Source organism: Rhinolophus sinicus, linkage group LG03 (assembly GCF_036562045.2).
Source record: "Rhinolophus sinicus isolate RSC01 linkage group LG03, ASM3656204v1, whole genome shotgun sequence".
NCBI lineage: Eukaryota > Metazoa > Chordata > Mammalia > Chiroptera > Rhinolophidae > Rhinolophus > Rhinolophus sinicus.
In genome coordinates this window covers 47,507,327-48,084,042 of record NC_133753.1, presented here as the reverse complement: position 1 = coordinate 48,084,042, position 576,716 = coordinate 47,507,327, and the positions used below count along the sequence as shown (strand labels likewise).

Below are 576,716 nucleotides of genomic sequence, written 5' to 3'. Positions count from 1 at the left end.
GTTGGCAGGATTTGTTGTATTCTGAGGTCTCTCTCCTTGGCTTATAGATGGCTCACTACTCCCTGTGTCTGCACACCATCTTCCCTCTGTATACGTCTGTCTCCTAATGTCCCCTTTGGATAAGGACACCAGTCAGTCATATTGCATTAGGACCCACCATAGTGGCTTCACTTTAACGTGATTGCCTTTTTAAAGACCCTACCTCTGAATATAGCCACGTACTGAGGTATTAGGGGTTATGACTTCAACATATGAATTTTAGGGGACACAATTCAGCCAATAACAGGCAGGTAGGGTGTCCTCCAGCCAAAGCTGCCCATCAGAAGAGTCCTGTATCTCACAGCAGTGAGACTCCATGAGTATCCTCACTGCGTTCTGTCGGCGGGAAGCAGCCCACAGGAAGCGTGGCCTTGTACAAACACAGTGGTGGATGGATCCAAGGAGACCACAGCTGGTGCTGTCAGTTAATTATCCTCCTGCCAGCAGGAGATCTGAGTGGCACATTTCCATGGTCACTGCACATTCATTCTTCATTTACTAAATTGCTCAAGAAAAATAAACTGACCACCTATTAGGTAGTAGGTAAATGAATTAAATGAATCTCAACCCTGATTAGATTACAACAAAATTACCATTGGAGATTTTGTTTTTTAGTGCCTTTTTCTTGGTCCCATCTCTGCACGGGCTGTGCCAGGTGCTGGGGGTGGGTAGGGTGCTGAATGGGGCAGCCTCTGCCCACCAGGACGTGGCATCTTCAAAGCCTCGTGTATGGAATAACAGCCACATAACATTACCACACCCTGGTTAAATCAGTAACTAGAATGAGCTGGATGCAGGAAAGAGTTGTTGTGACTGTAATCAATCAGTAACAAATGGTAAGCTCCCTGAGGATAAGTTTCCAGACTCAGACTCCTCCGGTGCCCTCCTTCAGTTCTTCCTTCCCAGCAGCTTCATCTACGCTTCTTCAGGCGAAAACAAGGAGATGTGACTCAGCTCTGTTGCAGTCTGATTCCTTTCAAAGGCCAAACCTCAGTACTAACAAGATCAGACGTACAGTACTGCCCTGCTGCTTCCAGTTTCTTCTGGAGGCTCTCCATCTTGGCTGTGAGCACAAACCTCAAGTGTCATGGCACAATCTCCTTCGAGTTATAGCAAAAGGAAGACACAGGGCCATAGGTTCCTACCTCTGCCCTAATGTGGAACGTGAAGCGAAGACCAGGTGTGTAACCCCCATGGGCCTTTTACCCGGCAGACAGATCACTTAGATTGAATTATTTAATTTCTCAACAGCTCAGTTTCCTCATTTGTAATTTGGAAATGATAGTAACTACCTTGCAAACTTATGAAAATGTCCCCTAGCACAGTAAGTTCATAGTTGGTCCTTTCTAAATGCGGAGCCCCCACCCCGATCACCAGGAAATCAGAAAACTCCAGTTTCCATTGTCCTTGAAGTCCCCTTTTCCTACTCCACTTTTGTACCCACAGCCTCCACAGCAGCCAACACCGACTCCCTGGGAAGGTTCTAATGTCAATCTTTCCCAACTCATGTGAACTTCTACTTCTCTGAACATTTCTTCCAAAAGCGTAGTGTGATAGCTGTTCAGCCTCATCATATAAAAGGAAGGCTTTACCTCTTGGTAGAGAAAACCATATCAACAGCAGGGACCCTTCTGGTGGCCCCAAATCACACCAAATAAGTGTGCCCCTTTTACAGGGGTGGCCTTAGTTGGAACGGCAGTAGAAGTAGGAAGGCCCATGCTCCCAGGGGACTGCAAACAATTTTAGCAGGAAATATCACCCCACATTAAAACTAATTCTTACCTTGGATCCTGATATTTGTACAACAGATACATATGCCATTTTATTAATATAAATTTATTTTAATTCAAACTTATAGTTTGTGCTCATGATAACCTGACAAAGTATCAACAAGAGACTCTTTTGAAATTGGGACATTAGATGAAAGTTACATTTCCTATCATCTTCAATAACTTGTTTTGGTTGCTCAGTTTCAAGAAAACCCTGCCTCACAGGTAAGTAACTGTTAATGGTTCCAGTCTTTTAACAGCTCTTCTGTCAATCTTAGGAGACATTTTGATACAACTACCCTGAAAGCTTGAAGATTATATATATGTGGAAAGAAACACCCAGAAACCACAATTGCTTAATTATCTGTAACATAATATTTTCACATTGCAACATGTTTGGCACCCACTAATTATTGCACAAATGAGAATAACTTTGTAATGAGAGTGTGGGCCAGGCAGATACATCTGAGCTTGGCGTAGCCTTGAATCCAGGGTGGCCCACAGAAGCTCCACTAACGCACATGCACAGCCCTGATTTTAAGATAAGACCGATGAGGACTGGCTACCTTCCAGGTCACTACACATCTACAAGGTATTTAAATATCTTCATAGGGCTGATGTCCAGGCAAGATTTTTTCCAAGGCTACAGAGTAAGTTCACATGAAAACACAAATTAATGTGTTCCTATCTCCTATGGTTAAAATTAAAATACAATATTTGATTATTCTTGCTGTCTTAGTGCTGTTTAAAGACACTCTAATAGTTTAATGAGTTTGCAGATCCCTTGAGACATCATTGCAGGGTGATTTGAAAGTCCCTGATCTCTGCCCAACCCCAGCCCAATACAGATAGAGACACAAGGCCCAGAGAAGCACAAGTTCTGGCCCAGCTCACACAGCCCATTAGTGGCAGAACCACATGAGAACCTTAACCTTCGGCCTCCTTGGTCAGTGCTCTTACCACTACCCCAACCGTGCCAGGAGGCTCCCCACAGTAAGGGCAGAGGCAGACATCAGCCTGCAGCCAAGCATGAAATCCTTCCCCACATGGGAGAGAAAAGTCCTGAAATGACCGAGGGCCTGTAGGACTCAGCCTGTGCTGTGGAGCGTGAAAAAATAATGGTTTGTTTGGTTTGGTTTGGTGTTTGAGAAAGAGAGAAGCCAAGATACGTGACGACCAGGAGTGGAGGTGCTGGGTCTGCACTCGGGAAGCCCCTCAGCACATGCGGAGAAAGGATGATGCCTGCTGTGGGCTGGGGTGGAAGGTGGTGGGTTGGGGGCCAGGCTTGAGTCTGGGCCAACAGAAGAAGGGCGAGCCCCAGAGGCCTCTGGCAACAACCCATCTGCCAAAGAGTTGCAATGGCTATTCTAAGCACTGGCCAAAGGCCAGCCTTTATTGATTTCAGCAATAAAATGACCTGTTCCAAAGCTTATGTGTTTTGGACCACAAATAACAAAAAGAGCTATTACAGAATGCCAGATTCATCCCTCTGTTTGGGATAATGTGCTCTGTATTAATATGTGTTTGGTCTTTACAGATGATTCATTGGGGGCAGCAGAATTACTGTCAGTGTCAGAATACTCTACTCACATTTCTCTCATCATTACTGTATGTTCTTCTCTGGTAGAGCCAAACACTATTCATGTTTCCCATTGTACATGTTAATTTTAAAGTCAGCGATGAGCTCTGTTTTCTTTCTGCTGGGCTCAGACATGGTAAACATGAGAATAAAATACAATGCATTTCCAATGATGGTTGTGAAGCCCTGTTTTCAAAGGATAAGCCCACGTTTTCTAATCATGGAACAAAGGAGATTTGAATTAAAAAATCAATTCCACTTCTGTCCGCACCTTAACTAAAATTCCTTTCTAGTGCTGCCTCAGCGAAACCAATTTCCTTCCTACCCACAGACACCTTTTCCCTGCCCTGGGCTCAGGAAGGAACTGTGCATCTTCCTCTTTGCTCAGTCTCCCCGTCCTTCAGGCAAATGCTGTCATTATATCCCTGTGTGATATAAAGGTCTTAACCAGGGAAAAAAGAGAAACCCTCTCTAAGTAGCTCAACAGAAAATGGGACATATTGGAAGGAAACTGGAATATCCCTTAAGAAGCTGAGTTCATGAGGAGACAGGACATACCCGGGGGGAGTCAGGTGCATATCCAGCAATTTAAGGAGACATGTTAGTAGAAGGTTATTCAGCTTCTGTTGGAAAGTCAGAGGAAGAAGTGTGATACAGGAGTCACTGTGTCTAACAACTGACACACCAATGATCAGATCTGTGATCTGCAGAGAGGGTGGTGACATAGTGGCATGCAGTATACTAGGTCTGTCAATTAAGTTCGGGAACTCATCCCAGAAAAAGCGCTACAGACCTCACTGCTGAATATCACTACAGTCACCTTCGAAGGACTCCCCTTGGGAAGCTATGCACCAATGCCAGCGCCTACTATACCTTTCAAAGCAATCTTGGAACTCTTTTTCTGGATTGGCCATCAGAGCTCTCATCGTATTACCCTTGATGTCCTGAATGTCATCAAAATGTTTTCCTTTCAATATACCCTTTATTGTTGGGTAAAGAAAGAAGTCATTGGGGGCCAGATCAGGTGAGTAGGGAGGGTGTTCCAATACAGTTATTTGTTTACTGGCTAAAAACTCCCTCACAGACAGTGCTGTATAAGCTGTTGCATTGTCGTGATGCAAGAGCCGTGAATTGTTGGCGAGAAGTTCAGGTCATCTAACTTTTTCATGCAGCCCTTCAGCACTTCCAAATAGTAAACTTGCTTAACTGTTTGTCCAGTTCGTACAAATTCGTAATGGATAATCCCTCTGGTATCAAAAAAGGTTAGCAACATCGTTGCAACAAGTTCACGAACTTAATTGTCAGCCTTACTATATACATCCACCCACCAGTACTTCAGGTAGTGCCCTCAGCCATGCCCCAACCTCACTGTCACACACTCAGGGTCAGGCTTATTGATATGCTGATGCTTCTCAGGATGAGATTGTGGCTACCCTCTTGGCTCTAGGACCTCCCAAACTAGAATCTAGTTAGCTTCTCTTTGCTTTGCTAAATTATTTCTTAAAAGCTTGCCATGTTCTAATCATTGTTGGGGGGTGATTTTATGACTTCATGTACAAGTAGTCTTGCTCTATATTGCCCTGCAAAATGGAAAACCTAAAGATTGTATAGGATGGGAAGGAAGCTTTCCATCATTAAGGCAGTGCATACTAGCGGCTGTGGGTGTTTCCTCATAATGAGAGGATTGACCTCTGCACACACACTTGATTTAAGGTTTTGTTTCTTCATCTTTTCAAAAGCATGCTTATTTATCTTATTGATTTTGAAAAGGTGTGTATATTTTTCCAAGACATTCCTAAAAATGTAAACCAAGAATGTTCATGAATGGAGGAAAATAGAATAGATTCCTGGCTGTCTACTGGACAAGGGATATGGGGACAGTCTGAGAAGAAAGGAGACATGGGAAAGGCAAGAAAGTTGGCTTACATAGTTGTTACCAAGAGAAAGATGGTTAGTGTCTAGAGACACCCTGCCCTGTGAATAGGAAAGACAGACAAATCTCATTTGAACTAATTTCCTTGAGCTCCAGGTAGTTCTTTTTGATGGGTAGGAGGTTCTTAGATACAACCACCACGTTGCTGGAGACTGCATTCCATCTCTTGGACAAGGGGATAGTCTATTGAAATAATGGCCCTGGAAGGACAGATGGTGGCCATGACCTTCCAGCCACAGAGCTGTCAAACTTGACCCTGCCTTCTTTGTCAGATTTTCCTATAGGAGTATTTGTCGCTGACCCTATTTAGACATGGGGCATTGCATCCAGCTTCAGCCAGCCTATCACAGTTGAGAAAATAAATGAGAAAGAAGAAAAGAGAACATAGACGCAAGGCACTGAGCATCTGTTGCTCCTCCTGACAGAGAGTCTTATTATCGTTCCCATCACACGAGAGAGGAAATAGAGGCTCAAGGAGCGAAATAACTTGCCTGAGGACACATAATTGACTAGTGAACGTGCCAGGACTTAAATCTGAGTCACTCAGACCTCAGAGCTTGTGAGCACTAGTCACTGTCTCCACTCCCATGGATTATCTCATTTCTCTTGTCTATCAAGTATTAATTGACTTGCAACTCCCTCATGTCTCATTCTTTCAATTACCGTCCCCCCCACACAATAACATAGATCAAGCCCTGCTATCTCTTGGTCAACAACATCCTCTCCCTATAGATGTCTGCCCCACTATTGGCCCGTTAGTCCAGCACATTATCGGTGCATCCTACCCATTCAGCCCATAGGTGGCCTAGGCTGTACCCAAGACCCTCTCCTGCTCCTACCAACTTTTGCTGTGGTCCCATCTCCACTGGATTCCCAACTCTTGGCTCTATGGCTTGTACCACAACCCCTTGCCCCCATTCCCTCCAGACTTGGTGGTTATACTAAACTCCCTGGAGTTCAGATCTAGTTCTTCTCCAGAAGAACCAACTTCAGTTTGGTCCGTGCCTCTGGTCCTCAAGTCCTTGTTGCCATGAAACCTGGTCTTATCACAGTTGCCTGGCCAGCTCCCTACCCAACGAAGAGTAATGCTGCTCAGCTGGGGATTCCTTTTGTCTCAAGCAAGTTCTCCCTTCCCTGACCCTTATTGCTGCCTTTTTACTTCAGGGAGCAATAGGTCCAAGAATAGAGAGACAACTGGAATGAAAGGCCAGAGGAGTCAAGGAGGCCAAATTTCCCACTGATGGCCAAAGAATACAGCTTCAGGAACAAGAGATATAAAGTGAGCAGAGACATTAGCCCCCTAGAAATCTGTGGCAATTAAGGGGCAAGCCCACAGCAGGCTGGAGTATAGCCCCTGCAGGGAGGAGAGGGCCCTGAAGACTTGTAGTCTGCCTTCCCAGCCTTGCTCTGCTGCCTTCTTCCCCAGGGCTGGTGCCAGCTCAGCCCATTCTCAGTGTGGGAGAGGACCACACATCTACAGAACCTGACACTGGGAGCCTCTTAGAAGCTACCGAGTACAGCCTGTATGCAGTGCATGACATCACTTTGCCACGTCCTCTATAAAGGGTTCTTCAGCCTTATTTATCTGATAGCTCCAGTGACAGGGAGCTTATTACATCTTTCCATTTCCACACAGCTCTTTCCATAAGAACGACCACACTGACCTTCTCACTCACCTCTAGTCCTGACCTTCTTACTCAGATTCATGAAAATGTCTCTCATTTTCCCATAGGTCTTCTCCTTTAGCAGCTGAACCTTCCCAGGACCTTCAATACTTCCCCACAGTTTGCATTCAGGGCCCCATGTGATGTGCTAGTTTCAGTCTTAGAGATAACCTCCAGGGTATAAAGTCCCTTTTAGCTGCAGCACTAAAACTGAACCCAACCCAATGTTGTCTGCCCTGCAAAATGAAGGCTAGAATATTTTTAATTCAGATACCGTACTCCTAGTTTTTTAATGTCATTTATTATTTCCTGATAATTGGATACTAATACTTCCAACAAGATTCTGAGGTTTAAGTTGACACAACATACTGTTGGCTCTTACAGAGCAAGTTATCAATCAGACCCTTAACTCACTTGTACGAGGATTGCTCTTGGGCTTCGTGTCTCCCATCCTCTACTAGGACAGTTAATGTTTAAAAGCTAAATGCAAGGCTTCACATTTATATCCACGACATTCTATTTTGTTGAAATCAGGTCATGTTCCACCTTGCTGAAATTATTTTGGGTCCTAATTCTATCATCAAACTCATATCATTCATCTTTATATAAAATTCAAATTTGATAAGACATACAGTGTGCATCCAAATCATTTATATGAACATCGAATATGACTGTTCAAGATCAATGCTCTGTGAAATGCGTCTAAAAATCTTCTAGTCTATCATCCATTCTTCTATCAATAATGTTTTTAGGTTCCATCTTTCAAAATGTTAATGGATTAATCTAACTCTAATCCAATCAACAGGTCTGTCCCAAAATTATCATGAAAGAGTCTGTTTAATGCCTTCTTACAATCAGAGACACCATGTCTATTACATACCCCTGATCTGACATGCCCATAGTTTTATTTATAAGAGAAATAAAGAGCACTGGGCATGAGTTCAAGTGAACCACTGCTGGCTCTTGGTGAATTGGTACTCGCTGGACTAAGTTCATAAAACATCTGTTTAACAATTAGTTGTAGGGTTTCTAGACTTCACCTTCTTTCCTTTTTTGACAATTAGGGCAGTGTTTTTCTGTCTCCAATCTTATAGTACTTTCCTCAAAGATGACTGACAGGCATTCTAGTTCATTTACATGTAATTTGCCTGAACCAGAATATAAACTAATTCCAAACAGTTAGGTGCTTTTTTCCTATCCTTCTCCCTATTTTGGGCTTCCATTTCCTGGTCCCCTTGTTTTTCATTCTTCAGGTACTACCAAGTTAATCTTGATAGAACAGTAAAGTTAAAAAACAGTTGTGTTTTCTCTTTATCACATGTAAACATTACATCATCTGCCCCAAACAATAGGCTCATGCTTTTGCAGTTCTTCCTGCTCTGAACCAAATAAAAACAGCAGTCACGCTATAGTTCTTCAAGCCTAAGTTCATCCTGCACTTTAGTCATCCTGACTCGATCTTTACAAATTTATTTTTCATTCATCCATGGGAAAAACTTTTCTTAGGAAATCTACAATGAACCAGGCCCTGCACTGGAAATACAGAGCTGGATAAATTATAGCCCTGTTCTCAAAGGACAGGAAGATAGATTCTTACATTTAATGTGCTCATAATTCAATCAGCATTTCTCCATCTTGTCCCCAATTAAGAGAATTAAGGTAATTATACCCTAGTGATGCATTCTCCTTTTACCAAATTTTGGGACTTGCATATTTGCTTCTACATATTTTCTCACCAACCAGAGAATCATATATCACTATTCTGGATATAATTAGGAAAAACAAAAGTGTTGCTGGAGAATAAAGGACAGTAGCCCATATGGCAGGGCAGGAACAAAGGTATTTACAAAGCATCCTATGGAGAGATAAAAAATGACAAGGAAAAGTAAACCCTGGCATTATAACTACACCCCCCCTTTGTGAGAAGGAAGAGAGTCAAGGTATGCATTGAAGTGGGTTTCTGGGACAAGATGGATGCTGATGATAAGAGTTACCAGCTTCAAATCATAAAATCAGAAAAAGGAAACAAAAACCTCTAGGTATGCATAAATAAATAAATAAATAAATAAATAAATAAATAAATATATATATATATATGTATATGTATATGTATATGTATATGTATATGTATATATGACTATCATTGAAACTGCAACGGAGGCAGATTCTAAAACATTTTTAAGGAATTATTACTTAATGTGTGCAAAAATATTACTGATGTTTTAGTAATGGTACAGTTCTTATTTTATTTTAGTTAAGTGTAAACGTAAAAATAAGGTTGTCTTGTCCATCGGTGACCTCAATGTCTCCAATTCTCTGTTTCTCATAAAGCCATAAGTTATTTAACTGCAGATTTCTCCCATCCCGGGGCATCAGTCACCTAGACTGTGGGCTTAAGGAGTGACTGATGCATCTACGACTAGGAGCTGTGTGGTTCGGTGGCTGGAGGAGGTAAGGAGGGCTGGGTGAATGAAGAAGCTTCTCCAGCTGGCAGTATTTGAAATAAACCTTCAAGGATATGTGGAGATGATGGGTTAGGGGAAAGGGCAATCTCAGCGGAGGCCCTGGCTTGTGCTAAGGCACATAGGGTAGCATGTATGGCACATGAATAAGAAGGCTGAGAACTGACCAAGGGAAGGAGCTGCAGAAGGGAGACCAGGCAGTGAAATGGGCCAGTCTCTGAAGTGCCTTGACCTCAGAGCAGGGAGCCTGGAATTTCTTCCGAAAGGAGAGAGGATCTAATAGGGTTAGTTAGCAGCGTAGTGTGTCATGAGCCTGCTTGCTATTTCAAAAGACAAGGCAGGAGACAATTTGCAACATGGGCTCTGAGAAGCAGCTCTGGGAGGCTCCATGTGTTGCTGTTGTGTACCTCTTTCGTATATTATCTTTGAGACAACATTGGCAGCCAATTAAGCTAGACATAAAACAGGAATTTCTTCAGTTCTGTTTCTAAGAAGCCATGAATCACTCTTTCTGGTTTCAGTTTCTCCATCTGTTAAAAGAGGCCATAATACCTCCTCCCTCTAGCTACCTCACAGCCTAGAAGAGCTACCATATTTTTGACATCTTACTGTGTGCAAGCGGTGTGCACACACAGTATCTCATTCAATCCTCATAACAACCTTAACTGGAGAACACTATTAATATCCCCACTATAAAGATGAGGAAACTGAGGTTCAGGGAGAGGATGTGACTTCCCTTAGGTCTTACAGGTACAGGTGGCATCACCAGGAGATTCCTTGGCGGAATTTTCCAGTAATTCCAGGGGTGATGGTTGTGAGGCTCCACCCTCCATTGGGTTGTAGGTATACTGTGGTTGCAGACAGCAGTGAGAAGACCCTTTTATCCTCCCAACAGAAGTTTCGCCTTCAGCACAATGTGCTTTCCTTCTCTCTATCAAGCGGATTCTGCCGTGTTGTGTTTAGAATATGGGGTTGCAGATTTTAATCGCATCCCATCCCAGGCCTCTCCAGAATTCAACAGTTTGGGAAATATAATTCAGCTCTCACCTTTATCAGTACTGCGATCTCAGTTGCATCATCACAACAATGATTCAGAAACATGTTGTCCTTATAGTAATTCACACTTGTGCTATTGTGTACAGGCGTTGGCTCTGACTTCCTGTTATGCAATGCTCTTATTTTTACCTGAACTGGGATTACGTGACTGAGCCTATAATAAAAGTGGAACCAAAAGTCCCTGGAACTCTTGGTTTTGAATTTACAGTGTTTTCATTGGATGGAAAGTAAGGTAACATAATAACAGCAGTAAGAGGTGGCGATGGTGTGATGGGAAGAATGTAAGAGCTGAAGTGAGATGACCAAATCTCCTCCCCACTTTCTGCTGAATTTGGAATTGTTTTTGTTAATTGAGATCTAATTCACATACCATAAAAATTCACCCTTGAAAAGGGTACAGTTCAATGGTTTTTATACATTCACAAAATTGTGCAACCATCACCACTCTCTATTTCCAGAACATTTTCATCGCCCCCCGAAAAGTAACTCCATGCTCATTAGCAGTCACTCCTTATGCTCCTTTATTTTGTGTTTCAACCCCACCTAGATTTGTTGGCTCTTCCTCACCTTTCTCTCCTTTCCCTGTGAACCCCCTAGCTGTTACTAGACAGGTTACCAGAGAGGAAGTTCCTCTGGATGAACACAAGACCAGGTCATTGTCATTTCACTAACCATAAGGATGGCTCTGCCATCCAGCTCAATGTCCCCCCTGACAGAGAAGCCCCATCACATTGCTACAACTAATACCCCAAGTCAACAGGTATGTAAGCAGTCGGAGGGGTGGAAAGCCCTGAGTGTGAGCTGCACCTAACTGCTGGCATGGTTCTCTGCGGCCCAACCATGCTCATGAAATGGGCTCTCCAGGGTGTACAAGGTCAGCCTGAGGGATTTGGATCACCACAGTGCCCTTCACTTCGGGCACGTGTGTCACCCTCTGATCTCGCCCACACTTCCTGCCTCCTGCATTGCTCCCGTTGAAGGGAATACTTATTCCCAAGCCCTAGTTTTCACAGAGAGTAAGGAATTCATGCTGTAAGCCTAAGAAGCCAGTGTGCAAGGGACACCTCTCTCTGGCCACTCGTTCCCTTCTGCCTAGAGAGCCTTAGCAGCACCTTAAAAACATGTAAGTACTCATATATGATACGATACAATGTATTGTATAGTATATACTATAATATATAATACATAATATATAGTATACACTTACGTCTTTGTTTTTATCTGCTTCCTCCACCAGCACATATTGTCCAAGAGAGCAGAGAGTTGGCTTATCCTCCTCACTGTCCCACCTCCAGTGCTTAGAATTGTGCCTGAAACAGAGTGGATGCTCAGTAAATATGTGTTGAATAAATGAAGGAGAGAGGATCAGGAAAGCAGAAAAGTGGCACGAAGTCAAAGGCCAAAATTCAACCCAGAAGAGTTTGTCACTAATGTGAGAAGCTCTGAATGTCACTAATGTGAGAATGTCACATTTCTTTAAAAATTATATTTTTATCATGTTTTTTTGTTTGTTTGTTTGTTTGTTTGTTTTTTACATTAGGGGAATATTGGGGAACTGTGTTTTTCCAGGACCCATCAGCTCCATGTTGAGTTGTTTCAACCTAGTTGTGGAGCGCACAGCTCAGCTCCAAATCAAGTCGTTGTTTTCAATCTAGTTGTGGAGGGCGCAGCTCACTGACCCATGTGGGAATTGAACCAGTGACCTTGGTGTTATGAGCACCGTGCTCTAACCACTGAAATAACCGGCTTCCCTTTATCATGTTTTAAAATTTTGTACCTCACAGGCACTTAGCACAATAGGACCATCATTTGATGTGCCCAGCCCTGCAGCCAACGTAGGCTGCTTCAACTTCCTGGCCACTTTTCTGTTCTTAGGACTCTGCTTTCAGCCTTGCCCACTCATGCTCAGCTGGACCTCTGACCCCTCAGAGAACCCTCTGGCAGCTGAGCCAGCACGCAGACTCAGAGAAGGCCTCCTGACTTTTCTTCTTTGGCATTACAGCTTCTCCCCTCAGCACAGTAAGGTTCTCCCCCGCTCCATACTGTATCCCACAATACACCATTCCTCCTAATGCATCTTAACTTCTAGTCTTGCCCCTAACCACATGGTGGTTTCAGGCACTAAGAGCAATGATAGGCCAGCCAGTTGTCCCCCCATGGAAGCCTCTATAAGGGGCACTGAAGCCCCACCAGAAGTACAATGATGTGGAGAACATCAGAGTTACTGCAACTCCTCTCAGTACTGTGTGTAGTTATAATCTGCTTGATGGAGGGTGTAAAACCCAAAGGGCTGTGCTCTGGTAATAATAGATAATAAATACCTCAGCTGCCTTCAGAACTTTGCTTGCTGAGTGAGGTCTACAAGTCTGGATCCAGAGCTGAAGTTTCCAGACCAGAGAGGGGAGGGTCTTGGTGGTAACAGACCCACTTCACTTCTCTTCTCCCAGGCAGGCAGTTTCTTTAAATGAATGTTCAAAAACTCTTCGAAAGGGCCTAAACTGTTACCCTGCCCGGTGTGCCCATGCACATCAGTCCACTCCTGCCCCCTCCTCTATTCTGCATCCCACAATGCACCATTCCTCTTAATCCATTTTCACTTCTAGTCTTGCCCTCAACCCCATGGTGGTTTCAGGCATTAAGGGCTACCACTGGGTAAAATGACATTTGTTTTAGCCAAATTTTCTCAAAACAGAAAAAGAGTCCAATCTACATCTGATACCATCCAAGAGTATCCCAGGCTCAGCTTGAAATTTCATTTCAAGGATTCCTAATGGAGCAATTGGGCAATTCACACCAAGTCAATGGGATTTCTGTCTCTTAGCTTCTGCAGTAACCCAGGCAACTCCAATGTAAAAGAGAAAGTAAAGGCCACGTGGAAACTGGATCAACATCTCTTAATGGTGTTGATTCAGCACAGAATCTAGGTCAATGGCACTTTGTCATGGCCCACATTGGGGTAAATCCTTTAATTAGACATAGAGCTCAAGGCAGGCTTGAATGTCTTGACCTTTCTAAATGAACACATTTCCCTTCATCCCTGCCAAAGAGAGTGGAAAAACACTTTAAGAAATCAGTCTACCAACATTAGCCTTAACAAGTTGGGCAACCTCCTTGACACTAGGTTTTATTGCCCACAAGTTGCCCAAGGGCATTTGAACGGTTGATCAGCAGCCACTGTGAGATTATTTATTAGCCAGGGTTTTTGGAATAGAGGCTCTTTATCTTTACCTAAACAGCAGAACAATAACCAGAGTTTTTTTAACAACAAAAGAATGAGGGTAAGCAAATTTGATTTTAAGGCCATGACGTCAAACAGAGTTTGGTCTTGTGTTTGGTTTCATGCAGATTTGAGCCATATGTGGTTCACCTAATGTCAGACTGTGAACTCCCTGACGTCAGCCCTACAGACACATAAGGAGAGCCTTTTAGACTAGGAAGTACATTTGCCCCTCATGCAAATGTACAAAATAATCTGCTCCTGAAAATGTGATTGTGGCAAACATTGCTTTGTGCCATTTGTCTCATAGCAGGCAGCAGCAGTTAACTATGGCCTTCCCTTAACAAAACTATACAGACTCTTAAGAACAATTTTTAACAGTAAATTCAAGTTCACAAATATTTCATCATCCAAAAACGCAACTTCTCATTTGCCAATAATGGTTACTAACATTTTCCAGAATCTCTTGGTTATGAGGTTACTTTCCCTCTGAAGATGTAGGTAAAGCCAACTTCCTGATTCCTATCCACCTGAGCAGAACCGACACTTTGTTCTCCCTGTACCTGCCTTTATTGAAGTGCACACTGCTGATGTACCCAGTTTTGTCAATGTCTGTCTCCCCTATTGTTTTTTGAGGTTACTGAGAGTCAGGTCATATTTTGATCATCTTATTTTCTCAGTGCTTAGTATAGTGCCTGGTACAAAGTTGGCACCAAACATACAGGTTCTGACAATTAAATTCACGAACTTGTTGCAATGACATTGCTAAACTTCTTTGATATAAGAGGGATTATTCATTATAAATTTGTACCAACTGGACAGTTAACCAAGTTTACTATTTGGAAGTGCTAAAAAGGCTGCATGAAAAAGTTAGATGACCTGAACTTTTTGCCAACAATTCATGGCTCTTGCATCACGACAATTCACCAGCTGATACTAATCAACGTGGCACTGTCTGAGAGGGAGTTTTTAGCCAGTAAACAAATAACTATATTGTAGCACCCTCCCTACTTACCTGATCTGGCCCTCAATTGCTTCTTTCTTTACCTGAAGATAAAGGAAATATTGAAAGGAAGACATTTTGATGGCATTCAGGACATCAAGTGTAATACGACGAAAGCTCTGATGGCCATTCCAGAAAAAGAGTTCCAAAATTGCTTTGAAGGGTGGACTAGGTACTGGCATTGGTGCATAGCTTCCCAAAGGGAGTACTTCGAAGATGACCATAGTGATATTCAGCAATGAGGTATGTAGCACTTTTTCTAGGATGAGTTTGTGATCTTAATTGTCCAACTTCGTATGTCTCTTGGAATGGTGCAGAATGTATGGTTTCTGCAGTCTGCTTCATTTCATCCATAAGTGAAACCATAACAAATAATCAAGATTGAAAGAGTTAAAATGCAGACAACAATAACTTCCCATTTTCTTTACTTGCAAATTTTTCTGCCAAATACCCGTTTCCTTTAAAGTACATTTATTTTTTGATCCTTTTAAGAGTTCATATTGTATAAAGCTATAAATTACAAAGCAATTGGTATAGTCAGTCTCTGATACTAATCAACAGTGTCACATTAGGAAAGAATTCTGGAATTAATTAGTGATGTTTGTCATGGATGATAATGAAAAAGAATGATGCAAAATAGGTCAGATATTTGCCATCCTGGTATAAATAATCTCAAGCATCCCTTTCAAGCTGTAAACTTCTGATTTATTTCTTTAGTAGTTCATGGACTTTTAACATTTATATTATACATGTTGTGTATGGCCAGAATGCATTCAGTGTTAACTAGATCCTGGCACCTCACAAAGTTATTTTGCATAGATTGTCTCATTTCATCCTCACAAAATTGCTATGGGGCCTATAATACTATTATGCACATTATACAGGATGAGGAAAAACTGAGACCCAAGGAAGCTGAATGGCTTACAAGGTCACACTGAGTTTTCTCCAGAAACTGTGTTCTTAATCAGTATGTTGAGGTGGTTGTTGTACTTTGGCTTCTTTCTCAACAAAAAGACAAAGATAAAGTCTGCAACAGAATCAAAATAAACATATTCAGGGGTTAGGAAACTGTATTTTACTGACAAACAATGATTTGCAACCTTAAGTACCACATGGCAGTCCAAATACTGCCTGTTCCTGGATTACTAATATTGCAGGCAAGCTATTTGAAATGCGTGCATCCCTGGGAAAATTCAGACCTATAATCATTTTTCAGTAGTACTAATGAGTTAAAGAAGTTATGAAATTTTAGATAAAATGAAACAGGAAATCGTGCCTTATCTTCCTTTTATATATGGAGAGAATGGTTAAGAACTTCAGTTGGGGGCCTCGATGTAAATAGACCGTTCTTTTAGGTAGCTGGTAACTTCTCCTATGACACACCATCCTCAGCCCCTCTCTGTTCCACACTCCCTGACACTCAACAGATGATCTCCTCTCTAATGTGTCCATTCTGTTCCTAGTCCTTTAGGCCAAGTAGACTCACCCATGTCATCAAGGCAAGTCTCACCTGCCAGCAGATTTTCTAGGCTCAGATCAGAAGCGTCGCAGAATTCAGCATGGCTGAATAGGACCAGGTCCACAAATTCAGCTATCAATGAGTGGGGCATGGGAACTGGTCACACTTCCTTTGACTGAAGCCTGAGAAGTACCCTTCCCCCTGCCCGCAATCTGCAAAGGTTAGAAAAAGGCCTTACCATCGATGCCCAGCCGATGAAAGGATGTGCCAGCTACTTCACAGAGGAGGATGTTATCTTTTGTGCATTAATTTTCTTGTGTCATGATTACCCCTTCACTTCTTCCCACACAAGATTAGTCCTTATGTCATCTATGCTCTGTACTTCACCCTTTAAAAGAACTTGGTTCCCTCCTATGCTGGGGACCATAGTTTTAAATTAATTTCCAATTACTCATTCCCTTCACTAATGGATTCTCTGTTTAAGAAATTAAGATAAAGCTAAAGTCCAGTAGGTAGCTGGAAATACGGATCTTGAAGGAAAGGTCTGGAAATAGCAGCTTAAGTGGTAACTGAAGTCGTGGTCATCAAAGAGACTTTGGAGAGAATTTTCTCCCCTAAATTAAACCCTTTGCATAAATAGCCTCAAATCACTCTCATCTTCAGAAACAAAAATGAAACCCCTTCCTTTTTCCTAATCCCCCTCTAGTTATCACTTGTTTCTTTTCCTCCTCTCCTCCTATTCACTCCTCCCAAGTCTGCAGTTTCACTACAATGTATTTTGTTTTCATTTATGTTCGGTTAAACCTAATGACAAAGAGCGTGCACTTAGAGTTTCAATAAAAACCCAAGCGTACTTGATTGCTGGCTTTTACTGTCTTTGATTCAGAGAGCTGGGAGTAGGGAAGCCAGAAGGTGTCGGCCCAATTATACCCATCCAGCTGTATTCTCAGCTAGACCTACTGCAGGCCCCCTACAGGTAAGGAATAGCTTCTTCTCATTAGGGGACAGAGAACATTTGCATGTGGAGTTCCCAGCATTGGCAGCACTCAACTGAGCACTTAGCACAGCTGGAGAGCTGATCATTGCTAAGGTAAGCACTTCCTTTGTGGAGAGCTTATCTGAGTGTCACTGTGATTATTACCAGAAGCGCAAGTGCATAGCAAGCTCCCTTCTCTGCCTCGTTCCAGTCAATCAATCATACTTATGTGTTCACTCTTGCAATCGTGTAACATGTAAACATAACATTGTTTATATTTTTAAGCCTACAATCCTTCTAACTTATTCTGGTGATCTCTAAAAGGAGTCTCAATGCATGAGTGTTAAGCCAGGAGCGCTGAGAAGACCTCAAAGTACCTCTGGGTCACAAATGAGAAAACCAATGGGCTTAGGAAAGGGGAAGCCTCTGTCAAGCAGGGGCAAAGCGATGGAGACTTAAAGGGGCGCCTGCAAGTTCAGGAAATGGTGGAGAGGGAAAGGCTTGTGGCCAATAGGATGGGTGTGAGGTTGCAAGAGGGTAAGAGAGGGCTGGCTCACAGGCAACTTTGACCCTGCACTGGCGAGCCAGTCAGCAAGAAGGGTACAGAGTCTGTGTCTAGGAATTCACCTTGAAGCCTTGGGGCCACAGTAAACCCTTGCTGGGCGCCTGCTTAGCTATCGCTGCTAGTTCACTGCAGACCAGAGAGGGGAACATGCCTCTACCCTGACACCTTCAGGGCCTCCCCCTCTCCAGTTTTACCTCAGCAAATGCCCAACAGAACTGACAGGGCCTCTGCAGCACCCCTGTGACCTCCTCAAGTGGGTACAACCTGGCCTGAGAGCTTGTTCCCTCTGCAGACTTTAGCACTATTGCAGTAATCAGGAGACTTGGGGGATTTTCCTCTGTGCTTAAAAACACTTCAGTTTCTCTTAGTGCCAGCACTTGCCAGGTCTCAAAGTCTAGAGCCATCCACAAACAAGGTCCGTTCAGATAACTGCCATAAGCCCCTGCCCCCCTTAAACTAACAAAAACACTTTTATCTCCCAGCCAAAAAAGAAAAAAATCCCCATCATGGTCCAAATGTACCAACTTCCTATTTTTCCTGGCCTGCTGCCCCTTCTTCATTGCCTCCTCTTTGTTTCCCAGCAGCCGCCAACATCCGCTGCAACTTGAGCAGCCGGGCAGGCAGGTTCTGCCCAGGTGGGCGGAGGACACACAGTGTGGGAGGAGACGCTGTGCTTCCCCTGAGTTGTCCGAGAGCCAGAGGCATTTACAAGGCTGGCCTGGGGAGTGAGCCTCTAATCAACACTCGGAACCTTGGCTGGAGTCATTGCAAGTCACATGTGTTCAACCCTTCAGGGTTTACAAAGCTATTTTCATATCTATTACCTCTCTTCATCCCCACAACAACCTCATGAGGCAGGATCTGACTTTTGCTTCAAAGATGAGGAAAACAAAACTCAGAATTTAAATGGCTTTCCGTGGATCACCTGGCAGAGTCTGAAACGGAATTTACCACTTATAACTAAATCCTATGTGCTTGGCCCGACACTTGGCATCACAGACAGGGAAAATGGCTCTCAGAAACCCCAGGAGATGTGTGTGAGTGCCAACGCGCACACGCCATGGTGCCTATTCCACTTTCAGCTCATATTGAATGAACCAAAGCCCTGAGCACAGTGCCTAACACCATACAATGCCCCACCTGGGGAGGAGACCACCTTAAGATCACCATCAGTTTCTAGGAATGAACTTGACAGCAGTTTATCACACTGAATGGCAATTATTTGTTTATAAGTCTGCTCCCCTCACCAGACTGTGAGCTACTCGGGTCTACACAATGTTTATTAGAGGCTCACCACTGATCTTTAAAACACATGGAAAAAAATGAATATTAGAGACATGAGGACAGATGAACTGCCCCTTTAATCACCTTGTTCAGACTATTATGCTTATATTAATTGTACTCACTTAATAGTATGCTCACAACCTCAAAAACCAGGCCCGGGAGGATGTGGGTACGTGAAGCAGGTGGGCAGGGACAGCGTGAGGTGCAGCAGGTGGTGGGGGCACTAGGTACCACGTAGATAGAGATACAAAGGCAATAATGAAACAGGAGGTGCCTTACAGAGAGCCGGGGAGAGGCCCACACCGAAAAATGATGGAGCTGATGGGCTAAGAAGGCAGTGGTGTGACAACCCCTGGCCGAGGTGGCCTGCCCCAGTTCACTAAGTTTAATGGGGGCCCTTCCATCTTTCTGCTCATCATCTTGAAGGTGTCTGCTCCATCCAGCCCATAGCTCTGAGAACAAGTGTGCGTGTGTGATGAAGATACTAGGTGGAAAAAGAGACTGGGATAAAGAGAAAAGATACTATGGCTCTTGATACTTCCTTCAAATTGCCTTTTGTATTATGGCCTGTCCTATCCCTTATTGAAGTTGTGGCAGCAACAAGTGAGTGGGAAACTAAGCCTTTTTTTCAAAGGGCCAATCCGGAGCAAAGTAAAATAGAAATCAGTGCCACCTTGCTAGGTAACTAGGAAATTCATTATTTTCTTCATCTCCATTTTAAGAAAACATGCCTCTGCTAGTTGCTTGGATAATGAGACAGCATGGAGGCATTTGTAATAAGCACCTGAGACAAAGGCTTTTTATCAGATCCCAGGGCCCAGCAGAGCACAGCCACTGAGAACTTCCCACTGCGCACCCAGGGAGGCTCCACCTGGTGAGCAGGTGTGCTATTCATCTGGCACAGCGCAGGCAAATGTTGGCAATGGAAGAGAAGCGAGGCTGCTCATGAGAGACTGTTAGGGCCTCCCAAACAGTGAGTGGATCCCGGGGACAAATGGAGGCTCAAGTTCGAGACAGGCAGATGAAGTCTCCCCTTGAGTTCTGGGGAAAAGTCCCTTGAGGAGAACAGAGTACTGTGCAGTGTACTAGAAGAGAGTTTTTGGTACAGAATCCAAGGTCAATGCTTAGTGATAAGAACAGGGCATATGGGAAGGGGGAGGGCATTTTCTCAGCAAGGGGATCTCAATGCCCAGGACATGACTGAAGCTCGGTGAAAATCCCGTCTCTGTTTGGATCGGACCAGATGATTGGTGAGATGAGTTCTGAGTATATGAATTAAGTGATCCACAGCTATGGAAGGGGAAGGAACTACAGAGGCTGGAACCCAGGTAGGACCTGACTCTATTGGATAATAGTTTCCACTGAGCTAAAACTCGTTTGTAAAATGAGGTTAGTGCTCACTCAACTTTTCTTCCCAGAATTAAACTTCTCCCATGGGGGTACACAGGATGGAATTTTAGAGACACAGACAATTACTTCCCACAGCCTCCTTCTCTGAGGTCACCTAAGGGAACTGGAGGCATTAATGACAACACCTTCCATGGTGCCCGGAGAGATGAAAGTCTAAACACAGTTAGACTGGGAAGAGAAACTCGGGTGCTTTAAGTCTACAATAGCCAGGAGACCAAAGTGTGGTAGAAAATGGACTGACTTCAGATTAGCCCACTTTGACTCCCAGTCTTGTACCTGACTTGTGGTCCAGGAGTGACAATGGAATGATGTCAGTCTCTGTTTTGGCTCAGACTCCAAGACAATAGGTGCCCATCATTCCCACATTCCATAGTGAAACACCAAGCAGCCTATGCAGGATTTGAGAAAAGAAGATTCAGACACAAAAGCATCTAGGAAAGAAAAGTTTACCTTTAAAGAAGTTCAAGGGAGTAAGACTTCAGAAGGACCGGCTGGCAAAAATAAAAAATAAAATCCATGATAGGCATTTAAAGGAAAAAAAATCCCTCAGTATTAGCAAGGTTACCTAGTTTACATTTGCCAGTCATGGTAGTGTTACGGATACTAGAACTGGAAAGAACCCAAGCGGCACTCAGAGAGTTAGGAGAGTCAGCTTTATTATGCCAGCAGGCTCAGTGGGAACCTTCCCAAAGACTGAGCCCCTAGCACGGTTTTGAGCAGGTTTTTATGGGTTGGGGACTTCCTTGAATTGGGGTAGGGGTAGGTGTCCTCTGGTGATTGGCTTGGGGTGTGGCTTGGAGGGGGTTATGCGGAAGTGGGCTGGGGCTTAGGCTGGGGACTTCTCTCTCCACTTGGGCCAACATTTTAGGTAAGTTCCACGTGGCAGGGAACCATTTTAGGTCAGTTTCTCCATCAGTAGAAAAGCAGTGACTTTCTCACATCATTATTATATCATCAAAGTCGTAACACATGGTCAGATGTCAGCACTGCAAAAGTCAGGGTAGAGTTGTTGGCAGAGTCAGGAAAAAGTCAAATGGCAGCCTGTCGTGTGGTGCGGCCTGCGGGGCCTCTGGTCCCGCTCCCCACATAAGAACTCAGGATATGGTGAGGCCATAAAGGAACACCCACGGAGCCATAGATAGGGGAGTCATACCACTATCCTCTTGCTGGCAGCTGGGTTGGAGACACAGAAAGCAGGAGCCACACTGTTCGCAACCCTCACTACGCTGCTTGCAGGCTCAGCCACCATCCTCTTGCTAGCCCCCATTTTTCTGCTAGCATAGCCACGGTAGTTATGTTAGTGGCCAATGGCTCACTGGTTACAGCTGATGGCCAATTAGCCACAGCTGATGGCCATCCAATCACAGTTGATGGCCATTTACTACCTGAGCCAGCACCTTTCCAAGTGAGGCCGAGCCTGGAAACTGTTCTTTGGGGCTCTGTCCCCACACAACCCCACCCCCAATGGGAGAGAAAGGGATTAGAGATTGGAAACCTGTCTTTACTAGAGAAGGTCAAGGCTTTGTTTATTTAGGGGACCTATCAATTGTTTTCAAAGGAGGTGGCTGAAACCCTGTTACCACTTGCAAACTTAAGAGTTGAAGTCAGGGAGTTGGAGGGAACTTGGAGATGGGAGCATCTCTTTAAAGAACGGCCAGTGTGCTGAGTCCAAGCCTTCACTCCGAAGAGGAAGGGATGTGTGTGTGTATGGGGGTGGTGGTGGTAGTGGTAGTTCTTCTCCCCTCAAGCCTCATCAGGTGCATGAAGAGCTTATTCAGAGGGCTTCATTTTGGGGGCAGACAGCTAAAGAGGAGAGGCTGGTGGACAGCCTGGGGCAGCAACAGCAGAGTGGGCCGCACTGTTAGTATAACTGCACTCATAAAGGTCCAAGGTTGTATTGGTGTTTGGCCAGGACCAAAGGGAGCTTGAAGAAAGCTGGCTGGGCAACTTTGATATTCCGCCCCAGGGAGTTGTGTTGGATAAATGAGGGCTGAAGTTGCACTGAGAGACAGGGAGATGGAGGGAGGAGCTAAGTGACTGACCAGAAAATCCATATTCACTCCCAACAAGGAAATGGCAGGAAAAGGATTTTCAGCATCTCCAAGAAATTCACAACAGAGGAAATAGTCCTTAAACATTTGCCAGGTTAAAGGAAACTGAAATCAGATAAATGCTGGTCAAATGAGATCTTTCTGTCTTTTGTCTTTCCTTCCCCTCTCCATTGCAACGCTTAAATTTTTAATATGCCTCGGTGTAGCTCTTAACAATGGGTACCTAGTAGGTGTTGAATTAGAAAGTTGAGGCTATGACTTTATATATTTGGCTCCCAAGCAGAATGTGGAAACAATTTTTCATTAGATTAAGAAGCAATTTGGGGAAGACAAGAATTCCTAGGGGGGAGAGAAAGCTGCCAAAGAATTGCTAAATAGAGCACAAAAGCTTTGCTGTTGGTAGAATTATAACCCTTCCTAAGCAGAGTCTTAAAAATTAATACTTGCTATAACCAACGAGGTTGTCTTACTTCTAAAGGACAAGCAGCCTTCCATGTACATTTTACCCTGAGCTTTGCTTTTTCACTTGGCAATATACATACCGAATTTTTAAATTAAAATAAAGAGCTAAGGAAAACTTTTTTTTTTAAGATGAAGAAGTCTGAATATGTTTGTGGGACAAGGAGAATAAACCAGTGAAGAAAGCCAACAACAAAATATATCCTTTAAAACTATAATTATAAACCCTGTGACAATGTGAAAATGTATAACATTATATGAAGAGTACAAGTGTAATTTCGAAAAGTAAGCAAATAGACAAAGATCGAAGGGAATATGAAAGGATTCTAACTGTTGTAGTAAGGTGGTAGGTAGAATTGTGGCAGATATCTCCTCTTGATTTTGAAGTTTCTGAAATGTTATCACAGTCTTCAAATTAAAATAATTTATTTTTGATAAAGCAATACAGATAAAGGCATATTAATTACATTTGGAGACCCTAAAACTTCTGATTTCATTTCTCAAGCTTTTCTGCTAGGCCTCATTCCCACTGTTGCTTTCTTAATTCTTAACACGTTGCGTAGGGATCACGAGAATCTTCGTTTTTTTCTGAGCCATGCGTTAAGGACGGATAACGAGAATTTCAAAAGATTGGGCAGAGCAGTGAGAGGCCGAGACAGGGAGGTGAGATGAGTGGCGACAGGGAACCAGCTGTGAACGTGCCTGCGCAGCGGGCCCCCAAGGAAGACAATCCGGCCAGGCTCTCAGGAGATTTGGCCACGCATCATCTGGAGCCCATAGTGGAAAGAGGAAAGAAAAAATATCACACACGGGTGTGTAAAGTGTGCGCATCAAAAAAAGTGAGAAGTGAAACTCGGTACATATGCATTTTTTGCCGTGTCCCACTGCACAAAGGAAGCTGCTTTCTGCAGTATCACACCAGGAGGGATTACTAACATCATAGGTGAGTAAATCCTAAAAAATTCCATAGAAAAATAATAAATGACATAGAAGCATTTATGCTTTAAAGAGAAGAGTGCATTTTAAAGTAGTTTCTTTTAAAAACCTGCCAGAACAGAGGGGTATGAGGGATTTAAACCCCGCCGTACGCAACGTGTTAAAAAATTGACTAAGATTCCTGGTGCTTTTATCAGATCTCCCCCTGATGTAACACTTAAAATTTTTTCTTATTCAGGTTTACCCATCTCTGTAAGAACTATTTTTAATTAGCAGACATCTTTTACTCTCTTTAGCATTTTGACAGTTTTTGATTAAGTTCCTGAAGCCCCAAATCCATCACAAATCCCAACTTTGATACAGGTCCACACTGTTAGCACTGGCTGCATACCTATGCCATCAGAATTCTTTGAAACCTTTGTAGTTTAAAGAGACTGTTTATGAAATACTAAAAGGAGGTGGAATTGTAATAAGGATTATCAAGATAATTAGCAAAAATCAATAGCAACCAGTAGCAACAGAAACTTTGTTCCTCTGGGCAAGCAGAAAGATAGTTGGTTAAGAAATGTGATTCAAGTAGCCTGTTATCAAGACCTGGAAAGTCTTTTTTCTGTTGAGTCACGTGTTCATTAATATCCAGTGGAAATGTAAATATCTAATCAGGAGACTGGGTTCTGCTCAGTCTATCAGACATTTCATTGATGTCTTCCCTTTACCTTTTACAACTTGGCCTCAGAGGCCTTACTGTTTTCAAACACAAAAAGAAAAACCAAACAACATGTGAAATAAATTTAGAACTTCAGTGTTTTGTACATGTTGTCGATGCATAACAACCCCTCCAAATCCACATTTTTTCCATAGCTGGGGAAATAAATAATTATAATTCTTTCTCTTATAATGGTTTTGACCCTTGAGCTTAAGAAAAATCTTTATTTACTTTATTTCATCTAATTCTCACATTTCATTGATAGCATTGTTATGGTCCTATTTTATAGATTAAAGTAGACCGAGGCTCAGAGGGATAAGTGGCTTTATGGTGAAGAGGCCAGGCCCTTGAATACTGAATAGCACTCTCCACATTGCCACACTGGGTATAGATAGATATTACCATGGCAACAACATGGAAGCTACAAACAGTAAAAGAGTCAATGCAGGGGTAAATCTAAACTATTGTTTCAGATTCTACACTGGAATTTTCACATAGGTTCTTTCTATCTTCTAAGGACAGAACTATTTCAAAAGTGAACCATGATCTTCTCAGAGCTTTGGTGTCTCTCTGGACCTTCTGCATTTGATGAAGCTAACTCACCCGACCTCAGGCACTCTATAACCCGCACCCATTCTCTGATTCCTTCTGCCTCCAGAAACACTTTGGTGCTTATCAGCTCCCCTGGAATTCCCCACCTGAGGTCTGACATTTATGGCGGTGCCCCCCTCCAGGGGTTTCAGAGGGGAGGCCAGCACTAAATTCTTTGGCTGTCCCAGGCCTGAATGGACAATCTCTACATCTCTCTCATTGTCTCTGACTCATGACAAGCCAAAGTCTAGATCTCCTTACAATGACAATCGTGGGGCATTAAGGATTCCTGGGCCTTGTCCTAGGCACTCAACCTGGTAGGATTCAGAAGTTCATGTGATGAGGGGAGTCCTTGCTCATGGGGTTTCTGGAAGATAGGGGACATGGGGTCTTTGGTGAGCAAAACCTAAAATGAAAGCACATGTGCCATGTCTATAAATGTTGGAGACTTGAGAAGTAGGGCAGAGCCTAGAGTCTGGCACTGTCTTTGGATCCAGCTTCCATAGGAATGCAGACCCATGAGGGTCCGTGGCAGGGAAGAGTAAGCATCTCCACAGTGCCCCTCATGCTTTCTGACTTGACCATGAACCACCCTGTCTCATATACCTCTCTTCCCCAGGGAGACCTCCTAGACCTGGCTTCCAACTCCAAGATCATCATTTGACATGCAGGAAACCAGGAAAATAAATTCTTTTTATATAGCAAACTATCTAGAAGGTGATTTTTCAATCTTTTTATAACTTGAAGGAAACAAGACCCACCACACCATAGCAGCATACATCAACTGAGCATCAACCAAAAGATGAGTGGTGTGCTTAATGGAGAGAAGTATGCTACATGGTCCCTGCTCTCCAGTCTTGGGGCAATAGAACATTGCTACCACTTTGTTACATTGCAATTCGAGGCAGCAGATCCTAGTACAGACTCTCGGACCCAGCCTGTTCCCCAGCCAAGGCTGCCAGATCTGTACCAGCAGGGTCACCCTTGATCCCCGCTCCTGGGCCCTATTTTAATCAAATGCAAAAGAGATTTAACTAGACTATCCACTCATTATGGAGTTTAGCATCAAGTCCTCTTAGCAGCTGGTTTAGCTCCAGGTCTGATAAATGGGTTACTTCTGGTGTCAAGCAATTCCCCTTCGGAATACCCCAATTCTGGCTCAGGTCTCATTTCTTGTATATTTCCTAATCAATTCTGAGATCTAGAAGTTTCCTCTGTCCCTAGCCTCCTATTTATGCCACGCAGTTGTCCTCCTGACCTCTGAATGTCCTCAAACCCAGACTCCCAGTTGACATGTTTTGCCTATGGCTGAAAAACGCATCTTGTGTTGCTCTTGTGGAAAAGCAAGAGCAACAAAATGATAAGATACAGCAGCCCCTGAGACCCAGGGGTCACATATCATCCACACGAGCATCACAAACCTGCTTAAGTGATACCTGCAGCAGTTGCATTCTTTCATTGCTTTCAAAGTCACAATACCCCATTGAAAACAGAGCCAGACACAGGCTTATGTAACCCAATCCAAGATTTTCACCTCAGCCACCTGCTTCTCTAGAAACTGCCAACTCCGACCAAAGTTCAACCTGGTTATAATTCTAACAAGCAGCTGCATTTCTGATAAATAATTAGTTATCAAATTAACTGTGACCTTGGCATCTGCCAGGTCAAGCCAATTCACAAGATTTTTAGAGAGGAATATTTTAAGCTTTTGTTACCCATGTTATTTTTGAAATCACATGATTTTAAACACTTGACTTTAGATATCATAAAAACTTTTTGTCTGGCAATATTCCTGCATATAGTGCATGTATATGTGTATTACATTTAAGGTAACTCAGTAATTCCATATTTAAACATGGTGAATTCAGAGTTAACACTCAGTTCAAGATTTTCCACATTTTGGATTCTTCTGGTCAAGATGGTAGAGTAGGTAAACACTGTGACCACCTCTCAGGACCACATCAATTACAACTAAACCACAAAACACCCATTTTTGAGAACCACCTGATGTCTAGCTGAACCGAAGCTCTACAACTACGGACATACACAAGAAGCAACCATGAGAGTGGTAGAAGGGGCAGAGACTCGGAATGGGCTGGTCCCACACCTGCATGTGACCATTAAAAATCAGGAGGAATATGTCAGCTACAGAGTTCCCCACCAGAGGGGCAAGGGGTCCCAGCCCCTCTCCAGCTCAGGGTTCCAGTGCTGGGGAGAGAAGTTCCCATAACTTCTGATTGTGAAAACCAGTAGAGATTGTGGCTGAGAGACTAGGGCACAGCAGCTCAAAAGGTGTCAGGGATGTACAGGGAGGAAGTGAATTGTCTGGCTTCCACGGGTGGGCTGGATGGGCAGCTTTCTCCTAGACGGAGGAGCTGGCAGAAGCCATTTTTTCTATGTTGAGCCCTCCCTATCCCGGTGTGTAGACACAGGCAGACACCATATCTGAGTCTCCATCAAATTGGCTATCACTTTTCATCTGCCCCGCCCTAGTGATTCCGAGACCACGCCCCACTTAAATTGTGGGCACACCCAAGCCACTTCCAGTGGCTTTTCTGTATAAACAACTGCCTTGGCTCATGCTGCAGAATTTCCTAAAATCTCTCCAAGTTTCACAAAACACGAACAAGCAGCATCTGGCTTCGGTATGTCACATACATATGGCTAAGCAGCCCTAAGCCTGGTACTAGTGACAGCGGCCTTCGTTGTGGCTTGGCCTCTCAAGGTGCCTCCAAGCACAGCACAGGTGGTGCCATTTCTGGATTGCTCTGTGGCTCATGCCAGTTGGCCCTAGGAAGGGCACATATTTCGGCTGAACTTGTCCTGCAGCAGGTCCCCTCCCAGGAAGCCCTAGGGCTGGCAGGACCAGTGGTCAGCTTCAGACTGGGCCATAGCATCACCCAGTCACCTTCAAGGATGACACACCCAAAGGGCAGACTGGGCAGGCACCAGAGCCCGGCTAAAGTGAACCCTGCTCTGTAGGGGCAGCCCCTGCACAAGAGCTCCTCCACTGTAGTCATGACCTGTCCACACAACCAATCAGCCTGAGGAGAAATCTCTCCCACTGATGTGAAAAGAGCAATCAAATCTCAACTACAGCAGGGGGGCACACACAATCCACACAAGGGACACACCTGAAACCCCCAGCTCTGGTGACCAGGGAGACTGCACTACTGGTCCCACAGGACACATACTATATCAGGTCATTCTGCTAACACAGGGAGGGATAGCAGCCCTACATAGAAACAAACACAGAAAGGCAGGCAAAATGGGGAGATAAAGAAACACTTCCAAAAAACAAAACAAAACAAAACAATGCTCCAGAAAAAGAACTAAACAAAATGGAGACAAGCTATCTACCAGATGCAGATTTCCAAACACTGGTTGTAAGGATGTTCAGTGATCTCAGGGAGAACTTCAACAAAGAGATAGGAAACATAAAAAGGGAGATAGAAAACACGATAAAGAACTAGTCAGTAATACAGAATACAATAATGGAAATGAAGAATGCATTAAAGGGAATCAACAATAGATTAGATGAAACAGAGGACTGAATCAGTGATTTACAAAATAAGGTAGCAGAAAACACCCAATCAGAACAGCAAAAAGAAAAAAGTATCCAAACAATTGAGGAGAGTTTAAGGGGCCTCTAGGACAACCTCAAGTGTACCAACATTTGCATTATAGGAGTACCAAACGGAGAAGAGAGACAGCTAGGACTCGAAAACCTATTTGAAGAAATAATGACTGAAAATTTCCCTAACCTGGTGAAGGAAATAGATATACAAGCCTGTGAAGCACATAGAGTCCCAAACAAGATGAACCCAAACAGGCTGACACCAAGGCACATTATAATTAAAATGTCAAAGGGTAAAGACAAAAAAGTAATCTTAAAAGCAGCAAGAGAAAGGCAGTTAGTTACCTACAAGGGAGCTTCCATAAGACTATCAGCTGATTCCTCAACAGAAATTTTGTAGGCCAGGAGGGATTGGCATGAAATATTCAAAGTGATGTAGGCAGAGCCTACAACCAAGATTACTCTACCCAGCAAAGCTAGCACTTAGAATCGAAAGACAGATAAAGAGCTTTCCAGACAAGAAAAAGCTAACGAAGTTCATCACCATCAAACCAGTATTACAAGAAATGTTAGAGGGACTTCTTTAAGACAAAGGGGAAAAAATCAAATCTATGAATAATAAAATGGCAATAACTACATATCTATCAACAATTACTTTAAATGTGAATGGATTAAAGGCTCCAATCAAAAGATAGGGTGGCTGAATGGATAAGAAAACACATATGCTGCCAACAGAGACTCAATTTAGATCAAAAGAGACACACAGACTGAAAGTAAATGGATGAAAAAAAAGATATTTCATGAAAATGGAAACAAACAAGAAAGCTGGAGTATACCAGGCAAAATAGACTTTAAAACAAAGGCTATAAGAAGTGACACAAAAGAACCCAGTAATCCCACTTCTGGGTAATTAGCTGAAGAAACCCACAATGTTACATCCAAGCGACATATGCATCTATATGTTCATTGCAGCATTGTTTACAAAGGCCAAGATGTGGAGGCAGCCTGGGTGTCTGATGATGGAAGAATGAATAAAAAGGAGGTGGTACAATATTTCTGAAAAGAGTGATACCTTCTCTAAAAAGAGCCTCAGGCAGGTCCTTCAAGTGGTATTCCAGAAGAAGGCATTGTTACCAAGGGAGATGACAGCTCCATGCATCTGATTGCCCCTGGAAACCTTCCAGTGGGATAAGATGGAAAGTGGGATAGGTGGAAAACAGTGGTACTGACTATCTTAACCCTGTGTAGGCCTAGGCTAATGTGTATGTTTGTGCCTAAGTTTTTAACAAAAATGCTTTAAAAAGTAAACAAAACAAACAAACAAACAAAAAAAACAAAGAAAAAAGCTTCTAAAATAGAATATAAAGAAAATATTTTTGTATAGCTATACAATGTGTTTGTGTTTTATACTATTACAGAAGAGTTGAAATGTTAAACAAATTTAAAAGTTTACAAAGCAAAAGAGTTACAGTAAGTTAAGGTTGATTTATTAGTGAGGAAGAAAATTATTTTTATAAGTTTAGTGTAGTGTAAGTGTACAATGTTTATAAAGTCTACAGTAGTGTCCAGTATATCCTAGGCTTTTATATTTACTCAGCACTCACTCACTGACTCACCCAGAGCAACTTCCAGTCCTGCAAGCTCCATCCATGCTACGTGCCTTATACAGGTGTTCCACTTATTTATCTTTATACTATATTTTTACTGTAACTTTTCTATGGTTAGACATGTTTAGATACACACATACTTACCATTGTGTTGCAATCGCTTTCAGTATTCAGTGCAGTAACATGCTGTACAGGCTTGTAGCCTGGGAGCAATTGGCTACACTATACACTATTGGTGTGTAGTGGATGGTACCATCTAGGTTTGTGTCAGTGCACTCTACGATGTTCACACAAGGAAGAAATTGCCTAATGGCACATTTCTCAGAACATATCCTCATCATTAAGTGGCTCACGACTATAAGCACATTATGAAATAAATTAAATATCTTGAGTGATAAATCTACAGTATCGATAACGTAAGAAATTATAGCCAGTGTACAAGGGTTGAAATGTGAGACACACTCCTGCATAGTAGTTGAGTACACAGACTCCAGATATAGATGGTCAGTAATCAAATCCCAGCTCAACAATTTTGGCTGTCTTTGGAAAAGTTACTCAGCCTTTCTTTCTTTTCTTTTTTCTCTTTTTTGATTAAAATTCATTGGGATGACAATTGTTAGTAAACTTAAATAGGTTTGTAGTGTACAGTTCTGTAGGGCATCATCTATATATCATATTGTGTGTTCACCACCCAGAGTCAGTTCTCCTTCCATCACCATATATTTGACCCCCTTTTCTTAGCCTTTCTGTGTTTTAGTTTCCTCCTCTGCAAAAAGACAACAAAATCTCTTATTTTAAAGCATTATTATAAGCATGTAGTAGTATCTGCAAATAATAGAAGACAAATTGGCACACATAACTTCCATTTAAATTTCCTCTACTACTATTGTTATATTTTCTTTGTCTTTAGAACTATGTTTATCCTTTAAAGAATAAATATTACATATTTAAGTGAAAAAAAAAAGGAGGTGGTACATACATACATTAGAATATTGCTCAGCCATGGAAGGCAATGGGTGCGCACCATCTCTGGCAGCATGGATGGACCTGAAGGGTATTGTGCTGAGTGGAGTATGTCAGATAGTGAAAGACAGATGCAATGTGATATCACTTATTTGTGTAATCTACAGAACAAAATAAACAAACAAAATAGATACAAACTCAGATACAGAGAACATTTTGCTGGTTGCCAGACAGGAGAGATGTTGGGAATAGGTGAAAAAGGGGAAGGGATTCAGAAGTACAAGTTGGTTGTTATACAGTAGTCATGGGGATGTAGGGTACAGCATAAGGAATATAGTCAATAATATTGTAATAACTATGTATGGTGTCAGATGGGCATTAGATTTATTGGGGTGATAGATGGGAGGCGGTTAGGGACAGGGTGACAAAGGTGAAGGCATTAAGAAGTACAAATTAGTAGTTATAAAATAATCACGGGGATGTAAAGTATAGGGAATATAGTCAATAATATAATAACTATGTATAATAACTATGTATTATGACTATACTAGTCATAACTATACCAGTATAGTCATAACATTATACTAGTACCAGGTGGGTACTAATCGGGGGATCACTTGTTAAATTACATGACTGTCTAACCATTATGCTGTACACCTGAAATTAATATAAATTCTAATTGAAAATTTTTTAAAGGTGGGGAAAGGTGAAGGGGAATAAGAGGTTCAAATTTTCAGATATAAAACAAACAAGTCATGGGGATGTAATGTACCGCATAGGAAATACAGTTATTAATATTGTAATAGTGTGGTACAGTGTCAGATGGTTGCTGGACTTATGGTGATCACTTCTTTAGGAATATAATCGTTGAATAACTATTGTGTACACCTGAAACTAATATTGTATGTTAGCTATATTTTAATAAAAATCTTTTAAAAAAAGATACTCCAACTTTCTCTACCTCTTTCCGATGGGAGGTGTTTGTACCAAGAGCCAGTGTCGGGGAGGCTGGCTTTGCTGAGCAGTAGCTTGGGGGTCCTTATCTGGTCCTTATCTTTATGAACGGGCCTCACTGCAGGTGGTCATATCTCACCATGGCCTCTGGCCCCTGGGCTCCCTCACTCTGCTTCTTCCTGGTTCTGATACCAGGCCTTTCTGCGTGGACCAGCTGGCTCTCAGCCACATCCAAGGCCCTGTTTGGGAGCCATGAGGGATTCTGTGATGCTTCCTTGTGCCTCCCAGAGCATGTCACACACAGTGAACTTTCCTCAAGTCCTCCGTCAGCCTCTGCTGTTCTCCCATGCAAGCCCAAGATAAGGTATGTATTTATCTATGCTTAGTGTGATTACCAGTGTTGTCAGAGATATAAAAAGAATGGCTATATAGATACATAGATATAGACACAGCTTTCCTTGCTTCCTTAAGCAGTTTACTGGAAATAATCTGACTATACATTTATTCATCAGGAAATACTTATTGAGTGCCTACTATGTGCCAGGTACTATTCTAGGTACTGGGTATACAGTAGTCAGCAAGGCAAGACACGAATCCTGACCTTGGGGAAATTGGATTCTAGGGTGTTGTCATGCAGGATGTCATGTGGGCCTCCAGTCCCGCTCCCCACGTAAGAACGCAGGACCTGGTGAGGCCAAAAAGCAACACCCACGGAGCCATAGGTAGGGGGGTCATACCCCTACAGTCGCGTTGGCGACTGGGTCGAAGACACAGGAAGCAGGAGCCACACGATCTGCCATCCACCGTCCACTTCTCTCTGCCAACCAACCTCACTTGCTAGCTGCAATCTGCCATGCTAACTGCAATCTGCCCTTGCTAGCTCAGCCACCATCTTCTTGCTAGCTCCCATCTGCTGCTAGCGTAGCCGTGGCAGTTATATTAGTCGCCAGTGGCTCACTGGTTACAGGTGATGGCCAGCTAGCCACAGCTGATGGCCATCCAATCACAGTTGATAGCCATTTAATACTAGAGCCAGCACCTTTCCACATGAGGCCAACAGCCTGGAAACTGCACTCCTGGCTCTGTCCCCACAGGTGTCAAGACAGACAATAAAAAAGATCTCATTTCACAGTGAAAACTGAGCTTATTTTGATACTTACATCCAAACAACCTATGAAATATTAAACTTCCCCCCAAACAGGACATTCTTGAAAGCTCTGTAAGTTCTGAGCAATTCTCACGAGGTAAGAGTTACCAGTTCCCAGGACTGTGCTGTGGGTTGTTTACCAGGGTGTTAAAAAGTACAGAAATGACCTGTTTTAAGACAACATAAATGGTTATCCATTACTGGGTGTTTATTATGTGCCAGGTGTTATGCCAGGGTCTTTGCATGTGTTATCTCTAACTTTTTGTGCAATCCTAAATTAGGTGGCTATTACTGTTTTTATTATCAACTCCACTTTGCAAGTGAGAAAACAGGCTGATATAATTTAAGTAACTTACCTGAGTGTTATGCAGGGTCTCAGCTCCCACTCCCTGCACAAGAACTCAGGTTATGGTGAGGCCAAAAAGGAACATCAACAGAGCCAGGGATAGGGGAGTCATACCACTATATTCTCACTGGCAGCTGGGTTGGAGACACAGGAAGCAGGAGCCACACGATCCGTAATCCGCCGTCTGCTTCTCTGCCAACCCACCAACCAACCAACCCCCTAACGTAGCCACGGCAGTTATATTAGTGACTAATGGCTAACCGGTAACAACTGATGGCCACGCAGCCACAGCGGATGGCCATCTGATTACAGCTGATGGCTATCTAATAACCGAGCCAGCACCTTCCCACGTGAGGCCGAGAGCCTGGAAACTGCTCTCTCTGGGACTCTGTTCCCACACTGAGGCCACACAGGTATTAAGTGGATGAGCCTAATGGGACTCCGATGGTCTGACATCACTCTTCCTCCCTACAAATAGCAGGGAAATCCATCAAAAGAAAAGCAAAATTATAGGTAGGATTTCTTGGAGTGTTCCTTTAAACAAAAACCTTGCCTTTACATTTAAGAGGAATTGGGGAAAGGTTGGCTTGGGGAAGAGAAGTTAAAATAGAGCAAGTTTGGGGCCAGCCTGGTGGCTCAGGCAGTTAGAGCTCCATGCTCCTAACTCGGAAGGCTGCCGGTTCGATTCCCACATGGGCCAGTGGGCTCTCAACCACAAGGTTGCTAGTTCGATTCCTCGACTCCCGCAAGGGATGGTGGGCTGCAGCAGCGCCCCCTGCAACTAAGATTGAACATGGCACCTTGAGCTGAGCTGTTGCTGAGCTCCCAGATGGCTCAGTTGATTGGAGTGCATCCTCTCAACCACAAGATTGCCGGTTGGACTCCCGCAAGGGATGGTGGGCTGCGCCCCCTGCAACTAGCAACTAGCAACGGCAACTGGCCTGGAGCTGAGCTGCTCCCTCCACAACTAAGACTGAAAGAACAACAACTTGACTTGGAAAAAAGTCCTGGAAGTACACACTGTTCCCCAATAAAGTCCTGTTCCCCTTCCCGAATAAAATCTTTAAAAAAATAAATAAATAAATAAAGCAAGTTAAAGCTAAAGTTCATGGAAACACAATGGAGCTCCAAGCAGAAATAATAAAACATCTCAGAAAGCATAACATAGGAAGGCATAAAAATAGAACCAATTTTATACATATTCAGTTCCCATATAAGCTTCTGGGAGCAGATTATGGGGAGGTGGGAGAGCAGATAGGGAAGCAGGCCTCGTGCTGTGGGCGTAGAGCCTGCAGTAGGCCTTCCCCAACCCTCTTCCTAGGCTCTCTTCCCTTGTTCCTCACAACCTGAAAATGAATGTGCCCTCTCCAGCCCTCAGCAAGCCAGCCTTCCTATAAGATGGCAACTTCTTTCCTCCCATCCTTGGTCTTGGCGCTGGGCCCAGCCTCCCAGGCACGAGCAGGTCATACGAGACAATTCTGTCAGTCCAGACCTCCCCGTGCCCTGAGCAGACCCAGACCTCTGGATGAACCTCGATGAAAATAAAATTCTCCACCTGTATCACCTTCCCTCATGGCGCCCCCAACATGCGCAGAAGGGAAGCACCTTGTGAACAGAGTTAAACCCCGTCAGGGCAAGTCCAGGTGCTGGGTTCCCACTCAGGGAGCCAGAAGGGACAAAGCAGAAGGTCAGGGCAGCAGATCAACCCAACCAGTCAGGTCGTCCTATAAAAGTCAGATCTAAGCAGCCTTCTTCATCTTCACATCTGCCTCTGTTAGATCCCTTCCACTTTGTCTTGCTTTGTAGACATGACTTCTTTTCCACAAGATTCTATGTTCCTTGAAGGCAGCACAGAGCAAGTGCTCCATAAACCTTCTCTAATGTTCCATACACACTCTTTCCTCTTTAGAAGAAGAGGAGCCCAACAGTAGCCTGTTGTAGAAGGAAAACACAGTACAGACCATAATGCACTTTGTGGTAAGCTGAGAGCATAGAAAACCTCCCCTCCTCTCCTCCCTCCACCCTCCCTTATTTTTCTCGCCTTTCCTTTTCTGTATTTTTATTCATTGGAACAAAACTGACCATGTGGCCATGACCACATTATGGTGAATGGAAACACAAAGAACAGAACTGATTAAACTGTTTGGAGTTTCCTGTCATGTGATTTACATGAAAACAAAACCACAACAGATGTTCCATTCAAGCCCTTAAAGTTTTTTATCCTCTGCTTCTGCTCGTTAGTTGTATTACTAATTATTGTTATTTGTCTCCTTTCAAAGAATGTATCTACTTTTTTGTTTTTTAAATATTTTATTGGGGGAGGGAAACAGGACTTTATTGGGGAATAGTGTGTACTTCCAGGACTTTTTTCCAAGTCAAGTTGTTGTCTTTTCAGTCTTAGTTGTGGAGGGCGCAGCTCAGCTCCAGGTCCGTTGCTAGTTGCAGGGGGCGCAGCCCACCATCCCTTGCAGGAGTTGAACCGGCAACTTTGTGGTTGAGAGCCCGCGCTCCAACCAACTGAGCCATCTGGAAGGCAGCTCAGCTCAAGGTGCCGTGTTCAATCTTAGTTGCAGGGAGCAGAGCCCACCTGCAGGACTCGAGGAGTAGAACCAGCAACCTTGTGGTTGAGAGCCCACTGGCCCATGTGGGAATCGAGCCGGCAGCCTTCGTAGTTAGGGGCTCCAACCGCCTGAGCCACTGGGCCAGCTCCTGTATCTACTTTTTTTATTTTTTAAAAGTGTCCTTAAAATATTCGTCTTCAGAAAAAACTTCTGGAAGGTGAACATACTTCTATGTTTGAGTCCTGGTGCAGTCATAGTACTAATATCTCACTGCGTTAGGATATTCTCTCTAAGCCTTGATTTGTGCTGTCCCTCAGCTCCCCAACCCACCTGTCCCAGCCTGCAGCAGGCACCCCAGCTCTCATATCTGGAGTCTTCTCCAGAGAGGAACTGGTGTGAGGAGCTTGATCTCTAATGTCAGCCTGCCTGGCTTCAAATCTAAGCTCTACACATTCCTGATCATGCGACCTTGGGCAAGTTATTAGATTTCACTGTTGCTCAGTTTGGTCTGCAATGTAGTAATAATAATAGGTTGCCATGATGGTGAAATATCTTAATAAATTTAAAGCATTAGAACAATGCGTTGTACTCCGAATGAACTGATAAATATTACTTTTTAAAATGAAACACACCACCCAGATCAAACCTCCAAAGACAGTGCCAATAATTGTCTATCTCAACAGAGTCCTAGCTTTCCACCCCTGAATACACTTTCCTTTCTTGTTCTTATCCCTTTCTCCAGTTACACTGTTCCACAGTTGCACTGAGACACAGCCACTCCCAGGTTCCTTCATTCTGCCTGTCAGCCCTCTTCTCTTCACCCTCCTGTCCACTTGTACCACCCACTCCTTTGCCAATGCCCTCGGCTCCCTTGCCCCTGGCCTTTCTTTGCTCCCAAGCAGCTCTGGGTGTGAGCTCCATGTACCAACTGCAGCTTGGCCTCCCCTGCCTGCCCCTCAGAAGCCTGCAGCCCATCCCCAAATGTTCCTACCACCTAAGGCCTTCAGCCCCAGGGGGATTTGACAAGACTTCCATATAGGCTTCCTACCTGGCCCACGAGAGTAAGACAAGCTGTAAACCTGATCCTCTGAAGCCAGGCTTGGTTCTGCTCTGGAATTCTGAGAGATACCCTGGCACTGCCCTTGTTCTCTTTCTTAGAGAACCTCACTTCCAGAAGCAAAAGCTTTGGCCTTTATCACATGGGACAGAATCCAAGCTTTCTTTGCTGAGATGTTGGGGAGAAACTAGCTCATGCCAGTGCATGAGTACCCCCATCACTGACTCTTCTCTCCTTGCTTTGAGAAGGGGTACAGCCCAGGATACCTCAAAGGGGCAAATGGTCTCTTATCTCTAAATCATACCCCTCCATAGATGAAAATTTGTCCCTCACCTGGCTTAGGGGTTGTCATGCGGGAGACCCTACTTGCTGCGCCATTTGTCGTGCTGGGCAGCCTGCGGGGTCTCTGGTCCCGCTCCCCTCATAACGCAGGATATGGTGAGGCCAAAAAGGAACACCCACGGAGCCATAGGTAGGGGAGTCATACCACTATATTCTCACTGGCGGCATTATACTCTCACTGGAGGCTGGATCCACACTGTCCGCAAACCGCCATCCAGGCTTGCCAGCCCAGCCGCCATCTTCTTGCTAGCCCCCATTCTTCTTCTCTTCTCTTTCTGCTAGCGTAGCCACAGCAGTTATATTAGTGGCCAATGGCTCACTGGTTACAGCTGACGGCCAACCAGCCACAGCTGATGGCCATACAATCACAGTTGATGGCCATTTACTACCTGAGCCAGCACCTGTCTATGTGAGGCCGAGAGCCTGGAAACTACTTTCTGGGGCTCTGCCCCCACAGGGGTTTTCTCCAGTAATAACCTCTCTTCTCCTAGCATTGCTCTCCATAACCTCAGCTCCTGAGGTACTGATACAAGCAGCTTGGGGAACCCACAGAGGTTCTGTTCTCACACTCACTCAGGTGATTGAGACCTGCCGTCCCTGGCACCCCAGGGCCAGGGGCTTGACAGGTACGCAGAATTAGTCTCAACATCTCCACAACAGGTGGGATCAGGCAGAGCAGGCCCAGAGTTACCTGGATCAGGGGATGGAAGTCAACATCGGGACAGGGTCAGGGGCCAGAACAGAACAGGGGCCAAGTCAGCCAGAAGAGCCAGGAATCTCAACTTCCAGCTAAGAATGAGGCCCCACTCTGGCTCTGGGTTCCTCAGATGTCCTTTCAACTCAGTCCTGGTGTGATGGGATCAACATAACCAGGTGCTTGATATCTGTATAAAGGCTTGGAACAGGCTAGTATTTTACACATTAATTGACACTCCTCACGAGAATTAAGTATTCTCCAAAGTCGATGACATAACATTTCTATTTCAAAATGAGGAAACCGAGGCACAGAGAAAAAAGGTAAATCTCTGAGAGTCACATAGCTCATAAGTAGAAGAGACACAGTTGGATTCCAGAAATCCATGCTCTTAACCATAACCTTGTATAGCCTGGGGTATAGGCCCAGCTCTGCAATTGCCTCACTTGAAAATCTCGGCTTTGATTTCTGAACCTTAGTTTTCTCTCTATGCCTACCTCATAGGTAGAGGATTGTTGTGAGAATGAAATAAATCTGTGCCTGTGAAGTCCTCAGCATGGTTTCTTAATAAGAAATACACAGTAAATGTTCATTATCAACAATGTCATCAGCCTCACTATTACTAAGTGCCAAATCCCCACAAACCCATGTTTGGCAGGCTTGCCTGCCTGTCACTCTTTTCCATGTCAGTTTCCTGCTCTAAGGAAAGCCCCTGACAGCTCATTGTTATTCCCAGGCTGCCTCCTCTTCAGTTTCCAGATGATTATTTTAAAGATCACCTCCTTTGATCTTTAAATAGTCTTGTAATGTAGGTAGAGCTGATGCTTATCCAGATTAAGTACTTTGCTCAAGGATGATTCCTGCAGGGTCTAAGACAGATCTCTGTAAAATCAACTATGGTGTTTTTGTTTTTTTTAAACTATAAACTCAACTTTGAAAAAATATTATGAGTCAAGAAATAGCACGATCCAATCCCACCATCCCAACACAGCAAGGATATTCACATTACGTGTTACTCACTAGGCTCTGTCCGTCTCTGCAGACACTGATTTTTTCCCTCCTTGGAGCTGCTATCAGCACTGCTCACCCCAGTGTTGGGATGGCCCTGAAATTTCCACTGAGGAATTTTAGAATGGCCATGGAATAAATTTAGAATGACTCCAATTTGACCCCAAGAGAAGAAAAATATAATCAAATGAGAATAGATAATGAGTCATGCAGGTGTCCCATTAGAGACAAATCAGTCTTTTTGACCTGTTTTTATTTTTTAAAGAAACATTTTAATTAATTTATTTTTTACAAATAAAAATTGTATATACTTAAGGTGTACAATGTGATGTTTTGATATATATACATTGTGAAATGACTACCATAATCAAACTAATTAACATATTCATCACTTCCATTGTTACTATTTTTTGTGCGTGTGGTGAGAACACAAGGTCTACTCTCTTAGCAGATTTCAAGTACGTAATATATTATTATTAACTACAGTCACTATGCTACACATTAGGTTTCCAGAACTTATTCATCTTATAACTGAAAGTTTATACTCCTTAATCAATATCTCTGAGCCATTAGTTTTTAGTCTAAACCACACTATATCCAAATTCTCTTCTGTGAACTAAAATTATGGACACATATTTTAATGGGGACACATACGGGAAGTTAGAGGAAGAATGGGGGAAGGAAGGTTAGTGCTGATAAAGCTCTGGTTTGCTTTGACTGTCCTCCCACTTCTCCCCAACTACCTGAAGCTCATAGGAGATTTATTAATTAAAAAGAGGAAAACAATAACTTCATAGTGGAGAAACCTGATAAACACCATTACTTTAATCACATCGTCAAAGTTAACATCACTAGTAATGAGACAAATTGATATGTGTGACTCTGATGATACATTGAGAAAACACATTACTTCTGTGCTATTTCTGCCAGAAATGCATAGCCTGGATCTAACTACAAGAGAGTATCAGACAAATCTAAACTTGGAAATGTGATACATACACACACACATTTATATATATATATAAACTGACCTGAACTTATAAAAATGTCAAGATCATGAAAGCCTGAGATGAAAGGTTAAAGTGACGTGCCAACTGAATGCAACTTGTGATCCAGGAATTTCTTTTCCTTAAAAAACAACCCAAAACATTATAGGCCAGTTAGAAAAATTTGAATAGGGTCTACAGATTACCAGTAGTATTGAATCAATATTAATTCCCCATTTTTTTATAAGGGAATTATAAAAGACAGTATCTTTATTTTTAGGAAATCTGTACTGAAGCATTTAAGAATAAAAGGGGCACATGTCTGCAACTTACTCCCAAATCTTTCAGGAAAAAAAAATAGATAGATGACAGAAAGATAGAGATAGACAGATAGACAGATAGATAGATAGATAGGTAGGTAGATAGATAGATAGATAGATAGATAGATAGATAGATAGATAGATAGATAAACAGACAGGTAGATAGATATAAATGAATAATGATAACAATATAAACAAATATGGCAAAACGTTAACATTTGGAGAATCTGGTGAAGAGCCTGAGGGAACTCATTGTACTGTTTTGGCAACTGTTCTGTAAACCTCAAATTATTAAAAGTAAAAAACTTGATCGTGGTGAAGAGGGCAGTGCAAACAGGGTGCGTAAAGGAGGAAGATATGGTGGCTCTGGTCCAGGTGACCAGGAGGAGGAAGTGACAAAGATCCAGATGCTGCATGGACAGTTCGGACAAATGAAGCACTGTCTCCTGACAGACAGAGACAGGAGACACTGTCTCTTTGTAAAATCAGGAACTGTTACCAATCTGGAAAATAAATCCTATACCTTTTGCCAAATAAAATAAAATAGGGATTTTCCCTGTCAGGATAAATACTAGTGTCTGGTCACATGAGGCTATCTTATCAAGGCCTGGATAGTCACAAATGATGAAAACTCATCAAAATGGTTGGATTTTAGAAGCACACATCAGCTGAGCTGTTGTTCCTCTCTGGAACATGGCAGATGGAGTCTAAAGTGTATAATCAGTGGAATAGAAAGATGTAATTCTTTATGTTTGTGTCATTTAGTGCAGTCACCCACACACGTTCCCAAGTAGACTAAGCCCTTTGTACAGACTCAAGACGAGAACTACAGATGTACATAAAGCCACTCAGCAAAATTATATTCATCCGCATGAGATAAAGAGGGGATGTTCAACTTATATTTGAAAATAAAATGCTGCCTGCCTCTGTTACTATGAATCTTATGTAACTAAATGCAATTATCTCATTTAACCCTTGGCATCTTCACACGTAATATTTCAGAAAAGACAAAACTGAGGTTCAAAGAAATGTTTGCTCAAAGATCACACAACTACCTGATAGCAGAGCCTATATTTGAAGCTGGGTCTTTTTGGCCTCAGACTTTCTGCTCTTTCTAATATTCCACCTCATTTCCCCTTTCTTATTTCCTAACAGGAAGAAGCATCTGGCTCAGTAGACACTGATCTTGCACTCAGCTACAGAGATAAGCCCTATATCTCTAAGACTAATACTTTTCCCCTTGCAGGGAGTGGTTCATGATTGAGAGTGCAACCCAATGTGGGCCACTAAAATATAGTGGTCCTCCCTTAACCACAGAGAGATATGTTCCAAGACCCCCAGTGGATGTCTGAAACTGTGGATAGTACCAACCCTCTATATACTATGTTTTTTCCTATACATACATACGTTTTCACTTAAAGAAAATACTTTACAGCCTCTCTTTGGCATATCTGAATTGCCAACATCAATACCCTGGACCTTTGGAGTCATTATTAAGTAAAACAAGTGTTACTTGGACACAAGCATGTGAAACTGTGACAGTAGATCTGATGACTAAGTGTCTAATGGGCAGGTAACACATACAGCATGTAGACGCTGGACGAAGGGATGCTTCATGTCCTGGGTGGTACGGAGCAGGACGATGGGAGATTTTATCATGCTCGTTGCTCAGAATGGTGTGCAATTTAAAACTCATGAATTGTTTATTTCTGGAAATTTCCATTTAATATTTTCAGACTATAGTTGACCACGGGTAACTAAAATGGCACAAAGTGAAACTGTGGATAAGGGAGGGGGGGCTACTGTACATAGAGAAATTTGCTGGGGCCTTCTGGGAAAGTTCTTTCTCAGTCCTATGGAAATGCTTGCAGAAACAAGGCCTTCTCTCCAGCCTGAACGCTAATGAGAAATCACGGGGTAGTCACAGCTGTTCTCAGCCAACATCCTACGACTACAAGTGGGTCCCACCTGAGGATGGAATGGTGCTGTGGGTGGCAGAGCAGAGATACAGAACAAGGTATGTATCAGGAACATGCGTTCTTGATCACAGCTTCTACCGATGTATGTTCTGGACACTCTTGCTTTTCCAGACTCTGCTCCAACAGTTATTGCTGGTTTTCTTTCTCTTCACTGATGATATCCCCCTCTATTCTGGATATTCCAAATGTGTTGGATTCTTTCACATTAAAACAAATCTCCTTTGACTCAGTATTCTCTTCCAGCTAGAGCACTTTTTCTCCTCTCCCCTTTTCCAAAACTTTCTGTACTTTTTCACCTTCCTTTCATGTTTTAACCCAGTCTAGTCTGCCTCGTCTTGTCACTACTCTCATGGAACTGCTCTAGTCAAATTGATTGCTAACCTTCATCTTGCCAATGCCAATAGCATTTCTCTATTCTCATTTTTCTTGAGTCCCTTGCAAGATTTAAATGAGTTGAACATCCCCTCCTTCTTGGAATACTTTCCTGTCTTGGCTTCCATGAATCCACATGCGTCCAGTCTTTCCCCTACCCCACTGGCTGCTGTTTCTCTTTCTCCTATACTGACTTCTCCCCATCTATTGAATTTACGAATGTTGGCTTGTGTCAAGGCTTGGTCTTAGGTCCTTTACTCTTCTCTATTGATTTCATCTCTTCCTATATTCATTCAACATTTAATCAGTATTTATTGAGTGTCTACTATGTGCCAGACTCTATTCTAGGCACTAGAAATAGAGCAATGCATAAACAAAGTTCCTGCCTTTATAAAGCACACGTTCTAGTGGAAGAGAAGGTAAACAACAAAAAAATGTATAATATGACGTCAGGTAGTAATAAGTGCTATGAAGAAGAATAAGCAGTGATAGTGCCAATGATACTCCCCCCACCTTTGTTAGATAGGATGGACAGGGGAGGGCGCTCTAAGGAGGAGGGACATTTACATCTGAGAAAACTGGAATATGAGAGAGAAAAGATAAGAATGATTCCAGACTCTTGGTTTGTGTGAAAGAAAGAATGATGGTGCCATTTATTGAAATAAAGAAGACTAAAAAAGAAAGAAGGCAGGAAGAAGGAAGGAGAGAGAGAGAGAGAGAAAGGAAAGAAAGAAAGAAGAAAGAAAAAAGAAAGGAAGACTAGGGGAGGAGGAGATTTGGGAGGGAAAAATCAAGAATTCTGGTTTGGATGTATTAAGGGGTCATATGGACACATTAAGAGGTAATTTGAATAGATTAAGTTTCTCTTGCAGATGATTCCTTCCTCAGGTTTTAGGGAGACCTTTTCTGACCACTCTAAGAAGAAGGAAGAGGGGGATGCCAGGAATGTCTATTCCCTACATGACCATCCATCCATTTTGGTTCCCCTTTCCTTAGCAATTTTTGGAGACTTGCCTTTCAACAGAATCCTGTCTTTCTCAATGGGAAAAGAATTCTTTCCCCACTAGGGTGTCCTTATTCTGATGCGCATGTGTGCACGAATGAAGATAGGAACCTGTGCCACATCAAATATGTAAAGCTGTACATATGCATATTAGCATTGGGCATGACTCTGAAGGAATAACTTTTCTTTTTAAACCATTTAGCATTAATATAAAGCAGGGAGGAAAAACAACGCAGATGGGGTGTAGTTCCTTTCTCTTCTAGTGACAAGCCAACTCTTTTTGCCTCTAAATTAAAAATGTCCTGGAAAAGGGGATTGGATGCTGTGAAGAGAGGAAGGGGTCCTTATTTTGTCCTTCCCTACCAATAAACGATGACAAAAGCAGACAGCTAAGAACTAAAATGTCAATAAAGCAAGATTATGAATAGAAAAATGAATAAATAATATTTAATTTGTACAAAGCGGCTGTCAGTGTCCGAGTGAGAGTCCCCAGTGAGCAGCGAGTCCCCACAGGCAGGGCCTGAGACCTGCGTGCCCTCAGAGCAGCAGGAGGGAGCCCAGCAGCAGCTCGCCCTGGCCCAGCAGGCGGCCCCGCTCCAGACCGCCGCCCGTGTTCTCCGCCTTGACGCGCACCTCCAGGCGGCGCACCTCGTCCTCCGAGAGCCCGTCGAAGCAAAAGTCCTGGTCGAAGACCGCCTTGCAGCTCCGGCGCACCACGGCGCTGCGCCGCTGGCGCGTCTTGCCCGGCGGCTGCAGGACGAAGCTGACGCGGCAGCCGACTGCGGGGAACTTAGCAGCTCCTCCCGCCGGGCCTTCGGCACCGAGCAGCCGGATGCGGAGGCGCCCGCTTGGCCGACTGTACTCGGCGGCCAGGCGCAGGGCGCCGCCGGCACCACCCAGAGTCACTGTGCCCTCTGCCTCCAGACATTCGGGCCGCGAGTTGGGAGGCTGCGGAGCAGATGTAAAGGGGTCCCGGACCGGGGACCCGGAGCCAGCGCCACGCTCCTCGTCCTCGTCCCCGCTGGAGACGGAGCGGGCGCGGGCCAGGCCACGACCCCTCCGAGCCCGCAGCGCGCGGTTCAGTAGCACTTCGGGGGCGCGCAGGAGGCGGCGGCCGCGGGACCGCGGGGCGAGCGCGTCCCGGGGCAGGCGGGGGCCGCCCGTGACCGTGGAGGTGCGGGAGGAGCCTCCGCCCGGTGATCCGATGGGGGCGTCTCCTCCGCTGCCGTAGGTGTTGGCCCGCGCGCGGAGCACGGGCCCGGCGGCGGGAGGGTGCAGGAACACGGAGGCGCTGGGGCACCCCAGGAAGAGCGACTCCTTCCGGCGGGTGTGCGGGCTCTCCAGAAGCGCGCAGAAGCCATAGGCGGTGCGCACGCGGGGCAGGTGCGGCAACGAGAGGGCGGCCTGCGAGCGCGGGTCCCAGTCCGTGCGCCCCGCGCCGTCGTCAGCTCCTCTGGGCCACAGGTCGGGCTCCGCTGCGCACCGCCGGGGCACAGCGGCGGCCGGGGGCTGCGATTCAGGCGCGCAGGGCACTGGCAGCCGCGGCGGGATGCAGAACTCAGGGATGCGACCCGGGGTGAGCACATTGGAGAAGGCGGGCTCCGGAGCAGCGCTGCCCGCGGTGGAGGCGCGGAGTTTCCCGAGGAGCCGCATCTTGCAAGACCGGGGCTAGGAGTGACGGGAAGAAGCGCTCCTGCGGGGAAGAGAAGCTGTTGAGTTTGGACGTCTGGGGGCCGCTTGAGACGTGGCTGGACCCCTCCCCTGGGCCGTCTGAGGGTACCAACGCGTTTACCTCCCGGTCAGTCTCAGCCGAGCTCTCTCGCACCCACAAACCCGCCCGGCCTTACGCTCATTAATACAAAATAAACGACAAAATAGAAATCAAACCTTTTCCTCTTCTTCAGTCACTCTGGATCAAGAGTTGCAAATTCAGTGCTCTTGCCTCCTGGTCACGGATGAGTCGCCAGCTTCAGCACTGTGGCCGGGACAGTGGCGCTCCTCTCTTATATTGGTAGCCTGAGTCCCGCCCCCTGGCCGGGAGCCCAATCCCTGGAGGCCCTGGACAGTCCGCCTTTCAGGCCACCCCTTCCCGCGGACGCTGGGCGTCCCTGCAGTTGGTGCCCAAGTGTGAGCAAAGCTGTCGCCGGAGCAGGCGCCCTCTGGTCAGCAGGCACCCTCTGGGATTTGCATCCGCTCTGCTTGCCCGAAGCCCCGTGTACAAGCCTGTGAAAAGTTGCAGGTGAAAAAAGGAAGCCTCATCGCCCTGCCAAGGGACAACTGGCAGCTGAAAATATTGGCGGCCTCTTGGAGAAAGTGAATTCCTTTTTGCTAGGAGCTAAATCCTGTCACCCTTCACATGACTCACACGCTTTGAGGACTTCTATTTTACTGCCCCCACGCACCTGCCATGTACTGACCAATATGGTTTCCATGGTACTCGTGTATTAGTTATTCCTGTGTACCTGTGCTGGACGCTGGCCTCCTTAACAGCACAGGGCCTGGCTCAGTCAATGCCATAAACACTGGTGACGTGGGTGAATTAATGTGTGCAAAAATTTCTGGATGACTTCAGGTTCTGCCTGTCATCTTGTCACAAAAGATGGGGCTTCTGGATCATGCCCTTAAAATAACATATTTCCCAAGCTACCGCTTTTCTCTCTGCTCCAGCATGGAGGTATCCAGTTATACAGTCTTACAGAAAATCTAGGTTGCATCTTTCCACCCCCAACCTTTATTTTCTAAGGTGAGAAAACTGGAAGCCCTGAGAGAGAAGGAAATTCCATAAAGGTTAAATAAGGCTAGTTAATGGCAGGACCTGGAACTAGCAATTTCCTGTTTATTTGGCTCTGCATGTGATGCTTCCTGTTATCTGAAATGCTTTCTCTGCTTTTTCTCTCTGTAGGACTCCTGTTTATTTTCCATAATTCAGCCAGACATCATGCGTTCAGGATCCTTTACCCAACAACCCCACCACAGTTCACCAGCGCCTCCTCATTCCCTCCATAAGCGGTCTATGTACTACTGCCGCGTTCAGCATGCTGCTTTGGGATTTTTGGTTTACAGGTTTGTCTCCCCTAATAAGCTGAATTTCTTGAGGGCAAGGACTGGGGCAATTCAACCAGAGTAGAGTTTGGGGGACCGATTATGAATATATGTAAAATACAAGTGCTTCAATGCATAACCTGGTCTGCCTTCATCCCAGTTGTCCTATCCAAGGACAAGCCTAGCTGTCTTATTCATCTCTTATCCAATTCCAGCACCTGGGGATACAATACCAGGCAAAGAATAAGTGCTCAGTAAATATTTGATGAGCATTCAATTATATTGTGTTGAATTGAACCTGATCTACAATCCAGGTCTTATGACTGTCAGGTGCTTTTAACCACATATCTCTCTAACTGTGGTATTCCATTTCTTTTTTTACAACAAACTAGTGAAGTGGACACTGCTTCTGTTAACCAGATGAGAAACTGAGACTCAGGTTAAGAGACTCATCTAGGGTCATTCAAACTATGAATAGCAGCCCACATATTGTGAATCCTAGCTTTTTTGTTCTCTCTCTCTCTCTCTCTCTCTCTGTCTGTCTCTCTCTCTCTCTATCTCTCTCTTTCTCTCTCTCTGTCTCTCTGTCTCTCTCTGTCTCTCTGTCTCTCTCTCTCTCTGTCTCTCTCTCTCTCTCTGCCTCCCTCCCTTCCTCCTTTCCTTCCTCCATTCACTCAGTTCATTATAATGCAGAGTCTGTTGTGTGTCAAGCATTGTGTGTGGGGCTTGTGTTGCATTTTACACCCAGAATATTAATTCTTAAAGCGACTCAGTCTACTAATAAGTGTTTCCCACTATCCTGACTTTAGAATAAGCACCATTATTTCCAAATCCTTAAAGGTAAGGAGAGTGAATGTTTTCTCTGGGTAGTAATTAATGCTTTCTTTCTTAATTGATCACTGTTCTCCTCTAATATATGCTTTTTGGGGGGCAGAGAGAGGTGGTGGAGCATGGATCAATATGCAGCCAGGGAGCAGTAACCATTCCTGCTGAAGCCACACTCGCAAGCAGAGTGCCCAAGGCTCTGACTGTATCATTTCTATTTGATTCGTCAGGTCAATCTACAAATTCCTAACTCAATGGTCTCTAAAACAGAGACCAACTGCGTTATGTCCTGTTGATATGTGCCAGCTCACTTCAAATTAGGCCTTAGTGAGTGAAATGGCTTTCACTCTCCTGAAGGCCTTTGTGATATGAACACAAACATTTTGTCAGTGGGTAAATGCCACTGAAAGCAGGACATGGGATATGAGTAATTGTGATACCAGTATTTCCATGTTCCCAGAACCACGTAAGTATGGCTATAAACACAATCTCTATCTAGAGGGTTTTCCCAAACCATTAGTTTTCCATGAATCAGTATTCTACAGAAGAGAAAGTAAGCTACAGAAAAATTAAATTACTTACCCAGGAATACACTCCAGTTATTCATTCACTTAAAACCATAGCTGCAGCTGTATCCACAGTTAGAGGCCTGGTTTCCTTCCTGATTCTGAAATCACGCGGGGAGAAAGTGAAAAACAACCCAACCCATCAGTGGAAACTGATCACTCCAGTTGTTTCATTGTTTTGTGCCTTGTGACCACATAAAGTTCACCATCATCTTGTATTCAAAGCTTTGAAATTGTTATTTCAAAGAAACTCTCCCAATAATAATATAACTTTTCCTGAACATTCACTATATACTGGGTCTTATTGAATTCCTAAATCATCTTCTATAGCTCGTAGAAGATAAACAACTTGTCCAAAATCGCACATCCATTAAGAGCAGAGCTGAACTCTCACCCAGATCCATCTGGCTTCTTATCCTGTGCGCTTTTAACCACTCAACGCTGTTTATCTTGAACCCATCTCCTCTCTAGGCAGCTAGATAAGAGAAAGAGACCCTTTTCCCCAGGCCTTGAGTTGCAACTATACACCTTGTTTACACCTAATCAATTAAAGCATGCAATTGGCATAAGCAGGAAGTCTAGGCACAGTAGTGCTGTACCTTTTGTAAACAGAATCCTTGTTCTCCCAGGAAGTGTATTCATTCTTTTTACCATACCTTGTTCCCAAACAGGATTTGAAGTGATTTACATAACAAAGACCCAGGAAATATATCAATGGCTAGAGGCTGACATAGTAAATATGGAAAAGACCTGTAATCCACTGAGAAAGAACCCTAAATAAACTAGACTTACGTTGGTGAGCATACTCTAGTGTGTACAGATATTCAATTCTAACTTTGTACACCTGAAACTTATATAATATTACAAACCAACATTGCCTCAATAAAAAAGAATTAATATGTGTCATACCTATGCCCCTGGAATGGGAAGAACAAAGCGTGAAGCCTGTTAAAGAGGCTCCAGTGGGAAGACTTGGGATAGTGAGAAGTCCTACAGAAGCCTCACGGTTCACTAGCTTTGGAAAACCAGCAAATAACCAGTCTAATGTCCAGAGGTGTGGGAATGGCCATTCCCCTTTACAGAAAAAAATACTCATGGAAAATCATCATCAAGAAGACTAGCAACATAGGAACATGTTTCTGATGGAGCATTCGATGAAACTAGCAATATACTCAATTATATATTCCTTAACATCATAATTGGATAAAGATATGATTTCCTAAAGCCCAAAACTGGAAGGGAATAAAAAATATCAAAACAACTTCCTTGCTGTGGGTATTGAAGTATTTATCGACGTATGCCCCGGTTCACGGATAGTTAGTTCATTGATAGTTGCACATACAAAAATACGTGCAGCGTGATCAGATAAAACAAAAAGAAGTAGGTGAATTGGAACAGAAGGCAAATAAAAGTAGGGAGAATATGATAAAACCAGAAATGAGGTTAGAATAGAAAACATGCAGTGAACATTTGTAACTGCCACAGCACTGCAGGAGCAGCACTACAGAATCTGGCATCAGAAAAAGTTGACTTTGAGCTCTAGTTCAGCAATTTACTTTTTCCGTGTCCTTGCACAAGTCATTGCATCTCCAATATGCCTTGTATTCTTCCCTAAGATGGGAAAGATGTTAATGCCTTCCTGAAGCGAGAATGGGAATTTTTGCATTAAAGTACTTTGTAAGTCATAAAGTGCAATCAGTCCTTTACTTGCTGTTCCCTGAAAGCATTATATTCCCTCACTTCCATAACTTTCACATCCTGCCCTCCACCAGAGTTCAAGACTCCTAATTCATCCTTCTAGGACAACGTTCAAACATCCCTTCCTCTTCAAAGCCCTCTGTGAGCACCCAGGCTGGGTCATGTGGCCTTTTTCTGTGCTCTTCAGAGTGAAGAAAAGACAGAGCAGTGATGGAGACTTCCAAACTTGGGTTCACAATCGATCTGCCACTTTCTATATGTGTGACCGTTGCGCCAAGTTATTAAAATGCTCTGAGCTCCAATGTTATCTACTAAGTGAGAGTAGCAGTACCTATTACCTTTATTTTGCGAGGATTAGAGATTAGATATAGAAAGCACAAGGTACATAATAGGCTTAGTAAATTTTGGTTATTACTAAAATAATTTCCTTGGATAAATTTCCCATGTTAAACTTTCAAAACTGCTCAGTTTGCTAAAGCACATTAAGTTTATATTTACATTTGAAGATACAGCTTTTGAAAAGTTTATGGAAAACATGAAACAACTTAAAACACACACACACACACACAGACACACAAACTAGTTCATAGTCCACATTGAAAGAGCGCAAAGAATTGCAGACTAATATTATTACAATTAAATGTTTATCAAGCTAAATGAAAATCAAGGTTAATCAAATCAATCTCTATTTTTTTTCCCTTAAGGAGTGTCTAGATTCTTCCTTTTTTTTTTTTTTTTTGGTTGTTGTTGTTTTATTGTATTGTTTCCTTCTCTTAAACACATATACACACATTGGACGTTACTTCTTGGTCATTTATAAGTGCTGTACATATCATCTCCCTGTGACTTATTTTTCATATTTTTGTGATGTCTTTTGAGAAACAGAAATGTAAATTTTTTTTAATGTAAGCAGATATATCTTTTTTTCTCTTGTGATTTTGCTTAAGAAATAATTCACTTCTCCAAGATCATAAATATGTTTTTCTCTACTTTCTTCTGATGTTTTAAAAGTTTTGCTTATTCACATGTAGGCCACTAATACACAAATAGGCAGGATTTTCTTTTTCTTTTTTAATTTATTGGGGTGACAATTGTTTAGTAAAATTACATAGATTTCAGGTGTATAATTCTGTATTACATCATCTATAAATCCCATTGTGTGTTCACCACCCAGAGTCAGTTCTCCTTCCATCACCATATATTTGATCCCCCTTACCCTCTGGTAACCACTAAACTATTGTCTGTGTCTATGAGTTTTTGTTTCTCATTTGTTTGTCTTGTTCTTTTGTTGTTTTTGGATTTTCAATCAGTGTTCTCTAAAGGTGAAAAAGACTTCTGTAAGAGGTGATATGTTCCCCATCTTTGGAGGTGTTCAAGTAGTTTGGACAATCATGAGGTAGGGATGTTCTAAGGAGGATTCAAAGACCATATGGGTGTATAAACCACATTGTCGGTTCATGCATCTGTTCATAGTAGTGCTAGAAAATAATTCAACAGTTCAGATCTGATCTCAGAGTTCTTGGTCATCTTCTGTTGGCTACACTGGACTCACTAATTCTTGTTTGAAAGCCACAACCAACTCTACCAAGTTATTTAAGGTTATGGACAAGTCAGCAAATGCTGTAAATTGACAAACTTTGTCACCTGTTGGTAACTATGAAGAATTAGACATAAACAGCCTATAGTTTCCTGCCTTGCAATATAACTGTGCTCTAATTTCATGGTGGATACTGGGGACTAAACATTACTCACTTATTCACATTAGTCATAGACGCTTTCTAGCTGTGTGAGTCTGGGCAAGTTTCTTAATTTATTTAAGCCTCAGTTTTTTTCACCTGCTTGTATTCCATGAAGTTAATAGTTGTAACTACATTCTAGGGTTACGCTGATTAGTAATCCATGTAAAGCCATTATGACACAGTATCTGGCATTTGCTTACTAAATCATCTATTTTTTGGTAGTAGTAATAAAGGTAACGGTACTATTTCGTTACTATACTCATTGCTACTATATCAGGTTAAAATTTTTAGACACAGGTGAGAACTTAAGGAAAAAAAGGAAGAAAGACAGTTAACTTCAGTGGGCACCTGTTCTGGGCCAAGCCCTTTACAAAAGATCCCTTATGTCATCTTTCATCAACCCTGCAAGATTGCAATTGACTTTTAAATACAAATTGTGGCTCAGAGAGTTTAAATAACTTCTAAAGTTGCGTACTTGGTCTGTAACCACAGAGCTAGAATCTAAATGCTGATGTAAAAGTCCGTGATGTTAACACTGCCTTCAGAAGTTACCTGAGGCTCATACTGATGGAGCGGTTCCCAACGCCTAATCACCCGGGTCTAGGCTGGCTGCAGCGAACTTACTTCACTTTGAAAGTCTCCCTTTCTTCGTAGAACTGCAGGCAGACATTTGTCTGGAGTCATATTTTCCTGCTCACAGCTGAAAGTTGACATCATTTGTATGTTTCAAACCAGGTGGGGACACGCTAGTTTAAAGAATCCCCTTCTTCCCCACTGTGTTTGATTGGATGACTAAGACTCAACAAGGCTCTAAGGATGAAATGTCTTAAATACAAGATGGATTCCAGATCCACTGGAATGATTGAGATTTCCATTTCAGATAGTGGCCGATATTATCACTCTACTCACATTTGGCATCCCCAAGGCAGAGGCACCTTGGAAAGGAGACAGCATCATGGTCCCAGGGGGACTCTATGTACCACACACGTTAACTAACTATTGAGAGCAGAAGGTGAGTGGAGCTGCAGGAGGTGTTGCATGAACTTAAAATTTTAGGGCCTGAAAAGGTGCATCTTCAAAGCAAACCAATATACTAAATAGCAAAGCTACCCACATCCCCATATCCGCTGATCCTTTTCTCAGAGTTCAGACTTGCGGTCCTGGTACAGTCTAAATAGTGAAAGACCCTCCAATGGTTAATATAGAATACTTCTTGCTGTTCTTTACAAGTAAGGGCTCCAAATAATATGACATTTTTTCATTCCAAGTAGTATGAAGAAATCCTTATCTACTACAAAAAGAACTCATAATATTCAGTTTGTATTGTCTTTGAAAGATATTTCATACAAATAAATGCTTTCTCAGTTCATAGGTCATCAAAAGTGCACTTAATTATAATACTCTAGTATCACTTTGAAGTACCTACATTGTGAGACAGAAGACACCTCAAGAAGGTTGTATACCTTGGTACTAGGTATATAATGGCACTATTTATTGCATGAGTGGAAATACACAATTTCAAACAAATCTCCACATTACAGAACCCGCCTATCTCACACTTGACCACAAAAGCACACTTGCCCTCCTCATTAAGAGACAGCCAAACACCATATCATGGGGTCCTTGTTCTCAGTGTCTCTAGTCGGTGTCCACTCCTCTTCTACACGAAAATCCTCCTGGAATGAGGCCTGCGGACAACATCAGATTTAATAAATTAAAGCACACCTTTGTGAGTGATCATTAAAATCGATGTTGTGGAAGAGTCTAAGTTCAGAAAAAATAAAAGAAACAAGTCTAAAAGGCAGGATTATACTAAGTGATCACATTTCTGGAAAAAAATGTATACTTGTAGATGACAAACACTGTGGGAATATCCATCAAAATGTTACCAGCAAGTTGAATCTAGATGATTGGATTACAGATGGTTATAATCTTTCTCTCCTTATCTATATTTTGTAGATTTACCAAAATGAAGATGTGTTACTTCTAAAGTAGAACACCTCTCCCTCAAGAAAGACACATCCAATGAGAGCTAGAATTAAAGCTACTTTAAGTAGATGATAAATTGGAGTAATCAATAGCTGAAGACACCAAGATAGAGCTTTTATATGGAGTATAAAAGTTGCCACTTGGAACCCGGGTACTTGGGGAAGGACAAATCTGGGTAAAAGAAAAAGGCTTTAGACATGACGTGCCCCACAGGGCACATGGCGAGTTCCCGGGAAGCTCAAGTAAAAGTGAAAGGCTGTAGCTGATAACTGTGTCGTTTTCCCTGGTGACCTTGTATGTCAAACAATGGGCCTCTTGCCAGGCAAAAAGAGACCCACACTACTTAACTGGTATATATGTAAAGCCATACAACTAGGGGTGTGATAAGGAAGTAACGCATTTATGTAGAAAGGGGAAAACTAAGAACCAGGAGCCTATGGGAGAACCAAGTCGTTGGAACTGGCCACAAGAGGGAGTCAGCAGTGTGGGTCTGTGTGGAACTGAGGGTGGGACAGACACAGACCTGCCCATTCCCTAGGAAGAAAGGCAGTGTCCCTGGTGATGTGCATATTAAATAAATCTGGGGAGGTAGTTTACAATGTCATTTGGATTTTGGTTATTTTGTTTCTTGACCTTTAAAAGCCGTCAGTGTCGATTAACATGCAGCTAATGGTTACCCTTGAGAAGTTCATTTGGAAAAACAGAAACTGGTTAAAGTTGATCCAAATGAAGCTCAAGTAGGGAAAGCTCTTGGACTACCTCCAAATTTCAAATCAGAGGAAAAGAAAAGGGTGGCAGGTTTCCTAATTCTTCGTTTCTTTAGTTTTATACTTCTTGTCTCTCTCTTCCTTTCTAAAACATTCTGGCCCACCTCACTCATAAAGTTTTGAATTCTTGAAGAGATCTTAAATCAAGATTTAAATGAAGATTAATAAAACATTGTTTTACATCGCAAATTAAAATTGAACACTGCTTAAAAAGTGCCATAAATCTTGTAGTTCACTAAAAGGGATGTCAAATGGGACTTTTCATTCACATCTCACTTCCATCAGTCATTGTGGCAACCTAGAAAACCTGGGGAAGACGACGAGATGGTAAAGGGAAGAAAGCTGAGAAAGGAGAACACAGTGTACTTAGGAAACAGCATGGTACAGACTGAAAAACCAGATTCTAGCTCCTCCAATCTATGAATGTGTTAGGTGGGTTACTTAACCACATGTAACCCTTTCAAGCAACCTTATGAAGAAGGTACTATTAGTATCATTATCATCCTCGTTTTATAGACAAAGAGATGGGCCCAGAGAATAAATCACTTAGCATAATACCAGGAATATAACTACTGCTATATAGTGTCAGTTAAATACACTTAGACGGGGGACTTAAAGATTACACCTAGCCAGTCAAGACTATACCTTGTCTATTCCCGAAGAATCAAGTCTCAGCCAGCACTGCTTCCAAACCAAGGAGCCAAGTCTTCCAGTCTCTGAGAAATTAAGCATAGTTACCATCAATTAATTTTGAGACTAATAATGAAATTGACATCCTCAGCTGCTTCTTCATACCACATGTTTTAATAATTATACTCTTTTCAAAAAAGCCCCCGTTTAGAGAGTATTACAATAGATGAGGAGAAGCTGCCATGCTTGGGTTAATTTAATCTTGGCCATATACAGTACATGAAAATGTAATGTTCCTTTTGAAGTATTTTGTAACAATATTCTAGAATAAGGCGCGGGGAATTTTTTTGTTGTTTTGTTTTGTTTGTTTTGTTATTTTTTAATTTATGTGGTTTTGGTAAAAGGCCAGTGATAGATAATTTGGACTTTGCTGGCCACATACATTTTTGTCGCTGCTGCTGCTGCTTCTTTTTACAACTATATAACCAACTCTAACAACATAAAAGCAATTTTTAGCTCAGGTGGCCAGACCAAAATTTTTGAGCGTAAGAATAGTTTATTATTTAAAGGAATGTTACGAAAAACAGAAGTGACACTCTGTGTCCTACAAAGCCTAAAATATTAACTATCTGAAATATTCACTGTAAAAAATGTATACTACAGAAAAAGTTTACTGAACCCTCTCTAGAGAATTACAAGTGTATTATTCTTAAAAATTTGACCATTTGTTCCCATTTTTTCTATTCCACTAAGCTAGTTTGTTTTTCAAAACAGAAACAACGACAATACATAATCATCTCAGAGGATGCAGAAAGGCATTTATCATTTGACAAAATCCAACATTCATTCCTGATTAAAAATTCTCAGCAAACTAGTAAGAGAAGAGACCCTCCTTAATCTGATAAAGGACATCTATAAAAATCTATAGCTAAAATCTTATTTAATTATGGAAGACTGAATGCATTCTTCCTTAGCTCAGGAAGAAGAAAAAAAAATCTGTTGCTTCTCACCATTTCCATGCAACACTGTATTGGAGTTTCTCACCAATGCAATAAGTCTAGAATAAAGAAAATGCATCCAGAATGAAAATAAAATAAAACCGTCTTTATTCACATATGATAGGATTGTCTATATCGAAAATCTGATGGAGTCTTCAAAAAATCTAGAACTAATAAGTGAGTTTAACAAATTTACAAGATACAAAACCAATATGCAAAAATCAATGGTATTTGTAAATACCAGCAACAAACAATTGGAAACTGAAATTAATATGATTTACAACTGCATTAGGATAAATCTGACAAAAGATATGAAAGTCCTGTAACTGAAACTACAAAACTGAAAAAAAATCTAACTACACAGAGAGCTAGTCATGGCCCATAGTTCAGAAGACTCAGTATTAAGATGGCAATTCTCTGAAAATTGAGCTATAGATTCAGTGTAATCCTAACAAAAATCCCAGCAAGGATTTTTGCAAAAATTGACAAACTTATTCCAAAATTCATATAGAAATGCAAAAAACCTAGAATAGGCAAAACAGCTTTGAAAAAGAAATCAGAAGACTAATATATAACCTGATTTCAAGAGATTAAAAAACCTCCATAAGCAAAATAGTGTGACACTGGCATAAAGAACAACAGATTAATAAAACAGATCAACAAAAAGTCCAAAAATAGAACCATACATATATGGACAAACAATCTTTGAAAGAGTTGCGAAGTAGTGAGGAAACAATAAATTGTGTTGGAACGATGGGATATCCATATGCAAAATAATTTAACTTTGAGCCGTACTTTGAAGTACCATATACAAATTTTTCTATCATATACAAAAATTAACCCAGAATGGATCATAGGCCTAAATGTAAAATCTAAAACTATAAAACTTCTGGATGAAAACAAGAGAAAAACTTTGTGACTTTGAGTTAGGCAATGATTTTTTTTTTTTTTTTTAGATAGCACACCAAAAACACAATCTGTAAAAGAACAAATTGATAAACTGGGTTTTACCAAAATTATAAATTTCTGCTCTTTAAAAAACACTATGAAATATAAAGATAAGTCATATACTGGGAAAAAATATTTGCATATGACATAGCTGATAAAGGGCTTAAATCTAGAATATAAAAAGAACTCTTAAAGCTCAATAATAAAAACTAGTGTGGGGGACAAGAGATTTGCACAGACCCTTTACCAAAGAAAATATGTGAATGACAAACAGAAGAAAAGATGCTTAGCATCACTAGTCAATAGAGAACTGTAAATTTAAACCATAATACGACATCTCTAAACCTATTAGAATGGCTAAAATTAAAAAGACTATGTCAAGTGTTGGTGAGAATAGAACACTCATCATACACTGCTAGTGGGAATGTAAAATAGTACCACCAATTTGGAGAGCAGTTTGGTAGTTTCTTTGGCAGTTAAATATGCACTTACCATATGATGTGCCAATCATTATACACACACACACAAATAGCCTCAACACAGTTTTTCAACAAACAAATAAAACCCCACAGTATCAAATCTTAATGTAAATTATGGACTTTAGTTAATGATAATGTATTAACAGTAGTTTTCTAAAAAAAAAAAAAAGATTTTATGCTTAAAATTCCTCATGTGGGGGGTGAAGATTCCAATCCACCCTAAAGTATAGATACGAAGTTCTCTTAACCTCTCCAAACAGCTTCATCATCCCTATGACTTACTTGTGTCTTGAGGCATTTGTAGGGCAGCATTTTCCTGAAGTAGCCAAACCATCTGTTGTGCGAAGTAGGAAGACTCCAGGCATTAGCTCCTGTGAGAACTGGAAGTTCTGTGAGTTCAGGGAAGGTGATATGTTCGCTCATTGAAGGACAGCTTGTGTCCTGGCAAGTCAGTCCCATGATGAAAGGCAGAGGTTGAGTCTCCTGTCTATTAGCGTCTTGGATCTTCAGAAGGAGCCCACCAGCTCTCTTCCAGCCCTGGCTCTTCACCTCAGCAGGCTGGAGTCTCTCACCTTTATCAAGGATGGAGCTCCTTGGATCCTTTGCCCCTCCTCCTCACTCTGACCCTCCCACTTTTAACTCCTACACAAAGCCTGGTTCATTTCTGCCACAATCGGATTCCGTCCAAGTCCAGCTTTGATTCCACTTTCCTAGAGAATTCAAACTAATAACTTTGGAAACCTTTAAGGTCAAATCCCTCACTTTACAAATAAGGTTACAGACTCCCAGGTAAGGTGGCTTTCATAGGGCCATAAAGTTAATGTTATACCCACACATTCATACTGTAGATTAGCACAATCTCAGGGTCACCGTGACCATACGTCCAAGATTTTCAGTCCCAATTTCACATGATCTGTACAATCATTGGGCCACATTAATAACGTTGCTATCTAAAAAACATTGCAACAACTACTCAAGGCATGTTAAGAGGGACCTTCTAGAAGCAATTCCTGTTACTGAATGCAACTTTCCAATTCTAAAGAACTGGGTTTTAACTTTTTAGGGTAATGAACTCCCTTTAGGAAACTGACGAAAGTTATAAACCTTCTTCACACAAAAATATTTGCATAAAAACAAGATTTTGCTCCAGCAATTTAACTGTGCTGGACATCACAGTGAAAACCCTTGATCTGATGGTAGAAATGTCAGCATATCTGCTATGTGACCAGGGAATATTTTAAAATAATTCTTAAATCATAACAAAAAATTGCAACTATTTATATAGTCTGACAGATTACAGAGCACATTTAATCCTCACAACAACACTGTGAGGTAGGTATTAATATCCCAGTTTTACCCATGAGGAAACCACAACCCAGAGAAATCTGGAGATTTGCCGAAGTTCACACGGCTAATAATGTCAGTGCTAGAACTAGAACACAGGGCTTTTGTTCCTTGTTCAAAGCATCTTCACATCTAATACTTTCAGTTTGGGTATCAGGGTCCTTGCTAGCTACCCAGGGGAAACTCAATGGCAAGCACTTTCAACAAGCAGTTCTCTTTAAAATTGAAAAACCAATGTGAGGAGACTATGAGAGACTAGAGAGATTGCAGCCCATCATGCTTTTTACGGTTGCACTCCCTAAGCATTGCTCCCAGGCGAGGACACCAGAAAGTATATCATTAGAGTTGTAGGCTTTGGGGTCTAGAAACTAGACACAATTTAAAGGAAAACAAAACCAAACCACATGCCCAAAATAGGAAGACACACAGGTTTTAAAAGTTTTGGTGTTTTTTTTTTTGTTTTCGTTTTTTCCACCATCAGTTGTGGATTATCTGGCCTTTTCCCAAAAAACAGCGGCAAGTTATTTGGGAAGACAGTCAAAAATATCTTAGAAAAGGCAGAACATAACCCAAAAGGGAAATACAAGAGCCAGAAAACAAACTTCAAAGCTTTATAAAAGATTAGGATGCTGGGAAATTTGCTAAATGATCGTGGAGAACACCTCCAGTCGGGGAAAGCAGGGTGAGAATCCCAAATCGATTGATAAGCCAGAGATTTCAGAACCTCCACAAAGTTTTTGATCATTGTCTTAATGACTCAGAGCTCCTCCCTTGGCCATCTGCTCAAAGAACAAACATGGGCAACTTCTGTGACTTCATGCCATCGTTGCCAAAGCAGCAGAACTGAGCTAGGTCAGTGGAAATTAAATGCTATCCAAGGACTGTGGCAATTTTGTAAAAGTTTTCAATGGCCCCAGGCAAATGAGAAAAATTGGTGGTGCTATTGTTTTAGTAAAGTTATCTATCCAATTTAAAGCACTGCCCATCATTACAGGACTTTGGTACACCATTCTTCAAAACGTTTGGTTAAAATAACAAAAATAGAGCCAATATCCTTTACCTTGCTTTGTCTCTACAGGTTAGAGTATCTCTCTCTAGCCAGTGACTCAGTCCCAGGTTCTTTTAAGCCCTCCCAATTACCCAATGCAACAGCAGTGAATACTTTAAAAACAGACCAGGTAGGAAAGAGTTCCCAGACCTAGTCCTAAACTATCAATCTTCCTCTCAAACTCTGGAAACTCACAGCTATTCTCCAATGCTTTACAACCCCAAACCTAAATATGTAACCAACTTGACTCTTTCAAAAGACCACATCCTGGGAACTCTATACCTTGCCCCTGCAAGGCTTTGGAAGTGTTTCAAGACCTTGCACAAAAGCACCTCCCCCAAAGTGCTTCTCTCACCAAAGGGTGAAAACCAAGGAGCTTTTTGTCCTGTCCCACGCTCAGCCTCAGCAAAGACCCTTCACCCACCCTTAAACACGGTCTCTTCTCCTATAAGAAGGGTATTTGTGCTCAGGTCCTGGGGCTTCCTGGACTTCAGGGACCCATACATTGGATACCAAAACGTTTTTCTTCAGTTCCTTTTTTGTTAATTTGGGATAAGGGTGTTTCTTCTTCTTCATTTTTTTATTTTCCAATTTCCCACAACTTCCACCCCTTTCCACATAGCTTGATGGCCGAGGGAAGAGCCCACAGCAACACAGGGGTACTTCAGGGAAGGGAGAAGTGATCACATGACCCCTCCACCGTGCCTGTGGGTGTGGCACTGGGGACACAGGAAGCACCCCCTCCCTGACTCAGTTCAGACCCCTGTCCAGTACCTGTACCACCACCCTCGTTACCACCCAAAGAGGAGCCATGAGGAAGGCTTGAATCCTTAGCCCACACACCTCAGCTGGTCTTCTACCCTTAGTCCAATAACACAAAGGTAACTTCAGAACCCATTCCGGGGGGTGTCTCCATTAACTCAGCCCCTTCCTTACACACAGAAAGGGCAGTGCTTGGAAACCCATTTCTCATCCCCACACCCTAGAGTCAGCCATAATATTACCTTCCCATTTACTTCTCCTACCTAGGAAGACATGAGTCTTGTTCATCTTTTATCCTCAGGACGTAGCTAGTACATGGCATGTATGAAGGAAGGAGGAAAGAAGAAAAGTAGAGAGAGGTTTAGTCTTTCCTGTTTTTGTCTTATAAGGTTTGCAGGTTTTCTTATAAGTTTCTGCCACTGCCTTCTCCCTCTTCTTAGCCTTGGCCCTTTTCTCAGTGTTCGTTTATCTTTTCTTTTTCAAAACCTAAATCTCCTATCTACCCTTTCTTTGCTGTTGTAGTCTTACTTCTCTAACATTTTTATTCTCTGCCTAGCATCTCATCTTGGTTTCTTCTTTGTTTACTCTAGTTTGTCTTCCCTTCTCTGCCTCATCCATTTTTTCCTTTAATGTCAGGATAAACAGACCTAAGATAAGTGAAAGGCAAAGCGACAACTAAGAAGAGTATCATCTGAAGACCAACAGAGGTATGGCCCACGGGTGCAGTACATAGAAGTACTTAGTTTCCTTTCCCCCTTGCCTTATCCTGAAGGATGAGAAATTTCCATTCATGTGTTTTCTAACCTATTATCTGGCTTCTTCAAAGTCACCTCAAAAGCTCTTCCAATTACCATCAACTTAGGAACTGACACTTTCCACAGTGTGTATCTTCATACAACCTGGAGACACCTAGTGCTTTGTGTTTCCGCACTCTGCTCCAAAGAGGCAGCTGCTCCAGCTTCTGTTTTGAGTGACAGCAAAGGCCCCACCTAGCACCCCAAGGCTGGGGAACAAATAGCTCATGCTAACTTTAGGCACTTTGGTGATGCTAAAATGGAGGGGAGAGCTAAGAGATAAAAGAAGCAAGTCACTAAAAGAGACTTTTCCATTTTAGAACTTGGATACATAACTGACGTTATACATCTAGCATCTTTCCTATTAGGAAGAGGATCTAAGCAGACCATGGAGATGCCATCTACCACGACCACCTGCCTAACAATAAATATCAACCAAAGACTCCTCTGCTCTGACACCACTCTCCAGACCTTGAATAATGAAGGGTATTCAATCTCAAGATTGGATGCCAAATTCTTAACAGCCCTTAAAATTACACTTGGACTGCTGTTTAGTTATCTCTGCAATATTGTTTCTATCTTCCAGGCCCACTTAACAGAGACAGCACTAATTCAGGTAAAAGAAAGAAGTTTCTCCTAATTCCACACATGTCCCTTACATCAGGAATGACCATTCAGTGATGTCCCACCCTCTTTTCCTTCAGGTCCCTAAAGAATGTGGTAAGTCTTCTCTAATTACTATTACCATGGATGTGAACGTTCATATATAGGCTTAATCTAATTTAAAAGAGCTGTTTTAGTGGTGTCCCCATCACAGGACCTTAAAGGCAGCTTTTCCTACCACCCCAGTTTGTCTCTATTTCATTGTAGAGGCTTTGGCTTTTGGAGAAACAGGCCCCCATTCCAACAATGCCCAGCAACTCTGGTAAGCACACACCCAGATTAAGTCTAATATCAATTCAGGGTTCCAACTTAGGACCATCCAAACGTTTGCCACGTTAACAAACTTTGGAGCCTTAAGCAGCTCCCTCATGCAGCCTAACGTATTAGCCAGAGGCCTGCCCTAATTAGAGAGCGAAGTGAACTCTCCCACTGGGGAGGAAACTCACTGAGAGCCATATTCTTTTGTTCAGTCCCTTGAAACAGCACACTTAACTGTTAAGTAACTTCTCCAATGACATCAAAGTGACTTAAAAGTCATTTTGGGAATTAGTTTTCCTCCTACCTAGTAAAAAGGGTGAAGGGGTACATTGTTGGATAATGAGAAGAGAGAATGAAAGGCTTTTGATAGGGAAAGGAAAGGAATAAAAAGAAAACAGTATGTCTTGGATGGTAGAAACACCTAGGCTTGTCTGGTGGTCACAGGAATCTGTGAGCAGGGAGCAGAAGCGGAGTCCGTGGAATGCTGATTGGTTGTAGAACTCGCTCAATTGATAACTTGGCTCCTAAGGAGATAACTCAAAGAGCAGGAAGCCGGTCTGCTCCCCCTTTTAATCAGAAAATCTGGCTAAAAATCCTTAGCCTTGAGTTAAAGTGAAGTTATCTGCCCAGTTGGCAGCTGTATATTGTATTAATGGGTGTAACTACAAATTTCACCCAGTTTAATATCCACTGTATATTCCCCCCTGCCTATAACAAGGTTTACATTTTTCTAGTGTCTCCTCAAAGGCCACTACATGGGCCAGTTGCATTATTACAGAAGGCTTGTGCTACTCAGACCTAATCATCCTGGAGACAGATTTTTTTTTTCCTAAGGCCACTGTCACCACAAGAATATATGGCTCTGCTACAGTTCAAGGCTTCAGCAACAGTGTAGGTTTTGGGGTCTTCAGCTCTACAAAGCCTCCCACTGGGCCTGCTGCAGTGTGAGGGCGCCTGGTCAACCTTGACTCCTGTCACCCCTGGCTGGGCAGCGAGCGTAACTGAAGGAAGCCAGGGTAGGGAGTGGCCAACGCCTTCTAACGGCAGTTAGGGGCCCTTCTGCGCGGGGTTTCCCTGAGCAACTGGGCAGGCGCGCTGCCGGGGGATGACAGCGCTTCCCGGCAGTGGCCGGGCCAATGACTGAGCCGACAGCCACCAACAACAGCTCTTTCCTTGCGGCCCCGCCTCCATTCACTTCTATGCCCATGGAATTCTGTGCACAGAGCCCTTCTCCTCGAGCTGCGCTACACAGTGCAGACGTTGGTGTGCCCTTCCTATGGAAGTTCAACTGCTTCGCAGCCAAGGGGCTCTGTCCCGCTGCGGTCATTGTCTTCCAACCGCAGCTTCCTACCCATCTCCCCACACAGTCACACTGCCCTGAGTAGGCTCCCCGGGGGCCAGATTAGCTCCAGACTGGACACAGGGACACAGACTTGTGCAGCCTTCTCCTACCCTCACCAGCCCTTCCAGCCTCATTTTCTTAATCTGAATTGATTGAACCATCGCAGCCTTTTCCGGATCTTTGCGGCAAGGCAGGCGCCCATGTATCACCTCTCAGTCTTCCCAGGAAATGAAATCTCTCCCTTCCCCTCCTCACTCCGTTCAGAGGCCCTCTTTCATGCTTATTCCTGCCCCTGTTCCCAGCCCTCATCTGGGGATAAGCAAAGGTGGCCTTCCTGCCACCTCCCCTTGTAGCCTCTTGTTTGAAGCATCCTGAGGCATCATATGTGTCTGGACCCTCCTAAGTCTTTCTGGCATTATCTATGTTGTCCCTTCATCTCCCTATCCCAGTTCTCCATCACTACATATCCTTTATGTTGCTGTTCCTTCAGGTCCAAAGGGCTTCTGCTCATGGAAAGCAGCGCTCACCACTCCGTATTGTCCTTTGTGCTTGGTTTATTGACTCATACATTAAATAAATACCATTCTAAAAAACATTCTTATTTGAGCACTTACTCATTGACTACGAGCTTAATTATTATATATCTCCTATATCACGTACATTGCAATCACAAGGTTAGCATGGTTGAGTCTTTTGAACACTTCAGTGGCTTAAACAGCAGACACAACTTAAGTTTCTTACCGAAACTCTAATAGTTTTATAACCACCACCGCTCCCACCCCCCACCCCCCTCACACACACACACCAAAGGCAACAATCAAGTTTTGTTTCTTACACTTATTCTTCCCCGAGGAAAAAGGAGAAAAAGATGCCAAAATGGGGACAGTGGTTACTTGTGAGGGATAGGATGAAACGTTTTCCATTTCCCTTTTTTACTATCTACATTTTCTAAAATGCAGATGATATATTTTCAAAAGTATTTTCACTTTAAAGAGGGCCAGAGACATGAAGAGACTGTGGGAACAGAGAAGAACAGACCAAGAAGCTCTTTGACAATCTAAGGGACATCTGTCTGCTCTATGGGGGACCTCCCCTCATACTCACAGGCCTTTCCCGCATAGCGTGGTTCTAACAGAAAGGAGAAAGAGGCATCAGCAGCTTAGGGCGGGGTGAGGGGAACTTAGGGCGGGATATGGAAAAGGTCAGGGGCGATTCTGACCATGGTTTGGGGGACAGAGGAACCTGAATGATTCATTGTACCTCCCAAGAGAGGGACCAGCCAACCCACCTTGCAAATTTGTGTGTGCGTCAGATGGAAAATGAACTGACTCTGGGTGGTGAACACACAATGTGATATATGGATGATGTATTATAGAATTGTATACCCAAAACCTATGTAATTTTACTAAACATTGTCACCCCAATAAATTTAATTAAAAAAAGAAAAAGAAGCATCAAAGTGAATTAGGAGCAGATAGAACGGTAACAAATTTTATTTCTTCAATTCTTGGGTGCTTCCACATTCACTGTTAAGTGTAAGGCCCGATTCCAAATTAAAGCTACCATAGTATTAAGAATAACAGGAGAGTCGAGAGGTTAAGATGTAGGCTTTGAAATCAGACAGGGCCAGATTTCATTTATGCCCTCCCACCTATTAGGTGTGTAAATCTGGACACACTATCTAAATACAGAGACTCTGACTTTTCATCCCTAAATGAGTGATAACAAGACTTGTTTTAAGAATTACCATACATTGTGGAGCCTGTCATATACGATGCTCACTAGTGAGAGCTAGCAGCCCTTTCCCTGCTTTCTCACTATTGTCTGACCCCAGAGCCAATGACCTCCTTTAGCATGTGTCTTACTCTCACCTGCGTCCCCCTTAGGGTAGACTCTGTATGAGATAGTGGAGCCAGGATGTTTTCCTGTTCAAAGAGCCCTTTGCAGACCCTGATGAAGGGTGCCTCCTGACCCTCACAGTCCATTAAGGTGTACTCTGGGGTCTAGTATCCTGGGTCTCTGGTGGAATCTCTCTATCTTCTCTGGGGCGGGGGACTGTGGTAGAGGATGTCACTTAGGATCTGGCCCAACCTCCTAAATGTGCAGCAGCCAGCTGAGGAGCAAAGGGACAAAGGGTCTGTCCATCCCAATACAAGGCTGACCTGACTACCCCAGTCCCTTCTTCACTGAGACAAAACACTTTAGCGGCAAGACCCAGGGATACAGTCCTCTCCTCCTTTGTCTAAATTCCACGTCTTCCAAAGCAGAAGGCCTAGTCATGGAGCCCAGTCTGTCCTGGACCTGTGCCTTGAACTCCTGCTTCCCCAGCAGGGCCCTGTCATCTACCCTCCGTGTCCACTGTACCCTCCACCATCGCCCCTTCCGCGACTGTGATCCCAAGGGGTACGCTTTCTCTTCTGCCTTTATACTCCTCTCCTTGTGAATGCCGCGGCCCACAGCACTCATTCTTCCCAGCGCCCCAACAGGCTTCCGTGTTGGGGAGCTTCTGTACCTGCCCGAAGAGATTCCTTTATCAGGCAGAGTGGCCCCTCAGTCAAGTACTATTCTCTCAACTTCCTTCAGCAAATTTCCCTGCTTCTTATATCCTCCTCTCTGGTGCTTTGGGGCAGCCATTTTATCTCCTCACTTCCAAATCCTTCCCTGGCCTGGTCTAAGGCGTTTGGATAACAGGCACATCAAGTCTGAAAAAGGCATCTTCTGCTTTAAAAGTGGGGTTTGGTGTATCAGTAACTGAGAACTGTCAGATCTAATCTGTCCAGGGAGACAGGGACTTGATGGGGTCTCCCTCTCAGGCTCAAGCCCACTTTGCTTACCTGCCCCTCACCCCAATTATTGTGAAATGTGGATTGTGGTCTGAATTTTCCTATTTAGAGACTATGTGATATAGGTGCTTAAAAAAAAACAAAAACAAAACAAAAATGGTATTGAACAAGAAATACACTTAAAATGCTTCCAAAAAGTTTGAAAATAAAGAAATGGACAAATGTAAATATACATATATATGGAAGCAGAAATAGCAGTATCACTATGCTAGGTTGAATAAATTGTCAAAAATTTATATACACCTAGTGATACAGTGGCTAAGTGTATCAAGTAAAAAAAAAATAAAACTACTACTTATGCAAGGAGAACTTGATTTTAAAAATACAATTATAGTGGGAGATTTAAAAATACCTCCTCATAAATCCTTTTGTTTGCTGCTTCAAAATTAGACAAGATGGAGTTAGAATTCATGTGGGAAAGGAAATGTCCAAAATAGCTAAGAAAATCCTGTAAAGGAATAAGGAATCTTAGCTCATGAGATGTGACATAAGTTCCTCAAGAGAGCTACTGAAAGCCAAGGCTTGAAGCACAGCAAGGTCTGTGGGACAACTCAGCCAGGGCCCTGCGGTGCCAGAATAGATGGCACTTTGAGCTCTCAGGTGCTGGAGAGGTGCTGTGGGACCAGCGGGGAGACCAGGGCAGAGTGGTCCTGCTTAAGCCCCTGGTTGGTGGTGAAGACAGCAATAGAGACTTCAAAGTATACCGTGGCTCCAGTTTCCCTTTCTGGGGTTGGGGAACATGCAAATAAACGAATGTGACTTGATTGGACGATGTTCAAACATTCATTCAATAAACCGATACTTATAGGCAGGGTATTGGAGTATCACTACTGCCAGGAAATGATGTCGTTTTTGTTGTTGTTGTTTTCGGGTTTTTTTGGCTATAGCTATGAGAGGAGACATTTTCCTTTATGAGAATATGTAAACTTCACAGCTCAGATTTGGAGGAATTCAGATCTGTTTTGGGTCCTCTCAGAACTCAGCCTTTCTCAGAATTTCTCAGATGCAGTCAGAAAAGTCAGAGAAGTCATAACCCCATCTCTATCCTATACATATATACATATATATACATACCCATATATATACAAATATACATATGAAACCTGTCTATGTATAAGGACTATCTATAGATACATCTAGATAATGTGTATACACACATATACCGACACACACATACACATATACACACATATATGAATGAAGCATTTCAACAACTGTGTTTTCAGGGAACTGGGAGAGGGAGGTAAAGGATGAGGATGGCACCTCCCTTGGAGGAATGCCCACGATTGGTACAGAACAGTGGGTAAGGGTTACTGATGTGATTGGTTTCATCTAGGTTTCCTCCCAATAAGTAGCACCACCAAGGTGGTTATCAAAAGGACTTCACAAAACCTCTCTCCAACCTCACTTTCTTCTGTGATTTATAAAAACAGAGGTTGACGCGAGAAGCCCCAGAAGAAACACCCCCAAGGGATCAAAGTCTCCTGAGATCTGAAGGAGGAACTAGATCCTGTAGCATCCCCAAGTTGAACAGAAATGAGCCAACATTTCAGAGGATGATGTGTGTCAGGAAGGATGCCAGAAGCAGCCTTTGTACTGTATTCTGTTGAAAGGAAGTCAGTTTGGAAGTAAATCTTTGCCTTCAAGGAGCTGAGTCTAATCGGGGAGACATGTAAACAAACAGGCTAATGCAATACACGTGCTCACTGAAGTACAGAGTGGAAGCCCTCAGAAGAGAGACACCCAGTCAGGAAATGCCTCCTAGAGGACGGAACATCTGAGGATTGAAGCATGAGTAGGAGGCAGCTTAACAGTGTGTTCAGGGTGGTCATGTCTTTCCAGCAGAGGTAATGGTGCCTGTGAAGGGTAGAGCATATTTAAGGAAAAAGTAAAGTTCTCTATGGCTGCACCACCATGTTGGAGGGCAGGAGTGACAAGAATTGAAATTGCAGCTGGAGACAGATGCAAAGGCCTGTAAATCATGTTAAAAGAGAATAGATTTTTTTTATCCTGGAGTAATGAGCTCCTGCTCTCCTCTTGGGCCCCCTGAAAGAAAAAAAAAAAATGGGCAATAGAAAACAGACACAGACACACGTTCAGTAAGAGACTCCAGAAAGAGTAAACTAAGGAAAAAATAGTCCAGAGATGAACATGTTGTAGAAAAAGGAAAACAAGACAGAGGAAAACAAATAAATAGAACAGCAAAAAGGTAGAAGTGGAAAAATGAGTGGGGGTGGGAAGACCAACAGACCATGAAAGTGATAGCAGAGAAAAGAGCAATGAAAGACAATATAATCAAAGAGTGAGAGGTGAGGGGAGAGGGTATCAGAGAGCCCTGCTCAGGAAGCCAAAGACATGGGCAGATTCAGGTAGAAAAGCTCAGGCACTGCTGACCACACATGGGCTTTCTGACCTTGTGGGTGGGCTTTCCTGTCCCACCAGACACTGCCTCAATTCTCAGCTCCAAGGCAAGGGAGAATCATGTTTGCAAGGCTTCAAGTTTGGGGAGGGAGAGGCAGAGTAAAGGCCAAGTAAGAATGGGGTTCACTGAATGGGCCAGAGATGGAAAAGTGGGAGAAAATTTTGTCCCAGAAGGATTGAGGGGACCAAGGGTGGTCTTCAGCAGCTAAATTAAAGCAATGGAAGAAAACTGAAAGGAAGAATAACTGATGGGACATAAGTCTTGTCAGAGAAATTCCCAGTTACCATGGAGAGGTGCAAGCGTTAGAGCGCAGAGTCTATAGCTAGACTGCCCGAGGTCAAGTCTTGCTCTTCTACCAACTGTGTGACGTTGGGAAAGTTACTTAAAATCTGTTTCTCAGTTTCCTCAACTGTAAAATGAGGATGAAATTATCTTACTTACCTCACAGGGATATTGGGAAGGTTCAATGAGTTCAATATATGTAAAATGCTTGTGCAATTAGCTGTTACATAGCTATCAATAGTGGCTGCTATTGTTATTCCTCTGGTGGGCAGGGTCTCTCCCAGCGATACACTGGTGCATTTTGTGATGTCATATACTTTCAAAGACCCCATCGGGGCTTTTCTGGTCAATTGGAGGGAAGAGATTAAAAAGGAGCAAAGAGGGGTGTCCCTGTGGGTTTAGGGCGTACCTGTACTAGATATTTCGAATGGACAGATGACCTCATACCCCACTGGAAGCCTGTATGAGACCTTCATCTTTCCCCTTTCTAAGGGTGTGTGCCCTGATTGTAGGTATCACCTCTCTACTTGCTTGGACCTTCTTTTCAGGGTTAGCCTGCAGACCAGCTATGGAATAGAGAAATTCATTGTGTGGCCTTTTCACACCCCTTCAAGCCTCCTCTTCCTCTCACGTGCCGGGTGAAATCTTGTTCTTTTTCTTCAAAATGTCAAAACCTGTTCTCACCTATCTTTATGACGGGAGCTGATCTCTCACAAGTGTGAAAAAGTCTGATGGGAGCGGGAAGTATTCTGGGGATTTTCATTTCAGGAGGGGTCAATCCCTTGACTAGAGGCATGAAGCTGGAATCTCAGCTGTATGGGAGAAGATCCTGACAGATTGGGCTTCCTCCCTGTAATGGTGTGTTTTATTAGAGAATATGCTCCTCCTTAGTTGTGGCTTGTGGAATCTATTCCTAGGAATAAATTTGAAAATGTAGTGGAAAGTATGGCTAATAATAGGACAACGGGAAGGTAGAGGGCAGTGGCCCTTTCAGAGTCTTGCTCTTTGAAGAGCCCTGTTATTGCCTCAGAGTACAGCCAAAGTAGTGCCGGAGAGCCCAAGAATCGTAGCTGGTGGGGTGACGGAGATTTGCTCTTCCAGTGCCCCTCCACAGGTGGTGGTAGTAAACTCTTTAAAAGAGCTTGGAACAAAACTGCTGACAGAGATGACACCAGTAGCTGCTCCCCAGCTATGGAACTAAAAGAGTAACCCTGAGCGGTTCAGCTTGGAAGGGAACCAAGGCTTTGTAGACGAGGAGCCCTGTGGGAGCTGAAGACATGAGTAGATGATGGCAGCGCCCACTAGGAAGAGGGTCTTAGGAGCAGCCATGCCTGTGAGCGCTTTGAGGTTCAGACTATGTGTCGTAAGTTTGACCCAGCTCAGTGCCTGGCCCATGGGACATGCTCTCTAAATGCTTGCTGAATGAATGAATGAATGAATGAAAGGGGGTGGCTGAGGAAAGCATAGGTTGATGGGCCCCTCTAGAAGCCTCCCTGGTGAATAACAATCAGCTATCCTCTGAGTCCTTGGAGACACTGCTGTGTGCCTCTGCCTGCAACTTCTAAATGGCCCACAGAATAAACTGCGGTCTCTGCCAAGGAGCCCTGTCACCTTTGACCCTTATAGTTCCTGCAAGGAATTCCTTGAAATTGTAACATAAAAACCTGAAACCTTGAAAAGGAAGTCTGGCAGCCCCTGTCTGAAATCTTTGGAAAGCCTATCAGGAAGTCTTGTCTGAAAGCCCTGGAAACACTGCCTGAGGCCCCAGGATGCATGTTGTTGTATTACCTCTGCCTTTGTAGCATCAATTAGAGTAGGAGATGAAAATGCAGGTGGTTATTGTTTTGTTTTAATACCAGTGGTTATGTCTCAGTCACCTAGACCCAAAGGGGCCAGTAAAAAGAAACCAGGATAGGGTATGGAGTTTCCTAGTGCTAGATCAAGGTAGTGGGCCTTTGCGGAAGTTGGCCCTTGTCATTGGTCAGGCACAGGGCTTGAAACCACTTCTTGATGATTTTGGTTGAAGGGTGGAGATCTTGGTCTGTGTGCTCTAGTGTGTTGGGTCAAGATGCAGATTCCCTAAAAATGTTCACTCTCCTTATAGAAAGTGGGAGAGCTTGCAGGCAGCCAGGTTGGGGCACAGATTTTGACAGAAGTGGGTACTATCTTGATAATCATTCTTGACCCCGTGGGGCCCAGCAGAGAAAAACAAGCTGGTCTTTGTTCACAAAGAGATGGTTCAAGTAGTTCTACTCATGTGCTCAGAGGTTTCTTTCTCTAGGCTTTCCTGGGGGAAAGAAAAAAACCAAAAAACTTCCTTGAAATGTATTTAGCTGTGAGAGAGGAAGACACACAAATGTTCAAGTAATGAGATTGTGTCAGAGATACAGTTTCCGGAACCAGTTCCAGAACAAACAAAAATGTAACTGGATACTATAGCAGATGGAAAGGGAAAAACAAATTTAAAAGAGGGAGGTTAAAGAAAAGAGGCAGTAAAGACTGAGAAATCAAGGCTCACAGTATCAGAAACCAAAATATAGGAAGGGCGCTGCTGTCAACTGGAAGATAGTCTCTAGAGCAAAAAACATACCCCAGGCAACCCTGTCATAGCTGGTGGGCTTCCTTAGAAAGAGTTTCTTTCTGTACTTCTGAGAGAAGGGGACATGAGAAAAGGTTAGTAGTTTCAGGGGTGTGTCTGAACGGAGCAGAAATGGAAAGGGACAAGGTGGGGGCACACACTGAGACTGAAGGATAGAACATTTTCTTTTCCCTTCTCCCTCCCCCCTCAAAAAAAGTGTTTTTAGGTATAAAACCTAATAGAATGAAATAAAAGAAGCACTAGGTGGTATATCAGGGGTCCCCGAGTCCAATCCCCGGGTTGATGAGTTGCTGGGAGGACTCCCAGCGTTATCAGGAAAACGACGTTGATAGCCTCGGCTCTTCATTTTCTTGAAGGAATGAATTCAATCAACAGACAGAAATTTGTGCAGGATGGGCAGCAGAAGTTTATTAGTACACTCCAAGACTTGGAGCGGGGTGACCCAAGAGAGGGAATCAGCCTGTCTTACATTGTGTGAAGGCTTTTATATCTATGGGTAGGATGGCCTCCCTTTCTCCCTTCTCGTATCGCTCTTTCTCCCCCGCGAGGGCCTGGTCATCTGGCATTTAGCAAAGCATTTCTTGGATTTATTCTAACAACATATCTCCTTGATTTATGTGTGAGTCTGGAGTCCAGCTGGGCAGCTGCCAGGGGCCTTGACCCAGATAGGAGTTGCAGCAAGTGGCTTTCTAATCAGAGCTAAATTTTTCCTTCTCCTGCTTATTTCTATCTACCTACCTACCCTATCACCAGGACTCAGCACATAATCATACTCGTGGCTGTGATTTATTACAGCAAAAGGATACAAAGCAAAACCAGCAAAAAGAAGAAGGTGTATAGGGCACAAAGTGCAGAGTCCTCTGTCAGTGGAGTCACACAGAACATGCTTAATTCCTCCAACAGTAAGTTATGACACCGCATGTGAAATGTTGTCTACCAGAGAAGCTCGTAGGAGACTCAGGGCCTAGGGTTTTTGTTGGGAGTTAGTCGTATAGACACCCTCAGCCTGCTGTGTACCAAAATCTCAGACTCACAAAAAGAAAGCAGATGTTCAGCACAAACCACTTTATCTGTACAAACAGTTTAGGCATCAGAAGCCACTCTTATCAGTTAGGGTGGTGGGAAACCTAAACCCAAGTTCTCAAAAATCCTAGGTCCTAGATGCCACCAAGGACCAACCTTGCACACAGGCCTTTCTATGATTATAGATGCAGGCCTGGTATGTTGCTTTAGATGAGTGTTAGCTGATGTACTCTGCACATGCCTTCCTCTCTCGCCAAACTAAAACCCTGAAATCTAGCCCTCACATTGGGCGCCATTTTGATAGGTGTTGCTGAGTGGCTCTGCTGTGGGGAACATGAGGCTTGGTGATTGTCAGGAATGTTTCTAACTAGGCTTAAAATAGAGAAAAGTCCTAGTGTCACCTCTGAAACCTGACACCCGTCCCCACATCCATGACCTGATTACAACAGACGTTGGACTTGGCTACCATAAAGAGGGCTTCCTCTGGTCCTTATTAGTGCCTGCCTGCCTCGCACGACTGGGGGCCTCCTCTTGGTATCATCAGCACAAGGATTGGAGAAATGAGGGACTTTATTCTTTCAGTGCCCTCCTGCTGGTTCCTTCAGCACCTTCTTCCCACTTCTTAGGTACACATGGCTATCCCTTTCCTCTACATCTCCATTCTCAGTCATCTGAAGGGATCTAAAAATCACACTGAGGTAGACAAGCTTGAAGACTGCATGAATAGCTTTTTTTTTTTTTTTTTTTTTTTAATACATACACTACTTTAGGGAGGGATTCCCAAATAACGAGCTCTGGAGGTGGCTTACCTCCTAAACATAGAACATAGGGATTCAGCCACTCCAGATTCCTACCTGAAGATCACACATGAGCGTGGGATCACTTTTGGTTTCCCCATCTCTCCCTGGAGGAATGAATGTGTATTTCCCTGGTTGATAGGGGCCGGGCAAAGATGGAGCCATTGTGGCATTTATCACTGACATCATCCTTGGGGTCAGATCCAATTGTTAGCAGAAAAATGGCTCACTCACCTAAAATTCAACAAGGAATGGCTGCCAATTAGGAGCTAAAGACAATTTCAAATAGGAAACCTTTATTGAAATGTGATCTCTCTGGTAGTTTTTACAGTTAATGTATTCAGTTTAGAGGTTAGTATTTCTCTGACAAGACAATCTTTTGAGAATTTGAGAGTTTCTGATGAGACCAAGATTAGGTGTTAGAAAAAAAAAAAAAAGGGACATGGATCCCTTATAGGAGTCAAATCTATGGGGGTGTAAATTGGGACCTAGGATTAGAGTCAGAAAATGACCCATTGATGGGTTTATGTTGAAAGGATTAGTACTTGCGGTGCCATTTAGGTGAGAATTTAGATTCTTGAAAATACTTTATCTTCCCTCCCCTGATGATGAAAACCAGGAAAGCCTTAGTGTAACTTAGCTGGGATCTGGAAACTGAATTGTTAGTCATGCTGAAGAGAGGGGTTTCTAGTATTCCTTCTGAAACTTGTGTCTCGTCACTTGTCCTGGACAAGTTGGAACATTTACTTTCTTTAAAGGGAACTCACACCCTGATTATAGAAGGCAACTTTATTGTCTTTTGGATCCTTTTCTCAGAATTCATCCTGGGCCCATTTGTACAATAGAGAAGTGTCTTTACAGATTTCCTAACTTACTCTTATGTGCAGTATCCTTCCTTTTCTTAGAATCTCTTCCTTTATACCCCTGGCTTTCCTGTTCTTTCTCCCCTTCTTCTCAGAACTTGTTTATGTACCTTTATAAAAGAGCTGATGTTTTACCTGTTGAGAGTTTTTAACTTCTAAGAAAGTTCAGTCCCTTCACGTAAGAAAATAAAGCTCCAGTGGTATACTCTAATGCATTATTAGCAGGGGTTGGTTTAGCTCTTTTAAGGAATGAGGCTTTCCCGATGCTTCTAAACTTCCCAAAATGCTGTCATGTAGACATGTTCTCTTTGGTCAAGAAGACTCCCGGAAGTCTGTATCAAGACCCTAAAGATGGTAGCTCTTCTCCTGATTCTTCTAGGGAAGAATCTTACAAGTTTCCAGGAAGATCAGCATTGTTGATCCACAAGGATTGGCCATGGGAAAGATGAACATTGTGACCTCACATTGACTTAAGTTAGTGGGTTCTGTCCCTATAATTGGTCAACTAGTGTCCTCCTCCATGAGTTCCTCTGCCCTCCATTGCTAATTTTGTTCTACACTGTCTGTGACAGTTAAATATAAGGGAAGTATTTTAGAAAATAATAGTAAAACATACAAGTAATAAAAGAGAAACAGAACAGTGACAGAAATGTGGAGAAACATGGATACAGAAATAATATACACACATACATCAGGAAATGAATAAGATAGGAAAAATAGATATGAGAAATAGAATAGCAAAGAGTAACAACATGATATAGGGATTTATCCCAGGAATGGCAAAGTTTTGTCAAAAAACAAAAATCAATGTAATATACCACATTAATCTAATGAAGGAGAAAACCAACACACAGTCATCTTAATTGATGCAGAAAAAGCATTTGATAAAATACAACACTCTTCAGTGATAAAAAAAAAAAAATCAGAAAACTAGGAATTGTAGAAGCAAATGTCCTCAATATAATAAAAGGAATTTATGAAAAACCCACAGCTAATATCACACACAATAGTAAAAAAATGGGAATATTTTCCCTAAAGATCAGGAAAAAGACAAGGATGCTTACTTTTACCACTATTATTCACCGTTTTAATGGAAGTTCTAGCCAGAGCAATTATGCAAGAAAAATAAATAAATAAATAAATAAAAGGCACCCAACGGAAAAAGAAGAAATAAAACTCTCTCTGCTCACAGATGACACTATTCTATATAGAGAAAATCCTAAAGAATCTATAAAAACAAAACTGTTAGAGATCATAAATAAATTAAGCAAAATTGCAGGGTACAAGATCAAAAATCAGTTGTATTTCTATACACTAGCAATTAACAATCTAAAGAGGAAACTAATTTTAAAATGTTATTTATAATAGTTTCAAGAATAGTAAAATACTTGGGAATAAATTTAACAAAGGTGGTACAAGATGTATACACAGAGTAAAACATTACCAAAAGAAATTAAAGAAGATATCAATAAATGGAAAGACATCTCATGTTCATGGATTTGAAGAATTAATGTTATTAAGACAGCAGTAATACCCAAAGCAATCCACAGATTCAATGCAATCCTTTTTAAAAACCCAATGATCTTTTTTGCAGGAATGAAAAAATTCATTCTAAAATTCATATGGAATTGCAAGGAGCCCCAAACAGCTAAAAAAATCTTGAAATAGAAGAACAAAGTTGGAGGGCTAATACTTACTTCCTGATTTCAAACCTTCCTACAAAGCTACAGTAATCAAAACAATGTGATACTGGAATAATATTGACAAATAGACCAATGGAACAGAATTGAGATTCCAGAAATATAGCCATAAATTTAAGGTCAATTGAGTTTTGACAAGGATGCCAAGACCATTCAATGGGGAAAGAATAGTCTTTCCAACAACTGGGTAGCCACATGAAAATGACATTTGACCCTTATCTCACACTATATATACACAAAAATTGACTCAAAATGTGTCAATGATCTAAACATGAGATAAAACCATAAAGAAACTCTCAGAATAGAAGATAGAGGTAAATATTCATGCCTTTATATTTGCCAATGATTTCTTAGATATGACACCAAAAGCACAAGCAATAAAAGAAAAAAAGATAAATTGGACTTCATCAAAAGTAAAACTTTTATGCATTAAATGACACAATCGAGAAAGTTAAAAGACAATCTACAGAATAGGGGAAATTTTAAACTCATATATCTGACAAGTGTCCATTACCCAAAATATGTAAAGAGCTCTTACAACTCAACAACAAAAAGACAAAAAAAATTGGGGCAAAGGTCTTGAATAGACATTTCTTCAAAGGAAATATACAAGTGGCCAAAAAACACATGAAAAGATGCTCAACATCATTAGTCATTAGGAAAATACAAATAAAAACCACAAGGGGGTACAATTTCACACTGATTATGATGGCTGTCATTAAAAAATGAAAAATAAGTTGGTGAGGATGTATAGAAATTGGAACCCTTACACACTGCTTACAGGATTGCACAATGTTGTAGCCACTGTGTAAAACAGTTCGGAAGACTCTCAGTAAGTTAAAGATAGAATTATAACTCAGCAATCTCACTCCTAGATTTAAACCTACAAGAATTGAAAAGAGGTGTTCAAACAAAAATTTGTCCACAAAAGTTCATAGCAGCACTATTCACAATATCCAAAAAGTGGAAATCCAAAGGTCCATCAATTGTTGAATGGATAAAATGTGATATATCCATACAATAGAAAACTAGTCACAAAAAATGAAGTACTGACAAATGCTATGTCACGGATGAACCTTGAAAACATCATGCTAACTGAAAGAAAATATGATAAAACATCATATTCAATGCAAGATTCAATTTTTAAGAAATATGTAGAATAAGAAAATTCATAAAGACAGAAAGCAGATTAGTGGTTTCAGGGGGTAGAGGGAGTGGGGAGAAGCAGGGGAGGATGGGGAATGATGATTTAATGAGAACTGTTTCCTTTTGGGGTGGTGAAAATGGTCTGGAATTAGACGGTGATAGTTGTACAACATTCTGAATGTACTGAATGTGACGGTAACTTTTACATTGTGTGTATTTTACCACAGTTTAATAAAGATAAAGGAATACAGGGCAGGTAGAAGTCAGTCAAGATAGAAGTTTGGGGTTGTTTGGAGAGGCAAGAAACGTAGACATTGTGAACTAAAGAAGAAACAGGTTTTGGAAAACCCCTCAGGCAGGAGAGAGCCCTGTGGGCGGCTACCAGGGAGGACTGTTAGCTCCATCACTTTGCCCTCTTCTAAGCCCACTGCCAAGCTCAGTGAGAAGCATGTTGAAGGTATTCCGATACATAACAAGCTTTATGAATGAAAAAGTGAACTCTTAGAGGGGTGGGGTTGTCCTTGCTAAATGAACCACCACTCCCAGAACCCCTGCCCAGAAGCCCAAACACCCTAATAGGAAAACTTGGTGACATCACTAGAATACTTTATGGCGCCTACCAGGAAACTTGTCAAGAAGCTGTGTCAACTCTGATCTCTGACCTTTTGTCAGACTTTAGGGAGTGGTGTCTTCTAGAAATGTCAGTATATGAATTTAGTTACATTTGGTGCAAGGGGATGGTAAAGATAGTTGACTTTTTGAAAGACCCCTATTGTGAAGGGGATTTCCCCCTAGAAGACTTCAAGTTGTAAACTCAAAAACCTTGGTAACTGAAAACTTGAACTATAACTGGGCCCACACTTTCCTGCGTAGGATGTGGCCTAAAAGGGAATCGGATCCTGGGGTGAGAAGAGTGTGAGTCGTGAGTCTATGAAGCCAGTTAACAGGGTCCGTGTGTGGTGGTCTTCAACCCCCAAACTCAAACGTTATTGCGGAAAAAAGAATTATGTGAAAGAAATTCAACTCGTAGAAACTACATGATTGAATTTAATAGACGTTAAATATAGCCCACAGGGAGGACAGATGGTTTGTATAATTCAATACTAAGGTAATCTACCCCCCTCCCACCAATAAGGAGCTCTTTTGACTATAGTTGTCGGGGGAAGATGTACTTCTTGTTCCTTTAAAGGGTCTCCAGGTCACAGATTTCTCCACTCCTAGATGGAGGTGGGGTCATCAAAATGAGCATCTGTGCCTAACTCACATTCTGCTGCAACCACAAGTATCTTCTGTCAGGAAGTCACCCTTCCCCCTTCTCTCCTCTCACTGTCTAACCAAATCCCACTCATTCTGTGCTTTGGATCACGCAGCACCAAACCTAGATAAAACACTATAGAAGGTGAACTTTGATTTGTTTTTTTCTTATGTATCTGGAGAAATCATTTCAATCAATTATGTAGAACTTACCATGTGCTGGGCTCATTGTGAGGCATTAGGAATAAAAGAATGGATGGCTTTTGGCCTCAAAAATTTCCTGTCTAGTGGAGCAACTAACTTGACTTTCTAATAGGATAAAGTATTTTGACCTTAGGGTTCATCTAGTATGAGAACTACATAACACTCTGAAGATTGTCTATTTTTAGGGCTAATATCTGATGTGGCCTTCAGAATATTTTATACAGTGCAATTGTTTTGCATTTGGGCAGGGTGTGGGAATCAGCAGAGATGTTAGTCTGCTAAAGTGGGGTTGGAGAGAAGGCTCCTGAAACAAGAATTGGGGTAGATGGCGTTGATCTGGGAGGAAGGAGAAAGGAATATGTGAAGATACCAGACTTTAAGTAGCTAGGGGTTATGTCAACCTTCTAGGATGAAACTGAACATTCCTTTTTGAGGGGCAGAAATGAAGGTTACATCTTCCAAAGATAGCAGAGCTTCCACGATGATGGGATTTGGAGGGGACCTGGAACCAGGTGGTGGGAGCTCAAAAGGAAATGAAGAAGGAGCGTCAGCTACAGAATCAATCCAGCTCAAAAGGACAGTTCATAAATTAGAAAGAACTTATTTCCTTCCTTGTGCTGTCCTTTATTCTTATAGGTGTTGGTCATGGCAAAGGTTGAGCGATCAAAGGAAAGACTGAGAATGAGCAAGGCAAACAGAGAAGGAAGGGAGTGTAAGTAATGATGAGAAGCATAAGAGAGGGTAAGGAATGGGTTGACACCAGAAGAGATGGTCAGAGCCACAGATAAGGTGAGAGACATGAAGAGAATAAAGATAGATGACAGAAATATGCCTAGAAGGAGCTGCTGACCAGGCCCTCTGTCTTCACTGGGCTGTTCCCCAGAGAGTCCTGCTTTGCAAACAGCTATAAGAGGGAGGGCAGTGGAGCAGAGACACGGAGCATGAGATGTGAGGTACGCTCTCACTTTCAGGGCACCCCTTTGTGTAACTACTGCTCTTCAGTCTTTTCATTTCCGCGTTTAGCCTCCAAACCTGCTCTTATTTGCCTTTTTGACCTTTTGTTCACTTTCAGCTAAAGGGCACTAGCTTAACCTTGGGAAATTAGAATAATGATGACATTTCAGTTACTCAGTCATAGCCCATTAAACTTAGAAGGCTTATTTTTTGGAAAGACAGAAATTTTGTTGCCCCCCACCCACCCAATAATGCACCATCAAAGCACATTCACATCCTCTCTAGTGTTAAAATTGGACAGACTCCCAAAAGCCAGGATCTAAGAAAAGGTCAGCCAAAGTTCTAGACTCCGCCAACTTGATAGGAGCTACTGACTAGAAAATAACCCCGGTGTGGCTAGACATAGTATCTCCATGTTGGAGTTCAGAGCCAAGAGCAAAATGACTGAAGAGTATAGATGTCTCTTTAAGACAGAAGCTAATATGAAGAGGATGGAAATACAAATCCCACTGAAATTTCAAGAATAAATGACGAGCTAAATCTCAAGGGTCAGAGCTGAAACTGAAGAAATGCTTATACAATAATTCCTCCCTACATCTGCAAGATTCTGTGGGGCTCGCCAAGCCCCAGGCCATGCTGAAAGGGAACTTAAAATCGGTGAAACCAACGTGTGACAGTCTCCTAATGCAAGAATTAAACCCATAAGCCTCATTTCAGAAATTCTCCTGGAAACAAAGCAGTTCAAGTTTCTTCATAGAGTTGGAAGAATTTGGACAGTATTGGAGATTAATTCTTTTCAAGGAAAAGAACCTGATCCTCATGAGTTATTGGTTAACAGTGTCAGACCAGGGGCGACAGTAGGTGGCATTTTGCACATCTGCTTGGATCCTCTTCCCAGACACAGACCCAGGGTTCTGAGAGAGGAAAGGCCCTTTTGAGCGCTTTCCTCCAGGTCAGATGCACAGGCCTTCCTAGGTACTCACTGATCGCAGTCTGAAAGTGTGCGGTCTAAGCCTGCAGACAAAGCCATGCCTTTTCTACCACCCAAGACTAATAGCCACAATCTCTGCCTTCCCTACCTCATTCTGTACAGGAAGCAGCTGCTCTTTCCTCAAACTTTTATGTGCGTTATAATGCTTTAGAAAAAGGAGCTTTAAGTTTTAATGCCTTTAGGGAAATTATTTTATTTTTCAAACAGAGAGAACCTGTGTTGGCGAGGCCCTCCCGATCATGCTGGGAATCAAAGATGAAGGAGATAGCCCCTGCCCTGGGAAGGCTCTTTGGAGTTGTTGTGCTGACCTTAGCGTGAAGCTAGACTTGGGAGTGGAACCTAGGATTTACCCTTTAATTAGGGGGAACCTCTATGTGTGTCCTACAAAGTTGCCTAGAAACTTCAAAACTAAGGCTAGACGTGGGCATGTGGAACTCTCAGATGTCAGCTTCTGGGGAAGCAGACTGTGGAAAAAAATGGAGTTGTCTTGGCTTTTGTAGAATATGGGTCTTGGTTGCCACTCAAGAATAGTGCATGGGACTGCCTCTTTGAGGTAGTGCAGTAGAGGACAGAAAGCTGGGTGGTGCCTGAAAGGGTTAGCTCCCTTGTTGATGGTAGCTGGTAGATCTGAAGGACAACAAAAAGCCCAGAGGGAGATGGGGTGAGACAACCCTTGAATGATCATTTCTGAGTCATTGGGACAAAGCAAGGGGAAGAGGATGAAGGGGCCATGCCTTTATGGGAAATTGTTAGATGACGCCCACCCTTTTCTTTGAGCTACCCTTTCACCCCCTTTGCTCTCCTGAGGACAGAAAAGGGTTATTAGATGATAGAATAAGGGACCAAACAGAAAAAAATATATAAGAGAAACAGACAAGATATGCAGAGAAAGAAAAAGAGAAAAGTAGAAATGTCTAGAAGGCAAAATAAGGCAACAACAGGAAGAGATTTACTGATAGCAAAAGTAAACAGAGAATTGGTCAATGGGAGAAGGAAAAAGACAAGAAATAAAAATGGGCTGGTGTCAGAAAGAATCCTTCAAGAGGAAAAAGTACTGGGCAATATCCTCACTCCCTTTTGTTGTTTAGACATAAGCATGTTTGCTCCCTCAGCTCCCTAACTGCCTCCGCTCTCTCTTTCTCCCTTCATTTCTTAATAAATATTGGGGGCCCGGTGATGCCCTGTAGTAGGCTAGAAACAAGGGAAGTAGATGAATGAAACCAGGTCTTGCTCTGAAATTCCCTGCTAGCGAACTATGAGATACCCTGCGAAGCGCAGGGGTAATGCTAGTGAACTTGCCCTTAGACTGTGGTTGGTAGCAAGGCTGGGTGGGACCCAGGCGTTCTGTATGTATACTGGGGAGAGATTGATTTCAATTACCCCAAATTTGGGTCCACAGCTGCCTTATTGGTTGAGATTCTGCTGGGACAGGGAGCCTATTGATGTGAGTAGTAGCTAAAGATTCAGAACCCTGAAGTTTCTGGTTCCCCTGAAAGTGTTAATTGGGTATTTTAAGACTGTTGGGCCAGTGGTTGCTGTATATTCACATATATTGCGGGAGAAATTATGTGATTTCCTCCACATTTCCTGAATCAGTATCTATTAAGGGGATTAAACAACACACACACACACACACACCTGTAGTTTGATAAGACATTTCAACACCAGATTATGGGTCCACATGCCATCTGTTTTGGAATTTGCTCGCTCTGCTGTATTTGGCACCACTAGGGCCTACATTGGAGCTTTTCCAGAGATGAGCCCCAGAGTCTATGAAGTTTGGGTTTGTATTTCAGCTCCTCCTCTGCCCCTTCTGATACTGTCAGCATTCTCCATAGCAGGCTCCTCTGCAGTGCCAAGTTTCTGGTTTACATAATCCCCCTGTCCACTAAGTTCGCAGCCATCCTTGGCAAGAGGCCACGTAACTCACAGTAAGTGAAATAGAACCCTTCCCCGTTGCTGCCTCGCCAAGCTGCTGCTCCAGAGGACCCAGAAACAAGGACAGAGGCCTGAGTCTACAAAGATGTGCCTTCCACTGCCTCGGGAGCGGGTAGCCGATGCTAATTCTCTGGTTTGTGGGAGGTTCTCATTCTGCCTGGTTTGGGACATGCTACCCTCTCCTGCTCCTGGAATCTTGGGCCACACATACAGAGGGGTCTTTTCTCTTGAGCTTCTGTGAAGTGTGGTTGTTTATTTCCTAGTTTTCCCATGTCCCTTTTCAATGCTGAGGCATTTTTAAGGCTTCCTTTTAGCCAACAAGTGCCTTCAGGACAAGTGTCCTCTTCCCTCATCAAAACCAAAAGTCAGGTATTCTTTGGCAAGAGACCAGATATATCACAACAAGGTGAGAAAAACCCACAGTTCCTCATTTTGACATTCAGCCTACTGCCCAAGGGAGAGTGCACTGGCCCACAGGAATGTCGCCCTGCTTTACACCCTCCTTTTCTATGGAGAGAGGGAATAGATGCATTTCTAAAATCTCTGAAATACAGATGGACTGTGCGTCCTCACCACACCTGCTTTGAGATAGGCCACACTATGTTCCCAGAGTAGAGTTAGAATCTTTCCCCAAGACTTGCCCTCAAGCTCTTTAAGAAATGTGCAAGGTTGTTTTTTGCTCTTTTCGCCTCCCCTGTGATCGCTCTTCCATTTTATTAGCTGCCTCCTTCCACAAGCCCAGTGCCTTGGTGTCAAGACGCTCAGCTCTAATCTGTCAAAGTCTACTTTAAGTTCTTTGGATAAATGGCCAGATAAGCAGCACCACAGTTAAGAGAGCCACGGGTTTCTATTTTTTTCTTGCAACCTGTGTCACAAGGGAGAGTTCTCTGGGAATTGGGAAGGTTGTGTGAGGTTCATGGCGATCTACATGTTGTCCCCTTTCTTAGAGAGGAGTAACTGGCATCACTGTTGAAACCACTGACTGATGAGTAGATTGTGGGTCCTCATCCCCTCTGCTCTGGCACCTGCTTTCTGTGGGGTGGTGTCCCTAATAACTTGTATTTGGAGCATTCCCCAGGGGCTGCTGTAGACATCTCTGAAGTTTGGGTTGTCTTCTGGCTTCCCCAACTCCCCTGCAGTTGATCTCTTTAAGATCTCCTCTTAGGCACCCAGAACCTTTATGTTCTGTCTCCTCCTCCCTTATTCAAACCAACCCTCGGTTACCCTTTGGGAGGCAGTCGTATAACTCTCACAAAGGTGAAAAATACAGCTTCTTCAGATTTTTTTGTTTTGACCAAGACTATGGCTGGATTTACGCCCCCATCGTAGGAGAGGGGTAATGTATAATTTCTCAACTCTCTGGCTTGTAGATGGCTTGGGACTAAATTAAGAGTATCTTTAGAGGGCAGGAGCTTTCTGAAGATGGCCTTATTTGTATCTCTGTGTTAGAGATGTAAGGACTGCAGACGTCGCACATCCAAGAATGAGGCCTAAGTTCCTCTTTCTAGGTGATATGTGTCTGGCAGGACACGAAATGATCCAGGTGTCAGTTGCAGTGTTAGACCTCTGAAGGTGCTGACATTCCCCTTGGGAATGATCAGGGTGACTTTGAGGCCTGTTGTGTAAGAGTCTGGAATGGGAGATTTGTGGTGGATGCCTCAAGCTCTCACTTTTATTTTTTTTAAAGATGTTATTGGGGAAGGGTAACAGGACTTTATTGGGGGAACAGTGTGTACTTCCAGGACTTTTTTCCAGGTCAAGTTGTTGTCCTTTCAGTCTTAGTTATGGAGGGCGCAGCCCACCATCCCTTGCGGGAGACGAGGAATTGAACTGGCAACCTTGTGGTTGAGAGCTCGTGCTCCAACCAACTGAGCCATCCAGGAGGCAGCTCAGCTCAAGATGCCGTGTTCAATCTTAGTTGCAGGGGGCAGAGCCCACCTGCAGGACTCGAAGAGTTCAACTGGCAACCTTGTGGTTGAGAGCCCACTGGCCCATGTGGGAATCGAACCGGCAGCCTTCAGAGTTAGGAGCACGGAGCTCCAACCACCTGAGCCACCGGGCTGGCCCAAGCTCTCACTTTTATATCGAAAGACAGACCAGGAGAGGGAAAGAAGCTACCTCCTTCCCTTTCCTGATTCTATGCCTCTCTGTTGGGGGTCCACAAAGACCTACCCCCACTCTGGCACCTTCTCTTTTGGCCATTCTATTGTCTGGTCTTTCCTGAATATAGAAGAATAGGGGACAGAAATTCTTAAAAACATGGTGAATACAAAAAAAGAAGAAAATAAAAATCAGTTTTAACCCCAAGTAATAGAAAGTGCTCTAATGAGGAAAAGAAGGGAATCTCTGTATCTCTCTCTATATATATTGAGTCCTATTTCCAGGCCCTTAAAACTCCTGAGGATATGTATGGACCCTTGGTCAAGAACCCTTGCTCTTGGAGGTTCTTGTATAGGGTTAGGAATACTCTATTAGGGTGGAAATTGTTAGTGGGTGAACAGTTTTCCCTGATTTCATCCCTCGTGAGAAAAGTTGTGGGGGTTGGGGTGCTATTGTGAGTTTTCCTTGAAGAACTCCACCAATTTCATGAAGTGGGTTGGGACTGAGTGAAGAAGGTGTTCATGCGAGTCAGTCTTCTGAGAAAGTCCAATTTTGTGTCATATGTGGGTTTGGAGTATAGATATAGGCCCCTGCGGAGGGTTGAGGGTGCCTAAAGGAGGCACTTTTGAGAAACACAGTTGTATAGTTGGGCATTCAGACCAGTAACTCTTTACTTCGCAATCTCTTGGCATGACCTGTTCCTGGCGATGGTATCTGAAGGCACCGTAGTGCCCTTAGCCTGGCTTGCGTGCCAGCACAGCTGGGAGTAGAGCACTCCCTGGATGGGCTCCTCAAACCCTGGAAACAAGTACAGGGAAGGATAGGATGGGTTCCCTTCTATATCAGGAAATCATTCCTTCTGGGCAGTCAGTGCCCTTCCCTTGGTTCCTGTTTCTTCTTATCTCAATCTCCTATTAGCCCACTGTCCCTCTGAAAGGAGAAAAATGTTAGGTAGCATCTGTCTACTTCAATATATTCACTGTGGATAGTGACATAGGGAAGATTTGGGGGAATAATTTAGAAACGAGGTACAATTCATTGTGGCAAGGGAGGGGAGGAAATGAGAATCTACTTCGGTGACACCCTAGAGGTCCGAAGGATCAGCAGATGTTTCCAAACCAATCCTGTGCCCAGAGAGGGTAACAACGTTTGCCACAGGAGGGCAACAAACAAAGAAAAGGGCAGATGTGGGGTGACATGGGAGAAGTTGTCAAGTGTTCCCTGCCCCCACTCAGCCCTTTTTTTGATATTACTTTAAAAGTCCACTGAGGATACTGTGGTCTAGCCTAGTTGCTCTCAGACTTAGAGTTCATTCAAGGACAAGTGAAATTTTAAAATTATAAAAAAGAATTAATATAAGCTTGACAACCTTTTATTTAACCAAAATTTACAAAACGAAGCAACTTTGTATCATCAGGTTGTTTTATAAAAAAACAACATTTTGACACCAAAAAAATAGGCAGGATGAACTGTCAGAACACAGAAAATGCCTTCAAAAGGAATCATTTGACTTTGGAATTCAGTACCTGGTTTGATCTTTCCTCCTTTTGCTTGAACGAGGGGAACCGTTTCCTGGCTCCCTATCAGTCTTTGGATGGGGTTTGGCCTCCTGTCTGCTAGTCTAGCTTTAGCTCCCACCTCAATTTCACACAGCACTCCATGTCTCTCCAAGCAATCTATAAGAAACAGAGGCTCAAACTCACAACAGGCTTACACAGATCTGCTGTTTCGCCTTTCTAGGGGGAAGGTAGGCGATGTCTCTTCAGAAACCTCTGACTTATAGAAGAAATGTGCTGTGTCCTCATCCTGCACTGCTGTGGGACTTGCCATCCTCTCCTATGGGAGGCATTTTGGGGGGTATCTGGATTCTTTTATCCCGCGACTTGCTCTAGACTTTGTTATGAAATACAGAAACCTGTTCTCTTGCTCTCCCATTACTGCTGGTGTACCACTTACTGCTTTCTTAGCAGTTACTTCCCAGGTGTCCATTCTCTTGCTATTCTCTCTCCTTCACCTGTGCAAACCCAACTCTGAGTTGTCATTTTTCTAAGAGGTCAGAGAATTCACTAAGGTGAAGACCACAGCTCCCTCCCTGATCCCACGCAATGTAAGTTGCTTCCTAAGGGAGAGAATAACCGGTTGGCAGAAATGTAGGCTGGGGCTCTTGGGGATCTGCACTTGTCTCTCATTCTTGGGGGGCAAGGGTTTCTGAAATAATCTGATTCATGAGTGAATTACAGGCTCTCGTCCTGCAACCTGAAAGCTATGCCATGTTCTCTCTAGGATCTAGGAGCTATCCTGCTGCCTGCTCCAGAGGTGTTGATGAGGTTTGACTGCTTGTTTTCCAGCTTCTCCCCCTCCCATTTTGATGCTGCATCTTCACTACCCTCTTTGAGGTGGCCAGGGCCGTCATGTTCTGTCTCCCACTCCTCTATCAAAATTCACTCTCATCTGTCCTCAGAGATAACTAAAGTGAAAAAGACCCTTAAAGTCACCCACCCCTTTTTTTCCCCCTCTTCCAAGCTGATGCCCATGGGAGAGTGCAGTCACCAGGGATCCAGCCTGACGTACACAGGAGTCTGTGCTTCCTCTTCCCTCAGGATGGGAGTCCATGGTGTCACTTCTGAAATGCCTGACGATGGATGGACCCTCTGGGACCTCATTGTTTATGCTTTGGGACATGCCACCCTCTGCAGGGAGGAAAATCTCTAGGTTTGTGCAGAACCTTATTCAGGGACTGCCCTGGATCTCTTTATGGAATAAGAAAACTTGTGTTTTTGATCTTCCACCTCCCCATAAAGCGCCGCTTACCATGTTTTTTCACTCTCCTTACAAGTGCTCTATACTATCTTGGTCTACTCGCTTCTTCCCAATAAAACTGGCTCTCAACTGTCCTTTGGCATAAGGCCAGAATAACTCACAGTAAGGTGAAAAAGACATGGAGCTCCCATTTTATCTATTCAAGCTGTTGTACAAGTGATGGGTCTAATGATTATATGCAGTGGGACCTGAAGTTTATAAGGGACTTGAACCTTTTCTACTTGCTTGGGGTGGGTGAGAAGTATTACAGAAGAGGTAACTGGTACCACTTTTGAAATCTTTGACTTATATATGGACTTTCTCTTGTCCCACTGTCCTGCTTTAGAATCCTTTTCCCTTACAAAATAATTAAAATGTGTTTTCTTGCTCTCCTCATGTTACCGAAGAACAAGAGTTGCATCGTCTCACAGGAGGGCATACTAGAACATACGAACAGGCCACGTGAACAAAGCCAAGCCAGCGGTGGATTTATGAAAAGAAATGATATAGGACTGCACACTCTCAAGATGGTGTGAGAGTGGGCAGGCCTAGAAGAAGAGCAACTCCACCTGAGCACAAAGAGGCTTAGGATGTTATGCAAAATATTCAAGTTTTAGTGGCGGTACTGTAGGCGTTCCCAAGGCGGGTCCCTGCTGTCCTTGCTGACCACTCCTTCCTGTGACAAGGTGGGAGTCCCTTGTTTTTACTTGGCTCTTGTTGGAACTGTCATGGAACACAGGGGGTGAAAATTTTTCCCTGTCCACAATGTTTATAGAATTATAATCTATTACAATTAGTTGAAGCTGCACTTTCCCTTGAGAGTAATCCACCTCTTCCTTTGTTTCCCACTTTCTCCTTCCCTTCCTGCCCCTTCTCTTCCTGCAGCCCTGTTCTTTCTGCCAGCGGTAACACTACCTCACCCCTTTGAGATTTTGGCAGGTGCTCTGTCTCCTCCCCACTTTTAAACGCATTTTTCATTTGTCCTTTGGGAAAGAGACTAGATAACTCAGAATAGGAGAGAAAATACCCATATATTTTTTTCTTTTGAAACAATGACTGTTGTTAGAACCAAAGTAATAAAGTCTTAATGACTGTACGTCAGGCATCATATTGTGGGTCTAAGGTTCTAGCAATTTAACAGTGTTGTCTGATTGCGAGATAGAATATTTGAAATGGAAACTATTACAGAAAATCTGTGACATGTGCTCACTGATATACTATGAACTGACTGCCTGCAGGAGGAAGGGGGCAAAGCAGCAATATCGCCTATGTTCCATTATTGTCAACATTACTGACACTGAGCAAGACCCTCCTCTCTCTGACCTTCAATGACCTCATCTGTAAAATGAAAGGATGAGCTCATGGTTTCCCAAAGTCCCTCAACAACTCTAAAATAATACATTCTCTTAGGAATGAGGATGAAAGCAGACCTAGATCCCTACAATAAATGACAAAGAATTGGGAGAAAAAGGTGCTTTGTGCCTATGGTTTCTAGATTCCAGGAACTTTGTCTCTGGCAATGATCTTAGAGTGGGTTTGCTACTCAGAGTAAAGGAAGTAGGAGGATTGCTCCAAAAAACTCTGATAAACCAGACGTTGGACTGCCCTCTCCCCCCCCACCCCCATTCCCAAGTCCAGGGTTGAATTGCCAGGGTTACTTCTCTGTAGGGCCTGGCTTTTCCTGCCTTGACTCATCTCCCACGTCATCATACACTCAGTATGACGCCGGGGCCAGAAGAAATTCCTGCTTGTGTCTTCAGACTTGCCGCATGAGGAACCAGCTGTGGTGTGTCAGCATCTCCCTGCAAACACCTCAGTACTCATGGACGTCTAAGAAGACTACCGAATACAACAGGCTGGGAGACTGGGGAGGAGAAAGCAGAGCACCTGTCCTTGTATTTCAGATTCTTCCTGGCAGGAACTGTCTAGCATCTCAACTCCCCGGGCTGGGGTAAAAGGAAAGCAGGAACCTCTGAGAAATATGCTGTCATATTGTATTGAGTCAGCTATATTTTCTAAGAGGAAGAATATTTTACCTACATTACTTCATTACTTACCTTTTAAAAATATTCATGGGTTGTTACTATCTATTTCTGAAAAAGCTTCGACATTGCCGTTGGTATATATCACTACCCATTTTCCCTTAATAAGGAATAATTTTTAAGGAAAAAGGATAAGGGCAGATAAATGCTAAGAGAAAGGGTAGGGGTAGATTTTAGCATAGTTTTTTTTTTTTTTTTAGGTATGTCACAAAAAACACTAGTAATAAAAAAAATGATAAATTAAACTTCATCAAAATTCAAAACCTTACCTGTCCAAAAGATACCATTCAGAAAGTAAAGATAAGGCACCAATTGGGAGAAATTATCTGCAAAACATAACATTCAACAAAATTCTTACACATGAACTATAAAACAGAATGTAAAACGGTCAATAAGACAATGCAATTTTAAAACTGGGCAAAGGTTTGAGCAGACACTTCATCAAGAAGATACATAAATGGTAACTAGGAGCTGTGGTAGAATTTGTCATGGCACCTGAAGGCCACAGGCAAAGGTTTGAACCACAGCCTATCTGAATCTTGGCATAATGACTCGTGATCCTCCTGTCACCAGAGAACAAGGGTTCTTGTACTGCCGCAGGAAGGAATTCCAGGATGTAGGAATAAGCAACGCAAACAAAGCCAAGAGAGGAGTGGATATATTAAAGGAAAGAACAAGAGTACACTCAAAATAATGGGCATGGGCAGGCCAGCAGGAGGGCAACTGCATGGAAGAACAGAGGCTTAGGATTTTATTCGAATGAGGGTGCAAAATATTCAAGTTCTAGGGGTGGAGTCTCAGACATTCCCAGGGTGGGTCCCCACTGACCATTCCTTCCCATTGGGAGGTGGGATTCCCTTGTTCTTATTTAGGCTTTGCCGGAACTGTCATGGTGACACATGGGGTGGAGATTTTTCTCTGCCCGTGATGTTAATAGTATTATGAATCTATTATAATTAGTCATAGCTGCACCTTTTCTTAAGAATGATCTCATCTCCTCCTTCCTTTGTTTCCTTCCCTTCCTTTGCCCTCTCTCCCTGCAGCCCTATTCTTTCTACCTACTGTAATACTCCCAAAATAGGAATGGATGGGAAGTTTCTGAGGAGCTAAGACAATCTCCCCTGGGAGGCTGTCATGAGACAGTCTCTCATCTCCTCCTGGGTTCGGATCAGGTATGGGCTTTCTGCCTTACCCCGCTCAAAACTGAGCTGCAGAACCTAAAAACCTCTTAGCCATAGTCTAGAACTGGCTCCTTAGCAATGGGGTTTCCCACATCTCAGGTTGCTGTCTCTGGCCCCTTTCGTCTCAGTATCATCCCTTTTGCTGTATGGGGCAAGGACCACGGGCAGCTGGCAGCTGGCACCTTCGGCTTACTCTCCTATTCACTGTCTACATAAATTATCTAAATCGAAAAGTGGCTTATTGTATCTTTACAAGTCAAATCATCCATGGCTTGGCTTTGTCTTGGGTATATGTGAGCTTGACAATAAGCACATGAGAAGATACTCAGCATCATTAGTTACCAGGGCAATACAAAGCAAAGCCATAGTGAGGGATCACTACACATCTATTAGAAAGGCTAGACTCAAAAAAGAATGACCACACCTAGTGTCAAAGAGGATGTAGAGTAAATGAAAAACTTAGACTCTTCAGGTGGAAATGTAAAGTAGTACAACTGTTTTGGAAAATATTTCACAATTTCTTTAAAAGTTAAACTTAAACAAACCACATGACCCAGCCATTTCAATCTTAGGCAATTTACTCAAGAGAAATGAAAGCATATGCCTACACAAAGATTTCTACATGAATGCTATAGCAGCTTTGTGTAATAGCTGAAAAATGGAAATAACCCAAATGGATAAATTATAGTATGTCCATATACAGGACTATTACTCAGCACTAAAAAGGAAGAAACTATTGATAACAGAATGGAATCATTAATCCGTAACAAAGATAGTGCATATTAAATGATTCAATTTATATAAAATTCTAGAAAATGCAAACTAGTGTACAGTGACAGAAAGCAGATTAGTGGTCACCTGGGAGTGGAACGTGAAGGAGGGGTGGATTGCAAAGGGTCATGAGGAAAATTTGGGTGTGATATGTTCATCATCTTGGCTTGTAATGGCTTCCTGGGTATATACATATATCAAAACGTATCGAATTATACACTTAAAAATGTGCAGGTTATTGTATGTCAACTATAACTCAATAAAGCCATGCAAACATGCAACCTGATCTGTTTTTTTAATCACTCTGGCTGCTGTGAAAAGGGGCTGCGAAGGATAAGAGTAGAAGATGGGAGTCCTTAGGAGGCTGGTGCAATGATCTGGGTGAGAGATGCTGGTGGCTGTTGAGACAGTGGAAGCGGAGAGGAGTAGACAGATGTGAGATCTATTTTGAGACCTAAACAACAATGTGCTAGCAGTTTGATGTCTCTTCTTCAGAGAATTCTCCCTTGCGTCCCTGGTCCAGGTCACATAAATGTAGGATATCATTTCTCATGGCTCTCTGTACTCACCTTCCATGCTCCATCAAAGTTTATAATTGTGTATATATCTGTAATTCTATGACTGCTTCTCTCTACCTCTAGACCACAAGTACCAGAAGGGCAGGGTTTGTATCACTCGCCACTCTGTCCCAAGTGCCTTGTCCAATGGTTGGCATGCAGAAAAGGTATGTGATGGTTTTAAAACATGTCTGCATATCATTTAATTTTTCTGCCATCAAGGAGTGTCATATATCTCCCAAGGCTGTCTGAAAGGTAATAGAACCCTGCTTTCTCTCTCTTTGGTTATTTACCCTCTTCACCTAGCCCCCCTGCTGTAAGGAAGCCTGGGCCACATATAGGGGTTCCAGCTGGCAACTCCAGCTGAGGTTCTGTTAATATCAATGGGTAAACATGACACTAAATGTTCAAGATGACTCCAGCCCCAGCCACAGTGTGACGACAACCACATGAGAAATCGTAAGAGAAAACCATCTAGCTGAGCCCAGTCACCAACAGAGCCATGAGAGATAAAAATAATTGTTCTTGTTGTAAGTCATTAAGTTTCAGGGTAGTTTGTCATGCACCAATAGATAATTGAAACAAATTTGGTAAATATTTTTTGAATGAATGAATGAGTGACGATAGAGCGAGGCTATTTCAGCTTTTTTCACGATGTGAATCTTAGCTGGCAAGTCTGTTTCACCTTCCTGACCACGTCCTGAAGATCCTGGAAGCCCTGATTCAGAAACGAAAGTCTGTGCTCTTCAGACTTATCAAAAGGAGACATGAAAACTCCCTACCCTCAACCCCACAGAGAACATGGCAAGGCCATCAAAAGTTAGCTCTGGCAGTGATCTCAAGGGAATAACTTGTCTGTGAATTCTTAATCTTGAGTCCATGAACAGCTTCAGGGGAACAAAAATGCATACATTTTATGTGTGTGCATATACATTCTCCTGGAAAGAGAGTCCCCAGGGTCTACCTTTCATCAGATTTTCAAGAGTCTGTCCCCAAAATGTTAGGACTGCAGGTGAAAAAGGGTTTCTATGGAAAGTAACCTCACAGGGTAATCTGATCATAAATACCTAACTGGACAGGTCATGGTGGATAGTCACCCAGGTATATAACTTTTTTAGTAAAAGGTTTATCTTTGCCTTAAGCAAGCCCTGTCCACTGTTTTTCTGCATCTTGGTTAACACACCTTTGAAATAAGCTAACCCCGCTCAAGAGAGCACACAATCTCATTAACCATGCTGTAATCCAATCTTCACCTTCACGTAGTCTTCCTTATATGCTCTACTTAATTTTAAATGCATAAGGAAACTGCAAAACTGTCATTCTTCATAGAATTTGACATCTTACTTCCTGGCAATTGTCATCAGTTTTGACTCAAACAAACTCAAAAAATTCTCGATTTCTGGTGAAGATGGCGCAGTAGGTAAACGCTGTGCTTACTTTCTCGCATGACCACATCAAAATTACAACTAAACTACAAAACAACCATCATTGAGAATCGCCTAAAATCTTGCTGAACTGAAGCCCTATAACTAAGGATGTGCAGAAGAAGCCACCGAGACCGGTAAGAGAGGTAGAGACCTGGAATGGGCTGGTTCCACACACACGTGACCATTAAAAATTGGGAGGGATACCTCGGCTGCAGAGGTCACCCCTGGAGGAGTGAGGGGTCCCAAGCCTCCCCCCCCAGCCCAGGGTCCCAGTGCTGGGGAGAGAAGTCCCCATAATTTCTGGCTGTGATAACCAGCGGAGATTGTGGCTGAGTGAGACTAGGGCAACTGCACTCCCAGGTGCTCCTCTTAAAGCGAAGATGAGGCAGGGATTTACCCACCAACAGAATTACTGGCTCTGTGCTCCAGCACTGGGGCAGCAGCTGGAGAGGCAGCAGGGACACATGGTGGGGAACCGAGTTGTCTGGCTTCAGGCCAGGGGCTGGACAGGCAGCTTTCTCCTGGATGGAGGAGCTGGCCGAAGCCATTATTTCTTTTTGAGCCCTCCCCTTTTCTGAGTGCAGATGCAGATGGATGCCATATCTGATCTCCGTCAAGCTGGCTAATGCCATTGGTTCCCATACCCTGGTGATTCAAGACCATGTCCCACCACGCCTAACTTTGGAGCACACCCAAGCTGCTTCCAGTGGCTTTTTCATACAAACTGCTGCCTTGGCTCATGCTGCAGACTCTCTTAGAGTCTCTCAAAGGTTTTTGAATCCCAGACAAGCAGCATCTAGCTTGAGCATGTCCTGTTACCTCTGGCTGAGCAGCCCTAAGCCTGGCACTAGAGGCAGCCGGCCTTGGTTGGCAGCTTGGCCTCTCAAGGCACTTCTGAGCACAGCACAGGGAGTAGCCATCTGTGGATTTCTTTGTGGCTCCTACCAGGTGGCCCCAGGTGGGGCACTGGCTGCAGCTGAACTTGATCTACAATGAGTCCCCTGCCAGATAGCCCTGGGGTGGGTACCCCCAGTGGCCAGCTTTGAAATGAGGACACTTTAAACCGCCTCTGGGACAACATCAAGTGTACCAACATTCACATTATAGGGGTACCAGAAGGAGAAGAGAGTGAGCAAGGGATTGAAAATCTATTTGAAGAAATAATGACCGAAAACGTCCCCTAACCTGGTGGAGGAAATAAATATACAAGCTCAAAAAGCACAGAGCATCCCAAACAAGATGAACTCAACAGGCCCACACCAAGGCACATTATAATTAAAATTTCAAAGATTAGGGGTGGCCAGTTATCTCAGTTGGTTAGAACACGATGCTCGCAACACCAGGGTTGCTGGTTCCATCTCACATGGACCAGTGTGAGCTGCGCCCTCCACAACTAGATTGAAACAACTATTTGACTTGGAGCTAATGGGTCCTGGAAAAACACACTTAAAAAATTTTTTGTTTTAAATTTTTTAAAAAGTCAAAGACTAAAGACAAAGAGAATCTTAAAAGCAGCAAGAGAAAAACAGTTACCTACAAGGGAGCTTCCATAAGACTATCAGCTGATTTCTCAACAGAAACTTTGCAGGCCAGAAGGGACTGGCAGAAAATATTCAAAGTTATGAAAAGGAAAGACCTACAACCAATATTACTCTATACAGCAAAGTTATCATTTAGAATCGAAGGACAGATAAAGAGCTTCCCAGACAATAAAAAGCTAAATTAGTGTATCATCACCAAATCAGTATTACAAAAAATGTTAGAGGGACTTCTTTAAGACAAAGGAGAAAAAAATAAAAAATATGAATAACAAAATGGCAATAACTACATATCTATCAACAATTACTTTAAATGTGAGTGGATTAAATGCTCCAATCAAAAGACAGAGGGTGGCTGAATGGATAAGAAAACAAGAACCTTACATATACTGCCTATAAGAGAATCACTTCAGATCAAAAGACACACAGAGCAAACTGTAAGTAAAGGGATGGAAAAAGATATTTCATGAAAATGGAAACAAACAACAAAAAAACACTGTGGTAGCAATACTTATACCAGACAAAATTGATTTTAAAACAAAGACTACAACAAAAGGAAAAGAAGGACCTAGTAATCCCTCATCTGGGTATTTATCTGAACAAACCCAAAATGTTACTTCGAGCGGACATGCTCATCCATATGTTCATTGCAACATTATTTACATGAGCCACAATATGAAGGCAAACCAGGTGTTTCTGAATAGAGGAATGGATAAAGAAGTAGTACCATGTTTCCCCGAAAATAAGACCTAGCCGAACAATCAGCTCTAATGCATCTTTTGGAGCCAAAATTACTACAAGATCCTATAGTCTTATTTTACTATAATATAAGACCGGGTCTTATATAATACATATAAGACCCGGTCTTATAATATATAACATATTATATTATATAATATGTTATATAATATAATATATAAAACCTGGTCTTATATTAATTTTTGCTCCAAAAGATGCATTAGAGCTGATTGCCCAGTGCATTAGAGCTATTTTTGGGGAAACAGGGTATGTACAATGGAATAGTACTCAGCCTTGGCAGAAATGTTGCCATACGTGTGGCTCAGGGGAAGAGTGCAGAATGTGTGATCCCCAGGGGAGTAGGAGAGAGCATAAGGAAGCCTGCACATTGGTTCTGCCACACTACACTGGAATCTTTCCCCCTTATAACCTGGCTATGTATCCTTACTATATCACTGTAATAAGATTTAGTAATAAATACAACTATGTACTGAGTCCCATGAGTTCTTTTAGCAAATTCCTGAGTGTGGGGTGGTCTTGTTATACCCCTGACACAGTTGCCATTCCATGGTGTTTCTTCAGTTGCCATTCCGTGGTGTTCTTCCTTGGTGTTCTCTAGTATTCAAATTCCCATTGGCTCTCTTTACAAAGGCAGTTGTGAGAATGTAGGTTTATTTGAAGCTCTGAAATAATAGCTAAATGCTGAAGAAAAGGATCCAATAATCCACTGAGTGAAGCCTACTTATTTCTTGTTCATAATTTTCAGTATCTCTTTAGCAATAGGATTATGCATGTTGAAAGAGCCAACAGTTTTATTACAGAACTCCATTGCTTAAAGGAATTTGTTGAATGCATTAAAGAAAATATTGGCAAAATATTTATCCCTTTAAGTGTCAAGGCTGTTCTTAAAAGGAACAACATTATCTATGAACAGGTAAAGAAATTCTTACTTGAAGTGGATAATTATTATGCCACTTGCAGTGATTATCTTTTGAAATGATTTCATCCTTTAAAGAATTTTGTTCTTCTACATGGTGTTACTAAGTACTCTTCCAACATGGGAGCAAGTGAAATTTTCATAAGGTATATTGAAAAATAAGGGAATAAAAGTTGATGACAACGCTCTTTTTCTGTCAGTGCACATCTTTTTTTTTTTTTAATGTGAATCAAGGTGCTCCCTTTTAAATGTGTAGATAAATCATGTAAATTATAGAAAAATTTAAGACAATTTTTTTAGAAATAAAAATTTTAGGTAGGCAACTGTAAGGAACATAATAGTCATGCATGCCAAGGCTACATGATTCTTCCACAGGCCCTAAGATGAGAGGTCGATGCCCTGGTTTATCAAGAATTCTTGGCCAGTACATATTACAAAAGTACAAGTATTATTTGCTGTTATACTTAGTCCTGGGCAGAAGTTCTGTCCCAAAAATACATTATGTGCAAAGCCGCGTAGCCATACCAAGGTATGCTGAAGTACTGGAGCCATGAAAGCCAAGGCACAATAGTTCTGAGATTGACCAACAGCCCTGAAAATATCCCCATAAACACAAAATAGATGGTCATGGAAAGTGTTGCTATGGATACCATACTCTGACCTGCTGTCGAGGCCAGTGCCATAAAAGTGGCCAAATAAGCCACCATCTTAAGAATAAACATCACAATGAAGAAGGGCTCTACCACTGGTTCAATTCTGACAAGAAGCATAGTATACAAGTAAATATAATACTTGGTAACATCCTCATGGGTAGTAAATCAAACAACAGTTTTGCAAAGAAATAAGATGACAACCCTGTAGTATCCATTGATATATCCATGGATAAAGAGCTTCTTCTTGACCACACAGAGCTCCATGGATGATATATTGCTGAAACACTGGTTGGTCGTCAGGAGAAGAGCACCCCACCTCTATTCTGGATTACTGTAGGGAGGGTCACTTTTTAGATAATAGGAAAAGGCACCTACAACCAGTCCCAGGAAGACCGTTACAATTATCTGAGCTATAGAGGACTGGTGATCATCTAGTAGGTTTTTGAATGAACACTTGGAAATCCATTTGAGTTGATGGCAAAAGGAGGTGGCATAGGTGATCTTAAAGGCTACACTCTTCTTCTTTTTCTGAACCCCTGAGAGTTGATCTAACTCAAATTTCATTTCTCTGAAGAAAGTGGAGTTGATATAAATGCTAATTTTTCTGAGCGGCTTACCTCTCTTTGAAGGCTCTTCCATCTCTTTGGCTTCTTCATCTTCATTCTCTCTGTTTAATATCACAGCAGAGGAGTCTTCATTAATGATATCCAGGAAGTCTGCAGGGTTATTATAGGGCTCACAGTGGTGACCAGCTGATGCAAAGTACCCCAAGGCCTCCTGAGCAAGACCATGCATGGAACATTACTCTTCCTGAGGCCAACAAGGTGAGGCTATCAAACAACTTGAAGATGGAAAAATGAGGGTTATAAATGGAGCAGATGATGGTTCATCCCTGTTTAGACATCTTCTTCAGGATCAAAAGGACAACATTTGCTAAGCTCGAGTCAAAGCTGGTTGTAGCCTCATTTAGGCACAAGATGGATGTATCAGTAAAAAGTTCCATTCCAGTACTAGTCCTTTTTCTTTCTCCTCCAGACACACCAAGGATAAACTGAGTTCCAACCTTGGAATCCTCCACTTTAGCCAGACCTAACTCTTGAACGACCATGTTTATCTGTTTGTTTTTTTTCATGATTCATCATAGTTGTTGGAAGCCAAAGAGCTGCTGAGAACTGTATATTTTCTCTCACTGTCAAGAGTTCTCATCACAACATCATCTTGTACCACATAACCTGAGTTACATTTGAAATTGGCAGGTTCAGGTGCTCCATGTATCAAAACATCTCCAGATAATCCCTGTGGATCTTTCCTTGCAGCTAAGACATCTAACAGTGATTTGCCTCCGCCTGTGGGTTTCAGAATGGCCTTGAGGCCAGGTCTTCCGATTCCATTAATATTCATTAGTATTTCTTTCTCAACTGTTTTTCAACCAAGTAGAAAGCCACTCTTCACTTTTACTCGATAGCAGATATTATGAAAACTTAACACAGCTCCTTAACACAGTAAATGTCTACAGGTCATTGGAGGTCATCCCAGGGAAGACCATTGGTGTTTGTTTGTGACACTGGGATAAAAACATGGTCATTACTGGAAGACATCAGGAGAGTTTCTGCCTTCACATGCTATGAACAGCCTGGGACTGCACAGGCCCGGGGTCGCAGTCACAGTCTGGACCGCAGACGGCAAGTGGGGCTTGGTGGATATTTTTAAAAGTCATCGATCAAAAGGTGCAATGCAATCCTGAAGAATGCAAAAACAACTTATACCACGAAAGATGGTATTATGTGTTTCAACAAATCAAATTTGAAGCGCAATCCTCAGAGGTGTTAACTTTATATACCAGTACATGCTCAAACTGAGCATGTACTCAACATAACACTAATGTTGAGTGTGTTTGCTCACTAATGGATGTTCAATAGACAAAAGAATGAAATGAGCTGAATGTGACCATTATAGAAGCTATGTTACAATGCAATGGAACTTAGACTGTTATTGTAAGGAATTTTATAAGCAAATTCTACAAAACAAGGATTCATTAAGGAGAGCCAAATCATCATGGAAATATAAAGAAGCATGTAACTTAGATACTTGATATTTCAGATAAATAATTTTTAAGTATGTTCTATGCAATATTTTTCTTTGATCTCAGTGTACATTGCATAGACAATTACTAATAATTTACATGTAACTAGGCATCTTGTATTTTTAATTGTTAAGTTTGGTAAACCTTGACACACGGGTTACTTGTGCAGAGATACAGCCCAAAAGGCCTTCTCCAAGGCACATTATATTAAAACTGTTAAAAATTAATGACAAGGAAAGGCAGCCAGAGAAAAGAAGACAGTAACCTATAAAGGAAATCCCATTAGATTATCATTGGATTTTTTCAGCAGAAACTCTACAAGCTAGAAGGGAGTGGAATTAAATATTCAAACTATTGAAAGAGAATAATTACCAGCCATAAACATAATTATAGTGGGGGACATAAATACCCCATTGACAGCTATGGATAGATCATCGAAACAGAAAATCAATAAAGAAATATCAGCTTTAAATGACACATTAGACCAAATGGACATAATCAACATTTACAGAGCCTTTCATCCAAGAGCACCAGACTACACATTCTTCTATAGTGCATATAGGACATTCTCAAGAATAGACCATATGTTGGGACACAAAACTAGCTTCAACAAATTTAAGAAGACTGAAATCATACCAACCATATCCTCTGACCATAATGCTTTGAAAATCAACTGCGAAAAGAAAGTGGGGAAAACCACAAGTATGTGGGGATTAAACAACATGGTAATAAAGGGTGACTGGGTCAAAGAAGAAATTAAAGAAGAGATCAAAAGATACATAGGGACAAATGAGAATGACAACACAACATATCCAAACTTTTGGGATGCAGCAAAAGTGGTAATAAGGGGGAAGTTTATATCATTACAGGCCTACCTCAAGAAACAGGAAAAATCCCAAACAAATAACCCAATATTACATTTTTAAAAAATTAGAAAAAGAAAAACAAACAAAGCCCAAAATCAGCAGGGGAAGGAATAAAACTTAAAGCAGAATTAAATGTAATGGAGAATGAAAAGGCAATAGAAAACTATTAATTCAACAAAGAGCTGGTTCTTTGAAAAGATTAGTAAAATTGACAAAGCCCCAGCTAGACTCACTAAGGAAAAAAGAGAAAAGACTCAAACAAAATCAGAAATGAAAGAGGAGAAGTTATGACAGACACTGCAGAAATACAAAGCATCAAACAAGATTACTATGAAAGACTATATGGTGCCAAATTTAATAACCTAGAAGAAATGGACAAGTTCTTAGAAACCTTCCAAGACTGAATCAAGAAGAATTGGAAAACCTAAATAGACAGTAAGGAAATTGAAACAGTCATCAAAAACCTCCCCAAAAGTAAAAGACCAGGACCAGATTCTTCCCTAGTGAATTCTATCAGACATTCAAAGATGATTTAATACCTATTCTTTTCAAACTCCTCCAAAAAGTTGAATTAGAGGCAATACTTCCTAACTTACCTTATGAGGCCAACATTACCCTGATACCAAAACCTGGCAAGAATAACACATAAAAAAGAAAACTATAGACCAATATCTCTGATAAATACAGATGCAAAAATCCTAAACAAAACATTAGCAAATCAAATACAACAATGTATTAAAAAGATTATACATCATGATCACTTGGGGTTCATTTCAGGGGTGCAAAGAGGTTCAACATGTGCAAATCAATCACTGTGATACACCACATAAACAAAATTAAGGATAAAAATCATATGATCATATCAATAGATGCAGAAAAAGCATTTGACAAGATATAACATCCATTTATGATTAAAACATTCAATAAAATGGGTATAGAAAGAAAGTATCTCAACATAATAAAGACCATATAACTACAAACCCTCAGCTAATAACATACTCCATGGTGAAAAATGGAAAACTTTTACTGTAAGATCAGGAACAAGACAAGGATACCCACTCTCACCACTATTATTCAACATAGTATTAGAAGTCCTAGACAGAGCAACGAAGCAAGAGAAAGAAATAAAAGGCATCTAAATTGGGAATGAGGAAGTAAAATGGTCATTTTTTGCAGATGACACGATTCTTTATATGGAAAACCCTAAAGACTCCACCAAAAAGACTATTAGAAACAACAAATAAATACAGTAAAGTTGCAGGATACAAAATCAATGTACAAAAATCCATTGTGTTCCTACATACTAATAATAAAATTTCAGAAAAAGAAATGAAAAAAAATCATTTTGCAATTGCAACAAATATAATAAAATACCTAGAAATAAACTTAACAAAGGATGTGAAGGACCTATACACTGAAAACTATGAGACATTATTAAAAGAAATTGAAGAAGACACAAAGAAATGGAAAGATATTCTGTGTTCATGGATTGGAAAAATCAACATAGTTAAAATGGCCATATTACCCAAAGCAATACACAGATTTAATACAATCCCCATCAAAATTCTGTCATTTTTTAAAGAAATAGAATAAAAAAATCACCATATTTGTATGGTACCACAAAAGACTCCTAATGTCCAAAGTAATACTAAGAGAAAAAGAACAAAGCCAGAGGTATCACACTCCCTGACTTCAAATTATATTACAAAGCAACAATAATCAAAATAGCATGGTATTGGCAGAAAAACAGACACACAGACCAATGGAACATAATTGGGAACTTAGGAATAAACCCACATATATGGGCAAATAATTTTTGACAAAGGAGCCAAAAACATATAATAAAGAAAACAAAACCTCTTCAATAAATGGTGGTGGGAAAATTGGAAAGCCACATGCAAAAGAATCAGACTAGATTGTTATTTGTCACCATACACAAAAATTAATTCAAAATGGATCGAAGACCTAAATATAAGACCTGAAACAATAAATTGCAGTGAAGAAACATAGATACTAAATTTATGAACGTTGGTCTTAGAGAGGATTTTATGAATTTGACCTCAAAGGCAAGGGAAGTAAAAACAAAAATAAATAAATGGGTCTATATCAAACTAAAAACTTCTGTACAGCAAAAGAAACCATCAACAAAACAAAGAGGCAACTAAATGAATAGAAGATATTTGCAAAACATACCTCTGATAAGGGACTAATATCCAAAATATATAAAGAACTCATACAACTCAACGACAACAATGAAACTATCCGATTGAAAAATGGGCAAAGGACCTGAACAGACAATTCTCCAAAGAAGACATACAAACAGCCAATAGATATATGAAAAGACGCTTAGCTTCACTAGCTATTTAGGGAAATGCAAATCAAAACCACAATGAGCCACCACCTCACACTTGTTAGAATGGCTCATATCAACAAGATAAGTAATAACAAGTATTGGAGAGATTGTGGGGAAAAGGAACCCTCATGTAGGAATGCTGGTGGGAATGTAAATTGGAACAGCTACTATGAAAACAGCATTGAGTTTTCTCAAAAAATTAAGAATAGAATTACCATATGACCCAGCAATTCCTCTTCTGGGTATCAACCCAAAAAACCTGAAAACATTTATCTGTAAAGATATATGTGCTCCAATGTTCACTGTAGCATTATTTATGGTGTCCAAGACATGGAAACCACCAAAGTGTCCTTTGATAGATGATTGGATAAAGAAAATGTGGTATATATACACAATGGAATACTATTCGGCGGTAAGAAAAGATAAAATGAAGTACTGTCATTTTGCAACAACATGGATGAATCTTGAGAATATCATATTAAGTGAAATAAAACAGATGGGAAAAGTAAAAAACCATATGATTTTACTCATATATAGGATATAAAACTGAAAGCAACAAATGAACAAGACAAACAAACAAAAACTCATAGACACAGACAACAGTAAGTATAGTGGTTACCAGAGGAAAAAGGGGGAAGGGGGAGGTAGAAAACGGTAAAGAGGGTCAAATATATGGTGATGGAAGAAGATTTGACTTCAGGTGGTGAACACACAATGCAATATACAGATGATGTACCACAGAATTTATACACTTGAAACCTATATAGTTTTATTAACCAATGTCACCTTAAATTTAATTTAAAAATAAATTTAAAAAAGAAACTGATAGGTTAACTGATAAGACTGACCTCATGGAAAATTGAGAGGTTGTTGGGAGATATTGGAAAATTAACCATAATATATATCTAAAAAAGCCTGAAAGTTGGGAGAAAGGCACTTACTAATTTCAAAAATAGGTTGTGCAATAAAGGAAAAAAATTATAGTAACCTTGCCTGGTTCAAGGAGAACAATATTTATATAGACATATTATGAAAAACACTGCATATTGATTTAACTAAATATTGCTATAAAAATATTTTAGAAGGATGAGGTGATGGCAGTACCATGTAAGAGAAGAAAATCCTCATTTACAATGATAAGGTATCATAGAATTTTGTATCAAATGAATAAAAAGATAATAATAAAGACATCTCTTTATTGCTATATGCTCTGAAACATGCCTGCCATTAACTACCTACTCCAAAGCAATGACTTCTCTTCCATTTTAATCATTTAGTTGCTTTCTGCTTGTCTCTAATCTGAGTGCTATGTTCTATTTTATATAATCCTGCATTCTGCTATTAGCATTGCTGCAGCATTAATTGTCAAATATATACAGAGTACCTATTATGAACCACACACTTTTAATTATATTCCCTTTGCCAGAAAACAATTAACTCCCTGATGGATCAGAGTGGAAACACAGTTTTCCTCCTCTTTCCATCCCTTGTCCACTCACCCCCCAATCATGCTTTTGGGGAGCAGGTGAAGAACAGTAATGGAAAATAGCCGCTGGGGGGTTTTCCACTGCCCTCTTCCCAGAGCTTCATGAGGGTGTCCCATACTCGGGCGCCAGTAGTTGAAAGCTGTCTTCTGGTAGGCCAACAACCCCATCATCCAGTATCAATTCTCAGTTTTGATGGAATACGGGGTACTCTTAAATTAGAGTCATTGTTTGTGAACCCCCACTAGCTGGGAAATCTCCTTACCTCCCCAACAGGAAGCACATTTACCTACAAAACAAACTCTAATCTCCTATTTCGGTTATACAGGGCTTTACTGTGCTCAAAGAATATTTATGTACAGAATTCAACAACTCTGCGAGGCATTTTACAGATGAGAAACAACCTCAAAAAGGTTATATGGAGACAGTATGGACTAGTGCAGTCATACTAGTTGATAAAACACTGAAATAATTCTAAACCAAGTAGTAAATAGCTATTGCCCCAAGCCACCTAAGTTCTCCTCTTGCCCCACCTATCCTAGACGCCCCACCAGGACTCCTGGATATCATCACAATCTGCCGAGTAAGGATGAATGTTTAGCACAGCAGGAAGCTTGGGGACCATCCTTTGATGGCTCAGAGCCTGCCTCATATCATTTAAACATTATTTGAATATCATCTCTGGTTATATGGCTGACCAAGATTACTTGGTTAAATAAGAAAAAATGTCAGGAAATTTAGATTGAGATAAAAGTTGCAAAGCTCTCAATTCAAGGAGGCAGAGATATAGAATAAAATCTGCCTTGGCCAGTGTTTACTTTCCATTAGTGTCCCTTTTACAACATGCTTTTTTTAAATTAAAGTTTATTGGGGTGACAATTGTTAGTAAAGTTACATCGATTTCAGGTATACAATTCTGTATTACATCATCTATAAATCCTATTGTGTATTTACCAACCATAGTAAGTTCTCCTTCCATCACCATATATTTGTTCCTTTTACAACATTCTAACATTATGTGCATACAAAGCATCTGATAACAATCCACATTCTTTTAAAAATCTTGTAGCTAAAATAGTCATACGCTTCCTTTGTAATTAATGGCATAGTTCAAAAGTTAGAGCTGGGCTCGGTTACCTTTACCCTAACTGAGTTAAAGCCTTTGTAATTCCAATATTTATCTTATCAATTGATGCAAAACTTAGGAAGACACCTACATATTTAGCAATTATCCCAGAAGTCAAGATTTCAGGAGCTACCAGTTACAGTCATCGGCATTTCCAGTGTCATAGGGGCAGGTATGTGTGATAAATCATATGTACTCGCAAGAAGAAAATATCAAATGAAAAAAACAAACAAACAAACAAACAAACAAAAAAATCAAATGAGACCTGAAAGAACATATATGTCTGAATTGGGGATGCAGGTCACCTCCCGGCTTCACTCTCAGCAATGTCTCCTTGCTTATTATTGTGTGTGGGTTATTATGATGGAAGGGGGAATTTTTTTTTTTTAAGGAGAGCACAGCTCACAGTGGCCCATGTGGGGATTGCACCCACAACCTTGGTGCTACCAGCACCACACTCTAACCAACTGAGCTAACCAGCCACCTGGAAGGGGGAATTTAACCAGGATGAGATTGGGAGAAGTATTCAATATGGCACATAGGCTTTTGGTTACAGTAAGCCTGTGACTCATTTGAGTGAGGCTAGCCACATAGTGAACCATGCAGCTAATGTTTCCTAGGCTGTTATGAGCTGAACCGATCTGAGAACGCATTATGAAACCCCAACAATTGTGCAGACCCCACAACTAGTAAAGTGGATGTGGGATGGGCTCTGAAAACTACCAGACGTGACCAGCAGAACCATGGCTAGAACTCAGAATAAAAAGTGCACGAATCCAAAGCTGCAGTGGAAATGACAGCTGAGGAAAGTTGTCAATAATGTTTTAGAGGGCCAGCCCGGTGGCTCAGGCAGTTAGAGCTCCATGCTCCTAATTCCGAAGGCTGCTGGTTCGATTCCCACATGGGCCAGTGGGCTCTCAACCACAAGGTTGCCAGTTCAATTCCTCGAGTCCCGCAAGGGATGGTGGGCTGTGCCCCCTGCAACTAGCAATGGCAACTGGACCTGGAGCTGAGCTGCGCCCTCTGCAACTAAGACTGAAAGGACAACAACTTGAAGCTGAACCGCACCCTCCACAACTAAGATTGAAAGGATAACAACTTGACTTAGAAAAAAAGTCCTGGAAGTACACACTGTTCCCCAATAAAGTCCTGTTCCTCTTCCCCAATAAAATCTTTAAAAAAAAATAATGTTTTAGATGTTAGAAATTGGACAAGTGACAACGAATTTGGCAGACCTGACAAAGTAGAAAGCTAAAGAAACCTGTAAGAGACAAGGCAATTTTGGTCCTAGACCCTTCAAATTGGGTGCACTGGATATCTCTAAACACAGGGCTGTAGGTCAGGGTTGACGGGGAGAATAGCTTGACTAAAAACCTTTTTTTCTTTTTACTTTATCAAAGTATAATTTACATTATAAAATTCACCTATTTAAGTGTAGACTTCAATAATTTTTACCAAGTTGTATAACCATTGCCATAATCCAGTTTTAGAATATTTTTATCACCTCAATTAAATCCTTTGTATCTGTTTATAGTTAATCTCCATTCCTACCCCAGCCCCAGGCAATTACTAATCTATTTTCTGTCTCTATAGATTTGCCTACTCTGAACATTTCATATAAATGAAATAATGCAAGATGCAGTCTTTTGTGTTTAGTTTCTTTTACTTAGCACAATGTCGTTGAAGTTCATCCATGTTGTAGCATGTACCAATACAATGCATGGGGTTTAACTGGTTCTTACTCTGAAGGGAAGCATCTTTAAAAGACATTTTGGGAACACATACAGAGAGAGATAGAGCAAACATGGCAAAATGTTGGCAACCGTTGAATCTTGGTGTTGACGAAATGCATATTCTTTGTACTATAATATGCATAAAAATTTTTACTAATAAAAATATTGGAATAAAATGCCATTTGGAAAAAGGTAAAATATTTCTATATCAAATATTATATCCTGCTGGGCAGAAACATCAAGGAAACACCTTTGGCCAACCAATATAGCAGCCTACGCTTCATTCACTTACACTGCCCATGTCCTCTTCAGGTATTATTACTGGCTTGGCATCCTTCTTGGAGCCTCGGGGATAAACAGTGACATAACCACTTAAAAAAGAACAGCGTGGGCAACAGAAAAGCCTGATATAAAGAGATATAGTGATTTTTCTGAAGATATCTGACGGTATCATCTAATGAACACAGAGCTTCTCAGAATTGGCAACCATAAGGATGCTGAGATCCCTTAGAAATAATTAACCCTTCTTGCCCACCCACAGCACACCTCGCAGGAGCTCGTTCAACTCAGTGAGAAATATCCCTTCCTTAGCCTTCAGGACAATAATTATTTTTCCCATTTATTAAAAATGCATATACCTGCAAAAAATTAATTCTTTGAAAAATGCTGCAATCAGGGTTGAAGCACCATTGAATTGCTCCTCCTGCTGCTAATTCAAGTGAACTCAGCAGCACTGAGGATTAAGCCCAGTGGTTAGGATGTAAAAGAGCTCAGTGCCAACAACTCTGATTTACTGCTTCAACCTCCTTTTGTTTTCAAAGGTCTGAAAGGAAATGAAACTATGATTGGTTAGAAACAGTGGCTTTGCAGGAAAAGTCTCTTCCCAGATTGCATGTGTCTCATCCTTCACTGATCCGGAAGAAATTTATCCTCAAAATGGAAAATTGGAAGGGACAACCAGAAAACCCCGGCCTTTACAACATTCTTCCGAAAACTTCACCCGAGTCAGGTGATATTTCTAAATTAACTCGTGCACACCCCAGTTTTCCTGAGTCCCGACCACCTTTTGTTTCGGTTTGTAGCACAGACCGAAATCCTCCCTTGCTGGCAGGGTTTGGAAAGCGCCCGCAGCCTTGTTTTGTAAGACAAGCAGAGCCATCTTGTGGTTCATTTGAGAAATTGTGTTTGAGGCTGCAGTCTTGCAGAAACAGCATTAAATGAGGATGACCTCAGAGAGTGGAGACAGAAAAAAGAAGGAAAGCAGGAACCTTGGAAGAAAAGACACTATGTTAAAAAAAAAAAAAAAAGTAGTATTTCATTGGCAACTAAGTTTAGGAAATGCTGAGTTAAAACAACTTTCTTCTCACACTCTCTAATACGTCCAGATTGTGAATCTGGCAGAGTGGTGTATTAGGCAGTATTTTAAAAACTGATTTATCAGGGAGCCCTTTTTATATGAAGGATCTCAAGGCTTGGTGTTCTGTGTTCTAAATTTGATAAACAGTTTAGAGACACTTGGTGAATGACAAAGAAATCACATCTGTCGACATGTGGAAATAGTCCTTCAATATTAGAGAAATTCAATTATTAAAAAACAACGTTTGTTCTTTAATGACAACACTAAGCCCAAGGATTAGGGTGTGGAATCAGTTGGACAGTTCCTTCGTGTACATTTGGAATAACTCAAAGCAGGGCATTTCCCTCTAACATTCCTAAAAGATGGTCGGTCACAGCTAGTATTTGACAAATGCCATGGACCTCACCATGTTTGGAGCTCACCAGTTTGAGGTGAGAAAATATTTTCTTAGAGTTGAACAGAAAGTATTTCCTTACACTGGGCTAAAGTTAGACTTTATACTTTACATAAATCGGTTTTAGCTCTGATATTTGAAGCCCCACAGAATGACTGATCTTTTTTCTCCATGTCTCACAAATTTGAAGAGTTGTTATTTCTTCCCAAAATCTTCTCCAAGAGAAGTTTGCCCAGTACATTCCATCATCTGGTATTTTGATGTGGTTTTCAGACCCCTCAGGCTCATGGTCATCCTCCTAAACACCCTTCCTTTGTATCAATGTCCTGCTTGAAAAGTATGTAATGTGGAACTGCATACAGCATTTAAGTGTCATCCGATCAGAGCAATGGGCAATGTGACTATCTGGATTTTGTACAAATATAAAAAATAGTTTTTTAATGAAGTCTAAAACTTTACCAGGGTTTTGGGATTTTTGAGTAGTAGCAATGAAGTCGCTCAGGTCTATTTATATTATTATTAAGCCAGGAATCCCACATTCTATACATTTGTACATGTGTTGTTTTTATTTAATAACATAAAAATTACACTTCATTTGGCTCTCGTAAACTTAATTTAGTTGGTGTTAGCCCACTATTTTAGCTCATTGAGATATTCTTCCCTTATACTCATCTGTTTGTTCCTCCTTCCATTCATTCAATAAAGATTTATTAAACAACTTTTATGTGTTGACCATTTGTTAGGTTCTGGGGATTCAAAGACATTGTCTGTGTTCCAAAGGAGCTTACCATCTAATGGGAGAGCATTGACAATTGTTTTTATAATGTGACAAGGCTCTATGGTTGTCACTAGAAACCTTCCTCCAAAATTGCATTGGCCTGCACTTCAAAACTGTTTAGTTGGGATGGTGCTATCAGATGAAACTTTCTCTGAAGTTATGAAAAATGTATCAGGTGTCTTATTGAAAACAAGATAAGGTCTCTATTATTAAACAATGAAAATGTCTTCTGCATTCAAAAATAAAATTAAAAAGGAATAAAATTAAAATTGAATACAGACACAAATTGATTTAACTGTATATCAAATCAATAATAAAACACTACAGAAAAAATAATTGATTCAAGTAATTTTTGAAAACAATATAACCTGAGTTGAAAACATCTTGAGGACAAAAAGAACTGCAAAAAATCTTGAATTTACTTAGTAGAATTGTTGTTAGTAAAGCAACCAGTGTTATAATTCTGAAACTATCTTGTGTATAATTGCAGGATAGAACAAATAAGTAAATATACTGATATGTTAGGAACCAACGATCTCACTGTGGAAGAATTTGAAATGCAAGGTGAGAAAGAACCTTGTGGTAATGGATTTGAATTGAAGCTATCAATATAAAATACAATTTCAAAGAATCAGTACCTAACAGAACACACCCTCTAATCACAATGTAATTAAGACAGATTACTAACAAAAGGATAGCTTTTGAAATCTCTATATTTGTAAATATAAATACATATAAAGAATTCTTAGGTCAATGACAAAAAATAGTAAACATTGGGAAAGACTTAGAACTCCCCCATACCTCCAAAAAAGATCTGCACATTAAAAATATGTTGAGAATCAACTAATGAAGGTACTCAGGAGAAAATTTATAGCCGTAAAAGTTTATGACAGAATAAAAGTACCTAAGCCTGAGTTGCACAGAAAGTACAGCCAAATAAAGCAAAACATCATATTGAGGGAGTGTGATCCCAGAGGACAAGAGTAAAAGAGGAATGAAGAGGAAAAGGAGGGAGAGCGATGTGAGAATGCAGTTTGTGTTGCTACTAGAGGTGCTCTAGCCTTAGCTGAGAAGCTGTAGGAAAGGTCTCTTTGACTGTACATGCTGAAGGGAAAAGGGGAGCATTTGTCCATAGGCTTCAGCCACCATCAGCCAGAGGCTTGCCTCAGAAGGTACCAAGTCCTCCACACTTCCAAATTGAGCATCCAGTGCAGGAGGTAGTGCCGCAGGCCTGAGTTTGCACGGTCAGTTTCATTCACATGAAACCTAGCTGGAACCCACATACTGTCCATAAAGTTAAAGATGCATGTACCTCAGACTCTTTATTTCCACTTGTAGGTGTACCCCAGAGAAGCTCAGAAATGTGCACCAGAAAAACATCCATAAAAGCCCAATGCGTAATTTCACAAAGTCAGAAACAATGTAAATCCCATTAAGAGCAGAATGGATTAAAAATGATGGTATAACCACAATGGAACATGGTAGTAGAGAGGAAATGAATGAACTGCTGCTGACATATCTCAAAAGCAACGGTGAAAGAAAAAAGAGCTGGTAACAGAAAAACACAAGCAATATGATTCCATTTATATTAAAGGTCTACAACATAAAAAAATATAACGACGTATTATTGAAGTCGCCAGACATATGGGTAAAGCTATAAAGAAAAGCAATGATTGACACAGATATTTCGGATACCTGTTATGTCTTAAAGAAAAGGATGTAATAGGGGAGAGAGGAAGAATCAGAGGGTCCTCAAAAGTGCTAGTATACTTGAATTCCAATGCTGAGTGCAGTGTACAGAATTAATTTTTGAACCCTCATACACTGCTGGTGGGAATATAAATTGGTACAGCTGATATGGAAGGCAGTGTGGAGGTTCCTCAAAAATTTAAGAATAGAATTACCATACAAGTCAGCAATCCCTCTTCTACTTCCCCCAAAATCTGAAAACATTTATCTGTAAAGATATATGTACCCCTATATTTATTGCAGCATTATTCATGGTGGCCAAGACACGGAAACAACCGAAGTGTCCTTCGATAGGTGATCGAATAAAGAAGATGTGGTACATACATACGATGGAATATTACTCAGCTGTAAGAAAAAATGAAATACTGACATTTGAAACAATATGGATAGATCTTCATATTATCATGCTAAGCGAAATAAATCACACAGAAAAAGTCGAGAACCATATGATTTCACTCAGATGTGGCATATAAAACTGAAAGCAACAAACACACAAGACAAACAAAAACTCATAGACACAGACAACAGTTTCATGGTTACCAGAGGGGAAAGGGTGAGTGGGGGAGGTAGAAGAGGGTAAAGGGGATCAAATATATGGTGGTGAAAGGAGATATGCTTGGGATGGTGAACACACAATGCAATATATAGTTGATGTGTTACAGAATTTTACACTTGAAACCTATATAATTTTACTTAACCAATGTCACCCAATAAATGTAATTAAAAGCAACTGTATACATGCATTATATATTCCCTGGTGTAATATACTCCACAACAATAAAAAATAGTTTTTAAAGAGATTTTGTGTGCTATTAATACCTTTACCTTTTCCCAACTTCTCATTGAGCAAAAAAGTATGAGTAATCACGTACATTCAGGACTTTAAAGTTAAAAGACTACATTTCCTTACATTTTAAAAACAAAAACCTGTATTTTCAGCCTTAAGTATTTACTAAAGATAAATTAATACCACATTCTTTGTGCTTTGGTCCCAGACTACTTAATATAAATGTGAGTTGATATTATGGATTCAGACTTCTCTATTTCGACCATACTTTCTCACTCGAGCCTGAGGATATAAGTTGTTTACATTTCCTGTCCTGCTCCAATCAAATGATTTCCCTTTATATTTAGTAAATGGTGTCTGTTAACATATCACTTTTATTTCTTTTTTTAAAAGAATTAAGTTTATTGGGGGTGACAATGGTTAGTAAAATTACATAGGTTTCAAGTGTGCAAATCACTTTTTAAAGGATGTAATGGAGCAATACCTTATTGTTACAAACAAAAACACCTGTGTGCCTAGAGGAAAAGACCATTTGAAAGGATTTCTTTTTGTTACTATTACAGGTTATGCTTTCAAGATAGTGGAAAACATTGCTAAAATCATTACAATAACACAGCCTCAAACTTCTCCTAGGGCCGGCCTGGTGGCTCAGGCGGTTAGAGCTCCATGCTCCTAACTCCGAAGGCTGCAGGTTAGATTCCCACATGGGCCAGTGGTTTCTCAACCACAAGGTTGCCAGTTCAACTCCTCGAGTCCCGCAAGGGATGGTGGGCTGTGCCCCCTGTAACTAGCAACGGCAATGGCAACTGGACCTGGAGCTGAGCTGTGCCCTCCACAACTAAGACTGAAAGAACAACAACTTGAAGCTGAACAGCACCGACCACAACTGAGATTGAAAGGACAACAACTTGACTTGGAAAAAAAGGCCTGGAAGTACACAGTGTTCCCCAATAAAGTCCTGTTCCCCTTCCCCAATAAAAATCTTTAAAAAAAACAAACAAAAAAACTTCTCCTAATTTGCATTCTCATTCAATAGAGAATCGGAGTAATGGTACAAAGCTGCCAGACACGTGGGCAGCTCTTCCGCTTTGACTTCACAGCCTAGAACGCTGACCAGCCAGCCTTCTGTTCCCCCATAACTGCTGATCCCCTCCCCTGTGCCAGGGACCCTACAGTGTGTTCAACACCCCTAGGCAGATGTGGCCCTAGACAGAGGTCCCCTTTTGGCTTCCAATCCACAAAGCCAAAACAACCTTTGGCTGCTCCTAAGCTAGTGCCCCACCCCAACAAGACTTTCTCCAGAGGGTAAAAAGAAAACCAAAACTTACCTGGGTTAAGCTCAGTTTTGGCAAGGGCAGCTCTTCAATGGGACTGCTCTGATTAAATAATCAAAGAAGCCCATTAGTATCTTAAAGGACTGTTCCTCAAGCACCACTCTTCTCAGGGTCACTGGAATTTTAAAAACTGCCTGTTTTAAGTTGGTTTCCCCAGAAGCAGTTGCTGAGAGGAGAATTCAGGTGCAAATGATTTATTAACAAAGTACTTCCAGGGGAAACTGGTAAGGAGATGGGAAAGCAGGACAGGGAAAGGAGTGATGGGGTTCCGGACATGCTACCTCAAAGTATGGCACCTTTGGCCTACTGAATATCTTAAGTTGAAGGAGTTTGAGAAACCAGCTGAAGGGGGAAGGTCTCTGATCTCGTCCTTCTTCCCTGAAAGCAGGAGATAAATCACCCATGTGAAAGGTCCCCTTCCTGTACCAGGAGGGAAGAAGGAATTTAGGGCGAAGAAGGCTATATAAACAAACCTTGCTACTTCTTCACCATATTTACTACCTCTGGCCCAAACCCCTTTGTCTTGTCAATTCTTTACTAATGTATTGTTTCTTTGTCTGAAAGGTATAAAAGCTTCCTGCTCTGTCACTTCTTTAAGCCTCCTATCTTTGTAGGACTCCTGTATATACACACGGTGCCCAAAACATGCATACACATTTTAAGGAAGGAAAACTGTATTAAAATTGTAATACTCAATACATACTGATAACAAAAGATGAATACAAGTCACGTTTGACTTCTGCAATTACAAGAGGTGCTCAGAGTGGTTACCATCAGCCTCTAGACACTTCTGATGATGGCCAACTACTGCTTGAGCAGCACTGACCAAAGTACCCACTTGTATACATTTTTTGGGCAACCCCAGTACATGTGAATATGTAGTTAAAATGTGTTTTTTTTCTCTTGTTAATCTTTTATTGGGTGGGGGTGTCTCAGTCAAGAACTTAGTGCCCTTAGAGGAGGAGCCAGCAAAAGTGATCACGTGGAATATCAGAGGTGTCCCACCCTGCCCTTCGGGGCCTTACTTGGCAAGAAGCACCATGGGAATTCTAGGTGATTGGGCAGGTTTCAATGCTAGGGCAAGTCAACCAGCCAGGACCCGGAAGGGCTCAGATCCGCTCAGCCCATCCCTCAGTTGTGATGCTGCCCCTGGCTCTCTGGCTTCCCCTTTGAAGCCTCGGCATGGCACGGCTGGCTGAAACCAGAGCTCCGTGGGTTGTTCATTGCTCAGCTCCAGAGAAGAGCACTCTAGCAGAGCTCGCCTCTAAGCCTGGGGAGTGTGTGTGGTCTGTTTACCACTGAAGGAGTCATTAAACGTTATCAGGTTTCAGACCCTGCTTAGGATTGCAGGATCAGAGGATTCAAGAAAACTACCTAGGTGGCCATATTTTTAAAAGAGAATTATTGTTCACTTTCACTTCCACGTGAGTCCTCCTGATTCACCAATGCTAAGGGACCCTAACAAATCCCTCATAGGAGCTAAAAGCCTCATTCTTAAAGCAGCTGATCAGGTTGGCCCCACTCTCATTCCTCACCCCTGACTTTTAACTCCCACCCCTGTCACTGTGGCTCCCCATTTTTGTCTTTCTGCCCGACTTCCCCTCTCCCAGCTGGGTGATCAGTTGTTGGATCTGGCACCACTGAGACACAGGTGGGGCCACCTGTTCCTGCCAGGCCTTTCTGCCCCACCTCCAGCAGCTGTTAGCTCCTGGGCATTTCAAAGATCCAAACAAAGAAAGGGAAACAGGAGGAAATAGAAGCCAGCTCTGCCAGGCCAGCCTGACTGCTGGCCAGCAGTTGTCATCAGCCTGTCCTGGAAAATCAAATTGAGAATTTTCAGCCAAATCCAAATCATGGTTTCTATTAGAAATCATTCAGATTCAAATTTCAAGTCTCTGGAGCTGCAGGACTTGTTTGTACATGAACAAATTAAAAAAAAGAAAAGCTCTCCTTCCACCACCTGATTCAACTTAACATTTAAAAGAAGAAGAAAACAGTCTTTCCAGTGCTGTGATGCTATATCTTGCACTAAAAATATTACAGGGTTCCTGAGATCTGAACAGAATCTAGCTCAGGTTTGCTTCACACTCAGGAGGCCGTTGGGCACACAGGATATTGTACTACTCCAATTATTACCCTGCAGCTCAAAGCACAGACATTCGGGTGTACTTCTCTTTTATTTCCTTGAGGACTTTGGTTATTTTTATTTATCATGTTAAAATGAGTGTTGCATTTAAATACAAATGTAGAAAGCACCAAAGAATTCTTTACTCCTACATCTTTCTGTGATTTAATCCCAGGACATTTTGTGAAGAAACACAGGTTTCTGGGGTGGCTGCAGTCAATCATATTGTGTTGCCAGCGTTGGCTAAGGGAAGCCATATACTCATGATTTATGCAATTTATAGTGCACAAGGACATGTTTATAATTAAAATACCGAGAAGTCAAATGCGCTATAGAGTGAAAGGTATAAGGAGATAAGCATAACATGTGATGAAATATTTATCTTTTTACTTAATATTTCCTTTCATTCAAAGAACCAGCAATGACTTTTGAAGGATAGTGATGAAATTGTGTGTGTGCGCGCGCACATACAGTCAACAAATATTTGACCAAAGCGCCAAGAATACTCGGTGGGGAAAGGATAGCCTCTTCAGTAAGTGGTGCTGGGAGAACTGAATAATCACATGTAAAAGAATGAATTTGGGTCTCTATCTTACACCGCTCACAAAAATTAACTCAAAATGGATTAAATACCACTGAGACACAAACTCCAAGAAGAAAACATAGGAGAAAACCTCCTTGGCATGGGTTTTGGCAACAATTTTTTTTAGTATGACACCAAAAGCACAAGCAACATCAAACTACAAAGCTTCTGCAGTGTCTGGATGCTGATGGTAACCACTTTGAGCAACCACTTTGAGCACCTCTTGTAATTGCAGATGTCAAACGTGACTTGTATTCATCTTTTGTTATTGGTATATATTGAGCATTACATTTTTTTAAAAAAGATTTTATTGGGGAAGGGGAACAGTACTTTATTGGGGAACAGTGTGTACTTCCAGGACTTTTTTTCCAAGTCAAGTTGTTGTCCCTTCAATCTTAGTTGTGGAGGGTGCCATTCAGTTTCAAGTTGTTGTCCTTTCAGTCTTAGTTGTAGAGGGCGCAGCTCAGCTCCAGGTCCAGTTGCCATTGCTAGTTGCAGGGGGCACAGTCCACCATCCCCTGTGGGAGTCGAACTGACAACCGTGTGGTTGAGAGGATGCACTCCAACCAACTGAGTCATCTGGGAGCTCAGCGGCAGCTCAGCTCAAGGTGCTGTGTTCAATCTTAGTTGCAGGGGTCGCTGCCCACCATCCCTTGGGGGATTTGAGGAATTGAACTGGCAACCTTGTGGTTGAGAGCCCACTGGCCCATGTGGGAATTGAACCGGCAGCCTTTGGAGTTAGGAACAGAGAGCTCTAACCGCCTGAGCCACCGGGCCGGGCAGAGCATTACAATTTTAATGCAGTTTTTTCCCTCCTTATAATGTGTATACATTTTTTGGCACTCTCTGTATATATACATCTATACACAGTATGCACACACACACACATATAAATAGATAGCTATATTTAAATAGGGTGCCAATATAGTTTTTCTTCAAAATGGTTTTCTAACGAGTACCTTGCTAGATATTTCAAACAAATAGTATTCAATACAGGCAACTAGTTACTGAAATGTTGAAAAGGTTGAAAGAACAAAAAGCGGAAGCTACGGTAAGATAATGGAACTATTAGTAATTTGAGGAAATGCTACCACTTAGGGCTGGGGAGTCATGGGAAGGGTTACCAGGTGCACCTCTCCACTATGCCGCTTGGGGTGTACCGTGGAGCGTTGGGACCACCAAGCCAGTGCCAGACTGCCAAGTCAGAGCCCAGGGCAGGTGTTGAAACCAAGTCACAGAAACCAGAAGTTGGGAGGGAATGGCTCCTCTCCTCTGCCTACCCTCCCAGTGTCTCCTCAGGGCTTCGGGCAGAACCCAACCGAAAGCCTACGGGCAAGAGTGTCTGGGAAATGAAGTTTCTAAAATACACAACAGTAAACAGAAGGGAAGGAACAGGAGTTGAGGATCTACAAATGACCAGCATATTGGCAGAGAGAAATGTGAAAAGCAATCATATGGGTAAATTTTAAAGTAAAGCCATTTCCTTTTCCTCTCACAATCAACAGAGACGCTGGTTTCTTTTAACTTTGCAAATTTGAATTAATAATGAAGAGATCAAATTAGCACCGAACTAAGGTAATTTGGGGGAGATAAGGACATTAAAAAAAAAATCATTTCCACTCAGATTTGAAGGAATGATGAAATGAAATAAAATTTTTATAACTATATTAAATCTCTTCAAAATATGAGCACTTGATTTGACTAAGCATAAAATTTTAATTGCCACTCTGTACTTCATCTTAAGTCTCTCCATTTTTTAAAAAAAATTCTGTGTTTTTACTTTGTGTAAATGTTACCCCTTGCTCAGGATGTCAGGAACTGTCTGTAACCCTTAATACGCACCATATCACATGGCAGACACTGCAGCCTGGTCACCTGTGTGGTATGCACGTTCAGCAATTAAGACTACAACCCACCTGTATACAGCACAGTGAAAATCGTTGCTCTGAATTATGAACTTGAGGCACTAATAATCCTGAAATGCTTTTGAAATTATTAAACATTGAATTAGTCTGGTTACATTTTTGTATAGCATTTCCCAAAATACAGTGTGCAAAACTCCCGTTCCTTAGACTATTAACGGGGTGGCCTATACTAGGGTTTCTTTGGTCAAATGAGTCTGGAAAAATTGGTTTAAGACAATGCTTCTCAGACTCTCCATGATGAAGGACCAGTTTTTCTTTTATTTCCAATTTGTCTCAGACCATTTGGGGGGTGGGGGGGGACTATAATAAAAATGTTCCAAATAAATAAAATTAAAAAGGCACACAAAAAGACACTCAATTTTTTTATCAGCAAACATTAAATTATTCTGTTAAATTTCTCTAAAGTTTTCTAAATGCTCGCTCAGTTCACTTCAGTGCTTATCATAGACCAAAATAAATAAATACATAAATAAAATAAATTCAGTTGACCCACTCTATAGACCATATTTTAAGTTTAAACACAATGTAAATGTTTCATTACTGAAGTACTTCTCAGAGATTTCAATACACTAACGGGCATTGTAAATCTATAAGAGGTAGATTCCTCATGCAACATTAAGGAAATTTCCCCAATTAAGAGCACAGACCTCTCTTTCCGGTTGATTGGTTCTACTAGCACATTCTATGCAATCTGTCCCATGGGGCATACTTTAAGAAAAGTGTTTGAGTGTGTTTTGCTAAATTCTCATTCTTTAAAAATTGTTGGTCTGTGCACATCATATAAGTTAACTTTTGCTTCCCAGCACATCTATAGTCTAGACAATTTCAAATTACCTGCTGGTAGGGATGGATGGATGGATGGATGGATGGATGGATGGATGGATGGATGGATGGATGGGATGGGATGGAAATAAGGAGAGGGAAGGAAGATAGGTAGGAAGGAGGGCCTTGTATTTATTCTGCATACAGCAGGCACTTAATAATGTAACTGACAAAGAGAAAAATAGTCTGAAGGCTAAAAAGAATTTGCAAATTGCTTCTGTCATAAGGTAATTTTATTTCCCAAGCTCTTCCTTATTTAAATTCTGGAAAGTAATTGCCAGATATCCAGACATGGTGCTAAACATAGAACCCAACAGAATACTATCGATCACGTTCTGGGTATGTGCTGATTTTCAACAAGTGGAAGGTTATTAGACCGATTCCTCCCTCATGTGCTCAAGTTCCCAAGGCTAACACGTGGGGCAGTTGGTCATCCAGCCTCACGTATGCTTTCTACTTGCCTAAGCAACAGCATGGGTTCCTTCCCTATCCTCTCTTCCCCTAACTTTCCCACTACTGACACCGCAGAGATGGCAGCTCCTGACATCAGCCTGAGCAATAAAGCTTGAGATTATCTGGTAAAGTGTCCTGACCGTCACCATTAAACAGGTGGCCTTCCTGCTACCCCTTTGTAGTCTGTGGATTCTTAAGAGGTGCACAAAGAAGGTATGGGTGGGAACTTCAAAGATTCCTCCTAGGAAATATTTAGGATGCAGACAGTGGAGAGCTCGAGCGCCCTGGATTGCCAACACCAACTGGTACAGGACCCCCGGGCCATGTGCCCAGTCCCAGAGCACTTGGGTTGAGGAGATCCAGGTTCTGGCACAAGCTGGATCCTGTGTCTCCTCGGACAAATGTGTCACCCTCTCTGAGTCACAATTCTTCTGTAAGTAGATACTTAATGACTTCTACAGTTCTTTCTGGAACATAATTCTGCAATCCTACATAAAGAATAAGGCCTAGGACAAATGTAAGGAGTGCATTATCTAACCTATAACCCACTACATAGATTGATGGGCCTAGCTTGCATATTCTTAATTAAGTAAATAATTCACAATTATGTATTTGGGGCCAATGTGAAAGTGGAGGTTCCACGAAGAACAATTTATACAGAATTCAAGTTCACAAATGACGGTTGATGTGACTTTGAAAGCCAGAAAGGTATCCTTACATAAAATGAGAAGACGCTGAACAATTATTTTGCTGAGGCTCCAAGCTCTTTTCAGAGTGCACACCAACTGTCATTTCACAGAGCTGAGGATGGAACTCAAGCTACGGTGAAATGCCTGAAGGACAATCTTCCCTGAAAGGAGGTTTTATCCCGGGGTCCAGCTCAGAAAGTATGTAGTTAGGAAAATTAATATTCCCTAAAGTCTCACTACTCGATAGGTCATCCAAGCACCAATCAGCAGCAACAGCACCTAGTGGGTGCTTGTTTGAAATGCAGACTCTCAGGCCACACCCCAGAACCACTGAATCAGACTCTGCCTGTTTACCAGATTTATGGGTGATTTGTTTGAACCTTAAAGGTCAAGAAGCTTGAATCTAACTGTGTTCTTTGCACATACAATTGTGAATAAACATTCACTACTCAGCCTTAAGGGATTCTGGTAAATCAAATTAAGGCTGGTTAGGGTGCAAGCCAGTCGATTTAGAGAGGGAGAAAAATGCAGAAAGGGAACCTGAGGGTGAACAGAGATAATTCATCTGCTATGCCTGTGCAAAATTGGATTAGCTTTTATGATTTCTCTTCAATTTGATTTTTAAATAGAGCCATTATGACTCAGGTCTAAGGGGCTCAGAGTCATCAACCAAAGTGGTACTGAGAATTAAGAAAACACTCCCCCTTCCTTCTATTAACACTTTTCTTGTTTTCTGGGGGGAGGAGGGGGACAGGGGTGAAGGGCGGTAGATAAAGAAATTTCCAAACTGCCCAGATCAGGAATCCCCAGCCGATGGTCTGTGATCTGGATGTGGTGTAGGGGTGAGGCCCGGTCTCTAGCATCCACCTAGCCTGGCTTCTAATCTAAACTCTGCAGCTGTGTGGTCTCAGGCAATTTAATCTCCAAGAGTCCTCATTTCCTCTTCCATAAAATGCGAATACTGGTGCTTATAATATTCTCATCAGCAATTCAGAGATTTTAAAGCACCTCCTTTGGGGTAGGCAATAATGTCACTGTAGCAAATATGAATATCTTTCTCAGAGGTAGTGTTTCAGGGAGCTGAAACCCAATCAAGCCCCCACCTCAGCCCTGCCCTACTGCCTTTGTGAATAGTGGCTTGACAAACATGGTTTGAGGGTCTTGGGTGACCAGAGCCTTCCCTGGAACAGTTTCCTCCAATAGGAGGTTCCTACGAAGCTCAATGATTTTGAGATTTTTGGATTTCATGGGTCACTGAAATTTCAAAAATGATTTAGGGCACTGATATAAGGTTGCCAACTTGCTTTGTTTTGTTTTGCGCTTGTTAAGAAAATCGTTTTTAAACTTTCATTGTTTCTAAAAGAGAAACCTATTTTAACATAAAAAATTATGACATTACACATTATGAGAGACAATCCTTTTATCTTGAATTAATTTAACTGAAAAATAGTGCATTGTCCTTTTGTTTTCACCTCAATATGAATAGATGAAAACCTCTTCATGGACCTGTGGTATTTGGTAACCACACCCTTTTAAAACCCCAGAAGGCTAAGGGGATAGCTTTTGTCCAGAAATTGCTTACAGTTGCCTGAAAGTCCTTAGGGCTGCTGACTGTACCTGAAGTCCTGCCTCCACCCCCTTGCCAGTCACAAGATTGTAGTTGAGGAGCCTGTAACAGGATATGACCATGAAAAGGTTGGACTCTAACTATCCCAGGCATTCCCAATCCAAATATTGTTTTATTTGCATGAAACGAAGGCTTCTCTTGGACTTGGCTATGGCTGGGCTTTGCGAGGAGGCTGAAGTGGCTAGCAGGTGGTAGTAGAAACGCAATTAGTTAATGCAATTGTGTTATTTAATGCACTTAGCAAATGTATATGCTTTTAAAAGAACTGAAAGGAACCACATCCAAATGTAGGCAGATGTTATCACTAGTTGGCTGAGATTGCAGATTCTTTTTATGTACTTTGGACTTTTCAGTATTTTCCACATTTTCCCCAAGAAGATATATTGTTTACATCATAAGAAAAAAAGAATCTACCTTGAAAAAATAAATACATAAAAATGTTAAACTATGGGACTAGGTTTCCCTGGAGTTGTGCAGTGTATGTACCTGGATAGCCATAGGCAATGTACCTGCATGAAGTATATTTAGCAACACTGCATATCCACTTGTACCTTTTGTATTTTGTGCCTTATGCATTATCTATTCAAAAATAATTGTGAAAATGTTCAGAAGTCTAGAAGGGGAATTCCTACACAGTAAAGTTGACATCATTTTTTACCTCCCAATGTGGAACCCCTCCCCTCCCCTACCCCATCTTTGGACCTTGAGGGAGCCCTGTGGCCTTGCAGGGGGGAGGAGCCCTACACCCCATAGCCAACCAGCTGGTTAGCAGGTGCCACCCAATTAGGTATGGTAGAAGATGTAATCATTCTCATCTGTCAGTGTGATATTGCCTGTCCTGACTATTGCAATTAGTACTGCAAACCATGAGTCAAAACAAAGAGCACTTCAGTGTTTACCAAAACATGACGTTATTTGAGAAATTCAGATAAAAAAAGAAGAGCTTTGTGAAACCAGACTTAGGTGGACAGAACTCTGTACCCTTCTGGGTCTGTCTCAGGTCTTTGAGGTTAGATAAACATTCTTACTCATTAGTAAATATTTGAGATGAAAGCTTTTTTGCTCACCTTCTAATTATCATTTTTTCCCAAAGCATCTGCTTCTGGGAGAAGATTAATTAGTTGCCTATTCCTAAAGGGTGGATTTGAGGAGACCAAAGGCCCTCAAAGTGTGATAGAGAGAGAGAACCAAACTGTGGAAATTTTCTCTTTGGAGGAATGAAAATCAAAATTCATTTGGGTAGTGTCATAGGTTTGCTCTGTTTTCCTTTCAGAAAATAAAAGCTCCTGCCAGGATAAAAATATTTAACTTATACTGCGTTTTATTAGCCTTCTCTTTGAAGGGCTGCTATTTAATATTTTTCTCTCTCTTCCTCATTGGATAAACTCAGTGAAGATGTGTTTTATCTGGGACTAGATGCAGAGACCTATGAGATACTTTACAGTGAAAAAAGAAGGTAAAGGCTCAAGAATGGCTCCCTTATGTGCACCTCAGACATTTCTTCACATTATTTTTTTCTGATAGATTTAAACAATGCAACCAACAAATAGATATTTATATATTGTGCAAGTTTATCTTATGTCTGTGCAAAACCTCCTTGGCTTGGGGGACTTTGCTTGTTAAGGTCCAGGTCCCTACCCACGTGTGACTGCTTCTCCAAAGCTTTTCCTTTCCTTTTTAAAATGCCTTTGATAGAGAGATACAAGATGGCGGAATAAACACTGGGCATGTTTCCTTCCATGAACACATTAAAATCACAACTAAATTACAGAACAATCAACCTGGAGAACCATCTGAAGTTTGGCTGAATGGAAGTTTTATAACTAAGGATGTGAAGAAGCAGCCACGACGAGACTGGTAGGAGGGGCAGAGATGCAAAGGGGCTAACCCCAAACCTCCTTGTGGCGGTTCTGGCGGTTGAAAACCGGGAGGGATGTCTCTGCCATGGAGGTTCCCCCCAGAGGAACGAGGAACCCCCAGCCTCACACCAGGCTTCCCAATCTGGAGTACTGGTGCCAGAAAGAGTAGCCCCCACCCCCAACACCTGTCTGTGAAAAACAGTGGGAATTCCAACCATCCAGAAGGCTGCAGAAAACCCAGACATCCCCTTAAACGGCCTGCATATAGACTTTCTCACTCCCAGACACTCACCCTGGGCTCCAGCAGAGGGATGGTGACTCAGGGGGCATTGGAGACATTTGGTGGGCAGACTGAGGGGTGTGGCCTCAAGGCGAGGGCTGGAGGACAGTGGCTATTTTCTCTGCTTGGCGTTCTCCTGTGCAGCCAGAAAGCAGGCACCATCTTTCCTGTGTTGAGCCCTCCCCCACCACAGCCAAATCTGAATCTGATTGGTCTGGTGAGCTCTGCTGGAACCCTGCCCCACCCAACTCCCCCGACACTGTGGAGGCACTTTCTCTCCAGCAGCCAGCCCCGCCCACATTGTACTCTTTCTTGGAAAACTATCAATATTACAGCTCTTTATCAAATTAATGCAGAGATTTAATGCAATTCAAATCAAAATTTCGAGGGGTTTCTACAGTACTCAGTAATATCAATTTTGTGATTATAAAAATAGTATAAGAATTTTTTACATCATTACCCAAGATGGAAATACACAAAGTAGAAAGAAAAAGGTCCTCCAATAATCCCATCTGCCAGGGGTCTCCACTATTAAGAGATTGGCATATACCCTTTTAGAATTTTCTTGATGTTTATACAGAGACATCTGTAACCTCCGTGTTCTGTGGTTAGTATTGTGGGAGGGAGAGTTTGTTTAGTCTATAACCACGGGCATTAAGCACATATGCAGCATCCAGAACTATGTGTGAAGAGTCCTGGATCTGAGCAGGGTACCCATAAACCTAGAAGAATCTGCACCCTACACACACACACACACACACACACACACACACACACAGCACCCCACGCACGGCACAGTGGCAGCTTTCTACTCCCAGTGGGATATTATTGGACACTAGGAGTAATCAGTGACCAATGTGGGGCCAGGATTTGGCTTTCCTTTTCTACTGAGAAAAGCCAACACTCACCAAGTCTACAGGCTCATCTGCACAGTCTCCAGGTAAAACGTTTTGGGGGCAATATTTTCTTCTAAATGCATTGGGTGCCAGTGTCACCTGTGGTCCCAATAACCCCTCCTATTGTCTAAGTCAGGGTCCCAGCAAGGAACAAAAGGCAAGGTGCAAAAGATGATTAACCAGTGCTTAATGAAAGGCCTATCTTCAAAGGTGTGGCCCGAGGTAAAGGGACAACAAGGGGTGGTGGGGCACCCCAGGCTTTCTTTTCTTTTCTTCTCATACTGGCTCTTGCTCTCACTCTTTCTCACTTCTCCCTCCTTCTCCCCTCCTCCTTCTTCCCTCTGCTACAGCCTCTAGCACAGAAATTGAATTTGTTGGGTTAAATACACACCTGATACAACTCTATTGCACCTCATAGCAAACTTACTGCTCTCCTTTTAACCTTACCCTCCACCCTTCGGGTTCTGGGAAAACTCTGGATTTTGAGCTGTATAGACCCAATTCCCTGACCCCACCCGCCCAGAGGAGATGCCCGTCTTAGCCTGCTGGATCCCACTATGCCAGCATCCCCGATGCAGGTTAGGAACCTAATACAATGCTGTTTGTGGTCTGCTGGACACAGGCCAAGTAATGAGCTAAAACTTGGGTTCCAGGCATGGTTGCCTGGGGTGAGAGCCTGGAGCTGCCTCTCAGGGTTTGTACCCAGTGATGCCCATGGGTTCAAACCCTGAGAGGGGTTTTTCCCCCAGTCCCCTGCGCACGGGCAACTTCCCCAGCATGACAGAGGGTTTTCTCAGGAGGGGCCATGGGCTGTCATCTCCCTGTTCTGCCCACATCCATACAGAAGGTGGGAGCAGCCCAGGAGTTAGGCCTGGACCTTCATGATCTCTGATGTCTTAATGCATGGCCAACACTTCACCTGTCTGATCACAGCCTCTCCTGGATTGTCCTTTGATATGCAACCCCAGGTGCGAGAGCCTGCCTTTTATCATCCTCCTTACGAGCCTTTGGGAAGAGGATTCCATTGAAGGTGAGGCAGCTAAGCCACCTGTACAGACCTCCTGCCAACACCGTCTGGCCCACAACCAGTTTCCACTCCGTGTCCCCTTTTGTCCCCTGCCTTGCTTGTTCAAATCTCATTAAATAATTAGAAATTGTTCCACCTACTACTTGCCAAATGATTAAGAACTTAGGTTACTTCTTTGCTCTTTAACCTCCTAAACATCCCATTCAAAGCCAACACCAGACGCACACTAGGTCAGTGAACCCACACACCACTCAGCGGAATCCTGTGCGTTTTCTGGAGTCCTCAGATGCATTCCATCTCTATACCTTGTCCTTAATTGAATCTAAGTCTTGCCACCTCCCCTCTCCCATGCCAACTCTGCATCCTCCACAGAAGCTTTTCATTTCTGGCAGCATCTACTACGGCCTCATCATCTGCTCCATCTCCCATGTGGGAACCTAGAAGTGGCTGCCACTGTAGCTTTTGTCTGTTTTGGTCCTTCCAGTTCTGACACATTGCTCATAGATCTGCCTCCCTCTCTAAGAGTGATCAATCCAACTTTCCCATATAATCTTCACCTAGAGTCACCAATTGGTAACATTTTATCACATTTTGTTATAAATATTCAACTCTTGAACAATGCTGGGGTTAGAAGTGCCAACTCCCTGTGCAGTCAAAATCTGCATATAACTTCTGTCTCCCCCCAAACTTAAGCTGTCCCTCAGTATCTGTGGGGGATTAGTTCCAGGACCCCCTGGATCTAAAATAGTACAGGTATTTATTGAAAAAAATTCCACCTATAAGTGGACCTGCACTGTTCAAACCTGTGTTGTTACAAATTTTTTGCTGAACCATTTGAGACTCAGTTGCAGATATCATACCTCTTTACTTTGGAATACTTCGTTCTGTGTCTTAACAGCAAGGATATTTTCTCACACAACCACAATACAATTAACAAATTGAGGAAATTTAATGTCGTTATCATACCATTATATAATAGAGCATAGTCAAATATTAACAATGTCCTCTCAACAATGACCTTTCTAGCATTTGTTTTCCTCATCCCTGTTCCAATTGAAGACCACCGTTGCATTTAGATACCATGTCTTCCTGAGTCTCCTTTACTCTGGAGCAGCTCCTGGTCTTTTTCCTTCATAGCAATGGCATTTTGAAGAGCACAGACAGTTGTTTTGTAGACTGCTCCTCAATTTGTGTATCTCTGATTGTTTCTTCATGATTAGATTCAGATTAGGGCATATTGGTAGGAATGCTACAGAAGTGGTATAGCTTCTCAACATTTTCAACTCTGGCAAAAGTTTTGGAGAAATCAACGTTCAGTTTTCTCCCTATAGTTCCCTTTCCTTTTCCCCCATTTGAGCAGGTAGAAGGCTCTGATTCCTTACCTTGGTGGAAATGTGGGGCAGAGCAGGAAGTGGTAGTTACCTTAAGGCACCTCTTCCTGGCTTTTATTTCCAAAAGCAGAGGCCTATTGGGAAGAGTTGGAGGGATTTGAAGGAAGCGTAGAGCAAGACGGACAGGAGGAATTGCCTCTGACCTAAAGGAAATTCAGGAGAGAGGGGTCTGGAATTCCCAGTAAGAGACAGGACCAGTGTCCTGCTCCCTGGCAGAGCCCAAGGGATGGCAGGGGCTTAGAGAGAAGCTTTGCATGGTGTACAGGGAGGCTGGATCCTAGGCCTGGGCCAGGCTTGCTAAAAAACTCCTGTGCTCCACGCAGGGAGGCCCAGCAGACCTGAAGACCTGACACAGACTAGGACAGAGGGTGCCTGCTGAAGTACCTGGAGAGACTTACCCCAAGAATGACCCAGAACATTTGCCCTACCTGGGGAAGTGGCATGGCCCTAGGAATGACTGCCCAGATTGGACTTGAAAGTACAATCAATGAAGTTTATTTAAGAAAAGCAAAGGAAATGTAATGTTTTCCCTTACCCCCTACCCAGCCCCTCTAACAGGTGTGGGCCTAGCTCTCAGCTCTCAAGGACCCTTCCTCCTGGAAACGTCCTCTGATCCCCTACCATGTTCCCCTCACCACCACCACCACCACCCCTGCTGCTCCTTTTTAGCTTATTTATCTCCTCTGCTCCTCCTCCTTTGCATGGATTCTGCTACTTCTTGTGGTCAGTCTCTGAGTGGGTCATTGGTCATTCATCTCTGTCCATCCACTGCTGAATGGGGCTCATGCTCTGAACTGCAGATAGAGGGGGAAGGGGAAAGAAGCCCTTACCTTGACTGGACTCAGAGTGGAATATCTGTAATAGCTATCTATGCTGTGTAACAAATTACCCCCACACTCAAAGGCTCACAACATTTATTATCTCAGTTTCTATGGCAGGAATCTGGGTGTGGCTCAGCAGGATCCTCTGCAATCAAGGTGTCAGCCAGGGCTGCAATTATCTCAAGATGAGACTGGGAAGGTGTGTGCTTCCCAGTTCACTCATGAGGCTGTTGGCAAGATTTAGTTACTTGGTGTCCAATGGCCACCTTCAGTTTCCTGCCCTGTGAGCCTCTCCATCGGGCAGCTTACAAATGGTAGCTGGTATCACCAGAGCCAGCAAGTAAGCAGAGCCAGAGAGAGAGGTCACCAACAAGACGGAAGTCACAGTCTTTTGTAACCTACCCTTGCAAGTGATATCCCACCACCTTTATAGCACTCTATTTGTTAGAAGCAAGTCTAGCCTAGTGACTGAGAAACACTGAGAAGGAAAATAATTTCTGTTTGGGTAACACCAAATTGAGAGCCCAAACAAAATTTGAATTTTTAAAAGTCTCATCAAATCTATCAAATCCACTCTATTAGTAACTCCAACATGTGTTCTTAAGTGGTGGCCTGAAATCCAATTTTCTCATCATTCTAGGCTGCAAGGCCAGCCCGAAGTCATGCAGTGAAATGGCAAAGTATGTCTTTGGAAATCCAGCTATGCTTTGCCTCTTAGCAGGTCCCTCTCTTTCCCCACTGCTGGGTCCTCTCCACTCCTCCTTCATTCTGAGTTTCTTCTCAGTACAGTCCCTGAGGTCGCACTGGGGCTGATTGACACCGGGCTTGGCCCCTTGCAGGCCCTCCTCTGGCTCTCACTCATTGGCCTGTGAACAGCAGAGGAAACTTCCTTCAGGTGCTGTCCTCCTGGTCTGACACTCCTTCCACCCTGCATTTCCTCATGTTTGGGCTTAGTTTCGTTCGACACCTGGGCTCTTTGTCCTGTCCACAGCATCCAGGTTTTGGACAGTTTAACTTGGCACCTTTGGTAATGTGGTCCAGTTGGGAAATCATCACCCACTCTATGAATGTTATGCAGAGAACTGGTTGCAAATGTGTTGAGGAAAATGGAAGAGCACAGAGACAAGGGAATGACCCAGACAGCAGCTAGCCAGCCCTCACCACTGGCTGCTGGAAGTTTTGCCACTGCTGTTGATGTGGCTGCTGACCATGGAGCCCACACTCCTGCAGCTGCTCCCACTGCCAGAGACCCCATCAAGGGCAGGAGACAGTGAGGCTGGTTTCTTCTGCTGCTTTTGGCTCCTGCCAATATCTCTCAGAGGTAGACTCCCACCAGAAGCAGCTGGCAGAAGAGGCTAGGAAACGTAGTCTGGACGTGGCCCCCGCCACGGCTGCCCCCAGCCCTGCCAGGCCGAGGACCCCATGGAAGGGTGGGATAGCAGCTGATAGCCCCCACACAAAGCTGTACCGTACCCCTCCAGACACAGGACCTGCCATCTGGTCCTTGGCTCTATAGGGGAGGAAAAATAATTTGCCTTCTGTCCTCCTAAGTTCTTTTGTCTGGTCTAATGATCAAATGGACATGAGACAGATTAACAGGAAAAAACAACCAAATTTGTTATGTATGTACATATGGGGGTTCCATAAAAATATGGGACCCCCGGACAAATTGGGCAGTTGAGGCTTATATCTTGAGCTAAGGAAAAAGGTGTGTATGTTGGAGCTGGGGGGTTGTGGTTTGGGACTTCAAAGGGGAGAAAGGCAATTCCTGTGGACATGGAAAAGCAAATGTTTGGTAAACAAATGTTTACTGGGCCACCTTTAACAAGGGGACACAGAGAGGACTTTGACCCCGTGGCCTTCCTAGGTGCCTCCCTGTCTATCACACGAGTTCATATTAAACTACAGTTATCACGATGATAGCTACCTTCCTGGAGCAGGTCCTCTATCTCAATTCTTTTAGGCAGTTAGGGGGAAGGTCCAAGTTTTTTCCTGAGCATTAGTGTCTTAAAAATAACCAGCTTAAACTAATCTATGTCCCAAAAGGCATATTTTGGGGTGGTAGACTCTGCTCCCCCTCAGCCCTTTACTTTGCTGCTACAGGAGCACCCTCCACTCAGCTTCTCACTGCAGAAGGTTGAAATGTTAACAGAAGGCAAAGGAAAGAATGGAATGAGAGGCCACACCGGCACAGGGGGGGGCAGGCTGTGTGGGCTCACCTGGTGCTCTGCCCATGGAAAGCCTGGCCTCACTCCATCACAGAGTAAGGGGTCTAGGGCTAGGAACACCTGTGCTTTACTTTTGTTTCATTGACAGCCATGCAGTGTGGCTTCCTCACATATTCCAATTTTGATTCATTCTATATTTCCTAGGAGATATGGTAGAAATATTCGACTCCAGCATTACACAAAACAGGAAATTGCATTTTGCAGGGTTTTATTCTCTCTGGTTCGCATTTGCTCCTGGTGCACTTCTAAGTCAAATGTGGGCCTTTGAACAAGTGGCAAATTTAGCAGTGATTCCGAGATATTTATTGAAAGTCTGCTACCATCCTGACCCTGAATGAAGAGTTAACAAAGAAAAAAAAAAGTGCCCCACTCCTCATCTTTAAATAGCTTAAGGTTTTGTTAAGGAATGAGGCTTGGGCACACGCAACTTCAGAAAACAAATAGAGTGTTAAAGTCTTTAGTGCACATTCTGAGGATTTCTGTTGAGAAAAGCAATGTTTCTCTCTAAAGAAAGGATTATATTTGGAAGGCAGAGGAGAGGAGACGTGAGCTCCCAGCCTGGAGAACTGTGATAGAAAAGGCAAGAAATGAACAGGCATATGTGGGTAGGCAGCAACTGCTTAGCTGGGTAGGAAAATACGGGTCACATTATTAAGCGTTTTGAACATCAGTTTGAGGAAACTGAACTTGATTCTATAGTAGTTAAACGTGGCCATGAAAACAATGACAGTTATAAATCATGTTGTCATGGTTCTGGCTTTATAGAATGAAACATATAAGCAGCCTAAAGGATGCAATATTTCAACAAACATGACTCGAGTAATTTAATTCTATAAGCTTAATAATTATATTTTTATAAAATACACACTATCAGATAGAACATATTTTATTTAAGATATCAGATAGAAAATATCAGATATTATTCTACATCTCAATGTATTTTTTTTCTCCCGAAATATAAAGTATAAATATCCCTCATGATCCTAATTCATTTGATTTCAGAGTTTGGAAAGTGAATTTAGACAGAGAGGGATACTATGATATCTGAATCTATTTGATTTCTGAGTTCCTGAGTTCGGAAAGCAAAGGATTTGAGCCCAACTCAAAAAACGTGTCCCAATCTATTCAGCCTCTGAATTTGTATAGTGTTAGGAGGGCAAGGGAAATCCGGACCAGATTTTCCCATATTCCCTCCCCCATTTCCACCCCCACTCTCCTCCCCCGCCCAGGGCCGGATCCAACCTGCCTGAGTAAATACCCAAGGCCCCAATCCAAGTCAGCATCTTCTACCACCTGCTCTGGGGTGAGGAGCCTGGGAATCAAACCTTGAAGCCCCTCCTCCCTTCGAGCCCCCTCCCACGCACTCTATTCTAACTGTTAACTTGGAGAAGGGTCCCTCTAGTGGCCAAACTCTACAATACCGTGTGGGAACAGGATCCTGGGGAAGGCTGACCCTTGCAGCTACTTTGGGCGGCTGCACTTTGGTTTTCTGAGAGAGGTGGGAGATGAAATGAAGAGGTTGGCTTCAACCAGATTGGGAAGAGGTTTGTGGCTGGACTAAGGTCTTTGTTTTCCAGGCAATGTAATATGTTGGGTAGCAAAAAGATTTAAAGTAGTGGCGGAGTGACCAATTCTCGATTTAATCAAGGCGATGCTTGCCTTCAGTACTAGGGTAAGTATCAGAGGATAAATGATGATGATAATGAAAATAGCTAGCTTAAAAAATAAAAACAAATCAAAACCTTTCTCTATGTGCCCGGCTCAGTGCCTAGCTGAGAGAAGGTACTGCCATCGTTCTCCTTTGCCAGGATGAGGGACAAAAGTGCAGCAATTGGCCCAAAGGCCGTCAGCAAGCCTGTGCCCCTCACTGTGCCCTGCACCACCTCCTTAATCACCAGTGACAGCTGTCCCCCACCCACTGCTCCCCTACACTTTCATATAGGGGAAGTCTGTTAGAATGAAGGTCAAGGACAACTGGAAAGGGAAGACAAGGGGAAATTGTTCCCAAAAGACACCCTGAGGATTATCAACTACGTCTGACTCAGAATCAGAATTCTGATACTCCTATAACAGTGACTTCAACAGACAGGAGTGTTTTTGTTTTTCTTTTTTCTTCCTCATGTAAAAGTCTAAAGTTAAGCAATTCAGGCCTGGAGTGGTGGCTCTGTTCCTCAAAGCCCCTGGGATCCAGCCTATTTCCAGATCACCTTTCTGCCATCCCTAGGAAGTGGTTCTTACCTTCATGGTCCAAAATGGATGCGAGAGCTCCTGGCATCTCCCAGGCAACAGGGGAAAGGAGCGAGCCCAGGCGGGGTGAAGAACACGTGCTCGCTGTTCCTCAGGAAGTGTTCTGGAAGCCAGCGCCGCTGTTCTGCTGGTGGGTCCTTGTCCAGGACTTAATCGCATGGATGCAAGGCAGGCTGGGAAGTTCGGGAAGCTAGATGATGACGTGTGTCAGCTGGGAGAGGATGGTGCTTCTCTGTGAGTCCCAGATAATGACCTTATCTTCTTTTTATCTTACTCTCTGTGTTCAAAACCTGCCTGATGGCAACACTCCATCACCTGCTTTTTCCAACATGGTCTGCTGTTACATGGAAGCCCTGCTGCTCTTTATTTACTGCCCGGGGCTCAAGCTCAGAGGGCTTCTCCTGACTTACAACCCAGGCGAGGGCGATGCAGACGCCTTTACAATAAGATCTTGATTCCCTACAACAGGGATTGGCAAACATTTTCTGCAAAGGATCAGGTCGCAAATATGTCTGGCTTTGCCAACCATACAGTCTCTGTTGCAACTACTGAACTGTGCTGTTGTAAAGTGAAAGTAAGCACACGCAGTATGTAAACAACTGAGCAGGGTGGGTTCCAACAGGACTTTAGTTTTGGACACTGACATTTAATTACATATGCTTTTCACGTGTCATGAAACATTATTATTCTTTGGACTTTTTCAAAACCATTATAAAGGGTAAAAACTGTTCCCATCTCACAGCCCATGCAAAACTTGTGGTGGGTCAGTCAGATTTGGCCACAGACTGTAGTTCCCCAACCTCTGCCTTCAAAGATGGAGGTGCAGGATAGTCATTATAAATGCTTTGTAGATGTCAGATGAAAATGACATGATAAATGACTAGTGATAGCACTGAGCTTAGCCCTGTACATAATCCTAATGATAACCCCATGCGCATGTTATATTATGAGTCCGATTTTATAGATGAGGACCCTGAGTTCCAGAGTGGCTAACTAACTTGCCCAAGAGCATACAACTAGCAAGAGATGCAGCTTCACTCAGTGTCTGTCAAATCACGGTGCTGTGTCAAACTGACAAGCCTTTAGCACCCACATGGGGAGACTAGAAAGAAAGAATGGAAAGCACAAGCAGGGAACATCCCGCAGTGTAGCTCCCGGGCCAGGTGCTCCAAGGGGACACAGAGGCAGGTGCCTGCTCAGAGGACCCCAGTGGTGAAGAGTAGATTCTTGGGTGAGAAACCCCGGTTCGCATCCTCACCCCACCATCTTTCAGCTGTGTGGACTTGAGCAAATGACAGGATTTCTCTGAACCTTATTTCTCTTTGCTGAAAATGGGGATAATGACATTACCTGTCTGGTGGAGTTTCCAGGAGGATGTATGTGAAGTGTTTAGCCTGTGCCAGGCACAGGGTCACGTTATTGTCAAATACAAGTCCAAGAGTTTACTATGGGATGAGGGACAAGCCGTGTCTGGACCATGAGACGACAGAAGTAAAGGGGCTTTCGGGATGACATTGCTTCTTCAGCAAGTATTCAAATACTGAGAGAGAAACACTTTGGCCTGGGCTGATTGGGGGGAAAGAGTCACGGCAATTGAACAAGGTTTCCTGAGTTCCCACCCTATGCCCTCTGCTAGGGGTCAGAAGGATGGCAGAGGAGCCGAGCAAGACCCTGCCCCAAGGAGCTGCCCATCTTTGGGAACATAAAATATAGCAAGATTCAGCACCTCCCGCCTGTGGCTCTGCGCAGGCATGACCACGAAGACTCTGTTCAGGATATGAATCCCCCTAACCATAGCAGGCAGGGCTGGGAGCTCCTGCTCCGCCAGACGGGGGCTTAAGAATAATTTTAGTAAGCACTTATTATGTGAAGGCACTATTCTGGAAGTGATTTACACACAATTCCTTGTTCATGCCTTTCAACAATCCCCCTGAGAGGTGTTATCAGCCCCAATTTACAAATGAGAAAACTGGGGCACAGAGAAGTTAAGTAACTCTCCCACAGTCACTTAGCAGAGCAAGGATTATAGCCCAGGCTTCCGACCCAGAGCCCACATTCTCATTCCCTAGAAGTCATTGATTTGGGCTTGGTTACACAACAGAATCCAACAGCTGGTCTGGGCAAGTTGTTAAGAGAATATACATACCTGGGTGCCACTACCCAGAGATTTGGATTCAGCAGAGGAGCAGCCCAGGAACATGCATGTTTCACAAGTACCCCCAAGTGATTTGGGGCCAAAGTTTGAGACGCTCCCCTCTAGGAAACACTGTGGTGAAGGAGACCCTGTAACAGTGCAAACAGCCAGCTGCAGAGGCTTAAACTGTGACGCAGCTTCAGAAGAAGCACAAAACAGATGTTGGCTTTGTTTTTAAACATCCAAATCTCAGTTAAATTCAACAAAACTGAGAGTAAAAGCATCTATAACAGAAAGAAACCTGATCTAAACAGGCTCTTGAGCCAGAAGCAGGAACAAGGAGGCCCACAGGACAGCTGTTTGGGCAGGAAGAGGTGGGTGCTATTCATTCTCTGCCGTGGGCGCCCCAAAGCTCTGAAGATGTCCACTGTGGTCAGCTCCAGGGGAGAGGTGCGCGGAACATGGAATAGTTCCAGGGCGACTCAGCAAAGGGCAGAGCCTCAGGCTTATCAATGGGAACTGGTCTGCAGTGTCACGCACCTGGCTTTGTCTGCAGCAGCCATGTGTCACAGGTTAAGTCATTGTCTGTACTTGAACTAGTCACAGTTGTTTTGCATCCTATTTGCCCACTTTTCATACTGTCATTGCACATGAGCTCAGAACTTAAATGATGTCCTGGGCCTGAGGACCTCTTCCCAGGCCCACCCAGGTATCCACGCTATGGGGCACCCAGGTATCCATTCTGTGGGGCATCTAAAATTGAGTTTAAGAGGTAAGCAGACACCTTATGATGGATTTTGCATGCCCAGAAATAGCTCTTGAATTCTACCCTTCGAGAGGCCTATATTTGGGGATGCCAGAGTATCCCTGACAAGCACATTAAATAATTATTCATTATTTCATATCTATATGCAAATACATTTAATCTCATCACTTTCCCCCCCGAGCTGTGATCTGTTTAGAAAGACACTGAGAGATTTTATGGGCTCGATGGAGAAAAGGTTAGTTTCAGAACTTGAGCTTGATGGTGAGGTAGGGATTTCCTGGCTGGCTATTCAAGTGCACTGGGTTACCAAAAGGGCAGAGAGAATCTCTATGACAAACCTGGCCAGTTCTGATCGAATGTAGATATCACAGGGCCTGGGGACATCTGTATTCCTGTCTCAATTTTGCAACTTAATAGCTATATGAACCCTGAGTTCCCATCCCTAATCTTCCTTCTCTCAGCCGTAAAGGAGGGTCAGTTGTGCCTGCCCCAACCTGTTTGAGTGTGGCTGTGCTTTGAAAAATATCTCTGCTGCCATAAATAAAATAAAATAAATAAAACAAGCCCACTTTATTACTATTACTCTTGGAAACATCCCACGGGGACTGGCCTCAAGTGGGTGAGATGGGAGCTCCTCCTGGACGACAGATGAGGGGCTGGCCCTGCAACCTTGGCTGCGTGTCTCTCAGAGCCACACACAGAAGCACTTAAAATGACCCATTCATCTTTGCTGAGATCAAAACCTTAGAGAGAACAAGTTCAGCTGATAAGAAGCTCCCTTTAGGGAGTTTCAAATGAACAATTTAGGACCTGAGGCTGATGCTGAGATAATGTGGACAAAGAAACTCTGGGCTCCCGCTTCTGGCCCGGGGAAGGGAGCAGCCAGGGCAGGTGGCAGGGGCCCTAGCTCACAGGCAAGCAGGAGCATTTTTCCACTACTTGCTCTTAGGCCTGTCCACAGAGCCTGTCCGTGAGCAGCCTCCCAGACCAGCCAAACAGGTGTGGGACGCAGCCTGCACCAGAGTGAAGTACATGTCCACTGGATGTGGGCAGGATGTTGTGCGTACCGTAGAGGAAACAGGAAGGACTGAGCCTGCACATGAGGAAGGGAGGGAAGACTTGGACACACAGCAGGGGTGATGCCCAGCAGCATTTCACAGGTAGAGGTGTGGGGTGGGCAGAAGGAGCCCTCACTGGAAGTCAGACCCGGTTCAAGTTCTTGCTCTCCCACCCTTAAACTTTCTCAGCCGCAGTTCACATATCTATAAAAACGGGGATGAGATTACCCGTGCTCTCTGACTCACAGTTGTTGTGAATAGTTCCTGGTATTATGGAGCACTGTGCAGGAGGAGATGGGTTTTATGTAGCAATTTGATCATCATGAAGGCTATAGGTAAGTATCTCTGAAGAATTTGGGGTTGCAAACGATGGCTTGCTTTTCCTTCAACATCACAGGAATCACAGAAATCAGAGCTGGGAAAAGATGGATGAATCATCTAATGCAAGCATCTTATTTTACAGACAAGCTGAAAGAGGCAGACTCCATCTGATTTCTCGTTGCTTCATGCAAGGCTCCTGGCACAAATGAGGTGATTAGTAAGTACCTGTGAGAGAGAACTGAATTCATTCTTCTGCTGAAACTTTTGAACTGAATTCATTCTTCTGCACCTCATTGTGAGACAAAAGGAACAAAACAAAGGACCTGGGATTCAAGTGTGCAGGTGCTTTTCAACAGTCCTCAAGTCCCTGAAATATTTGAAGTGCCTTTTAGATAACATAATTAAATTGAATTATTGTGTAAGTAGAATTTTACACACACACACACACACACACACACACACACACACACACACACACACATATATATATATATATAGAGAGAGAGAGAGAAAGAGAGAGAGAGAGTTAGTGGTTAGGAAAGGTTAAGATGATCGTAATTCTTGCTGGTAACATATTCTAATTGTGAGTTTTCAGATATTTTGCTTTAGAGGTAGTTCCTTCCTTGCTGTTGGAAAAAAGAAAATCCCTCCATTGAAAATTAAGTAATTTCTTACTGAAATATAGCATATATGTAATCTATGTATATATGCATGAATGCATGTATGTTTATATCTACCCCACATAATTTGCTTTTTGCTTTTTAATGGTAAAAGACTAGCCTTACTAGCTACAAAATTAACATCGAGTTTTAGAGTTTTATTGCAGTGCTTCTACATTCTCTTGCCTAGCTACATCCTCAAATGACCTAGATATATTTTGATCCCTGGATAGGGATAGCATGCTGCCCTGGGGAAGATTCTGCATTAGAAATTATTCAGGAGGTCTGGGCTGCTTGTCAAGAGTTTACTGTTCTTCACTTTACAGAGCTTGGTTTTCTCCTGGGGGTTGGGTGAGCAGTGACATGTAAATTAGAGTTGTTTTATGACTGTGTATGTAGGGCTTATTATTTGACAAACTTTTCTAAATGCTTGTTAAGTATTAACGTATTTAATCCTCACAATAACACTGTGAGTTACTATCATTATTGCTATTTTATAGATGAGACTGAAAAATGTGTCCAAATTCTACAAGAATTTCGGAACTCTTGGAAGAGTCCTCCGCCAAGATTAATGTTACTCTTAAACAAAAAAGTAATATATTCTGCTGGCTTCTCTCTGTTGGTGGGTGTTCTTAGCTTTTAGTGGTTATACATCCCTTTGAGAATCTGATGAAAGCTGTAGACCTCTTCCATGGAAAATGCACATATGTTGATAAGTGAATCTATATTCCGACGCCATCAGCGGAGCCCAGGTTAAAACCTTAAATATACATATTAAGGAATGTACTAGTGCTCTCTGGCAACTTCTCTCTACAGGAACCCCAACCATAAAGAGAGACATTCTGCAATCTGCTATCTGTTTTTTGTGCCACATGTCCCTTCTTTTTTAGTCACTCTAGATTAGAATGAATAGGCGAATGAAAAGTCATAGTGGTTATTTATGGAAGGAGGGATTCTTGAGTACTTTCACATTTTGCATGATGGATTTCTGCAATGTTTAAATATTTCCCCATAAGCATATATCACTTTTGTAATCAGAAATGATATGAAAGATTATTTTTGTTAAATCCCAAATTTGCATTACAGATATACTTAAAACGTGCAAAATTATGTACATACAAGGATAGTCATTGCTGCATTGCTTGCAATACTCCAAAATGGCTTCAGTAAAGGAGAGGCTACATACACTCTGATGTCTCCTTCAATGGATTGCTGTGTGGCTACTAAAAAAAAATCTCTGCAAGGTAGCTCTAAAAGTACTGAAAGAGATTCAATATCTACCATTTGGAGAATAAAGCAAGATGGGAAATGGTGTATGGGGTGCTACAATTTTGTGGAGGAAAGAAAAGGGAATATTGGTTGATGCATCTATTAATACTTCCAGAAGGATCAATAAAGCCTGGTCACAGTTACTGCTTCTGGAAAGTCAGAGCAGAAAGGGAGATTTACTTTCACTCCATGGCCTTTCCTACCTTTGAATTTTGTTACATTTATACATTACCCATTCTATATATATATATATATATATATATATATATATATATATATATATATATAATTTATTTATTTATTTTTTTTAAGGAACCTTAAAGGTCATCGAGAAACACCATTATCTGAGAGGCTTCTTCCCACCATAGGACATTCTGTGTGGAACAACCTTCTCTACCCCCACTCACCCTGTGGATCTCAGCTCGGTGAAGAGTTTCTTGTCAAAGTCTTCCCTGATCTTTCCAACAAGGTCTTTCCTATCTGCTTTTGCAATACCATGTGGCTTTCCATCCAAATAGTTTTCTCAAATGCAGTTTTACATATGTTTCTGTAAACATTATTTGATTCACATTTGTCTCTTCCCACTAGGCACAAAGTCCTTGAGAGAGGGGTCTTTTACTCACCTATATATCCATAAAATTTGGGACATAGTAGTGTACCTGGTGTACTGGGAAGTACACAGCAGGGAAAACAGTGAAGGAGTAGGTGCGTCCATGTTTCCATCACCACCTCCACTACCCCTACATTCCTGCCAATGGGTCCTCAGGCCTGTTCTTAAACACCTAAGAACCTGGAACTCACAATTTCTTGAAGCTGTCCATTTTACCTTTAGATACCTCTCACTGTTGGAAATTTCAACCTCACATTGTCATATTAAGGTAAAATGAGTCTTCGTGGCTTCTACCCATTAGTTTTAACACAGAAAACAGGACAATTCTTAGTTACACACAGAACAGGACTAAGTCTTCTTCTGTAGGATGATATTTCAAGTATTTGAGTACCTAGAGTCTTCTTTTTACCTAGCTATACGTCTTCTGTTTTTTTCAGCCATTCTTGGCTATGACCTCTTGGAGAACAGGGAGGGTAGTTATATCCATCTCTGTATCTCTATCCCCATCAGGGCTTGTCCTAGCATATGTTATTTAAATAGAATCAATTTTTATATCGTGCCCTTTACATTACTTTCTTTTGAATGTGCTCCACTTTGCTTATGCACGTCTTACAGTACTGGCCAAAATTCTAGATGAACACCATAGCTTTGGTCTTCCCAGAGCACTTCTTTCCTTCCATTGTGTATACCTGTAGTCATGCCAGCTAAGATCCCATCAGCTTTGGGGGCAGCCATTGATGACATAAAATCAGTCCTTTTTATGTTGGTTTTCTTTTCTTCTTTACAGAGCTCCTAGCTCTACCATAGAGGATTAATGAATGCATGACCTTATTTTTTAAAATACTGTACTCAGCTGCTAATGTTATAATGTTGGTTTGTTTCTCAAACTTTCCAAAGCCTGACCAGTAGCTTCATGAAACACCACAAATTCCACCCTAAGAAGGATAATGCCATTTAAAAGCAGCCCCACTTAGTGTAGCAAATACTACCTGAGGCAGACTTGCAATATTCCCCTCTACGCTGCCTTTACTCAACAAGTATCTTCAGAAAGAAAAGGGTGTTTGAGTTTGAAGCAATAATTTTTAAAAGGCCAGCAGCCTCTTTAATCATCAACTCGGATGCTCAGAACTGTCACTAAATCCATTCTCGAGGGCTCTCATAATGCTGAATCTAAGCTCTTAGCACTGGTGGACTCCTGAGTAAATGTGAGCCTGGGTACATCACTGCTAATGTGCACAGCACTTGGCAGAATGCCATAGGGCCCCTATGTCAAGTTTAGCTTCTCAGTCTTTTAGCCAAGATTAAGACGAGAACCAGTCAATCTCCAGCATCGTAATAATTCCTCTAAGGGGAACATGTCCTGACCTGGTAAAGAGATGGACAAAATGATTTAGTTTCTTTTTTCCATATTCAGCTTTCATGAGCTATATGACAAATGGGTAAGGGATCAGAGCATGCTGAGAACTAATGAACCAGAGGGAGAAATTCATTTAATGACTTAAGTGTGCATTATCTAATGTGAAATGTAGGTCAATTCACTGTAAATTTATTCAAGGGGATTATTTGTCCTTAGCCTGGTTACATGGCATGTATTGTAAGATTTCAGCCCTGTGTAAAACAGAACAGACCCTGCTTGTCCGTCTCTATCTCTATCCCCCCACACAGAGGGTGGTAGGAATCTAGCAACATCCATCAATGTTTGTCTCAGTAGAAAACACTGTGTTTTAAACTATTCAAAAAATTGATTTGGGGCTCCTCATTATATTTTTGGAGACACTTGAGAAATATAAAAGCTGAACACTTACATAGAAATTGAGATCTATTGCTGAGTTAGCAGCCAAAATAAAGATTAGGCAAGAAGAGGAGTATTTCATCATTCTATGGGACCAGCCAAGTATGTGTCACCAGAGAGACAGATTTGTCAAACGCAGCAACCAGGGAACAAATTTTATGAAGTTAGGCTAGCAACTCTTTCTCAACTCCAGTTTAAGAAACCCATAACAGCAATCTCATGGAGCTTATTCTCATTAACTTTGTAATTATTTTGTAAATTGGAAATTAGTAACCAAACAGGCCAGCTTATATTAAAAATGTCCCATTAGCTTTCTTAGCTTCTTTACCTCTTAGTATCAAAAAGAATGTTCCGTCCTGGAACAAAAAGACAGGCCAGTAAAGCAATTTGATTGAAGATTTGAACAAAGACTTAAGAAAAGACGTTTACTTGTTCAAATAGATGCTCACTGGTTCCATATTTTGAAAGGAATGAATTTGTGGGGGCTTAGTTCACATTAATATAATTTGTGGTTTAGTGTAGCAATATAAAAATCCTGTGGTTGTCAAAAATCACCTTTCTACTTGGAAAAAACAAAGTGGAATTTACACTTCTTTCCTTTTCTAATTCAAGCGTAGGGTTATTTTGAAAAGGAAGATGTAGGGAAATACCAAAAAACATTAACTTGACATTGAGCACTTAGCATGCAAGCCAAAATTTTCATACTTTCCCCCAAACCAATTTCATCTCCAAGACAAAGAGCAATGTGGCCTTTTTATTATTCTGTAAATTCCAATGAATTTTATAGAGCAGAATATCACTGTTTGGCTTTTCGTCTCTCTAGTAAAAGAACAAAACTGTTAGCTTAGTTTAAATGCCCTCTCCTTGTCTCTGCTATGAATCATTTGTATAAAACAATGGAGAACCCTAGAAAATCTTCAAAGAAACTTCTTAAATCCCATAAAAAGATGATATTAAATTGCATTGTTCCTGAAAGACCTGGCTGTGGAATATAAGTAATAATAATGCCATATATTTGTTTGAATTTTTATAGTTTATAACATGCTTTTATTTGTACTATGTGAGCCTCATACTGTCCTGTAATTCTCAGCAGAGCTTTATCTTGCCTCGGGGGTTGGGTTCTATAGCCATCAGGGGAACTCAATCACATCTATTTAACATCTCCTGACCACGAAGTATATAGAACACATGGTTTGGTGTCTATGTAAATAGCAGCTTGCCTTTAGAGGCCCAAATGTCCCCAAACCCTCCACAACTTGAAGCCCAGTGAGAGGCACTAAGCTCTGAGATAGAGTGTCTTGTGTCTCCCACCTCACCCTCACCCCAGGCCATAGGCTTATGGAGAGACACGGCTAGTGGAGTTGCCCAATCTGTTCAGATTCTTATCCGCTCCCTCTCTCTTTTGCCAATTGTTCAGTCAGGGTCCAACAGAAAAACAGAAGCCATTGTAGGTATTGAAATAGAGGGGCTTCGGTACAGGAAAATGGTTACACGAGTGATAGAAATGCTCAGAAGAAAAGAGTTGAGAAGCTAAACAAAATATGGGGAAGCAACCTAGATGTTCCTAATTTCTGGAAGCCTCTACTACCCCTTGGCTGGAGGAAAACAGAAAGAGAAGGTGTAACAGAGCCCAGGAGCTGGGTTCAACTAAACAAGGTGGGCCAGTTCAGTAGGAAGTGGAGCCATAGAGGAGATGCCACCCAAGAAGAGAAGGAGAGGGAGAAGTACCCTCGCCTCTCCTTCCTGCCCTCCAGTCTCCACTAGCACCTCCCACTGGTGGAGCACAGCTGGAAGCCAGTGGACAAGGAAGCCTGTACGATGCAGTCTGTGGGGGTCAGCCCCCTTGCCAGAGACACAGAGCAGGGGGGCAAATAGGACCAGGGCCAGCCTAGTAACTAAACTTCTCTTTGTGCCAATTGTTACCTTGGACCCCTGTGTGTTAAATGTGCATATGATGTGACATCACTGAGCATATTAGCATTTTCCATTTAAAAATGAGGAAACTAAGATTCAGGTGCAATAATTTGCCCAAGATTACACGGGTGAAAAGTGGTGGAGCTAGGTCGTCTGAGTCTTACATCTAGTGCTTTTGCCACTACCCCCGATTCCTTCCCAATGAATATGCTGGAAAAGGGCTAGGATACTATGAGGACTTCAAAACACTTTCATAGACTCTTAGAACAGAACTAACTCAGGGTATTTCAAGCTGTGTACTTTACTGAAGTCCACAGAACACCTCTGGGACAGGGTCAACAAGATTCCAAACTCTATCCCCCACTTCAGACTTGTGACAATTTAATCTGTTATGCATTGGGTTCTACTCTGATTTTACTATTTAAAAAAATGATTCGGTTGAAAGAGTAAAATAAAATTGTTTTAGTCTATCTCCCTTAAACGACATGACGAAGGTTCAGAGAGAACTAGTTAATGGAAGATGGAAACCCAGACTCATACCCAGGTCTTCTGGCTTGTCACTCAAGCCCCTTGCCCAAAACCATGCGGTGTTCTGCCCAGCTAAGAGAAAACGAGGCAAGGGAAAAAAAGAAGTGACAGAGAAACAGGAGAAAGATAGAAAACACACAGAAAAAGATGATTACACCCCTCCCCCCCACAAAAACGAAACAAAACAAAACAAAAAAAAAACACAGAAAGAAATATATCCACATTCTCTTGAGGATGCTGCTTCAAGGTTTTAATGCCATTGTGTTTTTACACTTGAGGCCAAAACAATGACAGTTCTGTCAGAAATCTGACCCATTCATGGAGGGGCTAAGAGGAATTATGGATAACGACCGAAAAATGGACACAATGCAAATGTCCATCAGCTGGTAAATGGATAACATGTGGAATATCCACACGGTGGAATAGTCTTCAGCACTAAATGTGCAGATACAAACTACAACATGCGCGCACCTCAAAATGCCGAGGGAAAGAAGCCAGACATGAATGACCACAAACTGTTTGATTTCATTTATATGAAATGTCCAAAATGGGCAAATCTATCAAGACAGAAAATAGATTAGTCGTTGCCTGGGGCTGATGGTGCGGACAGGGAATGACTACAAATGGGGATGAAGTTTCTTTTGGGGGTGACAGAAAATGTTCTCAAACTAGATGGTGGGGATAGTTGTACAACTCTGTACATGTACTAAAAATCATTGAATCGTACACTTAAAATGAGCGAATTTGATGTTGTGTTAATTTTACTTCAATAAACCGACTTTTTAAATAAAAAGACAAATTGAGAGGGGACTATAGCTTATGGTCTTGAGGGCACAAAAACTAACCCCCCCAAAAAATCTCCTGAGGGATGAAAATCTTGCAGCAGCTGATTTTCATCTGAAGTGTGGCCATTCTACCATTCCTGGGTTGCTTCACCGCGGGCTCCAACAGTTACCTCGAGCCCAGTAATGGGTCTGTCAATTAGTACAATACTGCCCTGAGGTTGCCCAGCACTTCCATTTCCAGGGTTTACAGATTATGAAAGCTACATAGTTGCAGATTTGGGGTGAATACAATATGAACCTTAAAACAATTCTTCTCCTACTTGGCACCCCTCATCAGAACTCCCTGCTTACTAGTGAGCCTGTATTTCTTTCTCTAGGCTGTAAATTCCGTAAGAGCAAGGACAGTAATAACAATCTTGTTTGCTGTTTTCTCCCACCACACAGCACAGGCCTGGCTCATGGTCCATTCTAAATAACAACTTATTAAAAGAATTTAGCAATTACTGGGAACCCGCTAAAAAAAGAGACACTGATTCAATGGCCATGGATTAATCCAACGATGTATTGGGAACATGCCAAGTGCTTTCCCATATGTCACTGTATTTAATCCTCACAACATCCCTGTTAGGTAGATGTTGTAATGCCATTTTTCAGTTGAAGATCTGAAGCTGAGAAAGGTTAAGTGATTGGTGCAAGTGGTGGCAGAGAGTGTATTCAGACCAAATTTTCCTGGTGCTAACTAAGTTCAGGGCGGTTTCATTACACCTGAGTTTCACAAGAGCAGAGTTGGGCTCCTGTTTTTCCATCATATATTACTTCAGATTTCTTTCATGATTTGTAACGGACACACACAAAAGAACTCTGTCAAAAGTTCAATACTTTTAATCAAAATATGTCCATAACTGTTTAGTGATAAAAAAAAATACATAGATAAGCAGATAATGCATAGACAGCTCAAAAGGTAGTTTTTCTATGTCAGAAATCTGTTCCAGGAACAGAGTAAACTACAAAAGACCTGCATATAAAAGCCTGAGCTTTGCTTAATACCCCTAACATTTAATTAAATTCTCTTATGGAAAGAAAATAAACTACCCTGGATACTTTACTGATGAACTTTTAGTAAAAGTGTGTGAAAAACCTTACAATGACCACAGACACAGATGAAGAAATGCAGTCTTCCAAAGGGAGTCATAATTGTTTTGTACATTATTCCTGATTGTCCCCTCTTGGTGTGTGGTCATCATTATGCTGAGAGAAGGAAATCATCCTTCTTCAGCTCTTTCTATGTGCTCACCTCCCAGAGTTAGCTGCTTACTCACAGCCAGCGGCTGGAATGTTTCCATCATCCTCCCTTACTTTCCTCCCCACCACTTTCTTCTATTTGTCTAACTGATTCCCTCCAGAGCCGTAAACAGGCCCATTCTTTAATCTTTGGACAAGCTATTCAACAATAATGGGACCCTTTGATATTACTCTTACTTGATACAGAAGAAGAGAAGTATGATCGACCATGTGTTCCTCTGGGTAGAGCGAGACCCAGGGTGTGCTATGTAGTGTCAGGGGCCCCATCAGACCAGTCCTCTGGTCTCCAGAGCTCTAGTCCAGGGTTTTGTTTCCTCCCATGTTCTTTCTTAGCAAAAGTAAATAGTTTATTAAAAGCCTAGTTGCTCAGGGTTTAGGAAGACTTACAACTATAATTCTAATCCATTTTGAAATCTATTTCCAATATGATAATCTCTCCTCCCATGCCTCTAATTCCAAAGACTCCAGGAAAATTGGCCTCACAACCAGTCAATATGGACCTCAAAACATTTAGGCAAGCCTAGGAGATTATTATCCAAACCAGATACATCACAGTGCACTTTTACATGTAATTCATGTTTCCCTGGAGAACTCAAACATTCTGCTTTCCCCCTTTGCCATTAGTTTTGTCAAAGGGACCAAAAAGGGGGTGGACGGTGGCATGGTGGAGAGGTAACTTTTCCTGACTTGCTTTCCTCTTTTTTTTTTTTTTCAAATTTCTCCAACAGCTTTCTAGTCTGACTTGGTGAAAGGCTTTACAGATTATCATACATGACTTCAGACCTAGAAATGGAGCAGAGTGAGAAAAGCTCCCAAAGCTATCTACCTCATGTCCCCGATGCTTCCTTCACACTTCTCTGAATGGGCCCTTCCTACTTGTCACCTGTCCCAGCACTAACCCCACACAACAAAGGCGTCTTTCCCCTCTGATTCTTTTATTTCTGGTGTTCATACCCTTCCCACACTGAATGGGAAATCGCAGAAATGATGGAGTATGACTTCAGAGGCTCGGTTATAAAAGGCATTGTGGTTTCTGTTTTGCTTGTATCCCTTGGATCACTCCAGCAGTCACATGGAGAGGTCCACATGGAAAGTAAGCGAGGCCTCCTACCGACAACCAGCACTAACTTGCCAGGCACGTGAAAGGGCTGCTCCGGAAGCAGATCCTTCAGTCCCAGTCAGGTTCTCAGAAGATCGCAGCTCTGGCTGACAGCTTGACTGGAACCCCATGGTAGACTTTGAGCCAGGGTGCTCTTGGACTCTTGACCCATAGAAACTGTGAGATAGTAAGTAAATATTTATTGTTATTGTTTTGTTTTATTGGGGGAGGGGGAACAGGACTTTATTGGGGAACAGTGTGTACTTCCAAGATTTTTTTCCAAGACAAGTTGTTGTCCTTTCAATTGTAGTTGTGGAGGGCACAGTTCATTCCCAGATCCAGTTGCCATTGTTAATTGCAGGGGGCGCAGCCCACCATCCCTTGGTGGGAGTTGAACCGGCAACCTTGTGGTCGAGAGCCCACTGGCCCAGGTGGGAATAGAACTGGCAGCCTTCTGCGTTAGAAGCGTGGAGCTCCAACTGCCTGAACCACGGGGCCAGCCCAATATTTATTGTTTAATCCACTAAATCTGGGACAACTTTTTATATAACAATAGGTAACTAATACAGAAAGTCATTTGAATATATGACTAATAATAAGATAGATTTGGTTAGAAAATTAACCACTAGATTCTAATTGCTGAACTCACTTCCAGGGTAAGGAGATGGGAGATTGTGGTGAGAAAGGGAAGACCAGTATATTTGTTTTTTAAAAGAATGTAAATCTGTTCTTTGGCTTTAGATACTCTTATTGTCTTTTTTCTCTTCCACTTTCTTCCATAAATAGGAACTATGCAGGCTGATGTTGGTTGTGGGACACCTTACTTGGATTTAGAGCTGCTGGGCTATCACTGGAAAAGTACTTGTGTGTGAATAAAGGGCAGAGTCATTTTCTTTCTTTTGACATAAAAAAGACATTCTAATTCCAGAATTCACTGTAGAATAAAGTCAGCTTTGTCTTCATAAGGACCCTAGTGTCTTTAAAAATAAAAGTCCAAATAGTAACAGTAACAGTGGTGAGAAATGAGATCCTGTCATGGGACCTTCCTGGATAAAACTAAATACACACACAAACTCATAGAGGAAATTAATAGCCAATTTTTCAGGAGGAAAGGTTAATTGTAGAGACTATTTCAAGGATCAGTACTGGGAATTTTGATGTATTGGACAAAAAGAAAATGGGATTACAAGTGAGAAGATAAAATATTTGAGAGTAGCTAATTTTCTTATAAAATAATAAAGTTCAGGGATTCTTAAATTTTAGTGCACAGAAGAATCACTTGGCAGGGGGAGGCTTGTCCAAAATTCAGATCCCCACGTCTCAACCCCAGAGATTCTGATTTAGTAGGTCTGGGATTGAGTCCAGGAATCTGTGTTTTTAAAGAGCTCAGTAAGTTGTTTGTACTGTCAAAGGTCTGCAGACTTTACTTTGAGAAAAATTGAGGTAATAAACATAAAATGCTCTACTCAAATATTTCATTGGTTAAAATTGTGAATGGTCAAGAAAGTCCAGAAACACTAGGCAAAGGCAATGCAAGTGAAGAAGCAAGTGAAACGTGACATTGACAAGTGCCCGTCAGACATTTCCACCAGCAATTGTTCTGGACTCTCCTATACACTGTCCATCTCCTAACATGGAAACTATGCTTGATGTTTAACAGTTCAAAGCCTAATCATCGCATGGTAGCAATCAGAAAGGGTGTTTTAAAATCATTTTATTATAAAGAAAGATAATAAATGCTCCCAGGGGTGTTGATGGAATATCATGCTCTTACTTTGAAATAGCATTTGACTTGCTAATTCTAAAATAAAAATTGTTTTAAAATCATTTTATTATAAAGGAAGATAACAATAAATGTTTCTGTGGGTTTTGGTGGAACCATATGCTCTTACTTTGAAATAGCATTTGATTTGCGAATTCTAAAAATACAAAGGAGGAAATTTTAAATCCAGTTTTAGCAGAAAATTCACTTTATAAGTAAACATTTTTTAAATAGGAAGAGCATGTGGGCTATAACTAGAAAAATCTTGACTGTTTTGTATTTGATTGGCAGAATTAGTTTTACTATTTATTAGTAACACACGCAATTTGGAGAACAGAAACCCTAAGGACATACAGGCACAGCACAACTTCACCATTCTCAGCATGAGCAATTTCCAGTCATTTCCACAGGTGACACACTGACAATTGGATTTGTGGAGCAGTGACCCAATTCAGTCACTCAGAGAGTGGAAAAACACAAACATGTCACAACCCAGCCACAAAAGGGAAAATGACAGCATGTGAAATACAATCACGAGAAAAGGAAGAACTTTAAGACTGAAGGGGATCATCAATGTCCAGCACCTTCATTTTGTAGGAGGGAAAGGGAACCTTGAACACATGGAAGTTTGTCTTGAACCTCATGATGTCCCAGCTGGAACTCAGACCTCTCAGCTCCCAGCTCAGTGGCCCAGGGATTACTTGGCTCGTAATGATGAAGTCGGCATTGACTGCCCCCCAGGACAGCAGCCCCTGGGCGTCATTACTGCCTCTGAGAATGGGTCTGGCTTCTCCACTGACAGGGCACAGCCTTGAATAATTATTTTTTTTAAATCATATCGGTGATTTTATACTTATGGGAAAACTTTTGCTCTTTTTTTAAAAATAACATTTTATGATTATAAATCTAAAAATAAAACATGGTACATTGTAACAATAGTGCTTTTTCTTGTTACCTGGTTTTATCATTATATCATGATGTTGCCAGTGCATCAGGTCTCATGGCTCACGGTTTTCCATGATGGGATCTTGTCTACTTTAATCTTCCTTCTGTCCTCAGTCATCAGCACCGTGCCTAGCACATGGCAGGAACTCAATAAATATGAGCTGAATGAATGAGTTCATAGACTATATCACAGTTCAACTTATCCTTTATTGTGGCACATTGAGGCTGATCCCAGTTTTTTCACCATTATAGGTAATGCTGCCGTGAACATTATTTGGTGACTCTTTGCACCTACTCCTTATTATTACCTTGTGATCAATTCCTAGAGGTGGAATTACTAGATCAAAGGCTTTGGATACATATTGCCAAATTGCCCTTCAGAAAATAGTTCTTTCCCCCATCTTCCTGCCAATTTTTTTTTTTTTTAACGATGAAGATATTTTTCTCTTGAGAATTGAAGTTAATGCTGGCAAAACATTTTAAAAGCACTCTGCCCATTTTGATTGAATAAAAACAGCTTTCGAACACTTTCCATCTGTATTGTATTAAATCATACCAGTAATTTATCTAGAGGTGAAAGGTTACTGAAGCCACTGCAAAATCGCTTATATTCCTTGGACTTATTCTGCGTTATAAGTTTAATAAGGGGAAAAAATGTGGTTTTTGCTTGAAAGAGAGCAAGCGAGCCAAGATAGGCTGTTGTGGAACCACTGTGGGATGAAGTGACGCAGAGGCAGGGCAATATGGTGGGAACAGCTGTGGCCTTGGAGAACTTGGCAGTGGTCAGAGGCAGTGGGCTCAGAACATACACAGAACAAAGTGGGAGAATCTCCCATCATACTGTCAGGGTGGGGAGGGGGAATACACATTTTTCAAGATTCACAAAAACATAAATGATGAACATTAAACACCTCAGAATGGTTCTCTATATGGGAGCAAGGAAGTAGTCCACGGGGATCAAATATGAGAGGGACCACAACCAGACAAACGACACTGCTAACGGGCCACAAACTGAGGAGTATAAGTAAGCCGATTCCATACAAAAAGAAGCAAGAAAGAAGGAAGGAAGTGGGAGGAAGGAGGAAGGGAGGGAATGAGAGAGGGAGGTTGGGCTGTGACACCCTCTGAGCCCTGATTCTGTCATTAACCCCGGTGAACTGCCGTGGAGTCCCTCGCCTCTTCTGGGCCTCAGCTGCACCATGCCTGGGAAGGACTAGATTTCCAAAGTTTTAGCTATAGCACGCTGTGGTGCGAAGCACAAGTAGACACAAACGCTGTGGCCTAGACTCTCCTGTGTAAATGCAGGTGTAGTGTCTTTCCCATACACCCTGACAAATCCTACAAACAGAAAGCATTGATAGATTTGTAAAATAAACCATGTGCTTTATGTAAGAAGTACTTCTAGCATAGACTTCCATAATATTATAAGCAGATGTGAGCCGTTTATTAAATTTACAAACAGCAAAGTCCCATAATGACGGACCTCCCCAGGACGGCCAGCTATTCCTTGGCAGAATTCCAGCAGGAAATTTTCTGGTGTCGACTGTTCTTCTTTCCTTTTGGAACCGCACAGTACCAGACAATGGTTTAATGATTTAAATATGCCCCAAGTCTGCGGTCCATTCTCTTATCATTTCAAAGCATTGTGCTTCTATAAATCATATCAAATGTCTGAGATTCTACCAAAAAAAAAAAAAAGAGAGAGAGAAATTAGACACAGATACTCCTGGCTATCCAAGGAAAATGTACAGCACAAAGGCAATGATACTGCATAATAAAAGCGAGCATTCATTTGAAAGGTTTATGTGAACACAAGATGATATAACACAGTCAGTTGGCTCCAAAGGTAAAGATGTGTGTGTGTGGCTGTGTGTGTAGATTCTGAATTAATCTAGTTAAAAATGACACAACATGCTCATAAGAGCAAGAACAAAGTAAATTTATTAGAGCATGTGGGGAGCCAGCATTGCCTAAAGCAATTTCCCCCTTTATTATGGAAGGGAACAGCAAGCTTCACCGAACACCTTGACACCATCTATGCTGATGGATCCCAGACTGTCACTTTCCTCCTGGTTTTCATTTGAAAAAGGAAGCAGTTTGAAAAACAAGGTTTGTCTCTGGCTTTCGAAGCACAAGGAGACCGGCCAGCTTTTAAATATTCTGTTGGTCTTAGTCAAGCTATGTAGGATCCGGTCCCTCCACTCTAGCTGCTGCCAGGAATTAGACACACACATGAAAAGAGATGAGCAGGAACAAAACACTCCTGGTGCTTTACTGATGGAGAACATTTCCTCTGTTCTTGGCTCTGCTAGTAGAGACTTGGACACTGGGAGAAACGCTGTCAGTTTCGGTATTTGCGGAGACAAAGAACAGGGCTTCAACCAGCATGGGCTTCTCTCCTACCCTGCTGCAGCCCCTGTGGACTTCAGTTCATCTGAGCCCACCTTGCACAGGGGGAGTGGTGGGTACGTGGAAAGAGATGGGAAGGTAGCGAGGAACATAGTTATGACCCCCAGAAAACAGACTTTGAGGTATGCATGCAGGAGACTGACTGGGGCTTGCTCTCAGAACCATACCTGTGAGGGAGTGAGGAAAGCAGGACAAACAAAGGAAGAGATTGGACTGTGATGCACTTACAAAAATACCCCAGGGATCCCATGGGAAGCTCTGCTGCTGCGGCAGCTCTTCAGAGTTATCTCTCACTGGCCCTTATCGCCACCCACTTCCTCCCCTGCCTCCCTCACACATACACCTCAACCATCTAGCCATTGGATTCTGGCTGTGTCCACCCCCTCGACACACACACTTCCCAGGAGGAGTGGAGAGTGTGTCAGATAAGAACCATCAGCCACAACAGTTGAGGGAAGGAGAACCTCAGCAGATGAGCTACAGCAACCACTATAAAGTATAAGATGCGTTTCAGCTATTAAGATTATACTCTAGCTGAGGAAACAAGATATGTACATTAACTATACATAGTATAAGGCAATAGATTATAAATGTCAGACGAATGGCACCAATGATATGGTTTACAGGTGTGTATGGAAACGATAGAAAGCTAGAATTATGGATTACTGGACGCAACCCACTCCATTTCCCAATGAGAATTCTCTGATGTTAAAAGTGAGGGGACATGTCCAAGGTCACGTATCTCCTGTGGAGCTACCTAGGTTTCCTGATTCCCATTTCAATCCTTATTCTCCTCCCCAGTAAACTGGCCCCTTTGGAAGTGATTACTTTTGTCAGGACTGACCTGTGTAATCTTGAATAGAACCAGGTAAGGTAGAAAACAGAACCCTCACAATAGATCCTCAGTTGCAGAAGAACAAAATTCCAACAAATATCATTAGTCTTAATCTTAAAATCTGTCAGTCAAGAAGTGGACTACAACAATTCCCCTCCGCTTATCAGTAATTTCACGTTTCATCACTTGTCTCTCTGTTAGTGGCAATGTGGGAGGCCACCATCTCTTCTGAAGGAATGGCCTCAGCTATGCTCATTTTGTGGAAATGTGAAGTGGTTTCTGAGTCTGTTCCCAAAAAACACCAAAGGACATATGGGTAAGAAACCACCAGAGTCCATACCAGACCACACTGGTGACATCCAGCCTCTGTCAAGTTTATTTGGTAAACCATAGCACTACCACAGTAGTGCTATCTTCCAAATGAGCGCATGACCTGCTAAGGGTCTCCTTTCATTCTAGAACCTTCCAGCTCATTTTCCCCATCCATATAATTTACTTCTTCAAGCACGTAGGATGCAGTGTTGGCTGTGGGGAGGGGTGGACTGAAGGGAAGCTTAGATGACACTGAAATGAGTCAATGTTAAAGATTTGGGTCTTTTGGTAAGTTACAAGTTTTTCATTCCTTCAGTCATTCCTTTAACAGATATTTGCTCAACACCTACTTTGTACTAAGTACTACTGCAAGAACTGAGGACTTAAATATGAGTAAGATACGATCCCTCAGGAACCCAGCCATCAGGAAACTTGATCTGCTGACAAGGCAGATGTGTGAATATGAGTCAAGTATAAGTGCTATGGTTAAAAACAGTGGAAACATCAGTGGTCGCATGACGCTGGAGATGGCTGTGATATAGAGTTCCAGTCATTTATTTTGTTTGGCATAACACACCATTGGGCTTAAACCCCACACATCATTTGTTTGTTCATTCAGAAAATGTATTGAGGGCTTTCCATGTGCCTATCACAGTGTTAGACCCTAGAAGCACATCTGATTGAATGACCCAGCACTGTTCTCTAGAAAGTCCTTAATATCGAAAAGTTTTAATGAAAACATCTATCTTTTTTGTCTTGCCTTGTTTTCTAAAGCATACATATGGTGAGGCCACCCAAGAGTCCCATCCATTCCATCTCATGATCCCAGGTCCCTGCATCTCTTATCCAACATCTTACCTGCCCCATTGCCTCTCCTGACTGGGGATGCTCCTGGTTCTTTGCTCTTGGATCATTCTTGTGGTTCTTTTAGTCTTCTCTCACTTCACTGGAATCTGAGTTCCTCAATACACCCTAGAAACAAAGATGGTCGATTCTGAACAGTTTTTCTCTCCAGCCCTCCTCTATGGCTTAGTCACAAATTTTGTTACCCTAGCCCATCCGAGGGGAAACTGCTGTTCCCAGACCCTTCAGTGTTTCTGCCTGTTTCCTGGTCTCTGCGGAGAGCACAAAGGTAGTAGAAGTAGGCACATATATGTACATACTTTTGACACTTTGGAGCTTTTCCCACCATAAATTGTTCATGATCCAGGCCAAAGATCAATAAAGGAATAAACTGCTTTGGGGGAAAATGGGGGTGAACTGTGGGGTAAGATTGCCTCACTAACTCAGTGCGGAATGAGGTTGTTATCATAGAGTCTCAAAGAGACTTAAGAGTTACATATTTTTTTGTAAGAGTTACTGTCGTTCTCTCTCCACACATAGCTAGCAGAAGTTGTTTCCAAACTTTACAGGAAATAAAAGGAGTCCACTGATAAAAACAAAAAAATGAGTTCCATATTTAATAAAAGTTTTGATGATCCACAATGAAAACATGTCAAAAACATTTTGAACTACTGTGTAATAACCCCTTCTCAAATCGATGAGCAAGCAATCAAAACACCCTGCCTCACATATTGTTTATATTGCCATTTTATTTGGATTAAAGAGAAATCCAATTTAGCATAATAATTATTGGTATTCTTCTAGACAGCATGTTTCTTCCAAGACATTTAAAGAAGCTTCCATAGTGTGTTTTATATACCATAGGAAAAGAAAAGCTCATCTCAAGCATGTCTTGTATTGGGTACAATAATAATCATTTCCTGAATCCATGGGAGCAATTTTCTCTTAAAAACTTATTTAAATCTGCACCTGTCACTCCATCCTGCATAGTCAGGAATGAGGTGAGGCCCCATGCTTGGAGACAGCTAAAAAAACTAAAATACATTAATTCTTGCAAAATGTCAAATGGCTGCCTTTCAAATAAAATGAAAGTAACTTAGTTATATGCTGTATTGAAAGTCAGATAATATCCCCTCTGTAATTATTGGATAATATTCTCTCCTAGAACTTACAATTAGAAAAGAGATGGAGAGATTTCTATAAACCTAAAGATGCTGTATGATAATAGAAGCCTGAGTATCTTGTTTTAATATCTGGTTCTAAGCAATAGGCAATTTTTAGAAAATGTGATTCCCATATTTACCTTGTTCCGGGGAGTGGACACAAATGATTTTGAAAGGGGGAAAACGTCATGAACTGTTGGTGTATTGTATCAAAGAATCCCTAGAAGTTATCTTAACATAACATAAAATATGATCTTATAAACAAAAGTGGAACAAAATATTTGGTGGAATTTCTTTTTGCTCTTCAATATAGACAGTTGAGTTTGCTCAAGTATATATATAAGTGCACACAGGAAGACAGTAGGTTACGACTAATAGTGCAATGGGGGGAGACAAGCAATTTTTTATCATCTGGCTCTGTAGCACCAAGAAATATCTGCTTTGGTATTTATAGTTCTAGCTTATAATAAAAATGGATTTTAGTACTAGATGTATTTATTGACTTGGAAGATATCTATTTGATTTACTTCCCCCAATACTGCACTATTTATTCATATGAAATGTATATATTTTTAGTTCCTAATGACCTAGGAAGGAAGTGGGACAATATGAAGCCTTGGTAAATTGCTTAGATGGAATGAGTTTTACCTCAGGCCCTAGATACTCTAAGGTGAACTGCCACCATGTTTTCTCGGCTGGGTGGAGACAAAGCCCAATAATGTGAACTTGTTAAAAGAAGTCAGATTTTTTTGCTGGTCTACGATGAAACTATGATCACTGTGACTAGTATAAAGAGACCACCAGTAACTGACTCAATTTAGAAATTGAGTAACTCAACTACATTTAGAAATAACTATCTTTTCAGGCCTAGGGGAGGAATCTCAATTTCAGAGCACTTACTATAGGTTACTGGTAAAATCAATTTTACTTCTATTGGGGAAGTTATTGAAAAATATACTGTTGGGCTGTAGAATGGTTAGACTTGGTTTTTCTAAAGAAACAGTAAGTGAATTTGAGGTCATAGAGAAACTGAGGCATAATAAAAATAAATGAAATGCCCAAAGTCATTTGGTTAGAATCTAGGAGTAAAGCAAGGAGTTCTAGGATTGATGTTCTCACTAAAGAAAAGGGTTTGCCTGACCTCAGAGAGCCACAAAATAGTGTTAATTAGTAATGCACAGATATTCAGACACTTGCACCTCACTGCTCTTAGAATGTGGCTGCTATTTTGAAAACAATAAATTAAAGGCTATCACTCCACAAGCTCTTAGCATCCCAGGATTACGCTGACAGTCTAATAGGAGAGAGAATTTTTCAAATAACTTAGGAACTAGCCAAATAGACAGTGAACAAATTTGCTGTTTTCATGAAATGAATATTTATTGGGCACTCACTAAGTGCCAGGCCCTTTTTTAGGTAGGGAGATGCAGATAAGATCCTTGCTGTCGTGGAGCTTACCTTCAAATATTAAACAGCATCTCATTGCCAGGCAGTGGAAGAACATGGGGATACTCTGAAAAGAGTGAATTAAGTGATGGAATATCTTGAAATGCAACAGATGTTGAGGTGCATGATGGGCCCTATGGAACAAGGTCTAAGTGGAAGGGAAAAAATGATTTTAGTTGTAATCAGTTCTTCTGCTTTGATGAACTTATGTAAACCTAGCATATGAACTACAAAAATATGATAGCTCTTCGTCAGTAAACCAAAGGACAACTTAGGTGGCATTAATTTAATGAGCTTATTACCAATCTCTTACAGAAATCAATAAACACTTACTTTTTAACTATCCCTTGAGGTGGCTTGCTGCCACCATCAGTTCTTCTGTTAGACTGATGAATGTTTTAAAAAGCTGTGGTTAAGGGCGGCTGGATGGCTCAGTTGGTTAGAATGTGAGCTCTGAACAATAGGGCTGCCGGTTTGATTCCCACATGGGCCAGTGAGCTGCGCCCTCCACAACTAGATTGAAGATAACCAGCTGCCCCTGAGCTTCAGGAGGGGAGGCCCAGATGGCTCAGTTGGTGAGAGCTGGAGCTCTCAACAAGGTTGCTGGTTCAATTCCCACGTGGGTTGGTGGGCTGCACACCCTGCAACCAAAGACTGAAAACTGGGACTGGACTTGGAGCTGACAATTAGACTGAAGGACAATGACTTGGATCCACAATTAGACTGAAGGACAACGACTCGGAGCTAACAGGCCCTGGAGAAACACACTGTACCCCAATATTCCCCAATTTTAAAAAAAATGTGAACAGAAACATTTTACTTGTGCAATTAGAAACAGTCTATACCTTACAACTTTTAGGACTTTCTCAAGTTGCCAATTAATTGGTTCTCTGGCTGTACTTTTTGATTTATAAAATTTATTTTCTGCAATAAGTTACAAAGCTGCACCCTAAGGTTATAAAGATCTCTGCTGTAATAATAAAATCAAGTTCATCAGCCTAGACAAAGACATGCTATTGTTCTTCTAGAAAGTCCAGTCTTATCCAATGTCCCAGTGGACTTCTTCAAGATAGTTTCAATTTACAAAATCAACTCACTCTCCTCCAGTTTATAGAGACAGCAGTTTCGTGCTCTGAGAAACACTATAAAGTTGCAGTAGTTTCATTTATGAGTAATTGAAGAAATTTGCTACTTATTTTCTTAGGAAGAGGGTTCTACCTTAGTCGTTTTGTATTGGGATGGGGGGAAAAAGCCAGTTCCTTTCTTATTTAAAAACTTTTATTTTGAAATTACAAAAGTAATGTGTCCCTTACAGGAAACTCAGTAACTAGAACTAAGCAGAAAAAGAAAAATCACCCATAATTCCACCAATCACTGAGAGACCAGGTAACATCCTGGTATTTATCTGTCCATTCTTTTCTGATTCCCTTCGCGTATCATAGTTTTTAAAAACGGGATCACATGATAGTGTTCTGTGATTTGTCTCCTCGTCCCGCTAAAAACCTTCACATCGTTCCATGTCATCCTAATGACTGTGTAAATGTGAGAGACATATCAATGACTATTCAAGGGCATAGTAGGCAGGAGAACATTTTGTTTTCTTACTTAATAGAGTACGTCCCCCAATCCTAAAGCGGTTCTTGAAAAATCTAAGTGACCTCTGACCAGCAGTTTCGGTGTCCGAATGTGCAACACTTGCAGAGAGATACAGTCTTCCCGCCAGTTCCCGCCAGCGGCATCGCAGCCGAATCACACAGCCGGATAAGGTCTTTTCGTTGCACCACACCTGTCTCCCTCCAGGACCTGGCCAGTGGTCGGGGGAAGCGCTCTGCGGAGCCTGGGGCCCCATCCCACAAGATGCCGCTTCCCTCCCCTCTCCCTCGCCCAACCCAATCTCCTTTAAACAGCAGAGCCCGAATTCTGGGGAGCTGAGGTCACCCTGCGCCCTCCTCTCCCCGCGACAGCTCGGCCGGCGCATCGCCTTCCCTCGCGGACCTTCCAACATCCCGATCTCCCGAGTAAAGACCCAGGAAGAGCTCGAGGGCGCGGGTACTGGCCCAGCTGCGGTGCTGCGCGGCGCAGCGGCCGGACTGGAGCCGCGCGGGGCCACGCCGTCCCCGAGTGATGACGCGCTTCCTGCCCTCCCTGCGCTCGCGGGCCGTGCGCTCGCGCTCGCCTTCGGCTCTTGTTCCGCGCCCGGAGCCAGCGGCGGCGGCAGCGGCAGAGGCTGCGGGAGCAGAGCGGTCGCCGGGCGCGTAGGGGGACGCCGGCTGCACTCCCGGGCAGGCGCTCTGCAATGAGACAGTAAATGCATCCCCCGGTAAGGCGCACGGCTCACTCGGGTTTTCCTCTTCCTCCAGCTGCATGCACGTTGCATGAATTTCTCGTGTCTTTTCCCTCCCGACAGAAGGAAAATGTGGGTGGTGTTTTCCTCCCTTTTGCATCTCGTGAGTGATGCCAATGAAGAAAGAAAAACCAAAAAACCCTCAAAGCTCCCAGATTTGATATTCTAGGAAGGCTTTTTGCAGGAAAATAAAAATAAAATAAAATTAATGCACCTGTCTATTGCACATGTATGTTTCACTGCACTCGACCCGGGTGCAGCGGTTTGCAAACAGCTTCGCAGCCGGCGCCCAAAAGCGGATTCTTGGCGGTGGGCAGCTGGTCCCCTCCGGGGTTCCCGCTGGGTTTCCGGTAACTGGGCTTTGAAAAGCAGCCTGGCCTGCCTGGAGTGTCCCCTTGGCCCCGGCCGGGCGCCCGCGCCAGGAGAGTTGGCGCGGGCGGAGCGGCTTCATTCCAGCACTGGCCGCCCCGACTCAGCGCCACTTTGCAAACAAGTCTCGGGCCGAGGCTCCGGGCAAAGACAGCCCGCCGGTGCGGAGCTCCTTGCCCAGTCCCGGACTCTCAGACCTGCCGATTCCACGACTCCCCTTTACTTGGCAATTTCTCCACCAGCAAACTGCTGTGGCTGAAGGACGCGGGCAGCGCCGGGCGGAGAGCGAGAGCAGGATTTGGATTCAGTGCCGCTGAATTTGGAGTCAGTGTCGCACTGGACGAGCGGCGCCTTCCCCTTTCTCGGCCCCACCAGCTGAAATTTCGCGCCCACAGGGAGCCCGGGGTCCTGGAGACTGGCATTTCGGGATTCCCTGAGGGGACCGAGGAACGACGTTCGAGGGCGCCATATTTTCAGTGGGTCTTGGCTGCGGAGGCGAGGGGGTGAACAGTTTTTGGGCCCCGGGGATAGTGTGGCGCCCCGGCAGGAGGGACAGGAGCGGTTTTCGCCCGAAAAGTTTGGCGAGGAGGCAGGCGCGGAGGCTGCCGCGCTGGGTCGGCACGGCGGCTGTCCCCGCAAGGGCGCGCGGGCTGCAGCGCGTCGCCAGGCCGGTCCAGCCCGGGTTGAGGGCCCCGGGCTGCCGTCAGGGACAGCGCGCTCCACTCGCCTCCTTTCCCTGTCCCGCCAAGACGCGGCGTTCGGGCTCGGAGGCGCAAGGAACACGCCCCTCTCCCCGCCGCCCCCGCTGCCCAGGCGCTCCGCAGGAGCCGTGCGCCTGGTGGCTTCTCCCCGCCGGCGCCGGGTGCAGAGCGTCTTCCCGGCGCCAGGGTTCGCCGGATTGCTCCGCAGAGCGCGGGAGCTCACTCCCTGCAGGAAAACAGGCGCCCGGGTTCGCGGCTCAGGGCCGAGGGCCTGGCTTGCCATCGCCCCCGGGCCCTAGACCAGCCCGAACCTCCACTTGCCTCCTAGGTTGAGGCGGCGACAGCAGCAGCGCCCGCGGCTGCGTGCTCTGCTGCTGCCGCGATGCCAGCTCGTGCAGGCGAGGTAAGGGGCGGGAGGGGTTTCCAGAAGTTGGGGCTTCAGTGACGCGTGGGGAAACTCGGATTTTTGTTGCCCGTGAAGAGCTGAGGTGACTGGTGGAAGAGAGTTGATTCAGAATCCCTGTGTCTTGTGGTGAAAATTCACCTCCGGTTATTTCCAGGAGACGAGGGGAGGAATGAGCTGAAATGTTGGCATTGTCCAAGACACAGCTAACGACAGTAGGGTAGGGATGAGGTTTTGGAGAATGGACGTCCAAATTACAAGTACCCTGGTGTGCTAAGTACCACTTACTTTGGCTTCTAAGACTACCTGGTGTGCTGAGTTATGGCATTCGTCGGATTGCGCCCTGTCTCTTGCCTTCTCTAGAGCTTGGAGTTGGCGACTTCTCAGGAGTGGGGCAGTGGGGAATCTTTACTTTTGAAATAGATTGTGATCTTTGCTTTGTGAAGGGGCAGGGGAAGGGCGTGTTTGCTGATCTACAATCAGCCGTATGCAGGAATTTGACAGCCTTTCTCCTCGGTGTCTTGTTGAAATGATGCCATTTGAGGTCATGTCAGCACTTTGGGGCTTCATCATTGGAGAGGCTTCAAGGGATCACAGAAACGGGGGATGGTGGTGGGAGGAGGGAGGGAAAGCTTTTATCTCTGAGATGTGCCCTGTGATGTCAGGGACCAGGATGCTCCTTCCTTTCCATTTCAGTAAGTGCCTCCGGTATGAATGTCAGCCATTTTCCCGTGATTGCTGATTTAGGGTATCTACACAAAAAGTGAGGGGTTGTGGGTATGGCAAGTGGCCTTGAGAGGGGAGGGGAGGGGACAGGGGGGGAGATACCTGCATGAACGCTAATTCTTTTTATTAAGCCCTAGAATTGTGGACAACACCCAGAGCCCAAGGTACATTTATCTAAAATTAGCATAACTAATTTAGGAGTGAATCAAATCAGTTGCAGAAAGCCTCCATCCCGTCTTAGAGGTGGTACCTTGAGTCACAGAAACACAGGGCTGTTCGGATTAGGGACGTCACTGGTTTCTCTCTGCCTTTGGACCCACTCGGATTATCAAGGAGACACTAAAGAATTCTTAAAGTCTCTATTTTTGACATTGATGTTGTGCTTCTATTTCTAAAGGAGAAGTGAAATTTATTCGTTGACGCTGTTGAATGAATTACTGGGGATGTTCTTTACAGGCGTAGGCTTATGTGTGTCTTGAATTCATCTACTGCTAAACCTACTTGTTCAGGGTTTTTCAAACACTTCCCCAGAGTATATTTAAGTGAAGTCAGGTTTTACAAAGAGCTGTGTGTGTGTGTGTGTGTGTGTGTGTGTGTGTGTGTGTGTGTGTGTTCTAGTCTAGTTTCTGTCATTTATGTCTCCAAATTATAGTGATTCCCCCACTCTTCCACTCCTCCTTCTCAACATATTATTAGTTCCCAAGAGTAGTTAAGAATGGTTACAAGTGATGAACAATATAAATTTTTACCAACTATGCTCAGAAAAAGAAAAACTTAATCTAAGATGTGTTTATTCATTTTACCATTATGTTTTATAACTACATATGCCACATATTTTTGTGCATGTGGTAAAATAAACATAATAAAAATTAACTTTAAAAAAGGGAAGTTTTCTCAGTGAGGCCGAAATAAAAAGAGAAGTTTCATTGTAAACTCTTTAATCTTCATTCCCAAATCTTCTACCATAATATTTATCTATTTAAAAACATTTTCATTCAATTTATTTAAACTAAAAAAAGTTCACCCATTCATCCCACCTCTACCCCTCACCTCTTGTAACCACCAATTTGTTCTCTATCTATGAGCTTGGATTTTTTTTTTTTTAGATTCCACATACAAGAAAGATCATACAGTGTTTGTTGTTGTTTTTTTGTCTGATTTATTTCATTAAGTACAATGCCCCTGAGGTCCATCCATGTTGTCACAAATGGCAAGATTTCATTATTTTTTATGGCTGAATAATATCCCATTGTGTGTGTGTGTGTGTGTGTGTGTGTGTATATATATATATATATATATATATATATATATATATATATATCTCACAGTTTCTTTTTTTCATACATTTTAAAAAATTTCAGCCACAGCTGACACATAACACCATTATCAGCTTCAGGTGTACAACATACGTAGTGACTCGACATCTATGTAAGTTATGAAGCGATCACCCCAACAAGTCTAGCGCCCATTTGACACCACACATAACCATCACAATACTATTGACCATACTCCCCGGATGTGCTCTACATCCGGTGACTGCTTCCACAATGGCAATTTGTATATCTCAATCCCTTCCCCTTCCTCATCTGGCAACCATCAAAATGTTCTGTGTATCTATGAGTTTGTTTCTGTTTCGTTTGTTCGTCTGTTTTGCTCTTTAGAGTCCACATATGAGTGAAATCATATGGCATTTGTCTTTCTCTGACCCATTTCACTTAGCATAATACCTTCTAGATCCATCCATGTTGTTGCAAATGATAAGATTTTATTCTTTTTTTTTAATGGCTGAGCAATATTCCACTGCACATATATGCCACATCTTCGTTAGCCACCTGTCTATCGATGGACACCCAGGTTACTTCCATATCTTGACCATTGCAAATGATGCTTCAGTGAACATTGGGGCATATGTCTTTTTAAAGTAGTGTATTAAGTTTCTTTGGATAAATACCCAGAAGTGGAACTGCTGGATCATATGGTAATTCTGTTTTCAACGCTTTGAGGAACCTCCATAGAGTTCTCCTCAGTACCTGCACCAATTCACAATCCCACCAAATTTGTTGATGGTTTCCTTTGCTGTACAGAAGCTTTTTCGTTTGGTGTAATTCCACTTGTTTATTTTTGCTTTTGCTTTTGGTGTCAGATTAAAAATACTTATCTCTTAATACCTATGTGAAGGAGCTTATTACTATTGTATCTATGTTTTCGTCTAGGAGTTTTATGGTTTCAGGCTTTATATTCAAGTCTTTATCATTGTAAGTTAATTTTTTATGTATGGTGTATGGTAGTGAGCTGGTTTCATTCTTTTGTGTGTGGCTGTCCAATTTTCCCAACATCATTTATTGAAGATACTGTCTTTTCCCCATTGTATAATCTTGGCTCTTTTGTTGTAAATTAATTGACCACAGATTCATGGGTTTAGTTCTGGGCTCTCTGTTCCATTTATCTATGTGTATGTTTTATGCCAATGCCATGCTGTTTTAATGTTGATAGTTTTGTAATACAGTTCTAAGTGAGGGAGCATTATGCCTCCAGCTTTGCTCTTATTTCTCAAGATTGCCTTGGCTATTTGGGGTGTTTTGTGGTTGTATACAAATAGTAGGATTGTTTGTTTTATTTCTATGAAAAATGCCATTGGAATTTTGATAGGGATTGCATTGAATCTTTATATTGCTTTGGGTAGTATGGATATTTTAACAATATTAATTCCAAACCATAAGCACTGAATGACTTTTCATTTATTTGTGTCTTCCTCAATTTTTGCATTAATGTCTTGTAGTTATCAGTGTGTGGGTCTTTCAAATCCTTGGTTAAATTTTTTCTTAGGTATTTTATTCTTTTTGATGCAATGGTAAATTGAATTATTTCTTTAATTACTCTTTCTGATAGTTCATTGGTAGTGTAAAGAAACAACAGATTTTTGTGTAGTGATATTGTATCCTGCAACATTTCTGAATGTTCTGCATTCTGAATTACAGTTTTTTGATGGAATCTCTAAAGTTTTCTGTATATAATACGTCATCTAAAAATAGTGACCATGTTACTTTGTCACTTCCACTTTGGATACCTTTATTTCTTTTTCTTGCCTAATTGCTCTGGCTAGGACTTTTAATACTATGTTGAACAAAAGTGGCAGGAGTGGACATCTGTGTCTTGTTCCTGATCTTAGAGGAAAAGCTTTCAGCTTTTCACCATTGAGTATGATGTTAGCTGTGGGTTTGTCATATACAGCCTTTATTATGTTGAGGTATGTTTCCTCTGTAGCTTCTTTGTTGAGAGTTTTTATCATAAGTGGATGTTGAATTTTGTCAACTGCTTTTTTTTGCATCTATAAAGGTATTATATAATTTTTATTCTTCACTTTGTTAATGTGGTGTATTATATTGACTTATTTGTGGATATTGAATCATTCTAGTATCTGTTTCATAAATCCGATTTGATCATGGCATATGATGCTCTTAGTGTATTGTTGAATTCTGTGTGCTAATATTTTGTTGAGGACTTTTGCATCTTTGTTCATCAGGGATATTAGCCTATAATTCTTTTTGTGGCATCTTTATTTGGTTCTGGTATCAGGGTAATGCTGGCCTTATAAAATATGTTTGGAAAAGTTCCCCTCTCTTCTATTTTCTGGAAGAGTTTGAGAAGGATTGGTATTAATTCTTCTTTGAATGTTTGGTAGACTTCACCAGTTAAGCTGTCTGGTCCTGGACTTTTGTTTTTGGCAGGTTTTGGATTACTAATTCAATCTTTTTGCTAGTAATCGGTCTGTTCACATTTTCTATCTCATCATGATTCAGTCTTGTTAGGTTGTATGTTTCTAGGAATATATCCATTTCTTCTAGATTATACAGTTTGTTGGTGTACCATTGTTTGTAGTGGTCTCTTATGATCCTCTGTAACAGAGATATTACAACTGATATCGATTTTTTATGTCTATTTTAACAAAGATTATAAATTGTGCTATGTTGCCTCTTGCCTGATTCTTATTATAACTTCATGACTGGATCAAAGTTCCTGCATTTTTTTTTCCTATTAAGAAGATTTTGTAACTTCAAAAGGTTAGAAAACACTTATGTGTTTTGGAGAGTTGCCTGTCAATTTAACAGGCTATGTATTGTGTGTGTTGTGGTGTATGTGGCATGCCCAGACTCTTGGGACAGTGTCTAAAACTTGTGATGTGTGACATTTTTGCTCCAGAACTTTTGAGTCATAATGTTTTCTTGGAGATTTTGGGTGATGTTTGGCCAATACAGGAAGTACTAAAAAAGTGTTAAATAATTCAAAGTTATTTTTATTGGGTACAAAAAATTTTAAAGACAAGAAGGAAAACTTAATAAGCAGGGTCAGAATTATAGCTTAACATACCCTACTGGTGCCTTTTTAATTACAGTACTTTCCCCCAGAACTTTTTAATCCCATTACTTTTATATTTAATGAGGAGACTAGTTAAAACATAAGCCAAAGAGAACTATTACAAATAATGGGGATAAATGGTGGGTATAACCAGATGTTTTGCCTAAAGTTAAAAGAGTTAAGGAATCTGAACTCTGTCAAACTCGCCCTGCAGGCCCTCCCCACACCTCCTTACCCAATAAGCAGGAGATTTTGAAAGGCAGAAATATCTTGGAAGGGGGTGGGGATAAAAAACAAAAGCCAAAATGCTTATGGTAGGCTTCTCCTGTTAGTGACCATCCTAACAACCCTTGACTTAGTGGCAGGTGCCATTTAAATGGCAACTAGTGGCCAAGGCTGTGTACAGAATGTTTTGGTTGTGAGAGCCATTATTTATGTGTCACTCTGAGCTACGAATTAAGACTGCCACCCATTTCACAATGCATTTTCAGAGTCATTGCTAATACCATGGTTTTATTTTTCTCTTAACTGGTAATTTAATTTCAGCCAAAGTGATGTTATTCTGAATATGTAGAACAAGAAAGGAATGTTTGTATTTCCTTTTTACTCATCCAGCTGCGATCTTAACAAATTCTCCATGTCAGCTGTCCACTTAGGCAGCAGTTGTTTTTGAGGGCTTATCATGTACTTCACACTGAGAAGACATCCCGTCCCCTGACTCCCATACACTGAGTTCTTAGGAGGTGATAGTCTGTGTCCTTTATGTATGTAACAGACTAGGGGGAGGGGTACGTGTGTGATTAAAGAGCACGTGAAGGACAGCACAATAGAAAGATGAGCAGAGGATATGAACAGACAATCTCCAAAAGAAGAAATGCAACTGGCCAGTAAACATGAAAAGACTCTCAACCTCCATCATGGGAAGGGAAATGCAAATTCAAAAGCAAAGAGAGATTGGTTTTCTGTCCATCCAGTTGACCCACACACTAAAGGTTGGTAGCATCCTCTGTTGGCTGTGTGGAGGGCGGGAAACTTTGGCCCTTCAGGGAAGTGTGAATTGCTGTAGCCTTTAGGGAAATGAGACAGTTTCCAGAGAGTTTGGAACATGTATGCCATATGACCCAAAATCCTGTATCTGGAGTCCTGTTTTACAGAAATAAAAACATCAGCCTGTAAGGATTTGGTGGTGAGGATATTTATTGAAGTAAATAAACTAGAAGCAACAGGCATGTCCATCAGTAGGATTAATAAAATAGGATACATATATCCATACTGTGGATTATTTGTGAGGGACATTCATGATACAGTAAATGTAATGGAGTTGCAGAGTGTCGTATGATCCTATTTCTGATTTAAAAAAGAAGAAGCCCTATGTGTATGACCTTGGAGAAAGATGTGAAAGGACACGCAAAACTTAATATTATTTAAAATTAGCAGTGGGGAGTGAGGGATGATTAACTTGCTCCACATATACCTTGAGTGGTTTATCTGCTCTCAAACACGCAGGCTTTTCTGTACGAAAACACTTTAAAATATTATTTGGTTAATAAATGGGAAACTCATCTGGAACCACTTTGAAAACAAAAGCTGGGCAATATCACGCTTGCTTTCTCTGATGCATGCACCAACCTCTTGTCTCTTTGGAAACCTTCAGTGAATTATATTCTAAAATCCTGAGATTTCCCAACTTTTGGTAAATTTCTTGAGTGTAAAAGATGGCTTCAGGAAAAGCTGTTTACCTCAATCCCCTGAGAGAGTAGTGGACACAAAAGATCATGAAAGCTCGTAGGAGGCGCTCTCTCCTTTTCCTTGACTTTCTCTGATCCTATTCTCAGGGAAGACCAGTGGCGGTCCATGGATGGGAGGTCAACTGAAGCAGCAGCATCTCCTCAAATTTGGTTTTCCTGTCTGGGGCCCAGAGGGGTGCTGTTCAGTGGCTGTGCTGGCATTTGAACCCAGCTCTCCTTCCACACGATTGCTTGGCCGATTGCTCCATCCGTACCATTTTCAATCCTGCCTCCTACTGTGATTTTTGCAACTTGATAAAATTTATGAGTTCTTGGCAGTTACTGCTAAAACCAAACTTTCAAAAGCAGTGGAGCCTCCATCCATATTTTAAAAAGTACATACCACATGACCCTGGTCTGCTGCACAATTTGAAAACCATGATTTAGATTCAATCAATGCTTCCTAAGCTTGAATGCGTCAGAATCACCCAGAGGGCTTGTTGAAACCCAGAGTTTGGGGCCAGAGTTTCAGGTCCTTTATGTCTTGGGGGGGGTCTGATCATTTGCATTTTAGTAAACTCCCGGGTCATGCTGACTTTGCTGGCCACAGACCACACTTGGAGAACAACTGGTTTAGAGAAACAGCTTCTTGTGCTGCCGATCTTGTGTTCTCATCCAGCCGGTGCTCTGCTTTATCATGGAGGAAAGTTAGAATGCCAATCAAGGCCAGATAACTCGATTTTATGAATTTCACAAGTGGAGGAAAAAGCAATATCTGGGTTATATTACCTAAGTGTCGTCTGTAATTGTTGTAGGTGTTTGTGGATTTAGTGATGTTTTATAGATAGATGTATGTGTTTAATGAACAGGGAAGGTCAGGTCTTGTTTTAAATATTATATAACGGATTCACAGGGGAAGGTAAAGAGGAATGTTAGAGAGTCTCTGGTTCCCGTTTTTTACTTTTTGCTTTTTCATCATATACACATACATATTCAATACTTGATGTCATTGATTTCTTTTAATGAATAATAGTTGGCTACATGTGAAGGGTGTTGGGAAGAAAATGCTAGATGACCAGATGATAAATGCTATTTAAATTGTGTCGTAATCTGATGATTGGTGCATTTTTTTGGAGGAAATTAAGTTCAATAGCCATTATTTTAACAAGTGTTTACTAGAGTGTCTCCAGAGGGGACGCATTTCTAATAATGCTTATCAGTGACGCCTAAGTGCTTGGCTTCTCTTGGTGACCCTCACGTACCTGGGTGTCCTTGAGAGGCTTGGATAACCCAAAGCTCAAAACAAGATATTCCCTTAAAAGGCTCCCCTCTCGACTAGTGGATCCCCTAATTCTAAAATTCTTTAGCAAATAAACACTTGTTCTGTTTTTAGCCACTTGATTTTAGTGTCTTGTATTCTTTTCTAATGATTTCACATGTAAGTTATAAACAAAGCAAAATTGGTCATGGTAGTGGGGTGTATGAAAAGTGACGTGAGACAGAAATTTTCATGAGGGAAGTCGTTCTTGAGCTGGGCCATGTAGGATGGGTCTCTTCTATAGGGTTCTCCATCCTGGCTGCACATTGGAACCACCCGGGGAGTCTGATGTAGTTGGTTTGGGAGGGCCCTGGGCAATGATGGTAATTCTCATGTGGAGCCAGGGTAGAGAACACTCATCTATGGTCCTCTGGGTCACTTGGCCTCATTCCTTGAAGATTTTGTTCATCGGGCCCACACTTCTCCCTCCCATTGGCAGTTTTGGTGACTTGAACATCTACCTAGATTGTCCACCCTCTGCAGCTCCTTGACCAACTCTCTTTCAGTTACCATTTCCTCTACCCTACGTCAGTCTCCCCTCTCATGGTTATCTCTAGACAACTGGTTCTCAGCAGTTTTGCCACCCAGAGGATATTTGACAATGTCTGGAGACATTTTTGTCTGTCACAACTTCAGGAGAGGAAGGGATGCTATGGCATTTCATGAGTGGAGGCCAGGGGTTCTGGGAAACAGCCTGTAGTGCACAGGATGGTCCCGCCATAAAGGATTATGTGATCTAAAATACCAGCAGTGCCAAGTTGAGAAACCTTGCCCTACTGTCCTTGAAGATTTTTTTAAACCCCAATTTACAGGAGAAATACATCTTATGCGATGGCCAATACAAACGCACATATGTAACTGAAACAGGTTTCCCAAAACAATATTTACCCTTCCCAGGTATAATGGACTCACACTTTTTATTCTGTTTCATTTTTAAAAATTGCTGGTCATGACCCATGACATTGATTTTACTACCCACTAAACTTGCAGCACATCATTTGAAAACATGTTTGTAGACCAATAACTGCAGCTCCAACCAAACTGGACAGACATTCCAGGCTGACCCTCCCCTCCTCTCTTTCATCTTACTCCCTTTATTACGCAATTCCACCTAGCCTTCACCCTCTCAGGGCCTCTGACCCTTCCCCTTTTTCATTGTCCATCATCTTTCTCTTGTCCTGTCACCTCCCCCGCCCCCAGCTGAGGTGCTTGCATACACCGTCCTTGACTCTTTTTCCCTTCTTGTTTCTTGGGAAAACCCCACCCTCTGCCCCCTCTGCTCCCGCCCCAGGCTGATGAACTGGGCTGGAGAAAATACGTGGTCGTCTGGATTGTCTCACTTTTGAATTATGACCACCAACCTCAAGGGGGCTCTTGGCACAGCCGGGACCACTGGGTTTCTGTCCCCACCCCAAGTCTCAGCTGATGACTTGGCTTATCTCACTGAGCAAAGGAAGCAATTACAAACTAGTTTCATCAGCTTTTCATGCTAAATCTGCTCTCCTGCCTGCACCATAACCACATGTGCATTGTGACCCCGTGAGCATGGGATCCCATGCTCTGTAGGCAGGCAAGGCTTTCACTCATGCACGTAGCTCCTTTTGCTCCTGCAGCACTAGTTCTCCCTCTCTGATGGATCACCTCCACGGGAAACGTGCGGTCGTAGCTCATCTGAAGGAAAAAGCAGCAGCAGCAACCACGCACTCTTGACCCTGTGTTCCAGTCAGCTGTTCTCCCATTCCTCTACTGGCCCAGTACGTATTGCTGAAAGAATTGTCCTCCTCTCTGCTTCGTTTCCTCCCTCTCGTTCTGTCTTGAACCCACTCCAGTTCAGCGTTCGCCCCGTCCTGTCCCTGCAGCCACTCAGTCAGCTCCAGGTGGCACTCCCTGTGGGTGTCTCCTGCAGCCTCTCAGCAGCAGTTCGCCCGCTGATTGCTCTCTCTGTAGGACGCTTTCTTCTCCTGGCTTCCATGCCACGATCCTTCCCCAGTTCTCCTCCTATGCCCTGGCCACCCCAATGCCAGCTTTCCTGCTGGATCTCCTCTTCCTAGCTTCTGAAGGTTGGAGGTGCTCTGTCACACATCACTTCATTTAGGAGTCAGCCTCAGTGTCACCTTCTCAGAGGTCTCCCTGAGCCCCCACTCTCAGCCTCTTTCTATTTTATTTTCATATAATTTATCATTCCCTGATATCATATATGTGATTCATATATTGTCTACCTCATGACCCTAGAATATAAGCTCCATGAAAGAAACTGTCCTCTGGCACTGTGTCCCCAGGTGTCTAGAACAAGGCCCAGCACTTAGTAGGTCCTCAACAAACAATTGTTAATGAGTAATTGGTGATGGAGACTTGCTGGTTATAGAGCTCAGTGTTGCATAAGGACAAGTAAATCTTTCCCAGATCTGAGCCGAGGAAGAGAGTAATGTTGAGGTGGAAAAGCAGTGTCTCGTGGGAGCAATATTTGTTTAGGTCACGTGTTGAGCATTAGGGGTTCAGGTATTGAGTGAGTGAAGCACATCCTTGCTAAATACTTGCTGAGTGATAGAAGGTACCTGCAGAGGACAGCTAGATGGAAACAAATGGTTGCCTCTCTGTTTTTATCTCTGAAGAGGGGCACTTAAGCCGTCTGCTTGGCAACTTTTGTCACTGAATTGAAGATGGTAAATTCACTTGTCTGAAGTGTTTCTCATCGACCCTGATGTTCTGGTGAATTGTTGTGGTGCGTCACTCGTCCCCAGAGTCCACTTGATGCACAGAGAGATGTATCCTTTTTCTCATAGGGCTGAGTGGAATGAATTCCTGCAGATCAGCGGGGACATTCCGTGCTTGCCTCAGCACTGCTCTCAGATAGCCAGGTTAGGGAGCCCCAAAGCTCTGTGTGCTTAAATTAAAACTCTCTCTTGCTGTTGCATTGCTTCAAGATAGCCATTTAATGACTTGACACTTTGTCTAGGACCTACTTTGATGTAAGTGAAGATATTTCCTGAGTGTAGTCCAAGGTCATGCATGGCAAATCTTCAAGGGGAGTGTAGATTATTCCTGGGTTTGAGAGATTACATTGAGGGCACTTTAAGAGGCTTAATTTGCTCCGCAAGGGCCTCTCTACTGGGCTCAGCACCTGTCCCTCCAGGGTCCTCCCCCACAGGGTAGGAGGAGCTCTCCCGTGGGTAAGAGGTCAGCCAAGGTCAGCCAGAAGTAGTGCCACAAAGCAGTTGGGTTTAGTACATCCAAGAAGAAAAGGCAGATGTCTTTGCAGGGCATCTTAGAGTGAATCAAGGGAAGTTTATCTTTAAAAATAGGGAGGCCTGAAAAGTTCTAGGTTAGCCTTTCGCTTTGACAGGGGAAGAACTGAGGCTCAGAAAGAGAAGACTTAGTGGGGTCACGTGGCAAAGCTGGCACTGGAATCCCACTTTCCTGACCTCCACCGGGTGCTTTCTCCTTTTCTTGGGGTGGTCCAGTTGGACTGACTTTGATTCACAGTTGGGTTCTTGGCCCGGGTGTGCATGAGAATTGCTGGGGGAGCTCCCTAAAATGCTGCTTCCTAAACGCCACCTGAGTCACTGAATTGGAATTTATAAGAGTGGGAGCTGGACACCTGTTGTTTTTTTTCTTTTTTTTAAAGGTCCCTAGGGAGGCTCCTAGGACAGATTGCCCAAGAAGGGTCTGTAGTGGGTAAAGGTACCCGGGGCACTGGGGACAGTCACCCTGCAGGGAAAACGCCTACTGGCTTTACACACTGGACAGACAAGTCTCCTTTATGACGCTGAACAGCCATCTCACAAGGTTGGTCTGCTGCTCACTCTCCCACACCCTCTGGTTACTGAGTAAGACCATGTAGGGTTCTAGTTTTGATGCATATCAAAAGCTTTTTATTTTCTTCTCAGGCATCTCCCCAATGTGTTTAGTTCTACTTATGCGGCATTCAGTTTAAGAAAATCAACTCTTTGAGGGTTTTTAATGCGTCCTCTTGATTAGGGTCCCTAGGTGTCTGAGTGCTGACGGTGGTCCCCAGTTCTCAGACCAGCTTGAAGCTAGAAGCTGACCATGAGTGACGTTCTGACAGAAGGAAAAAGGGAGTGTGAGTTGGCTGTGCAGGGGTGGGTACGGACAGTTTTATACGGATGGTAAATCACTTGCTGGTTCTTGCTGGTGAACTTGCAGATGTTTTGGATCTCTGATTGAGTGACAGTTGCTACAGGCTTAAGACGGCACAACAGAGCCTGCAGGGATGCCCTGTCCCCCCAGAGCTGGTTCTGATCGACCTGACCAGTAGGTTATCCGGAGCTTTATGAATGTACCTGGTAACGATTTTAGAATAAGCCCTGTGGAATCTGAGAAGCATCAGATGCCCAAGTATCCCTCACAAAAGCAACAGAAGGACACTTTTCTCTTTAATTGGAAACTGACATTGTTTGCATTTGTTAGGGCTGCTGTAACACAGTATCACAAACTGGTGGTTTAAACAACAGAAATTGATTGTTTCCGTTCTGGAGGCTGGAAGTCTGGGATCAAGGTGTCAGCAGAGCTGGTTCCTTCTGAGGCTGCGAGGGAAGGCTCTGTGCCAGGCGTCCCTCCTTGGCTTATAGTTGGCCGACTTCTCCTTAGGTGTGTCTGTTTCTGGGTCCAAATTTCCCCCTTTCTTAAGGACACTAGTCACAATGAATTAAGGCTCACCTTACCGTCCTCACTTTCGCTTGATTACCTCTATAGATACCGTTTCCAAATATGGTCACATTCTGGGGACCTGGGGAGCTGGGCTCCAGCATATCATTTCTGCGGGGACACAATTCAATGAATAACACAGATTGTCGAACTAATTTGTGTCTCAGAATCTAAATCTGACATGGAATGCTTCTTGGTGGTTACCTTTTTAGGCTAAGGGGACCACAGTCAGTAATAGTTGTGGAATTCTGCACCTGCCAGTTTTACTGACCTGTACCTGGCATTTTGCATTTACTAAGGTGTTGCATATACCATGTTTCGCTGAAAATAAGACCGAGCTGGACAGTCAGCTCTAATGTGTCTTTTGGAGCAAAAATTAATATAAGACCCGGTCTTATTTTATTATAGTGTAAGATCAGGTCTTATATAATATAATATAATACCCGGTATAATGCAATATAATATATAATATAATATAGTACTGGGTCTGGTCTTATATAATGTAATATAAGATCGGGTCTTATATTAATATTTGGTCCAAAAGGCGCCTTAGAGCTGATTGTCCAGCTAGGTCTTATTTTTGGGGAAACACGGTATACGCATATAGCTATTGTAACAACACTGTGAAGCAGATATTAGTATTTCTGCTTTAAAAAAGCTGAGGTGTACCAAAGTTTACACACTAAGTGCTGGGTAAGTTTGATTCAAGCTCAGATTTTCTCCTTCATGTACCGTAGGTTTCTCCCCACACATCAGTGATCCGCAAACCTTGATGTGCGTACGAATCTCCTGGGAAACTTGTAAGTACAGATTTGGGAGGCCCTCTGGAATACTACTATATCAGAAGCTGAGGTTGCAACCAAGGAATCTGTGTTTTTATTGTTTCTCCTGGAAATTTTGAGGCACTCCAAAATGTAAGAACTAATGCACTATACCATGGACATAATAGGGGGAAAAGACCCACCAACCACCAAGTTCCCATTTGCTATTTTGTCGGCTGGCTTGCATGCAAGGTCCCTGGAGGCATCATGGAAAGATGCTCAGTGGAATCAATCAGGGGGCCCTTTGAGCCCAAGGGGATCACCTTCTTGTCCAGTATCCCTGCCACTCTACTGATGGGCAGGGTCTGAGCTCTTTGGCTGCCCAGTCCGTGCTAACTGACCCTAATGGAAAATAAATCCCACTTCAGCTAATGGAAAATAAATCGGGCATGAACTTTCTGTGTTACACTATGTACCTTGCACCACAGAGGGGAGGTGATGGGAGATAAGTTGAGATGGTGTGGTAACAAACATCGCATGCTATATCAAAGCAAAAATAAAAACAGCAAGAAGACAAGACAAGAAAAAAATGCGATTATTAAGTATTTATCAGTGTAAAATGTATTCATATTAAAATGTGATGGCAAAAGAATCACCCGGAGAAAAATTTAAAATGGATTCCTGGACCCCACCCTCAGATGTTTTCTTTCTAAGGTGGGACTCAAAAATTCTGAGCTGCTGGTGTGGGGACCACACTTAGAGCAGGCAACTGAACATTAATGAAAGATTGTCACTGTGTAGTTCATCTGTTGATCTTACAATGACAATCGCTCTGAGGAATGAAAACATTTCTAAACCTCGGCCATTAGCCCATAGATTATAACCCATACTCATGGTCTGTGTCCAAGTTATTTCACCATCTTAACTTTATTTTGGTGATTATATAACAAAATATATGCTCTCTTAGCTAGGGCTGCTTTTCTTAGGGTGTGGTCCTTAGGTCACTACCATCAGAATTCCCTGGGATGAAGGTTAAACACAGTAGCAGCCCAATCCCCAGAGATTCGAATTTGTTAGGTCTGTGTGGGGCCCAGGAGTGTGTAATTTTCATAATCAGAGGAATCTTAGGTACTGAAGTTTGAGTGCCACTGAGCTAGGACTTGGAAATCAGTTCTATTTTTTACTGGAAGCCAACCACATAGTAAGGTTAAAAACACTGTTAGATCGATTGTTTACAAAAGCATTTGTTCCCATTTTCTGGTTTGTAAGGCTGTTGTCTAGTCTGAAGTTACAGGACCTCATTCTGCGCGGACATGTAATTTTAACAGACTATTAAGAGTTTTGCTTGAATAACCATCCTTCTCCTTTCAACATAAGCTCTTGCATTTCATTGAAAGATAAGTCTTAACCCAAAAGTTATCTTCTTTGTCAGGGTGAATTCCTTTGGAGCATTGTTAGTATGGAGTTAATTCAAGGAGGCTTTATGATTTAAACTGCACAAGTGGTTGAGGATCTACCTTTGGTAGAAATATGTTTGTGTTCTCAGGCTCTGTGTGCATATTTTTTAAAACTGGTAAATGCTTTCATATGAGAGGGAGAGGGCTGGGATGAGAGAGTCTCTCCTATTAGTAAAGGAGAGTCAGTTGCATTGACCAACAGATCTTGTATTCTATGCTCCATGCCTTGCAGATGTTTCTGCAAATTAATTTTTTTCCCTCCTGGAGACAAGATTTTCAGTTCTATGTTCTCCCTTCTGGCAGAATGAGACCTTCACTTTTAGAAAGAGGAGCTAAAATTAATTTTGTGTCATTGGACCAATCATGCCCATGTCACTTTATATAACATGTTCTTGAAAAGTTAGAGATAAATTATTTTTAACACTGTAGCGGGAACTGCATGTGTTTGTCTAAATCAGTAGAACCGTATACCTAAAAAGGAAGAAATTTACTGTGCCTAATAATACTTCAATAATGATGACCAAAACATATCAGGAGAACATGTCACTTTGGCCACCCTTTTTTTGTGACTCTGTTTGCTAAATAACGCTTCCTTTTGTGATGCGAATGAGCCCCCTGGGATCCCATGTGTTTCATACTTGTTTGAAAACTGCTGTGTGCTTTATTTCAGTTGGTGCTTAGTGGGTGGGAGGCGTGGAACCGGCACAGGGCTGCTGAGGGATGACGCTGGACTCTCATTCATTCCTCTTGATCACCTTCTTCTTTGCACCACATCTAGTCCGCGATGGGAGTTTCCAAAGGTTTGAGGAATGAATTAAACCGTCCTGTTGATGGAGACACTGAAGTGCAGAGAGGCCGAGTGGCTGGTTCAGATGTGAGGGCAGCATGGCGGAAGTGGGAGAAGAATCCGGCAGGCCTTCTGACCCGCCCCCGACCCCCCGGCCCCACCAGTGCCCTATCTCTGTCCTTTCTCCAACTTATGTCGTGTAAATTCACATTTGTATCAGTTGGGCGTGTTAAACCCGGGTGCATCCGTATGCTTCTTCTGGTTTTGGAGGCAGCCTGGCAGCGCGGAGGAGCCCTGGCTTTGGAGTCATCCATCAGCCTGGCAAACCTTTCTCTGAGGTTCTACAAGGTGTAGGGTGGCACAGCCCGGCACAAAACAGACCCGAGCCCTGCCCTCATGGGAAGGGCCCCATGGGCAGGAGGCAGTAAAACCAGAAGATGGATGAGTGTTGCAAAGGGTCACATGCGGAGCCCGTTCCACAGTGGCCGCCATTCACAGTGTGAGCGTGTCACCCAACCTCTAAACCTCGCTGTCCTCATCAGGACACACCGTCTGTATGTCGTGGAGTGGCTGCAAGGATTCAATGAGACAATGAATGTAAAGCAGACTGTTTCTGCTTCTGGGCACATTGGCTGTGATTTATGAGAGAGGGAGAGGAAATTATGTTTCTCACCTTTGTGCTGCTCTGGCCCCTGTAGACAGACAAACTCAGGATGGGAGTTTGCCATATTTGTTCTTGCTTCTCTGTTTTGGATCATCTTAAGAACAATGGGGAGATATATTGAAGGGCTGTGCTGGTCAGTTTGCTCCTTGACTAATGAGATTGAGGTGGGAGCAGAGCTTTCTAGCCAGGGAGTTGGGTTATGGTTACAGGGGTGCAGGTAGTGATGCCCCCAGTCTGTCCTCTGTCCTTGGGGCTCCCAGAGCTCAGGCCCTACAAAGGTGATCATTTGCCAAGTGTTCCAGCACTTGGAAAAGTTTGGAAGGGGCTTCAGCTCTTTAAGTGTACTCTACGACCCTGTCCCCCTTCCCCCCCACCCCCCCCAAAGAAGGAGCTAGGCTACTAGGTTTAAAGTTCACCCCAGAGAACAAAGGAAAGGAAACCGGGGCATGCACAGGCTGTGTGGAAGCTTTGGATGAGAGCTGCAGATGAATAAGACCAGGCTTCCCCAAGTTCTCCGATCATAAGATTTACCTGAGTACTTGTTAAATTGCCCGCTCAGCAGGCTGGCCCTGGCCTGGGTTGAGGCCTTGGAATCTGTGTATTTACCAGCTGTTTATTACCATGTGGTTATTAGCAGGGATGTTTGGATTAGCTCATAAATCTCTTTGTCCTTGCCATTTAAGGGTGGTCCATGGACGAGCAGCATCAGCAGCGCCTGGGAGCTTGTTGGAAGTCTCAGGCCCCACCCAGACCCACTGACTCAGAGTCAGCATATTTACGAAGATGCTGAGGGGAATGTGTACGCATGATAAATGTGGGGCAGGACTTGCCTAGAGGGGAGGGATACCTGGCAACATTTTAACTAGGGAGGTGGTGGTAACAGTTCTGATGACCTCTGTGGAGGACCTGGAAAAAACAGTAGGCCAGGGGTGTGACTCAGGTTTCTGACCCCAAACTGAGTGCTTGTCCTACACCCTCTTGACTGTGGTTCTTACTGACCCACAGGGTCTGTCTCTAACCTGATGTCAGGGCCCTCACCATTCTGTTCATGTTGCACCTGGGAAGAATGATGCCAGGGGATGGCCCAGCGCTGCTGGAACCACCCATGTGGTCTTGGCGTTCATTAACCATGTGGGGACACCTCACTGACCCGGGAGAAGACGCAGGTCCAAATGTAAAAGTCAGCAATTCTGAGTTCTTGGAGGCCTGTGGCAGTTTGCATCATACCAGTGGTGAGTCCCTGAAAAAGTTGTTTTATTTCCAGCCAAGGACAGAATCAGATGGAGTGCAATTTTTCTAATGCTCCCCCAGACTTTTAAATCCTCCTTCTCCAAGCACAATGTCAGAGAAAATACCCTGTGAGGCACTTGCCAAATGGCTTGAAATAAGCGTCCACACACGTTTTCGAAAAGACAATTAGAAGCTTATTTGAGGAACTAAAGGCCTGCTGTGCTAGACATTAGTGGGGGAGCGCTCAGTGCCAACTGGGGAAACCCTCCCGGAGGCTCTTTCTCACCACAGCCCCTGCTCAGAGAAGATGCACCCGAGAAGTGCAGAGACAGCCAGGCTTGAGGGTCTGGAGGATGGGAGGAGGGAAGAGGGAGCAAGGTGCTCCAGAGAGGAAGGCACAAGGGCCATGTCTTCTCCCAGGAGAACTGGAATCTTTACAGATAAAATCAAGTGGAAAAGCGCAGGTCATTATAAATTCATCAACACTGAATCATGTTACTAGTTTGCTCTGGCGTTGGCCAGGAAGACTCTTTAGGAAACGGAGCCCCAGAGAGGTCAGGGACTCTGCCCAAAGTCACACGCTGGGCTCGTGGCAAAGTCTGGGTCAGGGGCCAGGGATCTCGGTTCCCCCTCAGTGCTCTGTCCCTCTGCTCCGTTGCCTTCCCTCTGGGAAGGAAGACGCTAAGAATGTGAAACTTTACAGTGATTGGATCCAGATGTGCTGGCTCAACCCCCCTCGAAAGCTAACCTAGTGGGTTTTCTTTTTTTTTTTTAAATGAAAATATTTTAATCTGCTGGTTTTATTTGCTAGTCCCCTTTATGCATGCAAGAGATAAAGGTCAGGGAAGAGAAATCACAAGCTGGTGGATAATCTCCGTTGTGAGGGATGCTACACCAGGCTGTTTCTCTCTGCCTGAAGCCCCAGAGCGCAGGGCCTACGGCAGACAGGCCAGGGAAAAGCTCTGCCCGGTATGTGGGTAGAATGCTTGCGTTCAAAGTCGGGGTGCGGATTTATAAGGCTCTTGCCAAGGTCCACAGGGCAGATGCATATTAAAAATTAAATTGTGGGAAGGCCAAAACTTTACAGCGGTTCTTTTAGCTTGAGTGAGGGATCCTAAAGGGCTCCAGTGCGGGGACATGGGGGAGGATGTGGCCATTTCTGTGAGGCCAAATTGCTTGTGTGGAAAATCTAAAGCCTGTGATGTGTATCCCACATGGTTTAGCAAGAGATTATACATTGCTTTGGTTAAAAATGGTTTAATGTGTGTGCCCATGTTATTTTGTCCATTAGATTGAGTTTTGAGGGCAACCAAGCCCTTCTTTTGTCCAGCTTTCTAGGGGCATGTTGTTAAATGATTAGTGCATCCGGCTGCAGAGGTCAAAGGAGATGCCTCGGGAAGTTGGGCTTGAGCAAGAGGCCAAGTGCACTGAATTTTGGTGTCCTTCATGTGGCGGTGGCTGTGTCAGCCAAGCCATTACAACTTTTCAGTCGTCTATTAATTGAACTCAGTTCAAAAAGTATATAATTAGTTGAGAAATTAAGCCCTTTTAGATTATAACAGAAGTAAGTAGTCAGTGGTGCCGGAGGTTTACTTTGCTTTGAAAACTGGAGGAAAATCCATGCTCTGAGTTCAGTGGTAGAATACTAGTGTTTTACGGAAATTAGATTTGAGAACCACTGGGTTTTGGCCTTACTATTGGGTCAGTTTGATAGGAAGTCCGGGTCTGGCTCTGTCGTCCTCAGCATCACCTGGGAACTTAGGAGAAAGGCAGAGTCCCCATCCCTACGCCCCACTGACCCAATCGTAACTCGGGGGCGGGGCTCAGGACCCTGTGATGGAACAAGTTCTGCAGGGTGTTTAGATGCGCACCACTGTCTAGGAGGGCTGCTCTGCAGTTCTCAAACAGCACGAGCTGCTTGGACGGGCTCTCTGGTGGGTCCTTTCCCAAAGCATTTCACGTTGCGTTGCTTTCTTGTTCTGGTAACCCAGGCCAAGTCAAGGGGATAAATAAAGTTAGATTTCCATTCATGCTCAGTAATATTTAACGACAGCTCCACGGTCTGGATGGATAGGACCGCCCAGTTCACCTCTGACTGGGCCCGGCAAAAAGCATGCTCTGGTTGTGGCTCGAGAGAGTCCGTTTAAGAACGTTTCCTCTCAAGGATGCCTTTGACAGTCATGTTCCTGTCAGGGACAGACAAAGACGGACAGATCTCAGGGAGGAAAGGTGGGCGGGGTGCCAGAACCAGCTGAGGGCCTTGCCCAGATACAGGCTTCTGCTGAGGAAATATCCCAGGGAGCAGCAGGGCTAAGACACGGATGCTTCTCACCTGTGTTTCTGCTGGCTGCGTGATAACAGTAATGTTTGATGAGCACTCTTCTCCTGAAAGGACCTTTTCATTGTAACCGTTGAAACAGAGCTCTGTGTTTGAGAAGTATTTCCTTGTGGAACAAATGTTTCCAACTGAAACAAACTGCATGTTGAGATAGCATTGATTTTGACTTTGAAAAAAAAGAGTTAAAAGTTTCCATTCATTCATGCCTTGGTCTGAGCAGAAGGCCCACATCGGGGTCACCGAGAGGAAGGCTTTCCTGGTAGAGGGCACAGTATGTACCAAAGGGGTGGGGCCCGCGAGCTCAGGAGCGTTTCCCTCCCTGGGCTTTGTGGTCCTTGGGGTGTGTGTGGCTCATCTAAGAGATTGTCCCCCAGCGATGTTCAGAGGCCAAGTCCCATCTTTTCTTTTAGGATCTCTGAATAAGTTGTGGGGGGGGCGCCCTTCCCCATCCATAGGGTAAATTACATTATAAAACCATAATTATACCCCATTTTAGTTGAAGAAGTTTGAAAAATAACATCAAGGAGGTCAGGTCTGGGTGGAGGTTAGGGTGATTCTGTGAGGAGTGTTGGGGAAATACAGTTAAAAGCAAAATATCCTCCCAACCCAGATCACCTCTCCACAAAGGAAGAGAAAGAGAATTTTATTATTGAATAAGCATCAAGGCAGAGTGGGATGCACCTCACAGGCAGCCTAGTACAAGGATTGCAAAGCTAGAAAGAAATCTTACTTTTAAGTGGATACGATGCAGTCATGTGTTCAAGATAAAATTGCTAAATTTGTCATGTCTTTACTGCTGGAGGTAGGGCTTATAATTTGGAGTCCTGTGACAGCTGAACTTAGGGACACGTCTTCCTAGGAGATTTATCTTCCTCGAGGATTACTGTTCAAAGAGGTGGCTCCTCAGGTAATTGTAGAGATGCTGAGTTAGCATTTGACCTTTGAGGACCAGCCCTCAAAGCTTGCCCTTAGCTCCTAGAAAATAGGGCTCTACATCCCATGTGGACATCGACTTTAGACAAATATCTCTCCTTTCTGGCCACGAGATCCTCATCTGAAAAAAGAAGTTGGACTAGAGTTCTACCTTGGAGGCTCTGCTCCCCCGTGCGTTTGCCCAAGCTGCCATTTCTTCTCTTCCCATGCCCGGGACACCCTTGCCAGGTAGCCGTCGCAGTCTGGCTCAGAAATCTCACCAGTCTATATATGTGCAGATCATCGAGTTACAAACCAGCTTTTGGAGCTCAGGCTGGGGAGTGCCTTGGAGGTGGCATCAGGTCTAGGGGCCCCTGCTGGCAAGGCTACATCCTTCCCCCACCAAGGCAGGAAAGTCTCGGGATAGTTTTACATCTGACAGTTACTGTCTGATCTTGCTCTTATATCTTGCTCCCCCTGCCTCTGTAAATTAATCAAGACACTTAATTTGTCTCCCTCCCTCCCAATTTGCTACTTTCAACACCTTTGTCTCTTCTTTCCCCTCCAGTCAGAATCAGGAAGAATCTTTATGTTTCTAATGCCCGAAGAAGCTTAGCAACTGCCTTTACTGAGGTCTTATGAAGGACTCTCTGAGAAACTTTGAGTTAAATGACAGTGTTCATATGCAGAAATTTCCTCTCAGATGTTGCTTCACTTACTTGATCACCCTTACTGGATCAGAAAATTGTTTTTGCTGCCGGATTCCACCCTACTGTGGGGACCTTGGACGTGGCATCTGGGTCTGGGTTCTGGAAGAACTGAATCCACTCTGCATGGAGGCTTGTGGATTTGGAGCTAAGAACACTTCTGATGGCTTCAAGCCCTGGCGGTAGAAATCGAGCACCTGACTCTTGGCTACCACGGTGCCAGTGGCCCAGTGAGCAGGGAGGTGGCACCATGGGAGGAATGACCTATTCAGTGGGACAGAAATCTGAAACCTAGGATTCTCAGACCGTTACCTCCCCTTTACCCTTCTGGTCCCCAGTCATGGTTTTAGACCTGGTTACCTGCATTCTGGCCAGTGTTGGATTCTACCTGGTATTGAATGTAGAGAGGACACAGCATGCCTTTTTCTTTGTCCTGTCTCATCATTGGATCTTGGTGTGACATGGTGAGAAAGGAAGGGTCTCTTTGAGAAGTTGTGGGGCTTTGGGCAAGTTCCTTATCGTGGCCAACCTCAGATTCCTTATCTGTTAAGTCCATTTAATGATCTGTTACCCACTAGATGGTGGGGACCAAATGGGACAGTGGCTATTCTATGCTCAGAGCAGTGCTTGGTGCACAGTGGGTGCTCCAGGAATCTGCTTCTACTCCCTTTCTCTTGGAGAGCCCTCCCCTCTCCTGCTTGTACCTGGCAGACTCTCACTCATCCTTAAGACATGACATTGCCGTGATACGGTGTTGTGGGACCAAAAGGCCCTTCATCTATTCATAACAACAAATCCTCATGCTTTTGTCCTTTGGGGGCCCTCAGAAATTCTGATGATTAAGAAAGCATTTGCTGCAGAGTCATTGGGAAAGAAGACACCTTAGATCTGTCCAGTCTGATTATGGCAGCCACTGGCCACCTATGGCCTTTGAACACTTGAAATGTGGGTAGTGGGATTGATGAACTGAATTTTTTATTTTATTTCATTTAAATTCAAATTTAAAACCAGGTTCTCAGTTTTTTTATTGGAACACTCTTAGGTGCATTTGGAATAACTTGGATTTGGGAATCAGCTTTTTCAAGCTGTAAGTGTTATGAAATTGAAATTTACAGCAAGCATTTTCAGTGAAGACGGCATCTGTATTGAGATGTGTGCTGTAAATGTAAAACACACCAGATTTCACAGACTTCGCATAAAGAATGTAAAATATTTCATTAATAATTTTTTATATTGGTTACATGTTGAAATGATAATATTTTGGGTATATTGGATTAAATAAAACATTACTGAAAGCAAGTTCACCTGTTTCTTTTTACCTTTTTCAAATGTGGCTCCTAGAAAATTGAAAATCACATATGTGACACGCATTGTCCTTCTTTTGGGCCGCGTGGCCTTAGACCTTGGTGTATCTGAAACGGGTCTGAAGGTCATAAGGAAGCTGCCGGTCGGTGCCAGACGTTCCTGGAAAGGGTGATGCTTCCTGGAGCCTTTCTGAGTGGCCGGCATACGTAAGGAGCGGAGCTGGCCGCTTACAAATATCAAACCATTGGCACACCCTCCTGATCTTAACACCGTGTCCTCCCGGGGCCAAGTCAGAGAGTGCGTCCTTTTCTGTAAAGGCTGCATTGTTCCAGGAGGAAGCCTGAATTCTTTATTTCCTGACAGCAGGTTTCCATCCCAAAACGTCCGTTTCCACCAGGGCTCTTCGAGTTTCCTTGTTGAGCCAACTTTCCTTCATTCTGATTTTGTATGTTAGGCGCTCTCTTGAAGGACAGTAAAACCAATCAGCCTGATACAACCGGGAAATTCAAAACTCCCACTTTATAGCCAACATGCTGAAAGCCCCGTGGTCCAGAGTTTAATGCATTCACAGTGAAGTTGTGGGCCAGGGAAAGCACCTGCCAACTAGTTGAATTGGTTTTTTTTTTTTTTTTTTTAATTTTAATAGGTAATGAAGTTTGAGTTAGATACATATTTTCAATAGAATCCATGTCACTTTGGAGGATAGTGGTTAACCAATCCTGATTTTAAAAAATCAGTTGAATGTATGTTAGCTGGTCATTCTGAAAGCGTTCTTTGAGCATCCCCGTGTGTGGGATCTCCTGCTTAGTATTTTCTGAGCCTAGAGAGGGGTGTAAAGTGCCATCTTGTTAGTTGCGGAGGTTAACACTTACACCTATACTTATTGTAATGTGGGGTTTCTGGTCCTGCTCCCTGCACCAGAACGCAGGATATGGTGAGGCCAAAAAGGAACACCAATGGAGCCATGGATGGGGGTTCATACCACCATACTCTCACTGGCGGCTGGGTTGGAGCCACAGGAAGCAGGAGCCACACGATGCGCAATCCGCCGGCCGCTTCTCTGCCAACCAACCAACCACCCCCTAGCGTAGCCATGGCAGTTATATTAGTGGTTAATGGATAACTGCTAGCAGCTGATGGCCACGCAGCCACAGCGGATGGCCATCTGATTACCGAGCTGATGACCATCTCATAACCGAGCCTGCACCTTTCCACGTGAGGCTGAGAGCCTGGAAAGTGCTCTATGGGGCTGTCCCCACACTCCACCCCTCCAGGGTCACAATCTACACAACAAGCGTCTTCTGCGAGGCGCCCTGTGTCAGGATCCCAGCTCATGAGAAGTTTTAGTCCAGTTCAAATAATGTCCCAGGGGGTGTCCCTCGATATCCACCTACTTTCTGGGCACAGCCAGGGTTCTCAGGGCACCACCAGACCCTCTGGGCACAACCAGACTTGCTGGGTACAGCCAGGGCCTCTCAGGGCACCATGCTGGAACAATAGTGGCTCACAGCCAAGGTTCTTATATATTCTCCATGGAGGCCAGTCGAGACACAGGAACCAAACATCCACCTGCACCCCAACAAAGGGTCTTCCTGCACCCCAACAAAGGGTCTTCCTGCACCCCAACAAAGGGTCTGTCCTGGCGACCGGGCGAGACAGAAGAAGCCAACATCCGCCAGTTCCACTACACAGTGCTATGTTCCCAAGCAAACAGTCAAGCGGTCCATCAAATCAGGGATGGAAGGCAATTCCCCATAGTCCACAGTCATTTGCCGGGGCTATGCATTGCCCTCACACTGTGTGCCCTCTCCACAGGGCGAGGGCTCCAAGTCCTCCCCAACCTGGGGGTGAGGGACAACCCTCATCTCCCACAGAGGACTCAGCAAGCGTTTCCTCCTGGGACTACAAGTCCTGCATCCCGGCTGCTTCAGGAAGCACTTCCCAGCCCACAGGGCCGCAATGACCTCACTTTCTCCGGCCTATGCTGGTTGGAGAACCATCCATGTCTTCCCACCCCTCCCCGGGGATCCAACTCCTGAGAACAGTGGCCACCAGGCACCACACACTGTGTAGGGACCACATGTCCTCCTGCCCAGAGTCAGACATCATTCTTTCCTGGCCGGAATGCTGCTCGCCGCACCTGGTGTCCGAGTGGGTGGCGGCCCCGGTGTAAGACGTCCACAACTCTAGGAGCCTACGGCAGGAGCGGACCACCAAAAAGCAGGTGACACCTGCCACAGCCAACAGAGTGGTGTGCCATCCGGAGGCTCAAGAGGACCACCAATTCACAGAGTGGTCACGTTTCTCCCAGGCAGGTCGCATTTCCTGCTCTCAGCGCCGCTCCTCACAGGCTTTCTGAGAGTGTTCATACGCACAAACGGCTCCACCGTCCTTTGGAGAGCTTTGGCCAGCACTGTACCCTGCTCTCTGCGCCATGTGTAGTGCAGGGTCTCTGGTTCTTCTCCCTGCACCAGAACGCAGGATATGGTGAGGCCAAAAAGGAGCACCTATGGAGCCATGGATGGGGGATTCATGCAACTATATTCTCGCTGGCACCTGGGTTGGAGACACAGGAAGCAGGAGCTACACGATCCGTAGCCTGCCGTCCGCTTCTCTGCCAACCAACCAACCAACCCCCTTGCGTAGCCACGGCAGTTATATTAGTGGCTAATGGCTAACTGGTAACAGCTGATGGCCACCCAGCCACAGTGGATGGCCATCTGATTACAGCTGATGGCCAGCTAATAACCAAGCCAGCACCTTTTCACGTGAGGCTGAGAGCCTGGAAAGTGCTCTGTGGGGCTCTGTCCCCACACCTATATCTGCATATCAAAGAAAACAACATAAGCTTGTATATGAAACTTAAAATGAGTGTTACTCATTTCAGAGGTTTAGAAGAAGGAGCGATCACTGTCATGCAGGGTGTCATGTGGGGTCTCAGTTCCCGCTCCCCACATAAGAACACAGGACACGGTGAGGCCAAAAAGGAACATCCACGGAGCCGTAGATGGGGGAGTCATACCACTATAATCTTGCTGGCAGCTGGGTTGGAGACGCAGGAGCTTCTCTGCCAACCAACCTCACTTGCTAGCTACAATCCGCCTCTCTGCAATCCGCAATCCACACTCCGCGTTTGCTAGCTTAGCCACGGCAGTTATATTAGTGGCTAATGGCTCACTGGTAACAGCTGATAGGCCAACTAGTCACAGCTAATGACCATCTACTACCCGAGCCAGCACCCTTCCATGTGAGGCCGAGAGCTTGGAACTGCCCACTGGGACTCTGTCCCCACAATCACCTTAGTCAAGGAAGGTTTTAGGGACCCCTTCTGTGTACCACACTTACCTATCGGGGTTTCTCTAAGTAGAGTCCAGGCATCCCCTGCACCAGATGTGAGTCACTTGAGATGATTGTTTAAAGTGCAGATATCTGGGGAGGAGGTGAGGCCCAGGGGGTGAATGTTTAAAACCTCCCCACTCCCCAAATGTACTCACTAGTGGGTGCATGACTTCAGATTGCTTCTTGTCCAAAAGATAGAAAGCAGTTAGTTGCTGTTAATTTAAAATTGCAGTTTTAATTGTATTACAGTAATTATCTTCTCTCAAATTATTCTGAGCAGTTGGTCATTTACTCTGCAGCTTTTCAGAGCATCATAACCATAGTTGGGAAGACCCTTACATCCAAATTGAAGGTACTAGGGATTCCTTTTCTTAAGAGTTGTTGTTGCCCCCCCTCTATTGTGTACCCACCCATTGGTCCTAATCATGTCGCCTGGCACCTCAGCAGCAACGTAGACGTGCCTTCCCCAGGACAGTCCCCGTGTCCCATTCCTATCCTTCGTGCCATCTTTCATCCAAGCTACATAGTCATTTTTTATTTTTCTAACTTTTATTGGGGAGCATTGGGGAACAGTATATTCCTCCAGGGTCCATCAGCTCCAAGCTGTCATCCCTCAATCCAGCCGTGGAGGGCGCAGCTCAGCTTCAAGTCCAGCCGCCGTTTTCAGTCAGATGGTGGTGCAGCCCACCATCCCATGCGGGAATTGAACCGGCAACCTTACTGTTGAGAGCTCGCGCTCCAACCAACTGAGCCGTCCGGCCGCCCTTACATAGTCACTTTTATTCAGCTCATCTTCAGCAATGCCTCAAGTATGTCGTTTCTGGATTTTTTTCATCCATTTTTCATTCCTTGGCCACTGATTCTCAACCTAGCTGTAGAAACTTGTCAGCTGGCAGTGCCTGGAGCATCTCGTAGAGATGGATTTAGAGGGTCTTGTGTGGAGCATGGGCACTGATATCAAATAACTGCCCGACCAGTCAGACAGACCCACAAATAGCTGCCCTGGAGGCCTTGTGTGGCCTGCTCCGTGCAGCAGCGTGGGGCAGGCTTCTCCCAGGGGGCAAAGGTGTCCTGATGCAGCCTCGGGTCACATCAACTCGCAGAAAGGCATCCGAAGGGTATGGCCTGTGTCTCCGTGTCCCCAGCGCCTAACCCTGCGCCTGACCTATGATAGGTGCCCTGCAAATGTGTATGAATGAATGCACGATCCCTGAACCCACACGTGAACTGTCAGTAAAAATCAGGTTTCCCCATCTATACTGATGAAATTGATGTTTAAGACATTAAATTTAGGGATTTAATGGACTCTGTTACTTTTTCTGCTAACTTTCCCTCTTGGCCACAGCTGACCTTGCTGTTAATTGTTATTAGATGTTACCTAAGTCCCAGAATGCTTAGTAGCACAGACTTAGAGCCCCACTAACTAGATGTGAATCCTGGCCCTGACACTACTTGCTGTGAGGCATTGGATAAATTCTCAACTGTCCAAGCCTCACTTTCCTCACCTATAAAATGGTGATAATAGCAGTAACAGCTTCAGTGGGTTGTGGTGGGGTTAAATGAGATGATGCACGTAAGGCACTCAGCACTCAGCCTGGCACAGAGTAAGTGCTCACTGACTATTGTTCTTAAATATAAAGATGGTAGTGACAGGCTGGTTGCGGGGAGCCCGCTTTTGTCGTGATTTGCTGATTCCTGCCCTGCTGTCGTGCGGGGGACCCTGCTCGCTGCATCATTTGTCGTGCGGGGTGGCCTGCGGGGTCTCTGCTCCTGCTCCCCACATAAGAACGCAGGATATGGTGAGGCCAAAAAGGAACACCCACGGAGCCATAGGTAGGGGAGTCATACCACTATGGTCTCACTGGAGGCTGGGCCCACCGGACACGCGACCTGCCGTCCGCCTTTCCGCCAACCGACCGACCGACGACTCTCCTCCACTCTCCTCGACTCTGTTCCTCTCTCTCGGCTCGCCTCTTCCGCTCTCCTCGGCTCTCCTCTTCCGCTCTCTTCGGCTCTGCTCGGCTCTGCTCGGTTCCTCGGCAATCCTTCGTAGCCACAGCAGTTATACCAGCGGCCAATCGGCTAACCGGCCACAGCCGACAGCCAACCAGCCACAGCCGACGGCCATCCACCACCCGAGCCAGCACCCCTTCACGTGAGGCCGAGAGCCTGTAAACTACTCTCTGGAGCTCTGTCCCCACACCTGCCCTACCGATGGCTGTGGATTGGGCTTCCCCTCTGGGGGTGGCTGGAATTATGAGTGGCTGTAGGAAGGAAAGTTGGATGGGAGGCTGAGTGATGAAGGCCTCAGACAGACTAGGTTTTGTCATTCTTGAGTGAGGTCTGCATGGGGTAGGAAGACTGCACTCTGATGCTGGCAGAAGATGGTTGGAGAGCTGTCCTCAGACCATCCACATTAGTCATTGTGGGGACAGAGCCAGGAACGCAGTTTCCAGGCTCTTGGCCACACATAGAAAGGTGCTGGCTCAGGTGGTAAATAGCCATCAACTGTGATTGGACGGCCATCAGCTGTGGCTAGTTGGCTGTCAGCTGTAACCAGGGAGCCACTGGCCACTAATATAACTGCTGTGGCTACACTAGCAGAAAATGGGGGCTAGCAAGAAGATGGTGGCTGAGCTAGCAAGTGCGGATTGCAGAGAGGTGGATGCCGCCAGAGAGAATATAGTGGCATGACTCCCCCATCTGTGGCTCCGTGGGTGTTCCTTTTTGGCCTCACCATGTCTTGCATTCTTATGTGGGGAGCAGGAGCTGAGACCCCGCATGACACCCTGCATGACAGTCATCTTGGTCCACCCCTGAGCAACAATAGCTGCATAGCTTGCTTCCTCCTGGGGACTACCAGTGAGTCTCAATTTTGACAGCTCATAGGCTTACTTGGGAGCTGGTAAACCATGCCAGTACCCAGCCTCACCTGAGATCAGTTTAATCTGAAACGCCATGGCTGCAGCACAAGCATCCCTATTTGTCTTAAAAGATCCCTGGGTGGTTCTCACGTGCAACCAGGATAAGCACCCACGAGGCCGAGTGGCATAGTCTCCTGTGTGGGGACAGAGTCCCAGAGAGCAGTTTCCAGGCTCTCAGCCTCACGTGGAAAGGTGCTGGCTCGGTTATTAAATGGCCATCAGCTGTAATCAGATGGCCGTCCGCTGTGGCTGGGTGGCCATCAGCTGTTACCAGTTAGCCATTAGCCAATATAACTGCCTTGGCTATGCAAGGGGGTTGGTTGGCTGGTTAGCAGAGAAGCGGATGGCAGGTTGTGGATCGTGTGGCTCCTGCTTCCTGTGTCTCCAACCCAGCTGCCAGCGAGAATATAGTGGTATGACTCCCCTACCTATGGCTCCATTGGTGTTCCATATCCTGTGTTCTTGTGCAGGGAGCAGGACTAGAGTCCGTGCATGACACCTGTGTGTTCTGAGCTCTCTGCCTGGGAGGAGCATCCATTGTGTAGCCTGGTAAATCCCCTTCACAGTGGGGAGAAATGGTATTGACTCTTGGAACATCCAGTCACGAGACAAATCCTTCTTAGCATCCCAGAGGCTGGGTGGATTTTTATAAGAGGGGGTTGGATTTCACAAGGGACATTTCTCAAAGGGACTGGGAGAGGCTAGCATACAGGTGTCTTAATCTGTTAGTCCTGTGCTTTAGGGAGTAAATCTTCCTGCTTTGGCATTTGTCTCCTTCCATAGATAGAACAACATATTCATGCTTTAAATTGTGTGAAAACTTTTGCATAGGATATGTTCTCTTGGGTTTAATTAAACCTCGTGAAAGTACTGGCTCACCAGAATTGGCATCTCAGTCTGCCTGCCTTCTGCAGGACCCACCTGGCGTGTAGTTTTCACCTCATTGCTTTTAGTAATAGTTGCTGCAGTTACGTGGCCATCATTGCTTTCTGGGAGAACTTACTCACTGCCCCTCATATAATGAATCATTGTTCGTAGAGCGCCGTTAGTCCAGACTTGGGTTAGAACTCTTGGGAGGCATTTAAAACCACCAGTTTTTTGTTTGTGGTCTTTAGTTTCTTTCTAAGGCTTCTTGACCATTTAACTGCATCTCAATTGGGTGAAGGTGGAAAGAGTTGGTGATGAGATTGGCCTTTCTCCAGTGTGTGGAAGCCTCTACTAAAACATGACCCAGCCAGACATGTTTATGTAGAAATGTTGATCCTAGGACTCTGCCTGGTGAAGTCCTTGAAGAAGCCTATGACGTGGTGTCTTAGATGTGACTCCTGCTGTCACTTACATGCACCTTCTGTGCCTTTATATGGGGTTGCCCAGTGCCTGTATCATGGCTTAAAGTAGGGAAATGGTACAACCTGAAACCCTTCACTCTTCCCCTCCCCACTTGATTGAACTATGTTAGAAAACTCTTAGTGAGGTCCTGTACCAGACACCTGGGGAGATAGAAGAACAAAGCTGATGCTGCCATCTTGGGGTCTCTGACCTGTCTGGAGCTGGGTGTGGACCTCAGTGCCTTGGCTCTGACTGGGAGGGGCGGTGGGCAGGGTCTGGGAGAGGGAGGGACACCACTGTGGGCAGCATTTGGGATGAGAGGAGAAGCACAAATGTGGACAAGAGCCTTTCAGACCCAGATACACCTCAGCCTGGACTGGCTGGTGAATTCTTTCTGTGATAATGGAGACCAAGCCTCAAATGTGGAAATTCGCCTCAGCTCACTCCTGGTCAGATCACTGGCCTCCCAGGATGGGGTGGGGAGCCCTGGGAATGAGCTGGTCCTCCAGTCTTCTGTGTTCCCAGTTGGTCTGCAGCTTCACAGTGGGCATTTTGTGTGGACACAGAGCTGACCACAGAACCAGCTCTGCAGGGGCAGAGAATCCAAAGCCTGCAGGCTGAGTGTGGTCTGGGAGTGTCTGGCTCAGAACCACCAGTGTGCTCGATAAAATGGCAGATTCTTCCCCAGCTCCTAAATCTACAATTTTAACAAGCCTCCCAGATACCACCTCATTCATTGCTTACCATAAAAGTTTGAAAAAGCTTTGCTCTGGAGGTGTTGCCACTACTTGGGTAAGAAAAAACGGGGACCCAGATTAATGGTGGCAAAAGGGCTAGAGAAGGGGCAGCTTGAGAGGGCTCTTTGAGGCCACAGCAGTGGAACGTGTGAGTAAGTGAAGGCTGTTGGCTGCAGTGGGTATTATCAGTGAAGGGAGGGATCTGTGCATTGATCTTCAGTCTGTGCACGAAATCCTGCTGTTCTTGTCCACAGGTTTTAGGAATTATGGGTTTGAAGAGGTGGGCTGGCTGGGATAGTGTGTCTCTGGGGGTGGGGTGTAATTTTGGGTCCCTGTTCAGGTTTATGGCTGGGGGCGTAGAATTATCTCTACGTGGGGCTCCCTTGCTTTTGTTCTCCTTGGCCGAGCTTCTAATATCTTGGTCTTGCTGTAGCCCCCATTCTGAGATACCGTCCACTCCCTGAGTTGGGGTGAGCCCCCCAGGTGGGACGTAAAGGTAGAGGAAGAGGCATGGAGGGAGGGGAAAAGTCAGGGTGAGAGGAAGGCAGGACTTGGCCATGTCAGACATTGCCAGGTTGGAGGTGGGTGAGCTCAGCTGGCACTTCCCCCGCCCTCTTCTTCAGGCCCCGCCTCCCAGGTATCTCGGAGGTGCCGCCCCCGCAGCTCAAGCCAAGCCAGCTGCTGCCAGTGTGCCCGTCATTGATTTATTGACTTAGTCTCTCAACCTTAGCACAACTGACATTTTGGGTCGATTAATTCCTTGCTGGGGGAAGGGAGTCTGTCCTGTTCTTTGTAGGATGTTTAGCAGCATCCATAGCCTCCACTCCCTAGATGCTAGTAGCACCCTCCTCCCCCAGTTGGGACAACCAAAAATGTCTCCAAACATTGTCAAATGTCCCCTGGGAGGTAAAGTCATCGCAGTTAAAACTCACTGATTTAACTAACGTTGACCAAGTCCTTTGGTTTTGACCATTGGGGGTTAAAGCAGTGAACAAACCCAGCCCCGCTCACTTTCTAGTGGAGATGGGAAGTCTGTTCTGAAGAGACATTGTCAACGAGGCACGTCTCAGACTTCCAAGAGACGCTATGGCTGGCGGAGTCTTGGTGTAATGGGTGTGGGTCTGTGTATCCAGGGGTTCCCTGTCTTCATCCTGGAATCAGATTGTGGCACGGTTGGCTTTTCTTTGCTGCTGCCTGTGCTAGCTTTTCAAAGAACAGCCTCTCCGCTACACTCACAAAACAAATATTCTTTTGTGATGTGGCCAAATTACAATATTGTACCAAACCTTTGGGGGCTCTTTCTTAGCAGAAACCAGCCCTCAGTGCCCTCTTCAGCAGAGCCTTTTTGTACCTTAACGACCTGCCTCCCCCTGCTGCCTTGTTTCATTCCTCAGGCCACTGTCGGAGAGGAGTCTTTGACCTGCAGATTGAATCAGACCATCCTTTCCTCTCTAGACAATGTCCTTGGCTCCAGAACCCCGGTGAGCCCTGCCCTGCCTCCACCCTAGTGGTTTCTGCTCCCTGCCCACTCGTCCCTGCCAATGAAGATGTAAATTGATCTCAGGGCTTTGGGGCGTCTTCCTTGGCAAGTCTCTCTGACTCCCTGTCTTGTTGACCACCCTTATCGTTGCCCTTCAAGTGCTGTTGTAATTGCTGTTTCGTTGCCTCAAAGCTCCCCGAGGCTTGTTCGCAGGGCCAGACCTGGTGCCAATACTCAGAAGGCATCAATAAATTCTTGTGGCATGACTGACGTATGTTATCCCCCCACTGCAGCATGAATTTCTTGGAAGGGAGGATCCTTGGGGCCCGTAAGTGAAGGAGACATCAGAACCCTCAGCATCCTTCTCTTGAGCCCTCATTACAACCTTCTTTCCTCATTCACCCCAGTCCCATTCTGATGGACTCTGGTTTCCTCAGACTAATTTTCACAGCCTCGTCCCAAGAAAGGATGGGAGATGCTCTTATTTGTTATGCAAATGTTTAATAATTCATAAATGTTACCTTTCCTAGGTAGATTGGTACCCTTAGAGAATTTCAGGAATTGGATGGAGGGGGTGGAGGGAGTCACATCTGGTTGTGGTGGCTTTAACTCGAGTGACAACTAACTTGAAAGTTGAGTCAGGTTAGGGGGAACAGTACAGGTTTACAACCAGAAACGTTTTTTGTTTGTCTTGATGGATACAGACACGTCCTTCTTTATTTGGTTTCTGTGGCCTGCGTTGAATGTAGATGTAATGTTTGTGTGTCTTTAGAATTTAAGAACAATAATAGGAGCAGGATAGTACACTTGGTTCAAGGAAGAGCACGTGGGAAGCCAGCCTGCCTTGACTGCTGGCCGTTTCAAGGGCAATCTCAACTCTTATCCGCTATAGCCTTAGTGGGCTGATTAGGCTTGGCTTTTCCTATTCACAGGAGAATCTCTTTAGATTCTTTCCCACTGCCGAATGTGGAAAATGCTTCTGAGAAGAGGAAAACACGTTTTTCAAAAGTACCTGTGCTTCTTTCTCTAAAAGGGATGGCATGCGTACCTAGCAGGTCCATCTGGGTTGAGGCGGTGGTACAGTGATGAACGTGCATGGTGTCATGTGTCCTTGTTAAGTGGCAGGTATGGGAATTCTGAGTGTCACTGCTATTTCCTATGCCTATAGATAAGGTTATAATGTGTCCTTTGAGAATTGTTGGTATGAATTTAGTATGCTCTGATTCCTGATCCTGGCTGATCTTTAAGAATCACCTGGGAGAGTTTTGAAAACATTTCTGAATTGATGGTTGCCAGAGGTGAGGGGCATGGGGGAAAGGGATTAAGAAATACAAACTTCTAGTAATAGAAGAAGTCACAGGGTTGTAACGTACAGCATAGGGACTAGCATCCGTAACATCGTAATAACTGTGTATGGTGACAGATGGTTACTAGACTTATTGTGGTGATTACTCTGTAAGGTATAGAAATGTTGAATCACTCTATGGTGTACACCTGACACTAGTCTTATACCATCTGTCAATTATAATTAAACAAATCAAAAATACTTCTGCAACTCACCCAGACTCACTGAAATCAGTGCCTCCTGAAGTATGACCTGAAACCCTATCTTTATTTTAAAAAAATTTTAAAAACTCTTTACTGGGATACTTAAGACTCTTCCCCAACATGATTCCTAAATAGTTTGAAGCTGGATGCCCACTCAGTCTTTTCTCAGATATAGTTGACATATAACATGTGCATCTGAAACTAATGACTTGATATTTGTATATATTAAGTGATCACCACAATAAGTCTAGTTCACATCTATCGCTACACATAATTACAGTTGTTGTTTTTTTCTTGTGAGAACTTTTAAGATCTACTCTTTTAGCAACTTTCAAATATACAGTATAGGGTTAAGTTTAGTCATCATGCTGTGTATTACATCCCCATGACTGTATAACTGGAAGTTTATACCTTTTAACCACCGTCACCCATTTTGCCCACTCCCATACCCTGGCAACCACCCATCTGTTCTTAGTATCTGTGAGTTCAGTGTGTGTGTGTGTGTGTGTGTGTGTGTGTGTGTTTTCCATATATAAGTAAGATCATATGGCATTTGTCTTTCTCTGACTTATTTCACTTAATATATCGATGGACCTTGAGGGCATTTTGCTGTCAGAAATAGCAAGATTTCCTTCTCTTTTATGGCTGAATAATATTCCATTGTGTATATATATCACATTTTCTTCATTCATTTGTGCAACCCTATTATTAAAAGCTTCCCAGGGGAGACTTCTTTCTGAAAACTGTCACTGGCACAGCTTTCTGATTTTGACAGGCTGCCAGGCTGCCCACCAATGTTGTTGTGGCTTGGGATCGGGGTGCGTCCTAAGCATCCACTCTGGGGCTATAGTGATCTGGGGTGGCAGGTTTTAGGAAGGAGGTGGAGAAGATGCCTGGTAACAAACTGTGGGAAGGGCTGTGTGGCATGATGGTCTCCCCTGGGCTGTCTGACCTGGCTGGACTGGGAAGCCAGGAGGATGAGCTCATTAATTGGCTTGCAAAAATGTCTAAACCCCTCCCTTTAGGTGCTTTAAAACTCTAGTCTTACTGTTTACCAGAAGCATGTGTTTTGATCCTGAATAGCTGACTCTTGATTGTGATTTCTGGCAAGCATGGCTTCATTAAGAGCGTTCCGAGCCCTGCTCCCTCCCAACTCTAGACTGGTCTCAACCCTCCAGGGTTTAGTTACCTTTAAGTTTTTTGGTTATGCCAGGTTCATAGTAGTTCAGCCGGGAACTTCACTCTGCTCAGTATATTTAATTACTAGTGATTTTCAGAGAAGCTAGAGAAAGAAGGGAATTTGGGAATTAAGGATTCCTAAAACACTGGGTACACCAATATCAGAAATACCAGAAACGCTCTAGAAGCAATCGTAACTAAATGGCTGGAATATTTGCACCTCTGTTCAGCTCCCTTGGCAAGGATGATTCAGGCTAATCATTGTGATATTTTCCTGAGAAATATTTTATTTCATCCTAGGAATGAATTATTTAAGAACACTGGTTAGGATTTTTACATAATTGATATAAATGCAGAGATTTCCTGAAACCTGGTACCAACTGATAAGAAAACAGGTTTTGACTTTATGATTATTCGTAATTCAGTGATATTCTAAAAAGCTAAATTAGTTGCATTTGAGCTTTTGGAAATATATAGAAGTATACCATTTTCAAAATTGTCTTTGTGACTGTTTACATATTCTGAACACTTAGACTTCTAGCATAAGCAATACTATGGGTGTTTCAACGGGAGAAAATTCCATTAGTTTAATTGACTTGGGAAACATCCCATTGTCTGGTAAGTTAAACAACTATTTTCTCTTTAAGAGGAAAGCAAATTTGTATAAGTTTGAACATAGTATATCTGTTTTATTGGGTCATTCATGGTTCAATTTAAAGTAGAAAAAGTAACTATCAAAACCAACGCTACCACTGTCATTTCCTGTCTGAACTCTCTCTGCTTAGAACATATTAGGCCCAATTAGGACATTCGCTTTTATTTTCTTCCCTAGGCTTTTGTCTTCTAAATGGCATTTAATCTGGATTACCAGAGGGTAGCAATTTGTGTTGGGAAGTTTAGAACTTGTTTGAGGTAATGATTTGCACCCACACCTTTGGGCACAGTGGATTGGCTTCTGCGGGAGTTCAGATGTGTGCGGTATAGAGCATCTGCTCGTGCCCTGCATTGTATTTCAACCAATGTGGATAATGCACACAGACTGAAACATGGCTCAGTACTTAAAATCAAGCAGTGAGATTGTTACAGGGAACGATTTCAAGGTAATGTAGAAACATGAATAATTCAAAGTAAATGGTTTGGAACAGATACTGACTGATAATCAGTTTTAGCCAATGGAGAGATGGTGTTGATCTGGACGTCTCAAAGGCTTCCTGGCGGAGATGGGAACGGTAATGAAGCAGGGGGAGAAATTGTTTTGTAAAACTCTTCCCAAGATGATGGTGGTAATTCGGATTATCAAGCACAAGGAAGGAAATGAGAGATTGGATACCTCGCTCTGGGTTCTTGAGAAATAATGGCCTTGAGCCACCTGTGGAGCTCCAGGACCACGGAAAGAACTTGAGGGGAAACAAGTCCTTCAGCAGGCAGACCTCTCTCTGCAGGGCCCTTGGGTTTGAGCAAGGTCTTGCCTACCCAGAGTCTCCCCGGCCTTGGTTGTAAGCTTGGGAGGACAGTGGCAGTGTGCACATAGCTTGCTTTCTTAGAAGAGGGAAGTATGTTTATTGTACATATACCGGGGGTGCAAAAAAAAATGTATACAAGTGGACACATTGGTCAACGTTGTTCAATCAGTAGTTCGTCATAATCAGAAGTGTCTAGACGCTGATGGTAACCACTTTGAGCACCTCTTGTAATTGCAGAAGTCAAACGTGACTTGTATTCATCTTTTGTTATCAGTACATACTGAGTATTACAATTTTAATAGTCTTTTCCTTTCTTAAGATATGTATACATTTTTTTGGCACTGTGTGTGTGTGTGTGTGTATATATATGTATATACAATAAAATGAAGATTAGAAAAAGACCCACTTCAATAGCATTAGGTTTTTGAATCTGATCAGAGCAGCACAGCCCTAGGGGTAAATACCTAATTAAGCCCAAGACTCCTCTACATATTTGTAGATATAATGTGACCACACTTATTTTTTACTTTACTCTATGATATATTAAACACGAAGCTAGATAATTGCATAATTAGGTAACTGAAACATGTCATATTCCCCAGGATATCAGAACACTCCCTCTGAGGTTGAGTAACTACAGCTGTGACTGTACTGCTTGCATTTGGGTTCTCAGGGTTTGTGCCCTAAAGGACCCCATGGAGCCTCAGTCTGGGGCATTTTGACAAGTGGCCTGTTTAAGTTTGGATGCTGAAGAAATCTTTAGAGCTTAGCACATACGGATTTGTGCAGCTTGCTCTATCTTTCCCCATTTGGAAAAATGGTCTGAGGGGAGAAAGGGAAAAACTGCATCAGTTGGTCCATAAGTAAATACTCATATAAGTGAAGAATTTCTAGCAATGGAAGACCTGAAATATAAGTATATCCAGTTTTATGCCTCTCTCCGGCTTTCGTGTTAATGTTTTCAGGCTTTGATCTCTCCTGGGGGAAATGTCAGGTATGGGTGTGCACAGGAGGTGAACTTTCCAGGCCGCAGGCCTGTCCCTGGCTGTGGGTCAGTGGGACACTAAGGGAGCAAGCTCAGAAGGGGGTACGTTGCTCTGTTAGCTACGGATATGCAGGTAACAAATTGACTTGTGATTCAGAATTGTAGCACTCCTCAACCTGGTATACTAGCAGCCGGGCTATGTTCATTCAGTGTCTAAAAGTTTTTTTTAAAAATTTTAATACCGTATCTTTATTATTAGGTTGGTGCAAAAGTAATTGCAGGTTTTGTAGTTACTTTTTAACCTTTTAAACCGCAATTACTTTTGCACCAACCTACTAGATTTTTCATAAGAATCTCTGGAAAAGAAATAGCAATTAACACTGGGAAAATGATCCTCAATTTGAAGAAAAAATGACTTGGTACAACAGTGGGGATAGTAACAGTGAATTAGAAGTTTCTAAGAGTCTCTAATGTTTTCGAGTTGTAGAAGGCTGTGAATCTGAGTGAATTTTATAATTCAGTCATCCTGTATGAAAACAGGCAGGGAGATGTTTATCTTAATTTTCTTGTCTCATATTGCTGGAAAACTGGCATTCTTCAAAGATACTGTTTTACTCATTTGTCCACCGTTTATTGAGCAGCTATGTCCCATGTTTTAGCCACACTTGTGTTGAGAGTGGAATTATACAGGATGCCATAGACACATGAGAGAACGTGTGTGAGAGCACTGTGAAAAGCATGTTGAGCCATCTGCATGTGTGTTTCATGGTTTTCATATGCTTTACTTTTAAATATTTTGAGGTTTAGGTTCTTAGAGGCCAAGAAACTGCAGGAGGTATTTTATTGAGCTTCTATCTTTCTGGCAACTTGCTAGAAATTGTTCAACTCGTTTAAATATTTGTGTTTAAAACTATTAGTTGGCCATGACTAATTTAAGTTCCTTTGGTTTATTCACTAGCATGTGTATTTATGGAATTCTTGTGCTGCTTGTGAAACTTGCTGACTCCAGAAATCTCTCGTACGACTGGCAGGGGAGAGGGAAGTGTCTGTGTCTATTTCACGAAGTGCCAAGGAGAAGCCCTTGCTAGGCAGGCGTTGAGGAGTTCTCGTCCAGATGTGCTTGACATAAGCTGTGGTCTATTTCAGAAATGATGTCACTTGGTTTCTATTTTCAGATAGCTGTGTCGAAAGAGGCTTTGGGAAACAGGCCCCAAATAGAGGAGGGGCAGAAGTGGTGAGAGGTGTAGCCCCGGGGTGGAGAACTGTGTCCACCTGGTACGGCTGTGAGTTTACACGGCAGGATTAACAGTGCTGTGCTCTGAGAGAGACTGCAGCCCTGACACGGCTCTGGCCTGGGCGGGTCATTCAAAGCTCATCACCTGTAGTCGTCAACCGCAGGGACTCGGGGATACCCTGAGGAAGAAGCCTGAGGCTTTCTGCTCTGAAACTGCTCATTGTGTCTTTACTAAATCATCTCCAAGGCTGTGGTAACCCTCCGGACTGACCTTTTCCTGTGCTCCCAGAGGACCAGTTCACCAGAATTTTGAAACTCGATAGGGTCTCTTTCCATGAAGTAGCCTGAGGTGACCTCTGAAAATGGTTCTCTATTCACTTGACCCAGAAAACCCCCCAAATCATGCAGATTGAGAGGTTCAATCATTGTGTTTACTTCAAGAACACTGGTGAAATTGCCCAGACCATCAAGGGTATGTATATCCAAAAAGCCACCAAGTATCTGAAGGATGTCACTTTGCAGAAGCAAAGTGCCATTCCGTCATTACAAAGGTAGAGTTGGTAGATGTGCCCAGGCCAAACAGTGGAGCTGGATGCGGGGTTGGTGGCCCAAACAGCGTGGAATTTTTGCTGCACATGCTTCAAAATGCAGAGAGTGATGCTGAACTTAAGGGTTTCCATGTAGGCTCTCTGGTCACTGAGCACAGCCCGGGGAACAAAGGTCCCAAGATGCAGCGCAGAACTTACAGAGCTCATGGGCGGCTTAACCCACACACGAACTCTCCCTGCCACCCTGAGAGGATCCTAAGGGAAAAAGAGCAGATTGTTCCTAAGAAGAGGAGGCTGCACAAAAGAAAAAGATACCACAGAAAAAACTGACGGAACAAAAACTTATGACCAGGGAGTAAATTCAGAGTCAAATAAATGCTACTAAAAGTAAAAAAACAACAAAAAACTCTTGGTAGGGCCTGCTGAGAACCAGAGGACAAATTCCCTGTACCAGGTGACTCACCAATGTAGATCTCTGGGGCATGGCCTCTCTTTCTAGTCTTGGTGTTAACTTTCAGGTACCTGAAATTTGCTATGTTTAAATCCTCTTGACTGTGGACCGTGAATGTGTTACCTGCTTGCTTTGGGTCTGCTTATAGGGTAGGTTGTTCTGCTTTTGAGTCAAGTTTATCACCAGGTCTGTCCTCACCAATGGCCTCTGAACATAAGGGCCCCTGTTCTGGTGGAAGGGATGTTTTGTTGTCATATCCCTTTTGGGTCCAGCCCTTTCTATTTGAAGCTTGACTCAGGTCTCCTGTCCAGTTACTCTACCCCCTCAGTTTGTACTTTAGGTTCATTGTTTTTCTCTGTCCCTGTTTCTAAATATAAGTTTTTGCAAAAGTAAATTTCAAATGTAAAAATTTTAAACAGGAGAAAATGGTAGGCAATTAAAAGTAAGTCTCTTTCCAGCCCCTGTCCCCTAGAAACCAAGGTTTCTTCCTAAAGACAACCAGCGTGAGCAGTGTCTTGTGTACTATAACAAAAGGTCTGTCAGCATGTATACCGGGGGGTGCCAAAAAAATTATACACATGACTTGTATTCCTCTTCTGTTATCAGTATATATTGAGTATTAAAAAATTAGTACAGTTTTTTCCTTTCTTAAAATGTGTAGACATTTTTTTGACACCCTCTGTATTTGTGTTCCTTCTCCCTCCCCTTTGCCTTTTTGTCTCCTACATCCTACGTGAATCAAATACTCAGTACACTCCCAGGCACCTTAATTTTTTTTTTAAAACTTAACATTATAAATCAAATTATATAGATCAGCCTCATTCTTTTAACAACTGTATGATGGTTCATTGAATCTCTTAACTGGCCTCCTGTTGATGAACTGAGTTCATTTCTAGGCTTGTGCTATTTTACATGATGCTGTTGATGCAAACACACATTTTGCACAGAAGCCTGAGTACGTTCGTGGGATACATTTCTGGAAGTGGAATGGCTGAGTCAGAGTGTGCTCATCTTTAATCTGATATTTGCTAAACTGTCCTTCATAGAAGTTGTATAAATTTTCCTTGTTTAACCAACATTGTATGAGAGTGGCTGTTTCTCTAAATCCTTGCCAACACTGTGTATTAAACTTTTAGATATTTGCTGATCTTTTAGTCAAATGGTCTTGTATGTCATTTTTTGTGCGTGAGGTTGAACATCTTTTCATATGCTCAGTCGTTTGTGCTTTTAGCTGTCTTTGTGTCCTCTGCCCATTTGTCTGTTGTGTTGGACTTTTTATAATGATTTGTATTTGATTTTTTATATATTATGGAAATTAGCATTCTGTAATGTGCTGTAAGTACTTTCCACCATTTGATTTTGCTTTTGTTAGCTTTTGCCTTGCAGAAAACTTAATTTTTTAATTTCTTTTATTAGTTTCAGGTCAGAAAATTTAATTTTTATATGTGGTCAAATTTATTTACCGTGAAGCATGTTATAAAACCAAAAATTTCTGGAAATTTTTGGGTTTTGTATCATGCTCCACGGTATTGTTTTCATCTGCCTTCGCTCTAGGATGTTTCTTGTGCCTAATTGTTTCAAACTTATGTCACAGATACAGCTCTCCTGACTTCCCATCACCCTGTGCATCACAAATATACCGAACTCCCGTGTGACCTTTAATTCTAATTAAGTCATTTGCCTTGTCATTTATTCATTCACCCATTGATCTATCAATTCACTGATGTAGTGCCCTCCAGGTTCCAGGCCCTGTGCCATGGATTGGGGATGCAGTGGGGAACACAGCGGGCATCTGCCCTGCCTTCAGAGCTTCTTGAAAGCAGAGCAGTATAGGGGATTCACTCCACAAGTCACTGAAAACTGGGATGAGGGCTACGACAGAGGACTGGGAGTGCTATGCTAGTGTGGGGTGGGATGGTCCTGAGAAGGGTCAGGGAGGGCTTCCTTGAGAGGAGGCATCTAAGTGGGAACCTATAGCCTGAGTGGTAGTTACCAGACTTTAGGGAGTGGGTGACAGGGTGTCACTGGAGAGGGCCCAGAGAGCCTTCCACATTGAGGCTGCCTGGGGAAGGCCCTGGGGTAGGAAAGAGCTTATGTTTGAGAAACCAGTGAAGGCCAGCGTGGCTGGAGCAAGTGCCTGGGAAGAGGCTGGAGGGCTCAGGGGAGCCAGGTTGCTTGGGGGAGGGTCTCCTGGGCTATGTTATGGCTTTGATCATTTGTTCTATGATTCTTTGATTCTAGGACTTTTCTTTTATGTATATCCTGTAACATTTCAATAAGCATTCCCAACACATTGGTTCAGGGGACTTTTGTCACTTTGGCTTTTTGTTATTTGCATGGTTCTGTTTCATTTCTTATTGATTATAAACTCTTTAGGAAAAATACCAAGACCTCTCAAGAGAGCATTTCCCATGCTGTGTGAAGCCTGTTAGAGATCTAGGAATTCTTTCTGATGAGTACATTTCTCAGCAGCAGCATTAGGAATTAAGCAGATACACAGTGGGTTTCATCTTTAGTTTCAATTTGTGGTGATTAGAGTGGCTGCTGAGAGGATGGAGGTGTGAGAGATCATGAGACCAGATTAGCCTCTGTGGTCAGCAGTGATGGATTAGTAATGTCTGCCACAGCACTGGGAGTGGAATTACTACCATGTTGCTGCCTCTTTGCCATTGTGACCTGGAACCTTAATTATAAAGAAAGGTGCTCTTTCACCCTGCTGCTATGTGTCTGCCACAAGTATATTTGGGCAAGAGTTACTTTGACTTTGGGGTCATGTGGAGCCATTTCCTTACTGGTCAGAGCTTTTAAACCTAGCTCCTGCCTAAGTATAACTAATGCCTCTGTCTTAGGTCAGGTTCACTTTTTCCCCAGGATTACTATATACTTTTGAAAAGCAGCAGGATTTGTGTGTGTTTGTGTCCTCTAACTTGATGCAGTGGCCTCTGTATACTGAGCTATATTTTCCACCTGAAATGATCAGAGTTAATAGCAATACCTGCAAAAACATTGATTAACACAGCTAGGAATCATTTATGGTACAACTGGTAGTGCAACAAATTAATGTGTAGGCTTTAGGGTGTAGAAGGAGCACCAGGCATCTGTAGTCCATCCCTTTTCCCACCCCAACTTGTGTTGGGAGCTGCCTGGGCCTCCCGTAGCTCCTGGGGGAAGGCAGGCATCAGGATGGATGTGTGGTGGAATGAGCTCAGGACCAACATGCATTGAAAGCATTGCAAGGCAACTTTGTCAGAAAGTCACACTTACTTCCAGGATGTCTGGGAAGCCACTGTTTGCTGCTCTAGAAATAGTCACTGACATGACCTAATCCAGTAGTGGTTATTTCATGAAACAGGGAGTAGTGGGGAGCAGCCAGCCCAAATGCTTTTTGTGCATTTGGAAGGATATTTAAAGGGAGGTTTGCTACTCTACCCTGTGGAAATATGTATCCTTGCACATTAAAGACAGACTTGGCTTTACACACAAGGTTATCTGCAGCTTCATTTCTCTCTGTAGACGGAAGCACAGCTTTATGTGCGAGAGTTTTGCTGTTCACATGCCCCATACTTTTAAACATCACAGAGTTGTCCCATCACCTCTGGGTTCTTGCAGTGTTTATTATTTGTCCAATATGGTTTGGCACACGATTGATCAGCCCCCTGTTGTTGACTGTGTAGCAAGGCAAAAGGGAGGTTGAGAGTCATGTGGAGCCAGCATTCATTGTCTTTAAGTCCGAGCCCTGGGGTAAGGATGATTACGGGGTTATGAGAGCACATGAGGCCTCCAAACAGTGCCTTGAGCAGTAAATGGGGCTCTGCAAGGTCAGTCCTCCTTGCCTTCCCGAGCTTCCCAGTGAAACACTTGAGCCAAGAAAGGTGCTTAGTAATCCTGAGGGCTGGGGGAAGAAAGTACCTTCCTGGAGAATCTTCTCCTCATCATGGGACTTCCCCCTGCAGGGAGGAGCCGGTTTCCTGGCTAGCCAGGCCAAACAGAGCCTCCCACCAACAGCTCTGCTGGCACATGTTGGGCCCCGATTGAAGTCATGCTTCCTACTCTCAATCCTTTTTCCTTTGTGTTTGGGAGGATTTAACAGTATGGTTGCAATTTAGATGTAGTTGGTTGTAATGTGGCTTTTACTTTTTAAAGCTAATCAGAAAAATTATATGTAGTGTTTATTATGTATATGCACACACACACACACACACACACACACAGGCATGCCTCGTTTAATTGCTCTTAGCTTTATTCTTTGCAGATTTTGCTTTTTGTTTTACCAATGGGAGACTTGTAGCAACCGTGCTTCAAGCTAGTCATTCGGTACAATTTGGCCAACAGACTCAGATGATACTTAGCATTTTTTAGCAATAAAGTATGTTTAAATTAAGGTATATACGTTGCTTTTTTAGGTACAGTGCTATTGCACACTTAATAGACTACACTGTAGTATAAACATAACTTGCCTGTGCACAGGGAAACCAAAATATCTGTGTGACGTGCTTTGTTGTGATACTTGTTTTATGGTGGTGGTTTGGAACGGAACCTGCACCATACTCAAGGTGTGTCTGTATATAAAATGTAAATATATAACCTGATTAAATCAGGATCAGTGATAGTAAATGCACAGCCCATGTGCCATCACCTTGTCTTGCACCCACATCAGACGCTGCTAGAAGATCATGACAGGTTCAATTCTATGAGAGGCAGCCACTGCCCATCAGGGGTGTCTGGACCCAGACTGATCCAGAGACACAGGACCCTTGACCTGTATTCCCCAGTTTTCACAGGTTGGGTCAGCATGCCACCAGCATCTGGAATCCCCACATGGGGATAAATGTTCATTTCCAGTGAATGGCTAGAGTCAATGATTCTGATCATAAAGGCCTTTGGCTAGTCTTGGTCTTTTACCCCTTGGGAGTGAATTATCCTGTGGGAACACAGATTATTGGCCTTGATTCCAGAAATTTCAAAAGTTGCTTTGGGATGAAGTCAGAAGCCATTAGTGAGGGGCAAAAAGGTATTTTGTGTCTCTCTCTTGCAGCTGTCTCAGGGTTAACCAGGGTCAAGGTTATTCTAGGGACAGGAGCTCTGATACCATGCAAGGCAGGACTCCAGGTACAGTGACTGTATTTGAGATGTGGGCATGATCACCTGGGTGGTCTCCTCATTCACTCAGTATAGACATTCATATTTACTCATTCAGCTGCTGCTGAAAAAGATGGTATGAATAAGTTGTTCATAAAGAACCCACTATGCCAGACACTGTGCTGTCGGTCCCAGGTTCACTCCCACCTTTATGCCTTTGTACACCTGCTCCTCATGTGCCTTCCTGTCCTTCAAGTTTGTTTGGGCCTCTAATGAACTTGATTCTTTCCACCTCTCAGAGGTAGTATGTAAGTTAGATTGTGGAATCTAGTGCTGAATTAAAATGTTAAATTTATGGTACATCTTGCATTTAAACTTGAGCTAGAGACAAATGATTCTTGTGTATCTTTACCTCCTTAGCACAGCCTAAATATGGTACGTTCTGTTCCTTGGGTGAGGTACGAGGTGTGACAATTAAGTTCACGAACTCATCCTAGAAAAAGCTCTACACACCTCATTGCTGAATATCACTTTGGTCACCTTCGAAGTACTTCCCTTGGGAAGCTATGCACCGATGCCAGGGCCTAGTCCACCCTTCAAAGCAATTCTGGAACTCTTTTTCTGGAATGGCCATCAGAACTGTCGTCGTATTACCCTTGATGTCCTGAATGCCATCAAAATGTCTTCCTTTTAATATTTCCTTTATCTTTGGGTAAGAAAGAAGTCATTGGGGGCCAGATCAGGTGAGTAGGGAGGGTGTTCCAATACAGTTATTTGTTTACTGGCTAAAAACTCCCTCACAGACAGTGCCGTGTGAACTGCTGCATTGTCGTGATGCAAGAGCCATGAATTGTGGGCGAAAAGTTCAGGTCGTTTTCATCTAACTTTTCCATGCAGCCTTTTCAGTATTTCTAAATAGAAAACTTGGTACAAATTCATAATGAATAATCCCTGATACCAAAAAAAGGTTAGTAACATCGTTACAACAAGTTTGTGAACTTAATTGTCCCACCTTGTGTATCTGGAACTTAGAGAACATGGTTCTGTCTGCAGATCCGTAAATACAACTGAGCATTTTTTCTGGAAATAGACCCTTCGCCTGCTGGGGGTGGTAGAGTGTGCTTGTGCCCGAGGACGGGAGGACAGTGCTGGCTGGCCTCTGCTCTGGGGAGTGTTTTCCTAGCAGCTTCTTTATTCTCTCCTCCCCCCATCTTTGTCCTGCCCTGTCTGTGGCCTGCTGGATCACCAGAGCAGGAATTGCTGCCACCTCACTTCTGCTTAGGATTGAGACTTCTCTTCTAACATGGAGCTGTCATGCGAAGCAGCACGCGACACAGGTGCACATCTCTTATCCCTTAGTTCCTTGAGGCAGTTTCAACCATTTTGGTGTCCTTCCCATGGGGTGCTCAGCACATGTTGAAAGCATAGCAAATGCTTTCCTCAAGGAAGTCGTCTATAAAACACGGCTATTTCTATCCCTTGGAAAATAGCCCATGGAAACAAACGCGGGTTCTGGTGATAGCCACGTTGGTGGATAACAGATAGCTTGTTCCACAAGTACTTTCTCAGTTTCCTGTGCCTTTCGCATTCCTGCTGTAGGACAGTGTTCTCTGATGTGTGCTCCTCTGAACTAGTGATATGTCAGATGTGGGTAAGTGCAAGAGTTTCCCGTACGTGCAGGGATGGATTTGCCACGAAGCTATGAAGTTTAAGCTTCAGGACCCCTTCCAAGGCCCTGCACCTCATTTTGTGTTCTTTCTCCTAAAGAGGGCGTTCTCCGTTGGATGTGCTTCAGCTACACCCACCTGTGAACACAAGCACAAAAGCACTGAGTTGAAACTATGGTAATTGGGCTTTTTAAAGAACAGCAGAACTTGTCAGAGCCTTTAACGTGTGAATATCTGAGAAGAGGGATATAGGACTCTTTCCCCCAAACTTTTATCTATAGAATACTTGTTTTGCAAAAGAATCTCATAGCATCCCATCATTTCTCCGAGTGAGGCATATATGAAGTCCTCTGTGAATCAGGAAGTTAGGGAATTCACTGCCCAGCTGGCTCACACCAACACCTGCGAGCCGACGGCATCTCTTTTCAACTTGGTACTTAGTGCGTGTTGGTAGCTTGAATTGGCTGTGGTGTGAGCATTTACACCGTGGAAGTCTGCAAACTCACCCACAGGCAGGACCTGACTTCTAGCTTAACCGACTCAAGGAGCAGATGACATTGTCAGGAGTCGATGCCTGTTCATACTAAGGCCATAAATGACTTTAGAAATGTTTAAACAACATTCATGTGAGAGGCTGACAAGGTGGATGTCATGCGGGGAGGCCTGCAGGGTCTCTGGTCCCGCTCCCCATACAAGAACGCAGGACATGGTGAGGCCAAAAAGGAACACCCACGGAGCCATAGGTAGGGGAGTCATACCACTATATTCTCTCTGGCGGCACTATACTCTCACTGGAGGCTGGATCCACACTGTCCGCAAACCGCCATCCACGCTTGCCAGCCCAGCCGCCATCTTCTTGCTAGCCCCCATTCTTTCTCTCTTCTCTCCTTCTCCCTCCTCGTAGCCACAGCAGTTACATTGTGGCCAATGGCTCACTGGTTACAGCTGACGGCCAACTAGCCACAGCTGATGGCCATGCAATCACAGTTGGCCATTTACTACCTGAGCCAGCACCTGTCTATGTGAGGCCGAGAGCCTGGACACTACTCTCTGGGGCTCCGCCCCCACAGTGGAATTATTTTATTAAAGTACTTCTGAAAAAAGTATGATGCTTCCTTCTTCCCAGAGGAAAAGTTATGTTTTTCTTAGTGAAAACGAGCTGAAATATTTTAGATATGTACTCAGTCTTTGAAATTAAGTCATTTTGTTACAGTAACAAATTACCACATTTAAACTGGGTCATTTAAAGCAACGCTAATTTATCCTCTTATGAAGTCTGGAGGTCAGAGGTCCTAAACTCAAGGTGTCAGCAGGGCTAGGTTCCTTCTGGAGGCTCTAGGGGAGTGTCATGCGGGGGACCCTGCTCGCTGTGCCATTTGTCGTGCGGGAGACCCTGCTCGCTGCACCATTTGTCGTGCAGGGCGGCCTGCGGGGTCTCTGCTCCCGCTCCCCATACAAGAACGCAGGATATGGTGAGGCCAAAAAGGAACACCCACGGAGACATAGGTAGGGGAGTCATACCACTATAGTCTCTCTGGCGGCACTATACTCTCACTGGAGGCTGGATCCACACTGTCCGCAAACCGCCATCTGCGCTTGCCAGCCCAGCCACCATCTTCTTGCTAGCCCCCATTCTCTCTCTCTTCTTTTGCTAGCGTAGCCACAGCAGTTATATTAGTGGCCAATGGCTCAATGGCTACAGCTGATGGCCAATCAGCCACAGCTGATTGGCCATCTACTACCCGAGCCAGTACCCCTCCAAGTGAGGCCGAGAGCCTGTAAACTACTTTCTGGGGCTCTGCCCCCACAGGGAGGTTCTGTTTCCTTGCCATTTCTAGCCACTGGCATTCCTTGGCTTGTGCCCCCATCTTCCATCTTCAGAACCAAGAGCAAAGCCTCTTCCAAGCTTGTTCTTTGACCTCTGCTTCCGAAATCACATCTCCTTTCTGACCTTTGACCTTCTTTTAAGGCTATTGTGATTACATTGGACCCACCTGGACAGTCCAGGCTACTCTCACCATCTATGCAGCCCCTTTTGCCATGGGAGGTAACATTCACAGGTTTCAGGGATTAGGGTGTAGACATCTTGGGGAGGGGTGGACAATATGCAGCCCACCACAGTTAATTTGTTATGTTTATCCTTTACAAGGCCAGTTTAATAAACGACCTTGAGAATTTCTTCTGATTGTAATGTTTGGTTTTTGTCCACACCCTTCCTGTTTCCTTAACTGGTTCTAATATAAAACTGCACTTTGTTTTATCTCCATGAACAATTTCTGTTGGACAATGACCTTTATTGGTAAAAGTTCTGCATCCTTGGTCAAAATGTTAAAACTTGGGCCAAAGGAAAATATGTTAGGCTATGAATGAACTCTTTATTAAAGCTGTAAAGGAGAATTTATTATTCAGCAATTTTTATCCTGAGCTACCTCAAAAGAGAAGTAATCAAAATCCACAGAAGTTCCTCAACTCGAAACAAGATTAAGGAGCATCAGGAAGGGAAGAGCATAGGGTATGTATGCACCGCTCTCATTTTCCCCGTTTCACTTATGATTAGCGTCTGGGGACCAGTCTGTAGGTGCCTCTGAAGTGGGAATCTGGTGTCTAGCAGTTCATCCATCGGTGTTAATAGAATTTACCATCCTTTGAGCACCTACTGATGTGACCCTTGGAGGGACCTTCACAATTAATGGTGGGGTGGAGCTGGGTGAACCTGCAAAAAAGACTGAGATGGAGTGGCCAGAGGAATGCGGGGGAGGGTCTGATGAGAAGATGGGCAAGGTTACCAGTAGGTACTGCTGAGAGGACAGGATGAGGGGGTCTGAAAAATGGCTTTTGTGTTTAATGACCTGAGGTCATTGGTTACCTGAGCTGTGTCCATGGAGGCGACAGATCCCATGTGGACCAAGTCTAAAGATAGCTTCAGTCTTGTGGATGGGGTGGTTCTCGACTATAATGTAAAATAAGTTCCATAAAAGAACCATAGTAATACGCAGTCTTTTGATTTTATAAGACCTTTGTCTTGGAGCTTTTGTGACTTAACCAAATTTGTGAATACTCCCATAGTATATGATTTACCCCATTAAATGCAATAATGTAGACTTTAAATAAATTGATATTTCTACTTTCTAAAGAACCATCATTTCTTGGTCCTCTTTGTCTCCATTTCCAACACCAGCGTAAGACTATTTGTAACTAGTTAAGTCAACAGTTCTTAACTACAGTGTCCTGACTCACTAACATGTCACGGCCAATTGTGAGCCAGGTTGAAGGGATTTGTGACTAATTACTGGTTAAGGCACTAAACTTTGTGGATGGCCTACTGGAAAAGAGGAAGCGAGGGGATCCTTGTAATAAGCCCGTTTTTCAGTTGTATGATTTCTAATATGCTTTACTGGGTTGGGCAGACGGGGTAGAGACAGGCAGCTGCTCCTGGGTTCTGGGGATGCCCTTGGTGCTGGGTCCTGGTACGAGGATGTGGGGTTGTGCATCATCGCCTGTCACCTGCAGTGTGTGCACCTGGGCCGAGAACTGCTGGGCTGTGGGAGAAGCAACAGAGTACAAAGGACCACAATTGATGCTTTAACAAAATTACAGTTACCACATATGATGCCTGTGGAGATGCCAGGAGAAAGCTCAGTGTCAGCTCTCTAGGCCAAGGGCTGAGGGAGATCTGGGACAGGAGGGAAAATGCCAGGCTTGGGGAAGCCAGGGGTCTGCGAGGTCTTGTTGGAGGAAGTGACCTTCAGGGGTTGAACTGGATCTGTTGAAATGCCCATGAGGCAGTGCCTGCAGAGGAGACACAGGTGACCCTAGGCCTCCACAGTAGTAGTTCCCACCCCTACCTGTGGGTTGGAATCACCTGTGGGTTCAGTAAAAGTGCAGAAACCCCTACCTCTACCTCCATCTTTGGAAGTCTTGATTCTACATTAGCAAATACATGCCCCTCCCTGCCCCCCAAGTGATTCTATGTATATGCTAAGGTTGATTCCCTGTTACTTTGAGGCTAGTGGAGGAACAGAGGTATCACGATTTCATCACTGGACGTCTTTAGGAGCAAGCAGATTCTCACGTGTGTGTGTACAGGCATACTCGGACACACTCATACACCCTTGAGTAGCATTTGTTGGAATGGAATCACACTTTACATTAGAGGAACTCACTTCCCACCACCCCTAAATGTAGCTCTCCAAGAAGTAATGAAATCTTTAATGTCATGTTCCAATAGAAAACAGTGAAGTGACTCACGTAGCGCTACAACCTGCAAATGACTGTCCTGATATTTTTGATACTGAAGCCATAAACCCCTAATACGTATTCTGGACTCTTCAAAGACCTTGTTCTCCTACTTAGTGAGCTGGGGTGTTTCTTGACTCTTCTTTTTGTGTGTCAGTTCTGTGTACTTGGTATTATTGTGTCATTCTGCCTGTGGCATTCAACACACTAGTTTTCCTTTCCCTGCTGAAAAACCAACTGGAGGCTGCAAGAAGGATAAAACTCACTTAAATTACAAGAGGGATTGGAAGACCTGGGTTCTAGTCAGTTCTTTTATTCACTTTTAGTGACTTTGGACACTCCATTTTACATCTCTGGGCTTCAGTTTCCATATATGTATGTATGTATGTGTGTATATATATGTATAAAACTAATGGAACCTTACTTGTTCTCTGAGTTTTTAAAATTGTGTATTCTGAGACATATGTTGTGTATGCTAAGCTACACATGTAGTTTATCACATCAGATCCAATACTTTCATATTAAAAAAGAAATTTCTTGAGTATCTCTCCGATATAGGGGCTGGACTGGAGACTGTTGGAAATTCAAAGCCATGTAAGACATCGTCCTAGCTCAGACAAATACTCTACTTAAGACAACATGCAAATGTACACAGAGCTAAATAACGAAAGATTAAATAACCAAGTCAATTAAAAAGCAAACTAAAGACGTGGCATTAAATTAGTTAGATGAATGGGGTAGGTCAGCATTTCCCAGACGCTTCTGTGGATCACAAGGTCTGCGAGACGGTAATATGCTTTCCTTGACTAATAGGTTCCTAGGTCAGTTGAGTTTAGAAAATGCTGGGTCAAACAAAATTAAACAGTTTATTTATTAAGGACCTTCTCAGAACCTTAATCGCTATAATGAGCACATCTGTCTAATCTTTGGTCTCTAGACTTTATTGTCCAAGAAACCCTTTATTTTTTATTTCTATTTGTTAGATCATGGTCTACTCACTAATGGAATAGACTGCAATTTGGAAAGCTGGTATTAATGATAAGTATGTTAGGAGTTTAAAGCGGAGAATTGTGGCTTCAAGCTGTGTGGCCGGGAAAGTTGTAAGGAGATGGTAGGATTTGGCCTGAATCCGGAATGCTGGGGTGGATTTGCGTAGATGCAGAGGGTGAGGGCATATGTGGAAATGGCTGGTGGTGGAATTGTCAAGACAAGTGAATGGAATGGTGCAAAGGACCCCTAACACTTTCTTCAAAGTCTCTCAGGCTCAGCCTTCCTTCCCAGAAGTGCTCCTTTGACAGAGCTAACCCCTCTCAAGTTCCAAATCTGCTGAGGGTATTAGAGGAACTCACTTCCCACCACCCCTCACTCGAGTGCTTTCTATTTTTGCTCCTGCTATATCCAATAGCAACAAGCTGAGTTTTAGCCTCACACTTTGCTAATGTGCTCCTGTGAGGGGCTCATGGCACCAAAATAGAACATGGCTACTCCGCACCCACAGTAGGCCAGGACTGGCTGCACTGAGCCACCTGGGGCTGCCCCTCTCGGGCGCTACTGAAGCAGAATCCTGGGGAGAGGCGCCCAGGAATCTGTGTTTTCTATAAGCCCCAAGGCCATGGATATAGGAGGTGCACTTGGAACCCAAACAGCCTGGCTCTGGTTGGGTCCAATAAGCCTGCATTGACTCACCTTACATTAGATTCCATTGGACCCCTGGGGTCAGAGCTGCCCTGAGGACGGCCTGGGAGATCCGAGTGCTGTATAGACTCCAAGCCCACAGCAGTGAAGAATAGCAGAGTTCCTGGTTGTTAAGGCCCTAATTTCATACAGCTTCCCTCAAACAAGTACATCCCAAGTCTTTATAGAATTAGGTAGCAGTTATTGAATTGAGTCACTCATTTGCAAACGTAATTATAGAAATGCATGATCGAGTTAGAGCATCCAGAGAGGGAAGACTTGAGCTGGTGCTGAACAGGCTGGAAGGGGCCCCTCTCTTTATTGTGTGTTTGCTTCTCTCTCTAGTGTCCTTGGTCATGTTTCTTTGCTAAAACCCAGGTGGAATTATTCCTTACAGAGAGATGACAGGTTGATTCCTTCTGATTAAGGGCTAGAACACTTGAAATCCATGGGAGGAAAAGACATTTATGTTTCAATCACACGGTGTAGACTATTTCTATTCAGAGAGATGCTTTTATTTATTTATTTATTTATTTATTTATTTATTTATTTATTTACTTTAAGGGGCAGCAAGCTAGTTAACTGAGATATAAAATATTAGAAATAAACTGTGGATGTGAAGAACAATAATTCAGGGAGGAGTCTCGAGAGTCCCCAATCTGTTCTCCCAAATCTGAAGCAAGAAAGTACTTTCAAAGCCCGGCACCAGAACCCAAGTACTGACCTAGTTTAAAATGTTAAAATGCAACTTATCCTATTAGCAGAGGACTAAGATGGAGCATTCTTTCAAGTTCTTCTTTGTCTAGGGGGCTTTTTTTTTTCCTTCAGGAAGAGAGGACATTATTTGCATAATTTTGCAGGGCAATCGGCTTCTTATTCTTTTTGCATCCCTTGATGGTGTCTCAGCTATGCAGTTTTAGGAGGAAATTGGCTTTTGATGTGTAGCAAAAATGATAACCTATTTTAATACAAAATAATATAATACTGAATACTGGTTATTAAACTCTCTGGCAGTGGGAAAAATAGTGTCACAAAGCATTAGTTTGCAAGGCCTGAAATGAAGTGGCTGAACTTGTCAAGAGAAGCCTTAGAGATACACCACCCCTTAAAGGAAAGGGGGTCCAGGTGGAAGGTGGGTGATAAATGGAGGGTTGCCTAGTGCTGTAGTTTTTCATGAAGGGGTCTGTGGAAGTCTTATGCAGAACTGGAATCCTTTGCTTGTGAAGGATGGTCTGTGCCAGAGGTTTGGTCCTGATGCTGGCATTTTTCCTTGTCACTCTTCCCTCTCCTTCTTGGAGACTTGGGACTGAAATGGGTGCTTGATAGACCAAAAGAAGGAAAGCTGGCAAAAGGCAGGGGTGTCTAGAAATGAGCACTGCAGTACCAGGACCAGCCCAGTGTCCATAGCCGTTGGCCCTGAAGTGCCAGGTTCCCTTCAAAACCAAACAAAAAAACAAACTTGGCCAAAGTTATGCATAGAAAAGACAAGAGAAAGCTGGGAGGTGGCTCTATTTCTAGGCTTAGTATTTATAATAAAAGGTGCATGGTTCTGTGCTTTTATTGTCTGATTTAATCACTATTCACCTATCCCATCACCTTCTTGCTATTTCTTCCCAGTCCTTGGTTGTAAGAGGATTTGGGTTCTCTGTCCAGTTACTCGTGTGCCACTGCTCACAAACCTTCAATGGCCCCAGTTGCCTCTGTAACTGGACCCCAATACACCTTCTGATGTTCTGAATGGTCTCTGGCCAGCCCGCTTCCCAGCTGACCTCTCAGTGTGTCTTTGGGGTCCTCATCTTTTATTCAGAAAAGTCCCCTGGCCTGGAACTCTCTTCTTCCCACCAAACACTCTCTTGATACCAGATCCTATTCTCAGACGGGGTGGAGACAGGAACCTGGCCTCACTCAGGTGTACCAGGAGATAGCAGGTAAAGCTCAGGGAGCAGGAAAATTCAAAACCTAATACGGTATCAAAATCACCATGTTTATGGAAGGCTTCTTTTTCAGTTAATTTGAGAACAAATTTAATTGTATATAAATACATATTTAGCTTAGACCCCTACAGAATATACAGCTGGGTATTTACCTTTTTTTTTTTTACCTAATGTTATCTTGTGAGTATTTCTCACATCATTAATAGTCCTCATAATACTTTTTTTAAAGCTTACGTCTTGCCTGTCTGTGTTTTTTATGTGGTCTGAGGATCCCTTTCTTTAAAATTGCCTGAGGTACTTGCCAAACCTGGATTTCGCAGCCCCACTGCAGGCTGAGAACAGCATGGGGGTGGGGGTGGAGGTGGGGTGGGCATCATTGGTGTGATTCTGAGGCACAGGGGGGTGAGAGAACCTCTGCTTTAAACCCACCCACGCTTGCCACTGTCTGCTCCAGGAGTCTGGTGTGTGGTGTAATGGGTCATTGTGGCCATTTAGCAGTCTACCAGGTCAGGGTCACGTTGGACAAGTAAGGGCCGAGGAGAATCTGGGTTCCTAAGAGGAGCTGTCTACATGCCCTGATTGCTGGGCCAGGGACTGACCAGGGCTAAGTGAAGGACCTTCCCTGCTGCCTCCAAACAACCTCTGGACCATTTCAGAGGTAGGTGGGCTTTGAGAATACTTTCTAGCCCTTGACTCTGTTTTGGTTTTATTTTTTCACTCTCATGTCAGAGCCATATCAGAAGTTCCCAAATCTTGTTTTGTGTCTAACTCCCTCCAAGGCAGGTGACCTACAACTCTATTTTATTTTTTTATATTAATTTCAGGTGTACAAAACAACATAATGATTAGACATTTATACCCCTCACAGAGTGATAAGCCCCTCTCCCAGTCTACTACCCCTCTGACATCGTATAGCTGTTACAATACCACTGACTGTATTCCTGTGCTGTACTTTATGACCTACAACTTTAGATCAGTTATTTATTTGACATGACCCCTGGTCTGGAACCCCCAGCATTGGGACGCACACACATGTGGTAGCACTCTGTGAGTGGATAGGAAAGAACTCTTTCTGGATTCAAACGGAATCAAATTTGTTTTTCTCTCTTCAGCCTCCTTCATCCATTGCTTGGCTTTTCCATTTGCTGGAAGGCAAGTTCAGAGCCCTGGGGCCTGGTGGTTTCTTCATCCCATTGCAGAGATGCTGTGTGGCCAGCGAGCCGGAGCTTCCAGCACCCTAGAGGCTCCCTGATGCCTGAGGAGATGAGCTTTCTTGGCTCTTGAGTTCTGTTCCTGGAAGGTTTCTAGAGCCTGCTGAGGGCTGAGCATAGGGTGATGACAGGGGCCTTAGAGCTCAGAGGGAGAAGGAAAAGTGCAGGGGGAAGGCACTGCTCAGGGGATTCTGAGGTCTGCGACGATGGAACCAGGTGGCTGCAAGAACTGGCCTCCCGAGCAGCAGATCTGCTCCTTTCGGGTTTTTCATCTGAGTCTTATTGATACAATTTCCTCCTAAACTGTAAGATTCTTAGCAGCAGGTACCTATTCCATGAAGTTAGAGATGAATGAGACTTAAGAGAGGGAAAAACCTAGCTGAACTGGAAATGAGAAGAAAACTGACTAGCTTTAAAAAAGTTGTAGTAAAAAATACATAACATAAAATTTGTTTAGCACGTGAGCCATTTTTAAGTGTACCGTTTAGTGGCATGAAGTACACTCATGTTGTTTCACAGCCACCACCACCATCCATGTCTAGAACTTTTTCCTTAAACTAGAACTCCATAGCCATTGAACACTGACTCCTCATTCCCCATTGCCACCCCGGCAACCACCATCCTACTTTCTGTCTTTATGATTTTGTGGACTCGATGTACCTTATATAAGTGGACTTATAAAATATTTGTCCTTTTGTATTTGGCTTGTGTTTTTAAGTTCACATTCTTCTATGTCAAGGTTTTAAGTATGCTCGCTGAGTAAAGTAGAGGCAAATGGACTTGACTTTCCTCTCTGGGGGAAGCAGTACCCGCCCTCCCTCCTGTCCTTGTTGTCCAGAGTGGCAAGGCCAGTGCACTGCTTTAGCTAATCCTCTGTGTGGAATGAGCGGACAGCTGGGGGCCCATGAAGTCTGCTTCCAGCTGTTCTCAGGCTTCAACGTTTTCTCGTGAATGCTGAAGTACGGTTGCCAGATAAAATACAGTCAGCGCAGTTGAATTTAAATCTCAGCTAAACAGCGAGTAATTTTAGTGTATGTTTCAGATATCGCACGGGATATACTTATGCGAAGGAATGTTTTGTGGTTTCTCTGCAGTTCAAACTTAACTAGGTATCCTGTGTTACTGTTTGTTAAACCTGGGCAACCCAATGGTGAACACAAAAATAAAGTGGCCATATAATTGGCTAGAAAGATCTCGGAAGGTGGGCAGATTTGATAGCGGGTGGTGGTGGGGGGTGAGAGGTGCTTTGGCTTTATCAACCCACTTTTGGTAGAATATTAAAAACTTCTAAAAGTAGGATTTTAAAGTAATAGCATAGACTTCTGTCTATTGTGCCTGCAGATAAAGAGACACAAAGTAACTGTGGATTGAAATATGACCTGCACATGGCAGGTGCCAAAAATAAGAGCATCGACCCAAGGTTGCTGACACTTGTGCAGGTACTGGGGCATCTGACTGCTAGTGGGGACCCAGGAAGAGTGTCTGGGGGGTTCCCCAGGGCCAGCCGCATGTCTGCCTGGCCATGGTCTCTCTTGTTGACTGATGGAGCCAGCTGTGGAGAAGTGGTTTTATGCAGTGTGAAAAACTGAAATTTGACTCTAAGTTTCCCTCTGGTCCCTTCCTGTTTAACAGTCAACTGTCCTTGGATTTATTCTTTTTGGTGGTACTTTGAATCAGCCTTCCATGTGAGAATTCAGCACAAATGCAATGGATGCTGAGTGTTCGCCCTGAGTAAGTTAGGCTGGTACTGAATCATTCTTTCTCTGTGTCTCCTGTGTGGCTGTTTTCACTTCTTCCCCTTTGGGTTTTAGTTGCTGGGGTTGGTTTGCTTTCTCCCCAGTGTTTTGGAGGATAGAAAATGATAGTTTTCAGGGTTTGAAAAGAGTGTGAACTCTTTCGGAGCTGCTGGTGGGTAGGTGGAGAAAATCGGTGTTCGGTGCTATGCTCCACGGGCTGGGCCCACCCACAGATGCGATGAGAGGGCTGTCTGCTGATGAGGTCTCCTGGGGCTCTGAGGACACCGGTATACATGATACAGCAAAGGTATACGCACTTTATTTGTGGGTTTTCAAGCCCTCACAATTTGTGGCTCATTTTGGCCTTTTTCTTCCCCAAGGGACTGTGCAATATTTGATGACTCAACTCGGATTGTATTCCGGATGTTTCCTTTCCACTGATGTCAGTTTATAGAGCTCTCCTCAAACCAGTGTTGGTATGAGGGGGAGGGGGAAATAGAAGAAGGGAGGCCGCTGGGACTCCAAGAGTGGGCTTTAACCGCTGCCCCCACACGGGGAAGGCCAGGCCCTGACATTTTAATGCACAACCGTTCCGGCTTCCAGGCCTACTGGTTGGATGTGCTAAACGGCCCCTGGGGGTGCAGGGGGTCAGTCCCCTGCAGGGCTCCTGGTTCCCTGGCTAGAAGCCTCAGTGGGAACTTGGGGATCCCAGGTGGGAACACCTTCATGGGGTGTGGGGTCATTTTCAGGTCTGGTTGTTAGCGGTAGAGCATGTGGCAGGAGCCTCAGAACAAATGCTTCAAAAGTTGGGGACTACATCTGCCCCACCTCTGGAGCTGCAGCTTGACACTGGACGTGCAGGACTCACACAGGTGGGAGTTTAATTCTGAGCACTGAAGTCCAGCTCCTTAGTTTGGCTCAGCCCCTGGAAGGCTGGTTTCCTTTATTCAGCCATTTGGAGAAAGAATAACCCAGCCTAGTAAGGAGTGAACTCCTTGGAGTAAAGGTCTGAGGAGAGAGCTTCCAGAGCATTCTTCCCAAGGCCCCGTCTTCCTTCTAACGTTGTGGGATGGCACTGAGGGGCCGGGAGCAGAGAAGAGAGAGCCTCTAGCATATTGTCTTCTCCCTCCCGCTTCCCCCCTCCCCCCAGCCCCATCCAGTCCCTCTAGACAGATTCATTCCCTGCTCCTGTTCTTCCCGAGGGGCTGACAGAATCACACATGCTGGAGAAACACTAGACGCGGGAGTGGTGTGTGGACAGTGGTGTCTGTTAAGAAGCACAAAGAATTTGAGCAAAGGAGGGAGGAATATAAGTGTGTTTAAACAAAACAGCCTTATTTACTGTTCTTCTTTGAGGGTCTGTCATGGGCAAAGGATTATGGCACCTGGTGAGAGAAATACAGAAGCAGTGAGACCCTGACTCTGCTATAGGAGTTTGTGATGAGACGGGGGACATACAATTGCTGCAATTTGCAGGTCAGGAGAGAGGTACCCGAGAGGAAGTGAAGGGCCGGGGAGCTCAGAGGGCTTCATGGAAATGCATCTTCAGCTGCGCCTTGAGAGTTCTGTGAGGTGTCAGAGCACACGGGAGGGCTTTCTGGACGGGAGAGACTGAGTGGACAAAGACGAGGGAAGGCACAGCAGGAGAAAATCGGGTAGCGGGCTTTTTTTTTTTTTTGGTCACGAGCCTATTGCCCAGTTGTATGTCAGCAAACTTTATAAAAGAGTAACCTATATCTCTTCCTCCTACACTTCAATTTCCACTGCACCGGAACACCATTTCCGAGGCCTCCAGCAACCCTTTGGGGGCCAGATCTCACTCACAGCTTATTCCCAGGTGCCCTTATTCCAGGCTGCTCTGCACACTTTGCTGTTTGTCATCTCGTCTCGTCCTCTCTCCCTCTTGCCTCTGGGACACCTTACTGTCTTGCCCCACTTTCTCCTCAGGCTGTTCCTTTTCTGCCATTCCTCCTGTCTCCTGCACGTACCTACATCCCCCTCTGGCCCTCGCACTCTGTTCCCTGGGTGGAGAGCTTCTCACCCAGGTCCAGGGGTGTCTGGGCTGGTGCCCTGCTTTTTGGCAAATCTTTGTCAATGCCACTGCAGCCAGCCCACCTCCTGGGAGTTAGGATTCATAGTCAGTTGAATGACCTGAACCCCTGAATCCCAGAGACCTGAAGATCATCCCACAAACATCGATTAAACATCCTCTAGATGCAAAGCTTCAGGGGAGACAAATACCAGTAGCCTGGAATCATCTAGTCAGTACCTGCTTCCCCTCTAGCCTTCTGTTTCCGAGGGCCTCATTCCTTGAAAGATCTAAATACCTAAGAAGGCTAAAATCCTACTTGTCCTTTTCTACAGCTTCATGCTATGTTCCTTAGCCTCATACTTCCCAGTAATTTAACAAGAGATGAAGGGCATCTCATCAGATTTCTAGAGCTGCAGTGGCAGCCGCTTCGGTCACACTGGAGGCGGGTGTGCTCCTGGTTGGGTCCTCCCCACGGTTCAGAGAGTTGAGCCCGAGGGATTTGTGTGTTCTCTGGGTCTGCGTCTTACATAGGAGACTTTGAATTTGACACCCTTGTCACATAGCCAGTGCCTGGAAACCCTGAAACTATTCTTGGTATTCATAATTCACATCGGCTCGGCTTCGGTGGTATTTATAGCACTCCCGTAGACAAGTTATTGCCAAAGGGGGTAGTGACACTTATCCGGTGCAGTATAGGAGAGACACGGGGCTGAGCATACGCTTTTTCTGGCTAATTTTAGATTCTCAGTGGTTGGGGATGGGAACGAGGGCTTATCACATAGTCAGTGTGCTTTCAGAGGCTCTGATCTCCCTGGGAGACTGAAAGGGCAGACATTTATGGCCATTTGTGTTGCTGGGGCTTGGCATTGCCCTAGGGTATGATTGGGTCCCTTGTCTCACTGCCCATGTTCTCCCTAGCTCTGAACCCTCCTTTCCTCTGGCAGGGAAGAGGGAGTACGGGGCTCCTTCACATCTTAGCATTAGGTCACAAAGCTCTGGGATGGGGATTCCGCATGGGAGACGTTTTGCCAGTAGGACATCATGCCTTACAAGCTAAGTCTTACAACCTACGAATGTTTGACACGCTGGTTAGCTTGCTCATGGCACGGTCTACACCTGGTAAAGGGGGATCTCCTTGGGGGGGTGTCCTGGAGATTTTTGAGCTGCCAATTTTTAAGGCAGAGGCGGATGACTGCAGAAGAACTGGGCTCACCTCATCTTCCTCGGGGTTAGATCTTGCTGGCAGAGGAGTCTTTTCAAATGACCTGCGTCCTGGGGAGAGTAGCTCTGCCCAGGGATAGTTCCTGCTGCGACCAAGGTATAGGGGAGTGTGGTGGGGCGGGAAACTGGCACTTTCTAGGGTCTCGAGATAAAGCCCTGACAAGCTGAGGGATGTGACAGAGGGGAGGTGTGTGGGAGTGTGCCGAGGCAAACGCTTCCCTGCACCTTTGTGGGGCCAGTTGCCAGGTGAAGGAGCCCTGGGTGGGTCGCAGGGAGGGTGGCCAGGTCACAGTTTGCTCACTTCACTGCTTATCTTCAGGCAGACGTCTCTCATTTGTCACTTCCTGCTTGGAGCACCCAGAGCAGATTATCTGTTGTTCTTTGGTGTGGCTGGTAGTGACTCCTGCTACCTGTCCTGATATAAACAGCCGTAGTTTGGAAGCAGGTCTACCAGAAAGCTGGGGGGAAAAAAAAGTGTTTTCTCAAATGATAGTGATATGTCAGTTGGGTCCGACCCACTGTTCCTCACCAACAATTGTCCGACCTTGGCTTCCCTTCCTCGGGACTTGGAAATATTCGTATGAGGCAACAATGGAGCCTTTATTGGCCGGCAGCTCCCGGAGCAGCTCGGCTGCGTTTGTACTGGCATCACTGCGAGAGTGAGGGCTGTGTAGGGATGAGGACGGGGGCAAAGCGTGCTCGTAGGCCCAGGCCTTTCCCCAGTTTCTTTCCATTCTGAGGATCAGGTACAATCAGCCCTATGCCTTTCCCCCGATTCGCTGAGGTAGGTAATAGAAATGGCAAATCTGTAATCTTTCACATTGGGGACCAGAGTCATGTGATTCTAGCTTCTTCTGAGCTGGGCCTAATGAGAAACTGCACACTTATTGTCAATAAAGAGGTGGGTTTGGTTGGTGCTGGTTTTTCTGTACCATGCCTAGGGCTTCTCCCAGACTTCTACAGGTTTATATTATCCTTCTGTCCGTGAGTATTTGGGTAGTTTCCAGATTTTGGCTCTTATAAATGAGGCCAATATGAATATTCCTGTATGTACCTTTTGACATGGGTGGGTTTATACCTAGGAGTCCTATTTCAGATATGCTTTGATGTACTTTTCTTAGCACATTCATTCATTGAGTAAATAGTTACTGGGATCCACTGTGGGACCATCCCTGGGATAACGGAGCTTTGCACCGTCCTTGGGATGACAGGGAGCAAGAGGGGCCAGGCCTTACGGGGGCAGAGAGCCAGAGAGGGGGTCAGCTATTTTGGATGGGTCTCTAAAGAGGTGGCCGTTAAGCAGGTTTGAAGGACGAAAGCCAGCCAGCCAGCCAGGTGAGCTGTCTGGGAAAAGAAGAGTCTGTGCAGAGGGAAGAACATGGGCAGAAGCTCTGACAGGGGTTACTGCTGATGCAGGGTGGCCTGGTCAGCACGCACAAGTCCACGTGTTGGCTAGGCCCTCTCTAAGCTGTTATAGTGTCCCTTTAACAGCCTGGGACGCTTCTCTTTGTAGGAGTCAGGAGGGAGGGTTGTTTTGTTTTGTTTAAAATAAAACTAAATGCGGGAAGGACTGCTGCAGTGGCCCCCTGGGGAGGGCCAGATGGCATGTACCAGGATTACCCTCTGTGCTGTCACAGCTGGCTCTTGGCCTCAGTTTCCTGAAAGCCTTGTGGAGGTCCCGCTAAGGGAAGCCATGGCTGCTTGCCCCATGTGTGGTTAGGGCCGTCTGGTTCGGAAACTGGCACTGCCTGTTGGGTTTCTGGTGTTTAGCCAGTGACTCATCTTCCCAGACCCTCAGGGTCCATCTTCCGAGTCTGGGAGGTGACCAGGTGTGGAGGATAGTTGTCACGCCTCAGGGGTGCAGGGAAGTCTCCTTAGGCAGGGGAACACTGCCTTTAGGAGAAGTGTGGGGTCCTGCTGGAGGCTGAATAACAAGAGATCCAGCAGGAGGAAATGGCCCTGAGCGGTGGGTGTGGCTCTTGCCCCTGGTCCAGGCCTCCCTTCCAGGACTATCGGATGCAAAGCCAACTTGCTGCAAGGCTCTGGTGGGAATGGGAACCACATGGAAGCGGCAGGCTGGACAGCGTCCTCTGGTGACTTCTCCTTTCTTACAATTGCCTGTGTCTCATCTTTAATTAAAATACCCTTGTTAGGAAATCTTCTAGGTCTGGTGGAAAGCTATCCTGACCACAGAGCAGCCACCCCCATAAGGAGGGAGGATGTGGAAGGAGACAGACACTAAAACAACTGCAGACTCCCAAGAATCCCCTTTGTGTGTCCAGTATGCTGATGGGTGTGGTCACGGGAGCCCTGTGGCCAGGTGCACTATTGATTCGGCTTCAGAATAGAGGTGGCCTCTTGCGTTTTCCCCAGCCCCATGGCTCTGGTAACCCTTTCCTGAACTTCTATGGATGTTTTTGTAGCCTTTCTTGCCACTGTCCAATGTTATTAGTGAGCAAAGAAGATAAAAGGCTTTTTATTTAATAAACTACTTAAAACTGTCCGTCTTTTGGAGCAAGGCTAAAGCCACCCACTGACTCCTCACCTCCCTCCCTCCCCCCCATACCTCTGCAGCTGAGGAGGTAGAGGCCCTCTCTGGGTTTCCCCTCCCTTCTTTCCTCCCTTTCTTCAAAAAGTCAGATTGTAGTTCTGTTTTTTGGGTATGGGTGCTAAGAACCAGAGTCATTAATTTACAGGTCCTGTGTCAGCAGTTGCCTTCCTGCCTGGGTGGCCTCTTGTGGATTTTTCTGCCGTTGGGATCCGCTATCTCAGTCATGTTCCGGGGTCAGTACTTCTTACGGTTGGTTGGCACGCAACACTGAGTTGCTGAATAAAAAAAGCCTTCCACTTTCCTAATTATTTTCTCTTTAGGTCTCATACAAATCTTTATTTCCTAGTACTACTTTCCTTGTCAATGTGGAGTTGTATAGAAAGCCAAGTTTGATTCATGGAGTGTTTAGCCATCTCCAGGGAAGTACCTTTTATTCTTGCTATTTTTGTTAATATGATTTATATTTTAAGAGTTGTCTATATCTGACTATATTTTAAGTTACACCTCACTCGGGAGATGTAATTAGCTAGAAGGGTTCTTCAGTCTGCTAGGGAACCCAGATACTTCTGTTGCAATTAAGTAATTCGAAATTTAGTGTTCTTAAGGATCACTTTTATTCTTGTTAGCAGCCAAATATCAAGCATTCTTGGAAGGTCTGATGAACTGCTCATTTTAAATGCAAATTCTTTGCACAGTTAGAAGGAAAATGAAATTGTTTTGGCTCCCAGCGCTCACTCTGCATTTTTGCCATTCCTTCTGCTGGCCGAGGGGAGGGCTCCTAACTGAATCCTTCAGCATCTTTATTATGATTTCGGATTTGTACTTGCAGAGAGGAAGCCTAGCCCTGGGACATTAACCCTCTGTTGCCATCTGTAGAGTTTTCACTAGCTTTTTTTTTTTTTTTTTTTTTACCCCCTTAAATGCTTTTTAACCTTAGAAGTCCCACTTCCCTCTCTTTTCTTCTGGGTGTCTTCTCCCACTTTTCCCATTAGCCCAGCTGTTCTGTCCTAGCTGCTTGGGATCTGGAGAATCCATGTTCTTGTGCGTAACGGAGACAAGCATGGCTGGGTAGGTGGTTCATGCGCTTGGACTCTTTGAGAGGGAGAGATGGGGAGAGAACCGGTGAGCAATGATGAATTTGTGGAGGCAACTGAAGGTGTTAATCTTCTCCCCCAAGTAGACAAGTTACCTACCTTTTCCTGAAAGTGAGAAGTTTACTTGTCAAACAATTCCTGTGTTCTGTGGTTTCAGAGACCATTGGGCTATTCATGGAGGGGTTCGGCCTCTCAGCTAAGGTGGTCTCTTTCGTGGCCCTTTGTATATAGCTGGAGCCAGGAAAAGAGGTTTTGGGCGTGGCAGGGTGGTAGCATGCTTTATCCACAAAACAAGGGCTTGCACACTGAGTTGCCCCCTAAGCTTAGGGTGAGGGTCTGACTTATGGTTGCCAAGTATGAAAATGCAAAAACCTTATACAGTTGTTCCCCCTTATCCACAGGGGATGTGTTCCAAGGCCCCCATTGGATGCCTGAAACCATGGATAGTACTGAACCCCTATATAGACTATGTTTTTTCCTATACATACATACCCATGATAGTTTATTAATTAGGCACAGTAAGAGATTACCAACAATAATATTACAATAGAACACTTATAGCAATATACTGTAATACAAATTATGTGAAATGTGGACTCTCTCAAGATAGCTGCAATTTCCCATTGAATATTTTTGGACTGTGGTTGACTGCAGGTAACAAACTGAGGAAAGTGCAGCCGCGGATAGAGGAGGGGGAGCTACTCTACAACATTGAATGCAGTTGCAGCCAGACTATTTTCTTTTAATTTCATTGCAAAACTAACTTTTTGGGTTTTTTCCTTTTTGTGTATGTGTTTTTGTGCAGCAGAATGTAGAATTCAAAACGTAGTTTCCATTTCTGCCCTGAGTTTGTTGACTGCATGAGTCAATTTAGAGTTGGGAGGAGGTCATTGAGTCCAGGAACTCTTTGCTTTTCATTTCTGTGAATGCAGAGGTCACTGGGGACTTTTTTGGTGGGTGGGTGGTGATAGAGAGAAACAAGTTGCTTTCAGCATTTCTCCTCCTTCCAGTGGAAATGTGACAGGGCCCAGAGAGAAGACGGGTGGGCAATGCCCCTAATCAGGGGTGTTACGGTAAGAGACAGTAGCTCCAGGCTTGGAAAGCTGCTGTGCTGGAAGGCTTTGAGAAGTCACGGTTGAACCAGTTTAGAGGTTGCAAAATCTCTGAAACAGGCTCTCTTCTGTTTAGTGACAATGAATCGGAGACCCAGGAATTCAGGTGCTTTGTGCAGACATTGTCCCCAGACATTGCCAAATGTCCCCCGAGGGGGCAAAATTGCTCCCTGGTGAGAACTACTGCTTTATATGTGTATGATGCCTCCTTGGAATTCCTCAATACAACTTGTATATTAGCATGGCCCCTTTCCCCTTTTGCTTTGAAATGGGAAATACACAGATAAAATGGTGTTTCCTACAGCTCTCACAGTAGCTAGGACTAGCGGCTCAAAGGCCTTTCTAGGAAAGTGTCAACACGGTTCTGAACTGAATTCCATTGTGTTTGGGATGACAGTTTTCCCCGCAGGTGAATTTGATTTTGGTTGTCTTTAGATTTTGGGTGCTGCTGACTTGTCTCCACTAAGCAGCTTGTAGTTTTAATTTTAGCCAATGGGTGTGGATGGGGACACTGTGCCCAGTGAGTGGGGGAGAAGTCAAAATACTCCAAAGGCCGAAGAGATTTTGGCAATCTGAAACCAGTGAAGAATCAGGCTCCCATTTTGTGAACTGAGTGTTAAGCTCAGAAAAGAACACTCACCAACCTAAACTAAACAGAGAGCTGATGCATGGGTAGATTATAAAGTGGACCATGACCTTAGGAGTTCAGGAGTGCCTGTGAATTGATGGATGCAAAGGGGTGAATAGCCCCAGACTGAGAGACTGGAGACTTGGGTTCTGTACCTGGGCCGGCCTCCAACACTCTGTGTCAAGCCACCGAACATTCGGGCAGTAGGTTTCTCATTTGTAGGCGGGAGGGCAAAGCCAACATTCCGGCTTACTGGGCAGGGGTGAAGTCTGGGTGGTGAACCTGGATAAACCTGAGACTTGTGCTTTCATTTTACTCAGGTAATTTGGAGTACAAAAGGTTATTTTAGTGTGAAAGTATGCGCATACTGAATAAGTGCAAACTTTGCATGACATGAATTTGAGCTAGAACATAGAACTTTCATAAATAAATCTCATGCTTGCTGTGAATGGCTTCTCAGTGCCAGCTGGTCCACCGTCTTCTGTCTGGTGGAATTCTGGCAGGAGCGTTTGATAAGCCATGGGCCCAGGAATCTCCAAAGTTCCCTCTACATCCAAAATTTCTGCTTGGAGCAAACAAGGTATCTCTTTGGTGTAGAATCTTGTGTACGTTCACACGCCCATCATCAGAGAGGACCTTGGGAAGAATGTACAAAACGAATAAAGTTTGTCTAGTATTTAAGAATTTGAGTTCTGTAAGTTTTCTTTTCTTCCTTTTGGTTTAAATGGGAAAGCTTTGGGCTTCCAATTTGGAGTGTGAACCTGTAACTAAAACTGAAAAGAGGATGGGGTCCCCTGCTATTGTGGGACCCTCAGGGCTTAAACATGTTACCTGAGAATTTACTTCATCTAAGAAATGTGCCAGAGGAGCTAGCATGTTGAATTAGATTTGTTTGAAATGCCTCTAACGGAGCAGTGAGAAGGAAGTTGGCCAGTGGGGTCAATATTAAAATTTAAATGACTGACATCCCTGTTACAGTTGGGATTTGCTTAACTGGGGAAAGTTAGAATATTAAGACACTTCACCCAGTCAATTTTTGTTTTCTGACATCAACATTAAGGAGTAGTTTTATTGATGTTGATGTTCACGAAAGTTCTTTAGAAACTAATGTCAGAGGCTTCAGGTTGGACACATCCCCATGCCATCTGGTTTCTAGAAAGAAATAAGGTCAGTGTCTGGCAGACAAGCAGAAGAACACCGACGAATAAAGTCGTTGCTGAGAAAATAGCCCCTGTAACCATTTGGCAACATGACCTATGCGAGGCAACTTTACTATATGACGTAATAAAGGTGATTTATAATGTCTTCGTGAAAGCAGGAATGGGTAATAGTGGGATTTTTCTTTGTCTTTTCTTGGCATGTAATTGAAACAGAGCTTGTACCAAATGAGAAACATTTGTGTTTGGGGGAACAAAGATTCCAGAGGCTTCTCTTGACTGGGGTCAGCTCTTGCTTCCTTATTTTATTTGGAGCACGTAAGCAGTCCTCTCAGCTGGGACGGGCAGTAACAACATGCCATTTCTATCTGTTCATAAGCAAATGCATTTTCTGACCTTAGGGAATTGTCTAACTTTTCTAGACCCACATAACACATGCAATGAATCAGAAGAAAAACCGTGTGGGTTGATCCGTCTCAAAAGAAATATATGGCTTTAGAGTGAATTTATAAACTCAGTTCCTTTAACAAGGCTACTTATCCAGAAGCTGTGTCCTTCATAAAGAAAAGTGTGCCTGTGCCTTCCGAAGTTGCCTGTTTTTTCAGTAGGTCCCAGAGGAGTGCTGGGTTTGCCAAGGAAGTCTAGTGGTTCGGCCCTTGGGAAATAGAGTCTGATGGATGGACTAATGCAGTTGAATACTTGTGTTGGTGGAGTGTGCCAAAAAAAAAAAAAGAAAGAAATACCAAAACACACATCTATCCGCTTGTTCCAGCTGTTTGTGGGTGTGGTTTGATTCTAGAATTGGCACCTGGAGAACTACCCCATAAGACCCTTTGAAATACTAGGGCATAGGCATTTCATATGTATTTGAGTCATCACTGTCCAGATTTATGTTGGATGCTATGTACAAAGGTAAAGGTGGTGGCGGCCTTGCCTGCTGGGAACTCAGTCTAGGGATGGTGAGAGGCACACGAGAAGCTACCTCTGGTGTGAGGATTAGAGGGGTCATCTTAGAGGCTGGGGGATGTGATCTGGATTTGGGGGGAAGGTAGACTTATGTCAGATGAGGGGGTTGGGCTTTCCTGGAAGGAATGACTTGGGTACAGAACCCAATGTGAGTGAGAAGACAGGATGTGGTGGGGTGAGGCAAATCCCAGACCCACTCTTGGGACTGGTTTGTGGTTCATGGGTGTGTGTCTATGGGAAGAGGCTGAGTCAGGGGAGATCAGGTAGGGGTCTAAGTGTGCAGGGCCTCATCCCCAGGTAAGAAATCCGAACCGTATCCTGAATGTAGTGGAGAAGAAAGGAAGGAGGTAGAAAAGGCACTACTGCAAGTAGGGCAGAAAGCCATGAGAAAGAAGAAAATGAACACCTTCGAGTCTAATTCCCGTCTTTCTGCTGCTGTCAGACTGATTGATGGGGGAAGCTGGGCTGTGCACGGGGGCTGGGCCTTTGGGAAGACGTTGATTTCTTTTCTTATATCTTTATTACAGATATAAGTTTTCAAACATGAATGTCAAATCACTGAGTTATGCTGGATTTGGGAAAAGGTCCAGTCACACCCTTCCTCTCCCCAAACTCAATTATTTGTCTTACTTACCTGCAAAGTCCTCTACAAAGTGTTATATCTTTCTCCCTCTCTCACCCTCTCCTTACTGTAAATTGAGTGCCCTGTGTAAGGTGCAAGGGATGCCAGCAGGAAAGGGCAGGCCTTGCTCTTAGGAGCCCCAGGTTGAGACAGATGAGAGAGAGAGGATTCTGGAAAAAGATGCCAAGTGAGGTGGTGGGGATTTCCCTGCGGAGAGAATGACCAGAGTTGTATCAGGTGTGCTAGTTGGGGTAGTGGCTGGAGAAGACGCCCCAGCTGTGGGAGGTGACGCAGGTTAGTGTTTACTTAAAAAAATATTTCCTACCTTCACATGTGACTTAAAGCTTCTTTGAAACAATATAGCTTATAAATACTTTAGGGTGTTCTTGTTCTGGGTTGTTTTTACCTCCCCTCTGCTCCCAACTGGCACCTCAGCACCAGTTTAGGGCAGAATACAGAGTATCTTGTGTTGAAGTTATTCAAGGGATCCTTAATCTACATATATCAAGTATTTGCCTATAGGATAAATAATGTCTTGGAAATATGTTTTTACTATTTTAAAAAGGTGTGTATGGGCTATTGGAGTTAATTAAAAATTCATTTAAGAGCATTTTTGTCTCGATACCTTTTTCCTCTCCCAGCACTTAGCCCAGAGCCTGGCACCTCAGTGTGTAATAAATAAATGGCGACGGGTGCCGGAGCAGAGCGCCATACAGAGCTCATTCATGCCTCCCACCTGCCCCTTTAGGATTGCGTGCCGTACCCCCATTTCCCTGGTGTGCTTTTGGGGGGAGAGGCACCATGAGGCCTGGGGCTTGGGGCCTTTTCCTGCCTGTGTTCTCCCACGTGTGTAAGAAACACTAGGAATTAAGGTTTAGCACCGTTTGGTCCCCCAGAGATGCAGGCCTGTTATCCGAGGGCCCACTTTCACTGCCGGCCCAGGACCTTGCTTTGAAGGAACTAGCTGTTGGATGTACTGAGTGACTAATGCCCTGAGGATAAGTCAGGGTCTCACTCCTCACAGAGTTTTCAGCCCCCTCCTTGGCTGAGGAGCCCTGTCTGTGGATTGTCTGGGTTAAACATCCAAAACTACCTCTGGAATCTGTTTCCTGGCTTGGCCATTCTCCCAAATGGGTCCCATAGGGTCAAAACAGTGACTGTGCCTGTAAGTGAGCATTACGAATTTGAGAAGGATCCCACTTAGGCACAGTCTCAGTGGGAAAGGGCCATGAGATCATTGTGTTCCCATGTTAGTTTCTGAAACCCTTTGTCCTTCTGGAATTGGCAGGCCTTTACTTTTCCTGAGCTCTTACCAATGGTTTCCCTGTAAGCTATTGTTTTGAGTCAATCAACAAGAATGTTGGGCTTGCATGTGCGTGTGTATACTCCCGTGAAGGCTCATACATCCATTCTCACAGCCCCCCACACGCCCCGTGTCCCCCAGGAAAGCCACGCCCATCTTGAACTCAGGAGAGATGGTTGAATCCAGTGGGATGGTCCACCTTTGAAGATGACATTAGAGAGTAGGTCTTGTATTCTTCATTTGTCTTTCGCTGTTTTTTTTTTTTTAAGTACAGACTTGTGCTAGAGTAGAAGAGACTTAGCAAGAGATAAAGGACTATAATATTTCCTTTATTTGTCACATACTGCTGTGTATTGGTCCTGCACAGGGCTACCCAAAACCAGGTTAAAATGTTTGTCATGTCGGTGTTTGGCTATTTTAACTACAAAATAAAAGTGATAGCTTTGCTAGTGCGATTACAAAAAGGGGTCCTTGTTTGGATGGCATGCTCTTGCTCAAATTATTAGGAAAGAAGAATATTTTGCATGTTTGGTCAATGTTATACTGGTAAGTGTGTGGGAAGGGCTAGGAATGGAGATTTCCTGGTCATGTCTTTCTATACTTGACCAGTTTTTCTGGCCAGTGGATGACTTGACCACTCACGGAATGAACAGGATTCTCCCAAAGAAGGTAATGATGAGGCACCTGGAAGGGAACTTCGGCCTGGGGATGTATCCACCTGAGGAAGGAGCTGGCCAGACATTCGTCTGAACTTTGCAGCAGTGTCTGGGCTTTGTGCCTTTCTTAGCTTTCAGGAAGATGTACTGAGATTGTTCACGGTCACAGAATGTGCCACAGGAAATAGGCCTGCAGGGCGTGTGAGAGGAAAGACCAATGGGTTTACAGAAACCCAAAACCAGCTCTTCCCAGACTGACAGGCAGCATTAGAGGTCAGTGTGGCCTCAGCCCAGAACACAGGACCGTCCCAGGGTGTGGACTTTTAAAAATGAAATGTATTTATAGATGGTGCCCCACCCCTTGACCAGCAAGGGTTCACACTCCACAGGGTTTTTGGTGCATCTTACATGAGGGCTGAGAACTCTTGGAGGTCGCTGTCCCTGCTGTGCATCTGTCATTTTTTAAAAATGTCTTTACTCTGACACACACATAAGAGAGTATGTAAAACATGTAGGTATAGTTTGAAAGGGAAAGTGAACATCTGTGAAGCCAACAACCAGATTAAGAAATCAACAGTACAGAACGTCTTAGAAGCTCCCCCACTGCCTCAGAGGTGATGGGTGTCTTAACTTTTTGTTTTAACCAATCTTTGCTCTGCTTATTTTTATCACCTTGTATGCATTCCTAAACAGCATGTATTTTTGTTGATTATTTTTCAGTTTTGAAAAATTGAGTGCCAAGCACAAACATAGTTTTGGGGAGGTCCCCATCGAAACGCTTGAGCAGAGGGTCCCAGGAGAAGCAGAGGGCTCCCAAACCATTGTTAGCTTTGCTGGCGCCCGAGTCGTACACGTTCCACCGTAAGTCCTCCACGAAGCCCGTTTTCTCACTGGTTCCTTCCCTTGTGGATCACTTTGTAAATGGGGTTGCCATTCACAATTCCATTTACAAAGGGGTTGTAGAAAGTTAAGAGAGTTATAAAAGGGGACTCCTTATACCGTTTTAATTAAGCAGGGGTCCTTAACCAGGGGCGCAGAGAGAAATTTCAGAGGGGTCACAAACCCTTTGAAACTGAAAGCATTATGTTCTTTTGGGTGCAAGGGTCCATCATATTTCCAGAGGAGTTTGTGGACCCTCCTTCCCCATAAGAATAAGGAATAACATGGAATTTTATTTTTTTTAATGAATCTTGGAGCTGTTGAGGATTTCTTGACACATGTTTTGTGTGCTTGTGTGTGAGTCTACGTTGGCTTTTTACATTTGAGTGTGCCTAACTATTGAAAGGGAAGTGAACAGAGCGAGTTACCATAGATTGTCCGGGGTAGAAGCCTTGATTATTTACTTGCTAATTACTTGCTGTGGGTGGCCTAGCAGGCTTTGCGTTTTCACTGAGCTTTCTCCTTCTCTTGACCCAGAGTAACTAGAATACTAAAATGTGGAAAGAAATTGCAATGGTTGTTGTAGTTTCAAAACAAATGACCTCACTGCCGAAATTCTATTTTATGCAAAAGAAACCCTTTTGCTTTATAAATAAGAGTGGACCTTTGGGGAAACAGATCCAAATACCCATTTAGTGAGGGTGGGACAGATTTGTCACTGCTGAATCTAACTCCCTAGAAACAAAATACAACTATTGTTACACCAACCTCGTAGTTATTTCCTAAGAGATATGGCAATTTAAATGTATAACAACTGACATTCACATATGCTTTGTATAAGCTGACTTAATGTGAGGTACTGTCAGCTGTGTTCCAGCAACGTAAGGGAATTCTAGAATCCTCTAGATGAAAGACACCTGTGTTGTATCCAGTCCACACTCTTTACAGATGAGTTGACTGAAGGGTGTCTAAGGTTAGGTGTGAGCTGTTCCAGGTAGCTTTGATTTGCCAGGATCAGGAGGAACCAGAACCCCAGGGGAATAGGTGCCTATTTAGATGATTATGGTTTAAATAGGTGAAGGTTAATTTAAAAAACCATAATCAGAAGACATTTCCTAGAGAATTAGCATTTAAATCATTTCATTTTAACAAAATGATCATTGACAACAGTCTTAGCCCACCCATCTTTGAAGTGTCCTACTTCTTATGGTCTCCAGGCAATTCCCAGGAGGGTTCTGGTCTCCAGAATCTGTAACCTAATGTGTGGAAAAGGAGCTTTGTCTGGTTCTGTGTTGTTCTTTATATCTCATACATTCAGAACTTTTAGGTTTTTGGGCTTTCTCCGCAAAGTGTGTAGATTTTTTTCTTGTACTCAAATGTGAACAGTTCTGGGGTTTTGTTTTTTTTGTGTGTGTTTTTTTTTAATTTTGTTTTTGAAGAAAACCAGGAGTTTCAGTTTGGCTGTTGGAAGTCTTTGGGGATTAAGGAGAGAGAACTGGGGGGAATGGTTAAGATCTGGAACTTCAGGCTGCCTTGTCTCTTCTCGGTTAAGAGCCAGACAGAATAAGGATAACATTTATTTAGAAACAGAGTTTTATTAAGGAAGGTAATTTACAGGTAAACTTAGCTTTATAGATTCTGTGATTCCATTCCTGGACTTGCCATTACTTGCTGCTGATTTTGGACAAGCCTGTTTTCTTTCTGAGTCTTGATTTTTCTCATCTGTGAGGAGAGGGGTTGGGCCTGATTGTCTCCAAGGGCCCTTTGCCGCCGCCTGTCTGGACTCCTCCTTGTGGGGTTTGCAGCCAGAGGCTGCTCTGGAGCTGCTGGTGGTGGGATGATGCCTCTGCTGAGACTGAAGGCAGAGGGTTTCCAGCTGTGTCAGTGCTCTGAAAACATTTGCCCCACATTAGCATTGGTCTTTTGCACCCTCTTTATAATCTGGACCCTACTAGTGTCATTCACTGTTGGGAGAACGTCGCTCACCCGCCAATGTGGCCACCTGCGCTGACACGTGTCATTTGTCTCTTCTTTGCCAGCGTGCTGCTGCAGGGTAACATCTGGACTGGGCTCCTGGACCCTTGGATGCTTGGCTGCCCACAAGTTCTTGGATTGACTTGTTGAAAGCAGTGAGTAATCTCCATGTTTCTACTTTGCAAGCAACTGTAGACCAGTGGAATCTGAGGGCTGGAGGGGTTGTGGCCGGCAGTCACGAAGTCCAATCAGGTCAGCTATAGACTGGCACTGAGCTCCCTTACACTGAGCTCCAAGAGCGTTGGCAATGGCAGCTTTGACTCCAGACATGGCCTTTCTGCCCCCAACAGTCATAATGGTCGTGGAGCCCTCTGAATCTTCCTCCTTGGAGCTTCTTTGTTTCACCACCAGAGCCAAACATACAGATCTTGATTTTCTGTCTTTACTGGCCTACAGGAAAAGACTGGATGGCAAAGGGAGGTGCTGTTCCCTCTGCCTGATACCCTCTTCTCCAGCGTGTTCCTCCTCATTCATCGTATCCTAATGCAACCCCTAATGCCAACCTCTCTTAGAGAGGTCTTATCTGACAGCCTCATTTAAAGACGTCTTCCCTCCGCCCCATATATTCTCTCTTTCTCTCTCAGACCCTTACTTGCATCTTTCTTTGCACTTACAACGGGATAGGTCTCTTCAGTCATTTGGCAGACCATTCATTCATTCACTCATTCAATGAATACTTGAGTACTACACGCCAGTGGCTAAGGTAGGCAGACTGTGCTATCATGGAACTTCCATGAAGAAAGAAAAAGATCAACTAGAAACCTAAGTAAACCATCTGGGTAGACTTTGTTGTAAATACTCCACAGCAGGGTCATTGTTAAAACGTGGATCCTGATTGGGTAGGTCTGGGTGAGGCCTGAGAGTCTGCATTTCTAACAAGCTCCAGATGGTGTCCATGATGCTGGTTTGTAGATGATCTTTGGAGAAGGGAGGTCAAAGCTTCCTGACGCATATGAAACGTGTCCTTGCCTGTGACTCTTGATGGACTGCCTGAGGTGTGTGTTTGAAAAGCCACCAGAGACCCAGTGGGCTTTTGTCCGGCTGCACTTACGTGAGGCTGAGTGGTCTAGAGTAGGAGCCTGACTCAAAAGTATAGGAGTCTGTTACCCTCACCTGTGTCTGGGGGCTTGTACCTCAATATTGTTGTTGTAGGTTGTGGTTTTGTACCTTAAATAACGTGCTTTTTAGGTTCACGAGGTGAAATCCTGTGGGGGTCTCTGCAGTGTGCCTCTTCCCTAAGTCAGCATCTCTGAAAAGACTGAGGGTGTTTTTTTGTTCCTAAGAGCAGGCTGTATGAGCTGGGCTAATGTGGCACTTCAGTGGGGTGTGGAGAAGAGAGACCATGTTAGAAGCTGCGAACTGACCACAGAAACCTCAGAGCAGACAGAGGGAGGAGTTCAGGGCAATCCTGCCAAAGGGGTGTCTTGAGTCCAGGCACTGAACTGGCCCTGGGGTTGTTCACGTGAGACACCGTATGTGGTTGCAGGCTCGGCAACGTTGCACGGATGCCGTCAGACCTTTCAAAAGTCGTGTCTAGTTTTCACGAGAAGACAATTGGATTCTCCACTTGAGTAGTTCCTAGTTCTAACAGCCATTTATGGAGTACTTAAAACGTACTAGGCATTGGGCAAAGTGCCTGGCACACGGGCTTGTGCTTTCACCCTCCCCATCGCCCGTTAGGCAAGTAGTCTCCGTTTTACAAAGAACGAGACTGAGGCTGTGGGTGACGGAACACACCTGGGGTCACACAGCAAGTAGGGTCAGGCTCAGGGGTCCAGCCTGTCCGTTGGGCCCTAGGTTGCTGATTATAATTTTCTTCTTCCAAGGTGGTATCCACCTCTATATGCGAAGTCCTCCTGACCTTTGTGTGACAGAAAGTGTGTTTTTAAAACAAACAAACAAACAAACAAAATAATAAAACAATGTTCTGCTTAACATATTTTAAAATCTAATAACATAGACATTGATTTCATGCTAATATAAATCTATCCCATATTGAAAGACTGCAGATTATTTGTGTTAATTGTTACATATTTTTTAAAGGAAAAGTTCTGTAACCTTTCATCCTCCTGTTGCTGGCTGGGCTTCTTCCCCTCCCTTTCTTGCTTGTATTTTGGTAATGTTGCAGTGAGCATTTTTATAACACTTATTGGTAGACCATGTGGGCATTTTTATAGAATTTCAAGGCCAAAAGCTATGTACCTTTAAAAATCCACCTTTCAGAAGATGATATAATTTATGTTCCCAACACCTGTGTAGGGACCCTCACTGGCACAGAATGTTGTTACCCTTTACAATTTTTATTCTGAAAGCTCAATCAATATACACAGGCTTCTAAAAAAACAAACAAACAAACAAAAAAAAAACGGCCATGCCAGGTCTGGGAGTTCACAGGGCTTCAAACAGAGCCTTTAATCAGCAGGGGTGCCAGGAGGTCCTTTCCGGTCCTGTGGTGCAGACTTCAGGGCCTCATCACAGCGCTGCTTTGGACTTGGCCACTCTGAGGGCTCCGTCTCTGCATCCCTCCTGTTCTTATTTATGCCCAGCGGTGCTGACTTGTTGATAGATGCTCAGGAGCGACACGTCTGTGCCAGCGCACGTGAGACAGAAGATGTGGGTCAGGTGGGCGGCTGCTGCAGGCTGCCCATGGCAACCTTGGCCTCTCTCTCTTTCTACTTTCCCTCCCTCCATTCTTGCTCAGAGGGAAGCTGCTTGGCTCACTAGCTGTGGCCGTGCTGGGGAGTCTGTGGCTGGGGTCTCCCAGGCACCCAGCATTACTCTGTGACATTTGTCAGGAGCACATTTCTCCAAGGCAGAGTCATGGTCCCTCTCTGTCATTTGGCAGGCATCTGTGGCAGATCTCATATTTAACAAGAGTGGATGATGACAGGATGATAAAAGGCTGATAAAATTCCCTGTGGGGTGAGCTTTGCTGACCTGCCTTCCCTGGCACAGGCTCCTTTTTCCTCCAGAGCAGCCGGCACCCTGTCTGACAGAGCCACACCTGAGTGCCTGGAACAGACCTCTCTTTTGGGCCAGAACAATTGCTAGTTCTTTGCTTTAAACGTGATGTTCCCCGTCTCTGGATAGATCTCCTGGGCAGCCTACCCGGTGGGCTTCAGTTTGCACAGATGCAACAAAAATCAAAACCAATTATTGCTCTTTTCTCCTGTGTCAGCCCTGGATTGCCTTGACCTCCTTCCCCTGGAACTGTTCTTGCAGGGGGCACGCGTTCTCTGTCAGTAGAATGAAGGGGAAGCACTAAATAGGCCCTACTTGAAAACATACCGCCTTGACAACAGCCATAAGGCTTGGTTGGCATGGGACTTGTTAGTGAGACTGCATAGTAGTTAGGACAGTAGCTGATTTGTTCAATGGAAATATTTCAGGGATGAAAAAAAACAAACCAGTCTCAAACGCCCATGTGAGAGCAGAGGAAATAAACTAAGTGGCTCCCACTATGTAGCTGAGCACATCCCTGCACCCATGGAGTACGTGCAGCAGCGTGCCCTTCAGCCAGCTCCCGGGTTCCCAGGAGACACGGGCAGTTAGTTGGATGGAGACGGTAGGGAAAGTAATGAGGTGGGAGGAGGGAGGGCGTGACCCTTGCACAGCAGCTGAAGTTCCAGGGCAGGGTTTGGGCTTTGCTGCCTTGAGTTCACAATCCAGCTGCTGCTTGGCCCTGCCACGGTGAGGATGACTCAGAAATCTGGAAGGTGGCCCTGGTGACTTCAGTACTGACTGGATCAGAGGCAGCACAAAAGCCCCCTGGGGTGGGTGTGGTTGCTGGGGAGAGTTGACTGATGAAGTGGATAGGATTTGGACGCTAGTGCTCTGGGACACTGGGGTCCGCTAATTACTTAGTAACTTGGGACAGATTTTGTTTTTATTACTAAAAAAAGAAAGATTCAAGCTCTGGTGGTAAATATTGTACAAAACAAGGGCAGATGATACCAGATAAGTTCAGTCCGACACAGAAGTCATTCGTTTGGTGAATTAATTATCTGTATAGATCACCTGGTCCAGGGCCAAGGTTTTTCCAGGGGTGTCCCAGGGGCTTCTGAGAAGTCAAGAGGTGGACGCGAGGCTTCACTATCCCTACTTCTCAGAAAGGATGAAAACTCAATCATTTCCAGATGAGGGAAATAAGGTCTGTACTAGTTTCCATTGCTGCTGTCACAATGACCACAAACTTAGTGTCTTAACATACTACAACTCTATTGTCTTACAGTTTTGTAGATTAGAAATCTGATATGTGTCTCACTAGGCTAGAATCAAGGTGTGGGCAGGGCTGGGTTCCTTCCGGGGGCTCTAGGGGAGAATGCGTTTGTCTTTTTCCGCTTCTGGAGGCCACCTGCTTTCTTTGCTGCTCACCCTATTCTTCCATCTTCAAATCCAGCTACGTTGTATTTGGATACATTGACCACGACTGGGAAAGGTTCTCTGCTTTTAAGGACCTTTTTTGAATCCATTGGGTTCACCTGAGTAATCCAGGAAAATCTCCCCATCTCAAGGTCCTTAACTCAATCACATCTGCAAGGTTCAGTTTGCCATGAAGTAATGTAACATATTCACAGGTTCTGGAGATGAGGACATGGACATCTTTGGGGACCATTATTCTGTCTGCCACAGGGTCAGACAAGTGTGATGATGTTTGCAGGGCGGTTAGCAGCAGAACTTGGTCCTAGGATCCAGGCCTGACTATCCAGGGCCCGGGTCCTCCCCTTCTGCTGTGTGCCATACTGCAGGATGTCTGGTGGAAGTGGAATGGTCTCTTCACAGGCTGTACCTCCACTGCAGTCCGTCTGTCCCTGGATGAGAGGCTGTGAGCATGAGAAGAACAGGAGGAGCCATCCCTTCCTGTGGGAAAAGGGGGGTGGGTGGCTGCACTCCGAGCTCTGCCTTGCTGTGTAATAGCTTATGGTGACTATCCCATTGTATTGATAGAGGTCTGTTCTTAATAAGGCTCCTTGGGCTAAGGAACAGAGACATAGGTGAGCTAGCTTAAGGAGAAGGGGTCTGTGGGGTGGCTCAATGCAGCTGCTGATTGCAGCTAACCTTTATTGAGTGCCTGCTGTGTACCTAAGAAAACACACCGGGGACCCACCAATGCACGCTTGCTTGCACACTCTTTCTCTGAGACGCAGCTCTGGGGTATTTCTGTACAATGCCACCACTCTCCTCTTTTCAAAACCAGATCAGCATCTTTGCCTAAACTCCAGATGGAGACCTCACACCCGAAGCTCCCCTCTGTTCTGCTCAGCACTTCACAGCTTCCTGGCTCAGTCAGTGTGTCTCAGTTTCTAATTCCTAGGAGATGAATCGGAACAGCTGAGCTGGGGCCGGGTATGCACTTGGCTTGAAGGTGGAAGAGGAGCACAGTTGCCTGGGTCTGTGAGGGGGTAGCTGGTGACAAATGAGGTTAATATGGGGAGGGGGTCTTGCCTTATTCAGCAGGTGGTACTGTGGAAATGCTTTGCAAGTTGAATCTGAAATTGTGCTGTCTTAAAATACTTTATTTTGAAATAATTTCAAACTTACAGAAAAGTTGCAAGAAGAACATGAAGAATTCCTGTATAGCCTCACTTAAATTCATCAGTTGTCTGTATTTTGCCACCTTTCCTTATCATTTTCCATATCATATTCTCTTCTGACCCATTTGAAAGTTACACCGTCATGCCGCTTTGCCCCTAAGTACTTCAGCATGGCTTTCCTAAGAACAGGTCAACTAGTGAAAACTACAGGTCAATTAGTGAAAACAGGACACATAACAGTGATGTACTATTATCAAATATACAGTTTATATCCAAATTTTGTCACTTATCACAATAATGTCCTTTATAGCAATTCCTCCCCCTGATCTAGGATTTAATCCAAGATTACACAAGTTGTATTCGGTTGTCATGTTTCCTTAGTCTCTTTTACCTGGGAACAGTTTTCTGCTTTTTTTGTCTTTGATGACATTGACATTTTTGAAGAGTATAAGCCAGTTATTTTGCAGCAATTTGGGTTTGTTTGGTAATGCCTTACGATTGGATGTATTTTTGTCAGGAATGTAATATGAATGATGATTGGCATCTTTCTCTGTGTATCACATCAGGAGGTACGTGATAACCATTTTGTGCCAATATTGGCGATGCTAGCTTTGGTCCTTTGGTTAATGTGGTATTGGCCTTATATGATTTCATCTAGTCTAGAGGAGTAGAGCACGTAAAGCTGGGCATTTCAAGAGGATGAACTTTTCTGTTGAAGTTCTGTTTAGTTTGCTAGTGCCTTTTGGAATTTTCCTGAAGTGACACCCTTGTTCCCTGCAAGGTATGCCCTTGATTATAGGTAGAGGAGCTAACATCCTGAGAGAACTCATTGTGAGGAAGAGATTGCCTGAGGTTGGAACAGCGCGTTATCTACTCTTGTGGCAAGAGTAGGAAGCTCCATCCAGAGATAGCAGCAAAACCGGTGTGAACAGTGGGTGTCCTCTGGCTGCTGCTGACCGCCCTGGCGGCCTCCAAATTATCTAGGAGCAGAAGAGGTGGACAAATCTCTTCCTTTCACACATTTTACCGTTCTGTAAATGCTAAAGATAAGGGGCCAGGTTGCTGCCACTGCATTTCTCTTTTGTGGATCTCGTCTCTCCTGTCATTGACTTGTTGGGCCAATTTGGGTTGGTCAGCTTGCATAATGTTTGTGTACCAGGCTAGTAAGACCCAGGATGGTCCTGCACCAGCTATGGCATTTCTTGTAGCTGTCACTCTCAGAACTCAGGAGGCTGCCATGTGGGAAGGATGTGCTGCTTGGAACTTTTCAGTTGAATTGTGGCCAGTATGATCCTGGATTAATACTTCTCAAACTTCTTCCAGTTTATGTTTTGTTGGACATTTGACTTCCTGACCCCTAGAACTGCTGTTCCCACTTGTCATTACAGAAGCAAACAACATGACCACATGCAATCTACTTTAGTATTACTAGGGAACATGGTACTCTCTAAAAACGAAATAATATACATGATCACAGAATTTAAATATTCATTAGGAACAACAGTGTGTCTCGACAGTCCTGCCTACTAGGCTTTAAAAAGGTGGGAAACGTAAAGGACATAGGCCACACCCTTGAGGTTGTGGGTTCATTTGTTTCTCAAATATTTTTTTTGCTTTGTTCTGGGTAGTTGTGGGAGTTATTTCTGCGTGACTTAGGACATGTTTGTCTGTGTCCTCAGAAGAATTGGCAGTGACAGCAGGCCTTCAGCATATCCCAAAGACAGCTGGTTGGAAAAATAAATATGCTTGGGCATATATTCCCAGAGGTTGTGTTTGTGCCTGAATTGGAGTAAAGACTATAGGCAGCTTTAGGAAAACTAGATTTGGAGATGTCCCATTGTCCCTAAAAGGATGTTAATTTAATTGCTTATTCCATGCTGTGGTGTCAGCAAAAGATTCTCAGGGTTGTATGTAGTCTTTAATTTTTAAAGACACTGATACGTGTCACTTTTCTACCTATGGTATTTTTGCACAAGGAAGGGGCTTTGGCAATATGCGTCACCTTTTTTTTTTTTTTTTTTTACTTTTTAAAAATATTTTTTATTAAATGTACTGGGGTGACATTAGGTAGTAAAATTGTATGGGTTTAAAGTGTACAATTCTATAATACATCAGCTGTATATCACATTGTGTGTTCACCACCCAGAGTCAGTTCTTCCTGATATCACCATACATTTGACCCCCTTTGCCCTCTCCTAACATGCCCCCTTCCTTCCGCTTCCCCTCTGGTAACCACTAAACTTGCATCACCTTTTTTTACATTGAATCCTCTGTGCCTAGTACAGGAATGCTGGATACCTGTGGTCTGGTGGTGGCCGTGGTGGAGAGGAGACGTTGGGGAGGGCGTGGGAAGGGAGACTGAGCTTGACGGACTAGGCCCAAGGTGTCCTGGAAATGAAAACGAGTACGGTTTTGAGAAGAGCTGGAATACACTACAAGTAATGTGACGAAAATGAAGCAGCGGTGCTTCGTTTACTTTGGTGTCTTCTGGGAAGGAGGAATTCAGAAAGAGTTCTGTAAGCAATTGAAGTTTCCCCCAATTACAGGTGAAACTGTTATCAATTTTTCTTGAAAAAGTCTGAAGCACAGGATCTACTGTCCCACTTTAAGAATCAGCAGCTAAGTATTAATATGATCATCTTACCTTTTCCTTGTGACTCAGAATTCTGGACTGAAACAGTAGCTCCCCTCCAGACAGTGAGGTGCCTCTTTGTCTGACATTTGTCTCTCACTTGACCGCCTCTGGGTGTGCCTGTGCTTTGCAGAGAGTAGTGGCTTCAGGCAGGACTGAAGGCTGCCCGGAACCGAGTTGGTAGAGTCTGGCCTCGGAGGGTCTGTGCCATCCTATGACTTCAGCACATGGGCTTAGCCATGGCTACTTAGTTTCCGCTTAGAAACCCTTTCTGGTTGTTCAGAGTTGGTGGCTGTTCTGGGCCTGGGTCTTAATTTACAAAAGTATGACTGAATGATGACACAGAGGTCCAATGCCATTGAAAGATGATTTTTATTACATTTCCCTAGTGTAGGAGCCACACCACAGAGGAAGCAGCAGGGTGGTCGGGAAGCAGGAGACAGCAGCAAGGAGAAAGCCTTGATCAGAGCCTTAATTGGGGTTTTCAAGGAGGCAAGGCGGGGCAGCGTACACATCTTAGGATTGGCTACTTCGAATAATTCCAGGGGGTTTTGGGGCTATAAGGATGAGCTCAAGGCACCTGGAAACTAGCCTTGAGATGATTTCGTGCAGGGGATATAAGAGCTTGGTGTGTGAACGTTGTAGAGGTACTTGGGTGGTGTAGACGCTGGGTTGGTTGGCTTGTATACGTAAGGCAAGCTCCACGCTGAGCCCTTGGTGCTAAGAATTGGCTCGTCCTGCAAGGCCCCCAAAGTCAGAGTGTCAGGAATAGAAAATAAGAAAATAGAGTTAATATAATTGGCCCTGTGATGCATGCATGCCACATAGACAAATCCAGAATCTAAGACAACAGAACAGTGGCCTTGTGACAGATGGGGGAGGATGCTGACGGCTTGATGGCCAGCTACCCCTCAGGTTGCTTTGGGGTCAATACAACCCTCAGGTCTAACTCAGTGAGGGCCGTGCCGCACACCTGTTTTCTGCTAGATAGAGGTGGTCTCCATTGTCAGGGGGAGGGTGTTTCCTGTGCTCTTTTCCCTGCTCGGGAATGTGCTTTACGATAGATAAAGCTTCATTTCACCAAGGGAAAAGAAGCAACTCACTGGCCTCTGAGAGTTGTAGAAGGGGGAAGCAGTGCTAGTTGAGAATTTGTTTTCCCCTTAAAATTTCTGGTGTGTATGTATATACGAGTATTTCAGTAATTACTAAGTGCTTAACACAGTCATTTTATGAGTGAGCTAAGTTATTCATATGCAACTTAAAACTTTTATTATGTAAGTAATAGGTGCTATTACAGAGACATTAGACAATTCAGATCTGTAAAAGAAAATAAATAATTACCTTTTATTATCCTGCCATCTGGAGATATCCTTTATTTTTAAAATTAGTTATTCTATATGTAAGTTCCCTTTAGTTGTTTGTTTGTTTTGCAAAACACTTTCCCCTGTAGCTTCAAAATGTCCCCCGTAGCTTCAAAATTTCCCCAAATTACAAAATTCATAAATGAAAATGTGCAAAGTTTCATTTTTGCATTAATGTGTTCCAAATAATTGTCTTCTGATACGGCGGAATTCTTGTAATCCCAGAGAAGTTTGTAAATTCTTAGGTTTCTAATGAGCCTTGGGAGGTGATTCAAGGTGGTACTTTGGGAAGCGTGTGATAGCCCAGGATGAGGTCTGGACCCCTTGTCCCTACGTTACACTGGAGACTCAGAGTGTTGGTGTGGTCTTGCTCTTAGGGGCTGGAGGATTGGAAGGACTGGAAATCTGGAAATAACTACTTGAATTTGATTCATGTTCCTTGTTGTCTTCTTAAGGGTGCCGAGTAGGATGTTTGTAGTTCCTAGCTGGAGAGCCAATAATGGGCATAAATCATTATCTGGGAAGCCTGGTCCCTGCACAGCTGTTAGCCAGCTGCAGAGCTGGTAACTCGCTGAGTAGATCCTCACATGAAACTGAACTTTCTGAGAATCTTAAATTGTATCAGAAACAGCAGAGCCATACTCCCAGACGGTTCAAATGCTGCCCGTACCATCTAATGGCTTTGTGAGGACAGGCCAGTTACAAAGCTTCTGAGCTTCAGCGTCCTCACTTGTAAAACTCTGGTACTGTACCCACCTGGTAGGATTGTTGTGAGAAAGGCATTACATAAGGTAATGCAGGTACAGCACCCAGCACCATGCCTGGCTCATAATAATCACTCAAGTTACTGTTGCCCCCACCCTCCCTCACTATTACTGTTTTTGAGTATAGGAGGGTTTGAGCAAGTTACTATCAGGAGTGACTGTGCTAAGCAAGCCTTACAAAAAGGTCCCCCAAATCTGCACGGCCATGGCCATTTTTACTCTCCCACATAAAACACTGGTCCAACACAGGGCAGGCGAAGTCTAGTGTAAGTAACACTGAACCTCCTTGTCTAAGAAGGAAGGTACTGGTGAAGAAGGTGCTTTTTATATATGTCTACATTAGGGATGCAGCCCCCCTCTGCCCTGGGTGATGCCAGAATTCCTTTATTCCTAAGAAGGCAAGTAGTAGGAGGCCAAATGGCAGGAGACTAGCCAGTAGGTTTCATATGCACTGTTCTCTTCAATGCTTTTAGCATCTTCAGTTATCCACAAGGTCCCAGGACCCTGAGCTGGTGTGTTCTCTCGGAATTTGGGTGGGCACAGTGAAGGGCCACCCTGGCCCTACTGTCTTCCGGGCTGACGTGCCCCAGGGCCGAGGTCATGGGGCCTTGGCGAAATTTAATTACAACCTCCACTTTCAGTGGACCTCAGCTGGCAGGGTCCTGGGGGTTTTAAGCAAAACCACGTGCCTCTCCAGAGGTCGATTAGGGAGATGTCTATTCAAGCAGGGGATTTGTACATATTAATTCTGGGAGTAGATATCTGACTGAGAAAGTACTGTGTGGCCTTATGTAGAAAAAGGCTATACTTTGTTAACCTTTATTCCCTTAAGAAGGAAAAATCATTACATGGCAGAGGTTCAGACCCCATAAGGGATTTTCTGGACCATTCTCCATTTTAAGGGTCACGTTTCCACAGATGTGATAAAATTATCCGTAACTTCTGACTACCCCCACCTCATACTCTTCTAGGTGAAAAATAAAATCTGGAGGAGGCACACTGATGGGGCCTGGGAAGACCTGAGTCCAGACACAGGCATCACTGCCTCCTTGCTGTGCGACTCTGGGCTGTTGAGTCTGAATTTCTTTTACTGCACTTGCAATTATACTGTGTGATGATGCTTTCTCAGTCTCCAGCTAGAAAACCGGACTTCTGGAGGACAGGATGTTGTTCATCCTGTTATTTCCAGTCATTTATCTAGTCATTCATTTCTTTTATACAATTACTCTCCTAGGACCCAAGAATAGAGATGAACATGATACATTGTGGCACATTGTAGGAATGACAAGCTGCTATTGCATCCTGTGTGTGTGTGTGTGTGTGTGTGTGTGTGTGTGATCCACGTATAGCTAAGAAAGCTTTAGCTCTTTCTCCCCAGAGCATTCACTGCAGAGGAGCAGAATATGAACTTGACCCTTGACCTTAACTGCAATAATTTTTTTTTTAAATTTATTAGGGTGACAATTGTTGGTAAAATTACATAGATTTCAGGTGTACAATTTTGTATTACATCATCTATAAATCCCATTGTGTGTTCACCACCCAGAGTCAGTTCTCCTTCCATCACCATATATTTGATCCCCTTCACCCTCATCTCCCAACCCCCACCCCCCTTACCCTCTGGTAACCACTAAATGCAATACTTCTTAAACCAGTCTTAGAAAAGCCTCTTACGGGAATGGCATCTCCAAGTTTAGGGGTAAAGTAAGAACTCACTGTTGAAAATTTTGCTGCCCTTTGCCAGCTAAGACAAGGATAAGCAAGGGAGAGAAAGGGATCAGGGCATACAACTTTGAATGAGATGGGTAGAAATTGGGAGCATGAGGCCGAGCACAGGGAACAGAATTGGAAGTGCCTTGTTCAATGGAAAGTGGATGTAAAGAAACTTGAAAGGCTGGTATTTCAAATGGGCCAGCTCTATCACCTATTCCACCTGGAGAGAGTCAACGGTTAGTCTTTTCCAGAAGCAGTTTTGTATGTAAAAAACCCGGAAGGACCACATTCCATTCGATCCCTTTTATTAACAAAATTGTTACTTTGCAGTGAGGTGGGGTGTGGCTGGAGAGCCCTTTCAAGATTAGAGCTTGGAGGCATCGGGATGGTTAATTGCATATTTGCCTTTTGGCTTCTTTCCAGTCTTTCATCATGGATGACCCCTTATCTGTAATTTTTAGGCCAAAAAATTGCTTTTCCTCTTTGTGAGTTTTATGAGCTAAGTAGACTATGATAATGATCTAAGCACTGGCTTTGGAAAGCAATTACAGTGTGTGAGAAGAGTCAAGATGGATTCTAGAACAGATGTCATCCTGGAGGCTGTGATTCCAGGCCATCACCATGGCTGAGTTGACAAGTCTGGCCAGCTTAGCTGGGCATCCTCTTCCTGACTCACTATCCCCAGGGATGTCTTCCAAAGCTGCTGGCTTTATCTGTCTACACAGAGACCTGACCTATTTCCTGGGGTGAGGTAGGCGAGAGGCCTGTGTCTCAGAATGCTTACTTGACTGTGGTTCACAAGCCTGGCTGCATCTCAGAACCACCTGGACAGCTTAAAAAGAAATTACAGGAAACCCCGCCTCCTAAGGTTCTGGCTCATTAGGTTTCAGACGAGGAGAGGAAGATTTTCTGTTAAAGAGCCCTGTGTGTGACCGCGATGGTCCGTCAGAACCGGGCACCATTGCCCTCCTCACCATCACTGCGCAGCCGGTCACAGGTCCGGCAGCCTCTGCACCAGCTGGGAGTGTATTCAAAATGCAGACTCTTAGGCTGCACCTGGCAGGTTCCTGCATCAGAACCTGCTGTTTCACAAGGGCTGCAGGTGATTTCTGTGCATGTGGAGGTTTGAGAAGCCCTGCTCCCCTATGCTGTGCTGCATGATTAGTGCTTAATAGTGCCTGAGAATGGAATATTCATGATAGTCTTTAAGGACTGAGCTTTAATATCCATCGATCCAATTTTTAAAAATTATATGTGAATCATTTTTTAGGGATTGATAACCTTTTAGTTGTTTTGCATGGCATTGTTCAGTACACACATACAGTTTCTTTCTCCCCCCCCCCCCATTGGGGAATATTGGGGAACAGTGTGTCTCTCCAGGGCCCATCAGCTCCAAGTCGTTGTCCTTCATTCTAGTCATGGAGGGCACAACTCACTGCTCCATGGGGGAATCCACAGTCAATTGAACCGGCAACCCTGTTGTTCAGAGCTCGTGCTCTAACCAACTGAGCCATCCGGCCGTCCCACACGTTTACAGTTTCATTTAAACACACTTACTTTGTAAGATGGACTGTGTTCTGTAGCCAAACAAGGAGGGGTTTTTTTTGTTGTTGTTGTTGTTGTTCTCTACGTTATTAACCCTCCCTGTGTCCTCTGTGCTATGATGAAGCAGCCTCTGGCTGTCTCCCTTGCCCCAGATGCAGATGCTTTGCTCCTTCTTTGGGTAATGATTTTCCCTTAGTGCCTGACTATTGCTGCACTTGCCCCAGTGTGCTGGGATTTTTGTTTCCATTTATATGGGAATGAGGCCCTTATTTTATTCCATAGCTGCATCTCCTGTATCTAGGCCACACTTGATGCATACGTAGCAGGGAGTCACTAAAGGTTCACTAGGGGAATGAGTGAATGAATGAGTGACATTGATGATTGAGTGCTTCCGGTAAACTTCTTTGACTGTGGATAATAGCAGTGCACTTGTGTTTTCTCCATTGCTCTCTCCCCCAAATATTTGGGATTGGAGAGTGAGAATCACTTTATTTTCTATCGGAAATTGGAGTACTTAATTCAAAAAGTTTTAATCTGGAGAGGTGAAACAAAATTAGGTGGAACGGACGGACCTTTGATTAGGTGGTTAAGGATGGCCGTTCAGAACATCTCTGGGTGACTTGTATGCCTGTTGGTATTTTTCTCAACTCCTTCTGGAACTTACCCTTCTATGGATACAGGGGAAGTCCCATCTCACCCTGGATGGGAAGCATCCTGTTTAGGTCCAGCAATATCTTTCGTTGATGACATTTGAAAATGGTTCATTAGAGTTCCACATCCTCGAGTCTCAGCCACCTAGGACTGAACTAGTCATGTGTCACTCAGGAATCCCAAGAGTCTTGTTACAAAATAATTTTTCTTATCACATTGATGGTTTTATGGTTCAATATAACCAAGTGATTCATAATTGAGAAGATACGTTTATTGTTATATTGTAAAAGCATGAATTCCAGTGCCATCTAAGTTCTGTTCTTGGTGATTGGTTGTGGATTCTTCTCTTATCTACAATATTCTGGCTTCTCTATGCTGATACCCAAGCAATGATTGTTTTCACTTGCTATTTGAAAACTGAGGAAAGTCCCAAGCTCCCTGTCTTAATTGAGAAATTTAAAGTCTAAAATTTTACACCTGTTAAAAATACAAAAAATTAAGTTTTTGTTTTTAAAGTAAATGCTCTAGTTTTTCTATTTAACCTGAACTTGCTTTTCTAAGTATCTCTTAATAGGTTTATGATTTTTGTTTTAATTTCTTTGGCACGGAGGAGCAGCTCCTAACATCACCCACTGCACTTAGTCTGTGAGATTATGTTAAGACTTTGTATCTTGGAGGTCATGTAAAGGCTGTTTATTTTTATACCTTCAGTAACTATTTGAAATTTCTTAGAATACCATGGACAAACCTTGCATGGTTAAGAAGACTGAAAGGCATCTTTGGCTTTCCAGGGAGCAGGGATAATATAAAGCGGTGACACTGAGTAAAAGCACCATGACGAATAAACACTATAAAGTGAAACCACAAAGCTGTCTTAAATACCTCCTTTGTCCAGTTTCGTTGTGGAATGAGGTATTTCACATTGAATAAACTTTCCAGATAACAGATTCTTACTCTTGAAAGCCTTTAAACTAACTTCATTTAAACCACTGTGGAAATCTGTCTAAATACTTCTTATTGCTTTGTTTCACAGAGTGTGCTGGGACAATGTTTTTCCTCATCATTCAGAATCATTGTCATTTTATGCTATGACAGTGCACACTGTGTGATTTGAATAGAACTATTGGATCCAACAAAGCATGGCCCCAGACCTCTTCTGCAGTTTTCGTGCTGAATCTTTTGAGTTTTTTTTAAGTTCCCTTGTGTCAGCGTTGAGTTCCTCCACTGTCAACTTGCCGGTCCTTTCTTGCTTCCTTAGTGGCTACTTATCTGACAGAAAGGCGACTTGGCAAGTTTGTTGGATTAGACATTTGCAAGGATCAAAAGTCTGGAGTTGAAGCAGGAGGGGCAGGCTGTCGTAGGGAAGTGCGGGGACTGTGGGGCAATGTCTTCATTTGCCAGAAAACATTTTCAGAAATGTTCCTGGGGTGGTGGCTGTGTCCTGTGGCCCTGGGACCACCACACATCTGACCTGTGCCCTGTAGCTACCACAGGAGTGGGAGGTACATCCAGGTGTCAAATGACCCCCAACACCTGGTGAGATGTTTTGTTTTCCACAAAACATACTTACTAGGGGGACTTTTTTTTTTCTTAGTTCTTTTTGTGGATACATATTAATCAGGCAGCAACCCATTACATTTTAGGAAGGGTGGGGGATTTCATGCAGAGGGCATGAAAAATTGTTGAAAGAATTTTGGCAAAACTACTAAAGGAATTGATATACTCTGGATACAGCTATGTGAGGGTTATTGTTAAACAGAGTAGAGCCCTGTTGCTGGAATGTAGTGGAGTCTAAAGTCATTGATGATTAAATGACATTAATCATTAAAGTCATTTAATCATCAATGACTAGTGAAAGACCGAAAGGATTTGATCTTTGCTACTAGTATCTATTAAGACAGAATTACAGACATGCCATGCTGACTTCATGGAAGATTCCAAGAATAACTTGACAATTCTTTTTTTCTGGGCCTGCATTTATATTTGCAACCTGATCTTTCTGTTGCCTGGGACATTATTTATTACAAAAATTTGAATAGGGCAATGGCCTGGATATGACTTGAAAGCAGGCTTCCTTTACGCAAATTTATTTTGAAATTGAGGAAAAGGTGGTGTAAATATGCCAACTGATTAAGTGTAGTTTGCCAAAATTTGCCATTCTTTAAATATTCTTCCCTGAAAAATTCTTTTGAGATTACAGTTCAGATGAGAGGAAGAAGAATGAATGTCCAAAGTGGATGGTAGCCATTCGTGGTGTTTCCATGTCTAAAATGAACACGGCAGGACTTTCCTGGGCAAAACGGCTCCACAGGCCACATTATGGAACAAATATGCATTGTCTCTAATGTGCTCCGTGTATAGGTGGCATTGTGGCTGGCTCCCACGCCACAAAACAAGCAGACACCTTTGCCTTGGATTTTAAATGCTTAAACTGGGTTCCAGTTTTGGGCATGGACGGTATTTGCCTCTGGACTTCTGGGGTCGTAATGGAGCCAGCTCGTAGCAGCCTCGCTCATCAAGTGAGGCAAGGGAAGAAAGATTCCGCCGTTAAAAATGCTCTTAAAAATGGCCAAGAAAGATTTGGAATATCTGCTGTGGCAATCTGAAGCTCCATCACTACTTACTTGGAGTTGGGCACAATGTGACATTCCTTCTTGAGGGAGCGTTGTTGGGAAAGGAATTTGTGCCTCAATCGAGTAACTTTTCCCTGCTATTTAATATGCATACTGTTCTTGAGCCATTAAAGATGCAGAAGAAAGACAGCATTGTTTAAAGATAGTTCTCCCAGGCCTCTCTTGGCCATCTGAACATGCGGGCCCTGCCACGGCCCATGTGTCAACACAATTTTGATGGTCAGAGTTGGGTAACCTGAGGGGGCTGCAGTCTCGCCAGAGCGCTAGTATTGCTCACTAAGCGTGCCACTGAAAAAGGCATTTTGTGCAAGTTTGGGAGTTTAGAAATAATTCTGCGTAAAGGTGCCGTGTGCGGTGGGTCATATTAGAGACCATCCCAGTGAGCACAAGACAAACGACGTTTTTCAAAAGGCAGACAGCGCCCAGGACAGGTAAGCCTCCCTCCGCAATTTTTAAAGAAAGGAGGAGCTTTCCTTGCTTGTCCTTTGGCCAAAGGAAGTTGGTTGAGCCATCTACTGGCATACTCATGGCTATACAAGTCCCCTTTGTTCCCCTTCCAACCGAGCGGGTCATGTGTGTCTCTCTTTGCCTGGATTTGTCAAACAAGCTTTTAGCTGAGGCCAAGGGGAAGGCTGGGGTGGATATCCATGGCTGGCCGTTGAGAACTCCCATCATTTCTATCCCTACTTGGCTCATCGTACTGAAGGGACATCCCACGAGGTTGCTGGAAACCACCCTTCGTGGTTTGATTGGCTCTTGCACAAATGAAGCTTGCATTCACATTGCCCTGGGAGGACCTTAATTCTTGGTTAGAACGTTTCATGATTCTGTTACCCTCTGAATCGTAAGGCCACCTGTTGTGGTACAGGATATCTGAATTGCAGAAGTGACCACAAGTTATCCATGGGAAGGAAGACGCACAGTGGGTGGGATCCATCCACACGGACGTTCGTGGACCTCTGGAAGTTGTTGCTTTTTCTTTAATTGGACATAGTTTTACCAGCAAGATTTTATATTGGTAATGATTTTATGCTATGCCTAGGGAGGGCTCACTAATCTTTTCATCTCTTAACTTTTTAAAGGTCATTTTGAAGAATCTCATAAGCCTTATGACTAAACTTTGAGATGATTATTTCCGAGGTAGGGAACTAATGAATGGGCATCATTTCTATGGAGGGCCAGGTAGTAAGACACTAGCTGAAAACCAATTAAGCGTAGTTTGGGCACAGTAGGGTCAGTGGGCTGGAGACAGAGCATGGCATATGGCATGGCTTTGTGATCTTTATTGCTCTGTGCCTACAGTGGACCTAGCAGGAGGCCTGGTGACAAGTGGCTCTGCCTTCAAGAATATGCTGGTCTAATGCGTGACTTGAAAGTTAGTACCACTACTTTCCTCGGCTAAATAAAACTTCACAGCATTTGGGGGCCTAGTCCCCTTGATGAGGCTGCTGCTTACTTTTTAAAGACAAAATAAGCACTTTTTTTTTTTAGGAAAGTGCATTGTAACTTGAATTTACTAAGTTTGATAGTTTTCCTAAGTACCTTCAAAACATGGAGTTGCCAAAAACAGATGCTTGAGTTGCTGGCTTCCTCTTGAAAGGATCTGAAATTAGTTTTTGGGCTTTGAAGTTTTTAAGGAGGAAGGCTGTCTTTGTGACATGACGGGAAAAGCAGTGGGTGGGGAGTCAGCCAGGATGGCAAGCATGAGCTACCAACGCTGCCTGACCTTGGACACGTCACTGTAGGCTCTGGACATCGGGTTCATTGCCAGAAGCACTGGGCCTGGTGATGCATGCATGGGTTCTCCATAAACTGAATTTCAGAAAGGAATCAATTGCACTCTTGACTCTAAAGTTGGTTATCACAACTCCATTGATCCATAAAGACTCATGCTGTATCATCTGTTGCTTGGCTTCTGGCCCAGCTGGAGGAGAAGACACAGGGATGTGATCTGTGGCTCTGGATCCAGGTTTGGAGGTGGAACTTGGAAACATGAACACACAGGCAGGCTGTGAGAGCTGCCACTTGCAAAATTGCAAGTCAGTGTGAAATATAAAGGCTGGGCAGTAAATGTTCTTGGACTTCTTTTTTTGTCTCACCTCTGTCACCCTTCCTTTCACTTGTACATTCGGTAACAACTTTGAGGCTAATCCTTTCATTCCAGCTGTCATAGAGCCCAGAGATGTATTGGAGGAAAACAATTTTGTGAAGCCCGGAAGGTTTTTACTTTACAGCTCTGTTTGCTGTGTTTTTCGAATACTACTTTATTAGCTGCTCACTCTTCCAAGGCCAAGTGCTTTGTACCTCATTGCCTGGCCCCTTCGATCCATAGTGCCTGGATTTACGCGGCCAGTGTTTGAGATCTGCTACACCAGAGATGACAAATTTCCATGATTGCCCTTTAAGAAGTTTTATTTTTTTTAAATTTCAGAAGTAACATGTGTTCACTGTAGATACTCCGTGAGATGTAGAAAAAGATACAGAAGAGAAGAATCACCCGCTGAGAGTAAAACAAAGGGGCTGACCCTCCTAGGAATTGGCCTTGCATTCTATGTCAGCAGCACTGAGATTTGGGCTAACCACCCACAGACACCTGGGATCCGCAAGCACTTCATGCACAAATCTTGGTATGGTTTGTATTTATTCTGCATTGAACTTAATCCTCCAGTTACTGCAACTTTCAGCACTGACTTCTCTGCTTAACCCAAATGTGCTTTTATACACTGAGTGATCTTCTTAAGTGATTAGTGGATTCACCCACTGCCACCGCCTTTTAAATCTCCTTAGGCAAGTGATTTTCGTTCTGTGGAGTGAAAAGGAAATGACATTGCCTGCCCTCCTCCTTAGCCTTTCCCTTCTTGGAAATTTCCAGGCATCCCAGTGGCTGTGTGTGTACCCTTGGCTGTGCTCTGTGGGGCTTCCACAGTTTGCCCTGCCCCGTTTCCTCTCTTGGCGCTTCTCCAGCTGGGGCCTTCCTACAGGGGTTTTTTTCCCCTGCTCTGAATTTATTTTTGTGTCCTTTTATTGGTTACTCTTTGTCCTGTGAGCTTGTCTGAGAACAAGGACGAGTAAGGAAGTCTTACTTAGCTTCCATGAGCAGGTGGGCGTCCTGGAGCAGGGCTTATACCACTTCCCCAGTTCTCTCCTGACAACCTCCCTTTAATTCTTACTTTTCAGCAAGCTGTGCAGTAGCAAACACCTCAGGATCTGAATTGGGGAAAAGAGTACCTGGGTTTGGCTTCCACATCTGCCTCTTTCTTGATCTCTGTGTTGTGAGCCTTTATTTATCTGCCAGTAGAATCCATTACATGTAAAGCTCATGAAAGAACTTGTGTAAAGTTGTAAACTATTCTGCAGAGACTTTCTGGTTTCCAAGTGTTCTTCCTTTCTTGGCACTTAAGGTAGTAGCTCTCGATTTTGTTGTTTTTGTTTAACTCTGATAGGCCCCTCAAGTAAAATGGAGATAGATACCATATTTATGGATTAGAAGCCTTGATATTGTTAAGATGTCCACTCCCTAACTTGACTTAAGGGTTCAATGTAATCTCAATCAAAATCCCAGGAAGGCATTTATCCTTTTTTTTTTAAAGGCATCCACAAGCTGATTCAAAAATTTAGAATCATAGGATGGATTTTGGTCCTCCCACTTGGCCTCCTCTTACTCTTATTTTACTTGAGCTTAATGCACGATGCTCATGAAACGTCTGAAATCTGGTTTATATCCACTTAAACAATCCTATTTTAAAATGTACTAGGAAATCCTGACATTTAAACAATCCCGTGGCATCATGTCAGTAAGCAAGGAACCCTTCTGTTTAGCCCGTGTTCTTCCTGCAGTTCTGTCCCGAGGTTCTGCCCACTGGAGCCCATCTGCCCTCTAATTGGGGTCTGGTGGGGTGGGGAGCACAGCTGGTGGGTGAGTCCTCAGCTCTGTAATTTATCTGGTGGCCCCAGGCTGGAGCACTTCCTGGATTTCTCAAAACTACAGTGTTGGCTCTGTTTCATTTTAGGCACAAACATTAGATGTTAAACGAAACTTCAAGTGCCTCTGCCTCTTCCATATGCTGGTTAAGGATGGCTTTGTAACATCAGTAGGGAGCAAATTAAGGCATTTACAACTGATAGGTGAGAAAGGGTGAAAGAAGTTTTCCCTAAACCCAATCTGTGACATACAGTTTGGGGCCTTGTCTGCCTCTGTGGAGGAAGGGAAATCAGCCACTCTGGGTAGCCTGGACTTAGTCCTTAGGTTAACCAAAGGTCATTGAATGCCTTGAAGCTAATTGCATGATGGCTAAGTCAGCGACAGATCTAAGGTCATTCTTTCCTTTATTCTTTTCTTTTACCGAACAAATATCTAGTGAGCATACACTTTTTGGCAGGCATTGTTCTAGACATGGGGAAAGTCATAATGAATAAGACCCATGACTCTATATACTCTAGGAGTCAAGGCTTCTTGGTACTTTCCTTGCTTGTCTCTTTCTTCAAATGCTCCACGCAAGTCCAGCCAACTAGGATATCTCCAAGAAGGGACCTCTCTGTCCTCTGAAGTCATTTGTGTGTGTTGCAGGTTTGAGTGTGGCAGTTGTTAGAGCATATCATCTAGTGGCAGTTTGTGAAAGGGCTTAGGCTCCCCTCTGGAAAACTGGACCGTGTCATACCGTCTTCAAGTGTGGTAAAGGGAGAGGAATGAGGAGATTCTCTAGTGGTGCCTTCTAAGTAGGAAATGTTCAGCAAATATTTATGGAGCAAATTCGTGTCTGCATGGGATAATCACATGAGTCGCACTACAAACATCCAACTGGAATCCAACTCTTCAGACTAACATTTGAAATTCCTAGGAACTATACTGAACTTAGGTAAGATCAGAGCCCTCCTGCCAGGAGACCCTTTAGTTTGTTTCTGGAGCATTCTTAATATGAACGCTCTGCCAAAGGTTGGGGAGTCTTAAATTGGCAGTATGTTTGAAATAAGTGACACTGTCTCATGACCTTTGCCTGGGGTCTTGCATACTTTGATATGACAGAAGCAGGCATTGCTCTGTAGTTATAAATAACTACGAAACTTGAGAGTTGCACTCTAGGGCCCCAAGTTAAAACAGCTGATTTCACTCCTATTGTAGAGCTGAAAAACATCTTTTTAAAATCATATGTGAGCAGAATGGCATTCAGACAGGAAATTAATCTTCCTAGAACTTATACCAGGAAAGCAGAATGTTTCCTCTTTACCTCCCTACCCCCATTTTTTTTTTGCTTTTTTTTTTTTTTGGCTTGTGTATGCGTTCGTCACTTTAGCATATATGAAGTGAATGAATCACACATTATTGTTTGTACATACTGGTGATAAATATATTGTTTTTAGTTTAAAAATATTTGCTGAGCTGTGTCGAAGTGATGTAAGGGTTAGCAGGGACCTTAAAAATCATTTAATCCAGTTTCCCAAAGAACTGATTCATGAATTGGTCTAAAAGTCAACAGGAGAAAAAATAAAATATTTTCTATTAAATGAATTTATTCAAAGAATTGCCTTCTATGTATTTATTTATTTTAATAAAAGATGTTCTTTCCTACTTCTTAGATTTTAAAGTGGCTGTTTTAAATGAAATGATGGTTTGAGGTGGTTTTCTCTCGGGGGGATGGACATTGAAGACAAAGTTAGCCGGGTTTGGGAAGGGGTGGGGCTCTGTTTCCTATGAAATACCAAAGTCTGGTAACTACTCATCTAGTGGAAAACCCCATTTGATGCTTGAGTTGTCTTCCTCCTGTTACCAAGTCCCCACTGAGTATGGGAGTTGACACTTTGCGCCCTCCGCCCCAAGGCTGACCTTCCTGTGGGTGGCTATGGCTGAAGTTGGAGAAGAATTGGTGTTCTGGGGAACTTTCATATACATAACCCAGGCAAATGCCAGGGAGACAGAGTGCAGGTGGATGGGGCAACGCAGGGTGGGCTTTGGGTCCACTGTTTAATGATTTCCATGTCCAATGCAGAAATGCTGATGAGTTTGTGTTAGTGCCACGAGTTAATTGTGTGGTAATTAAATGCTAACATGGTTGATCAGAGGAAGCATGTAATTGAAGCATAATAAAATGTGACATGCTGAGTAAGCAATTGAGTTGTCTTCCCAAGGATACAGGCAGAACTGGGCAGGAGAAGCACAGATGTCTTTAACAAGCTGTTTTTTGTCCAATTTTGCTCTTTTGTTTCTAGTTATGTTAGGTGCTTCTGTAAACACACACACACACACACACAACAACCCATATCTGCCATATTTGAAAACCAGATTAATAATTTTATATGAAATAGTTTTTTATTTTATAGTACTTTGTTGACATACAGAATGTTTACTTATTGTCCTCGGTAAAATTTCAAGTTTTTGTCTTTTTTTGGGCTATAGATTTTTGGACTTTCCTATTTTTGTAATACTTTTTATTTAATGGGGGAATTTCTAGGAGTAGGATTTCATATATTCTCCACAATGGCTCTCTGAATAAACCTTAATTGGTATGTTTGGTAGAGGTGAATGAATATACCATTTCATCACGGTGGTAAATTTAAGTATGTGATGTTTTCTTCTAGGCGAGTGAATATTTAAGCACTATAGATGACCACTGAAGCAAATGTTCTTTTTTTTAAAAAGTAGGAATTGGAAATGAAAGTGGCTGGATGGTATCGAAATGAAAAGAAATTTAGGGAAATACAATTATTTATTAAAAAGGAATAACTTTGAATGATAAAGTAAAATTTTTATAACTTAGGATACTATCTTAAATTCTTGAAAATATGGGTCCAAACTTTGAACATGAATTTTCAGTTAGTGCAAAATTATTTGACTTGTGTTTTCCAGTTTAGATTTTTTTTCTGTAATATTACTTTTAGATTAGGTGGCCTATGTATAGCCATTGCTTATCCCTTCCTTCTGTAAATAAAATCTATTACTTCTAATCAGTATTCTTTACTCAGTGCTCTTACACACAAGATGGTAAGAGTGAACACTTTTGTGGATGAATTTGCCATAAACCAAGTTCTAATCACAATGTTTTACTTGTTCACTTACTTATTCAACCTTCCTAAGAATTCTGTGAGCTATGTCCTGTTTTTACCTGCATTTTATAGATTTTATAAAGAAACTAAACTACAGAACACTTTAGTGACTTTCTTAGGATCCCTATTTACCGATGGAGCCAGGGTTTGAACCAAGGAAGTCTGGCTTTAGGATGGTCTGTGTATACTCCTCATGCTAGCAGTGATGGCCTTGGAGCGGGTTAGGATCTTGGCATGGCTGCTGAATAAAAACTCATTGGCTTTTCTGTAAAACTTACCTTTTTTGAAAAAATGGCCCATGTATGTTAATACCTCGCTGCAGATAGTAGAGACTGTTTGTTTTGCTAATCATGAGTAACCGCATTTGTTATAAGTAATTCCACTGATTGCTCTCTATTTCCGTTATTCATTTTATACATTTCTATTTTCTGATAATGATAGTCATATCCAGTTAGCATCTCAAATTTGTGTGATTTAGCAGACTTTCAAGGGTCTTCCAATAGAATTTATGTTCCAAAGAATGATTTGGCCTCGGGATTCCACTTTGGACACAGCAGGCGGGTGTTGAGTGTACGTCCACGTCCACGTCTTTGGCTCATTTTGCCGGAACGCACACGCTTAGCTCTGACTGGCTTCATCCAGTCCTCTGGGCCCTGCCCAGTTAGCATCTCCCTGATCCCACAGAGCCTGGGAGGAAAGAGGCGGGGAGGGGTGGCCGTGGGTCTGTCAGGTCTTGGCCTTCCAACAGGACCTGACGCTGGGGCGGGGCCAGGGTGGGGCTGGCTGGCTGGGCCCTCTCCCTGCCTGGAACTCCCTCCCTCCGCTCTGCCTTTTACTGTTTGGGCTCCTTTGAGAGAGACAGTCTGGTGGCTTTTGATCCACTGTCCACATCCTGTTGTTTCTCGATCAGCAAAGGAAACATTAAGGCTGGGGTTTGGATAGGGATGTTAGTTTCCAATTAATTCTGTATTAAATCTTATTTTTGTAAGCCATGTGAAACAAAATGTTCTTAATACATAGGAAAAGTTTTAAGGTTGGAATCCTTCCAAAAGTCTGTATTTTCTCATTCTATTTGGTGTTGTCACTGGCAGCTTTAGTGAAGTACTTTTTCCAAAATGAGCTGGTAAGATGTGGTTCCAGGGCCCCAAGTGGCCCATTTTCGTGTCGCTGCTCCTGACAGGTGCTTCCAGCCCTTCAGGGTTAGCACTGGCAGTCCACTAGAGCATGCTGTCCCCACAAGGGCCCAGGGGAGTGGATCCAGAAGCCTTGGCTTGGTGGAAGAGTGACCCAGAGGGTGTGGGCACTGGGCTTCAGTCTCATTCAGATTTAGGTGTAGGCTCAGTTTCTTAAGCTGTAAAATGGGGACATGCTGAGACTTACCTTATGCCAGAGTTGAGATAATTGAGGTAATGAGATGCTATAGAAATGAGTATGTGATGATAATATACGGTTAATACACAGATCTTGCTTGACACCTAGTAAGACACACCACTTCTTTGTGCTGGGCCCAGGCCTTGGCATGACATTTAATTTGTAAGTTATGGTTGTTGTCATATTGGGCCCCACATGGAGTCTTGGTTCCTTTTCCCCCACTAATCTGAGTCTGGTGAGGTGTTGCCTGTCTCAGGCTGGTGCTGTGGTTGGGTGTCTTGAAGCTTACATTTGCAGGGCAGATTCATAGTGCCTGGTCACCAAACAGTACCCTGTCTGTGCCCACTGGATGCCTCTAGGCCCTTGGAACAAAACTCTGAGAATTAATAATGTTTTATGGATATGCAAGAAGACAGCCTCCAGAGAATCCAAATTGGTGGTATAAAGTGATACCACCGGCTCTTTCTAAATCCAGAAAAGGTAAGTGCACTTAGAATGAAGTGTAAAAGATGAAATGCAGAGGTTGTCCCTGGGCTCCTTGGGCCATGTATATATACCATGTTTCCCCAAAAATAAGATCTAGCCGGACCATCAGCTCTAATGTGTCTTTTGGAGCAAAAATTAATAGAAGACCCAGTATTATAGTCTATTATATTACACCCAGTCTTATATAAGACCCAGTTTTATGTTATATTATACCCAGTATTATATATTATATTATATTTTATATTATATAAGACCCGGTCTTATATTAAAATAAGATCGGTTCTTATATTCATTTTTGCTCCAAAAGATACATTAGAGCTGATGGTCTGGCTAGGTCTTATTTTCGGGGAAACACAGTAGTATTTACAGTTCTAAAGCACTTTTCAACAACTTCCTGCAGTGTGAGTGGGATTATTATTTATTGTGTGCTGTCCATGTCCTGCTGAGTTCTAGGCTCTGCAGTAAATTCTCCTTTTGTCTTCAGTGTGGAGTGACCTCTAGCCATTGACACCTCCTGTGGTTGTGTTGTTTCCAGGCGGGTGATCAGGGCAGCTACTAGCGGTACTTGGTACCAATAACATATGAACATAGTAAAAATACGGCATCTGAGGAGTGTGTTACTCTGTTTTTCATGTTTTGGAAGGTTTCTAAATTAAAGAAAAAGGGCTGATTGGAATTGCCCTATACTTTTCCATGAAAAATTCAACACTCACCCCCAAAAGGTTCAGCTGAGCTCTTAACTGCCCACTGGAGGCTTGTGAAAATTGCATTGAATTCTTTTCTTTTTCCCCCCCTTACAAATGCTTGAATTTCACACTCTATCCTATAGTGCATTTTATCTGTCTTAATGTAAAAGTGATTATTTTTCTTCTCAAATGTTAGAGGATTGACTTGTCTGAAAGATGCCTCATTCAGTCCGTAGCTCCTCTAATCGGTGTGCAATGGGGAGAGATGTCACAGGAGAAATAATCATTTCCGTCCCTTCCAGAAGGATGTTTTGTGGGAGGACGTAGCCATGCATCATAGAGTTCACCCCTGAATGTTAAGGATTAAGACCAATTCCATCGATTGACCACGATGGAACTTCTAGCATTAATACATCTAATTCAGGGTAAGGCTATTTATGTTCAAACCATTCTCTTGAGCCACAGTGGAATGAGCAACCCCATTTCCCTAGATTTCTTGTCTTTAGTTAAAACAAAAATAGGTCTTTAACTTGCCTTCAGATGGTCTCTGTGTGAGACGCCCCCATCATAAACCAGCAGTGACCCTGGTTGTTGTGACACCTCTTCGTAAAAGCCCGTGACTTATATACCTCCTCATGGTACCCTGGGTCGCAACGTCCAGTCCTGGCCAGTGCCCACAGGAATACTTTTCATTGACCATGATGCTCTTGTCGTGGGTCGGAGCTAAAGTCTGAGATTGGTGGTTTGAATGAATTGTTCATACATTTGTCACATTGCACATTCATATAGCCCCTTTGACGTCTCTGCACAGTTTGGGTCTGTCATAGCAAGGGGAAATTTTAGTCTTTTAATGGTGAAATGCCTCCATTTAACTGAAAGAACATCATTTCTAGGACCTTCTGGCTGAGTTTGTTCTCTTGTCTCTTTGAGTGTCTCATTTATGAGACTCTCTTGGTTCAGAAATGTCACCTCGGTCAAAAAAAATCTTTGTTTTCTCTGATTAAGCTTTTCTTTTTTTTTTAAAGTTTGTATTGGGGAATATTGGGGAACAGTGTGTTTTTCCAGGACCCATCAGCTCCATGCCAAGTCGTTATTTTCAATCCGGTTGTGGAGGGCGTAGCTCACTGGTCCATGCAGGAATCGAACCGGCAACCTTGGTGTTAGAAGCACTGTGCTCCAACCACTGAGCAAACCGGCCACCCAGTTTAAGCTTTTCTTTATTTTTGACAACATACTGATCCTAAGTAGCCTGGTAACTCGTTGAAAAGACCCCATAAGTGTCACAAACATAGAATGCTATCGAGGCTTCATGACTAAATCAAACACTGTGCCTTCCCTGTCAAGATGTTTATTGGTATACTTAACAAATGTAGATGGTGATTGCTCAGACACATGATATTCCCTTTCAGGTTTTCTGTCTTCTAATGGGTGGCTTTTGAAGTTCTGTATTAGCTTGGTAGACAGATCCAACTATTGATAATTCTTGGGTTCCCCTTGTGTTAAGGTAAATAATCAAAATCAGGGGATATTTATTTATGTGTGATTTGTCTATAGTATCTCTGTTTCTTGGAATGAGAAACCACCCTACAAAAATCCTCTATTGCACTGCTGGTTTGTGTCCGAGAGTTTGGGACAGGGCACTCTGGGCATTCGCAGATCTACATTGCTCTTGTCCCCTGCTTGGGTTGGTAACATCTGTTGCTTGTTTACTTAGCCTGCAAAATTGCTCATTCAGTTTTTCTCAAATCCTCCTCTTCCAGCCCTCATTTCAAGACCCTTCATTATGGACTAAATGTGTCCCTTCAAAACTGATGTGTTGAAAACTTAACCCCCACTGTGATGGTATTAGGATGTGGGTCTTTGGGAGGTTATGGGGGTGACCTCCTCCTCAATGGGATTAGTTCCCTTATCGAAGAGACCCTAGAGTGCTGTCTCACCCCTTCCATCATATGAGGATACCAGCAAGACGATGGCCATTGAGGAATCAGGAAGCGGAATCTCACCTGACACCAAATCTGCTGGTGCCCTGATCGTGGACTTCCAGCCTCCAGAACTGTGAAAAACAAGCTTTTGTTTTGTAAACCATTCAGTGTACAGTATTTTTGTTATAGCAGCTCAAACAGACTAAGTTTCCCTCTTATGCCTCCTTGTTCCCAGATGGGTGACATGTAAAGCCAGTTGACCATCTGAGCCCTTCTCACAAGGGGGACCTACGTTTTCCTATCCTTGCCGCATCTGCTCACACCATCCCCTGGGCAGTCCAGCCAAGGGACCCTTCTCTTCCACTGTGGAGGCCCTTGTGCCTTTGCCGTGTTTTTCCTTTGCTTGCTGTGCTTGTCCACCTGTCACTAGGCATAGATATTCACCTTGTTCCCCAAAGCCCAGCTTCAGTGATTCCATCCAGCTTTGTAGAGCTTTTTCTGGTCCACTAGCTACCTGTCTGTCAGGTTGTGTCTGTCTTGCTCAAGCCTCTGTGACATGTTGACTCACCGTAGTGGTTCGTGTCCTTTTGCTTTGTCTTAGAGCTCTCTGCTCTCTTATAAGGGTTGGATTTTCTTCATGTCTGGGGCATGGGTGCTGTAACCTGGGGTCCATGTGGGCAGTGGAGGGAATGCATCTGACAGCCCTGTAGCCCAGGATTTCCTTCCTGCTCCTGCCCCTGCGTTTTGTGCTCTTGGGCAAGGCATTTGACCTCTGGTGACCCCATCTGTGAAATGGCCTATCCCTCTTACCCTGTAGGGTATTGTGATAATCACAAATGAGATGGAGCAGACATGGAAGAGGCCTGGCACAGTGTTTCATACATGGGAAGCAACAGGAAATGCCAGCTCCTTCCCTAGTCCTCAGTCCACCTGGGGTCTAGAAGCTTTGCATGAAATTGGTGCGCAGTAAATATTGATTGAATTGCAAACCCTCCCAGAGCCTATTTGATACCTTGCAACTACCGATTAAATTGGCATAAAAGCCTCTAGCCCAGTCTGTGGGAGCTGTGACTCTGGTTCTATTTCGTGGATTTCTGTCTTTACTAGGGAGAGAAAATGTTCCAGATCTCTTACATGTTACTCCCTTCTTCCCCTTCCCCCTCTACTGAAGCAAAAGAAAGACAATTCCTTGTTAGGAAGTGGGCAGAAACCCCAGTATTACTTTTCGTATAATTCAGAGGACATACCTTTCTACTTTCTTGCTGAAATTATGTGCACAGTACGTACAGTGACTTGTCCCTTTCCCTCTTGTCACAAATCTCTTGAAGGCTGCTAGCCTAATACGCACACATCTCCAACTTTTTCTCAGTTCTTTTCAGTAATTTCCCAGAGGTTCTCTTTTTATTACTTGAGAGCAAAACTTTTGAATCAACTATGAGTGAGGTTTTGCCTGATTTCATTATGTCAAAAGTATGAAAAACAAAACAAAACAAAACCATAAAACTTCCTCCATTGTGCCAGTGAAATATAATTCAGTTAAAAGGGTCACATATGTGATACCTTTGAGAAAACTCCCCAGTGATCTGCCTTTAAAAGTACAGATGATAGGTTTGGAACAAAGTTTTAATGTGGCTTTTTTCTCTCAAAGGTCTTTCATAACTTGTATTGGGCAGATGAGGTTGTTTAATTAAGAGTGGTAATTAATTCAGAGTCGTCATTAGCATGTAAACATAATCTGACCTTCGAGTACCCTTGAAGAAACTTGAGCAATTCATGGACACCAACATTTGACGGAGGGAAGAACACAGATTGTACCAGTCACTTTGATGTATTATTTCAAAATATGGAAATTAATTTTGTGTCAGATTGTGATTATAAGTGAAGTGTTAAAGACTCAGAGAGTTGTAAGTTGTATTGAATCTCTCAGCAGCCCTTAAGTGAGTATTCAGCAGATATCGTCACTAAATAATTGGCATAGCTAATGAGAAGAGTTAAGTCAGCTTCTATCTTTATCCCTGTTGAGGTGCAGAATTAACAAACTGGGGAAGCGAAAACGTTCCCTGAAGGAAGTGAATTAAGAAGATGGGTTTTTCTTATATGCCTCATTTATAACAAAGAAAGCAGAAATTTAAGTTTGGAATGTTTTGGGGGGAGGAGCAGGTATGGTGCAAAGTTACAGACCTGGGATGTAAGAGCACATGTGACTGTGAGGTCTCCACCCACCTGATTCCTTATCTGTCCAATGAAGCTGCTGAGCTAGAGAAGATGTAAGGCCCCTTCTAATGCTGATTTTTATCATTTCTAGTTCTCTGATTTTTGTGGTTTTCTATTTAAATCTACATGGTAAATGGCTATCTGGAGTCACCACCCCCAATATCTTAACCCTACCCCAAAAGGAAATTTATTGTATGTTAGCTAATGCTGTTAGTTCAGCATCTTGTGTGAGATTCAATTCATGTCATTGTTTGTCACGTTTGCTCATTTCTATTGCTGTATAGTACCAGTTGTGTGAATATTCTATAATTTACCCATCTTACTGTCCATGGAAGTTCGCATAGTTTCCAGACTTTGGTTGGGCCAAAAAGGCAGTGACTGTAGTCTTGTTTTCTGGTGCGCCTACGCACAAGAATTGAAGAGTTCTCTTGCCTTTTTCTTTGAGATCCAACTACTGCAGGGTCCCATTGTTTGTCAAGTTTAGTAAACTTTCTGACGAGTGTTCTCGCTTAAGGAAGGGATGCTAGAAGGGTTGCAGGATTTCTACTTCCACAGACGTTATCCTTAGGCTATCTGTGTACACATGCTACCAGGGACCGTGTTATGGTGAGAACACCATATGGTTTCTGGCTTTTTATTTTATCTTCAATTTTCACTGCCCTGTATACATGTGTGTTTGTGTTTTTATATCAGACTCCCGTGAATTCTTTTGGCAGCGGTGAGACTCTAAAGGATAAATAAATCCAGCAGAGCATACATTCCTCTTGTAGGCACTCTGCCTTTCCTTTGTGTACCGTGCCAGCTACGCTTGTGACATGTCCCTCCCATACAGGGCCTTACTGAAACCCATGCTGCCAAATTCCTCATTGAACAGGATCCCGAGTGGGGAAGGGCAGCTCCAATATAACATGGCTGTGACCCTGAGGGTGCTGACAGCTGTGTAGGTGAATCCCCCAAACGGAAGAGATTGGAGAAGGAGACTCCTGGAGGATTATCCAATCAAATCGTCTTTTTTTTTTTTTTTTTTTTATGGACGGAGATCTGGGTTTACAGAGGTATAGTGACATGTCCAAGTAGAAGTTGTGTCCTTTTTTTTTTTTTTTTTGCTGTTCATGTTGCCTCTTGTCTTCAATTATTATTTATTGACTGAGGGTAAGGCAGTATTGAAAGAGGGTTTGATGTGCTCACAATTTATTATGGGTTTTGGTAATGAGAGCTTTTAAATTATTTCCAGAATAATATGCGATTTTCTGTTCTCTTCTCTTGGCAAATGACACACAGTGTCCTGTCCTCCTTCTTTTATGTGTTCTTGGTGTTTTTATGTGGGTTGTCGGTTTCTTTTGGTCCTAATCACATTACACTGACATGTAGTTAGGAGTTGGGCTGCTCTGTGTGAAGAATTCTAAATTTCACTCAAGATTTGTTTTAACTACAAATAAGACAAAATTTATGTTAAACAAGGGAACGCATTCACTGTAGGGAGTTGCAGTGACCTATAATTATCTCACGCCCTTTGATTTCTACTTTGGGTGCATGCTTGCTTTTAGGCAGCTGCTACAGCCTCGATTTCCCCCGCTGCCCCTTGTTTCATTTCTTCCCAGGGTTGAAGGCCTGCTGTCCTTCTGCCTTTGGTATAGTCTGTCTCTGCCTGCCGGGCGTAATTGGACAGAAGCTGTGCGAGGCAGGTAATCAATCATCGCACTACTCATTTGCCCTGTGCTGTGCAGTCATTCCTAGTAGCTGTGCCTCACATTGTTTGGATAGCAGAAAGGTGCTTTTGAGTTGTTTGAAATTTCAGGTCGGAGATGAGGTAAGCAACTGCATGATAAAGAGGCAGAATTATAGTTTGATAAACTTGGCCCTGAGTTTTCTTGCGAAGGTGTAGGTTAAATAGAGAGGAGAGACACCTATTTCTTTTGAACCGTCAAGTGATGGCATTGCTCTAACTGATGCTGGAGATGGGAAGACAGTGCGGCATCATTGCTCCCTCCCATTCTCCACGTGGTGAGCGCCTCACTGAAGATCAGTGAATATGGATGAAGGAGCTAATCAGGTGTCAGTGGAGGGTGGACATTTCTGCAGCCAAGACAGGGAGAGGTTATGTGACTAACTCAGAGCATCCTGAGCCGCCTCCTGCTCTGCACCTCCGGTGCTCCCCTGTCCGTGCCTGTGCCTTTTCTCCCAGTCTGTCTCTCTGCTGCTCTTAAGGCTCACCTCTTCCCACGTGTCCTGTTCTTTTTCTTCATACCCCAAACTGCTGGTCATAGGAAAATCACAGTTAAGTTTGAAATATTCTATTTGGAATAAAATGGGAGGTGTCCTGTTTTTGTATGAAAAAAATGGCTGACTTAAATCCTTGTAGAAACAAAGAAACCCCAAGCAAAACCATTCTTGCTTTTCTTTTTCATTTTGTCAGAGGTTGTGGTTGTGACGCCCACCCCCTCTTGTAGGGCTCTAGAGAAAAATGAGGTGGTGATGATTGTTGTTTGGTAATCGATCTGAGTAATTATTCCCCTCACCAATATTTTAATTTTGCGACTGTTTGCTTTTTTAGCAAACATAACTTTGCCCTAGAGATTGAGGACTCTACTTATATTCTAATTTTTTTTAAAAGTCAAACATACTGTTAATGTTGTAAGAGAATTAGGAGCGTCATATCTTACCACATTACCCACTCTGAAAAACTAGCATGTTCGCTCTTCTGCAGATCATAGCAACTGGATAGTACAAAGGTTTACTAAACCTGTTGAGCAAATGTTTTCTTCCTCTCTCCCTCTCCCTTCTTTGTTTTTTCAATAGCAACTGTTATGAAACAATAACAAGAGACTCAATAGCCCTGTCCTAGCTCTGCTACTTACATATTACTTCAACTATTTAAACCTCAGTTTTCTCATCTGCAAAATGGGAGTAATGATTTTACCTACTCATAAGGTTGCTATGTGGCTTGAGAAGGTATAACGCACTTACTTCAGGCCTAGTGCATAGTCAAGCATAGCTTTTAAAGACAAATAGACTGAGATTCAGATTTCAGGTCACTAGCGTATGCTGGGGAAAACAAGGCAGCAGGAAAAGAGGAAGACCAAATATGAGATGGACTGACTGCATCAAAGAAGCGATAGGCCTGAGTGTAGAGGAGCTGAGTGGGGCTGCTGAGGACGGGACGTTGTGGACTTGACTCCTTCATAGGGTTGCCATCGTTGGAGCCAACTCAACGGTACGTAACGCACACAGCATATGAGGTTAGGTAAGATTTTAAACTCATCAGAACTTCAGGTTCTCCAACTGAAAATTAAATTCCTCTCTGCCTCGCCAGAATGTTTTGAGTCGCAAATGAGATAATGCATGAGAAAGGATGCTGCAGGGTAGAGAGCCACTGTTAGTGTTCCTTCTTAGTGTGGGATAGCAATGTGCTGCTAAAAGAATAGATACTATTTAAGACTAATTGAGCGCTTACCTGTGCCCCACGGACTTCTAAGTGTGGTTAGAAGTGTTAACTCATTGAGGCTTTATAACACGTGTGACTAAAACAGTATGACTACCACTCCTGTTTCCTGGGTGAGGAACATGGCAGAGCGGGGTGAACTCAGTCTGCGGGCTCCAGCGACCAGAGTATTGACTACAGATTTGGGGGTTTAAGCCACGTTTCGTTTTGTCCTGTCCTGACTGTGCTTAAGGTAGATGGCGCCCGAATGGGGTTGGTTGGCCCGCCCCTTTGGGTGGGGGTGAGGTGTTTCTTACTTCGTTGGTAAATACCTCAGGACTGTTAATAGGAACCAAGTCCTGGACGTGTTGGCCTGGGCCGGGATGATTTTTCCGTTACTGCGTATACTCTCATTTTAAGCTGCATCCCTAGTGGCTCATACATGAGACAGGGAGGGAGTTTGCTTCCTGTGCCTTTTCAGTATAAATCATTAGCAGGAGAACATGATAGCATATTACATAAGCTTAAGACTGACGTTGTGCCTCTTTACAAAATGGAGAATTGGGAATCGACGACTCTGGTATTCTCCTGCCTTCATCGGCTGATGCAGGCTTTGCCCACCTCTAGAATCAGGCCAGAAAGCAAAAGTGAGTGATGGAAAAAAGGAAAGTGGGTCTTGTCAGGGATACAGAAGGAGTAGAATTTGTGGCAACTGTAGTAATTTCTGGTTGGTGGTCGAAGACTGTACAATTGGTTATACAATTCTCAAATGAAGGATAGTCTCCAGAAGGGACTGTGTTAGGTGCATGTGAAACCGCAATTGTATTTCTAAGAAAATATTTCTGGTGTTTTTAAAAAGTCTTTTAGTTAGTGTCCAAACAAGGAAAAAAAAGAAGTTTGAGCCAAGAACTGAGGAATATATGCCATCTTTCTTTGGGGGTCTGAAATCTTTATCATTGGAGAGTTCTAGGCCTCTCAAAGCTGGGTTTTTAATTGTCCCCTCTGAAGAGAAACGGCACGAGTGTATCTCCCTGCTTCTTAGAAGAACCTGAAATTTGCCCCTGAAGTTTGTTGAAGGCACAAGAGCTGAGTAAAATTACATGTGTACAAGTGTATGTATACAACAGTTATACAACTTCCCAAAGTGGGTAGAAAACATAAGCCTCATTGCTTCCATATTTAATGTATGGGAAGTCCAGAATTGTGAATAGCTTTTATTTCTACTGCTCTGTTGTCAGTAGAACAATAGTCAAACTTTTCTTTGAAACGTAAATTGTAGCTACATTGCAGGGACCAAAGAGGTGGATGAAAAGATGACTGTATATGTTGTTGAGTGGGAACAGAAATATCAAATTGCAGATTTAAGAGGTTTGGTATTATTCAGTCAGGGGGATCGGGTGGTGTAGACTTGGACGATTAAGCTGCCATTCCGAGCCTGTCTTCCTGTTCATAAGGTAGGTTAGAATACCACCTCATAGATAAATAGTGAAGAATAAGCCCGATGACATTGGTGAAGAGTTAGAATTGTACCTGGCAGAGAGCAGGTGTTCAATTAATCGTAGTTGTCGTTTGCATGGAAAATGCTTAAAGTAAGGTTTGTCTAACTGTTCACTGGGGCTTATTTTGGTTGAAATGGGGATGGGGATAGAATCGGGTGTGAAATTGTTCCACCAGCCAGCATGTTATACCTTTGTTAGCTGGAAAACAAAATCAGAAAGAATTTTAAAAATCTGAGAGCAATAGAATGATTTCTAAAGTAATCTGTTTGGTTTTATTTTCACTCTCACTAGGTTGTTTTACTGCAGACATTTTAGTTTTGTATGTAGTTGTCTAATTTTGGAGAGGAGTGTGTATGTTGAATTCTTTACATACTTTGTCCTCGCCAGGGTGAGGGGTAAATTAGAGGCTCTCGTCCTGGTGGCTTGCATGGAAAGAATTTTACTTTAAGTCCTTACCTTCTCTTTGTTCTTCCTGTCTTTCCTTTGTCCTTCATGTAGATTGACAGTGAAGTGTATCTGGTCCTTTGAATTCTGGGCCAAAGGTGCTTAAATTGCACACCTGAAGCTTGAAGGGAAAGGTGACCATAGTAGTTTTTTGGTGCACTGTAGATCACATCCCAGCCTTGTCTGTCTGCCTGTGGTTGAGTTTCTCATGTCTGTGCCGTGGTTTTGAGGAAAGCAAAGAATGGCCCATATGGTGTGTGCCCTTACAGATGTGTGACTTGAGTTCTTGACACTGGGCTCTGATAAATGGTGGTGAGATTCTCAAGGATTAAAGAAAGTAAGACCATCATCTGCCTTTTATTTTGGAGGAAAGATATCAAGAAATAGAGAATCTATATCAGTAAATCCTGGAAAAAAAATTTTCTTCCTGGTTTTGACAGGCTATACAGTTGGTTGTTATCTATGTTTCATCAAGATATTGGTGTCCAAATAAGATTTTAGGATGTAGCAGCCCACTTATCAAGTTTTCATGAATGAGATATGGGTCAACTTGCCAAGGACTGTTGCACAGCCAGTGCATGGGCAGGTCTGAGCTGGATCCTGCCAGCCAGACCCAGCACCCTCCTCTACACCCCCTGGGCTTTCTACAGTTACCTGCTCTGGTGAATGTGAAGGTGAAAACTTTTTTGCAGGAGTCGCTTTTCAACAGGTGTGTGTTTTCTGCTTTTTTAAATTATTATTATTTTTTTTTTTTGAAGCAAACCTGACTTTCTAACCCCTGAGGTCCTTCTATTTGGCAAGTTTCCTTGCTAGTTTGTTCTGCCTTTTATGTTGTATTTTCCTGCAGCTGACATTTTCAGGACGGAATGACCCCCAAGCGTCAATTCCAGAGTTCAAAAGCCAGAGAAGAAAATTGCATCTTCTCCCTCTGAAGTGCAATTACCTTTGACTTTAGCAAAGATTCGCTAACCTTGCTGGGATGGGGGAGACTTGTTGTAGAGGCTTTGGAAGCTGCATAATGAAGTGAATGGTGTGCCCTGAAATTGCTTTCACCCCACCCCCATCCCTACCCCACCCCAATACTTACACACACTCAATTCCATGGATCCCAGGGCTGGCATAAGCTCTCAAAAGTTATCTACAGTTTCGATGCTAACTCTTGCTTGCTTTAAACATGCCAAGTGTTTCTCAGAACCAGAAGTTTACAAAGTGCGTTGTTGTACAGCTGTTTCAACGGAGCCCTCAAGCCAGCAACAAGGGGGAATAAATCCCAGAGAGAACAAGCTAAACTGGGCCATTGGAGTTAAGTTGAGGGGAGATGGAGTGTTCAGCTGACGTGTGACTTAACATTCTCAATGAGGTACGGATAGGCTGGTGTTACCCTGTACTTCCCCGGCTGTGAAGCCCTGGAATAAACACTTGTGATACATCTGCCTCCTCCCGTACCCCATCCTGCCACCTGATTGACAAGAAGTCAGAGGGTTCTCCTTCTGTACTTAGTAAATAGCTGCGTGATCTTAGGCAAGTTGTGCACCATCCTTTTAGCAGCTAGCATCTTGGGAGCCGGGCACTGTGCTAACTAAGTGTATTGTACGCACCTTATTTTGTCCTCTCAAGAACCCTGTGAGGGTCGAGGTATATCTTATCTTTATGGATAAGAAAACTGAGGATTAGAGCAGGTTATGGAGTTGAGATTCACAGCCAGGTTTGTACAGACTCTAAAGCTGCTTATAAACGGTAAATTTGCAACATAGTAAATCTGGCATGTTTAATAATTCTAAACATGTTTGCTCTTAATACATAGCTTTTCATACATGTAAGTATGTATGTAGAGAGAGTAATCCTTGACTGACTCTCAAAGGGAGAAATTGACAAATCCATTGGCATAGTTGGGAGAATTTAACACCGTGTTTCCCTGAAAATCAGACCGGGTCTTATCTTAATGTTTGCTCCAAAAGACGCGTTAGGGCTTATGTTCAGAGGATGTCATCCTGAAATATCATGCTAGGGCTTATTTTCCGGTTAGGTCTTATTTTAGGGGAAACACGGTAGTAATCAATATATCAAACAGGCAAAGAATAAAACAGTAAAGATACAGACGCTTAATCTGGTGGACATGGATAGAACACAGCTCCCATATCTGGACCATGTTTATTCTTAAGCACACGTGGACCATTTATGAAAAGTGACCATGTGTACCCTTCAACACATTTTTTAAAAGAGTCAGTATCTTACGAACTAAAAAGAAACTAGTTAAGTGAGAAACGAAAGGCAAACAGGCCAGCAAGTTGCCCAGTGCTCTGAAATTGTGAGCTGCTGTTCAATTCCTTTCCCATGTGGAGCATACAGACCCCAGCTGGGAAGAGCTTGCAGTTTTGGGGGGCCGACCTGGAAGCAGCAGGCCAACCTGCTGTTGACCACCCCAGGTTTACAGGGGATTAGATGCTGCTGCTGTTTTCTTTTGAGGGGCCAGGGGTAGAGGGTTGTTTGACATGGGAAGTACTTACTCCCCTCCTCAGTGAGGCCTTTTGTAAACATAAATCTCTACCCTTCCACTCTCTTTGGAGGGAGAACCCTGAAAACCACCTGGGACTCCTTGTTTATGGGAATTCTGGGCTTTTCCAGCATTCCTGTGCCCTGATAACATAGCCTTTTCAATTCTGGGAAATCAAAGTGTCTTATTGCTACATAAATTAAAATCATTGGCTTTCAAAAAGCCGTGAATAGGAGCTTTGTAAATGGAGGATTTTCTACTCCAAGTTTGTCTCTTACTGTTACAGCTCCAGCCTCAGAAGGGTGTGTGTATAGGAAGCAGTTCTGGCTTCCTTGTTGGAGCTCAGCGGTGCTGAGGCAGTATGTGCATAGAGAGTGAGACGACCCGACCCCAGGCTTGAAAGCCAGGGAGAGCTGTGTCTCCTGGCCTTAAAGCCAGGTGCTTCTCCTCTTTGATGCTCAGACAAGACTGCAGACACCAACCTCGAAGTAGACTCATAAAGAATAGATGAAATAATGTATTTTAGACAGCTCTGTACCTGTACCTAGCATAGAGTGTCAGTAAATGATACCTATTGAGACTATGGTTACCTGCAACTTCATTAATTCAGACCCTTAGCTTAGTACTCGCAATCAGCTGGGTTGCATTCATACACGTGTTTATTCCTTCATTCTCACAGGTAGTTGAGAAACTGTGGTGGGATCTGGAAGTTCAAGTTGCTTCCTACTGTCCATGACAAGACTCCAAGCAGGTGAATAGAGAGGAGCTTAGAATCAAAGGATTTCAAGTTAGAAACGATCTTCCTTCATTTCGTACTCAAGGGGGTGGGGTGGGGGAAGGTCCACAGAATGCAAACGATTGACCTCAAGTCATCAATGTAGTTCGATAAGACAAGGGTGACGTTGTTTTAGTCGTTGCCATAGTCACTGCCATAGTATCTGTCTGCATTAATTCATGTCACAACATCTTTATGAGAATGCCACTGCTAGTCCAGTTTTATATTTGAGGCGTCTGAGGCCTAGGGAATGTACGAGCGACACTTGATCGAGGTCACGTGGCTCCTGCCCTGTTCTATCTGGCTGCAGATCTCACCCTCCTCCCCAGAGCCCTACACTGCCACTTTGGTATTTTTAATCTACTTATTAAAATTAAGTTGCTAAAGCCAGCCATGTGTCCTTAGGCCAGGGGTCTTCCTTCACAAAACGAGTATCATGTGTAAAATGTTCTCAGAACTCCCTAAAATGTATACCAACCTCTTAGAGATGATTTAATACTGGCATGGGATTAACTTGTACATACAAATTTATGTGACTTGGTTCTATTAGAATTTATTGAATACATACCCATGTTCACTTCCGAAATGGGGTCATTCGCCAGGTCCCTGGAGACTTCCCCACCCTCTCTCCCCTGCCACATTTTCTCAGGCCATTGGCAGAGCTGTATTTGAGGTTAGTACAATTTCCTTTACCTGGCAATTTTAAGAATTCAGCTGGATCTTCCCTAGGGTATCAGAAATTGGTGAAAATTTACTGCCATCTCCCTTTCTTGCCAAGTTTGACTTCCGCTACTTTGTTCCCTCATGTTATATCTTCAGTGACAGTGTGCCAAATTTCCTTGCAGAAAATGGGACACGGGCTTAGACTTGTGGCTCTCTTGTCTGGAAGGACCCGTAGGGTAGTTTAAAGCACGAGGAAACTAAGTCCCAGAGAGATGATGTCCCGCAGTTGCCATTGTTGGTCAGCAGAGCTCAGGCCAGTGATGCTGCCCCAACGATAAGCTCCACACCATCCCGGGCTCTCGTTCAGGCTTTGCCAGTGTCCCCCCAGTGCCGTCCTGCTGAGGCATTCTCAGAGTCTGTCAGAACTCTTTGCAGTGTGGTGTTGGATCTGTAACTCTGCTGCCACTGGGAACTACTGCAAGAGAAGCTGCAAGAGGAGCGAGCTCCTGGCTTTAGTCTTGCATTCATGGTGGAAGTGTGAGGCGTGAGGGGGGTCTGAGTGGCCGTGATGTGGTTGGGCAGGTACATTGTTTGTATATCTTTAGTTTTTCTCTTCCTTCCTTTCTTTCTTTCTTTCTTTCTTTCTTTCTTTCTTTCTTTCTTTCTTTCTTTCTTTCTTTCTTTCTTTCCTTCTTTCTTTCTTTCTTTCTTTCTTTTTAAATTTATTGGGATGACAATTGTTAGTAAAATTATATAGATTTCAGGTGTACAATTCTGTATTACATCATCTATAAATCCCATTGTGTGTTCATCACCCAGAGTCAGTTCTCCTTCCATCACCATATATTTGATCCCCCTTACCCTCATCTCCCACCCCCCACCCCCCTTACCCTCTGGTAACCACTAAACTATTGTCTGTGTCTATGAGTTTCTGTTTCTCATTTGTTTGTCTTGTTCTTTGTTGTTTTTGGTTTATATACCACATATCAGTTTTTCTTTAAGTGATCCACTGAACAGACAAACCCAATAAGTAAAATATTTAAGGAAACAAGTCAGTATCTTTTTCTAATGACTAGGAAAGCAGTGGTGCATTTCCTTTAGACGTGCGTGCACGCCAATGTAGAACTATCATTCGTGGGCGCTCAGGCTCATTGGTACACATACTTGCATCCCTGGGGCTTCGCTTCTGCATCTCCTCAGAGTCCCCTCCGAGGCCCAGTGATGCCAACACCAGAATTCTGTGCAGGCCACTGCTTTGGGGTTGCCTGGCCAGTCACAGTGGTACCAGGGGCCCTTCCCCCCAAGGGTCCAGAGGGATTCTCCTCTGCTGGCAGGATCCCTCTGAGATCTTAAAGGTGTTCTGCCTCCAAACAGAAGCAAAAACGTAAAATCTCATGTATCTGTCAACTTCGGATGCTGGCCCAAATGGACCTCTCCCAGATCCTGTCCCAAGTGATCTCTCTTTCTGTTCGGACGTTTGGAAATATTCTCTTGTTTCTGTTTTACAGGTAATGGCGGGTTTACCGAAGCCAGCTCCCGTTCTTAGGGAGCTTATTCTGTGTGTGTACAGACAAGCCATGAATAACTGAAAAGTTAGGCTGTGGAGCGTTCACAAGACTTAAGTGTGTGTGTGGACATTGCAGTATGTGTGCATAAACGCTGTAGATAGAGTCTGGTAACGTCTTTATGTGTATCTACAGTATATACACTCGCGTCCACGTACAGGTACATACACACATGCACATTTGGTACCAAAGAGACAATGAGTCACAGTCTTCCCTTTGATGCTTGGGAAGGCCTGAAGGGAAAATTTTAGGGGCAGGGGCCCTGGAGGGTGGGTTGGATTTTAGATTTTTGGTGAGGAGTGCACACTGCAGCTGGTGGGACTAGGGAAGCTATCAGAGGTTTGGTGCTAGAATCTGGAGTTTTCTTTGGATTTTTTTTTCATGATTGCTTAGTATTCTGTCATAACTTTTTTATACCATAACTTATTTGTTTAGTCCTCCGTTGATAGACATTTTTTAGTCTCTAGTATTTTGCTGCTCTTAATGCATATCCATGAACAAGTAGAGTTTTGCCTATGTGTGAATTTATAGGATAAATTCCTAAAAGTAGGATTGTTGGGTCAAAGGAACATAAGTTTAAAAATGGATAGATGTTGCCAAATTTCTTTCTTTGGAGGAAAGATGTAAGAGAAGTCATGTTTCCCCTCTCCTGTATCCACACTGTTATACTTTCTGAACTCTTTCTTCCTGACAGATGAAAAATAGTGTTTTACTGTAGTTTTAATTTGTATTTCTCTTACGAGTGGCATTGAGGATCTTTTTACTTGTTGAAGAACTGTCTTATTTCCTTTCCTGACATTTGTTTGTACTTTTGTGCCTTTTTTTTTTTCCCTCCTGTTAGGCTGTTGCTCTACTTCTTAGGTAATTATTGGAGCACTTAATATACTAAGAAAGTTAGTCTTTGTTATTTGAGTTGTGAGTAATTTTTCCTAGTTGATCATTGGTTGTTGGATTTATTTTATAGTGTGTTTTTCCATGTATGTTTTTTCTAAACTTCGATACAGTTGAATTTACTCATCTTTTCTCATATGTGTCGTACTTGGAGCTTCCACACTTGAAAACATAGTAGATCCCCCGCCGCCCTGTCCAGCCCAGTACTATTATGGATTACTCTTCATCCATGAATCATTATCTCCAAGTGCAAAGTTGCTGAGGGGTCTATATTTTAGATGGAGGCTCCTGTGAGTCTCTTGAAGCCAGTTCATTTGGGAATCACTGTCTTAGAGAAAGTGTGGGTGATGAGTGACGCAGGTGATGAGTGACCCAGGTTTACATAATGGAAAGAAGAGTCTAAACTACTTCAAATATCACTCACCAGGAATAATTTGAATTTACTGGAAGCTGAATGAACTTTTGTCAGGCCATTGGGATTGTATTTGGTGCTCATTCCCAGCCAGCTGCTCAAAATACCCCCTTACAACATGCTGCACGGTTGTCCACGTTGGCTGTTACGGTCTTGTCCTGGGAAGTGCATCCCAGAATAGCCCCTAAAACACTCCTATAAAAGAGAACAAATTGTTTTTGTGTGTGTGTTTTTTGTTTGTTTGTTTGTTTGTTTGTTTTTTGTTCGTTTGTTTTTATTTTTTTTGATACAGCATTGCTCTTGCCTCACATGGCAAATAATGATTTGGCAATAGGATCATGTTATTGTTCTTAGTTTTGTGAACATGCTGCCTTGATTGAATTGACAGGGCCCCAAGTATAGTTGTTTAATCCATGGTTGCTTACGTGCTGTGTAACTTCGGGCAAGGCACTCAACTTCCTTCATCAGTTCTTCCTCAGAAAATTGGGAATCGTGATGCCTCACGGTTGTGAAGATAAGGTTAGGTAAAGGGTCTAATAATTCTCATGTAAATACTTAGGTTGGATGGGTAGTTGGCCTCAAATTTTTCTGTACTGGAATCTGTGGGGAAGGGTTTGTAAAACATGTACATTCTTGGGTCCTAAAACATGCATTTTCATAGTCATCTTAAGTTATTCTGAAGCAGGTGGCCCATGATCTGCACTGAGAGAAACTCAAAACTTAACTCAGGCCTTGAGTTAGGAGAGTCAGGGAAAGCTGGTGGGGATGTATTCCTTTGGCTCCATTCCCCATCCCTCCCCACGGCTCCTAACAGTGATCCATTTGGATCCAGCTAATATTTCGTTGTGAGAGCCCTAATTTAGGTTTTTAGACTCTTAGGATCTACACACACACACACACACACACACACACACACACACACACCAGGACGATTATTCTCAGAACAGAAAGCAGCTAATAGTATTTTTCTTTTCACCTGATTGGTTATTTAACAAAGAAGTTTAACCTCTGTGGGTAATGCCAGAGGATTTGAATCATGACATTTATATGTCGTTATGGGGCTTTGCAGATGTTAGCACCAGGCCTAGAGGCTTCCCTGGCACTCTGCCCAGGGAGAGAAGTTCCAGCAACCTGTGGGGAGCTGTTTAGAAAGATCCTATGCAGCCAGACCTGTGAATTACTGTGAGTTGATGACGTCACAAGCCTATTCTAGTGGCTTCAAGGCTCAGGTGATGAACTGCTATTTGCTTATGGCCTGAACCAAAGATGTTTCCTGATTGTCTTAACCAGTGAGAGCTGGGTCGCTTGGCTTTGGGATAATGTGTACAGCGCTTCCCAGATGCCAGTGTGGACATCAGTCACCAAGGATTAAAATACAGATTCTGATTTAGCGGGTCCAGGCTGAGGCCTGAGGATCAGCATTTCCAACCAGCGCCCAGGACGGAGGTGCAGGGACCTCACTCAGAGTAGCAAGGGATTGGGAGTCACACAGACCTAGATGTAAAGCCTGGCACCGCCACTTCAGCTGCTACTACCTGGGTGCTTTCGTTGATGCGATAGCTTATCGAGGCGCGTTTTGCTTTGTATGATAGGGACAGTATGATTGAGTGGAATAAGCTGCACTTCCTTTAAAACTTGTCAACAGGTTTTGAGACCATTTAGCATGCGACTAGTGGGTACCAAGCTACCGCTCTTGTTTGGCTTATGAGTCATGCCAGTATCTTAAAACCAGATGAAAGTTGATAGAAAAAAGAAAGGTATTTGGTAACATGGGTGGATTGCTGCTTTGAACTTCCCTAGGTGATTGGAAGGTAGGTGTAGATGTGCTTTCACTGGTTTGGAGCCATATTTCTGTGGAGATAATGGAAGATCACTTTGCTTATAGTCTTCCTGCTGTGCGATGGGGAACTAGGCGACATGGCTGCCCACTGGAGTCACCTGCAGGGCTTTGAAAACTGCTGATGCTCAGGTCTCAGTGGAGATTCTCATGGCATTGATCTGGGGTGCAGCCTAGGCAGTCGGATTTTTACATGCTCCCTGGTGCTAGTATTCAGCGAAGACTGAGAATTAGTGGAATAAATGAATATATCACTTGATTTTTTTTCTCTGTGTTTTAAATTTATTTTTAATTCCCACATAATAACTCTTTTGTGTGTGTATGTATGGGTTTTGACAAATGCATAAAGTTATGAAATCACCACCACACTCAACGTTCCTAGCATTTGGTTTTCATAAATGCACTTTTGGAGTTTTCCTCCTTAAAATGTAAAACTGAAACACATGGTCTTCACTTGACATTTATTATTACTGTTGTGTTGTTGTTATTGCTGCTACTATCTGAAATCCTAGCTCTTAAAATAAGTGTAAATTTTCAAACTGTTTTCCCAGCCCTTATTTGCTATGCAGTGGTTTGCAGGTTAGGGAGCATTTATAACTACAAATGCCCAGGCTACACCCCAGACCAGTTAAACCAGAATTCTCTAAGGTGGAGCCCAGACATTCGGCTTTCCAAACCTGCCTTGGAGTTAACTAATGGGCAGCCAGACCTGAGAACCACTTCTCTGGTTCTCCCATGAAGTACCTCCAGGTCAAAGGTCATGGTTCTTGTCAAGTCTCATCTTTTCTCAGTCATAGGTACTTCTGATCTATATATGGTTTCTTTTTTCTGTGACACCAATTTGGATGCATTTTTTAAAAGAAGGATTCAAGGAAAATAGCTTATTGATTATCTAGGATGGTTAAATATTGTTCACAAATTTTGTATTTTTGCCTACTTTCAGTGAAATACTGTTGATCTGTATAACACATTTTTTTTCTTAATGTCTTTCCTCTGGGGGCCATGTGAGCAGCGTGGTAATCATGCAGATGGTAATGGTACAGTCTGTACAGCAGCGGTTTGGGAGGTTGTCTCAGTGACGTCCCAGGCTCATTTGTGCATTTATTGTGGTAGTGACGGAAGCCATGGATGGATGCTTTCTGCTGGGCTTTGTAAAGTCAGTGGAATGCTTTCCTGACTTACCTGTTTCCGAGAACAGATGCTGTAATTGAAGTTTTAAAAAGGTGTTTTCTAAATAAGTAGCATTCAAGGTATACCTTCACGTCTAGGACAAACAGCTCCTTGATTTTCAGGGGTTGGGGGCTCATCTTCTGGCAGTGCTTATTTAATCTGGAAGCTGATTAAATACTCTTCCTCCAGGAAGTAGAGTAATGCCATGTGTTATGCAAAGGTTCCAAAAATGCTCTAAACAAGATTCTCATTGGATGCTTAAAACAAACCCATTTTGTGGATAAGGAAACGGAGCCTCAAGGTAAGAAGTCATTACGTGCTCAGTCCCTCAGCTGGTTCTTAATCTTAGCCCATGCATAGTCTTCAGTGGTTTACCCAGTGGTTAGATTCATCCAAGAGGCTGGATGATGACAAGAAGGTTACAAAGGATAGTTTTAAAGGGGTAATGCTATCAAATTCAAGCTTGCTTGATTGCCTGGCTCCTTTACTCCAGGGAGTTTTTGGTCCTAAGAGGTCAGTTTCAGACATTGAATTGGGGTACCTTTTACTTTTTATGGTATTAGGAAGGCTCCTACATATCTCAACCGTTTTCTCTTGTCCCAACAACTCTCCTCCCACTACGCCTTGAAGAACAGACCTTTTCTTTGTTTTTTACTATTCTAATGCCAGCTTTATTCTTTTATCAAAGTTTAAGGATAACGTAGTAATTAATGGCCGATTGGTTTGAGCACCTATGAGCGCTTGCGCCCCATTAGCCCTAATTCTCACCGGACTGCAGCAAAGTATCGTTAGCATCAATGGTCTGCATTTGTCTGAGGCCTCAGAAGTGTTGGACTGGAACTGAGATGTATCAGATGAAGAAATTATTTTCGAGTTTTAGAATGGAAAGGTGTTTTTCAGGGACATGTGCTGATAGAAGCAAATTCCGTCCCTCGTGTGTAGTCTTGATGGGCCCTTAGAAAATCCTTCCTCCTTGGTTTTAGATTTGGGGTCTTAGTTTGATCTTTATATCCATGAGGTTCCATGTGCACTTTCTATGAGGCAAAAGGAGATCAGTTCTACCTGTAAATTAGAAGGTTAAATTTTCCCTTCTAACCTCTTTCTATGTGAAGAAACATATCCCTACTTGACAGATTTAGGCCATTTATGAATCGATAAACCTAGGCCTGTCACTCTGAAAAATCGTTACAAGTTCTAAGAACAAATGGAATGCTTTAAAAAAAATCTGGGGAAAGATATATCTGATTTGATTTACTCTGGAGAGAGCGTGAGTGCTTTATAACCTGGTGATTACCATAATGAAATATCTTTATTCTTCAGGGGAACATAAAGTGACAATAGACCTTAAAGTACAGTATCATGTAGCTTACTTCTGCTGGGGGACTTAGGGGGATTCGGTCGTGGTTTGCAAAGAGAGACCGTCAGTGGAATCTAAAATTTAAGGCTAACCTCAAAGTGAAACCATAGTTTAACTGCAGGGAAGGATTTGACAACTTCTCCTTTGGTGGCCCCCACCTCCCCACACCTTAATCAAATTATAAGCAGATAAATTCCAAGGCCGTGCTGATAGGAGACACACTTTCTCAGAAGCAGTTTTGTTTGTATACGTGTGTGTAGGATGTTGGGCGTGGAGAGGGTTGCCCTGTTACATGATGTGTGTGCCAAGATTGGATGGTGGGTGGGATTGCTAGGTACCTCGGAGACCCTCTGTGCTTTGAATAGTTCTCATGGTGGTGAGGATGGATTTTCCATCGCCGAGTGGGTTCAGGTCCAGAAAAGGACATCTCACGTGTTCGGGATGACAGTGTACCTTCAGTGGGAGGGGGACACTTGGGAGATGAGGAGCCTGCAGTCAGTTTCAGACAAAGGCCTGACAGTGATGTAATTAAAGTCAGCCTCCCCGTGAAGGGCACGAGCCGGGAGAGCACAGGCTTGTCTGTCAAATCCCTGAGCGCTAGGATGCATGGGCACCTGTGGAGCTGGAGGGAGGGAGTTTCAGTGCACGGTGGGCGGTTAATCCAGGGGGGCTCATTACCTCAGTGGGTCAGGTGGACATCTAAACATCTACTGGTCATGAAGCATTCCAGAGAGATTTAAAGCTGCTATTCGTCTGGCCATCGTCTTACCCTTTCATTGGCTTATTTTATTCAATAAACATTACCTGCAGATCCTCTGCACGGGAGACTGAAAAATGAGCAAAAGGGTATTTTGATTTCATGACTAAACCTCTAGCTACTTATTGTGCCGCTATTTATAAATACTCTTCCCCAAATTCAGTCAGTCCAAATAAACTCATTATTTTGTCTTGGGTTTCCATTAAACATTAAAAAAAAAAAAAACCTACTAAAAACTGAGTAAAGATCCCAGCCTTCAAGGGGCACTTGATAAAATTAGGAGTGGGGAAACCTAAGAACCAATCACTATAAAATGATGTGGTGGGTATGGAGGTGGGGGGAGGGAGAGACGTATGCAAGGCATTATGGGAATACAGAGGTGTGGTCCCCAGCAGTTTTGAGGAGGGATAGGTTATCACAAAAGGCTTTCTCAGGAAGGTAAGGGAAGGAATGTTAGCCATAGCCAAGCTGCTTGGGGACCCCAGCCTGTGGTGTTGAGGGAGGAAGACATTTCAGACAAAGGTAGGGGGTGAGAAAATCCTTGCAGAAGGCCAGGAGCTGCAGTCTGGAACTTCTGGAACTCTAAGACGGTCATTGTCTTTGGGTATTAGGAGCCGTGAGAGACTTGAGATAAAGAAGTGCCAGACACGGCATGTCTTTCCACCTGGGGGGCAGCAGTTTTGGAAATGGTATTAAAGGGGGTTAGGCAATGCATTTACAGGTCACAATGCATGATCTGGTTGTAAAGGCAAAATTAATGTACTCATGGGGAAAATCACCAAGGAGTTCAGGCAGTAACAGTGCCAAGATACACTTGTGTTCCTAATGGAATTTATGGGGAGAGGGGAATAGGGCTTCCCCTAATTTTTTAATGTGGCAACTGAACTTGGCTGTCCCATCAGTGTCTGCTGCAGTCACTGTTGATGACAGAACAGAGATGGACGCTGTTCCTGCCCCGTCGAAGGGAGATTTACAGGCTTTAGGAACCGGGCTATAAGCTTGTGAAGTCAAAATTAAGAGGTGGCTGACTTGACTTGCGCTTTCCTGTTGCTGCTGATGAGGGGCAGTGGTGAGAAGTGGGTAGCGGGGACCTTCACCCTGAGGAGATGTTTTTGTCGCTGTGTTATGGGTAATGAGTTGTCTTTGAACTCTTCTTTCTACTTTTGTGTATGTTTAAAATTTTCCATAATAACTTTAAAAACGGGAGAGAATAGTAGCTTCACAGGTTTTTATGAGAATGAAGTGAGATCTGACACAAGTGAAGATCTCACACAGTGCCATACTTGATAAGTATTGACTATTGCTATTATTGGCTACAGTCTTGGCCACATTTCACTTTTCCTTCCTCAGTCTTATTATTTCTTGCTCTTGACTTTCTTGGCCCGTTCTTGTGTTTCCGGTTTGGAATTTGCCCTATGGATTTTGGACAATCTGGCTTTTCTGGTTTTGATCCTGGATGGTAGTTGCAAGGAGATGCCTGTAGCTCTTCTTTTGTTCGTTCATTTGCCCAGGGAGCCACCTCGACTGACCACGTCTGCCCTAGGCCCTGCCCCCAGGTCAGCGTCCTTGATTGGAAGCTTATTTACCCAGGTACCCCTTGGGTATGGGGTGGGGAGGGGGCTGAGATGGGAAGAGAATGAACTAAAGTCAGCACCTTTGATAATATCCCCCTTTCTACAGTGGATGGCTGCTTGAAATGTTTTGTAAAACTTAGGTTTCAACTGCATCCTATTTTTATTTAAATGTATGTGTATGTACAGTAGTAATGTCTGTGATTCTGTGTGCCTATTGACGTTATCATATATTTATTCTAACTTCCAGGATGTTTGTTTTCATTTGGTATTAAGCCTGAATTATTAGTGACGTTCAAGCTTTTTGTGTCTTTTCTTCTGGCTGTTCCAGATGCTTTCCTAAGTTGTGGATGATTTGTAAACAATGTGTTTACTAGGTGAAAAGAGTATTTAAAGGAACTATGTGGTGAATCCTTTCCTAAGAAGCAAAGAATATTTAAGACTTGTTAAATGTGCCAGTGTGCTAGGCCCTTTCTTGTTCCTCGGTGATTTGTGAGATATCCTTTTGAAATAAATGTTATCTCCATTTTTGCTTTTCCAATATCACACACCTAGTATGTACTAGGATTCTTTTGGTTGTAAACTGAAGAAAACCTACCCCATTTAAACAATAGAGGGAAGTGAGTGGTTCTTGTGACTGAGAAATCCAGCCATGGGTTGTGCTTCAGGTATGGTTTGATCCAGATTCGTGTTGGTATTAGGGATCTACTTCCATGTCTCCAATGTCCTTCCAGCCCCAGTGTTCTCTGAGTTATTGAGGGGTTATGTCAGGTCTCTTTATGCTCCTTCTCTCTCAGAAACCCATAGGAGAAATGACCTATAGTCTTCCATATAGTAATTGTGTGTGTTCTTAGAGTTGGTTAATCTCCACTTGACCCTGCTCTTCTATATGTTAAATCCAGGTTTCAAATTCCTCTAAAATGTTCCTTGATGAATGGATAAAGGAGATGGGATATATATATATGATGGAATATTATGCAGCCATGACAAAGAAGAAAATCCTGCCATTTGTGACAACATGAATAGATGGACACTAAGGGCATTATGCTTAGTGAAATAAGTCAGAGAAAGACAAATGCTGTATGATCTCACTTACATATGGAATCTGAAAAAGCTGAACTCATAGAAACAGAGAGTAGAGTGCTGGTTGCCAAGGGCTGGGGGAAATGGAAAAATGTTGGTCAAAAGGTACAAACTTTCAGTTGTAAGATATAAGTTTTAGGGATCTAATATACACTGTGGTAACTATAGTTAATAATGTATAGTTAATACTGTATTATATTTGAAAGTTGAAAAAACAGTTCTTGTTTCTCTAGACCTTTAAAAAATACTGTGGAAGTTTCTTCCCTGTAAAGCTGCACACTGGGTGGTCCAAGCCCAGTTTGGTGCCTCTTCCCTAGTAGCCCCTCTCTCCTCGAGCTCACTTCACCCCTTCCTCTGGACCCCCAGCACTTGTGGTCTCTGCCGGCTGTGGGGCATCTGTGTCTGTGGCCATCTTTTCGTGGGTCATTCCAAAAGATCATAAGCAGTGATAACCAGAAAGGAAGGTAGGGGCCTTATCATGTGTTCCTAGAACAGCTTGTCACCACAGATACCTGGGAGAAAAATGTGCACGGTGTGGATAGGAAGGGTCACATTTTCCTGAAAATGACAAACATAATTCCAGAGCCTTGCATAGATTCTAGGCTCCGATCTGCTTCAGGACACTTTCATTCCCTGGAGCACTTGTTCCACCATCAAGCAATCTTACACATTCTCTTCTCTCCTTCCACTTTCTGATCATCTATTCTTTTTGGGAGAAAAACCTTTTTAAAAGCAAGTAAGTGAAGTTACCCCAAAATAGCACAGTGTAATGTTTCCCAGGCAAGACATAATGGAAGTAAAGAAACGGTATCGCGATAAGTTAGCTTTATTCTGTTTTCTGTTTTTTGTTTTTTTTTTCTTGTTTGCTTGTCAACAGTGGCTACACAGCCATTGCATTAATAGCCCTGGTTCTGTGCTAAGTCAGTGGAGATTTGGGGATGACCTCAGGGAACCACAGTTCACTGTGTTAAAGTTTTTCTTTTACTGACTTATGTGCATAGGAAAATTTGGGGTCAGGGGATGAAGAACAGTACATTTCTTTGCTCTTCCATAAACTGTTGTTGCAATAATAAGGTACTGGGGTGGGGAGTGGAGGGGGAGTCCACATTTTTCTATGGAAAAAGAAGGAAGGAAAGGCAAAACGGGGGTTGGGAAATGGTATGTTAACAGGGTAGGAAACATTACCAGGAAGGCAACCTCTTTTTAACCTTGCATTTGCATCGTGTGTGTGTGTGTGTAAGTGTGTGTGTGTGTGTAGATGTGTTCTTTCCTGAGTTTTCTGGCAGAGTTCCAGGCATAGCAGAGTTGGAAATCTTTGGAAATTTGCATATCCCTTTTATACTCAAGTAAATCAATAAGGAACAATTGTTCCCTGTTCCTGGACAGAGGCCTGAAATCCATATTGCTGTGTGTGCACTGCTGAAACTGAATCACTTCAGAACCCTGTGCAGGCCTAACCTGGTGGTGCGTCTTGGCGGTGCCTTGTTCTGATTGGGTACTCAATAAATATTTGTTGAGTGGATATCCAGAATGTCAACTCGAAGCTGAGGATGTTTCTGTCCTAGACTGAGCCTGGCAGTTATTTCAACATGCTTTGGAAAGAGCGCCCGAGGAGGACGTGGCTGGCTCTGTGAATTTCAGGTCTTCGGATTATTTATCCTTTCTAGATTCTTGTTCTATGAAGCAGCAGAGCCAGATATGCAGGACATTAGGTGGGGCCGGAACATTCTGGAAGCCTGGAAACTTGATGAAAAGGAAATAGCCATTTCTTCTTCTTGGGGGAAAGAGCAGGTCCTCTTATTTGAGATGTGGCTGGTCAGCCTGGCAGACGGACGGAGGTAGGCACTGCCGTCGATCGTTACCACCTCTGAAGGGGGCTTGTTTCTGACCTGCTGGTGACAAAGAGAAGGAGTAGCAGTAAGCCACGTGGCTCTGTTGAAATAGATTCCTGCTGGGGCTTCCCCTTTAAGCCCGACAGGTGAGCTGGGGCTCTGATCTGTCTCTGTGTTGGATCCATGGAATGAATTTAAAAGGGTGGACAGATTTTGTGGGAGTGGATGGTTGGTTTTTCCATGGATGGCACTGCAGCCATTTGGATTCAACCCTCTGATTTTGCCATATTAATTTTGTTAATTTCCTTTCTTGCCCCACAGCTGTGAACTAGGGAGAGCTTTTGGAAAGGAGAAGCAGAAAGGGAGGTGTTCCAAACTGGCTTCTCAGGAGACAGTCTTCCCAGCATCACTGTGTCCTAAGATTGCCTCTTTCTGAGCGGACAGTGGGACAGGATAGACGGGCCCTCTTGGCAGACAGGCCAGTATGAGAGTCTGAGTCGCTGGTGAGGCCATCTTGGCGCCATGGCCAGTGTGGATGGAGTGGCAAAACCAGGTTGGTGGCTGGCCACAGGGCCAAGGCAGAGTCCCTGAGAGCAGGGGTGCTTTGAGAACTGTCTCCAGCAGCCACATGGCTAACAACAACAAAGCTGAAGCTTGAGAGTATTTATAGACTAGAGTAAGGGAGAGAAGGAAATTCCTGCTGGTGCTGTGGTATGCAGCGACCATGAGAAGGCATGCAACATCTCAGTTGACAAGCCCTTACTGTGATGTTGCGGCTTGTTTACCAGCCCCTGCAAACAATCTGAACCTCTTCAGGACCTATTTAGGACCTATTATTATCCTATTAACCCCATTAATCAGAGATGAAATAGGATAAAGAAGCAGTATTGAAAGAATGAATCTGGCCATTTATCAAAGAAACTACTGAACCCTATGAGGGGAAAAATGACTGTGACTGTTGATAAGCTCTCAATCATTATAGGTACATACATATTTGAAAGGTATCATTTATCATAGTGTTGTAGCTTTTGTCAGGTAGCCCTTTCATTTCTATAACCTCTTGAAAAACATGTCAAATGCTACTAATATAGACCCCTCCTGGGACGTCAAAATGTTTGTGCGGGTAGCAGACCTGTCATGCCACACACAAAAGGCTTGGCTCTTGCATGGCCAGGATAAATCTACTCTATGGCTATATTGACATTTTGCTGCTTTACCTTTTCCCATGTTCTTGTTGTCACCTTCAGTGGAGATGGTACTGGTTCCTGACATCATTCCTCACCTTGCTCATTATTTCCTGGCCATCTCTGTGATGGAGATAAATCTGAACCTGTTTATTTCATGTCTCTCATTTAAACTGTACAGCTGTATCTCCAGCGTGCTCTAATGGGACCTGGGGCTACAAGCATGAAAAGGGATGTAAAAGGCTTGGAGATGATTGGAGCCTTCTGTTCTATAGATGCGTTGGGCTGTGCTTTCATATCTTCCGTTCTGGTGTTGGCCCCAGGATGATTTTATACAGATGTTTGAAAGATACGGGACTTTACTTTTTAGAATGCACAGAGTTAGTCTGCATCGGCATTGGAAGGACTTCAGTGATCTGCCGACGGGAAAGCAGCCTGATACATTTCTTATCTTCATCCAGCTGTTACTGCCAATCTGGTTGTGAAATGTGACAGGACCACAGCCAACTGTGTATGTCAAAATATGTTTTATCTGAAACTCCTTTCTGTTCTCTGCTTTGCTATGTGAAGTAAGGGGGTATGACTGGCAGTGATCAGGAGGTCTAAATCACATTTTGCATTTACCTAACGAGGATTTATTGGATTGCTGCCCGTCACAACCGTATTGTTCATAGGGGCCCATTATGAGGGTTTGCAAAAGTATAGAGAGCTTGCATTCCAGTTTGAGAATGTGTTTGTGAAAGGATAATTAAAAGTATAAACTGGGATAGAGATGACAACTGTTATCGATAATTTACTTTTGGTCAGACAGAGCTCAGAGGAAATGAGAAATCTATGGTCCTGGATGCCTGCCCTTAGCGGGATTAGGACTCCAGCCTGAGTCTAGAGGACCAGACAGAATATGAATAACAGAGAAAACAAGGGGGGAGCATTTTAGGCAGGGGAATGACACAGTGTGGAGGTGGGATTGGATGAAGTGTGTTGGGGGAAAATGTACAGACTCTTTGAACAGTGTATTTATGTACTAAGAGAAAAGGGAAAGACCAACTTATAACGGAAGGAGTAGGCATGCATCATGATGCTTTGGATAGTGGAAAACCCAAATTAGCTTAAACAGTAAGGATAACACATTGACTCAATAACAGGGGAAAAAAAAGGCCCACTTCTCAAGTTGCAGATGTGGTTGTCTAGGGTCTATTTTCCTCTCTCTAGATTTCCTCGTATTTATAAGGTGGCTGCCGGCAGCAACCAAGGCTACATGCTTCTTTGTTCACATTCATGACCATCAAACGAAAGACCTGAGCTGGACCACTCATGTGCTCAGGCCTGGGTTTCTTATCATCCCAATTAGTCAGAAGGGAGATGAGATTGTGCTGACTGGCTTATGCCAGTGCCAGTTAAGGGTTAACCTCTGGAGCTTAATTTGGAGTCAACACCACCCAAATCCTGTGGCTGCTGTATAGTGATTTCCCAAAGGAAAATCTAGAATGGTGCAAAGGAATAGGAGGGTAGAGGATGGGTTAACAAGGAAAAACTGTCCACTCTAACTTTGAATGATGTACAGCTTTGAATCCTAGGGTACATTATCTTAAGTGATTCTAGACTTTATCCTATAGGCAATGAACTGGGAGCATTTGTCTTGGTCCTTGATATCAAGACTGTTTAACCTTTGCCTTAACCATAATCTCCTCATGCCCAGAAAAATTACTTGGTTACCAATTTTCCTTCTCATCCTCATCATCTGTTTTTGCTCCTTCCTAGGACTGCACATGCTCAGTCAATTGGCTTTTTTGAGACCCTACATCGTACCAAACTTGAATGGCTCTGGAGGACTACCCTTCTTCCTTCCTGTGGAGTGTTCTGAGAATATACCCTACTCACTTAAGATTCCTCTGTTGGAGGTTATTCAATTGAGCCTTCTGTTGGTCCACATTACCATTAATCAAAAATTATGTAGAATTACTGAAGTTTAGTAGTGCCATTCAGAGGCAGGCCATCCATTCATCCATTTTTTTCAACGGATTAGTACCTATATGTGCCAGGAACTGTGTTGGCCTCTGGGGATGAACCCCAGTGTGGCACATCGTCCGTACCTTGAGCTCCAGTCTGGTTCAGGAAGCCACAATTCTGATTTTATGTGATGGATATCATATGTAGCATATGATAGAAAAGAGGCATTTCTCTTAACTAAAGGTGTTAGCAGATTACATTTCCTATTACATATTAGCAGAATACAGATATTATTCTGCGGCTCGGGCTGCAGTTCCTAAATAACTGGCAGGGGAAATGAAAATGCAGGTTCCCAAGCCTGGTTGGTCTGAGATTCCAACCAGTAGGCTGGGAAATGTGGTCTGGGAATCGCACTTTAATCTCTAACTCCTTGGGTGGTTCTGACCATGGTGGTCTAGTGACTGCTGGCCTGGAGTGCAGCATGTGGGTGCAGGGTTGCAAGTGTAGCCTGGAGTAGGGGAAGAGCAGGAGTCTGAGAGAGTGATCAGAGCGGCTGCAGAAAGCCCGAGAGTTTCTAGGTCTGAGTGGTCAACAGGACCCTGTAGAAAGTTGAAGGCATCTGGCAGCAGAGCGTACGTAGAACAGGAAACACTATCTTAGCCTTGTTTTTGCACAGTGGAACTAAAAAATCTTTCCAGAATAAGACTATTGGAATAATTACTTATCTCTAAACTCATGCAGCCAAGAGAGTTCAGGTTCAAAACTCCAAGTGCTGTTCTTAGTCTACTAGTCTGCCTCCCAGTTGGAAATTACTTATCCTTGGTATGTTAGCACAGTGATTTTGGGGTGCTCATGAGTAACCTTGAATACCACTCTACAATTTGCTTGATTCATTATATAAAAATATGATTGATTCAAGACTGAATAAATGTGTAATACTGAATCAGCATGGGGGGCAGAGGATGAGATATACAGCGTTTATGCAGTTAAGGATATTAGGGGGCCACTTACATTGAGCTTCATTTCATAGAATCATTGAGACTTAGTAAGGCATTTTAATTTTCTTCCTCGGACAGGGTAACCATACAAACCTTCTCCAAAAGTCTTGACTTAGAAAGCTTCTGGGAGTGAGCTGGGGTCTCCATTTTGTGGCCAATGTACTAGATAGACGACGCTCGTACTTCCTATGCAGTGATGATTTTTGTTTACCTGGTGTTAAAACAAACTAGATTTCAGATTAACTGTACGGTTTGCATTATTATTGGAGTTACCCGACCACCGATACAAGCTTAGTGGAAATGACTGGAAAAGTCATACTTTTCAAAATAGCTTATAACTACTTTGTTTTCGTTTAATAAAAATGTATTAGTCAAGTTTGAAAATAAAGGGCCACCAAGAAAAAGAACTATGAGAGCTGCTTCGTCCTTGACGTTTAATTATTTATTGTTTGAGGCATTAAAGTGTGTGTTGATAGAAGGTGCAGGAAAAGACACTTAAAAAAAATATTGACGGTAGGTCAGTTGGCCCAGGATTTCTCAATCTTGGCACTGTTGAGTTTGGGCCAAATAATTCTTTGTTGTTGGAAGCTGTCTTGTGCATTGTTGTACGTTTTCCAGCGTCCCTGGCCTCTACCCACTACCCCCTTTCATGACAGTCAACATTTGTCCCCAGACATTGCCAGATGTCTCCCCGGAGAAAAATCACCCGTTTGAGAACCACTGGATTAGAGACATCAAAGCTTTCTATGGGTATCTTGTTACTCTGCTGTTAATCTATCATTTGAGGATTTTGTTCTAACTCTTAAAAGTAAAGACTGTTGATTCTCATTCAGATTGCATATTTGCAAATTTGTCTACTTGGTAAAATTTCTCTGTAACCCCCAAATCTATATTCTTGGCGTTTTGCAGTCATTCCTGGACACACACATGTGCAGTGAGGCCAAACATTTGAGTCATCGGATACATTAGTTCTCAGCGGAGGTCAAACAAGGTGGTGCTCTGCCTTCTCGTTTCAGCGTTAGCCTGTAAACAAGTGTCCTTCTCCTGGTCTATTTAATACCACATTTTTCACATCTTGGTGTTTTTTCTTGGTGATTTCACTGTTTAAACTGGCCCAAGTGTACTGCTGAAGTGCTGTCTAGTGTTCCTAAGAACAAGAGGCTGTGACATGCCTTGTGGAGGAAATATGTGTGTTAGATGAGCTTCCTTCAGCCGTCAGTTATAGGACTATTGGCCATGAATTCAATGCCTGCCTGCCTACCTGCCTACCTGCCTGCCTACCTACCTACCTACCTACCTACCTACTTACCTACCTACCAATCTAAGTACCTACCTACCTATCGATGTGTCTTTACACAGAAACACTCATAAAACAGGTTATGTATTGATCAGTTGATGAAAGTGTTTGGCCAGAGGCTCAGAGCCTGCATGCTGTATTTCCCCGCCATTCGGTGTCCGTGGTGACTGGACCTACTGCACATAACAAGAATCAACTCTATTTTTTTCTAGTCTGCATTTCAGAAGCCTGCGTTTTAAAGATCTAATGTGATATATGTGTTAACCTTCATTGCTTTTCTTTACGCAAAAATAACATAGTTACGTTATGGAAAATGTGTAAAATAAACAAGTGCTGAGCCAATGGATGTAAATATTTTTCAAGCCATTATATACCTTGTGAAAAGGTTTACCGATTTACATGAGAAATTTGCTAGAATGCCACTTTCAATGCATCTTTCCCAACATTATTTTGTATTTCTTGTAGTTCTGAAATGACACAGTTGATAACTGTGAGAGAATTCAAATTATAGATATTTTAAAAATACAGTGTAAAAGTCTCTCTCACTTTTCGCACTCTTCCTCAAGAGTGTTAAGAATCCGGTGTCATTGTAAGCCTTTTAAGAAAATACGCATAAAAATAAATGCATTTTATACCCATATTTTAATATGGAAAGGACTGAATATCTGCTTACTATATGCCTTTTGCGTTATGCTGGACGTTATATGACTTAGGTGGAAAAGTGCTTCATCATTTACAAAATACTTAAGTTGTCAGGAGAAGTTGCATAACTGATGCTTCTGTTTAAAAGTTATTTTTTAATTTTTGTGCTGAGCGCTTAGCTTTTGATACATATCTTTTAATCTAATTTTACTTTTTTGCCGGTAGCCTAAGCTACAGGCACAACACAGCTTCAGTCTTACATTTTATTTTCTCCCGCTATTGGCTTGACAGAGGATTTCAAAGAATTTAATTTCCTGATAAAAAAGGAGTGAATCATTGGATGCAAATAGGTAAATATTATCCGGGATCAGTCAAGATGCTTAATATAAGTTATTACCACAGATGTGTGTGGAATGATTGCAATGTGAGGCACACGGCCATGTAACGCGAGTCTCTGACCCCTCCCCGCACTGTGGCTGGAGGAAAGAGGACACGTGAGGGATGGCTGATGCTCACTTGGGTGTTTTATTCACACATGGAGTGACTGGAAATCCTGTACATGACGATCCCCTTGATCTGGGGTGAGACCTTCCAGTACCAGCTGTTGGTACTAGATATGGAAGTTTGGTTGCATTCTAAGCCCGATTTATGTCAGCAAGCTATAGTTTTTCTGAGGGTGACCTAGAGAGACATAATAAAATGTGCTCCTGGGAAAGAAAGACTAAACTGTGAGTAGCTTTGACGGATGGAAAAACTCAGGAGAGTTGCAGACCTTTGAAATAAGTGGCCAATAAGACGCTCTTTCTAGGATGGTGGGGTAGAGAAATCATACAGGTTTAATGTTACCTATTTACTTTTTAGAAAAAGGTCACGCTTCCTCAGGTTAAGAATTACGTGGTCTCTTTTCTATGACAGTCTTAGTTTACTCTTGGGATTCTGTTGGTTTCCTAGTACAGGCACTCAGATAATCATCAGAAACCGAGAGGCACGCCCCTAAAAGTGCATAGTTTCTCTTTTCAGGACATCTATGGGAGAAGTACTAAGGAGAATGTTTAAAGGAAATATTTCAGATGTCCACATTACCCTCGTACTTTTTTATTCCTGAAAAATAGCAAGCAAACTTTTTTAATCTATTATTTTTGAATTTGTGAATATTTATGAAAGGACTTAGTTGAGTGTTGTTCCTCTATACTAACTTTTTTTAGTTAAAAATAAACCATTTTATGTATAAATACATAATGATAAATGCATATCATAACAAGGTTTGAACTATCACCTGTTATGAAAGATTTAATCAATTATAAAAGATTCAGAGTAAAAGGTAATGGATCATGTTAATGGTGTCCTCCCCCCCACAAAAAAAAAAATCCTTTGTAAATGTCTCTGTGTTGCATGTCTTTGATTTTGTTTATCAAATATACAAGGCTTAATTGTTATCTGTGAACTTTTGTCTACTGGGTTTTGTAAAGATAAATTCTTCATATTTTTTCTGGTTTTATATATATATATATTTTACATTTATCTCTTATCTACTTGGAATTTGTTTTTGTGTCTGATAGTGGTAGGGTTGTAACTTTATTTATGTGGGTATTTACTTTCCCAACATGATGTATCAAATAGTTTGCTCCTTTGGTACCAATTTAAAATGTATCGACTTGTTTGCTGTTTTCATACTTGTTTTAAATAATGTTTATTGTAATATCTATATAGTTTTCTATATTCTCTATCATGTTTAATGATCTATTTATCTATTTCTGTGATGATACCACACTGTTTTAGTTACTGGTGCTTTACAGTATGTTTAGTTTTATCAGTGAATTTAGAGATGTCAAGAACCAGATGTAAAAGAGGAAGAGAATGGCACAGAAGATGTGCACTGTGATCGCCCAGACTCCTGTACTTTCTCGTGGTTGGTTGGCAGGTCCAGATCTGGTCTGTATCTGGGTTGCCAAAGGTGGGCTGGCAGAGTTAAAGCCAAAGGTACAAAATGTAACTTCAGCCCATACCTTGTAAACAATCATCCTTTCTTTTTAGTAGATTCTACCTGGGAATGCTTTCATTAGGTAAATTAGCAAGGGTGCCTAAAGCCATAACCCCAGTACTTTAAAGGAAGGGTTTTCCCATCACGATTCCTGGAGCCCTGTGTGATCTGGAGCCCTTAAGGGCCTATAGGACTATGAAGGCTCCAGGTCTCGTTCCCCCATTGCCACCAGAGAGACTCTGCTGTTAGGGATCTGTGTTGCTTATTGGGCGTCTGAGTAAACTTACATTTGAAGACAACACGTTGCTGGTTTTAAAGCCATCATTGTAATTTGTTTTACTAATTTGTACAGTGATATTGATATTGCCTAAATAACTATTTTATATTCTAACTGAATTGCATTTCTCAAGGAAAATCTCCTTGCACACAGGACTGAGAAATGATTTCTTCATTTTATGAAGACCTTATAGCAGTTAGGCTGTGCATGAGGGTGATTGGGTCACTTGTGTACCTGTCATATTTCCTCTGAAAAATGGGGAGCTTCTTCAGGACCTGCTGGGGTCTTCCTTTTGTTTCCCATCTCTCCTCCCCTCATTCCTGAGCCCCGATCACACGAGTTCAGAAAGTACATAGTTCCTAATTCTCCGTGGACCTCGGTGAATGAACATCCCCCGTCTGCGAATCATGGCAACAAGAAGCAGGCAGTGGTTCAGAGGCATGAGTTTTCCAGCAGCCTGAGTCGCCTTGGGTCTTTGTGCAGGAAGGCAAGTTAAGAGAGCTCTCTAAGTAGCCTCCTCTGGGGATTGCTATATTTTACTGGGCTCATCAACGGTGGAGGCAGGAGAGCTTGCCAGCAGAAACTCTCCCAATTCAGTGTGGGCGACAGCCTCACTGAGGCCAGCGGATGTGGCCTGAGCCCAGAGAAATTATGGTAATGAAACCTGGTTCCACGGAGGGATTATCAACCTTCTCCTCAGTGTTCATTCAGCCACACCCTTCTTACACTTCGTGGGCAAATTGGAGTCCTTTCTCTTCTGAGGAACTCACTCTGGCAAACCCAGCCCAACGTGAGCTGTGCGTCCCATTCTTTAGCCAGATCATGTGTATTCTATCACAAGCACTTTCTTGCAGCCTGCGCTGCCATATTCTGCAGTTATCAAGTGTGGAGTTTTGTCTGCCACACCAGCTCTGAGAAAGGCTGTCACCACAGCCCACCTATTGGGTGCTAATTTTAGGCAAGGGTTTTTGTGATAGAAACCCATTCACACCAGTTTGGAAAATGGAAAAGGTTTCTGTTTGCCTTTGTAGATGTCACAGGATGGGAAAGGGCTGTCACAGGATGAAGGGCCCCCAGGGCTCACGGAACTGGACTGAGACACTCAAGGAGCTCTCCTGGGCTCCTTATCCCTGGTTCTTGTCTTGGGTGTCTTTTATCTTGTTATGTAGATGAACTTGCAAGGTCATGATTACTTACCAGTTTGCTATAGCCTTCATTGCCCCAGCCCTAGTCTTTCTGACTTCCACATTTTCCAACCTCCCAGCTAGAGTTCCATCAAATACAATGGCTCAGAATTACTGGGGAAAATCCAATTGGCCAAAATTGGCCTATTTGACCAGGTAAGCATGAGGACGCTGGCCTGACAATGGAGTCACTGTCTCGGGGCACAAGCTCTACGCCTGCCCCGACAGCTTTGGGAGATGCAAGGAGGTGAGGCAGGTCCCATGCTGCCTGAGGTGGCCCCTTTGGGCCAGACAAACCACCGCTCATGTCTCTTACATTGCCTCGAGTATTTGCTAAATAATGAAGGAATTCATCCTTTTCCCCAATTTGAATTTCACTGTTTTGAAGTGAAAATTCTCCTGTAGCCTCTGTCTTTGTAAGAATTATCAACCCTTCTGTAGTGTAAATTCTCCAGCCTTCTGGGTGATGATCTCAGCCCCCCTCCTCAGCCCTTCCTTGGGTTTGAATCTGAGCTGAATTGCATAAGAAGGCAGCTAGATAGCATCTCAGGACTGCACTGCCTTTCCTGCTGAGGAGACACAGAGTGGGGAGCAGCTCTGCCAACAGCAGCTTAAAGATGCAGTGCAAAGATGGGGCTTTAAGGCCTTCTTCACCCCTTCCCACTAGCTGAGTGCAGAGCTGCCGCCCAGCCATCAGGGCCAGGAGGCAGTGAGGGGCTGTGTGCGCAGCCTGGGAAGTGTCCATTCCCTCTCCCCCATGGCTCTTTCCAGGGGGTGAAAACGATTTGCCTTTCCATTTGTACAAAATGTGCCTGCTTGCTACTCTTCCTCTACAGAGTAGGAAATGAAACAGAAATCACTGTAAAATGAGAGAAGCAGCAGCTAGCCTCATTTGCAGCAGTCAGTCCTAGCTGCTGTGCATTGCAGCTCCAATCAGACCCATGTGTTATTTTTGAGTGGTGGGAATAATAGGGCCTACACCTAATCAAGGAAGAGAATTCCAAACAAAAGCTTGGGTGGGGTTTCCTGGGCAGGAGTGTGATATTGTAATAAATGGGAAGCAGAGTTCTGCAGTCCAATCTCTGGGTTGATTACACAAATTATAGCAGGGGCCCTGTTTTCAAAGGAATGTAACACACCCCACTGAGGCCCCTCCTAAGAGGGTGTGTCAGCATTTCCTCAAGCTCCCTCCTTAACAGTTAATGCTTTCACCAGAGGAGCTGACAGCCTTGTGTGGAATAATTAGGGTCTCTGCCATGGGACCATTTTACAGGTGAGTTTACCTTATGTTCAAGTCCATTAGGGAGGCCTGTGGCTCAGTTCTCCACCCTCTCCTGCATTATGCAACGGAAAGTGCTGGTAGGGTTCTGATATTTCAGTAACAATGGCCAACATTTCCAAGCACTAAGGAACCAGGCACTTGCTATGGGGGAGAGGAAGAGGTTTTGACGAAGTTTCTCTTCTTACCAAAGGGGCATCATTCGTCCTCTGTGGTCATGCCCAGTGGCCTGCTGCTGTCCACAGCCTTCAGATCCCTCCTGCCTCACTTGTGTCCAGAATGTTCCCCAACCCCCGGGCTTGGCCTTTCTGAGCTGCTTCAGATTTCTCTGATGAGCCAGGTTCCTGCCCCTCTCAGGAACTCAGAACTGATTGCTTCCTCTTGCAATATCCCTCCACACCCTTTCCTCCTTTCCTCTCCTTTTTTCTCTGTCTTGAGAAAGCTCCCTTAATCATCTCTCCTGTCCTAACCCCGTCTCTGTCTCTGTGAGATGCCACAGAGCCCTGTGTTCACCGTTTTAGCTCTTCAAGCCTACTGTTAAATGATGGCTTGACTGCTTTTTTAACGTACAAGTTGCTGGAGGCCACGGACGGTGTGTTATTTCTCTCCACATCCCTGGTATGTGGAGCATCACAGAGTACACCTGGATGGCTGGGGGAAATGGTCTATTAAGTTATGTTTTAATTTTGTTGTTCTCCTGGAGCCAATTTATGCCCCATATCCGATAAATGTTTCTATTATACCTTTGCGTATTATCTTAAACATTTTGTGTGGTTTTTTTTTTCTCTTATGTCTTTTGCTGCTGTATTTCTTGTTTAATTTAGAAATGCAAGGAGCACCATAACTGTGCGGCAAGGCGTTGCTGAGATTGACTGGTGTCTGTGGGTTGCGGCCCTCACTATTCACTCGGGATGTGTTGCGCTGACAGTGGAAAAGTGAGGGTGAAATAACACAGGTGGTGGGGCCGCCCCTACCTGTACCTGCCTCTCTGACCGCGCCCCCCTCTGCTCTCTCCTGTTCCTTCTAGCTTTCCTGTGAAGCTCCCATTCTGTTAAAATACCATGCCTTTTCATGCCACTTTTACCATCCAATGCCCAGCTGCCTTTGTCCTCCCTTGTTAGGTACAGTGAGTGTCGTCTTCCCAGAGTCAGCTCTACCTGGCCTCCTGTGGGAAGCCTTCTGGATTCTTTCCGCTTTCCCCACCAGTATCACCCAGAACATTTTGGATGACTCGTCCACTCCCTCCAGTGTGTATCACATTTTACTGTAGTCATTTGTTTCTAGGTCTCTCTTCCCACTGCATTGTAGGACATAGTTCAATGGCAGAAACCTGGCCTTTCTTCTTTCTGTATTTACAAGTGCCTAGCCCAGTGCCAGGTGTGAAATTCCAACTTATTGAGCTAATAAATTAGTCCATAAGGGGCATTTAAAATTTTTTTTGAACTCAGTTTGCATGTCCTCGGTGGTGGTACATGTCCTATTTTACAGGTAAAGAATGGAGACTTAGAAGTTCAAACTGTATCCACATGGTTTGTAAGAGTCAGACTTACACCTTCAGGAGCCAGACAAATCTGGTCGGCTTTTCCCCAGATAAGACAGATTCCTGCAGATTTGATAAAAGTCATATGCTGCTAGGAGTCAGGCAGCTCAGGTTCCTGGTTTCCTTGTGGGGTTGAGAGGCAAATCTCACAGGTAACGCAAGAACCATCAGAGTCACTACTATGATGCTGGGAGTTGGCCTTTTCCCATGGTGGTGGCAATGTTCATTTCAGTCTGCAAACTAGGAAGATTTGGGGCATGGATGAGAAAGTTCTGGGACCACTACAGAAAACTGGTCAGTCTCCTCCTAGATTATATACCTTATAGATTTTCTTACAAATCATACTTTTATGTTTCTGCCGAACACATTGATTTTCTCCTGCTGTGTAAGATGCTGCATCCCTCCCAATGAGTCTCAGAAAAGCTTATAAATATCCCCTTGTTGCCTGAGCAATTAGCCCCAAGGAGTAGAGGTGCATGTAAGAGCTGTTAATTTGTGTGTGTCTACTTGCCACACAGACTCACCAGCAGCAATCCCAGACAAGCTGTTAATAAGTGTTAATACATTGTGGGTCTGCACGCTGCGTGATGTCCCAGCTAACACTCAGGGCACAAAATTTCCCTTGACTTGGCTTCTCTTGTTTGCCAGGGGTGAACAATGTTCATCAATATCATTTTGAGAAGCACTTAACAATATTCTTTTGGTACAGTAAATCATTAGTTTGAAATAATGGAAAGTCACATAACTTAGAGCAATTTAGGGAAAATTCGAAAATGCATATATATATATATATGTGTGTGTGTGTGTGTGTGTGTGTGTGTGTGTGTGTAATAAATTGCACTAGACTGACAGCTATGCCTGAAAGAGCGTTTTAAAATACTATCTGTGCCACAAATTTAAGATATTATTGTTACCCATACAGGGTTTTAGAGAATCTATGCTAATGGATATTTAAGAGCAACAATTAACATACCACTTGGTAATTAAGTGCTTCTGGATACTTGAGGGGCACTCTGGCAACTGTTGCACCCTCAAATTCCTTACATAACCACGTGTTAATCTGAAGGAACTTGAACCTACTTTGATCACCCTGGCTTTGCTGGGCAGACCCTCTAAACTTCCAACTGTGTGGGTCTAGGTTTATCTCCCGTAATGAATCAGAGTAGTCCACATTAATACCATTCTCCTGTGGTTTAAATCATCAGGTGCTGGAATGTATGCTATGTGCAGCAGTGCAGGCTAGGGCCAGCTTTCAAAAAAGAGCGAAATGTATTTCCTGCCCGCAAGAAGTTTACAGCCCACTGTAGAAGACAGACAGGAAGTGGGCTTAGGGCTCAGACAGCACTTGCTGTTGAGTGGCTGTGGGAGTGAATGTTACTTGATCTATTTACGCCTCAGTTTCTGCATCTGTAAAATGAGGATGAAGGTCACAGCTGCCTCCTAGGGTTATTGTGAGGAGAAGGGACACAATGCACATAAACTCTCAGACATGGATGTTCATGGTTGATCTGGTGTGGCTGCTGCCAATGTGGGAAAGAAAGAAGTAAAACAACCTGGCAAGTGTTCTGTTGGACTAGGTATGTGTCGTGTTCTGTGAAAACTGAAGTGTGAGCAGGTGACTCCTGGTTGGGCAGAGAGGGCCAGGAGAGGCTGGTGACCCCTGAAAATGTTGGGGAGGAGGCTACAATACCAGCAGGTCTCAGTGCTTCTCTCTTTATTCCTTTTATGAACACCTGCTGAGCCCTGGGATGTGCCTGAGACTTTGCTAGTCACTGGGGTTCCAGGAGTGACGCAGAGCCTGTAAAACCCATGCCTGGGTTTTCTCTCATCCCAGTGGGAGAGAGAAGGGAAGCGCACAGTGGTGGGTGTAAAAGCACTGAGGTGGATGGGGGCTGTCAGGCAAACACTGGGAAAGTGAAGGCATTCAGTGCCGCCAGAGGCAGGGTGGGGGGGCGGGAGTGGCTGAAGAGGGAAGTGACACGTTTGTGAAGGTATCCTTCCAAAAAAGCAGTGGGTAGCCTTGGGAACCTTGATTTGTTTTTTTTCTTTTAAGTGTGAATTTTATTTTTCCTCTACTCTATTGTAATACATATTCATTATGGAAAATGTATACAAACTTAAAAGTAAAAGATAGAGAAATGCATCCACAGCCCCTCCCACCAAGGAAAAAAATGTATTTTGGCGAACTTCCTAACAGAATTGCCCCCATAGTATCCGTGAGTTAGTTATTTCTGAAGTTGACATAGTTGTGATCATGCTATAAATACAGTTTTCTGTTATTTTCCACTTATTATAGAGTACGCATTTTCTCAGGTTCTCAGGTAAATAATGTTTTTCTGGTCATGTAATAACCATTCAAGAGAATGAAACGTGTAACTTAATCAGCCCCTTCCTCTGTATCCTGGAGTTGTGTTCAAGTTCTCGTTAACATAAAGAATGAACGTTTAGCATCCTTATGTGAAATATACAGACATGTAGCTCGTATGTGAAAGCATTTCTACATCTAAGATTATTTCCTGATGATAGATCCTCATGGTGATCAGCGGTTCAAGGGAAGAGACATTTTAAAGAGGTTTGACACACGTAAAAGATAAGGTTTCTAAACCTTTGTGTGACCTGTGTACTCCGGGAACCTCAGGGGAGGGTGGGTTTGAGCAGAAGGTTGGAGTCAGAGGGGCTAGCAATAACATAATGCCTCATTTCAGACGGTCGCATTTCTGATAATCACAGGACCTTGGGTAAATGTGAGATACTTGCCTTTATGGGGGGCTGTTAACTGTAGATGAAACACTGGGTTAGGACCTGAGGAATTCCTTCTCATTCCCTATAGTTCTTACCATGTAACTGCGTGCTTACATGTCACTGTCCCTGTTGAATTGAGTTCTCTGAGCCCCTGACCCAGGGCATTAGCATTTTTATGTACCTAATTATTGTTAAACACCATGAAATGTGGGGCTCAAAGGAAAGGGGACTAGAGAGTGGCTGAGGCGTGGGCAAGGAACAGGGCCGCTGCTGTGGGGCTGAGGCTTGGCTCCTGGCAGGAAGCATGCTGGAGAGGAGGGGACAGACCTACCGTCCCCGAGTGAGGCAGGGTACCCTGTGGGCACCAGCTTGAAGACAGAGGCTCTGGGTCATGGTTCTGGCTTGTCCGCCACCTGGCTGAGCGACCTGGGGCAGACGACTTAAGCTCTTGCTCTTCAGGTTCCTTAGGCGGTGTACCAACAATGGCAATCTCTTTTCAGGTGTAACAACATGACGGGACATTTTTAGGCATGTACATTGTCAATCAAAAAACATCCAGCCTAAGAGAAAACTTATAAGACTTTATTTGAGCCAAACTGACGACAGTTGTCGGAAAGCAAAATCTCAACAGATTGAGAAAATGCTCCAAAAAATGGCGGTTTTGCAACTTATTTTGTACATTAGAATCAAAGGAGGAGGGTTACATGAAATCCACTGGTGGTCGATTAAGGGGGTGGGAGAAAGCAAAGCAAGGAAATCTCTGGGTTGGATAAAAAGCAAAATGGAGAGACAGGTACTTCTTTTACATTGGTGGGTACAGGACAGTTAATAGTCACCATTTTACAGCACACAGAGTTGGTAATCATGGCACAAGAACAACAGTGAGGGATTCTATAGTTTCAGTGGAGGGTTGTGCCCTGGGGCGTCCGGAAAAAGGGATTACTCTGACATTCCAAGGACATGTTATCTTACATGCAAAAAAGACCATGGTCTTTGTCAAGGAAGCTACAGGCCAAGGATGTGACTACTGGCCATGACCTGCTTTTACGTTGGGATTTTTATATTCAGACCATCCTATGTGGTTAACTTCGGGCTCTGGGTTTGTAGGGCCTGCACCGAGCTTGTCAGGTTTAGTATATGGCCCTTTTTTCATCCACAATATGTAAGAGGTGGCAATTTAAAGGAAAGGCAGAAAATGACGGAATGAAAACTCAATGAGTAGTTGCCTCTTCATGTTGTGAAATGCACAGTGTGGCTCCTGGGAAGTGCTGAGTAAATGTCAGTAAGGGTGGCTGATGACAGCCACTTACCAAAGGATCTACAAGGTGGTGGGTTATTTTTTTGAAAAGTCCATTTGGGAAGGGTTGTTTCTTTGGGTGTCGCACTGCCCTATGGCAGAGACACTTTCTCTTCTGACTGTGCCCCAGAGCCAATCCTTGGGAAAACATCCTTGCCTCTTCCTTCAGGGCTGGAGACATGTCTCCCAGCCTCACCTTCCTGAGCTCTTCAGGGGCTGTGGGCAGGAGCCCTTGGAAGATGCCCAGCTGAATGCTGGCCCGGCTGTTCTGAGATGCTGAGGCAGGACAGGCCCAGTGTCAGACCATGCAGCAGTTTCCAAGAGCTTAACAAACTACCACAAACTGGCTGGCTTATGTCGGGGAGGAAGAACAATTTTCCCTCTACCCTTCTGAGTTCTTAGCTGAGACTCTCCACACCTCTGCAATAAAAGATCAACAAGAGAAAAACAGAAGTTTATTAACTTGTGTACCTCTTGTGTACGTGGGAGACAGCCCAGCAAAAATTAGTAGTCCAACAGGGTAGCTTTAGAATTTAGGCTTAAATACCATCTTAATAGGAAAAAGGGAGAGGGGATGTAGGACTCTGAAGGGAGAGTGAGTGATTTTTAGGAAAGAGGAATGGGCCTTTTGAAGAAGAAATGGAAGTTATGATAGTTTATGAAAAAGTTTGGGTGTGGTGGTGACTTCTGGTGTCCTCTCCTGATATGAGTCAATCTTCCTGGTTGCCGAAACTTCCAGGGAGGTGATTTATACAATTGAGTTTCTTTTGGGGGATTTATCTTTAGGTAGATAAGGGGATTTCAGAGAAAGCCTCTCCCTGTGTTTCCTGTTTTTCACTTGCCTACAGCTCAAAATAATCATTGCTACCCTTCATTCGTAACAGAAATTGTTCTGTCACCCCAAATCAGGATGTTAGTAGAGCCATGCTCCCTCTGAAAGCTCGAGGGGGGACTCATTTTTGACCTCTTCCAACTTCTCGTGGCTGCAGGCATTCCTTGCCTTGTGGTTACTTTACTCCAAATATAACTCTGTGTTCATGTGGTCTTCTCTCCTGGCTCTTAGGAGGACATTTCTCATTGGATTGAGGGCTCAGGCATGTAATCTAGGATGATCTCATCTCGATATCCTCGATATCCAGATATAAATGTGCAACGATACTTTTTTCCAAATCAGGTCACATTCACAGGTTCCAAGGATTAAGATGTAGGCATATCTTGTGTGTGTGTGTAGGGGGAGCACTATTCAACCCCTAAAGGCCAGAGATTAGGGGTGTGTTCTCATAGGAGGACCAAAGGGTCTGCTCTGACACTGCCCTTTGTACCCCAGCGTCATTGACACTTGGAGTAAGCATGTCTGGCCTGACCTTCTGGGTCTAACGCCTCAGCTCCTTTCTTGAAGATGGGAGATTGAGAAAGGTCCCCACTAGAGGCAGGCCAGTAGCCCATGCGTCTGGTGCCCAGGATTACCAAGACATTAGTGTGCCATCTCAGGCACACTTGGTACCCAGACTTTCTTGAAGGGACAGCACTTGCAGTGAGGTTGGTAGAGTCTGTAGGCAGAAAGCTTTCCTCTTATGTAAGCAGGTGACCTTGGTGGTAGTAATTATAGCTACAGTTGAATTTTTGTGGTTAAGGGGAATGATAGTGAAAAACAAAAGCTCTGTGGCACATGAGAAAAATTTTGTGATTGTGTAGAGTGGGTGCAGCTGAATTTCAGTTACCAGAACTATTACGTAAACGCGCCACATATGTGACTGTAACAATAGAATTCAAACGAGAAGCTATTATTTGTTATTGTGGAGGTCAGTTGTCGGTTATATTTCAGGGTTAATAATGAAGCTAAAGATAGTCTTTCCTGGGCTTAAAACTACAGTTGATGGAGCAAAAATTACTTGAGTTTGTTTTCCTTTCTACCTTCTTCGGGTCAAAGCCCTGTTGAAGTTTTTAAACGATCATTGCACTCTCTCTTCCTTCTTCCTACCTTCCTACTCTGAGTGCTTTTCCTTGCACCACTACCCTTCTCTTTCCTCTTCTGCAGACTCTTCAGTGCTGTTGAAAATGTTAATAGGATTGCCCTGTTGATATGAACTTGTTTTCAAAGTGGTTCCATCCAAAAGCTTACGTGGTTTTTAGAGATTGGTCTTCTTAGACCGCATTCCCCCTTTGCCACCCATGGGAAAGGGTGCCAGACTATTTGTTGGCTTTCTTCCAAGTGTGTCAACAGTCAGTTGGTTTCCAGTTCACCAAGAGCAGAATAATCTTGGGTAAACATGACCGTTGGAAAAAAAGCAAATATTGGTCTTGGAAGTCATAGTCTCTCAAGTGTCTGGTGCCTATGATGTGAGTGGACAAAATAGAAGCTACACCAGAGGGCATCGAATGCCACAGCTGGTTACAGAATATGGGTAGAAATATAAATAAAGGATTTGTAAAAGACAGTGTCAATTCTTCCTCTCTCACCCCGTCCCCTGCCCTCCCTTTCCCTCTCTCTCCCTCCCTGAACAAGTCTGAATATCCCCTTAGCACTTAATTGGACTTACTTAAGCCAGGCCTTGTGGGCTTTTAGCCTATTGACATTTGGGCCAGATCATTCTTTGTTTTGGGGGCTGCCCTGTACATTGGAGGATGTCAAGTGACATCCTTGGCCTCTAATCGTCAGATGCCGGTAGCAGCCCTCCCTAGTTGTGACAACCAAAAATGTCTCCAAACAAGGCCACATATCCCCTGGGGACAGAATCAGCTCCGGCTGAGAATCACTGGCTAATCCTTAAGCTAATCCTCCCCAAAGTGGTGTGAGTTTGGTGATGGAATGGCGGCGGTGGGGGGTATGTATGTGGGAGTGGTGGTTGGGTCTCTTAACCTTGACTCTTACTCCTTGAGATTCACCTTCCGACTCAGCAGTCCTCGGTATTCACACTGTGGGTCTCACAAAAGTGAGGGAGGTTGGTGATAAATCAGTATTATGGTTGTTAACTCCCAGAGCAGGTATTAGCTATTTTCCTTCCCTGACTTATTGCCATTCCTCTGGTGGTTTTAAAATGGGGATGCTCGTCCCACTGAAGGTGCTCAGGAGGTGAGCCTGACACCTGGCACCTTTCTGTTGCATGATCCCTCAACAGGGTAGCAAAGCATGGCAGCAGTCTGTTGCCCATCACGCCGGTGAATCAGTCATACTTACTTCATGTCATCAGAGGGAAGGTGCTGACCTTTGATGTCAAGGTGACACGCTGTTTGGGCAGATGCAGTTCCTGGGTCTTCTCAAGCGTGACTACACGTACCTATAGCCAGCTAGTCTTGCCGTTTTAGAAAACTAAAGACTCTATCTCTACAGAACTGTCAGTCTGCCTTTTAAAGCTTTAAGTATTTTCATCATTTAAACACAGTTTCAGAGTTTTGAGTTTGTTGTAGTAATGTCATCATACTAACACAGGTAGGTTAAAAGCATTGTGTATTGTCTTCATGTGTTGCCTCCTGTTTTTGTTTTTGGTTTTTAATTGGAAATTGCAAACATCTGCAGAAGTAGGAAGAAAGGTATGTGCACCCATGTACCCCATCACCCACCTTCAGTGGTTATTAATACATGACCCATTTGGTTTCAACAAGAACCCCTTCTTATTTTGAAATAAATTCTCACCATCACCTTTCATCTGCGTGTTTTTCAGTATGCAACTCTAAAAGACTGGGGCTCTTTTTTAAACAAATTATTGTCATCCCTAAAAATAAATTCCACCTAAAAGTGCCTTAATACTAAATATCCACTGCATTCAGTTGATGTGTCTCTTAGGGCTCTAAGTCTACGGCAAGCTCTTCTTTGTTTATTTCCAGTGCTCAAGGGCAGGGCAGATACCCGAGATCATCTTTCATCCTCTGTGTGTGTAACGTGTTGATATGTGGAACTGCTGCACCTACCGTGTTTCCCCAAAAATAAGACCTAGCTGGACCATCAGCTCTAATGCGTCTTTTGGAGCAAAAATTAATATAAGATATAGTATTATTTTATTATTACACTAATTAATTATTAGTATAATAATAGTAATTATATAAACTAATACAACTAAATAAACTATAAAACTAATTATTATACTAATTAATATACAGTATTATTTCACTATAATACAAGACCCGATCTATATAATATAATATAATATAATATAATATAATATAATATAATATAATGTAATGTAATATATAATATAATAATACTGGGTCTTATATTAATTTTTGCTCCAAAAGACACATTAGAGCTGATTGTCCAACTAAATCTTATTTTAGGGAAAACAGGGTAGAGCCTGGCACCAGGTAGGAACGTAATAGGTACCTGCTTTTCTTCTAACACTGTAAGTTATGTCCTTCCTTCCAGGTGTCTGGCTTGTTAAGAGACACAGTTGTTATCTCAAGGGAAATACTCAGCTGGCCAGGAACTGGAATTACCTGGCAGCTCCTCCCCACATACGTGTCTTAGGTGGGCTGCGGGCAGCCTTTTATTTCCCCCCTTAAACAGCCTTTCTAACCTACTCTCTGGCAAACTTCTCTATGCCAGGGTGTGTGGTACCAGCCAGACATGTGGAAACACATGGACATGTAATACCTAATGCTAAGCATCTTAACGTGACAAACTGATCCCACACTGCCTCCCAACTCCTGCATCGCAGGCTGCGTTCATGGCCCTGCCTTTCTTTAGCCTCAATCGCCCTGGCCAGGCTCCCTGTGGAGCTGATCCCTCTCCCGCACTCCTAGGGTCCCTGGGTCTGGAGGAGGGATCTGGGAGCACCTGAGTCTCTGCTGCCACCCTGTCATCACCCTCCCTGCATATCCATCACTTCCTCCTCCCTGTCTTGTCCCAGTGGCTCCTCTCCAACCATTTGCTGTGTCTTCTGGCCAATGCCTGGCCTCACCGAGGAGCTGATGCCCTGACCTGGGGCCTTCCCAGTCCCCAGGCTCACTCTTCACAGCTGGCAGCTGCAGCGCCCCCCTGGTGAACCCATTCACAACCCAGCCCCCCACCTGCCTTTTGACTGGCTGTCTGTTAAGGCCTTGCCTTCCAGTTTTCATAGCCATACCCTGAGTGAGGTGTGGTTTCCCCAGTAATTGTGCCCCTCTTGGCATTTTCTGTTCCTGCTGATTGCACCCCTGTTTGCACCCCCCTCCCCTGCTCTTTGACCTCCCTGAAATCTCCCTATAGAAACTCCTCCTGTCCTCCCACTCTGTTAGGCTCCCCTGCTTTTACTTCCTTCCCTACTTGGCCTCCTCTGAGGGGCCCGACCTCCTCAATGCCCTCGAGAATAAAAGCCACATGGTCTCCTTTAGGGACACCATTGAGGCACTGGAGCCTGCACACATCGTGATCCACAAATTTGGCTTGGCCCTTTTTCCAGGTGACATCCTTTTAGGGGTCCCTGATCCACACTTGCTCAGGTTCCTCTGGGAGGCAGGCAGACTGTCACCTCATTTAAGTCGTCCTATTCCAGCCCCTCCTCAGCACCCACTTTTCATGGAGAGCCCTCCTCCCATCTCACATGGAAAACAGAGGTGCCTTCTGCCCAGCTTTGTTCCTTTCTCCCTGACAATATCCAGTCTGAGAAAAGAGCTCTTGGGCGGAAGAATCTACCCCTTCCCATCTCCCCCCAAAGCTTCCCTCCTTTCTCCAGGAGTTTCTCCTTCCCTTTAGTCTACAACTTGCTCAAATCTCTGGATGTTGTAGCAACCAAACTACCCTCCCCCATAACCCTGAGGTATGTGTTGTTTACCCTTTTTACAGATGAGAACACTGAGGCTTAGAGGGGAAGTAGCTACCCAGGCTCAGGACTGGCTGGTTACTGCTCTAAGCCAGTTGGGAGTGCAGCTGCCTGGCTCTTCACCCAGGCTCTTCCTCTTTGCTGAAAGGTCAAGGGCACCAGGAAGGACATAGTTGTCCTAGGGGTCCCTCTGTTGGTTGGCTTATAGTGAAGAACAGAGTTTTGAGGATGAATGTAACTGAAGTGACTGCCCTGTGGGTCATTTGACCCTTCACCTGCTCAACTCTCTACTCCTTGATTATTTTGGATACCATCTGTCTTCCCATCTCAACTGTGGGTTCTTCCGGGGCGGCCTCATCATTTTTCTGTCCCAAGAACACTTTCTGTAATGAACACTTGACATTTTTGTTTAGTTGAGGTATAATCATTCTACATACCAACTTTAGTTTGTATATATTTTGAATATTTCTGAACTCAGGACCGGTCAACCCTATTATATCACAATATGGTTTATAATCCATGGTGTTTTATAAATGAAGAAATATGGCATTGTAGTTGTAGATGTAAAAATATTCGTGTTAAAGGTTGTAACCCTAGCTATGTCATGGAAATAGTTGTTTTACTCACCCTCTCCTGAGTGGTTCTTTTTTCTCTTTCTAAAAATGTAGAGACACAGTTTCCTCTCCCCTTTTGTTACCCTCTGCCCCCAACTCCTGCAAATATGGAGTGAGATCACCAGAAAATTGAAGATTCTGATGTGTTTCTTAAAGGAAGGAGTAGTTATTTGATTTCTGATCTGTTTGGGGTTAACATACTTTTGTGAAATTCAATAAAAATGAAATATTTGAAAAAAAAAACATACAAAATATAAGAACTTTTTTATTTATTTGAATCAACATAAATAACTTTGTCACATCGCTATAAAAGTGTCCAAATATTTTTGGTACTTGCAATCTCTGTACTTGTATTCTTGCAGACCAGTGACAACTGGTCTGCAAGAGCACCATTTGGGTAGCAATTGGCTGGACAATGGAGGTTTTACTTAGTCCATCAATTTCCATGGAGTCACTTTTTAAAACAAAACTAAATTATTCTACCTTATTCTGATGCCTCCTGATCATTAGGAAAACACAGCTGGGAAGTACCCTAAAGTCCACTGACATTCAGACGTCAGGTTTAATGGTTGTTTGATTTTCCTTAGGAAAAAAAAAAAATCAGTGTTTAATCATTCGTTTATCAGATGTTCATTATTTCATCCATTGGAAACCAGTGGAGGGCAGGTGAATGGCTCTTCTCCTGGTTTATGGAGAATGCCCAGGCCTCCCTTGTCTTGTAGCAGAAATGTGGGTTTGAATATTTTCTCAGCTGCATAGAGTGTAATTCTAATACCTAAGGTTGTAACAGCCAGAAGAAATGCTATCATATTCTGATTGTGAGATAAAAATGTGAATTAGGAATTGCTTTTTAAATAGCACAGCAGTTAAATGTTTTGACTCTCAGTCTGAAGGGGTCTATCTGGTGATTACATATGTTTTATGTAGCTGTGATTGTATTCCTGGAACACTTAAATCAAATATTTAAATCTTAATGGAATTGGCAGGAACCATTAGAGGAAGTATACAAAAGAATTCAAAAAAGAAGTCCAAGTGAATTAATTTTAGCTTTAGGGTTGTGCTCAAATAACACTAGTGATGGTGGGTTGAGATGAAACACATTTATGCTTTTGTGAAAAAGAATTAGAGAAGCACTGTACTGGAAATATAATACGAGACACACATAATTTTAAATTCTCTAGTAGCCACATGTCAAAAAAAGGTGAAATTCATTTTAATATATTTTATTTCACCCAGTACATCCAAAATGTTTAAAACTTTGTAACAAGGTATTTTACACTTGTATTTGTACGAAGTCTTCAAAATGTGTGGACTCGGGTCCTCTGGGTCCTGCCGTGTGCAATGGGGAACAGAGGGCAGGAATGGCTGTAGCTTTATTTGATAAGCATAGAATTATATTTTTTCTAAGGGAAAACAGCTTTATTCATTTTCTGATTTAAAAAACTAGCTTTTTGTGCTCGCTTCGGCAGCACATATACTAAAAAACTAGCTTTAGAAAATATGAAATAATATGATAGCTGGTATTTGCTTCAAAATAGTCTCTAATGAGGGTTGGGGAGGAAGAAAGAGGAAGGTCTGGATGAAATAAAAATGGCTATGAGTTGATAATGGTTGAAGCTGAATGAGTACTTCAAGGTTCATTATAATCTCTTTATTTTGTATGTATTTGAACTTTGTAATAGAACGTTTTCAATATGTGGTGCATTAAGTTGTAAAGACAAGTTCTGAAACCCCATCACCTGAAGACAAGTTGGCCATTCACTTGAGAACATTATTTTAAAACCATCTCTCGGATATTCCTTACTGTGAAAATGCCTTGAAGGAATACAGGAAAGGTGCGAGTCCTGATCTTGTTGCTCTCACAGAGATTTTATTCTAGAGAGCCAAAAGGGCACACACGGGGAGAAGAAAAACGTCGGTATTTATTGCAGGCATGTTTCACCTCAGGCCTTATGCTCATGTGGTCCTTGCGTCAGCCTGTTAGGGAGGTGTCCTCTCTGCCCTTTACGGAGGGAAGTGAGGCCCAGAGGACTCCCCAGTTGCCTGTGTTCACTCAGCAAGCGTTTAAGGGCACAGGATACTATTGGCCTTGGGTGACCCAGCAAAAGGCTCTGTGCTGGGCACTTGAGTAGATCTTATCTGCCGTTGTCATAGAACACTGCGGATCTCATATTAGAAGTAGTACAACATAATATGATGAATCAGCAAATTCTGCAGAGAAATCGACAAGAGCCAGGAAAATTCAGAGAACAGCAAGAGTAGGGGGAGCTTCACGGAAGGAAGGAGGCTTGGAAAAGGGGGAGCTTGGAAAGCAGAACAGGGACCAGAAGAAGGATATGTATAGCTAAGGAGAATTAATTTTTGAAACATTCTACGAGGAAGAGAAAGTTTCAATGACAAAACTCTGTGTGTGTGTGTGTGTGTGGGGGTGTGTGTGTGTGTGTTTTGGTTTTGAATAAAATGTATCAAAACCATTGGCTGGATAAAGAGAGAAAAGGGATTTAGCCTTTTGGAAAGTATATCAGGTGGCAATTTATGAAGACCAGATGGCACATAGGAAGAGATTACTAGGGCAGCAAAATTGCTTTTGAAATACGAACGTTGAGGGATACAATAGCTGCTAATCAGAGTCAAGTGACAACAGGTTCTTATTTATAAAAAGTAAGTCCCTGATTGACACATTATGTACACCTGAGCAGCTAATTTGTCCTTGATTAGCCAAACCATCTTCCCAAATGACCCGTGTTTTTGTTTGTGATATCTATTTTAGGTTACCCAGAGGCTGATAAAATTTCACGGTGTTCCTTGAGTCTTTGTTCCCATCTCTTTTGTACAGTCATATGTTGACTGACAGCAACCAGGTAACCAGACTTTGCGGGCTGGAGGAATGAACCAATACGCATATTCACAGGAGGTTAGCATCTCATGAATGGGATGTCCACCCCTTCTCCCAGATGCAGCACTGGGATATTCCATTACACTTGATGGGTTTTCCACTGGTCAGGAAAACCAGATGGTTTACCACTTGAGTCCTTCAGCTGGATTGTTTGACAGTAGAAGCAGTTCTCCAGGTGCTAGTATGGAGGCGTAGCCCTCAAATTCAAGGTTGAGGGGGCAGCAAGAATAAAAGTGATACCACTTCTCAGGGTCAGTTCTAGCAGGTTGAAGCTCTGTGTGGGCAGCCACTGTCCCACCTGACTCCTCTGATATAGGCCAGTGATGTCCAGCTGGCCAGGAGGACCCCATATCCTCCATCACTACTTCCCAGGGCCATGCCCAAGTTCACTCTAAGCCTCTCCCTGGGCTCTGTCCTGCAGTGGCGAGGGCTCCTATGGGAGTTTCTCTGGTTTCGGTGCCAGGGAGGCATTTACAGCACTGCACCTCACCCTTCTCTTCTTGCTTGTGGTTTTTTTGTTTGTTTGTTTGTATTTTCATAGGCATACATTTATTTTCATAGACTTTCTTTTTTAGAGCAGTTTTAGATTCACACAAAATTGAGCAGAAAGTCCAGCCAGTTCCCATGTATCCATTCTCTAAGACATGCGCAGCCTCCCCCACTGTTCACGTCCTACACCTGACTGGGACATTTGTTACAACTGATGAACCTACACGGACACATCATTGTCACCCAAAGTCCATCGTTTCCATTAAGGCTCACTCTTGGTGCTGTACATTCTGTGTGTTTGGACAAATGTATCCACCGTTATAGATAGTATCGCGCAGAGTAGTTTCACTGCCCTCAAAACCTTCTGTGCACGTCCTGTTTATCCCTCCTCCCTAACCTCTGGCAACCACTGATCTTTTAACTGCCTCCGTAGTTTTGCCTTTTTCAGAATGTCATATGGTTGGAATCACGCAGTATGTAGCCTTTTCACGTTGGGTTCTTTCACTTAGTAATATGCGTTTAAGCTTCCTTCATGTCTTTCCATGGCTTGGTAGCTCATTCCTTTTTACATTAGAATAATATTCCACTGTATGAATGTATGTTCTTGCTCTCTTTACTGCCGCGTCTTACCTTCCCGAAAGAAATGCTCAGTAGGTGATGATGACAAACACTTATTTGTGTGACATCAAGGTGCACTGTCAGTCTTCTGTGTGGCTTTGTGCTCTTCTACAGGGTCCAAGTAGGACAGAATGAGTGGGAATAGCAGACAGATGTGCTTTAGGGATTAGGGACGGGGAATAGCTTATAAAGGGAGTCTTTTTGTCCCATTCTCTAATCGTTACACTTTATAAAGCATTTGTTTGCTTTGGGGATGGGAAAGAAGGCATAAATATGAATTGGTGTATTTCCCTGATTGACAACAGGCCAAACAGGAGAGAAGCTTATTCAAAGACACAAGGTTTGTGGCAGAAGAGTGGGTAGTCAGTCAATTCCTGAGACTGAGAAAGGAAAGGGGGAGCTGTAGCTGAGGCCTTGACCTTCAAGTACTGGGGAGGAGGACCATAGAATGAGGCAGCCCCTTCTCTTCAGTATATGTATGCATGTTCACACACACACACACACACACACACACACACACACACACACACACCTCGATCCCATGTTGACCCTGGTGCTGTACCCAGTCTCTTGAAGCCTTCTACTTCCATCCCCAGTGTCTTGGAGTTGTTAAACATACAAGATATATTTATTCTTCATTCATGTTTTTGAGCACTTAATGTGTATTAGGTGATGTGATCTGAGCTTAGGCTAGAACTATGGGGGAAGCCCCTGTTCTTACCCTCTAGGAGCTCACCGGCTAGTGGGGAGTATAGACACTTAAATAGATTGTTTCAACATAATACGGTAAATGAAGCGATAAAGATGCCCGTGAAGCCTCCTGGAGTAGGTGGAGCTTGCTGGGCAGCCAGCTGAATAGGGATGTGGGAGGGAGGGCGCTTTAGGCCTGGGGGTCAAAGGCCACCACAGGGAAGCAGCTCGGAGGGTGCAGGGTTCCAGGAGGAGCGCTGACTCTGGTGCTGGAGCACAGGCTTCTAGGGCAGGGGATGGGGAGGTAAAGAAGCCGTTCCTGGAGATCCCTGTGGCCTGGGAGCTCAGGACACAACTCAGATGCCTGTCTTAGCCTGTGCAGTGCTGGAGGGAGCTGGCACACAGGTGGGCCGGGGCAGAACTGCTGCAACAGATGGGAATGTAGCCTAGCTCCGCATTGAGGACTGCAAATAACACCCTGGCCACCGACTGCTTTGTAGGAGGCACGGGGTGGAGAAGGGTCTGTTTCATTCAATTTTCTGAATGACCAAGGTGAAATTAGTACTGTATTTCCCTGCGCTTTCTGTCCCTTTCCCCTTAAGAAAACACAACCGTTACACATTTTTCTAAAATGTATTATCAGATTGTGTCATAATGAATTGAGTTTAGCAAAAAAACATTTTTTTAATTTGTTCACATGAAGATGTTGCAACATCTCAAGGCTATTTTATTATTATTATTATTATTATTTTTTGAAATCTGCTTTGGATATTGTGCTATTTATTAGGTGATCGTCTTTCAATCCAAATCTATTCTTCTCATCTCTGCTTTTTTTCTTTCTTTTTTATTATTAGTTTCAGATGTACAAAACAATGTAATAGTTAGCCATTTCACCCCTCACAAAGTGATAACCTCCCTCCCCCAATCTGCTACCCTTCTGACATCGTATATAGCTGTTACAGTTCCTCTGACTGTATTTTCTATGCTGTACTCCATATTCCGTGACTGTATATGTGTGTGTGTGTGTATATACACACACACATATATATATATATAAAATTACAGTTGACATACAATATTATTCAGCTTCAGCTTCAGGTGTACAGTGCAGTGGTCAAGCATCTAATAAGACGTGCCCATCTGACACCCTACAAAATCTTTTCAACATTATTGATTATATTCCCCAAACTGTCTTTCATATCCCCATGGCAATATTATAATTACCAATTTATGCTGTCTAATTTCTTCTGCTTCTCCCTCGTCCTCACCCCCCTCCCATCTAGCAACCATCAGATTTCCCTCTGTGTCTCAGGGTTATTTTAAACATTATGTTCAGAACATTGAAATTAATGGTATAGGATATTTCTTGATATCTGGATTCCACGCTTAGTTGCTTTTTTCAGCAAATTGGTGATAAAAGCTTATTTGTGTACAGTTGCCTTCTAGAAGATGAATGTGTTTCTTCTTCCTATTCCCAAAGGAGAATCTCTGCATAGCTCTGATTAATTGAAATTCCTAGTCTTTTGAATGCTAGTTAATTTGGCTTTTATTGAAAATAATTGGCTGTAATAATGTACTGAATATGTTACTGGATCTGGAGACAGAAAATTCTTTCTAACCCAGAAGTCACAAGGAAATATACGCGCGTGCGTGCGTGTGTGTGTGTGTGTGTGTGTGTGTGTGTGTGTGTGTAAGTAACAGGGGTTGTTGCAAAGGATGGGGAGATTATGGTGGGAGTGAAATAGGAAAAAATAAAACTTTTTGAGAAAAAAGAGAAATAAGAATTACTTTAGAGTGAGCATTCTAAAGTCAAGTTAAAATATAAAACTATGGAGAGTGTACTTTTGGACATTTCATAAAATAATGAGCTAATGCTATACTTTTGTAAGCTTATTTATTCATTCCTCTATTCACATAGTCAAGTATTTATGGAGCATCCTTGCTTAGGTCAAGGGCTGAGGGTCTAGTCCTGTACTGAGTAGAGTCCTGTTCTCATGAAGTTTAAATTCTAGTTACCCTCATTACTAATTAAGTTTTACTATAAGTGTTTTTAAAATTTTGAGAGAAGGGAAACTTAGTTATAAGACAATGATCTCTTTTTCCAGTTGTGTACAGCGGTATAATTAAAGCACTTCGCCTGCCCTCATAGCAAACAGTGTTTCACACTACTTTGTATCAATGTTGTTTGCACTATTAACCGATCTTTTAGGGGCGATGTGCTTAGTCATGTAATTGTGAGTGTGGTAGGGTAAAGGGAGCCTTCAATAAGCATTTGCATAAAATAACTAATTGTAACCGTTTCTGAAGTGTTGTGTGGGGCACCTGTCCCAAGACCAGACTGCAAATGTGAAGGAATCTGTGTACAAGTAAGGCTGGAGCCATTTATTCATATCAGTACTGTATTAGCATACTAAAGTACCTGAAATGTTCTGCGTGAGAGAAACTTCTTAATTTTTTTAAACCAGCATTTCCCACATTTCTACTGAGAGTCTTTTTTTTTTTTTTTTTGCGTGTGATACTTACTTCCTAGTTTGCTGGAATGCTGCCTTTAGAGGCATAAAAAAGGATTTCTGGAGCTTTTCTCTTTGTCCAGCAAAGGGCTAGGTAGCATATTATTTCTCATCTCTGAATGTCTTGGGTATTGATGCTTCAAGCTTGTGCTTTGTTGAATTTCCTTTGGCCCCAGTCCCTAGCATCCAGCCTCTAGTTGGAAAGTTAGGAAGGGGGAGCCATGCAAAGAGAATTGAACATTTCCCCTTGGAGTCAGATATCTCCTGACCTAGGAGAGCTCGACTCTAATTGTTCAGCTGTACTTTCAATGAAAACGTTCTCAAGTTTTCAGGGGAAACAAATCAGACAAATCCTTGGCAAGTGGTAGAAGTTGGAGGAAGTTGGGAGAATTTTGTTTTCAAAATTTCCCCTCTTTTTTTCTCTTTGGCTCTTTCCATCTCTATTTTAGGGCCACTGAAGAACTATCTGGTTTATTTCTTTCCTCCCTGGATTTTATGATTTTGAGCAATTCATAATGTGTCAAACGTTACTGATAACTTCAAGCTAAGGGCAGTCAGTACACTGGACTATCTTCAGCTAAATTTAGGGCTTTTTTCTGCTTTGCTTGGTCTTTTAGAAAGGTATTTTGTTAAATTTGGGCAGCAGAAACCCTCGAGACGGTGCCCACATGGGCCCATCTTCTGATTTTTATGCTCCTGCAGATGGTGTTAGGGCAAAGCTCAAGTGTGGTGTTAACACTGTTCTCTGCCTTTTGAAGAAATCTTAGGACAAATGTGTTTTCGGTCGCTCGGGATCTGTACTACCTAGTGAGATTTCAGCCACGTGCTTCCTGTAGGCCCTTCCCAGCTTGAACCACCTCTGATCCCCTTCAACTTGGCCCTACATTCCTGTGGGGATTATGCCAAATGAAATGTGGAAACACAAGAGTCCGTAAAACCCTCAGTAGAAAGTCCCTTGTATGGTCTTAATCAATTACTTAATATATATTTTGTTTCTTTAATGCTGTTAAGATGATAGTTGATAGTAGATGCCCCATTTCCTGGATACTTACTGAACTCCAGGCACCATGTTAAGAACTTGACCTGTACACTCTCGTTTCATTTCCACAACTGAAATAGCTAAATATTACCATCTCTGTTCTGGTGGTGAGAGACGTGGAACTCCGAAAAGTGTGTTTAAGTTTCCCCAAGCCAGTAGGAAGTGGCCTGGATGCAAAAGTAAAGTCCTGCCCTAATGCCCTGTTGTTGGTGACAGGCATTTTAGCCAGTAGCTGTGGGTGTTTTTTGGTCACATCCACCTGTGACTTTGGAAATACTCCAGGTATAACCCTGGGAGCGGCCAGATGATTTATGCTACGACGATCTGAAGAATGTTGCTTTAATTTAAGGCAAGGTTCCTTTAAATAACTAACTCCTGATACCTTTAAAAGAAGTTTCTATTTAATTGGAAGGGTCTTATCCATGTTTATTAAAGAGGTAACTGTCCTCCATGGAGAGGTACTCCATCCGAGGATTCCCTAGGGACCTTGTTATGATCAGGCAACAGTGGTCTGTTTCCATCACTGCTCCCACTGAGCTGAAGCTCAAGCAAGACCATGTTTGACGATTGAGCATTGCTGATTACTCAACAGCCCTGTTGCTGGGCATTATTACATAGGAGGAAACTGAGGTACAGGCACCCTGACGCCAAATGACTAGTAAATGACAGAACCAGGATCAATCCCTTTACTTAGAACCGCTGTGTTGGTGCCTCCCCTAAAGGCAGTGTTTGGCCTCATAAATCCTAATACATCTCAGCCTCAAATATGGACTTGCCTGGCTCCCTGTCTGTCCCTTTTAGAGAAATTCCCTTGCACTGAAGAGGGGTCAGAACAGAGGACAGTGGCTGGCAATGGGTGGCCTGTGTGTTTGACTGAGTTGTGCCCCGGAGACAGAGATCCTTAGTTAAGTCCTAGGATTGCTTCGCTCTGAAGTTGGATGGTGTTCTTGTCCGTTGTCTGCCACCGAGGGAGATTCTGGGGGAGAGAGGGAGCCTCCAGGAGATAAAGGGATTAAATAGATTTGTACTTTACGTCCAACATACCTATTGAGGGACTTGTACTTCTACAAGGGATTATGGCTTTTTAGCCAGGTTTGTAATTATGGTAGTATGAGGATTCATTATTACATGGAACTTCTGAACGTTTAAAAATAGGGCAATGAGAAAAATAAATTTGTTTGCTAAAGATAAATTGAATATAATGGGCCCATTATGGGAATACGTTTTTGTATTTTATAGTCCACATAGAAAAAAAAAAGCTTTTTATACATAAATATAACCCAAAATAAGTATGTGGAGTGGTTAAGAATATTATAATGGGGAATATCTTAACCATAAAAATGGCCCATCTGGACAAGTACGTCCCCTTTGTTTATATTCTTATTCAAATAGTCTTTTCATCAGTTCTCTTATTAGGAATAAATCTACCTGTCCCTTGAAATAGTTTTTTTTGCCTTTGGTATACTCACTTTGGGCTTCTTGCTTCAATTACTTCAGCTTAAGTCATAAACATTATATCACATTGTAAATCTTCATTAACCTGATTGCAGGATATATTCTGCTTTAAAATGGGATGGAATGATTGAGAAGGTGGAAAGTAAAAAGCAGCACTGTATTTGTGGGACTCCTTTGGTTACAGGTGACAAATTCATTTGGGCTAGCTTAAGTAAAAGGAATTATAAGAAGGATGCAGGGGTGTCTTGGGGACCCAAAGGCAAGGATGAAGTGGCCCTGGGGAATGAACAGGACACAGAGATGACATGTGTCACTACAAGCACATGTGTGATACAAACCTCACTAAGAGAAAATCTGGCCGAAAGGAAAGTAGAAGTCTGTGCAGTATGTCACTTTACACCTGAGCATGAGATTTAAAAATAGCTCCATTGTATTCATGGGAAAATAATTCATGCTCATTACATGAAATTCTAACAGTATAAGCAAAGTAAAAATTCTCTAAAATTCTGATAATAAAGGGTAATCATAACTATTTTGATAAACATCCTTCTAGACCTTTCTGAGGACATCCAGGAACATGTACACATGGATTCAACTCTTCATGGTTTTTCTGTTTTATTGACTCGAAAGTGTATCATGAATATCTTTTCATATCAATAATGATAAACTTCCATTATTTTCAGTGTCTAGTTTATTTAACATGTTTCTTATTTGTGTTAGGGCATATACTATTTTTTCCTCATAGCTATAAACAAGGCTATGTATATCCAACTTTCTGCTTGCGCAGATAACTTCCTAGAATTAGGATTGTGGGATCAAAGGGTATGCCATTTTACATGCTGACATAATTGCTTAAGGGGCCATATCGTGAGATATCCATAACATTTGCTATTGTCAGTCTTTGGTAAAGATGTCAATTTGACAAGTGAAAAATAAGATCTCAATTTTCTTAAGTTGTATTTTTTCATTATTAGTATAGTTGAGTGTCTTTTCATGTGTTTATTACTATTTCTTCTCGTATGGAAAGTTTATTAATTTGCTTTGTCCATTTTGAGGGAAATATTAATTTCCTTATTGGTTTTTAAAACATTTGTGTATAATAAAGATAGCATCATTTTATAAGTTTCTTGTATAAATAGTTTACCTAATTTCTTATTTTATCTTTTGACCAAAACATTGGTGTTTGTTCTTTTTTATTTTTATTTGTTTTTGCCATTCATACATACATTTGAGATTTTTTTTTTTAATTGTTTTAAATTAAATTCATTGGGGTGAAAATTGTTAGTAAAATTACATAGATTTCAGGTGTACAATTCTGTATTACATCATCTATAAATACATTTGAGATTAAAAAAAAATGTAGCCAGCTAAATGTCTCAGTGCTTTATAGTTTCAGATTTTGATGTCATGATATCATGTTTAAAAAAGCCTTTTCTATCCTTATAATATTATAAAACTATTCATCTGCATGTTCTTCTTATCATCATTTGAGTCTATTTTCACTTGATTTTTTCACAAGTAGAAAGAGATTTAGATTTTTCCTTCCTTCTAAATAGCAAGCTCACACCATTTATTAAGTACCGTGTTTCCCTGAAAATAAGATCTAACCAGAAAATAAGCCCTAGCATGATTTTTCAGAATGACATCCTCTGAACATAAGTCCTAATGCATCTTTTGGAGCAAAACTTAATATAAGAGCCGGTCGTATTTTCGGGGAAACACAGTAGTCTCACATACCTACCCAGATCTGATTACATGTGCTTGGTCTGTTTCCTAGGGATACTTGGTTCTATATCTGGATGTTTATTCTGTGTCGGTGATTCATATATGTGTATGTTCTCACTCAGATTTCTGTTTGTTAGCTGTGGCTGGCTCCATTTGTTCATTTCTATAATTGATTATGGTGCTTCTCTGCTTCAGTTGGGTTTTCATGGAGTGAGCTGTTAAATGGTCAGTTTTCAATTCCTTAGAGAACTGGGAATGAAGTGAGAACAGTTGAAGCAAGAAGGGACTGCTTCATAGATGTGTTAAAGGAACTAAGTAGGAAAAAAGTGAACAAGACAAGAAGAGCTCATGTAAGCTAATTTACAGCGCCTGAGATTTTTGTTTTAAACATTGGTGGGGGCAGGGTGTGGGATGTATATATTTGGTCTTTGTTTAAATTCAAAGCCATTAAGCATTCCTACCACAGGGAAGAAAATCATGTGTTTTGCCTCTTTGCCAACAGTAACATAATTTTGGTCTTCGAAATAAGTGTCTTGGGACCTCAATTCCCTGTTGGTAAAGAAAATTCCCAGCCCATGTGTTGCAACGGAAATTCATTGTTTCCTGAGTTATTTCCTTTCATGCTTTGTGTGGGGGGAAATGACCAAATGTATAGATCGAGGGTCTTTTTTTCTTTCAAAAAACTGACGTCTATAACATTGCTTGATTCTGAGGATTTTTCTTATTATTTTAGGTGGTGGTGAAGACTTCTCAGATGCTTCAGGATATCTTCAGGGACATCGACTCTACATAAACTGAGAATTTAGGTGAGTCCTTCAAAGAAGATACTTCGTTCTTATCAATTGGCCACTCTCCTGCATTTGTCCAGTGTTAAAAAGTGTTAAAACATTGTCACTTATACTGTCTTGTTTGGTTTTTCACCATGGTTTTGTGAGACAGCAGTGTACCTGCCTGGTCTTATTTACTGTTTCAGTTTGATATTCTACCTGGTAGTTTGGTGGGGTGATGATGGGGGCCTAGAGAGAGGGGGTGAGTAGCTGGTTTTTCACTTTATTGCATGAATTCTCATTCATTCACATATGTTTGCTTCATAAACCTTTTCTGTTGTTTTAAGTGCTGGGTAAGGAATTAATTTAGAAATTTCCCAGCGTCTCTGCACCGGAACTGTTGGGTGGTTCCTGGAGCTCCCCAGGGATGGCACTCAATTGCTCTAGCATGAGAAAAAGTAAATTTTGGTTATAGGTTATTGGTTTTCCCCTTTGGTTGTCCTGTTTGCAGCTGCATGATCCCAACTGGGGAAGGGTTAGTTAATCTATGCTAGTTTCCAAAATGTATAGGGTGGCCCAACCTCGTTTCTACACTTTTAGAATTTGTGAATAGGAAAACTGAATGTCAGGACCAATTTTTACTACATTTTGGAGGCTATGTGTAAACATAGTTGATAATTGTTAAAACGAGATGCGCGCGTGAAGGTTCCCTATATATTGTATGGTTTCCTATTTTGTGTTTAGACTTTTCCATAATTAAAGATTTATTTTCAAAAAATAACTTCCATCTACTAACATCATTTCATGGGGGAAGAAATATTTTAATATTAAAAATTAGGATGTCATACGTTTGTCTTTCGATTGTATATATCTAGCACTATGAAGACGCCCTTCATTTCCCGCCTCTTTCTCATTGCTCTGCTGACCAGTGAGCGTTAGCCGTGAACAAGCCAGCACAGGCCTGTGGGCTGGCATTTGTGAAATTTTGGGGTGTATGACTGCTCAGGGCTTTTCCGCCTCTAAAACTGTATCACTCCTCTGAAGCAGAAAAGAAATGTACTCTAGTTGGATAGTGGCTATTTCCAGAAAATGCTGTGACAACTAGTGTGCTGGAACAAAAAGAGGTCTGAGGTCAAACAGAAGACAAGGGATTGTTCTGTAGGGAAACCCAAATAAAAATGGCTCATTCCTGTACAAGTTAAATTTAGCTGTGAGCCACTTTACCATCCATGTGAAAATGCACCTTGATCGTGGTTAAGCTGTCGCATAAACGTATACACAATTTTCCCTTCGCACCATTGTAGGCAGCCTCTGGCGATGGTCCGCCTGTGGCGTGGGGATGTTGAAGGCTAGGGATGAATGAGGCAGGCTGCATGTGTAACTCCCCGGAGACCAGTGCAAAGACCGAGTGCAAAGGAGTGCAAGGCTGGGATGTAGGGGTTGAGGGCACAGCCAAGAGTTCTGAGCTGAGGGCAGTGAGATCAGATGTGTACGGGATAGGGGAGAGTAGAGGAGCTGTCTGCTCTGGGATCGTCTGTGCATCCTGGCGTGGATGTTGTACTTTGAGGCCCTGCAGAAGGCAGGGTGGTCTGGTCTGCCGGAAGGGCGCCGGGCACACTGGACAGGAAGCACATCAGATACAGACTTTGCCCAGGTTTTCAGATCTAAAAGGAGCATGCCAGGTGGATTCCTACGCTGTGGGTCTGTACAGAATGGAAAACTAGACTTACCGTTTATTTCTCCTTGGGGTGTGGGAATGTGTGTGAGGTGTAGGATGGGTGGAGGACAGAGGCAATAATGGGTTGAAATATTAGGACAGTCAAATGAGGTGAGAAAAGCGCAGTAATACCACCTATTCCAAAATGCCTGCATAATCACAGTTGCTTCTGGAAGTTCTGTGAAGTTATACTGTGGTCTACATGGATTAGAACATGGTGGTTCAGTGCTTTAGGATTCCTCCCTTGGTGATTTCTGGCTTTTGTTGGTTTTAACATGCCTATTTTCTGGGAGACGCAAATGAAATTTGGCAGATTTACCTGGTTGTGTTCCCTATGTCAACCAGCTCTGGGTTTACTGCCTCATTTATATGCTTCAGTTGGGTTGTTTCCACCCCAGAGATATTTATTTCACTGCCTTTTTTTTTTTAAAGGAAGAAGCTATGTCACCCAATGACAACAGACACATTTGTCTTAAGAATATAGGAATATGAGAGATTACCTGTAATCTTGACATTTCTGAAAGTGTCTAAAGTCGTGAATAAATGCTAGCAGGAGCTTTTATTTTGAAATAGACCAGAGGAAGGAGAATTGCTTTAAGGGATCTGGGCCAGTCCAAGTCTGAATAAAATTTAATGAATAAACAATGTAATCAATCAATCATGCGAGCCTTTCAGAAGGCCAAGCTATCCTGGGTGAAATCTTGTAGGGATGAGCAATTAAGAATTTGCTTTAAACATGATGCTTTAAAGGGTTGCAGGCCCGCATGTGAGACAGAGAGAGAAGGAGTAGCTGGGGGTGCGGGCATATGATAAATGATTTGTTTAGTGTTTTACTTAATGACTCGTGGTGTATTCCAGATTTGAGAATAATTACAGTATTCCGAACTTATCTCCACTTTCCCTGTAGGCTTGTAAGAAAAATATTTTAAAAACCGATGTTAAATGGCAAACATTGTTTTGGACTCTCTGGGAATTTTTAGTTCCCACTGCTGTTTAGGGAAGCTACTGACTCTGGAAAATTCAGAGCAGGATCCACATGGCTATTTGTCAGTCTGTATCAGTCAGTTAGCGGCAGTGACGTCAGTAAAGATAAGTTGTTCCTGTGCTTACTTTTCTTCATTAAAAATGTAATCCGTTATGCACTTTTGTCTTCCTGCTGTGCTCCATTAGCTGGAGTCCTTGGATTACTCTGCTTGTTTACTGTAGGCACTGCCATTGGGTGCCCCCACTGCTGACGCCCTGAGTGGCTGGGAGTCCTAATTACCATCATCCCCTTGTGCAGGTTTCCAGGACCTGCGCTGGGATCCTTACTGCTGTCTGTGCTTAGTAAATGTTTCAGAAGAACAACAACAATTTCCAGATTGTTTTTCATCATTAAACTGATTAATCCATGACCATAATAGAACGTGCTGTTTTCCTTAAACTTTTTGTCTAATTACTCTATCAATTAATTTCTTCAGTTAATTTCTTTCAAAGTTAAAAAGCCCTCCTATAGAACTCACGACTTGAGCCTTTTCTGTCTAAGAATTGATTGGATTTCATGGACTCAAAGGCCGTGGAATACTTGTGCCTACATTCAACTATTCTACTATGGAGTATGAACCTTTTTAAAAATCACTCTTCTTTATTTCTTAGCCATGAGGTCCTATATTCTGAAGACCTAGAATGATCATCAAAGCCATTCTATTCTGTTTACAACAAATCAGAATTGGACAGCTTTCTGGAGCCATAAAATGACTAGTGCACTTGTAGAGTTTAAACATGACTTTACTAAGATTAAACACACCGTAAGGCCAGCTGCAGTGGTCTCAACACACCACTGTAAGGCCTGATTAAAGTTGAGTAAAGTCCTGCTATGATCTAAACAATCGTTTTATAGAGGATTTTTTATTTTAAAAAATTGAGTCAAAGTAATGTATGCTAATGGCTAAAAATAGAAAACATAACAGAACAGTTTATAACGAAAAACAACATGTCTTACCCAATCTCCTTCACTTAGCCTTCATTTTGTTTTTCTTCTGTCGATCATCTTGGTTGCTTTTGTGGAGATTTCCAAATGTATAAAGATTACGCTTGCAGCACCATTTCTCACTTGATTGATTTTAAAGGTAGTTTCGTGGTATCTTGTTGTGATAGCTGATTAGCTCCCTCTGACAGTCCCTGTCTCCCTTCCTCCAACACGGATTCATGCGTTTAGTCCTTCCGTGTACCCCTCAGATGACATACAGACTCTTCTGCATCTTGGTCTGTGTCCTAGAGACACTATTTTTTGTCTAACCAGCCCCCACCTCATTCATCCTCTCCACTTTGGGCAGCTGTACCTTTAATTTTATATACTGATAGTTGGTAATATTTATATTCTGTTCTTTAATTCCAGTAATGGCTTCCATGATTTATCTATAACTTGATTCTAAATGTTAAAACGAAGAAGCAACATTTAATTTGTTACAATTAGGTAGCTGCTGTTCCCATGGCAGCCAACTTGTGTGGTGGGATTATATTTGTTCTTCACTGAGCCTGATGTCCTCACAGCTTGGCCTCTCCATGGAGCATGTTTGAATGGATTTTCCCTTTCACATGGCACCAGGTGTCTTGAATGCAGCCTCAAGTTTTCCTAGACTTTGTCTTCCCATCTTTCCTAGGAACCCACTTTATTATTGGAGGTGTCACTCCCACCGCCCTCCATCCTCCACCTTCAGCCAGAATAGTTTGATCTGTAAGTGTGCTGTTGGCACTAAGGACTAAATGCTGATGGCTAGGAAAAGTGTGTGCCTACTGTTGGAAAAACAGAATGTCTCTGAAGGGGCAGTAGCCCGGTCTTTGAAATTAGCCATCATTCATTGAGGACCTGACGTGTTAGGCACCTAAGTACTTAAGGCCTGGTATCTGTCGAAATCCTCACACCAGCCCCATGGAAGAGATGTTGTCATTGACATTTCATACGAGGCCTCCAAGGCCTCCACTGGGAAGTGCTTCTTAGATCCTGGGGTGGGCGGGGCCACGGTGCCCACTGTGGTTTCATAGGTTAGAAAAGGCTTCTGTCTCTGGAACATCTTGCAACTTTCCTCAATAGACTTCCAGGAAATTATTGCAGCTCTGCTTCATTTCCAGCCTCATCCTTGTGGCTGTGCTGTGTGGCCAGGAGCTCATTGTACAGAATTCTGTGGCTGCCAAAGGGAGTGTCCTTACCGACTTCATGTTCCCTTTGTGAATTTGAAGTGAGAAATAGGGCTTCCTCCTCAGCCCGGCTGGTAAGTTGGAAAGGTGCTTTGTCAGCGGTGGTTGTTGATCTAGGTATTTTCTTAGAGCCTGAAGTATATGTGTGAGTCAGGTACATTTGATTATCTGAATACGTGGTGTGCTTTGATAGTTATTTTAGAAGAAAGGATGGAAGAAGTAAAGAAGTAGAACAATCAAGTTTTGCTTTTAATGCTTCATTTTCTCTCATGACCCCCGTGGTCATGAGACCGCAGACATCTTCTGGTAGAACTGTGTGAGTGAGTTGCCATGATGATAGCGATCAGATGGATGACGGGGTCCCCGGGCAGGTGGGTCTCTCACACAGTGCTGGCGTTCTGCCCTCTCTGGGCTGCTCCCTCCTCACGGTGCAGACCCCGGGAAGCTTTAGCAGCGGAACCAGCAGCCTCTCCATGAAGGTGCTCTCATCGAGTGGGTGGCTGTAAATGGCCCTCCTCCTTCTTCTGTTGGGGTCACAGTGGCAGCGTTACTAGGAGCTGCCTCAGTGCAAATAGTGCTTCTTCTCCAAATATCTCACTTATTTATGTTTATTCCCTCAAATAAGCGTTGACTGAAAGGGAAATCTTCAGAGATGGGCCTTACTTATGGAGGAGATAACCGGCTTTAGTGAAGTCAGGATTTAGTGACTAGATAGGGGTCAATATTTATTTTGTTGCAGTGGTGACGAAAGGTGATTTTCCACATTTAAATTTGATAAGCAGCTCAAGGTTATCCTGCTGTCATCTTGCAATGATTAATTCTGACTTGGCAATTTTTGTTTTAAATTTTGATATTGATTGATTGATTGTAAGAATAGGTAATAATACTGAGCCAGAGTAGTAATCTGTGTGAAATGTTTTTGGTTCCATTATACAAAGATCACTAATCCTCACAGTGGTACAAGTCCAGTGACACCTGGACAAAAGTGATTTCGAGGAACAAATCTATTAGGACAATTTAAATCTTGATCAAAGTTTTACCCCACACCTAGAAATGTGGCTTCTAGAAGACTGGGATAGAACCAAACCCTTCGGCAATGAGGAAAATAAATGAAGTTTAAAAAACGTTTTATTACCAGATCCTAAATATTCCCCCAATACATTATATCTTCTTCTGTTTATTTACCTCTAATGGTGAAGAATGACTCACTCTCCCCTGCAGGAGGACTTTTTGCTCCAGGGATCTGGGTTGTCCAGTCTTCTCAGTTTGTTCTGTTATGTCTTTGGAAAATTGGATGCAGGTGCAGGGTTCGAGCTGTGTGAAAATGAGGCTCTTGTCCTCTCTGTTGGCTGCTCTTCTCAGAAGTTTGGATTCAGGGAAGCGTATTCAATACCCCGAACGAGGAAGCGCAAATTGGCATTGGAAGTTATAACGACATGTGCCTTGTTCTATTTTGTCTACACATTTCCAGAATGCAGTACAGATGTGTCTATGACAAATGAGCAGAAGAGAGTAAGTTCAGAGGAAGAAGGGGATATTTCTAATGGGGTAGAGTAGGGCTTCATGAGAAAGTAGCATTTATTTTTGGGTTAATTGATGTAAGTAAGTTTTGCTGCTTACAGTGGAAAAGACTGTAAACTACAGTGGGTTAAACAAGGTAGAAGTGTGTTTTCTGTCACTGAGAATGAAGGTCTCAGATGGGCTCTTTAAGGCTAGAAGGGACTTGGGCTCCTTCCGGGATGAGTACAATTTCACACCTTACTTGGGGGTAAACTTCTGAGTTCAGCGCTTAAGGCAAAAATCCCTTAGACACAAAATTGTTCTTGAACAACCTTTGGGAAGATGTCACGTTAGACATGGGTTATCCTATCTCCTGGACAGTCCAACAATAAAGTTTATGCATTGCAATTGAATGATGCGTCTCTAATTCTCTTTTAATCTATAGGTCCCCCTCCATCATTCTCCCCCCTACCCCAGCTTATGATTTGTTTGTTGAGGAAACTGGGTTGTTTGTCCTTTTAGAGCAGAGATTCTCAAATGGGGATGATCCCCTTCCCCCACGTAGGGACATTTGGCAACGTGTGGAGACGTTTTTTGTTGTCACAGCTGGGGAACACTACTAGTATCTCGTGGGTAGAGGTCAAGGATGTTGTGAAATACCCTACAATACACAGGACAGACCCTCGGAACAAAGGATTATCTGGCCCAAAATGTCGATAGTGCTGAGGGTGAGAAACTATGCTGTAGGGTTTTCCAATCTGAATTGTGATACATGCTGCTTTGATGGTGCCACTTAACACGTTCCTCTGTTCCTTGTGTTTTCTATGATTTGTTAGTTAAATCTCAAGTTTCAGTCAGATTCAGAGGGCTTTTGTGTCCCCCCACCCCAAGACTACATATATCATAGGCAATCTATTTATTTTTGTTAATAAATACATAGTGAGTGGTGGCCTCTCGTTCTGCAATAATACTCGTCATTAATGATTATTGCCTATGTTCTTTAATTCATTAGTGATTGCAAAATAGTGATATTCCAGTTCTGTCGTTCCTTCCTTATTTGTATACGAGAATACTTAACATAAAAATAAATTCAATCTCAACTATTTATTTACCCTGAGATTCATACAGGAAGGTCAGGATAAATGCTTGTGACTTTTCCCTTTGTGTTCAAAACAGTGATTTTCCTATCAATATCCTCTAAAGTGATCACTGAGGTTTTATTTATTTAGTTTTGGCTTTTTTTTTTCCAGTGTGAATAATTGATTCATATCAATTTAATATCCGTATTGCTCCTCAAATTATCTCATATTTAACCAGTGGAAACTAATTCAAGTTGGCCAGTGGAAACTAAATCCTGAGTCCTTTTGACATAACTTATACGAGAAAGTATAGAAACATACTAAGATACAACAAAATGTGACAGGATTTGTCTTACTCATTTCTTATTCCAGACATATTCACCACTTCTTTAAGGAGTCCAGGTCCCTTTGACTATTTAGAAGGTACAATGTAGATATTAGGAATATTTCTTGCTACTGGATTTATCATTGATTCTAGATCTTATCGGTGGACCAAACTAGGGAATATGTATTTATATGTATACATGCTCGTGTGTGTGTGTGTGTGTGTGTGTGTGTGTGTGTGTGTGTACAGAGGTAAAACTGATTATTTATACTAACACTTCCACGTGAAATTCAGGTATATGGTACAGAGTTTAACTTACTTCATCAGCTTCATATCTTTATGCACCCAGAGTCCCAGTTCAGTGATACTGTTATATTTTTTTTTATCTGCATCATCTCTGCTTACACACAACAGACTCTTCTAAAGATACTTGGAATAATCTCTGTGATTGTGCCAGCAACTGGATTCATGGTTAGGTTCATTGGTTTCACGTTACTTCTTTTTTCTGTTTTTAGAGAGTCCCACTTTGAATTTAAATTTCAATAATTTTGCACAATATTGTCAAGGTTTCCAAGCCTCATCTATAACGTAAGGCATATTCAGGGCTGTTTGCTTTTTCCCCCAGTCCCCACTCCACCCTGTTTCCTCTCTCCCCATATGTAGCAATTGGAAAAAAAATATGATTTATCCTTGCACTCTTTTTTGATTTATAAGCAAATGTGTGTGTGCTCTCGTGTTTATTTCTCCCCCCCTTCTTAGATAAACAATAGTGTGCTGTACAAACTTCTCTCCACCTTGCTTTTTTCACTTAATCTCTTTTGGCTTGTTTCATAGGGGTGCATAGAGATAATCCTCACCCCTTCCCACAGCTGCGCCCCCCTCCACGGTGTGGATTTGCTCTAACTTACTCAGCATGCCCTACTGGTGGACATTTGGGTGTTTTCCGTCTTTTCCTATTAGAAATCGTGCTGTAGTGAATAGCCTTGGGCACTCTTGAAATCACCCTCATGTAAGTTAAATATATGTATGATATGACTCCTTTTATGAAGAGAGAGAAGGGTGTCTGCAAGCTGTTGAGATTGAACAGAGCTTTGGAGCAGGAAAGGGAGAATGGGAGAATGAAGAAGAACTTTTTAGTGGAGTAGACTTTATGTCTTTGGATGCAAGAAAATATGGCTTAGGAAGATTGGTTAAATCTGGGTTTTCATGATCTGCTTTGCCAGGCCAACGGCTGTGGATTTGACACTCCAGGCCAGGAGTTAACTATCTTTTCTGGTAAATGACCGGATTTTAAATATTTTTAGGCCACCATCTGTGTTGCAACTACTCAACTCTGCTGCTGGAGTACAAAAAGCAGCCATGGACAATTTATAAATAAATAAGTGTGGCTGTGTCCCAATGAAACCAGATTTATGGACACTGGAATTTGAATTTCATAATTTTCATTCATCATGAAATGTAATTCTTTGTTTGATGATTTTTTCCTCAACCATTTAAAAATGTAAACACCATTCTTGGTTGTGGGCCATAGTTTGCCAAACTCGGCTCTGGGCATTTGAGAGCCATAGAACATTCTTGAACACTGGAAACCCTTGCTCTGAAAGGATTATCAACAGTGAATTAAAGAGGGCTTTGTCAGAAGGAAGGGGCCCAAGTTCAGGAGGCTGGTGGTGGGTGCAAAGTGGATGGTTGGAAGGTGGCTGTGGGAATAGAAGTGGATTTCTTCTCTTTTTCTTCTTTTTCTTTATTACCTGAGATTGGAGAATTAGTGGAAAGCAGGGGGGCATTATATTATTTGATATGGCGTTTGTATTTATTTTTCAAAGCTGTTCTCTCCAATTTCCCACAGGTTACATACAAAGAGAGAGCCAAATCCACCATCTCACATTGTGTGGACTTGGGCAAGATAATTTCATTCTTTGCTGCCTCCTTCTCTTCCCACCCTCATCCCCCATCAAGAAACCCCATCTTGAGCCCCATTTGAATGGTGAACCTTTTGAATCAGCTGTTTTGTGCATCTTGTTTCCTATAACACTTGCAGGTTAACGGTTGAGAAAACAGTATTTTGTTTGTGGGAGGAAAATCAAAGATGACATCAATGAAAAATGCATTTTCATATAATGGAAATTATTAAACCAACTTTTAAAATGTCACTGCTGGTTCTTACAGACAAGAAGGAGCTGAATACATTAGAAAGTAGGTCAAGTTATCTCATGTTTATGAATGAGGTAAATTACAGTGTAGGTTTAGGTTTATAAAATTGTGTGATACTGTAGTTTATATGAATTACCCTAGGCCAAATGATATTATACCAAAATATAATTAAAATAAATTGAGTTTGTTTCTTTGTGCTTTGTGGCTTAAGTATTTTATACTTAATATTTTATGAATTTAATAAACTAGTAAAAGTTATGAGCTCCTTGTTATTGCTCACATTTCCTGTATTAGACACAAAATCTACTCTGGAGAGTTAAAGCTGAAGTAGCTTTAATGCAGGGGGTGAGTGCTTCCAGAATCCTTGGAAGGTTTGGAGGAATAGGCTCCAGGCTGAGCCTGCAGGACACTCCACCCCCAGAACCGTTTTCTCGTACCAGGATGGAGAAAGCTGCTGTGGCTGCTGCGGTGGGAAGCTATTGAATTAGGCAGCCAGCCCTTGAGCTGCCAGCTCCGGCACTACCCGCGCCTGCATAGAGAAGAGAAGTGGCTGCTCGTGGATGCCTCGCACTCTGCCTCGTTTCCCTCTGACTCAGTTCCAAATCAAAGTCACCTGTGAGCCTGTCTCATTGGTAAAGTCTCAGTCACACTGGGCACCATACCCTGTTTCCCCGAAAATAAGGCCTAGCCGGACTATGAGCTCTAATGCGTCTTTTGGAGCAAAACTTAATATAAGATCCGATATTATATTATATTACATTGTATTATATTATATTATATTATATTATATTATATCATATCATATCATATTATATTATATTACCCGGTCTTATATTATAGTAAAATAAGACCGGGTCTTGTATTAGTTTTTGCTCCAAAAGACGCATTAGAGCTGATGATCTGGCTAGGTCTTATTTTCAGGGAAACACGGTAGCAGCAAGCGGTCTAGACAGTATGGAATATTTAGCTCTCTAGCCTCTCACTACAAGTGAGCCAACCCACTGTGTTTGCCTCAGTTTCCAATTTTAATAAGTGCCCCTTTAGATATGCCTGCTACCATAACTCCACATTTGAATGACAGAATAACAGAATTTGTCTTCCTTAAATACATGTGATATGTTTTGATAGACTTGTACGGTGGTAATAATAACTGGTGTAACACCAATGTTGCTAGTTACCTGGTATTAGTTAATAGTCTTACTGAAGATTTAGGGAACCTAGTAAGTCAACATTTGCCATTTCAAAAAGATCTTTTTTTCAGGTTGGAATTATTGTTGAGTAATACTAAGAAAGGAATGCCTGTGGTTTAATAGTAAAAAGTTCAGTGATGGTAGAATCCAGGCCTAGAGAACATGTTTCATTTTCTCCATGAAGAATGATAAGTCAAAACATCGTCCTCATCGTCCATTAAGCATTTATTGTGCTAATCCAAGTGTAAAGTCAGTGATAAAGCGTTTGCTCATTGTGGTATTGCCAGCTAATTTCTTCTCTGTCAGATTCTTCTAGGAGTGTTTAAGTGGACCCTCCCTTTTTCTGTCTGCATAGCAACAGTTATTCACAAGTGAGGAATTAGAAGTGGTACTTTAAGCTGAACTTCATTGATTTTTTTTTAATCTTTTTTAATTGGGGAATATTGGGGACCAGTGTGTTTCTCCAGGACCCATCAGCTCCAAGTCGTTGTCCTTTAATCTAGTTGTGGAGGGCGCAGCTCAGCTCCAAGTCCAGTCGCTGTTTTCAATCTTTAGTTGCAGGGGGCACAGCCCACCATCCCATGTGGGAATTGAACCGGCAACCTTGTTGAGAGCTCGCGCTCTAACCAACTGAGCCATCCGGCCGCCCCTCCAGAAGCTCAGCGGCAGCTCATTGTCTTCAGTCTAGCTGTGGAGGGCGCAGCTCACTGGCCCAGGTGGGAATCGAACCAGCAACCCTGTTGTTCAGAGCCTGCATTCTAACCAACTGAGTCATCCAGCCGTCCTAGAAAATCATTGATTTTGAAATTAGGCAGACCTGAGTTCAAGTCCCAGTCCTATCACTTACTAGATTTATAAATTTTGGCAAAATTTGTATTTCTGTACCTATGTCTTAGGCTGTGTAAAAGGGAGTCAGCAGTCCCCTCTTCGTAGTGTTTGTTGTAAGGTCATGCTCCACAGACCTGACACACAGTGCTCCATGGTGGGCGGTGGCTGTGGTGTGGTGGCATCCCATCCGTGACCGCCTTTTCTCATGCCCTGATGAGTGTTCCATGTGGTCAGGCTACTTGTGTCTCTTCACAGCAGTAGTTTTCTCACCCGTGGTCCTGGGTCCTTTGGAGGTTGCTTTCTTTTTGTGCTGCGGGCTTTCTCCTGCCCTTCAGGCATCCTTGGATTCCTCTTAGACTTTTTCTTTCCTCCAGGGAAAAGATGTCTCTTAATGCTTAATAGATAACACATCCGTCATGGGGTCACAGAAGTCATAGTAGCTTTTTATTTGTCATCCAGACATCAAGACCTTCTGAGGCTTGAAAGGCTGATGGCAGCCTGCCTGCATCCCCCCTCCTTCCTAATTAGATTACCGATTCCATTTCAGTGATGGTTTTAAGCTAAAATGGCCTTAATTCCATTGCCTTTGCATATTTTTTCTTGACTCCATTTCTCCTTTGACTTTTCAGTGGGTGACGGTAGTTGGGAGCCTACTGACCTATTATATTAGCAAAGCTCCAGAATGGCGGTAACTCAGTGGAGTTTTAGGGAAAATGTAAGTAATAAAAAACAAAAGTTTCAAAAAGATCCTTCTAGACTGTCATGTGCCAACTGAGTTTCTATAAATATTCCGTTTTGTTTTTACCTGTAATTGGTCTTTGTTCCTTAGGGTTTATTTGACCCCGTGGAGCAGGCCTGACTCCCGCTGGCCCCTGCTCTTTTGTGTGTTTTCCCGAGTAGGCCTCCTACCCTGTTCTTCTTGAGTTTCCTCTCAGCCACGGCAATGGGCCTCATACATTAAGTATTGCGGAATCAAGTCATGCTGTGTATCATGGGACAGTGAGTGCCACTGCTTGCTTGACTGTGAGCCAGTGTGTGTCCCTTCTTCCTCTTTAATAGCTAACCTCAAGGTCCTTGACCTTGAGCTGCTAGTAATTTTGTGCAAACTCTATCTGATATTTTTGTTAAGCTTTTGCCAAAGATTTGAATCACATGTTTAGTACTTTTGTATATTTGAAGATTTGAGTTTGTGTTAAATATTAAGTGTGCCTACCCTTCCCCCACTTAATTGACTCCTGTATTCATTCAACAGATATTTATTGAACACCTACAAGGTGCCAGGTATTCTGTTGGATGTTAGATAGAAATGGAAAATGTTGTAATATTGTTAGTGCAGAGAGTTTAAGCTAGAGTTAGAATTGATAAGTAGATTTTATGATACCTAGTAAAGGGTTTAGGCTTTTTTCCTCAGAACAGTGGGAATCCATTAACGGGTTTAAGCTGAGCAGGATGTAAGCAGATAGGGACTTAAGGAAGATTATTAGCTGAGACGTGTATTCACAGGCAGTAAGAATAGATGGGGGGAGCCCAGTTGGGAAGCTGTTGCTGTAATTTGATGGTATCCTACAGTAGGAGAAGAGGAAAGATTTGAGAGATACTTAGGAGTTAAAAGTTGTCAGGACGTGGGTGATTGGATGTGGGAGTGCAGGAGAGGCTCATGTCGAGGATGACTTCCCCATTTCTGGGTAGCCATTGGGTAGATGTTGGTGCCACTGAAATGAGAAGCTCAGGAAAGGGAGCAGGCTTGGGAGGGGAGAAGGGATGAGATCATTTTTGAATCAGATGAATTTGATGTGCTTGTGAAAGCTCTGTGGGAGATACAGTGTAGACGTGGGTAAGGAACACAGGGGACAGGCCTGGCCTCTGTCTGCAGATCTGGTGAACACACGTCCTGAGAGCAGATGAGACAGGCCAGGTAAGGGTGTGGAGAAGAAGAGAGACTGGGAGAGAGAACTCAAGGACCGTAAGGTTTACGCAAGGAAGAGAGCCTGTGGAGGAGACTGAGAAGGAGGGAGTCCACCAGAGTGGCCAATGCTGTCCAGTGCAAGTACTGGGAAGGGAATGCCTGCTGTATCAGCAGGGATGACATGAGTAGCCTTGGCCGTGCTGCGCAGAAGCCAGACATGGTGAGTAATGAGAGGCCTGTCGGTGTAGAGAATTCTTGCAGGAAGAGTGGCTGTGTTGGGGAGAGGCAGTGCCGCACAGTCTGAGCGTTTGTGGGGCTACTATGCTTTAGGAGTGGGTGAAAAATTAGAGAGGAATGCGTCTCCTGTGCTTCCTTCCTTGTCACACTTACTACTCTGTTGAGCATTTAAAATATTTCTGTTTAAAGACACCGTATTTAATATATATGAGGTCTGACAATTAAGACTTGTTGCAACAATGTTGCTAACCTTTTTTGATATCAGAAGGATTAGTCATTATGAATTTGTACCAACTGGACAGTTAACCAAGTTTACTATGTGGAAGTGCTGAAAAGGGTGCGTGGAAAAGTTAAACGACCTGAACTTCTTGCCAACAATTCATGGCTCTTGCATCACGACAATGCACCAGCTCACACGGCACTGTCTGTGAGGGAGTTTTTAGCCAGTAAACAAACAACTGTATTGGAACACCCTCCATACTCACCTGATCTGGCCCCCAATGACTTCTTTCTTTACCCGAAGATAAAGGAAATATTGAAAGGAAGACGTTTTGATGACATTCAGGACATCAAGGGTAATACGACGACAGCTCTGATGGCCATTCCAGAAAAAGAGTTCCAAGATTGCTTTGAAGGGTGGAGTAGGTGCTGGCGTCGGTGCACAGCTTCCCAAGGGGAGTACTTTGAAGGTGACCTTAGTGATATTCAGCAATGAGGTGTGTAGCAGTTTTTCTAGGATGAGTTCATGAACTTAATTATCTGACCTGGTATTGTTGATTGATTAACACTGAACTCACAGCCAACAGCACTGTAACTCCTGTCTAAATGAAGCTTCTCTAACATATTTATTTTCTCCATGAGGCACATCACAGCCTTCTTGCACTTAGGAACACTAGACAGCACTATGTTTGGGGACATTTTAACAGCTAAATGCCCCCCAAAAACCACAAAAATGCAAACATTGTGACACTAAATAGACTACAAAAGGAGCACTTGTCTGCAGTCTAAGCTGAAACAAAAAGGTGGATCATCGTGGTCTGGGACCTCAGCTGGGAACGTGTGTATCCAGTGACTGAAAGTCTTCTCCACTTTGCATGTATCCACAAATAACCAGGAAAAATAACCAAGAAAGGACTATAAGTATGAATTTCAGGGTTACAAATAAATTTTGTGAGTAAGTGAATATGCAAATATGGAATCTGCACATAATGAGTAGTGACTATCTGTATTGCTACTGCTAAACACACATGTACATCTATGTCTCTGTGGATGTCTGCCTGCACGCCTGTCCAGTCATTCATCTGTCTGCCTTGAAAAACATGAATTCACAGCACTATAAAAAAATTTCCAATTTAACACCATGGGTTCCTTCTACTTTTTTCTGTTTTGGGCCACCATTGCACCCCCTCCAATACCTCTTGCTGGCATCTACCTTACTGTTTCCACATAAGAACTTTAAGGATGAATTTTTCTGATAAGGAAAGCTGGGGGCAAGGAGGGAGAGAGATATGATTACATCGTATGATCACATTTATAGTCTATATTCCAATTTAAAATAGAATGATATTAATATTTATAAAGTCTTCTTACTATTTGAAATAAGGCAAGTAACATCACATTTGAGAAAAAGCTTCAAAGTTGATGAGGTGCAGGAATTGAAAACTAACTTTATACTATTGACTTATGGCAGTGGCTTGCCATCTGGTGAAAAAACTACCTCCTGTTCTGTTTTCTGCTCAGGTGTGAATGGGGGTGGGGGTCACGAATTGTGCCAGAGCCTCAGGAGTACATTGTGCCTGGAGACCCACTCTCCCCAGACACTTGAAGATGTCTGCCTCCCTCAGATGGTGAGTCCCTGGAAAGCAAGGGACCGTGTCTGACTTACTCATTACTCTGTCACCAAAGCCTGGCATATGAAGTGACTTGTGAACATTTATAACTTTATTCGACCACATCCCACTAAGTGGTTGTTCAGCCTTTGTCTGAAGGCATTTCCTTGTCTTGTAATGCTCTTGCCTCTTTGCCTTCAGTGTCTCTGCACACTCATCTCTTTCCTTCCTGTAGGAGGCCTTCCAGGTCCTCACTCACCAGAGGGATCTTTCTTGGGTTTCTGAAGACTCTGGAGAGTTTTATAACCTAGCAGCTAAGCAACAGCTTTGGAGTTGAACAGAGCTGTATTGAGTTCCCAGCTTTACCACTTACTAGCTACATGGTCAGCAGCAAGGCAGGGAACTTTCCCCAGCCACTCTAATAATCCGTGAAACGGAGATGAGCAATGCCTGCCTCACATAGTTTTTGGAAGGATTAAATGAGGCAGCGCTTTGAAGGGACTTGGCCCAGTGGCTGTGCTTAGTCAGTGTTAGGGAAGATGTCGGTGGTGAATGACTATTGATCTGGCACTGAGTGTGTCATCATCTGTTCTGAAGTGGAGGCCCTTTCCCCATCTTGGGGGAGGGATCTTGTTTCCTCCTCCTTGTTTGTATCTAGCCACACCCCCTGCTTGTCCACCTGCCCCGCTCTGGGCTAGCCCAGTGCTATGCGCGCAGTAGGTATTAGATATCTGTTGATTTGTCATTGAACATCCTCCTTCACTCTAAGAACCTCTCTACCAGGACAGAATCTTACTAGTGTAGCAGTTTCCTTTCCTTTTGTCAGAGTGCTGGGAGATGCTGATTACTTTTTCCAATCTTTCTTCTTTTTCTGATTATGAATCAATATTTTGTATAGCACGGTCGATGTCACAGCCTGCTGCTGCTAGGAAGTGTTGTGTTCCTTGCTTTTTCCTTAATGCAAGCACTGCTCTCAGTCCCTACTGGACTCTTAGGCTCTCTTTAGAGAAAGTGGCTGCACAATTACCCTTTGTTTTTATCCTTGAGAATGATGACAACGAATGCCAAGATGGTCTTAAAACACAATCCACTGCTGACCTGGTTATCTTCCAGCCATGGGTCTTTGTGGGCAGGCCTTTTAGTAAGTGGATTGGGTTTTGTAAAATCACAGCAGCCTGAGATACAGTGGATAATGAGTCTGCCTGCTCGTGAGGCTTTTTTTTCCCTTTCTTTCTACCAGAAAACTACTTTGTTAAAAATAAGCCATGTTCTCTGAAATGTCTTCTCACTCTTTGGGACTAAGTTTTGTATTTAATAGGTGACATCCACTGGATTGGTTTAAGCAACATCCTTCTGTCATTGCTGGGATGATTTTGTATTATGTAGAAATGTTGACACAGTATTCCACCCTTATCAGCAGGGAATACATTCCAAGACCTCCATTGGATGCCTGAAACCGTAGATAGTACCAAACCCTATATATACTATGTTTTTTTGTATATATATTGTATATATACTTACCTATATAAAGTTTATTTTATAAATTAGGCACAGTAAGAGAGTAACAATAATAATAGAATTATATTATTGTTATAGATATGTTATATATCTATAACAATTAATAAAAGAATCATAACAATATACTATAATAAAAATTATGTGAATGTGGTCTTAGTCTCTCTCCCATAACCTGTCTGATAACCAAGGGCTACTGAGTGACTCATGGGAGGGTGGCATATACAGCGTGGATATGCGGGACTAAAGGATCATTGACGTCCTGGGTGAGAGGGAGCAGGAAGGTGTGAGATTTCATCACCATACTGAGAACAGGGCAAAATTTGAAACTTAAAAATTATTTATTTCTGGAATTTTCCATTTAATATTTTCAGACCACAGTTGACTGCAGGTAACTGAAACTGTGGAAAGCACAACTGCAGTGAAGAGGGGACTACTGTATTGTAAGGATTCAGCATTTGCTCTGACACTTGAGCTCAAAATGATATTCCAGGGCTTATTAACTAATCTCTTCCTTGAAGATACGAAATCAGTTGTCTGAGGTAGAACTGGAAAGAAATATTAGGGATGATTCGTAGCTTTGTAAGGTCAGTAACCGGTATTGAGGAATGTGTAGGTGGTATTAGGGGATACAGGTAGTAGTTAAAAGCTAAAGCTTGGGGCTCAGAATTCCTAGTTCAAATCCTGGCTCTGCCATTCATTAGCTCTGTGACCTTGGGTAATTTGTTCACTCTTTCCCTCCCCAGGTCATTCATCTATGAAGTGTATTTACTGGTTTTATTTTAGTATTTACCTTCATAGTCTTATTATAGGGCATTTCTAAGATGGAATACATAGAATCAAGCGTATCGTAAACACTCAATGAATGTATGTTATTCTTACCGATGTACTTTGCTGCTTTTCCTTATCTGTGCTACAGGGAAAGGGCAAAAATTAAAAATCCACTTTCATAATTGTTTGGAATGGTCAGCGTATGCTTTAGTTCCTTTACAGTAGGCAAAGCTGTGTATAGTATGTGTTGTATAGCCAAGGGGCCCTGGATCCTACAAAACTACATACAGCTGATGTGGAATAAATTGAACTCACACATATTGTTGGTAGGAATGTAAAATGATACAACATCTTTGGAAAACAGTTTGGCAGTTTCTTCACCTTTTCATGTCCTCTGCTTTTATTTTCAAAATCTAACTCTTCTTAATTCATATAAATTTTATTATGGTGTAAAATATGAAGCATAATCTAACAATTTTTTCAGGTAAACAATTTGCCCGGCACCACTTTTTGAATAAACATAACACCTATCATATGTACCAGACAGTTGACTCCTCTGTAGTTACCCAAGAAATGTAAGTTATGTCCTTAAAAAGACTTGTGTGTGAATGTCAAAGGCAGGACAATGGACACCTGTTACTATGAGTTTTATTTATAGGAGCCTCAAATTGGAAACTACCCACATGTCCATGCACATGTGAAAGGATCAATAAGTTGTGCTATATTCGTTCAAGGGAATATGACTCCACAATAAAAAGAAATAAACTATTGGTATATGCAGCAACATGGCTGACCCTCAAAATAATTATACTGAGTTTATAAAGCCAGTAAAAGAAGTACATGCTACATGATTCCTTTCATGTAAAAATGTTAGAAAATGCAAACTAATGTAGAGTGGCAGAAAACAGATGATTGGGTGTCTGCAGACAATGGAAAGCGAGAGTTGGAGGGAGAGCTTACCAAGGGGTACAGAAAGGTTTGGGGGAGTAATGGATATGTTTATTATTTCAATTGTCATGGTGTTTCACAGATATATATATATATTTATTTATGTATTATGTGTAATTGTCTGTCAATTGTGCCTTAATAAAAATGTTTTTAAACACTGGGCCTACTGTAGCCAAAAGCCAATACATTCGCTCTGCTGTTATAGCGTGACGTGCATCAGCTCCCTTGAACGCTTGCTAAATTGTTTCTTAGCTGTTTTGTTTTCTTTTGGAAGTTGTCGTGCTTTATTGAAATTTTTTGGAACAATATGCCCAAGAAAATTTGAGTTAATGACTTTTCTGTCTTAAGTCATCTGTGACAGAGGCATTTGCATTATTGTACTAACCTTATAATGAGCAATTACAGCATCCAAATATTCTAAAATATCCTGTACAGGCTTTCAGTTTTGCTACTTAGAAATCTAAATAGCCGTTGTTTCTAGTTTTTTTACTCTGTCTCCCCTTTCCTTCTCTCCACCCAAACACCTATTGACGTTCTGTTCAAAAGAACATGTTCTCCTCCATTGTAAAAGGAATGCAAAGGAAGCCACCTGATTTGACATGACCAGACTTAAAATTAGTTTGTCAGGTTTAGTTTCATTAGCCTTGTAATTAGTTTGTCAAAAAAGTCAGTTAAAACGGAGAATCGTAAAAAGTTTTAACTTAAAACACACATGTTTAAATTTTGACTTAAAATATACATGTATCTTTAGGGGCGGCCTGTTAGCTCAGTTGGTTAGAGTGAAGTGCTCGTAACACCGAGGTTGCTGGTTTGATCACCGCATGGGCCAGTGTGAGCTGCGCCCTCCGCAACTAAATTGAAACAACTACTTTATTTGGAGCTTATGGGTTCTGGAAAAACACACTTAAAATAAATAAAAGTTAAAAAATATATATATATATATATATATGTATATATATATGCATATACATATATATACATGTATATACATATATATGTGCATACATATCTTTAACAGACTTCTCTGATGGTGAGTATAATTAGAGTTAGGCAGCGTCATTCCATCATGAGTCATTCCCATGCTGTGGGAGCTATAATTTCCAGTTTGGGGTTTTAAAAATAGACTCTGACTTTAAAATATATTTGAGAAGTAATGTGAGTATAGACCACTTTTATATTTAAAAACAAATTCTCCCAATTCATTGACAGTTATCTGGACCTCACCACACTTGGCAGCCGTTTTCTTTTTTAGCTATTCACCAAAGCATTCTACTGAGTTTTTATTAAAACAGCAGTTCTTTTTGTGCTTATATTTTGTTGGTCCATATCATATTTAGATATATAAATACATAATCACTACAACTGGCTTTGACAGGTTTAAGAACAAATCGACCCTAGTCGGCATACCAATCAGTGATGGGTGTAGCCCACCCACTGAAGAGTTGCTTTTAATTTGGCAAGTTGGGTAAGAAGAGGTTGAGACCATCTACGGTATATGTACCTTGTAGGAAATTGAAACACAGCAAACTATAAATCATTTATAAAGCCAGAAAGCCAGAATTTAAAGATAATAAAATTCACTAATAATTATGTGGATTTTCTTTGAGTCTTTTATGTGCACATCTATGTGTAGTTTATTACTTTGTATCCTGCTCATGAAAAAGGCAGTGATGAATGTCCTCGAACATAAATACTTATTTCTAATTATTTCCTTTCAACAGACTCTTGGAATTGAAATTATAAGTCTAAAGAGCATGACCATATTTAAGACCCTTAAGGAATACTGCCATATTCACTGCTAAAAAATTGCACTTCCTATGGAGGGAAGTGTATGTTTCACTGTGTTTCTTGCCAAAATGATGAGTGTTCAGATCCTTGCTAAGAGGATGAGAGTGACTTATTTGGCTTTGTATTTTAAAGATGTTATTGAAGATTAACTTTTTTCCTTTTCATTTCCTTGCAATTTGTATTCTTTTGTGAAAAATTTGTTGTTTGTTTGTACAAGCATTTTGTATTAGGATACTCTATTTTCTTGATTCTTTTTTAGCTCTGGCTAGTATCTCTCTGGTAGGTAGTAACTTCTTCATATGCGGCAGATATATTTGAGAGGTCCATTGCTTATCTTCTGACTTAACAACATTTTAATTTTTTATATTATGAAGTCTCTGTGATTTCTGCTCTTGCATTGTCTTTACTTAGAAAGACATTTCACAACCTGACTCAGGTAAATTGCATAAAAGTTACTGTTTTATGTTTTTACTTTTATAATAAGTTTTATTGTGGCATGTGGTATGAAGTGTGATCTAACTTAATTTTTTTTTCTGAAACAATTTGCCCTGCCCCACTTTTTGAATATTCTTTCATTTCCCCATGGAGTTTTGATGAAACTTTTTATCACACATGAACATCGTATATGCACCAGATATCATGTCTGTTTCATTTATCTGTTTGTCTTATGCCAGCATGAAGATATACTCATTTTAGTTTTATTGTTGGTTTTACTGTCTGATGAATAAATTTGCATTTTTTGTGCAACATTTTCTCTACTATTTTCAATATATTTTCTTCTGAAACAACTATTTCTAGTTGGGATGTAGCCCAGGCTTCTAGGGATGTTGTAAGTTTCTCCCTAGTTTTCATCTTCTTGGGTAATTTCACTGGGACTCTCGTGTGAGCTGGAGGGACTTTGCTGTCTCACCTGAACATGTGTCTTAGAATTCTTAACATCATTATACTCAACCTTTACTAAAAAAAAGGTGTTTTTTGCTATTGTTTCTTCATTTAGTCTGAGTTGTGTCATTAATTTCATTTTCTTAGAAAGCACTTGATGGGTAATAATGCTTTTTCAGAAGAGCAGTTCCCATGACCTGTGTGATCCCTGCCATCTGACTGGCTGTTGCAGAGTGAAGTGTCACTGGAAGGTGCATGTTCAAGTGGGGTTTCTAACTGCGGAGAAAAGGAGTTACTGCCGTGCAGTACCACATGTCCCTAAGGTGTCCTATTGGAGTTTGGAGTTGAATGCAAGGCTTCACCAGGCTGATTGTTTGGATGGGCAATTTATAAATCACAGTGCACATGTATTACCAGGAGGGGCGTCAGCTGCTTTATTTTCAGCCCCTTAGCTGTATGCATTTGGAGAAAATTGTACAGCAACTGAAATGTGTCTGAGCAGACGGCGGAAGTTAGCCAGGTCCAATCCTTTTGTCACCTGTGTGTTACGGGTTCATCTAGAGACTGTCTGAAGGTGACCGCCATGACTTGCAGCCCATCCTTGCGTGGCCTGTTCTCCCTCTGGAGCCCTCCCTTGTTCTCCTCTTGTTGATCACTTCCTGGTTTTGGCTTCTCAGTCTGCCCCGTCCTCTGGCTAAGTGACATTAACATTTCACCTCCATGATCTAACATGCAGAGGTACCCACTTATCCACTTCGCATTTATAAAGAACTGTTAGCACCCTTGAGGAAAGAAGAAAGAGGACTATAAAAGAAGCAGGGGGATGCACTGGTCACTGACCTGTCATGCCTCTGTGAGCAGCCCTGTGTGGGCTGTCACACCTGGAGCATAGCGGCTCCCTGACATGGCCACAGGCCCAGCTGTTACCTTGTACCTCTGATTGCTGAACCCCCTGCCTCTTTGACGTGTCTGTCACACTGAATGGCTCCCCACTGGGGTTTCTGTTCATTTTAGTTTTCTGGAACTTCTCAATCAAATGTATGGAACAGGGGAAAGATTTTAGTGCTGAAGATGTCAAGGAAGGAATTTATACTTTCTACTAGTTAGAGGAAACATATTCTGCAGCATTTAAAGATGAGACGAGGAACAAATTTGGAGTCTTCCAGATGAAAAGTCTTTTCTGAAAAGAAAGGAAAATCTTGAAAGAGCTCGAGTTCCCCAAGCTGATTCATCTCTCAGATAATTCTTCAGATAGACTTTTCGCTTCTTCAGTAACAGTGAGGTGGGTCATAGTCGCCCAAGACCTTGGGAAACATTTTTACAGAGTTCCATTTAATTTGAACCTTAACTTGAAAGTTCCCTCCACTTCCTTCATCCACATTTTGTTTAGATACTCTGATAGGACTATGTCCAACGTCACTATTTTGAAGATTTGAAAAAATGTTTTTCATTCTTCCCACTCCCCACACTGCCTCCCTGTCCCCATGATAGAAACGCAGGACAGTGGGCACAGGAGCCTGTCACTGTGAGTTCATAACTGAGATGGTGGACCACTCATGTGGACAGAAGACTCAGCAGGAGCTCCAGGTCAAAGGGCATGGATGTGACCCTGGTGACCTGGGTTGTATGTGAAAACGCATCTGTGTAATGTTTCTGTGTGTCATAGGAAGGTTCTCACTGAGGCATAGACTCCACTGAAGTGCAGTGTGCTGGGCGGTGTGTGTGTGGCTTGTCACGGCTAACGTGTGAGGGAGCTTCCGTCTCTGTCTGCCCAGGGCAACGAGAAGAGAGAGCAGGCCAGCTGGGGAAGTTATACATTCAACACCGTTTCCTTCTTGCAAACATCTATCGTTATTATGAAGATGGCTGTTCCTCAAGCCTCGAGAACTTGCAGATGTGTAAGGGTTTTCTGGAGCAGAAATGTTTCTCCTGATGTGTTAGTGTTTAGAATGAAATATTGTGAAGATGTTGGAAACCTTTCCCAGATGTATGTGTACAGAAGAAAGTTTCAGTTAGAAAACAAATATTGTTAAAATGGTTTTCCTTCTGGAGTTGCTAGTAACCCTACCACTTAAGTGCATGGTGTATAAACTAGTTTATAGGATTGAACAGTTGTTCTTTTAATTTTTACAGAATAACTTGGGAAAGCAAATTAGCATTTCTAGCTGTGGCCTATGTCCTGTTTTCTGGTCTCAGTTTAGGTTATGTTGCCTGGATGCTGAAATGTTTAATTTTTAATGGAGCGTGGCAGTGAGTCTAGGTAAAAATGTGGTATGTGTTGTCTATAAATATTTCTTAATTTGGAGGTGTAAGGAGGGAGGTAGTGCTGTGTGTTTTTCCCGAAAAATGTCATTTAATTTTTATGTTTGGCTCTGTTAAGACAGCTCTATTCCTTTACAGACGGGTAAGAGAGAAGTGGGGAAGCTGCTGGTGTGGGCTTTCTCAGAACTCTGGCTTTTCTTAGCTCATCTTCAGTCTGTCTCTTCATGTAAGGTCACTCACATGCCCGCTATCCTGTTATGATGGCTTGTGTAGTATAATCTATGTTTTCCTATTTCTACAGAACACATTTTTATATCAAGGTAATTTTTGCCATAAGAGTTCAACTTGAATTTTCATTAATAGCTGTAGTGGGTTGACCAGTGTCCCCTCCAAATGCATGTCTACATGAAACCACAGAATGTGCCCTTATTTAGAAATAGTCTTTGCAGATGCAATTACTTAAGGGTGGAGATGAGATCATACTAGATTAACCTGACGCCTGGTGTCCTTATAAAAGGAGGAGAGGGCACAGAGGCACACAGAGAAGGCAGCCATGTGAAGACGGAGCCCCCAGAAAGCTCGGAGAGACAAGGGCTGATTCTCCCTTAGAGTCTTCACGGGGAGTGTGACCCCCCAGAAGCTCTGGATTCCAGACTTCTGGCTTCGATAGCTGTGGGAAAATAAGTTCTGTTGTTTTAGGACACCCATTGTATGGTAGTTTGCTTGTTTGTTTGTTTAATGGCAGCTCTAGGGAACTAATACAACAACCAACACAAAAGGGTAAAGATTGAAGGTCAATTTCTTTTTGACCTTCAACTTGAGGTGCTCTGAGTGTAGCAAGGTTTTAAACTCCAGTGTTTATCATCAATGCAGTAAAACATTGTGTAGGGAAGAAGCTCCTATGTCTGGTGAACCTTCCATTTTAATTTGGTCAATATATTATAAAAGGCGATTGACCAGAATCCTGTACCATTTGGAGGAGCTTCCGTGGTCTTTTTACTCTTAACCTTTTGGAAGTGGTCTGTGGAGATAGGTGCCTGTTGCCTTTGTTGTTTCATCAAAGTGAATCTCAGATTCCTTAAACTTGCTTGGTGTAACACCTTGGGACTTAAGGAATTGATTGTGTCTTTTAACTATTTATTTGCTCAAAGGCTAAGGTTTGCTTGTTCACAAACAAGTTGAAAACACTGTGAAGGTTGCAGGATAATGCTGTGTAGCTGCGTCCTTTTGAATGTTCAGTGGGTAACAGCATTTGGGGCACAATATGCTCCCCATACTATTAGGATGAGGAGAAAGGAAAGCCGATACAGTTACTGAACACAAGGAAAATGGTGTCCTTAAAGGGGGAAATGACGCATTTGGTCATTTCCAAAATCGCCAAAACTTCCAAATTTCGAAATAAATCATTTCCAAAATTATTTCCAGAGATAAAAAATGTAGTATCTTAATATTGATTCAACTTCCCTGTATCTCCCCAGAACCATACAGTAGTACCCACTTATCCATGGTTTTGCTTTTTTTTTTTTTTTTTTTTGCGGTTTCAGTTTACCCATGGTCATCCATGGACTGAAAATATTAAATGGAAAATTCCAGAAGTAAACAATTTGTAAGTTTTAAATTGCATGCTGTTCTGAGGAGCGTGGTGAAATTTCACACCATCCTGCTCCCTCCCCCCCAGGACGTGAAGCATCCCTTTTCCAGCGTATCCACACTGTATATTCTCCCCACCCGTTAGTCCCTGAGTAGCTGACTCGGTTATCAGATCAGCTAGAGAGAGACCACATTTGTGTAACTTTTATTATAGTATATTGTTATAGCTGCTCCATTTTATTATTAGTTATTGTTGTTAATCTTACTGTGCCTCGAATATAAATTAAACTTTATCATAGGTCTGTATATATAGGAAAAAAACAATATATATAGGGTTTGGTACTACTGGTGTCTGCAGTTTCAGGCATCTACTGGGGGGTCTTGAAACATATCCCCGTGGATAAGGAGGGGACTCCTGTGTTCTTGAATGTATATTGGGAGCCTAAAGTAGTTCGGGTTCTCATACTGTGAAACCCAATTATGCAGCAGTAATGTGTTCACCTGCAGTGGTGGTGGAGACGTTTAAATGGTAGAGAAGTGTTAACGAGCTTCTGCAGTTTTGCACTTCAACAGGGTGTACTTTGGCTAGATTTCTTGGACCAGGAGCCTTCTCATTTGCTGTGAAGATCTCTCTGACCGCAGAGAAATCGGCGCAGTATAATAGAACCTTATGCTTCCATTATCATGTGCTAAAAAAGGAAGGGCAAAATTTGGAGGTTTCTGCACACAGAAGTTCTAGCTAATTCTACCAAGGGCCCCTCTCAGCACAGATGGGCTTGCTCAGGACCTGAAGCCAATTTGGATTGGAGAATAGTTCTGCTAGCGTTAGATGTCTTGTGTGCACATTCAGGAAAACCTTGTCGGTGTCCAGAAGAAACCATGTTCTGTTATCCTTCCTAGGTGGCAATGTACATGAGCTGCTGGACTTTTCTTTGTCCGATAGGACTGAGCGTTGGAGTGTGGGGGGAGCACAGGGTCAGGCAAGAGCATCTTTTGGATGTGAGCTCTTCCAGGCACGACTTACTCGATTTAGAAAAACATGCATTTTCTTCTAATCCTTTGTTTCTTTGCAAGTTGACTGTCATCGTTAGGAAGTTTTTCATTAGAGCAATGTTCCTATGATCTGTAGGCATTGATATTCTTAATGTGGAAATGATTGGTAGTCTTAGTTTGGAAAGTGAGGATGAGAAAGTTAAAATGATTCACTCCAGGTTATATAATTAAGTCATTAGTAGCACAGGGGAGGAAATGGGGAAGGGTGTGAGTGAATGAGAGTGTGTGTGTGTCTGTCTGTCTGCCTGTAAAAATAGGGGAATTGTTTTTCCTGACGATTCCTGATTTCAAACATTAATTGCAACTTTGGAAGGACTCTTTCTGGTCTGGAGGGATGGTGGCGTGTGAGGGTGAGATACCCAGCATCCAGTCTCCATTCAGTTCAGTCTGTAGGGTGAGGGCTGGAGTATGATGTCGTTCCCTAATCTATTAAGCCCTTTGATATGCACGAAGGGGATGCAGGGAAAGCCTGGCTCCTCTTGCTTCCCTTAAGCAATGTGATTCATAATATAGATTAAATAACATAGAATCAAATAGTTTTTGTTTACTGAATAACTTCATATATCCTGTTCTTATTTTAAAAAGCAGGCTAATGTTTTGCAATCTTCGTCTTACACGTGCTCACTGAGTTGTCTTTTCTTACTGAATATGCAAATGTAGTTATTTTTTGGCCTGTGTCAGTGATGAGACAAAAGGTTCCCTAGGCCTGCACTGTATCATGAGCAATCCAACTTTATCTTAATAATAGGAGATGGAATTTAGGTTTGTCTTGGGCCAGTTCTATATCCTTAATAACCCATAAGCTATCCACAAAGCATCCATCACTGCCCAGACCAATTGCTCGGAGGCTGTGGATGTTGCCCATTGTCTCTGTCTGTGTACCCTGCACAGCTGGCCCTGAGCGCCAGCCCGTCTTTCTTACTCCAGCTGACAGGTCTAATCAGGATGATCAATAGGGCCTCTCCTCATGGTGCAGTCACTAAGTGGATTTGCTTTACTTAATATCCATATGGAGTGGCTGTTTGACTGGGCAGTGGAGGTTTTAACTAAGCCCTCTGCTGATAAACTTGTGCTGCCGTGGAAAAGAATCGAACATTGCCGTACCAATGGAAACAAAACTGGAACAAGCTATCCCAAACCAAGTGATACTATAGGTAAATACTTAAAGCACGTTAGAATTATTTTCCTGATGCTTTCCAGGACGGACCATGAAGGGAGCTGTTGGTTTGAATACATGTAGAAAATCATCTGTTCTATTTTCATTGAAAATCTCGTAGCACATAAATCCAAGGAAAAGTTAGCATCTCTCCTACAGATCACCCAGGGATCTAGTGATGGTTCCATTTTACCAAAACCAAGTGTAAATTTGTGAATGAGCTTTAGCTGACTGTTGCTAAGGTAACAGTTGTAAGTTCACTCTGCGGTTCATACGTGAAATATTAGACCTTTATGGAAAGGAAAGATATCTTAAGTTTGTAAATCATAGCTAATCCGTGCCAGCACCGACTGAGCTCACCATTTGGTGTAAACAATCTGATCTGGGGTTACTGCTAAAGTTATGGGGCAAAAATTCAGAACATGCATTTTCTTCTAATCCTTTGTTTCTTGCAAGTTGACTGTCATCGTTAGGAAGTTTTTCATTAGACTAGAACTTTTAGTTTTTGCATTTTCTTTTGAGTTCATGTTGCATTTGGGAGTGAGAATAAGGCCGGGAAGAGAGTCAAATGTGAGGGAAGGGCAGGTGCAATGCTTTTTTGTTTTGTTTTTGGAAGATATGTTGATTTGACATTCTATTAAACAGTGACCCACCAAGTTCACCACTAATGTGAAATCTGCCCTTACTTGGCTGTTCGCTTGGGTTATTATTGTAATTTTCATCTTGTCAACTGATGGCTGAGATCCAGGATTTCCGGAGAATGAGGGATCTGAACCTCAGGGGCAGGTGTGTGTACTTTAGGGGCCTGGCTGCAAATAGTTTCATAATAGAGCTGCATGTGAATTTTGGATTCCACTCAGAAAAAAATACATTGGTGTTGGTTTTCAATGGCCAATTTAACTTTTAATCTTCATTAGATCCAGGAAGATTCACACCGTTTGACCTGCAGCTTTGTGTGCTTTTTGCTTACGGTTACATATTTCCGTATTTGTTCCCATGCTTGAAAAAATTAAATTGGCCTTAAACGACTTGCAATGCTACTTTTCTGATGAATTGGAAAGTTATTGTGACACTGCAGAAAGTTCCTTCCTCTCACCTGATAGCATAAGCCACCTCTGCGTTTCTGAGCTCATCCTTTCTGTGACTCCACAGACGGGTGGAGTTTGGCCCAGGAAGGGCTTGAAATGGGAAGGTCTCAAGTTAGATAGGACATGTGAGTGAGTGGGCTGTTTTGTAGCTTTGTCTCAAATTGGGCTGTTGAAAGGCATATGCCTTTCTCTTAGGAGGCAGAGAGGAAAGAAAATAACAGTTAAGAGGGAAAAGTGGAGACGGGAGCAGTGGATAAGTTTTGACGGTTTTTAGAGAAAAACCGCTGCCTTGTCAAATTTGTCTTAAAGCACTTGAGTGCTGACTTAATTCCTCAGCAGTCCTGAGTGTAATGTCAAAAATGTGTTTGTGTGTGTGTGGGGGGGGTATGTGTGTGCCATTATGTACATAAGCACTTGATGGGAGTAAAGGCAAGAAGAGAACTTGTTTTAAAGGTAAGTTTAAAGACTAAACACATCACATTAATGTGACATCTACTGACCAAATAAGAAAAAGCAATGCAACTGAGAAAGATGAAGCCCATCTCAATCAGAGACTATTGCCGTGGACCCCTGGAGCATGGTGACCTGAAAGCATCTTGTACCAATAACATCTTAGATTGCTTCGGGTTTTTTGTTTGGGTATTTTTGCTGTTGTTTATTTTTCCCGCCTGAGGAGAGTATTGTTGGGCTTTGGGGATAAGGAAGATGCAGGAGTTGGTCTTGTCGTCGTGCTGATGTGGGAGTATCAGTGGGACGCATCACAGCAGGACCCACCCACAAATGTCATTGCCCACATCTGAAATCCACGCAGAACTGTGGGGCTTAGGTTTTTCCTAGCAAATGTGCAGACCTTCCTTCAGACTATGACTCAGGTCCCTGACCTACTTTCCTGGTTGTTCGTGGCTACATGAACCATTAGGAGACCTTTTCCAAGCTGGAGTTACCCTGATCCCAACTGGAACTTTTCAGAATGCTGGCCTATAGCTGCGCCCCTACACTGGGCCTTGGTCAGGCTTTGGTGGCTGCCGTGTAAGCTGAGGATTTTTCACTGTCAGAGACCTAATTATTCATCCATGTAATTGAATTGAAGGTAAGAGGGCATAGGCGGTGGTTAGGGCAAGGAATATGAGGAAATGCCTTTTGCCATGAGCTAGTTTTCGAGGTTTCAGCATCTATTCTGTTAGAGTGCAGTGCTGCTGGAGCCCAGAGGAAGTCTGCAGCTGCTGGGAACAGTAGGCTCCTGCACTCTGCAAGGGCAGGGAGAGGACAGGCACCCACAGCATATGTTTTGGGGGTGGTGGGGGAGCACAGGCTGAAGCTGATGGACAGGGAGGAATTTTAAATGATGCCACCTGTCTTTTTAAAGCAGACGAGTTTCTTTCAAATCCAGCCCGTCTGGGCTTCCGTGTCGCCAGCCCAACATTCAGACTGGGCTTTTGTGATGTCATTTGCTGGAGACTGCAGAGATCTGAGTGGGCGGATGGGAAGGGATGCCAGAAAAAGGATTGTAGGCCACGCGTGTGTGAATGTGTCATAGAGGGAGGCAGGGGGGAAGAAGGCTATGGGGAGGGTAGGCCTGAGTTCCCTGTGACATCCATTTGCATTCTGTCCTGAACAGTGGGGCCCATGCCACATTCTCCCACCTGACGGAGGACGAGTTTGAGAGCACGTATCTTCCCGCAGTCATTGGCTTCAAACCATTCATTCTAATGGTTTTCAAGCATTTGGGATAATAGCACATATAAGAGTACAGGTGAGGCATTAGCACATATAAGTACATATCAGACATTTTAACAGGGACTGGTCCTACATTTGAGGCTTTCAAAATGGTTGACACTCAAATAAGTTTTCAGAGCAACAGTTTTATCTAGCATCTGCTAGAATTGTGTTCTCTGTGGCTGAGGACAATACAAGCAAATTTTTTTTGGCTTTTCATTTATTTGAACAAATAAAACAAAATAGGTGTTTAAAGTCCACTTTGCTCGAATAAGAACATAAATAGCTTATTGGCATCTGCCAAGATGGCTCTCTCATCTCCTGGAAGTTTGCAGTCAAAGGCCCAGGCAGGCCAAGTCACTATTGACTGCAGTGTGGGAAATAAATGACCACGCTCACTACTGCCCTTTACTAGTTTCTTCCCTAAATCTAAAGTCCTGAACCCCTTGAGACAACTGAACTCAAGAACCTGAGACTGGAGTTAGCTTTCTCCTTGCTATGGGCAAGCCAACAGCAAGGACGTATACCCAGACGTATATGGCATTGGATGCTGGCAGGCCACTCTGAGGTCACCTGGTCCTCACCACTTATTTTACACCAGAGGAAAGTGAGACTTCGATGATAAATGCCTTGTCCAAGGACAACACAGCTCCTAGAGGCCCGTGCATTGCTACAAGGGAAGTTACAAATGAGAGCTTTTAGTTGGATCAGGTATCTGTGGCCACTGTTGCGATGTTGACATATAGTTGAAACTAAAGATGTCATGAATCACGTTTGCTCCTGGTGGACAAAGAGGGGAGGAAGCTTGAGGAGCACGGGATTAGTTTTAGCACGAGGAGGAATACCAACGTTTTTCCTCTGGGCAGATGCTCAATTATAGTCACATAAGTGTTTTAAACTCTGCCCTACTAAAATAGGATTGTGGGCTTCTTGTGAGGGTTGAAAGGAAGGACGGAGGTAAGTGCTGGTGGTGAAAGAAGCAAGAAACATCTTGCTTTATGCTGGCTTAGGCTAGCCACGCCTTTATTACACATGCCTTTTAAAATTTCATTATCACCGAAGGCTAATGCAGTTCTAGTAGTTAGATCATTTTCTTTCTTGGCAAAAGAGAATTCTTAAGGGGATGATCCATCCTCTTGGATATGCAGGAAGGAAGGTTAGATACTACATTTTCTGTATCTGTCTTTTAGCAGGGTAGAGTTGTACCCCAAATACCTCAGTTGCTTTCATCATGAGGAGAATTTATAAGTATGCCATTTCTGTTGTGCTGTTTCTTTGTCCCTCCTGATGGGGAGGAAGTTCGTGAATTTTAGCAACAAGTCAAGGAGGGAATTGGGTAAGCAAAGTCTTTATTTCTGCTTTTACCTTGTATTCATAGAAGAGTATTATTTAATAATTGCAGTTGTTTTTGAAATAAGTGAAAAGGCTTGCCGTGTATAGAATCATATTGTAAAACATCGATTCCGTGCTTTTTAGAGGCTAACACTGAAATTGAACTGTTGTTTGTCAAAGGCATTTTTTAAAAATAGAAAGAGCCATGCTGAATGCATGCCAAGGATTTTATCTCTTACCTCTACTAAATTACCTCTATTTGAGTTTTAAAACTTGGTTATAATGCTGTTACATTATCATTGTCAAATATATTAGGTTTTTTTTTACCTTTCTAATTTCCCCAAATTTTTGTTCTTTAAGAAAGCATCTTGTTAAAACTTCCAGAATGAATGATTTTTATTAGGCAATTTTCTGCCTGCTTGTGTTCCCCTCTCAATCCTTTCCAGGTAGAGATTGGGTTGTTTCCTGTGTTTTGTGTCTTATAGAATTTTGATGTATTTAGCATTGGACTTCAATACATTAAGATTCTGATTGTGCTGTGACTTTAGTTTTCAATAGAGAAAATTACAAAAAGGGTGAAATCACACATGAACTATCAGCATGGAAAGCGAACAGTCTCTTTTTCTACAGCACTGATAGAGAAACCAGAATTTCATAATTGTATTAACATACTAAGACTCTTTACACTGAGAAATTTAAGATTAACAATGATCTAATTGTTAGTAATTGCTGTATTTATAATAAATCTCATGTTGCAGTTACTTAATCTTGGTGCAAGGAGAGGATTAATTTTCTTCCTCTTTTACTAATAATTCACTGTATAATTCTTGTGTGAGGCTAAAGTGGTTGTAGTTTTGAAACTCTTCATATACCCAACTGAGGCTTCCTTGGCCTTTTAAAGCAACAGATTCAGGTTTTACTGCCTAGTCATCCTGGAGTGCCTGGTATTAACAAAATCCCAAGTAGACAATGCCATTAAGACAAGCACAAAAGTTGAAATAATACTTAAAGCATAGTACACAGTAGACCTTCAGTAAGTATTTGGTGAATTAAATGGATTTATTCTAAGTATGTACGAATTATAGTAGAGACCATATGCTTCCTCTAAGTCTGTCCTAAAAGAAAGATGTTTTTCAAAGGTCTGGATAGTAAGTCTTGATAATTGATCCTAATAATTAAGATCTAGGATTAGAGTAAGGATTGGATGTTCCTGGGTACCAAGTATGGGGGGAAAGTTCAGTAGCCAATGTAAATTGGATGTGGACTCTCCATTCCATAAAGCCTTATTCAGTGTTATTAAGTAGACACTTAGTTAAGTAGACATGTTAAATGATAGATAGGTCTGCTATTTCAGGGAGCGCTCTTAAGAGGAGTTTTTACTTGAGGGGGGCTAGTCTACTCATAAGACCAAACACTAGAGCAGAAGGATGCTTATTGTTTATAGAATCAATAGAGTCCTGATGGCCTTAACACGTTGCGTACGGATCACGAGAATCTTCACGAGGGATTTAAACCCCGCCGTATGCAACGTGTTAAGGGAATCAGTCATAAAATAATTGCATTTCACTGTACTTTGTTTTGCTTCAGGAATTCCCTGCTCTGATAACCTGCAAGGTTTCCCCAGACAATCCTTGTAACTTACCTATTTGGTGGTATAACTCTCAGGTGTTGCATTTTTAATAATTTTGATGGTGAACCCAAACTTAGGTAGACCTCATCTAAGGCTCCCCCACTTCCTGGTGTCACCAAATTTATGTGGTCCCTGGATGGATAAATGGGATCAACGTTGTATGCCTGGCACATAATGTAACCCTGAGCTGACCTTTAGGAGCTATCTCGGTGTTACCAGCTGTGATTTTTGTTTTTGAAGCTTCATATTTTTAGCCTTCCTTGCTCTGTTGATGACTGTTAGTTTCATGTTTCTTCACCCAAACAGGCATCTTGTGAAGTTTTCCTGACATTCTAAGGTAGTTTCTTGGGGGGCTAGTCCATGAGTTCTCTGAAGGCAGCAGTTTTATTTTGGTTGCAGCTTGGCTTAGAGCAGGTCTTAGTGAAATGATGATTCCCTTGAGAATAATGAATAGACAGAATTTCCGTATTTTTCTACTCATCTGTCCACATCTTTCTAAATATGTTTTTGAGTACATTTTGTTTTTCTCCACTTTTGTAGTGTTTGGAGGACCCAATAAAATGTAATTAAACTATTAAAAAATAAAGACCCTGGCAGCAGTTAAAACTGAGTTCTAATCCATTTCAGCCTTGACTAAAATCCCTTAGAAAATACATGAATATTCTAAAGGTACTTGAGGCTGCATAGAGCATTTTCGTACATTCTTCCCAGCTTTCTTAATTTAGAAAATCTGTTCTATCTCTGTCTTTGAAGTCAGGAAATTTTTGTTTATTTGGTGAAGTGGTCCATTGCATAACATACATAAAAAGTTTTGCCATAATGGTCATTAACAACACTATAAAATCAAACCTAATGTCACAAGAGGCTTGCATCCCTGTCTGAATATTTCATTAGCCCTGTTGGCTTTAGCATGTAAAATATGTCTCCTAAAAGAGATTTGACTTTTTAAAAAGACTTTATGATTGAACTACTTTACTATTTGAGATGGAACGGTTTCCTGGGAAACCAGCCTTATATCCTAAGCTAGTACATTAGCCCTTAAAATGAGGGACCATGTCTTATGTGTACTTATACTATACTTTAGGGGCCAGCAGAGTGCAGACTATATTACTGGCATCTAGTAACTTTTTATCTGATTTTGTTGGATTTAAGGGGTATCCCTTAATATATGAAACCGCCTTTTGACTTGGCAAGTCATTTGAAAATCATAGACCCCTGAACTCTACCTTAGTGCTCAAAACGCAGGATTTCTACAATTATTGAAGGTAATTTCAGACCCATCAGGAATAGCTCAGTTGGTATTTTCTCTTCTTGCTCATAAGAAAACTCTTTATTTCAGTTGTTTTATTTCTGACTTTTTTTTTTAAATTTTATTGGGGAACAGTATGTTTTTCCAGGACCCATCACCCCCAAGTCAAATTGTTGTCCTTCAATCTAGTTGTGGAGGGCACAGATCAGCTCCAAGTCCAGTCGCTGTTTTTGATCTTAGTTGCAGGGGGCGCAGCCACCATCCCATGCAGGACTCGAACCAGCAACCTTGTTAAGAACTCACGCTCAAACCAGCTGAGCCATCCAGCCTCCCCATTCTGACTGGTTGTTTTTTATGTTTTCCGTCTCCATTTTTATGCTTCCCCTCTCATTATGGAAGTTCTCCCTAAGATCATTGAGCATCCTTATAATCAGTGTTTGGAACTCGGCGTCTGATAGATTGCTTGTCTCCATTTTGTCCAGTTCTTTTTCTAGAGCTTTGTTCTGTTCTTTTATTTGGGACATTTTTCTTTATTTCCCCATTTTGGCTGCCTTCCTGTTTATTTCTATGTATTAGGTAGGGCAGCCATGTGGGCAGATCTTAGTGGAGTGGCCTTACGTAGTAGGTGTGCTATGGGGCTCAGTGTCAAAGTCTTCCTGGTCACCTGAGCCACGGGCGCCAGGTGTGTCCGTTGTGTAAGTTGTGTGTGCCCTCCTGTTGTAGTTGAGCCTTGGTTGCTGTTTGTATGTCAGTGGGAGGGATTGACCCTCAGGCTGATTTGTTGTGAGGAATGGCCATGAAGGAGTTGTGATGCAGGAGCTGACCCTACTGAGCAGGATTCTCTTTAGCAGGGCTCTGGTGCCTGCTAGTCTGCCCTTTGGGTGTGTTGTCCTTGGAAGTGGCTACTGCTCAGTCCAAAGCTGGCCACTGGGTATGCCAGCCACACATCCTCCCAGAAGGGGACCCACTGCAGACCAAGTTCAGCTGCAGCCTGTGCCCTGCCTATGGCCACCTGGAATGATCCACAAAACAATATGCAGATGGCTGCTGTCCATGCTGGATGTAGAGGTGCCTCAAGAAGCCAAGCTGCCAACCAAGGCTGGCTGTTGCTAATGCCGGGCTGAGGGCCGCTTAGCAAGAGGTACAGGACATGCCGAAGCCAGATGCTGCTTGTTTGGGTTCTGTGAACCTTTGAGAGATTTTTGGAAAGTGCAGCATGATTTATGATAGGCCATTTGTATGGAAAAGCCAATGGAAGTGGCTTGGGTGGGCCTACAAGTTGGGTGGGGCGGGATCTCAGGGAATCACCAGGGCAGGGTGAAAGAGCAGTGTTAGCCAGCTTGATGGAGACTCAGATATGGTGGCTACTTGTGTGGGAGGTGGGAGAGCTCAACAAAGAAAGGCTTTGGTTCAGCTAGATTTCAGGTGATTCTCGATGGTTGTTCTATAGTTTAGTTGTAAAGACATGGTCATGAGAGGAGATAAGCACAGCGTTTACCTGTTCACCATCTTGACCAGAAATCTTGATAGTCTTTTTTTTTTTAGTGCTGAATAATCCGTTGTCTCTATGTACCACAACTTATTGACCCATTCACCTAGTGAAGGTACATCTTGGTTGCTTTCAAGTTTTTGGCAATTATGAGTAAAACTTCTGTAAACATCCATGTGCAGGTTTTTATATGGATATAAATTTTCAACTCCTTTGGGTAAATACCAAGCGGTATGATTCCTGGATTGTATTTTAAGAATAAGTGATATTTAGTTTTGTAAGAAACTACCAAACTGTCTTCCAAAGTAGCTGTACCATTTTGCATTCCCACCGGCAATGAATAAGAGTTCCTGTTACTCCACATGCTTGCCAGCATTTGGTATTGTCAGTGTTCCAGATTTGGGCTATTCTAATAGGTGTGTGTTTATCTCATTGTTTTAACTTACGCTTCCCTGATGACATCTTTTTGTGTGTGGCAGGGCGGGGTGGGGGATGGGTGGGTGGATGGGTGGGGGGGCATCTTTTCATATGTTTATTTGCCATCTGTATATCTTCTTTGGTGAGGTATCTGTTAAGGCATTTGGCCCATTTTTTAATCAAGTTGTTTGTTTTCCTGTTGTTGAGTTATTTTTATATTTTGGATAACAGTCCTTTATCAGATACGTCTTTTGCAAATATTTTCTCCCAGTCTCTGGCTTGTCTTTTATTCTCTTGATATTGTCTTTAACAAAGCTGAAGGTTTTAACTTTTTTAGAGTCCAGCTTATCAATAAATTCTTCCATGTATCCTGTCCTTGGTGCTGTATCTAAAAAGGCATTGCCCTACTCAAGGAGGTCAGCTAGGTTTTCTCCAGTGTTGTCCTCTAGCAGTTTTATTTTATATTTAGGTCTGTGAGCCATTTTGAGTTAACTTTTGTGAAGGGTGTATGGTCTGTGTCAGATTTATTTTTTTGTATGTGGTTTTCTAGTTGTTTCAGTACCACTTGTTAAGAGGCTATCTTTGCTCCATTGTATTACCTTTGCTCCTTTGTCAGATGATTATATCTGTTGATTGTATCTGTGGGGGTCTATTTCAGTCCTCTCTCTTCTGTTCCACTGATCTATTTGCCTATTCTTTTGCCACTACCACACTGTCTTGATTATTGCGTTTTTATAGTTAGTCTTTTTGTTCAGCTTTATTGAGATATAATTGACAAATAAAATTGTAAGATATTTAAAGTGTACAAAGTGGTGATTTGCTATATGTATATACTGTTAAAGGAGACCCTTATCAAGTTATTAACACACCCATCACCTTACAGATGTCTTCCTTTACTATTTTTTTTTTGTAAGAACCTTTAAATTACAATTTCAATTTTAATTATAAAATACAGTGTTATCAACTATGCCACCATGTTATACATTAGATCCTCAGACCTTATTCATCATATAACTGAAATTTTGTACGATTTTACCAAACTCTCCCTATTTCCCCCACTCCTTAGCCCCTGGCCACCACTTTGCTACTATTTGTGTTTTTTCTTTCTTTCTTTCTTTCTTTCTTTCTTTCTTTCTTTCTTTCTTTCTTTCTTTCTTTCTTTCTTTCTTTCTTTCTTTCTTTCTTTCTTTCTTTCCTCCCTCCCTCCCTCCCTCCCTCCCTCCCTCCCTCCCTCCCTCCCTCCCTTCCTTCCTTCCTTCCTTTTCCCCATATAAGCGATTCCATGTGGTATTTGTCTTTCTTTGTCCAGCTTATTTCATTTCACATAATGTCCTCCTGGTTCATCCATGTTGTCACAAATGACAGGATTTCCTTCTTTTTTAAGGCTTAATAATATTCCTGTGTGTGTGTGTGTGGGGTGGTGTGTGTGTGTGTGTGTGTGTGTGTTTGTATATACGTATGCATATATATCACGTTTTCTTTATCCATTTGTCGATCAATGGACACTTAGTTTGTTTCCATGCCATGGCTATTGTGGTGCGATGCACATGGGAGTACTATAGTAAGACTTTAAGTCAGATAGCATCAGTCCTCTGACTTTGTTCTCCATAAATATTGTATTGGCTATTCTAGGTCTTTTGCCACTCTATATAAACTTTAGAATCACTTTGTCGATATCGATAAAATAACTTGCTGGGATTTTTATTGGGATTGTGTTGAATCTATAGATCAAGTTGGGAAGAACTAACATCTTGACAATGTTGAGTTTTCCTTTCCTTGAACATGGAATATCTCTCCCTTTATTTAGTTCTTCTTTGATTTCCTGTATCCAAGTTTTGTAGTTTTTCTTATATAGATCTTGTATATGTTTTGTTAGATTATACCTAAGAATTCCATTTTGGGGAGTGCCAATAATGTAAATGGTGTTGTGTTTTTAATTTCAAATTCCATTTGTTCATTGTTGCTATATAGGTAAGTAATTAACTTTTGTATATTAAACTTGAGTCCTGCAACCAAGTAATATAATCACTTATTAGTTCTAGGAGGTTTTTTTTTTTTCTTTCCAATTCTTTCCACGTAGAGTATCATGTCACTTGCAAACAGTTTATTTCTTCCTTCCCAGTATGTATACCATTTATTTCTGTCTCTTGTCTTATTGTGTTAGTGAGGGCATCAAGTGCAATGTTGAAAAGAAGTGGTGAGGAGGGATATCCTTGCTTTTTACCTGATCTTAATGGGACAGCTTCAAGTTTCTCACCATTCCATATGATGTTAGTTGTAAGCTTCTTGTAGATAACCTTTCTCAAGTGGAGAAAGTTTTCCTCTATTCAAGGTTACTGACAATTTCTATCATGGATGGGTATTGGATTTTTTTCAACACATGATGCTTTTTTTTGTATCTGTTGATATGATTGTGTGATTTTTTTAGTCTGTTGCAACGATTACATTAATTGACATTGAAAAAAATTAAGCCAATAGAGCTAGTTGATAATACAATGGGACCTCTTTCATAACCATTGGAAGAGCTGTGCAAATATGGCACTGAGTAATCTTAGTTTTTGCTTGTTCCCAAGTTGGCTTGATCACTTGGGAAGAGGACAGGCAATGGAGGTAGTGCCAGAAGATGGATCCAGAAAACAGACCTGAGTTTAAGACTGGATCTTAAGATCTGAGTTTAATGGAGAGCAAAAAATTTGAGGAGGGCCACCAAAACATTTTTAGAGCTGAGTAAGGACTTGACCCCAGACTTTTTTGTATGATCATCCCAGTACATTTCCACGATTTGCTACTGGCCACACAGTCAGGCTGGTGAAACTTAGTTCTAAGAGCAGGTATCTCAGAGGAGGAATTCCACAGACTTGGAGACTCTCATCACAGAAGAAGGTACTTGAACAGCCACTCTCTAATGGTTTGAGGCTGGGTTTGTTTTGACATGGATTTCTTGTTTCTGTTACCACTTCCTGGGGATAGATCACAAAGAGATTTAATGATTTTTTTTTTTTTTTTTTTTGGTCTGCATTTATTTGATGCTTGACCTGGTGATTTGAATTTACTATTTTGTTGTTGTTTTCTGATTATTATGTACCCACATAAAAATCAATAAAGAAAATATTGGAGAAACAGCTCTGTTTAAGATTTCAGAAGGGATGGAGTAATGCTATCTATAAATATTTACATTTTTCTGAGAAGATCCCTTTTTCTTCTGACATTTAAACTGGCTCATCATGGAGAGATTCACCACTGGGAGGGAAAGAAAATGAAGAGACTTTTTCTTTCTCAGTAAATTTTATACATGTTTTTCAAAGGTAAATGGAAAAGAAGAAAGATCAAATGAAAAGAATTTTCCATTATAATAATCATTTTTTCTCCTGGGGCATTGAAACTTAGCCAGCCCTTTCTCACCGAGGATAGTAACAGGGGAACATGGGTATGTAATTGAATGTCCCCCAAAAGGCAAATAGACGAGTTTGGCTTGCAGCTTCCCTCCCATCCCTCTCTGGACTTGATCCCTCTTCCTTGTGCCTCCTTTTTCCCAGTCTTGGCTTCAGCCCTATCTGCCTGGGTCGCTGCTCCTGTGCTCCTGGTTTGATAACCATAATAATGAATAGAGACCTTGGGAGCAGCCAGAGCTCAGCCCCAACAGGTGCTCACCTGCCTTCCTTGGGGTCGGTACAGGCCTGGGCAGGGAGCTTAGAAGCAAAGCAGTGCTTTCTCTTTTTTTAATTTAATTTTTTTATTAGTTTCAGGTGTATGAAATAATCTAATAGTTAGACATTTACACCCCTCACAAAGTGAAACCAACCCCCCCAATCTACCACCTGTCTGACATCGTATTTAGCTGTTATAATTCCATTGACTCTATTCCCTATGCTGTACTCCACATCCCTTGACTGTATATGTAATATACTCATATATGTTTAATTATAATTGACATTCAATGTTATTCAACTTCAGCTTCAGGTGTACAGTACAGTGGTCAGGCATCTACACGGTCTATAAAGTGGTCTCCCTAATAAGTCCAGTGCCCATCTGGCACCCTATGTAATCTTTACAGCATTATTGTGCTGGGGAATAATAATAAATGGTGCTGGGGAAACTGGAAAGACACATGCAAAAATAATGAAGCTGAACCACCTTCTTACACCATATACAAAAATAATTTCAAAATGGATTAAAGACTCAAATGTAAGACTCGAAACCAAAAAACTCCTAGAAGAAAATATAGGAAGTAAATTTGCAGAAATTACCCTTAGTAATATTTTTACTGATATATCCCCTTGGGCAAGGGAAGTAAGAGAAAAAATAAACATATGGGATTACATCAAACTAAAGTTTTTTCACAGCAAAGGAAACCATCAATAAAACAAAAAGGCATCCTACTGAATGGGAGAAGGTATTTGTCAATGATACATCTGCTAAGGGGTTAATATCCAAAATTTATAAAAATCTTCTACAACTCAACACCAAAACAACAAACAACCCATTGAAAGGGCAGAGGACATGAAGAGACATTTCTCTAAAGAGGACATATACAGATGGCCAACAGACATATGAAAAAATGCTCAACGTCACTAATCATTAGAGAAATGCAAATAAAAACTACAATGAGATACCACCTCACTCCTGTTAAAATGGCAACCATCAATAAATCAACAAACAAGTGTTGGCAAGTTGGCGAGGATGTAGAGAAAAGGTAACCTTTGTGCACTGTTGATGGGGTTGCAGATTGGTGTAGCAACTATGGAAAACAGTATGGAGGTATCTCAAAAAATTGAAAGTGGATCTACCTTATTGACCCAGGAATTCCACTCCCAGTTATCTATCAAAAGAAATCCAAAACACTAATTTGAAAAAATATATGCACCCCTATGTTTATTGCAGCACTATTCACAATAGCCAAGACATAGAAACAACCAAAATGCCCATCAATAGACTATTGAATAAAGAAACTGTGGTACATTTATACAATGGAGTATTACTCGGCCATGAAGAAGAATGAAGTCTTACCATTTGCAATGACATGGATGGACCTAGGGAATATTATGCTAAGTGAAATAAGTCCGATGGAGAAAGACAAATACCCTATGATCTCACTTATATGTGGAATCTAAAGAACAGAATAAACGAACAAACACAACAGAAATAGACTCAGAGATATAGGGGGAAAAAACTGATGGTTGCTAGACAGGGGAGGGGGTGAGAAGGGGAGAAGGTAAAGGGATTAGAAAGTACAAATTAGTAGTCACAATATTGTCACAGGGATATGAAATACAGTTTGAAGAATATAATCAAAGCACTGCTTTCTTGCTTGGAGGGTCCTTAAGCATGCTTCTGCATTTCAGAAATCCTGAAGGCGGTGGGCAGGCAGGCAAACGGAAAGCTGTGCTCTTTTGTTTGGCTTGAGTTCCTGTAGCCCTGTATGGAGAATGTAGTTTGAGGAGTAAATAAAATCTTTTTGAAACATGGGGCCATGAATGTTAAAATTGGGACCAACTCTAACAGAGCTGAGGCCCCACTGAAATAATGGAGCAGACTGAGCAGTCTCGTGTCGGGGGCCCTTATGATCTCTTCAGTGGGACCAAGAGTTAAAGGTAACAGTCCCCTGAGGACTTTATGACAAACAGTGGGACTGAACATGTGAATTCTTAAGAGGGCTCTCTTAGTGAATTCTTTTATTTTTTCCTTCTTCAATTTTTATTGGGGAATATTGGGGAACTGAGTGTTTTACCAGGAACCATCAGCTCCAAGTCAAGTCATTGTCTTTCAATCTAGTTGTGGAGGGTGCAGCTCAGCTCCAAGTCCAGTCGCCGTTTTCAATCTTTAGTTGCAGGGGGCATAGCCCACTATCCCATGCTGGAATTGAACTGGCAACCTTGTTGTTGAGAGCTCGCGCTCTAACCAGCTGAGCCCTCCAGCCACCCCTCCAGAAGCTCAGCAGCAGCTTGTTGTCTTTAGTCTAGTTATGAAGGGCGCAGCTCACTGGCCCATGTGGGAATTGAACTGGCAACCCTGTTGTTCAGAGCTCGCGCTTGAGCCAACTGAGCCATCCAGCCGCCCCGTGTATTCTTATTTAAGTTAGGATGCCTTGTGTAGCACAATTAATCCTCCATCTATATTTCCTTTCAAGTTTGAGAGTTTTGTAGTGAGGTGTTTTTTTATTTTTTTATATACCACTCCAATAAAACACTTATATAGTCTGTTCCATATTTGCCGGTAAGAACCCTTAAATCTCCATATCTTCAGTCATACCATCCCATGACAAGCATTTTTCACATTGCAGTCTAGTTTTGTTGAGTGGTGGTGTAGCAAGGCTATGGACTCTGGAGGTATATACACCCAGGTTAAAGTTCCACTCTGCATCACTTTTTAGATTTGTGACCTTGGAAAGAATATATCTATATTTATGTCTATATCTGTATCTGCCTTTGCCTACACCAGTATCGGCATCTATGCCTATATTTACATGTTCATAAAGATATCACATATATAATTTTCCCACAGATTTCTGTGTATATTTGGCTATACAGTCAGCCCCCTATCTGCGGGGTTCTGCATCCATGGAGTCAACCAACCATGAATCAAAAATATTTGAAGAAAAAGTTACATTGTTGCTGGCCTGTAATGTGTAGTTAGGCCTACAATGTGTGTCTGTACTGAACATGTGCAGACTTTCTTGTCATAATCCCCTAAGCGCACAGGATAACAAACATTTACATAGCATTTACATTGCATTAGGTATTATAAGTAACCTAGAGATGATTTAAAGCATACAGACGGATGTGGACAGGTCATATGCAAATACTGTGCCATTTCTTATATGGGACTTGAACATCTTTTAATTTTGGTATTTGCAGGGGTTCCTGAAACCAATCCCCCACAGATACCAAGAGATGACTCTACTGTTAGTCTGTTCATGTCAAAATTGTACTAAGTACCTATATTTAGTAAAATTGTACTAATTAAAATCTGAATTAAGCCACAATTAGCCTGGCTAAGTATATTACTTTACTAATGCAGCTATAACAAAGAGCCACAAATTGGGTGGCTTAACCAACAAACATTATTTCACAATTCTGGAGGCTAAAAGCTCGAGATCAAGGTATCCTTCTGAGGGCTGTGAGGGAAGGATTTGTTGTTCCAAGCCTCCCTCCTTGCCTTGTAGCCGGCTGTCGTCTTCCCGTGTCTTTTCACATTCTCCTCCCTCTATATGTGTCTTTGTCCAAATTTCCCCGTTTTATAAGGACACCAGCCAGTGTGGATTAGGGCTCACCTTAGTGACCTCATTTTCCCTTGATTATTTCTGTAAGTAAATACCCATCTCCAAATAAGATCACATTCTGAGGTTCTAGGGATTAGGACTTTAACATATAAATTTTAGGGGGTGGGATACACCATTCAACCAGTAACAAACTATGTTAAGTGTTGTTTTGGAGGACAAGACAAATGTCAATTTTACAAGCCAAGACTGACAGATGACAAGATACTGTAGGATAATTTCTGTAGATGAGGAGCTCACACTCGCAAAGGCAGGAAATGCTTCATCCTGCCATTTCTGTAGGGATCCTTACTTAACCTTGGTCTCCCTCTCTGTTGACTGGTCTTGGCATTTAGTCTGTTGTTTTTCCAACTTTATCTTAAGTTTTATATTTGTTTTGAAATTGTTTTCCAAGAATTAGTTCAGGTTGCAGAGGCAGAAAACACATGTTGAAACTATCTTAAAATAATGATTTAAAATAGTATGATGTACTCAACTTTGCTGTCAAGAGTTCATCATTTCACATCAGCTCCCACGGGGACACATTTATTCCCTGTGCTCCTGGTGAAGTAATATTTATGTATACAAACTCAAATTTGATGTGGTTTTGTTATTTGGAAATGTAAATCTTATCCATAACTCACTGATGAAATTGGCAAGACTTCTAATTTGGCTTTATTCTATTGAGTATAGGAAAATGGTACTCCACAGCCCTTGAATTTAGTTAATATGTTTTTTGTAGTTCTGGTTCGATCCACTAGGCAGTTCTAGAAACTTGGGCTTATAGAAAGCAGAACATTGATATTTACTGTGCATGTCCACCTATTTTCTCTAGTAAAGTCTAGTCCAAGCCTTTCTTCTCTCTGTCTATCATTTCCACTGTGTGCGTATATTTTAAAATTTGTTAAGCACTATCTTCCCTCTGCCTCTTTTCTGAAAATCTGGTTTATCGCCCATTCCAGATGTTTTTTTCCCCATTCCTGCCTTTGTCAACTCTGTCTTTGATATAGTCTCTTGCAGCCTGAGCCGTTGCTAGCAGGATTGTTTTGTGTGGTAGGCTGAACTATAAAATCTAGATTGATTATTGGCTTTCCCAGTTGTTAATGCATATTCATTTCGCTAACCCATAAATCAAACTGCTGAAATGTATACATTCAGATTTCATTTTTTCACGTTGTCTTAGTATCTTCTGGGTTGCTCTTTAAAAATATTGATGAGTCCTTTCAAAAAAGAAATCTATCGTAAGAAAATCTGAAATTAAGAACAAACATGTTTAAATAGAAAAATCCTATTGCAGCCTTATTTATATTGGTGAAAATTTACAAATAGCTGATATCCACAGAAACAAAGATTCAGCTGAGTAAATTATGATGCCTCGCACCCCAATAGATATGTATCTATTAAAGACGTTTCTAGTAAGTTTGCAGTACTGTGGGAAATGATTATTGTGTAATTAGAATTCAGGGACAATCGGGATAGAGAATTATATAGAGCATGTCATCTCAATTGCATAAAATTATGCAGAAGCACTGGAAGGAGGTGTGTCCGAATGTCAGCAGAACTTATCTTCAGGTGCGGTGGGGCCAGACGTGGACGTCCAGATTCTGACAGACCTGGGTTTAAACCTCCCTTTCCTCCTGTGTGTGCCTGTTACTGTGGAGAATAACCTCTTATGCCTGATTGTCCAGGCTAAATAGTACCACTCGCAACTGAGTGATTAATTAAAGTGCTGCGTTCAGTGTATGACATATAATGATGCAACACATGAAAGTTCAATTGTTAATTAAAAACCATTATCGACAATACATATTTCACCCATTTTACTGCTCTCCTAACACACTTACTGTATTTATTTTTCCGTGTTTCTTCCTGTTTTCAACAGAATCTCATAGGAGGCAGAGCCCCCCAGCACAGTGGACTGTGTCAAGCCCCATAAGCCCTGGAAACTGGTCACCTTCCCTGAAATCTGCACTCATTAGCGTGGAGTTATGTTGCAGATTCAGTGACTTGACCTATTTACAAAGGGCTTAGAATCAGTGCCAGGCACGTAATCGCTTATATGTTTGTTGCTATTATTAAGAAATTAAAAAATATATATGTATTATTACCTCCTACATTCAGGAGAATGGGAGGGTTACTGCAAAGATTTACACATCCTGCAGAGAGCTGGACTTGATGACTTCTACATCTGAGATTGGGGATACCCCTGGTTAGATTTAGAGGAACTGAAAGATTGCAATTTTTAGATATAAAATGAGAGTGATCTTGAACTGAGTGGCCATAGAAAATGAGAATCCTTTGGAGAATCTAATCCCATGGCATGATGCTGGATGGAAACTATGATAATATGCCGATGGACTTGGAACCTCCAGAAATGTAAATTTTAGTCAAGTTTCAGTTCTCCATATAAGTACCAGAATCCTGGGTCTGGCTTCGAACAAATGCCCTTTTGATGTATGGTTGATGAATTAACATAGGTTAAGTGGCAAGAATATATTTTTAACATTCTCTTTTTCTTCAGAGTCCATTGTTGCCTAAACCAGGCACTACTGCCTTTTCGAGGGATGTGTGATTCTGTGGGTTGGCAACCTTTTGTCCCACTGGTCAGAGGTCGGCCTTGAAGTCCCTTTCAGTGAAGGGGCATGGAACAGGGAAGTGGGAGGTTTCTTCAGTTTCTGAAGTGAAGCCAAACACAATGGTCCATGTTGTCACTTCACAGTCTTAAATCCACGCTGCTTTGGCTGATACCCTTCAGTTGGGTGTATGCTATTTTGACATTGAATTAAAGCCCAAGCATGAGGAAGGTGACCTGAAAAGGACCTTGAATGTAGTTCTTTTCACACATTCTGCCAGGTTCGGTCTCAGACCCACTGAATATTTTTTTCTAGATCACTGTAGAACAAAGCTCTCTGTTCCCCAAGTAAAAGCTAGTTTACCTGTTCCCATCCTACTGGTATGTGCCTTAGTGACAAAGCTTGTGTTTATCAGCCTCAGCAGTCGCCTAGAGAATCTCTTTTTCTGGGATTGTATAGGCTTGTCACCAAGAGTCAGAAGAAAACCAATAATGGGATGAGTTTATTCCCAGTTATCCAAACAAATGGGAAATAATTCACAAATCTCCTGGTCTTGACCTTCATTTTTATTTTTATTTTTTCTCGGACCTGACCCTTTATTTTTCTATCATATCTATTTTTGTGAACAACTTCAAATCATTTGAATTAGGATATAAAAGGATTAAACATCAGCATTGAACTTGAAGCCTCCTTCCTTTGAGGAGGAAAATAGCAGGACTGGAAAGTAGACTCCAAGAGGACAACCAGAGGTAAGCAGTGAGGTTGCTGGAAAGCCAGCCTTCTTGGTGGTCTAATGAAAACCTACAGTATATCCCACACACAGGCCAGGAATTCACCTATCCTCCCAGATCCTCTGTCTTTATCTGTGAAATGGGGATACCAAAAAAAAATTCTATTTTATTTTGTAACCTATTGAGCACATCAAGGGAAAAGACGTCTGTGAAAGTACCATGGAGCTCCACAGTGCCAAGTGAACATTAGATGTAGTAGCTTCTGTTTGTTCCTCTGGGGACTGTAATCCAGGTAGGCTGGTGCTGGAGTGAGGGTGACAGATGTAGAAGAGCAGAGGTGGCTGTGGGGTGGTTGGAAAGACTAGTTTATGGAAGCAAAGGTTGATGCTGAGCTTGAAGGGTGGAAGAACTGGAGAAGTGGTGGTGCATTTCAGACAGAGGTCGGCCGCAGGCTAAAATAGAGGCAGTTATGCAGGGATTGAAAGTACCCTCAGTTGTGTTAAAATGGAGAGTTCTTACTGTGTGAACGGGAGACGGGAAATGGGTAGATGGGGGCCCAGATCCCTGAACTGAGCAGTTTGAACCTGATTGCCCGTACATTTCAAGAAAATCACCTCCAAGCAAACTTAGAACAGTATGAACCCATAAGCATCTGCTCCCCTTCCTTTCAGTGGGTTTTCTTCCTGCACTTCTCTACTCACTGCCCTTTCTCAGCAGTACCAGAGCTCTGGATTGGTCTGCAGTAAACTACCCCTCCCTCCTCAGAATTTCCTGGGAATTCGGCATCATCTTTAATAAAGGGCAGCTCTCCATTTGCCTGAAAGGTTCTGAGATGTAACATTCTAAGACAGTGATAGTTGATAAATGTAAATATCTGCTTTTACAGTAAAGTTTAACTGGGAGCAATTCTTTATGCCCAACAGCATACGAGGTGTGATCAAACAATATGGTGAATGTTTAAATAAAACAAAATTTATTATAGTAAAAGACATATTGCCATTAATCTCCCTCAAAATACTCCCCCTCACTTTGGACATACTTATCCCATCATTCTTGCCACTTTCTGAAGCAGTTCTGGAAATTCTCTTTCTTGAGTGTCTTTAGCTGCACTGTTGTGGCTGCCTGATGTCCGGAATCATTTTGAATTTGGGGAAGAGCTGGAAGTCTTGCAGTGCCAGATCCAGTGAATAAGGTAGATGAGGAGACACCATAATGTTTTTATTTGACAGAAATTGCCATATACCAGAAGCGATATATGTGACATGGAGCGTTGTCATGATGGAGGATGATTTATGGCACACTTTAAAACACACCTTCTCTCAACCATAGCTCACACCCGACTGACTACATTGAGCAAGTTGAAACTGGTCACACATTGTTACTAAGGTTCAACATGCCGCTTCCCATATTGAAGATTCCTGCCTATCCATTGGATGGTGCTCAGCAGCAGTATTCACCGTATGTTTTGATCACAGCGGAAAGGCTTCATGTCACACATTGCTTCTGGTGTGTCAATTTCTGTTAAATAAAAACATTACAGTGTATTCTCATCCACCTTATTCACTGGATCTGATACCATGTGACTTATGGCTCTTCCCCAAAGTGAAAATCGTTTAGGACATCGAGGCAGCCATGACAGCACAACTAAAGACACTCACAAAAGAGGACTTCCAGAACTGCTTCAGAGAGACACTCACGAAAGAGGACTTCCAGAACTGCTTCAGAAAGTGGCAAGAACAATGGGATAAGTGTGTTTGAAGCAAGGGGGGAGTATTTTGAGGGGGATTACTGTTGCTTTGCTGTAATAAATTTTGTTTTATTTAAACATTCACTGCACTTTTTGATCACACGTCATATTCAATGATAGAATTTCAGGTGCCAGTGCCAGGAGCTGACTGGGGATGGGAGGGTAAGTTGGAGGGATCCTCGGCGGGCTCCAGTCTTATCACGAGCATAGCCAGCTCTGTTTATTTAATGTGTGATGGTCTGGTTGTGGTTTTCTAGCAGTGTGACCTGGAGAAGGTCTCCTGATCTCAAGATTATAGTTTCTTCATCTGAAAATAGAAAACAATATCGAAAGTCTTTTCCCATCATTCTGTTTTCCATGTTGTAGGCACACTTATTGGTTTTCTAAGTGGAGGTAGAAATGCTGATTTGCCCTCTATCCCTGCATTAAATAAATACTTATTAAGCCCTTCTCTGAGGCAGGTACTGTGGTGAGCCGCACACATGGCCCCTGCCCTTGGGGAGCTTCCAAGTATTCCTGACTAATGTGGCTTTGGTTCTTTTTTGAGTCTCTCATTTGCCAAGCTGGAGAACTTCATCTTGTAAACCATGAGGTTAAGCTTCTGGGGCCGAGAGAGACTGTTATGGAACAGACTGTTGATGAGTAGGAATAGTTCGGTTTGCTGGGTGTTGGCCCTCTGCTCATCCTTCAGTCATGATGTTTGTGTGAATAATTCCTAATGACTAATTTTTAAAAATCTGTTTAAATCTTTCCATGGAGTATGTATTAATTCCGCAGACATTTATTAGCATCATCTGTGTGCTGGCCACTGTGCTAGGGCCTCGAAATTCAAAGGTGGCTATGACCATACAGTCCTTGCTCTCAAAGGGGGAGATGAACTTCTCGTGGCAAATGTGTACCTTGGTACTGTGTTGTGTATATGTCTTATAACGGGTGTATTGGGAACAGGCAAGAGTACACAGTGGTAGATCTGTGGGTCAAGGGGCATATGAGGGGTATACAAAGCAGCCCTGGGTACCAACCATTTGGCTGGCTTTTTTATTGAAATGCCTGGCCTGCCTCTAGGTTCACACATATGTGGATGGTTTATCACTTCTCTTATGCTCCTTTACCATCCAGCCTTTTAATGATTTATTTCTAGTTGAAGTATTCAGAGTCAAATAATAGTCTTGGCCTCCTAGGCCTCCCTGAGGGAAAACTAAAGAGAGATGCTTATATGAATGTTCTCTGTGGCTTCCTGGTCTCCCCACTCTGGTCGCAAAGGGGAGCATGATCATTCTGGTCTTTTTCTACCGTTTCCCCAAAATGAAACCTAACCAGAAAATTAAGCCCTAGCGTGATTTTTCAGGAGGACATCCCCTGAACATAAGCCCTAATGCGTCTTTTGGAGCAAAAATTAATGTAAGACCCGCTCTGATTTTCAGGGAAACATGGTAAGTGGACTGTTAGACATATGGAAAAATCATGTCAGTTGTATTTACTTACTGTTTTCCCTGAGCTGCTTATTAGCTGGAAGGTCTCACCATCTGGGGATGTGGCAGAGTAGGGGAGTCATTCCACTCAGACTCTGCCCTCAGGGTTCTCACTAGTTGGGAAGAGATGTGAGGGGCCCAGTAGGGAGACAAGATTATAAAGGAATGCCTTTAGCTCCCTGATAAAGCTAGACTGGAGATGAGACCAAAATGGGACACTCGGCCCCCTGGCCCCTCTTTGAATTTTAAGATCCCCGGCTGCCAGTGAACAGTTGACCTGACTTACATTCCTAGGTAGTGACACAGGCACCTGTGTGTGCCTGGTGGGCTCAGTGTGTGGAATCTGAATGTTCAAGGTGAGCCCCGAGGTCCCTGAGCACAGATAGCCCAGGAGAGCAACAGTAGGGCAAGACCCTGGCTTTTGCTTTGGGAGCACCTCTGGGTAGCGGTGACCCAGTCATTACAGGGTTTCGCTTGTCAGATGAGCTATTCCCCCTTCCTCCCTTGCAGAGGAGCAGGTAAGAGGTGGAGGGAAGGGGAAGCTCTTTCTAGGGCATTTCTTTGAGAGAACAGAATTATTCACAGGAGATTGAGATGTAAACACAGATGAATGATAGCTTTTATATAGGCCCACATTTTATGCTGACATTTGGTTACGTGATGCATGCTGTTAGCAAACAGGGCTGTATTTTGCCTGCTGAGAAAGAAGAGGGGCAGGTATACAGCCTTTGTAATTGGGTGCAGCAGCCTTCCAGTGAGTGGGTCAGAATGGAGTCAGTGGCTGGAGGGACAGAACAGGGATGGTGAGCAGCTCTTAACTCTCTGGAAGATACAGGCTCCCACTGAGACACGGTGGCCTGGCTCTGTGGTCCTGCCAGCTGAGTGGCACCCCTCTGCTCTCTAGGAGAGTGTGCAGAGCCAATGGTATCCCATAGGTTGCCCCTTGCAGGGGCCTACTGTAATGCCAGCCCTGCTCCAAAGGGTGTTATTTTTTTCTTTGGGATTGAGGGAATCCAACTGACCTCAGAGAGAACAGCCTAGGTGCTAGGAGTTACCTGCTCCACAAACACACTCAGCCTCACAGCTTCTCCTGAGATAGTTCCGCATCTAGAAAAAGCACGTAATGTGACTTGAATGGAGATGAACACAGGAACTGTATAGTGAATAGAGTTACTAGGAAGGGAGCTCCATCTAGACAGGAATCTTGTCTATCTTTGCACCGTCATGTCTGTAATGTCTAGTACGAACAGATACAAGATAAACCACAAGATGAATTGTACAGCTCAGGTGCTGAATACAGTATGTTGCTTCCAGTGTTTCTCCAACCCCCATGACTAATAATAACCAATCCTGACCTGGCACTTTCTATGTGTCTTTGACATGTATTAACTTATTTAATTCTCTGGCTACCTTGTAGGTAGATCTATTGTTGTCTCCTGTTTTATAGAGGGGGAGACTGAGGCAGATTGCACTTAAGTAACCAGCTCAGTGTGGCAACTGGTAAGGCAGGGGTGGGGTTGGAACTCCTGGTGGCCCTCACTTATCAGAGCAGAGATCCAAGGGGTGGTTTCTCATCTTGACCAATGGTAGGCATTTTTTTGAGAGAAGAGGAGGGCTTGGCTGAGCTGGGCTTATTTGTTCCAGGGTGGACTGGGTGAGACTGGGCAGCTGGCACTGCTACCATCATACTGGGCTGTTTACAGCTCCCTGGAATTGAAAAGTGTTTACAAGGAGAATGTCTGAGTTTCAACACTGGTTCCATTGGCTCATCTTCCACAATGGATGGCACAGAAGAGTTTCTGTGTTGGTCCAGGGGACTTTCACATACGGGGTCTGACAATTAAGTTCACTAACTTTTTGCAATGCTGTTGCTAATCTTTTCTGATATCAGAAGGATTATTCTTTATGAATTTGTACCAACTGGAAAGATAACCTAGTTTACTATTTGGAAGTGCTGAAAAGGCTGCGTGAGAAAGTTAGATGACCTGAACTTTTTGCCAACAATTCATGGCTCTTGCATCACGACAATGCACCAGCTCACACGGCACTGTCTATGAGGGAGTTTTTAGCCAGTAAACAAATAACTGTATTGGAACACCCTCTTTACTTACCTGATCTGGTCCCCAATGACCTCTTCCTTTACCCGAAGATAAAGGAAATATTGAAAGAAAGACATTTTGATGACATTCAGGACATCAAGGGTAATATGACAACAGCTCTGATGGCCATTCCAGATAAAGAGTTCCAAAATTCCTTTGAAGAGTGGACTAGGCTCTGGCAATGGTGCATAGCTTCCCAAGGGGAATATTTCGAAGGTGACCGTAGTGATATTCAGCAATGAGATATGTAGCACTTTTTCTAGGATGAGTTCGCAGACTTAATTGTCCAACCTCATATACAATTAGAACAAAAATGATCAGAGTGAGAAGAGATTATGAAAAGGAAAGTAATGCATCCTTTATGAATTCATACCCTGTCTTTTAGCAAAACAAACAAACAAACAAAAAACAGACTTAAGGTCTAACAAGATAGCATACATTCAAATTGGAATAAAAGAAAAAACAAATAACAAGGATGTGATCATAAGAGAGAGATGGATTAGATGATAACAGCACTGCAAGAAACAGTACACACAATGGCTCTAACCCTTCCTGCCACCAAACCAGAAAAGGAAACCTAGTCAGCTCTTTTAGGCGACCAGCCTGGAAAGGCAGGAATTAGCAGAATGGTTGAGGATGCACAAAAGTGCATGTGAGGGCCAGTTGCAGGCAATCCCAGTGCCATGCTGCCTGAAAATATCACAGTGGAGAGGGAGAACGAGCCTCATCACGGCATGTGGTCTGAGACGTATGATTTTCTCAGGGCTTTAGTGAATATGGAGTGAGAATTTGCACAAGTGTTGACAATAACGTACTCATCTTTCGTTGACATTTCTAGGTCGCAGAATGCTTTAATCCTACTTTCTTCTTGCCATAGTTAGGTCACTTAATTCCAACATGTGTCCCTTTTGCAAGGATCTCCTGTAGTGAGTGGTGCCTGACACAGCTCAGTGCCATGTTCCCGGTGTGATGATGATGAAATCCCTATGCACCTGGGTTTCAGACCTCACTGAGAGTTTCTTATGTGGGTGATGGTGACCCTTTTGCATGATAACCATAAAAACACCTGTCTTCTACATAATTTTATAGTTTATAATTTTATAGTTTATAAAGCACTTTTTATGTACATAATCTTCATTTTAACATTCCCATGAAGGAAACCCCTGGTCATGTTTCATGCTTCGTGCTTGGGAACACTGAGTCGTAATAAAACAGATCGTTAAGAGAAAGAAGAAATTGGAGCCTTTTAGTGTTTGACTGCTGTGCAGTGCTGTTTCGTGGTGACTGCGTTGTTTTTTTTTGGTGGTTTTATATAATGTGTTCTCATGTAGTACTATTGATGCTTTTTGGCAGTAGTTGTTTTGAGATGATACAAAAGTTGAGAACACAAACCTCATAATGAATCCCTGATGTCTCTTGTTCTGTTGAGCGTCTACCCTGAACCTAAGAGTAGTGGCTTCCATTCCAGTGAGACGTTAGGATGAGGAGGCAATGGGATGGATCCCTTTGGAATTGTTGGGACCTGAATGTCTGTTGGCAAGCTCCTTTCGGGTGATCCAGTGGCTTCCTGCTCTCTGAAGAGCAGAAAGAGGGGAGGTAACAGGGTTCAGAGGTCCTAGGCATTGACAGGCCTGGGATTAACCCTGAACCACAGACTCCTAAGCCAGCACCCATTCCTTCACCAAGGCGTGCCCACTCCTGCCCTCTCACACAGACCCAGGCAGCAGCATGGGCCAGGCCCAGAACGGAGATCAAGTGTGGTGAGGCGACCTGCTTCCAGGAAGGGCACTGAGCTGTCCTGGGACGGCCCCTATGGCCATCATTGGGGAAAACCATATCTATATAGATAATGTATAGATATGGAGTTGTCAGTAACCACGTGCTGCATATGTCTGGGTAAAAGCCTTAAAAGCACAGAGCAGAGCTACCACCTATTCCTCCACCCTTGCCAGCAGACTCCTCAGAAGACAAGTCTGTACCTGCTGTGCCGCGCTCTCGTTTCTCTCCTGAACCTGCTGCTCTGGCCTCACCCCTCTGCCACGCTCCTCTGATTTCAGCTGCCAGAGACCTCCAAGCTGCCAGATGCAGCTGTTCTGCCCCGGTCCTCATCTTCCCTGAACTGCGTCAGGACTTAGCACAGTTGATCTCTCCCTCCTGCTTGATGCACCTTCTTCTGGCCCCACCCTCTCTCCGTTCTCCTCCGGCACCTACCACTAGCCTCTGCGTCAGTTCCTTCTCCGTGTCCTCACTTTAGAACATCATTCCAGGACTCAATCCTTGGGTCTCTCTCGCTCTCTCTCGCTCACTTACTCCGCACATGATCTTTCTAGTCCCAAGAACTTAAAATATGATAGTAGTCCCCTCCCCGTGATGTCCCCTGCTTTGTACTTGACTCTGCTCCACCTTTCCACTGAATATGTCCCAAAGCGACCCCTTAGGGACTTGTGATCCCAAACCTGTGCCTCCAGCAGCTTCCCCCACCTCAGTCAATGGCTTCTTCATATTTCCAGTTGTTTTGGATAGAGATTTTCCTTCTCTCTCGTATGTTCTATGCTTCTCTCTTTCCCTTCTGCTTCCCAACTCTCTGGGCCTCTCTCCTGTGTTTCCCAGGCTCTGTCCTGCAGGCTCCCTGCCTCTGCTCCCTGCTTCTCCATTTGCTCCTTTCCTCTCGCTCCCCTGTGTGTCTTCTGTTCTTTCTGAGCTCTTGTGTTTACCGTCCTGCTGTGGCTTCATGTCGTGACTCTGTCTTTCCCTTTGATTGAATGTCTTTCTCTGCTTGGCTACAGGGACCCTTCATTTGCTGTTCAGAAAACCCAATTATTAGCCTGGGAAGGTCAGCCCTCCTGCAGAGACACTTACACTACTTCCTATTCCCAGGGAATGGAAGAGATTAATCATTCTCTTGGGTGCATCCCATGAATGGCATCCATGGCAACATCAAGTCCATGGCCTTCTCCACTGACTGTTACCACCAGCCATGCTCATGGGTCTCAGTGTTTCAGAAAACCCCACAATTGTCACAAGCCCCAGGGGACAAACTATCCCATGGGGTGATCTACATTATAGCAAATTTGTCTCTTTAGAGTTTACATTTTATTTCCCCAAACTGGGGAGTTGCTTGGTTAAATATGCCTGCAAAAAGAGAGTTGGGTAGAGCCTTTTATACATGGCTTTAAAAGTCCTTGAAGTTGTAAATGGAAAATCATGAGATATTTTGAATTCTGCCATATCCATCATCCAGCCACTGCCCAGGCTGTCTGTAGGAGTTAATTCAGTTGCAGGCAGATTCCCAGTAACACTGCTGTTGTTTATTGAGAAGTATATCTTAATATTTCTCAATATTACAAAATTCATTCGGAACATAAGTAGAGGTCAAAATGAATTTCCAGTCGGGTGGCCTGAGTGGTTACTTCATGAGAGTGTGTCTACGCCCTGCCCAGGACCAGCAGAGCATCTGTTTTAAAATGGCTTCTGTATGCAAGTGATTTAGTCACCTGTGTGAGAAAGCCAGCAATCAATCAACCTGCTAAGAAATGGTGCCCTAGAGGCACCCACTCTCTAGTCTGGGCCCTGTCAGCCTCTTGTCCTCTCTGGCTGTTGGTCACTTCACTGCTTCTTAAGTGGGAAAGAGGCGTAAAGGGATCTGGAGCATCGCTTTGCTACCTGGAGATTTTCCAATAAAAGACAAGAAAGGAGGGTGAGCTCGACATTCACATGGGTTATGTTGTGCATGCAGCTTTAGGATTCTAATACCATGTTTCCCTGAAAATAAGACCAGGTCTTATATTAAGCTTTGCTCCAAAAGACGCATTAGGGCTTATGTGCAGGGGATGTCATCCTGAAAAATCATGCTAGGGCTTATTTTCTGGTTAGGTCTCATTTTGGGGGAAACATGGTAGCTACAAATTATAAAGTGCTTTATTTTGTTTGCCAGGGTGACAATTAGCCAGGTAACTCTGTGTTGGTTTTCAGGTGCAGGGAAGATGCCTCTCCCTCTTGTGCCCAAGGCATGCGTTGATAGAGGTTGGCTTGGGTTGGGTGTGGGGGGAGTTGGTAAGTTTCTGGCCATAGAATAGAGCAGGTAGTCAAAATAAACCAGAAGCCACCAACTTAAAGTAAATGCACTAAATTGTTGGGTTTAAATTTTTAAAAGTCATTTATGAATTAATTCAAACCTAGCCTAAACCTGGATGAGAAACCAAAAACTATGCCAGTAATTTGGATAAAATAACAATTGAATTGGCATTTTCTTCACTTTGAGACTCCTAAAGAGTGTGCAGCTGTCTGGCACACCGGGTGTTTGAAATCTGCCTCTCTGGTCTCATTAGTGATGGTGCTTGGCCTGGCATTGATGTCCCCTCGGGATTCAGTTCTTCCATGAATTATGCAGGACTCGTATCACTGTAGCTACTTTATTTGTGGGGAAATTGAGGCAGAGTGGCCAGAGTGCCTTGCTCAGGTTTACAGTCCCCTAGTGGTGGAGTTGGGCCGAGAAGCCAAGTCTTCTGGTACGTGGTGTGATGAACTCTTTTGCCATGAAGAACACCTGCGAGGGCCTTGGTGATTCTTCCTCTGTCCCCCGGAGCCATAGGGGAGGGAGCCCAGGCACTGAGGATGCTGACAGAAGCATCTCAGGAGACAGCTGTGGCATCCAAGCTTCTCTGCCTCTCACCTGGAGGACCTGAGAAATCACACTCCCCGTGGACCCCCTTTAGGCAACCCCAAGTAGAGAGCAGCCTTAGAGAAGGTGGCTAGGTGACTTCTGTGTTCCCTCCTCCCAAGGGACTCTATTTACACACTATGGTAATGTTAGCCCTGAAACTATGCTGCTGTCTTACTTTGAAAATTTCAAAAATCTAATATTTAATTTGTATTTTTATGCAAAGCATTCTCTTTCATTGCTGTTCTATTCTCTTTTGATTTTTAAAGGTGATTCAGAGCCTAGTGTTTTTTCCTCAAGACAAATAATTATTATGATGATCACGGTTTGGCTGTTTGTGTTTTCCAGACATTCTACGTGAGACTCTTCAAATCATCTAGGAAGATGGTGGCCCTGTCCTTAAAGATTTGTGTCCGCCACTGCAACGTGGTGAAGACCATGCAGTTCGAACCATCTACGGCCGTGTATGATGCGTGTCGGGTCATTCGGGAACGGGTACCCGAGGCACAGACTGGCCAAGGTAGCCATTGGTTATTCGCAGGCTTCTGAAATGTGTTTGTATCTTCTTCACTTAGAAGCAAAAAACATGGAGGCTCTGAATGGTACACATGCCGACTGGCGTGTATGTTTCAACTGAAATGTCTGAAATGTCTTCTTAGCTTGGACACGCTATTTGCTTCCTGTGTGTGGCTTCGTGTGATGACAGTGACGACACCTGCCACTGAGTGATTCAACTCATCATCATGACCGTCCCATGTATCAGATTGCGCTGTACAGTTTACAAGTCACTTTTCTATACATCATCTCCAGTGAAGCTACTATAACAATTACTGGTTTTGTATATCCGGAGCCCTGTTTCACATGCCTGAAAACGTCCCATTGCCAGGAGCCTGAACAAGACTGAACTGCAGTCAGGACCCAGAACAAGCCTTATATGTCAAGTACTTTGAAGGGATCTTATGAATTTTATCTCAAACCTTTTTTAAAAAAAGGCATTTGTGATATATGTTTTGTTTAATATTTGGTTAAACCACTGACCCCCCCCATTAATCTGAATTTAAACAAAAGCCACTCATACAATTTTTCCATTTCCCTTTCCCTTTGTCGTCTCTCTACATTTCCTTCCTTTATTTAGTGATTATCTTCCTGACACTTGAGAAATTGGATCTAGTCCCAAACTGATAAACCTTTAGTACAAAAATGGTATAAAACTTATGTTACAACATGGAAGCCTACATATCAAATATAACATTAAGGGTAATTATTGGTAAAGTGTGGGTCTTCTTCAAAATACCTAGTTCTTATAAAACTGCTGATCCTTTGGTCTATAGCATTACTTTATATTATTCAAAAACACTGTTATTTCTAGATTACCCAGAAATAAAATTTGCTTACTTTCCCAACCTTACTCCAAAATCTGGTTGTTCAATCATTTCTGGTGTTTTTATTGTTACTGTTTGTCTCCCAGGTTTTTCCCCACTTTGGGTTGAATTGCTTTATAGCTTGGAAAGTATAAGCCTCTAAAGATCTGGACCCTCACCTGGGTCTCTGAGGTTTCCTTGCATCACATTAAAAACAAGAGCTATCCTTAGACAGGAAATGATACTGCTTTCCTCCTGCTCCCACCCTTGTACTTCCTGGATCAGATAAAGGGATTTCTATGGAGAACGTGGAGTTTAACTTTCCAACTTTTTTCATAATTTGGTGGCGTGGGGATGAGAGGCTTCATCTCACAGGGAACTCCTCCTTTGTAATGCTGTGTTGGGATGATGGAGGGATTATTCCAAGTGAAAAGTTTCCATTGGTCCTTCTGTGCCTAAGTGGCCTTGGGCTTCGATGGTCACTTTATTAGTTTCTCCATGTCTGCCTTGTGATTCTTCATGGGTTCTTGGCCTGGTTTTTATAGCAAGTGATAAAGTATAGAGCCAAATTCAGTGAGAAAGAAATTTAGACTGCTTTGTTCTTGATGTTTTCCTACACTTTAACAACTGCCCACTGGTTTTAAGAAACATGAACCTTGTCTGATGGTGTTGCTTTTGCATCTCAGTTGTTATTCGTCCTCATCTGCTTTAGTCCTGGTGGTGTCAAAACGAAACATTTCTCTAGTGAAGAAGACTCACATGCTTGCCAAGTCAGCGGACTCAGGGCCTGGAAGTCAGTGCTGGCTTCATCGTCACTTTGTCTTCTATTTTTCTGTCTATTTATCTTCCAGCTTCAGACTATGGGCTGTTTCTCTCCGATGAAGACCCCAGGAAAGGAATTTGGCTGGAAGCAGGCAGAACACTGGATTACTACATGTTGCGAAATGGGGTATGCCGCCGATCTCGTTTCTTGTTTTTTCATCACTTGGTCTCTGAACCTTCCGTGGAAGCCAGCACAAGTATGCTTCAAAGAAAAGAAGAGGCCCAACAATTTATTTTGATTCAGGGGCATCTTAGTAGTAGTGTTGATGTAACGTACTGTGTAAGAGCTGTACAGGTAGTGGCAGAAAATACCAGCAGCCAAATTCTTGAAACCCCACAGAGCAATGAAAGCAGATTGGGGTGAGTATTTAAAGCTGTTTCTACGTGCCATTGTTGGAGTTGGTCGTTATGAAATAAAACAGAGAGTTTTCCTGTATGTAGGAAGCGTCCTGCTGATTGGAGATAGAAAGTAATGACAGAATAGAGGGGAAAGAAAAATAGAATCCTAAAGGTAGTCAGAGATTGAATGTTAATTTGCATTTTGTTTTTGTAAAAGAAAGTTCATATCGATGTAAGCTTAATAACTATCCATAATCGTAACAACAACAACAGAAATGGTTGTGCTGTGGAAGTGGAGAGACGTAATGAGTAAAAGGTGTTAAGTGTTCTATTTAGCTTAACCTCTGAGATACTGGGTTTTGGTACATGGAAAGCACATGTCAGATTGGTCAGTATTCCATAAAGCAAGAGCAAAGTATGCTGTGCCAATTTATTTTCCCCTCCACAATTCTATTATTAAGACGTATAGTAAAAAAAAGAAATCTCTATTTAAAAATAACTCCCAGGCTTATGACCCTCAATTGGTCTTGCCATGACCATGAAAACCAGTTCTGCTGTGATACTCCCCGACGGTGAAGAATTCTGGGGGTATTATTTATGTCCTTCGTGACATAGATATTAACAATCACTTAGAACTGTGTAAGAGATCATTGGAGAAGCACACTACTGCCTTTTTAAAAGGCAAGGAGGAATTTTCCTCTGCTCATTCTCATTACAGCAGATCATTTCCAGCCTGTCAGTAGGACCTACGTTGCTTTTACTTTGCAGAGGTTAGTTTTCAGTAATTGTGAGCTATAAAGAGTGTTCTTTGGGTGCAATTTCACTCTCAGATTTTTGAGAAATCTTGATGAAAGCAATTATTTAGCCCTGGAGTGTCTGTGTTAGTGGCAAAAATCTCATGGACACTTAGAAGGAGGAAATCAGAGTGAGCTAGGGGAATTTCATTTTTTAAAGAAAGGTGTCCAAGTTCACAATCTAGTTGCCCACAGAGTATGAATGTTTGTGTGGTTTTGCTCTAGGATATTTTGGAATATAAAAAGAAGCAGAGACCTCAGAAAATCCGGATGCTGGATGGATCTGTGAAAACAGTGATGGTGGACGACTCCAAGACGGTTGGGGAGCTCCTGGTTACTATTTGCAGCAGGATTGGTACGTAGTCACATGCCTAGGTTCCGGTTTTTGTTCTGTTTTAATCCCATGACTCTTCCATCTTTTCACCCCCATTTGGTGCCTAGGCAATCTTGAATGTATCCTAGCACACTGATTTCTGCCAGTCCCTAGAGAGTGCAATCATTCTCCCAATCTGCAAACCCACTGACTGGTATTGGAAACACTTGAACTTCTCAGTAAGTCAAAATTGAGAGCCTTTCTTTTCCTTTGAAAAGCTGAGGAATTTTTTTTTTTTTTTAATTTCTTCTTTTTTTTTTTTTTTAATTTATTTTTTAAATTTATTGGGGTGACAATTGTTAGTAAAATTACATAGATTTCAGGTGTACAATTCTGTATTACATCATCTATAAATCCCATTGTGTGTTCACCACCCAGAGTCAGTTCTCCTTCCATCACCATATATTTGATCCCCGTTACCCTCATCTCCCACCCCCCTTACTGTTTCTGAAATCCTATAATTCAGTCTCCCACTCATTGCCGGGTCTTCCACCTATTGAAGACTCAAGGGGACAGCCTATAGATGATTGATTGCTACATAGCTTTTCTTCTCAGAACTTCTGTGAGTCTCCTCAGAGAATAAGTCTGTTTCCTTTCTACATGAAGCCCTTCAGATATTTGAAGAAAGTAGCCTAGCCTGTCTTCATTTACTCTTCATGCAAAGGAAACCCAGTTCCTTCAGCCATTTCTCATTAGGCATTCTCTTGCCTTGTTCCGTGTGATCTCTACTTTGTACTTGTTTCTTGAAAATTAGGGGAATAGAACATGACATTTTGAGTGTAACTGAACTTGCTAAAGATACTGCTTATTAACCAGTATTATTTGATGTGTGCTCCATGGGTGGCCCTCACCAGGGTAAGGTCTCTTTCTGTCCTTTGCCACTAAGGACACCTTGGAGTGTTACAGGACCCACCCTGAAAGGGGAGATATCCGTGTGTAATCACTGATCGTGTAACGTAATTTATATTTTTAGGAATAACAAACTATGAAGAATACTCCTTAATCCAAGAAACAATTGAAGAAAAGAAAGAAGAAGGGACGGGCACACTAAAAAAAGACAGGACACTGTTACGAGACGAGAGGAAAATGGAGAAGTTGAAGGCCAAGCTTCACACGGATGATGACTGTAAGTGTCTGAGAGGGAAGCGTGATACGGGCTCGTGGTTTCGCCACAGCTCCTTTCCCATCATCTGTGTGACCCAGGGCAGGGTTGTTTTTTTGTTTGTTTGTTTTTTTATCTGTAAATATTTTGGTCTGTGTCACTAAAAAATCAAGACTCTGATGGGGAAAACAGTGTAATGCCATTTCACTTCTAAAAAAGTAACCTCTTAATATCAAATATACAAATCACTTTTACATTTTCTCCACTGTTTTCTAAAAACATTTTTTTTTAACAGATTGTTTGAACTGGAGTCCAGATAATGTTGAATGATATGTTACTTACCTGATTTAGACTCGAGGACTTCCTGCCATCTTTTATATTTTTCCTTCACATTTTTAGGGCGAAGAAACTAGATTGTTATTTGTGTAGTGTTTTCTATAGTCTGGATTTTATTGATTTCATACCTGTGCTGTCATCTCACGTGTTCTTCTGTCCCTTTTAACTCCTGAGATTGGGAGGCTTGATCAGATTAATGTGTCTGTACTTTTTAAAAATAAGGACTGCTTCATATGTGGTGTTGTGTACAGTAAGTCCTCATTTAACGTCATCGATAGACTGTGCGACTTTAAGCAAAATGACATGTAATGAAGCAAATTTTAGCATTGGCCAATTGATATAAATAAGATTTAAGTTCCTGTAGCATCTCATCAAGTGTTGATGAAATGACAAATGACATTATTCGAGGACCTGCTGTACTTCTATCAGGAAGTTGTATTTGGTTGTTTCCTGTTTTGTGATGTTAATAGTCATTGATGACCACTGCCTAGATCAATTATTTCCTTAGGGGTTATAAAATGGGAATATAATTGTATCATAGGAAAGTAATTTTCTATGGCCACACAGTTAATAATTTTGAAAAAGGCATTAAATATACCCCATGTGTCCCCAAAGCCTGTGCACCTGGCCGCCTGACATTTCATGCCTCGGAGAATCTTCCTTCTTGCACAGTTCACTTAGACCTTCCCAGCCTCTTTCTTTCATTGTTCTTGCTCTTGCTGTCGCATTGGGCAGATGCCATTATTGTCCTGTTTATTGATCTTCAGTGAGACTTTCATTTTCTCTGACCGTTTCTCTATTCTCTTTTTTTCCTGACTCACTTGATTTCCAATTGCATACTTCTTTCCAAGTGAGACTTTAGTGGACAAATCCCGAGGATTTTTATAATTTGCATGATACTCTCCCAGGTTCTATAGGAGATGAGGTCAATCTCACAGATCCCCTGTGCTCACGTTGCTTATAAACTAGTGAGGCTTGCAATAAATACTCACAGCGTATGTGTTAAGCCCAGGGAGGAGGGTAGGGAATGAGAGCTGTGAAAAGTGTACAGGACTGATCAATTCCTATGCACCTGGATGTCAGCCAGGCGTTTTCTGAACGAGTGAGATTCACGCTGGGCCGTGGGCAGAGTTCTACCATCCTCCACCCCTGAGTGTCCTGTTCTCCCCTCCCCACAATTACTTTCATTTTTCTCCTCTTTTCTACTTAAGGTCAGTGGTAACTCATTATGCCCAGTTTATAAATTATTTCACCCGATGAGACTGAAATATCCACTCTAGACTTAAAGGAAAACGCTAACTTGGTTGTCTTGGCATAAAGCACCGATTTCCTTATTTCTTTTAACCCCCAGAGGGAGGGGGCATATTATAAATTCATAACGGGGCTGTAACTAACTTTAGGAATGGCTGGGAATTTCTTCTCATTTGCTTTTCAGTGTGTCATGTGGTACATGGTGGCACATGTGAAATTACTTTGCAAAGTTGAAAACCACTATTCTAACGTAAGTACGCATATCAGAATATCGGCATTATAAACGTCCGTATCTGTATCATACTGCTGTTTTGCTAACTCCCCTTGAACTAAGAGGAAAAATAAGCACCGCTCTTTCATCGATCTTGTGTTGCAGTAAATTGGCTGGATCACAGCCGAACATTCAGAGAACAAGGAGTAGATGAAAACGAAACGTTGCTGCTTAGACGGAAGTTCTTTTACTCAGATCAGAATGTGGACTCTCGAGACCCTGTGCAGCTGAACTTGCTCTATGTTCAGGTACCGTATGTGACACTTAGACATGGAGGTTGACGAGAGTTCAGGAAGCCCCTGGTTGTGACTCGTGCTGAGTGGAAGCTGGGCTCTGGCTTCCATCATGTGTGGGGCTTGCAGTTCCCAGGGGGCGCTGCTCCTGGGTTCCTTACACATGTTTGCTTGTGGTGCAGGCTGCTGTTGGATAGTTGCTGCTGGCCACCCAGAAGGAATTGGTGGCCGGTACTGTCCCTCTCTGCCTGGCTTTGCGACTCTTAAACAGTGCTCCACTTCAAATGCACTAAAGTTTTTTTTAGCATCTTAGAATACAAGCGAATATTGGTCAGGAAATCAGTACTTCTCATTAACTGAGTGATAATTCTCTCGATAACCTTTTTCTTTACCATTAACTAATTGTTTAAACTCCAAGTCATTTAACTTATCTGACTTGTAGTTTCCCAATATGTAAGATGTGGGCTTTGCGTTAGATAGTCCCCTAGATTCCTTTTGTCTCAAGGAAAACATCCATGTTTCCCCCCTTCGCGCTTCTCTCATTCTTTCTTTTCCTCCTTCCCTTCCTCTTCCTTTTATCTACCTATGTGCCCACAGAAAAAAATGCAGCCACAGCATTACCTGTGTTTGTAAATAAAGTTTTATTGGAACAGAGCTCATGCGTTGACATATTACACATCGTAAATCCCCTTGTGCGCCACATAATTGTTTACATATCGTCCATGACGGCTCTCATGTTCCCGTGCAAGGGTTCAGTAGCTCTGACAGATAGCCTGGCCCACATGGTCTGATATGATGCCTATCAGGCCTTTTACAGGAAAAGTTTGCTGATTCTTTAGTTACTAGATGGAGGGAGGGCTAGGAGAAAAGAGGCTGGAAGGCCAGAAGGAAGGGAGATATCAGGGCAATAAGAAGTGCTTGTTTGTTTTAAGGCTCAGAGCCACAGCTTAGAGTGTCCATCTGAGAGTGATTGAGGGCTTATTTACCTAGAGAAAGGAAAGACAGAAAGAAAAGGAATAAAGAGCAGTAGCAGTGATGGGTCAAGGACTGGGAGAAGAACTTCAGTGAGTTCCTGATTCTAGGACTGTGTCTCTGCTTGTCATTTCCCCGAAATGTCTGCAGTATTGAGTTCCTATGTCTGACTGTCTCTCTCCCTCTCCTCTCCCTTATTTACCTTGGGATGGCAATTGAGTTGATTTTGCTTCTAGATAATTCTTCTGTTCGCTTTATTATTTAGGGTCATAAAAAGTATTGTATTTCTATTTTCTATTGTATTTCTATTGTATTTCTATTTTCCCACCTCTATGAATCTAGTCATTTCGCAAGGATTTCTCTTTGCCTCTATTTTTCACGATCTATTTCTACCTCCCTAGATTATACTCAAGCTTTAGTTTTAATATACTGGACACTGCTGATGCTGTCCATCTATAGGCAATTTGGGGCAAAGGCTTGTTTTCTTTTTGCCTTACTCCTACTGTGCTACAGTGACTCCCAAGAGTCCTGAATGTGGGTTGGCTGTGGGTTAGCTGGCATGTTTCCCCTTGCTCCACAGGGAGGGTGCACCCAGGTTCAGGAATGTGTCAACAGATAGAATGTGTCCTCCGCCCAAGCTCCTGATGCTTTTTGCTTCCTCCTATGTTTCAGGCTCGGGACGATATACTGAACGGCTCCCACCCTGTCTCCTTCGAGAAGGCTTGTGAGTTTGGTGGATTTCAAGCCCAGATACAATTTGGACCTCATGTGGAACACAAACACAAACCCGGATTCCTAGAGTAAATGACCTTTTGTTTTTCTTTTTTCTCTTCTTTTCTTTTCACTATTTTTTTTTCTTTTGAGCTAGCTACATAAAATACATACCGTAGTTTCAACCAATAGTGAGATCGTTAGCTTTTACTCAGTTGAGTATGTGATCTACTTTGTGTACCTTGGAGAAGCAAGAGTCCTGGATAGTCAGTGGGGGATGACTGTGGTTATCTGGTCCAAATTCAGGCGCCTGTGAGTTCCTGTAGACCACAGAATCTGTCGTACTCCCACCGAGCTATATTGTCTGTCTAGTCTGTCCTCGAGTTGAGGAACTCATGTCCTCCATCTTCTGAAATCTCTGACCGTAAAAACATCCCTTCTTCATACCAGGCCAAATTTTGTCATCTTTCATTTCTTTTTAAGACTCCTATATGAGAAAAACAGAGTATAAAAGACAGAGCTTCACATGCTTTGTTACAATCTTATGAATTCTTTGTTGCTCCAAAAGGATAACATACACATTAAATACTTGCTCTGCTCTTTTCACCCATCTGGTCTTTGCTTCTTGTATAAAACGATGTGGGTATGTTTTTCTGGCTCAATACTCAGAGAGTGAAGAGAAAGCGAACCCCACAGACTCACCCTGACCCCACACAACATGGGCGTGAGGGTTGCTTTCCTAGAAATACCAGCAGGACAAGCCCAGCGATACAGTGGCTGCTGGTAGAGGTGATTTTCTCTGTTTTGATGGGGGCTTCTTCAAGGGTTTTGTATGTTTCTTCCTCTGGTAACATTCTTTATCTTCTATCTGTCATCCTCCCCCCCTTCTCTGGCTCTCTTCTGTTTCCTCTTCAGGCAGATGAAACATTTGGCTGAGCCAAAAAAAAAAAAGTCACTTCAGAGGGTCTTGACAAGATCAATACCATGCTGTCACCTAGAATGCAACTTATAGAGGCTGTGGAAATGGGGACCTGCCACTGATGTTGACTGGGGGTGGGCAGGTGTCAGGTTTCCTGCAGGATATACCAATGTGAGATGTGTCGAGTAGGTCATCCATTCTGTTGTGTCCAAGGGTATGGAGGGGAGAGGATAACATAAATACGTATTTGGCTGTGACCCCACTTGCACTTTGGTGGAAAGTAGTAGGGACCATCACATGCCCTGGAGTAGGAAGAAAACTTGGCTTTTCTGCTAGTGGCAGAGAATGCCTGGCGAACATGCTGTTGGGTCTAAGCTGAGTTGTTTCAAAAGAACTGTACTCTTGGATTAGTGAATCCCATGGAGTTTTTCCAATATGATGCTTTGTCTTACACTATACTGTACAGTGACCTTGAGAATAGCTTTGAACAGGTCCTGTCACTTCTTTGTTCTATATTCTCCGAATGAGTCATATGGCCAAGTGTTCCTGAGGGCCCATTTGTACCCAGTCGGTTTGGCTTGCTTCCTGCAGGAGCTGCGGGACTCTTGCCTTTCTCTGTTCTGTGACAACCCAGACGCCTTATGAAAGACCATGTGCACACCATCTTTTAGTAGTTTCCGTTTCCCCATTTAAACCTCACAGCTGGTCCCTCAGATACATTTGGTGTCATAAACCTGTGGATGATGGCCATGGAAATTGATAGGTAAACACTAAGAACTCATTAGGCCCTGGAGGAAACAACATCTTTTGTGTCTGTATGTTTCTTTAAGTGACTGATGAAGAATAGGAGAAGATGGAGAAAAGATTTATGAACCAGAAGTTTTTAAATAAGACGTTTGCCTGTTTTTAGGCTTTCTTAACTGTAAGTCTATGTGGCCCTGATGAGAAGGTGATCTAAGTGTAGCCACTCACTGGGTGCTTAAAATGATGATGCTTCCCTAGTCATTTCATTAATGCCTTTCTGTAGAGTTTTGGGACAGCTAATTCTCAGGGCGCCCATGGGAATTAAGAAAGCAGTGTATTTTATGTGACAGATGTGGAAGAAGAGTTGTGCACAGGAATCGTGGCTTGCTCGGTTACATAGAATTTTTCTGCTAGTAGCTTCTGACTGCTCACACTGGGTCCTGTCATGTATAAAGGGAATCCTACTTTCAAAGTTGTCCCTTTTGCTGGTCTCCCTATATGCAGCAAAATGAGGAAAGTACTTTAACACGTGATTACAAGGTCTTTTGGTCTCATTCTGAGTGTCGCTGGTTGTGCCAACTACATCATGGGGAATGTTTTTGTACCGCTGACTGCTTGTGTGTGGGGATGACAGACACTGTCAGCACACTGGTATTGCTCTTAGTGTTCTGCGATTACTAGGCCTGTGGCATGCTGCGTACGACACTCCGTTAAAGATGTCCCTTCTCTTAATGATCTGCGGTAACCAACATTAAACACTTGTATTTAGTCAGTTTTCTTAATACTGAGATTACGAGGTCTGACAGTTAAGTTCACAATGTTGCTAACCTTTTCTGATATCAGAGGGATTATTCATTATGAATTTGTACCAACTACACAGTCAATCAAGTTTACTATTTGGAAGTGCTAAAAAGGCTGTGTGAAAAAGTTAGACGACCTGAACTTTTCGCCAACAATTCATGGCTCTTGCATCACGACAATGCACCAGCTCACACGGCACTGTCTGTGAGGGAGTTTTTAGCCAGTAAACCAATAACTGTATTGGAACACCCTCCCTACTCTCCTGATCTGGATCCCAATGACTTCTTTCTTTACCCGAAGATCAAGAAAATATTGAAAGGAAGACATTTTGATGACATTCAGGACATCAAGGGTAATACGGCAACAGCTCTGATGGCCCTTCCAGAAAAAGTTCCAAAATTGCTTTGAAAGGTGGACTAGGCACTGGGGTCGGTGCATAGCTTCCCAAGGGGAGTACTTCGAAGGTGACTATAGTGATATTCAGCAATGAGGGATGCAGCACTTTTTCTAGGATGTGTTCGCGAACTTAATTGTCCAACCTTGTATTGCATGAAACTCATGCCTTTAGTGGTATGTGTATCTTTACTAAGATTCAAATGAAAGCAAGCTTATTATGCCCGGTGGCAATTATTTTTCCTTATGAATTTGATTTACTTTTTAATTAGACCAAACCTAGTCTAGGTAATGAGGCATTTTCATTTAATGTAGATGTTTAATTGCACACATTATTTTACATATCATACAAGTAAAACTTCCTGAGAATGTTTGTCTCCTTTTAATTAACACAAAACAGTAAGGCCGCATTTCCCTGATTGTATGATGGATACTAGGAGCCTGTTCAGAGATAACATGCCTGGGCTGTCCCCAGTGACTGGATGGGCCAGGCTTTATATTTTTCCCCATCTAGCTTTCAATATGTACTATCTGCTTGAACAATTCAGAGTTAAAAGGTAAATAAATAAATTAGTGAGATGGTTGGACTTGTCACAGAGCCAGGCCGAGATTGCACCCACATAGCTTCTAGGTGACATATGTTTAGCAAGTACATTTCTTTTAATTTTTTGAAAATGTGTTTAACATTTTTGTTCAGTCAGCATACCATGGACATTTTTATAAGATTATTTTGCACCTCTCTTTAGGCCCTTTAATGATTTCTGGACTCACTACCACCTTGGTGAAGGTATCATTTCGAATAACGAAAATCAGAGACAAAAAGATTTTTCAGAGTTTTCATGGATTTAAGGATTATTTATTGTCCCCTGCCTGCTCTATAGATGGAGAAAATAGGTGCAAGAGATACACACATGGAACCAGGGAGATCTGGAAGCCAGAAAACAACCAGATCTCCCAAATCCAGTCTGATGTGCTTTATATCATGACACTGTTCTTCAGGTCATCTCCAGAGAGTCCCAGAAAGGGACATTTTATGGGAGCATGAAGTGTAAACAACACAATCCAGTGATCATATATATATACTTTACGCTCTTTTGTGTTCAGAAAGTATCTGCAGAAAGCATGCCATGTGGTGTTCTTTAACTCATGGAGGACTTTATATATGTGTTCTTTTGTGCCAGGTACAGGGAAGATACAAGGAGATATTATATAGAATATCTTTGCTGTTGTTGAGACTGCAGTCTGTTTAGCAAATTAACATGAAATTGCTATTATGGGGAGCCAAAACTTGCTATTATGGGGAGCCAACATCTGATTTCCATAATGTCTAACCTTTATATTTTGAATGCAGGGTGGTCTACTTAGGATTCCAAAAGTTTCAGTGCAGGCTGTGAGGACTACAGTAAATTGTTTCTAGAAAGGTGGCAAGAGTATGGTGCAAGGAACAATGTTGGTCATGGAATTTAACTAAATAAAAGGCACATAAGGTAAAGAAACATTGACTCTTAAAACAGCAACAACAAAACCTATCATAACTTCAGACCCCTTGAAAACACGGTGACTAACTTCAGACCCCTTGAAAACACGGTGGGGAACTTTAAGAAGTGATTAGAGTCATAGCCTTCTGTGGGCTGTACTGTGTCAAAGAAGATTAGATGTACTGATAAAATTTAGATCTTAAGTCTATGTGATAAAATTAAAGATAGCTCTAGGTGATGGGTATAGAATGTTCACTGTATAATTCTTTCAACATTGTGTGTGTTTGAGAGTTTTCATAATAAAATGTTGGGGAAAGATTGGTAGCCTTAAACCACGGAAAGATACTGTATAACTTCCAAACCAGTGGCGGGTAGAGAGTGAAGAAGAGTTACAAGCAACTTGACCTATACAGTAGGAGTTGAACAGGGTGGATTATGGAAACAAAGCAAGCAAAAGTATGGCAAATAGAATGTACAAAATAAGAAATAAGTTATACTTCTAAATATATTAGGCATCGTAGCAATTGCAGTCGATCCTTGAACAACACGTGTTTGAACTGCACAAATCCATTCATATGCAGTTTTTTCTCAACAAATACAGTCAGCCCTTTGTATCTGTGTGTTACACATCTGTGCATTCAACCAACCTAGGATCAAAAACAGTATTTTCACATTCCCAACCATGGATAAAAAACACGGTTTTCAATCTGCAGTTGGTTGAATCTGGGGATAGAAGGCCAACTGGAGTTAAGTTTTTGGGCATTCAGAATTACATGCGGATTTTTGATGCATGAGATCAGCATCTCTATCACTTGGATTGTTCAAGGGTCAACTGTATAAGTAAATCAAACGTAACAGTTAGTAGCCAGAAGTTCTCGTTTTGGATGGCACTTTTTAAAAGTCCAGCTCTGTACTATTTCTAAAAGACACACTTAAATTTAAGGACAGAAGATAGTTTAAAGGCATAGAAAATGATGCACTGGGGAAATAGTTAAGTAAAAGCTAGAGAAGCTACATTTAATGTCACACAAAATGGGTTTGTAAGGCAAACCAAACTTAAGTAGAGGCAATAAAGGTCATTATAAAGCTAGACGGATTAACTCACCAGGGTGGTATATTAATTGTGAACCTGTATTCACCTAACATTACCTTAAAAATATACAAAAGAAAAATAGAAAGTATTACAAGGAGAATTTTAGATGTACAATTGTAGTGGAATAACTTAACATACCTCCCTCAGGGAGTGATAAGTAGAACACGATTCAAATAGAAGAAAATATTTTAGTCAAGAGAAGGTAATGACATAGAATTCATAGAATCAACAAAACCCAAACCTGCTGCTTTGAAAAAATTAATAACATATGTAACTATTTGGTGGTAAGTATGATCAAGAAAAACAAGAGAAGAAAAATGCAAAAATAAATGTTATTAGTAATGACAATGGGGCAGAACTTCAGATAAAGCGATTTTAATAATAGACTGAAAATGAGAACTTGAAGCCCAAAATACTGAAAACCTAGACAAAATGGATAATTAGAAAATCTGGATAGATCTATAATCTTGAAAGAAATTTCCCTATCAGTTTAAAATATACCAGTCGAAAAACAACAAACCAAAATCTGTGCCCCGGTTACTTCAGATAATATGGCTATCTCAATAAAGCTATTAAAAAATTAATATGCATTAGTCAAGGATCAAGAATGACCAAGGCTTACTGAAGATACACAGAGGATTCACACAACCATCCCAATTTCTTACAAAGCTGTAACAATGAATTGGGTGGTACAAGAGTTCTAAGGGTTGATAAACCTAGCTTAATTAAAGATAAAACATGAGGTGAAATATATTACCAAATTAAGAGTGAAGCTCCAGACTGGAGGAAGAAATTTGCATTTTTGCAATGCATACTATAAAGAACAAATGAGTATTCAGAAAATATTAAAAAGAAAAGAAACATCTTCCTAGACAAAGATCACCCAGGATAGCAATAGGCACCTTAGAGAAGAGGAAATTCAACTTTCTTATAAAGAAAGATGTGGAAAAATTTTCAGCCTCAGAAGTAATTCAAAATGCAAAATCAATAAAGATATAGCCTTTCATGTCCAGTAGGTGGGCACAAATTTAAATGTATGAAAACACCAAAGTGCTTTACAGAAAAAACAAGACATTTCAGAATATGAATTTGTTGAATTTAAAAATAACAAAGAGACTATATTGTTTATAGATACAAGGAGATGTAGGAACATAAAATATTCATGAGAACTAACTTCAGGAAAGCGACTGCCATTAGGGAGAGAAAGGAGGCTATGGGACTTGAGCTAAATCTGTAATAGCTATTTCTTTAAAAACAAAGAGAGAGGTAGCAGTCACAGCAAATAGGACAACGTGGTAACATGTTTTTATCCTTGGTGATAGGTATACAAATTATGAAGTATATACTTTCCTGTATGTTTCCATAGTTAACATTTCTTTTATAAAGATAGTTGCAATAGTCTGTGTGTGAGATGATAAAAGCTCGTATTCACTTGAGGTCGTATAGGAAACATGTGGCAAAGGCAAAATTAATAGGCGTTGGTGGTCACACAAACAGGTTCCATGACTCTGGATGCTGCAGGAATGAACGGGCCAGTGGTTGAAGGGAAAGCAAGTAGGTGACAAGCAAATATGGAAACTTCCCATCCTAGATTACCGGAGCGCCCTCGTCCTGTTTGCATATTCCTCAGAAGTATTTTACTGAGAAAACAGTGCAACACAGGGTAGGAATCTCTGTTGAGAAAGAATTTAAAGTGGACTTGGAAAATTTCCCCCTCAAACTCCAGATAATTCTCCTGTCAACAAGCAAAGCTTTTGACACAGTAGGAGGTCTTAAGTCAGTTTTTCTCTAGGCATCTGTTCAAACATATATTCCTCCTTCAGAGTTGGTCTTCTGTTGGGCTTTTGTCAGAATAATTTGGCTGTAGATTCTGTTTTCAAACTAACAATGAAGCAGACATTTCCGCTTTTATTCTTCGCCAGCTCTATCTCACCTCCTATTCCTCACCGCTACCCACCCTGGAGTTTCTTTATTTGCTTCCGTCCTGGGCTAGAGCTCCTCTCCATCTGGGGAGATGGTGAGCATTCAGTGGTCCTCCTAGCAGCAGCCTCCTATGGTTGGTCCCAACTGCCCCAAATACTTTCAAACCAGGAACCTCTGAATTTATCCTGCCCTCCGCTATCTGTGAGACTCTGTGGATTCCTGTCCTTACACTAAAGGGCATCGGGCTGGCTCAGGGGTACAGAACCGCTGTGTGTCTGAGATTGGTCCTCAAACCCTTTCCCGTGCTTTTCCCATGCCATCTTCGCTCTCTACTTCTTCCTACCCTAAGTATTACCAACTCGACCAATGCTTCCTTCCACCTGTGTCATCACCTCACTTACCAGGATTTATCCAATACTCTCTCAATGATGCCGACATTGTCATCTTTGAGTCTGGATTCAAATCCAAGTTCTCGAACTTCAGCGCACATCAGAATCGTCTAGAGGGCTTATTTAAACACACTGCTGGGCCTCACCTCCAGAGCCCCTTATTCAGTGGGTTTGGGGGGAAGCCTGAAAATTGGCACTTCTAACATGCTCCCTGGTGCTGCTAATACCGCAGGTCCTGGGCCCACACTTTGTGATACCAAATTTGAGATGTTACTGTCAGTTATGTGGTGATTCAACATAAAGATGGGACTGGGGAAACCTGGGTGTTCCAGTGTCCTTAGGGTGACACTGTCCTGGTCCCATCTCTGTACCTTCCCTCCCTCTCATTCCTCCCCTGTGCTGGGGGGGGACATTGCACCGCTTTGTGTGCTCGCATTGATGCCTTCACTCCTTAGGAATTGTTTGCAGTTCATACGAACAGTAATACTACCTAGGAATCCTGTCTCCTTTTCAGGTGATAAAACCAGCTTAGAGAGGTAGTGACTGGCCCACGGTCATGCAGCTACTTAGTGGCAGCTCTGGGACAGATGAGAAGCAATTAACATTTCCCCAAGTCATAGCCGCCTTCCATGGTCTTGCATACTTATTGCCAGACCAGCGCACCTCTTTAGGACACCTCTTGGAATTACTTGTAGAAGGAGCTTAAATTTTATACAAGAAAATGAGGTTTTAGTGAACACCTAGATTTGAATCCAGACCTTGTTCCCCCAAATGTGTTTATTAAATTCCTCTCCCTTCATTCAATAGCTTTGGGCATTTCTGAAAAATTGCCATCATCATGATTAGTATCACTATCTGATTAGGTGTTTCTGTTACTTGTCTCCTCTTTGCAGATTCTGAAATCCTGATCATATGGTGTATCTTTTGACTAAAGGGTGACTTGGAGGGACTGGGATTTGGAGTGGCTCAAGCATGGTCTCAAGGGTCCACAGATGAGGCATAAGGTGCTGGCTATGCCCGTAAGCAACATACTTAGCATCACTGAGCCTCAAATTCCCTGTATAAAATGGGATATTTTCTTCCAAGGGCTTTTGTCAGAATTGAGTTAGTCTGTATACACACGTACAGCACCTGAAACAGTGTTTGACTTCCAATACATGGCAGCTGTTGACAGTGGAAACCCTGACTGTGGGTTGGATAATCCCAGAAGTCATTTAAAGTACAGAACCCATGATATCCACCTCTCTAAAACCCTATGTTAACTTTCAACGTATGCACTCATTTGCCAGTCTTTTGATTCAGAACCAAATTTTCTTTGTGAGGATTCTCCTAGTTGGGGTTCTGTATTGTTTTTCTTGTATGAACCATGTCATCTAGGAGAGAATTTAAAGGCAATCATGAAGCAATCTGAAGACAGAATATTTTTAGTTTTATGAGTTTTCTTCTTTTCAGTGTTTTACAGTTGTCTCACATATCTAATTTAACAAATTAGATATATCTAATTTTGTAAATATGTACCTTTCGGAAGCTTTCACTAGCTCCCTTTTTGTACTATTTTAGCAGTTTATGGGCTATGTTGATTTGGTACATAACCATATGGTATCTAGCCAACAGCAAGACTGGAGAACAAATACAGCTAACTTGGCCAGAGTAGAAGTGGGAGCTCATGACAGAAGAGTCTGTTGACTGCAAAGCTTCAACCTCTCAGGCATCTTAGTAAGAAGATCTTTGAATAGTCTTCCTTCTTAGTGAGGGGAGGTGTCACGCGGGGTGGACTGCAGGGTCTCTGGTCCCGCTCCCCACATAAGAATGCAGGATATGGTGAGGCCAAAAAGGAACACCCACGGAGCCATAGTTAGGGGAGTCATACCACTATACTCTCGCTGGCGGCTGGGTTGGAGACACAGGAAGCAGGAGCCACACAATTCTCAACCCTCACTGCGCTGCTTGCAGACTCAGCCACCATCTTCTTGCTAGGCCCCCATCTGCTGCTAGCATAGCCACAGCAGTTATATTAGTGGCCAGTAGCTCACTGGTTACAACTGACGGCCAACTAGCCACAGCTGATGGCCATCCAATCACAGTTGATGGCCATTTACTAACTGAGCCAGCACCTTTCCACTTGAGGCTGAGAGTCTGGAAACTGCACTCCTGGCTCTGTCCCCACAGGAGGATCTATTATTACTGCACTCAGAAAAGGTTGTGTTTAAAAAGCTGGCAGTCGTGTTTGCAGGAGGCGTGAGGTCTAAATGCAGTCCTTACAGGCGGCTGTGCTTTTAGGGTGGGAATACCTAAGGACGCAGTGGGAGGGACTTTGCTTGGCCGCTTTGGTTAATTAGAAAAATTTCAATCAGGTTTGACAATCGGACCCATTTTCTCAGAGAAGGCTGACAGATTTCATTTGTGTGCATGTCCCAGATGCTTAGGAGCCTTCCAAACTTGGGTTTGGTAATCAAAACAACAACTGAGCTGGAACTGCTGCACCGCTGCCTGGCAGGCGGTGATGACAGGCTGCCTGCCCCTTCCAGCTCTGTGCTGACACAGTGCACTTGGCTGATTTACTCGGGGAAAATACACGCCGCCCTTGCGCACACACATTCACTTCATATTTTAAAATACCTTACATAAACTCCCCCATACTGACTCTTGCAACATCAGGGGTAGCACCCCTAGTGGAAGCTTCTGGAAGTTGTTTTTGGTACCTTCTAAACAAGGAAAGATTCAGTACCTACTGAAGAATGGGAAGGTTCGTTTGCAGAGTTTAAATTGAGGGCAGGTTATTGCTGCTCAGAACTTTCTTGCCATAAATGCCCAGTGTATTAGTCTACCTTTGCCTGGCCCCTGGACACCATCTGGTGTTCTTCTAGTACCAGTCATTGTTCTGAGGGGTTTGGCATGGGGCTCTTTTTTGGGTGATTTCGGTAACCTTCACCAGGTCCCTCTTTTTCGATGGCGCAGGAGCTACTGTGCAGAGGCCCATGGCAGTGGCCTGCTCCTGGTGCTGCATCACTGTCATTTTAAGTGTGTTCCTGGGGAAAGCCTGCAATAGCTGTGTGTTTGGGGGATCTGCTCTTGGTCTGGGAGGCCAGAAGCTCCCTGCTACTAACAAGTCCTGTGACGTTAGCTAGGTCACCTTGCCTCTCGGTGACTCAGCTTCCTCTTTTATGACATGGGTACCTTACAGATCTCGTAATCATTCATTTTTGTCCACAAAGTTGCTTATAGTCATAGCATCTGAGGTCCTGCCTCTTGGATATTTCTTAGATCCCTCCTGCTGATGGACTTGGGGGCCGAGTGTTCTGCCGGTGCTCAGACCTAGATCTCTGAATTCCAGGAAAGGTACTTAAAGCTTTTGTCTAAAGGTGGTTTGCAAATTGACCAGGTATCATTATTCAAGTCTGAATGTAGCCAGAATCTGGACTTGCCCTGTCCCTCCCGCCTTCTTTTTTCTGGGGCATTTTAAGGAAGCTCCCAGTCGGCATGTCATTTCATCTGTAAGTACTTCAATGTGTTTCTTCTTCAAAAAAAAAAATAATAATAATTTAATGGTTTTTAAAAAACATACAACAGAAAATCGATTCTAACAGCCAACAAAATTAGCAATAATTCTTTAATATTCATCTTTAATGTTCATCTAATACCCAGTGTCTCTTAAATTTTCCCCCATTGTCTAAAAAATGTCATATAATACTTGGTTCAGGATCCAAAAAAAGCCTATGTATTATATTTGGTTATGTTTTTTTTTTTTAAACAATCATACTATTGAGATATCATTCACATACCATACAATTCACCCATTTAAAGTGTACAGGTCAATGCTTTTAGTATATTCACAAGATTGTGAACCTTCACTACAATCTAATTTTAGAACATTTTTGTCTTTCTGAAAATAAATCTGTCCATTAGCAGTTGCTTCTCAGTTCCCCCATTCCCATCCCCAGCCTTTGCTACCACTGAACTTTTCTGTCTGTACAGATTTGCCTATTCTGGACATTTCATATAAATGGAATCATGTAATTTGTGGTCTTATATTATTGGCTTCTTTCACTTAGGGCAGGCTTTCCATGTTGGAGCATGTATCATACTTAATTCCTTTTTCCAAATAATGTTCCATTGTATGAATAAACCATATTTTATCTATTCATCAGTTGATGGACTTTTGAGTTGTTTCCACCTTTTGGCTATTATAATACTGCTATGAACAATCATATATAAATTTTTATATGTGGATGTATGTTTTCATTTTTATTGAGTGTATACCTAGGAGTAGAATTGCTGTTTAATGTCTTGAGGGACTACCAAATTATTTTCCACAACAGCTGCACCATTTTACATTCCTACCATCAACGTATGAGGGTTCCAACTTCAGACCCTCACCAGCACCTACTATCACCTGTCTTTTTTATTGTATTCATCTAGTGGATTTGCAGTGGTATCACACTGTGGTTTTTCTTTGTATTTCCGTGGTGGCTACCTATATTGACCGTATTTTCATGTGTGTTTGGCCATTTGTGTATCTTCTTTGGAGAAAAATCTATTCAGATCCTTTCTCCATTTTTTCAATTGGATTGTGTTTTTATATTTACTTGTAAACATTTTGATATATTCTGGATACCAGTCCCTTATCAATGATATAATTTCCAAATATTTTCTTCTGTGCATTGTTTTTGCACTTCCTGGATGGCATTATTTGCATTTCAAAGTGTTTAATTTTGATGTAGTCCAATTTATCTATTCTTTTCTTTTGATACATGTGTTGTATCTAAATGCTGTATTAATCTAAATTGTATCTAAAAAGTCTTTGCCTAACCCAAGGTCATAAAGATTTACTCCTATATTTTCTTCTAAGAGTTTTATAGTTTTAGCTCTTGTGTTTAGGTCTGTGATCCATTTTGAGTTAATTTTGTGTATGGCGTGAGGAAGGAGGTTTCAATTTCTTTGTTTTACCTGTCGATATCCATTTGTCTCAGCACCATTTGTTAAAAAGACTATTTCCCCCCATTGAAGTATCTTGGCACCCTTGTTGAAAATCTATTATGGTGACAAAGGGTCACAGTCTTATATGGTCATTACGTCCTAAGATACATAAATGTCAAATCACTATGTTGTACACCAAACCTAATATAACATTGTATGCCAACTATAATTTTTTTTTAAAAAGAAAATCAATTGACTAAAGTTAAGGGTTAATTTTTGGAATCTCAATTATATACCATTGACCTATATGTCTATTCTGATGTCAGTATTACACTGTCTTTGTTACTCTAGCTTTGTAGTATGTTTCTTAAAATTCTATTAATCTGGTACTTTCATTTCCACCACCAAGCCATTTATTTGAGGAACCTGGGTTATTTTTATAGAATTTCCCATGTTGGGATTTGGCTGACTGCATCCTGGAGGTATTCTCTTACCATGTTCTTCTTTCTTTTTGTAAACTCATGTTTAGATCTGGAGTCTTAATTAAATTCAAATTCAATTATATATTTGCTTATTCTTTATTTATTGAGAAGAATACTTCCTAGAGGGTGCTGTATACTTCCTGTTGCATCAGTCAGGAGGCATATGTTGTCTGGTTATCCCACTTTTATTAATATTAAAATTGGTCAGTGGGGTTTGATCAGATTGACCCATATATTATGAAGTTCCTCATTGACATGTCACTTACTGGTTTTAGCAGTCACTCATACTTATTTTGATCTATTGTTGATTTCATTAAGAGTTGTAAAATGATGGTTTTGGACTTCTATTATTCCTTCTGCACTTACTAGCTTTGTTTCTTTCCTTTTCTTTATCAGTTTGCAGTATGAGTTGATGCCCTAGCAACCTCTTAAGGTGACCAATGATTATTTTAAAGATCTTTATGGATTTTAATAGATCTGTTTTTTCCTCATTGCGGTGATCATTCTGTCTCATGCTCAAATTGCCCCATCAGGCGTGGGGATGTGGGTGAAGGAGTAGATGTTTCATGAATGGCCATGAATTACAATTGTTGAAGCTGGATGGTGGGTTCATTACACTGTTCTCTCTTCTTTTCTATAAGGTTTCAAAAATTGCACTATTTTTGGCCAATGGTTATTTCTTGGTGTTGGCTCTAGTCATTTTGATACCTTCTTTGATCTCAGGCCTAAGAAGCCCAAGGAAATTTTATGCATTTCCTGCCGCAGAGCTACACGGAGTCATCTCTGATTTCTTTAGTGGGAATGGTATTTGAAGACCCCTGGTCAAGGCGCTGGCGGTGCTTCTGGCCACCAGGTTGTCCTTGCTCTTGGCTCCCTAAAAGGACACAGCTAGAAATTATGTTTTTTAGAAAAAGAAAAATGAATCAGATATTCAGGTCAGTATTTCCAATTCAAATGAAAGATTGCAGGGTTTTAACTTTTTTTTGTTTTAGATATGGTTTCACTTACATGTGGAATCTAAAAACAAAACAAAACAAAAACAGACTCATAGAAACAGAGGCCAAAGGGATGGTTACCAGAAGAGAGAGGTTGGGGGAATGGGTGAAAAGGGGAAGGAGAATATAGTCAATAATATTGTGAGAAGCTTGCACGGTGACAGATGACGACTAAAATTAGCAGGGTGATCACATTGTAACGTATAAAAATGTCAAATCACTATACTGTACACCTGAAACTAATATAACCAACATAAGATCGTATGCTAACTATACTTAAAATAAATTTTAAAATATATTTTTATCTCTTTTATGCTAAAAATCTTGGTTACTGACAACTAACATAATTACTCACTTTATCCTAATTACATATAACATTTATAATATTACTTATGTAATATCCTAATTTTAGTGTGTGTGTGTGTGTGTGTGTGTGTGTGTGTGTGTGTGTGTGTGTAGGAGAGGGAGGGAGAGTACTGGTTTTAAAATAATAATATCCATATTTAACAAGTCTATGGTTTATTTACTCTTTAAGATAGATCTTACTAGGGATGTAGAGTGAAGAGACAGTTTTTCATGTTATTTGAAATAATTTTTCTCTTAATAGTTATGCTGTCAACTTGATATACTATTAAGTTCATTTGTTTTGGTTCACTTTCAATTTTCAGTTGTTGCTTTCCCTCTTGGTGATTTCATATGGTTCTAAAGTGAAAAGTATAAAGCAAGGAATATTTACCGAGGGTTAGTTTTCATCCTCGTTTCCTTCTCCCTGTTTTTCCCTTGCTCCCATAGAGAATCATTTCTACTAATACTAAGTATATCCTTTTATTGTTTTAAAAATATATGTTAATAATATAAAATGGAAACTATTTCCTCCCTTTCTTACAAAGGATAGCATGCTGTACATTCTGGTGCCCTTTGTGGTCACTTTACAGTATATCCTGGAAATTCTTTCTCATTTAACTTTGTTAGCTTGGCCCTTTTTATCAGACTGGTTTTATATTTGTGTCCTATTTAAGTGCATTGTGGGATGTGCCAGTTTGTTATTAATTATACCAGAAAATACTGGGAGAGTTAGTGACTTAACTGTGAGTTTTACGGAAAGTCTTTTCTTTCCATGTCATCAGAGAACAGGATAAATGCCTTAACTCTTTTCCTTTCTCTCTCTCAGTCTAAAGGAATTCCTGCCCAAAGAATACATCAAGCAGAGAGGAGCTGAAAAGAGAATATTTCAGGTATTGGGAATGTGAATTTATTATTCTCCTCACTCTCTGTCCTCATTTATTAGTATGAGAGGGACCTCTGAATATGATAGTTTTATACCCCATGCATGTACTCTGCTTATATAATAAATGATTAGTGACTCAAGAGTAAAGAAGCTGACAGTTCTACTTTGGGCAGATTTATTATCTTAATCCTTACCTTATTACTAAAGGTTACTTGGCCCTTCTGAGAAAAATGTGCATACATTTAATTTCGAAGGCATTATCTCGGTAGCATTGAAACATGGCAATTTGCCATTAAAATGCACTGGAGAAGCTACAAGTTGCTGCTATGTCCTGAGATGTGTTTCTTTTGAAGCTAGAATTTGAGAACAAATACTTTTTAAAAATCCAGGTATATTCTGAAAGTCAGAGTTGCATATTCTAGGCAACTAGTAAGAAAAGCCCTATCATCGACTTTGCTATGAAACCGTCATGCTGGTAAATTGAAAATATCAAAGTCATCTTTGGTGTTGACATATAAATATAAGTTGCAATAAATTTCATGTGTATAAAGCATATCTTTTTTTACCTGGTATTATTTCCAAGTGCTGTGATGCCCAGGCATTTGTATAGCCTGTTACTTTGGATGGATGTTGGCATGACATGTCTCCTGGACAAGAACATTTTTCTGGCTCTCATTCAAAGTGTTGGTTCTGAACCTTTTGGGACATGAAGTCCTTTGAAAATCGGATTACAGTTGTGGACCCTGTTCCTGCCACTCTACACATGCATGAATTGGGGCATATAGTTGTAAAATCTGTAGGGATTGGCCTGAAATTCTAGTTAAGAAGCCCTATGTTAGAGCTTTCTGTCAGTGGGAACGTGTCATGGAGGCATCTCCCACCCAAATGCCACTTACTGATCAGTCGTAGCCACTATATATGCGCCACATGTAGTAACTGTCTGTCACCAAATCCACCTGCTGGCCGAGTGCAATAACTGGTCCCACTACCATCACTTTGGCAGGAGCACAAGAACTGTGGAGAGATGAGTGAAATAGAAGCCAAGGTCAAGTACGTCAAACTTGCTCGGTCCCTCCGGACATATGGTGTGTCCTTTTTCCTGGTGAAGGTGAGTTGGGACAGTGGACAGAGTGTTTGCTGCTGCCACCTCGTTTTCTTTCATTAAAGTGTTTGCTGTTAAGGTTGGTTGGTTGTTCCTAGACCCCTAGGTTTGCAGATGTAACATCTGGATGATGCTGACCCGAGTTTAGCTGTGAAACAGACATGACGTGTGTAAGTTATGAGACTGGTGAGTGAGCCTGGCTGCCCGCAGGCCTCCAAGCAGCTATGTCTTGGCTTGGCTCGCTGACACTGCTCTAAAGCCACTGCAGGGGCGTGTTTCCTTTTACTCATTATGACTTTCCCCTGAGAATGTTTCACTCAAGACTATCAAGCGTGCCCTGGACTAAGGGAAGGTTGTTGACCACTGCAAACTAAACCAAATTCCTGTGGTAAATATGGAACTTTGTATACTTGTAGATGGGTCTTGGGAGTTCGGTGGTATTTAGACCTGTTTTCACTAGAATTGTTTGTTTTCCTACTATAAGGAAAGAGGTGGGTCTTTTAAACTCAACTTGTGAATTTCAGAGAGAGACGCTTGATAGATGTGTTCTTAAGTTGACTGAGCCTCATTTCTCCCTTGCACATCCTGAGCTCACGTACTCTATTTCAGTCCATCTTTTTGTTTTTCAAATAGGTCTCAGTTTTACACCAGAATATATCAGGCCCTTGCAAATGACGAAAACATAGCTGGATCACTTCGTTTTTAGGGAAGATAATTTATAAGTTGAGTTTCTTATATTTAGTGGGAGTTTTAACCTATCATTGAACTTTTAAATGGTGAAAATGCCTTCTAGGTTATAATGACTCCACTTCCCAATATAATAGCCATAGTAACATTTGGTAAGTAAATGTATGCCAGACATTTCTCATTTAACTCTATCAGCAATACAACAGAACTATCACTATTAACTGCCTTTTTAAAAAAAATTAGTTTCAGGTGTACAAAACAATGTACTAGTTATACCTTCCTTTTAAAAATGATGAAACAGATACTCTGGAAGGTGAAATGACTCAGCTGGAGTCATAAGGACACCATTTCATAAGGACTTGAATTCAGGTCTCTCTGACACCAAAGCCTGGGTTCCCAGCCACTGGGCTGTGCTCCCTTAACTAGGGTGACCTTATTTGACCTGCTTTCACCTTCCTAGCTCCCCACCCCCACCATAAGCACATGGTAAGATCTACTTGTTTTAGAAGAACTTGTTTTTAATTCATTATTCTGAGGGGTAATAGGTGGCAGCTAAGTTCCCATACCTCACAAGGACAGAGATTAAACAAATTTTCAGCATGTCCACTGATATTGGCATCACTTTCCATCTATTTTGAGATTTTGTGTGTGTGTAATCTTTCATGTATGAAATTCATTTCTTGTGTTCACATCATTTTCCACTAATGTCATCAGTCTTCACAGAGTGAGTTTCAGTGATGTGCATACAGGTCAGTAAATGTGGGAAAATAAATAGCACACAGTAAACTACATGTAATTAGAAAGGAAGAGAAACTGAACAGCAAGTTGCAGGGGAAAAAAAAAATTGTTCTCCGAAGACAATTTAGCACCTGAAAAAAAAAAATCTGCCCATGTCCAGTAGGATTAATTGGAGGTAGAGCACAGATCTTCTGGTTATTGCAGCAGAGTCTTGAAAATTTGATCAGATGAAGACTGCTCTGTTATAAAAGTATTTAAGGCAAAATAACTTCTTTCTTCCCTCTCTTCATTTCTTCTCTCTCTCTATCTCTGTCTCTGTCTCTGTCTCTCTCTCTCTGTCTCTCTCTCTCTCTCTCTCCCCCCCCCTCTCTCTCTCCCCCCCCGTCTCTCTGTCTGTCTGTCTCTCTCTCTCTCTCTCTCTCTCTCTCAATGACATCTCTTGGAAGAGAAGTCAAGGAGGTAGACAGCACTGACAACTTTCGTATAGATATGAGAGACCAGAATTTTGGTTTTCATTCACTTTATTTTTTGTCCCATAAATAAAAGTGAAAATACTGCTTACTTTAATGTTTTGGTTCAATAGTCCTATTTAGTATACATTTTATTTTTAAATTGAGATTGATGTTTGCTTGACCATTGTTTGCCCTGCTTTCAAAGTAATACAACTAAGAATTCAGAAATAATTCAGGAATAGTGAAGCCACTATTGCAAACAGTATGGAGATTCCTCAAAAAATTAAAAATAGAATTATATGATCCATTTTGAAATGAGTGGTACACTCATTTACTTCTGGATGATTATCTAAAGGAAATGAAGTCACTATCTCAAAGAGATATCTATACCCTCATGTTCATTACAGCATTATTCACAATAGCCAAGGTGTGGAAACAACCAATGTGTCCATTGATGAACAAATAAAGAAAATGTGTGTGTGTGTGTGTGTGTGTGTGTGTGTGTACATATGTGCAGTGTAATATTATTATTATTCAGCCATAGAAAAGGAAATCCTGCCATTTGCAACAATATGAATGGATCTTGAGGGCATTACACTAAGTGAAATAAGTCAGACAAAGACACATACTATATGATCCCACCTACAAGTGGAAGTTTTAAAAGCTGAAATCATAGAAACAGAGTACACTGGTGGTTGCGCAGGACCGGGGTGGGGGAAATGAGATGTTGGTCGGAGGGCACAAACTTATAAGAGGAATGGGTTCTGGAGATGTAATGCACCACATGGTGACTATAGTTAGCAGTAGTATTTCAAGTATTATATACTTGAAAGTTGTTAAGAGAGTAAATCTTAAATGTTCTCAACATAACAAAAAATGGTAATTATGTGAGGTGAAAGATACAACCTCACTGTAGTAATAATTTTGCAATGTATACATATATCAAATCATTATATTATACACCCTAAACTTCTACAATGTTATATGTCAATTATATTTCAGTAAAGCTGGGAAAAATATATGGCATCATATGATCACTTTATATAAAGCGACTAAGGTGTTTGATAAAATTTAGCACCCACTCATTATTAAAATACCTTTAAAATGCTGGAATACAAGTGTGCTTCTTCAACATGACAGAGTATTTCAAACCTGTCATCAGTATCCTACTTAATAAAGAAATGCTAGAGAGAAACCTATAAAAATTGGGATCAGAACAAGTTACCCTTTAACATGTTACCCTTCAACATTGTTTTGGAAGTTCATGAAAATGCAGTAAGATATAAAAAAAAAAATTTTTTTAAATATAACTTTAGGAAATGAAGGAACAAAATTATGTATTGCTATGATTGTTTATCTTATAACAAGATACATGGAATCATTTTTTAATTACTTGAAATAATAAATTCACAGGAAGTTGTGAAAATAATGCAGGGAATCAAAAAGGTAGGTATTAACAAGTGTGGGTGGAGACGTAGAGAAATTGGAGCCCTCATATACTGCTGGTGGAAATGTAAAATGGTGCAGCCACTTTGGAAAAGTCTGAAAGTTCCTCAAACGATTGAACAGAGATGACACATGACCTAGCAATTCCACTCCTGGGTATATATACCCAAGATAATTCAAGGCATATGTCCGCAGAGAAGGCTATACATAAATGTTCATAGCAGTATTTAGCGCAAAGATAGAAACAACCCAAATTTTCATCAGCTTGTGAGTAGGTTAACAAAACGTGGTGCACTCATACAGTGCAGTATTATTCAGCCGTAAGAAAGAAATGCAGTGTACGGATAGATGCCACAGGGTGGATGAACTGTAAACATTATGCTAAGTGAAAGAAGCTCATCACAAAATATGGTATATTGTATGATTCCATTGATAAGAAATGCCCAGAACAGGCAAATCTATAGAGACAGATGGTTACTTAGGAATGGGGTCAGGTGGCTGGGGAGAGGAGAGTGGTAGCTAAAGATACAGGATTTTTTGTTTGTTTGAAGTGATGAAAATGTTCTAAAGTTGTGGTAATAGTTGTGCATAACTATACATATACTAAAATCCATTGGTTCATGCACTTCAACTGGGTGCATTCTATGGTGTGTGAATTATATTTCAGTAAAGGTGTCTTTAAAAATGCAGAGAAGTTTCCTGTAACTTTCATCAAGTTTCCCCCAATGGTAACTGTAGTACAGTATCACAATCAGGAATCTACTTTGTACAATCCACAGACCTCACTCAGACTTCATGTTTTCCATGTACTCACTTGTGTGTGTTCTGTGCAGTTTTATTACACATAGATCCATGTAACCACCACTGTAACAAAATGCAGAACTCCATTCCGTCATCACAAGTATCTGTGGTGCTACCCTGTTGCGGCCATACACACCTACCCCTTCCTGCTTTTCCACGCCTCCTACGCCCTTCCCTTGGTCCCTCACCCTTGGCAACTACTGATCTTTTGTCCACCTCAACTTTATTTCAAGAATGTTCTATAAATGGAATCATGCAATATGTAACCTTTTGAGATTGGCTTTAGTATAATTCCTTTGAGATCCATCCCAGTCATAATGTCCATCAATTGTCCATCCCTTTTTATTGCTGAATCGTATTCCATGGCATGAATATACCACAGTTTGTTTAACCATTTATCACTGAAGAACGTTCAGGTTGTTTCCAGTTTGGGGCTATTATGAATAAAGCTTCTATGAACATTCGTGTACAGATTTGGGTGTGAATGTAAGTGTTCATTTCTTTGGGTTGATGCCCAGGAGTGCAATTGTTAGACCATATGAGAAGACGTGTTTAACTCTAAAAGAAACTGCCAAACTATTTTCCAGAGTGACTTACCATTTTACATTCTTACCAGCAGTGTATGAATAATCCAATTTCTTGTTCTCTGCATTTGGTGAATCATTTCTTTTTAATTTTAGCCATTCTGATAGGTGTTTAGTAATATTTTATTATGGTTTTAATTTGCATTTCTCTAATGGCTAATGATTTTGATCTTCTCATGTGCTTATTTGTCATCTGGATATCCTGTTCAATGAAATGTCTGTTCATGATTTTTGCCAATTTTCTAATTAGATCTTTTTTGAGAATTCTTTATGTATTCTAGGCCCAAGTCTATTGTTAGATGTAGTTCGCACATATTTTCTCCTAGTTTGTAGTTCTGTTTTCATCCTCTTAATTAGGTTTTTCACAGAGCTAGCATTCTTAATTTTGATGAAAGATGTTTTATCAATTTTTCTTTCTATGGATCTTATTTGTTATGTCTAAGAACTTCTTGTCTAACTCTAGGCTTCAAAGATTTTCTCATGTTTTCTTCTAAATGGTTTATTTTTAAATTAAATTTATTTGGGTGACATTGATTAATAAAATTATATAGGTTTTAAGTATACAATTTTATAATACATCATCTATATATTGCATAGTGTGTTCACCGTCCAGAGTCAAATCTCCTTCTGTCACCATATATTTGACCCCCTCTACCCTCTTTTATGTTTGGGTCCATGATGCATTTTGAGTAGTTTTGCATAAGATGTGCAATTTAAGGTCAGGGTTCATTTTTGGCCTGTGGATGTCCAGTTGCTCCAGCACTGTTTATTGAAAGAACTATCCTTTCTCCAGTAGATTATTTTTGTGTCATTGTCAAAATACAGTTGAACACATTTGTATGGATCTATTTAGAGTTCTCTTCTGTTCCATTGATCTATGTGTCTATCACTTTAGCTATATAGTAAGTTTTAATATCAAGTTGAGCGATTGTCTTCACTTTTTTCTTTTTCAAAATTGTTTTAGCCCTTTTAGGTCCTTTTCTTTTCCATATACACTTTAGAACAACCTTGTTTATATCAACAAAAAAACCTTGCTGGGATTTTGATAGGAAGTGCTTTAAGTTAATAGATCAGTTGGAGGAGAATTGATATGTTTATGATGTTTTTCAATCCACGAATGTAGTATTAGAGCCTCTGATTTTTTTTCATCAATATTTTGTAATTTTCAGTCGGCAGATCCTTGTACATGTCACACGACATGCACAGTCATTTTGATTTTTAGAGTTATTTTAAAATTCAGTAAATCAGTCAAGTAAATTGACAAGACATATATCAACAGCATTAAAAAAAACCCATTGGTGTGTGTGTAGTGTGTATAAAGCACAACTACTTAGAATATATGATCCAAAGAGATCATATACAGAATAGCACAGACACAGAAATTGTATGCTGAAGGGATGGTAAGTTTTTTAAAGGCTCAAGTAACAAAGATCTCAGATCCCCAACCTGAACATAGCATTCAATTGTGAGGGAGATTCACTGGCATAATTTAGGAAATAAAAGTTATTCTATCTGGGGGGTGGGGGGTGGGGGGTGGGAGATGAGGGTAAGGGGGATCAAATATATGGTGATGGAAGGAGAACTGACTATGGGTGGTGAACACACAATGGGATTTATAGATGATGTAATACAGAATTGTAACACCTGAAATCTATGTAATTTTACTAATTGTCACCCAATAAATTAAAATAAATAAATAAATAAATAAAAGTTATTCTATCTTCTCATTGACTACTTTTATTAGCTCCTATTAGATATTCTAAATTAATTGATGAAATGGTAATATACTATATTTTTAAATACTGATAATGAAATGCAATCATACAACATGGGTTTGACATTTGTCCTAGATATTCAGAGAGAACTAGATTGATATTTTTATAGGTGTCTCCATCATATTTTCTTCTATATCTATGTGCATTTTGAGTGTTATATCTTATGTTGTTACAATGGAAAGTGCTCAGGTGCTGGGAGTCAGGAAGATGGGCCCAGAATCCGGGATGGCAGTATACACTTATGTGAGAAATAGCAGAAATGTGTATGGCCATGAGAGACATACCTAGCCTCCCTAGACCTCAGTTTCTTCATCTGAAAGTGGGAGTGGTAATTCCTTGCAAAACTCTAATGAAGATTAAGTGAGCTATGTACGTAAACAAGGGTAGTGCCTGGAACTAAGGATATTTGATAAATGTTCGGTTAGCCCAGCCGGTTACCTCCTCCCACATCTTCCTAATCCCTGGCTCCTGAGTCCTCCCAACTTTTATTTGGCTTTTGGTGTCTGTGATGTAGATCAGGGGTTCACAAACTTCTTCAGTAAAGGGACTAACAGTAAAAATCTTAGGCTTTGCCAGCCATACCATTCAGCTCTGCTTTTGCAGTAGGAAAGCAACCATAGGCAATATGTAAATGAATGAGCATGCTTTTGTTGCTGTAAAGCTTTATTTACGGACTCTGAAATTTAAATTTCATATAGTTTTCACGTCTTGATTTTGTTTAAACCATTTAAAAATGAAAAATTCAGTCTTAGCTTTCAGGCCATTAAAAATGGGCAAAAAACTAGACTTAACACCACCTATAGGTTGCTGACCCAGATACAGAGAATGTCTGTAAACCCTATAATGACTCCACAGGGAACAGTGTTATATGGCAGTTTTCTCATTGGCTAGTGACATATGCTTTGAAAAGAAAGACCTGGGTTTTTATTCTGCCTTTGCTACTAAGTTTGACCTTAGCTAAGTTACTTTACCGTCCATCTCTAAACCTGTTTGCTCACCTATAAAATTGTGACTTTTTATGAGGTTTAAATGAGGTAATATAGAAAAGGGGACTGTTGCATGTAAGATCTCAATAAATGGGAGTGATGAATGTCTACAGTTTTCCTCTTCCATTGACTTCTTTCTCATGTTACCATGATCTGCTAATCAAAACCCCATAAGCAATGGCAATGCAGTTTCCGCGACCTGCAAAGGAAGGATCCTGTTTCATTCCAGAAAATCCTTGTATAAACCTTCTCACTTCTAAGTTTCCCTTTGAACTTTCCCTGTTGTCATAATCAGAGCCTTGAGGTGAGATACCTGGGGAGCTGACCCTGAACTGTAAAAGATCACAGAGGGCATTCAGAGCATCTCAGAATCAAGTCAAAATGAATTACCAAGTGTTTTTAGAAAGAGAGACAGCTAATAAACAGGGTCTTTAACCCCCAGTTTTGCTCTTGAGCAGCCATCCCTTTCTGCCATGCCCCTAAAAGAAGAAGTATAATGGTGACAGCACAGCGCGCAGGCCAGCAATTTGGCTGGGAGCCAGTATAGGATTCTCGTGAGCACAGCTGGATCAAGGGCTTGGGCCACAGCCTGCCGAAAGCTTAGCCTGCTTGCCTCGCTCTCCCCAATTTTGAATCTCAGGTGTAAAACTCTGGTGATTTAAGAATCAATCTCCACACCTGTGAGAAGAGCCTGAGGCAGAGCAGGTTTGATCAGAGCCAGCCGCCAGGACTAAACCCACAGTAATGGTTGAAATGCGCTTGAAAGAGGAGGGGTGGGACTTATTATTGGATGCTGCCTCTCTTTGGTAGAATGCATATATTCTCCTGCCTTGAAGTTATGCAAGCTCGAGACATCTTCAAAACAACCAAACTAATGAGTACTACCTTGAGAGAGAAGTTTCTGTAGCTGGCAAAATCGCAGCTACAGCCTCTGCATGTGTCTGTGCATGAGAAACAAGTCTTCTTCTGGAGGTAAAAGGACAGTGTAGTTGAAGGTTGGAAATGAGAGGTGTGGAAAGACTGAGATATGAGCTAGAGGGAGGAAGAGGGAGACTTGTTTCCTCAGGACCCTCTCCTGATATGCAGGCTTTGCCACTGAGGGTCTAAGGCAGGTCTTCGGTAGGGGACAACCCCACATCGCTAGCGCAGATCTAAGCCATTTGCTGTTTGAACTTCTCTCCAGCTAATCTGAATTATCTGTGGGTAGGCCCTGAAATACTTTTGTCCCTTGAAGGTCTCTGCTGCTGAGTTACAGTATTTTCTGCATTCCTTATATACCCTTCCCCTCAATCGTGACCTTCTGATGGCCTGCCCACAGTAAGTCATTTGCTTGCTCACTGTGGCTTCCTCTCCCAGGCCAGACTGATCTCCACCCGAGTCAGGGCAATCCCTCACCCCAAAGCCCCTCACTGTGGAGGTGCAGATGGGAAAGGAGGAAGGCAACAGCTGCAAACCATATTTTATTCCTCATCCCCTTCCTGGTCCCATCCCAGCAGCTGGGCTGGTGCCAACCCGGTGTGACTAAACTAGCTGCCTAGAGCCTCTCCTGTGGCCCCGAAGCCAACTAACTGGCATCATCCACCTGCATTTATGTGACCTCCTGTAGAACTGCCCTCTCTTCACAAAGAATCGGACTCTTCCCGGGTTTTTGTAATGACTGGGAGTTTCTTACAGGGCTGTGTTCCCCTCCTCAGACACCCACATAGGACACTGATGTCATTATCTCCTCCTCCTGAGAGGAACCTGGAGGTGTGCTATGTATGACCTTTACCATCTGATGGTTTAGGAACGACCCATGGGGCCTGGGACAGTGTATTTTTTTTTTTCTGTTTTCTAATTGCTTCCCTCAGAAGAAGTGCACCATGGTAGACACTCTGCTTTTGAAATCAGAGATGTTTTTGAGCTGCTAAATTTGTACTCTAATCGTGGCTTTACCCCTCACTATTGTCTGTCTTGGGAGAGTTGCTGGCCCCTTCATTTCAAAATGGGGATCATGATGATGATACCAACATTTAGGAGATGCTCTGAAAATTAATGAAAAATATTTGTTGATTAATTAGTGTGGTACACTTCTGCCCTGTTTTAAGTGGCTGTCTCCGTGCACATACACCCACTTACATACACACTTTGTGCTAATTTGTACATGTATTCCTTGGAGAATAATGCTGTCAGCATTGCTAGGTTTCAGCAAATATTATGTGAAAAGTTTGTTTTTTTCCCCTGACAACTATAGAAATAGATGTGTATTAAATGAAATTTGGGGAGTAAGGAAAAGCACAAGAATAATGCAAATCCCTTGAGATGATCGTTGCTACCATTTTATCACGTAATGAAATTTTTTTTAAATGTTTAATATTTTAATTTAAAAATTTTATATTTAAAGTGTTATTTCATGTAGGATTAGGCTGTACAAGCTTTTATAATATGTTGTGAATACTTTATTGCCATGAATCCAATTGTTTTCCTATAATATGATTTTTAATAGTTGTACAATAGTCTGTTATTTGGATATATTGTAATTTATCAAATCCCTTATTATTGAAAATTTGGTTATTTCTAGTTTTTCACCGTGATAAACCCTTGCAGCATAATTTTCTTGCAACATAATCTTCACATTCATTTATAACTTGTTTTTTAAGAAGCTTATAAATGCAAAATGTATACAAAGGAGAAATATTTCTAAAGCTTTAGATTGTTGACACATATTCTTCCGTAAAGTCTTTGCCATTTTAAATTCTCATCAATAGTGCTTTCCTTTATGCCTTACTCAATTCTGAGTATTAATTTTTTCTAAACCTGCCATTTTATGTACATTAAAATTTATTCAATTGCTTATTATTATCTAATTACTTTATTTTAAGCACATTCTCTGTTCATGTTCTTTGCTAGTTATTTTTATTGGTTTATGATTATCTTCCACGTACACAGTATATGAAATTTTTATTGTCTTATTTGTCGTAAATACTCCTCAGTCATTTGCTTTTTAATTCTGGTTTCTTTTTCTCCTATTTCTCTTTTTGTTTTAGCTGTATTGAAGTTTCCATATATTTTATAGTTAAAACTATTAACCTTTTCCTTTATGGTTTATGTTGGTGTTGATGCTAAAAAGTCATTTCCTACCCAGGAGTCACACAAATATTCATCTTATTCACCTGTTTGTTCTTCCTAAATTATTAACCTATCTTGAATTTGTTTGGGCATGAGTGACAGGTAGCGATCCATTATTTTAATAGGCATGGTTACTATTTCTTAAAAAATTATTAAAACTAATCAGAAAATATTTGTAAGAGCCAGTAGTCTTACCTGTTTTGAAGTGCCGTGTATGTAGGTTTACCTCAAGTAAAACATGATGAAATCACCGATTATTTGGCAAAATCAGATGTATTCAGAGGAAGAGCACTGACTGTTGGCACCTCCTGTTGCAGGAAAAGATGAAAGGCAAGAACAAGCTGGTGCCTCGCCTGCTGGGGATCACCAAGGACTCGGTGATGCGGGTGGATGAGAAGACCAAGGAAGTGCTGCAGGAGTGGCCTCTCACCACGGTCAAGCGCTGGGCGGCCTCACCCAAGAGCTTCACGCTGGTAGGGACCGGCAGAGGGCAGCGAGGGGGCCAGCGTGGCTTTGGGTGATGTCATGGAGCTGGAGAAGCAATAGAAGTCCACTGGGTTTCCTTGGCCTTAGAGAGTAATGTGCAGAAGACAGACGGATGGAGTCCATGGGGTCGGGGCGGGGACTGGTCCACAAGTGAGGGAGGTGTCAGCAAGCTGGGTCTCCTTGTCCACCTCTTCGTCTCTGGTGCTTTAAGTTTGTCTTAGTTCGTTAACCAAACAGAGCCACTCACAGGGTGATTCTCAGTGTCCTATGGCCTTGATGCCATCCCTAGCATACCCTCTAAGGAAAGTTTCTAATGCTCTGAGGCTCGTACAAAGGCTCCCTCTTCATCTCCGGTTGTTTTGGAAGTTTCTAAGAACTGTGACATCTTACTGAGGTGTATTTTCCCAGCCTGCCCCAAAAGAGAACATGCTGTAATAATAGTGGAAATAGCATCGTCTTTGGGTAGTAGTCAAACCCAGCCTGTCATTGCCTAGCTGTATGACCTTGCTCAAAATCTATCCTCTCTGGTCCTTCATTTCCTCAGCTGTAAAATGGGAATAGTAATAGCTAGTTGATAGAGTTGCTGGGATCAAACAAGCAAGATGATGATAAAATGCCCATTGTGGAATACATGGAAAATAGGAAGAATGTGTATTGCCTTCAAACCTCTGAATTCCTCCTCCCAACCTCAATATTTGCTCTTGGCAGAGTACAACTGTGTAGCCTTAACGATAGCCACACTTACATGTGAGAATTGATAGTGCAAGTTGAACAAGAAGAGAAATAAAAAAAATGTTGAAATCTGTCCATTTCTTCACAACTCCTGAAGTGTACTATTCTCCAGCTCTAGTGAACACTTGAAATATCAGCTTGCATTGAGGCAAGATCTCATAACAGGGCATCAGAACAAAAGGTATAAAGAAGTGGCCTTGGAGGGCATAGTTATCTAATTTAATCATTGATTGATGGACTCTGCCAGTTGGAAGGAATCTTCAGAAAACATACCTTCTTTCTTCCTGCAGTCAGTCAGTGACAACTCTACCTGCATGGCCCTTAAAAATGGGTGTTCTCATCTTCCATTGTACGAAGTTGTGGATCATTTCTGCAACAGAAAAATCAAGAAATCAATATAAACATTTTATTTAGAAATATTAGGAGAAACTGCAAAAAAGGTTGAAAGTGGTTGCGGGCTGGGGGCTGGGGAGAAAAACAGAAGGCAGAAATGTGCACTACATGGGACAGCTGTGTTTTGGTGTATATTGTTTAATACGATTGGTCTTCTAAAAGTAGGTCTAAGTACTGCTCTGTTAAACAAAAATTTATTTAAAAAATAAGAAATAGTGATGAATCTCAGTAACTACCTCAAGCAAAGGAGAGAATTAGATCCTGTTAGTTGAAGGTGTTGTTCCAGCCTTCTACATCCCGATTAATTTTCCATCTAATAATTCTATGAATTTCTGAGAGTGAAGATTCTAACAACAATTCTGGAATTTTCTGTATCTCCCTTCATCTCTGTTAGTTTTTGCTTTCGTGTTTTGAAGCCCTGTTGTTTGATGTCTATATGTTCTCCCTCTATCTTCTTAATGGAGAAATTGTTTTATTGTTATGTTCTTTTGTTCCTAATAACTTTTTGCTCTGAAATCTTTATCTTATATTAATATAGCTACTCATGCTTTTTGAAGTTAATGTTTACAAGTTATAGCTTTTTTCCATCCTTTTACTTTCAGCCTAGCTATATTGTCATATTTGAAATGAGTTTCATGTAGAGAATGTAGAGTTGGATTGTGTTCTCTTTTAATGTACTCTGTCAATGTCTGTCTTTTGATTGGAGTATTTAGACCATTTATATTTTAACCTAACTATTGACATATAGCTTAAATCTACCTTTTTTTTTTCTGTTTATCCTCTCTTTTTCCTGTTTTTCTTGTCTTCTTGTGGGTTACTTGAACATTTTTAGAGTTCCATTTTTATTTATTTATAATTTTTTTAGCATATCTCTTTATGTAGTATTCTTAGTAATTGTTCTGAATATTACCATCTACATATTAAATTAATTACAGCCTATTGGTGTCATTGTTTTCCCATGTCAAGTAAAGTGTAGAAACCTTACTTCCATTTAGGTCTCTTTAAACTCCCCACTTTTTTAGTATAATTATTTAAATATTTTTTCTATACACATTGAATACCACATGAGATGGTGTTATAAATTTTGCTTCAACCATAAAATATGAGTAAAGAAAACTGATGCAGTAAAGGATATATATATAGTCTATTACATTTATTTCTATTTTTATCCATTCCATTTCCTTTTTGAAGTTCTCAGCCTTCTTCTGTTACCATTGTCTTTATGTTTGGGGATCTTCTTTTTGCCATTCTTTAAAGGCAGGTCTGCTAAAAACAACAAATTCTCTTAGTTTTACCTTTACCTGAGAATGTTCTTATTTCCTTTTTATTCATAAAGGATAATTTTGCCAGGTACAGAATTTAAGAATGACAGTTATTTTCTTTCAGCACTTGAAAAATGTCATCTACTTCTTTATGTCCTCCATGGTTTCAGATTAGAATTTTCTATCATTCAAGTTCATTTACAGATAATATGTTTGTTTAGAGATGATGTCACTTTTCTATGGCTGTCTTAAAGATTTTTGTTTGTCTCTAGTTTTCAAAAGTTCTTTGTGTGGATTTCTTAGGATTTTTTCTATTTAGGGTTTACTAAGCTTCTTGAATTTGTAGGTTTATGGATTTATGTCTTGGACTAATTTGAGGAAGTTTTCAGCCATTATTTCTTCAAATACTTTTTTCTTTTTTGTTTCACACTGTTTTCCCCTCCTGGAATTCTGGTGATATGGATGTTAAATCTTTTATAATTACCCCACAGATTCCTGAAGCTCTGTTTTGTTTTGTCTATTTTCTCTATTATCCTAATTGACTAAATATTATTCATCTGTTTTCAAGTTTACTGGTTCTATTCTCTGTTACTGGTTCTATCATCTCCACACTAGTCTATCCTGTGAGATTTTTATTTTGGTTATTGCATTGTTCAGGTAATTTTCATTTGGTTCTTTTTAATGACTTATGTTTCTTTTTGAAATTTTTTTTATTTGTTTGAGAATTTGTAATTGATTATTGAAACATTATTTATGATGGCTGCTTTAAATCCTTATCAGACAATTCCAGCATCTGATTCATCTCAGTATTGGCATCAATTGATTATTGCTTTTACTCATTTTGTAGTTGTCCTGGTTCTTGATATGGACAGTGATTTTTCCTTTTTTTTTTTCTTTTTTATATCATAGAGATTTTTTGTTTTATTTTAGGAGACTTATTTAAATCTTACTATTTTAGCAGACAGTCACCTTGTTTAGGTTTAGTGTGTAGCGTTCTAGCCTACTTTTGTGGGCATTAGCTGCAATGACAATTCATTTTTCTGATCCCTTGCAATGCTATTCTGGACTACCTCGTTCTTTTGACACTGTTGGGATCCGTGCTCAATGCCCGTTGCTGCTGAATGAATGAGACCTGGAGTTGGGGAGAAAGGGGGAGTCAGTGCTTGAGAGGAGGCTTCTGCATAAGATGTGGACTATCGTCTCTGCCTGCCAGGAATGCGGTTTGTAGGAGTTCCTGGAAGGGGAGCAACAGCCTTATTGTGAAAAACGAAACAAACGAAAATCTCAAAGTACAGTACAATAAACTAACATTTCTGGAGTACTTACCGTCCTATAAGCCAGGCACTCCGCCAAGCATTTTCAGGAAAGCCTTTATCCTGAAGCCTTCTGCTTCCATAGCATGGTGTGGAGAGCTAGCCCCGGTGTTCCTGGGGGCTATGAACATCTGTGGAAGGAGAAGAGTAGAAAAAAGAAAGAAGAGTGGCGTCTGCAACTCATGCATGTGACCCTTTATGACTATGCAGCTGTTATTACCATGAGTTGATAATGGAACTTTATCCTTAATGCATAATTTTAAAATGAAATGATCTGTCTTGTGGGTTACTTTTACTTTTTCTAGTCTAAAACTGTTCGTTCCGCTCCCCTACAGATCCTCACAGAGTAGCTGAGTGTGTTGTGGGGTTGAGCAAATGAGTCAGTGGGTTCATGTTCTTGACGCCAAGGTTCTCGCTGAGAAGCAAGGGCCGTACAAATACAGGTGGGGGAGGTGAGGAGGATCCCCCTGGGCATAAGGAGAGATTTCATTGTGAGCTCCAGACCCCTACCATATACACATGTGTCTCTGCATGTATGTGTATGTGTGTACACGTGCATATATTTCCTTGCTCTGTCTTCTGAAAGGGTCAAGAAGCAATGACGCCCCTGTAATAATTAGTAATAAACACACCTAAATGAGGGAGGAATGCACTTCCCTGGGCCCCCTGCTATTGCTGAGTGGCCTTTTGTGGAGAGGCAGAAGGCACTGGACCTGGGTTTCTTTATGCCTCTGGGTAGAGAGCAGGAAGATACAGGGCTTCACTGGGGCCACTGCAGCAAAAGGATCAGACCACCTGCCTACCTCAGTTGTGGAGCAGGGGCTGGGATGGCCAATGAATGCCAGCCCAGATTGTGGAGCTGGGTTGGGAATCTCTGTTGGGCTTTCCCTCTTGGCCAGAGAGAACAGGCTTTTCAGATACTGCTTGTTGGAGATTGCAATTGTCAGAACTATCTTAACACCCAGCCTCGGGGGTAAATGGGATATAAAACAAAACCCAAGAACTCACCAGATATGGTTCTTCAGGTCCGGAGGTCCCCAGCCAGTCCAACTTATCAGCTTTCAGAGCCCTTTTACCATAGTTGGTTGTATACATTTTAGGATATTCACCTGTATTTAGAGGGGAACAGCAGGAAAAATTTGAGTCTGTGCCATCTTAAACCTGGACCTCCTTACCTTCAAAATTGCTAATATATCTGATTTAGTTATAGTTCTTCTAATGTTATTTTTTCCCCCAGGATTTTGGGGAGTATCAAGAAAGCTACTACTCAGTACAAACCACGGAGGGAGAGCAAATATCCCAGCTGATTGCAGGCTACATTGACATCATCCTCAAAAAGGTATTTCATACTGATGTGAATTGGAAAGCGAGGCTTCTTTACTAAGACTCAGTGTAGGTGATGTAGCTCCCTGGGGGGGGGGGGGGAACCCAATCTTAGGCGTTAAGATTGCTTGAGTGTGGGGTCTTTGACCTCAAGATCCTATGAGAATTTCTGATTTTGCTGCAGTTCATTTGTATCATTGACTGCCTGTTAATTAGTGATAGTGCATCACTTAGCTAATGAATGAATCCAGCTAACCCTTCAGCTTCTTCCACTCTGTGTAGTTAGGTTATACTTCCCAGCCTCTGTAGAAACCCAGATGGAGGGTTTGGAAATGTTCTTCGTGTTTTTCACGTTGTTGTTTTTTTCACCCAAATTTAATAGGGTTATATGCCATAGCGGTAACACGTAGATTTTCTAACTCTCCTAGATACAGCCTGCTCAATAACCAAGTTCTGGAATATTAATATCTGCGTCTTGATTTTCACTATGTAAAATTAGGTCTGAGCAATAATAAATGCAGAATACATAATGTGTCTTTCTATATTAAATAATTTCTTTCTTTCTTATGGTTATTATTGCTTTTGTTCACCCATCATTTACTAAATATCCATTGTAAGGAATTTGGTGTAAACCTCAACATTTTTGCTTATGTGGCCCCTTTTAAAAGGTTCTTGTGTAAAGACCTACTGATTTTCATTTTTGTGTGTGTGTTTGTCTTGTTTTACCTCCAGAAACAAAGTAAAGATAGATTTGGGCTAGAGGGTGATGAGGAGTCAACTATGTTAGAAGAGTCCGTGTCCCCCAAAAAGTAAGTATTGTTGAACACTGGAGAGCTGCCTTCTCATTGCATGGGCAGGTGTCCTCCTGCCAGCTCTGGGGCATGTGCTCTGAAGTCCCTCACGTGGAGGAAATGATAGTCGATGATACAGACCAGCCCTGCTTCTTGAAGTATGGTCCCAAACTGTCAGCATTGGTATTAAGGGTGTCTGGGGGGAGGGTGCTGTAGATTTCAGGGAGACACTGAACAAGATGTGTTTAACTCCATCTTCAGAGTCAGTGAACATTCATGAGTGCTAGTCTGCATTTCTGATTTAAATTTCATAAGCTGCATCATTTTCATCAAAGGGCTGGAGAGTGAGCTTTTGTTTGATTCTGTCCCTTTGGAGGCAGGGAGCTAGCCAGTGGAGGAGTGACTGTTGATGGACCACTGCTACTTGCCACACTTGATACATATTATGACGCAGCAAATGGTTAAGAACATGGGCTTTGGAGCCAGACTTCAAGTTCAAATCTGGGAGCTATATTTTAATGTTGTGGTCTTGTGGACACTATGAATTTTCTCTGCCCCCTTGATCTCATCTATAAAATGGGAGTAATGATAATACCGCCTTATAAGTTTCGTTTTGATGATTGACTTACTAATAAAGCACATAAAACAATGCCTGGCACATAATAAATGTTTTCTGTTGTTATCTTCATTATTTTAAATTTAGAACTGTCTCAATTTAGCCCTATTTATAGATGGGAAAATTGAGATTTATTAAAATTAAGTAACATCTAATAAATGATATTTGAACAAAAACCTGTGCAGCCACCACCTTTATGTTAAATAGAGCATTGTAATAACAACTTTTCTTGCCTTCACTTTGCTGTGTATATCCAACATGCTCTCTCATTTGGTCCCAACAACAATCCCTTATGGGAGAGATACCCAGATACTGTCATCCCCATTCATGGATGAGGAAACCAAATCACAATGGAAGTCAGCTGAGGTGCATTCATGTGGCAGAGCCAGGAGTCAGATTCAGATATTGTGATGTTTCCTATAGCACACTGCCAGAAAGTTCTAGAGTCTTTGAACTTGCTTAATCATATCATTGTTGCTGTAACATTGCCACTCTGCACCCTTGTCTCACAATTTGCTTCATAATCACTTTGAAGGTGTTTTTCCATTTGTCCCATTAGTACACAAGTTGAAACCAAACTTGATGTGACACATTTCAAGTATTGCTACCTCTGGCAAAACACCTTGCCTTATTAGAATTATTAATGACCATTAGATAGAAATCAGCAAGTTGGTGCTTCCTGACAGGGTGAGGCATTCACCTCAAAGGAATGCTGCACTATGCTTCACCTAGGAGGAGCTAAGTCAGTATCTGAGCCCAGGACCACCACTGCCTGGGACCCCTGTAGCCTCCTCCCACTGCCTAGGGCACCAGGGTGGGTTCTGATCAAGGCAGACAGGAAGTGTGGTCCAGGGCAGTCCCCATCACGGGGCCTTCCACTTTGCTTCTATTAGACTTTTGCTGAGATCTTAGATGCAGCTAACCTCCTACAGGAACCACAAGTCGTCCTCCCTAATGTCACCTCCTCCATAGGCCTTGATGTCTCTCCACGGATGTCTGTTGCTTGGTGTCCTGGTATGGCTCACGAGCTTTGCCCTGTGCAACAGAGAGTGATCGATGATGGTTCGAGAATCCTGGGCCAGAGGCCCCTGCCCTTTAATGCAGGCGCTCACCAACCCTGTCCCCCTTCTACATGTGCACACAGGCTTCCCCAGACGCTCCCTGTGGGTTTGACCCCTGGGCTGCTGAGGCAGATGTGATACTTCAAACTTGTTAACTTCGTGTGCTCAAAGTCCTTGACACTCACCGTGCATTCAAAGAAAATATCGAGAAGTAAAAATATTGATAATTATTTTCTTTTTCCTGGATGCCCTATGAGTCTTTCCAGACTTAAGTTGAAATCATCTGGAAGAGGTGCCAAAGTCTGTCCCATCATCAAGGCTGCAAAGGTGTTTAAACATCCTGTATGATCAGTGGCCTTGAACCTGTGGGATGGGATCTGAGCTGTGGGAGATTTTCTTTGAGTTCATACCCGCACTTTTCCTGTCACGCTAAGGATACAGGATGTGTTTCCCCAGTGCCTAGAATAGAACCCAGCATGCAGTAATTTGTTGAATGAATGCATCTCAGGTAGAATTTCCCAAAAATGGATTAATGTATCCAAAACTTTCATTTGCAGGTGGTACATCGTTTTTATGGGAATACCTGTGTGTTTTTTTAAGAACAAGTAATTGCATAACACTGTGAACCTACTGAATACGTTGGGAGTGGTTATTTATATTATTGTGATAAAAGGATTCACCTCAGGGTTCTGAGCATGTTAGTGCTGCCTCTTCATTCCCAATTCTGTCTGTACATTCTTTGCTAAATTGGCCTCCACAGCACAAAGCAGCAAACATGCATGACACCTGTGGTGTCCTGTCATGACACTCCCTGTGAGCGGCCACCTCACAGTGACCAAACCACCTGTCCCCCACAGGTCCACCATCTTGCAGCAGCAGTTCAACCGGACCGGGAAGGTGGAGCACGGCTCAGTGGCACTGCCGGCCGTGATGCGCTCGGGCTCCAGCGGGCCCGAGACCTTCAACGTTGGCAGCATGCCCTCACCACAGCAGCAGGTCATGGTTGGGCAGATGCACCGAGGCCACATGCCCCCGCTGGTGAGGCTTCTGGGGCACTCACCCTACCCTGCACGTCAGTATGCTGCCTCTGGTGCGCAGGGAGGGACCCAGCCGTGGGGATTAGTTGTGTGTCATCCACACAATTGCTAGTTCCCGTCTGGATCATGGCTCTACAGCTGTGCAGTCCTGATGCCTAACTCCCAGCATGCTTTCTGGTAACTGGGTGGCTCTGGTAGCTCCCTGTCTGGGATCACAGTTGTCTTCTGGAAGAGAAACAGTAACCTCTCCATGTGACTGGTGACTCAGAGGTAGAAACTGCTTCTTTGCCTTAGCATCACCAAGCTGCTAATTAGCACAGCTACCCCTCGGAGAGCCTTAGACATAGACCAAGTCTGTGGTGAGCCCCACTTTCCCCTGAGTGGATCACTCATTGCTGCCACTGTGGTGGTCTACCTAACGCAGTGCCTCTCTTAGATATTGGGTGAGAACTGTTTGAAAGTTGAAGAGCCTGAAAGCTCAGAAGTAATTTGATTCTGAAGAAGCATGTGTAGGTTGCAATCCTTACTTATTTACCAAGAAGAGTTCTGGTGTAACACACACGTTTCCCATGCCTGAGATCTTTTGTCCCGGTACTCAAGGATTGGGTCCCCTTAGCTCCCCTGCAAAGACTCTTTCTGAAACTTCTTGTCAGTTAATTCAGTTATCCAATGGGAGGTGGTTTGCACAGCTGTTGAGATGTCTATGTACCCTCGGCCACTTTGTCTAGAGCCAGAGTTCAGTGTCACCTTGTTTTGTGTAGAGGGCTGTGTCAGTGCCGGGACCATGTTTTGCCACCTTGTGTCCATCTGTCTGCAGACCTCGGCCCAGCAGGCCCTCATGGGGACCATCAACACGAGCATGCATGCTGTCCAGCAGGCCCAGGACGACCTCAGCGAGCTTGACTCATTGCCACCTCTTGGCCAGGATATGGTAAATATCATTCATGATTTTCATTCTATGTCTCTGCCCTGGCAGAAAGCAGGATGATGGACTCTCTGAAAACGGTCAGGTGAATCTCTGTCTCCAGTGAGGTTAAGTGGAAACCCATGTCTTTTTCAAGATAAGTCTCTGTCTGTAGGTTGTACCCCCAGGAGGAGAGAATCAGGGGGTGCTACTGGCTGTTGGCAGTACCTGGCAAGGACTGAGACCTTGGAGTCTGGGGTCACATCATGTGGGCTCCCATCCCAGCTCCACTGCTCAGGGCTGTGTGAATCTGAGCAGCTTTCTCCAAGCCTCCATGTTGTCGTCCATGACCATGACTAGTGTGGTTGTGAAGACACAATAACCTAATCATATACAGAGTTCTTAGCACAGTCCCTCACCAGTAACACATGGTGAGAGCGCCGTGAGTATTAGCTGTTTTTGTTGTTACCAGTGGTTCTCAAACTGTAGCGTGCACCTGAATCACCTGGAGGGCTTGTCAAAACACATTGCTGAGCCTCTCCCCCATTTTTTTCTCACTCAGTAGGTCTGGGTGGGGCCTGAGCATTTGCATTTCCAGTGAGTTCTCTGGTGATGCTGCTGCTGCTTTTGGGGGCACCATGCTTTGAGAAACACTGGGTTACTACTCTTGAGCTTTTGGGAGGGCAGGGTAAGGAGCTGCCTTCCTGTAGCTGTCGCTGCATGAAATCATCTATAATAGCTCCTTGCTATGCCGGTCGTGGGCCATGGGCCGTCACCATTGGCAACGCCTGGGATCTTGTGAGAGGTGTAGAACCTTAGGCCTTACCCCAGACTTCTGAATCAGAACCTGCATGTTAGCGAAGCTCCCGGCTGTTCTGTGTGCACATTCAAGTTTGTCTCATACTGTTCTTCTCAGCCCTACTTTATACATTAGAGTCACCTGAGGAGCTTTAAGGGCAAAGCCGAAGGACTTAAGGTTCAAACCAAACAAATCTGTGTCGCTGGGGGTGGGGACCGGGTATCAGTGCTTTTTCACCCTCTCCAATGATTCTAAGGGGCAGCCAGGGGTGAAAACCTCTGTGTTAGAACCAACGGAGCCCTCATAGGGTCCAGAAACAAGATACACTTTGTAGCCTCATCTTGTCCAGCCAGGAGGAACTGCCTCCGCGTTCGCCCTGAACACTGTGCACTTGTATACACAGAGGATGCTGCTGTCCTCAGTGCTGCTTTTCCCAAGGACCCAAAATCATTAAACATTTTGCTTTGGGGAACTTCAGAGTGAAAATACTTATGGCAGACACCCAAATCCAGCACAGTTGTAAGATAGAGTTTTGAAATATTTGGATTTAACATTCCTGCTTCACCAACTTTGAAAGAATTAGTATTCAAAAAACATTATTAGTGCTAGATGCATCTGGAACCTAGATTAATATTGTTGGGATGTTTTAGGAAGCAGATCAGCCCTTTATATTACCATAGGGTTGTCATGTCAGTGTAAGTGATCATTTATTGGCTAAGTCCAGAAATGCCAGAAAATAAAGAATTTGGTATTTATAGGTTCCAATGACCATAAAGTAGAAGAGCTGGAGAGATTGTTAAAGACCATTGAGTTCCTACAGTAGAAGCAATCAATGTAAGGCACAGATCCTGGATGTAATTTGCCCAAATGGTTCAGCTGGATCCAGAACAGGGGTCTTGACCTTCCCCTCCCACCCCCGAATTTCTTCCAGGAAAGGAGCCACATCTACACAATATTTATGTTGTCAACAAAAGACCATCCTCATGCTGACAGAGAACACTCATGAACTGAAACACTCTAATTCTAAACCCGTTCTCTAAAAAACAAAACGAAAATTGTCCTGGTTGGTGCTAATGTGCAATATATGATCATGAGACATCAATTATTCTCATTTTTTATTATATTGACCTAAAGTCACATAGACTTTTTCTCTCTATGGTCTTACAAGTTAAAAAAGCAGTGTAACCAGTGTAAGAAACATTGAGAATTTATATACCATTCAGCGTGATCAAGAGGCCCGTTAAGGACATCGTGTAAGATGACTTACGGACCTCATTGGTGCTGGCCCAGTAAGAAGAGTGTAGCCAAAATGCCGGTCTCATTTTATGGCATGACTTCTCTGCTTTCCTGGGTAATTCTGTGCAATGATTGTGTCATGCAGTTGTCTGGTTTTGCAGGCGTCTAGGGTATGGGTTCAGAATAAAGTCGATGAATCCAAACACGAAATCCACTCTCAAGTCGATGCCATCACAGCTGGAACAGCTTCAGTTGTTAACCTCACTGCCGGTAAGACCCTGAGGGGTTTGTGGTGTGTTGTGGTTTTGGTTTTGTGTGATTTTTTTTCTTTTTCTTTTTTTTTTTTTTTTTAAGTACTTTGATTGAAACAGATTTTCACATTATGAGATGACAGTCTATTTTTAGGTACCCCAAGTGCTTCAGGCATTTTTCTCCCACTGACCCAGGAGAAATGTGGGGAACATCTCATTCCTTTGTGTCTATATCATGCATCATCATTAAAAAGCACTTATGTAGCTTTTTAAAGCCCTTCTCATTGTTCATCAATATGTTGGACATACTTCAAAGTACATTGAGGCTAGTTTCTCCCTTCTGGGAGCTTACGGTCTGAAAATGGTTTTGAGTGACTCAATCCGTCATGTGTGCCTCTTTCTGTCTCGTCCAGCAGTAGTCTCTTCTGGCACAGCATGACTCCCCGCCTTGCTCTGTCAAGTGAGAGCCAGGAAATATCTTGGCTTCAACGTGCAGCATTACAGTGTTTCAGGAGCCGAGCCGACCTCCCTAAGCTGCTGACAGCAGCCCAATCAAAAGGGCCGTGATATGCTGGGACTTCCTTTGGAATGTTAAAGGTGCTTATGCTCAGTATTTCAATGGAAGAGGCCTCAGGGTCAAAGGACCCTGTGAAGAGCAGCACCTTGGGGACAGGGAGCTGTCCATCTCACTATGCACATGCAGTGCTTTGTGTCCCATTGCTGCAGAGTGGTGGGTGACCACTGCTGCAGTGTGGCCACTTACCTCCTGCCCACCTGGGCTCTCCTCACCCATCAGCACCCTCCTTTGATGGAGATGGTCCTTCTCTACCCCAGGTGACCCTGCAGACACTGACTACACAGCTGTGGGATGTGCAATCACCACCATTTCTTCCAACCTGACGGAGATGTCCAAGGGCGTGAAGCTGTTGGCGGCCCTCATGGACGATGAGGTGGGCAGTGGGGAGGACTTGCTCAGAGCCGCAAGGACCCTCGCTGGGGCAGTGTCGGACTTGCTGAAAGCTGTGCAGCCTACTTCTGGAGAGGTGAGCTCTTAGGGCAAGTAGTCACTCAGGTTCTGATGAGATGGGTGCAGACTTGGAGTACCATGGGGCTCTTACTGCCTGAGCTGTTCCTTCCATCTTGATGGGGCATGTTACCACGCTGTAGAGTTTAGAGAATCTATGGTTCAACCTTCGACACTGATGAAACCATTAGTAGGAAGCCTCCCTTCCTTTCCCTCCCCCATACTTGATATAGGTGCAATCTCAGAAACTAACACACTTGTCAAATACACATTTAAAGGGGATGAAAGTTTTGCCCCTTATTTTTCTTAAAACACATATCGCCTTCCTGCCAGCTGAATGAGACTCATTAGTTGAACATTTCAAATCCAGCCACCTATTGCTGGTGTGTGAGAAATCAGGCATTTCCTTGCACAAATGTCACCAGTACGTTTATGTCTCCTGTCTGGCAGATACTTGGAGACTCTCATTTAGGTGCAGAAGGAGCCAGTCCCATAGGATTTCTCTCTATATACTGCTGTGTCCGTTGGCACTGTGGAGGAAGTGTTCTTTCTTTCCAATCAATGTGTGTTCTTTGCGCATAGCCTCGACAGACAGTTTTGACTGCTGCTGGAAGTATTGGACAAGCCAGTGGAGATCTTCTGAGACAGATTGGAGAAAATGAGACTGATGAGCGATTCCAAGTAAGATATTTGCCGTCCATAATCTTGGGAAAGAGCCTAAATGATGGTCTAGACCCAAACAGGGAGAATGGAATGTACAACCAAATCTTCCTGAAGCCGTCAAGAATAAGACTGAGGTGGATTATCTTGGGGATGAGGTCTTTGTGTGTTACTTAAAAATATATCTTTTTTTTAATTGGAAAGCTCATTTCACTTACAACCATGATTATAAAGCACTAATTTAGCTGTTCTCTTTGGTCAACATACTGGACATTCTTTAAACACAAAAGTGGAGGGGTAATATCATAAACTCCCTTGTATCTAACCACCCAAACTCGATAGTTATCAACTCATGGCCAGTCTTGTTTTACCGACTTGGGGGCATTTTTTAATCGCATCATTCTAGAATGCACATATCAGAGTGACAACGTGTGCACACCTGTGTATTGCACAGACTTGCCTTTACATTCAGAGCTGGGTCTGTTGTCTGCATCATCCACAGCCACAGGTGTGGTGAAGAAGTCTTTTTTTTGTCACCCTTGTTTTTCAATACCAAGGACATGTGCTGTTTGTCTTCTGGTGAACAGCTGTAGCCACTACTCACAGCTGGCTTGAGGCACTGCCAGCTCAGACAGAAATCTCAACTTGTCTGCCTCTGCTGCCAGCCACCACAAATGAGGTGCCAGGCCTGCTGCTGGGAGCTTCAAGCTAAGATGGGCTTCTCTCCTCCCACACTTGCGGTCAGATGCCCTTCACTCCTCTTTCTCCTCCTCTTAAATCCTAATTTTGCAAGTAATGTATCAGTACATTCTCATTAAATTGGTACAGTTCGAGCCCAGGTTCTCTGGAAGACGCCCTTTTCCAAATCCTATGTCAAGTTCACTGTTGGGGAATTCTGCAGAATTCAGAATAAAAAGACCATTCAGTTTTATGCTGGCATTTAAGTGTCTTGCTTCATGGGTCACAGTTTTGCATGCCATTTCATCTAAACTACGAAACTTCATCAACGCAAGATGTATCCGTTACACTAATACATGATCATACATGATCTGTGAAACATGCACCTTCATCCATGGATGCATTTGCTTCTCCTCTGCTTTCCACATACGTGTGGTGCTGGGGCTGTCAGACTCATTCATGTCCTGCGGTGCGGGAAGACACCCAATGCTTGGACATTCATGTCATGGTGGAGGGTGACACCATAATACAGTGTTCCCAGAAGCCACTTCTGTGCTGAGATGGCCACTTAGAACTATAAAGAGATTGAACTGCAGACCACATAAATATATCCCACTACGTCAAAGCTAATTGTGTCCCCATCCTGACTTCCCTTAGCCAGGTCCCCACGCTGCCCTAGTGTTGGTCTTTGCTTTTTGTGTTAGAGCAGGTAATTCTTTGTAGACAGTACCTACTGTGTTTCCCCGAAAATAAGACCAGGTCTTATATTAATTTTTGCTCCAAAAGACACAGAGCATATTTTCAGGGGATGTCTTATTTTTTCATGTACACAGTCTACATTTATTCAAATACAGTCATGTCATCTTCTTCTGGAACATCGTCATAACGTACTAAATGCATCCGTCTGGCTGACCATCTTAACTGGGGCTTATTTTTGGGGTAGGTCTTATTTTCGGGGAAACACGGTACTTAGGAACCAGGTAAATACGAGATTCAGCTGTTGATTTACGAGGCTTAATCATCTTGAAGTGGTCAATTTACTTTCCTCAAAAAAGATGATTGGTTTCCCCAAATTAGGGAAGGTTGAAGGGAAAGTCACAGTTCTTCCTTAAGACATCTCATCCTGGTATTTTTGAAGACTTTGCCTTTTTTTTTTTCCTATGACAGACTGTTTTGATCACATAAATGCAAAGTTTGCTTCCTAAAGTTTGTTTCTATTGGGACATGGAAGGGCAGCAGGTTCAGGTTCAGGGAACTGTCCCGCGGAGGCTTTCTTACCAGGGAAACGCCTGACTCAAATGTTTTCCATCTCTGTAAGTTCTCTCGGTAAACACTAGGACAGTAAGGTGATCCCGCAACGTCTCCAGTTAGGAGTAGCCCTTGGCTTACTGACAGTGGATTTCTTACTCTCTATTTTTCAGATTCTTGAGATCCTATCTCAGAGCTTTTCTTGGGTCCTCAATGTACTGCGTGTTCCCAGACTTAACAAAGATTTATTTTACACAGGCTACATAATAGTGGTCTTGTTGAAAAGTTTGACAAAGGCCCTGTCAGCAACTGTACTGTAGTATCACGTTCTTTTTCTAACTGTATTTTGTTTTGCACAAAATTAATAGGAAGAACAGGATTTCTATAAATGAGTCTAGCAAAGCCCTTCAGAACAATCATGAATTTATATGACCAGATCTTGGTCCTTACGTGAAAAGATGGATTCATATCAAGTAAAGGAAGACTGTGACCCATTTTGGAAAACAATTTGTGACATTCAAGTTGTTTTCATTTAATTTTGAGAGACAGGTGTCCAAGAACTGTAACCTTGTAGGCCGTGTTGTGAGCAATTCCTTAAAAGTTGTGCAGCATCCCAAAGACATCTTCAACTTTTGGTACCAGATGCTTTGGTTTTTCCCTGGACATTCAGTAAACATGAGAGACCTAAAACAACAAACTGGACTGAACTGTTCCTTTAAGACTGGTTTTGTCTACTTTAAAATCCACTTGCTTCGCTGGTTCTGATTTGCCTGGATAGCATACAGTCTTTGCTCTGTGTAAAATTGTACAATCTGAGCAGTCTTTCCAATTTATCTTCTTATAAGATATCTTATTGTAAAGACTCTGTGGGTGCCCTTTGCATTCAGCATCAAAAGTGCTTTTCATTATTATCTGATGAATTACTAATAAAGACTTCTGACCACATTTCCTCTGGGAGAAAGCCTTCACATGTTTGTTCAAAATAAAAATGGCTCATGTGTTTGGGATATGTTTGGGAAGGCAATTCCAAACCAAATAAACTACATTCAATATTAAAAGCAACGAAGTAAATTAAATGTAACAGTGGTGATTCTTCAGGTCACACAGTTGGGTGACAAAGCTGGTGGGCTAAATCAAAGGCTTCCCATCCTGCAGGCAGAATGCCTTTTTGTTGAGTTAAAGCATAAACTGATCTTTGAAGGCTCCAAGCTCCTTGCATCTTCAGTGAGGTCACAGCTTGTAGCTAGTTTATTTATGTAGGCTCCCTTCCCACTTCTCATAATAATCTAATCTCTATGCAGGAGGCTACAGAACACTGAGAATAACTTAACGTTCAGAGTATTCCTTAACTCTTTAGCTGTAGGTGTTGTCTGTGCATGTCCAACGTTGCCCTCTGGAGGCAAAGAGGTGGCTGAATTTGTGGTGATCACTTGGATCCTTGTGTGAAGGAGAAATCCAAGAGATACATTTTCAAGTCACAGTAGGGCCTGATGACTTGGAGGCCATGAATTATAGCCTTCCTATAGTGCATAGTCTTTGCCGCGTCTGGATACATTTTCAGCTTTTCCCTGACGCACCACACCGACCACATTCAAGAGACGTGGTCAAAACTCTCAGTATCGGATAAATGCACGAATGTTCCTCAGTGGTTAAAATAAAAACTGTTTCCTCAATCTAACCTATTCTAGATTTAAACCTATGCTACTTCATGAATGTATGGGAGGACATGTTATTAGGATGTGTCTTCTTCCTTAATTAGCTCCAAAGTTGACATTTCAGGAAACTCAGGGGAAAAATATGATTCTGCAGTACTGAAGGGAGAAAGGTTAAATGGAATTCTAGTGAAGTGGTTAAGTGGATACCACATTTCATTTTCAGGCTGTGAAGGGTAATTAGAAATAAAACGAATGACTAGGGGTTTTTTAAATTTCTTTTTTGTAGGACGTTTTAATGAGTTTGGCCAAAGCTGTTGCCAATGCCGCTGCCATGTTGGTCCTGAAAGCAAAGAATGTTGCCCAGGTAGCTGAAGACACAGTCCTACAGAACAGGGTGATTGCAGCTGCCACCCAGTGCGCCCTCTCCACCTCCCAGCTTGTGGCATGTGCCAAGGTAAGCCATCTGGACCCCCTGGCCCTTTCTGCAACATGTCCCATGCTCTTATCTGCCTGTGGTCATTGATTGGGGGGAAGCAGGGGCAGAATTTGTTAAAATTGTCTGAGGCTAAGAGCTGGCTTCATTCAGGTGCCTTTTTAGGTGACACGACAGATTTTAGAATAAACTGCCCAATTCTACTTTTATCATTTGTGCTTTGCTGAGGTCCTCGGGCAGTGGTACTTCTGTGTCTAGTTGCCATTTCTATGTGCAAATTGCCGTGTCTCCCCTTTGGACTTGTCAGTGTGTCTTATTTACACATGCCTGGAAAGGTTTCTTGCATTGTGCTGTCAACATTATAAATGGGTTCAGAAATAACCCACAGAATTTATGACGGTCCTTCCTCCACTGCACAGTGTTAGAGTGAGGGTAATGAGGGTTGTTGCCAGCTGGGATGTACACTGTGTGTCATACTTCACCTCCTTAAGCACCATAACCCCTAGTTTACTGAAGAGCAAACAGGCCTCTAGATATTAGTGAATAGCGTAAGACCACAGAAATAGTAAGTGGGAGAACTACGTTTTTTAACTCAGGCCTGTCTGACTTCAAATACCCTTTCCACTCCAACCACATGAGTCTTCACTGAGATGATGCATCAGAAGATCAGAGGTGTCCTTTTCTCAGCTGGATGATGTAACATACTGTAGAGATCCATGAGCTAGCTCAGCCTGGTGTTTTCTATACTAGGGGAGGTTTTACAGCATCAGTCAAAGGAGTCCTGGATTGTCTCCCTCCTGCTTTCCCTGTTCCACCCTCCTTGTATCCACAGATAAATGACAGAATCCCCCTGTTCCTTAAAGTACCATGAAACAGAATTCCAGGTGTCTCTGGGAAAAAAAATAAAATTATTTTAGATAGTCTCGTTATCCTAGCTCAGAAGACTTGATTCAGAGGTTCCAGTATAACTGGTCAATACTGGAAATCTCTCTCTATAGAAGTAATCAGTAGTATAATTTGTTATGTATCACTAAGGAAGACAAAAATTAGCAGGCATCTGAAATCACAAAGATAAAGTGAAGTACGGAAGTGTGAGAAACCCCAGTGATGGTTTAGTTTAATTCCAGATCCTCTAAGTAAAGAGCTGAGACCTAGCGCAGAAAGGGACTTACTTCGTGGAAATACTAGTGCACACTGGGAGCCAGGCGTTGACTCGTGGTGCCCCAGACCCGCTCTTGTCTCGCTTCAGGTGGTGAGCCCCACCATTAGCTCCCCCGTGTGCCAGGAGCAGCTGATTGAAGCGGGGAAGCTGGTAGACCGCTCAGTGGAGAACTGCGTCCGTGCCTGCCAGGCAGCCACTGATGACAGCGAGCTCCTGAAGCAGGTCAGCGCAGCGGCCAGCGTGGTCAGCCAGGCCCTGCACGACCTCCTGCAGCACGTGCGACAATTTGCCAGCCGAGGCGAGCCCATTGGCCGCTACGACCAGGCCACCGACACCATCATGTGTGTCACCGAGAGCATCTTCAGCTCCATGGGCGATGCTGGTGAGGGGTTGGGCTGGGGGTGAGGGGGTGGATGGTCAGTTTGGGGTTTCCTGAGGGTGAGGGTAAGAAAGGTGATGGCTGCCTTGGCAAGGGCAAGTTCTCATCTCCCTCAGTCAGATGCTTCCTCTCTGAGTCTGGGAAAAATAAGGAAGACTCTGCATGGGCCCATTCACAGCAACACTTAGAGAATTAAAGTTGACTAATTGTTTTTTGTTTTTTTAAAAAAAATAATTCAGATTCACAGTAAATCTCTTTTGTGCTAAGAATGTCTATGTCGGATATGGTATAGTAAGTCAGTACAGCCACAGGAGGAAGCAGAAATGAGGCTTGGAAGGAAGTGTGTCATACTCGCAGGTCTCAGAGATGGAATCACCACATGCTACACGCGGTCAGAGGGGAAGTGTCAGATTTGGGTCCAATGGCAGAAGACAGGATTGAGGGGAGAGTTTAGGCTGTAGCCTTTATTTGAGTTTTCCATGGGAAAGGCAGGGCAGGCCAGGGTGAACAGTGTAGGATTGGTTGGTTTGAGTAATTTCAACAGGCTCTACACTGTAGGGGCTGTCCCTAGTTACCTAGTACCTGGCCCTGGGATGACTAAGGCACAGGAATATTGCCTCCTGGCTATTTAGAGGAGGTATGGCTCAGGACCGGTTAGTTTCCATATCAAAGGCATGCTCCTGGCTGGACCCTTTGCTGTCCTTAAGAATTGGCTAGCCCAGAGGGTCAGTCTCTCTCCAACCAGCAAGGTTTTCATTAAATGTCAAGCATCGTCATATACAGAAAAATTTAAAATATATACAATGCAACTTTCAGTCTATTAGTTAAAAAGTATGTCTACCTAGACCCAGCTCATCACTATCCTATCTAAATCTCCAGAATTCACCACTTACCAATTTCTGTTTTATCTGTCCAGAAATTGTTGATTTTCCTACAGTCATAAATGTGTATGTGTATAACACCTTTTTCTGACATATAAATGGAACTATGTCCTACATATTCTTTTGCAACCATTTTCACTTAATATATATTAGAAACTTTTTTCATGTCAACCTGTACAATAATCTTTTTAATGGCAGCATAGTATAGTATTCAATTGAATAGATACATCAAAATTTACTCAACCAGTTATCTTTTAATGGGCATTCAGATGGTTTCCAGGTTTTTCGGGGTTTTTTTTTGTTTTTTTTTGCTTTTACAAAAAGAATGCTTCAGTAAACAAAAGAAAATAAAAATATTTTCATATTTTGGTTTAGTTTTGGGGGTTTATGTAGGGTAAATTCCTACCAGTGTAATTGTTGGGCCAGTAACTACATACATTATTTTAAATGTGTCGGTGAAATTTATCTCCAGAAAGATCCCACAATTTGCACCCCTACCAGTAGTTTGTTAGAGGTCTGTTTTCCTACTTGCTCATCAGTGCAGAGCAATACTTTATAAGAAGTATTTTTTTTTAAGAAAATTGCCTTGTGCTTTTCTGTATCCTTCTTAAATGATTTAAGAAAATAGCAATGCTCCACACATTTGGATTTTTCTGTTATTCTTTTGTTTTTTAATAAACCTTTTATTTTGGAATACTTTAGATTTATAGAGAAGTTGCACAGGTAATACAGAGTTCTCATCTCCCCTTCCCAGTTTCCCAGATTTTTAACATCTTTCTAACCCATTTGTCAGAACTGGGAGATTAGCACTGGTACGTACAGACATTATTTGGATTTCACCAGTTTTTTTTACTGATGTCCTTTCAGCTGTCCCAGGATCCAATCCAGGATACCTTGAATTTAGTACATTTTGATTTCTCTGAAAGCGTTTTCTTTGTTTACCTTTAATGTTAGAGTGCGCCAGCATTCTTCTCAAACGACTGTTGGGAGAGGGAGAAATCCCTTACGTTTCAGTAGGTTTCTTTTTAATGTTGGCTCTTATACCCTTATCACCCCCAAAAGGAAGTTGAAATAGATTTCAATAAAATCACAGGCATAATATAATCAAACAATTACTAATAACAAGATCAAAACCAGTATTGGGGAGAATAGGGTGAGAAAATGGCTAGCGAAAACTTAGCATTTGCACATGAAACTGGGGTCTGTGCTCCTATTAGCGAGAGCCAAATGACACAACCATAGGAGATTATGTGACACTACTTATCTGGTGTTAAATAGCATTCAAATTAATTCAAAATAAAGAACATATTTTAGGGGCTTTTGCGTAAGCAGTTCCTGATGTTAGATAATTAATATTTTCTATGTAAGTATTTACTACAGGTAAAATTTACTATAGGTAAATGCACATAATTTTGTTCTTTGCCTTCTTTTTATTAAGAGCTCCTCTTTGGTCACTTGTGTCCTTTTTATTTCTCATAGTTAAAGACTGAACTTGGATGTGTTTGGGGCATAGACTTCTGGCAGCCTCAGGGAATATTTTCAGTTCTGAATCTAATTGGGCTGCATTGCTTAGGAATAGAGCATGGGGGCTTCCTTGTCTCCTGCCAGGGTGTAGAGACAAGGCTGCTGACCCCTGAGCTTTAACCCACCCTTTAGAAAGCAGCTGAACAGACCACACCCTCCATCCCCCCCTCTAGGTGAAATGGTGCGCCAGGCCCGGGTGCTGGCCCAGGCCACCTCAGACCTTGTTAACGCCATGAGGTCCGATGCAGAAGCTGAAATCGACATGGAGAATTCAAAGAAGCTCCTGGCAGCGGCAAAACTCTTGGCAGACTCCACCGCTCGCATGGTAGAAGCTGCAAAGGTATTATTACATTGGATTTGTTCAACTGAAAAGTGAGTGTTATTAATTACAAGGTGAGGATTTAGAAGGTACCATCAGGGTAGAGAATGGTCACCCAAGTGTACACTTTTTCTTTGTTTAAAAGCTAGCTGGCTTTGTCATGTTTAACCTTATTCAGGTGGGAAGGAGAAGGTCACAGAACATAGGAATGAAGCTCTTTACAGGGGTGGTGCTGACTCAGCCACAGACAACAAAGTCCCTGCTTAGTGAGCGCTCTTTTTCCATTGGGCCGTCACCATCCGCTTTATTGAAAATGGGGATTCACTTAAAATTGAGATTTTTTTCAACAGTAAACTCACTTACACCTGTTTTCTTCCTGCAGCCTTAGTGTTACTTAGGTCTCTATTTGACTTTTCAACTAAACTGTTACTAAGGTTTTGCATAGTAGACTGCTTTCTACCTCACTGTTCTTCAAATCCCAATAGCAATTTAATACATTATAGAAGCGGTTGAGTAAAGAGTTTAGAGTCTGCTTTGTGCTTTTTGACAGCTGTGCTGTGTATATCATGATGCTTCTAAAAGCCAGTGATTCTTAACCCAGGGCTCTGTTTCAGAGCCCCCTGTGACACATACTGAAGTGCATATGCCTCAATTCCACCCCAAAGATCCTGATTCACAAGGTCACTGGTGGGATTGTGTGTGTGTGTGTGTGTGTGTGTAAGTTCCGCAGGAGATTCTGATGCCTACCTCTGGGTGAGAACTGCTTAAAATGGGTAATGGATAAAGCTTTATTTTTTTGCGTTGTTTTTATTATGCAACTAGCACGTTTCTAATGGAATTAGTAGAAAATGCAGATAAGTATAAATAAGGAAACAAAAATCACCATCAGCTTCATACCCAAAAGATAACATGTTTAATGTATTTCTATGCATTTAAGATCCGTTAAACATCCACACATCTTATCCTATCTCCCTGGCCTTTAATAGAAATAATGTGTCTCAACCAAGTATATGAATTACTTCCTTTAAAATGTATTGTGCCATGCAGTGAACCATGGAGACCTTCCCTGTCGACTTACCGTTGTATTACCTGAGGGACTGAGAGTTCTTTGAGATTCATCATGGGTAGGGCTGAAGAGAGACTCAAGGACGAGCAGGGTCTGAACTTCCTTTGTCCCCTGATACCTGTTTCAGCTAAGAAACTCTGCTCTTAACCATCCCTTTTAGCAAAACATACACATTAGGGTTATTGTTTCATTTTGTATAGTAGTTAATTTTATTTATGGTGTTTATTAGTTTTGTTTCTGTTTCCTCCCTTGTAAGGCTAAACAAAGCTATTTCAAGCAAACCCTTATGTTCACAAAAATTACTAGACTCGCAAAAGTTCTTTTCCCAAAGAACTTTTGTGAAAAATTGAATCAATCCCTCATTTTACAAATGAGAAAATTAAAATTCAAAACGAATAAGCCTACTATCACATAACCAGGACCAAGGTAGGACTGATGTGCACATTTGTTTCCAGATATGCAGAGTTCCCCAGACCAATTCACTGAATGTACGAGTTACCAGAAACTTATTTTTAAAATATTTGTTATTTCTGATTATTTCTATTAGATGAGACAACATTAACTGTTTTTGTAAATTATTTTAACTTTTGGTTAAAAGTAACTTTGTCTTCATGGCAGTATTTTAATTTGCTGAATTTTATTGAAAGCTAAAGAATGTAAAATGCTTAGACTTCCAAAGAATATAGTATTTAATGTGCAGAAAAAGAATGTTTCATAATCAAATGAAGATTTCAGGCCAAGATTAGTACCCTGTATCTAATACACAATCATCAGAACAAAGACATTGTTCAGGAAGGACCCGAACACCCACATCGGTGTAAAGGGAGGAAATAGTGGTTTCCTGCTGCTCAAAATATAAAAGCTGGTGTGCTGCTTGGGACATGGGTAAAGGAGTGGCTTAAAAATAAATACCTGATGACCAGAAAAACTAACATGATTTTCATAAGCTTGCGAAAGAATCCAAAGCTAGCCCAAACCATCTGCCGTCTGAGCAAATATTGTCCTAAAATATTCGTGGAATGTAGCTTGTTCATCTATACCATGTTTCCCTGAAAATAAGACCTAGCCGGACAATCAGCTCTAATGTGTCTTTTGGAGCAAAAATTAATATAAGACCCAGTATTGTATTATGTTATACTATATTACATTATGTTATATAGACCTGGTCTTATAGTAAAATAAGACTGGGTCTTATATTAATTTTCGCTCCAAAAGACACACTAGAGCTGATTGTCCGGCTAGGTCTTATTTTCAGGGAAACATGGTATATATCAAGCACTAGTCACAAAACATCCAGGACCTGTGAGAAAAATCTGGATTGCCACTTTTATTGCAGATAGGAGTGGAAGGTGGGATGTGCTTGAAGTCTCTGTTGAATTGCTGTGCATTAAAATCACATCGTCTCCCTATACTGCCTTTATTTAGCCTTTCCCTGCTTCAAAGTCCCACCTATCTAATTCAAATCCACTTGGATTCCTAAGACACTTGAACCTACAGCAACACAGTAAAAGTGGCCATGGGCTGTGCATGGCACCTTACTCTCTCCCTGCCAAGATAGGGGCATCAAATTTCTTTAATTCAGTAACAATTAGTTCAGGACTGTTGGGTACCCATTCTACTTTGCTGCACTTTCCAATTCAGGCTCTCTAGGAATGCAATTTCTAGACATGGTCTCTGGTGAACAATATTTCCTTACAGTATTTGGGGTGGCGCTCCGGACCCCCCCTGCTTCCTCCACCCCTGTTTGACACTGTAATCTTAGCCCATTTACATTTACCAGTGCTACAGGACAGGAGAATCTTTCAGCAGTGACATGTCTTTCAGTAGTCAGTCATGCCAATTAAAATAAAATTCTCTCTGAGAGACACGGGCAGGGGGGCATTTATCTTGACATCTTTTAAATCATGGATTTCTGAGCACAAGTTAATTTATATGGACAACCAAGGCTATGATCTCATGTGTTTCATTATTACCATTGGATTTCTACTGTTTTGCGGTGCACTTGTGGGACATCCCTTGGTAGATACTTTGTTGTCGTTGTTGAGAGGAGACATCTTTATCATAAAAATACTGCTTGAAGCATTTGGCTGTCTCTTCCAGATACTTTGTATTGCTACGAAAAAGTAAAATTCGAGGTGTGAATTCAGTGTTTGTGGCATGCGGCCCCCCAGGAACGCTTAAAATCTTTATTTTCATCTTCTCAGGGAGCTGCAGCCAACCCTGAAAATGAGGACCAGCAGCAAAGACTGAGAGAAGCTGCAGAAGGTCTCCGGGTGGCAACCAATGCTGCTGCCCAGAATGCCATCAAGAAAAAAATTGTCAACCGATTGGAGGTCAGTAAAGAAGCTGATTTTGTGAACATTATTTTAGATTGCAAAGAGTCATTGGAAAGAATAATTGGATTAATAAGGCAAAGCCCATGTAACGGAAGCTAAATCAAGATTAACAACAGAGTTGAATGGTTTAGGTATTTTCTAAGAACAATTGGAAATGTTGGTTTATGTTCATTGTTATATTTAGGTTCCATGGTGTAGGCACATGGACACAATTTGAAAAATTTGCTTTAGTTGATGGTTTCAGAAAGCCAAAATCTTTTCTGAGTTTCACATTCTTAAATAAAATTCAAATTTGTTTGAGAAAGATCCAGGACTTTTTTTTTTTTCCCCGGACATTAAGGGGTGTCTACATTCCGGAAGGACCTTTAGCTAAAAATGTATATATTTTGTTGGAGGCAAGGATTCTTTCAGGGCTCCCAACAGAAAAAACAGAGTTTGGGAGCCTGGAGATGGGGATCAGGCTTGGATAGAGAGGTATGGAATGAAGTGATAAGAAATATGTCTGTCATTTTTCAGAACATTTATGCTGAAAAAAGAAAATATTAGTCATAGGCACAAACTGTAAAAAAATAAATCTCACGAACGTACACAGGAGACTCTTACACTACAATTTGGGATGTTGGAGGCCGAGAACCTGCCTTGGTAGTGTGTAATCCCTCCAGTGTAGTCTGCTGACTTCTGGGGAAAAACCAGCCTCCTTGTTCCTGGAAGGACACAAGCATGAGAGCTGTCACACGATGTGCTCCGGCGGGAGCGTCCGGCCTGCCTGAACCAAGGCTTCCTGGGTTGTGAGAGGACAGTCGTGGGCACCAGCTGTGCGCTTGACCCGGAGAGCAGCCCGTGCTGCTGTGGGAGAAATGTTTTTTCCCTGAAACGTTTAGACTGGGTGCTGCTTATCATAGTCGTTGTGGTCCTGGAATTATTCCTGCTCTTTTTGAGAAAGACAAATGAATAATGGAACTTGAGCTTTCAGGCGTGCTTGTCTTTATCACTCGTCCCAGGGAACGTAAGCCAAATGAAGATAACAGGGCACTGTTAGGGTCGTCAGTGGTATTTAAAAGGTAGAGTCTGTGCCTGGAGGTCCCTAATTACACATGCAGCTATCCAACGCCAAGCCTATAGTAGAAGGGACATATGTAAATGTGCATGTCTGTGTGGACACATGCAAACCCTGTTCAGCTCCTCTCCCTGGCCTCTGCAGGTTGCAGCTAAGCAGGCTGCCGCTGCAGCCACGCAGACCATCGCCGCCTCCCAGAATGCAGCCGTGTCCAACAAGAACCCCGCAGCCCAGCAGCAGCTGGTTCAGAGCTGCAAGGTGAGTTCTGGCTGCCAGAGCCAGGTCTGCTATAGATAACCCTGATCTCATTAGAATGCCATGTGCCCTGGTAATTCGGTTAAGACCGATCATCCAGGCCCCTAATCCAGTTTGTTCCGGGTCCCATGTTCCAGGTGTACACACACACACACACGCATGCACACACACACGTATGCCTTTTTTTTTTTTGTCTGTTAAGTGGATGGCTGTATTGAGGAAGAATATGACAGTTCTTTCCCAGCATTGTTTTTTCCTTTGTCTAGATTCAGTTTTTCTTTTTCTTTTTGAGAGATTGAATCAAGGCAGATCAATGACAGGGCCATTTTCAGGCTCTGAAATAGTAATGAAGCATTGAATTTCCAGAGTACCTTTCTCCCTTTGAGAGGTGGGCCTTTGCATTCAGTCTGTACTGTAGCAAGTTGATTTCCTGCTTTACACTGATTGCATCTCGAGGGTTTATTTCATCCTGTCTGGCCTCAGTGACCACGTGCTTTCTATTGTTGCATGTTTGTTCTTCTGAGACCTGGGCCTCTATGCCACGTTGAAGCCAACACACTACAAAGGGCATAGTAAATACCTTTGTTGCCTTCTCTGAGGGCCCAGGGAGTTGACTTTCCAAGGAGACCCCTGAATAGTGCCAGACATGAAATCTAATTGTGTAGCCATTAACCACGTGTTGGCAATATGTCTGACTGAGGTCTTCTGTAAGTATTTGCACTTAGCAGTGGGAGCTGGCTGGAGAGGCATGTTTGATTATCCTGGGGTACTGACAGCTAACTGCCCTCTCCTTTTGCAAATCTCCTCTACGAAATGATTCACATGTGATGGGTGTTGCTGCTTCTACTTCAGAAATAGCTTTACTTCTGCGGGAAACGACCCCAGACCCTCCAAGTCCCGATTCCGGGTTCTTTGAGGTCAGGCCCCTATCGAGGATTGTGTACCCTAGTAGAGAAGCCGCAGTGGTGCAGGAGGGCCCCATCCTCCAGACAGTATATGTAAAGAAGTGGTTTTTGTGAGAACCAGACCCCTGCTGGAGGGGAGTTGATTTACTACTAGGAGCTCGATTCACCGGCCAACAGGGATGGAAAAATGGCATTTCCCCTTCTCAGAGAGCAAATGCTCCTCATGTCCAGGAAACTATTACAGTAAACCCCTCCTCCACTTTTTGTGAAGAGACTGAACATACTTGACCTCTGGGTATCACTGTCAGGAAATGGGAGCATTACTATTTATCAGGTGGGAGAGGGGAAAGTAGACCAAATTTCTGAAGCCAACAGTCCTGGAGAGGACCTGAGAAAAACCTCATGGAAATATTTTTCTAATCCTTGCTGGAACGGGCTCCTGAAAAAACAATGTGTCACCACAGTGGGATGCCCTTGGGACCTCTCTCTGCAGTGATGCCTACTGTGCTGTAAGCTTTGTGGGTCTGGGAGCGAGATGGGGCGTGAGCGCAGAGGGGAAACGTGGGAGGGTACAGGGTGAAAGGCGGGTCTCCTAGGTCACTGTGAGAGAGGGTCATGTGAAAGCGGACTCATCTCGGACGCTGTTCCTCTCTCCTCTAACCTGGGCATTGGGTTTTCCAGTTTGAGAAACGAAAAGGGCTACTGAGACCAGAGGAAGAGGAGCCATGGTGACATGAAAGCTGGCAGACAGCATGTATGCCAGCAAAGTAAGAAATCAAAGTGCTGAAATATGCTGGTAGTTGGGTACTGCTCCCACTTTCTTCTGACCATGGAACTGTATGACTTGAGTTTATCCTCCAGTGAAGTGTATATATTCTTTGATTCTAAGTTTTCAACCCTAATGAGTCTGGGTGGTGCGAGTTGGAACTGAGGACATTCTGTTAAGGCTTCATTATGGAGAATCGGCATGAGTTGAATGTTGTGGGACAACAGGGTAGATAGAGCATGTGTGGGAGAAGGGTACCCGAAGTTTCTGTGTTAGGATTCAGTGTGGGTCAGGACCCAGCAGGCTAAAGGTGCTGTGTAATTTAAGGTCTGGGACAGGCATCTCCCACAAGTGATAGCACATTCAAAAAACATTTGCCACTTGGCACATTTTTCATCCTGCTTTAGTAATTCACCATGCTAAGTGTGCTCAGTTTTCACTTTTTTGCTTCCTGTAGGCAGTGGCTGATCACATCCCTCAGCTGGTCCAGGGGGTCAGAGGGAGCCAAGCCCAAGCAGAAGACCTCAGTGCCCAGCTGGCTCTCATCATCTCGAGCCAGAACTTCCTCCAGGTAACACAGAGGCATACACCGGGGTTTTACCCACAGCCCCCACTGGGCAGAAGGAGTTCTTTATCCTTAAGGAGGTGGAATTAAGGAATTCCAGCGCCATAACGAAGTCTTTGCAGTAAGCAGACCTGGGAGGCCTCCTCTGTATAGTTGCAGTTTCAGGAGAAGTAGATTCTACTTGGCAAAGCAAAATGCTAATATGCAGGGAAATTGCCCCGGGAGATGGCATGTAACCTATTTTTCTTGAGTATCATCTTTATATCTCTTCTATGAGGGAAAATATGTAATAAGTTGCAGGTTTGAATGAACAGCGTAATCCTGGGTGTTGCTTAAGTTTGCTAGTTCCCAGAGTGGCTAATGCTGTTGTTCATGGCCTGGGAAACAAGCAATGGTGAGCGCATCTTCTGGCAATTGTAGAATTAGTAAGTACTGTCGGTCTTTGTGGGTGAGGGGTACATTATTTTAAGGAATATTGAATAAAATGAGAATATTAAGTTGTGCGAAAACTCCCTTTTTACATACTTCTTGTATTCAAATCTCTTAGCACTTTCTGCCTACTTGTATCTCATAAACAGTTCATAGGACTAGGTAATTCTCTTCCTCGTCCCCGGCTATTTGGACCTATAGTTACAGTACCCAGTGTTATATTTATTCAGTTAATTTTTCAAGTGTTATAGATCCAATATGCAGAAATAAAAGATGAAAACTTCGCTGTAGTTCAGCACATTTTAACTACATACTCATCTATGTATGTATATAATTTTTAGTTGAGATTCATTGTGTATAGACTCTGCTATGAGCATTTATGCTTTTAAATAATATTCTGTCACGTAGCTATATTCACTGTTTAGCTATTTTCCCATCATTGGACATATAGGTTGTTTTCAGTTATTTGCCATCATAAACAACCTGTGTTATGATAAAAATCTTTATGTGTGCTCCAGTCTTTTTACCCCTCTTGAATTATTTCCTTAGGGGAAATTTCTAGAAATAAAATTGCAAGCAGCTTATTTTTATCTTTGGGACATTGCGAGTTGTGGATTGCACACGGTATTTCTCTTCGTGTAGGTGGTTAGAGGGCCCAGAGCCAGCTGTGTCGTCCCTACTGCTGGCAGGATTGTGGGGTATTATGACAGTGCAGTGCCGACGTGTTCCATGGTCCACTCTGTCCCTGCCCTTGTTTTTTCTTTTTCTTTTGTTTTTTTAATCTTGCTATCGTAGACATATCAGATCTTTACGAGAAGAAGGCAGGGTTAGAAGTAAACAGAAATGGAATTAGCAGATCAAAAAGTTTTTACATTCTTAACTTCATACATGTTGGAAATTGTTATGCAAAGAAGGTTGAATGAGTAAATTTACAACTAGCAGTATTTGGAGCACACTTTTTAAAAATAATTTATTTTTCAATTACAGTTGACATACAATATTATATTTGTTTCAGGTATACAACGTAGTGATTAGACGTTTATATAACTTACAAAATCATCACCCTGATAAATCTAGTACACATCTGACATCATACATAGTTATTACAATATTATTGACTATGTCCCTGTGTTGTACTTTACATCCCCATGACTATTTTGTAACTACCAATTTGTACTTCTTAATTCTTTCCCTCCTTCACCCATACCATCAACCCCCCTCCCATCTGGCAACCATCAAAATGTTCTCTGTATCTATGAGTTTTTTTCTGTTTTGTTTGTTCTTTATTTTGTTTTTTGGATTCCACATATAAATGAAATCATATGGCATTTGCCTTTCTCTGTCTGGCTTACTCCATTCAGCATAATACCTTCTAGGTCCATCCATGTTATTGCTGATGGCAAGATTTCATTCTTTTCATGGCTGGCAATACTCTGTTGTACATATGTACCACCTCTTTTTTATCCATTCATCCTTGGTGGACACCTGGGTTGCCTTCATAGCTTGCCTATTATAAACAATGCTGCAATGAACATATGGATGCACATGTCCCTTCCAAGTTGGGTTTTAGGTTTCTTCGGATAAATACCCAGAAGTGGGATTATGAGTTCTTTCTTTGTCTCTTATTATAGCCTTTGTTTTAAAGTCTGTTTTGTCTGGTATAAGTATTGCTACCCCAGATTTTTTTCATGAAATATCTTTTTCTGTTCCTCTACGTTCAGCCTGTGTGTGTCTTTCTATCTGAAGTGAGTCTCTTGTAGGCAACGTATGTAAAGGTCTTGTTTTCTTATCCAATCAGCCACTCTATGTATTTTGATTGGAGCATTTAATTCAACTACATATTAAAGATAGATATGTACTTACTGAAATTTTGTTATTCATATTTTTATCTTTATTGTTTTCTTCTTTAAAAAGTCCCTTTAACATTTCTTGTAATTTTGGTTTGGTGGTAATGAATTCCTTTAGCTTTTTCTAGTCTGGGAAACTCTTTATCTGTCCTTTGATTCTAAATGATAGCTTTGTTGGGTACAGTAATCTTGGTTGTAGGTTCTTGCTTTTCATCACTTTGAAATTTCATGCCAATCCGTCTGGCCTGCAAAGTTTCTGTTGAGAAATCAGCTGATGGACTAATGGGAGCTCCCTTGTAGGTAACTAACTGCTTTTCTCTTGCTGCTTTTAAGATTCTTTCTTTTCTTGGTTTGAGCAGGCCTTTTTGTGTTCATCTTTTTGGGGGCTTATATGTCTATTTGTTTAGGGAAGTTTTCTGCCATTATTTCTTGAAGTAGATTTTCAGTTCCTTGCTGTCTATTCTCCTTCTGATACCCCTATAATGTGAATTTTGGTATGCTTGATGTTGTCCCAGAGGCCCCTTAAACTGTCCTCATTTTTTTGAATTCTTTTTTTCTTTTTGCTGTTCTGATTAGGTTTTTTTGCTACTTTATCTTCCAAATTACTGATTTGATTCTCTGCTTTACCTAATCTACTGTTGATTATCCCTCATGTCGTAGTATTCAGTTATTTTATTCTTTATTTCTGACCTTTATTTTATATTTTCTATCTCCATTTTTATGTTTCCTATCTCTTTGTTAAAGTTCTCCCTGAGATCTTTGAGCATCCCTATAACCATTGTTTTAAACTCTGCATCTGGTAGATTGTTTGTCTCCATTTTGTTTAGTTCTTTTTCTGGAGCTTTGTTCTGTTCTTTTATTTGGAACATGTTTCTGTCTCCCCATTTTAACTGCCTCTCTGTGTTTGTTTCTATGTATTAGGTAGGGCTGCTATGTCTCCCAGGCTTTTAAAGTGGCCTTATGTAGTCGTTGTTCCATGGGGCCCAGTGACTCAATCTCCTCGGCCACCTGAGCTGGATGCTCCAGATGTAGCCCTTGTGTGGATTGTATGTGCCCTTCTGTTGTAGCTGAGCCTCGATTGCTGTTGGGAGAGATGTCAATGGGAGGGATTGACCCTTAGGCTGATTAGTTGTGAGGATTGGCCATGACTACAGTGGAGGAGCTGTTATGCTCAGGCTGACCCTATGGAGTAGGATTTGCTTTAGTAGTACTCTGGTGCCTGCCCAGTCTGCCCTTTGGATATTTCATTTGTGGAAGTTGTTGGTCATTGAGTGGTGCTTTGGTATAATCTGAAGCTGGCCACTGGGTATGTTGATTCTGGGGCCTTTGGAGTGGGGGAATCTCTGTCACAGGCTAAGGTCAGTGCTGCCTGTGCCCTACTGGGGCCGTTTGGTATGAGCTACAGAATGATCTGCAGATAGTTGCCACTTGGGCTGGGCTTGGAAGTACCTGCAAGAATCTAAGCTGCAAACTGAGTCCAACACTGCTACTAATACCAGGCTTGGGGCTGCTTAGCAAGAGGTCTGGGGCATGCCAATACCAGATGCTGCTTGTTTGTGGTTTGTGAACCCTTGAGAGAGTCTAGGAAAGTCCGCAACATCAGCCAAGATGGGCCATTTGTTTGTAAAAGCCACTGGAAGCAGCTTGGATGGGCCTAAAATTTGGGTGGGGCAGGTTCTTAGGGAATCACCAGGGCAGGGCAAATGGTGTTAACTAGGTTGATGGAGGCTCAGATATGGTGCCGGCTTGCGTGTGCAGAATGGGTGGTAGGAGGGTTCAATAAAGGAATAGTGGCTTCTGCTAGCATTTCTGTCTGGGTGAAAGCTGCCCCTCTAGCCCTTATTGTGCAGCCAGAAAATTTAGTTCTTCCCCATATGTCCCTGGCACCTTTTGAACTGCTACCCCAGAGTGAGTGAGTCCATCAGTGACTAAGTCCCTACACAGGCCCTTTAAGAGGAATGCCTTGGACTCCAGCCGCCCTCCATCTCACTCAGCCACAGTATCCACTGGCTTTCACGGCCAGAAGTTGTGCGGACTTCTCAGCAGTGGAGCCCTGTGTTGGGGAGCCTGGTGTGGGGCTGGGATCCCTCGCTCTTCATGCAGGACCTCTGCAGCCAAGATATCCCTCCTGATTTTTAACTGCAACACGTGGGTGTGGGACCAGCCCATTCCACATCTCCACCTCTCCTGTCAGCCTCCATGTGGTTTCTCCTGTATGTCCCTTGTTGTAGAATGTCTGTTAACTACACTTCAGAAGATTCTCAGTGATGGCTGTTCTGTAGTTTCGTAATTTTGATGTGGTCATGAGAGGAGGGAAGCACAGCATTTACCGCCTCCACAATCTTGACAGGAAACTCTAAAGCACACTTTTTAATACATCCTTTCCAAGTTGGAGAAGAAAAACATTTAAAACACACACACACACACACACACACACACACGAGGTTGCATAAGTAGGTTCATGAACTTTCCACCATGTGCTTACACGTGGAAGCTGTGTGTGTGTGTTATGTATTTTGCCAATTTGCTTGGTAAAGTTATTGTTTGGTTTTGCATTTCCTTGATTTTCACAATATTAATCATTTTTCCTGTTTTAGTTATTTGTTTTTGTTATGTGAAATTGTCTGTGCTTTTTGTGCACTCATGTTGGTTTTTCTTACAAATTCCATGAATTCTTTAAATATTAAAATTTTAACTTTTGTCCCTTTTGTTTATGGTCTGGCAATTAAATCTTTTACAACTTTATTAAGAGCAGTTATGTAGCATGCACATTCAACCCCTTAAAATTCTGTATACTCTTTGTTCCAAAAATTCTTCTTCTAAGAATTTATACAAAAAAGAAATATGAACATGCACAAAATTTTAGCCACAAAGGTATTTATCATACCATTGTTTGTCATTGGAAAAAATAGAAACATGCCCAACAATACAGGATTGAAAAATATTAACAGATGTATACACTAGAATACTACATCGCTATTAAAAAGATAGAATATGTAAAACAAGGAGTTTGAAAAATAGAATAAATATGATCTTATTTTTAACTTATTTTTAATGTATGATCTTATTTTTGAAAATATGTATGTGTACAGACATTTCATGCATGGTGAAATTATCCTGAATAGTGAGATATGAGAGGTCATTTTGTTTCATTTTGTCTGCCTATATTTTTCTAAATAATCTATTGGATATATTTGAGACATAGATTATAAGAGCTAGTCTAAGAAACACAAAGAATCATTTAATAAGAAATTCTCTTTGAAATCTGCTTTAAATGAGGATTTTAAGCTACTATCCCAATTTTGCCTGTTTCCCGATGACACAGCTTTTTTTTTTTTTTTTTTTTTTTTTCTGTTTTAAGCATTCCTAGAATGTACTTACTTTCCTAGAGTATCCAATTTGGGGTCGCAGTCTTCAGGGGGAATGTAGGTTGTTTTAATATTCCATGTTTTAGGAAGAAAGTAAGTTCTGGCTGATATGATGGTCTCGCTGTTTGGGTCTACTCTCTGCTCTTGCTGCCCAGGATCGGTCTTACTTTCTGCTCACCTCTCTACAGCCTGGAAGCAAGATGGTGTCCTCTGCCAAAGCTGCAGTGCCCACAGTGAGCGACCAGGCAGCAGCCATGCAGCTGAGCCAGTGTGCCAAGAACCTTGCCACCAGCTTGGCGGAGCTGCGTACTGCCTCACAGAAGGCAAGTAGACCCTTCTCACAGCGGTTGGCTCATTGAGAATGTGCTTTTAATTCCTGACTGCTGGTGTGACCTTGGTTCTGCCCAGGGCCTGACTGGGCATATTTCTTGTCCATTTCATTTGCATGACCATTAAAGTTGCCCCACATGTACATTGGCTCATGCCACTTTTAGGCACAATCTCCTAGACTTACTTACCACCTTCTAGTTACTGATGACTTTTTAAAAACTATTTTAGGTTGCATACTTCCCCCTCCTCCCATGTACCCTGGGACGAGTAATGGTCTAGTTTTTGCACAATATTAGGAGAGACTGGTAGTCATCAGTTTCTTTGTGCCAGGCAAATGGTGGGCCAAAGTAAGTGATCATATCTTCAGCTATCCTTTTTTGAACGTAATAACAAATTGTATGGGAAGCCAATCTATCTTAGGGGGTCATTTATTTTATCTTTTTTGGCCCTAAAGTTTTTTTACATCTTAAATGGGAGGATTCACCTTAACAAGGTCTTCAATTGAACAGAATTAGGGATTAATGAGTTTCTGTCTCTGGAACTTATTAATTACTAGAAGTCCTCATTACTGCACTGTTTGATGTGGTGTTAGCAAGATGTTCTGGCATGAATTCATGTTTCCTGACTGTAACAATCCCTTTATAGAAACAGACAGACTCGTCCACGAGCAAGGGAAGGATAGAAGCTGACTTGAATTCTTAATATGAACAGTGCACTACATCACCAAAGAAAATATCCCGAGCTTTAGATTATATCCAGTAAAAAGCATTTTGAGCTGTAAAATTTTGAGCAGTGAAAAGCATTTCTCAGCAGTCCAAGGACCGTGTGTCCTATAGTCACCAGGGGGATGCTGGCTGCTGGGCCTTGGCTCTGCAAAACTGAAATCAGAATCTCTGGTTATAAAACCTCGACATCTACATTTTAACAGGTTTCCTCAGTGAGTCTTAGACACACACACACCTCAAATAACTGCTCTGGAGCAATGAGTCTCAAAGTGGGACTCAAGCGAGACTGTCCACTGGGAACAGGAAGCCACAGAGAACTTTCAAATATTTGTTTCTATAGTGTAAAGGTTAAGAGTATTGTCTCTGGAATCAGACTACCTGCATTCAAACTCTGGCATTGCTGTTGACTAATTTTGTGAGTTGGGCAAGTTAATTAACTTCTGTGTGCCTCAGTTTCCTCACTGTAGAAACTGGCACATAGAAATCAATCAATTAGTACTTATTGCTGCTGTTGTTACTGTTACCTAAGATAGGAAAGGAATTAAGATTTACCAGTATTTAATATACTGCTCCATAATTATAGATGTAGTATATAATTTATTATTATGTGTATTGGGGGAGTGTGATCAAGGTATTTGGAGATCAGTATTTGAAATGATGAAGAGAATGAAGTTTTTTTTAAGCAAATTCCTAAGGGGAAAAAAATCTTTCATAATCTTCAGTATGAAAGGGTAATGGTTTATAATCTAGAAATTTGTGAAGAGAACCAATAAGGTGATAAAGACTTGGCCCAGAGTCCTGGGTTCATTTGTTCATTCCTTTTCTTCTTTATGTATTTACTCCCCACATGTTTTCAAGCCACTGTGCACACATGCTGTGCTAGGTGCCCTATCTCTAGAAGCCAGTCACGGAGAGTAAGGATCCTCTTAGTCTGAGAGGCAAATGCATTTCAGATAAAAATAGCTTCCTAGAGACTTTAAGTATATCCAGTTATAAGACATACATAATTCATTACCTGAGGAAGTTAGGACTAAGATTCTGACTGAGGATGATTTTGCCCTCTCAGGAAATGCTTACTACCCTTGCTTTCTATTGCTAGAGTTGGAAATTCACTGGGTCCATCCAGAAAGACATTTCGTATGTTGTAAAGAACTGAGAACACTTTCCCCAAGCAGAATGTGTACACGTATTCCCAACTCTGTTGACAGGCCCATGAAGCCTGTGGTCCTATGGAAATCGATTCAGCTCTGAGCACCGTGCAGACACTTAAGAATGAACTGCAGGATGCCAAGATGGCTGCCGTGGAGAGTCAGCTGAAACCACTTCCAGGGGAAACGGTAAGACATGTTAGCGCCAGTAGAGCTCTTACTTTTGTTATACTCTTGTTAGGCAGGGTTTTGTTTTGTTTTGTTTTGTTTTTCAGAGGTTGGGGTTAGTACACCTGAATTTCAAACATTTTGAATGCAAAGCCTTAGAATAACCATATTTCTTTAAAACTGCACTTAGGCTAGAGATTGCCCTGCAGGGGTGTCTGGTGACATTGATGTGTGTGCTTTCCTGGGGTTTGATGGGGGATGAATAAGCATCTGTTAATATTCATCCCTGTTTTCATAAACAAGACACAGGCCAGTATCTGAGGCCAGTGTTCTAATCCTGCGACCTTTTTCTGAAAAGAACGCCCAGTGCAGCTGATGAACTAGGTTTGGAGCTAGGAGTTCTGGCTTGTAGATCCAGCTTGTATCATCAACTAATTGTGGACAAATCCCATATCTCCTTTATGCTCAGGTATTTTATCTATGGTATGGGTGCCAATGAGATTATAAAGATAAATACAGGAGATATTCCCAACAATCGCATTTTATAAAACAAAACAAAACATTTACTTAGTACAAAGCTCTGGGAAGATCAGTTATCATGTTATGATATCTTCTGATGCTTACGTCAGGGTTTTCGTAGCTAAAGTTCTACCAGTCCTTCGTATTTATATGTACCTCCTTTGCCACATTACTGAATATTGCTAATACGATATCACCATTTATTAAGCACTGTATATACACATAGTTAAAATTTATCCTGACAGTAACCTTCATGAGCAAGTTTTGTTAACTCCATTTTTTAACAGCTGAGAAAACAGGTGCAGAAGTTTTTATTATTCTGTGCAGTGTTTACCAGCCAGTTAGTGGCAGAACCAAGGTTTGAGACCAGATCCCCAGGGCTCCAAAACCCATGCTCTCGATCACTCACGTTAAGAGTGATCCCTTAACTACTGCTACTCTTTGGGTGAACTTTTAGAATATATGGGACTTGAGGAACATCTAATTGGCCATAGAACAACGCTTGGTGTATGAGAAGCACTCAGAAAATATTTGTTCAGTCAGGCTATTCCTAATTGTAAAGACAAGGGAAATCAAGCTCAGAAAATTTAAGTCACTTAAATAAAGTCACCCAGCTAACGATAGTCAGGCTTGGCTCTGGGGCCAGCAGTTTTGCAATGTGGCCCAGGTATGTATCCCTTTGCAAACTCCTGCACTCCAGGGAGACCAGGGGAGGCTTGCGTGGCATGAATTCTGCCTTTACATAAAACCGCTGGTCAGTTAGAATACAAGAAACACCAAGTAAGTTTTAAGGAAACTGCTCTTAAAGAATGTGTGTACTGTATTATAACATATCGTTGGCTATAATGGACCCGATTCTATTTTTCATTTGCTTCTATTTCTTTATTTCTCTTGTGAATCAGGCTGTGGGATTAGTAAAAATGCACACATTCTCTGATGTGTTTCTGCACTCTCGCAGTCTGCCTAGAAGTTCTCTTCCAAAATGTTGTCCTTTTATAGTAATCAAGTAATTATCCTAGGCCTTTACTGACTTTGTTCTCTGAATTATTTATTCAGTTTACAAAACAAGATGACGTGTGGTTCATGGGAAGCAAGCACTTTGCCCATTTTCATAATCTCATTTACTGCTCCAAACCTCGATTTCTATTGCATTTCCTTCTGGTTAGAGCTCCTCAAAGTATAATGATCAAATTGAACAATGTGAATGGTCCCACAGTCCAGGAAGGTGGTACAGTTGGATGTCTGCCCACTTCCTGCCAAGGCATAAATTCTCACTAAGGATTTGTTGCAGACTTTCTAAATTAGCTTCTAAAGGCGTAACACTAACAGCTACCATTTGCTGAGTATATATATTAATTCTCTGAAAACCTTTCTGAGCTAGGTATCATCATCTCAAGAAGCCAAGGCTTGGAGAGGTTCAGTAATTTACCCCACTCATAGCTGGAGGAGGGGAGCAGAGGTTGAACCTAGATTTGTTTATTCTAAAGCTCAGGCTTTGTCCCCTCAGCCCACTTCTTCTTAGTGCTATTGGAGTAGTAGGTAGGAAGGAGCTAAGGCCCAAAGTTTAATCTGTTTTATTTTGTATGCTAAGACTCCAGTGGATGTTTCTTTTCTTCTAAGCTCTCTTCTCCCTTGAATATTCTTACAGCTGGAAAAATGTGCTCAGGACCTGGGAAGTACATCTAAAGCAGTGGGCTCCTCCATGGCACAGCTCCTCACCTGTGCTGCTCAAGGCAATGAGCACTACACAGGTGAGACTCACACCCTTCGTGATGTCATGTGTCCAGGTGCAGACCGTTGGGGTGGCAGTGGGGGTCTGCTGATTTGACAATGAACCTGGCTTTTTTTTTCCCCAGCAGTTCAACATAAAATTTTCAAGCACTTTCCACAAGCTTGTTACTGGGCTTGATGTTAAGCATATAAAGACCTAATAAAATATTCCCCCAAGCTATGTATGGGTCACCCCTAGAAGACTATACGCAAACAGTAACTGTAGGCTTCTGAGACGACCTGTGTATGACTCTTGAAATCCCACTCAAGTATAGGGGGAACAAAAAGGCCAAAAAGAATAAGAGAAAAGATGACAACAAGTAAGATATCAATAAAATTTTTGAAGATGGAAGGACGCAAATGAGTGGTAACTGACAGAGCTGAATAAATAAAAACTTAAAGGTCTGCAGGGATAGGTAGGGTTTGAGTACTGGAGACGTCAGGTTCCCCTGAGCAGGAGCACACTATAAGAAGCAGATTGTATAATTATCAATTCTAGGAAAAACACCAGGTTATGTATGAAAGGAAATGTTATCATAGTAGGAAGTACACATACCGTGTTTCCCCAAAAATAAGACCTAGCTGGACAACCAGCTCTAATGCATCTTTTGGAGCAAAAATTAATATAAGACCCGGTCTTATTTTACTATAAGACCCGGTATAATATGATATGATATGATATGATATGATATGATATGATATGATATGATATGATATGATATGATATGATATGATATGATATGATATAATACTGGGTCTTATTTTATGGTAATATGAGACCGGGTCTTATATTAATTTTTGCTCCAAAAGATGTATTAGAGCTGGTTGTCCGGCTAGGTCTTATTTTCGGGGAAACACGGTAGTAGGACATCTATAGCTCTCTAAAATAGAAAATTCAAGAAGTTTAAGGATAAATAATCCCATTACTTGAAAATATGAAATTATTCAGAACAAAGCATAAAGAACTGAGTGGCTCTAGGAGTCAGGAGGGAAAGAGTGAGTATAGGATTGTTGATTTTGCTATACAGTGGTACTGCTTGACTTTTCTTTTTGACATATATGTTACTGTTGAAGTGTAATATACATACAGAAGAGAGCATAAGTCCTAAATGTATAGCTTCGTGACTAATCACAAATTGAATGCACCAAAAAACCACCGCAGAGATCAAGTAATAGAACCTTTTCGGTATCCCAGTGGAATTGCTGGGTCACAGGCTGTGCAGCTACTCAGCTATACTAATGAAAGTTCTAGTTGTTCTACATTCTTGCTACCACTTTGCATGTTCTATGTTAGCCATTACGTTGAGTGTGCAGTAGTATCACAGGATGGTTTGAATTTGCATTTCCCTGGTGGACAGTGCAATTAAGGACCTTTTCATATTTATTGGCTATTTGGATATCTTCTTTTGAGAAGTACCTGTTCAGGTCTTTTGTCTTGTCCATTTTTGAAAATTTGAGTTTGCTGTCTTTTTTATTTGTAGGAATTCTTTATCACTTATATGCCTTTCTTGTATCTTGTGGCTTACGATTTTACTCTCTTAAATGTGTTTCTTGATGAACAAAATTGTAAATATAATCCAATTCTTTTTCTTTATGGTTAGTACATTTCGTGTCCTATTTAAAAATTTCCCTCTCCAAGATCATGAAAATATTCTCCTCTGTTACATTCTAGAAGCTTTGTTGTTTTATTGTTCATATTCAGAACTACAGTCCACTTGGAACTGAGTTTTCTATATGTGCAAATAGAGTCCTACTTTAATTTTTCCACGTGGATATGCATTTGACCCAGCACCACTTTTGAAACGACCATTCTTTTCCCAAGCCTTTAGTGCCACTCATCATAAATGAAGTGAACATATATGTGTAAGCTGGTTTATGGCCTTTAGATTCTTTTCCATTGCTTTAATTGCCTGTTCTTACTCAGTACCACACTTTCCTAATTACTGCAGTTTTATACTAAGTGTTAATATATGATTATGTCAGTCCTCAACACTGTTGTTTTTCCACAAATTAGTGTTGACTATTCTTGACCCTTCACAGTTCCACATAAATTCTAGAATCAGCCTGTCAATTTCTACCCCCACCCCTACAAAGAGTACTGTGTTGTTTTTTCTTTTATTGGGGTTACATGAATCAATTGTGGGATAATTGACATCATTACATTATTGACTTTGTATCACAGTCTTCTAATCTATGAATATATTATATCCCTCCATTTATTTAGATTTTCCTTTGTCTCAATACTATTGTATAGTTGTCTGTGTAGAAGCTTTTGTTTTCATTATGTGCATGATAAATTTGTTCCCATTCTTTTACTTTCAACTTTTCTGTATGCTTGTATTTAATGTGTATCCTGTGAGTATAATATAGTTTTTCTTTTGTGGAGGGAGGAGTTATATGTTGATGTGACAATCCTTTTCTTTCAATTGGAGTATTTGGTCCATATACATATAATATAATTACTGATATATTGGGATTTGAATCTATCATCTTACTATTTCTTTTCTATATGGCCTACCTGTTCTAGATTCCTTTTTCTCTCCTTTCTTGCCTTCTTTCAGATTTATATGTATTTGTTAAATTCTATTTCTCTCCCTTTGATTAGCTTGTTAGTTGTACATTCATTGCCTATTCTCTTACAATTTTTAAAGTCTAATATAAGTTAGTGTATTTACCTCTTCCTAGACAGTGCAAGAATCTTTGGGCACTTGAGCTTCATTTCCCTTTCTCCCAACTCATTCATTGTTGCGTGTTTTAATTCTACATATATTTTAATCTCTTCAGCGTAGCCTCATTGTTGCCTCATACAGTCAGTATTGATTGAATCACCCCCATGTTTACCCTTCCATTGCTCTTCATTCCTTTTTGCATCTCCATGTGCTCCCATCTGACTTATTTCCTTTCTGCGTGAAGACTTCCCTTTATTATTTCCTTTAGTGGGAGTCTCCTATGACCAATTCCTTCAGTTTTTGTTTGTCTAAAAATACCTTTGTTTAGCCTTTATTTTTGGTGGATAATTTCACTTATTATAAAATTTTAGGTTGGCAGTTATTTTCTTCCAGCATTTGAAGATGTTATTCCATTGTCTTCTGGCTTCCTTTATTTCTGTTGTGAAGTCAGCTGTCAGTTTACTCTTCTAAAGGTAATGTGGTTTTATTTTTCCCTTCTACTTGCTTTTTGAATTTTCTCAGCCTTTCATTTTCAAGAAAAATGTGCCTAGAGGAGTTTTCTTGCATATTTATTCTGCTTTGGGTTGTAGTACCCCTTAAAAATGGGATCTGTTGTCTTACATCAATTTTGGAAAACTCCCAACTGTTGTATCTTTAAATATTGCTCTGCCCTATTTTTTCTCTCTTCCTCTTTGTAGACTCCAGTTACCCCATACATTAGCCATTTCCACTGTTTTGTGTTTCTATATTCTTTTCTATTATTGCCGTAATTCTTTTCTCCATGCTTTATTCTCAGTTTTATCTTTTGATCTGTCTTCAACTCACAATTCCTCTTTAGTTGTGTCTATATTGTTTTTCACTCTTTCTATCATTTATAATTCTAAATGTCATATTTTTCAGTTTTATAAAAGCCATTTCATTTTCTTATAGTTTCCATTTCTCTGCTGAAATTCTCTATCTTATCTAATTTCTTTAATATATGTATCTCAGTTATTTAATATCCAGCTCAAATAATTCTAATATCAGAATCACCTATGGTCCTGTTTGTATTGTCGTTTTCTTTCTCCTCATGGTTTTCAGCCATTCGTTTTATCTCTTGGTGTTTGTAATTTTTATTTTTTCATTTAATGCTAATCATTGGTATTTACATTGTAGAGTTCATTTGAGCCTCCAGATGTGTTTCCTTCCCTACAGAGGATTATTCTTTGCTTCCAACAGCTGGTTAAGATGGGGGCAAAATACCATAATGTGAGCAAGGACTGAATTGATTGGAAATTGTGCAGTCTAGTTCCATTTTACCTTTTAGGGTATAATCCTTTGTGCATCCCATCCAGACAACTGTGATGTTTACCGGCACCATTCTCTTTCTTGGGCTCAGAACTATGCTATTGATTGATTGATTGATTGATTGATTGATTGATTGATTATTATTGAGGAATATTGGGGAACAGTGTGTTTTTCCAGGATGTCAAATCGTTGTTTTTTTCAGTCTAGTTGTGGGGGGCACAGCTCAGCTCCAAGTCAAGTCGTTGTTAGTGGTGGAGGGTATAGCTCACTGGCCCATGTGGGACTTGAACTAATGACCTTAGTGTTATGAGCACCGCGCTCCAACCACTGAGCCAGCCAGCTGCCCACTGGTGGCTCAGCTCCAAGCTCAAGCCATTGCTTCTCACTGGTCCATGTGGGAATCGAACTGGCAACCTTGGTGGTATGAACACCAGTCTCCAACCACTGAACCAACCAGTCGTCCACTGGTTGCCCAGCTCCAAGCTCAAGCCACCGTTTTCAATCTAGTTGTGGAGGACGCAGTTCACTGGCCCATGTGGGAGTCGAACTGGCAAACTTGTTAAGAGTTCAAGCTCTAACCAACGGAACCATCTGGCCACCCCCTATGTTTTTTGTTTTTTTTTGCCTTCCGAGACCTATGAGATTTCAGGAAGCTATGCTCCGCCTTTAAGCTTCTGGGCAACAGTTTACAAATTAAATGCCTTGAAGGTAGAAGAAGCATTGTACTCATTTCTCTGTGCTTTCTTTACCCATCAAGATAAAGTTTGATGCCTTGGTATCTCTCCAATGCCTTCAAACAGATGTTTTATGTTTTTTCCAGTGTTTCTAGTTGCTTTCCTGAGGGAGGGTTCATCTGCAATAAGTTATTCTGCTATTACTACCTGGAAAATCTTCTTTGATATTTTTAAAAAACTATATAATTATCACTTTGAAAATACAAGAACAATAAGAGTTATGGCCCAGTATAATTTAGTACCTGCAATAATAAGAATGTACAATTCTGTCCTAATGGGAGGGCAGGGAAATTTTCAGAGTGGAATTGACACCTGATTAGGGTTTTAAGGATTGTTTAGGACTCATTTAACATGCAAGGAGAAGGGAAAGTATATGTAAATTCTTAAAAGCATAGGGCATATGAGAGGTTTAAGTTTTAAGAATTTCTAAACATTCCTGAAATCTTGCCAGATTTTGTGTAGATGATGAAATGCATCTTTAATGGAGGGAAGACTGCATTACAAGTTATATCATCCATCCAAACTGTCTAGTTGGTGTCTGAAAAACAGCCTAGAAGTAGCACCATTTCATTTTCATTGTGGCAGGCATTGAGTAGGTGGTTATAGCAGTGGGAACAGAATATATGAAGTCTCAAAGGTGAAAGAAAAGAAGGCTGACCAAATGAACTGAGAAAGGTTCAAGCAAAAGGCAAGGAGATGAGGAATGAAAAAATAAGGCTAGAAAGGTAGGCTGGGGTCAGATCCTAAAGAGCCTCGTAGGCCAATGTAAGCAATTTGAAATGTAACCTGTGAGTGTTGAAAATATTGAGGAGTTCTCATCTATGGATACAGTTTGAGGTCACCTTTGATATGGATTGACCATCCTTTCATGTGCAGATAAATTGGAGAGAGACAAAGTAGAAGCCAGAGAGAACAGTAAGAAGGTTGTTGCATTCATGCATATGAGACAGTAGTGAAGACGAAAGGATGGATTAAATAGACACCTGACAGTTGGTGACTGGTTAGAAATGACAGGGATGGGAATAAGGAAAGAAACATGGACAGCTCTGAGCATTTGACCTGATAGCTAAATAAAGAGTTGTATGAATCCCTGGGATGGAAATGCAGGACCATTGACAGGTGTGTTGGGTGCCAGGATCAACTTTAAATACACCCAGTTTGAAGTGTCTACAGCACATCCAAGCAGAAGTGCCCGTTAGACAGCTAGACATTTGTCACTGGAACTCAGCAGAGAAGTCTGGGCTAAAGGTAAAGATTTTTTAATGTTTCATAAGATGATAATGATTGAACCCATGGAGATAGATACATTTGCCTTGGCAGAGTGGTAGAATGAGAAAAAGTGTATCAGCTGTAACCCTGAGGAACTCAAATATATTTAAGAAGGCTGAGCAATGGAAATCTTTGAAAGAAATGAGAATATGCAGCCTTGGAGAGAGCAAGGGAACTAGGAGAGAGGGATGTCTCTAGAGCCAGAGAGGTAGTTGCTGCCCAGAAACTCACTGAAGAGGGACTTAAGGAGCATCCACTGCTTTAGGAAAAACAAGGTCACTGCTCTCCCTGCTGAAGGCAATTCCAGGAAAGTTGAAGAAGCGGTGGGAAGCGAGGAGAAGAGAGCATGAGTGTGGACAGCTATTCCGCGGGTCTCAGGTCCCTTGTCCACGATCAAGGTGTGTGGGATATTCAGAAGTTACACATTAGCTGCCACGGGGCTGGGTTCTGATGCAGGTGTGCTTTTGTTTTGGGCAGTGCAGCATTCAAAGTACATTTCTGCTGTGCTGAATACAGTGACATAGACAGAATCCTTTCCAAATCCTTTGGGACAGATTGAAAATCTGTCATACCTGGTTTGAGCCCATGAGTTTGGTATGTGGTCTAATGCTATCTACATACAATCTACATGAATTCTGATCAAGAATAACTACCAATACAAAGAATTCTGTATTTCATATCACTGATGTGTCTTCTTAAGACTCTCCTACTGGATATAACTTAAGATCCAGAAGGCAGGATACTGGGAAAGTGATCTGTGTCTTCAAAGGATTGTGGTTATTGGAACAGTGGTGGGCCTCAGTATTTCCCACTGGCAGTTCTGGCACTGTAATACGTACTTGACTATGGAAGCAGTTTCATTTGGAGGGTGGTGTGTGCTTGGAGACCTGACCCTGACGGTTCTCATCGTTACCATTTAGAACGCTGCTGTGAGTTCAGCCATGTCCAGCCTTAGATGTTCATTAGACTCCAGCCTTTGGTGGCCTCGTTCCATCCTTTTGATCATGTGGCTTCCTCTTTCTGGGAAACCTGATCCCTCCAAAGAGGACCCTTGATGTGCCCTGAGATTTCATAGTGAGTCCTCAGCAGAAAACACATGGATACACATGGACAAATAAGTCTCAGCTTTTGGAACTCAGTTCTTCTGGTTTTGCCTTTTTTTTTTTTTTTTAATTGTCTGAGTCTACAAACGGTTTCAGTAAATGACTTTTGCATAAACATGACTTATTGCATAAGACAAATGTTTTATTCTTCCAGCCATATGCAACTGAAATAGAAATAGATTTAAAAGTTCACATGATAGGAAGACAAGAGGAGAGGTCTAGAAATCACCGCCTAGAATTTCCAACAGTCGGAGCTGTATCTCAGCCTCTCCAAAAGCCTGTGGGAAACGGGTCCAGAGGAAAAAGGCAACAGTCTAGGCCACACAGCTAATTAGCAGCAAAGCCAGAGCTAAATGAGGTCTTAACCACATCTGGTGCTTTTCTGAGCAAGGCCATCCTTCCTGAACTATGCTGGAAGCTTAAACATGAAAGGGAAGGACTGTTCTACTCAGCTTTTTTCTCTCCTTTACCTTAGCTTTCTTTATCTTTGTGTTTTCTCTTCTGGCTTCCATCTAAACAACAAAAAAATAAGCAAACAACAAAAAAACACTTTGCTTGAAATTCTTCGATTCCACATGCTGCATTCAGAAGTGCCATGTGAGAAACAGTAGTTTGGCTATTTTGTACTTTGCCTTGATTAGATTGTAGGGTTATGTCCCGGCTCTGTGGCTTACTAAATATTTACAGATTAGCAGGTGATGCTGCAAAGTTGTCTTGTTTTTTGGATCTGGGCCCTTTGCACTCTTGATTGTATTACAACACCTTGTCCTCAGTAAGGAGAGGGCCAGCAACTGCATCTGTGCTCACGCAGCTAATGCAGTGGCAGGTGAGGCCACACTCAGTGGCCCACAGAGACTGTCAGGCTGAGACCTTTCAGAAATAGTCACCTCAAAGCTTAGTGAAAGCGAGAAATTGATTTGTGTATTTTTCATGTGGATGTTACGTGTTCTAACAAGATCCCTCATACTGTGTTTCCCCTAAAATAAGACCTAGCCATACCATCAGCTCTAATGCGTGTTTTGGAGCAAAAATTAATATAAGACCGGGTCTTATATAATATAATGTAATATAAGACCGGGTATAATATAATATAATACAATACCAGGTCTTATATTAATTTTTTGCTCCAGAAGACGCATTAGAGCTGATGGTCTGGCTAGGTCTTATTTTCAGAGAAACATGGTAGTTCTCTACCCCAAAGAGCACTGTGCAGAGAGTCTGATCCAGAAGTTAAGACACCGCAGATCTCGCTCTGGTGCTGCCCCTAAACATATGTCCGTGGACAAGCACATGGCCTCCTTGGTGAAACGGTTCGATGTGATGAGCTTTAAGGTCAGCTGTTCCGCGGTTCTCAGATTCCTTTGTTATGTGCTCTGGCATTTCCAGCCTTCATCCTCTTCTTGGGTGTGCCAAATACTAAGTGCTGTGTACGAAGACTCATGTTCATTCTACAGGAGGTGGCACTATAGTTTTTAAGGACCAGTATATATTTGTACTTTATCACCAAATCCCATCATCTTTAGAAGTGACTTTAAAGATGAACAGGCACTTTGCAAAAGAGGACATCACAACGGCCATTAAGTGTGTGAAACAATGCTCAACGTCATTATCCATTAGGGATATAAAACTTACACTTCAGTGAGATGCACCTGCGCACCCACCAGAATGGGTAAAATAAAAAATTGGACAATAGCAAGTTTTGGCTAGGATGCAGAGCAACTGGAAATCTCATACATTGCTGGTGGAGTGCATAGTGGTAAGAACATTCTGCATAAAGCTTTGTAGTGCCCACTAAAGCTAAATATGCACTTACCCTATAACCCAGCAATTGAACTCTATGTTTATATTAAAAGAAATGATTCCATATGTCGACCTAAATGCAGGCACAAGAACTTTCTTGATAGCCCAAACAGGAAAGAATTCAAATGTCCATTAGCAGAAGAATGGATAAACAAATGTTGATGTCTTCATGTAATGGAATACTACACAGCAAGAAAAAGGAATGAACTGTTATGGGTAACAATATAGGTGAATCTCACAGCATAGTGGTCAGAGAAAGAAACCAGACACAAAAGAATCCATACTGTGTGGTTCCATCAACATGGAGTTTAAGAAAAGGTAAAATAGTCAAAGGTAATAGAAGCTAGAACAGTGATGTCTTCTGGTTGAGAGGATATTGACTGGAAAAGACCACAGTGATGGAGGTGGTCTCTGTCTCCATCTGGATGATAGATATGTGGAGGTATACCTGTGCAGAAATTCACTGAGCGGCACACTTAGACTTGTTCACTTATCCTGTGCAAGCTTATGCCAGATAAAAACAATTGAGAAGAAAAGTGAGTTTGAATGATTCATCTGTGTACTTGATCCCACGTATTTGGTCTTTTAGGTCTAGGAACAAGAGGGGCACCAGAGGGAGTGAGGGGAACCAGAGAGAGATCGTTTTTAGCATGGCATTTGTGGTAACATCTCTCTTACATCGGCCCAGAGCCAGTGGTATGGGGGAATTCTTTGAGAAGCACAGGAATTCAAATTTTATAATAAGTGTGCCAGTCACTGTCAGAAGGTTCTCTTCTTTCTAGGAGGCTCTGGCCTAGAGGCTTACTCCCAAATATGACTTTAGATGGAATCTAATAGTCTGGTGGCTTTTATCCCCAGGGGTGGCTGCTAGAGAGACAGCCCAAGCTCTGAAGACCCTGGCCCAGGCGGCCCGCGGAGTGGCTGCATCTACGAGTGACCCCACGGCTGCACATGCCATGTTAGATTCTGCTCGAGACGTGATGGAGGGCTCAGCCATGCTCATCCAAGAAGCCAAGCAGGCCCTGATTGCACCTGGAGATGCAGAAAGTCAGCAGAGACTAGCCCAGGTGAGGCCAGGAATTTGCAGTTGTGATTATCACAAAGGAAGCTGGGAAGGAGAGGGTTTAGGTTAAAGGAAGGATAGCCCACTTCCTAAGACCTGACCCTTTAACTGAAAATACCAAAGAGTGCAAACAGGGCGTTTGCTTAAACGGCATTCTCACACATGCTTAAAAGGCGTCTGTGGGCATCTCTGGAAGTGCTCAGAGTGAGATTTGAGGATGATGGCCCAGACAGTTGCTGAGCAGAAATCAACCACAGGCCCAGCTAACTGTGATCCAAAAAACTCAAGGCTTGCATCCACCTCGGTGACCTCTGCAGGGCTCTCAAGAAGGGAGCTATTTCTATTTCTCTTGGTATTAGATATCTTTGTTTTAGAACCTGACATAATACTGGCGAGTTCTGTGTTTGAATCACAGAGTCATGCTTAGCCTAGCTCTGGGGAGCAGGTATGTTGTACTGTATCACTCTGTCAGACCCTTTGCCAATACAGGATGTTAACCCTGGTGAGAGATCCAGAGGAGGTGATTTAGTAGTAAACAGTGTCAGGTAGATGCTGGTGGAGATTTTCCCAATCTTTTTCAGCTCTGCATACTGTCACTACTCACTCCCAACACATGTACAAAAATGTTTACATGGCAAGCTGCTTTCTTATGGACTTAATGGAGCTTTTCTCCCCCCGTGTATTCAGGTGGCCAAAGCGGTTTCACACTCCTTGAATAACTGCGTGAATTGCCTCCCCGGGCAGAAGGATGTGGACGTGGCGTTGAAGAGCATTGGGGAGTCCAGCAAGAAGCTGCTGGTGGACTCGGTGAGAGGTTTGGGATTGGGACGGGGACTTGGGGAACAGGGCTCTTCTCAGGTGTGAGTGCAGTCTTCTCCCCTCCATGGGGATCTCTGAGCACCTAACCTTTCCTTTAGGAGTCCTGTTTTTCCTGCCGATCTGCCTTTTCCTTGTTTGATAGTCAGCAAAGCTCCCGAGCCCTCTTCAGGGGGCTTGTGGCTTTTTATCTTGTTTCTTTTCTGTCTGGTGCCTGGCACATACCAGATATGTAAGCAGTGTATGTGGTGTGCCTAATATAGTCTCGTTTAACTCTCTGCAACTTTTCATAAGCAGTTATAGTTCTGGCAGTAACACGTCTGTCCTATAGAAAAATTATATTACTAGCAAAGACCACTAATAAACAAAAATTGATGGCATTAGTTTGGAAGAATAGAATTTGAAGTTTAATAGCATCTGCCATTTAGTTCCAAAGAGCTAAAATTTTGAGAGTTTTTGTTTAAAAGCAACTACATAGAGTTGTGGTTCAGAGAGTCAGATTAGATCCTGGAGTCACATTGCCCAGGTATGAATCCTGGCTCTGCCACTTATGAGACCATGGCCCCTGAGGACAGCCATCCTTACCGTTTTTAGATCCGCTGTATCTAACACTGAATAGGTGTCCAGTAAATTGAAGTGCATGAAGTGAATGAATGAGTGTAGATATTACGTTGAAGGTCAAACTTACCATGAGCTCAAGCCACACAGAGGCTTTTAATCTGGGCTCAGAAATGCATCCGTGGAGAGTCTCCACAATACCTTTCTCTGTCCCTGCCATGCAAAGTGAAACTTACCGCGGGGTGTGCTTTCTGTTCCTCGCAGTTACCTCCAAGCACAAAGCCATTCCAGGAAGCGCAGAGTGAACTGAACCAAGCAGCAGCTGACCTGAACCAGTCTGCTGGGGAAGTGGTCCATGCCACCCGCGGCCAAAGCGGAGAGCTGGCTGCCGCCTCTGGAAAGTTCAGCGATGATTTCGATGAATTCCTCGATGCTGGCATTGAGATGGCAGGCCAAGCGCAGGTGGGTGTGGAGGTAGCTGTCTGGATTGACCGTCACCTCTCTACTCTGATGGACTGTCCACCCTTGAGGCTGATTAGGCAAATAGGAGCAGGGAACCTGTAAACAGGCTGCCCCGTTTCATTCTCTCTGCTGCTTATGAAGCTCCATGACCTCACAGGACTGGCATTCCAAAAGATGGTATCAACTTATGTGTGGAGTACTTCTTGGAGATGAAGGATAACTTTTCCCATGATCCTCCAGCAGAATCCATCATTTCACTTACATTTTTTTGGAGGGAGGGTAGTAGGAGGGAAAATGTTTAGTTGAGATTAGGGCAGCTCTGCATCCTGTACTTCAAATATGGTATAATATAACACAAAAAAAAATCATATTTTTGATATTCAGTGGGTCCATCTAAAGGGACTGTGTCAAATACTGAATGTCAAAGGATTAAAAATTACCTCCTTCAGACGAACAGATAAACCCCTTGTGTAGAACAAGGGAGCATGACCAGTCTGGTGTCAGTTTGCAGCGCTGTTTTTTCCTGACCTCCTGTGAACTCCCCAAGGAGACCTGGGCTCTTTCTTACTCTGTTATCTACAAAGGGTTGTTTCTCAATGGCAAGCCAGGTGAGAAATATATGCTCTCCCGAGTCAGGAACTTCTGGGATGCAGTCAGCTCGGAATATGGAGACAGTGCTGGTCCTTTGTGCCAGGCTGAGATGTTCGAGCTCCTTGACAACTCCAGCATTGTTGAGCAGGACACTGGGATGGTGGCTGGTCTGTGTACTGTGTGCGCGTGCGTGCATTCTCTCTCTTTGTCTCTGTCACTCTCTTTCTTCCTCCCTCCCCCTCCTTTTAATGCCTCCACTTGTGAGATAGCACAGCTCTTGGCTGACCCACTTGGGGATGGATTTCTGTCCTGTTTCGTGACTCTTGGTCTGGGTATCTGTTTGGGGAAGGGTAGACACGGGTCAGTGTCCCAACAAAGTAGGCATCTGCAAACGAATTGGGCTTAATGCAGTTGATAGAGATAACTTGCTTCTATTGCAAGATGCTGCTTCTAGCTCTCTGAACGCTTCCTTGGAGAAATGGAGCACCCCTAATTACTCTGGCTCCTTTTCACCTTCTAGACCAAAGAAGACCAGATCCAGGTGATAGGGAACCTCAAGAATATCTCTATGGCATCCAGCAAGTTGTTGTTAGCTGCCAAGTCTCTCTCTGTAGATCCAGGAGCCCCCAACGCGAAAAATCTCCTAGCTGCCGCTGCAAGGTAAGAGGGGAACAAAATGGGCTTTCATGGGTTGATAACAGTGTCAGTGTTGGAAAGATAGGCCTGGCCTCCTGCTTCTGTGCAGAGCAAAGAATTGGTGCTGCCCTTTCCCTGTCAGAGGTGGAGTCAAGAGGGATAGAGACACTGATGTTTTATTAAACAGGTTCATTTTCATGTGCTTTCCCCACTGGGAGATGTCTGTCTTCTCCTCTAGCCTTTTCAGTTGGACTTGCTTAGACTAAGCCCCGCCCCCGCCCCCGCAGTGATTTGTAAATATTATGGATTAAATGTAATTTTTAAAGTAGGGTTATGTCTTTCAGATTATGAAAGTAACATATGCTCATTGGAAAGGAAATCAGAAAATACTGAAAAGTGTAAAACAGAAAATGATACTCAGCTAGCCATTCAGCATTTCTTGAGCACTTACTCCCTGCCTGATGGCAATGTTAATTAGATGGCTTTACACCTGTTCAATTTGTCCCGTGTAGAATGGTTCTGGTTTAAGATAAATGGGGTGGCAGGGGGCGTAAATCGTTCTTGGAAGTATATTCAAACATGAATCTGAGTTTTGGATGCTGTCATCGTTCTTCTTTCCTGCTGTTTTCACCCAAGGAAGTGGGTAATACAATACGATTTCTGCTCCAGGGCCACTGTGGCAATTTAGGTCAATAACTAGTGACTGAATGCTGGTAACATGGAGAAATTGTAGTGACAGCCCAGGAAAATCTTATATTAACAATCTCCCATTCATTTTCCTGACCTGAATGGATAGGGCATTTTATGTTTCTGTGGTGGTACAGGCATGTTTTCTTGGCGTTACTTGACATCCCTTTATATATAGGAAAGCTGACAGTAGTGAAAGATTAAATATAGGGCAATAAGGATACAGAGCATAATTGGAAACTTTTCAAATGTGCAGATTAGTGATGTGTAAAAAGCACAGCTTAAAATCTACAATTGTTTTTAAGCTTGGTTTGGTTTGTTTACTTATTTGTTTTTTCTCCTGAGAGCTCAACGGCTGTTCCTATTCTAGTCCAGGCGTTAATACTTGACTAACTAGGCTACACTGGTCACGTCATTCAAACCATCTAAACTTTTCCATCTGCAAAATGGGGGTGTGTACTACCTCATCCTGAAGCTCGTCACAGTTCTCAGTACATAAGATGTCATGGTACTAATGATTAAAATCTGTCTTTGGTTCCCTCTTGGCTTGTTCTGTTATATTGGGGGGTGGGGGGAGCTGGATTACACAAGTCAGGGCAATTCCTCTGAAAACCCTTGGGTTTCTTCATTTATTCCCAAATATATACTTTAGCTTCACACAATAGCCAGAGCCACTAGGAGATTGGAAAAATATGCTCACATCTCGCCACTTCCATCTTAAGCTTTGTTTTGTGATTGTTCCAGTAAGCAAGTGCCCTCCAGGGTGGGAGTGACCTGGGGGCTGGGGTGACATGTGTGGTGTTGAGCAGCTGTTTCTGATACAAACCCTGTCTTGATTGCCTTTTTTTCCTACAAAGAACCTTGGGATAAGGCAACCGATGTTTCCAGGTGTCTGAACTCAGATGTTTTTCATTATCTTCAATTTTTTGCATCATTTCAGAATTATAATTTCCAACTTAGACTGTGTTATTCACTGTCTTAAATTGTGGGAAGAAGGGGAGAGTATGAATTGGCGTTTTGAAAGCCAGAGAAGGAAGGAAACACAGACCTGGAAGGAGTGTTGCTGGTGTTATGGCTCTCAGGGTATCTGAAGGCCCCCTGGTGGTGACAGTTAAGAAAGGACCTGGAGACTTAGGTGAAAAACCTGTCTTTGCCTCTGTCCTGGCTTTCAGCAGTTGACAGGAGTTCCTAGCCTGATGGCTCATAGCCAAGTAAACACTTAAAAATCATCACGTGAAATGATTTTATCGGGATGAAACTGTTGCAAGAAGATGCTGGCACATTCCTCCTGGCTTCTTGGCACATGCTGACAAGCAAGCTGTACTCCCTGGTGTGGTTTCCCAACAAAGCTCCCAGTAGTTCCGGTGAGTCAGGCAGCTTCCTCTTGAGAGGTAAAGCTCTCCCCAGTCGGGGTGCATTTATTCTCTTGTTATTTCATTTGTTCCTTACATATATTTTTATCACATGCCAGACATGGGATAAGGCCAATCGATGCTGGGTGCTGGGCACACACTGTGAATAAGACAGAGAGGGCACTGGTGGAGTTTGGGCAGGTGGCACACACAGAACATAAGACATCCGGGCCTCACCACAGCCCTGCCCACGAGTGCCCTTGGCGTTAAGCAGCCGGGATCTGATGGCCGTTGACCTCCTCTTCAGTCCCACAGCCCTCACCATTCTGGAGACAGCCGATCCCTGCCTTCATATGGATGTCCCCAAAGACCCCAGGGGTGCCACTGTGGGGAACCCAGACCTGGATCACCTTGGCCCTGCCCTGCTCCTGGGTCAGCAGACTTGAGTCCCTTGTTCTTGGTGGGCTCCGTGATCCTTCCTCTTTGGGCAAAAGGTGTGCCTCTGAAACAGCAGTAGATAGAGTGTGTCTTTCCTCTGCTCTTCATTCTGCCTCTGAGCCCAGATACCTTTGAGGAACCTGGTCCCTTGGTATCTGATGCCTAGCGGGGAGGAAGTCATTTTCTGTTGAGTATCTGGCTTGTTCATCTTCTTCCTGTGGAAAGGTGGGCTCTGGTTCTTTTCTGATTAATTGGGTGGAGCTGGAGACCCTTTGTCAACCATTTATCAGCATTTTCCCTGCCTACGGCTGCTCTGAGGCTCCCAGGCCTTAGCCAAGGAAATGAAAAACCAGTTTGCAGTTGCAAGAAAGAGGGCATATCCTTCCTCGGAGCACTTCCCCTGAGCAGCTGCTCACACCACGGTCACCCTGGCCAGGACTCCTGAATCAGAAAGACTTCACACATATAACTGTCAGCATCCGACCCATCCCAGGCTGTGTTTTCTTTAAGCTGCTTTCTGTTCCCCGGAGGGCACTCCCTAGGGACCTTGCAAGGTGGCTTCTCTTCCCTGTCTACCATCTGGTTTAAGGTTCCTATTGGGCAGTCTTTCTCCTGTCTCAGAGACTGTGTAAAAGGAGGACCCAGCAAGCAGCACTTGAAGCTATAAAATAGAAAAATGTAAACTGGGCCTTCTGTCTATTGATGTCCTCTAGAATGTTCTCTTCCCTTTATCCAAATCAGGGTCTCGCTCAGGCATGACTCTAGTCCACGTTGAGCGCTCCTTTCCATGCAGAACCCATGCCCACTGTCAAGGCCTTAATGAATTTTCTTCCATGCTCCCTATGAGTCTGACGAGCATCTGGCCTCTCAGAGGTTCAGGATCCATTGCACCCTCTCTGTGTCACACCCCCATCGCTGCTTGGTTTGGCTCACCTTCTTTGTGTCTTGTCTGTTCATTGTCTTGCTTCTCCAACTGGACTGCAAGCACCTTGCTCTCCTAGAGAGACTTAAATAATATTATTTATAATCCGCAAGTCTATGCATATAGCAGGACCCAGGAAATACTACAGATGGGTTGCATTTTGCTGTTTACCCCCTCTCTAAGCACCTCCTCCCTTGAGGAAGGGAAATGTCTGACACCACTATTTTCCCTCCGAGCTCCATATTGGATAATTTGTGCTTAATACATAATCCAAAGCACAAATTGGTTGATTTTTTTTCTCTCACCCCTGGCTCAGTTTCATATCTAGTTAAAATTTCTCACCAGCTCCCAAACTTCAGTTCAATCAATTCAGTATCTCTAAACACAAAATGATTTGTAGGTGAGAAAGCCTTTTTAAACTTCTGAGGTTGGAGATCCCAACTCTTTAGAAACGGAAACTGGTTAGATATGCTTAGATAAAGAATAAAATCCAAGAAAATGCTATCTCTAGATGGTGGAATTATGGTCACTTAACTTTTTTAAGTTTATAAAATAAACTTATAGAGCTTTGATCATTTTAAAAATTGTGGGGAAAAAATACTGTTCAGGCCTATTTGGATTGATATAGAAGAGAGGCAGAACGCTACTAATTTTACTCATTTTTAAAAATCATAATATAAGTTGATTAATTCATAATTTTCATCAGATTTATGAAAAAATTTTTCTTAAATATGAAATCACTGTTAACATTTTATATATTTTCACAGTTGCGGGCTCATACTGTTTATACTGTTTTGTAAATTTTACTTAATTGTGTATCACAAATATTCTTTTATGATGTTAGGAATGTGCTATGCATTATGACTTTTAATGGGTGCCCAGAATTCTGTTGTGGACTATACACTTATTTAGTCAACCCTTTATCATTGCCTATTTGGATTGCCTCCAGACCATTGCTCTTGTAAATAACTGCTGTAGTTTGAAACATAAAAATATTATTTTTCATTGTCAAATCTATATAAACATTTGCCTCTGGGCCACTTAGTTTATTACTTGGCTAGGTAATCGAGACTCTAAAATTGAATCACGGGAATAAATGATACTTAAATAATGCTTCTTAGTCATGAATCACTATTAGCCAAGTGACTCATTCAGACATGCAGTGCTTGTGTTGGCACTTTCATGGATTATCGAACGACAAACTCTTAGTCTGTTGAGGCGGGTTTTTTTTAATCCCAAGTTTTTGTTTGAAAAATTTTCACATCTACACAATAGTTAAAAGAATAGGGCAATGAACCATGATATATTCTCAGGATTCACCAATTGTAAACAATTAGTTGTTAATGGAAAAAATCTTCACATAAAAACGAGGTTTTTAAAAAATACAGATAAACAAGAAACATTGAAAGAAATAAGCTAAATGGAGAGTGTGTGGAGCTGTTCATACAATTATGTCATCACAACTGAGGACATTCTCTACCCTTTGTCGTGCTGACATAGCCAACCTGTCCACTCAGAAGTGTGTCTTGAAGGTGACCACACAACACAGTGCTGGACTCTCTGAGGGACACTTCTAGCGACTACATCGTGGGTGCACCCCCCAAGGTGGTCGGAACTAGAGATTGTCCTTCCATCTCAGTGGTTCTGGTTTTGCTTTATACCATGGAGGACACAGTGCTCCCCAACGACCTTAAAAAATTCACCACTTTTCCCCTAAATAAATGAATCACTAGAGTCAGTATTGCAAAAACTATTTGGAGATTCTTGAGTTCAGGAATGTTTTTCTTCTTCCCATCACCCCAGTTGAATTTAAAATTCAAAGCAGGACCGCCTCATCAAATAATTAAGCCAATTGCCTTTGTACGTTAGCAATATAATTTTCCATCTAATTTGATATTCTGTGGGAAGCAGCAAAGCCATGTAAACTAATAAAATGAGGCGTCTCTTACGTTAGGCAGTGTTAATGATTAACAGGCATATGTGCTCATTTTGTTTTTGTTTTCAGTTTTCCGCTAGGTTTTCAGTTGTCCGCTAGTTGTAGTTGTTCGTAACTGAGTAGAATGCAGGGCCCTGCCAGGAGTGTGGACCAGTTCTGACCTTGCAGAAAAGTGTTTGAGTCAGATAGCCATGGATTTAAGTCGGTGTCTGCTCCTGACTCATAGCATCCCTGTAGGGAATTATCTCACCTCTCTGGTTTTTTATTTTTATTTTTTTCATTTATAAAACACAAGGGTATTTAATTTTAAGACTTAATATAAATCTATAGTAATCAAAGTGGTATGGTTAGAGGGATTGGTGAAAGGTTCGACACAGGTCAACGGAATAAACTAGAGTCCAGAAGCAGACCTACACAAACATGGCCAATTGATTGTCTATGGAGAAATGATAGACTTTTAAACAAATGCTGCTGAAATAATTGGACTTCCAATCCTTGAAAAAAAAATCTGAACAGCCTTTTAAGTCCTAAGAAGACTAGAAACACGTGTAAAATCATCCAAGGGTCTCTAACTAATTCTTATTAATAGTAACAAAAAAGATAACCATTTTGGGGTTTTTTTCTTTTTCTCTCTCTTTTTTTTTGTCTTATTTTTTGTTGTTGTTTTCTAGAAAATAACTATTTTAAAGAATTTGGGGGTAGCTTTTAGGAACCAGTCGATCATGTAGAATTTAATGGAAAGTAGGTATTTTAAAATCATAGGCACAGTTTACTATACGTCACTGTATCTAAAAATATACAAAATATTCCAAACTACATAAAGGCAATCCAAAATAGCCTTGTTCCAATAATCTTATTCTTTATGGGCTGCTAATGAAGGATCTTGAAAACAGTGCTAATATGATCTCTTTGCTATTTGCAACATTGTTGCAAACTCTTTCTTATGAATATATTAAAAAATAGTCTTACTTTCTTAAGAGAACTTTTAGTACCCTTAAGGGTAAATCAAAAGAATAATCAGAAAGAAGCAAGGTAAGGATTCTCATTATCTTCCCTGGATGTGGTTTATTTTTGGTTGTTCAGGGCCTTACAGCAGAGCTCTCCTGGGGCCCCCAGGCTATGCAGTGAATTAGTTGTATTTCTAGTGAACCTGCAAGGCGTTGTTGGGGAAATTACTGTTGATTTTTAAAAGCAAAATACCCCCCCTCTTTCTGTTTCTGTCACAGAGCCGTGACAGAGAGCATCAATCAACTCATCACTCTGTGTACCCAACAAGCTCCTGGCCAGAAAGAATGTGACAACGCCTTGCGGGAGCTCGAGGTAGGTCCCTGGGCAGGTGCTGAGGATCTTAGAGTGTGGGTCTGTCTGTCCTTTCCCTCAGGGTCAATTCCGTCTCCTTCGTCCCTGCATGTTATGTTCCTGGAAGACTGTTGAGGCCAAAGTTCCAACCCGAGTGGGAAGGAGCTGAAGAAAGATAAGATTTGGTGTAATTATTATCCTTGCTTCCCCCTTTTCCACTAGGATGCCAGTTATTTTGTTAGAGGAGTCTTTATTTCAACAGGAAGAGGCGTGTGTGTGGTCTTGGGTGTAGGCTGAAGAGGCGCCATCTCTACCTGAAAAGTTTGGGAGAGATTATTCTGGTGCATTTGGGAGAAGCTGGGATTGATGGGCTTTTTGAGTAACAATGATTTCCCTGTACATTTTACTTTGTAACACATAGGGGCACATAAGATGCAACCCACTTATTACTATACGATCAAGGTGCCTGTGGGGTCCTTAGTGGCCCAGAACAGTGCTTTTCCATTTATATTCACACTTACAGTTTATTTGTAATTTAAAATCCATTTAAGCCCATAGAATGTATGTGGGTAAACATAAAATCAATGTGCCTACTTGTATGTAAAGCAGTTCTAACCAATGTAGGTTATATTAAAACAGCCAAATGGGTATCTCCATAGATATTGAGTTTAGTCTTCTGGATGATTAGCTTGGGTCTGTCATGGTGGGAATAACTACCATGCCAGAAGGGGTGGGGGTTGATCGCAGCTTCTGAAGGGTTTGATTGAGGCCCGGTCTGAGGATGGCAATGGGCCATTGTGCACAGCTGGAAGTGAGAAGAGGCTGGTTACCATGGGACTGAAACGTTCTGAAAACAATGGAGAGGGTTTCCGGCCTTGGGTGAATTACTGCCGTATTCTGGTCTGTTCACATTTGCAGCTATAAATGATATGTGAGCTGTTGATGTAAATGAGCTCTGTTGGCCTAGGTGCAAATACTCTGTCCCTTAATGGTTTCCTTGGTTGCCAAAATTATGACTATTTCAGCGTCGTTGAAAGCAATTTTGATTATGCAAGGAGTGGGAGGAGGTTCTTCAATGAAATGAGCTCCTTCTTCATGCTGCCCTGTTTTCCTTAGACCTTTGAGGAACTTAGCAGTTTCCACCATTACTTCCCCCCAACCCTTTGTAACTCAAATGACCTTATCTGTCGGTTGGCTGTGCCCCAAAGGCTGCCATCCACATGTACATTCTCACTCACTGGGGAGGAAGTTGAATGGCTATATCCCCAGACTTTCCTTCCTCCTAAGTGATCTTCGAAGGTCAGTACAATATGAAAGCTAGCGATGGTTTTCAGTGGAGTAGAGACAAAGACAGAAGGGGCAAGCCCCTTACCCAATTCCTTGATGGGGACGTAAGCAAGAGTGAACATTTTATATACTGTTTAAATTAAAAAGCATAAACCATTCCCAGTGGGCAGTTTTGGGGAGTTACTTTCTTTCATTCCTACCCATTAAAATGTTCAAGAGTTGAAAACTGAGGATTCTGCTAATCATGAAGAAGTGAGTTAGTGTGTCCTTGAAATTTAAACTCCTTGGAGTTTTCCAGCAGAGAAACTGTACTAATTTACCATGAATATGTTGCCTTGCATTAACTTTCCGATTTCTTTGAAAGGAAAATCTCCCCCTTCAGTAGATACTATACTTCTCCTTCAAAACTGAAAACCAGAGATTCTCCTCTCTGTCAAAGCTAACCTCAGACACAGTTCCCCCATCCCCCAGGGTTGTGTTTTTAGCATGAAATCTGAAATCATGGATACTGTGATAGAAATTCCTTTCAAGAACCCAGGTAAATGAGTGATCGTGACCAGAATCCTGGTTATGGAGGGGAAGTTCATCGTCGGTCTTTCATGGTGAATTTCTCTTGTTCTGTAACACCTGCCTTGCTTTTTGTGTTCTCCGTCTCTAGACTGTGAAGGGGATGTTGGGCAATCCTAATGAACCCGTTAGTGACCTCTCTTACTTTGACTGCATTGAGAGTGTGATGGAAAACTCCAAGGTAAGCCTGTCTATGCTCTTAACAGTGCTCTTCAGTGTGGGGAACAATCTAGACGTGCTGTGTGTGCCTCTGTCTGTGGCCACTCTGTGAGGCTGCACGTGTCATGAAGCTTTGTTGTGGAGCCCTTGGCTCAGGTGCTTCTCAAACTTGACCACGCACCAGAATCACCTCAGGGCCTTGTTAAACAGAGATTGGTGGGCGCCACCCGTGAGTTTCTGATTCAGTAGGTCTGAGGTGGGCCTGAGATTGTGCATTTCTGACAAGTCCCCAGGTCCTGCCCATGTGGTCCAGGAGCCACACTTTGGGAACCACTGCTTATACCCTGTCGCAGATGGGTCTTACTGTGAATCGAATCATGTATTTTCTTCACCTGGGTTTGAACTGCTGGGGAAAGCCCTTCAGTGATCTTGGCTTATATGAGACCTCTTGTGCGTTCTTTTTACCATCTATCCATGGCATGCATTCTCAGGGGGAGTGAAAAATGGGGGGGTTGCTTCTGGGGGGTTAGGAAAATCTAAGATAATACAATGGTTTGTGTACCCCCTCAATCTTAACCTTACTGAACAAAATCTTATTTCTTAGTATTTAATTTGTTGTCTGTGGCAATTAGGGGGAAAATACTATAAAAAGACGTATTAGTGGAGCAATAATAATTTTTTAAAAGGTTGAGAAATATTGACCTATGGTAATAATATTGATGTTTTTGAGAATGCCTCAAAATCAGGTCCAAATGAAATGCAAGTGAGATAAATGGATATTGAGCAGTTGCAGTCCGGCTTTGTACTTGGAGCACAAGTGCATGTTCGTGTCCATCACTTTGCATTAGCTTTGGGGAGACATCTGTATTGGTGAGATCAGGAGGGCCCACTTTGGGCAAAGACTACAGTTTGCTCTCTCCAGCATCCTTTATGGAATTATGGATTGTCTAAGAGGAGGATGCATATGTTTTATATACTTAGGGCCAAAGAAGGGTGCAGGGCTAGGGAGACAAAAATACTGCACATAAAAATACTCTCTAACTTCTTTGCTTTGCAATTCCTTAGGTAAACTGGATTGTTTTGTACAGCTAAGCAATTTTAGGGAATTTCTTTTTCTCCCCCATCCAAGATGGCTTACTGACAGATAAAGAGCTCTGCGCTGCTTTCTAGACTTAGCCATCCCACAGTCTTTCCAAAGGGATGTGTTGAACAGCCTTCAGTTCCACCATCTGTGACCCTGGAAAGTAGAACCTTCTAGGTTCTTATGAGACCCATACCATGTTTCCCTGAAAATAAGACCTAGCAAGACAATCAGCTCTAATGCATCTTTTGAAGCAAAAATTAATATAAGACCCGGTCTTATTTTACTATAAGACTGTGTATAATGTAATGTAATGTAATGTAATGTAATGTAATATAATATAATATATAATATAATATAATATAATATAATATAATATAATATAATATAATATAATATAATATCGGGTCTTATATAATATAAGACTGGGTCTTATATTAATTTTTGGTCCAAAAGATACATTAGAGCTGATTGTCCGGCTAGGTCTTATTTTTCGGGGAAACACGGTAGAAGATAGAACAGCAGATAAGAGGCAGGTGTCCTGCCTCTGCCCATAACTTTCTCTGTGACCTTGTACAGGGTGTTTGACCTCTCTGGGTTGGATTCTAAATGCTAAAATCCCTTTTAGCTGTTCGTTTAAAGACCTCGGAAGAAAGAATAGTCGTATACCGACAATTTTCAAAATAAGAGGAAATACTTAGAAAAGTTAGGAAACACCTTATTAGTGTTCAGATTATCTATTTATATATCCTTCTTAAAAACATCTACATTTTGCTGTCAATACATAAATGAATAATATCAGGAAGAGTATATCTTCTGCTTTCTGGATATGACTTCATCTACAGCTCAGTGGATATGTCTGAATTTTTATTCTGGGAACTAACAGTTACATTTCAGGCCATTCACCTATGGGATGCCCTGTATTGATTTTACTTTATTGATCTGAATATATTAACTCTATCTCCTTGAGATATAGATAACTTTTGGGTAAAAGGTTTATCCTTTCATTATTCATTTCTCTTTATGCAACAAAAACGATATAAGTCTCTTGAATCTCTTCCTAATACAAGTAAAGGAAAATAATGGCAAATACTGTAAATTAAGTGGCCTTGAATGTTACAGTGGGAAGTGTAACCCCTTTACCCGTGGTGTGAAGGAATGCTGGTCAGAGAATATTGCTGGTTGTTTTGCAGGTTCTGGGCGAGTCGATGGCAGGGATTTCCCAGAATGCCAAGACCGGGGACCTCCCTGCCTTTGGGGAGTGTGTGGGGATTGCGTCCAAGGCTCTCTGTGGGCTGACAGAGGCGGCAGCTCAGGTAAGGGGCTGGTTGGTCCTGCGGTGCTGCCTGTGTCCTGTGTCAGATGGTGGATACTAAGAGTACTAGATCCATGTGGGAGGCATAGGGGGGACTCCAACTTCAGCTCCTTATTCACCTTCTACCACAGAAACTATGGAAAAGGCGGTGGCTCCTGTGCTGGCTGGGCATTTAGACAAAACATCAGCTAAGTTCCCCCGCAGGAGCAGAGCAGCCTGGGAAAGACACTAAGACACCCTGATCAGTGCAGACCCAACACGAGGGTTCAGAGGCCAGCTGGCTTTTTTCTTTTTTAAGGTCATTGTTACAGATGAGTTGTTTGGGGGGGGGGGGGGGTGTAGAATAGGCATTACATAATTCACATTCTCTCTGAGGTTTTGGAATTGTAAAACTCTTAGTCATAATCCTTCTAGCATCGGAGGGAGAACAAATGAGATGCCATCATGCAGAGACATGATCAGGCATATTCCTTGCTCTTCTTCTACTGTCCTGTGTGTTTCCAATAATTATTGGGCTCCTGTGACTGAAGCTTCAGAACTGTCAACATTTGCCTTGAAGGATTTATCATTTGAAAATGACTTTGAGCCTAGCAGATTTTACTACACCAAAGAAAAACCTCCCTAGTTTGCGGGATGAAATTATCTACCCTTCCTTATCCTGCCCCTCAAATCTCAGTGGAAATGAATTAAGGTTAACAGTCCTGCTCACAGATTCATTTTCTCCCTGTTATGGGGTTAACACACCCAGAGGGTTTAAAAAGAAGACGTCTCATAGACTCTTGTCCTCTTAGTGACCAAATACTAACACTGCCTTGTCTTTTCCCCTGAGCCATCTTCCTCATTCGTCTTATTGTTAGAAATACTGGCCTAAACAATAAGCACGTGTTGTTCGTCTCGTGTAGGGCAGGCTGCAGGGTTGGCTGACCCTGCAGCTCCATGCCGTCAGTCTGCACATACTTTCTTCTGCCTCTCCCACCTGCCGGCCAGAGAGCTTCATGCTGAGGCTGTAATCATAATGGTTGCCAGAAGCAATCAAGCTGCATTCATCCTTGTTCGTGCCCCACAGAAAAGCTTCTTGAGGCTTTCTTAAGAACAAGGAGACTTTGCTCCCTGTTTGTTCCCAGAAGCCTACAGCAAACTCCAGCTGGTATGTCCCTGGCCCAAACTGGCATTCACCTGTCCATCCCTAACCCCTTATTGACAAGATTGATTACCTGACCAATTTGCACTGAGGAGCCCCCAAGCATGGCTGCTGCACATACACTGCAGGCCTATTGCCCCCACAGGCGCATCTAGGAACGCAGAACTTGAGCTGTGGTTTTCTCCTCTCTTTCCAGGCTGCATACCTTGTCGGCATCTCTGATCCAAACAGCCAGGCAGGCCACCAGGGCCTTGTGGACCCCATCCAGTTTGCCAGGGCTAACCAGGCTATCCAGATGGCATGCCAGAACCTGGTGGATCCTGGCAGCAGCCCGTCACAGGTAACCGTGGGGTGAGGATATGAGATCTGTAGGTGGGTGGTGGGAGAGTGTGAGAAATCAGTCAGGAATACTGTTCTTATAGAGTTTGCGAAGCCAGCTAAATGCAGCACTGTAGATAATTATTTGGGTGGATATGGCAAAATGTGGTGAAAGTGGAAATGTGTAGGTGCTTTGAAATGGGATGTTGGAAGGCTGTAGGAGTAAACTAGTCACCATGAGACTCATCAGGAGTCTCATGATTCCATTCAGTGCAGAGCACACATGCTGAGGGCTTGTTTTGTGCTCAGCACGAAGGGTCGGCGTGAGTATGACCTGGCCCCCTTGGCCTTTGGCTCTTAGTCTGTTGGATAAAGTTTGGAAGATACAGTGATGGGCTGTGATGACAGTGCCAGGGATGCACAGAGGAAGGTGTGATGAATTTTCTGAGGGGTTGTCCGAGGTCACTTCACAGAAGTGGTGGCACTGGTCACTTCACAGAGATGATGGTTGTGTGCCAGGTTTCCAAGTCGGGTCAGAGTCCATAGTGCATTCAGGAGTCACAGACATTTCAGGACTAGACAGTATGTGACATTCCATGACTCTTCTAATACTCAAGTGGCCTTGAGTCCTGTTCACTTACTGAAGTAGTATGTGCTAAATGGAGCAAGAACTGGCCTGCATGGGGTATCAGAGGCATGTCTGTCGTGCACCCTGGGACCAGCATTCTTGAGGCAGGAGAAGGAGCCAAGTGAAGGCGGCAATGCAGGGAAGCTCTGGAGCTCCAGCAGTTCCCAGCTGGTTTGTAAGACGTTAGTGTACCCAAGATTCCTTACCTGTCCAATTAAGGCCAAAGGGGTGTCACCAGCCTCAGCCAAGTAGGTTCAAGAGAGCAGTCTGGTTTGCAGGGTAGAGCCTGGAAGATTCCGGAGCCGGACTTCTTCATAAGGTGCCTACAGCCCACTGTGGATGAGGCAGGAGCTTATCACCCCCCTGATGTGTATTTCACTCCTCTAGACCTGGACTCTCCAAAGTGGTGGCCACTGCCTGCCTGTGTGTGGCTATGTATCACACACTTAAAATGTAGCTGGTCCAAATTGTGGTGGGCTGGCAGTGTAACATACACTCTGGATTTTGAAGACTTGATATGATAAGATTATAAAATCTCATTAATAATATTATTCAGTTGATTACATGGTGAAATATTTTGGATATATCAAGTTTAATAAAGTATATTATTTAAATTCATTTCTCTTGTTTCTCTACTTATTTTAATGTGGCTGCTGGAAAATTACATATGTGGTTCACACTGTATTTCTGTTGGGTAGTGCTGGCCTAGACCCTGGACCAAATACTTCCTCGTGGGGGTTCCAAAGGATAGCTGACTGTATCTCCCTTCGGACTGTCTGGAGCCCAGCCCCCTCCCACCACCATACCAGCTCTCCTTTCCTTTTCTTTGTTTATTCTCTCTGGTTTAATAATTCTTGCCTTCTCCTTTCTTGGAGAGATGTCGCGGGTGGCAGCGCTAGACACTGATGTTGTAATTACACGGGCCCTGCACATGGGAATTGAAAAGGAATCCAGGGCTCGGGACCAGGGTGGACTCCTCTGAACTAGACCCCTCTGCACTGAAGCACAGGGTGCCCCCAACCCAGCTCCGTACCTTGTAGGTTCTGTCAGCCGCCACGATTGTCGCTAAGCACACCTCAGCCTTGTGTAACGCCTGCCGCATCGCCTCGTCCAAGACAGCCAACCCGGTAGCCAAGAGGCACTTTGTCCAGTCAGCCAAGGAGGTCGCCAACAGCACCGCCAACCTGGTGAAGACCATCAAGGTAGGTGTGTGGACAGAAGCCTTAGAAAGCCCTGTGACACTCACTGCAAAGGGGAGAGACGTAGACGGTGTGAGCTCTGCTCTCCTAAGACATACGTCCAGTGAAGTTGGACTTCTAATTCAGTCTCGTGACTTAAGTCACTAAGGAGAAGTCCCTTTACTAATGGAGATAAGTATCATGAAAAACCAACAGCCTTGGTCTCTACTGATCTTCTAGATAGTAAGGGGGGGAGGGCTCCCCAAATTCTGTACATGAGAAGCTTAGGGACAGAAATCTGTTTGGAAAGGGTTGGGTAAGGGGCATCTTTTGGTACTATGTTTGGGTAGCAAACACCCTGTGTTTACTTAAACTGTGGGCTTATGTGGGGTGTTTTAGAGGGGGCTGGTAGAGGGTCCGCCATTGTCGGTAGATCTGGACCAAGAGAGAAGGTAAAGGGAGGAGGGAATGGGAAATTATGGGGAAATTACTTTAAAAAAAAATCCTATGGTGTCTATTCCATTTATAGTTGTTTAAATGTTTAAATGTTTAAAATGGAGCGTCAACTTTTTTAAATCGATCATTCCATGTGTATAACAAGTTTATCTTTGTGTGAGAGGCCATGGGCAGGTTGGGGGAGGTGGGAGCAGGGTACCCTTTTGAGGAGGGAATTGCAATGGCTGGAATATAGCCCTTGTACATAGGTGATAAGACCACAAACCCAGCCTGCCCTAAGCAGGACCAAGCAGGTAGGAGGCAGCTGACCATGTGAGAAAACAGCCACAGGCAGAGTCAAGCATTCTTCTCCAACCCTCTCAAGGGGATTGTCATGGAGGCCAGCTACCAGTGCTGTGTAAACCCAATGTGCCTGAGGGAGAGGCATTGGAGGGTTAACACTTTAAGGACTTTCACGTTCATTGACATAGGACAGTCTGCCGGACACGTCCTAGAGTAGTGGGACTTTCCCGCATTCACTCCAGAGCATCCGGCACTAGACACCTCGTTTTCCTTTCACTGCCCAAAGCCTATTTAATCACAGGGCGACATTAGTCAACAGGCTGAACCAAGCAGAAGCAAAGGAGAGAGCACACCGCCCAGCAGCGGTTGGCAGCTTGTAGGTGACAGCCCGGGGCAGGTGCCCCAGTCAGCAGTTTCTTCGCTGTTTAAACAGTCTTTAAAAAAAAAAAAAAAAAGCAACAAACACAAATCTGCCTTTTGAAGACAATAATAATACAGGTTGAAAATGAATAAATGAAAGCCAGTGCCCAGGGCCCCTAAGATCCTGGTGCTAACCCTCGTTAATCACTTACTATCGTAAGTCCTAGTACTAGAAACTAATAAAGCTTACATGTTTAGATGTTTAGCTTGTGCACAGCCTGTTCCAAGTGTTTTGCCTACATTACTCATTCAGTCCACACAACCCCTGTGTGCTTGTCATGCCCCTTTTACGGACAGGACACTGACGCACAAGGAAGCAAAGTAACTTGCCCAAGGCGACCCAGCCAGTAAGCAACCCAGCTCTGCTCTTTCCACTCTCAATCCCGCTCTCACCCTTGGCCATGCTGTTCAAATCTTCTGCGTGGAGAAGCTAATCCATCTCACTGACCTGGGAAGACACACCTTGATGTGTCTATACTGCGTGTGTGCAATGTTTGGGGGAGGAGGGGGTGGAAAGACAGCAAGAGAAAGGAAAGTAGTGACATCATTGTTGGTTGCTTGTATAATGAACTTATTTCAGTTAAACTTGGCCGTTTTCTGATCGTTAAAAAACAGGCTATATTTAGATGGACCAAAGCAGAGATAAAGGAAAGAAAGCATTCTTTAGAAATTCCTGGAAACCTTTTTCTGTCTCCTCCTTGGGTTTAAATCCTGACCTATCGCTGTTAAGATCTCATCTCCTTTTCAGATTCTCCTCACAGTGTCAGACTCTCTTTTCAGTTCGCTGCAGCAAATGAGCTCTTGCGATGGCCTAAACGGTAGGCCTGTGCAGAAACATCAGAGGAGGGATGCAGGGTGACCGTAATATGGAGAAGATGAAGGCCTCATCTCCCAGGAGAACCCCAGGAGTCAGTAGCAATGGATGAAGAGCTGAAATGAACCTGTTGCCCCTCAACTTGCTAAAATGTGCTTGTTTTTCAGTTCCCATCAGATGGCAGGGTTTGCCGGTGGGCCATGAGCTTTGTTTTTAATTTACTAATAGTAAAATGGTAAAGGTCATTTCACAGTAGCACACTGTGCTATCTACTGAATAGATTTCCTGTTTTAAGGAATGGTTAAGAATTCTGTCAACTAGCAAAACAAATGAATATTGAATTCCCTATTGGCTTAAGAGAGCTGCCTTCATAGCTGCATTCTGCTCTGAATCTTGCACTTCTCAGTACTTTTTGTTTCTTTTCACCATGAGGATGTGCCCAAGCCTAACTCCCAGACGCCGCACGCTTACAATCACAAAGAAAAGAGGGGAAGTCAGTGGAGGGGCAGTGGGGAGCAGGGAACAGATGGCCTCGCAGTGGGGTACCAGCACCCAAGCAGAATGTGTGCCTCCAAGAATCTCAAATCTCTCCTGACGACATTCTTTAAAATGCCAGAGCATGGCTCAGCAAGAATGAATGTCTGCACTGACCTCCCTGCCCGGGCGAGTTAGAAGTACACAGACCCCTAACCATGGTTCCATGCCATCTTTCTCTGGTTTCCACATGTCATGTTGCCTGCTTTTCTCTCTTCCGTCATCTCATTACCTAGTCTCAAATCAGATGTGTGGAATGGAATGTTATTTTAACTGTGCAGTCACTCAGGTTTGGGTGCCAAGTAGAAATTGTGCAACAACAGCTTTTGTTTTTCTGAGAAATTGAAGTGTAGCAGAGGAGTTGAAGCTCAGGGTTTTGCGATGAAGCATTTCCAGGTACCCAAGAAACCAGCTCCAGCTCTCACTAATCAGCTTGACTTGGCTGTAAGTACACTTTCTTGGTCACCCTTATGTTTGAATTGGTAAAGCAGGTTTCTGAAGGAGAAAAACCTCTTGGGCTTCTCTTACTCCTTATTCACGTTGCCTTTCTCTAAGGTCAATAGGGACAGAAGGGAGCCAGGGGTCTTGGGGTCTGGTTTGAGGCATAACCTTGCCACAGCGTGTCTCTTTCTAGTTGTTGGTTTTATCATCTGAAACATTGGGGACTTGGGATTAAATGACATTTGAGATCCCTCTAACTCCCAAAAGTCATGAGTCTTTGATTCTGGTACACATGCAAAAATTGTTTTTCCTGGCTCACTTTGAGATTTTGCTAAGTGAGGACTTTCGGAGGAGCTGGCCTGGGTTTTGGGAGTGCCCTGTCCTTATGGGGCCTGGGTGTTTAGTTAAGTGAATTTACCCTTTCGTTGTTATGGCTGCTATACGGACATTCTGTGACATGGAATGTCTACATGTAAACTGCCATGCCTGCTTAAAATTGCTCCAGTTGGGCAGATTTGAGTATTCCGTTTACTTGGGTGCCTCAGCCATGCCCAGAGTGGAAACAGCATTAAGAAGTGAAATAGTATCTGTGTAAATAATCCTTTCTGATGCTAAATGCTTCCTTTGGAGGAAATAGTGTTTCCTTTTTGAAACTGGAAAAAAAACAAAAGAAAAAAAAAAACAGGGGCGGGTGGTGGGTTATATAGCTTGGTAGTCTAGTCCGCATTATTTAATGTTTTGTCCTGTGAATAGTAATGGGCTACATGACATGCGATTTTAGGGCCTGTGCTCAAAAGAAAAATCTTTCTTCATCGTATTGGTGCAGTTGATGACACTTGCACAATTAGAAAACCCTTCCTTAGGATTTCCCTCAGGTAATCATCTTTTCATTTTGAATGAGTTCAGCTAAGGGTTGGTGCTTCATCAGGTGCCTGCCTTCCTAATAGGCAGGGAGGGTTCTAGAAGGTAGAAAAGGGAGTAGGAAGAGTGTGGCGAGGAAAGAAGCAGGAGTGAGCTGCGCTAGGGGGGCCTCGGCATCTTCCATTGAGCTAGACGCCATCGTTCCAGCCGGAGGGGGTCTGATTGGTCCCTGGTGGTGCTGGGACCCGAGTTCCTTTGATAGAAAAGTCCACTCCTGCCGTCTGCCGCCTCAGCGGTCTGCTGTATGAGGACCACTCCTGTCAGGCCGCTGCTATGTGGCTCTCACCCTGCTTCCCACTGTATTCCCAAATTGCTCTGACGCCTGGGAGGACATGACCTCCAGGAGTCCGTGATGTTAATAATGCAACAAGGTTAGGGCGCCGACTTCTCTACACAGCCAGTGCTGGCTCAGTGGGCGTAACAGGCATCAATGTTTGTTGAGTACATGAGTGGCAATGAGAACTGAGGCCATATACGTGAGCAAGAAGAAGGAGGCACGTAGGGTTTCCACTGGGCCTGGAAGAATGGCAGGATCAGAGGTGTGAAGGTGGAGATCAGTGCCTGGGGGGGGCGGGGGGGGGGGACGTGCCGAGGCAAACCATGCACAGTATTAGCGAAGACAGTGAATTAGCCAGGCTCATGGGAATTCCTCTGGAAATATTAGCTTGGTGGATATGCAATTATTGTCCCGAGCTGCCAAAGCTTGATTGGAACGTCATTGTTATTCAGAAATAGCCTTTGCACTGATCATGCCTGCCTACTCTTGCCTTAATGGAAAACAGAAATGCCCCCATCTCAGACCCAGGTTGTTGCATAATGCTGGTGCCGCTGGTGTTTTGCTCACTAATTGTCTAAATTGATATTTATATATTGCTTATAACAGTTAAATTAAACGTTTAATTAGTCATTTAATAAGGAAATTTACATTCTTTTACAAACATAACTGCCTTCTTCAGTGCAGCCCTTTGTTGGGAGACAGGAGTGCTGTGGCTGGGTCACAGGCTCCAGGTTTCAAAAGTCTTACTCTTGAGGAGGTAGAGTCTGGGGTTGGGGAACCTTGAATCCAAGTGGTAACCCTTTGTGAGGCAGCCCGGCACGTGGATCACAGGCCGAATTCCTGAATTTTCATCTATCCAGGCCATTAATCAACAATGTAACCGATCGTTCAATGCCCTCGTATTACCTGCTGCTAATTTAAAAAAGAGAAAAGCTACTGAAACATAAGATACATAGATGAAAAACACACATCATATGTGTAGAGCTCAGTGGGTTTTCTCAAGCTGAACACACCTAGGTAACTATAGCCAGATCACAAAACAACATGGCAGCCCCAGAAGTCCCTGTGGAGCTCCTTCAGTCATAACCGGGACTGAAGGTGGACTTACTGCTCACACCTTAGCCTAGCTTCACCTGTTTCTGTACTTTGCACAAATGGAATCATACAGTGGTACCCTTTTGTGTCTGGCCTCTTGAACTAAATATTATGTTTGAGATTTGCCCATACTGTTGGGGGTAGTTCTAGCCTGTTCCTTCCCATAGGATTCCATTTTGCTCATTTCAAACGGTGGCTATAAAAGCCCTACTTACGTCTGTCATTCAGGCACATCCAGGTAAAACTTAGAAAGTGCTACACGATGTTAAGTGTTTTTATGGTTTGGGATGAAATAGACTTAACTGGAGTAAAAATGGAGGGGAAGAACCCAATGGTTATAGTGTCAAAAGTGGGGAAGAAAGTGGTGCAGCTACAAAGTTTGGCAACATGGCTCATAGAGAGTGAAGAGCCATGTGCTATTAGAATCCATGTTTCTGCCTCATGTGCATGGGAAGTTGATGGCCTTTGAGGTCAGCTGTCCTATGAGCCACACATTCTTATAATTAGTAACTGAGCCCCTCTGTTTGATGGCAGAGATCTCTCTGATTCGTTCTTATTACTTATGAATTCAACAAATATTTTGTATTCTCACTAACCGACCTTCTTTCTCTGGGAGGTGATTACTGTGGCCCAGGAGTGATTTGTGCTTCTCAGTGGGGTGAAGTCTCTGTGTTTTCTCCCATCAGGCCCTGGATGGGGATTTCTCCGAAGACAACCGCAATAAGTGTCGCATTGCCACTGCACCCTTGATCGAAGCTGTGGAGAACCTGACAGCATTTGCATCCAACCCTGAGTTTGTCAGTGTTCCTGCCCAAATCAGCTCCGAGGTAGGGAGTCTTTGCAGCAAAGGAAATATTGGTGTCTTTGGCTGGTTTTGTGTGGCACTGAATGGACATGAACAGTTAAGAACTCCAAAAGCTCTCTCTATCAATATGGAGGGCATTGTTATTGTTGTCGGTGATGATAGATGCACAGAGTTAATGAAACTCAATGTCTGCACATCACTTAAGAAGTAATGCCTTAGCTTTATAAGTTGAGAACAATCTCTATGCATAGATTTAAGGCTGATTCTTAGTATATGTCACATTAAAAAATGGTAATTAAGAACATGGCCCAAGTCCTCACCATCCAGGCCCTGTGTAAGCCACCTCTATGGTTCCTTATCCTCTGTTTCTCCTTTCAGAGGACAGAGGTAATGATTTGGTAAAGAAGAGGACTCTGCTGGGCCCACCTCATTCACTCTTGATCCTTCTGTTTGGTCCCAGGGCTCCCAGGCACAGGAACCAATCTTGGTCTCAGCCAAGACCATGCTGGAGAGCTCGTCGTACCTCATCCGCACTGCACGCTCGCTGGCCATCAACCCCAAAGACCCGCCCACCTGGTCTGTGCTAGCTGGACATTCCCACACCGTGTCTGACTCCATCAAGAGTCTCATCACATCTATCCGGTTAGTTTCTCCTCCAGAAATTGCTAGGGACCTGCATCTGAACAGGGCAGGTGGAGAATGAGCCCATCGGGAATTTGATTTAATAGCAATGTGGTCGATCATTAACATCATCTTTTCCTTTATCTCTTTGGGATCAGTGGTAGCACTGGTCACCATAATAGATCATTGAAGCACTTACTATATGTCAATACTGTCCCAAGCATTTTACTTATATTATCGCATCTGATTATCACAACAACATTGTAAGGTAGATACTGCCATTGTCTCCATTTTACTGATGAGAGAATTGAGGCAGAAAGGATTTAGGTAACATGCCCAAGGGCATCCCCAGGCCTGATGGCTCTAGTCCCAGTCTTTCTAAACATTGCACCACATTGTCTATACCTAGGAGCTTATGCAGACAGCACCTCTATCCATTTAGCAGAATTTGGGGTTACTTTATTTTGCTAAAACAAAAAGATGATTCTAGGTCCCACAGTAACTCTGGCCATCTCTGACCTCCTTGCTGATAATAGGAGCCTGAAAAAATATCCCCTAAGTAGTTAAAACATTTCTGAAATTGACCAAAATTAATACTCCACGGCATGGAATACATCCCTTTTCTTAGTTACATTTTGTTTTTCAATTGCTTTTAAGCTCAAGACCACAGTTAATTTTCTTCGTGCCTTGAAAAGAAGAATCCACTAAATATTTTAACTCCTACCATAACCCAGGACGTTGTGAATAGTATGCAATATGGAGAGCATAATAGTTGCACTGGAAAGAGCACCGACCATTTTTTTCTTTCTAAATAAGGATTCTCTGCTTAAGCCAGTGGATGGATAATCCAAGTCCAAATTGTTTCATTTGCAGTTGTCTGGCATCAGCCCGAGTTGGATGGCAGCACCGTATCCTTCTCACCAAAAATAAGTAGAGTTAGCACAAGTGTTAAATTAAGAAATGTACGGGCTGTACAGAGAGGCATTGCCAAGCAAGTGTCAGGGATTGACTCCTTCAACAAAGCAATCGAGTCAGGTAGAGAGTAGACAGGGACTCCCGGCCACCAATGCAGGAGTGGGTGGTGGGACTTGAGCCCATGGAGCCTGTGTTTAACTCCCTCTGTCTCTTCCAGGGACAAGGCCCCTGGACAGAGAGAGTGTGACTATTCCATCGATGGCATCAACCGGTGCATCCGCGACATTGAGCAGGCCTCGCTGGCAGCTGTCAGCCAGAGTTTGGCCACGAGAGATGACATCTCTGTGGAGGTACACGGGGGCCCTGGGGCCGGCTTGGAACCCTCTGGAAGTGCTGAAGAATCTCAGCATCAAGCTTTGGGGGATGGGAGAATGGGCCCAATGTGCTTTTGATGATAGAGTTTCATCATTGGACCACCTTCCCCTGTGGAACTAACCTGGGAAGTTTTTGGAGGGAGTAGGGCAAATGCTGACTAGAGAATGGTGGTTTAGAGAAGGAATATGTGAGTTGCTGGGGGTGGAAAGTTCAAATGTGGCTAAAGTTTGAGGATAAATTAATGTCCGATGGAACATGTCAGTAAGTAGGGTTACCACATCCAGTTTAACACATCAGTAGAGCAGACCTAAGCATGTACATTCTGAACATTTGTCTGTTGTCATGTTTCATCAATGCACTTTTTGACTGACAGGCACATTTAGCATTAAGCTATGCATTTGGTCCATTCAGAGATGAAGGATTCTTCCCTAAGTTACTCAACATCTAGTATTTGGGGACCTTTTGCGTCCTGTTATTAATTCAGAGCCACTTTGCTTTTTCTTGCCAGGTTTTCCAAAGCAGAGAATAGAATTTTCCTACTTTGATCCTATGAGTTTTTTCTATTACCTGTCAAGCGGCCTCTGATGAATACTTTCTCTTTGTCGAAAGTGCCTAACACTCAGAAGCTGCTTAATAAATATGGATGGGCTGTTTACTGATGTTTCCCTTGCTGCCACTGAATTTATCAACAATGAGCTGTGGCCCCTGTCTCTAAGCAGTGGGCCCAGAGTTGGTGTTGCTTGTTTTTATTAATAGGCTGTCTTTTATCTCAGCTTCATGCCACCACTGCCACCCCCACCTCCACCGCCGCCCCCATTTCCAAGAAAAGAAGGAAGGAATAAGCATCCCCAGCTTGTGTAGAATGGTAGAATTATTGTTCACCTGTTATTAAAGTAGGACATGCCTACAGAAAAGTGTGTATATCATAGTGTGCAGCTTCATGAATTTTCACCAACCAAGCTCACCCTTTAGTCAGCACCTCATCAAGAACAAACATGACCAGTGACTCAGAAGGCACCCGTCCTTTTACCAGCCCTCCCCAAGCATACCCTCTGTCTTAACCTCCTCCTTAGAAAGAAATCCTCCATGTGCTCCCTACGTGCACTGTATTTCATTTAACAAGCCATCGGTGATAAGACTATTGCTGGAATATTCTCGTATTCTTGACTATAGTCACATTATAAGTGGGAAGATAAGTAATTAGCTAAATAAGACCCTTGGAAATTTAGAGGTTTCTCTCCACCCACCTACATCTTTCTATCTCTGTCTCTTTTTCCTTTTTTACCCAGGATTTTGTTTTCACGTTTTCCTGTTAGGCTGCTCCTCTTACTGACTAAACTCTTCTCAAAGCTCCCAGCCCACATGCAGCATTGTTCAGTGGGAAAGTAGCAGAGGCCCGAGTCTCATTTCTGATCAGCAGGACATTGTTACTTCGTCAGGAATCAGACCAATCCATGCTGGTGTGCGCAGACCTGAAATGTCCAGTATTGTGATGTATTAAATCCTGACTCTATCAAAAGTGAAACTCCTGTGAAGATTCCTACACAAAGATCTGATCTTTCCCACTCCTCACTAACAATCTCCACCTTTGCGTTCCCCACCCCCTCACACTCCAGCGTCACCTAGATACCTTGCCCTGACTCTTTATAGCATGAGTTCAATTCTTTGGGATAGAGAGGTTAAACTGTCTCTCAAACCTGAGAAGAAATGCCTCGAGGACGCCATTTTCAATAACTGTGTCCACATCACCAAAGACAACAAACTCAGAGCCTGAACTGATGAGCTCAGTGAGCATCTCACCTGGCATTTTCACAGTGTGGTATTTGGGAAACAGTCCTGTTTTCAGAGCCCTGATCTCATTTTTACAGGTTCCTCCTCTCCCCATTCCCCGTAAAGTAGTTCTTAGTTCTGAGGACACAACGACCCGATGTTCCCCTCAGACCCTACCGTTGGCTCTCTCCATTTGGACAAAATTGTCTTCCCTTCTTGGAAAGGCATGGCTGTTCCACATTTCCAATAATTATGCTGAATAACCCTAAGTAAAGATGCCAGTATCCTTTGTCACTGTGGTTGGGGGAGTAAGAAGCCAGTAATAATAACGTTCCTTGGGCCTGCCTTGTGTCACAGTGCAGCTGGATTGGGGGAGGGGGTCCTAGCCCAGGGGAGCTGAGAGCCCCCGGGAAGGCACCGGGTAGGACAGCAGCTTGATGGCATACCCAGGCATTCTGATGTCCACTTCTTGCAGCCTCCCTTGTCTTTCACTCAGGCCTTTCTAAATCAGTGTGCCTACGTGGGGAACCATGGTGGGGTGAACTTGACAGCTCTCTGTCCTTATCAGGCCCTGCAGGAGCAGCTGACTTCCGTGGTCCAGGAAATCGGGCACCTTATCGATCCCATCGCCACAGCGGCTCGGGGAGAAGCAGCTCAGCTGGGACATAAGGTAATGTACCTCGAGGGGGTCCTGCTGAGCGTACGCATGAGAGAGGTGGAGGGAGAGGTCTGTATTGGTTGTGTTATTGTTCCCCAAATCCCGGTGCCAGGTACTGTGCCTGGGTCAGTCTTGACTTAAATGATGGGAAACAGTATTCAACCTCCCTCTAGCATCTTCTCCAAAAATGACCACTTCAGGATCTGTTTGCCCCTGACATTGAGACAAAAACTGCAGGGAAGTTTCCTGATTGGGGTCAGACTTTTCAGAAAAGGCTCATTTACAGTTATCTCTTGCTCTTGACCATCACTGAGATAAGCCAGAGGGTGAAGTTGACATTCCTACGCTAACGTCTGCCACCTTTTGTCCCTGGCTGGCTGGCCTCATTCTGGTGTGTTTTAGAGGTACATTGTCCTTCCTGGGCTCCTAATATAGTGTCTATCTTCCACAAATGAGAAAGCAAACGTGCACATTTCACTCTGGACAACTAAAGCCTCCCTATGTGGCCCCCCCAAGAGGAGCACCTTCCACTGAAAGTGTGTGCCCACATTGTTTTAAGTGCTGAATAATGTTTTGCCTGTTTGGGGTTTGTTTTGCAAATCCTTCAAGCATAGTTGGCTTGTCGAGCAGCCTGTGCCTCAGCAGAGAGAGGGAAGAAATTGGATTTTTAACAACCTTTGGGGTTTCCTAGCAGTTATCAGTGAGCCGTCAGTATCGACGTGCATATCAAGAAATCCAGGAGCCAGAATCTTCTCTGCAGGTATTGATTTTAGAAAATCAATATTCTTGCTTTTTTTAAATTACAGAACAGCTTAAGAGCCTACTAAGCTTCCTGCTGGTGTTCTAAGGAGAGGTTTTTGAGATTTAAAATGGTCAGTGTCTCTGCCTTTTCAAGTGCAGGGAACTTCATTTCTCAACTGAGTTCCTTTATAATCAGAAAGGGGCCTGTCCACCTTTGTGGAGAGGTTTACAAGGGTAGGGGCACTGGCCTGGAAGCTGCAGCCTCTGCCCATGTGTGTGCTGGGGGGAAACGGAGTTTGGCAGAGAAGTCAGACTTTGTCTTAGCAGCTACTTTTCATTCCTGTAGGAATTGCATATAAGAAAATATTCCTAGACTTCCAAGCCAGCGTCCTTGTCCTTGCAGATGTGTTGCTAATACGGGAGATTAATTCCTATGGCAGTGGGTGGCATCAAAAGAAAAATAGTGTATCTGCATCATTTGAGTTATACATTTACTCTTGACCCTTTGGCCAAACCAGTCTGAATTGCTCAAAGGGATCCTGCACAAGGGCAGCCCACTCTCTCTGAGGAGTCATGGACGGGGTGCTTTATTACAGCTCTCAGGTGGGGGCCCGGCTCAGCGTCAGCGTCACCTGGGAGTGCTAAGTGCAGACTCTCTGGCCCCACCTGTATTAGTTTCCTGCAGCTGCTATAACAAATCACTATAACTGAGTAGCTTACAACGACAGAAATTGAATCTCTCACAGTTCTGGAGGCCGGAAGTCCAAAATCAAGGTGTGGACCTGGCCATGCTCTTTCTGGAGGCTCTGAAGGAGCATCTGTTCTTTGCCTCTTCCAGCACCTGGTGGCTTTTGGCATCCCTGCCTCTGTGGTCACATTGCCTCCTGCTTTTCTATCTGTTTTTCCTTCTTCTGACTCTTATAAGGATACTCGTTACCAGGTTTAGCCCCCTACCCCAAGTAACCCAGTATGGTCTCATCTTAAGCTCCTTTAATGCATCTACAAAGACCCTTTTTCCCAGTAAGATCACATTCACAAGTTCCTGGGATTTGGACAAGGACATATGTTTGGGGGGGGGCTACCATTCAACCCACTCTGCCACCTTGGAATCAACAACATGCACGAAATCCTCAAAATTCTCTGCTATTTTAACATCTGTGCTAATCCAGCTGAGGATGTTTCCCGTTTTGTCATGTCTCAAGAACAGAAAGTGTTCACTGCCTACATAACAGGAAAGAGCCTTTCAAAATCCTTTGCCCACAATATGTGAAGGATAATGACACCCAGCATTTACTGAGTGCCTACAGCACGGCAGCCATTGTGCTAAGTGCTTTTATGTCACTAAATTAATCCTCCACAATCTTAATGAGTTTAGTGTTACTATTAATCCCCACTTTACAGAGGAGGAACCAGAAGCTTAGTAATAGGAGGCAATTTGCCTAGGATTTCCCAATAAGGAATTGGCAGGGAGGATTCCTGTCCAGTGGCCCTGAAACTAAAGCTTACTCCATCACTCAGCCATTCTACCTCCATGAGGAAGTCGAGCGCCAGTGGAGTTTAATTATTCTCAGCACGCAGCAACCCTTGACGGTTTACAGTTGCATTGATGAAACATACATTTAAAACAAAACGCATCTGGAAAACATTTACAATCCTAACGCACTAAGCATTTTGACTCCATTCGTACACAGAGGACTCATCCTGAGCCTGGACCCCTGCTGACCCAGTGTACTGTTCCCTTTGGTGGCGACACCAGTGCCCTTCCTGGGGAAGAGGATGAGATCCCATGTAAACATGGAGGGCTGCCATCTGGGGTTGTGCGGGCTGGTCCCTACGCAAAGGTGTTTGAGGCCGGGAGTGGGCCGAAATCCAGCTCCATCGTGTGCCTTGCCATCTGTTGTGTCTGCCCAGAGGAGGGGGAGCCTCTTTAGAATTTATACAAAGCCCCATCAGGGTCAGCAGCAGCCCTGCTCACGTGCTTTGAAACCTGTGTGTCAGATGATTAGCATCAGAGATAAACAAGTAAAAGTATACTCATTGCTGGCTGATAGTCTTGTCTCACTGTTAGCTTCAATGAGCTTTGATATTTTGGACACCCCCCACCTTGTTCCAACTACCACCCTCCAAAACCCCCACCCCCTGCTTTGTTTCTGACCCAGTGACTGCCACTGCTCATGTGAAGTGGCCTTGCTACCTACGTCCCCATCACATTCATTCTCCCTCTGTGTGATGGGAAGAAGCACTAAGGGAACTGTTACCTAAATGTTAGAGCTTAAATACACTTGATGGGAATAATCAAGCAATTAGTAATTGTCACACAAAATGAGGAGTTGAAAAGAAAACTGTAATCAGTGTCACTGGGTTTTATCTGAGTGTGAATAGATTAGGATACCTGAAGGAAAGACAGCAAAATGTTAAATAAATGTGATATTCTGGATGCTAGGTAGATGGGTATTGCTGTATTTTTCTCGGACATTAAAGTGTTTCACAAAGCTACAAATACCACACAATAAACTTCTAGAATCCGATATTACAACTCAGCAGAACTGGAATAAAAACGCAAAGTAGCAGACAGTCCAGCGTTGGTCAAGAACCTGGGCTGTGGAGTGAAGCGCCTGGTTCCTGACGCAGCGCCACCTCTCGGCTGCATGAGGCTGAGCAGGTTGCTTCACCCGTCTAAACCCAGGCTGCTTCATTTGTACCTACCTCATACAGTTGTCGTGGAGACTAGATGAGAAAATGCATGGCAAGCATTTAGCAGAAAGCCCGGCATACGGGATGCACCCAATAAATGTGACATGAGTCAGCCAGCTAGTGAGCTTTGGTGAGCATGTATGTGCCGTCGGTAGTGCTGCCCTACTGGAGACTGGCCTCTGTGGGGACAGTGGTTAGCTGTCGTGATAGGTTTTTTGTTTTCCTAGGTTGGGCTAATCATAAACAGAACATCTAGGCTGATGTGAAATCATTTTTGCTTTCATTCCAAATCCAGTTTGGTCAAAATGCTCAGGACAGAGGGCAGTTAGATTAGCTTCCTAGAAACTTCTGAGGGTACTGTGCTTCTCAGACTTCTTTTCTCATCTGCCCTGCTTCCCAGCCCCTCTCATATCCCCCTTCCTGCCAAGTTGGTAAGGTGCCCTTGTGAAGTAAGAATTTGTGAGTTTGTAAGGTGCTCTCAAAAGCTTTGCTATTTGGGAAATTAAAATTAAAATTTGTAAAATTCTCACTCCTAACTCTGGATCTCAGATTGCATTTCTTGGCACTTCTGCCGTGATGAAAGACGAGACAAAGAGCTCCCCAGAGGAAGTAAACCCGAGCAAGTTGGTTAATCAGCAAGTACTTTCAAAAGGAAAGTTGAGCAATGAATGGGGTCCAGGGATCTAATGTATAAGATGGTGACTCTAATTCATGACACTGGATTGTATAATAGAAAAATACAAGCAGAAATAAAGCTCAGCATATCTGCCTATCCCTGTATGTTGTCCCATCCCATTCTTGTCCCACCAATGGGGCCCCTAAAGGAAATGCATGTATTTACATGATGCTTCTGTGGCTGTTTTGTCTTTGAAGGTGACACAGCTGGCAAGTTACTTTGAGCCCTTGATCTTAGCTGCAGTTGGTGTCGCCTCCAAGATTCTGGACCATCAGCAGCAGATGACAGTGCTGGACCAGACCAAGACGCTCGCAGAGTCTGCCCTGCAGATGTTGTACGCAGCCAAAGAAGGTGGCGGGAACCCCAAGGTACAGTTCAGGATGCCGAGGACTCACTAGGACCACTGAGAAGCCATCGCACATCCTCTGTATTGCGTCCCTCCAGGGAAAACACCTCCAATTCTTGGTTGGTGACATTTGATTTCCCACTCCAATGTGGGAAATAATCCTCTATTGGCCTTCCCAGGAATCTTTAAAAGGGAAAAGCAACAAATTCACATAATTAATGCATAATTATAAGTTGTTTTTTCCATGAAAGAATGTGTAGGCAAGCGTCCTTAGGGAAGAAAAACACATTACGTGGTTATTATGGGAATAAAAACTGTAATGTCTGCCGGCATCTGCTCAGTGTTGACACCCAGCTTGCACAAAGCACAGCTCTGTTGTTTTCCAGTGAATGTTGTTTCCATTCCTGGGACTCAAGGTCAAAGTGAAAGGTGGTGCAAGGTCACCCATGGCATGTGTTGCTATTGCCTTGGGGGCAGTCGTTTAATATGAAAATCTTCCTTACCAATTTGCAAGTGAAACATTTCTTCAGCCAATTGTGTCACCCAGCTACTGTAAGTAGCCAAAGATGACAACAGCATGTCATTTTCTTTCAGGGATGATGTTTGCATCAGAGTGATTGTTTTACTTGTGAAACCATTATGCGCCTTAAGTTTCCTCAAGGTTCTGGTCCCTGGAGAGGAGGTTGGGGCTTCTCCTGCCAGTTGTCCCTTCTAGCAGCTGCCCCTGATGATCAATCTCATGTTAATGGGTCTTCACCTAAGCAGACTAACCTGAGGGGATCGCTGACTGGAAATGTTTGTGTAGGATCCTTACATAAAAGCTAGAGGAATCCATATATGTATATGTACTTTTTCATGTTCTGTTACAGCTGTAAGGTTTTCAAATTGGTAGCATGGGACAGTAGAGAAGACTCTGGATTTAAGAGAATCACAAAATAGTGGTCTCAGAGCTACCATGTTTCCCTGAAAATAAGATCTAGCCAGACAATCATCTCTAAGGCGTCTTTTTGAGCAAAAATTAATATAAGACCCAGTCAATATAATATATGATATGATATGATATGATATGATATGATATGATATGATATGATATGATATGATATAATACAATACCGGGTCTTATATTAATTTTTGTTCCAAAAGACGCATTAGAGCTGATGGTCTGGCTAGGTCTTATTTTCAGGCAAACGCAGTAACAGTTATTGAGTGCCGTCACCTGTTATCCCTTATATCCTCTTCTTACTTAATCTTTATGAATATTCTATGAGGCAAGAAGTTTATAGATGTGGAAACAGAGGCTGAGAGTGCTTATGTAAGTTGTCTTGAGAAGATAGGAGAGGTAGATGCAGAGTCAGGACCAACCCCACGTCCTGTGGAAAACACAGGCAAACTCTGTGCAAAGCAAGCACTAGAGAGGGGTCCAGGAAAGCTGCAGGGACGTGGGGACGTGTTTGGTTGGTCTCAAAAAAGGAAATTACGTGGCGCATAAGAGTGGCTAGGTGCATACTGGGAAGAGAGACCAGCATGTACAAGGCACAGATAGGATTTTAAAAGAATTCTGTATCTTTAGAAAGTAGCACGCAGTGTGGTGTATGTGGAACATACAGAGTGTGGGGACAGGGGTCGGAGGATAGCCTGGGCTGTACTGTCACAGGTCTCCTCTCCCATGCAAAGGAATTTGGGTTTTATTTTAAGCAGGGGAGAAGGATGCAACCCAGCCGTAGTTTAGGAACGCCATTCTGGTAGCAGCATGAATAATGTCTTAGACTTCCATTTTCCATGCTACATTTTTCATCCATGTAATATATCTGACAACTATTAAGAGCCTAATTCTGGTAGTGCTAAAAATGTTAAGAGCCAGCCACTGCTCTCCAGCTGTTCTGAGTCTTCTGAAAAAAATAAGTCCAGTTGCTGAAGTGGTTGGGTAGAGCAGCATGAGCAGGAATGCCCTTTTGACTGTGGTCAATTGGTGATAGGTGCCCCAGAGCCGGACCAGCCCCCTTTGCAGCCTCCCCAACCTGGAAGAGCCGGGACTTGCCTTCAGGACCTATTCTAGCTTGTCTTTTCTCCAGGGCTGTTAAAACAGCCACATGTCTTCACTCCTACCTAAGAGGGTTTCATTCCCAGGAGAATAATTCAAAGTAGGAATTTTCTGGATCTGTAAGATATTACCACATCTGCTTTGACTGCAAATTGAGAGCTCTTTGTGGAATTCTGTTTTATACCAAGAGACCCTCATATTTGACAGCATTTGTAGTATAAGCTTTCTGGTGACATCCTCTGCTTAGAAATGGTGGCTGGAGACCACCAGAGTGGAAGTTTTCAGCAAATGACCATTTGGTGTCAATGAAGCATTTGGTGATGAACTTATCTATGTGTGAGTGAAGGCAAGACAGGTGTTTATGTCTCTCTCCTCACTGATGTCATTCAACCTGCACTCTGTCTGCAAACCCTGACAGGCTTGTCACAAAGGACATCTGGGATGCTACAAGTTGTCCTTGCACAGACTTAATCACCCTGGGTGCCATTCTTTGGGCAGATATTCAATAGGTGTTATTTGCTATGTGTTAGGTGATGTATGTATGTATATATGTGGTATGTGTTAAATGTCATGTGTCCCTGTTTGCAGAGGAAATGTGGTTAAAATGTAGTTTAATGGTTATCAGTAGCTTTGATTTGGTGAAAAATAGCACCTGCTTTGGGGTCTGACATAATTGGATTCAAATCCCAGTTCTGCCTCTTGCGAGCAAATTACTTCATGTCTTTGTTTCCTCCTCTACACAATAGAGTTAATGAATGTCTCTCTAGGGTAGTTGTAGAGATTAAATATATAGATGATGTATTATAGAATTGTATACTTGAAACCTATATAATTTTACTACCCATTGTCACCCCAAATAAATTCAATTAAAAAAAAAACTTTAAATGCGATAAAGGGCCTGACACAGTAGGTGTTTAAAAAAAAAAAAGTGGCTGCCCATTAACACCAGAGCCTGGGGTGTTGATGAATCATGTGATTACAAGGCATTGCTGTGTAACTGAGCCCCTTCTCCATGCATTCTCTAGCCCCCAGAGCTCCCTTCTGCATTCCGCTCCCCTGCAGGGCCCCGCTAGTGCAGCACTTAGCAAATACACCGCCTGTCCACTGGGGGGCAGTTTTAATTACTTGTTTTTTCCCCTCTACCAAAGTTGAGATCTGCCCCCTGTAGCCTTCTCCCATTTTCCAAACTCCTGTGATGTCCATGCCTGCTACCCTGGGCTTTGTAGTTGAAACGCTGTAATGAACAGGTCAGATTCCCCTGGAAGTAGACTTCAGACGTTTCCAAAAAAGGACAGAGTCTGATTTTTCTTCTGTGTTGTGCCGTGAGGAACAGTAACAAGGGGTCCCTCCAGAACCTAATATAACAAACTCACTGTTGGGCCTGCTGACTCCACTTAATAGATTGCTGTTGGTTATTTAAGCATGCCTTAGTTGACAGGCCACTTGGTCTGTGGGTGTCTGAAACGAGTGTGCTCAGCTGGCCCGGGTGTGGGATTTACACTAGGCTGTGTGATCAAGAGGTTTGCACGGGAGTTACAGGAGCCGTTCCTGGGTGAGGAGTAATCAGAGGAGGCTTCACAGAGGAGGGTGGCTCTCAGCTGACCATTTAAGGAACTGTAAAACTTAAACACGTGGAGCGGAGGAGAACAGGCCTTCTAGAGGATTCCTCAGCACAAGTAGACGGGAAGGTAGTGCATTTCTGGGACAGCCAAGAAGAAGGATGTGTTTTTGTAGTTTGGGTGCCTCCGTGTGGAGAGAATGCCTTTACGTTTTCTAGGGAGTTTAGAAAACAGTTTCGTGATTTACTGCTGCCGCCTCCAAAATGTGCTTCTGACACTTTCCTGAGGCCATATGGGAGAGCAGATATTTGGCAAGCAACTTTCACCTCTTTTCCCAAATGTGTACTTTGTTTTAATATGAATGTATAGATTTGCTGGCATTTTTTTAAATTTATTTTTTTTAATTTTATTAAAATATAACTAGCATACAATATTATATTAGTTTCAGGTATATAGCATAGTTATTCAACATTTATATACCTCCAAAAGTGATCACTATGTTAAGTCCAGCAGCCATCTGCCACCGTACCATGCTATCACAATATCATTGACTGTATTCCAATAGTCATCTCATTCTAAGTGAGATTTAGAGAAAGCCACACCTTCCATCTTTTTTATAAATCAGAATGTATTTGTATGAGACACTCTCTAAAGGGTTATGCACAGGAGATGCCATTTTTCCAAATTCCATCATCAAAATAAAACAATCTGCACATCTCTGTGTCATGAAACCAGTAATCAGCCTAAATTACCAGTTTACTCCATTGCCTTCCTAACACAGTCACCTTGAGGGTAACCATCTATGATCTGAATATTTCACATCTCATCAGATGTCATATTTGAAGAACGCTTCTGGATTCCCACAGCTTTTCGATCTTGCAGACTGGGCCAATTTCTATGGCTCACATAGCTTTTCTTAGAATTCTTTAATTACTCGAGAGATATCATTTACCATCTCTCACTGGCTTCCTTACCATTTCATCTACCAAAGTAAAGATGCAACTTTTGGGGCCTTTTGGAAGGGCCGTCTCCTCCTGAGGAGGGTCAGGGCAGCCATGGCCATTGCCTGGGTAAACCCAATGCCTGGGTACAGTGTAATTCTGACACTGACTACCAGCCATGAGGTCAGATTTCCCAGCTTAAGGGCACAGGCCCCCACTAGACTGCCCTGAATTCACACACCAGTCACAAGCTCTAGGGTTTTTAGGCCACTCTAACTCTGAGCAACTGGCTACAAGTTCAGGAGTTCTCACTACACCTAAGGTTCCATAATTTGCTGGAATGACTCACAGAACTCAGGAAATTGCTCTACTTAGAAATACAGTTTTATTAGAAAGGGCACAAACCAGCCAAAAGAAGAGACCCAGAGGATGAGGTCTGGGAGGGAATCCCAAACATGAAACTTTCTTTCATGTCCTCAGGACGTGTCACCCTCCCAGCATATTGACGTGCGTCACCAGTCAGAAAAGCTCACTCCAGCTTCACTGTCCAGAGTTTTTATTGGGATTCCATTATGTAGTCTTGGTGGATTGAATTCAGTCATATGACCAATGATTTAATCTCTACTTCCCTCATCTCCCCCAGAGTTCAGAGGTCAGAGGTCAGGCTGTTATTATGCTGCTCAAAACCCCAACCCTCTAATCACCTGGTTGGTCTTTCCAGTGTGAGCAGCCCCTGTCCCGAAACTCCCTGGGGACCACCATGAATCACCTCATTAGCATGAACTGATGTGTGGTCCGAGGGACCCACAGTGAATAAGAGAGCCTCCTGTCTCTCGGGAAGTGCTAAGAGCTGGCTTAGAGGCTCCCCCTGAGTCACCTGGGGCAAAGACCAGCCAAATATTTACTATTCAACCCTGAGTGAGGTTCCAGGGCCTCATCTGATAGCATGCTACCAGGAATTGGAAGACATATGCAGGCTGGGCCGTGCAGTGCTCCAAGGAGCAAATTTTGGAACTGGGAACTAGCAACAAGTTCATAGGCAAATGTGGAGCCCACCATAGCGGATAGACCTGAGAGAGCCAGGGCCAGGCGGATGCTGAAATGCAGAGGAGGGCACTGAGTGAGGGCAGCCCAGCCAATCTCTAGGAGTGGGGCAGGTCCTGAGGCCTCTTGCCTTTGTCACATGGTACCCAGGTGGCTTTGCCTTGTTGAAAAGCCCCTTGTTTGGGAGGATTGGCTGAAACCTTCTCTTGTAGATGGTGTGTTCCCTACCTTAAGGTTTATTTTTTCAGCAGCGCTGATAAATTCTATCCCATCTGGCCATATGCTCATTTTCCTTTGGACCAGTAGCATATAAGTTCAGCAGATGGCCTGCTGGTCAGTGGCAGTTGTCATCCACCAGGTCTGTAAGCTCTAGTGCTTGAGCTCCCATTTTCAGGTTGTGACTGTCACAGGGGTCCCAGGCAGGGACATCGTCCAATCCCCACCTTCCAGTGGGCTGGGAGGATAAAGGCGACACACAGCAGGGATCAGTTCCGTGCCTGGCACTAAGGTGTCCCTCTGAGATGCTGGCAGTGTCTTTGCTCCTGCTGCTGTTCCGTGGTTTGACATGTGTTGTTCCTGGATCCCCCCTGTAAAATGCTAAACCAGCTGACTGAAGATAGAAGAACATAGATTTTAAACCTGGTATGCAAGTCACACTGAGCCCACAGGTTGGCTCTTGCGCTGTACAAAGTACATTGGAGCTCTTGGTGTCTTGCCAGCACCCACATGACTGCCCCAGGTGTTCTTGGTCTAGTCAGAAGAGCTAATGTTGTCACAGTCTGAGTGAGCCCAGCCGGTAGCTCAGGAGGGCCACTTCTGTTCTGACTCCCCCAAGCCTCGTCTCTGCCCTCAGCTCTGCCACCCATGCCTGTTTCACAGCATATAAACAGATGGTTCCATTTATTTCCAAATCAGCTTCTCCAGAGGAGAAATGTGCCCCAACCGCCTGTGAAGGTTATCCTTGTAAAAATTTCTTGGAAAATAAAATTCTCACCCATTACTGAGCCCCACCTGGTGACTTATCAAGCCCTTCATTTCCTGTGAAGATTGTGCTTCTAGAGGGAAGCAGAGTAAATTGTCTGGAAGGAGCATGGAGTCTAGTTGGAGAGACGGGCTGAACTGGGTGAGTGATAACGGGAAGTGGGGCAGGGGCTGTGTGCCAGGTATTGTGCCAGACTAGTGTTTCCAGGCGAGAATTCCTGCCCGTTCTTGGGAATTTTTTTCGCTTTTCCGTTCCCGAATCCCGAGAAAAGTTGGTCGGGAAATCAGGAAAATCAGTTCCTTGAACCCAAGTGGTCGGTAGTATTGGCCGTCACTTTGTGGAAACGATTCATCGTGGAGAACAGTTTATATCTCGGGATTCGGGAACAGGAAAGCAAAAAAAAATTCCTGAAAACGGGTGGGAATTCCCACCTGGAAACCCTGTGCCAGACACTTTACATACGGTGCTTCACCTCATCTTCACAATGCATATTCCTTCTCACCTCTGGACCTCTGCACAGGCCATGTGTTTCGCCTGGAAGACTTCCCCTTCTCCCTCACCCCATCAACTCTGCTAGCGTCTGGATTCTTCCTCCAGATCTCAGCTTCACAGCCTGGACACCTCCTCCAAGAAGTCTTCTGGATCCCAAGGCTAGATTAGGAGCCCTTCTTAGGTGCCGTTCCAGTTAGCTATTGCTGAAAAGAAGCCATTCTAAAACTGAATTACTTAACACCACCTTAATATTTTCTCTGGTGGCTTTACAAATCCACAGAGCTCTGAGAGGTAGTTCTCATTCAGGGTCCCTCCGGCCACTGTAGCCAAACAGTTGGGGGTGGGGGGAGGCTTGAATGACCTAAGACTCAGTCACACCCAGGTCTGGGGCCTTGATTTGGGTGGAGGAGAGAAGGGAGGAGGTGAACAGAGCCAGTCCCTGCAGATAGAGGGTGAGAGAGTGGACCTGTGAGGAGGCTGGCCAGGGAGGAGGGTAAAAAAGTCTAGAGGTCCTGCCTCCTTGCCCCATGGAGGGCCTGAGAAATAGAACAGATGGACACAGTCTGGTAAAGACTCAAGGAGTGTTTGTTGCTCCAGGTAGTTTTCATTGTTATCTTCTAAAGTAATTTTAGTAGTAATAGTCAAGTATTAACATTTCCATCCCGACACAGTTGCTTCAAGGATACCATATGTGATCAACATATGTTACATCTTGTGAGATGTCATTTTGGAAGAACTCTTCTTGGTTCACATACCCTTTTCATGGAAGTCTTCTCATTTATTTAAATTAGAAGGGTTGTCATTGACCTTTTCTCACTGACATCCTTACCTTCTCATCTACTAAAGTAAAGATGTAATGTCTTAGACTCTTTGGAACGGTCACCTCCCCCTGAGGGTGGGCAGGGGCCTACCATGGCCACTGCATGCGTGCCTGGGTGCAGTGCAATTCTGACACTACCGGCCCAGCATTAGGTCAGATTTCCCAGTTATGAACACAGGCCCTGACTAGACTGTTCTTAATATAAATTAACACGATGCCTGCCCCCATATGATCTCATCAGAACTCCACTTCATAGCGTTGTTATAATTATTTCCATTTTGCTTAGGAAGCCAAGGTCAGGGCCACTTAGCTACTTAGCATGGAGCAGGAACTAGAGCCCAGGTTTTCCTGCATCTGACGTGTCTGTCAGTGAGCCCAGCGCCACCATTGTGCTTCACACACAGGGAAATGCCTGCAGTTAAAGCATCTCCAGGGTACTATCTTAGGGGGTCATGACCACCTGGGGCTTTGCCTGCAGAGTATCTGTCCTCATTCATTCTTCCAACTTCATGGCTGTGTAATTTGTAACATAGTTGCAAAGCCTGCTAAGTCTTTTACAGATTTATGTCTTCTGTATGTGCCTACATTTTCATATTCCAATCTTCTTTGGGAATTACAGTGTGTTGGGCAGCTTTGAAGAGAAACACGTTGGATGTGAACACATTTTCTTTACATTAGCTTTTTTTTTTAATGAAATATGTCAACTTGTTATATTTGGGGATCTGTGGCATTCTCTGTCTACCATGCTGAACATAGTAACATAAAATTAGTCATTAGGCTTTTTGATATTACAGTTTTATTTTTCCTTTTGATAATAAAAAGAGGTCTTTTTGATTTGTCTTTCTGATTTTTATTTATTTTGCAAACAAATGTACAAACATAATAAACGAAAGAAAAAATATAAAATACATTGCTGTGCTCTGTAATGGGCATATATTTTTATATTCTGCTTTTTAAGGTTATGCTTAAAAGAAGTGAAATGATTCTTAAGAGACTGGGTACCATTTTCTTCTGCTTAAAGAAACAGGTCACAATTCCCTTTCCCCTTTCCCTTCTCAGGCACAGCACACCCATGATGCGATCACAGAGGCCGCCCAGCTCATGAAGGAGGCCGTGGACGACATCATGGTGACGCTGAATGAAGCTGCCAGTGAAGTGGGGTTGGTGGGAGGCATGGTTGACGCCATCGCAGAAGCCATGAGCAAGGTGGGTCTGGGCTCCAAGACACTCGCTCTCACTCCTTGACCCCCTTCCTCCTCTGTTTCCCTCAGACTTGGTCCCCAGGTGCTTTTCTGTGAAGAGCTATCCCTCGAGGCTGATTCTTTTCTTGAGGGTGCTGATTAATGCACAGATGTCCTGTCATATGTCCAACATATTATTCATGTTTCATTTTCCTTGATTACTTTGGTAAGCCAGTTGTGCCCTTCCTCCCAATTTTACATGGGTAAAAATGGAGATGGAGAAGGTATCATTGGTTCCCTCACTTATAAAATGGAAATAATTATCTACCTCCCCTGTCTACCTCATAGAGTTGTGGTGGGGAACAAAGTCCAGAATGAAATAATGACGTGATTCCCAAGTCCTGAGCTTTGGAATCACTGGGGTCATTTTAACATGAACATGCCTGGGCCCCAGTCCAGCCCTGCTCAGTTGGAAACTCTATGGGATGGAGGCCAGGTATCTCTATTTGTATTTTTCAAATTTCCCATGGTTTTAGTATCTAGCCAGATGCAGAAGCCACCAAAGTAATATGCCTAAAAGCCTTTAGTGAACTCTTGTGGGCAATGAACAAAGAAGATAACATAGTATCACTTCTCTTAGTGACCCATCAGTTGAGTTGGGTCAGTAAGGAAATACTGATCTGAGACAGTTTCAACTCGGTATCTTCAGCTCTTTCCCCCAGGGAATCCTTCACGAGTCATGTCAGTTTGATAGTCATTAGAATTAACAATTGTTCATCAACATCTAATTGCCATTTAGGCATCATCTGTGTTTCCAAATGTCCATTGTCAGATTGTGAATACATTCTTACGGTTTTTCAGGATAATAAGCAGTCTTTAATTGCCAATTTAGAGAAGATTGGTTGGTTTGTATCTCCATAAAGAGATGATAGCCTGAAACTATAATTAGGATAATTCCCTTTAAACATTATGCAGTCAGTGTCAGACTGATAAAGTCACAAGCTGGGCTGGGATGCTGGGACTCCCTTTCGAGACCCCAGGCTCTGCCTTTTCAACGTACTCCAGTAACTTCTGCTGTGGGCTTTTCACGCTTCAAGTAGGGATAGTTTGGCAGAAAATGAGTGAAATTCCCCCTTTCTCAAGGACCTTAGATAAGTCTCAGTGGGTTTGTTTGGTTCTCAGGACATCAGAAAACCAGAGCTTGAAAATAAGCCATGTGTCTACCATGGATATTAAGTAATGGTGCTCCAGGTATCTCAGTACTAATTAGAAGTCCAAATGATAGTCTTTGTCTTCTCAGGAGAAGGCGTTTTCTCAATCACTCTAATGACAGGAAAGAGTTCCATAAATCCCTAGAAGATAGAAGTCAGGTTCCTGAAGTCTTTTTTTTTCTTTTTTTTTTCTTTTTTTTTTTTTTTGATAGCCTTTGAGCCTTGCGTGCTATGATGGATTTTCAACACAGAAAGCAGCTCTTGTACAATCTTCTGTCAGTGGTGTGGATTCTTTTGGAAGGGCTGGGAAATAAGCCTGGCTTAATTAGGCACTGCTAATGACATGAGCCACAGAGGCCAGGAACAAAGTTTTATTTCCCTCAGTTCTGTAAATTATGCAATTGGGGTTTCATTTGATACCCTCAATGCTCATCTACGCTGACCTGACACCCAAGGTGCACCACGCAGTGCCTCTTCCCCATTCTCCCCTCACTCAGCCCACCCCAGCCTGCCGTGCTAGCGACTCTGTGTCAAGTGGTACCTCAGGTCCTTGAGCCCCTAAGCAGCCAGGCATTAGAAGTCTGGCGCTTTCTATCTGAGTGTTAGTTATGTGGTTGAAATACTGATACACTGTTACAATCATTGGCGAAAATTCTCCAGGACCGTGGCTGGCAGGGAAATGTGAATGTCCCCAAATTTGATTCTAACTTGGCTGCAGTTCTTGACATGGTTGAGGCTTCTGCTGTGGAGGTTCTTCTCGAGATTCTCTCTGTATCTGAGCCCCAGAAGGTTTGGGAACTAATAGGTTGACAGGAAATAATCAGCTTTCTGGGTGACCTTGAACAAATCACGCAAGCTTTCTGAACCTTGGTTTCCCCAGTCATTGAGGTTAGTGGTTCTCGACCTTTGGGATTTTGTGAGCCAGTACCTTTTCTTTATTTGTTTGTTTTTTTTTGTTTGTGGATGGGGGTGGGCAGGAGGCGTTGGCTAAAAAGAAACTGAAGAAACAAAACAAGCAAAAACACTGCTAGCTACACCACTATTATCTCATAAAAGAAAGGTCATGTTAACATCAAAAAAAAAAACAATAGAAAGGCTATAATCTCAGAATAAACGAAAGTTCTTTCAACTAAATAAATCTGAAACATTTTTAAATTCACACCTCTGTTCTTACTTTTTTCATTGTCTACAAACTAAGAGAAGGTTCATCCTGGAGGCTGGTAGCTCCTGTATTTTAAGCTGCCCTCTAGCCCCAATATCCTGGCGTGTTTGCAGTCACACCTCATCTCATATGAAGGTGCCCAGCATGTCTCCGGACACTTAGCAGATGCCCAGTTTATATTGAGTGTGTGAGTCCACAGCCCAGGCTTCATATGACCGGCAGGGCCCATGGTGTGAGGAGATATTTGGCAGCATCTATCTCCTTGATAAACAAAACTTAAAAAAAAATCTAGCCTGGAGTTTGCCTTGATGGTTTGGTGATACTTATATCCCAGGCGGTGCAGACACAGCACACGTAGGCTACAATGATACATGCCTTCAGCTCACATTGGAGCTTGTGCCTGCTCATGGTGGGTAACTCTTATTGAAGACTCCGTCTCACATTTTCCTAATTGCCCTCTTGGCCCCTAGTCTCTTGCCTGACTGCATGCTATCTGGCAGAGCTGCCAAAGAGATCTTCTCAAATATGTCATTGCCTACCCCAAATTCCATCGTTTTTCTCACCGTTTCGAGGTTCTTCATTAAACAGATGCAGCTTCCTTGCCACCACTCTCCATAGCCCCCTTCTGTTCACTGTACTCGCTCTTTCTTCATTTCTAGTCACCTTGTCTCCTCACCGGCAGTATCATTCAGCAACCGATGGTGACAGTAACGGTGATAATGGTGGTAAAGATGGGTTGCCTTTTTCTTCATCATAGTCCTCTTTGCCATTATCATCGTTATTTTCATCTTCTTCATTACCGTGGTCATAGCTCCTCTTCCTGCATGTAGCTCTTGACCAGGTATAACCTCAGTTGATCTTTACTACAAACTTCTGATGCTTGGAAGTTTCCAGTGAAGAACCTGAGACTCAGAGAGTTTAAGCAAGCAGCCTGAGCTGCATTCACAAGCCCTGGAACCAGGTCTTAAATACAAGTCTTCTGAACCAATATGTCCCTAACCGTTCAAGGGACAGAGCCATGGTCCTGCTTCTCCAACTCTTCCACCCTACAGGGATCTCACCCTTCTCTCAATTCCTATTGCACTTAAAGTCAGACAAGTGACAAATTATATCCAGTGTTTCCAGTTTCTTCTCTTTGCCCAATTTAGATCAGAAGTGAGGGTTCTGGGGTATAAACGTCTATGGGCTACACCATTCCTCGGAAAGCCCTTCATGGTGTAGATTCTGCCTCCCCGCTCATTTCTAGTCTGTGCTTTACTAGAAGTGTCCCGCTCACACTCACCTTTATATTCTTGAATGCTAGTCCCTCTCTTTGGGACACCTTACCCACCTTGGATATGTAGCAAACTTCCCTTTCCCCCCCAAAAGATTTGGGGGGAACATCAGTCCTCAGAAAAGCCCTCCCAATCCTCTCAGGCAAAGCTGGGGGCCTCTCCTTGCCTGTGTACCCCACGTGCCTTTCATGCACCTCTACTAAAGTCCTTATTGCAGAAGTTGGGGGATTCGGTTAACTCTGAGCCAAAGAAACTCTACGGTCCTCGCCATTTTTCAAAGTTCCTAATTCTAATACACACAATCCACACTTCTACAGGCTTCTTACGACCTCTGGGTTCTGTTTCTCTCCTCTGTAGCTGGACGAAGGCACTCCTCCAGAACCAAAGGGAACGTTTGTCGACTATCAGACGACTGTGGTGAAATACTCCAAAGCCATTGCGGTAACAGCTCAGGAAATGGTAAGAAGAAAAAGCATTGCCCCACCCACTGCCGGTTTCCCTTTTACACACAGCACCCCTGAGTCTTCAGTTGTGGGCTCTGCCTTGGAGAGATTAGTCCCTGTCTGGTTCCTCCTGGGCCCCAGCTTCCGTCCTTTATCTGTGGTCTCTCTGGGAGCTTGTGGTCTAGAATCCCCAGTGTGCTGGGGTTCTCATCCTGTGAAAAGGCTGCAAGAGGGAATCAGAGATGACTCAGACTTGGGCATGAGGACAGGAGAGCAAAGGAAGGAGAGAAAATGAGACTCAAAGAAGAAATGAGAAGGAAGTTGGAAGTTACGGAGAAAGAAAAAAAATCCCATTCACTTCGCATCACAAAGGATTTGAGGTGTTTTTATAGATTTAAATTATAGTACACGAGGAGACATTTGGGGATAGAACAGAAACTGGTGGAATCGAATTATACTACTTGAACAAGAAGGTATTGCCAGTGTTTCAGGCAAAATGAAACAGCATGATTATGTTTAAAAAAAAAAAAATTCCTAAAAACGGAGGCATGTAACTTGGAGGTAACTTTATTTATTTATTTATTTTTTGCTAAAATATAATGCAGTCAGAATTATATTGTATGGCTCTTCATATATAAACGGCATTGAGAGACAGCTGCTATCTTGGTATGTTAAAAAATTGTGGAAAAGATAACAAATAGTGTCCTCAATGAATTAATAGGAATACGTAGTCAGAAAGCTCCTCTCATCTTTGAAAGCTCAGATGGTCCAGGACAAAATTTTGAAAGGTGCCTCTTTGCTGCTGCCACAGAAGCCTGAGTTGAGAGATCAAGCAGGCTTCCCAGGTGGAGGGACTGGCCTGAGCCATCACGAGTTTCCTGCCCCATCAGGTCCGCTGCCGGTCTGGACAGTTTTGTCATGTAGTCATGTGTCCACTAGAGGTTGAGCTTGGACCACAAAGTCTTCCCTGGCTGCTGCTGTTCATTCTTAGAAACTTTGTGATTGTGCCAGGCTTGTTGTTTAAAGGGATTTGGGCCGGGGAGGGAGGGAGGAACAGTGCCCATCTCAGTGACTATGAAAAGGCTGGCGTGTGCCGAACTGGCCCTGCTCAGGGGTGCTCAGGCAGGCAAGTCACAGAAATAATCGTGAAGCCCTTCAGGGCTGATTCCTCTGGGCAAGGAGCACAGTGCAGCAAGGGTTGCACACATTTTGAGTGGCCCTCATGGTACTTCTGGAAGCTCTGCTGGTCCATCGTGACCTTTGGTGCCCATGCTCTTAAGGAGCCTGGCCTTGGCTGCGTTGCCGCTCCTGGGATAGCTGGCCTGGACCCTGACTTAGTGAGAGTCCCGCTTCACGGCCTTGAGTCGCCCAGAATCGATGTGCTGTTCCGCGTGGCAGGGCTCAAATGCAGCAACTCTTAGTACAGCCTCGCATTCCTTGTGACTCCACACCTCAGCCTGAAGGCCTGTAACATTTCCTGGTAAACATGCCTGAGACCGGCTGCACATTCCATCCCGCCCCAGTGGATATGCAGTCATTTAAAAGGGGTTTTAAAAGGCCCTTTAAAACCAAGGTCTTCAAATGCCACAGAGAGAGACAAAGTCTTGTCATCCAGGGTGAGAGACGAGGTGGGGCAGGAGGGAAACCTCTTATCCAACAGGGACAAGAATAGCTTTCTGGCTGGCAGGTTAAAACTACTGTTGTGAGAACAAAGGCATTTTTGTCAGAGGAAGAAGAAAAACGAAAAACTAGCATATTAGCTACTCGTATGTAGGGTACATTGAGGTAAGTTTTTCCATGAAACAGGAGGAAAATACTGAGTATCTTGATAATAAAAAGGTAGAACTTGACCATTTAGGCTACAGTATATCCTGTTAACTCAATTTCGGGCCAGAACCTTGTCATTCTGTGGCACAAATTTACTACAAAGCTTTATTCTGTATGAATTCCTTCCTCCAAAACATTTGTCTTATCCATCACTTCTCAGTCACCATTTCCTTCACAGCCCTGTCCTCATGCCCTCTATGCCTGGTGGGACCCACTCCTGGGTTCCTACAGCCCAGGTGAACTCGGCAGAAGCCTGTAGCAGGGCTGTGCACTGCACGGGGAGTATGCCCCCTAGTGGTTTTCCTGGGGAGCTCCTCTCCTTCCTGACCCACTGGGCTAGGCTGGCTGGGCTGCGGCTCTCACCTCCCAAAGTGGACCCTGGAGGCCTGGCCTCCACACTGCACGGCCTGAGTCTAGCATGTTGCCCATTGGCCCCACCAGGACCTGCTGGCCTGACAGGGGCCCTGGCCTGTTGTGTGCAATGCAGCATGGGCTTCGCTTGAACTGCCCTCTCCAGTGTCCAGCCCCAAACGCAAGCCAATAGCTTAAAAGTGAATGAAACCCTTTGGCTTCCAGTGGTATTAACACATGGTTCTCATGCTTTTCTCTGTGTGTGTTTTGTGTCTTGCTTGTTTTCTTTTTCCAGATGACTAAGTCGGTTACTAACCCGGAGGAATTGGGAGGACTGGCTTCACAAATGACCAGTGACTATGGGCACCTGGCTCTCCAGGGCCAGATGGCAGCAGCCACGGCGGAACCAGAGGAGGTCTGCCACCTTAAGCCCCTGTTTTACAAAGCCAACCCACCTGGTGCTCCCCTCCCCCCCAGAAGACCCCAGCATGATAGCCAGAACCAAGCTTAGCTCCCACTACTGTGCTGCCAGCCCTCAGGCTCAGACCCAGTAGCCCCAGGCTGTGTTCAAGGCGCACTGTCCTTTCTCAGGCCAGCTGGCTGAGGTCTGGGGACACCTGGGCTTTGAGACAGAAGGACTCTGTTTACAGTCTTCTGCCAACTCACTGTGCCCTGGCCCATCAGCTGATGCCAAGGGCAGAACACCCACCACCATCTTCCTCTTGCTTCCTGCTCCTGCCCAGCATATTTCCCTTAATTATTTTTGTTTTGTTTTCCAAAAGCTCATAGAAGTGTTGGCAGAGCCAAGGATGGGGTTTAGTTGCCCCTTTCTTGAGAAAGGGCTGTATAGTCTGCTTTCATGAATCAAAGTCTTGCCCGAACATCATCGGTGGCTTTCTAAGAACTGCCCCATACTTCCCGTGGCCTTCTCTTCATTACCTTCCCTCAATTCACTTTCTTTAATGCCCAGTACAGACTTTGCCACAGGATGCCTGCACCTGTAAGAGTCTTAAAATGTCAACACGTTGGTCCCAACGCCGATTTTCTAAGAGCTCCCATGTCTAGTACCTCTGAGAAATCAAGTGGTCCACTGGGAACCACACAGGATGGGGGGGGACTCTGGGATGCCTGATTACATCTGTATCAGTGTGAGCCCACAGAAAGGGCCCGGGCCCAGCTCCTACATGGCTCCTTAGAGAAAAAGAGCTCAGTCTGAAATAAAAAAGAATGGACTGGATTGCAGGGACACTGGGAAGACGAAGGTCACTGCATTCCATGAAATTCCTCAAGCTGTTTATTGAGCACAAACCCTGTTGGCCACATTCTTAAATGAACCAGGCCGTCAAGGCAGGAGGTTGTGACTAGTCTTCCCTTCTCCTTGCGGTAACAGTCAGCATCCTTAAATTACTCAGTGCTACTGTTTCTCCGGGGAGCCAGCTCTAAGCATGTCTTAACAAACGCCCCCAGAGATACTACAGAAATGAAGACCCCAAACAAAATCACTTTCTAACGTATGTTGTAACAATGCATGTAAATAGGAGTATCGTATATATGTACTTGCATACATATATATCTAGCATGGGATGATTTAAGTTTCTAACAGTGCCTGCGTTTTGAGATTTTAGAATGATTGAGCACTTAGGCTGGCAGCATGAATAATTCTATTCGTAATGAGTCTGTTAAGTCCCTACCAAGAAAGAAAAGTTCTCAGAGACCCACATCAGGATTCTGTTTGACTCTTTACACGGGCCCGTCATTTTTTAAAACTAGACGCCCTGTTTTAGTAAGATCACCTGGACGCCTAATTCATTTGATTTACATGTGAGTTTGAATTTCATAAACAAGTGTAAGGGGACTTACGTTACAGGAAGGAAGTTTGGTTGGACAAAGGGAAGAAGTGTTTATCTTTGCAGGGAGATTAAAACAAAAAGAGACTGTGATTGCGACGCAGGTTTGGATCTGTCTCCAGAAATCTTTAAAAAGGGAACCTACAGCCATCTGCCCTGGTTAGTTTACATGTGGGCCTGCCTGAGTTACTGAGTGAAGACCCAATAATCTGTTGGAGCCCGACTTGTGAGTTCCACCCCATGTGTGAAACAAGCAGATTGTCTTCTTGCAGCCCAGATCATTGAAGCAAAATATGAAATAATGCCAAGGCAACCAGGAAAGAAAACGTATTGCTACAGGCACAACAACTAGCTACTTTAGTTATTCGCCCTGCCTTTGGAGCAGATGACATTTTCATTAAGGTTTTCCCTTTTCTCCATTACATCTTGAGATGTGTTTTACATTCCAGACACAAGAGCAGTGTGACCTGGAGCAAAAAGGGGCAGAGAGAGTATAAAATTACCAGTGGCTTGCAAAGGAAAATTCTTTGTGTGCATTTGCCAGACAGATATTTGAGGGAAAACTGAGAAGGTTAGGAGATCCCTGAAGCAATCATTTTTTATTCCAAGGCTATGGAATTATTTGTATACCCAAGAGGGCCCACATCACAGCATGTGAAAATATTTATATCCAGGGCACAGAAGAAGTTGCTCCCCTCCCTCCAGTCCTGCAGTTCACTGTGCCGAGTCAGCGTTTTGGTCTTTTCCAGAATGTGACAATTACAGGAAACGCCATAACTCTCTGCCCTCTGAACATCAAGTGGGAGCTTTATCTTGCTTATTTTTCCATGGAAAATTGAAACTTTTGTTAACTTCTCTATGAAAACTTTTTTTTCTTCAGAAAAGTTAAAACCCTCAGGCAACTTTGCAATTTAAGATTAGTTTCCTCTTTTAATAAAAAAGAAGAAGAAAGAAAGAAATGCTGATCCAGGGAGCCACAATTCCTATGTGTAAATGCTGGGGAAATGTTTAGTGACTACAGCTTTGTCTCCGAGGAAACTGCTGTAACCACTTGTAACACTGCGTGTCTTCAAAGTTGGCAGGAAGGTTTGTCAAGAGCCTGTGGCGAGAACCACAGCCCTTTCTCCCAAGTGAGATGGGCATCCGCTCTCGAATTCTCTAAACTTTCCACTCCAAGACACATTTTCCGTAGGTGAGAAAGTGAAGCCCTGTTTCTGTTCTACACGCTCTTTATTTGTTCCTTCCATTTTTTCTGTCTAAGGAGAAACTGCAAAGTTTGTCAGATAAGATCCATTATCATCTTTTCAACTTTCACAAGCTCTCCCAGGCAAAGTGTATTTGACCTGGTTTCAGATGTGATTGGTTTTAAAGCCTGAGAGAAATCTGTACATTGAGTTTAGTTTTAGACAGTAACAGATCACTATTTCTTAGACCTTCCCCCTACCCCATTGAAATTCGATCCCAAACCTCATAAAGGCTAGGCTTCTAATTTCCCTCCAGGCACAAAGGATATGTATTCTCTTGTCCGTTTTACTTTTATTTGGGCAAGAAGGGAATAGAAGGTTTTTCTTGAGGTTCAAGTAATGCTTTACTAAACTTGACAATTTAAAACCCCAAGTTTAGTGTCTTTAAGCAGCATTGCTTTATAATAAACACTGGTCATGAGTTGGATCACCCTTGGGGCTGGTCATAATACGCTGAGAAATTGAGTGTTGCTTTGAGAAACTTAGCATTTTTAAAGCCCTTATCTATTTGAATGCAGTCTCAAAAAATGTCTTCCCTTTCTAGATGTTCCTCTGGCAGTACAAAACGTTCTGGAAAGTACAGTAGACTAGATGATTGTTTGGGTGATATGCTGATTCTGTTGTCCTCTTCCATTCAGCACCCTCGCCATCACAGGTGCCTGGGGAATAGAATAAGAGTGTGAGAGTTTGTTTATCAAGTCCCGACAAAAGTCAGATGCTGTGCCATCCCATGCACCACCAATTACAGCATGTGAGACAATTATTTGTTCTTCCCCGTTTCACAGATAAGCAAACCAAGGCTCAGGGAGCTTAGATAAATTGTCCAAGACCACACAGCTACCATAGTGTTGAAGCCACTTTAAATAACTTTTCAGAAGAAGTGGTGTTTCAAATTATTAAGGATTTGAACCCAGCTTTGTTAGGCACCCATTGCTCTATCCCCTGCAGCAAGCTGCCTCTTCACAACAGTAAACATTCACGTGGTGCTTTCTGAGATCTTTCCACATGCAGCTTTCATTTGGTTATCCATCAGCCCTGGGCAGTGGGCAGGATGGGCTCTATCCTGTGTCCCAGGGGAGGGAACAAAGACCCCAGGAGGTTAGCGAGCTCACCTAGAGAGTCCGGTGTCCAGGAAAGGGCAGAGCTGGAAGCAAGTTCCATGGTCCTTTCTGCTACCCATGGGGCCCACACGGATGAAGGGTTAAGAGCAGAAGTGGTGCTGAGCTGGGAATCCTGAGATCCTTTCTGTTACATTCAGCCCTCAGCCTGTGAAAACAAGTGAGTGAAGCCTATTTCAACTTGTCCTTTTTAACAGGACAGCCCTCCTGCGTGCTGTCCAAATAAGGTCATGCAGCCAGGTATACAGGAGGATTGCATGGCCAAACCTCAAGGGGGCGTCCAGGCATCTAGAAGGTAACCGTCCTGGCACAGACCCGACTGCCAGGGCCAAGCCCTGGGTTGACCAACAACCCCAAGGACTTTTGCACCTGTCCCCTTCCTCTAGTCTCATCCCTTTACTTTCTGGTGCCACTCTTCTGCAGTGCTCCCTAACTGGAATCCCACCTCTAATGACATTGTGCCAGCTCTCCACCGTTGCATTTCAAGACCTTTGCTACATGCATGCATGAGTCACCTCCCAGAAAGCAGTAAGCATGAGGACTTTTTAAAGCCTGGTTTTTGGAGAGGGGGCTGAGGGCGTCAGAGTGGGGTTAAGGACGCATTCCCACCATGCAGCGTGTCCTCCCACAGATTTCAGGTCTGAGACAGCACAGGAGCAGGCCCTTCTGCCTCCCACACCCAGGGTGATTTGGGAGAGATTGAAGAGGCCTGGGCTGTCCCAGTGCCCCATCTTCTGTACACAGAGAGCTCAGGCATGGCTCCATACAGGGAGCAGGATTCAGGGTTTCCTTAGCACGACAGTTTCACCCCTTATTCTTCAGAACCGCAACCCAGGAGGAGCTTTGGGAGTTCTGCATGTTGAACTCAACTCTCACTTTTTAAACATAATTGAAGTGTTGTTTTTTTTAACTGTCAGGAAAAGTCGCATGTCCTTTTGCATGTATTCTAGGCCAAATGGTAACCCAGGCTCGCCCTGGGCCGCTGGGTGGTTTGTGCAGACCTTCGGCTGACGCAGCTCTGCCCTGCCCACTATGGTCAGGAAACTGCAAAAACGCCTGTTAGCTTCATGTATACATGTGACAGGCTTTTCTCAACACTTGGTGGCTGAGGCTGTAACTGGCCTTCATAACCCTGACTTTTAAACTTAGGTTCACTCAGTCTCATTGACTTTTTATTGAGTCAAGGACATACATTTTAACTCATAAAGGAACAGTATACTAATAAGAAATTACTTCTCCTAATTTTACAAGTTGAGGTTCCATGAGAGCTTTTATTGCGGGGGGGGGGGGGGGAGTAGGGAACGCTGCTGCTAAGTGGGGGGAAAAATCAAAGTTAGAAAAACATTGACCTAATGGGTAGAACACTGTCCTGGGATTAGAGACCTGGATTCTCCTCTGGCTTTCCCAGGAACAGGCAGTGTGATCTTGGGCCCATCACGTCTCTTCTCTGGGCCTCCGTCTCTTCATCTGTAAATGGGGAGGTTGAACTGGTAAGGTCATTTGTATTTGGAAGTTCCATGAAGGTTTCTTTCTCCATCTGTCCCTTAACCTTACTTTCCCAGCAGCACCTTTCATGTACAGATCTGTCATCATCACCAGCAGAGCTCTTGCTTTTGGATTAGCTCTGACCCTTGACTCCTTAGGGTTAAACTAAATGGATCTGAAAAGCTTTGAGAGCCAGGTTGAGTTTAAAACTTTAATGGGACGTCCCCCCCCTTACCCCCACCCCCTGCTTCTAGTTGAACTTGTGCTTAAAGTAAGAAACATGCCCAGCAAACAGCTATATTTAAAGGGCATTACTGCTGTGGGGGCTGAATTAGAGGACCTCTCCCCTCCTCAGTGGCAGCCTTGTTGCTGCATTGGTCCAGACCTGTTAGCAAAGCTGCCACATTGTGTGATCCTGGGGTGCCACTCCTATTGTATTCTACATGGAGATGGTCTACAAGAACCCCTGCCTGACTGTGACGTTTGTGCAAACCCCTGTGTACAGTAAAGGACACCTCAAAGAGCAGAAGGCCAACTTTCTGGAGGAGGAGAGTTTTCTAGTAAATGGATTTAAACATCCTTTGGACCTTAAGTGGTTAAGGGAATTCACAGTAAGTAAGGGTTTCAACAATAGGAGAGTTAACCTTTGCAACCTCCTTCACTCCTCAGAGTCCCCTTCCTTAAACTCTGACTAATGGGACATTGGAAGGTATCATCCAGGTGGCCCAGCTCTCCCGGGTGTCGTTCCCAATACTTGAGGCTGCTTAGTAGGTCTTCATGACAGATGCAGGGAGGATCGGTCACAGCTTCTTCCTGTTGTGGTTTCTTGAAAATGACTAGAAAATGACTAAAGCTTAAAGGGTTGTTTGTTTGTTTGTTTGTTTGTTTGTTTGTTTTTAGTTGCTTACCTGGGCTGAAGGACAGATTATTTGGCAGCTGTATTGATCAAACCCAAATGAAAATTGATGTGAAAGAGCCAGAAGAATGTAAACTCTGGGAGGTGGCAGTGGAATTTACTGCACCTTAAAGAGACAGCTGGCAGCTTATCCACAGTGGAGCTCATTTGGCTGTTTTTAGGCAAAGTACCTTTTACAATCATACACAAGCCAGGGGTCATTAAAAGAATGCATTCCTGGTGAGCCCTCAGCTCTAAAAATGTACCTTTTGAAAGACACCTCCAACCTGGCCTGATAGAAGAGAAGCCTGGGCCCAGCGTGGTGGCTCTCCCTGCAGGGTACGCTGACGAGCGGAATGTTCTGGTTGGTAAACATACAATTTTGCAAGAATCTGAACGCTTAGAAATATGCTTAATACTAAAGCTGTATATTTTGAACTTCTAATTATCCTCCAGGGCTGTTGTGAGGAATAAATGAAATTAAACGCATTACCTGCTTAGAAGAGGCTGTAGCACACAGTAGGAGCGCAATAAATGCTTGCTGCACGAATAACAGAATTACCCAGCAGAGTTCATCTAATTGACGTTCTTATCAGGTGGCGCAGGATACAGATAAGCAATACACCAGGAAAGGCAGCAAATATCAGGAAAGCATTACACTGGCATGAAGGGGTGCCGGCTCGCTTACTGTGGACAGTCTCTGAAAAGGGAAGTGAAATCAACCAAATTCCATACTTCACCAAGCACAGACTCCTAATAGCAGTGGAATTTTCCTAGCCAGGCTCCCATAGGACACAGGAGAAATTTTCCACATAGGGAGGACCTCGACGGCCGGGTCCATGATGCTTGTGCTTCCCCACCCCGGCTGCCTCCACAGATCGGCTTCCAGATTCGTACTCGTGTGCAGGACCTGGGCCACGGCTGTATCTTCCTGGTGCAGAAGGCGGGGGCCCTCCAGGTGTGCCCCACCGACAGCTACACCAAGAGGGAGCTCATCGAGTGTGCCCGCGCAGTCACAGAGAAGGTAAGGAGCAGCCGTTTGGTCAGACACTGCCACCGTGACCCCCGGTGACCAGGAATGTGAGCTGGGAAGGAGCCATAAACAACCCAGCCAGGTCAGGTCTGGTCGTCTGCCCTCCCGATCAGGGTCTCCCCAGGGACAGGGAGCGTCAGGGAGCTGAGGGTGATCCATAGCCCTGAGAAACTGAGAGCACGAGAGGGAAAGTCCCACGAAGGTCAGGGCTCTACCTTGAAGGGGCTCTCCTGCGGACAAACTGGACAGACCATCAAAGTCAAGGTCAGCACCAGGAGCCCCTCCTTTCAACCCCTTTGACCCTTTCGCCCCTGGGGCTTCCTCCTTCTCAGGGAGGCTCCCAGGTGCTGAGAGCTGAGTAAGAAGGACCTAAAGTTCCTTTCCTGTAACCTCTTTGTTTCCAGATGAGACAGTGAGGTGGGAGAGAGTTAAGTGCCTGCCTGAAGCCGCGCGGCACCTTGGTGGGACGGCAGGAGCCTGCATGGCATTTTCTGACTCGAAGGGCAAGTTGTGTGTAGAGAGAATCACCTAGTGTAGTGGATGGTGCTCTGGGATCTCAGCTGAGGCACAGCACCTTGCGGAGCCTCGATTTCCTCGTCTGCAAAATGAGGATAAGGAAATATCATGCTTGGCCTGTAGGGTTGTGCAGGTTACATGCAACGGTATGTGTCTACATGCTTGGCACAGTGCCAAGCACGGGTCAACATTTTATCAGTGCCACCTGCTGTTCTTTGTAAGCTGTCCTCCAGCACTGTCCTCCGGGAAGTTTTCCCTGGCTAACAATGCCCAGTTCTGAACGCCCCTCCGTTCCCAGTATCTCCTTCACTCACCCGCACTATGCTAATCTTTTGCTTTGCTTATTTCTCTGAGTCGTTTTTCAGGGCAGCTGTTTTACGGGCCTCCAGAAGTGCAAGCTGAAGCATCCGTGCTTGGCTGACTTTCCCTGTCCCTCACTCGGGTTCTTAGCACATAGAGCTCTGCACTGTTTAGAAGCTTGGCAACAGGACGTGAGGTGTGGGGGGGAGACTCCTCACCTGGAAGCTGCCCTACAGAGGCTGCTCTGTACGCGATCCCTCGCCGAGGCCAAGCCGAAGCCTGGCCATCGCCTGCACCCCCACAGGATTGTCCAGGCCTCCCTGGACTCCACAGGACGAGGAAATCAATCTCTCAGCTCGAGGAAGGCACTCTCCCTCCTTTCAAAGCCCTTCCTTGTTATTAGAGTTACTCTTGCCAAGCTTCCCCGTAGAAGACATTGTAGCAGGAACATCAGGGAGGGGAGGAGGGGTCCAGGCTGCATGATGTTGGTGAGCCTGGCCAAGCAATGTGATTTTCCTGAGCTGGCCTCGGTCTTGCTGCTTGCCCCAGCAGAGGAGCCCTGATTTAGGACATCTGCAGAAGGCCCAAAGCCAGGGAGGTGGCTCATTCAGAGCAACTGGTCTTTTGGTGTCTCTTGCTAAGGGTACCTGCCTTCTAATCGCGTGTTCCCCACCCTCACCTGGTGTCTTTCTAACATGCCGTGGATGTGTCTGTGTAACTTCCCCCAACCATGAGCCCCTTGACTTGTTCCCTTTTTGTCCTCATCCTCTAGTGACTAGTAGATGCTCAATAAATGCTGCTGACTTACCTTCCACAGTGGGGGGGGATGTGATATTTCTGTGGTCTTTGTAACTGAGAGGGTCCCTCCCAGTCTTCTGATTATACTTGTTTGGGCCTTTGTCACCAGAGTGGGGCTCCAAGCCTGCTGGGAGTTCTTTCCAAAAACTGGATCCCTCATTCCCAGGCCAACTCCGTGCCAGTCTGACTTAGCTTTCCCTGGTGGGACATAGTGATATTTAACTTGGGAGGTAGTTGCTTTAGGGCTGTTCTTGGGACATGGCGGGTGCTCTCTGCCCTTCTTGCCAGGCTGTGTCCACAGCCTCTGCTAAGAGCTGAGCAGTGTAGGAGGGAGAAAGTGTTCAAACTTGGTGCCTCTCACCTGATGCTGTAACTCCCCTGTCCTGTCAGTGTGTCTTAAAAAAATGCATTCACAAAACATTTTCAGACTCCTCTTTTGGTCAGCCATAGTCAAGGAGGGTGGGTGTGTGTACACGGGGATTAGTATGATGGCTCCTGGCCTCAGAGGGCCTCCAGCCACTAGCCGGATGTTTGCTGTTTATAACCTATGGTAAGTGGCCATCCTGAGGGCAGAATCCTCAGGAGGTCCAGCCGCCTCTCTGGAAGAAGACAGTGGGGAAGGCGTCCCATTGGGGACTTCGAGCTGCCTCTTGCAGGATGAGTAGGTCTGTGGCTGGAGAAAAAGATAGGGAGCATTGGAGGCAGAGGACAGACCCACTGGGAGTGGGGAGAAGTGCAGGGTGTTTGGGGAAGTGAGGAGCTGGCTGGTATAGTAATGAGCTATAATGATGACGTAAGGAGCTGGCAAGAGGGGTAGGAGGCTGGAGAAGCTGAACCTGGTTCACCTCCTCCACAGCCAGGGAGAATTGTATGCAGGGATGTGGTGAGGTCAGGTTTGTGTGACGAGCGTTTCTAGGAACAGTGAGGCTGGACTGGACGGGGGGTGGCAGGCGGCAGTGTAGGGCCTCTGACGTGAGCGACGCTGAGTGCACACCTTAGCCAGCTTGCTGGCCTCTCAGGTCACTGGAATTATGGGGTGGCAGGTAATGGCTTGAGGGAGTGTTGGGGTGGAGATGCAACACACAGTGATACCCTCTGGGCTCCAGCCCCTCTGGGGTTCACTATGGAGAGTTTCTAATCAAGAGGTGGTCCAGGGAGTGGTGAGTGTTAGCAGAGAGGGCTGTCCTGCAGAAAAGCTGATCGAAGGGCACAGAAGTGGCCGCACCTTTCAGAGGAAGCTGAGCCCTTATTCTTCCTTGTGGTCTCAGAAACGTAATCATAAACAATAGCATCTGCCCTCTACCAAACACTTACTACATGCCAAGTGCCACGCTAGACAATTGGACATACGTTTTCCTGCCCATAATGCTACCAACCACCCTGAGAGACAAGAAGCAATAGCCCCATTTTACAGACGAGGAAACGGCTTAGAGAGGTGACACCACCTGCCCAAGGTCAGGTGGCCAGCAAGTGGCGAAGCTGGTGTTCCAACTGAGGCCGTTGGCCCTAACCAGTGCTGTTAACCCCAAAGTTGCATCAACTCCCAGAGAAACGTCAGTGTTCTCAGAGTCCACGCACACTTGGGTTCCGTTTCCTTCACTTCTCCGCTCCCGCTGACAGTCCCTCATTGCCTACAGGTGTCCTTGGTGCTGTCAGCTCTCCAGGCTGGGAACAAGGGGACCCAAGCATGTATCACGGCCGCCACTGCCGTGTCTGGAATCATCGCCGACCTGGACACCACCATCATGTTTGCGACTGCTGGGACCCTGAACGCAGAGAACAACGAGACCTTCGCAGACCACAGGTACAGGGCTCCTGGATGGGGAGAGGGTCGGGCTGGCCGGCAGGACCTCAGAGATGCCACCCAGCAGCCGGAGATGTGGTCATTTGTTTTGGTTTCAACAAGATGCTCAAGTGGGGAAAGTAAACCGTGTAATCCAAATAACCCCTTTTGCCAACTGTCAACACGAAGTGCATTCCAGCTTCGCCTCTCACAGCCTAAATCCAGCCTGCTCTGCACAGGCTTTTCGATCTTTCACTTTCCAGGCTGGAGAACAGTGTCTCTGATTTGCTTACCCACCCCGGTGGGTTCGGAGAAGCAGGAGCAAGTGCAGTGAGGTCTTCCACGTTTTGGGGAGTGGGGCTCCGAGCCTGCTGTCTCTCCTGGGCTGGCGTCTCTTCAGGCGCCACTCAAAGGCTGATGCCGGTGTCTCTGTTTGTTGCTGGAGACCACCCATACCCTCACCACGTGTCCAGCACCCTTTTCCTCCCTCTTAAGTCCCAGGGCTGGATTGGGAGGGTATCCCAGTGTCTGGTTGCCCCTTCCAGGACCCAGCCTCTTGGGCTCCAATGTGCTCACAGTTCCCTGGATCTGTGAAGTCTTTCTAAGGAGAATGGGAACCACTGGAAAGAAGCTGGCCTCTCATTTAGGGTGCGGGGGAGGGGGCAAACTGGTGGGCCTGAATCTTTCATTGAAGTTTTACTAGTAATTGACCATGTGAATCCTGGGCTGACTTGCCTCTCCTCTCCCGGTTTCCCCACATGGAAGATGAACGCCCTCGATAAGGGAGGGAAACATAACGCCCCTCTTCTTCAAAGCCCTTTAACAAAAAGACCCTGTGAACGGTGTCCTTTCTTCCCAACTACTAGTAACCAAGTTTTGCCCTTTGTTTCTCCCCCTCCCATCTGCCCTCGCTCTTCCTCAGGGAGAACATTCTGAAGACAGCCAAGGCCTTGGTGGAAGACACAAAACTTCTGGTGTCGGGGGCCGCATCCACTCCAGACAAGCTGGCCCAGGCAGCTCAGTCCTCAGCAGCCACCATCACCCAGCTCGCCGAGGTGGTCAAGCTGGGGGCTGCCAGCCTGGGCTCTGACGACCCCGAGACCCAGGTACAGGTGCACCTGAGGGATGGGGTGTCTTCATAGCCCCACAAACACTCTACACCAGGCCTCCGAAGAAGCCAAAGCAAAATAGGAACTTTGAAGTCAACAATATGTGTATGTGTCTATGGTTTGGGGGCTGGGAGGATGCCGTTATCCAGGCAGATGGTGACATAGACCGTAATGGTGGCCCTGGGTGTGGGAGACACGCCAACACATCTGGGAGAACTCAGTAAAGAAGAAACAGCCAGGCTTAGTGAAAGATTGAACACAATGAGCATTTGGAGGTCAGGGAGAAGGAGGCGGCAAGAATGACTCCACGTTTCAGGCTAGGTCGGTGAGTGCAGGGGGCTCACGTACAAAGCTGGAGCTCCCTGGAGGGAGAGCTGGCGTGGGCGGGGGACGGAGGTGAGTTCAGTTTGGGAAATGTTAAATGAGAAGTGGCATAGAGACGTGCAGGTACAACTTGTGAGTGGGCCCAAGGCTGCTCAGGTATGGATATGTGGTCATCCAGAGCATGGCTGTGACCACTGCAGAGGAAAACTGTGAGTGAGAGGAGGGGCGTGGGAGTTAAAGCAGAGCCCTGATGCATCCAGTATTTAAGAGCATTTAAGGAGAAAGGAGGCCTAAGGAGATTGAGAAGCAGGTGCAGCGAGGAGAAGGAAAGCCAAGGGGCCTGATGTTAAGAGGAGGAAGGCTTCACCCCTCCAGAGATGGCTGAGGAGTCAAGAAAGATGAAAGTCTGAGAGCTGGCCACTCGCCCAGGTGCCATGGAGGGCAGTGGTGACCCCAGCCGGGGCTGTTTGTGTGGAGTGGCAGGGTGGTCATGTGAGGGTGAAGAAACGAAGCCACATCCATAGACACCATAAGTGAGACGTTCGGCTCTGAAGGGGGAGAGAGAGGAGCCAGAGGGGTAGGGAAGGGCCCTCTGCTTTTACACTCCGCTTCCAATTTGGCAGTTTCATTGAAGTTATCTGCCTGTTACTTGGTCCCCCGACCTAGACTGTCAGCTCCTCAAGGACAGTAACCTAAGCTCCCAACCCAGCTCTCGGCACGAAGCGGATACCCCATCAATATATGTTCAGCTGTTGTTGAACTAACAGCCAACCAGGCCATCAGCCCATTCCCTAGTGTGAAACCCAAAAATCCCTCTATTCTCTGTCCCAGCACCATCGAATGTGAAATGCTTCTGTTTTCACTGCTGAAACTATACTCCATAAACTAGTCTACTTGGCCCCTTTGGACAAAATTGGATAGAAAGCCCCCTGCTGTTCAGTGCCTGGGTTGACGACAGCTACGGTTCTGGTTAACATAAGGCCCCCAGTTTTGCCCCCATGTGGCCGTGACCTTCCCGTCCTCCACCCTCCACAGGAGCAGAGGTCGGTGAGGGTACATTACTCCTTCTACTGGATGTCTCTTTGATGACATCAGACCTCAGGTTGGCTACCCTCTGCCGTTCAAAATCTGCACAGAATTTCCTGCCTGCAGTATTTTTATCCCCATGGAGGAAGGAAAAGCTTGAAAATGAGTCAATGGGATTGGAACCCATACTCTCTGAGCCTTCGCTCAACTTGAGGAGAAGTGACTTGGCCTGGGGAGGATTCCGATCTTTGAACACAGAGAAATGTATTGAATCGCTTAGAGTCTTAACTCTCAAGTAGTCTAGATAGCCTAAAGCTCCAACTTCTAATGAGACCTCTATGAAAAATGCCCCCACTCACGGTCAGTCGTCCGGTGCAGGGTGGAACAGTGTAGGTGGGATGCTGGCAGCAGACCTTTGCTTCTGTGCCTCTGTCTCCTCTCTCTGCCCCTCGCCGCTGCCATCTCAGGAATCCGGTGAGGTCCTCACCGGTCAGCCCTTCCTCATTGGCCCATCACTGCCTGTCCACTCTGTGCTTTCACAGCCGAGGTGTGTGTGCCCTGTAGGTGAGAAGGCACAAGAGAAATGGAGAGGGTGTAAGATCATAGTGTGGCTGTGCTTACAGCGGTCTGGGACTCTAGTTTCTAGTATATGTTTTTATGGGTAAGACGTGTTTTGTGGATTGGTATGTTATCCAGTCCATCCTCACAGCAGCGCAGTGAGACAGGCAGGGCTGGTGCTGCGGATCCCATTGGTCGATGAGGAACCAGAGCCGTCGAGCATAATATAGTGTGGAGGTTAAGACCATGCCCTTGGGACCACACTGAGCAGAGTGCGAGTCCCAACGCTGCCATTCCCAGGCCCGGGGAGCGTGGACACAAGCATCTTGGCTCCCACTTGACATGCCAGTGGTGAGGGTGCAATGAGATAACATGTGTATCATGCTTGGCTCAGCCCCTGGGACACTGTCCTCAGTCAAGGCAAGTTGTCGTTGTTATTACTGTTGAAGTAGGAGTTGTTAGTGTAGCACCTGAACCTGGAGGAGCTCAGTGCGGTGTGGAAGAGCACATCCTTCCTGAGTATGGCTGGCACTTCAGATCCCAAGCCTACCATGCTGAAGATAGGCTGTCCAGTTAGAAGAGTGAAGACACTGTATTATCCGTAGCCTTATGTAGGTACACACCTATGTATTCATTCATGGCACGAGCATTTACTGAGGGTGTGCCAAGATGCCAGGCCCTGTTCTGAGTGTGAAACACACACACACACAACTCTAGGACGGCCCTCCTGGAGCTTACATATGGAAGTCAGGGGAGAATGAATAATAAAGTAATTCCACCTTCCTGTAAGTGCTATCAATAACACGGGGCAAGCTGATGGAGTTGGGGGTGGGGAGCGGTACAGTGAGGGTGGTCCAGAAAGGTCTCTGAGGACATGACATTTGAGCAGAGACCTGAATGATGAAAAGAGCCAGGTTCCAGGCAAAGAGAACAGCAGGAGCAGAGGCCCTGAAGCAGGAATGAGTTGGGACTTTTAATGAGGAAAAAAGACCCGTGTGCCTGTAGCATGATGAGTGAGTCAGAATCCTAGGAACCAAAGCTGGAGACACAGGTGGGCTGCCATGGAGGCCTCGTGGGCCGGATCATGAGGCTTGCATTTATTTTGTTTTCAGTGTTTTTGGTCACCAGTTCAGAGTACAGATGACTGGTATTGCCTCTCAGGTGTCTGCTTAGCTGCCTTCACCCTTTCATAGGCAGCTTGTCAACAAGAGCTGCCCTCCAGGAGATGCTTAAACATGCCAAATATCAGCCTCCCCTGGGGAGCTCTTCAAAGTCTGGATAATGGATCTTCACCCAAACTCTTGCCTCCGACTCTCCAGCAGTGGCTCCTGGGATTCTGCAGAGCTGCAGATTTGAGAGCTGCTGACGTAAAGACCCACACACCCCCCCCAGGTTGCCCATGAGCTGTATGCTCTTCATGAAGTCAGTCTGCTGGGGCCCGCTCACCTGGGCTCCGTGCTTTCTTTCAGGTGGTGTTGATCAACGCCATCAAAGACGTGGCCAAGGCCCTCTCAGATCTCATTGGTGCTACCAAGGGAGCTGCCAGCAAGCCCGCTGATGACCCCTCCATGTACCAGCTCAAGGGGGCTGCCAAGGTAGAGTGGAGCCCCAACAAAGGGGGAGCGTGCAGGGGGTGTGGGAGAGAGAGAATGACACACGAGACTTGGGGAGGATGCACACCTGACCTCCTTTCTCACTGAAAGGTGTTTTTGCTCATGGCATTAGAACTAAAGGAGTAGGGATTAAGCCTCAGTGCACTGTTTCCTCTTGGCCTTTCTTCCTGTGCAGGTGATGGTGACCAATGTCACCTCCCTCCTCAAGACTGTGAAGGCAGTGGAAGACGAGGCTACCCGGGGCACACGGGCGCTGGAGGCCACGATCGAGTACATGAAGCAGGAGCTCACGGTAAGGAGCCACAGTCACCTCCCTCCCGCGGGCACCCCTGTCCAACCGCTGAGCCCAGCACAGGCTTCTCTGAGCTTGTTCGTTAGTACCAAGAGGTTTTACCCAGAGCACTGGAGGTAGGGAGGCCCACTCTGCTGCCTGCCTGAGATCCCACAGATAACTGACCACTCCAAAGCTTGTATAGGATCAATTTTAATTGTACTTAAGGAATCAATTGAAATGTATCACTTCGGACTGTTCAGGTTGAATGCCAGTAAAATTGCAGCATGAAACCGAAGCATTCCAGAAGATTCCTGGCAAAGGGAAAAGTCAGCAGGGCTGTTTGCACTCACCTGGAGCTTTGTTCGTGTGTACAACCTGTAGCCACACACAGCCCCTCTTGAATCCCACTTCTGGCAGCAATGTGCCACACTGCTGCACACGTGTGGATTTGGGAGTCTGAGATTCGCCATTGGAACAATCTGATGCCTTTACTTCCCTGTAAAATCCAGCTCCCTTCTGTTTGAGCTGTCTGATCTCAGAGAAAGGGACCCCGTGTTCTTTCTTGCCCTGTTCCTGCATTGTGGCGTGAGGTGTCCTGGTGCTACTGAGATACGGGTATTATCTACCATTCTTTTGATCCCGTGACAATCGGGGATTGACTCATCCTAATCCCAGAAATAGAAATGCCGAAAATGAGTGGTTTCAAACTGAGATCTCTTTCTACTAGGAGATCTGATTACAGATTCAGCTTCTTTTTGGAGAGGGGTGTGAGGAACTGGCCTTTGCTGCTGGTGGTTCTGCATCTTCGGAGGATCACGTGTGAAGGCCACGAGCCCTGGGGGCGGCAGTGGGAATGAGTGGTCCTCTGGCGTGTTGGCGCTAGAGCCGGTGTTCTCTTCTCCTGTCCTTAATGACGCCATCCTTGCTTGATGTTGTGCTTAGTTCTCATACAAAAGACAACTGAAGAGAACGGGTGGTGCCCTTCAGCACTGCTCCCTGGCACTCACCTGCCCACGTGGCCTGGGGGTTTCCTACCAGTCTGGACACATGTCCTGACAGGTGTGGGTGGGCCTAATGGGTTGAAATTTGGAGCTTTCCGTGGAACTTACGGACACATGGTCCATATGGATATACCCATGTGACTTAGAGTTGACCCAGATGGTGTGTTTCCATGGATACAGGAGACCCCAAAGCAGCGTGCGCCATGAGCGCCATGCCAGTGTGGAAGGCTCTGTACATGTGGCCTTTTTCCCACTGCAGCATTCAAAGGGTAGGCCTGGGGTGTGGGATTCTGGGCTACTTAGTTGCAGCTGCCCATTTTGAGGGGGATCGTGATGTTTGACACTGGTTCGCACATGGCAGGGATGCTGGCTGGGTCCTCCTTTGGGCCTCAGCAAAGGCTTCCTGCTGAAACGTGGCTACCTAGCGCTGAACACGGAGCAGCCCCCACTGGCTTGCGGTCCTCGTGTGCAGACACAGATGCACATTCGGTACGCAGCCAGGGCACCAGTCACGCATGTTAGAGAGACAAGACAGATGGGCTGGAAGCATTAGTGGCTGGCTTGACTGACAGGTGGAACTCTGAAGTGGGATGTTCACTTACCATGGTTAATGTTCTTCAGCTTCTCTGAAGTGTGTGTGTGTGTGTGTGTGTGTGCGCGCGCGCGCGCGTCTGCGCGCACATTGTTAAATACTTCACAGTGTCTCTGGTGCACTCCACATGAACGCCTCCACAAACTTATGCAGTTTTATTTGTAAAAAAGGCTAAGAATAGAAGAAACGGAATGCTTCATTTTCCCCAGCCCCCACATCCCTTTAAAGAGAGAGAAGTGAGTCCAGAGTGATGCATCTGGGTCAGTCCTGCACTGGGACCAGCTTCAGGACTGCAGAGTTTCTGGAAATTGATGAAGCTCCAAAAGGGATGGGGCAAGAGAACAGGAAAGCCCAGATCTACCTTCCCTGGGGTGGGTGGTTTAAAATGTTGAATATGCATTTCTGCAAGCAAATAGGTAATCACTATGGGTATGTCTCTCTCACCACACTGTTCCCGTGAATGCCTAGGATAGGCGTGCAAGGCTTAGCCATGCTGGAAGTCTTGAAAGCAAGAATAGTATTACTGTACTCAAATTAAATTTCTCATTTCCTGCCATTTGACGCTTTCTTCCTGTTGCTGGCTCTGTTTTCAGACACTGAGCTCGCAGCCTGGTCGGAAAAGAATAAATTATTTTTGTCCTTGCCTGTCTGATTTTTTTCACCACTTCTCTTTCTAACTTCCAGGTGTTCCAGTCAAAAGAGGTACCTGAAAAGACATCATCACCTGAAGAGTCGATAAGGATGACGAAAGGCATCACCATGGCAACAGCCAAAGCCGTAGCAGCTGGGAACTCATGTAGACAAGAGGACGTGATTGCCACCGCCAACCTGAGCCGGAAAGCTGTGTCCGATATGTTGACGGCTTGCAAGGTAAAGGCCTTGGTGCTGTTTGGGATGGATGGCTAGTTCTCTGTCATGAGTGAGTTGTTTTGTTTAGTCTGAAGAAGAGGAGGTGCCAGGATGTATAGACAGGAGCAGCTCAATACCTTAGACTGTATAATAAAATGCATGCTGAAGGTGTGTGCACGTCAGCCCATGGGAAAGGACTCTCTAGGGTGTTCTGTGTTTAGAGGGAAAGAAGTCGCCCTGCAACTTAACCCTCTCACGCCTCTCAGTTCTTCCTAAATGGGCAGGACGCCTTAGTACAGAGAGTATGGTGCAGACCACTCTGAGTAGTAAAGAGGAGCTGTGGCGTTTTGTTCCAGACCCCCCCAAATGAAAACCGCACCGTTCATCTGCTTGTACCCTTTGCTACCTCCATAGGTCATCCATTCTGTGCTGGGAGGGGTGTTGCCATAACTTGGTAAAGAAGTGAGTTAGAGGAACAAAATAGAATGCTGGGAACTGCCTTTTTGCTATCTGTGTCAGACGTTTTAGAGAAACTCTTCTGATCTTCGGGTAGATATCTGGGGCAGCTGTCCTGATCCTATGCTTGGTGAGGGAGCTGGGGAGACCTGAGCTTTATGACCTTTTTTTTTTTTTTTTAAAGAAGGTGAGCCATAAGAGCCCTGTGTCCCCTACATCCACTGAGCACCCCCAGACCTTGACCCTTCTTGGGACTTGCCCCAGGGACTTTGACATCTGCTTAGTGATTGATTTATGACCCCCCTGCCATGGTGAGCATGTGGGGATGACCCAGAGAAGCTGAAACTAGGGATTGCAGATACTGCAGCTTGAAGTCTGAGGGAATAAGGCTCCTCTCCGTGGTAAAGTGAGTTGTGGGGGCAGCTGCTGGTTTCTCAGGGGTTCTTCAGAAGGGGTAGGATGAGCTGGAGGTAACTGGGTAGAGGACAGGGTGATGTGGCCAGGCTGAAGGACTGAGTGTGCAAGGGCCTGGGGTGGGAGACAGCACCATTTACTGGTCTGCTGGGAGTGATGGGGGGTGGGGACGGTGTGGAGAGAGGAGGATGGCAACGTGGGTGGGTAGGGCCGCTTTTCTGAGGGACCTTGTGCTCTGGATGAGGGAGTTTAGACTGTCTCCCGAGGTTATAAGTAGTTGCCATTTCGATGTGCTTAGTGGAATCTCCCTGCCAGAAGTGGTAACTCCCAAAGGGGTCACATCTGCACCTGAGAATGGTCCTGCCTAGCAAGGTGTGGCCCGAATGCCATCATGGTGCACATGCAGGGCACCTCATAGTTTTGGAAGGGTCAGCATGTCATGTATGTTCTCATTTGATCCCATGATAGGACGGGCAAGGGGAATTATCCTAATTTGATAGATGAGGAAACGGGCTTGGAGAGATTCAGTGGCATGACCAAGGTCACACAGCTATTTACTCTCAGCCCCAGAGCTGAAACCGGGTCTTCTGGGTTCACAGCCAGTCCGTGTCTGCTGCCCTGGCCTCCCAGCCATATGCTTAAGGCCACTGTGGTTATGAGTGACAGGTACTTTGTCTCCATGTTACAAACATGAAATGAAAAAAGGGAAATTAAACAGGAAAAAAGAAAATGATTAAGGTATAAATGGCAGACAGCTCAGATTTTCGGTCACTTTCTTAATACATACTCCCCTGCTTGCTGGGGAGGAAGTTAAGGATTAGAGGATGGGTGCCGTTGGCCCAGCCTCAGCTCCTCTCTGTCCTCTCACCCCTGGATCAGGCAATCCTGGTTTTGCAGAGCTTCACACACCAAAGCCGGGCTTAATGACAAGTGTCACTGCTGAGCCCTGAGACTCTTGTTAGGATAGGACTTACTTAGCAGACTGGGCATTTACATTCCCTTTGGTCTCCTGGATTTCCACCCCTTTGCGGAAAGGAAATGGGGTGCATGCAATAAGGAATATATAGTATACAGGGATGTTGAATGGTGGATCAAGAAAGAACTCTAATACGCCGAGCAGAGGCCACGTTGCCATATGGGGCCGAGCAGGGTGGCCAGGGCAGAAATGGAAGTGCAATAACTTACAGATGGGTTCATTTTATCAGAAAGGAAGGATTACATTAATTCCTTAGGTGGAAACAAAGACTTCCCTATACCCTAAGTTAATTCTAGTGTATATTTCTTTTGAGTCTTAACTTCCATGTGCTTATGTTTATATTAGATACAATTTTATTTCTACTATTACAATTAACATTAGATGGCTGTTTCTATGTTGCTATGAGTCACCATAACTAACTCTTTAATGACCACAAAATACTTTGTTAATGAATATCATCTTTCCCCTGTTGTCAAATAGTTAGATTGTCTGGATTTTATTTTTATCATAAATTTTACTGCCAGGAATATCTTTGGGCATATCTGTTTTTTTCTATGCTTGGGATTATTTCCTTAGGCCAGATTCCCAGAAGTAGAATCACTGGGTCAAATGGTATGACATTTTAATTATTTCCAGATAGCTCTCCCAAAGGGTCCTACCAAGTTACAGAGCCACCAGCAGTGGGCGGAGCAGCTCATCCTTGGCTCCCACACAGTTCTAAATGAGGGCCTTGCCCGGTACCTACTGGAGGTGACCCTGAGTGCTATCAGAGCTCGGGTCTCCCCCCAGTAGTGTCTGGTCACATCAGATGGGGCGCTCGGCCCTCAGACTTGGAGACACAGGGGAACAGGATGAGTACAGTGCAGTGGAGGTGGAGAGCATGACTCTTCACGTGGTTAGGACATGGCCTGGCTCCTGCCTCTGAGGCCCGGTAGTCCTCAGGTGAGGAAAGCCAGACTCGTGAATGACAGAAGCTGGCCCCTGGAATCACCCCCACTCCTTCCAGGGGGCGGTGGAGGAAGGGGGCCCAGTAAGGGGAGGGTACACAGGTATTCTCAGCAGCGTTCTCCAATCCTAGGAGAAGGAACTTAAGGGGAAGAAATGTAAAATCTGGTCACCATTCCACTTTAGCTTTGACCTTTCATCCTAATGGGTGATTCCTGTGTGGCCTGATTTGTGATTTATTTGCAGTTTTCTATGTATTCTTGTAAGCCCTCTCAAGTTCTTTCTAGGGCGAGGCTATGCAAGGAAGGAAGGCTAAATGGGAAGGGTTGCAGGATTTAGCAAATGAAAAATAGGGTATCCCATACTTATGCTAAATTATTTTTTGGTATTTATCTGAAATTCAAATTGAACTGAGCAGTCTGTGGTTAATCTAGCAACCCGCGAATGAGTGTGCCGTCTGAAATGGTAGACCATTAATGACTCAATTTGGCAGGTCACAAGGGCAAGAAAAAAAATGCAAGATGCTGCTTTAACTGTAGGTCCTGGGTTGCTTATCTGGTCGTGCATAATATGAGGCGCCTCTGAGGGTACTGGGGAGCTCACTGTCTGAGGTTTCCCAGGAGCCAGAGGTCCCTGGTAGGGATAGTCACTTTGACCCCTTCATGATCAGGCCACAGAGCAAGGACCTGGCGTGATTAGCCTGTCAACAGAAGGGCATGTGCAGGACTCCTCACGTTGCTGAAGAGACGCAGGCTGACCCTGGGACAGCACGTCTCCTGCTGTAAGCCCTACTCATGAATCTTTCCTGGACTTGTCAGGGCATGTGGAATTTCTTACATGTCAATAAAAGGCAGGATGGCAGGCGGGGGGAGACAAAGGAGAAAGGAAGGAAAGAGGGACCAGAGTCACTTGCTTTTGTCTGGCCCCGGAGCACTAAAAATGTCAAGACACAAACTTGCAGAGAGTCTGCGGTGGAGACAGAAGGAGGAAACGGGAAGGTGGGGGAGCACCACCTCCTCTGCCCAGGGAGTCAGGGAAGGTTTCTCAGCGGTCACTGAGGTGAGGCAGAGGGATGTCCAGGGCTACACCACCCTGCTGGCTAGGCCAGTGACCCCACCTGGCCCCCCGGGTCACTCACCAGCTGTCCCTTCCTGTTTTAAGATGTCGCTGCTCCTTTCTTTCTCCAGCAAGCATCCTTCCACCCGGACGTCAGCGAGGAGGTGCGCGCCAGGGCCCTGCGGTATGGGACGGAGTGCACCCTCAGCTACCTGGACCTTCTCGAGCACGTCTTGGTGGTGAGCAGGGGTGTGGGCAGCAGCTGGGAAAGAGCGCAATTGGACGCAGACCATCCTTTCCTCAGGAAAACCCCTCTTAGAGCGTCGTTCAAGCTCCAGGTGTGAGTCTGGGACTGGATTAAGCTGAAAAGGCTCCGTGTCACACTGCCCCAGGACACTGAGCTACAAGTGTAGTCTAGGGGGAGTTGAGTTAGAATCCAGGAGAGCTCAGCTCTCCCAGTGCATCAAAGAGGCAAGACTAGCATGGACGTGGGACAGGCAGAGCCACCACTGAAAAAGTGTCCAGAGGTCCTGTTAGGAAGACCCAGTCCATCGTGCGAGGAAAGGGAAAGCTCCTGAAAGAGCCACACCGGCCTCCATGACGAGTTAGAAACGTTGCCAGTGTTCCGGGTCATCTCACTCTAAGGACTTTCTCCAGTCCTTGAATGTATGACTTAGACCACCTGGCGAATGACACGTTCCTTGCTGTGATGACCTTCTGCCAGCCTGAGTCGTCCACATGGAGCTGGGTTAAGAAGGCTGAGACAGAAGACGCCAGCGGGACGCAGTAGCTGTGGTTGGTGCACTGCCCACACGGGAGCCTCAGGCTTGCACCAGCCCCCCGTTCCTAGGGTGGCTTTGCTCCCCCCCAGGCCCTAAGGGCCAACCATGGGGAACCAGGATGTATATTCAGTGTGCATCTGTCCCTGTCTACTCCCGGGAGCCACGTTTAGAGTTGGGGGAGGTCTGGGGCAGCCCATAAAGAGTTTGTTTAGGAGTCAGAGACACCCCAGAAGAGAACTGATGATGTCTCTCCTCCTTCATGGCCCGTGCTCCTTCATATACCTAAAAAAAAAAAGAAAAAAAGAAAAGATCCAACAGGCCACTTTCAGATACACAACCACATGTACTTAGAAGACCATTGAGCCTTTCATTTGCTGGGCATTGAAAGTTTTCTCATTTTCTGCAGCCACATGAGGCTGGCAAGGCAAAGGAATGATCCAAGACTCAGAGAAGTTTGGCCCCTTGGTTGAGGTCGCCCAGCTACTAGCGACAGACCTGGGACCTAATCCCAACTGTTATTATTCCCAGCTCTGTGCTCATTCTGGCATTCTACTGCCTTCTCTTCAAACTCAAGTTACCTTCTGATGGGAAGCATTTTAGGTGTTTTAAGGGAGCATTTGTTTTATTCTTCACCCAGGTAACTGTGGGCAATGCAAAAGGTTATCTTTCGTGAGAGTAGCCATTCAGGGTTACGAACATTGAGCGCCCGAAGCCTGAACTCTTGGGAATAGAAACCAGTGTATCATATGCAGGCCAAGAAGAAAACATCTTGGCCACTCAGCATTCACAGGCATGAGCTTCTCCAACCAAACCAGCTGTCTATGTTGGGATATAGTTAAGAGTGTTCAGTCCGTGAGCGTGCCTAGCAAGAAATTCAGGGTAAAGAGGATGAAACCAGCAAGGCTTCCAAAAGCCTTTTTTTCCTTTATGGAACAATATATTCTTAGTCATGTGGAACCATGTTATATCTGAACAATGAAAAATAGAGTGGGAACAGTATGAGGGCTTAGGTTAAAAGCCTCGAGTTTGAATCCTGGCTCTGCCATGAAAATGGCCTTATTTGGGCTTCAGTTCCCTCAGATGTTAAAGGGACAGTTCATTAAGGCCTCGATGAGAATGTCAGAACCTTGTGGCTTTGTGGCCAAGCTCACCTTCACTGCATGCTTCATTGCCATCCACCTGCAAGGTGCTGAGCCCGGTGGAACTGTAGTGCAGGGCTCACCGCACGGGCTCCCCGGCTGCTTCCTGAGTAAAGACTCCCCACTTCTTGTTTTCTGTTTCTCACACTTTTGTTTTTGTCTTGTTCATGTGTTGGAAAGGAACTGATACTGGGATCCTCATTTCAGCCCTTGTGCTCAGCTCCATTTCTTGGTTACACCATATTTTTCCCAGGACCTGTGCCTGTAACTGGGCAGCGTTGATAACTTACCCAGCGTCTGTAGGTCCAGGCCCTTGCACATGTGGCCCTTAGGCTGCCGCTTTCCACTGTGTTCTTGGTGAACCATTTAACAAGAATGTCACTGCATAGGGGTCCACCTCCAGCTGCGCCTCTGACAAATCCACAGACCTGGATAAAAAGGAGGCAGACAGCCTTTAAAATGCTTAATGAGTGACGATCTCCCATTTTACTCTCGAACAAAAGACTGCTTATATTGTGGAGAGGAGTTCTCCCTTCATAAGGAAGGCGTGAGCACTTGTCTTGCAGTTTCCTCCAGGGGAGAAGGAAAATTGAACCCTCACAGGGCCCCTTCCTTGACCTCTAGCCAACTTTAAACCCTTTCCCAGTATCTGGGAACCAAGTACTGTATCCACCAAAGCACTTCCTCTCTCCTCACCTCTCGTCTCCAGCCCACCTTGCTTGGTGTGTGGAAGAATCCAGGACTCCCAAGGCAGGTGGGTGATGTCTGGCCTCTGCCTGAGAGGAGGCCAAGGGCTCCGGGGCCTCTGTGAGCATCAGGGAAGATTGAGGAACCCTTCCCAGGGCACATAGGCGGAGACCCCAGCTTCATGGCACTTAATTATTATGTCAGGCGTCAATCCTAATGACAATCAGCAGCTTTTTCTGGACCCAGAAGAAGGGCACTTGCCGCACAGAGACTCCACATCACATGTCATTCGGGAGGTGTCATCTGAGAGTTGCCTGTGGAGGCCAGAGATTGGAAGGCGGAGCGACCACTGCCTTCCTTTCCTGGGCTCAGGCAAGAATGGTTTGCTCTGTAAAAAACAAATGTTCAGTTGAGTAAATCTGAGGATCTGATTGGCTTTATTGAGAGATTCGTGGGTCGGGCAGCATCCCATCTGGCAGGTGCAGAGGTGCTTTGAGACGCTGAACAACATGGAAGGCCTTTACTGTCAGAAACAGGGCAAGACAAGAAAGTTATGAGCAAAGTAAAAGAAAGGATTCTTTCAGGCCAGGTTGCCTTCCCTTAAGGGAAGGTGGGGCGTGTCTTATTAGGTAGATAACCATAGCTTTCTGTGGGTAGAGGGGTGAATGGGGAGGGGCCACGTGACAGATCACCTCATTGGTACTGACCAGAAAATTCCAGACAGACCAATTAAGATTCCATTCCTGGGGAAGGTTGAAACTGCAGGTATATCAGATACTGAGCCGAGGTTCCATGTCATAGGCTTTAGCACAAGTGATTCCATTTGGGGCCTGTGGTTTTCTCTTTAACAATTCCCCCCTTTTGATCAGACTCTAAGCATGACTGAGAGACGTGATCAAAATGTAAGGCGTGTAGCGCCACTCTCAGCTACTGTTCTGTGGTTCTCAGGGCTTTTACTGATCGTCTGTGTGATAGTCACGGGTCCTGATGTTTTCCCTTAATCCCTGGTCGTGCTCACAGGTCATGGCTTCAGGTTCAGAATCTTTAAGTCGGTCATTCTCTGTGTTCTTTTTCTGGTGTTCCAGTGTTAGGCAAACCATTTGCTGGGTGGTTAGAGGCTTCAAACACGCATCTGAAGCTTTTAAAAGAACACAATGTGCTCGGGAGATTATTATGATAACTATTAACAGGATAATTTCCAATGCTTAGAGTGCACTTTGGAGCCATAGTCCCAAACCAATCAAAATCAAAATCATTCAAGGACGCTGTTGAGAGAGTCACCTATTGGAGCCAAGTGGCTTGCTCAGTGATCTTAATGTAACTGAGTTGTAGCTTCCCCTGAAGTGTCCATCCGGGTGCAGTAGGTGGTGGTGGTCACAGCACAGACACCTCCTTGCTCAGCTGAAAGGTAATCAAGGGTCATTGTTGTCAAGAACAACTTTGGGCAGAGAATTTAAGGATTTTTGTTGGGCAGCTATTGCTTTAACAGTGGATACTGTAATATTTTGTAGAGCTTAGGAGGATGTTCCTGATCAGAGCCTCATTTATATTTATTCTTCACCAGGGAAGTGGGGACCTGCCAAAGGAAGTAAATTTTGAATCATGAAAAACCTTCTGGTAGGTCCTTTCTACCTCGACAATGTCAATTCATGGGAGTTGACCAATGAGGTATCTCAGTTTGTGAACAGTTAGAGACACAGGTAGATAAACCAAAGAGGTATTGCCCCGTTATTCACCAGCAATCTAGGCGAATGGTAACCACCACAGACAAAAATCCTGTGGGGCATAAACCACTTTCACTAAGATGGACAGATCAGAGTGTTTGATGGCAAATCCCTACTCTGAAAGGCTACCCACCCCCTCTTAGCAATGTCCTGGATAACCTGGGTGATGCCATTATCTTTCCAGGCCAATACCAAAGTAAAGGAACAAGAAGAAAAGATTTTGTGTTTGGTTAACGTGTGAAGTCTTGGTCTGGTGTATTAGGTGGTAGTAATCTGCATTGATGTCAGCTATTTCTCTTCCTCGTCAGTTTGATTCATAGGTCTCCAGCGTCTGTACAGGACCAGGTGTCAGGTGGAACCTTCTTTGACTGTGAGATGTGTATCCAAAGCTCAGCGCCTTCTGGTTTTGCAGCAGTGTCAGTGGTCAGGAGTACTGGTTAGGTCCCTTCCAACAGGGCTCGAGGGCTGTCTACCTCTGATGATGCTTCCAGAATATCCAGTCACAAGGCTGCAAACTGTAACCAGTAGGATCCTTTGAATTGGGATCCAGGGAAGCTTCTTTAACTTGTTGACAATAGGCTTGAGCATAAGACATTAAAGACCTACAGTAGCTGGGGGTACTAGCATGAGATAACAAGGGATCAGCAGAAGGTTATATACCAATAGACACTGGTCCACCCGTGACAAACTTAAGTAGAGTTGCCTTATGTTTCCCAAAGGTGGGCCAGCAAGTTTTTTAGTTTGAGGATCCCATTAATTCTCTAGACCTTACTGATAATTGAGGGTGATAGGGACAATGGTAATTCCAAGAGGTTTGCAAGGTTTTCATCAAGGTTCATACGGTACACCCAGTGAAGTGGGTGCCTTGATGGCTGGAGGTTGTGGAAAGCAGTATTTTCTGGAGCTTAGAGAGAGGTTGTGGGTCTAGGAGATTCCTGGCTCAGCTTAATTCTTTTTGGAGACAGCTGAATTCCTTCAGGGCTTAGATCATGACCTAGGTAATGAACAGTGTCTAAAGATCATTATAATTTTCCTTAGAAACTTTGTGTTTTTTTCAGCTCATTGTTGTTGCAAATAAATAGAATCGTGTATGGACCCCTCTTTGGTAACTGAGCACAGCAGGAGGTCATCTACATATTGTAAAAGGGTCAGTTTCTCCAGAACTGGAGGGTGTTTAAATCTTGGTGAAATACTTGGGAGAAATATGAAGGGGACTTTCAACCCTTGAGGCATGACTGTCCAGGTATATTGCCATTTGTTCTATAAGTCCAATAGATAGGCTGTTGGGGTCCTCAGGGGTGCTGAAAAGGGCTGAAAAGGGTCTACAACAGTGAACCATTTTGAGTCTGGTGGAACTTGTCACAAGACAGTGTTCGGGTGTGGAACAACTGGGGAACAAGGAATAACCAACTTACCAATAACTCAAATCCTGAACAAATCACCATTACCGTCCATTATAAGATCAGTATGTTACAGGGCCTGGTACAGAAAATGGTTAGCCCCTGGCAATTAGGTCTTTTGCTATGCAGGTGAGGCCTCAGGCTTTAATGGATATTGAAGTAACTTAGGGAGAGGTTTGGTTATATCTATCTGAATCTTTGTAGGTTCTGCACTTTTTATTGTCCCAATGTCAGTTTTAAAAGTAACTGCCATATTTTCGGGCACTTTGATGAAATTAGGAGATCTTTGTATAAATTCTTCCTCTTCTGTGTCAAAGATAGACTCCAAAGAACATAAAAGATCAGGTCTGGGTTAGTCAGGAAATTCTAAAGGGAGGTCTCCATTCGAAACAAAATGTGTTAGCCCTTTTTATTTAGAAAGGAGATCCACCTACTAATAGATTGACTAGGGCTATATCACGTAGCAAAAAGGAATGTTTTTCAATAAAAGGTCCCAGAGTCATTTGTACTGGTTGAGATAAAAATTCTCTCTGAACTGTATTAGATACCCCCATGATGGAAACTTCCTTTTTATTCTGATGATTTTGTTGTCCAATAAGGGTGGGGTTTAAAGTAGAAAGCATAGCTCCAGTAGTTTTAGTTTCCCTTTGGCTGTTTAAGGAAAATACTGTAAGTCCTCACTTAATATGGTCAATAGATTCTTGGAAACTGCAACTTTAAGTGAAAGGAATTGTAAAGAAACCAATTCTCCCATAGACTAAGTGATATAAGTCAGAGTTAAATTCCTACTGCACATTTCTGGTCACAAAAACATTACCAAACTTCTAAATAAAGACCCCAAATACTTCTAATATTAAACATTGAAATAAATGTAAGCTATACATACATTTGAGAAAGATTGATAAAAACAAGTAAGATAATTCACTTCCAACATGTTTATTCAAGTTCATGGTCACAGGTGGCCAAAGCCTATCCCCAACAGCTCAGGGTACAATGTGGGCACCCCACCCTAGACAGGACGTCCTTGCATTGCAGGGTCTCCCACACCCACACTCGCTCAGACTGGGGCAATGTAGATACGCCAGTCACCTCACGTGCACACCTCTGGGATGTTGGAGGAAACCAGAGTCCCCAGTCCCCAGAGGAAACCCACACAGACCGTGCAAACTCCACAGACAGTGGCCCCGGCTGGGCATCGATTTTGTTCTCATGAAGGTTATGACAAAACGATATTCTTTGAGGACCTGCTGTCCTAATAGTAGCTTACCAGAGAACCCCTCAGAGTCCTGTCAACTGTATGGGGGCCTCCTGGGAGGTCGATATGGGTGCATTTGAGCTGTGTTGGAAGTTTGCATAGGGCCTTTGAGGACAATCTTTTTTCCCCCCCGGTGTCCCAGTGGATTACAACTGAGACATCAATTTCTGGGCCAGTGTTTTATAACGGACCCCTAGAGGGGTGCAATTCAGGAGACCCAGGTGTTATTTTGGAGCTGTTGTAGCTGTAAAGCTAATAGCTTGGTGGAGTTTTGTTTCCGATCTTGCTCCAGGGTCCTTTCAGAATGCTCAGCTATAGTCACCAGTTCGGTCAGGCCTGTGGCCTCCCATGCCATTTTCTGCTGTTTACCAATCTGCTAATCTCAGGGGATAATGCATTTACCAAAAGGGCGACCAGAGGGGGTTGACTGACCCTATATATCGTATAGCACCAGGAAAGCCATAGGAAGAGGGCTTCCAAGCAGACACTAAATAAAGTCTGCCACAGATTCATCTTTCTTTTGTTTGCATGTTTGAATAATAAGCCAGTCGGTTTGAGCGGGTAAGACTCAAGGAATCGTTTGTAATGTTCATTTGCTGCTTGGCAAGCTCTTTCTGGGCTTTCTGGATGACATCTTGGATATTATCCTCAAGTTTTGCCCCTTTGCTTCCTATATCCATGTTTGGGCTTCACCAGGTCTTACAACACGAGCACAAGCTGATAAAGATCTGGCAGTTGTTTTGAAGAATTGAGTTATTATCGGAGCCTATGACCCCAGGCCAGACCTGTTATTCAGTGAATTTATTTCCTCTCATAAATTCTTCCTTGTATTTACCAGAGAAACAGGGCTCTTACTCCTTACCTGTTGCAAACTAGGGTGGTTGATGTGTCTGTTAAAAGCCTGCCCCACGAGTTTCTTCTCATCTTTCTATACAGTTACGGTCATTGTAACCTGTAATTATGGTAGAAATAGAAATGTTTCTCCATGGCTGTTCTGAGGTTTATGATGTGAATGTAGTTGGTGCTAAAATGAAATCATTCATAGGAAGAAAAGCTAAGTGGCGTTAAACCTTTTAGGAAACATAAAAAAATTGTCTCATCTTTTGCAAGGATGTTTTTGCCTCTTCATGGTGGCAAGTGCTGATGTTTCTGACCTCCGAGGAAATGTGAATGAAAATCGTATTGTGTATTTACTTTTCGGGTATATATTTTTGTCTCTTTAGAAAGCTAGACATACTCTTTGAATGATATGATCTGATAAAAATATAGGAAGAAAACAGCCTCCAGGTCCAGGGAATTACCATAAACATAGGAAAATACAAGTTCCTACCCAAAATTTGTAGAGCCGCTGTGACAGTGTTCTGTCACCTAAACTGTGGGCATTTGTAATTTTCTTGGGCATGCTAAAATTAAGTTCACATTTCACATTATTAGCCCTAATGCCTTCTCCAAAGCAAACTGAAGAAACGTGGGCTAAAATGAGGCTGAGAGCAAGAAGATTGTTCCACACTGAGGCCCCTGAGCCACAAGGCTGCTAAGGCCAGTGACGGTGGAGACCCAAGAAGAAAGGAGGAAAACGGAGATGTACAAACTGGGAAACTAGTGTTCATTCCTGAGGGAACTTTGAGAGACAGAACCAGAAAATGAAAGCCACATTGCCAATTAGAGAAGACATACAGATTTGTGTTGAAATTATCTTTACAGTAGAAGAAAAGAATACTAAGATTAGATTGGCTATTTGAGGGTGATGAATAAACAAGCAATTAAAAACTAGAGATTTTGACACACCCACACACCACACACACACACATACCCCATCCTGCCCTCCTCATTCTCTGGTCTATATGGGGAGACCATGTATCATGAAATGATCACAGTATCACCATTCTGAAAAGAAAATCCACCTCAATCAAAACTGTAATAGAGCTTATAAAGAGCCCTCCTGGATCAAGTGACAAGTTGAGTTCTTCATATAATAGATCAAAGAGAATTAGTAAGATTCCTGAAGGCTAAAGGAAGATCAGATAGTTGTCCAATTTTTACAACAGGGGAAAAAGAAAAGTAGAAATTAAGATTTGGAGAAAGTATCTAGCAGTTTACAGAAATACTCGTAAATCAAGGTCAACTTTTCAGGTGGTATGAGGAGGGTCAATGATCTTTGGTGGGCTGCTTTTCTTAAATTTAGGCACGTGAAAATGTGGGGGAAATTATGCTGCTTTAGCCTTGTTCAGTTCAAATATCTTAGAGTCTGAGATTCCTAAGCATTTTTGGCTGATTTGTATATTTTTTACTTTAGAAAAGGCTTTAAAATGCAGAAAATCATATCAATATCCGTGTGCCCGTCATCTATAATTAAACTAATTTTGTTAATTAACATTTTGTTCCATTTGGTTCAGATCTTTATTCTTTAAAGAAATACATAAACAGTAATGAATTTTGTATCCCTTACCAATCCCATTCTTTTTTTTTCCCTATCTAGGTGCAAATGACTATCATGATTTTAGCATTCTTAATCTTTTGTGGGTCTTGGGCCCTCTTGAGCTGAAAACATTTCCTGCCTCCCCCTACCCTCATCAAAGAAACATCAGCACAAAAATGTCCTTTAAACTGTGAAGAGCATTCCCAGACCCAAACACTCTGCTGGATCCTTTTGGAATTGAGGCTCCAAACTGAGAATCTCTGCTTGGGGGATTCTTTTCTTTGGAGAATCCACTTAGCAATCAACAAATAATGAGACCTAGTTGGAGCAGAGCCATCTCCTAACTGCTCTGGGAACTGCTTCTGTGAAGCTTTAGATCTGGCCACTGGAGCAGTGTTGGCCTCCTGCATTTTCTGGTTTATCGTAGAAAATTTGTATTCTGGGTCAAGAGGCAGGCACTTTGCCTCTGCAGCAGTCACAGCCCCATATTACTGGAAAACCCCAATGTGAGATCTTTGACAGGGTTAAAATGACCCCTGCTTCCACGAGCAGAACTTTAATTTGGTTCCGTCTGTGGCCCGCTATTAGAAATCGCATTGACTGAATAGCAGAATGAAAACAGATCTCCTTTCTGCCTGCCTTATCTAAATAGGGTACCCTTTTGAGAGGGCCGTAGTACATACAGAAGTGTTTCTCTTTCTCCATCACCACTCCACTTTGGTGATGTGGGTCTCCCCACCACACCCTTACTTTTTTCCCCCTGCTTTATTGAGGTATAACTAATATGCAGTCAACATATATTTAAAGTGCACAATTTGAGTATTGACATATGATATATCTGTGAAAGCAGCACCACAATCAAAATAATGGCTATATCCACTGTTCCTCAAAATTTCCAGGCAACTATTGATCTGCTGTTTGTTATTATAGATTTGTTTGCATTTTCTAGATTTTTATATAAATGGAATCACAGAGCACGTGCTCCTTTTTATCTGGCTCCTTTCATTCAGCATGAGAATTTTCCATTCCTTCCATGTTGTTGTGTGTGTCAATAATCTGTTGCCTTAATTGCTAAGTAGTATTTCCTCATGTGGATATGCCATAATTTGTTTATTCACCTGTCGATTCACATTTGGGTTATTTCTAGGTCCAGTTTATTACAAATAAAGCTGCTGAGAACATTCTATGTTGTTAAAGAACAAAAATTCAACTGACTAAATTTGAAGATCTAATTGGCTTTATTGGACAATTCATGAATTTCATCTAGCAAACAGAAGGGAGCTTTGAAAAGTTGTACAGAATGCAAGGTTTCTATAGGCACAAACTGGGCAGGACAAGAACGTTATTAGCAAAGGAAAGGAAGGAGTGTTTCAGGCAAGGGCAACTTTCTTTGGGAGAAGGCCGAAGGAGTTTATCAGGAAATTCCAGACTGATCAGTTTAAGGTCATATTCCTGGGAGGGGCTAAAGCTGCAGTTAAGTCTCTTTTCTGTCCCAGGACCAAGCGACTTCACCTTGGGCCTGTTGTTTCTTTTTGTTGTTTCTTTTTCTTAACCACGTACAGATCTTTGTGCCTTTTCATGTTCACATGTTCATTTCTCTTGGATAAATACCTAGAAGTGGAATATTCATATCATAGGTTAGGTTTTTTTGTTTTTGTGTTTTTTTGTTTTGTTTTTTACTTTTTAGGAAACTACCAAACTTTTTAAAAATGGTTGTACTATTTTTACATTTCCACCAGCAGTATAGGAGAGTTCCAATTGCTCCACATCCTGGCAACACTTGGAATGGTCAATCTTTTTCATTCTAGCCATTCTAATGGGTATGTAAAGATATCTCATTGTGGTTTTAATTTATATTGCTGAGGTTTTTGTTTTGTTTTTGCCTTCTTTTTTGTTTGTTTGTTTATGAAGTATCTGTTCAGGTCTTGTGCCCATTTTTTATTGGGTTGCTTGTCTTTTTGCTATTGAACTTTTAGAGTTCTTTATATTTTCTAGACATGAGTTCTTGGTCAGATATATTTTCTGAAAATGGTTTCTCTCAGGGTGTGGCTTGTCTTCATTTCCATAACAATGCCTTGAAGACAACTGTGTATTATAAAAAAGAATGAAATGATTACACTACAGAGAGTTGAGAAAACAAAGGGGAAAATGATGTGTGGCTGGAACTCGGATAAATATAAAAATAAAACCAAAATATATCTTATCTCAAATATTAAACATTTAGGATGAACTGAATGTGTCTGTTTGCAAAGGACCTCAAACTATTTTCAGAATTACATCCTAGTGTAGGGGAGGAAATATAATTTTCCCTCTACCCTTCTGAGTTCTAGCCTGAAACTCCCTTTAATAAAAGATGAACAAGAGAAAAACAGAAGTTTATTAACATGTGTACCTCATGGATACATGGAAGATACTCAAGAAAAAATGAGTAACTCTCCAGGATGGCTCCAGTTTAAATACCATCTTCAGCTAAAGAAAAGAAAGGTTGGGGGAAAATCAGTTATGAGAAGTCGCTAGGAAAAATGCGGTGTACAAGGGTAAGGTTTATTATTCAGATTTCAAGTCAGTGCCTTCTCCTTTGATAAGATTTTCTTGGGATTTAGAGTCAACCTTCTCTTCTCGGTACAGAGGGGGAGACACTCTTACAAATGGAGAATTTTTTTTTTATAAGTGTAAATTTCCCTTCAAAGGGGTAAATTTTACTCAATTTTCAGAGCATTTCTTGTGTCTGCTGTTTCTCAAAATAATTCCTATGTCAAAGAGGCATATTTTGGGGTGACATATTCTGTAACTCTTTATCAGCTTCCTATTAGTCTTTCATTTGCATGCGAGATTGAGTCCTTTTCAACAGCCTTAAGTAAATGTAATTTGCATGATAAAATTCACCTGTTTACGGTGTGCAATTCATTGGTTTTTAGTATATTTACAGAGTTGTGCAATTATCACCATAATCTAATTTTAGAACATTTTCATCACCCCCGAAGAAACCTAATGCCCATGAGTAGTCATTACCCTCACCCCCACTCCCAGCCCTAAGCAAACAGTAATCTACTTTCTGCTTCTGTAGATTTGCCTGTTAGGGACTTTTCCTATAAATGGAATCATACAATATGTGGGGTGTTTTTCTTTTGTGATTGGCCTCTTTCACTTAGCATAATGTTTTTAAAGTTCTAAAGCATGAAATTTAAAAAGTTTATGCTCTTTTAAGTTTTAAAGCATAATTTTTGCTTTTTGTTCTCTGCTTAAAAATCTTTACCAAAAAAAAAAATCTTTACCAAATCCAAGATTACTAAGATTGTTTTCCTGTGTTTTCTTCTGTATCGTATTGTTATATTTAGGTTTATACTCCATTTATAGTTAATTTACGTGTATAATATAGGGAATGAGTCAAAGTTTATTTTCTTACATGTGGCCATCCAATTGTTTTAGCACCATTTGTTGAAAAATTTATCTTGAATTAAAGGTGCCCTAGTAGAAATAAATGGTTCACAACTTTGACTGCGTATGAGAATCACCTGTGTTAGAAAGTAAACGGCATTTAACCCTTCCCTCCACCTCTCCATGTTTCTAGTATTGTTTTGGAACTGATCTAGGATGCCAATATGTTAGGAATTGTTCCAATAGTGTGTTGGTCTGTTTTTCACTCATTCATTCATTTGTTCACTCCTTCACAGGTCTGTGCTGAGTTCTTAATATCTGCGTAGTGATATATGTCAGTCCTAGGCTGAGAGAATGAGGTGCTGAAATCACAGTACAATAGCAAATATAAAAATTTAAAGATTATAAGAAGAAGGAGGATAGGATAGAGGCATGCAAAGTGATGCTAAAAAATCTTGGCGTAATCAGTTTGAGTATATAACATAATGTCTTCTACGTACAAGTATATCTGGGGCTGGTCAAAGTATAACCCCAATAACTCCCCCAATCCCAGACTTTTTACCAAGTTTCTCTTATAGTTATGGTATGAAGGGGTTAGGCCGGCATCCAAAAGCCACCTTTCCCAGACTCCTGAGAATGAGTATGATACCTTGCTAGGTAAAAGGGGATGGGACAGCATGAAGGGAATTAGCGTTCAATGAATGCTTACTGTATTCCAGACATTGTGCACGATACTTCCCATGTGTTATTCTATTTGACCTTTATGGCCACCCAGAGGGGTAGGCATTACCCCAGTTTTAGAGATGAGAAAACAAGTTCTGAGAGGTTCAGTCATCTGCTCAGTGCCAAACCAGTAGCAGACGAAGCCAGGTTTGAACACAGGTCTGTCTAATTCCCATGCCAGGCTCAGAGACTTCAAAATTGTCTAGAGGGAGACAGCAATTGTGTTTTCCTCCAGAATGTTCTAACATTTCTAAACCTGAAGATTATCACTGTGAACTATGGGGAAGAGATGCAGAAAAGAATATTGGAAGAAGAATTTTGAAATTAGAAACAAGATGGTGTAAGTCAGAATGTAAATCTGAGGTACAGGATGGAAAGGAGTTCTCATCGAATTTTTTAGTCCTGTTCTTTAATGCATTTGAGAAGAAATCAGCTGGGATGTTTTTTAAGTTGTATTGAGGGGTGGAGTTCCAATATCTTTCTGTAACATCATAAAAAAACAAAAAGGAAAACCCATTTACATAAGCTTTTGAACTAGTTCAAAAGAGGGAAATTCTTCACAACTTCTCCCAGGAGAGCTTGCAGTCAAAACCCTCGAAATGGATTGTTCTTTCAGGAACAACCCTCCTGATCAGTTGGTTGTTGCTCTCTTGGAGATTTTGTCTGCAAGACCCGACCTGAGTCATACATTTCTTCTAGTCCCACATTTGTTTTGTCACGAGCACCAGCTGACCTTGGGCTTTCATGTTCTCTCAGTGTTTTCAGGTAACTCTGGGTAACTTTCATGTATGTTTGTATGTATGTATGTATTATATTTGTTTTATGTACAAATAAAGACAAATAAGGATTTTGTGTTTCATATGATCTTAGGGAAATATGTAAGAAAGGACCTTAGAGAAACCCATGGCTCCCAACTTCTCATTTCTCACATGAGGAAACTGAAGACCACTGAGTCTTCCATGTTTTCCCCAAGATTCCGAAGTCCCTTGGTGCCACAGTTGCACCGTAAAACAAGGATATCCAACTCTGTGTTCACCAGTAAGAGTGTGTTTCCTTTCACAATGGTTGCCATCTTCCTTATGTATTTGGCTTGTTCTTCCCCCGTAGATTCTTCAGAAACCAACCCCGGAACTCAAGCACCAGCTGGCTGCTCTCTCGAAGCGAGTCGCCGGTGCAGTGACTGAGCTCATCCAGGCAGCGGAAGCCATGAAAGGTAGGCCGGGTCCTTTCGTGTTCTCTTGTGGAGTACCACTCACTCAGAGGCAGCGCTGGTACAGCGAGCTGAGCAGAGAAAATGTGCAGCCTGCACAGGCCCTTTCTTGTCATAGTCAGTCAGAAGAAATACAGTGACATACATTTTTTTTTTTAAGCAAATGGGAATAGAATTAGATTTTAAAAGGAATATCCTCCTGAAGCAAGTCTTTTCTTCAGTCTTTATATTAAGGACTTCTACTTAAATGGCATAATCCATCCAGCACCGCTCACTTCTCTTTTAAAGGTCTCACCATGTATATTTATCTGTGTTTTCGTTCATGGGAATATTTATTCTCATTCAAATGGGTAAATGGTGCTGTCTGGGTACATTGTTGGCACATGCCTTCATGGTTCCATAGCAGCAGTCAACTCACCAGGGAAAAGTTTTCGCACCAGTTTCCCTTGGTTGGAATTGAGGTGAGTAGCTGTTCCTCAGGTTCCCAGGAGGAGAGCCAGGTCACCTTTGTGTGCTCGGCAGGGTCCCGAGGCTCTTCCTGTGGATCCTTGCTCATAGTCACATGCCCTAAGTTGGACATCAGAGTGATAAATGTTCCAGCTGGCCGTGGTCCCCGATCATCGATGATGGCTCCTGTGTGTAGGGCTGCACACACACCGACTTAGAAAACCAGACTCACACTGGGGTCCCTCTGTACCCAGCTGATCTCTGTGAGAGTCGGCGGGTGAGCCCTGAGGACCGGGTAGCTCGTAGGCTCGTGGAGCCACTCTGCACGCGCACCTGGATACTGTTTGTCATTAAGTGGGTGCTCTGAGGTCTGCGGCCACCAAGAATGACCCTGTTTGGACTCATTTTAGGAACGGAGTGGGTGGACCCAGAAGACCCCACCGTCATTGCAGAAACAGAACTGCTGGGGGCCGCGGCGTCCATCGAGGCTGCTGCTAAGAAGTTGGAGCAACTGAAGCCAAGAGCAAAACCAAAAGTGAGTGTCCACATGTGGCTGCTTGTGTGATGTCAGTAGGTTTTCCGGTGCAGGGCTGCAAAATGTGCTGGGCGTGCTGCAGGGAGCTTGTGCCCTTCCCGGCGGTTAGACTAGCCACTGTAAACCTACTCTGCCCACCCAGCACCTCTGTCCAGGGTACGGGCAAAACCCAGTGGGTGGGCCTAGCAGGTTAACCTCCCAGAAAAAATACCTGTGGGAATGCAGAGAGAGAACCTGGGCATTTACCGTCTTGCTTGCGTTCCATTATACTATAGAAAGCAGGCGTTGGGTGCTTCCTAAAGAAAGTCTCTGTCACTGAATGTCAGATTGTCACTCCAACTTTCTGGTTTCCATAATGCTTTTTACAGAGAAATAGCAATGCTGGGCTCTCCGTCTTAGAAAATCAAAAGAGGGCAATGTGAGTCTCAAAAGTGTGCCCAATAAGTGGCTTCTTCGGTATATGCTGGAGACTGTGGTTGAATGATGTGTTTCCTCCATCTATATTTGTCATCTGGATAAATGTTTACAACTTAAGATCATGAGTATATGTTAAGATAAACAGCCATTTAAAAGAAAGAAGGTACTTTAAGGTTGGGAACTAGGGAGGACAATTATTAAGTAAAAAGGATGGTGAACCAGTGCTGGCCAGGGTCAAAGCCCAACCCTGTTAAGAAGCTGTAACCCCACCCTGCCCCGCGTGGCTGTCTTCAATGGGAAGATAGTAGAATCAGAGGAGGCCTCTTTTTCTTTCTATTCAAGCAAGTCCCTCTGAGACCTATAACCTCACCTCCCTTCCAAGGACCTAAATACATTAGGAAGTAAAATCTGGCTCTTCCCCTCAAAAAAAAGTTGCATCCTCCAGTTGGTGCAGTATGCCTAAAATTCTACTTTGTTTCTAAGACCAAACGATGGCATTTGAGCCCTGGAATACACCAAATAGCTCAAAAGTAGCACATGGGCCAAGGTTGTGTGTAAAACAGACATGAGTCACGTATAGTGACTCGATTAAGCTTGGGAATAGACTTTAAACTGTGGAATTCTTGGAACCAATCTCTTACTAGTCGCTCTACACTTGGTAAAGGCATTTTTTAAAATTTCTCATCAAGGTGTAATTTTAAAGTTTTGGCATCTGATTTTTGGGTTTATCAGGGTTCTCTTTACTGGCCTCTAACCTGAGGGTCTTGCCTTGTCTGAGATTGTCTGAGTTTTTCTTTACAAACTGAAGAGCTAAGTGTGGGTATAGAGGCAACTCCATTTTCTGGTTATGTCTTTGTTTCTCTTTTGTGAATGGAAAATGTACTTTTGACTGAAAAGGCAAGCAGCAACCATTGACTAAGATTTAGAGGCTTCATGCTTAATTTGTTTTTCCTTTTCCTTATATGATATATCACAAGTGGCCTCTCTTGGGAAAGCTTCTGTCTGCTAATGCTGAAGTCATGTTAGTTCATTCATTCTCCTTGAGAATTAGCCTGGTGCTAATTTAACATTAGCACGTCACCATGGTCTAAGAGCTCTTGTTCCAACTCTGTTCCCTTTGTCCTTTGCCAGGTCCCTCTGAGTTTTTGTCTGTCTCTGAATCCGGGTTTCCCTCTGCAGGCCATTTGTTACTTCATAATCTGAAAAAACAAAGTTATTAGAGTTCCTACCCCATAGGATTGCTGTTATAACCAATGAGATAATTTGAGAACACAGTTCCTGACATACAATAAGACTGAGTAAGCAGCAACTGTATCACCATCACTGAAAATAAGATTCTGGGACTTTTATCTACTACCTCCTAGCAAAATGCCTGAAATAAAAATTATTCCATAGGCCCATGAGCTGATAGCCTTAGCAAAAAGAAAAAGAAAAAAAAAAAAGAAAGGAAAGGAAAATCTAAACGCTTACATTGGTGGGGTGCCAAGCATGTGCCAGGCAATCTTCTAGGTGCTTTACATGGATTAACTCATCTGGTCCTTGCAATAAGGCCACGAGTGAGAACTGTTACCATTCCTGCTCTATCGGTGCAGAATCAGAGGCAGGTTACCAGGCCAGCAGCAGATGGCCATGACTGAGCAGTGTGGGGGGCTCTGGATGGCAGTTCCAATCCAAACCTGTCCTCTCGGCCTACCTAGTGTCAGAGAGGGCAGTGCAGCCCCACAGGGGACGTTTGTAGTTTGCCTGTACCCTTTGAACCTCCAATCCCGCCTCTGGGAATCTGTCCTGAGAAGGAAATCCAGAGAGGAAGAAAGTTCTGTGTGTGCAAGGGGCTTGTTCCTTTCAGCCTTGTTTATACTAGTGAGAAGTTAGTTGTGACCTGAGTGTCTCCTTGAAGGAAAAGGACGCAGCTATGAAAAAATGATGGTTGATAAGACTGTGTAGTGTATAGAAGATGCTCAAGGCATGCCGTGAAGTCAAATTTTAAAAAAATACAGAATTATGTACTCATATGGTTCCAACTCTGTAGAAAAAGAACTTGTGTATGAAGGAGACAGGTGGGGAATATACAAGACTGATGGTGGCATTGGGGTGATGGGAGGGTCAGCGTTTTAAAAATAACAGCCCTTAAATTAGTGATGACTGCTGAAGTGGGCCAGTGGACACTGCCTACAGTGCTCTTGGATTGTCTAGCCTTGGTGTTTACAGTGTGGATTTTTATGGAAAACCCAGGAACCCTTTAGTTAAGGTCATAGTTACACTGCTGATACGCCTCTCTTCCGTGGGGCTACCTACTTTAGTCGCTCCCACCTTCACATGAGGAAGGGTGCCTTAGAATGATCGCAAGTCTCTCTCTGCCCGATGACCAGAGGCTCCTACCACATGGATTATATTATCTGTATAACTGTTTTTGAAGAAACCATCAACTAAAACCATAGTTTTTGTGCTTTGTGGTGATATCCACATGAAATAAAATCTTTCTTGCCTTTATAAAGGAATTCATTTCCCCAGTGTAAAAAAAAAAAAAAAAAATCCCATTCTGACACTAAAATCAACCAGTCTTTTGAGGTTGATTGCTTCTCTTCATCCCCTCCCATCACCTAAAGAAAACAAAACAAAAATCCCCGGGATACTGTGAATAAGCAATTGCCATGACATCCGTAGTCCTCTCCCGGGCCCTCAGCAGAGAGCAAATGTGCTTTCTTTGCACAACTGGCAGCATTTACACTGCTTGGAGGATTAGTTTTGGGGACGGGCAATGTTTTTGTTTACATTGTTTTGCTCACCACATTCTCAGGTTGCCTGTTTTAAAAGCAGAATGGTCTGTTGTTTATGAAGATGATTCCTGGTTTATTCCCACGTCAGGCCCTTAAAATTTAAGCTCCTCTTTTTTGCCTGGAATTTCCCAGGCATGAGTAACGAACACGTTGGCACTGTTGAATCCACCGTTTGCTTGGGAAGATGGTACAAAGGCAAAACGAGAATGCCGGCGAGGCGACCTCTGGCGCATGTGCCCACGATATCGCCAATGGTGCCGATTCCACACTTGCAGGCAGACTGTGCGCCACAGCCAGGGAAGGAGCTGCAGTGGTGACACCACCCCCTGCAGCTGTAGCCTGCAATACCGTGCCTATTCTCGAGCTCAGTCAGACCTGGATGCCTTTTCTGCAGGCCTCTGTGTGATATGTTTGATATATTAGGTTGTTATTTAATCCAACTATATATCAAACATATTCCTACAGGGTCTTGCCCTGTCTCCGGGGGTTCCTAATACAGTTTATAAGGCAACAGGAAACAATATGTTAAAATCACAAGTAGATTTAGAAGACGGAGTGCTCATTACATTTCATGATGTTATGTTCCTGTTCTTCTTGTCGCATTTGAGAACTGTTATCAATATGGCTAGATTATTTTGTTTATTATAGAAACAAATCATAATTATCGATGTTTCGGAAGAGCCTGAAATGTTATGTACAGCTTAGTTTGGTGCAATGATGAATCCTTAAGGAATATGCTCATTGGAAAAAAATGGAAGGTTCCAACCCCATGTTTGTGACATGAAATAAAGGTCAGGATTATAACCTCCAAACACATTTAGGTTTATATTTAATTTTAGTTCATTTTTATCCTCACCTTCAGTTTAGAAATTAGTTATTTTCATCATCAAGTTTTCAGCAAAAATTCAAGCACCAACCAACCATTTGTAATTTTCCTTTCCACCTATAGTAACAAACTGTATAAACCAAACCCGCCATACCAACTGTATGGATGATGAGTCACCAGGCTTTATATAAACCTTGCTTGGTTAGGACTAAATATATCTAATAAAGATAATGTAGTGTGGACTGTATTCTGTCTGTTGAATTTCCTGCTATAGGTTAATTTGTCAGTAGAAGTTGATAATATTTAGACTAAGCCGACAATCAGAAAGTAATTCCATAGCCTAATTGGGTGCAGCAGGAAGTTTGGGATTATGAAATATTTTTTCTGGCACAGATCTGCCTTCTCTGGTTGACTTTGACCTCTTCCTCATAGAAGAACCTGTGAAGTATGTGTGAGTTCATTCTGATCTCTCTCAAAAGAACTGTTGTGCCAATAGCTCAGCTTTCTGGAGGAGAAAAGACATGTTCTTTTAAAGGGCACTCCTGAGTGTGTGTGTGTATGCAATACCCCTCGGCGGTGGTGAGCCAGTGGTTTGAACAGGTGGCTCAGGAAGGCTTCCTTTGGTTATATCTAGGAGCCATCCCCTAGTTGCTTGCAGTGACAGGCACCTTAGTGACAGGTCACACCAGAAGCAGCAGAGAAGTGATGACATGGGTGGGAAATGCAGTGTTGGAGTCCTGGCTTCCGGAGTTAAAAAATGGAACCTACCCCCGGAATCCTTCTCCACTGAAAAGGGATCCATGAAAGTGTGTCAGCAGGAGATCTTTCAGACAGTTTTCAAGATGCTGCCAAAATCAGTGCCACCTTCACGCAGCTGGAGAACATTGTTTAGGGCTTTGAGTTCAGTTAAGGTTGTTTGACCGAGATGATAAATGATCATGGAAAAGAGAGAGCAAGTTCTTATGAATAAACAAAAATACAGTTTTAAGAGGACCTTAAGGTGGAGCCCACTTGTTAAAAGCAATGTGCTTTTCTTGTTTCGTTTGGTAATTTTGCTATTGACCAGCATGCTATGTTGATTAATTGGATGAGTGGGAAAAGGCAACCAGGTATTGAGGGAGGAGGAAGAGGGGCAGATACAATATTTTCTATATGCGGAACTATGGGCTCTGAGCTTACCTGCCACTGGTTGGTTCCAGGTCTGTAAGTTCCAGACCTGTAGGGTGTGAAAAGCAAAGGTGTTTGGGGACCAGGCCAGCACATGTTCCCAGGTGACTCCCCACCTGTAGAACAGCAGGTCCTTGTCAGACCCTCCTCAGACACACAGAGGACTCATAGCAAAGGGGCTTGTGATGTAACGAATTCATCTGATTAAATCTTGCAAGAATCGTTACCTTTTCTTTGTTCCTGCTTCCTTATAGACATTCAAGTGCCTTTTTTTTTTTTTTTTTGAGAGAGAGAGAGAGAGAGAGCATGACAAAATCTTTAAGAATTTTTTCATCAAACAGAAATGGCACCACAGAATCATTTCAGTAGCATTATTATTCATTTAAAAAAGGTATAAAAAAAAGGTACTAAGGGAGTGGATGGTACCGGATCACCACTCCCAAGGTACTAGTGGTGCAAGCTTGGGTCTTTTTCAATGGATGTTGTATGAACGTGCATTTATTTCAGCTCTGGATGCAGACGGTGGTTTCTCCCCAGATTGCGGGCGTAAACATTTGCCAGTACATTCTCTCTGTCACCCACTTAAGCCTGTTTACAGTTTCCCGGGAGCTTTCCCTGAGACCAGGCCAGCCTGGGGGCAGGGGATAGAGGGGAGGTACCAGGCCTGCTGTCCAGATCTGGGCTCTTCTCAGTTCCAGTTGTTTTAAGAGGTTTCCCTATTATCAGAACTAGTTAGGGTGGTGGTCCTAAAGACAACCCCCACATAGGTCCTCCAAAAGAGAAGCTGATCTGACTCTTAAATGGTTGGGTCTTTGGGTACTGGGTAAGGTCTCCATCAAGGCACCTCTCAGTTTAATACCAGAAGCAAACTGGTAGCAGCCAAACTCACGACAGAAAAAGGAGAAATATGGCTGCCTGTGCCTCTCAGCTTCCAACTGGCAAGAAAATGCCACACTTGTGTTTCAGGACTGCTAGGTGTTGGCTTCCGTTTTTCCCTCAAGGACATTTAAAGTATATGCAGAAAAAACAAAAAAAATATATACCCAAAGAATTTTTTTAGTTTCTGTTGTAATATGACCTTGTTTTTAATACCAAGCATTCTGCAAGATTTTCAGTAGTACAGAGCAAAGCATGACCCCTCACTGGGAAGACGGTACCGTGAGCTGTAATCTGGTTTTATAGCCAGTTGTAAGCAAAGCAACCATTGTGTTTATCAGCTCCCAGCCAGGCAGTCTCTCAAAGGAGGTTTTCAGGGAGGGAAGCGAAAATCAGGTCAGTGACCCTTTGGCCATATTCTATGGGTGACTTTTGCTCTTTCACCTCGAGTTCATTGTCGGGAGGGGTTGCAGGGATGTGATTCACAAAGAAAAGAGCAAGAAAAAGGACCATGAATGGGATCGCTCTTCCCCTACCTGTAAGAAAGGACGGACTTGGGGGAGGTTGGTAAAGATGCTGCAGGAAAGAGGCAGGGCTCCACCAGAGAGGAGGCCAAGGGACAGGAAGGAAGAGAAAAAGTAGCCCCTGCTTATTTTAGTGAGCGCCTTCTAAGAAGGGTTTGATTTGGAACCATAACATGTCTAAGTTAAAGGAGCAGGAAGGTTGAGGTTGCTCCTCAGGTTCCAAACGGAAAACTGATTGCTACATGGTCAGGAAGTGCAGAGCAGTGACTAAAACCCAGGTTGACCATTTCCTGGCTGGGTGTTGACGGAGAAGCTGAAAGACGCGCCCATCTGTGTCATGTGTCACTACATTTATCTTTGCTTTGTGTTTTTTATTTGTGATTATTTTAGGTTGTAATCAGAAATGCCAGCTAGAACTTTTATTAGAATTATGAGTGAAAAGCAGGGTTCAGAGAGAGAAAACAGAGTAGTTGAGCCCAAAGTCTGAAAAACAATTTTTAAAACCACGAAAAGATATATGTAATAATAGAAATAATAACAAAATTAGTTGCTACTAGCTATTGAGTATCTATGAGTCAGTTATGCTCTGTGTATATTAATAATTACTTATAACACCCCTGTCAGATAGAAGGGAAGGTAGATTCAGGAAATGAATGAATTGCTGCAAAGATTGTTTTCAGAATACCTTAAAGGCCAAGACAACCATAAAATAAAAATGAGGAAAGCCCTCCCATTTTCTGTCCCCTTTCCGCCCTTCTTTCCCCTCTCCTACCCCAGTGGAATCTTGAGCTCCTGAAACTTTAGAGCAAACAGAGCAAAATAGGGGTTTCAAATGCTCTCCAAACATGGGGAGTGGCAGCAAGAGACAACCCAAAGTGTGACCTTTCCCAGGAGGGATCTCGCCAGACCTCTAAATTTTTTTTTTTTTTCCCAAGTCAAGTTGTTGTCCCTTCAATCTTAGTTGTGGAGGGTGCCGTTCAGCTTCAAGTTGTTGTCCTTTCAGTCTTAGTTGTGGAGGGCGCAGCTCAGCTCCAGGTCCAGTTGCCGTTGCTAGTTGCAGGGGGCACAGCCCATCATCCCTTGCGGGAGTCGAGGGATTGAACTGGCAACCTTGTGGTTGAGAGCCCACTGGCCCATGTGGGAATCGAACCGGCAGCCTTCAGAGTTAGGAGCATGGAGCTCTAACTGCCTGAGCCACCGGGCTGGCCCTAACTTTTTTAAGGGGGCGTTCTGCGAAAGATCACCAAACAGGAAAAATATCAGCAAAGGAGTGTTTATACCTTTCTCAAAGCTACCAGAAAGCCAAGGCGATGAGAAATCCATCCTCGGCTAGAGTCTGCTAGACAGCCCAGAAAGGAGAGTTGCTAAGAGCTGGTGGTGACCTGGCCAATAGCTTTTTTGAGTAGAGAGGAGCGGGGAGAGGGCAGGAGAATATGGTACAAAGGATGAGAAGACAACATAGTTTCTGCACTCGGAGGTGGCTAACACCTTCACTAAGCAGAGTAGATTCTTAGTTTGCACATCTGTTATTTTCCCAGCACTGTTTTATTAAGAGAGCCTCTTAGGAAAATGCCAAAAATGCCACTGTGTTTATGTTTGTATGTACATGACTAAATGTCTCCAACTATGGAAGCCAAATGAGGGATGCAGACGGAGTATACAATTAGCAACCCCCCCGACACAGCCTTAAATAAAGGAGGTGTCTGCCTCCATCCCTCAGAAATCAGGAATGGACAGTTATTGATGTGGATGCTTACTCGATGTATTTCTCCTTCTCTAGCTGTGTAAATTGTCCTCTGGCTGAACTCTAGAACTTGGGAGACTCATTTCGAATGAATACATTCATTCAATAAACATTTATCACATGGGCTTCTCTGCCTCATTTTTGCACTCAGAGGACGTAAGTTGAGTAAAACACAGTCCATGCCCTGGAGGAGAGTTCAGAGGCTTGTAGGATTCAGTTAACTGGTGTCTGATTTCCTTAACCCAGGCCAGCATTTCCCACAAAGTAACCTGTACCACCTCCGTTAGAAATGCAAGTTCCCAGGCCCCACCCTAGACCCATTGAAACATAATTTGCATCTTTAACCAGATCCTCAGGTGGGTCTGAGCAAGAGCTGTCAGAGTAGCCCATTTAATGCCAACATTTTCTTAAGTTCATTGTCTTGCTTTGATGCCAGTAGTTTTAAAGAAATACAAATAGCTGCATGCATAGGGCTAGTTATAACCTTAAAAAGATTATTTTAACCATCTTAATGGCTGCCATTGTTGAAGGGGAAGAAAAACACTTAAGAGTGAGGATTTCACTCACATCTTCCATACACCAGAGGGACAGATCTGGGCCGCTTTGGTCAGGTCAATGAAATACCTCAGCTAAAGAGGATCTTAAGAGACCACCCAACTGAGCCTCCGTGGTGAGTAGAAGAGAATGAGGGCTCAGATGCTCAGCCCCTCCCCGTCCACGGTCCCGGGGGTCTCCAGATCCTTCGCCCCGGGCCCCTTATGGCAGCTCCACGTTGCTGTTCTTATTCTTCCCAATCTCCGAGTTGCGGTAGGGTTGGTTCTGTTAGCAAATCCTGCGTTTTAATTGTGGTCCTTTTATGTAGGAACGTTCTCCGAAGGCCAAGCCAATTGCACTTCTCTCTTTTTTTTTGCCATGTGGTGAAACGTGTGTCCTCCTCCGTTTCTTGCTACGCTCACCACCCGTCTCCCAGCTTCCATGCCCTACGCCGGTGGGAGCTGAAGCTCATGGGGAGCCCTGACTGGTGTGCTTGGCTTTTCACTGAGTCTCCTCAGCCTGGGGCAGTCTCATTTTCTCTGAAGCTAGAAGTTGTGTGGTATGAGGAAGCATCAAGGGTCGATGTCTGTTGTCAGCAGGAGAGAGAGGGTGAGCATTTAGTCCTAAGGCTAAACCTGGCCTACGGAAAGAAAGACAGGGCTCCTGCAGACAGAAGGCAGATCTCCTCATGGAACTCCGCCCAAACTGGAGCATCTAAACATTTGCCCTCCAGCCCTTCCACTGTGGTCAGCTTTCTTCAGTGTTTCTTGGGAAACTCTCTAGTACTTTTTAATCAGAGTAAATGTCTCCGAGAAATAAGGCTTTTTGCCATGTCCTTTTTAAAGCATAGAGATGTTATGGAAAGAAAAAGAAAAATCCACCAAAGGGCATTACAGAAGTTACCATTGTAAGAAAAATCAGTGGCTGTCAAAAACATTTCCAAGTTGAATATCTATTTCAAGCATGTGTTTTACAAAAATAAAAAATAAAAAAAATACTACAACAACAACACAAAACCTCCAGGGCAGCAGAAAATGTGGGAGAGGCCTTTTAAATTGGTTGTAATGAGATGATTCTATCAGACCTCTCCATGCTTAAAGTTAGAATTTAATTTTAAGAAAATTCCTCATTTGCAAATTCTAAAATTGGGGAAATCAGAAATCTGCTGATGGGCTACTCCGCCCTGTATAGTGGACTCACTCTTGGTACACGTAATATAGCTGAGGCCACTTGAGACAGGAGTCCAGGAGATTTGGGGGAGACAGCATGGGCCTCTATTTTCTCATCTGCAAAGTGAAAAGGGGCTCCTTTGGACTCAGAAATTCTCTGATTTCCTCAGTACCTTAATCTGTTATATGCTTGACTTTCTTTTGCAAAAAGAATTTTCAAAAAAGGTCTTTAATCGAAGTCATTGAACGTATGCATCAGAGCCTACAGTCACCTCTTCGGGGCCTGTGTATGACAACACCTTGTATGTCAGAGTGTCTTATAATGAGTCACTTTGTATTTCAGTCAACAAATTTTACGTTCCCCAACTACGACTCCCCCACCCCCACCCCATAATGAGGAATCCAAAATGATTCCACTGGAATTGAACTCACTTCTGTCCTAAATGCTCCTAGAGCAAGACTGTCAGAAATAACAAAGGCTATATAGCTTCTGTTACCTGCTGCTGTCATCCTTCAGATCCACTAGATGTGCACAGAAACGTTATTTTGATAATATGAGTTATAAAAACGAAAACGAGGTTGACATCTCTCAAGATTCAAGATATAGCCATAAGAAATAGGGAACTGGAAAAGAATCGTATCCGTGTATCCTTCCTGTCTGATGTCTCATACGGGACCATTAGCGAGCCACTTTAAGCCTCTGACCTGAAGTTATTCCTCACTGAGGCCCTAAGGGGTGGCCTAGGCTTTATGGCGTCAGAGAGACTTAGGTTTCCGTCTGGTCGCAATTCTTCTTCGTGCTGCCACAGGACATTGGGTCTCGTTCTCCACCTCCCTGAGCCTCAATTTTCTCACTGTAAATAGAAGAATATAGATAACAATAGTATAGGATTTCTTTTTCTCTTTTTCAGTGAGAAACAAGGTAATGGACATGGAAGTGCCTAACAAAATGCTTGGCACATAGTAGGCACTCTTAAAACCCTATTGCTCTTGTGCAACATTGCAAATGTACTTACTACCGACTTTGTACACTTAAAATGGAGTCAAAGGGTAAATTTTATGTTATTTGTATTGTACCACACACATACCAAGAAAAGTATTGCTACACCTGACCATCATCTCGTAGTGCTTAAAAGGTACCAACCAGCCACATCTTCAACATTCTAGGACCTAAGGGGCACGTAACCATATTGACACAGAATATTAGTGCTGGAGGGACTCTTGAAGGAGTTCGCCTAGGCTGACCACGCCAAATGGTGGTGTTTCACCCCACGCAGCCCAGGGCCGGGTTGCTTTGGCAGCACAGGGCATGGCAGTTCTGAATTCACAGCTGAGCCCTAATGACCTGCCAACACCTAGCACTGGGGCCAGTGTTCTTCCCCAGGTGGAGCCAGGCCTCCCGGTGACTAAGGTTTCAGCTGGATGGATTTCCTTTCCATCACTGGGTGATCTGTGGTTGGTATGTAACTCTGTGCTCAGCCACAGCAATGCAAATACTATTTCGCTTTTGTTTTTACCCCATCTTTCCTTTTTTTCAAGCCTAAGCCCTGGAAGAGTATGCCACCACCTACTCTAGGGATTTTGATTATTGATTATTTTGATTTGAGTTATTGATGCTAATGGAACCATTTGAGTATATTTTATTCAAAGTGAATTTATGTCTCTTTAAAAATTCTGGTCTGGAAAAGTAGTCTGCCTTAGAATTTCCTGATTTAACATTTGTGTAGAATGTCAGTGCTGGCAGCTTTCACCTTTTAGAGTGGGGGCGGGGGTAGGCAGCAGATGTCGGGGCAGCCTGCCAGTTTAGGCCTTTCTACCCTGGTGTGGTTTGTCAACAAAAAGCAATAGATGGATGAAGAGCCAGGTGACCAAGCAGTAAGTAGTTTGGCAGAAAGCGCCCTGTGTGGATATGAATTGCATGTGATACTGTTTTCTTTTGGTTATAGCAAGCAGATGAGACCCTGGATTTTGAAGAACAGATCTTGGAAGCTGCTAAATCTATTGCTGCTGCCACAAGTGCCCTGGTCAAATCGGCCTCGGCAGCCCAGAGGGAGCTGGTGGCCCAAGGAAAGGTGGGTAAACCCCGCTGGCCAAGTGGTGGGATGTCCACGTAGCGAGACCTATGTGGAAAAGATGTGAACACGTTTGGCCTGACCGAGGAAAACAGTGCTCTGCCTTCCCTCACTGACTTGCCTGTCTTTGCCCCAACTGACTGAAAACTCTTGTTTGTTTAAATCTACCAAACAGAATGAAAGGTTTGGCTTCCAGGTCTCTCATCTGCTTCTGGTTAAGGAAAGCATCCCAATCAGGGCCTGAACAAGACATTTATGTTCCCACTGTTCATTGGGCTACTTAAAGATGCAAGCTGTCGTATTTTCTTGGTGGGTGACTATATAAGCCCCGGAGTTGGGGACTTTATAAGCTGAATGCTGTCCTGCTCTGCAGTTAGCATTTTCCTGGTCAAAAGGCCAGTCTGCTTTTCAATCTGAAATTTCTTCGATCTTCTTCATCTCCGATCACCCATTCTATCTGGATTAGCATGAAAGCATAGTTGTTTTTCAGTGAGCCACAGGATTCATAGCACATTAGACTTATCCTGGCAATGGGAAGGTCTTCCGATTTAAAACACTCCATGTGTCCTGTTAGCCCCACACAACATGGAACCAACCCAACCAAGCTGAGTCTTACCGGGAGCTACTCAAATATAGAGGCACTATGGAAACCCTGTCAGGTTGTGGGCTTAGGGAATTTGGTCACCGTGCTTGTCAGTCACTTCTGTTTCCTATTAAAAGGCCTTTGCTGTTGGTGTACAGATAGACAGATATGATTGTGGCTTGACCCAACAACATGTAACACAACAGGAAGTTACATGCCCCCCCTGGTGGCCCTCCATCTGCCCCAGGGAAGTCTCTTGTGAGCGTAGCCATGTCTTAATCATACCCACATACTTTGGCTTCTCTTTCTAAGCGATTGTGTGGTATGTTTTTCAATTTTAACATATGTACATCTCCCCAAGTGGCATGTAGTCCTTTCATGTTTCTCACTCATCCCCTATAGATGTAGCACAGTGCTAACCTTACTGATCAAATACCTTTGACCAATCAATATGTAAAGACCAAAAATGGATCACTGAGAAGACCTACCTAAAAATTTCAGTTTATTTGTAAAGGGCCAACCATGTGCCAGACACATTGCTGGATTCTAGAGACTCTAACTTGAATATGGCGGAGCCCCTGTCCTCCAAGGGACTTATATGTTCAAGCATTTAAAAAATTGGTAAAGGAGGTTCAACTGGAGTTGGATGAACGATGGGCTTATAGGCAAGACATAGGGGTTTTACCTGACATTCACCAAGCCCTGATGTGCCGCCTGTAATTGCTGACAGATCCCCAATTTCATATTCAAATGAAGAGAGGCATCTCTTATCTCTCCAAGCACTTCCCACAAGTATAAAGGTATTTCCTCCCATAGCTACTCCCTCTATGGCTGAACAGAAAATATTTCACTTGTTGCCATAATTTCTAAATAGAAACAGAGACCATCTTACTTCTAGCCTCTTCTTTCCCTACCCCTGACAAAAAAAAAAAAAAAAGAATAAATATATATATATATATATATATATAGATAGTCTGTATTTCCTTAAGGGTCTGCACTTAATTGTACTAAAGGAAATGTACCACCCTTTTTTGCATCCTCTGCCAGAAAATCACAGTGTGGCTTTCGGATCTGTAATCAGGAGAGATTTAAGTTTCCCTTGGCCCTTGAAAGAAGAGGCCTCAAGGGCTCCTGTGTTTGAAACAGAGAAAGATCCCGCAGAGCAAATAAGCATGTAAAGACAGCCCCAATCCATCATTCCTGAGCTGTTCTCCCAGAAACACAATACCTGGCACAGTAATGCAGGCCCTTGGGAGCATTTCAGAGCGACTCCTTGTGGCCCAGGTGGAAACAGGTGGCCCAGGTGGAAACCAGCCTGGCTGTGCTGGTGCGAGTTGGAGAGGCCAGGGACCCGCGTGGGAAAGGGTGCTCCATTCTCACACTGGTGCTGAAGGTGGGAGTCCCCGGTGGCGCTGTGTGTCTGATGCAATGTCTTTCTGGTACCAGGCAGTGGGGTCTGAGGGGCTGCAGGTCACCCTGAGCCTTCCTGCTCTCATTGCAAATTTCTAACCTCCACTCTCTAGGTGGGCTCCATCCCCGCCAATGCTGCAGATGACGGACAGTGGTCACAGGGACTGATTTCTGCCGTGAGTTGCCTTCTCCTTCCTCCTCATTTGCGTTTTGGATCCCCTGAGGGAGGTTTGGCCCTTGGGTCACTTCTCTGTTGACTGTCCCCAGGCCCGGATGGTGGCAGCTGCAACCAGCAGTCTCTGTGAGGCGGCCAATGCCTCCGTTCAGGGACATGCCAGTGAAGAGAAGCTCATCTCGTCTGCCAAGCAGGTTGCCGCTTCCACCGCCCAGCTGCTTGTGGCCTGCAAGGTGAAGGCCGATCAGGATTCAGAGGCCATGAGGCGGCTACAGGTAATGGTCACTGATGCTGGTGGGAAAATACTCCTGTTGGAGCGGGTAAGTGTCGCCAAAGGGAACAGTCTCACTTCCTTGGCATGACCCACCAGGCCTTCCATCAGCCAACTCGCTCCCACTTTTCTCATTTTCTACCATGTGCGGCCATGCATCCTATACCCTGCTGACCCACCAAACTGACATTCTCCACACTTGCCTTCTGGTCTCACGCCCTGGGGCCCTTTCTCACCCAGAGCGTCCTGGCCCTCCTCCCCACCAGCCCAGCCTGGTGAACTCCTACTTGTCCTTTATGACTCAACTGCAAAGTCACCTGTTCTGGGAAGCCCTCCCTGACTCCCTGGCTGCAAGGTAGTCAGTGCTTCCTCTGTCCTGCCAGGGCCCCCACCAGCTCCCTCCTATGGTTCCTGTCACTGGTACCACCACGTTTACCTTTACACGTGACTGAGAAGGCTGGGAGCTCCTTAGGCACAGGCAACGTCTCTTTATCTTTGCATCTCTCACACCAAAGCTGGTGCCTATTTCAGTGGAAGCCCTCAGTCACTGTTTGCAGAAGAAGGGAGTGAAAGGACTAAGGAATATGTATGAGATTGTTGCTAAGGTTTCCCAGAGCCCCTATGAAGGTGACAGTCAAGTCCTTCCCAGTGCATATGTTTTCCTGATTGCTTTAATTATAGACGTATTTTAAACACAGTGAAGGAAATGTTTGAATGAAAAAAATCGCAAAGCCTCAACATCTTCACAATGTAAGATGTTATTTTTTTTCTTCCTGTTTTTAACTAGATACAAAATAATTTTTTCTAGTTATAACCATAGCAAGAGACATTCTGCCTTTTTTCACGTAACATTTTATCATACATATCTTTTACCTTGAAGAAACAGCTTCACAATTTCTCTATGCAAAGCTAACTGGTCCATTCTTCATGAGTCTCATTTTTAATGATTGCATGATATTACATCAACTTACTCTGCCAGAATTTCCCTAAACTTTGGACATTTTGTTTCCAATTTTCTACATTTTTACTATTATAAGTGTTATAATACAGATTGTTTATGTTCTTAAAATATGTTTATAAGTCGTGAGTAATTTCATAAAAGGCAGAAATATTTTAACAATTCCACCAAAACTCAGAACTCTTGTTTTACTGAAAGTCCTAATGTGCATTTCTGTTGTTGGGTCCTCCTGAGTGTCTCTCTGACCCACCTCCCTCACTTTCAATGGACTCCTGGAATAAACCAGGGGAAACTGGGGAGCTGCGCTTTTATGAATGTGTGGTCTGTGAGTTTGGAGAACACTTCTGAGGAAAACATACTGAGTTAAGAAAGACCTGGGTTCAAGTCCTGCCTCTGCCATGTATTAAGTGCTTGATCTTACAGAGCTCAATCACTGAAAACTTTTCAGGCTTTATTTGGCCTCCTCTGGAAAATGGAAATAGAGATCCCTGCACTGGCTCTTCTAAGGGTTAAGACATGTGAACATGCTTTTGTAAGTCCTAAGGATTTACACGGATATAACACAGCATTACCCTATTGTCACTGTTGCTGATTTAACTGGATGCTGCAATGTGATGTCTGAGTTCCTTACAATGACCCGGAGATTCTCTGGTGCCAGACAGACCTAGGTTCACATCCCAGCTCTCTAACTTACTAGGTACAGGATCTTAGACAAGTTACTTAACTTCAGTTTCTACAACGGAAAAGTGGACTAACAATTTCTGACCTCACAAAGCTATTTTGATAATAAGCACGTGATGATGACTTGTCAGAGATTAATTGGCTTCCCCTTCATTTCTTATACAAGCCCTCATCGTCCCTATTGGTCACTTTAGATTACTAACCAGATGAGACAGTTAACTTTGAATGAGAAAAACTCTCAACCTTCTGATGTCTAACCCTCAAGTTCTTGACTCTGAGGAGTCTGGGCAAGGAATTTGGGAGGTTTAATGAATCCTTGACCACCATTAGAAGAAAATCCCAAACCTCAGGTAGCAGAAGACAAGTCCCCAGGGCCATGCTCCATGAGCATTAAGAGAAAAAAAGCCAGTGTGGACTATAGCCCTGTCTGAAGATCTAGACTACAGATTGAAAAGCTTTTCACCTGTGTCTAGCAATTGCCCCGTCCTTGAGCATGTAGCATAAAGCCCAGCTGTGACTGTAAAAGTGTATCTATAAAGGCCTTAGTTACTAGGGGGGCCCCAGACCTCTCATGCAGGGATAGTTTGTGCTTTCTTAGTCCTTCATTCCCCCAAACATCAGTGAGTGCCGGCCCTGGGCAGCCACTGTGCCAGGTGCTGGGGATGCAGAGATTCAAGTCATAGCCCCTGCCCTCAAGTTCCTATCTAACTGGCAGAAAGGCAACCACCGTTTGGTAAGGGCTGCAAAGAAGCCAGCATGGAGCACTCGAGGAGCCCTGCGGGGAGGGGCTGGGTAAGGCCGAGATGGACCAAGAAAGTGATGACCGAGCCAAGTCCTCAAGTATTTCTAAATTGGATGGGGCTGGGGAGGTGGTTTTCTAGACCAAGGAGGCAGCCCAAGGATGCTTCTGTTAACACACATATCACAATGCTACAATCATTTATTTACAAAATTGTAATTCCACTCCAAAGTGTGTGTTCCTTGGGGGCCAGGAACTGGATCTCATTCATCTGTGAATGAGCTAAGGTTAGGTAGGTGCCAGTGTTGGTAGAATCAGTGGATGGATGGATGGATGGATGGATGGATGGATGGAGAGACAGACAATGGATACTAACTAGAGAGAATTTCTGTGTTATAATTCGATGATAAATTGATTCATAGTCTCATGAAACGTACCTTCATGTCTGTTCTTGCCAGATCCAAATGGCTGTTACTAATGATGTAATGCGTGTTTTGTTCCCTCTCCAGGCAGCAGGAAATGCTGTGAAAAGAGCCTCAGACAATCTTGTCCGTGCAGCCCAGAAGGCAGCATTTGGCAAAGCCGACGATGATGATGTTGTAGTGAAAACAAAGTTTGTAGGGGGCATTGCTCAGGTGTGTGACGAAACCCAGACAGCGCCTACTCCCAGCGTGGACACTGTCATAACACAGACACAAACAACAGTGGCTTAAACAAGATGGAAGTTTACTTGTCCCATGTAACAGTCTGGGTGTAAGCAGTCAAGGGAAGATGTGCTGGCCGCTTTCCTTCTCCCTATTGCTCCACCTCCCTGAGATGTTGCTCTTGGCCACTTGGTCCAAGATGGCTCAATAACCACCTGTGCTTTCCAGCTGGCAGGAAGAGGGAAAAGGGGGGGCGGGCACAACCACAAAGTGGTCGTTTCTTCTCACATGCCATTGGTCAGCACTTAGTCACATGGCCAACCTCACTGTAAAGGAGGCTGGGAAATGTAGTATTCTTAGTAGTCTTGTGCCTAGCTGAAAATCAGGGATTCTATTACAGAAAAGGAGAAGAGGAGAAATTGGAAGACAGGGCTATTATCATGTAAATAAAATGATGCATTTGGAGCTGTCACCCACTCAAGATATTTGGCCCAACAGAAAGAATGAATGGTGACCCCTTCCCAGAACTTTTATAAGAGTAAATGGGATAAGAGAGGAGTAGCCTGACTTACACAGGCCTGCGTTCTTGTGCATTTGGGTCTGAGACAGAAACTTCAGGAAATCAGGCTTGCAGTTTAGGGTATGTGTTGATATAAATAAATCCATTATATGAGATTGGTTTTCTTCTTAGAGCCAGGAACACCGAGACCTGTTACTGAAGTTCCTCATTCCTGTACCTGCCTTAGCTCTTCCTGAATCACTCCCTCTATTTGGAAATACACTGGATGCATTTTTACCAGGCTCTATTTCTCGATACACTAGTTCCTTAAGAGGTACCATGAAGAGTGGTCTTTGGGAAATTCTATACTCCCTACCTCACCTTGGAGTATCGCAGGAATACCCCTGATCATTAGCCTAGAAAAGGAAAGAAGGCTATTTGGCTTTCTTGAACACAAACTTCACCTTTTTCACACAATACCTATTAACTAATATTCCTCAGATCATACTTTAGAAGCATGAAATAAATATATGAAAACCATCTAGTCGCTAAGGATTCCCGCTTTAGTTTCAAGAATACCTGGGCCAGATCCTACTCCACTAGCTGGAACTTCAGGAAAGTGGACTCCATCTCTCAGCTTCAGGTTTCTCACTGGAAAAATGGGACGTTCAATGGGGCGTACTTTACACTGTTGCCGCAGAGACGATGGGAGACTCCATACAAAGTGCTTACACCAGAGCCTGGTGCACAGTGGGGATACAGTAGATGTTTGCTATTTAATCAGAGGCGAGAAGTCCACTTATGCTTGGGTCACCTGAGTTGTCGGTCTCAGAACCCAAACCGTGGCCCAGACGCTGGTCTGCAGAGCTAAGAATACTTCTTCCTGGTGCATTGCTATAGTAGAAGCTATGGGAGCTTATGAGGCATGCGGTGGAGAGGGAGGGCAGTTTCCTAGAAAGTTATAGATCCATCCAGCTTTCTGCTTTCCTTCCAGATTATCGCTGCCCAGGAGGAAATGCTGAAGAAAGAGCGAGAACTGGAAGAAGCAAGGAAAAAACTGGCCCAGATCCGCCAACAGCAGTATAAATTCCTACCCACGGAGCTGAGGGAGGATGAAGGCTAAGGCCAGAGCCAAGATGGCAAGCCCCAGGGGATGGCTCTGCAGGGACTGGACAGACTGTTCCTGAGAGGCAGGGCACTTACCCGGAAGCTGCCTGCCTCCCCCTGGGGCCAGCCCAGAGCTCTGTGTGCTCATTCTCACATCTCTGTCCTGTTGGGCACCGGCTGCATGATCGTGATGTCACACGGTACAGTGTCCCACCCACAGCTCCTCTGCCACCTCCCCTCATGCCTCACCATATCTCAGGAGAGAGGGGCACACATTTCGTGGACTGTTACCAAAAAGGAGAAGTCAGTATTATGTCGTTCTCAGACCCTCGTGCTTTTGTTGATCCTTCTCTAGGCCTCTTCCTGGGCCTTTTGTGAAATCTTGAGAGGAGAAAAATAACGGCCTGAGGAAATCATTAATGCCATAGATATTCAAAGATATTCTTCTCCCTCTCAGGAGAAGGTGGAAGTTGGAGTGGAACACGGTTAATAAAAGCCAGAAACATAAACTAGTGTGGACTCCAGGAGGGCACCTAGGGTCGTCCTTCTGTGTCTCAAGTGCTGGCTCACCAGAGGGTGAAGAATTCCTGCTCCTGTTTGCACGCCGTTTTTCCTCAGTGTGTAAGCTCCCTGTACACTCTAGACCCATCGTGTGTTCTGTGGCCCAGAAAATTGAACGATTATTTTTTTTCTCCATAATCCAAAGGGCAGAGAGGTATGGGGGACTGTCAGGGCTTGGTGAGCAGGGGCTGTAATAAAATGTGTGGGCTCCTTACTCTGCAGAGGCTGTTTCAGTTCATACAAATTCATCCACACAAACCCACATCCCCCAGATGACAGTCAATGCAACATCCCCCTAATTTGAAGCATTCAAGGTGGGGATTCACCCAAATGAAAGCAATTCCTTAATGACTGTCTTCCAAGCCCCACATCGGCTCCTCGGCTCTTAATGTGGTCAGAAATCACAACTGGAAGCCATCTGTTTCAAAATCTGTCACCTGTCCTCCCTCCCAAGATGGACATTTCCCTTTGTCTTAATATTCCTAAAACCTAGATGCATCCTAAAATCAAAATGAACCTTGAATAAGATAGTTTTGCAGTATAGTTTTGCTTATTATTGCATCTTATAAGTGAAGGTGTATGGTATTTTCAGAGTTCATCTTCTGGATGCCACTCTTCCAGAATTTCTCCCCCCACCCCCCAACTCATTTTTTTCAGAGCCCTCTCCTTGGAAGAGCATTTTATGACCTTGTGTTCACCTTTAATCTGAGCCTTGACCCAAGATAGTACCTGAAGGATGAATGCTCATGGGATAGATCCAAATGCCAGGTAGCAAGTGTCTTTGGAATAATTCATAGAGGGGAAACAGTGGTAATGGTGGTACGTGGTTTTCAAAGCTGATACCTGTGGAAGGCAGTCATCCTCCACCTGTCTGCAGTAATGTAGTGTCACGTGTCATGTCTCGTCCACAGGATGGTTTCAGAATCCCAGAGTTCATCTTCTGGATGCCACTCCAGAGGAACGGGTGATGCTTCAGTCCTCAAAAGGTGTCACCTTTAGACCTTGACCAACAGCTCTGCTTTAGCAGACTCTAGCCCGTGTCATGGTTTTAAAATATAATTTAACTTTTGACAGTTTCCCATGTGAGACTTGTAAGTGCTACACATAATAGAATTTTTTTTGCCCCAGCCAAGTGGAAAGCAAGAGGAAATATGGTGTCAATGAAAAAAGCAGGTGGAGAGAGTGTGTAGGGAGGTGGGGATTGAGGTGCCACCTGTGAGAAGAAGGGGAGCTGGGGGAGCCCTGGCATCTCGGAAGCTCACATGCTGTTGGCTCATCCTCTCTGAGTGTAGCTAGTACAACTCTTCATCTCTGCCCTGGCTGTGCCCCCTCGTACTTCACAATGAAAACTGAGGGCCCCGTGGGCTGAGGGGTCTCCCCTTGAGACGCTCTGCAGATAGGCTCAGGGAGCTTTGAGAGACTCTTAAGGCTCAGAGTCAAGCTGTGTCAATGCCCTCACATCACAGGACTCTGGGTGGCCCCTCCATTCCCCACCCCCACCCCCTTTTCTTCCAGACTGTGCAATTGCTCTTCCCCTCCCATTTGACCCGTCACGTCCTGGCCTCCCAGAAACTAGGGAATGAGTTCTCTATCCCTTCCTCACAATCACTTAAAACCTCTACTGCATTTGATACAGAAAAACTTCAAGAGACAAGCCAAATGGAAAGGCCTGTCCTTTACACGTCAGGGAACAGGCATGGAGCAAAGTTTATTTTTGTAGGACCCATATAAATATCCTCCTGTCTGGATTGTTCTGCTGATAGGAGCTTTGGGAAGTTAGTTCCCATTTATCACCTGGTGTAATGCTGGTTTTTCATCTGTCCCTTCCTTGTCCCCCTATGTATGTGTACGCAAATGGCTTGGTCTTCCCTCATTTCATGAAATGGTTGAAAGACTGTGCTTTGGCCAGTATTTAATAGGCGCTACAGCAGGTGTCTCCATGGCACTGAGGGGGTCTTCTGGTTCTTCTTGAAAGGTGTGTTTGCATTTGGAATGTGAGTGTTCATTTCAGGGCATCCAACAAAAGAATGGTTTCAGGATAAAATGGCTCCAAGCCTGGAGCATAGAAATGCATCTGTGTGTGAAGGGGAAGCTGGTGTGTGTCCCATGAGGAGAGCTAACACTGGGCTTTGAAGTCTTCAGCTGATCTTCGTGCCCAGAAATTGCTGTCTCTGAAGGTCAAAAAAGGAACCTGAATTGGACTTCAGAACTGCCTGGTGATTTGGGAGTTTTGGTTTTGCTTGGTCCTGCCTTTCAAAAGGATGCTAAAGTCACATTCAGTTACACAATCAGCCCCTGTTTAAACTCTGCTGGTGTCCAGCCAGGTGCGGCCCTGGTGACCTGCGCAAGCAGGTACATTGAGTCCTGGGCAGCCGTCCTGTCGGCATCAGGGGCCTCAGGACCACCTACGGAGGGGCCACGTGGCCTCAGGCTAGCCTCCAGAGCGTGTGCTTTGTCACAGAAAACCCCTCAGGGCTTCTCGTAGGCTTTCCCTGCTTGCTTTCTGGGGGTTTTATCAGTCAGTGAGTTTACAGTCAACCAAAGCCTATCCCTAATATATCAAAATATAACCCAGAGAGAGTGAACCCCACCACCAAAGTGATCCCAAGGCCAAAGCCTCACATGGGAACCAGGCAGCAGAGACCCTCCCAGGGGATTCAGGTACCTCCTGCTAATGAGCCTGTTTCCTCCTTGGCAGTGAACCCCCAACCCTCCCCAGCTCTGAGGTGTGGAGCTCCGGCAGGGCCTCTGGAGATTCTGCCCTTGAGACCCCAGCGCATGTTGAGTTCCCAGACTCCCGGAGGAGGCGTCTGCCCACTGAGGTGACCTCCTCTGAGCCTAAGGGGACCTGAAGGATTAGGAGGAAATGTTCGCTTCAGGCTAAGAGGCAGCAGAGTTCAGAAACCCAGAGATCTTGACAGCCGTGCTAGGGGCTCGGGTCCCCTGTCTCCATAGTCTCCAAGTGCCAACCTCAGGAGGTGGCCTCTTGCGGAAAAGTGTCTTCCCCCACAGGGTCCCCAAGTACCACGTTTAAAAGTCCCCGAGACGACTGCTCTGTCTGAGCATCTGCTGGGTATGTTATGTTTATGGTCATTAGGAGCAGGCATGTGACAGAGCTTATGTTGACTGATTTATAAAAACAAACACTACAAAGAGACATGTCTGTAAAAGAGGTTTGGATTTGGCCTTCCTCTGAGCCTACCTCTGGGCCCTCCAATAAGCATCCAAATGTGAGTCAGCCTGTCGGTGGGTGTCTCCTAGTTCCTGGAGGCTGGGTTTCACTTAGCCACCTTCTCACCAAGCTGCAAAATCCAGAAGCAAATAGGAAAGTTAAACTCTGCTGCGTGTCATAATGTCTTTACTGGTCTGGTCACATAAATTATTTTTTTTTATTCGCCAGAAATAAACTTTTAAAGGAATGAACCTGTGTGAGAGTCTCATGGAAATGGGAGGAAGGTGGAAGAGATGGAGGAGAATGTGTCTTTATCATGTGAGAGAAATTCCACCTTGAGTGACAGCACCATAGTTACCAAAGGTGTGTTAGAGGAGGAGAGTGGAGGGGTGTGTGAGAGACAGAGGAAGAGAGGCAGAGCCGTGGGGTAGCATGGAATTCCAGGCAGCTTGGCTAACGCTGGAGGAAATTCAAAGAAGAAATAGACAGTGAAGAGCAAGATACGATGATTGTCCTCTGACAGAAGTTGTCCTGGATGAGTAGCCCGGGGCTCCCAGACTGTGCAGTTACTTAATTGGAAGGTTGCACAGCTCAATACAGAGCTCATCTGTTCCTCTCCGGCTTCCGACAGAAATGCAGCCTCCAGGGACTGCAGCCCTCCTTCCCGTAGGGAGGGCATGCAGATGGCTTTCCAGAATCCTTCTGTGGGAGAAACCAGACTCAGAAAAAATGAGAGGTATTTCTGATCTACAAAAGGGCGCTGTCAAAGAATCACCTTAGCAACAAAGAATGTGTCACCGGTATGTCTAACAACTAAGGATTATTTTCCCTCATAAAACAGTGATTTGGGATCTCTAAACCAATTGGTAATGTTTTGCTCTCTTTGACTTAACTAGAATAGGGATGAGAGCAGCTACCACCAGCAGGAAGGTGGGAAGCCTGAGGTGCAATTCAGGAAAGAGGGCGGGGGGGGGGGGGGGGGGGCCAAGGTTCGCAGCGTCTTCTGCGTGTTCAGGGTTGAACACAGCTCCCTCAGCCCTCAGCAGCTGTGGCGAAGGCGTTATGGCCGTTTTGCAGAGGGGCAAACCAAGACTCAGCAGGGCATCGAAGCGCTGGATGTGGGATTGGAAGCTGTCTGCAGGAGTTCAGATCCTCTGTGCAGCTGAATCAGGCTGACCTACGGTCAAAGACCTTACCACTGGTCCCATCACCTACTGTGTAAAGGACACTGGGGACCCTACTTATTCCTGGAGAAGGTCACAGTCCAGGGAGAATAAACTTGTGCCAGGGCCGTGGGGCAGAGCCCTGGAGTTGGGAAAGGCTTTCCAGGACGTTTGGCCTGACTGCTAATGAATGGGAGTTTTCCAGGCAGAGAAGAGCTAGGGGGATGGGATTCCAGGCCTGGATTTATGAAGGGGTGGACAGCTTAGGGCAACAAGGGGCAATTTCGCGGAAGGCGGAGTTTGTGGCATAGGAGGGCAGCCAGGAACTCACTGTGAGGGGCCTTGTGGCAGGCCAGGGCACTTGGAATTGCTACCAAATAAATCGTCCTGCAGGCAGAGCTGAAGATGCTGTCCTCAGAGAGCTCCCTATCGAAGTGTGGAGATGTACTAACAAAGGTCAGTAACTCGAGTGAGTTAGGTCCCAAACCGTAGTGCAAGGGAAGTTCAGAGCAAGGAGAGCACATGAGCCGAGCCACAGAGCCTCTCCAGTGGGAGATGCCACAGCAAGAGGGACTGTGCCAGGAGTCAGGGCAGGCTTTATTAAGGGGTGTGGACATTTCATCTCTAGATAGCTAACACTTAGTGTACTCCTACCACATGCCAGGCACAGACCTTTATTCCCCCCATTTAATCTCCACAACAACATATAAAGCATGACACATAAGCATTCTTACTATCCTCATTTTATAGATGACAAGGCTAAGGCACAGAGTGGTTAGGTAACTTCCCCAAGGCCACACAGCGAGTAAAGCTGGAACTCTCCCAACCACTGCGTTAAGATCACACTGGTAAGTGGCAAGGCAGAGACTCAAACTCCAGTTTGTTTCCAAAGCTCATGTTTTTAACCAACAGCCTATGGAGAAACTGTCTGAGCCTGGCAGATTGGATAAAATTTAGGCAGATAGAGGTAGAAGGACCTCGGAGCAGAGGGAATCATGTGTGCGTGTGGCAGAGCCTGGAACATAGTGGAGGGGCTGCTGGGCAATTGGGCAGAGGGAGAACAGGAGTGGGGGGGGGGGGCTGCAGGAGAGGATGGCACATCTGCAGTGTAAGTGAGAAGGGGACGTCCTGAGGGTCACTGAATGGGCGCCTGGTGAGGAGCTTTAACAGGCAGGTTACCGAGAGCCTGGCTTGGCTTTATTCTCACTTGGTGTCTCCAAAATCCCGGTTTAGGGTCTTTTCCTTTCAAACCACAACTCTACCCTGACTCTAAAACACTAGTGCTCAAGAGTAACTCTAATGGTTCAGAGAACTACAACCATGTGTTTTGATTTGAGCATTCTCCACACTGAGCAGAACATGACTTCCCAAAGTGAGAAGCCCTCTGTGCCCAGGAGCAGAAATGCTTCAGCCCCTGGAAGGGGCAGTAATAGGCTCCAGCGCCTCTGACCATATTCGGAGCTTCCTGTCTGCTGCCCCCCACCCTACCCCCCTCCTCTGTGGCTTAGTTTTAGAAAGAGAAATTTGATTCAGTTAAGCCTAGAACTGAATGTTGAAGAAATGTTTTCTGGGCTCACCAGAGGCTGGCCATGTTCTAGTTGTGACCCAGAGTGAGAAGGGGCTCTGAGCCAGGCCCCCTCAGTCCTGTATGGCCAGCACCCTGACACTGCAGGGACATTCAGGGGGCAGCAGAAAGGGACAGGCAGACTGGACTTCGTGGGGCCTAGGCATGCAGGCAAGAAGGAAGAGTTGGAGAGACAGGACCACAAAGAGGCCTGAAACTGGAGGGACAAGTAGTGGCAGAGGCCACAGTGGCGCTTTGTGGAATCAGGGCTTCATCCAAAAGGAAGGAGGGCACAGGGAAGCAGAGCAGAGACATAGCACACCCTCCACGTGGGCCGCCACTCTGCCTTAGGGCCACTTTCTTCATGCCTGAGAGCTCACCATCAGCTCACCTGATGATGAGTGGGGCGTTTTGTTTGGTACCATGAAGCAACCTGACAGCCCCATTCTCTGGGGTGCACCCTGGAGGGACCCATGTTTGCTGAGTAGCTGGATTCCTGCCCCAGCAGCTCAGTCGTGGCTGTTCCTGGGTTACAGGGAGAAAGACGCTTTGCATCCAAGTTTGCCGTCCTCATCGTCAAGCAGCCTGCTTGGTCTTGACCACAGGGGGCAGTGTGGTTCCATGTGACACTAATAAATACGTAGGTCATTCCTGTTTTCCTTGAGGGAAAAAGGGGACATCCCTTGGGCAAATAAATTTAAGAATCATAATATTAAAGTTAAATAAGTTTATACCTTAAGACATCTGAGATGTCTTAGGGTCTGTAAGATACTCATATGCAGGACATCTCCAAAAGGAGCATACAGCGTAGTATTACCCCATTTTTTTGGCCTCAGAACACTTTCTTTTTTTTTTCTTTTTCTTTTTTTTGTGTGAGGGACAAGTGATCCAAAGATCATACCTTGGGAAACTGTTCTAAAAATCCTATTGGGATTATTGTCTGCCTCCCCTCCCCCGGCACACATTGCACATTCTGTCTAGTATTACTAGATAATATTTCATCTGTGCAGCAACCTCATCTAGGTGGCAGGCAGGGATCACATCTTGTCACATGTAGCTTCCCCAGCACCAAAAACCGAGCTGTGGATATAAAGATATTTAATAAAGATTGATTGCCTGGGTGATAAACTTTAGACTATGCAGTTCGCTACCAGTGTTTATGACCTGGGGATCAGCTGTTTTGGACTCTGGCTGATTTGAACTTGAATGGAGGGGGTGAAGTTTGTTCCTAGTTACCCAACACCACAGCCACCCCCACCTGCCCCCCCACTTCACGTGGCCCCACTGTGCCACACGGCAACACCACTGCTAAAATAGTTTCTCTGAAAATTGCTTTCCTTGGGTCCCTAGCGTAAGACAGCTGCAAGGAAACACAACTTGATCCTAAATATCCTGAAACCTCCTGCTAACACTCTCCATTGTTGAGCCAAATCCAGAAGATGGGCTCCAGCCACAAGGGGGCCTGTTAATGACACACTGGAAGGACCTCAGATGCTGTGAGCTGGTCCCTATAAATGGTGCCTAGGGCCCAAATTCCCGTGGAATGTGAATATCACCTGGAAGAAAAGGGAAAGGCGGGGGTGGCGCGTGAGGGAAAGGGTCTTTAATAAA

At 43.1% G+C, this 576,716-nt stretch overlaps 3 protein-coding genes, 3 long non-coding RNA genes and 1 pseudogene across 27 annotated transcripts; 2 read left to right on the top strand and 5 right to left on the bottom strand.

The window, feature by feature from the left end:
- Positions 1-44,500: 44,500 nt before the first annotated feature.
- Positions 44,501-46,084, bottom strand: C2CD4B (C2 calcium dependent domain containing 4B). Its single transcript, XM_019755321.2, has 2 exons — positions 45,963-46,084; positions 44,501-45,768 (listed from the first exon to the last, which is right to left on the bottom strand). The coding sequence occupies exon 2, from the start codon at positions 45,726-45,728 to the stop codon at positions 44,613-44,615; it is 1,116 nt and encodes a 371-aa protein (XP_019610880.2). The 5' UTR covers positions 45,729-45,768; positions 45,963-46,084; the 3' UTR covers positions 44,501-44,612.
- A 162-nt stretch (positions 46,085-46,246) lies between these two features.
- LOC141570580 (uncharacterized) lies at positions 46,247-50,265 on the top strand. The gene is made up of 3 exons (XR_012494740.1): positions 46,247-46,818; positions 46,978-47,138; positions 49,180-50,265. It is a non-coding gene; the product is annotated as an uncharacterized LOC141570580 (long non-coding RNA).
- Positions 50,266-51,332: 1,067 nt separating this feature from the next.
- Positions 51,333-133,237, bottom strand: LOC109460187 (uncharacterized). 5 transcript variants are annotated; one of them, XR_012494736.1, is made up of 4 exons: positions 132,735-133,237; positions 90,194-90,250; positions 55,347-55,417; positions 51,333-53,633 (listed from the first exon to the last, which is right to left on the bottom strand). It is a non-coding gene; the product is annotated as an uncharacterized LOC109460187 (long non-coding RNA). The 5 variants fall into 5 exon arrangements; XR_002139485.2 differs by lacking the exons at positions 90,194-90,250; positions 132,735-133,237 and adding exons at positions 56,342-56,388; positions 58,039-58,960; XR_012494738.1 differs by lacking the exon at positions 90,194-90,250 and having other exon boundaries at positions 132,735-133,236.
- LOC109460186 (broad substrate specificity ATP-binding cassette transporter ABCG2) lies at positions 97,356-99,324 on the bottom strand (annotated as a pseudogene).
- A 12,377-nt stretch (positions 133,238-145,614) lies between the features above and the next one.
- Positions 145,615-160,184, bottom strand: LOC141570579 (uncharacterized). 8 transcript variants are annotated; one of them, XR_012494732.1, is made up of 5 exons: positions 159,254-160,184; positions 156,708-156,843; positions 154,102-154,215; positions 149,698-151,366; positions 145,615-147,157 (listed from the first exon to the last, which is right to left on the bottom strand). XR_012494732.1 is itself a non-coding variant. In XM_074327643.1 (4 exons), the coding sequence occupies exon 1, from the start codon at positions 159,137-159,139 to the stop codon at positions 158,630-158,632; it is 510 nt and encodes a 169-aa protein (XP_074183744.1). In that variant the 5' UTR covers positions 159,140-159,893; the 3' UTR covers positions 151,105-151,366; positions 154,102-154,215; positions 156,708-156,843; positions 157,029-158,629. The 8 variants fall into 8 exon arrangements, 7 of the variants coding, with proteins under 7 accessions (XP_074183744.1, XP_074183741.1, XP_074183742.1 ...); XM_074327643.1 differs by lacking the exon at positions 145,615-147,157 and having other exon boundaries at positions 151,105-151,366; positions 157,029-159,893; XM_074327640.1 differs by lacking the exon at positions 145,615-147,157 and having other exon boundaries at positions 151,105-151,366; positions 158,301-159,893.
- On the top strand, positions 158,878-569,420 carry TLN2 (talin 2). Of its 8 annotated transcripts, XM_019755357.2 has the most exons (60): positions 158,890-159,015; positions 174,042-174,104; positions 234,480-234,569; positions 321,671-321,743; positions 379,418-379,589; positions 381,282-381,379; positions 382,611-382,740; positions 383,732-383,884; positions 385,824-385,966; positions 387,596-387,723; positions 402,940-403,003; positions 404,000-404,104; positions 414,993-415,148; positions 420,099-420,200; positions 420,917-420,993; positions 423,510-423,690; positions 424,507-424,620; positions 426,790-426,898; positions 427,714-427,922; positions 428,486-428,584; positions 432,431-432,598; positions 433,827-434,121; positions 436,697-436,863; positions 440,113-440,241; positions 441,446-441,559; positions 443,685-443,798; positions 449,625-449,759; positions 451,700-451,828; positions 453,975-454,077; positions 463,817-464,025; positions 464,709-464,828; positions 465,660-465,857; positions 466,969-467,108; positions 473,646-473,739; positions 475,664-475,753; positions 478,006-478,128; positions 479,465-479,608; positions 481,255-481,416; positions 487,319-487,459; positions 487,898-488,079; positions 489,191-489,323; positions 491,687-491,788; positions 496,085-496,255; positions 505,172-505,318; positions 509,298-509,399; positions 511,857-511,976; positions 519,028-519,174; positions 522,435-522,601; positions 523,503-523,686; positions 527,067-527,192; positions 527,386-527,502; positions 529,762-529,947; positions 533,905-534,012; positions 548,388-548,493; positions 549,348-549,472; positions 561,453-561,578; positions 563,685-563,747; positions 563,839-564,066; positions 566,905-567,030; positions 568,533-569,420. In XM_019755357.2, exons 5-60 carry the CDS (start codon positions 379,454-379,456, stop codon positions 568,659-568,661), a joined length of 7,674 nt encoding a protein of 2,557 aa, XP_019610916.1. In that variant the 5' UTR covers positions 158,890-159,015; positions 174,042-174,104; positions 234,480-234,569; positions 321,671-321,743; positions 379,418-379,453; the 3' UTR covers positions 568,662-569,420. The 8 variants fall into 8 exon arrangements, with proteins under 8 accessions (XP_074183738.1, XP_019610917.1, XP_019610921.1 ...); XM_019755362.2 differs by lacking the exon at positions 174,042-174,104 and having other exon boundaries at positions 158,883-159,015; positions 563,839-564,021; XM_019755356.2 differs by lacking the exon at positions 174,042-174,104 and having other exon boundaries at positions 158,883-159,015.
- Positions 514,040-519,029, bottom strand: LOC109460194 (uncharacterized). Of its 4 annotated transcripts, none has more exons than XR_012494735.1 (4): positions 518,644-519,029; positions 517,154-518,511; positions 515,765-515,918; positions 514,040-515,311 (listed from the first exon to the last, which is right to left on the bottom strand). It is a non-coding gene; the product is annotated as an uncharacterized LOC109460194 (long non-coding RNA). The 4 variants fall into 4 exon arrangements; XR_012494734.1 differs by having other exon boundaries at positions 514,043-515,311; positions 517,154-518,091; positions 518,417-519,029; XR_002139486.2 differs by having other exon boundaries at positions 514,046-515,311; positions 517,154-517,237; positions 517,320-519,029.
- Positions 569,421-576,716: the final 7,296 nt, after the last annotated feature.

Bases quoted from the DNA above. Each gene is read 5' to 3' on its own strand.
- C2CD4B (XM_019755321.2), bottom strand. From the start codon at position 45,728: ATGCGGCTCCTCGGGAAACTCCGCGCCTCCACCGCGGGCAGCGCTGCT.
- LOC141570579 (XM_074327638.1), bottom strand. From the start codon at position 159,072: ATGCAACGTGCATGCAGCTGGAGGAAGAGGAAAACCCGAGTGAGCCGT. The intron at 154,216-158,300 runs GTAAGAAAACAA...CTTTGTTTCTAG, and splicing joins TGGGGGACGTACTCTATTAA to GGTGTATTGAGGAACTCAGA.
- TLN2 (XM_019755358.2), top strand. From the start codon at position 379,454: ATGGTGGCCCTGTCCTTAAAGATTTGTGTCCGCCACTGCAACGTGGTG. The intron at 385,967-387,595 runs GTACCGTATGTG...CCTATGTTTCAG, and splicing joins TGAACTTGCTCTATGTTCAG to GCTCGGGACGATATACTGAA. The intron at 549,473-561,452 runs GTGAGTGTCCAC...TTTTGGTTATAG, and splicing joins AGCCAAGAGCAAAACCAAAA to CAAGCAGATGAGACCCTGGA.